Raw genomic sequence first — 576716 nt, forward strand, 5'->3', positions numbered from 1 at the left:
TAAGTTTATAGTAATAACTCATTGAGTTCAATACGACCTTATAAGGGCATTACCACAATTCTCCCCATTTGATGGATGAGGAACTGAGGCACTATGAGAGTAATTGCGAAGAGGCTTGGCCACTTAGTGGGAGGAGGTGTTATTCCAATCCAGGCAATCTGGTTCAAGAATCTGTATTTTTAACCAAAATGCTTTTCCATTTTTCTTTGTATTTGTCCCTTTAAAATGAGGTTAAGCGAAGTAAGATGTAAATTAGCGAGAGGGCTGGGAAGGGTTAAGGCTGAAGCACATCCTGGAGCTGAAAAAACAAAAACCAAACTAGCGAGCGAATGCCTGTTAAAAGCCCCCGTAGGAAATTCAATGGGCCTCCTGTTTCTTTAAACTCTCGCTTTCCCTCCGGCGGACACTTTACAAAGCAGCAGCGGCAGCGGGACCACGCTGTCGCGCGCTACCTTCCTCCTCCGGTCTCGCGGGTCTGGGGTCCGAAGGGGTTTTTCGGGGTCAGTAGCAGAACTCACTCGGGTTTGCTTTCTTCACACCCCAACTGCTACAAACGTCCTCCCGGGAATGGCGAACTGTAATTAACCCTTTAGCGCCCAGGGAGACCCCGCCAGCGTCTGTGTCTGCTGGGTACCGTGCGGGGGGCTAAGACCCTCCGCAGCCCCGCGCGAAGGAGGCCTGGAGGCCAGGTGGGCGAAGGCGCCGCTGGTGTGGCTGCAAAGGGCAAGAGCCGAGTGCAGGATGGCGCCCCGGCGGCGCGGAGGTGCAGCGGGGCGCTGGGCTCCTAGCTCGCTCGCCTTTCTCGCCTTCTCTCCCGACTCTCCGGGCAGTAGGCTGCTGGGGGCGCGCAGGGCTGGAGTTGCCCTCTCACTCCCCCTTGCTTTTCTCCTCCGGCTTAATCTCTCGGCGACTTTACTGCCAGCCCCGAGGAAAGTGCAGCCATTGGACAGGTCGGTGCTAGCTGCTGGTTTCGGGGAGGAAGGTGGGAGAAGCCTGAAGGAGCGGGGGGGAGGGAGGAGGGAGGAGGGTGCAGCGGCAGATCTGGCAAATTGCAAGCTGCCTTCCCTCCCCAAAGTGTGGAGCAGAAGCGCGGGGGAGCTCGGCGGCGGCGGCGGCGCCTCCTCCGCCACCAAACTCCCGGGGCTCAGTGGGGCTTGTGGCCACCTCCTCCTTAGCCAGGAGGAACCCTTTCCCGATAGGTTTTGGCCTGACTCCCCCGCCCCCCATTTCTTTCTTCTTCCTCTTCCTCCCCCTCCTTCTTTTTCTTTTCTTTTTTTTTTTTTTTTTTTTTTCTTCTCTCTCTCTCTCTTTCTCTTTTTTTTTTTTTTTTTTTCCTGGCTTCGGACCTTAGACTGCTGCAGCCTGAGCCTTCACTGGGCTCAGCTCTTTAGAGCTGCCCATCCCTCTGGCTGCGAGAAAGGACGCGCGCCCTGCGTAGGGCGAAGAAAAGAAGAAAAACTTGTCGGAGGGGTTTCGCCAGCCCACATTAACCCCCTTCCCGCAAACCCAAACCTCCCGCCAGGGCCATCCCAACACTGGGGAAAGTTCCTTGTGAGCCGACAGCCCTCTTGGATTTGGAGGAGGCAGCCGCGCTGGCTGTGGAATTAGATCTATTTTGAACCCAGTGGAGCATATCGCGGGGGCTCGGAAGTCACTGTCTGCGGGCACCCGGGTGGCGCTGCCTGTGCGGAACCGAGAGTTTGCGAGCCCCGGCTGCAAGTGGCCTTTCCTCCCCGCCGTTGGTGTCCTGTGTCTGGGGTGAGGGCTGCGAGTGTTGTGGCAAGTTGCGAAGAGAGACCCGGAGGTCCGGAGAGGACTGCACTCCCCCTCGCTCTCCCTTCCTCTTCCCAGCTCCCGAGTGTGAAATCCCATCGAAATTTACAAAGGCCTCCAGGTTCAGCCAGACCGGTCCGCAGCGCTTGGCCCCAGCGTCCCTATCGTCCCGATTCCCACTCGGAGCCTCCAAGCACCCGGCGCCTGGGAAGGACTGGCGGGGAGGGGGAGGGAGGTCTCGGCGGCGGCATGGCGAGGTTCCCGAGGGCAGACCTGGCCGCTGCAGGAGTTGTGTTACTTTGCCACTTTTTAATGGACCGTTTTCAGTTCACTGAAGGGGAGCCTGGAAACCAAATCAATGGTAAGATGCACTTTAGCTTGTTGATTTTTTTGCGCAACTGAAGATTTCGCTGGCACTCCCCCCTCCATTCTTAACCCACCCCACCTCATCTGTCTGCCCTTGGGAAAGTTATTGCAATTGCTTTCGGGTAAACTTGGGCTTTCCGAATGGGGAGGAGGGGGTTGGTTAGAGAAGGGGACTGGAGGTTTTCTTGAGGATTTCGGGCTTCCTTCACCTGAGCGACAGGGGGTGGTACTGTCTCCCCAAGTCGCCCAGAGAGGGCTCTGGTGTGTAAGAGCAAACCTTCTGTAGATACCTTTCCCAGAACTGGCATCTCTGGGAAGTCTCCTCTCTGGCTCCTCCTGCTTCTCTGCTGCCGCGATAAACTAAGCGAGTGCGTGATGGGGGCCGTGGGTGGGGGACGTAGTGGCAGCTGGGGATTGCAGGGTTCCCCCCAGCTGTAGAAAATTTCCTGTGGCCGCACCTTTCTACCCCACGCGATCCCCACCTTAGTTCCCTTTCGCAGTCTGGGGTTGAACGGGCTCTGGAAGCGGGGCGGGGTAGGTGCGGCGCGGCGCCGAGGAGCGGAGGAGGTGGCAGAAATGGGGTGGGCGCGCCTCTGGAGACCAATGCCTGCCCCCATTGTCCTCCACCGGCCGCCTTCGCAGACAGGCCTGAACGCGTCCGGGGTTCGTCCAAGTGCCCTGACATTGCCCCCGCGCGGAGACCCGGCCTTCGCATCTACCCTGTGGTGGCTCCGGGTCGTTGCCAGCCAGGTTCGCGTCCAGCCGGGAGCCGCGCCCCCGGGGCCAGCGCGGAGCCGGCGTAGCAACACCCCGCCCGCGACCCGCTGGCTCTTGCAGGCTGGGAGCTAAGCCGGGGTTTCAGGTGCCTCCCGCGACCCTGCCCTCTGAGAACTGGGTGCCTGCTCACCCTTTCTGCCCCTCAGGAAGAAGGTGAAGAAGCAGGCAGAGAGAACCTTGGCAGAAATTTGTGAACTCAGGTTAGACTTGGGAGAGGAGGTGAAATGAACAAAATACACTTGGAGAAAAAAAGAAAACACAAACTTTCTGATGAGCGTAATCAAGATTTTGTTTTGTTTTAATTCTGAAGTCTGGGGTAGTGGTGGTGGTGGTGGTAAGTGATTCCTCAGAAAGTATACATGTGTCGGCAAATGTCAAGCATGAAAGTCGCAGATGGAAGCTTACCGAGGTCACCTGGGGATTCCAAGTGAGGTGAATCTTGGAGAAAGTCCTTGAATGAAATTCACCAATCTGAGACCTAGAAATCAGCTAAAAACACTGTCTCTGCCCCTGGTGTAAATTCTTATAGAGAATGCACAGATTCTGACTCTGCGCTCCAATTTATGATTGGAAGGGTGTGTGGGATGGGAGGAGGGGGCAACATGATGACAACGCTTTTAAAACTGTGAAACACTTTAAAACCCCAGTTTTCTTGATGTTGATTTGTCTTGGTCACATATAGTTTTGTTCTGCATAGATGGACATAGCTTGTTCTTTACTAGGTATGTCAGTAGATTATCTTGTTTGTCTGATACATTTCATTGGTTGAAAAAAAAAAACACTAAGACTTTTTTACCCTATGATATTGATATGGTATGGCCACATTCATGAAATAAGTAAATGCTTAAAGAAAACAATTCATCCCAAAGGAGGTTAGAGAGACGTGTATGCCAAAATGGATTCCAAAGTTGTTTATTTGAAATTTCTGTAAATAATGCATTTACAGAAGGAAAAAAAAGATCAGCAGATGTTTATTTTTTCCGAACTTCTTTCATTAATGGTATGTTACTGAGAAAAGAATATGTATACATTTCTAAGTTATCAAATTGAGGATGAGTGAACATTCACTCTGCAATTGGCCAGATAATTAAAAGCTGTGGGGATTACAAAATACCTAAATTGCCCAACATAAATGTACAGGTATTATAAACTAATTATAAACTAGTACCTGTGGTGGAAAATTACTCTAGAGACCCATATTTTTATAGGATTGAGTAAAAAATGAATAGTTTTAAATTTCTTGGTAAGTGTTTTGGAGATTTATTGCAAACTGAAGTAGCTTCTTTACTGGATATCAGTCTACATACAGTTTTTGAGTAATCTTGGAGTTAAATGGTTACATTTTCTTTCCTATAAATACAATATAGCAATGAAATAGAAGAAATAATAATTTCCTTTGTAAACATGCTAAAATATCACTATGGGAAAAATTTTAAAGAGCCCAACAGTCTTGAAATTTGCCATGTAGCAATCAGGATTTTTATCACAGACATTTTGACACAGGAGAAAAAAATCTGATTTCATAACAGGGACATTTAATTATGTATTACTTTAGAAAATGCTGCAGTTGATTTTATTGCCACCAGAGGGCAGAGGAACTGCTAATTTCTCCTATTCCCATTCTTTCCCAAATCTCTCAGATTAATGATCTTCAATACTTTGTTTTTCCTATGCTCAGTATGTTTTGGACATTTCAGCTTACCACACGTAAATGAGTGGCAATTTATAATAATTAGTTTTTATTTCCCATGTTCATTGAAATTAACTTTTCATTCAACATTTATATAGCACCTTCTACATGTAAAGATCTGTACTTAAAAAAATTTTTTTTAATGTTTATTTACTTTTGAGAGACAGAGAGAGACAGAGCATGAGTGGGGGAGGGGTAGAGAGAGAGGAAGACACAGAATCTGAAGCAGGCTCCACGCTCTGAGCTGTCAGCACAGAGCCCAATGCTGAGCTCAAACCCACGAATGGCGAGATCATGACCTGAGCCGAGGTCAGACACAACCAACTGAGCCACCCAGGCACCCCATAAAGATCTATACTTTGAATACATTGTTGTGGTGTATTTGTACAGTGGAAAAATTCAAATACCTTCTTTTGTATCAATGCTGGAGGTTTCTAGCAAATTATTGTGGAATTCTCAACAACATAGCTTTCAAATCTCTCTCTTACAGTGAAAAGCTCATTATGTAATGAATTTATCTTTAGGATTGAATGTAATCTACACATAGATGAAAAGTATATGCCATATTAAATAGTTTTTATCAACACCAATATTTAGAGAAAAATAAACTTAGAATAGTTCTAAATTCTAGAAATCGGAAATCTTCTTTGTATTGTTATACATTTGTTCCTATATCCTATAGTGAAAAACAGTTTATTAACTGTGTCAAAGGAGAAAGATGTGTTAATGTCTTGAAGATTTCTAAAATATAAATAGGGAAAAAAGGCCTAAAATTATGGAGTTATTTTGGCCTGGTTATTACTCTTAAATGTGACTTAATGCAACAAGGAAGTTCAATACCACTATATAGAGAGCAAAAATAGTTTAGGACTCCAGGGAACTTTTGCTATTTAAACTTTCTAATATTGCTATGTACTGGAGGGAAATAGTTTATTTTTAGCAGGTCATTTACATTTATTTTAGTTGTTTCTCTAGTGGGATATTTTTCTATTATTTTCTGCTTTCATTGGAGTTAAAAGACTTAGTTTGAAATGTTACTAACTTGTGGAGTTTGGTATGAGAGTATCTCTGTTGAGACATACTGTCATTAGTATAAATTTTCTGTTTGCATATATACTGGAAGAGAAAATTATAACAGAAGGTTAATCAAGTGAATATCCTCTATAAAGTAGACCTGGGTCAGATTAATGAACAAATGGTAGGTTGACTTTTATTTTATTTTATTTTATTTTATTTTATTTTATTTTATTTTATTTTATTTTATTTTGGGACGGGGAGGGGTAGAGAGAATGGGAGAGAGAGAATCCCAAGCAGGCTCCTCACTATTAGGGCAGAGACTGATGCGGGGCTCAAACTCACAAAGTGCAAGATCATGACTTGAGCCAAAATCAAGAGTTGACACTTAACCGACTGAGCCACCCAAGAGCTCTAGGTTGATTTTTATTTTTTTTTTTATTTTTATTTTTTTTAATTTTTTTTAACGTTTTATTTATTTTTGAGACAGAGAGAGACAGAGCATGAATGGGGGAGGGGCAGAGAGAGGGGGAGACACAGAATGGAAGCAGGCTCCAGGCTCTGAGCCATCAGCCCAGAGCCCAACGCGGGGCTCGAACTCACGGACCGCGAGATCATGACCTGAGCTGAAGTCGGACGCTCAACCGACTGAGCCACCCAGGCGCTCCTCTAGGTTGATTTTTAATAAATCAGTGACTTGTGTTTCCATACAAAATTTTTTAAAACACAAAATGTGAGAGTTTTTTTTTTCTTTTAGAGAACAGATACAAATTGAAGCCTAAGGATGAATAAGATTTTTAGTTCATGGATGTCTGCACAGAGATTTGAAGCTATTATAAGTAGGACAGTTTATGCATTTGTTAAGTTTGATCTTCAGAAACAGATTTTTATCAAGTAGAAAGTACTTGAGTAAAACTTAGTAACCGAAGATACTAATTTGCTCCAAACAGGCTTCTTCTCTGCCTGCAGAGAAGTAGACAACGTGGATTCTTTTCAATTAGTTTTGTCCCTGTTTTTTTTGCTTCCTAAAAGATATTTCCTGTTGTAGAAGCGGAATATTTATGAAGATTAGTGAGTTGATCAGCAGCTGTGATCATGAGATCTGAAGTCTTGAGCGGTTTCCTACCACATTAAATACTGTCTCTTCACCATGGCCTCCAAGATCATTATCATGTGGCCTGGACCTACTGTTTCAGCTCTCCCTTCCCACCCCGTTTCTGAACACTCTCACCAGTTGAGGCTCCTTGATCTCCCCTGAGTAGGTGCTGTGTTATTACCTCTTTTCCTTTCCTCCTTCACCTTCTTCCCTCCTGCGTCTCCATTGGTCCATCTGCTTTTTCTTACAGGCTTTTATCTCAAGTGACACAGTTCACAAAAGGATGTGCCATCTCAGAACCCTCGGGAACTTCTGTACCTTTTTAAAGGCACTCGTTTGTTTGAATCTGCTTGATATTGGAAGAGTTGTTTCCCTCCATTCCATTTCTGTATCTCTTTCATATACTTTCTTACACCATAGATCGTGTTCTGTAGGGTCATGGTCCGTTCGCTTCTGGATCCCCCAAGGCATCTCCCACACAGGCATGCAATAAATAGCTGTTGAACTGGCCGGACTGAATGGAATGGTAGTTCAAGCTGGACTGTTGGTTTGAATGTCACCTTGGGAGACTTCTGAAAAGTACTTGTTTTCCCTGTTTATGACTTTTTCCACCAATAAGTTGGAAATGAATATACAGACAGGTTTTGCAGAACTGATTGTTTAAAACAAGAGAGTAGGATCCAGGGGTCTGCTGAACTGTCATAATGCTTGTGGTGGATACTATTTACCTTAAACCTTCTATTAAGGTTTTTACCTCACTAAGGTTTTTTTTACTTTTAAAAAGTTTATTCTGTCACTCAATTATACTTCTGGTTTCTGAATGAATTTTTACTCATGTTCTTAACCTAACACCTTTAAATACAATACGTGCGTTTGTGTATATGTGTGCACATATGTGTGCATATATATATGAAAATGTATATGCCTATATGTACATATAGACATATAATGGTGATGTATTTTTGGCAGAGGTGAACACTATTAAATAATTTAACAGTTTTAGTTCGTTGTGAAATTACTCTTGAATTGTGCTCAGGCCTCATGCCATTAACCTACACTGAAGGAGGCCTTTGAAAAAAACAAAGTAAAAATAAATTAATTAAAAAACTAAAAATAAATAAATAAGAAAATAAATAAATAAAGTGATCTTATAAAACGTGTTATGGTGGTGGTTTTGGTGGTGTTGGTGGCACCATGCAGTGCATTTTGCAGTGTCTGCTCCCCCAGTAGGTGAGGGCAGTGAGAGAGAGAGAGAGAGAGAGGGAGAGAGAAAAGGAGAGAAATCTTGTATCTTAATAACAGATAGAGTTGTTCTTCTGAATCAGGTTGTTTCTATTTTCTGGACATGATGCATAGTGACCAGATGCATTACCTTTTAAAATCTGGTTTCCTGAAAGCTCAGAGCACAATTTGTAGCTTCCCTCCAACAAGTATATATACTTTCTGGACTTCAATTTTTGTGGACTAGTTTACCATCTTGTCTTTCATACTCCTTTTTTAAAAATAATATTTATTTATTTATTTATTTATTTTGAGAGAGGGAAAGAGAGAGAGAGCGTGCGAGCCCATGTGGGGGGGGGCAGAGAGAGGGACAGAGAGAGAGAGAGAGAGAGAGAGAGAGAGAGAGAGAGAGAGGCTCAGCCCTGTCAGCACAGAGCCCAACATGGGGCTCAAACTGTGAGATCATGACCTGAGCCGAAATCAACAGTCAGACGCTTAACTGACTGCGCCACCCAGGCGACCCGTTCTCTTTCCTACCCTTCTTTATTTTTGTCCAACTTTACTCACTTAAAATCTTGTCTTGTCTCTGTTTCAGAGATGGGAAATAAGTAAATAAAAAGTAATCACCGCACTATGTAAAGCTGTATATTACTAAGTTGCTTTTCAGCTTTCTTTTAATCTGACTAATTCCAGGCCTCTGCCTTTATCCCAAGCACATTTTCTCAAAGCTTTAATTATCTCTTTACAGTACTGCGCTCTGAGAAGTCTTTCTTCTTCACTAGGGTTCGCACGGGATGTCTTCCCTCACTATCCTCCAGACAATGATTCTGTTCAACTGAGGAAGTTCCTGAAGAATGACAGACTAAGTAGTGATGCTTTTATTAAGCCAGTTTCTCCCCCTCTTTCTTGTGTCACGTATTGCCTGGTCAAATTAGCACAATAATATCTGAGGAAAGAACAGAATATAAAATATTCTACATTATGTGGTACCCGGACTTTGAACTCATTTTGTATTTGTTCTTTGGCAGGTTCTTATTTGCCCTCGTGAATTAAACAGGTGGTGAGATAGAGCGTGATGGTACAGATTTGGGTATTTAAATAGAATCTGAGCTCTCCTCAGGGACCTGTTTGGAATTAGTATAGCCTGTTAAAGACTGCAGATCTGAATATGCAGTTGGACTGTGTGGCCTTCTTTGAAATCTAGATTTGTAATCCCTTCCTCCGGAGGTCATCCAAACAGATGCGAGCACGGGTAGCTCTCCTCTTCTAAATTAAAATCGGGCGATAGTCACTGCTTCTGCTTCAGATGTTAGAGTAGAGAACGGCCTGTGGCTTTGCTGAGAGGATTGCAGGATGACTTCCGTTTTACTTTTCTGGAGTCTTTTTGCTGAGTTCCTCCCTCTCCTCTCCTATTATTTTTCACTAATTAATTGGAAAATTTTCCTAGAATTCATATTGCTCAAGGTCTCATCCCGTAGGTAAGGTGCTTAGCTCACCAAGGCTTTGAGAATACAGAAAGAATGTCAAGAATTTGCCCTATGGATAAACTGCATAAAAATCAGAATATTTAAAAGTCAATTTTCTACATACTCCCTGGAGTGGTCAGTGATAGGAGAAGTGTAAATAAAGCTGGCATCTTTTCTTTAAGCATGAGGCTTGGTAAGTACATCCTTATTTATTTCCATAAGGATGATGTTTTCTTTGGTCCACTTGGAATCTGGAGTATTCAGCAGGCACTGATGTTTTTTTAGGTAGTAGTTTTTGAGTTAACACAGTTGTTAATTTTGTACATGGATCTGGTGGTAACGTTAGCTCCCGACTTTTTCTCTCTGAAACCATAATCCGAACATGCAATAAAATGATGATTTCCCTAAACCCTAAAAGAGAAGCAAGATAGAGGCAGAACTTGTCACTTTAGAATATGAAATTCACAAATAATCATGATTTTCAAGATGTGAAATGGTCTTCTAGGGTGTATTTCTATTATGCATATTTGCTTAATTCTCTCCCGAAACAGACCATAGCTGGCACTGACACAACAAATCTGATTACTTAACTGGTAAGTTGTTCATTTGTTTGGTCAAAAGAGCCCACTGACCTTACTGCAGGCGCAGGGGGAGCAAGTCCAGTATTGTGCTTGACTTCTTTCGGCTGCACTGTCCCCCTCCTCCTTCTGCTGTCCGTTTCCTTCAGTACATCTCTGAAAGCTGCACTGTGAGATATTCATGGAAAAATGTATGGGAAATGACTTTTGGTATACTGAATCATATTCTTACTGCGTGTGGATTCTTACTCTTTAAAGGAATCCTGTCCTGGGGCGCCTGGGTGGCTCAGTTGGTTGAGCACCGAGTTTGGCTCAGGTCATGATCTCACAGTCCATGAGTTCAAGCCCCATGTCAGGCTCTGTGCTGACAGCTCGGAGCCTGGAGCCTGCTTCAGATCCTGTGTCTCCCTCTCTCTCTGCCTCTCCCCAACTGGTGCTCTGTCTCCCTCTGTCTCAAAAATAAACATTAAAAAATAAAATAAAATAAACATTAAAAAATTAAAAACAAATAAAGGAATCCTGCCCTGAGCTTTTGATTAAAAAGAAAATCAACCTCTTAATTATTTTGCTATTCCATAGTTTTATGTTTAAAATTAAAGTATACTGTATATACGTACTTGAACTATGAAAAACTAAAAAACAAAAACTGAATGATGAAACATAACAGTATGTATTTGCATTTTTGTTCTTTGGTTCTTGTTTGTTAGGAGTGGGACTAGAGAGAGTCATTTGAAGTTATTTGTTCACACAATAAAAGTTTAAAGAGTATTTTAATACCGATTTGAAAACTCTGGATGTCCTGTAAAAATAGAGTTGACTTTTTTGGGGCGCCTGGGTGGCTCAGTCGGTTGTGTCCGGCTTCAGCTCAGGTCATGATCTTGCCCTCCATGAGCTGGAGCCCTGTGCCAGCTCCGTGCTGACAGCTGAGTGCCTAGAGCCTGCTTCGGATTCTGTGTCTCCCTCTCTCTCTGCCCTTCCCCCACTCAATTCTCTTGGTGTCTCTCAAAAATAAATAAATAAATGTTAAAAAAATTAAAAAAAATAAAGTTGACTTTTGTTTTAAAAAATATCATTTCATATTAGTTTGAAAGCATTCTCGCTGTATTTACAAAGATACTGCTTCATGTTTTATTTTCATAGCTTATTGAACATCATAGGATATCATATCTTGGGTGATGTATATTTGTATCTGTTTTGATTTATAACTTGTGTTTTAAAGTTTTACATAGTTTTAAAAATGTCTTTTATTCAGATTAAATTTCTTTAATTCAAATTAAATGAATTTTATGAAAGCATTTCATTTGACATGAAGTCTGTGTTAAAATATTTCCTATATCAGAATATTGTGGTAACATCTGTTAATACTGCAAGACTTGCAAAAATACTGATGAATGTGTTGTAAAAAAATTTTGGTTGAGGCTGAATTGTGTAATAAGTCATCACTTTGATATAATAATAATAATAACATCATCACTTGCTGTTTTGTACACATGCATTTGTGTTGGTCCTGATTTTTCCATAATTGATTTATCCAGTCTTCCAGCTATTTCCCCACCATTGATTTGTCCATCTTCCATCAATCAGTGCAGGCGATCAATCAGAGAAATTTTGAGCAAGCCTGCTACCCATATCCTTACATACATCTGTCTTCATGTTCATATGCAGGGGTTACTCAGCTTATACTTAAAGATATAATTCATGGGTTATTTGGCTTACGTATGTTGTACTATGAAAGATAGTGCCTAGGACAAGCCCTCCTAGACCGTCCAAGATTAAGTACTTCAAAGATGAAGGCTGGGAGGGGGGGACCCCTGATAATTATCTCTGTGTGGATATCGCAGGATGTTAATTACTTTAGCTTTATAATAAGTACATCTGGCTGGGCCAACCTGTCCTTCTTGTTTTTGATCTTCAGAAGTGTCATGGGTATTCTAGAAGACTCTTGGCATTTCCACTATCTATTTGGAATAAACTTTTCAGTTTTCACTAAATCCTCTGTTGGACTTTGTTTGAAATCACATTAAATCTCAGTCATTTAGTAAAGATTTCGATTTCTAAACAACTTGGAGACGATATAATTTCTTTACTACAACACGTAAAAGCCAGAACAAGTACCCTGGAACCTCCTAACGAATTGTTAATAGTGACTATTTGGCAGCGATCTTTTTTAGTTGAAACAATGCCCTTAGATGGAGGGCTAGTGCTGTTTTCCTGATCGCATCATGAAGCTAATGGTACATTCTAATTGTTTCTTAGGAAATCCAGGTAGAAACCATAGGTTAATTGAAATAAAGAGTTCAACTGAGGGAAAGAATATTAATTCCTAACTTCTTGGAAACTACTACAAACGAGGGGCAAGCACTAGGCAAATAACTGTGACATTGTCACAGTGTCCCTTTCAGTAACCCATCTCTAGACCAGCAGAGCAGTTACAGGGAAGACTGTAGGTTTGCTGCTTCCTAAGAAACAGCTCTGATGAGAATGGTAAAAGCCCCTGCATTTAGGGTACTCCTTAATGTTTGCTCTTTAGCTAATTAATATCAATTTCATGGGAGATTTACATCGAAAGAAAGTGCACTTTACAAATTACTACCATTTAAAGATAATAGATTTATGATTTTATTTAGACTACAGGCGTTTATAAATTAAGTGGTTACAATTTGCTGGAGTTGAAAATCCTAACCGCATCTCTACCTCAGCACAGTTTAAAACTGGCTGTTGCTCTGCACTCATGCGTACTGGGGTGGATATTTGTTAATCAGGAGTCAACTGACAAGGCAGGCAGTCTGTTTTATTTCTTTGTTATTTAGCCTTCATTATCTTTTTAACATCTGTTGTTCATTTTAGATATTTTTAAAAACAAGCAATGATTCAAAGTCATCCTGCAGATTATAGTCTCATTGTCTGGACATTGCAAAACAGCTTGATGCAGGAAGTCAGACTTGTGCAATGTCAGTTTTCTCCAACTGTTTTTACGAGAGTGGTTTGTAAACTAGGCACAGCCAATAAGAAGCTAATTTTTCTAAAACTAAGCACTGATGTCTGACTCCAGACTGCCTTTCTCCATTCCCTAGTTCCATTATTCTGGCTCCGGCAGGCCACCATTTTTCCTAGCCTACTTTACTTCAACAGCTTCACTCCTTGCCTCCAAAATTGTCCTGCTGGAATCCATTCTTCATTCCACAGCCTGAAAGCTCTTTCTAAAATGCAAATCTGGCTATGCCACTCCTCTGTTGAAAATGCTTTCCTGCCTTCCTACTGCTTTCACACCAGAGGCAAGGCCTTCGATAATTTTGTCCTGGCTTCCCTCCCTGGGTTCAAATTTATCACTTCCTGCCTCCTGCTCACCAATTTCCCAACACTCTATCCCCTTGGAAAATTGCACATGCCTTTCCTTCTTGGAGCACACTTTCCTCCTCCCCTTGGCTATTTGCCCTGCAGGTCTCGTATTGGATTTGATTTTTGGCACATCGAATAATTTTCTTTTAGTGTTTGTTTGCCAGCTCCTAGTTTGAGACAAATGCCTCACCAAAGTGCACTCTACACGTCCTCGTGATATCACTTATCATCAATAGTGTGGTCCTGTCTGCATTTGACTGTAAGCTGCCCGAGGTGAAAGGCCATATGTGACTGATCACCACCGAATCACTAGCTCCAAGAATAGGAAGTCGTCCTTGAAAATTTGTTCAACAAAAGAATCTTGTTAGTGTTCCACTTATAGGATATACTGTATTTGTTTGGATTTATTACTTGGGCAAAGAATTTTGTTCCTACCTTGTTTCTCCATATTTCTTTGGGAAGAATTTCTAAATCATAATTTAACATGCCTCAGATTTACATATCAATGAGTAAAATATGTACAAGCCAGAGATTGAGTGACTTCAGCATAAAGGAACTTATGCATTTATGAAGAATTGAGAGTTTGTTTACAAATGATAGTGTAGGGATGATCAAGTCATTTATTAAGCTAGGGAGAACAGATACTTTAATGATGATACTTTTAGTTAATTATACTTATTAATTAATACTTTAATTATTTATAAACCAGCAACTTGATTTTTTTTTGAAAAAAATATTAAAACTGGTTCATTTGCCTTTCTGGAGGGAATCCCATACTTTAAAAGAAACATATGGTTAAACAATGAATGAAATCAAAATTAGAGATTGAACCATGAAATTTGCATAAACAGCTTTCCAGCTATCTCAAAGCTGAAGATGCAAAGTAGGAAATACTCTCTAAGATTAGATATTTGAAAGATTTCCAGATACAAATCACTGGGCAGCCTTTTAAATATTTTTTCAACAAAAGGGTCTAAGATATCTCTTAATTCTGGACTCAGTAATGTGAGTTAACTCCTTTCAAGTTTCCAAATGGGATCCACTTGGTGAAGTTTACGTCGGTTTTGGTCAGCATCCTTTGTGTTCTCTACAAGTTATATTTGCTATTCTCCAGGCACATTTTCATTACCTTTGTCTATTTTATTTTTTTTCTAGAAACATGTCCAAAGTTCTTTCTGTATTCCATACTAGTTTTATGGTGTGGACAACCGATATTTTCTGCTCAATGTCTCTTTCCCCGTTCTACTGGAAAGCACCTTACCATCATTTAGGAATGTCCTCTCTGACTCTTCTGGGGTTCTCCTTGGAGCTTCTATCATAGGTGTCTTGCTCCCCCAAGACAGTTCATCACCTGTTCAGGTGAGTACTCGTTGTACCCATGTGTCATGGACATCAAGTCAGTCAACCTTCCCTTTTAGTCAAGGGAAAAAGTCAAGGCCTTCAGTAATCTGGTCCTGGCTTACCTCTCCAGGTTCATGTTGATCACTTCTGTTTTTGTTTCCGTTTTGTTTTTAAACACCCCTGGGGGTTGCTGCATTGGGAAGATAAAAGTCTAAAGCCATGTGTAGGCAGTCTTAGATTTCCCAATAGCATGAACCAGAAAATTCCAGTTTTTGAGTTGAAGTTGGTTACTTGCCCCTGAAAAGTGTTAGTAAATACGTATTTTTAAAAATTATGTTGCTATTTGAATAGTTATTTGATGGGTGACTATTTCTCCCACTAAACTGTAAACTCCGTGAGGGTTGGAACCATGCTTTCCTTTCCTTTTTTTTTCTTGGCAATCTCATATTGCTTGGTGTATCATAGAAAGCACTCAAGACATATGTGTTAAATGAATTTTCAACATAAGCTCATTTGGTGGAGTGCTATCTCGGTAACTATTAAAAATAATTCAAATCTCAGACATCAGGTGGAAGGTTGTGACTGTAATAGCTTCTTCAAGTTGGTTTTCTCAGGTAATATTTTGTTCCTCTCTCATTTTGCACATTAAATTCTCTTACCTGGATCTTATTTTTGTAATCTTTCTGTGTTTTATTTTGTGTCTTTCATTTGCCCTGTACTTATTATTTTATTTTGTTGTGGATGTAGATAAACTTTCCAGGCAATAGAAAAGAGGAAGCCTTAACTCTTTAATGGGTGACACATCATAGCTTTTGTTAGTCCATTAATCTGTACCTAGAATTAAGAGGCAAAAAAAGAAAAACAAAACAAAACAAAACAAAAACGTTAAGTAGGCAATAGCTGATCTACAGCCAATACTTATTTAATTTTTACTTAATACTTTTTTATTGGGATTTTCCAGACCATTAAGAATTTTGAAATATGGGGCGCCCGGGTGGCTCAGTCAGTTCGGCGTCCGACTTTGGCTCAGGTCATGATCTCACGGTCCATGAGTTCAAGCCCTGCATCAGGCTCTGGGCTGACAGCTCAGAGACTGGAGCCTGTTTCGGATTCTGTGTCTCCCTCTCTCTCTGACCCTCCCCTGCTCATGCCCTGCCTCTCTCTGTCTCAAAAATAAATAAATGTTAAAAAAAAAAAATTAAAAAAAAAAAGAATTTTGAAATAAAACAAAAAGAGTAAAACTACATTTCAGACATAGCACTCAGTGCATGGTAGGTTTTCAATTTAAATATTCTTGCCTAACTTATTGAGTAGAGCCCACTAATATCTGCTTTACTTCTAATGAAGGCATTGACTCATTCATCCACTCATTCAGCCAATAAGTAATCAATAATTTTTTTAATGGGTGGGAGGATTATATTGATGCCTCTGGTGAAAGTAAAATAGGCTCTTATATGTTAATTGGAAACCTAGCCCTTCTAAATCATATTCTTTATACCTAAGTTGGGGACCACCATATCCCCACTTAAGTGTGATGTGTGCTTAAAATGTATGACATTTTCATAGGACGATTTGAAATCTCTTTATAAAGTTCATATCACCTAATTTTCAGATTAGTTCAGCTGTTCTTCCAATGGGAAAATTTCAGTTGGAGGATGTTTTTCATTCAATCAATTTAATTTCATAGCTCACTGTTTTAGGTAAAAATAAAACATGGCTTCTATACTTCAGGAAGGTGATCTGCAGGGGAAGACGAGCACACACATAGCATGAGTCTTGTGGGATGACTGTGATAGGCATGAGCGTAACAAGGGGACAAACCAGTGCCTGATCTACACTGGAGCAGCAAAGCCAGAGGAGGGCTTGCAGGATGGAGGTGGGGGACAGGCTCTGGAAAAGACATCATTCCCTTGCCTTTTAGTTCTTAGAGGATGCTTCTGATGCCAGGAAAGCTTTGGTCCAAACCATGGCTTTGCCATTTATCAGTTGGATGACTCTGTACAAGAATATTAACCGTTGAAACCTCCTTTCTTCATTTGTAATAAGGGAATAAAATTAGCCGTCTACTCCAGTCATAATGACTGGTGAAAAATTTCTGTTCTCTAATGGTTTGGTAAGGTTACCATAGAAATATAAAGAAGTATGGAAGCAGTAAATTGAGAGACAAATGTAAACAAGAGTAAAAAAAGGAAGGCAGAGCGAGGCAAGAATTCTCTGCAGCATGGTGAGCAGCCTGAGGAGGCTTTCATTAATAGTTTTAAAATATTAATTATTGGGGTACCCATGTTTCACACTGCCAGAGATAATATCATATCATCTTTGGTTTAGTAACCATCACGGGCATTACTACTGATGCAGGTTTATGAAAAAATACAGCCAGTTAGCATTTTTGACGGCCGTGTGAACATTAAATGGCACACAGGCTGCACCTCCGACAGGCTTCGACTTGCATGACTAGGTTTTGGAATGCAAAGCATTGCTATTTTTCAGAAGCCTCCCCCTCACTCCATGATAGCCTAGGGCACGATTTGGATTTGAAGAACATTATTCCAATAAAACATGCATTAAAAGAACACTCAAAGAATTTATTTTTAACAAACTTATGTTGTGTAAAATGAGACGAAGCTCCCCAAAACAGTTTTCCCTTCTGGGCCTGGCCTGAGGACACAAAACAAAATTCTGCTGTGTCATCTACACCGACACAAGAAAACAATACTTTGACCTCATTCATATACTTGCTTCTAGGAATAAATAAGCTGCTATATGAGATTACACAATTCCCTTGGACGACAAGTTAACTTTTTTGCATGATGACGTTCTGTTTATAGAGAGGCCCCAAATGCTACCTGTGTCTTAGTGAATTTATCTGAAAAAGTAAGCAATAGATGTGTAAGAGCAAGACAGCTACTCTAAGATTTCATCAGTGAATGGGAGATAAGAAATGTCCAAAGAAGAAATGAATGGAAGTCTTTAAAAATCTAGAGTCCTCTGAGTATGTCATACTTAGTATTTTTTTTTCTTGCAGCTATACAGAGGTCAGTGGTGGTTTAGTTGAGGCCAGGCCTGTGTATATGGGCTATAGAGGTGGCTGCACTCATGGTGTTACTGGAGAGCAATGGAACAACTCTTTGTTCATGTACTACGCCTCCTAAGTTGATGTGTTAGTGGTTGTTAGCTTAGAGTCATGTTTTGTGTTTAGATAGTATATCTTGGGAAATGTCAGTATCCAAAGGAAGGACCATGGTCACCCACATCCTTTCTATTTGCAACCTTCTTAGAACGGGTGTAGTAAAGAGATAGTTACAGTGTTCCTGCTCAGATTAGGACAGACATGGTCCCTGGTTAGACCAAGAACAGCAAGAAGTCACTCAGTGTGTGTGTGTGTGTGTGTGTGTGTGTGTGTGTGTGTGTGTGTGTGCAGGTGTGTGTGTGTGCGTGTGAGTGTGAAGGTGTGTGAAGGTATAGGATTTATCGATGCAGAGCAATAGGAATACCAAAGAGGGGCTGGGAGAGAATAAAGAGAAAGGTAAACCGATGTTCATTTTGTCTCCATATGTGTGTAGTGGATAGTGCTTAGAGTACCATTTTAATACTGTTTTGCCCATTTTTTGCTAATGCTATCAGAAATGAATATTATTTTTCAAGATGTCCCCATTATCCAATTGTATTAATTCCTAAACTAGAAGAAACTGACTTACTCTATCGTTGTCTCAAGATGACAGGACTGAATCAAATTAAAATTAATATGCCAGATGTTGGAGTTGATGGTGAAATTTAGTTCTCAGAAGAGTTATTTGTTTGACGAACATTTACTAGATATATTCTATGTGCCAAACATTGTGCTGTAAAGATAAAAAATAAAGACCTTGCCAGGTAGGGGTTACTGTGCAGTATTGAAAATAGGAAATTAACTATTTGCTAAGAGAATGTGTGTGTGTGTGTGTGTGTGTGTGTGTGTGTGTGTGCGTGTGTGCGTGTGCGTGCACACGCATTTAACAGAGAAAGTTGAGACTAGAGGGTCAAGGAAGACTTCCTGGAGAAGTTTGTTTCAGTCTTGCTTTGAAGTATATGTGAGCACTAGGAGGGTGGAGAAGGTGGGTACCCATTCCAAACAGAGAACAACTTGGAAGCAGAAAACCGTGCACTCTTTGGGTAAATGTGGTTGCCTGTGGGGAAAGGATAATAGCAAGACTAAGAAAGGGCTCATCTACCATAGAAAGATGTTGGTCTCAGTCATGAAAGTGTCAGCTGGCCAGTGACAGACTTTTGTCAGCTGAATAACAGACTCAGGTCTTTTAGAAAGGTCTCTATTGTTGGTATGAAAAGTGTGTAGGAAAGGGCAGACCTGGAGACTGCTGGATTTAGAAACTGCTGGATTAATAAAAATGGAAAGTGAGGAAGGCTTCCAATGAGGGGAGAAGTTTTCAGGTGCGTTAGGGAATAGGAAAATGGGTTCAGCTTTAAACATGTTGAGCGTTGAAATGCTTTGGGGCATCACGGTAGAGAGATCAGCTCTACCACGTGTAGGTCTTGGATGAGACTAAGATGTTGAATCATCAGTATATAAGTGGTGGTGGAAGCCAGACAAGAAACATGGAGAAATAGGAGTAGAAGGTGAAGATCACAGTCCTAGAGAGTGGTCTGGGAAGAATAAGTGGAGGAAGGAGCCCAGGGGGGAGAATGAGAAGGGGCAACATGGAGAGGGTGGGGAAGCCAAATCACTGGAATTGGCAAGGAGGGGTCATCTGGGAATTTAGTACGAGTGGTTTGGGTGGGTGAATGGGGGTCAGTTCGTGCCAGATTTCAGTAGGATAAGTGGTAAAGGTGAGTGGAGGAAGTGGGAATACCGACAAAACTAAAATCTTAAAAGAAAACAAAAACAAAAACATGGCTGGGAAAGAAGTGATGGGGAGGAAGTAGCCAGAGGGGAGCACGGGGACAAGGGAGAGTTATTCTAGAGTTGGGGATTTGAGCCTGCCCATAGGTATGAGGGAAGTGGCTGGTAGATAGGCAGGCCGACTGGGAGTAGAAGTGTGCTATAAATATAATATGCTATGTTAGAATTGTTGTCTTTGGTAAGATGATCATAGTTCTTCCAAAATCCAACTTGACTCAAGGACCCCTTTATTATATCACATGTAAGAAGGTTGCTGCTATATCTAATAAAAATTTAATGAAGGCTTAGATGATATCACATCTATGTAACCTCAAGTTGTTAAATCTGTGAAATCTCTCGAATAAGATAAAGACAAAGAGAATTTCGTCTTAAGAAGTAGCAGCAGAAAAAAATGAATGTTTCCTTTATTTTATCAGTTAAGTGTGGGCTGTAAGACAGTTGAAGCAAGATAAATAATAGCTAAATAATAATTTAGCTATTAAATAGCTAAATAATACTATTTAATAATAAATAGTATTATAGAAAAGGGTATTTAAAGCAATTTGTTAAGTTTCAGGCATTTTAAAAATTTTAAGCCAACATCATACCCTGAAGGAAAAGGAGTAATGACTTCATTGTTCTTTTAACAATAGGGAGACCAGGAATCAAATGCATAAGGTGAGGAAAGAGGGATGTTCTTTTTCACTGTAATTAATTTTTGTGGCTGTTTTCAAACATTAATTAATTAATGTTTGTGATTGAAACCGTGCTTGGCATATAGCAGGCACTCAATAAATATTTGTGAGCAAATCTAACAGTTATTTGTGTATAAGAAACCGAGGAAGGAAGGGCCAAAAAAATTTTTTTTCATAAAAACTTTGAGACTCCAGGAGACTGGGTGACTCACTTGGTTGAGCATTGACTCTTGATTTCGGCTCAGGTTATGATCTCACGGTTTGTGAGATCAAGCCCTGCATGGGGCTCTGCGCTGACAGTGTGGAGCCTGCTTGAGATCCTCTCCCTCTCTCCGTCTCTGTCCCTCCCCAGCCTGTGTGCACTCTTTCTCTCTCAAAACAAATAAGTAAACTTAAAAAAAAAAAAAAAAAACTTTGGAACTCTCTTCTCAGTAAGAAATGCCAAACTCTTATAAAAGAGGTATTTATTTTTGTCCATAATTGCCTTCAAGGTGAGTAGGAGTTTTTATCAACAGTTGCTTTATAAAATTGTTAGAAGAGTTTAAAAGGAGTGATTATTATCATCTGTAATATGCTACCCAGCAAGACATTCCTGACCAGTTTGAAGTTAAAAAAAAAAAAAAAATCAGGCTTATGCAAGTTTGAAATTAAAAGAAAGAAATGAGAACAAAAGTTAAAACCAAAAAATCCTTCTTATCTGTAGGCTATCTTTCAGGATAGATTATAAGTTTGTTTTTCTTAGTAATTGGAACATTGTTCCATGTCCTCAGCGTGTGTGTGTGTGTGTGTGTGTGTGTGTTTTTGGAGATGGAGGAAGGGAGATAAGAAATGAATGAATGGGGAAGAAAGTTAAAGATAAAAACGGCACGGTTTAGGTCAAGTTCTGATAATTTAATTATATTTATAGACACACCATAAGGTAGTTAGTTTGTGTTTTCTTAAATTATCTGTCTTTAATTTTGTAATGTATTGCAAAGGCCAAAACAACAAAATGCAGAATTAATGAAAATCGTTTTATAAGACATGCAGAAATGCTAATGTGGAGTATAAATATGCATCCATCTACAGTGATACTTCAGTTTATAACTGAACTTGTTAGGTCATTTATCATTGTTTATCTATGTAAATTGCTTTGTCATATGCTTTCCTATAAATTAGAAACATAGGTCTCTTTGTTTCTGTTTAGTTTATTTCTTGTTCAATTAAGACTCTTAATATTTAAACAGATAAGATATTAGTAAAAATACAACCATCATAAAAACATTCAGTCTTTGTATCACTTGCATTTTGGTGAAAAAGAAGAAAATAATAGTTATAATTCCATGAATTTATGTGACATTTACTTAGTAAAACTTTTAGGCTCTCAATACTCACTTGTTTGTCTACAATAGATTATGTTATGCTTTATTTATGTGGGAAAGAATTAAAATCGCACCAGTTTTGGATATTTTACTTGTTATTTTATAACTTCAACTCTGTAATGTTTTCCAGCATGTAGTAATAAATGCAGTATTTAACCTATGTGATCAAGTGTATTTATGTCCCAATAAAAAAATCAGTTTGTTAGTCTCCTTAACTTAAGGGAAGTCTTGAAACAATTTTGAAAAGTATAAGATAAATTCAAGTCAAATATTTAATCTTATAGGGCAAAGACTGAAATATTGTACTAATATAAAACAACTCATGGTGACTTCCAGCTTGTAGCCTCCATGACTACCAGAAAGTCCTCTGTGAGGTCTTGTCACATTTTTTTGCCTTTTTTTTTAGTTCCTGCATGTATTGTGAGCACCTGTTAATCTGGTAATCACTTGTACATTTCATTTTTTATTTGTCATCTTTGTAAGTCTTGTCTCTCAGGTGACTACGCACCATTTTGAAAGAAGGGACACAGGCATTGGGTCCAATTGACCCAATTGACCTACTTGACCCAATGCAAGTCAATACCTGTGTACTGATTTACATTTTTTTTACCCTGGAAGATAAACATCTCAGTGTTCTTCTGTTTTCAACATTGGCCATTTTGGGGCCAAGAGTTCATTGCGGGCTGGTGGTTTGCCCTTCGCGTTATGCCTGTCGGGTCCCATCCTACCACAGGCTGGTCTGGGTTACAGATGGAAATCACCAGTGGTGATTAGTGGTAGTGGAAACTTGTGAATCTGACAAACGTGGGTCTGAAATCAGCCCCCCCCCCCTTCTTTGGGCTGTCATTTGAGCACCTGCTTCATTGTTCTTAGTTTCTTTAAATGATAACACCAAAGAGTTATTGCAAGATATAAATGTATAGTGTATGCAGACTGCTAACTTTTGATAAAACCCACAACTACAATAACATCAATAATGATCACATCTAACCTCTAATAAGAGAAACCAACTTGGAACTAGCTTAATCAAAGCAAGGAATTGGGGAGAAGCCTCACAGAACCCAAGGAGAACAATATGACCAGGCCACAGGGATAGAGAGTCTCAGAGATTCTCTCCATCTGTCTTTTCTGCACCTGTCTGTGTCTCTCTAGGCAGCCTTACTCGGCTTCGCTGGTCCACATAGCTGGACACACAGTGAATACCCTCTTCAGGCTTCAGCCACTTCAAAATGGGTTGGCCTGATACATTCCTAATCTAGGATTCAAAAGTTCTGGGAAAGGACTGCATTGTACCCCTCAACCATGACACTGTGGCCAGGAGACCAGGTTCCAGGAAACCTTATCTTTGCGTGGTAAAAATTGAATCACGGTGCTCCCTCGCTGAAAGACTCCCAGTGCCTTTCCATTAGTATAAATATAAAATCTCATCTCTTTTCCATGGCTTGTTAGCCCCGTATGTGCAGGCGCCTGCCTACCTCTTTGATCTTATGACAGAAGATGAGTATTTATTGTTTACTTCCTCTCAGCAGAATATGCTCCCCACTCAGGCCCTCCTTCTGTGTCCTTCTTGTTAGTCAGGTTTCTCAGTTCAAAAGTCATCTTTCCCTAATGGCTTTGCTGACTACTCGATAGACAGTAGCCACTTTTTGAAATTACCTACCCGCCCCCCAAAAAAAGACATTTGTTTCTTTATCTTTTCCACATATTATCCCTCCGTTACCACTGCTGGATCCTTTGCTCATGGCTTGGCACACAACAGGTTCTGAACTATTTGTTAGAGGAATGCTCTCTTCTTGCAAACATACAGATGGACATAGGCTGGGATTAGTGGCAGCTCCATTTACAGAAGGAAGAGCAGTGATGAGTAGGCAAAATGAAGGGGTCACTACATGCATGTATGTCTACAAAACATTTCACCATATAATACCTTAATCTCCGTACTGATCCATTGACTTGCCTCCCCCTTTTTATTGTAGTAAACAAACATAACATAAAATTTACCATCTTAATCATTTTTAGGTGAACAGTTCAATAGTATTAAATACATTTGTAATGCACACGCATCACCACCATCCGTCTCTATAACCCTTTTCATCTTTTCCAACTGAAACTCTATACACGTTAAACACTAATTCCCTGTCCCCCTCCTCCCAGCACCCGACAACCACCATTCTACTTTCTGCCTCAATGATTTTGACTAAGAACCCCATGTGGGTGGAATCATACAGTGTTCGTTTTTGTCTTTTTGTAACTGGCTGATTTCACTTATGACGTCCTCAATCCCTTCAGGTTGTAGCACGTGTCAGAATGTCCTTCCTTTTTGTATATATAGTTGACATTTTGCTTTTCATTCATCCATCAATGGACACTTGGGTTGCCTTTCACATTTTACCTGTTGTATATAATGCTGCTATGAACACTTTTATCAATAAGAGAAAAGCAGTTAGGAGATGAAGAGACTTGTCTAAGGTGACACAGATAGTGACAGCAGGGTGTGAACCTGTGATTCCTACTATACCACAGACAATTATGTAGTGAATTTTCTCTCTAACGTTTTCCAATTATTTATATAAGTGTGTATCTTGACTCAAGAATTCTAATTTTCTTGATTTTCTGTACTCTTAGGTAAACTTTCTATAATTATTATACTGTATTAGTGTTGTAAAACCAATAACTTGTACCATTTACTTTAAAATTTTCTATTCAGGAACATGGGGATTTTTTGGTTCCAAAGGAGTCTTCCAATAAAGAGGTTTAGTCATGACACCAATTGAAATTATATTCATTAAGAATACACGTTGTCTTGGGTTAGTATTGAGTAAAATTAATTGGTAAAAAACATTTTTTGCGTACAATTTTTACTTTGTAAATTTAGTAGTTGCAAATTTAGTAGTTGCTTGGCTGACCCTTCACAGCTAGGATGGATAGCAAAAAAAAAAAACAAAAAACAAATGGCTCTAGAACATAAGAAAGTCTTCCATTAGTCTTGGAGGTATTTTAACTATTAACTACATAATTCAGCTTTATGCATGTTGGCATTTAACACTGGTGATGCTTTTGTTTCATCGTTGTTCTGTTTTAGAATTAAAGAGTGTAGGTGCAGCCTGCTCAAAAAGCTCCATTAGAATTATATTTAAAGGTCTGGCTTAGGTTTTCTTCCCAGTCTCATGAATTATTGCTTCTGTGATCTTGCTAATGTAGCTCCACCTGCAATTTCTTGGTTTTCTTCTCTGTAAAATCACAATAATAATGTTCACCAAGTTATTTTGTTACTTGTGAGGGTTAAAATATAAAATATGGAAAATCCTTAGAACTCTGTCTGGTGTATAGAAAGTGTTCATCAATGATAGATTTTACAGAAATTGGATGGATGTTCACGTGTATTATGGTACTCTTCCAAATGTGGACTTTGAACAAACATGCATTTACTTTCCTGTTACACGTTGAATATGCATTAGCATTTGATGATAACAAAAGTTGAACTGGTATTCACCTGGTTTCATTTACTTAAAAATAGCCATTTAGATCTTCAAGAAGTCTAAAATGTCAGAGAGTTTGAGTAGGCTAGGCAGTAGAGGGTTTTTTGTTTGTTTGTTTGATTTCTTTTTTTCAATAATTTTTGATGTAACAAGAATAATTGAAAAAAAAACAGGAAGTTTCTATGACTTTCAGAGGTCAAAACACTGGGTGTAGTGGCAGGATCAGACCTAGAATGCTCTTTCCATTTTATGGTTATTAAGTTAAATTTAGCATATAGCTTAGCAAATTCACAGTTCCAAGACATAGTACCCTGAATAGTTAGCTTTGATAATAAAAATGTAAATAGAAACACGATTTATTAACAAATTGCACTTCATTATGCCTTGAGCAACAATCTATACATTTTATCCCTTGCAGTTTCATAAAGAACCTTCTCATTTATATAGAAACATAAAAAAAATTATTGAAAATAAATTACTATGAGAAGAGGTTAAGAGCTTCTTAAGGTTAAGAAGTGGTATCCACATTACTGTACTATACACACATATAGATGTATATATATAATAAATATAATATTACATGGCTAAAGATAATTTGGTGAGGAGGATATATAAGTATCATATAATTTCATTTTTATTTTGGTGAAGCATCGAACATTACTGATTAGATATATACTATTCATGTCATTGCTATTATCAAAGAACTGATTATGACAGGGAAACAGATGTCAGAAAGCAATTACACTAATAACAACATGATTACTGCTGCCAATTTAATTCTAGAAGCCTGTCTAGCATCCTTATGAAGCAAAGAATAAAATTCTCAGCTATATAGAATAGGCACTGATATGTTTCCCTTACCCATCACAATTTAAAAGAAAATGTGCATTCAGACAGTTTTGATTAGATGTATCACATAACAACATCAGCTTTTGAATCCTTCTCTAAATCTTACCTCTTTTTCAAAGTAATTTAATTACTTTTCAAAGCTTAGCTTCAGAGATGGAGACCTTTTGTAAAAAGATCTGTTCATATTTATTTGACCATGATCATGTTTGGAATGTGTGCATCAAAGTAAAGAATAAGTCCGTGCTCATTCTTTATTATTCAGGTTACATAGTTTCTACCTTATTACTCAGTGTCTCTTTTTGTTTTCTACATTTTCTCACTAAATTACAGTGTGTTAATCTTTTAACATTTTGTGGTTTTCTTTATTTTTTCCAAGTTATAAAGGCAGTTCCTCTTAATTACTAGATATTTTAGAAAATATAAAGCAGTATACAGAAGAACAGTCTTGCCCATCACTCATTGGTCAGAAATAACCATTATTAGAATTTGGTGTGTTTCTTTGTTTTGTTTTTAAAAATCCCTACCTGTTGTCTTTATTGCATCTATTCCGGCTCAACCACTTACTAACTGTAACAAGAAGTTAGACCTCTGTGCCTTCCTTTCCTCATTTATAAAATGAGGATAATAACAACCGCCATCTCATAGAGTGACTTTGAGGAATAAATGAGTCAATTCATGATTAGTGGAATGCTGGGCACATAGGAGCGTCTTAATAAATGCTAACGATTGGTGTTCCATATTGACTATTTATATCTTGTTTGCTTTTACTACTATAGTAGTGTGTACATTATAAAGGAGGAAGAAAATAGAAATGACAAGGAACACAGCACCCCAGCGGATGGTCTGCTCTGCCCCACACTGGAGACCCCTTTAGATAGGAAGTGAAAATGTAGGACAAGGATAAATGGTAATGTTTACAGATATCTTTGACTGTATTTACTTGGAGGTTTCAGATTTGGAGTAGGACTCCAAAGTTATTTGTGAAACTTGGTACTCTCTGAGTACTTTCTATGTTTTTACTGAATGGAGATAAGATTTAAGGATGCCTTAATGTTTAATTTAAAGCCTCTAAAATAATCACTGGTGTATGTATAGTGACAGATTTAAATGCTGGGATTATTTTCTCAGGGTTTAACCAAACGTACCGACTTGCCACTTCCACTTTTTTCTTCATAACAAGTTTCCTGACGACTACAGAACCCAATATCTTGTCCTTGCTTGATTTCTCCGCTACTCTACCTACTTGAACCTTGATCACTCAACCACCTTATTCTTCTACATGTCTACGTCACAGCATATTGAACATCTTTAATAAATAGCACTCATGCTGGCTTTAGCTCAAATGATCTAAACCCCACAGCCTAGAGATGATCAGTGAAATCTAACTTACAAAAAGCTCTTCTCTTCATTAGGCAAAGTGAATTTGAAGGTAGTTAAATATGTTATGAATTTAAAAGAAGGCCATAGGTCCAAACTTGTGGCTAGTTTTTTTTTCCTCATTTATGGGTAAATGAGTGTCTTCCTCATAGTTGTTCATTCTTCATAATGTATACCATAAATGTGCCCTTTCTTTTTCTCTGGATAAGGTCTTTTTGCCATCTGATATCATGTTTATATTGTCTAATGTAATAGAAATAAGCCTGATGGAAGTATTTTTTTTTTTTTTAAGCAGAACAGAACTGAGATGTGTCTATTGATTGTTTGTTAGCGGAGAGAGTTTCTCTAAATACCTTGACTTTAAAAAAAAAGTTTTTATTCTGTATTATACATGCCCCCTTTAAGCAATGCTTTCTACTTATATTACTTTTTTTTCTATAAAACTCACTGAACTTTTAATATCCACACAATGATGTATTACTTTTGCTATAAGGGTATTGATGTGCCACCAATGTTGTTTTAAATCCTATTTAAGCACAATTAACCTATTTATGAATACTGTTTGAAAATAAAATGTTCATGAGGCAAACATGATTTTCTTTGCTGTATTTAAATTTTTGTAATGTTTATTTATTTTTGAGAGAGAGAGAGAGAGAGAGAGAGATGGAGCACAAGCGGGGGAGGGACAGGGAGAGAGGGAGACACAGAGTCTGAAGCCGGCTCCAGACTCTGAGCTGTCAGCACAGAGCCCTTCATGGGGCTCAAAATCACAAACCATGAGATCATGACCTGAGCTGAAATCTGAGGCTTAATCTACTGAGCCACCCAGGCGCCCCGCTTTGCTGTATTTAAAAGGATAACAAATGCTTTTGAATAATTTGTTACATTTTATGTCTGTTTTTGTGCTTCATAACGTAAAGCTAGCATAGTCATTTGATAATTATTCCATACTGTATTTGCACATTCTGTATTTGCAACATTTCTACTGGATTTTCAGAGCGTCAGCCCCTGTTATGTCCAGCAATGTCTCCATAAGAACTCCGTCCGTGGGTATCACTGGGAACTTCTTCCTAAGATATTTTCTAGTGAAGAGATGATCAAGGAGAGAAAGATAAAAATTAGGAAACAAAAGTGGGAAACTGGGGGGAAAAGATAATTGAAGAATGGATAAGGCAAAATGACAGTATATTTCTATGTGTTGAAGACAGTAGTCCCAAAATCAGTTACCTCAGTTTCTCAATTCTGGCGTCATTTATGACATGACTGTGAAGAGTAAAAGCATAATTTATTTAGGAACAAATCTGATTCTTAGTGCTGAGACCGGATTTCACATCATAGCTTATTTCATAAATTTGCTCTTGACCCAATATTTTCTATCCTGTGGATAGAGAAATTCCAGTCCAAATTACTAACAGAAAAAGCCAAATTAACCTGTTTATTTTCATGAGTGCTAGCGGAAGTCTATACATAACTAATAGTAGCTATTGATCCAGCTTTAACTCAAGTGACTAACCACGAAACGACCGACACTCACAAGTAGGGGAGTATCTTGCTTCCCAAAGGCCATAACTAGGTGGGATTTTCTAAAGCTGTTTGGATATCACATTTTATTACATTTTATAGTATCATTTGTTATATCCCAAATTCACAGAGTTCCAGATGGACATCAGAACTAGGCGTATAAGCCCACTTGTTTTCTTTCAGTTTCTAATTGTACCAGAAAGTGTCTTGCTTTGGTTGATTCTGGTTATTCATCTCGTATGTGTGATAGGTACTTGCTGGGACCCAATACAAGTTATTTCTTGGTGAGGTGACCAGTCTTAGATTGGTTTTCGTGCTGAGTCTTACACTCTCAACGTGGGGGGCAAGTCACTTAACTTCTCTGTTCATCACCTCTCCTGGCTGTGTAAGTCCAGTTCTGGATTTCTCACCAGGTGTGCTGTAACACAAAGCTCTCACAGGTGTGCTGACAAATAGGAATAAGAGTGTAGGATTTTTTTTGTTTGCCACACTTTTGGAGAGGCAATTACGGTGACTTTCTGTCAGATGAAATGTTAAACTGAGCTGTGTAGAGTAGCGACAATTTATTGTAAGCAGGAGGTAAAGTGTAATTTTAAGCCCATGCCAAGGGAAGAACAGGTGTTGGCTCCAACCCGTGGGGACTCCATTCCCGCATGCCAGTCACCCAGCAAAACACTGCAGTAAACAATTATCTGCAGTCAGTAGTGCCACATCAAGGTGACCACATCAGTGGCGCTCCATCTATGGAAGCTTTTTATGTAATTCCCTCAAGTCCATTCTCTTCTTTCCAAACTACCCCCCCCCCCCCGACCATGCCAAAAATTTACAAAGCTGCACTAGATTTTATGAGCCAGCCTTCTCACTTCTTGCTTGGTACCTCCAATGTAGTCATGGCAACCACCCTAATGAGTAAATATAAACCTGATGTTTGTGCCAAAGGTGAGTAATTTGGATCTGGGTAGTGGCAGCAAAGCTATTTGGGGGCCAGGGGAGGAGGAGGAGAAAATGAAAGGACAAGAACGTTAATTATCTTTCTAATTTCCTTATGATTTGATATTTTTACCGGAGAAGAAGGTAAGAGAGGAAAGAGGAACAGGGGCTTGATGAAGTTAATGAATCTAGAGAAAAAGCAAGAAGAAAGTTAAGTCTTACTGATGGGTTCTGAATCAGCTTCTCCTGGAGTCTTTCGGCTTTTGAAAGGACGGTGTCAGTGATTCATTCTGTCTCTTCATCTTCTTTTGCACATAAAATAGCTTCTGTCTCTTTATAGGGATAAGCCCCTTCTGTAAACAATATTTTGTCCAGAAATATAACAGAGTTTTTTGGTTGGGTTCATAATAAGCCCTGAATGACAGACTTCCTTTATCTCCCCATACTTTTCTTGGAGGGTTTGAAATCGGTTACCCCTCAGGGAGCCAATGTTGAGATACACAATGTGGGGAAAAGGGAAGTGGTGGGAAAACTCTCCGAGGCCAAGACCTCCAGGCACATAATTGACTCTGCTCAAGTGGCCATTTGAGAAGTGTGACGAGCCTCGCTACAAAAAGAATTTCTTGCTTATTTTGTTGCATTCTGGTTCAAGCCCTTACCGAAAATAATAAAGCGTTTTATAGTGTTTTGCACCAGATATTTGAATGTGCACGCTTTCTGTTCGGCCTGATGGTGGAAAAGTCCAGATTACTTCAAATAGTTTATTTTCATGGGTGGCAGAAACTATTCTGAGTAACTACTATAAATATATAGGCACAAACCCCAGGAATTCAGGAGGACCCATTTGGGTCTTCACGCAGGCCCGTACAACGTATATTGAGAATCACTGATTCAAGTCATTTCCTCTGGTGGAAAGTGCCTACCTGACCTGCAAGTCTTACCTCAGTGGTGCTGAGAGTGAGGGGCAGGAGCATCACCTGAGCACTTATCAGAGGTACAGAGTCTCAGGTCCACCCCAGATCTACTGAGTCACAAACTCTGGGGGTGGCGCCCAGCAGTCTGTGAATGACCCATCCCTCCAGGGGATTTTCATACACACTGAAGTTTGAGAATCACTGCCTAAACTGATTTTTGCCTTTATGACCCCACTCTCATTTTCTAACAGTCCCAAACTCAACTTACTTCAGTGCAACACGAACTGTAGCTAACATCCATTGTGCTCCACATTTATCACAGATTGTGCCAAGCAGTGTTCTTGGAGCAACCCGATAGCCTAGATTCTCTAATTAGCTTCTCTTTAAAGATGGAGGAATGGGTGCTTGCGGGAATGCACTTTCCCAAGGTTACACAGTTAGTAAATAGCAGGGGCTAGCATCCAGACTGCATAAGTCTTAACATCCGTGCACCTAACCACACGGCTATGCCTCTAATATATGTATTGAATACAAGGCAGTTGAATACTTGGGTTAGAATAAAATAGCCCCAGACCCAGTGTTATCCCATTCTATGTTGGAAATTAATCTGTCTTCACTAACTTCCTCTGTGCATGCTGTTTCATCTAGAAGACACTGCTTTCCTTCTCCCTCCATCCAATTCTGTGGCTGCAGGCAAAATCCAACTCAAGACACACTTACTTCTGGAAGCGTTGCCTAATTTTCCTTGAAAAATGGATCATTTCTTCAGGAATTTGCCCTCAGTTCTTGTGGTCATCTTCCGTCGTCCGGCAGAGTGGTGGTTTTGCACTGTTCGCATGCCTCCTACTTGGATTCACCCCAAATAAATTGTACATTTTTCCAAGAGAAGAACTGTATCTTTTACTGGTGACTTTTCTCAGTTTCCCAGCAGGGCTCTGTGCCCAGTAGCCAATCAGCAAGGCTTGCTGAATAACAACGATATTTATAAAATATCTTCATCCTTGACTAAAATTCTCAGGTGGATGGGAGAGGGAGAGAAGCCCACCTGAAACATGCAAGGGAAATGGCTGAAATCGATTAAAAGTACTTAGTAAATGTACCGGAAGTGGGGACCTTTGCTTTTGTTTTTAACTTAAATTTCCAAACATCTTCAGTGCAGATTAAGAGGGATTTCAGATAAGGTGCCCACTAGGATTGCCTCCATCCTTCCTTTCACCGTTGCCCCCGCGGGCTCTTCTTTTTAGCTGCACTTGAATTTACTGAAGTGATTCTGTTTGCCTCCGAGGCTTCTGAATGAGAGGATGGCAGATTTTTTAATGAAATCATTCTTCATCCCATGAAAAGAACCTTTCAGAAAAGACAATTTCATTTCATTGCTGTAATCTTAATCAGTGGTACAAAGGTTTTAGACTTTAAGTGGGAATTAAGATTTTATCATATGAAGAAGGAATCCCTACTAATACCCTATGAAATGCTCTTGGCATTCCATTTGATCCTTCATAGCCATGTATTTATTTAAATAGAGTGATCTGTGGAATTTATAACAAATAGTTTTTCAACCCATGCAAACCTATGTATAGTATGTTAAATGAAAAATGGTGTTTTTATTACAAAAGAACCATGTTTATCATAGATTAAAAAAAACAATGAAATCATCAAAATGCATTTTTCTTTCCCAAGTGGCAAACTTTTCGATATATATTGTAAATTAGCTTACATGTATGCAAGGAAATATCCTCTCCCCCATTTCTCTCTCCTTCTCCCTCTCTCTCTCTCACACACACGGAGTTGTCAAGTTTTTTAATGAAAACCTAGTTCTACAAAATGAAGTCTGATAGGATATGCTACCTGTTTATATGTGTTATCCTATTCCAATAGGCTGGATAGATTCTTGTGAAGTTCAAGATACACAAAATGAAATATGTACTTGCTAGGAGGGGAAAGTACAGGAGAAAATAATAAATATATAGTAACAAGTAGTTAACAAATTCATTAATAAATAGAAATTTTCCAGCTTTCTACCCTAAAAGGAGGTCTGTTTTCACTTGTGGTATGGGCACTGGGTACCACCCAGATGGGGCAGTTTTTGGGGTATCGGGTGTAGTTCTCTAAGTTGCACCCCCTACTCTCTGAATTATTTTAGAGTAATTTGATAGACCTGAGGTCATTGTCAGTAACTGCCACCCTACTTCAGCAGCCTCTAAACAAAGCAAGGGGGAGGAGGATTCTGCTTGGTGCTAACCTCATTGCTCAACTTCACTGACAATAATTGCTTTCCTTGTCAATTTTCTGGCACTGTATAGTTAAATTAGAAGCATCCCTTATCTTACCTAGAAGAAAACTGCACCTGCCTAGCTGACAGATTTTTTTTTAGACACACACATGCTCTTTGAATAAGGAAAAATTGAATATGTATTTTCCCCCACAATAATTTTGACTACATAATACTAATTCTTCCTTTAGTAAGTCTCTACTTTGACATTTCCAGTGAGAAGTCAGCTGAGTTGTTTCTGGGTGCTGTGTCCTAAAATTTTTGAAGCTCTACGCTTTTATGGGTTATTCTAATTAAGGGGCAAAATACAAAGCAAATTTGCTGAAGAGATTAATATCTTATGGATGTTTAATCATGAAAGACCAGTTTAATCAGTTCCTACACTACCACTACTTACACACCCATACTGAGAGATTCTAAAGCAAATAATCTGCATTCGAATTACTATCTGTTAAATTCTCGAGAAGAGCCACCAAAATATGCATTTTAAATAAAACAAACTGTATACTGCACTTTAGGAAAGACATGAATTTTAATGCGTTTTTGAGTAGCTGATAAGCAAGCAAATAATGGCTTACTCAGAATTCTCCAATGGCAAGCAGAGATCCTAGAGGTAAATGAAAAGTGGATTCTGTCCTAAAGCTCACAGTGCTTTACCATTGGATCTAGAGGAGGGTTATCTTGTTCCGGGACAGAATACCCTGCATATCGTTCAACTTGGTTTAACAAACTTTTGGTGAGTGCTTGTAACATACCAAGCATTAAAATATGTAACTCCAAAAGAGTTAAAGAATAGTAAGATCTATTTCTTATTTTTGAAAGTACTTAAAAATAAAGGATTTCACAATAAATGGACAAAGATAGACATATTAACAAGATATTTTAATGACATCAATAAGGATGTTAATGAATAACAGAATTTTCACACTGCTGTATTTTGGGACATCTTGGGGAGCAATTATTCTTGCCAGGAATGGTCATATCCCAAACAAAGGACTGGTTTTCTCTTGCTTCTTTGTCGTCATCCATAAGGGTAATCTAACATCATAGTCTAGAGCCTTTCCTGTAATAATAGCTCCACACATGGTTGCTCCATTGACCTACATTAAAGTGTTGTTAAGTTCTTGGAATTTATAGTTTGTTTGTTTGTTTGTTTGTTTGTTTGTTTGTTTGTTTGTTTTTTTCCAGGAGTGGTCACACTTACAATTGGTACTCATTGACAAAGGTTTTAATTACCATCACCCACCTCTCCTAACCTGTCTTAGCTCCCCAGTTGTCCCTTTTCCTCAGTGACTGCTCGCTTATGACTGAGAAACAGTCTGGCGCATATGACCAAGAGAAAGAGCTAGAATAGCCCATGTTTTCATTCAGCCCTTTTCCTGAAAGTCAAGTTAGTCAGACATGATGGTAGATGATGTTGATAGCAGCAATGCACTGGGGTGATTTCAGTGAAAACATAGCCCAATATTTAAATTTAGGTAAAAGAGGAAGGATTGAATCAGGCTATAAAAAGGAAATCTAGAGCCTTGTTACTCAAAGTGTGGTTCATGAACTAGGAGCATCAGATTCACTTGGAAGCGTTTTAGAAATGTGAAACCTCCCCAGACCTACTGAACCAGAATCTGCCTTGTAAAAAGGTTCTCATGTGTTTGCTCAGCACATTAACCTTTGAGAAGGACTGGTTTAGATACAGTGATAAAGAGGATAAATCATTTGAAAAATGAGAAATATAAATGGATTCTAGAAATGAAAGGGGGTATTTTTGGCTATCATGATACCGTTACATTTCATAGTCCATCTAAAGTTCCTTGATTCTAGAAGATATAATGTGCAAGTGGTGGGTAATCAAGATATCAGAACACACATTCAGTAAAATAGAGAGTATTTGGCCTTTGTACCCTCCAGGTAATGAAACTCTGTGTGTTTTATGGGGAAATTGTTATTTTGTTTAGTCCACAGAATAGTGCATATCACAGGGCCCTTCTAAGGTTGGTAAAAGACTATGAGTCAGTTATTAAGCAAAATAATCTGATTGTTAAAAATACTTTTTTGATCTCTTCACATTGTTGTGATGCTTCTAACTCTTAGGCTGGCACACTGAAATAAGCAGTGTAATCATCACTAGGCTGAGAATGAAAATACTTCTTATTAATTTTGTAGATACAAACTAATCAGAGTAATTAGAATCTTGGACACAATTCAAGAAAGCCATTTATTTAAACTACTCTGTACTGTATTCTTTCAAGTCTTCGATAAAGGCTACAGATACAGTAAATAGAAAAACTAAATAAAGGCTATAGTTTTCAAGGCTAATGGAATGTACAAGATACCCAGTGCAGAAGTATTTGTTATATGAGCCCATAGAATGTAAGGTGGGTAATGCCCTACTTTTGTTCTTGGGTTATGTGTTGTGTTTCACAAGAAGCAATACTGGTTATATCTACATTGTTTAATTAATAAGAACTGCAGAGTATGGACATTGACAGTAATCAGATTTCATCCCTTTGCCCTAAGTTCACCCTCTGTTTCTCCTCCTCCTCCTCCTCCTTCTTCTCTTTTCCCTTTTTCTTTTTAGTTTCTCTCTTAGTTCAGGGTCTGTAGAACATTCAGCTCGAGGTATTTTTTTTTTAATTATTACTTTTTGGGGACGTGAAATCCTTGGAAAGCAAGAGTGAAGGCAAAAGGAAAGTGAGGAATGAGGGCAAGAAGGGCAACAAAAGGTGCTATTGAACTGGCCACAGTTTCACAAGAAAACATAGCTGGATGCTTGGTCCCAGAAGTTGTCTCCCGAGAAGTTGTATGACACTACAACACCTTGAACAGATACTTATCTGAATCAGTTTATGCCCTGGTTTGTCTCATCTTTTGTCTTTCTGTCCTTAAGACTTGCCCCAAAGGGCTTTGACTCCTCTGCACTTGGCCCCTCTGAATGGCCTCTGTAGAAGCCAGCATCTCCTTGGGTCTGGCTGGGTCAGATCTGTGCACTGGAGATGTTGTGACTGTCACCATGGAGGGCTCAGTGGATGGAAGCCTGGCCCTATATCCCTGGGAAGCTGAGTCTCTATCTGTGACCATGAGAGACAAGCCACTGTAGCAAGAGCTGGGTGCTTTACACCATTGGACTGACAGGAATCGCTGGGGACTGCTCTGGCCTGAATCCAGATAAGTGACTGAAGCATGGGAAATCAGTGGACATCATGTAAACTGTGTTCAGCACAGTCTCTACATAATTGACTAAAATGATAGCATCTTGAAAGAAAATACCCATTTGTCTTTCCACAACAATCAAACTAGCCTAAAGAACAGTGGCCAAAAGGCTTAGACATGTGGTTTTTAATATAAATCAATGGCTATCAACCCAGGGCAGTTGTGCCTCCCAGGGGACCTATGGCAATGTCTAGAGACATTTTGAGTTGTCGTAACTTGAGGGACGCTAGTGGCAACTAGTGGGTAGAGGCCAAGGATTCCACTCAACATCCTAGAATATATATAACTTCATATAGCACCACAAAGAATTATCCAGCCCAAAATGTCTTGCTTGAGAAATGCCGATATAGGTGAAGGACCTAGTTCTTTGTGATAGGGTTAATTTAATTTTTTTAAGTAATTGAAGTAAAATTCTCAGTTCCTAGTTCCTCACACACTGGTTGGGAATTCTAGCCTAGTCTGGCCTTCCGAAAGCTCTCGTATCTTTGGGTATAATCTGTACCCAGGGCAAAAGGGGCCCCCAGAAACTCCAGAGAATGCTGCTGGAGAGTGCCAGGGACAAATTTCACCCATTTAGAAACTCAGCCAACTCTTGAGTGGTAAAGTGAGGTTAAACTGTGATCTTTACTTCCTCCTTCTTTGTTGTACATTTTTATGACCACTGTACTCCAGGCCAAGAATTTGGACTGTAATTTTTTTTTTTTTTTTTTTTTTAAATTTTTTTTTTTTCAACGTTTATTTATTTTTGGGACAGAGAGAGACAGAGCATGAACGGGGGAGGGGCAGAGAGAGAGGGAGACACAGAATCGGAAACAGGCTCCAGGCTCCGAGCCATCAGCCCAGAGCCCGACGCGGGGCTCGAACTCCCGGACCGCGAGATCGTGACCTGGCTGAAGTCGGACGCTTAACCGACTGCGCCACCCAGGCGCCCTTGGACTGTAATTTTTAAGTCTCTAGAGTTCTGATAGTTTGTAGTATAAGCATGCATCTGTGAGTCTAAACACCATTTACAACAGTTTTCCATTGGGAAGGAAAGTGTACTATGTTACAAACATATGTACTATTGGAATACTATTCATGATGCATAAATTGAGGCCTTGGGACATTAGTTTAAAATATTAATTTAGCATTCATTTAAAATGGTTTTATCAGTCTAGCGTTCATTTAAATGTTTTTACATATTGCAACTTGAAGAAATCTCTTTAAAAATCACTTGTTATTACTGTGCGTAGATTCAACTATAATGGAGCTAAAATGTAAACTATATAAGGGCAGGGATCTTTGTTTTATTTGTAGATATATACAACAAGCCTAGAATTGTGCCTGGTTCACATAGCAAATATTTGTTGAATATAATTTTCCATCCATGGTAGTAGAAATGACAATATTTAGGAGAGGAATATACAAGTACACAAGTAATTAAAACTCAAATACCATATATTTTCCCCTCTTTGTCTGAGTTAATATAACAGACTCAGGAGGTTCATTAAAGTCTGGTTTCATTTCAAATTATTGTTAACTATTGGCTTTTGAAGTTCAGTTCTCTACTTTTTTCTTCTTAGATATTTATATTTATGGAATCAAGCAGATCTGAATTTGAGTCCTGGTTTTGTGTCTTAAAACTGTGTAACCGTAAGAAGTTCATCTGAATTCTCAAAGACTTAGTTTCCTCTTTTGTAAAACCTACAGTATTAAATGAGATGATATAATGGGCTTCATTTAGTTCCTGTCCTAACCCAAGTACTCAGAATTGTTAGCTGTTATTAATATTGTATGCCATCTAAAAATTGGGTATATCAGATTTTATTATTTGATGATATTTTGTCAATTTACTCTATTTAGCATTAGTAGCACCATCTTTTTTGTGAACTGTTTATTTTTCACAAATGTTTCATGTACTTTTGTGGATTTTTCTTCTTTGGTAGAAATATGCCTTTGACTCTTAAACTAGAGTTTACTTTTGGCTCTTTAGAATGATAATGCTATATACTAAAACATATAATAAAATATACTAATACACTAAAAGATAATAAAGATATTACACACACACACACACACACACACACACACACACACAGTGTGTCCACATCTTACAGTTAAGCAGGGTTTGATAGATACCATTATCTGCCTACTTGATGATCTGTGATGAACTTGCACCAGATTTGGGCGTTGGCAGCTTTGTCCACAAAGTTCACACAGAGTTCGAGAACCATTGGTCAGTCACTGTAGGCTCAGCGAGAACCAGAGCTTTGTGCCAAGATTTCATGCTCATTTCATCTCTTCATATCCTCATGTCTCCTGACTGTCTGACAGCTTAACTTTGGCAGTCACATGCTTTGCCTCCTTTCGTCCTACCAAAAATGAACTGTTTGTAGGCATAAATGAAAAGGAGATATCAAAACATCTTGTATTTGCAATTCTGACAGTTTTTATTTATTTTCCCTTACTTCTTATGTCAGTATTATTCTTAAATACCTTATTTGATGGCATTATGCTGTGGTGATGAGGATAAAGAAAGAACTAATCGCTGAAATCATTTCCTTGTTAACAATCATCAGGAAAGGGAGACCTAGGTGGCTCAGTCAGTTAAGCTTCTGACTTTGGCTCAGGTCATGATCTCATGGTTTGTGACTTCAAGCCCTGCATCAGGTTCTCTGCTGTTGGCACAGAGCCTGCTTGGGATCCTCTGTTCCCTGTCTTTACCCTTCCCCACTGGTCCTCTCTCTCTCTCAATAAACTTTGAAAAAAATCATCAGGAAAAAAAATGTGTGCAAAATAGGACTGAATTTCTACTGTGGCTAACTTTTTTTTTTTTTAAGAGCGAAAATAATAGTTATGGTTTATTAAGTATTTTGGTATATGAGAGACATTAGGGCATGCACTTTACATGGATTATTTCATTAAACTCTCACAACAAGCTGTAAGTACCTAATTTACAATGGAGGGAACTAAAGCATCCAGAAATTAAGTTACTTGCCCAAACTCCTACAACTTGCAAGTTACAGAGCCAGGCAGACCCATACTAGAAATAGAAGTGATTTTGTTATTTCAGTTTTCTGCACTGTAATTGAAATTACACAGTTTTGTATTGCAACAATAGGAGAAAACAAAATTGGCTAAAGTCTCAGTGTGTGTCTTTCACTCAACTTCTCTTCTTCAGACCTATGAACTATCCACTACTTAAAGTCTGCATTAATATTAAAATTGCAAACTGCACACAATTTAATGGATCAGATAATTCATTAATTAGAACTTAATAGGAGTTAATCACTTATGTTTTTGCACTTTACTAAGGATCATTCCTTTACTAAAATATTCTTCTCAACACTTAGGAAGATATCTGGGAACAGTACAGACAGATAAGTCTCCTTTTCTTTAGTAGAAGTAGAGAATTGTCTACTCTAGTGACAATTGTCTGAAGAGTTCATTTTCAGACCGTTATTCTTCCAATCTGGAAAGAGGTTATTCATGGCTAGCGACTTTGAAGAAGCATGTCACATCACGACTCAGACTTCAAACCAACTAAGATATTAGAAATGTTGTACTTTAATTACATGTTTGTTCTCCATTCCTTCAGTGGTCAGGCAGACTTACGTTCTGAAGTATTATTACATAGGCCAAATAATACCCACAGGAATAGAAGTATAGAGGTAGTGTGTACCAGGGCACCTGGGTGACTCAGTCGGTTAAACATCCAACTCTGATTTGGGCTCCGGTCATGATGTCGCGGGTTGTGGGATCAGGCCCCATGTCAGACTCTGTGCTGACATACAGTATGGAGGTGGCTTGGGATTCTCTCCCTTTCCCCGCTCACACACTCTCTCTCAAGGTAACTAAGTAAACATTAAAAACATAGCTTAGGGGTCTCTAGGTGGCTCAGTCTGTTAAACATCCGACTTTTTTTTTTTTTAATTTTTTTTCAACGTTTATTTATTTTTGGGACAGAGAGAGACAGAGCATGAATGGGGGAGGGGCAGAGAGAGAGGGAGACACAGAATCAGAAACAGGCTCCAGGCTCTGAGCCATCAGCCCAGAGCCTGACGCGGGGCTCGAACTCACGGACCGCGAGATCGTGACCTGGCTGAAGTCGGACGCTTAACCGACTGCGCCACCCAGGCGCCCCAACATCCGACTCTTGATTTTAGCTCAGATCATGATCTCATGGTTCAGTTCGTGGGATCGAGCCCCATATTGGGCTCCGTGCTGACAGCACAGAGACTGCTTTGGATTCTCTCTCTCCCTCTCTCTCTGTTCCTCCCCCTCTCTCTGTTCCTCCCCCTGCTCATGCTCTCTCTCTCTCAAAATAAATAAACGTAAATAAATAACCTAAAAAAAGAAGTATCGTTTACTGAATTTTTAATGAATTAATGAATTCATGGCCAATGGATTTATTATTCGAATATTTAAAATCACTTTTTTCCCCCTCTCTCTACAGAATTCAGAATTTGGGTATTTTGAATATATTTGTTGGAGAGGAGTCAGCTAATGGGTACATTTTTTTTTTTTTTAGAATTTTTTTTAACATTTATTTATTTTTGAGACAGAGACAGAGCATGAACAGGGGAGGGTCAGAGAGAGAGGGAGACACAGAATCTGAAACAGGCTCTAGGCTCTGAGCACGCAGCACAGAGCCTGACGCGGGGCTCGAACTCACGGACCACGAGATTGTGACCTGAGCCAAAGTCGGACGCTTAACCAACCGAGCCACCCAGGTGCCCCATTTTTTTTTTTTTTTTAGAATTTTTTTTTTAATGGGTACATTTCTTATTGGGCTTACCTGTTCTTGGACTTTCAACATGATCTTGAAATTGCAAATTATTGTCCCTCCTTCTCTTTGCCTTTATTCCTGTTCCCTTGGAAGCTATACTGAGACAAGTCAGTCCACCAGCCAGCTGGCCCCTTGGAGGAATATATGCCAACGTGGAATGAGAACAGAAAGCATAAGTAGTGGAAAAAGCTTAGAGCTGCTTATTTCTGGGGGAAATTTGTCAAGCAGAAGACTCCCTAGTGGTGGCCCTGGTCCCCAAATCATCTTTCTTTGTCACTCGCTCTTCCCATGCTACTTCATCTGACAGGAACCTGTACCATGTACCTCATCTGCTGTCACCCACTTCACCGTAGGCTCCTGGGATGGGCCACGTATTTTCTCAGGTGACATCTGCAGTGCTTGATGGAGTGTCAAGACAAAATAGATTGTCAATAAATGCTTGTTGAGTAAATGAAGCAATGAGTTCTCAAAAATCACTCATTTTTACTTTAGGATCGCAGTTGCTTACACCAAATTAGACATTTATTTAAATTAGCAGTCATTACCTTATAAAAATATAAATATCTTTGATAAGATCAGGTGCTCTCAGGTGGCAGCTGAGAATTGGGGATGAATTAATTTAGATTTCTCTCTTCTTGAAGTTGAAATTAGATGTGCTGAAGAAATACGAATTTTGATTGAGCATGGAGGTACCAGGGGAGATCTTGGGAAGAAGGAAAGTGAAGAGTTTTGGGGATAGAGTATATTTTGGATTGTAGAGTAGTCCATAGGGGGAGAGGAACCCCTCCCCCCCCAAAAAAAGGCATCACAATGGCAATACAAGCCATTAGGAAGGAAGAGAGAAGGGCAAAGAAAGTTCTGAAGGATACCAAAGAGAAATTGCAAGTGGGCCCAAGAATTAGCATAAAATGATTTTACATCTTTCTCTTCCTTTCATTGCTGACTTTTTTCTTTAAAAATTTTTTTAAATGTTTATTTTTGAGAGACAAAGAGACAGAGCATGAGTGAGGGAGGGGCAGAGAGAGAGGGAGACACAGAATCCGTAGCAGGCTCCAGGCTCTGAGCTGTCAGCACAGAGCCTGGTGTGGGGTTTGAACCCACGAACTGTGAGATCATGACCTGAGCTGAAGCCGGTTGCTTAACCAACTGAGCCACCTAGGTGCCCTGCTAATTTTTTTCTTATTCCTGAGACTTATGTTTTAGGCCGTACCACCATTAGTATTGTATTTCAGACATATTATGGGTCAAACAAGTTGTAATGGGTTGACCTAGGGACCTATTACCATTAAAATCTTTCTATAAGGAAAATGCCAAGGATTTGCCTCAGAATTTAAGGAATCTTAGAAATCTTCCAACTCAATGGATTTTTCACTGAGTTCAGATTCAGAAACTTTCTAAAAAAGGAAATCTTACTCTGAGGTGAAATGAATCACACAGATAAAAGTTGGAGATGATTATGCTACCAGCTCAGCATGTGTCCCTTCTCTCTCTTTTTCCTTCAAGGTGGTCTGGCCTCTACCAAGAGCTTGGGCTTTGCAGTGAATTTGTAGTCATCGATCTAATCACTTACGCTTGTTGACTGCTGAAGGGAATCCAGTGACATTTAGAAAGTTGGCAAAATAAGTTAAGAGCAGACCACATCTAGCCACCCATGCACTGTGCTTGCTATGGCACCAAGATTCTCTAGCAGTCAGAACACCTGGCACAATGTCTAAGACAGTACCTGATGAAGAAAAGACAGTAAATACATGTGGAATGAGTGGGAAAAAGCAAATGAATGAGGGCAGAACTAGAGATTAAAAGGGTATCTAAGTATGTGGTATTCTGGCTTCATATTTTTAAGGTTATTTATTTATTTTGAGAGAGAGAGAGAGAGAGTGGGGGAGCAGCAGCAGCAGAGAGAGAGAGAGAGAGAGAGAGAGAGAGAATTCCAAGCAGGCTCTATGTGGGGTCCTATATGGGGCTTGATCTCATGAACTGGGAGATCATGGCCTGAGTGGAAATCAAGAGTCAGATGCTTAATCTACTGAGCCGCTCAGGCGCCCCCTGGCTTCTTCTGAAAATAGTTTGGGAGTGGCCTGTGCTTGGGAAATAAGCCAATGGAGAACTGCTCAAAAGTGACATTTTATGATTTTCTGAGGACACCTTTCTGTCTAGTCAAGATCTCTCTCTCCATTGGGAGAAACAAATTTCCATAAGGGTAGAGAGCATGCCTGTTTTGTCCACCATTAATAACTACTCTGCCCATGCTTAAGAGCGCGTGGCACAAACCAGATGATCCATCAGTGTTTGTTGAATACACTAGATCGTTCCATCTGTGTGATTTAGTGTGCTTGAAATGAAATGTATTCCCTTCAGTGTTTCTGGTATTGGTTAGAGGCATCAAATGTGTATGCACTCTTCAGTGCCAGAATAAATGAGTCAGTTTAATCGAATCTATTTCACTCCCCTTGTGCAACCACCTGCCTGGCAAAGTCTGATCATTTTACCTTCTTGTTATCTGTTAAATGTGTTCCATTCTTCCTGGCCCCCAAGATGCACCCTAAGTGGAGGACCTTTGAGTGTCTTTTCCGGACTATTTATGTTTCACAATAGCCTCTTCACAGCTCTGCTTCTTTCGGGCAGCATCATCTTGCTCTCTTTCTCTTCTTGCCTGATTGGTCTTTCCAAAAGTGAAATCTGTATTTGCCACTTCCTTGCTTAAATCACTAAGGTCTCCCTGGTTGCTGTGAGATTGTTTGAAGCCTTAATTAAAGCATTCAGGTAGCCTTTTTTAGCCTCATTTCATGCCACACCATTCTCAACTTCCCTTAAATTACCTTGTATTTGCTTAATGCACTATCCTCTCGCATATACATTTCCTGTGTTTTTTTATCTATGGTGCCCTTCTGCCCCTCTTTCCTGCTTTGCAGTTTCTTACTCATCTTTTAAGCCTCAGTCTAAATGTCCTTTTTTTTTTTTTAAACTTTCGTACAACTCCCCTACCCCCCAGTTCCAGCTCAGTTAGAACCGGAGCACATCTTTTATAAGTCTTCTGAATTCTAAGATAAGTTGGCTTCATGCTAACATCTCCATTGGATGATGGACTTAACAGCAGACACTCGTCCTTACCTACCTGGAAGCTACATCAATAGTTCAGTCTTTCACCCTGAGAACATTTTATATGTAGGTTACTCACATTGATTAGTAAGTGGTATTTATTTAAAACTCCTGGAGAAGTGTTAGGGCCATTTTCTTCAACTCTAAATATAGGAGATGATATTAAATGATGATATTTAAAGATACTCAACCCTAAATATGGGAGATGATACTAACGATGTTCCAAATGTGTACCTACCCCTTTATAGAACTTATAGTGGCAAGGTGTTAATAATGACTGTGATAATACAGAACATAGCCTTCCTTAAGGAAATTTAAAGCTCAAGTATTATAATTCAACTAGTTTTAATTAAATGGCTTTAACTATTTGTCTTCTTTACAAAGCTATGGGATTCCTTTTTGACTAGTATTTATGTAGTATTTATTTAGCATTAAATATAATTACATATATAAACATACAGTATATATACTGGACTTAGACTTAGACTTAGAATTTTAGATGGCACTATATTGTGTCAACTCAGACATAGTGCTTTTTGCATAAAATAGGAAATTATATAAGTAGTCTCGCTCAATCCGGAAGCAAAGATTTTATGCAGCTAGTATTTGTTAAGCCATATTATTTATTAAATGTTTACTATTTTCCAGGCACTGGAAATTCTGTAGTTAACTAAAGAGTTACAATAATGATAGCCAAGTGTCACAATAAGGATATCAAAAGATTCCTGGGAAGGAAGAACAAAAGGGTTCTTTTCATTTGTGTCTTCTTCAAGTTGAAGAATTTGAATTGGCTCATTAGTCATGAATGAGAAGGTTTAGTTGCTTTAATGTATTGTTATCAAAGGCACTTATAATACCCACACTATACAACACTTATCCTTTGGTAACCCATTTTTCTTTTCAACACTGAACCTCCCAATTAAGGAAAATGGAAGCCAGTACTGTAGGATCTATTTACATCTTCCCAAGGGCTAGCCCAAGTTTCTTAGACTTACTGTAGGTTTGTATCCGTTTTCTCACTGCCACTAGTCCCTGGGGCCCTGATCTCTTATTCCTTCAGAATCTGAAAGTGAGAGACCTGAGCTGTATGAAGCTCTAACTTTATTTAAATCTGCTTTGAGGAACGGCAGAAGTAGGTTGAAGTAGGTAGTGAAGAGTTTCCTATCATCCACTGAAATGGCGACGGTTTTATAGTAACTCTCTTCTGGTTTTCTTTTTAAGTGACGTGAACAAAGTAACAAATCAGAGCCTTTCTTTTCCACTTCTGGCTTTCGAGAATAAGAAAAGGTGGTTTTGATCTCTGAGATCTAAAAATGAACTCACCTTGCTCACGTTTGAGTCTTCATGTCGTATTTCAATTTTTAATGGCGGCTGAGAAGCTAAAGATGCGAAGAGTTATGCTATTATGTTTCGGACCCTTTTCCCCCAGGTTTTGTTTAGATGAATCTTGGATCTTGGGTAGCTGTTCATATAGAAATTGTATTGACAGAGACGTCCGCACAGACCCTGGTTCAAAACAATATTCAGTGGTGGGAATTGTTCAGAAGCAGCTGCCAGCTGACGTTACATTATAGAAGTTTTTGCAGGGCTGGTACCTGCATGCACACACGTTTTGCATTTGCTGCTTATCAGCTGACAGCGGGGCTGCTTAGAAATTCTATGTAAAGTTATCAGGGCAGCCGTTCCGGGAGGACATCCTCGGAGGCAGATGAGCACCCCTGCCCCACCTGAAATAGCCCTGGAGAAGACAAGTGTATCCTGCAGCAGTTAATTGTTTCTAGGCTGTTTTCTAAGGATTAAGCCAATAATGGCATTTTTGGTTTTGTTTTCTCTTTCAAAGTATAACTGAGTTAATGATTCAGTATCTGAAGGGAACAAGAAATATATCCCGTGGTTTAATTAGGTTTTATATTAAAAATTGATAAGCATTTAAAAAAAATGCGTTCAAGGTGCTAGGCTATATGTTGGATGAGAAAGAAAGGAAAACAACTGATTTTTGTGGAAGATATAGACCAAGCATACTTTCAAAATATGTTTTTGATCTCAGAGGGAAAGAATATCGGGCTTGTTAAATATGTGATTTAGGTGTGATAATTCACGAAACACGTGTTGGATTTCTGACCAATTCAAACTGATTATCCACACGTAATACACATTATATTGTGAAGAGAGGGACCAAAATAAACGAATTGGAACAAAATGCCATTTGTGATGAAACCGGATAGCTCTTTTTTATTTGAATATGAGAAAGAATTGTTTCATCTGATTTATCATGGTTTTTGTTTCTTATGCTAAAACAAGCACCTATCTGGCATGCAGTCTTGGGTGAAATCTAGAAATAGCACTTGCAAAGCCTTCTTGGTATCTTGATTTCGACTTGATTTCGCCTACTGATTTCACCGTATCTTCTTTAAGAACATTTGAAGTAAAAATCACTATATATTTTAGTTGCTAAAATTTATCATAAAGTTTTGTTATTTATGGATATATTATTTATTTGATTGATTTGATATGGTGTTGTTTTTACTTTCATTCATAATTGTAAACTCTGCCATAGGACCATGTGTTTAATGTCACCTTGACTCGTTATGAGGCTGCTGCTCACGATTATGTCTTGTCTTACACTCTAGCAGAAAATTCTATTCCAACTAGAGTCCAACTAATTTCTATTCCAGCCGATGCCAGACCAATAGCATTTTCCCCCAAAGACAAAGTTATATTTTTGCTTTAACATCCTTACAGTGCATGCTAATTGCCATTTTATATTAAGCCTCCTCCCCTTTATAGCAATGTCTACAGCGTAAATAATTTGAAAATCAAAAAAAAGAACAATTTTAAAGAGTACTCTTTATCAAAATAATACTGCCTTTCTGTTAATGCTGAACACTCCAGCAAAAGTGCTAATGAAATGTTGATTTTTAGAAAAGTGGGGAAAGTGAACTCTCCATGAGAATTAACTAATTCACTTAATTATACACACAGCCATCATTCATTGACCAGCTTTAATATGCTTTGTGCTAAGCAGTGGAGATGGGTGGATAAGTAAGATGTAGACACCTTAAAGGGAGCACAGATAAGTGAAATGAGCAAACAAGGCAAGAGGTTTTTTTTGTTTGTTTTCAGGAGACTAGGACAAGAGCTCAGAAAGGAATTCCCATAAGGCTGCCCTCACATATGAGAGACACCTAAAATTTACTTGAAGGGTTAGTCAAGAGGGGCTTCCTGAAGGAGGTGACACTACTCCCAAGTTCCAAAGGTAGATGAAAGTTGGAGAAGCCGGGAGAGGCATTCTTGGCCGCTGAGTTAATAATGCCCAGGGGACACAGAGAGGATGATGGCCTAAGAAAAAGACTATATAGTTCAACACGGCCAGAGGAGATTGTAGAGAAGGAATCTAGGGTTGAGACCAGTTTTTAGATCATTTCTTTGCTGTACTCCCCTTGGACGCAATGAAGATAAAGCAGGGGGCAGGGGAGGAAAGTGGATGTAAATTATTTCAGGGATTCTCTGAAAGCTGGAACATCTCTGGAAATCTCAGAGCTCTTTACCCATGGTCAAAGTTAAACCCACACAACCAAAAGAGTCCTCTCCTGGGTTCTCTTTGCTGCAGGGTGCTTGGTTATATACTTCAGGTTAAGATCTTGTGCTTTCTTTCTGAGCATAAGAATTCAGAAGACTGATGGAAAACCTTACCTCTTTTTTCTTCTTGTAAAATGTATTTTTCTATTTCACACAGGTAGAATTGAGTTGTGCTTTACTTTGCCAATTTAGAGAAAGCTTTTGCGTGTCCAGGAGGTCCTGCCTTCTCATCATTTGGACTGAACAGACCAAAAGTTGTCCTCACTCTGGTTTTGTGTTTTTGAGGCTTTCTTTTATCATTATCATTTATTTTGCTACTTCCTTGCCATTTATCATCCCAAAATACGTAGGGGAGGAAAAACATCTCTAACTTACCTCCAAATACCATAATATTTCTGCGGAAGTGCTAATTGAGGGTTGTTACTTCTGTTTCAGCCTTGGTAATCTCAGGAAGCTCTACAAAGAATTGCATCTTAGAAAAAATGGAATATGTAGAAAGAACAAACCATGATGGCATCGAAGGCATAAATCAGGCTTTCACAGTTGCTTAACACGTTTCTTTTAAGCCTTCTCTCTCACACAGTTTTAACTTACATTTAACAGACACATGATGAACACCTACACGTTGAAACCCTCAAGCCCTCCCTCACTTTCGTAACTGGCATCAGGCATCTATTACCACCCTGCTGGTTATTGTGATTTGAGCCAGAGCAAAGATGCTTTCGCTCCCCTGCCAGCTGCATGCATTCACACCTTTATCCTTGTTTATACCTCATTGGCAGTGAGAAAAGGAATCATTGCAATGAACACATTGTACAAATCATCTTCCTAAGTTTTGTAGTCTTTTGGCTCTTTGGGTGTTTAAAATAAGAGGAAATTAGGTGAAATTTCCTGGATGAAAACTGGGTAGAAAGATAATCATCTATGCAGGCTCAGGTTATTCTGAACTGTGGGAATAATGACCAGGATGAAGATAGGAAAATCCCAGAAAAAAAAAAATACAGTTAGTATCTGTAAATCTATCCCTGAGAAACCAAAATGGGTGGTCATATGCAATTTGGTTGTTGCCAATATTAGTAAATAGAATTCTATTAAAATCTGTAAACATTATCATTAAAAACTAATAGAAGGTCTCAATTAATTTTAAACTTATCGTCTGTAAATGTGCTACATTTAGAAATTAAAACTGGTATTTGGGAACTTGAGAACCTTCTCAAGTATAATTGGTGGTTTTACATGCAGATTTGGAATCTTATTTAAATTATCTCCATGTGCATAAAATCAACAGAGAGGCATGGTACTGAGGATTTCCTCACAACTTTTCACCAACTGTTGACACATTCTCAAAAATAAAAGGCAACATCTTATAGAAACTGTGTTTGTTCTGCATTTAATGTATAGTCTACCTATTTTCTGACTATAACGTTTACTTCAAAAGGAAGTTTCAAATTGCACCATTAAAAGAAAATATACAACCATTATTATTATTTTATTCATATTGAGTTAAGTAATTGCTCAGTGAGTAGGTAAAGTGTACTTACTGCTAATAAAAATTCTGTTGACTTATGCAAAAGTCTCCCTTTTATTTAGTGAAACACCTTCATTATCATTGAAGTAATTTTTCTAGGGTTTTTATTTATCAGCCAACACTTTTTTTTTTTTTACCTGGACACTGTAGTCTTCTTCAAATATTATTTTAAAACATAGCAATTGCGTAGAAACCACCAGGATAAAGCATACTTGTTATTAATTCACAAATTTGAATAAGAACCTCTAAGTCTTTATTAAAACATGTAAGATATTTTTGTTTTTAAAACATTGTTTCTTTTGACATTTGAGTACACTTTTTGATAATTTTAATTAAATATATGCTACCTTCTGCCCTATCATACAGATTATTACAAAAAGATTAGAATAATTTAATATAGGCATTTGCGTCTGAGAACTCAGTGTTCAAAAGTTGGCTGTGCCCCTTTCTACCTTTAGTAGCTATGAACAAGTTAGTTTAATTTCCTTAAACCTACACTCCTCTCATTTGTATAAAACTTAATTATTATATTACAGGATTCTTGACAGGATGAAATGAGAATAAACACAATATGGCTAATTATTATTATATCACTTGTGAGTGTTTAATGTTAAGTTTAAATGCTTAATGTTGCATTGATTTTATATTGACTAGCATTCATTTGTATTTAATTATAATATTTAATTTTTATTTTTTAATGTAATAGCAACATATTATATTTTTTATTATGCTAGAATCATATTTCTATTGTTAGGAAAACAAGTAAAAATATAGTTTAAAATTCATTTTGGGGGAATATGCAATAATGCAACCATCACCAAAATATTTAATAAGCCGTCATGAGCATACCACTTGGTGTTAAGTTTTATAAAAGCATTCTTGGTGATTTTAGTCGTCTCTCAAAAGATGAAGTGATCAAAGGTAAGCGAAATACACATGATTTTTAAGTAAAGGTAATTTCTGCTGAGAGACTGCCATCAGAGGAACAGTGGGAGGAAAGGCTGCAGACTCAGAGATAGAGAGGAAGGATTGCTCAACAAAGTTTTGCACAAATAAGGCAAAGGAAACGAACCCGGGGTCTTGTTTCGAAGGACTATTATAAAATTATTTAAGTTAATGAGATGCTGTGGAATAGGACACAAATTCAGAAAAGATAGATAGGAAGGGATAGAAATACATTTCATAAGGGAAAGGTTGGACTATGAGAGGATGAAAGGAAAAGCATGGCGTCTGTTATTTTATCTCTAAATATGGTTGAAGGTGATAAAATTAACCAAAATGCTGTACATAAACTGCTTAGGACATTTCCTGACACTAGTAAGTACTGAATGAAGATCTGCTACAATCACTACTGCCCTCATTACTGTTATTACCACTACTGCTTCAGCTTCTACTTCTATGATCACTACTAGGATGTTACTCTACCACACTGGTTAGGTGTTAAGGTCAGATGAGGAGGGAAAATCTGTCCCACATCATTTATTTGCTGCTTACCGTGCACCAGATTCTATGTTAAATGCCCTTTATGCATTTCTCATGTCATATTTGCAGCATCCCAGTCGGGCAGGTTCTGTTGTCTCCTTTTGAATTGCCCAAGATGAGAGCTGGGATTTGAACCCAGGCAGCCCGGCTGCCGAGCACCACTAGGAACTGATTTAATGCGTTTTCACAGTGAGGGATTGGAAATAGGATAGAAGGGCAGGTGGAAATCCCCTTGGCAGGTGGAACATGATAGATTTTAATATCCTAAAGAAAGGGAGGACAGCAAGGCAAGGGAGAATGATAGCACCATTTTTTCTTGTTAAAGACCTAGGTCCTGATGCAGAAAATAGCTCACATATGTGGCAAAAAGATTCATGAAGACGTTGCCATGCTTTTAAGTACATTATGTTGGCATGCAGACATATCATACCTTCAAACCCTCCAGCAATCACAGGATAAATAAAGGTACGAGAGTGACAAATTTTATTTATTACAACTTAGTTCTTCTTGGATTCTTTGAACTAAAATTGTCTAACATTCAGATACAATCTTATCAGTGAGGACTGTCTTGCCGTTTCCCATTTAACTGTGTACGCTGCCCTCTCAGTACTCTATTCTTGCTCTGTTTTCCCCTCCCATGACACTTGCCCTCTAGCATACATATAACTGACTTCTGCCATATTAACTGTATGTCACCTTACGCATTGTTAACAATATGTCACCTTCCTTTCATGTAAGTCCTATGAAGGCAGGGATTTCTGCCCGTTTTATTCACTCCTCTATCTGCATGGCCTGGATTCCTGCCTAGTACCTATTAGGACCTATTAATAAATATTTGTTGAGTGAGTAGCAGTCACCTTTTCAGGGGCAGCAAGGCCCAAATGCTCATCTAGAACAATGGGTGACTTATTTCCCTTTAGAAGAAGCTGATGAGTTATTTTTCTTCAGAAAATCCAATTGGCTTGAGAAGGAGTTTCTGGGACCATCAGCCGTAAAATAGCCCCAAAACCGAATGAAGGCATCTGCGAAGGCAGCTCAGATCAGGTGGGGGAAAAAAATCGCAGAATATAGCCAAGGCAACTTCATCCCCAAGGTGAAATTCAATCCCATAATGGTGAGCGCCCAGATGTAAAGACAACGTGAAAAGGAGGTGTGGGAGGCCACAAAGAAGATACCACTAACCCTCAGAATGGTGACAGCCCTGTTAAAGAATGTAATAGGACAGAGGAACACCTAACCCTGGCGGGAACAGGAATCAGGACCAGGAATTTGTGGCCTTATCAAAAGAGTCAGGCCAGTAGAGTGGGTGTCAGTCTTTAGGTCTTTTGTCATAAGAACACCCTGTACTTATTTCTCTGTTTCTTGTGTGTGTTTTTTTCCCTGAAATGGCTAGTAAAACTCCCTGAGAATTTTTGACATTGGTTTAGCTCAACTAATGGAGGAAAGCGTCTCAGCCGCACCTAGACAAATGTGGTTTGGAGTGCTGGAATGCTCCGAAGGGAGGGGGTGGCAGCTGTTGGGCTTTGAGAAACAGGGTGGAGGGAGGGGGAGGGGGTGCTGGGAAGAGAGTTAGGAGTAAGGTGGGGGTAGTTGGGGGTGGGGAAATGTGTGTGATCCCTCAGCATGTTCTCCAGCAATGAGGGTCTGTGGCCACAGGACACAGATTTTCTCTGGGCTAAGTCAACCCAAATGTAAAGAACTTCATTTCGTTGCACCCTGAGAAATGCTTTTCAAGTCTCCCCGGGTCTACGGGAAGGTCACCAGTATTCAGCAAAGAGTCTAGGACTGTTTTGTTAACTCCCTTCTTCCACATGTCTAATCTTTCTGCTGATTCAAATGATTGCACAAACTCCTCACAGAACATTTTGGCTGTTTACATGACACCAAAGAATTGTTTTGACAGAAAACCTCCTCATACAGCAAAAGGGTGGGTACTGGTTCAACACAAGGGTGTTCATGCAGTGTTTTTCTCGTGTGTGCCAGAATGCCTGACAGTTCGGTGCTAATGTTTGTCCATGGAGTTCCCAGAGTTCTTTGCTCTAGTGATTTAAGATGGAGTGAGCCAGGAGAAGTGTCGGGAGCGATAAGGGACAGTTGCCGACTCTGTGCTCATTGCAGGGCACGCCGAGCACAGAGCATATGATTGGGTTTTTTTTGCTTTGTAGAAAACCTTTCTAACTTGGAGGTAATGTGGATCTAATGCTCCTTCCCAGCATTGGAGAATCACTTTTTAATCCAGTGATTTCCAAAGCATGACTAGCAATTAATCGGAATGATTCTGGAATTGACCAAAGACGTTTATTTAAAAAAAGCAACCCTCATAGTATAAACAACATATAATCTCCTCTTTTATTAAACAGTGTAAGAATTCTGTTTCATTTCTTCATTGTCACCAAGTTCTGTTTCTACCGCAAAATGGGATTAAATGGGTTTGTGGGAGCCCAGCAGTGTTCGGTACCGCCTCAAACGGTGTGGCGTCGGGAAAAGTTTGAGAGACAGCAATTGGAACCGATTTTCAGTTCTTATGAGGACACATCGTGAAACACCTATCAGTCCTTTTCTTAATTATGGTACCAGGTTCCCACATTCTTAAACTTTCACACTTGCCTGTGGGTACCCACGGAGAAGGCAGAGAAGAGGGAGCCATGCTAGCAAGCGGTAGGGCGCTCGTATAAAACTTTTCTTGCCTATGATAAGTTTATCCCAGTAAATAGCTGGCCAGCAGGCTTCAACACGTAAACATGAATCAAGTAAACAAATTTCTTTTCAACCATCAAATCTCCTCCTAACTCATTAGTATCGAGGGAGGCAGCTCACTTTTTCAGAAATGTGAGGAGTCTTAACTCTGTTCAACAGGAACACATCAATCACGGTCTCTTTCCTGCTCTCCTTGTCTCCTCAACCTCGGACAGTCATTGACCCTTGAACGTATTCGAAATGAACACTCGGTAACCTGTAGAAACTGCAGAGGTAGACCCCCTGCCCTCAGTGGACTGTACCTCTAGGAGAGGGATAAGTAAAACACATAACATTCAGATCACGAGGTGCCATGTGCTAAGTCCCAGCAGGTGCAGAAAAGGGAGTTTCCTTTCGGGGAGCTGGGGAAACATTAGACAAGGCTCCTTGAAAGAAGTACTGTTTGAATTAGGCCATCACATTGGATGTGATGTTAGCAGGCTGAGATGGAAGCCTGAGGTATTCCAGGTTAAAGGATTACAAGGCTAGAAAAGCAGAGTGCTTGTCAAGGGGAGAGGGGGAAGGCTGGCTCTTCAGTGACTGGAGTTAGGGGATTTGTCAGAGGTGAGGTGGGGAGTGTTCCTTAGAACCTGCTCTTGGAGCCAAGGTACGGAATTTAAATTCTCTATGATCTGGGGAAGCAACTGTCAGAAATGCTGTGGAGGAAATTGCCTCGTGGGGTAGATGATTGGTCTAAATGACCTCTCGGACACCTTCTACCCGTATCTCCCTTTGAGCCAATCCTATTTTTCTAATGAAACTTTTCAGACTGCATGTCCAAAAATTAAATGAGAATGTCGGAGCTCTTTCCAGGTGTTCCATATTATAAGCTCAGCCTTGATGTTCTTTTCTGGGATTCGACATGAAAGGTGGTGCAAAAGGGAGAAAGCGTGTGCCATTTCAGTTCTTCAGTTAAGTTTAGAAAATGTGGCAGTGATAGAGAAAAAAATGTAGGAAAGAAATGCCGAAAGTAGTCAATGGCTCGCTCTTTCTGAGGTTTACTCAGTCATTGTGTCACGAAAAATAAGTTAGTGAAAGTTGCATTTAAACATCATGGAGATAGGAGGATAAAATGTTCTCTTTTTGTTATTATTCAAAAGGAATAACCAGAGAGACTATAAAAAGATGAAAAGGGATAATGTTGGTTTTTAGAAATCTCTTTAAGCAGTAAATTTAAATAACCAAGTTAAGCATAAGCCAGCTAACAACATTGGTAAGTAATAGTCATAGGGAATTTGTCAAGGACATGAAGAATAAGTGCAGTGAAAACAGAGGTGCTGGGGCGCCTGGCTGGCTCAGTCGTTTGAGCATCCGACTTCAGCTCAGGTCATGATCTCATGGTGTGTGAGTTCGAGCCCCGCGTTGGGCTCTGTGCTGACAGCTTAGAGCCTGGAGCCTGCTTCAGTTTCTGTCTGTCTGTCTGTCTCTCTCTCTCTCTCTCTCTCTCTCTGCCCATCCCCCACTTACGCTCTGCTCTCTCAAAATATGAATAAACGTTAAAAAAATTTTTTTTAATCTTCTAAAAAAAAAAAAAACCAGAGGTGCTGTATAGGGGTGTGTGTGAGCGTGTGCACATGCACAGGCACAAACTGATCAATGTTCAGTCTTTTCCCAGAATGCTGAGCTGAGTGCAAATAGGATCTAGAGGTCTTGCTGTGAATGTCTGGTTTACAGGGAAGATGGAAATACAAGTTAATGTAATTAGTTTAACTTTTGTAAGAAATCAACAGCAAAATTTCTGTTGAAATTCAACCTCAACTATGTAGTTTCCTTTCAAGATAAAATGAAATTTGAGTTTGTCTGAGAATCTGAGAGGTGAGAGATTTGTCAGCTCTAATTCAATGTCATATAAAATATGGGACATTTTGATTAGAGAGAAAAGCTCAGCATGTTGATTTTCTTGATATATGTAAAAACACTCAATGCAAATGCACTTCTGAAATTTTTGTAACCTTTTGCCTTAGGGGGAAAAAACCAAACTCGTAGCAGCATTTTCCTGTAGCATTTTCTTCAGACGAACAAAATTAGAAGACAATCAGTGGTAGTGATTATGTGTCCAAACATTGGTCCCTAATTTATCCTTCCCCAGTTTTTATTTCAAGTCTTATTTGCATCACGGTTCTGGGAGAATGGTAAAGGAACCAGAGGGAAAAACATAGGTTAGGAGGGAGAGATTGGGGATTACAGAGTAAAAGTTTTTTTTCCATTTGTGGCCAAATGAGAGTTTTGCTAACTTCGAAAGATTATTTGGAAACCAGTAAGAAAAACGTGTGCATCAAGATTTGAAAATCTCTGTAGAAACTACATATCTTCCCCAGGTTGAATGTGGCAAACTGCATACAAAACTGTGATTTCTGATTTCTTAACCAACATTGTGTGATAGGTGTTATTTCCTCTATAAAAGGAAACAACTTAAAAAGCCAGTTCTTTAATAGGAAACAAAGCATCACTAAATCTGAATAGTTAATGACAGAATCCCTCTTGTTTCTAGTTAGAGGAACAACACATATCAGGGTTGTTTTTGTTTTGTTTTGTTTTGTTTTTCTCGCTTAATTCCATAGTGTTTCTCAGATTCTCGATTATCATACTGTCTAATAGTAGATAGAAACATTTATGCTTCTAACAACTGTTAACCGTTGTCGAGTTAAATATTGTTATCTTTTGTTTAGGTTGAAGTTGTTAAACTCAGATTTTTCATCCGGGATATAACATAGCAGTTACTTAAAAAAAACCTCACACAAAAACACGTCTGGTCTTTTGATAATTTAATTAATATTAACCGTAGATTGCCCAAATTGAAAGAAACCTACACAACAGGTGATCCTATGTAAAATGCAAATTCAGTTGAGGATATGAAGAATACCTCAAAAGTGGAGTCCCACTAAACATAAATTGATAAAATTACATTAGTGATATTCTGATTAAAACTCTTTATTTTATAGATGATTAAAATAAGGAAGAGAGAGAGACAGAGACAGAGAGAGGAAGAAAGGGAGAAAGGTTAAATGACTTCTCCAGTGCCTGCATATAGTCAGTAGCAAACTGAGACTAGACCGAGTTTTCCTGGGTCACCATTATTTTTATTACATTGCACTCAAATCCAACTCTATAGGTTGCCTTTTTGCCTGCAAACCCCATTCGCCATTTCTTCCAGAGTTATACAATTTTTATTTGGGCACACAGCTACCTAGTGAGTGATGAGTTTTTTTCTCACCCACTTACATATCTTGGTGTGGCCATGTGACCAGGTTTTCATCAGTCATTGAGTAGAAACGGTATTTGCAAAACCTGCATCATCACCTAAAAAAACATCGCTTCCCCTCCTTGTGGGTGAAAATGGAGATATGGTAATCAGCTTCAACTACAAATTTAAGGACCCTACCCTAGTGCAGCAATAAAGTGGAAGGTATCTGGTTCACTGGATGACCTCATGGAGCAAAACCACTCACTCATCCTTGACTGCTACCCGGCTCTGGAAACATTTACAAACCCACAACTCCACTAAGTCACCGTACTTTGGCCTTTGTTACAACAATCGTAAAAATTTAGCTTATTCCCTATTACAACATATAGCCTTGATATGTTTTCCTTCCTCTTCCTGGGTCTTCAGCATGAGTTAGCATCAATGGAAGAATGTGTTCTACTTAACATAACGCCAGCAGATACCTTGAGTGGCTGGGGAGTGGACCTAAAGCCACTCTGAGTAGTCCACAGACACCACTGAGATCAACCTCACCTTTTGGGAAGATGCGCTGGAGAATATGGGTGGCGAAGACATTTAGAGTGGGGCAGAGCCAGAGAAAAATTTGTCAAATGGTTGAAATAACTTAGAATTACTGCTTTATAAGTTCTAAATTTTATACTTAAAGAAAGCTTGACTGCAAGAAATGTAAATCTAAATATTTGGAAAATATTATATGAGCATCACATGTACTTTTCACCAGACTCTTGACATTTTATTCTTTCTGGCCATATCTCACATCAGAACGGAAGACTGGAGTTCTACTACTTGCCCACTTTAAAAATGTTTTTGAATTTTTATTTACATCTTAAGTTAAATGGTTTTTAAATTCGCCTAAAATATTTAACTTTATAAATGCTCTTTCCTCCCTGTTACGTTAAAAAAAGTATATTTTCTTCAAAAAGGGTACAAACATTTAAAAAACCTCGAGGATTGCATATTGCATCAATAATTACTGTTGAATCAAGCTTAAGTAGAATAATTTTTCTGAGAATGATAGAATTCCCAAGGAAAATCTTTAGATAACTACAGTGCTCAAGTCTAGGCAAACTCCTTTAACATATAATGTGCTCATTGGCATTTGGATAATTTAATTCATCAGTAGCTATCCTTATGCCCAATACTTAATTGAAACTAAATGGCTTAAGTTCTTTCTGATTTATTAATTGCGCTACATAGTTTCACAGCTCAATGTGTTTTTATTGCCGAAGCAAATTATTTTGTGTCTTTTTTTCTGCTAATATTTCTCGCCTTTAAATTACCCAGTCATCTCCTATATGTTATAGAGCATATGTAACATGAACTCTGGCTTTTTCTGGGCGTATACTCTTATGAAATGGCTCTCATTAGACATTTTGGTTTTCTCTCAGAATTAACAGCAAACTTGAATCATAGCATGGGGAAGCTAGAACAGAGGGTTTCTCTCCCACGAATATAGAGGATATTTCCTTTTTATCTTACTGTCTAATCTTAAACTTTTTAGCTTCCTATGCTACTGCCATAGGTGTGCTGACTGGTCTTTAAAGTGAGTGAGCTATTCTTATCTCTGCCCATAGTATTAGCCAATGCCTCACTGCAGAATCTGTTGATCCAAATTTCTTAGGCACTTGTAATGAAAAAAAAAGTAAGATCCCTTTGTTTAGGGGATTAAAGCTAGGTGAGAACAGCTAATTAGAACTCAGAGAATTACAGCTTTGCAGAATACCAATAAAAATAAAATGCAAAGTAAGCATGATTACACTTGAAATATTTAAAATAGCCTCACATTAGCATTGATGACCCATGAAATACTATGTGGGTATTGTAGCACTGGGCTTCTGGAATGTACTCAGGAAGGAATTGCTGAGTGATTGGCAATTTTTTATTCATCTAGGATATTTAGATGTCCTTCTGTATAAATTCAAGCAATCCATGAGTTTTAAAGTTGAGATATTGTGTATAATATATAGTATATATTGTAAATCATTCTGGTATTTATTTGGTGAATTTTAATTGCCCATAATGTGCTAGACACTTTGCCAGATGCTTACATTGTAACAAATATAGATGTTTAATGATTTATATATGAAACGTGTTACTGTTTGGAACTTTCTTTTTTCATTAAGCTCTTTTAGTATTGTGCAGTGTCTGTTGGTATTCAGAAAGCCACGGCTGCAGTGAAAGTGTTTAGATGCCATGTTATTTATAAACTCTGAAAAACACTCCCTCGGTTGTGAGTAAAGCATGGTCTTTTGCTTGAAAGAGAGTAAAACTAAATTATGCACTTATTGGATGACTTATACCACGTCTGTCTTCCAAAAACTGTTTAGGGACAGAGCAGTCACATTGATCTGGGGATGCAGGTAAAGAGGAGGGTAAAGGGTAGGACAAATAGAATAGAACACAGAGAAGTAAACACTTCAGAAGCTGGAGTGTGTTCTAGGAATGCAGAGGGAGCCCGAGACAGCACTCCTGGTTGGAGAAATTACAGCATCTTCATGGTCGAAATGCCAAGTGAAGGGTCGCCCCGGAAGAGTATCTGTCTCCCAGGAAGAGGTGGCACATGGGATGAGTAGAAGTGGAAAGAAAGTTATAATGCTGTTAAGTACAAGAAGTGCTCAGTGCCCATTTTGAGGGTAGGGAGAGCATTATCAGAAGTATAGTTCTGGGAAATTGTGAGGTGTATTTGATAGATGACAATTAGTTCAGAGTTGCTGGGCTATGGTATAGATACAGGGGAACGAGGGCTTCTGGGAGGATGAGTCACTCCACGGCCATGTTACAGGAGACCTTGCATTTCAATCTGAGGAGGTTATACTTACTTCAGTAGGCAATGGGAATCCATTGAAGGCGTAAGATCAGGACCATGCAGGAAGGATCAATTTAGCTGCCTTTTATAGGAGGCGTTGCGATATGAAGAAAGTAAAGGTGGGACATCGATTTGGAGTTTATTATGGGTAATACAGGTGACAAGTAGATAATGCGAGACCTAGCTCTGATTTTTACTGCCAGTGAATTGACTTAGTAAACGACCATTTTGAATATTTAGAAACCCCTAATCTAGGGTTTTTTTCCTTTCCTTCTGTTGTGCTGTTGAAAAATTAAAAAAAAATCTTCTCATGGGGAGTTTTGAAACAAATTTTAATTGCTTTGATTTACGTGGACTGAAATTATTCTGGAATACTAAAACCATCCTGCATATGACAGCACATTTAACACTTTAGACCATAACGTAAGGTTACGATGTATAGTCATGGGTCAAAACATGCAGAATAGAGTGTGATAATAAGTACTTGAAACTGGGGTGACCACTTTTTGAAGTACATTCATGAATAATTTTTTGGTATTCTGTGGTATCACATGGTCAACTTGAATAGTGACTTTTAAAACATCCTTTTCTACTTAGAGTAAGTGATAAAAGTATTCACTGGTATGTTTATTCTTAAAAACGTGTTACTGATATTTGTAATGTTGTTTACAAGCTGTTAGGCAGAGGAGGGGGTGTTTCGGAATTCTCTTTGAATAAAGCTTCCAGTGCTTTTCATGAATGGTCTTTTTCCAGCCTCTCCGATCTTGACTCAAATTATTCTCTTTTTAGACTTTATGTCCCATCCAATTCATACTAAATTAATACCTTAATGTTTCTGTATTATTACATGCTGTTGTTGTCCCTGGAATGTTGTCTTTTTTTTTTTCTTTCCAATTTCTACTCCTTCAACAACCTTTTAAAATACTATGAAAATCAGGGAAAATGATTTAAAAAAAAATAACCTTACAGGTTTATAGTTTTTTGGAGTGTTCAAAACTTGTTTCTATCAATGATCTGATTTTAATTTGCATAACAGTCTTATGAGATCCAGAACACTTATTAACACAGGAATAATTTAACATGAAGTTGTGCTCAATTGAGCCTTGAACTTGCCTAAGTTTTTGAATGAATTGAGTGTTTTTTCCAGTATCCTAGAAACTCCCGTTTCTTCTGCTTCTGGGCCTGACATAGAAGATGATCATTTATTTTAAGATGTAGTTTTTCATGTTCTCACCCAGGTCTCCTTCACATTGTGAGTTTTTTGTTTTTGTTTTTGTTTTTGTTTTTGTTTTTAACTATTAGGCTGAGGCAAATTACAAAAATAGTTTTACTGAATGAGTAACTGTGAGGCAACTTTACAACTTAGTGAAATACCCACCAGATTTACTGATCAAACATCAACTATGTGATACGAGATAACACACTTTTAATAGAATTTTTCTACTATTTGACAAGTTGTTTTTTACCATCCTGTATATATTTGGGAAGCCTGCTCTGACTTGCTTGAAAAGGCAGATATGACAACAAAAAACTTGACAATCCATTGCATTATTAATACCAAGAAGAGGGTTAAAGAACTTTAGTATTTGATTACTGTGCTAAATAAAATGGTTTATATATTTCTCAATTATTGAAACTGCCAATAAGTTCAGATAAACTTTTCTGGTTTTGTGTTGTGGAAGGCATTGTAATTTATTAGCAATTTTAAATTATTGTGTCATTACCTTTTATATATTTTATATAGCTTATTATTATATAGGTTTAAATATTTACATTTTACAAATTCTCAGTGTTATTCTGACTGGACAGAAAAAAATGCCTAGCTTCACTTAATGTTCAGTTGCTTCTTTATATAATCATCTTATGCTGTTAGACATCTATTTTGACAAGGATTTGAGTGCTGGTTCCAGTTCAAGTTGGTCTGTTAAAATTTTACACGTTTTAATTAAAGTTGATATTGAGTGCCTACTAAGTACATAGTTAAGTGACTAGTGGACTTCTTTCTGATGGCTTCCTAATTATGGAACTCTGGTTCACACTGAAGCAATTTGAATGCTTTATAATAAGGTTTGGGAGGGGCGCCTGGGTGGCTCAGTCGGTTAAGCATCCGACTTCGGCTGAGGTCACGATCTCACGGTTTGTGAGTTCGAGTCTCGCATCGGGCTCTGTGCTGACAGCTCAGAGCCTGGAGCCTGCTTCAGATTCTGTGTCTCCCTCTCTCTCTGCCCCTCTCCTGCTCATGCTCTGTCTGCCTCTGTCTCTCAAAAGTAAATAAAACGGTAAAAAAAAAAAATTATAATAAGGTTTGGGACAACGCAAATTCAGAGTTACTTGCTTTTCCTCACAAGATCTTTTTTTAAAAATTTTTTAAAAGTGTTTTATTTATTTTTGAGAAAGAGGAAGGGAGAGAGAGAGAGAGAGAGTGAGAGAGAGAGGGAATGGGGGAGGGGCAGAAAGGGAGGGAGACACAGAATCCAAGGCAGGTTCCAGGCTCTGAGCTGTCAGCACAGAGCCCGATGTGGGGCTCAAACCCATGGACCATGAGATCATGACCTGAGCCAAAGTCAGACTTAATTGACTGAGCCACCCAGGCGCCCCTCCTCACAAGATCTTAAAATTTTCATTTACATTTATTTCCAGTACAACTTCACACAGTAAACATCAGTTCATTATCCTACAGTAGGGATGTTAACCTGAAAATAGCAATAAAGACTAAGGGATCAGGGAATTTGCATCCTCTAATTAAAGAAAACAAGCCCAGAAGGTCAATATCAGGATTTAAAAAATCCCCATTTAGGCTAATAATGGGAAGATGGAGGAAGAGGTTAGTCAAGTTTTGGAGAAATCAGATGGTCAACTAGAGATCCAGGACCTAAATTTCAACACTGCCGTGTTTTCAGTACTGCTGTCCTGCTTCCATAAATAGATGTCATGATGCAGCGTGGGAGAGCTATCTCAATGAATCAAATCTAAAAGTGTGAAAGGTTTATAAGGACAAGTATGAAATTCTGCATGTGGATTCAAAGAAACAACTGTGAACGAATGGATGAGATGTAGATAAACAGTAGCATGTGTCAAAAAGATTTGTTTAAAGCAACTTCAAATATTAGTCAACACCCTGACAAAACCAGCCAAGATTATGCCTTGACCAGCCGTTAAAAGAAGCACATAATTAAGAACAATAAAGTGAGAGCCCCATTTGGTTGCTTGAGCTCTAGCCCTGATTTCTTTGTTCATCGTATACTTGCAAGGAACTACATTTTATTAAGGAAAAAAAAGCAATAAAAAGTTAAGAATGTAGGGCTTATAGGGAATGATGAGAAAAATGGAGGGTGTTTAGTAGGCTGTGAGAAAGCCTCACTGGGCATGATAGGTGGTGTCAGAACTTGACCTTCTTTTCAATGTATTTAGTCAGACATATTTTGTTTACATTTAAAATCCAAAGCATGAAACTCAAAACTGAAAATTATATATATTTTTCCTATTTTACTTATGTGTAACTTCTTTATGTTCTATATGAGTATGAAATGGTTTCTCTCAAAGGGCTGGTCAGTGTCCATGAAGAGGAAGAAAGGAATGCTTAGAACACATGTCTCCTTTTCTTTTCTTCTGGAATATTGCAGTAGTTTAAACAGTGCCGCCTACCATCAGTATTGTGGCTTCTCTTTTCCTCCAATGCCCTCCCTTTCCCTCCCCTCCCCTCCCTTCCCCTCCCCTCCCCTCCCCCCCTCTTCCCTTCCCTTCCCTCCCCTTCCCTTCCCTTTTCTCCCCTTTTCTCCCCTTCCCTTCCCTTCGCTTCCCTTCCCTTCCCTTCCCTTCCCTTCCCTTCCCTTCCCTTCCCTTCCCTTCCCTTCCCTTCCCTTCCCTTCCCTTCTTCTCTCTCAATCTCTCTCTGTCTCTGTCTCTTGCTTTTAAATTTTAGACTTGAAAACAATCTTAGAGACTAAGAGAGAATAAAGAAAATTAAAAAGCAGTTCAGTCATTTGGCCTCAACGTCTGTGCTTCTCAGTCATCCAGCTTCCCCACCTCAAACACGTTCATGATACAGAAACTCATCTTTAATTTATTTAGACCAGTGATGCTCAAATATTTCTGTCTCAGGATCCTTTGAAGATTTTAAGAGTCATTGAGAACCCTAGTGGTATGTTTATTGTGAGTTATATCTCTTAATATTTACTGTATTAGAAATTAAAAATAAATTAAAAATAATTACATGATACTTGATTCTTAAATAATATATAAACCCACTACATGTTTATATAAGTTGCATTTTTTTCTGAAAAAATAGCATATATCTGATAAAAAAAAACAATGAGAAGAGAAGCAATACGTTTCCCATTTTTGAAAATCTCTTCAGTATTCAGCTTAACAGGAGATGGCCAGATCTGCATATCTGCTTCTGTATTTAGTTTCTTACACTATCACGCACAGTGTATAACCTCTGGAAGATTCTTCTGTGGACTTAGGAGAAAATGAGTGTGAAAAGACAAATAGGGTATCAGTATTATTATAAAATAATTTTAACTTCATGCCCCCCTCCCACCCCACGGAAGGGTCTCAGGAACACCTATAGGTCCCCGGAACACACTACTAGGAAAAACACTACTTTAGATATTAGGCATATATTTTTTAATTTTTAATTTTGTCTCTTCGGTAGTTACAGACAATGTGTTCATTCTAGTCTGGATCATTGGCATTCAGTGAAACTCTTCTCATCAGAGAAGCCAGTGATTGAATCTTGAAAACTAATTATGAGTGAAAGTTTGGCTCAAGAGTGAGGAGGCTACCTAAAAAGTGCGTGTGTGAGTGTATGCGCGTGCACACACGTGCGTGCTCACAGGTGTATGCTGTACGGATGAAATACAAATGCATTTCCTATTCATCAGTAGATAATGAAGTTGTACAGACCACTCAAAAACAGCAATGATACCAAGGACGGTATTAGCCTTTGTCTTGGATGTAAAAGTGTTAAAACTTCTTCAGGTCATTTGACACAAAAGTAAAAATAAAATAGACTATTGCTTGAAATAGGGTAGACAGCTTTTTATAATTACACAGACAACATCAGCAGGATGTAAGTCATTTAAAGATGACATTAGTGCTGCGCCAGCCAAAGAAAGGAAGAAAACAAGGTTTTGAATTACTTCCGCGCATCCCACGTTCTGTCTTGAGAAATTGTTCAGTAGCCCTTGAGGTGCAGTCTGTGGAGGGGCTTACGTATCCCCAGCTTCCGCCCGGGCGAGATTCCTTGGTGTCCCACCTGTGAGAAAGTATTCATGGGCTCGCTATAATCTAAGCATTCACCTTGGAGGACTTTCCTTCTACCTTTATTGTCCTCCACATTTTGTAACAAACTAGCAGACTGAGTAAGCAGCTTTGCCAAGAAAATGATTAAGAGAGGACTGCTTAATAAATATCTGTTGGACTGAATTGACCAAAGGGATATGAATTTCACTCCCTGAGAATCCTGGGAGTATTACAATTATTGGGAAATCATTCCCTTGGATCTAGGATTTGGCATAAATTACAGATTTTATTTTTCAGGCCAAGTCCTTTTTTTTTTTTTTTTCTTTCTGATTATTGATCTCCAGCAAACTATAGGGCAGCCGTCAAAATAATGATTAAAAAAAAAAAAAAAAAGAGGAGTGGATTACCTGTAGCAGAGTGCAAGAATTGGGTTAAGACCTGTTATTATTAGGTTGGTGTCTAGAGGTCCATTGAGAGAGAGTAGCCTGTGGAGATTAGGAGAAGAGCAGGCCGGGTGGCAACCGTGTGAGCAGAGCATGGCAGGGGGGCGCAGACAGTTCCCGTCGGGGAAGTTCAGTCCAGACTGAGGGACACATCCCATCAGGCAGATGGTACAGAGGCGCAGACAGGGTTGGAGCAGACCACACTTGCACGGATCCGGGTGGCCAAGTGACAGGCATCTGAGAAGAAGCGTGTCAGATGACGGAGTTTGCCCTAGGCCTGGCCGTACCGCAGGGAAATGGGGCGGGGGGAGTGAAATCAATGACAAGCTCAATGCCGAAGGTGCCACGAAAGAGGGACACCTGCCGCAAATCGAGCAAGATGCTGTATCACCTGAACAAGGGCCGTGGTTTTGATGGTGCCAGGCAAAGGAATCGCAGACTCCGATGACAGTAATTAAACGCTCTGGAGTAATTTGACATAAATCTTTTTTCTAAGTTTAGCCCATGCTTTGAACTTAACATTCTGCAGACATTGATAGGGGAAAAAAAAAATAACCAGCTAGCTCTGGGAAACATTTTTATGAAAATACCATAGAGCCTGAATTTGGACTCTGCTTTTCTGGAAAGGTGTTTCAGCACTAGCGTTCATCTTTCTCTTACTTCATGACTTTAAAGACATTTATAAGATGCCTAAGATAAGATCCATTTGAAATTTTGTGGGAGTGGTACCTCCCCTGCCTTTTGGGTATATTTAAATTTATATGGTGGCAAACTCTGTTGATTCTTTCCATTGCCAGTTATTTTTATTTCTCTTAATGCCCATAACACTCCTGCCACACATTAACTCATTCAAGCCTCTTGGGCTCCTCCAAATATACCAATGTGCCATTCATTAAATGATTCATTAATTGTTTTCAAACCACTGGGGTCTCATTTAATAACTTGCTGGAACCTGCAATTAAATGGTGTCCCAGTGCCCTCAAAATATCGTTTAATGACTCGTTTAATGACTCGGGCACTCTTGAAAAGGAAGTTTATTAAGTGACCACAACTATGCCAGCCTTCGAAAGTGAACTGAATTGCTTTTCTTAGTTGCTTTCTTTTCCTATATGTCTTGCTAAGGCACCAACTAAAAAGACCTTTTGATTCACTCAAAGCTTGTCATTTTGCAATTTCAAGACCTCATGCATTTCTCAGCCTTAATTTTAGACATCTATGGGCAGGAAGATCATAGACCAAGACAGATCCCATACCTGGTGCTCAGAGATGGGCTCTGTGCCAGTGTCAGCCTGTTGTCAGTCTAATCCAGATTATGTATGTGTGGGCGCTGGTCTAAGCCTAGATCTCTATGTTCTCTCTGCATTCTCACAAAAATACTGTGGTTTGCACATTGTATATTAGCTTGGATTTTATAAATGAAGCAGTCGAGGCTTAGAGTAGTTCCAGGTAGAGTACGTGGTGGGGCTGGCTTCCTAACAGAGTCAGTCACCACTCCTTCTTCACATTTCCAGGACCTGTGTCATTCGTGCAGTCGTCCGGTTCAATCCACTCCTCGTCAAATTTATTAATGCCCACTGTGTGACAAGTGTGAGAGCTTACTGAAAGTGAAGGGCAGGGTGTCTATTATTCCAAACTTGGGGACAAGCACTGGGCTTTCTCTAATTCCTTTAAACTTTATAATCACGATGGAGAGCTGTTTTTTTTTTTTTTAATTTAGGATTGCTAAGTGCCACTTTTTTAAATTCAACTATGTACAAGCATATAACACAGATTTATTTAATAGAGGTCAGTGTCCTCATACAGTTAGATGTAGGTGAAGGTATGTAAAACTATTGTTAAGTATTTCTCTCACTTACTCTGATCATCTCCAACATGTATCTGCCCTGTTAGAGAAATCTAAAATGCAGATAGCCACTTGTCAACGTCCTCCTGCAGGTAACACACGTTTTCCTGCTTTACTCTAGGCTTTCCTCCTTTCTGACTTTCTCACTATTTTTTTTTCATTTTTTGCATCTGTAGGGTCCAACGTCTGTTCTTGTTTCTTTCTCACCATTCTGCCATGCCTTCTTCCAGCTAAAGGGATTTAGAATATAGCACAACCTGCCTTATCCTCCTTTAAGAACAATACTGGGTAGTTAGTATTTCTGTTATCTTTGTGGTAATAAAACTGCAATGTTATGAGAGGTCTGTGTGTCGCCGTGTGCATAAAAGCACACTGTTTCTTAGTTTCCAGTTTTTCTCGTCCTGACTTAACATGTCCTGACTTACCATGACTTAACACCTGGGTTTTCAGTTCCTCCCCTCGCACTTCTCTTTCCTTTTCTCCTTTCTCCTGTGTCTCTTCCACAGACTTCCGTAATTACCATTCACACCTGTTAAATCGCCTTATAGTCTTTTGAATGGTGTAGCCAGAGTCTGACATGGGAAATATTATTTTCTGAACTGTGCTCTCTCCCCAAGTACCTACCTGCAGGCTTTGTAAGATGAACACCACAGGGTCCCGACCTCTGCCTCCTGCTTAAAAGCTCCCTGCATCTTCCCTCCCTAGAAATTAGACCTAATTTTAGACCTGCTGCCTTTGGGAGGTTGGTCACCTCTGGGGTGATTTTAAAGCTAGGCATGATTGAGGAAGCCTTTTTTTTTTCTCTTCTAGATTAATTCCATTTAGTTGTTATAACTTATTTTTGAAGTAAAACTGAAGTCTAATAACACGAAGAATTGGTTTTACCTTCAAGGTCTGAACAAAGTAAACGCCAAATGATATTACATGTGAAATTGCTTCTTTGATTTAAAAAATTGGATTTCCATTTTCACAGAATAAGTGAAGAGATCCTTACTGAAACAAAAAAAGTAGCATGACTTCGTTCTCTTGTTAGATTGTTCTCTCTTAATGAATTTGCTTGTTTAGCGGGGGGCAAAAAGGGACCCCTACAAAGAGACGCTTCCTTTTGTTAAAGAAAAACCCTTCCTTTTGTTACAGTTTGTTAGAACTATAGAATGTTAATTCAGTAGAAAGAAATTTCAGCTCACATTAATATTTACTGTATGAGTTATATGCCCCGGCACATAGTAGGTACTTGATAAGTATTTACTAAATAATAATAATAGCTAATACTTAAATATTTCTTTTACTTTGTTCCAGCCACACTCTAAATTAATCCTCAAAATGACCTGAACAGGTATGTGCTGTTGTTTCAGAGTTACAGATGAGGATGTGGGTATAGTGAGGTTAAGAGACTTGACTTGTCCATAGTCCCTCAGCAGTAAAAAGTTGAGCTGAGATTCAAACCCAGGAAGTCTGGCTCCCAAGTTTTGTTCCTCTTCCCATTATGTACATTGCCATCTCAGGACAGATAAAGGGACTGTTCATGACGTCACATGCCAAGGGTGCTTGTTGAAATAATTCTACTCGTGGAAATTTCAGAGGTAAACTTACAACCACAACTCCAGTCAAAGTTGCTGGGTGCTATGTACATAATTAGTCATTCACAGGATTATTGATTACTATGATTTTGTACTTCAGGCTATTCCTTCCTGGTACTTCATCTTTGGCCATAAAAGCTCAACCCTTTGGTAAGAACTCGATCTAAAGGAAAGATAGCTTCTATAAAAAAAGAGAGACTACTCGTACTTTGAAATTGCTTCCACTGTCTCCCCCAAAACTGCCTCCGCATTTGATGGTCAATTCATGCAGCGTTAAGTTTTGATGTTCTCTGGTATGACTACACAGCGGTGTCTCGATAAGGATTGTTTAATTCCAAATACGACTCCTGGTATAGAGAACAAGCTAAGACCCAACTAAGGCCGACAGCAGGAGGAGACTTTCTTCCTTATCAGTGACGTAGTTGAAATGCCCTTTGCCATTGTAATGATTCAGTATTGTCATCACAAGAAGAAGAGTCATCCAAGGCAGGTCAATTGTATAGATATTTAGAGATCTAGGTTTATTTTATCTTAAATACTCAGGGCTTGGCTCTGACCTTTATCAAGGAAGGGTAATAATCCTATTTCTAGGGGGCTAACCTGCATATTCCTATTTTACTAATCAGTTTATGCAGGCTATCAGGACTCCTAGGTGTGGGGAATTGATTTGATGTAGGACCCACAATGGTTAGTTTTGACAAGTACACACTTTGCTAGGAGTCTGGTGTGCTTGTGATTGAAAACTGCATATGTATCCATAGAAAAGCCTATCGTTGTGCTGAATCTTAAGTCCCACTGAATACGTCCAAGCCTGAATATATATCAGAAATGTCTAATATTCTTGAAGTTTGTTGTAGGAAGCCCTAAATAGCACTGGGGGTGGGGGGGAAAGTACCATATTCTGGTATTTCATCAGTAGAAATAGTTGATGACTTATAATAAAGTGATCTGTGGGCCACTTAATTTTTTATGTAGCAAATGCAAATACCTACATTTTTATAATGTTCATCCTCAAAGTCCTAAATGCTTCTAGAAAACCATCTAATATAAATAAATTGAAGGAAGTGTTCCTTTCTTCAAGAATGGCCATAAACTCCATCTGATAATTCTAAGTCTTGCTTTAAATCAGGTAGACGATCTGAGCAAAATGATCTATGAACCACATAATAATGGCTTCCTTTGAGAAGAAGCAATTCTTCTGATATTAAGAGTAATGCTTTAGAAATGTATAGAGTAAATAGCTGAAAATAATCTTAGAGACAAAACCCCTTCCCAGAAGTGTTTCCTTTCTTGACGCCTCATATGTGAACTGTAAAGAAGAAACTTGAATATTAATGAATAGGATTTAGTAAATGACTTGAATGGTCAAGGGTCAGCCGTGCTAGGAGGTCAACCCCTTTGAATCCACACTAGTGCCCAGGGGTCAGAAGTGGTGGGGTTCCATTCCTTAAAGGGAGACAAGGTCAGAGGAGCACCGACGCCTCCAGATCCCACAGGGAGACAAAGCCCCTTCTGTAGGAGAAACTAGCCCGGGCACAGCACCACAGCCTAGAGCCAGGACTTGAGAAATCTTCTGGGGGGGAGGCAAAAGGTACCTTTTGATGAAAAATGTAATTTCTGAGGTGGCTCTGAAGTGCCCAAGATCTGAGAATCCCTGGGAAACCAAAGGACTGCTACTTTCCATTTTATAGCACAATCCTAAGAAGTTAATTTGCTCCCCAAACCTTTCCATGAGATAATGACAAATTCTCTGATGTGTCATAGTCCCATGAATCAGAGATTTCATTTGAATTAACCAGTTTCCAGTTTCCACAATTCACATGTTCCTTAGAGGGCAAAGTGGGGGGGGATGGTTCAGGGCATTCATTTGTCCATATCTTCTTACAGAGCCTCTTAATTAGATTACTTTTCTTAACAACGAGGGGAAGTCATGAGCCTGGGGAATCATATTGTCTTTAGAAGGACAATGATATTTCTCCTTCTCAATAAGTACAAGACTTGTCTTATTTAGAAATCCTCTGTATCCCAGAATGGCACAGGTCTACTGTTTCTTTTTGTCACATCTCTTTCATGACTCTCTTTTTTAGTATTATCAAGAGAAAATTTGGAAAGTACTTGAGCATAAATATATCCTTCTTACTGTATTAAAAACTTTTTAACCTGTTTATTTTTTTAGAATATTCTATAGTGATTTTTTTAGAAGTCATCTAGCCCATTCCAGTCACTTTCATGGATGAATAAACTGATCCCCTGAAAAATTAAATGATTTGTCTAAGGTTACACAGTTAGTAGCAGAGTTAGGTATAGATGTTGGGTCTTAATTGATGTCCCTAATTTGAATATGTATGGTTATATGTCCCTGATTAGAATATGTGTGTTATATATGATGATTTTCATATGCAGTAATATATATGCAATATAACTCATCATGAAATAATCTGTAATATAATAATATGACATTAAAGTAGGAGGATGAGCTGGGAGCTTTGTTTTTGCAAAATCGAAACTTCTTCTATCATTTACCATGTGTTTCTTTTTCTGTAATCAGTGAAACTGAAGAAATACTTGCCTCTCCATAACATCAAACTCATTAAATAAATGATTTTATCTTGACTACTGCATAGTCTAAAGTTCTATTTATGATTTTTTTCAGAAATAAAAATAAATAACATTATTCCCATATAGACCAGTGCCTTGAAACTTTGCCTGGAGTCATTTACTCAATAAGTACAAAGAACAGGGTAGATAGCTCAAACTGGACATCAAGAAGTTTACATATAAAATAAAAATTATCAACTTTTGTTATGGTTATAGAAACATAACTTCTTTTCTTGCTCACTTAAAAATATTGCTACAATATCATATCTGGAAGTATTAAAATAGGTCTAAAATTACACCTATGTCTTACGAGCTCAACTGGGAGAAAATTAACAGCTACAACAAAATTTAACAGCAACAGGAAAAACAGACTTTAACTTGGGGGTTAGTACTTAGGGCTTGCAAACCGATGTCCCTTTGCCTCTATGTTGCAGACTTGTCTGGGACAGAAAAGGATGAGGAAGTCTCCTTCTCAGGGTAGGCTGAGAGCTATTCCAAGTCAGATCACTGCAGTTACCAAACCTCAGAGTATTTCCTCTTCGCATTTGACCCAGAACAGTTTTTTGCATATAGCAGATGGTCACCAAACTCTTGTAAAATTAAAGGATGAATGATTGAGCTGAACAACTACCTGTGAGGTAAGCACTGTGCTAACTTCTGCATACAAAGTCTTTGCCCTCAGGAATTTTACCCTCCTTTTTTTTTTTTTTTTTTCCACCTTGTCTGTGCTACAAAACAGAAAGAAACAGAAGGAAAACTCAAAAGATGCCCCATTTAACCACATGCAGAATTCACTCAGGCTTCACAAGGAGGAAGCGAACTTGGGTTTTTTCTTTTGTTTTGCTCTCCTTCCTCTACTCCTCTGCTTTTGCTTCTCACTCTGGAGAGCCTCCCCTAGTCTCCGTTGAAACCTCTCAGGCCAGTTGTTTCTCTGAAGTTTGCTCTTAAAGTTATTTCTTATCATTTTTGTGTTACGCTTATGGAAGATTTGCACGCTTCACTGATACATTAAGTACTTCAGGGATAAGAGTAAGTTAGCATAATGTCTAATTTCTTTCCAACCAGATAGTTTATACAGATCAAACAACCTGTTTGTCCTCAGTCTGCTGCTAGAACTGCTGATGTTCTGGTAGTTAAACATCCCGGCCTTTAAAGTATCAACTGCTGCCTAATTAAACCATCATTTCTACAGAATAAATGCAGGATTTTTTGATTGTACATATTACACAGGAATAAATACTCAGGAACCATCCCAAGTAGCCTCAAAAAAGAACATCGTAAGGCCAGGCTACCACAATCAACGTATAGAAAGGAGCAATACTTTGCTAGTAGTTGTAGATAGATAAATATATTTAGTATGAAAGTATCACTGAACTCTTATTATTGGGGAAAAAGTTGCATTTTTTTTTAAATCTGAAAAAAATTAAACTTCACATAGCTGCCAAATAGCAGTAACACTAAAATAGTAGAATACTAAATTCATGCTATGTAAGAACACAGTGTTTATTAGGTGCGTTAGATTTCTTTAAAACCTGCATTCATGATATAGAATATTTTAATAAAATCAATATTTTTATTGTAATCTGTGGCTCACCTATTCTGATTTTGATTTTATATCTTTATATTTATTGAGCCAAGAACTTCTGATTATTTGACCTTTTGTTATATTCTCCTAGATAGTTAGAGCATAATTTTATTCAAAGTCTTTTAGATGCATCTTGATGGGAAAAAAGATACAGATATAAAAATATGAACTATATCACACTTCCTAGGGATTTCAACTTGGCCACAATAAAATTGTTTTTCTATGTCACACTGACCTTGAATGATTGTTTCCAAGGCACATAGCAAATGGGATTTCATTTACTGACTTACTTACTTAAATATCTGTATCGTTTCACAAAGGGCTTGGAAAGTATGCAATTAGATTGGAGTACAAATAGATAAAAATGAGAATTAGAGGAAATATGGAGAACAAAATGACAGATTTTACACTGTACAATCTGTAGGAGGTACAGGGTGCAAAGTGGTACACTGGGATGACAATTTATGAACTACATATTACTTAATCATTTAGTTGAGACTTTGGTTCTGACCTTTCTGATGACTAAAGCAAAAAGGGAAATAAGCAGTTACATGATTCACAATATCCATTAGGAAAATGCAGGGCATTTCTTTAAAAGAAACAAACTCTTCTTAGATAAGTAAGAGGAGAAAAAAAAAAGATGAAATGGTGTGCCATTGTCTTCAGGTAAGGGTGTAGAGGATGAAACTCTCTAAAACATCTGTATAGATTCAGGATTTCTATGGTAGGATCTGTCAATGTAAGCCAAGGATATATGCCATTAGGAAAATATTTTAAAATTTAAGGAAGTAAGAATCCTAGATTTGAGGTAACATCTTTGAAATCTATAGATCAGCTCTCAAATCTCCATTCCAGCTGGTGTCATGTAGAATAGGAATATCCTTCTGTGAGAAATATTAGCCAGTCGGAGCGCCTGGGTCGCTCAGTCATTTAAGGGTTCAACTTGAGCTCAGGTCATGATCTCACAGTTTGTGAGTTTGAGCCCCACGTCAGGCTGTGTGCTGACAGCTCAGAGCCTGGAGCCTGCTTCAGATTCTATGTCTCCCTCTCTCTGTGCCCCGCCCCCACTCACGCTCTGTCTCTCAAAAATAAATAAAAAAAAGTTAAAAAAATTAAAAATAAGGAAATATTAGCCAGTCTATTTTCTCTCCTCTTTAGTTTCATTCAGATATAAATGACATATAACATATCAGTGTTATAGGTGTTGATTTGATACACTTAAATGTTGCAAAACAATTACCACCATAACATTAGCTAACACCTTATCAAATCACATACTTATCATTTTCTCGTGTGTTAAGAACATTTAGGATCTACTCGCTTAGCAACTTTCAAATATGTGACATAGTATTATTAACTACAGCCACCATGCTATACATTAGATCCATAGAACTGAAGTTGATACCCTTTAACCAAAATCTCCCAATTGACCTACCCCTAGCTCCTGGTGACCACCCTTCTACTCTCCATTTTCATGAGTTTGGCTTTTTCAGATTCCACATATAAGTAATATCATGTAATATTTGTCTTTCTCTGTCTGACTTATTTCACTTATTATGTTGCCCTCAAGCGCCATCCATGTTGTTGCATATGGCAGGATGTATACTTTTGTTTTTCTCATGGCTGAATAGTATTCCACTGTGTAGGTATGCACATATATGTCTGTATGTATATAGGAATATACATATCCTAGGATACGTATACATATATAGGAATATACATATCATATCCTTTTTATCTATTCATCTATTGGTGGATATGGATACTTAGGTTGTTTCCATATCCTGACTATCCTGAATAATGATTCAATAAACATGGGAGTGCAGATATAGCATCAAAATTCTGTCTCATTTTCTTTGAATATTCTACCCAGAAGTGGAATTGCTGGATCATACAGTAGTTCCGTTTTTAATTTTTTAAGGAACCTCCATACTGTATTCCATAGTGGCTGTACAAATTTACATCCTCATCAAAAATATGCAGCAGTTCCCTTTTCTCCAGATCCTTTCCAACACTTGTTATCTTTTTGATAATAGCCATTCCAATAGGTACAAAGCAAAGTAAAGCAGAGAAAGATACCAAAGTGTGTGTGTGTGTGCGTGTGTGTGTGTGTGTGTGTGTCTGTGTGCGTTAAAATGTAGGTTTTGTTATTACTCAAGTATAGTGAGGCCAACAGACTTGGAGACAAGTGCCATTAAAAAGACAGTTTGCTGTAGATTCCAAGAGCAGGGGCCATGCCGTGCCACACAAGGCTACGTGGGCAAGCACCAGGTTCAGTTGGGAAGCAGGTGGAGTGAAGGAAAAACATGAGCAAAAACCTTTATTGCAGTTTTCATGAGAAGAGACAGGCAAGGCGGAGCAAATGGGTTTAGGATTGGATAGTTGGAATGATTTCAGAGAGCAATAAGGCATACTCTCCCTTATCATCTGGTATGCGGCACTGGGGGCAATTGAGGCAGGTGTATGGTGTCTCTGAGCATCAGAGCCAGAAAGAGGACATTGTTAGGGGTATGAGCTCTGGATTGGTTGGCTTGCAGATGAAAGGTGTGCTCACAGACCAGTAGCTCACTATCTCTGGGAATGGGCCATCCCTGAGAGGAGCAGTCCCTCCAGTGTCAGCAAATGCCACCTCCAGATGTCAAAGCATCAAAAATATGGAAAATAAAAGACTTACTTAATACAGTGTGTATGTGCATGTTGCTGCTCTTTAAAGTTGGATGGTTAGAGAAGATTTCACACGCAGAGTGACATTTAGGCCAAGGCTCTAAAGAGACTATAGAATGAGCCACATGGATGTCTGGGCTTCAAGCAGATAGAACAATCAATACAAATATCTTGAGCCAGAGGCATGCCTGGTGTTTCCGGGGAACAGTGCAGAGACCTGTGTGACTGGAGCATAATCAGTGAATGGAAAATGTGGACATGAGTTCAGGAATCTAGAGTAAATAGGAGAGATCACACTGGCGTGGTGTCCACTGTAAGGACTTGTGCTCAGGGTGGGATGGGACCATCGGAGTGTTTTGAGCAGAGGGGTAACAGGATCTGGTTCATATTTTAGCATGATCATTCTGGCTGCTGTGGTGAGAACGAACTACAATGGGGGGAAGTTCACAGCGGGGAGCTTAATTAAGAGGTGATTGCAATAATCCTGATGAGTTATGTGGTGACTGGGGCCCAGTAAAGATTGTGAAAGTTGGTCAGGTTCTGGGTCTGTTTCGAAGGTGGAGCCAACACGATCTTCTGAAGATTAGATAAAATGTGAGAAGTCAGAGAACCAGGGTGAAACAGGCCCCTACTAGGCTATGCACACCTTTGTACAAATAAGGAAATAGACCCTCTCATGGACATTACGACCCTGGGTATCATAGTTTGATGGCAGGTACATGCATGAGTTGGATTTCAATCCAAGCTCACTTGATCTTCTTGACAAAGTATATTTGGCAGTGAACAGACTTCACAGTTATATATGGTAGCCTGGCTATCACCTATTAGACAATTCTTATATTTTCTCTTCCCTTCCATTCCCTTCCTTTCCCTTCCTTTCCCTTTCCTTCCTTCTCTTCCCTTCCTTTCCTTTCTCCCTTTCTCTTTCTCTCCTTTCCCGCTTTCTTTTCTTCTCTTTTCTTTTTTCTTCTCTTTTCTTTTTTCTTCTCTTTTCTTTTTTCTTCTCTTTTTTCTTTTTTCTTTTCTTTTCTTTCTTTCTTTTTTTCTTTCCTTCTTTCTTTCTTTCTTTCTTTCTTTCTTTCTTTCTTTCTTTCTTTCTTCTGTCTTCTTTTTCTCAGTAAGGAAGCATTCATCCAACTCAATAATTGAAATTGGTCAATCAAAGAGACGGCAGCATGCCATTTTAGGAAAGGTTTACTGTAGCATGTTCACTTTTTTTGCCCATGGAAATGTGTTTATTAAATTTTCCTTTGATTTTCAAGAACGAGAATTTTATTTTCATGGGAGCTGAAAGATGAAGGTCTCATCTTAAATGGTAGTGATACTCTACACTCTCATTTCCTTTAAGGATATAGCTATTTCTACGTCCAATGAGTACTTTAAAAAATGAAACCTGTATGCATCCGTCTCTTATTTCTAGAAGCCATCATTGACCATTCTATTGTCTTCTCCAAGATATTTCAATCTCTTTATATGACGTCATCACCATCTCCCCATCTTCACAGCACACTGACAATCAACAGGATAACATGGGAACATGGAGAGAGATGGTGTTCTGGCAATAAAATTATGAAAAGGCAATGTGAAAATGGATGAGGTCAGTGATCTGCAAAACAACTACAAAGTAACCTTACCCAGGCAGCAACATATAAATATGATTAGGGAGGTCATGGAATGTTAATGCAACCTCTAGAATATAGATAACACACTTAACTATATTAGCTTTCTGAAAGCTGTGGCTTAGGCAGAGACACTGACATTTTTAATGGCAAATGTTTCAGTAGAAAATGGGTGATCAGTTTACTCCAGTGCTCTTCAAATATTTTTCTTGTATATCCCTCAAAAAGAAAATTGGAAACCTATTTATTTTCTCTCTCATCTTAAAGTTGACATCGAAAACATCTTATCATAAACTTCAATTGCTGCTATTGCAAAAGAAACAATTTCTGGCTATAAAAGTATTACATCACTCTAAAATGAACCCAGTATAAACAAAAATACTATAGCAATCTGTATTTTACCATTATTTATTTAAAAAAAAACACAAGATTTTATAAGTCATATGTTTTACATGGTTCTTTTTACCCTTAAAATCATATTTCCATTATAATTCCCCCCCAAAATTAGCCCAACATAATGTATTTTAAAATCTTTTACTGATCTATTTATCATAAATTTTGCAATAAATATATCTACGTAAATTGAAATAACATTTAAAAAAATTTTCTGGGGGCTCTTGGGTAGCTCAGTCACGTGAGCATCCAACTCTTGATTTCGGCTCAAGTCATGATCCCAGGGTTGTGGGATTGAGTTCCACATTGGGTTCTGTGCTGACCCTACTGCTTTAGATTCTTTCTCTCTCTCCCTCTGCCCCTCCCCTACTCATGCTCTGTCTCTTGTTCTAAAAAAAAAAAATTCTGTGACTATAATTCTCAATATGTTGAATTATTTCTGTCTGGATTGAATTATCACTGCAATAGTTAGGATTACCTAATTGATCAAAATGTCATAAGTACATTCTATATTATGATAAACAATTATTAAACATAAAAGGCAAAATACTTAAAATGCATCACTAAAAGAGGTGTTAGGAGCCGTGACCAAAGAAGCTCTCGGACACAGGGATTTGTAAATGTTCTTTGCTTGGTGCTTATGGGGTTTTACCAGTATAAGAAATGCACCACAGGAAGATTTTGATGACTGAAAGATGTTTTCAAGTAGATCAATTACAAAACATGATAAATATGGAAGTTTAGAATCAAGATGTCAAGCATTTGTGTTCCCTCAAGTGTACATATAACCCAATTTAAAGATACGGATCTAGAGTAACTGCTAATTACCTGGCAATGTGTCTTATACATATTAGTTCATTTCTTCCTCACAGTAGTCATTAAGACTATATCAGATTTTTGACCGTAGGTCTTTCTGCATTTCCAGAGAAGGGGATGTTTTAAAGAGCGAACACTGAAAGTGCTACCTCAACAGTGGGGAAAATAGCTCTGTCTTTCTTTGTTGAATGTTATTATATTAAGAATATGTATTTTGTCTCTCTTGATCACTAAGCAACTTTTCACTTATAATTATGCCAACAAATAAAGTTCCCTTCAAGGAAAGAATCCACCATGACTATTTCCAATAATGCATGTAAGTAAAAACATTGGTATTCTGATTTGTACATCAACCTATCATAAATTTGCATAGTGTAAGTTACTGCTCCGTAACCTAGTTTTTATGGGTAAGAACTGAAGCTCTGAACCTACAAATAAGGTGGCCCAGCCTCATCGAAGCTGAAAACCGCTGAATCAAAACCTCCAGGGTGCTAGTAAGTATTGTATGGCAACATTTTTACATACACACTCTTGTGGATGAAATCATGAAGCTAATTTAATTTCCCCATTTAGATTCATTTTTATCTGGTCCACGCTAGTCTTTCCTTTTGATTCATAGAAAAGCTAGAGTTTATTCCAGATTCCTACCACCTCAGCATTATAGTATCCCCATACACGTTAGCAAGAAGAAAGAGATTAACAAAGCTTGTAGAAGCCAGCATATATTTTTACCAAAATGACAAATCAAACTTGAAAACAGCTTGGTAAGAGATTTACAGGCATGACCAGATGGCCATAACAGAATAGAATAGAATATGACCAACAGATCTATTGGCTCTGATTTACTCGCTCTTAATTACTTGATTTTTCACTCATTCGTTTATTCACACCAGTTATTCATTCATTAATAAACTCTTCTGGGGTCAAGCAATATACAGTATACTAAATTTATCAAGAAGAATTCCTGCTTTGGGAAACTTGCTCTCTGATGGTTAGAGGAATAAATAGCTGTAAGTCATTGCAAAATGGACGGTGATAATGATGACAAAAGATTCACTGTAAGCCAGACACTGTTCATGAGCCTGCAAAGCTGAAATTCTTTAAGTGCTATAAAATGTCTATGTTAAGCATAGCTCTAGAGAACTCAGTAGGAGTTCTCATATTATGCTGTCCTTTTTAGTTAGGATCAGGGAATCCTAATCCCATTCTTTTTAGGAATATTCAGTGAAGAAGGTAAAATAAGTGTGTGTGTTCATGTCAGTCAGCCACACACAAACATTCACAGGGCCTGAGTGGTACAGAGCAACATTACGATCTCTGTAGACCCAGTCGTGGAACAGCAGATCTTTGTAGACCCAATCGTGGAACAGCAGCCATCTTTGACACAAGAAAACCCTAGGGATAAGAGCATGAGTGATTTAGTAAGCTGTCCATTTATGTGTAGAGTTGCCTGCAGGTTTGATGTATTTGTACTTTCAAACTTCTTTCACCTTTGGAAATTAATTATGCATTGTCAAGGATGTGATGATGATGATGATGATGATGATGATAAAAACAATGGCATTTATATGACACATAATATGTGTGCCCTGTATTTACTAAGCCTTTTATTTATTTTTTAATATTTTACTTTCTTTCTCTCTTTTTTTTTATTTGAGAGAGAGAGCGAGCGAGCATATGTGTGTGAGCTGGGGAGAGGGGCAGAAAGAGGGAGAGAGAATCCCAAGTAGGCTTCATGCTTAGCAAGGAACCGACATGCGGCTCAATCTCACGACCTTGGGAATATGATCTGAGCTGTAATCAAGAGTCGGATGCTTAACTGACTGAGCCTTTTAAATGGATTAGCTCGTTTGATCTTCCTAACAATGCAATGAAGTAGATACCATTATTTAATCCACTGTCCAGATAAGGAGAATGAGTCAGAGAATCTGTCTGAGTTTATGGATTAGGATGCCTTCTGCTAAATAATAAAGGACTAGGTCCTCCCAGCAAAGCCCTGACAACCACCTTTCCCCTTTACGTCATCTGAAACTTTGACAGTGATCACTTTACAAGTTGCCGTGGGTTTTTTCTTTGGAGGTAGGGGTGCTGGAGGTGCTTTGGAGGTAGGTGTTGTTGGGTAGGGGTGCAGGAAAGCTGAGGAGCTGCAGCCAAAGGGAGAGGTCAGCACATGCCAGCCTCTGTCCTTACCTGCCATCGTCATCCCAGAACTGCCTGCAACCACCTGCACTCCTTATCATCCCTCAAAACGCTGGCCCTCCCTCCTGTCCAGGAAACAGGCCACAGGGATGGCCCGGCGTTTAATCTTTATCAACCCCCAACCGGGACATTTGAAAATATGTGCAGATTATCTGGGGCGTTTGCTTGAAAATAAAACCAAAGATATGAGAGGAATCACTGAACTTTTAGATCATTTTGACAGAGTAAAAATTAAAATTGTGTCTGTCGAATGGAATAAAGATTGAAAGATTACTCTTCTACATATATTTCACCTATACACGTTTTAACATAGACATTCTCAAATCCATTCTCACTTAACTTTAATACATGATGCCTCCTTTAACTCTATAAACATTTTAACATTTGCTCTGGCATAATTTTAAATAGAACCTTTTTCACTGTGTCATTCAGATTCTCTAAGGTTATTATTTTGCCCTGCAAAATATTTCTTATATCTTACCCTATATTTGAGTCCATTTGTCTGTGACAGTAAAAACTATAATGTCAGCCTCAGTAAAGCCTTTTGTTAAACATCCAAAGCATTGGGAGTTGTTAGATTTATGGATTCACAGACAGTAAGAGCCTGGGGGATCTTTGAGGTCATCTCGTTTCACCTCATAGTTAGAAAATCAGAGATTCAGAGAAGTGAAATAATGTCCCCCCTGAAGTCAGGGCAATTGATGGCTACGTCAGGTAGAACCCATACTTTTGTCTCCACTTGAGCTTTTCCTATCATGCCAAGAAACACATGATCTTCTCTACTTTTAGTTCATTAAGGAAAAAAAGCATTTTATCAATGAGCTATGTTAATATATATTTTGGGTTGCAGATCGGTGTTTTAAATAATTTCATGCAAATATGGTGAATAAACAGATACATAATATTCCAGAATACTATGTTTCATGTATGCAAATTCTGTTTCTCTGGCTTTGAAATTTCTGTCTGCTGCATCTCAAAATATTTCCCTGCAGCTATTTCCTCTTTTTAGTCTCCACTCTATCTAGGTTTATTACTTGTGTCATTTTCCCCCGACTTAAGTTTATTTTTCTCAAACTGATTCCACATGTTACTTTCAATCACAGCATCTCAAGACTTTAGATGAACGGCCCTGAAGCATTTCCCTTGTTTGACATTCTGCAAGAGTTTCAGTCTGAGCGTACAGAGGCAGTAAAGCTGAGATACGAACGCTTTGTCTTAGCTTTGCCTATTTTTTCCATAAACTAACAGAGATTTAAAAATAAGCAAACAAAAACTTGTTTTATTCTTTGTCTGTAACTATAGACTTTTTACAAGCTCATCTTGAAATCAAGTTAATCAAATGGGCAGAAATCAATCTGGGTTCTCCCCCGTTAAACATTCTTGCAAATTGTCTAACCTTATCACAGCTGGAATTTGGCTATAACATGAAAAAAAATGGAACTTTAGGTGTCAATATAAAATTATTTATCAAAAATCTCTGATGCATGTGAGCAAAGAGCTAATTACTGCCTTAGTCACCTTATGATACCTATGGCTTTGATATCATAACATTTTTTCAGAGTCAAATTCAGTGGCTGTGGCCAACAGGAGTAATGATGTTAGTAACATCTGTTGATAACAGGTATTAGTAACCTCTATTTCCTTTGTTCCTTTTAAAGGCCTATGTTCTACTTATTTTTAGAACAATCATATTTAACATCATGATTGATTTTGAAAAATGCCACGAATTGTTTTAGAAGTTAGTGATGTATAAAGTCTTAGAACATAAAAATAGACACACGACAGCCAAGATGAAAAAAAAATAAATTTATGAACTAATTAGCTCTTTCTCAATCTAGACAATGGGTTTTCCTTCTGATAAACATCTTATGCTCTGATTACATTTTAAAAATTGCTAGGTCTTTTAACTATATAGTACAGAAAACCAGGAGCTAGAGCAGTGTTCACATGGAATGCTTCCCTACCACAGCTTAAGTATCTAAAATGTATCTTTAATAACTGTGTTTTCTGAAGCTTTGACCTGAGAGAACTTTGATATCCAACTCTCACAAGTTTTCAGAGTATGTGAATGTTTTTGAATCCAGTGACACATAATGAATTGAATCTCCATGAAAACCATATGAACATCTGTTTTATTCATATTAATACATTTACAACTTCAAACTTCATATTAGGTTGGAATTTTATGTTTTGATTCATTTATCGTCAATTATCATTTAGTAACTCATCTGTTGCTGAGTCATTTCCTAAAATTAAGTTAAAATTTAATTAGTATGAATTTGTAAATTCATTTGCTTCACTCTTTTTTTTGAGAGAGAGAGAGGCATGATCAGGGGAGGGGCAGATGGGGAGAGAGAAAGAGAAAAAAAAAGAGAGAGAGAGAGAGAGAGAGGGAGAGAGAGAGAATCTTAAGCAGGCTCTACATTCAGTCTCATGACTGTGAGATCGTGATCTGAGCTGAAATGAAGAGTCAGTCGCTTAACCAACGGAGCTACACAGGCGCCCCTGCTTTATTCTATTCTTGTGATTGATTATGATGGATAAAAATAATAGTCCTGCTTTTTGGGATGCTGTGAAGTCACCTATCGGTTGCAAGTGGTAGCATACCTTTGGCAGAGTACCTTTTCTTCTTCTTTTTTTTTTTAATCTTTTCTAGTGTCTTTTGGAATGTTAAGTTCTTGCCTAGACCATTCAGTCCGCAAATAGAGAAGTTAATTTCAACTAAAGCTTTTTATTTTAATTCTATCCAAATCACCTGAGTTGGAGGTGAACACACATGCACACACACACACACACACACACACACACACACACAGTGAGGAGCATTATGCTTAAAAGCAAAAGGTAAGATCTTCCATTCTCCACAAAAAAAGGAAGATACAGCATATACATAGAAACTTCAAAGAAAAATAGAAAGAGAGACAGGGAGAGAGAGAGAGAGAGAGACAGAGAGAGAGAGAGAAAATACAACAAATGAGATTACTTGAGTAATCATTTTTTTGTTCTCTTTTTTATAATGTTTCTTATTTTGTATAATATTAAATAATAATTGTATGGTCTAATTTATCTCTCCCATTCCTTATCTTTCTTTCCTATTTTAAGTCTAAGAAGAAAAAGCAGGTGAAAATATATAAGCATCCGGATTCCACTCCATTACTATTCACAATCATTGTATCTTCCAACAGATTTTCCATTAATTCACGAGTCATTACACAATGAGCTCTAAAGTTAACTGGAATCTATTTTTCTAAGATCTTTATTCATTTACCAGGATATTTTTTTCCTTGTAAAGAATCACAGCAAAAGGTCGTGGTCTGCAAATAATAGTAATGACCAATTATGAGGAAAACATAATTATGTAAAGAGTTGAAAAGTCAAGATTACTTTGAGGAGTTCTTGTTTCCATTTTCAGCTTTTAGGCCAAAACATTTATAGTGTAGTGGAGGGAAAAGAGCTTGGTACTTTTATGTAATGACCTTATTTATGTCCTTGAGCAATCCTATGACATAAGCATTATTAGCCCTCTACCTCCTCTTTTTTTTGAGATGGGAACATTGAAGCTTAGAGAAACTTACAGACTAATGATGCCCAAGGTCACCAGTATTAAGTGCTATAGTCAATGTCTGTCACCATATACTTATTACTTAAAACCAGATACTCTTTTATGACTTCTTAAAGTTTTGACACTTTTATTATTATATAATGTTGCTTTCTGTTCCTGGTAATTTTCTTTGGTCTGAAGTCTAATTTATGTGATATTACACCTTTCTTTTGATTGGCGTTTTCATTGTACATCTTTAATTTTGTCCTACCTATATCAGTATAGTAGAAATGAGTTTCTCATAGACATCATATAGTTGAGTCCCTCTGCCAATCCCTGTCCTTTAATTAGCATAATTAGAACACTTACATTTAATGAAATTGTTAATATTCTGTTAGATATTTTTTTTTCTGTCTGGTTTCTTTGATTATTGATTCTTTTCCTGTATTCCTATGGTTTACTTAAACATTTTCTAGTGGTTTTTTTTTGTTTGTTTTATTAGTGTTTTTGAGTCTACCTTTTTGTATTTTTTAGTGGTTATTCTAGTAATTCTGCAACACTTCTGAAATTTATTCACAGTCTAATATCAATATTTTGCCACTTAGAGTGAAATGTAGGATTTCTACCCTCATTTAGCCTCATTTACCCACCCCATTTTATAATTTGGCTTTTTTTACATGTCTTCTTGATGTATCCTGAGAACTACATTAAAAATATTATAATTTTGAGGTACCTGGGTGGATCACTCAGTTAAGTGTTCAACTCTTGATTTCAGTTCAGGTCATGATCTCACAGTTCGTGGTTTCAAGGCCCACATCAGGCTCTGCTCTGACAGCGTGGAGCCTGCTTGGGATTCTCTCTCTCCCTCTTCCTCTGCCCCTCCCCTGCTTGTGCTCTCTCTCTCTCAAAAAAAAAATTAACTTTAAAAACTATTATAATTTTGTTTTCAACCATTTAACATCAGTTTTACAACACAGAATAAGAGTTGTAGTATATCGTATTTACCCATCTATTTACCTAGTTCTATAGTTCTTCCTTTACTCTGATGTTCCAAGTTTCTTTCTGTTGTCATTTCCTCTGTTTTTCGAACTTCTTTCAACAGTTCTTTTAAGTCAGGTCAATGAGTCGTTCTTTGTGTCTCAGGGTCCCCAGAAGGTCTTCCATCTGTTTTCTACCTTTCAGAGTTTTCTGCTGCTCATTTCATTTATTTCATCCCGGGCTTTAGGTGTGATAAGGGGGGAGATGTGCTTCTCCATGTTTCCAGAATGGAACCCCCCGGCCCCCCCTCCCATACTCACTTAAGTACAACTTGGTAAAATCAAAAAACAGCTGCCAGTAGCCTCAACAGCATGCATAGGAATAGAGAGCTCGTTTTCCTCTTTGCTCTCGCTCACAGTCTAGAGTTTAACAGCCAGCTGGTCCTTATGTGTTCACCTCTCACATCCTGAAACACAGTGCATCTGGCTTGCAAATGCTCCGTGGGTGAAAATGTGAGCTGTGTCAAAGCAGATAAAATGTTGAGGGGGAACATAGGTAGAGGAACTTTTTCCTTTGTTTTCTTTTCAAAATATTTATGGATGGATGACAGTTGGAAGTTGGGAAAATACTCCAGGAAATATTGCAGCAGAAGCAATAGCTAACAGTTATTTACAGGCACAAGGCCAAGTTATTTAGTATTTTATTTTTGTTCTTTTTTTTTTTTTTTTTTTTTTTTTTTTTTAATTTTAATGTGTATTTAGTTTTGAGAGAGAAACAGAGACAGAGTGTGAGCTGGGGAGGGGCAGAGAGAGAGAGGGAGAGAGAGGGAGACACAGAATCGGAAGCAGGCTCCAGGCTCTGAGCCATCAGCCCAGAGCCCGACGCGGGGCTCGAACTCACGGACCGCGAGATCGTGACCTGGCTGAAGTCGGACGCTTAACCGACTGCGCCACCCAGGCGCCCCTAGTATTTTAAATTGTATGGTGCTCTATGGACTGACTGCTCTTAGTATCTCCATTTAAGAGACGTGAAAATTGAGGCTCAGAGATGAATCTCACAGAGCTCACACAGCGATACAGCTGCAGTGAATTCAGACTTCCCTTCAAAGAGCAGTGGACTCGAAATAAATCTATGAAGTAGCTGGCATATATTCAGTGCTTAAAAATGAGAATTATAGTCATAATTATTATTTTGCAGTTTACATGATTAGTTGATCTAAGCAGATTCCTGATTTTCTAGCAGTGAAGCTGGAGCACAAAATCCCATGTGTATACAGAACACACGAATATTTTCCAGCAACATCGGTTAAAGATAGCCTTTTGGCCATTCAAAAACAGGGATATTTAGCAATAATAAAAGTACCGCCCAAAGAATCTGAAGACCTTTCTTCTTTATGAAAGGCTCACCGGCAGGAGTGGCTGTTGACTGATTTTCATCACCTAAGTTAGCATCCTGGTACTTAAAATGTGTCAACTCTTCTCAAAAATTGTGCAGTCTGTTCAGACGGGCTTGACTTAATTGGACTCCAGCTTTATATTACAGAGAGTGACACAGGCTTTGGTGTTAGCAGTGCCCGTGGGAAAGAGCACTTGCACAGACTCGGCTGCCCTGAGCATTGCTCTGCCTCTGGCCAGAGAAAGTGCGGAACCGGAATTCACACACTGCTGTGACAAAATTAAAGGATGTTTTATGCTCTTGATGGTCTGCAGTTTGGTCTAAGTTCAGCCAGGCCTTCTTATCAACTTAACCAACTGAAGTGTAGCTACATTATAATGTAGATCCATTCTGAGGTTGATCACCAAAAATATTATAGAAACTTAGATCATGCTTCATACTCATCACATTTTACGAATCTCCTTTGAATTTTGGATAGAAACCTTCTCAAATGGTTTTTCGGTTCTTTAAAATGTCTGGTTCAGTTCAGCTTCAATCTTTTCATTAGTGGAGAAGCAAATGCAGTTTCTAGTTGCTAAATGCACATGTTCAATCTGAATTTCAATAACTGTCCTTTTAAGATCAGGCTGTTTGTGTTTTCTCACATCAATAAGAAAGGGATTCAGACAATTTGGGTCTCTTAGAGACCTTTAATTCTCCCAAGTCCCTGATCTGTGTCAACAGCTGAGTAAACTTTTTTGACGGGTATTTAAAACCTACTCATCTGAATACATGGCAATAAAATAAATTAAATGCCTATATTCAGCTTCCACTTCTTCAGCTTCCCCTGAATAGCTCGTAAACTTGGAGAGCCGGATAACAAAGAAAACACAATCTGGATCAGTTTTCCCTTAGACTAAAGCAGTGAACCTGATTTGCCAAATTCACAGCACATCTCCTCCTGGTGAACCGTGAAAAGTTGGGTATGCCATGTTTCTCTTTGGGCTTAAATGAACTAGTGAGACATTTTCCCCCTTTTGTTTGCAGGTTATCCATTACTAGAATCAGCCCTTTCGGATTTCCATCTATGCTTTTGCACTCCGTGTCAACCATTGGCTAATTTGTGTATGGTAGCTCTGCAGAGGCCATCTTCTTGCCAGAAACGTCAAGGTCAAACCCGGGGTTTAGGTGAACTGCACTAGGCAGTGCCCCTTTCGTGTAGCCCTTCATTTTACCAAAGATGAGAATAGTCTACGAGAGATCAAGACAGCTGCTATGTCTGAAATAAGGCAGAGCCAGGAACTTCTGTCCTGGTTCCAGAATAGAATGTAACTAACCTGGGTCGTGGTGGTCAAAAACAAGCCTTGCAGAGGTGGTGGGTTTTCTGATAAACCTAAGTGGTGAGAAGCACACGCATAGGTAGAGTTCAAGGGCTCCATAGTGTCGTCGTAAGGAAATCTGGGAAATGAAGGTGGCGGAAATTGTGAGAAACCTAGATGGGCCTGGAGGACCACGAGCGTACTGATATTTTCTAATATCACATATATTCCACATAAGTTGTGCAAAGTGATGACATCTTTTAATTAAAGTCAGTTTTGGGCTATTATGTGTTTAAAAACAACAAGACATAGAGGTTTGTCTTGGCCTGAGTAGGGGTTGGGATGGTTGAAAAAAATGTGGGAAAGAGCGTATTAAAGAAAAGTAATACATAAACACAGGCATTGATTTCCCATTCTCCAATATCAACCTTCCTGGAGGATAAGCACCAAATAAATTGGTCATGATAGCTTTTCTTACCTCAGACAACAAATACAGCTTTCTTAAAGGGCATATGTAAGGGTGACTTCCCTTTCAGTGTAACAGTCTGCTAAGCATTTCTAGGTCAATAAGTTATTAGATCGTATATGAGGTGCAAGTCGAGTTGCAGGACATATAAGCATCATTAACTCAAGCGTAAATGTGGATTACTGTATCTGAGGGTCCTTTGAGTATTTCTCACAGGAAACGGTCTCGACGGTTACTGAACACATTTGATGTGTTAATACAGACTATGAAGTGCAATGGGAATCGTGTAAACTTAAAAATAAACTTAGTACATTTGTACATGTAAGGTATTTACTATATGACATTGTGGCTATAAATTATGGAGAAATGTGCAGAGAGGGTCTCGCCCTGTAAATGGCTTCTGATCGTTCCTAATAGTGTGTGGTTTGAAAACAGCTTTCTAGCCAATGCAATATGCAGGATTCTTATCCAAAAAAGTGGAAATAAAAATCTATCTTATAGGCACTTCACTTTTAATTGCTAATGCATTTGCATTTACAGTGTCATGCTCATTTTCATTTGCACAAAAACCTTATTAAAAAAGGACATTATCTTGCATGTAGACGCTTGCTAAAAGGAATGCGGCTTGCTGGCAGAGAATATTCTAAACTGCCAATCTCATTGGGAGCCTGCTGTAAAAACATCTGCAGCTTGGAAGAATTGGAGACTGCTAATAACAGTGACTATAATTAATAGTTAATTGTTTTAAGGAAAGCAATTAACAAATGGAGCTGATACTTAATCTCTCCAATTAAAAACAAGAAGCAAAAAGAATTCAGAAAAAAAGAAGCAATGTATATTGCATCCACTGTTGTTTCTTATGGAGATGGTTGTTCTTTACATTTTCTTTTTGAAATGTACTTGCAGCTGATAGTGGTGATTTGGGCTCGCAAGACCTCGTTTATTTTACCTTTCTCTTCAGCCTTTTATTGCTAAAGCCTGCACTTTGGTTAGTATGTGTTCGAATTCGATCTTGTATTCCACTCTAGACACTACCTTTTAATACTGACATTAGCAAATTGGAGGTAAGCAGCTAGGGTAGTGAGGTCCATGGTGTAGGGGACTGTAAGAAACAGCAGTGTGTGGTCTGCAGAAGAGATTAGGCAAAGACATGCTTACTACTAACTGCCAATACTTGAAAGGCTATATGTTATTTATGTATTTTTTGAAAGACTATTTTTTAAAAGTCAGAGGTGTATTGCATAGTTAGCAAAAGCTAATTTTAGGACCAACAGATTAAAGGGAGAAAATAACTTGCCTTTTTTACCTATCCCCAGACACTTAAATAATTTCATAACAGTAACATCCCCACATAGCAGTAAGTGACGGGAGCTGAAAGTTGCTATCACTTCACCAATTTTACATGTTTTCTTCGTCCGTTCAGACTGCCATAACAGAAATACCGTGAACTCGTGGTTGAAACAGCAAACTCATTTCCTATAGTTCTAGAGGTTGGGAACTCTGAGATCAAGGCACGGGCAAATTCAGTGTCTGATGAAGGCAGCTCCCTGTCATATGGCCATCTTCTTGTCATATCCCCACATGATAGAAACAGAGCTAACTAGCTCTCTGGGCTCTTTTTATAAGGGGACTGATCCCATTCATGAGAGTGCCATTGTCATCATTTAATTACCTCCCCCAAACCTCACTTTCACAAATACCATCGCATTGGGATTAGAATTTCAATATATGAATTTTGGGTAGACAGAAACATTCAGTCCACGACAGACAGGACATGTATCTCTTGTTCTTTCTACTCCTTGCTGGTGCCCATCACTGAGGCACAGTGCCAGTGACTGTTCATCATTGTGCGTGCGTCCTGGTTTCGTTACATGTGCCACACTATACTCTCTAATGGTGCTTGTTAAGTCCCTACAGGCACTCAAGTTTTGTCTTCTGACCTCTGAGGTCTCTTCTAGTACCTGGCATTATGATGCTTAATGCTTCAAAATGACTAGCCATAGTCTATTTATTTGTATTTTGTTTAAGCGAGTATTTTGCTCAATTAACTTATATTTGTATGATTTTTTTTAAAAACAGAACTTTTTGCGTTTAAAGTTTTTTTTTAATTTATTTTGAGAGAGAGAGAGAGAGAGAGAGAGAGAGAGAGAGAGAGAGGCAGGCAAAGGAGCAGAGGGAGAAGGAGAGAGAGAATTCCAAGCAGGCTCTGCACTATCATCGCAGAGCCCAACGTGGGACTCGAGGTCACAAACTGTGAGATCATGACCTGAGCCAAAACTCGAGAATTGAATGCACAGACCTTTTTGGTCTCATAATTTAAAAAGCATGATTTTGGGGCGCCTGTGTAGCTCAGTCGGTTAAGCATCCGACTTCGGCCCAGGTCACGATCTCGCAGTTCGTGGGTTCGAGCCCCAAGTCCGGCTCTGGGCTGACAGCTCAGAGCCTGGAGCCTGTTTCAGATTCTGTGTCTCCCTCTCTCTCTGACCCTCCCCCTTTCATGTTCTGTCTCTCTCTGTCTCAAAAATAAATAATCGTTAAAAAAAATTTTTTAAGCATGATTTGGGATACAGCCTTTTATAAAATCATCTTAATTTTTATGAGCTAGAATGGAGAAGACAGAGCCATACTACATCAGTAAAACAATTAACCGAGTATAGACTATACAACTTTGTAGATGTTTCAGAGGGGTAGTTTCATCTCTGTCGACCGTCCTCCTCATAACTCTGTCATGAGAGCCTCCTCCACAGAAAGCTGTGACACTGACTTGGGGACTTGGAGAGCACTCCAAGAAGACACGATTCTCGCTTTCATAGAGCATATATTCTGAGACAGTCGACTTGAGCCATGCATTATATGTAAGTGGAAAAAACAAAGGTTGATATGTTAATTTTAGCATTCTTTTCCCACTAAGTTCTCCATTATGTATTATTTCCCTCTCTTCTTTAAGCTGTGACTCTAGCTTAATGGGGACGAGGGGCTAGTTGGGTGGTCTGTGCTAGACCCAGAGGCACTAGCCAAGGGAGGCAAGGGACTGAAACCCAGCCTGCATTCTGCATGCCAAGCCCATGCCAAGCCCAATACCCCAGGGCAGCTCGAGAAAACTGACTCTCAGTGCCCCACCCAGAGGACACCTGATTCCTATTTACAGGAAGGTGCTCTCCAGGCTAGTGGAAGCCCTGAAGCTGGATTTGCACCTCTGCCTACTGCAAATTGAGGGACAGTTTGTCAGTGTGGTTTACAGCCCATCCTAATTTATCCTTTTGTTGGGCTGTACCTTGAGGGTTAGGTATGTGTTCTGGAATGGAGAGGAAATTAGACACATATCAGTGGTAACTGTTCACTTGGCATTTTTTGAAGCCCTGGGCCTAGGGATCCAGAGGGAAGAGCTGTTGCTGGCTGTTCCCTCTACTAGTCATTATTCAGGTTGACTTAAGAGTACTCAGTTTGAATGCATCCTGCTGTATCTACTTTATGGCTTAATGGTGTGGGACGGGTCTTAGCGAAGAAGAGGGATGAATGATTGACACGTCAGAGAACACGAACGAGATTAGTTTAGAGATTTGAATGGCAAAATGCAGCTAGTGAGTCTAAAACTAAAACATGTTTTTAAACCTCATAAAGTTAGTCTGAAGTGCCAGAAATTCCCATTTTGGACTGGCTTCAAGGCAACGAAAGCTCAGACACTGACTCATCGAACTATTTCCTTACTAACATACATGGTACCAAACATTTTTGAGAGTTGAAAAAATAACTGAACTGTTGTTCAAATCCTTTGAGCCTCTTAAATACAAAGCTCTCTTAACCTCTTAATTTTGAGACTTTGGGGATGTTGAAGGAAGTCTGATCACTAATACACGTCTTTATTGTTGTTATTTATTTGTAACTCATCCAAATGTTATTTGGCCAAGGGTGCTTATATTTAAAACTCTTTTGAATCATTTTATAAGCTGTTCAGTGCTTTACTTCCTTAGACCAGGAAGTTGCAAATTGCCAGCATTAAACAGAAAGTAATGTTATTGAGTGCTAGCTTTATTTAGAAAGAATAAGCTTTCCTGAATTTTCTAACAGATATATTTCACTGATAATCCACCCCTAAATATCATGTTAACAGTTGAAATTTCTCTTAGGCGTACTGTCAGAAAAGTCTGGCCTAACTAGAACAGTGTCAATTCAAATTACTCTAACAAAATGTGAATACATTATTTTCAACACAATAGAAGAGTTTCTAGAGGAATTCTATAAGAGAAAAAATAATTAAAGATTTTATATAATCTTTTTTAGGTTGATATAATGATACACTGAAGGCTTGGCATCATTGTACATATTTATTAAATGGAACAATTCTCATTTGATAGAGGCGGAAAAAGTGTTTTACCGAAGTGATACACAAAGGCAAGTAAAGATAACTTGTAAAAAATTCATGGCAGTCAATGGAAGATGAGAGGGAAAAAAAGACTGAACAAGCCTTATCTTTGCTGTCCCTTGAAAAAACTGATTTTTTTCCCCTGGCAAAAATTGAAATGTGAATACTGCTCTAGTTTCGTATAAAATAAAGCTGTTAATAGTCAGCTGATCCCGCTAGTTAGTTATCAATACATAATTTATCCATTTCCCTCAAATTTTCTGTACAAGCAGGCAACTATGTTGACATTCCAGATACGTAGAGGCCTCTGATTCCTTCAGAGCGGCGTGTAATATTGGCCAGTAGTGTTCCTCATCTATTGGTAGGAGAAAGCATTGAAACAGTAATGGAGAACGATCTCTCAGAGTAGCAAGGTGATTGGCGTGCTTCTGAATAGAATTTTTTTTTTTTTTTTGAAAAATGGCTTTTAATCACCAGACCTGTTTTTAATCTTCAGGTAGTCTGTGTTATAAATCATTTAGAGGAGACGAAAAGATGACAGAAAACTTGTGCCGGTGTTTCATTTTCTGTATCAAGGAATGGATTTTGGTGAAAAGATTCAACTTCTTAGCGGCTTAATTTCTGCATTTATGGCATAGGCATTGGTGCCCATGAGTGCACTTGAAACACGCGTTAGGAGCTCGCGCTGATAAACGGTACTGCACTTCTGAGGTGGCGGACGTAGTGTCCTAGTGCCCATTTCATTACTCTCTATAGAGATACCATAACAGCTTGTTCCCTATGACAGTGAAGGTGCATTTCTTATCTATTACCTCTCTATGCTTTTTTGGGGAGGTGACAGAAAATGGATTCAAAATCAGGGGCAAGTTAAAGGTCTGCAAACTGCTACTGTATAGAATATAAATTTGTGGACCCGCTCTAGACAGCACAGTTAACTCACTTAACTTCCAGCAGTGACACCAGTGAGCTGTATTTAACATCAGAGCGCCCGAGAAGGTCACCCAGGTCCTGCAGGAAAGTCTGTCAAACTTACTCCAGCTCAGCTGGAACCACAAGGAAGCTGAAGGCATGGAGTACTCAAGTAACCCCTGCCCCCCAGTGAACTTACAACCTGGGGGTACATTGCAGCATTCAAACAATTGGCTTTTGAGTGGGCCTCATGTGGACAGTCTGATAGACATACTAACAGACTTGCAAAATATTAAGGAAGTTGCCGTGAGTGATTTTTCACTTCAATGTATATGATGACAGAAGGGCATGCAGACCTTTGCCTGTTATGTTGTTTGAAATCTAATGGCATCTGCATCAAGCATGTTGGAAAATAAGGACAGTGTCTGAGTGTCTAATCATGGAGTTTTATGCAAAATTATATTTTACTGAGCCAGCCTGCATTTTGCACAACCTGTTCCCCACCTGCCGTGAGAAAATGCAGTGGCACGGGTCGGGGAGGAAGGTACTTGAAGTCACAGACCGATGAGTCAACTTTTCTGTTCAGGATCTGCCCGTTGCAAACCAGGCTTTCATCAGCCTCTGTAGGAAGGTGGTTAGGTGAGGAGTAACACTCACCCAGCTGGGGTTGCCCGCTGTTTTCCACACAGCGCGCGCAGTGAGAAAGCATGCAGCTATGAAGTTTTCCAGTGACTGTCTCGTGCCAGAGTTTGTCACCTAAACAGTACCCTCATTATACCTATTGCTGGAATTTGGGAGGACATTTCATGCATTCACATGAGTGCCCTAAGCAAAACACGTGAGGGAGGTGGAGCTGGTGTTCGCCCTTATTTTTCAAGATCGGATGGATATGAGTAAATATAGAAACTTTAACTTTGGAGGGTAAAAGAGATGACACAGAGCACAGCCCTGCCTGGCAGGTTTATACCAGAAGTGAATTTGGAGAAGCAAAATTGCGGTTACATAACTCTCTCCATAAATTATGAGGCTGTGACTTTATACTAATCCCAAAGTAGCAAATAAAAACAAGAAAAAGAATGACTTTTGACTCCTGCTCAGCCAAGAATCCAGGTGAGGTTATGTCTCCATTTCAAGGGACCAGTGTCCCCACTCCAGCTTAGTCTTATGGGATTTACAGTTCTGCACTGAGACGGTGGCAGCAAATGAGAAAAATAGTTAATGGATACAATTGCCTTGTTAACTGTGTATTTGCTTCAAGAAGAGTAAACAGCCCACATGCAGGCTTCTATCACCTGTCATGTTATAATGTCAGAAAAGCACCCGGAGGATTAGAGGGGAAAGGGTTGTTCACTAGAGAGGCATCTGCAGGCAGAAATCTGCATGACTGCTGCCCTGTGTTCTCGTGGCTGGGAAATAACATAGGCAATGACAGGAAAAGACTGATGGGACCACTTTCTCAGCAATCTATGATGGGGGGAAATGGGCAAAGGCAGAATTTCTTTTCATGTTTTCCCATTGTTGTCATATTGTGGGGGAGAAGGTAATGAGAGTGGGGATCCAAACGTCAGTCTTGCTTCACGTACGTCCTTCCCCATCCCCAACGGTGCCTTTGAGAACTGTGGTCTGTGGAAGGCCTTCACGTGAAACGAGAGAGCGTGTAGTGCGTGGACTTGTTCAGAGTTACTGACATGAGACCTGTTATGTAGCATACCAATGAGACAGGACGATTACTTGAATGCCCATCAACACCAGTGAGAGCCCTTGACATCTTGATCACTGCCTCATTTATTAAGATAGACTTGGGAAGTTTATAGGTAGCTCCTGACCTAAGGAGTCTTCTGCAATTTGGATAATGATTGTTTTCCCGGCTCTTTTCCGTCTCTTTCCTTGTCGCCATCTCTGCCGCGCGAGCCTCGGGCACATCAGCCTTTCCTCTCTGCCCTTCTCCAATTTGCCACGAAGCTGATGTTCCTGACGAAATTCACTGATGTTGATTCATTTATTCAGTGGTTATTCAATTTGTTTTGAGTGCCTACCACATTCCAGGTGCCCTGCTAGAATTCTCAGAATAAAAAGGACTAAAGAAAAGATAAACCTCACCTGGAGAAAGAACACACGAGGCACTAGACCATAGTAAAACAGGATGGGTTATGGACCACGTGCACTTTTACATTAAAGCATTTACAGAAATCGCTTTTTATTTAGCGGACAATCTCTGTATTACAAAATTTAGAAAAACAGGTAAGTAAGCAGAAGAAAATAAAGAGCACTCCCACTCATTAACAGTGTGGGGGGGGGCCCTCAGGAGACCGTCTTAAGATGAAGTGTGTGGTGACCTTGCTGTGGGAGGGAGAGAGGAGAACAGTATGGGGTTTTGCAGGTTTTATTGTATAGACAACTCTGGCCCTACCTTCCATCCTGAAGTGCTTCAGCTTTGGTGGTCAGAAGGGGACCACTCTCTAGACGGTAATAGTTTTCTATAAGAGAACCTGAGGGACCAGAGCCCTGGATTTATACTCAACCCCGATTTCTATCTTGGAGAATTAGCCTACACTTTAAGTGGTTCTAGAAATGCCTTCTGTGCATGGAATAATTAAGTTCTGTTTCAGCAATGTGAAAGATTAAGTAGACTGGCTGAAGAAACCTGTATTTCTTTGTGGACATTTGTTTTCACCTTTTAACAACTGACAATTTTTTTTTTAACAGGAGTCTTTTTAAAAATCATGTTCTAAAGTTCCCCTAAATCTGTGTCTTTCTGATTTTGAAGCTATTTGTACATAAATACAGACTTGTGATCAGCATTCCTTCTCTTGGGCAGAATCGGAGTATAAACAATGGCTAGCGCCTGGTTATGGGTCAGGAAGGATAAAATAAGACAAATCCACTTTTCCATCCAGGCACTCTGAAATACTAATAGCAGAAACTGCCTGTTGGTTAAATGTTCTGGGGAAAAAAAAAAAAAAAAAAAAAAAAGGATAGAACGGCTTTAGCTACTGCTCTTCTGAAATCACTGTGGCCTAAGTTTTTTGGGTAGTTGGTCTGCTTGGAGAATCCAGAAGGAAAATTTCTGCAGTATCCTGGAAGATGTGTTCTTTGGACATTGGTTAGTGCTCATAAAAGAACACATTTTCATTTCTTCCCACCCACCCCTAGGACTTCATTTCCCAACACATTTTTTCCTTGGTGTTTCAGTAAAATTTAAGTTCCCCAAATTCCCTTAATGTATTTACATTTCAGATAGCTTACTCTTTTTAGGTCCAAATTCTGAAATATTATGTGGGAAGACTGTTTCATTAAGAAACTGGCTGAAATCAGTTTTTAAAATGGGGATGATATATCTCAGTTGGAATAGAACTTCAGGAACAAACATCTACTGATTTAGAGAAGGGCAGAACTTTTCTTTAAAAAAAAAAAAGAAAACAAAACAGCTGGGATTTTTTTTTTTTCTGCTTGAGCTCTCTGCAAACCCCTAATAAGGTCTTTAGCTCTGTGATCTTAGCATAATTCATGGTTGTCAAGAGGAATATTTGCCGACTTGGAGGATATGTTGACTCTTATCAATGAAATGCAGTGAAGCTGATAGTTGTACTCAGATTTTTTTTTTTTTTCCCAATTTGGAGCACATTGGACCCGTGCCAAATACATAGTATGCCTGGGGAAAGGAGTGGCTTCCCAATAAGCAGAGATGTATACTGATTTTGTACAACGTGTCAGCTACATTTGGGAAGACTGCTAAACAAGCGAGAACAGACGCGTTGCAGAAAGCAAAAGGAGAGCTGGTCCCTGTGTTTAACTAAAGATGGGATGTGTGGCTGCAAGTGCTGTCTTCCCCAAGTGTCAGAAACCCCTCGGGAAGGAAGCTTGTCTGGTCCTTCCAGATGCCCCTGTTTGTGTCGATGAAGGGCAAAGAAGGAGAAAGGGTCTCAGGGATCCCGTTCCCCTCTTGAGCTCGACCTGGGCCTTCCTTCAGCACCCACCATTGCAAGCTTCCCTTCCAAACTTCTCTCTGAGTGCTGGGAATCGCCCCTGATTTGCCTGAGGCCCGGGCTGTGAGCCAAGGTGGATTTGATGACTGTCCTTAAGCTTCAGCCAAACAGCTGTTTTACAGGTGCACATTGTTCAGCAATTCACAGTTAGTGTATTATTGAAGAGGTGTGAGTAAATCATTTAAAAATATTTTTTAAATGCTCTGGTGGGCCTGCTCATTAAAGGAATCCCACAGCAAATCTTTTTTGAAGGGGGAGGAATCTCTTTATGACGTTGGTAACTATCAGCCCCCCCCCAGGTTTGGCTTTGTAGGATAGATTTACATGGGCTAAGCTACATTTTCAGGCCGTTACCCTCTGCAGAGGTCCAAGTTGAGCTTCACCAGCTTGCTTAGCAATATTGTGCTACCCACCCGTCAGGAGGGTCAGAGGGATTGGCAGGAGGAGAAGGCAGATTGTTGGTCGGACTTCTGACTCTTTTCCTGACGTTCAGGGCCCTTTCAGGCTTTCCTGCATGTTCCCTACTTCTGTGAATGAACCTTGATGAAGTGCCCCCCACACACAAAAGGACTAGGGCTTTGAGGGTGACGAATTCAGGAAATATACTTCATGCATTTAATTCAAATAGGAAATACCTTCTTTAATTTAGGAAGTTTGGGTCCATGAATGTGTATTTAAATTAGATAATGAAATCTAATAAAAAACTAAAAGCAAAAACAAAAACTCCCTGCCTGAAGAACTTCCACAGCTATATGAACAGAGTTTTGATCCTATGTATCACATGCTAGTCACATAACCTGGCGGTCCCGGCGGGTCCCCAGGCACCATCCCTCCCTGCTGCCCTGCATCGTGGCAACATGCTTTTTGCTATTTTTTTCATATTATTTTTTTAATTTTAATTTTAATTTTAATTTTTTTTCTTTTTTTTTCTTTTTTCTTTTTTAAATTTACCTCCAAATTAATTAGCATATAGTGCAACAATGATTTCGGGAGTAGATTCCTTAATTCCCCTTACCCATTTAGCCCACCCCCCCTCCCACAACCCCTCCAGGAACCCTCCATTTGTTCTCCATATTTAAGAGCCTCTTATGTTTTGTCCCCCTCCCAGTTTTTACATTAGTTTTGCTTCCTTTCCCTTGTGTTCATCTGTTCTGTGTCTTAAAGTCCTCCTATGAGTGAAGTCATATGATATTTGTCTTTCTCTGACTGACTAATTTCGCTTATCATAATACCCTCTACTTCCTTGCCATTTGCAACTACGTGGATGGAACTAGACGGTATTATGCTTTTTGCCATTTTAATAAAAATTTTGACAAAGTAATAGACCAGTTCAATTGTTGGTATTATGCTTACTCCTCATGTATTATTTGTTTTCCCCAACGTTTTTACTAAGGGTCTGTTTGTCCCCCTCACTCATTTTTTAATTCTCTTGTCTTCCCACTTGCTTGATTTTTTTTCTCGTGGTACATAGGCATCCTTCCTGATTTTGAACACTTCTTACTTTCTAGTCTTTATTTCCCCCATCCAAGTACGAACCAGGCCCAACCCTGCTTAGCTCCTGAGATCAGTGGAGATCAAGCATGTTCAGGGTAGTAGGGCGCAGGCTTTCTAGCCCTCTTTCCATACCAAGACTGTGTGCAATCAGCCCACTTGAGTTGTTGGAGTGGCTCTTCTGGCAAGGTTCCAAAACCTTGTGACAAATACTAACATAAACATGCACTTTCAAAGACTTGTTTTCAACTCCATTTATTTTTATGTTTGCCTCGCTGTATGGCATTTTATGATTTCCTTTCATTTTTGGTACTCTGCTTTACAATTATGTTTCCTTCTGCACAATGAGACACCAACCACATGTGCTGTCAATTGAAGGAGACCAAAAGCTAGCTTTCCACATGAAATAACTTTTAAGTAAATTGTAATCTTTTGATAGATGACCCCCATATCTCACATTGGAGGTTTTAGTTGCAAAGCTTGAAGTCAGAATGTCATGGAAACAAAAAACACATTCTTTCAGAACATGTTTGAATACCAACCTCTCCAAACCAAATATTCTTTTGAACTCATTGTGCTCTGCTTAGGTAATCCATCACATCTGAGATAGGCAGAATCAAGCCCATGACTCTGGGTCAAGTGGAAAATGATTCGGAGAGGCGCAAGAGGGGTTTTGGCCTATTCATTTCGTTGCCTTTTGCATCTGTCCTTTTATCTCGGACCCCCTTACTGCCACACGTACAACTTCCTTTTGCCAAAGAGGGCCCACGTAATATTTTGACAGATTAAGGAAGAAAATCACTGTAAACCAGACAACAGCCGTAATGAGCATGCACTGTAATTTGCTGGATCTGGGTTGGATGTGGGCTAAGCCACTTGATGTTTGCGAGATCTTAGACAAGTAAGTTGATCCATATCAAATCCAAGTTCTGCAGCAAACGGGACCTGGTACCAGCCGCACGTGTGTGTGCTTATGATCGGTAGCATAGTTTCCGGCCCAAAGTGAGTGCTCACAGTGTCAGCATACCTGTTGTGATAATGGTGTTGGTCACCTTCAGGGAAAGCAAAGATATACCTTAGTCAGAGTCCTGACCTGACTGTGCTTCAGTTCCCCACTCAAATTCAGTTGCAGTTCGCTTGGGTGTTTCGGTGGCAAAAGGATCATCAGCACAACTTCCACTACTCTTTCCATGTTGGGGTACAGTTGGTGCAAAAGAGAGGTACGGTGTGCTGGTTTAACAGTGTTTTCTATCCAAAGCAGTGTATAACTAGTTTGCTTTCTGGACCGTTTCTTTGGGGGGCTCCAAGAGTTTATATAAGAGCTATGATTCAGGTCTTCATCCAGACCTAAAGGGTGCTCTACTCCTTTTGTGATTCAATTACTGAATCGAAGCAGGCCTTCCAGTGGCTTCTTCACTAAAAAACACCCCAGGGAAACACCTCTTATGTATCTGAGGAGACCTGTTGACTGCTGGAGCCAGTGGTATTTCTGATCACTGAGTGTTGACCTCACGAGTGCCCCAGGGCTGGCCCCTTTCCAGAAAAAGGAAATACACTCCCATCGAAGATTTAGTTGAAAAAGAAATCATGATTATACTCGACAAATCATTGACTGTACGCGAGCCTTTTAGCCTTTTCTCATCTTCTGTATGCACTGCATGGTCTGGGCCTGTCTCAGAGTTGGCGGGTGGTAGGTGCTGCCAGTGGGAACCCAATGCCCTTTGACAAGAGTGATGGCCTCCCCACATGCTTTACGAGCATCCCCGTGCTCCTGTGCGTTACCATTAGGAAACAGGCTGGCCAGCTGCTAAAGCCAGAACTGCACACTGTCCTGACAGCTGACAGGTGGTGTGGGCCCGGAGCTTGAAGGAGCATCCTCTCCCATCTGGAAGCTTGCCATGCCGGGACCTGGCACGTGGAAGAGCCCAAGGCGATGTGAGCTCCAGCTCCTCTCGTTTCATCTTAGAGAAAAACAGAGGCTCCTCAGGTTCGGTGATGGCGGCTTCCTCGTTGGCTCCAGTACCCACTTCTGGACTTCGGCCATGGATGGTTAGCAGCAGCCACACATCTCTTAGTCTCAGCCCAGTCACCTCGCAGAATGTTAAAATTGATAGGCTTGGCCTGCCTCCCATTTTTTTTTTTTTTGAGTCCTGTTCATGATAATCACAGAGGTGAAGAGATACCCCCACAAAGATGTGCAGTACACCCATAAACACCCGGAATGTCATAAATGACATTCAAAGGAATTAATATTCTGAAAACACGTTTCAGAACAGTGGAGTTATAACCACGAAAACTATGCCAACACAGCAAAGATGGAGAAAGATTAGTACAAGTCATCAGAAGGAAAGCTTTGGTGAGAACCACACCCAGTAGATAGATCCTGTCACTGCTGTTACTGATCTATATCTATAGAATTCATCAGCACTTGCTGTAAATCAAACAGACAGATATGTCTTAGCGCTAGTCCGATATAAACAAAGAAAAAGTTAAAAATCACTGGTAAACAGAATTTTAATTTTTTTTTTCAACGTTTATTTATTTTTGGGACAGAGAGAGACAGAGCATGAGCGGGGGAGGGGCAGAGAGAGAGGGAGACACAGAATGGGAAACAGGCTCCAGGCTCTGAGCCATCAGCCCAGAGCCTGATGCGGGGCTCGAACTCACGGACCGCGAGATCGTGACCTGGCTGAAGTCGAACGCTTAACCGACTGTGCCACCCAGGCGCCCCTAAACAGAATTTTAAAATTTGCTCTCAGAATATCTTGTTCTTCTTTTGACAAACTTTTTAATGTGTTGATATATAATTGCACATAGAAAAACATGTAAATCCTAATCATAAGCAAGAGATATTTTCGCTGGCTAACCAGCATCCTGATGAAGAAACAGAACATTCCTGGTACCCCAGAACTCTCCTGTCCTCTCTCTGGTCACTTTCCCTCACCTTACCTCTCTCAAGATCTTTGACTTTGACTTCTAATAGCATAGATCAGTTCTGTCTGTTTTACACTTTTTATCAGGGGTTGGGCAAATATTTTCTATAAAGGATCAGATAGTAAATATTTAGGCTTGGGTGGTCAGAGAGTCTCTGTTTCAGCTATTCAGCTCTGCCACAGGAGTGCCGAAGTAGCCATAGACAATACATCAATATACGGACATGGCTGCGTTGCAATAAAGCTTTATTTACAAAAACAGATGCTGGCTAAATTTGGCCCATGGCTGGCTGGATTTGCTGACCTCTGCTTTATATAATGCCTGACATCATGTTTGGGAGATTATCTGGCAGTACACTGGGACAGGCTCACTGGCCCTCATGTGAGGATCAACTGTACACATCTCTTACCAACTCTGCATTCAGGGACTTCTTGTTGGTAGCTTGAAATTGTCCGTGGTGGAGTAGTTGCCCCGTGGAAATTGGCAAATCATGCGCCTCACCCCTACTCCCCAACCCATTTGCCTTGGAATGTGACAGAATTGGGTCCCAGTGGCAACTCACTCAATTCCTAGGCACTGTTTCTTCATCTGTAATGGGGACATTGAAACACCCAGAGATAATGTATATAGCATGTTTAGCATATTTAGCTATATTTACATAGCTATTATGTAAATATTCCATTCCAACACAATGATCATATTCTAGAGTATTCCATGTATTGCCAGATATTGAGAGCTCATCTTAACATTTTTTTTTTACTTTTTAATTTTGGATCTTTGTTATTCTTACTGACTTTGGAAATGTCTCTAGCATTTGCTCCCTGCTGTCCAATTACACTGAGACTTACACCTGATTCTCAATTTTTCATGCCTAGAATTGGTCAATTATCCTCTGGTCCTCCACATCTTTAGTCTATCCTCCCTGTCATCAAGATTATCTTTTCCCAAATGTGACATGTATCTGCTTGTGGGGCAAGTTAATAATCCCCAGCACCCAGAAATCAAGCCTTCGTCCTTGAGCAAGCCATTCATGATCCTGATTCCACATCATTGTGTCTCCAGACCTTCTGCCTGTTCTGCCCTATGCTCGGAATATGCCAAGGCCTCTGGCCGTGCTGATGACCCTGCACAGCTTCTCCCCATGTTGACTGTGCTGAATCCATAAGGGCCAGTGTACGTGACCCCTCCTCACTCTCCATCCTTCCCTAATCCTTGCCTGCAGGCTTACCCACAGTGCAATGAATTATTTCCTCATGTATGCCGCCCATGGTTCTTTGAGCTTAACATTTATTTTAATACATATCACTTTATAATCAGTTGTTTTTATATCCATCTCTCCTATTAAGTTGTAAGTTCCATGAGGATACAGGCTATATTTTTCATCCTACCATAATATATCAGCTAGGATACCAGTAGATTGCTGAAATGTAAGAAAAACAAGGAAACATGAAGAAGTTAATGAGGTGGCTTTACTTCAGAAATTCCATTGGACGATCTCTGGGCAGACGCATGTAAGTAGAATTTCTGTCTGGATGAGGAAGGGCTCCTGGTCAATTTGACATGTAAGAAAGAGGCAATGGCCACTCCTCAGTAATAGTTCCATCTGTAGAACACCTTTGGGAGAGCTTTTATTGTGGCGTGGTTGCGGTTTTGTGGGATGACGGTGATAACTGTGGCTTTAGGCACAGTGTAACCAGTAGCTAACACATTTTCCTTCAGCCTTGGATGCCTTTTACATTTGACTGCTCAGTGGTTAGAAGAACTCAAACTCCCTATAGGCATGGTGGCATGGCTAGCTGTCCTGATTTGCAAATCCCATACCCATACTTACAACACTGCGATACATTATGTATAGCAAATGTTGCTTATCTTATGTTGCCATATGCCAGTAGCACAGTAGGGAAGCTTGAGGCTCAAATTCAGGCAAAGGCATTAAATGGTTCCTAGGGCAGAGACTCTCACAAGCAAGAGTTTCAGTTACCTGGTACTAAAGGAAGATACATTTGGAAAAATAGTGAGACCGAGTTGTGGATGTCCTTGGAATAAAACTTCAGAGATGGGCCTCTTGGGTAGCCATCCAGAAGTAAATGCAAGTTGATTATCAGGGGAGTGTTGTAACTGAGTTGGGTCATGGAAAGATTAAACTGGCAGTTGTATCCATAATAAATTAGAATAGAAAAAAAAACCACACAGAATTCAGACATTCTGTGAGAAGTCCTTTGCAATTGTCCTGATAATAGAAAAGTAATGATGATCCTAAGTGGGGCAGTGGCAGTGAGAACACAAGAGTGTAGTAGGGTTCTCCAGAGAAACAGAGCCAATAAGAAACACACACACACACACACACACACACACACACACACACACACACGGAGGGAGGGAGGGAGAGAGAGAGAGAGCGAGAGAGAGAGATTGAGAGAGAGAGATTCCATGAAGGAAAAGGAATTGGCTTACATGAGTGTGGAGGCCCAAAAGTTCCATAGCCTGCCCTCTGCAACCTGGAGCACAGGACAGCTGGTGATGTAATTCATCCAAGTCTGAAAGCCCTAGATATGTAATCTCTGATAAACCTCCAGCTCAAGAAGAGAGATTAGGAATTTACCTTTCCTTTGCCTTTTTGTTCTGTTTGGACACTCAGTGGATTAAATAATGCCCCACCTAAGTTGGTGAGGACACATCTTCTTGACTCATGCTACTGATTCAAATGCTAATCTCTTCCAGAGGCATACTCACAGAGACACCCAGAAACCATGTTTTACCAGCTGTCTGGGCATCCCTTAGCCCAATCAAGTTGACACATAAAATTAAGCATCACAAGTAGGAAGTGAGGAGAGAATGGATATGAAAAATATAATTGAGATAGACTTTGCTGAATTTCAGAGCCAGTCGAGTATAACTGGCAAAGGAGAAATACTTCAAAGAGCAGAATCAAAAAAGATGTCAAGGTTTCATGCTCTAATGGCTGAGAATGTTCAAATGAACTAAAGATAAAAAGGTGCAAATTTGTTGAATAATACAAATTAACCAATTAGTGCATCTGAGCATCCTGTCTGGGATTATCTGTGTTGGGAACTTTATAAATTAATGAGGTGAAACAGCCATTTTTCAGCTGAGATGGAATAGTGTAAAGCGATATCCCTAACCTGGGATCCAGGTTAGGATTGGGGCAATAGATTGCCCCCCATCCAGAAATGAAGGACCATCTATAGAAGATATTTTAAAATAAGGAATCCCAGAGAGTTAAGGGCAACCCTGAGTCAGAGAATTTTCTCAATGATAGTTAAATTCCATCACATTAACATTTGGGGACATGGTTTTCCCAAGATGAAACATACACATAACTGCAGCTTCAGGACTTACCTAGTGACCCTTTAAAACTCTCATTTCTTGCTTAAATGTGAGATTGCATAACTTGGAAAGCTCACAAAAAAGGTTTAAAGGGGTTAAAGATTTAAATTTTTCTCCTCACCATTATTGTCTTTGTAGAAAATGTCACATGATGATATGTGGGATGTAGAAAGCAATACAGTAGCTGAAAAAGACCCAATATTTATAGGGTTCTACTAGAACATTCTGTTGGGCAAAATGTGACAAATGTGCCACAAATGGCAGAAAATGTGAATGTTTTTCAGCCGTGAAGGAAATTCTGTTTTTCCAACTGTAACTTCTAAAATCTGGAAGATGTTCATTTGGGCTTGGAATGCTAAGATGGGGAGAGAACTGCATTGGTATAGTTGACATTTTATGTAACATGTACACTTCTAGATATCTATTCAAGTTGGTTGCTTTAATAAAATTAAATTTTAATAATTTTCAGTAGTTAGAATTTAGATGATTCAATACAGTCATGTAAAAGATTCTCAGGAGCAGAGGGTTTTATCATTAAACTAATTCCTGTCATGAAAATGGGAGGTTGAAAAATAACGTGGTTTGATATCATACTAATAACTACATTCTGGGCGAATCTACTTCATTTAAGGTGATTTGTGGGGCTCCTGGGTGGCTCAGTCCATTAAGTGTCAGACTTCGGCTCAGGTCACGATCTCACAGCTCGTGGGTTCCAGCCCTGCGTTGGGCTCTGTGCTGACAGCACTGAGCCTGGAGCCTGCTTCAGAATCTGTGTGTGTGTCTCTTTCTCTGCCCCTCTCCCACCCATTCCCACTCGAAAGAAAGAAAGAAAGAAAGAAAGAAAGAAAGAAAGAAAGAGAGAGAGAGAGAAAGAAAGAAAGAAAGAAAGAAAGAAAGAAAGAAAGAAAGAAATATTAAAAATTTATAAGGTTATTTGTACCAAGATGCCTTGACTCTGGAAATACATATTTTAGTAAAATTTTAAGCCATTTACAACTACATGGATGGAACTGGAGGATATTATGCTAAGTGAAATTAGAGAAAGACAAAAGTCATATGATTTCACTCATATGAGGACTTTAAGAGACAACACAGATGAACATAAGGGAAGGGAAATAAAAATAATATAAAAACAGGGATGGGGACAAACAGAGGAGACTCATAAATAAACAAACTGAGGGTTGCTGGAGGGGTTGTGGGAGGGGGACTGGGCTAAATGGGTAAGGGGCATTAAGGAATCTACTCCTGAAATCATTGCTTCACTATATACTAACTAATTTGGATGTAAATTTTAAAAAATGAAAAAATAAAGTTAAATTACAAAAAAATTAAAAAATACAAATGCTTGGAGGTTATGAACTTTAAATGTACATGAATATTCAAAATTACATAGATTTAAAGAAATTATTTGTATGATTTATCCCTCTAAAAAAATGTGAATGTTGGCTTCAATTAATTAAATAGTAATGGAATAAGTATTTTTTTTCTTTTTTTCAAAGTTTATTTATTTTGAGAGAGAGAGACAAAGAGAGAGAGAGAGATAATCCCAGAGCCTGATATTGGGGCTCAAACTGATGAACTGTGAGATCGTGACCCGAGATGAGATCAAGAGTCAGACACTTAACCGACTGAGCCACCCAGGTGTCCCAAGTCCTTTTTTTTTCTTACTTGAGTTTTCTAACACAGTAATTCCCTCATTGTGTACTTTACTTCGGTAGGTACATACATTTCTTTCTTTTGGAAGCTTATTTAATTGTTGGGGAAAAGAGTCTTTTGAATTTTCCACCATTTCTAAAATAGCTTGTTGAAAATAATTGCATTTTCATTGTATAGTTGCCCTTTTTTTTCTTTCTTAGGTCTTACTAGTATTTAAACATGTATGGAAGAAGGAAAGAATACCTCTATTGATTTGGTCTCCTCCTCTAGTCTCTTATTCTCCCTAATAATTGCCGTCTTAAGTTTGAGAAATTATATTGAGCCTCAAACTTACTGGTTTTTTTTTTTTTTGATTCTGTGATTAACTTCACTGCATTTTATCATCTGTAGAGATAGGATAATAATATCTCTGAACAAGATTTATAAACCACAGTTTTGAGTTCTTGGTCTGAAATATGGGAAAGAATCATTTTGCTTCCTTGAATAATAAATAAAAAATATGTCTACTATTCTTAAAATTTTATAAAAGAATTTATAAAAAAATTATAAGAGGACATGTTGGTACTTTTGAAATTTAGCAAGAATTTATGAGACAGAGAGGCATTAGAATTCAATACTTTATAGGAAGCAATTCTGTCAAACAGTAGTTGTTAATACTTCTTTAAATTCTCACACTTGTAAATGTTGACTATTTTTTTAAGTTTTATTTTATTTTGAGAGAGACAGAAACAGTGCAAGTGGAGGAGGGGCAGAGAGAGGGGAAGAGAACAAAAACCCCAAGCAGTCTCCATGCTGTCAGCACAGAGCCTGATGTGTGGCCTGAACCCACAAAGTCGCAAGATCAAGACCTGAGCCAAAACTAAGAGTCTGGTGCTTAACCGACTGAGCTACTAGGCACCCCAATGTTGACTATTTCTAATCTGTGATATATATGGGGTGTTGTGTATACTTAATGCTTACAAAAATTATCATGTTGTGGATTCAGGAGCTGGTTTCACACTATGAAATAGAGTATTAATATAATTTACTTGTAGACCTGAAGAATTTCAGATCAATGACAGTTCAGTTCTCTAATTTTGTATGCAAATAAACTAATAAAAACAAAATCAAATAGGATTTGATCGAATTTACAAAGCTATGCAGTGAGAGAACAGGACTCTTGATCCCTAGTAGGATGTCCTTGCCCTTGCTTTATTTTATTTAAAAAATAAATGCTCTTGGGGCACCTCGGTGGCTCAGTTGGTTAAGTGTCTGACTCTTGGTTTCGGCTCAGGTCATAATCTTGCGGTTTGTGAGTTTGAGCCCTGCATCAAGCTCTGTGCTAACAGCTTGGAGCCTGCTTGGGATTCTTTCTCTCTCCCTCTCTCTCTGCCTCTCTGTCTCTCTGTCTCTCTCTCAAAATAAACAACAACAAAAAAGATTTTAAAAAATAAATGCTCCTGATTCCTAGATATGTGAACTTCCAAAGACGCTTCCCAGAGAATATAAGTTTCAAAGTAACTGGATTTATACAGGCTGTATTGCATGTGTCTGCTATGCTTTCCCTGTGTAGAGATAATGTGTTCTTATCAAGGTGCTACCTCTGTTCTGGGATGGCCCACCAAAGTATCTGACTCTGAACTGTAGCTGTGGGCACCCATCTGATGGTTTGTACAGGGTGGGCCTGCCCTCACTGCTGCATGGACCACAGGTTGGCCCCTGGACAGAGGTGAGCCAATCGGAGCCATTCCCGCTGGAATTGTGAATTGTGACAGACAGTGAATTTCGTATTATTGGACTTTCCCGGTGAATGCATGTGCCATTGGTGGCATTGTGTAATTCTTGGAGCAGAAGCTGCTTGGAGGACAGAAAGGAAATAATGGGCAGAAACTTTCGTCAAAGCCTTACTCGCTTCTCAGTTCTGGGTTCTAGTCATTCCAGAGAACCAGCTGTATTGGATTATGTAACACAGTACTGAATCTTTATAGAAATTCCTTTTTTAAAAATCTTCTCTTAAGCCAGCTCAAATGGGAGTCGTACCTGAAATTAAATGATCCCTAACCCATGTTTATCCTTTTAAACATCTTTACAGAAGAAAGAATGCCTTTCCTGACAATGAAAATTACAGAGCTTTATCTTTCATGAAATTTCATGAAAATACAAATGGCAACTATGGGTTCATTATCTTAGATTCTCTTTTACCTTTCTTTCTCTCCCCCTGCTCTGACTCTTTAACTTCAGATTCCCCTAACATTTATTGCATACTCATTGTGTGCCACGCCCTGTGTTCTACGTAGGTCTTCTTATTCTATCTCAACCAAATATATATACTTTATCTTAAATAAGAAAAGGTACACCTATTCTTTCATCAGGCCTTTTCTGCATTGTGTTTTTTTTTTCCCAGCCTTTGACATTTAGAAAAATAAGAACTTTGGTTTTAGAGTTAGAGTTTTCAAAGTGATTGAAGAGTTGGATACAAAAAAACATAAAGCCCTGGTGTTATTTATCTGGAACCAAGAGGAAGATTTAATAACTATCCACAGTCGCTGTTTTGTAAAGATGGTAGTAATTTTGCAACCATCCTCTATCTTTTCCAAAGGCCAGAGAAAGAATAAATGGGCTCGAACTGAAATATTAGAAGTGCTGTTGAAAAGCAATGCTGTTGAAAAGGAAAGATTGTCCAGATGGTAAAAGCTGTTGAATATCATTTGGTGTACTAAGTGGCATTATACAACACCTTCTGCCCTGCCTTAAAAAAGCAGGATATTCTCTTGTTTGCTATATTGTAGTTGTTTCTCCTAATAATTCTGAGTACTATCTTATGGAGTTTGCATTAAATGATTCTATAAATTTCCCTGGGGCACCTGGGTGGCTCGGTCGGTTAAGTGTCCGACTTCAGCTCAGGTCATGATCTCACGGTCCGTGAGTTCGAGCCCTGCGTCGGGCTCTGTGCTGACAGCTCAGAGCCTGGAGCCCGTTTCAGATTCTGTGTCTCCCTCTCTCTCTGCCCCTCCCCTGTTCATGCTCTGTCTCTCTCTCTCTCAAAAAAAAATAAACTTTTAAAAATATATATATAAATTTCCCTTATGATAGGCAAATTCTGTAGTTTCTGCATACTATTTACATGACTCAAAACATTTTTCATTAACCTAATTGGGTTCTCCAAAATTACTACAAAGAAAAGTCTAATCTATTTTTTTTTCAGATCCAGTTCAATGTATATCATAGAGTTTCATCCTCAGTTAACTAAACATTAATTTAAATATTTATAGGAGAAAAGCCAAGGCAACCAGTGCTTATTTGTAATAACAAGGAGAAGCATATTGTGAATGATTATATCCCCAGTTCATTCAAAATCAGTATTTTACTGATTAATTATAGTCTTTCCACCTTAAAAAGCCTCGTTTTCATACCGTTACCTACAGATACTGTAACAATTTTGAGTTGGCTTCTTTTCCATACTTATGCACTCACTTGAAGTAGAGTTGCTAAAAATCAGGGTATAGCTTGAAAACTTCCAGAAAAAGGAGGAAGCTGCAGCTGACGAATGGAGTCACTCCACAATTACATATTTAACCACTGACTAACACAGAATTAGCCCTGCTTTGCTGCTTGTTTATTTAATAGGGTATTTTTCTTACTTGCAGGTGTTTTGTAATAATAGGATCTTTTTCAATATAAGCATGCGTCTTTACACTAATGGCTGTTGAATTTAAGCATTTCCCTAATGTTCCATACAATCTACTTTACATGTTAGACAAATATTGTAAGCCTCTAATGCTCAGGAATTCTCTGTCTTTGCCACCTTTCTCCCAGAAACAAGACAACAGAGAGCTCACTTCTCCCTTTTGCCAGGGCAATAAATTCTTTAACAGAGCAGCCGTTGCACAAGATCTAGTCCATAGAGTGGTTACTGCATAAGTATTGCCATACGCTGTTGGCATAGCATTAGTTTACTGGTCAGGATCTAGTAAAGCAAAAAAATTTCTATGCTTTCTAGAATATTAGACCCAACAAAGCTCCGGTGTCCCTGGGCTTTCTTCCTAGTCTTTGCTGAATGTTTCCCTCTCTTCCCGGTATAGTACCATGTAAAGTAATTCTTAAAGTAGCACAAGTATTATCTGGTCCTTTTAGAGCTATGAAATCCAATCGGCCCATCCTAAGAAAATGAGTTATTTCAGTGACTTGTTTACTTGAAAGAGCAGGTAGTAATAAAGGTGATTTGTGTTTCTTTCTGGAGGAGATAGACTTTTGCTGTGCTTTGTTCACTGGAACAATCATTTACCATATTTGATAGAATGAAGCCTCTGTACCACTATAATGGCTGGATGTTAACTCTTACAATTTTCCTCTGAAAACTTGTGGGCCCTTTTCAACTTTCTAGTAGCTGTTTTGCAGAAGTCGCTACATAGTAAATATGATAGTGACTTGAAGGATTTCAGGTTATAAGATAAATATTATTCTCATAAACCTGAAATCGGTATGACGTGCTCGCCAGCAAGTGTAGAAAAAAATTTTTTCCAGTTAGAATTTCTTTTGAGGGATTTCCTTGTAAGCTGGTAGTAATAAATATCCTCTAGAGAAATAGAGAAATGATGGTATAATTCCACTGAAAAGCCATCACGTCTTTTTTATGTATTTTAAAGAGATGGAAATAAGGTCTAGATTAAGAATCTGTTTTTCCCCGACTTCTGACATGAAACCTTCAAAATATACATTAATCCACATGAACATGCCTGCTATTATATATTTGAAATATGTATTTTTGGTAACTACTGTGGTTGTCAAATTTTCACTTAAAAAAAGATACTTCTATTTAGATTGTTGTGTGTCGTAGTGAACTTAATATTCATATTACTCATCAGATGCATGAATATATCTGCTCTTGTTTACTCTTTTAGGGCTTCCTCTGCTGACCTACTAACTGTACCATGAGGCTCAGTACTGGGGAGCCTGTGTTTCTGTCAGTGTCCTGTGTGGCTAACAAGGGAATTGGATGCAACTATTTACAAAATCTTGCTGTGCTTGTAACAGATTGAAGTCATGCAGTTGCACTGGTGATTAGGCCTTATCCCCGTTCTGCAAACCTTCAATTTGTTTGGAAGTGGCTGCCATATTGGCAACACTCAGCGACCGTCGGCCTTGCCAAGGCCATGCTGGCCTGGATTCAGTTCCCTTAGCCTTGGTCTTTTCTTCTTTCTTACGTAGCCCTGATGGAACTGGAGGATGGCTTTTGCCTTGCGGTTCTAGTGAAATCCTTGGCTTTGCGCGGTTTGTTTTGCGATCTGTATTGTCTTCAGGTTCGTCTGACTTGCAAAGGACTCCACAGTTTCCCTGTCATGTGCTTCACGAGAACACTCATATGTTTAGAGTCGATTCAGCTGCACATTGATATCGATGAACTAACTGAGTCTTAGGGAGTGAGAAAAGCCTATATCTAACCCCAACAAACCATCTTCAGTCAGAGTGACGAAGCTTCTAATTCATTCCAATCAGATATGAAAGATTTATATTATGCCGTTGAGTTGAAAAAGGTTTCCAGAGGACTGGAAATGTATTTTTACACCAGCTTTCAAACCCTGTGTTATAATTTTGGACAAGACCATGAAAGAGAACAATCATTCAAATTGGACCTAATACTGTCTGGCACTCAAATTCATTCCACCCATTGACGGAGGGTAAGCGTTGGATCGGGCAGAATGCTTTCAATTTTGAAAAGACTGTCAGCATCATCATGAATTGGTTGTGGCGTATTAGGGAATTTTCTCAAGACAGTTCAGCTGAATCTGCTGGTTCCTAACTGAATCCCCTGCTTCCAATCACCCCACTCTTCAATTAATTCTATATATCACTGCCTGAGTGAGTTAACTTCTAAATGTAGTTCTAATAATGTGGGGTTGTGGGGAGGGAGCCTTCTCTTTGCTTACATTTAGAAACTCTAAATTCATTCATATTCAGTGCTTTCTATAACTTTCCTTTCCAGCTTGAGCTTCTACTCTATCCCTTTGCTGTTCTAGACAGATTTAATATCTTGTGTGGGATAAGCAGAATACTCCTCTCCTCCCAGATATCTACACCCTTTTCCCCACAAACTGTGACGACGTTATGTCATGTGGCTAGGGAGAAGTCAGTTTGCAGAAGGAATTAAATATTAAGTTTGCTAATCAGCAGCCTTAAGGTGGGAAGATTATCTGGGATTAGTCCGATGTGCTCAGCGTAATCTGAAGGGTGTTTATAAGTGAAAGAGGGAGGCAGGAGCGCAAGAGTCCAGAGAGATTTGAAGATGCTAGCCAGACTGCTGGCTTTGAAGATGGAGAAGGGTGTCCTGAGCCAAGGAATGCAAGTGACCTCTAGAAGCTGGAAAGGGCAAAGAAAGGAATTATCCCCTAGAGACTCCAGAAGGAATGCAGCCCCGCAGAAACTTCCATCTTAGCCCAGTGACACTCATTTTGAACTTCTGACCTCCAGAACTCTATGATAATAAATTTGTGTTGTTTCAGCCACTATGTTTGTGGCACTCTGTTTCAGCGGCGATGGAAAACGAATACACTGTCATGTAGTGCAGTAGTTAATGAAAGCAGACTCTGAACCCAGATTACAAGGCTCGAATCCTGACCCGGAAACTAGCTCTGTGTCCCTGGGCAAGTTTCTTGAAGTTGTCCATGACTTGGCTCTCTTCCTGTACTCACTGATGCTTCTGAAAACTAGGTATCTGCCTTCTCCAGAAACATCTTGTGCTTCACTGCTACCACGCTTTGCTAATGTTATGTACGTAATTCCTCCAGGAAAATATTCACCTATCCTATTGAATCTCACACTAATGTTGTCTCTTTCCCCCAAACTTTCTGCACTCCCCTCGGGTGATTTGTGTCTCTCCCTCGTATCTGGTGCAACTCTAGTGTTTTGTTTTACATCGAGTTGTAACTTTTGCTGTAGTTAGTTGCATTTACTTTATTATCACCATTAATATTAAAAATTCCTTCAAAGGATGGATGGGATTTACTCATATTTACTCATATATTTGCTCATATTTCTTGGGATCTAGAAAAGCACATTATTTGTCATAGATGTCCCTATATCTTTGTGGAGTCCTTTGAACTTAACTATTGACATGAATCTTATGAAATTAAGAGTCTGGTATGGTATTTTATGTCAGAGGCTATATTACCCATTTTAATAATTAAATGATATCATGTCCTTTGTAGGCACTTAAAAATGCTAAAGGTTGAAGTGGTTAAATAAGCTTATTCAAAACCTTCTTGTGAAATGAATTTTAAGTTCACAACTGATAATTTGTGATACATTTCTTCACCAAATTAGCACCCAAAGGTATCTTTTGCACGTGTTACATAGTGAAGGGTTCAAATATTCAGTATCTTATTTATCAGGGCCTAGAGTGAGGATACATATTAACAGAAATCCCTTCTCTTTCCTATTGTCTAGATGTCCTATGGCATCTGCTGATGCCATTTCTCAAGTTCCAGTGAAGGGAAAATGGGAAACAAAATCAACAAGCGTCTTAAAAGCAAGCAGGTAGAAGATGGAGTGGCAGAATGATTTTCTCTGTGTCAAGAGTAATAGAAAGAATGCAGGGTCCTCAAAGAAGACTGAATTTGATGTCCTGTTCTACTTGAAACTCTGTGACCAACCATTGCTAGGTCCCCTTCCCCATTTATGACCAGTAGTTTTCTCTATGAATTATGCTTGATTGTTTCAATGGAAAACTGTGGTTGGAATCAGAAAAGTCATGTCGTTGTGTGGTAGTTAAACGAATTCCCTGAGCTCTAGAGAAAAACAGACCTGAAAGCGCATTTCAGCTTTGTCAGTGAAGGACTTTCCAAGGCTTTAAGCTTTACTTAACCTCTCCTAACTTCTCTTTTCTTGCCTAAAGATGTTAATTATAAAAGAATTTACTTAAAAAAGTAATAGATATTATTATTTCAGACATTCTGCTGCCTATCTCTTTTGTATTTTTATTTTTTTAATGTTTATTTGTTTATTTTGAGAGACAGAGAGAGCACGCTGAGCAGAAAGGGAGACAGAGGGGGAGGGGCAGAAAGAGGGAGAGAGAGAAAACGCCAAGCAGGTTTCTGCGCTGTCAGTGCAGAGCCTGATGGGGGGCTCAGAGTAATGAACCGTGAGATCATGACCTGAGCCAAAATCAGGAGTGAGATGCTTAACTGACTGAGCCATCCAGGCACCCCTCTTTCGTATTTTTAAAATAATAAAGTGTTGCATTATTATTTAGTAAAGTATAATATGCATGTTATATATCTACCTTATAAAGCTGTTTGTCTTGTATCGAATATACACTACTATATTCATTCTTGAACAGTGTGAATTTGTGCAGGAGCCTTCTGTCAAAATACTAGTTCTTTGGGTGTTTGAAGGATAGCTGAAAATTTGACTTTAATAGTCAAGTGGGCCTATTCTGATATGCAGAAATGAAAGAATTAACAGCTGTTCTGCATGATCATTTTTCCAGTGCTTGTCAGAGCAGAGGTGCCTGAATATCTTCATGAGTGCATGAGGTTAGATGCAGAGGAAAACTAAAACAATTAATAGGAACAGTAGGGGGTAAATCAGAGATGCACCTTTAACCCCAGTTGAAATGTGGTAAATGAGATTAACGTTTCACAGTACTATTTACGAGGATAAAATAACGGGAATGGTACTTATATTAGGATGTGAAAAGAATCTTCATTTCTTAATAGATGCTGATTTACTGTGTGACTAATAGAAAATGACAATTCAATTTGATACTAGAGGTTTTTCTGTAAGTGGGTCTACATACACATTAGACTACTAAATAGAATCTTGGTAAATAGATACATTTCACTTTCTGCAGTTATAGAACACATGAATGGAAGAATGAGTATATATATCAATATACGTGTCCCGTTGGCCATAGCCTAATGATACCATTTAAGGATCATTAACTGAGTCATAGAAGATGTATTGATAATGTTAACCATGTTCAGTAGGCAGAAACATTATTTATAACCCAACTTTTGGGGACCAAAGTGAGAAATTGAAGGAGAAATTCTTTAAAGTGGTATTTCCTTCCTTCCTTCCTTCCCTCCTCCTTCCTTCTTTCTTTCCTAACACGTATCTGTTGAAAGCCTCCTATATGTTAAGTACTGGGGAAATATAGTGATCCAAAGAGGCAAAAAATTTTGCCCTCATGCAGTTTACCTCGTAAGATAATCTATTAGACAAATAAGAGACAGATAAATAAACGAGACAAAAAAGAAAGTAAGTAGTATCTTAAAGAGTAATCTGTCCTATGGGTGAGGCAAAGGACAAGTCAAGTAGGGAAGAGAAATTAAGCACTTGGACAGAGGATGGAAATTTTAGATCAGATGAGCAGCGAAAGTGACTTTGAAAGACCTGAAGAAAGCTCGGGTTATGTGGGGAAGTGCACTTCAGGAAGAGGAAATGGAAAGTACAGAAGCTTGAGGGAACAGAGTGCGTCTAGTCTGTTCAAGAAATGCAAGACGCGGGCGCCTGGGTGGTCCAGTCCTTTGAGAAACCGACTTCGGCTCAGGTCATGATCTCACGGTTTGTGAGTTCCAGCCCCGCGTCGGGCTCTGTGCTGACAGCTCGGAACCTGGAGCCTGCTTCAGATTCTGTGTCTCTCCATCTCTCAGCCCCTCCCCTGCTCATGCTCTGTCTCTCTCTGTCTCAGAAATAAACATTAAAAATTTTTTTTTTTAAATGCCAGATGCTAGTGTGGCTGGGGCAGAGTGAATGAGGGACACAGCAGCAGCCATAACAGCGGGGACACCTGCGTTGCTCTGAAGGGGTCTTCCAGGAGAATTTTGTAATAAGGCATTTTTCTGAGTGAGCCTGGAGCCTCTGGAGGGTTTATAGCAGACGAGAGACATAAATGACTGGAGTTTTGTGTGTTTGTTTCATAGATTATTTTGGTGATGTATTAATAGTAGATTAACGAGAGACAACGTTGAAAAGCAAGGAAACTGGCTAGGAGACTGAGTGCTCTAATTTCAAATATAAGCTTAAAAGTAAAGGGGAAAAAAACCCAAGAGTTGAATTAAAAACTTGTCAGAAGGCAAAAGCCAAATTTCTAAATTTTTTTTGTCTGAATATTAAGAATATCTTGAACTTAACGTCTTCTATATATCCAGATGGTTCTACGATCCTATGCCTCCTTGCAAACAGCCTTGATCTGAATTTGTGGAACGTGCTTTCGTGTATCCAGTCTTCACTTATTCAGATACCCCACAAACAGGGGAAACGGGGGTAGCACCCTTCTAATATTTTCATTGCGAATCTGGAAAAACAAGTGGAGTCTTCCCTGAAGTTAGTAAGTAAATACTTGCAAAAAATCATTGGAAACACTCCTGGGACTGAAGTCTTGTTGCTGTGGCATGTACCTCGTACAGTCTCTATCAGAATCCCACACACCTGCAGTTTTTAAACGATTTTACTATAGACCAGAAAGTGACTGCCTCAAAACTGAATACAGATGAGTGTATGCTAAATATGTACTGCCTATGTAAGAACGGATCTCTCTCATAGACGAACTCAGTAACTCAGATCCAGGTTCGCAATCGCGTGGCTTCATTAAGAATGAAACGTCTCTGTTGGGGCACCTGGGTGGCTCAGTCGGTTAAGCCTCCAACTTCAGCTCAGGTCACGATCTCGCGGTCCGGGAGTTCGAGCCCCGCGTCGGGCTCTGGGCTGGCAGCTCAGAGCCTGGAGCCTGCTTCAGATTCTGTGTCTCCCTCTCTCTCTGCCCCTCCCCTGCTCATGCTCGGTCTCTCTCTGTCTCAAAAATAAATAAATGTTAAAATTAAAAAAAAAAAAAAGAACGAAACGTCTCTGTAACCAGTTCTTTTCAAAAATACCTTTTGAAGGCATAGTATTAGTACTTGGCATATATTAAATGCCCCATAAATTTTTGTTGAATGAGTGACTCTGTAACAAGACCTTCAGCCTTTATAGCAAAGTAAGAATCTTTACCTGTGCATACTGCCCTGTTACAACAAGCCTCATTATGATTTCTCAAAATGTATGCACCGTATAGTGATAACTTTTTTTAGTTAGGCTTTGGGGCATTAGTCTGCTGAATTTGCTGTTGTATGATATTACAAGGGGAGATTTAACTTTACCCTGGACACAAGTGCTTCAGAGGTCACAATCTAATACTTATTGAGTATTTGCTCCAAATTTAGAAATTGCCAGTTTTAGCTAATTGTAGACAGTATGAGAGACAAATGATAATTTATGCTCCTTTTACTCTCTATTATAGTTAAACTGAAATTACACACACACACACACACACACACACACACACACACAGCCAATTTCTTTGTGGTTTATCCAATTCAGAGAACTTGGGAGCCAGTAGTGAAAGCACCCCTAAACTTTTACTGCCTTGAGTTTTGTCTCCACTACAATATCCTTGATGAAGGAGGAGGCTGAACAGATCAATGAGTATAACACAAACTTTGACTAATGAGCTAGAGTTTTTGTTGAGGACTTATATCTTATTTTAAAATACGTGTGATTTTGGGGCCCCTTGTGTGGCTCCGTGGGTTGAGTGTCTGACTTTGGCTCAGGTCATGATCTCATGGCTCATGGTTTCGAGACCCACGTTGGGCTCTGTGCTGATAGCTCAGAGCCTGGAGCCTGCTTCAGATTCTGTGTGTCTCTCTCTGCCCCATCCCGGCTCATGCTCTGTCTCTCTAAAAAATTAATAAAGATTAGAAAGCAAACAAATAAATAAATAAACAAACAAACACATGTGATTTTAAATTCTAGTCAATAATAGATGATATTTTAAAAATCTTGTTTCTCTTCCATCTTTGACAGAAAAAATATATCATACTCTAGGTTTCTCGTGTGGCTTTAAGTAACCTCTGCTGCTAGGGATTGGAGCCTAGTTTGCTTGATATTCTCTTTAGTATCAGATTCTGATTCAAACAGAAGAATTTATGAGTCACAAGTGGACATATCTATAAACTCGAGTGTCCAGCAGATCTCAGCCTGCTTGGGTACTTCACAGCAGCTGTTGTTTGGACCATAAAGTGGGTTATTTATTAAGCCAGCCTTTCCACCAGCTGACTGACTGCTAATTTTCCAGGAAATGACACTGATTTCTTATGACCCTACTATAAGTAATGATAATCAACTACCTAAATTTACTCAACTTTTATTGAATAAATAAAATATGGATTCTCCCACAGGAGCTCAAAACCAAACCAAAAACTGTTCAGCTCAAATTAAACACTCTTTGGCTGTATGAAACTAATGGGAGTTGAAATACAGGAAATTCTATTTAGCAGGCAAAAACCTAGAGGATTCCAGACTGAAAGCATCACCTCCATGTTTGACTCGGAGAACATAGAGGGAAATGTTCACTATATGACTTTCTGTTTCTATTGATGGGGTTGAAAGGACCTGTGTGGGTGTGCACCTATTAGAAAAGCAGCTATCTTGGAAAAATACTGAGTGGTAAGTAAATTCTGTAGAGGAATTGGCTAGTTGTCACTTGCTTCAGATTTTCCAGGAGGGGAACAGGGCTGAGACATAGGGGCAAATTTTAAACAGATTAACCTGTTCTTGTCTGTCCTAATGAGGGTGGGCTAAAGGAAATGCATGATCAATATGAAAATCCAGGTAGAGCCAGATGAGGACCCTTGGTCTGAATCATCTGCATGGGTTTAAGGCAGAAAGATCCTTCTACACCGTGAACAGAAACATCACTGGAACTTACAGAAGGATGAGAGTGGTCTTAGGTCATGCCACAGAGTCAGTGATCAGCTTATTCAAGACCTTGAAGGCCAATGGGAAACCACTGAACAATGTCAAGGGTGAATGGAAGTGACAGAATAACAGGATCAGATTTACATTTTTAACAACTTTTATTTGAGAAAGAGAGCGGCAGAGGGAAAGCAAGAGATAATCTTAAGCAGGCTCCACGCTCAGGGTGGAGTCGGATGCGGGACACAATACCATGACCTGGGATCACGACCTGAGCTGGAAACAAGAGTCAGAAGCTCAATGGACTGAGCCACCCAGGTGCCCCAGATTTACATTTTTAAACATTTAGACTAGTGTGTAGGAAATGAATTTTAGGGAGATAGCTGTGAGAAAAGTGATGGAGATTGTTACGGCAGCTCAGGCCAGGGTGTTGGTGATTTGGGGCTGTGGAATGGAGAGGGAGAGAAGTGAAAGCATTTGAGATCTATATCGGGGGCAGAACTTGCTGCAACACTAAGTGTGTGTGCTTGTGGGTGTGTGAGTGTGAGTGCACATACCCCGGACACTTAGGGGTGAAGGGTGTGCAGCGAAATGGAGGTTGAGGCAGCAGGAGAGATCAAAGATAACTTCTGTTTTTTGATTTGAACAATAAAACAAGGAACAGGTCTGTCAAAAATACCAAGCTTGTTTACAGTTGGACCAAAGTTCAATCGTATAGCAATCTAAAAGTGTTAGCATGAAAATGGATTCCTCTGGATTTGGTTTAAAATGGCAAGATTGGGAGGGGAAAAGGCATTTCAAATTTCAATTTCAGAACTGTCAATCTTGTATCTTTCTTGAACACTAAAGTTATTTTTCTTAAAGGACTTTATAATCATCATGCTCTAAATAATCGCTAAGAGTGACTTAAAATTTTTATTAGAAGTCATCCTTGATATAGAATGAAAAGAAAGCAGCCTATTTTTTTTCTTTTAAATATGAAAGCAAATGCACTTTTGTGTTGTTGATGGAATGATGTTCTTACAAGCCTTGGTGATTGTCTTTTAATTTCAAGGAGTCCAGAAAAGAAAGCTAATAACTTTGAGAAGTGTAGGAGGGGTGATAGAAGCATGCATTTAAATCATATTAAAAGCTTGCTGTGAGTCTTTAGAAGCTTAGTAATTTATAGCAACTGATATAAATCCAGATGACTCCGATGAAAAATGGACAGAATAGGTAGACATTGAAACAGGCAGAGATTATAATAATTTTAAGAAAGCACAATTGATTCAGTTAAGCAAAATATGTGGGTTTATCTTTTAAAGCAATTCTTTGAAGATAGTCAATAAAAAGTATACCAAGCCTTGCATATTGACCAGTTTTCTTCATTAGCCCCTTTACACTACTTCCTGCAGGCAAAACTTGGTCTGTTTTTATCCTTTATTACTCTTACTAACATTTTTCTTTAATGTTTATTTATTTTTGAGAGAGAAAGAGAGAGCACTAGTGGGGGAGGAGCAGAGAGAGAGGGAGACACAGAATCCGAAGCAGGCTCCAGGCTCTGAGCTGTCAGCACAGAGGCCAACGCGGGCCCGAACTCAAAAACTGTGAGATCATGACCTGAGCCAAAGTCGAATGCTTAACCGACTGAGCCACCCAGGTGCCCCCTTGCTAACATTTTGAATGAAATTTTCCTTTAAGCCAATCTTTAACAACAGGCAGCTAAGGTAATTGTAAATGCTATTTGCGGGGAACACCTAGGAGCAAACATGTAGCACACTATATCCATTCAGACGTTTCATGATTTGTATCCTGTAGAATGGAATAATTTATTACTTACACTTGACATCTGATTTCTGATGGTCCATCTGTATTCTGTATTAGCTAGATAGGACTTCGTTAGCAAGAACAAAAACATAATATGAGCTTTAATTCAGTTTTCACAATAAAACCTCATTTACATGGATTTCTTTAAAATTTAACTTAAAGAAATTAGCTTAGAATGACTGAAAAACTGTCCCTTGGGAATTCTGTTTGGGTTATTTATTTCTGTAACTCAAGCATGTTATTCAATACAGATTGCTGTCATAGAGAACATGTAGGCATTATAAAGTTGTTTCAAACTATTTGTATTAAGTTGGATATAAGATTTAAAAACATGTTTCTGTCACAATTTACGCAGTCAGAAAATTCTCAGGTCTGCTTATTTTGGCCTCCTTAAGGGGCAGGTCACTTAAAGGATGCCTTCAATGATTACCCTGTTCTCCTATCCCTTCCTATCCCATAAACTATCCCATTAACTGCCTTCAGGACACTTTTCCTAAAGCAATTGCGTGATTATGTTGTCTCTCAGAAATCTCTTATTCTCCACTGCCAACTTGATCAAGCCCAGATGGGGCTCTAGGTGGGCGTTCTCTGCAGTGATATTCTGTAATTACTTCTCATTCTTCCCTTCCTTGATTTCATAGCAAGCTGAACTACACCCCCCACCAAGTAACGACCCCCAGCCCATCCCCAAGGAATCCATAGATCCTACTCATTTTCTACGATGTGCCTTGCTTCTCCCGCCACCAGGACCCAGGGTTAGGGAGAGAAAACCTAGGATTCCTATCACTCTGACGACTGCCTTCAGGTTGAGTGAAACATTAACTACTTTTTCGCTTTAGTTTTTTCATCTGTAGAAGGTAATACAAATATATGATTATTTGGGGGACTAAATGAAATAAAAATACAAAATGCACAATGCCTGGTATGCAGTGGGTGCTGATTAATAAAAATCATTTCCCCTCCTGTTTTAACTCCCAACCGTTTTCTCTTGTCACACTGGAAGTAATCCCACTTTGTTTGAGCTGCCCTAGTATTTTTTTTTAATTTTTATTATTTTCTATTAGAATAATTATTGAGCATGTCAACTCTATTAGTCTGTAAATTGCTTGAAACTATGAATGCCTTGTTTGTTTTCATCATCTCCACAGCACCAAAAAATAAAATCCTTTTTACATGAAAATAAATATTTATTGACTGGAAGGATAAGTGAATGAATGCTGAGTGATACCCTCAGAGGGGCTCTAAGCACTTGAATATTCTTTTTTTTTTTTTAATGTTTATTTATTTATTTTGAGAGAGAGAAAGCCTGCACAAGCATCAGAGGGGCAGAGAGAGAGAGAGAGGGAGAATCCCAAGCAGGCTCCGCACTGTCAGCACAGAGCCCCCATGTGGGGGTCCATCTTACTAACCGTGAGATCATGACCTGAGCCTAATTCCAGAGTTGGATGCTTAGTCAACTGAGCCACCCAGGTGCCCCTTGAAACAAATATTCTTAAAAGCAAGGCAAAATATCTCAATCATTTTTATACTGACTACATATTAAAATGATAACATTTTGGATATGCTGGATCTAATAAATTATATTATTGAAATTAATTTACCCTGTTTCTTTTTACCTTTAAAGGCACCTTTAAGAAAATTTGCAGTTTCAGGTATAGCTCCCATTTTCTTTCTCTTGTGCAACACTGTCCTTGAATCTCTGTTCACGTTGCTCAGTGAACACGTCAGCTGTGAAACAAGCCCATTGACTTGGGAATTTACCAATTGCTGATTGATAATAGACATTAGCTATTTTATTACCTAGATTAATAGGTAAATGATGAACAGATGTGCAGGCAAAAGGACAAAAAGATGATGTCAGCCTCACACACTTATGTATTCCTCTCATCTAGCACATTCTCTGTCAATTAAGAATTCTTCTGTGCGTGATCTGCATACTAGAATAACCTAGTTAAATTATAGTTTTGATCATAATTTATATATATAATTTATAATTTAATTATAAATAAAAATTTTGATAAGTTTCACCCTAGTATATAGACCTACTTCAACTCTGTAACATCTGTGACTAGAGACATGCCTTACATCCATATCTTGTTTTCATTTTTTTCCCAGTGTAAGAGATTTTTTAAAATAAAGTGACCGCATGAAAGGATATCAGAGATATTCTTTCCATCCCTTTTTGTTGGTACGCACTAAGCATGTGATTGAAAGTTTGCCAGTGGAACATTTATTTATATTTTAAGGTCTCTTTCAAATGGGGTTACCCTCACAGATCTTCAGTTTATTTTTTTATCCTTTCAAAGGTTGTGCTCATAGGAGTTTGCAATACCCACTAGTGGAAAAGCATAGAATAAACTCTTCTTTATTTTTTTGTTTCATTTTCATGAAACATTGTGACTAGAGCTTTCCCTTAGATAACCACACTCCTCCTCATTCTAACATGATAGTCATAGCTGCTGGCATTTCTCTCTAGGCTGAGTTTTTGTTATTCATGTATATGTACAAACTCAGCCTTTTCCTCTTTTTTAGGATACATTTAGAAGGTAAAAAAAAAGGCTACAATTACTTTTCAATTGGAAATGTTTACTTATTACACTATATCATTCACATTTTGAATACCCCTAAATTATTATTTGAACTCCAGAAAGATCCACTTAACTTCTTAACAGAACTTATTCCTCCAAATTGGCAAGGTCTCAAATATGACTATTGAAATTAAAACGGTTTTCCTGGGACTGAATTCTTTTATACCCTTTCCTTTTGTTTTAATTTCTCTTGCTTTTTTTTTAAAATTTTTTTTAACGTTTTATTTATTTTTGAGACAGAGAGACAGAGCATGAACGGGGGAGGGGCAGAGAGAGAGGGAGACACAGAATCGGAAGCAGGCTCCAGGCTCTGAGCCACCAGCCCAGAGCCCGACGCGGGGCTCGAACTCACGGACCGCGAGATCGTGACCTGAGCTGAAGTCGGACGCTTAACTGACTGCGCCACCCAGGCGCCCCAATTTCTCTTGCTTTCTAAGATGAAGTTTACATCATTGATTTCATCTTTTTTTTTTTTTTTAATCAGCATTTAAAGCTATAAATTTCCCTCTGTGTTAACTGCATTTCATAAATTTTGGAATTCTGTTTTCATCACCATACCATTTAAAACATTTCAGATTCCCTTTGAGATTTCTTCTTAGACCCCTGAGATATTTTATTTCTGAATTAATTCAGTTGTGGTCAAAGAATATATACCACATGATTTAATTTCTGAAAATTTTAAGATTTTTTTTATATCCAGCAGATAGTATGTCTTGAATAACCCATGTGTATTTGAAAAGTATATATATTCTGCAGTTGCTAATGTAGGGTTATTTAAATGTCAATTAAATTAAGTTGGCGTAATAAGTTTATTCAAATCTTTCATGATATTGATGTGTGCCTAGTTTTTCTAAACAATATTAAAAGAAGGATACTAAAAGTCTACCTATGATTCTAGATTTTTTTTTTTCTCCCAGTTCTGTCATTTTTTTAACTTCGTATATTTCCAAGCTTGTTTATTTGGGGCATATACATTTAGGATTGTTGTATCTTCTTAATGAATTGGCCATATTATCATTAAGCAGTTGTTTCTACTCACTCCTGATTATACTCCCAAGTCCTGAAATCAGTTTTGTCCGACAGTGAAATAGCTACAACAAATTAGTGTTTGTATAGTGTATCCTTATGAGTCCTTTTACTTTTCAGTCATCTGTGTTTGTATATGTAAAGAGTGTCTCCTGTAGACATCATATCATTGACTCTCGCCTCTTTTACCTAATCTGACAATCTGCCTTTTAATTTTAAGATTTAGTATATTTAAAATTAATGCAGTTATTAATATGGTTGGCTAGAGTCTACCTTCTTGCTAGTTTTCTCTATGTCCCATCTGCTCTATAGTCCCATGAATCTTCTGCCTTCTTTCATATTAAGTATTTAAAAAAAATTTTTTTTCAACGTTTTTATTTATTTTGGGGACAGAGAGAGACAGAGCATGAACGTGGGAGGGGCAGAGAGAGAGGGAGACACAGAATCGGAAACAGGCTCCAGGCTCTGAGCCATCAGCCCAGAGCCTGACGCGGGGCTCGAACTCCCAGACTGCGAGATCGTGACCTGGCTGAAGTCGGACGCTCAACCGACTGCGCCACCCAGGCGCCCCATCATATTAAGTATTTTTTAGCATTCTATTTTGCATGCTGTGGCATGTGGTTTTCTTAGCTATTCCTCTTTGTTTGCTTTTAGCTATTCTTCTTTATTCATTCTTTTATCGGTTCTATGAATTACAATATGCAGTCATAACTTGTCAAAGCCTACGTAGAATTATTTGAATGACTAGTATATTACCTTAGATATAAATACCTTACAATAACATACATTTTATACTTCCCCTTCCCTCTTTGTGCTATTGTTGTCATATATTTTATTTCTTAATGTGTTATAAAACTCGTAATACATTATTATTTCTCTTTAACTGTAAATTGTCTTTTAAAGAAATTAAGCAAGGAGAAAAAATTCTTAGCGTCTCAGGTATTCTTCTTTCTTTCATGTAGATCTGAGTTTCTATGTAGGATCATTTTGTAGCTCTACATATATCCATTTCTCTCAGCTTTCATTTATCTGAAAATGTCTTTATATGACCTAATTTTTGCTTTAGCTATAGTATTCTGATGGAGCATCTTGGCTGGGTTTTCCCCCTTTTCATTGAATATGTTACTGCATTATCTTCTGATTTTCAGTTTGTGATGGTGCCACTCATTCTTACCATTGTCCCCATGTGAGTGATTTGACTTTTGTTTTCTCTTCTCTGTTTTGAAGCTTTTCTTTGTAATATTTGGTATTCAACAATTGGGCTCTCCTGTGTCTGGATGTGATTTCCTTTGGATTTGAGGAAACGCACTGGTACACTTTTCTCACTTTTCCTCTTTGCAGCCTTAGAATGAGTGACTCCAGAAACACATTCAAGACCTAGGAAGAAACTCTGCCACCAACAACATGTACTATTTACGCCTTCATTGATGAATGCAACTAATGCTTATTGAGCACTCACCATCTGCTAGGCCTGTTCTTGCTGCCTGGAATACAACAATGGACACAAAGGGGAAAAATTCCTGCTTTTTTAGAGCTTACATTTCTAGTGTAGAGGCTGGAGGTTTGGGGAGACAGGCAACAAAGAACAAAGGGAACACATGAATGTTTTTATAAATCGCAAATCAATAAGGAAGCATGCACTTAGAAAAACAGGCAAAGGGGGACCCTGGGTGGCTCAGTCAGCTGAGCCTCGGACTTGGGACTTCGGCCCAGGTCAGATCTCACGGTTCATGAGTTCGAGCCCCACGTCGTGCTCTGTGCCGACAGCTCAGAGCCTGAAGACTGTTTCGGATTCCACGTCTTCTTCTCTCTCTGTTCCTCCTCGGCTTGCGTGGGGGAAAAGAAAAGAAAAACAGGCAAGGGAGCACAGGACATGAAGCCTGGGGAGAGCCGCGGCAGGGGTGAAGCCTATTTATGCTATTACATTAATGTGTTCGGGCTTGGCATTGTTTGAAAGGTGAACATTTACGCTTATTCTGAAGGACAATACAAAAGCTTGACCCGTGGCTCTTCAGAGAATGAGCATTCCAGGCAGAGAGAACGTAATTAGTTTTCAAATCTGCAGCATCCACTATGTTTTTGTGATCTGTTTACCATTTCTTATTTTTGTTATTCATTTAAAAAATTTATTAGATTTCTGATGTGAGTCAGTTACTGTGCTAAGTGGCGGGAATCCAAATATGAGTAAGAAAGAGTTCTTGCTTTCAAGTTTATCATGAGTTCAAAGACCTTCAGGTTCCTAAACGGTGGCGGATTGTGTGTGGTGTCCTAGCATAAGACAACGGAGGATGAAAACAAGCGGTGTGTTCCCCACACAAAGGCGTCCCAATTCATCTCATTGAGGCACCGTCCTGGACAAACAAAACGTACCTGTAATTCCGTTGCTTCCAGCTGGCTGCCAGTTTGTGACCTTTCCAGAAATGGGCACGTCAGAAACCTGGAACCATATAACATGAGTGTGTGATAGAGATCTGGGTGCGGTGGGGACACAGCGGATACCGATGAGAGGAACTGGGAAAAGCTTACCGGGGTGCAGTGCCCCAAATGCAGAAAGGCGATTTGTTGGCCATTCCTAACAGGCTCCCCCGCTCCTGTGCATGCTTAAAATTGATAGTCAAACTGTGTTTTCGGGTGATGAAGTTAAATGAGCTAATCAGCAGTTCCTAGGTCCCTATTTCTTAAAGGGCTTGGTATACTTTTTATAAATTCTCAGAAACAGAACATAGCAACACAAAAAGGTATTGTGCATGGGGCGCCTGGGTGGCTCAGTGGGCTAAGCATCTGACACGGCTCAGGTCTTGATCTCATAGTTCGTGGGTTTGAGCCCTGCATTGGGCTCTGAGCTGACAGCTCAGAGCCTGGAGCCTGCTTAGGATTCTGTGTCTTCTGCTCTCTCTGCCCCTTCTCCCGCCCCCCACTCTCTCAAAATTAAATAAAAACATTAAAAAAAATGTATTGTAAACAGCTTCTCCTTGCTCCTTAAGTTATATGCCATTAAGCCTCTCTCATTGAAAATATTCTTTAATTTTAAGTACTTTTCAGCAGTTTTCCTCTTGGCTTTTCTGTCTTCCCTCATAGCAATGGACTTCTTTTCTGCTGTGGAAACATCTCCTCTTTTCTGAGGCCAAGTCCCATTGCTGGAGTGTGTAGCTCTCCTGGGTTGTCTTTCAAACCCCAGAATTTTATTCTGAAAACACTTTAATATTATAACTCAAAGTTAACACTAGGGGAAAGTGTGCATGTGTAAAATGCTCAAAGTCCAAGGACTCTAGAGTCATGAATATGGTAAAAAATTAGAATAGAATACTTAACAGCTCTTAAAGTGTGTATGAGCTGTAAGTGGTGACGCTTCATATAAATTGCAGGATCCTGTCCCTCATGGCGCATTTTGAGGGTATCTAGAGTGACATGATTTCGTTAGTACTCATATTTTTATCATCAGGTGACTCCTATTTTGTAGTGCAGATAGTGAAACCTTACGAAATACTAGTAATTAAGAGGAGCTACTGGGAACAATCCTCTCTAATTAAAGAGCAGTTTTAGATCTCTGTCTACTCTTTGGACACTTGTATTCTTTATAAAATATCAGCATGAATACCTCTTTATCTTATAGGCCAAGTCAATATATGAAATTCAACAATTTGGATATTTTACGAACCATGAAAAAGAGAACTATGCTTCATTTGAAAATCGGAACTTAAGGAACTCACAAGCAAACTCGAACAAATTGAGTTCTATCACTGGTTCTAGTCTTTCAAGTAGGACTATGTGGAAATGGATTTCAGAGCAGATAGGGTCCAGTACTGATACATGTCACTTTTTAAGAGGGATATCGAGCTCCTTATCATTTGTTGTTGACTGTAAACATGGTAAATGCTCATTGTAAGAACACGTAAAATATAGAAAGTATAACACATACAAGTGAAAAGACTTGTGTATTTGTTACTTTGAGGTAGCCATTTTTAATATTTCCATACACAAATATCCAAACAGCTTTTCACATATACATTTAGATTACATTGTATTCCAAAATGTGCATTAATTATGCATGGGTTGTTGTTTTTTTTTTTGGCTCAATACTATGCTGGAAATACCTTGTTTCCATCTCAACACATGAAATTATGAATTTTATGGCAGCATCATATTACATGAAATTCTTGCATATGATATATGTAACCACATCCTTAATAATGGAAATGTACATCATTTCCCAGTTTTTGATACAAATGACATGGTGATAAAGTCACTTGTGCACTCATCTTTGTGCATTGATCTGATTTGCTCTTGAGTAAAAAGTCTACAGATGGCTTTGCTGGATCAGGGGTATGTGTAAATATTCATATATATTACCAAACTGTCTTCAGGAAAGTCATACCAATTTATATTATGTTTATGTTGCCTACCAATATAAGCCTACTTTTTGCTATGAAATGTAGCGGGACAATAAGATTTTTTTTAAGAGGTTGAGTGATATGTAATTTTGGTACTTGTTCTCTGTATATTACGTGGTACCAGAAAGACTAGCAACTATACATACATTTTTCTGATCGTTATCTACTGGAGATAAAATATTTGGACTATTTTTTTTAGTTGTCTTACTTAGACTATAACATTCTTGTTAGCTCAGCTCTTAACTAGAAGTCCAACTTGTTTTTTATTAGACCTAGTATCTTGGATTAACACATATGCTTAAATGAAAATTATTGTTTCTGTGTACATTGCTGGTTTTTCATGTAGAAAAGATCAGACAAGGTTAAGCATCCACTTCTTTATCATCTGAAGGTGTAATCAACCTTGATTTTACAGCAAAAATCTCCTGTTATACAATTCCTGTCTGAGACAGACATGGACGACTAATTTCATGGCATCGTTCACGCTTACCCCATGTTATTCTGGAGAGTGATTGTTGGACTTCTCCTGAACCCAGACAGAGTTCCTGATCATTCCCTATGTGCTTATTTCTATGAGCAATAAAACCTAAAGACTTAAAATAAATCATTACAACCTATGCACTATACTGTCCTTTGACATCTAAACACATAAATCAGAAGACTGACATATCTTCTTTGGCTATTCAGTAAAGTATCTGGTAAAGGCAAGTCTCTCTGTCACCAGACTCGTCTCTTTCTAAATTTAATTGGAATTGTATGTGTAATATTATTGGCCAGGGCATTTAGGATTTAGTACATCTTCTCCAAGGCAGTGATGTAGCCCAGTACTTGAAGTTAGTTCCACAGCTGCCTTTTGTGTTTTGCCCAGAATTTATTCTGGGGAGGGGAGATTTTTTTTGTTTTGTTTTGTTTTCCAATTAGGTAGAGACAATAGATAATCCAAAAAAAAAATTGTGTCTAGACCAGACAAATATCACGTAAAAATTTTGTTGTTGTTGTTTTTCAAGTTAAGCTCCCAAACTGGCCTGTAGACCTTGTACCTTGAAGTATTCCAAGTTGTCAAGGCATATAATCTTGTGGCCAATAGAGGAAATTTTGAATACTCTGCAGCTGCTATGCAGACCATTGAACCACTTCTTGTGGCCTGTTGCAGACAATTTTCTTATGAGAAGTGGAACTAAAAGCAGAGTAGTTGCTTTTCTTTCTGATCCCTGAACAAGGGGAAGAAATTAACCTAAATCTGGACCTTAGCCATCATCCCATTGAACCCTCATTTTATAAATGAAGAAATGGATCCTGAGATGTCAGGCAGTTTACCCAGGATTACCATCCATTCCATAAAAAGCATTCAGCTATCCATCCGATGGGCCCTTTTTTTTCTTACAAAATTATGGAATGATTTTTAAGGCAGGGATAACAAAGATACCTGAAATGATAATCTCGGTGTTTCTGAGAAACACATTTCTAATAAAAAAAAAGAAAATGAAGTCCAAGAACTTGTTATTAGAAATGATTGAATGGAAGTCTTATCTGACTTTGCCTTTTGATAAAAAGCTGTTCAAAACCAATTCATCGATGAAAGGAAAACAACTAGCATTAGAGTGATTTCCTCATAGCTGTGAGTCTATTTGGTTCCTTTGTTAGCGAGGACCTTGTCTAGGCTTTCATTAAATTTATGGTATCCGTGAGTTAGAGTTCATGTCTTAATTTATGAACCTTGAAAAGGCTTGTACCCTTGGTGCTTACTGAAATTAAATTTAGTAATGTTCATATCTGAAACGTACCACAGTGTAGAGTGAATCGCAAAAGTCTTAATTTAGATTAATCATTCTAAACCTAAGCCAGACACAAGCTGGGACCTATATATCTCTCATAAAACTCTCTCCTGAGGGGTACCAGGTTTCTTTAGAATACAAAGCATCCGGTAAACCAAATAGAACCTGATAGACCTGCATATCTGGAAGATTTAGCAAGAGTTTGTTCAATACCTTCACCTCCAATTCTGTGACCTATAGAAATACAGAGCTGTTGCTAGGACTTCTGAAATTTTTTTGTGTCTCTAGCTTTTAGCGTTTGACTTCCTGCATCTTTTCCGTGTACTGTGCTATGTGGTGTAGATAAGAAAATCAACACCATCCTTGGGTCTCCACCGAATACCACTTAAACAAAACATACTGATTTTCCTCCTACTTTTTATAGAAGAGGAGTTCTGGAGACGGGATTTGTACAGCAGCAGCGAAAACTGGCCACTGGAAGAGAGGTTATGTCTGCTGTGTCTTTTGGGCACTCCCAGCTACATAGTGTTTGTAAGGGTGATGATCTGGCTAGCTTCTCTCTCCCTTCCTTCCCTATTCTGTCCACTAGTCTCTTGAATTCTTTTCTCCAAGAAGGTAGAACACTCCTTTCCTAATACTCTAAAGTTGAATGGTATCCAACTCCCAAGAACAGGCGCTCATACCTTTGAACACTTCAGATATTTTTCCAAGCAGACAATTCCCTTCTACTGTTTGACCAAGGAACTGTGATGCCAGAGCACACATTTTCCCCCACCACATTGTAATAAAAAATTTATATTAAACTATGAGAGCTACACAAGGTCTATTTGCATGGGGTATGACCAACTTAGTCCTCCTCATATGCCGTTTTGCATAATCAATTGAAGAACAAATCATCGATGTATGCAGCTCGCTGACCATAAAGACTAAAGAATATAAAATCAACGAAGGCTTGAGTGTGCCAGTTTTTTTTTGTGCCTTAGAAAGCTGAGCAGCGGTAAGCTACTTGCCCTGAGCTGTGATATCTCATCTTAAATTGTACATCTATATTGCTAGGCAGTTCTGGAAGCTGCTGGTTATGACCGTACAGCATGGCATTGTGTTTGAATTCACTTAGCTGTTGTTAGCAGGATGTTCCCTGTTTGTTTTTACAACACGGTTCCGCAGCGTTTGTGGATAGTACTTCTGAATTTTCTTGCACACTGGTGAAGAACCTTAGAGGGAATGATTACTTTTGAGTTTTATGGATTGTTAAAACTCAATAGCAGCAATGTATACCATGTAAGCTCATGATTTTCAAGAACAAAATACAAACCATTCATTCTCACCGAGTGGGTCAACAAGGGCGTTAGCAATCCCACCAAACAGGGTAGTGATACATTGATGTTCAATGCTAGGTCACAACTAGACTGTTACGGAGCTTCAAGCACATTTGAATGTGTGCAACTTGAAAACCCCCTGTTCTTAGCATTCTGTTAAGTTTCCGATGCATGTGCGGTCTTTAAAGAAACCTCAGGAGAGAAGAAATATTAGCAAAATCTCATATATTAAAAGTCAAATGACAGAAATCCTTGTCATCTGACGTGATTAGTTCTGGAATTTGTGAGATAAGTGAGGTTAACTTCCCCCAAGTTATGGAAGAAATCAAAGCCAACTCTGGCAATGTGGGTATTTATCTAAAGGAGTCAAATGGCATTGATGCCCAGGGCCAGCAGTTGATGTTCAGGTGGTACATTAAACACAGAGAGGTCTTGGAGGAATGTTTGCTCTGGGAAGCATCGCGGTGACTTATGAAAGGTGTCCTTTTGATTCCTCGATTTGTGAGTTGAAGCTCGATTGCTTTGCACTGGTGCCGTCTTTACTATGCTAGGAAGCTCTGCGAAAGAATAATATATCGTCCCTTGTATCATGCACTTGCTAAGAGGCAGTTGTCTACAAATTTAAAGGGCCATTTCTATTGTGGCGATCGCTCCACACTGGAACAGAGAACCTGCTCTGATTATCACCTCCGCTACACCTTTTTTCAAAGCAATTGATACTGAACACATTGTGTGAAAATGAGGTGACTTTTGTGTGACTAGTTATTTGTTTGTTTAAATGTAGAAAGAAATAAATTGTTTTTTATTTCCTGCCATAAAGCTGAAAGTCGGTAGACATTTTTGTAGCGGAAATACTTGTTTCTGGAAATAAAGGGATGGACACTGCAAGTGAGATCGTGTTGCATTTAAAGCACTTATGTGTTTTCATGCCCAAACATTTTTCTCTGGAGAGCTTATGGAGAAAAGGAATAGATTCAGGATCATTTGATTGAAACAGGGATTCTATTATCTATAATAGTAATATGATCAAATAGTGGCCAAAATAAATTTGGGGGTAGGGCCCCAAACTGAATTTCATTCAAGGCAACAAAGAGCCTGCAGACTTTTGATGTGCCCAGTTAATGCTGTTTCTTTAACTGATAAGAACAGCAAAGGGAGGCTGGTCATTCAGGGAATGTTTACTGGCCCTGACTATGGGCCAGACACTGTGGCAGCTACTGATGATATAGACCTGACCAAGATAGATGCAATCTGTGCCCTCATGTGTGCTATGTGTCAGTCTGCCTTTGTGTAAATTAGAATTTACCCCAATATATCTTTTATATCTAGGCCAGTGTTTCTCAAACTTTATCAAGATCAGAATGACCTGTAGGGCTTTTTAAGCCACACATTGCTGGGCTCTATACCTAGATTTATTTATTTTTCCAGATTTATTGAGTTATAGTTGACAAGTAAAATTGTAAGATATTTAAAGTATATGACATGATGGTTTGATATACATATTATTGTGAAAGGATCTCTCCCATCAAGTTAATTAACACATCCATCACCTCCCATACTTGCCTTTTTTTGAGAACATATAAATTCTACTTTCTTTGCAAGTTTCAATTATACAATAGTATTATCAACTATAGTTTGATTCAGTGGCTCTAAGGTGAGTCCCAAGAATTTGCATTTCTAACAGGTGCCCAGGTGATGCTGCTGGTCTGGGACCACATTTCAAGAACCACAGCTCTAAATGGTCAAGAGCTGCTTAAATGTGAGTGATGATAGGTGTGAATATTAAATGACAGGTCACATAAGTCACTGAATAAACGCTATCACAAAAGAGTCTCTGTTCCAGTAAACTTCAAAAAGTGTGTTATTTTGTGTGCCCAGCATCACTGTGGCATTAAGGAAAAAACACTGATAAATTTTTAATTTAGCTTTTATGATATACCTTCGCTAAATAATTAACCAAATTTGGCAGTTCTTGATTAGACATTTAAAAATGTTTTTTTGGTGAACAAAAGGAGAGCAAGCTATAGACGAAGAACTGCAGATTTAAATATTGAGAAGTATGGTGTCTAATTTATGCTCGATTGTGATGGACTGTTAATAAGTCATTTGCTTACATGACTTATTCATATTCTAGGGCGTTCATTTTTTACTTTTCTTGTCGTTTTCACTGAAATATCTTCAGCTATCTTTAGTTGTGCATTGTTTTAACATTTTTCTCTCTCATGATTGTATAATAGATGATGGCTCAGAGCCCTCCCCTCCCCTTTCTCTGGGAGACCTCTTTATACCAATTCTTCTGTACTCTGTGTTGGTAACTCACCTCATACAGCAGGTTTGCAATAATACAGAGATAAATATTACAGGGAAGGTATTTTATAGCACATTCTTCTCCGTTGAAATCAGAAGTAACGCACCATCCACCCTATGAGTGTGTGATCACTTTTCATTACTGTTATTTTCATCTGACATTTGATGCACTTGACCCAAGGACACAGGTTTCAAGGGATAATATGAGAAATATCTGAAGAGCCCTTTTGATTGTCACTGATTAGAGCCAAGCTTCTGTTTCTTTCGGTTTTAGGTTGTGTCTGGAGTCAGAAGACCAGTTTAATCTCTGGTTCTTCGGGAAGGTGGTGATAGTTTTTCACTTTCCACAGACAGTGACTCTAAAACTAGGCGTGTGTTACATGCAGAAACGGTATGTTCATTATGGAGACTACGGCAAGTAGCAAATCTTTACTGCCAAAATAATACCAGTTATAAGCAACGGTGTGCCAGTAAATCCTTAACAGCCGACTCTCTGAGGAATGAAAATAGCCCTGATTTCTAGCATTTGCTTTCATCTTTGGTGTAAAGACTCCCACCATGGCCAGTTTTAAGCTACCAACTGGACATCACTGAAGACGGAAGTTGGCAAGAGATGTGTAAGGTTGATTCCGAGGAGCTGGCTTCAGCACATGAGAGGCTTACAGCTTTATTGTTTGTTTTCAGATGAGTGAGCATAGCGATAAGAAGGAAGAGGATCCTCAGGTTTTCTTTTTAATTTTTTTTAGTGTTTATTTTTGAGAGAGACAGAGACAGAATGCGAGTGGGTTAGGGGAAGAGAGAGAGAGGGAGACACAGAATCCAAAGCGGGCTCCAGGCTCTGAGCTGTCAGCACAGAGCCCGACGTGGGGCTCGAACTCGCAGACCGCGAGATCACGACCTGAGCCAGTCGAAGCTCAAGGGACTGAGCCTTCCAGGCGCCCCCTCAGGTTTTCAATATCAGTCCTTTATGTGAGCAAAAAATGTTCCAGTGTGGGAACCATTTCCAAACTACTTAGCTTCTCACTTCCATAGAATATATTAAATGGCTCTCCATCTTTCATCCCCATAGAAATAACTCAGAAAGTCTAAGGGGGCAATACACTAAAAGCAGTTAAAACCCATCACTGAAGGGAAAATAAAGAAACACACAGCATCCTGGTAATGTCTTTGTAACAGAGCCTCTGAGTTGTGGGTTTTGTGCTAGGTGCTTCCCCACCCCCCACTCCCCATCCCCTGCCGACACAGTGCTGCACACCGTGATTGCCATAGTGATCACTCTGCATTGTGCCATCATTTGTTTGCATGTCTTTCTGCCCCACTAGACTTCAGCTTCTTGAGGACAGGCACCACTTCTTTCTCATTATCTCCAAACCTTCGCATAGTGCTTAGTCAACAATGAGCACTTGTAAGTGGGTTCTGTGCCTCCATGGAAGACAGCGCTCAAGGATCCTCCTAGCAAATGAAAGATTTGGGTATTTGGTCACTCTTCTACAATAGTGCGTTTCAGAGCAGCAGTAAATACTTTGCATTTATTCAAAACGGCGTCATTTTGCTTGAGGGTGCTATTAAACTAGATGATCCATTAGATTATTTAACTCCTAAAAATGTCTCTGCCACTCTCCTTAAAACATGACCTGGTTTAGCTGTGATTAGTGCAACAGAGTTTCAAGATAAAGTGCAAACTCTTTTGAAAAGGAATTCTACCACAATCATAAAGTCAATTCTGTAAAATTGGCAGACTGTTGTTCAACTTTTTTTGTGGTATCACTGAAACTGTAGATATGTGTGCCTCTCATGTAGTCAGGCATATTGTACTCACCTTTTTGTCACCGTAATTCTTTAGTACATCGACTGGGATTCCCTCAGTACAAGCAATCCCCACATGTCTTGGGTATCACATGGCCAAGACAACATGACGTCTTCGTCTTGAATAATAAAGTCATGTCTGTAGTACCAGCAAATCCCCTGGCTTAGGTGAAACAGAGGAGCGAGGAAGCCTAACTTTGCATGTTCTTGTACTCCACAGATCCCCAAGAGCACAGTAGATTTCTCTGCAAAATATGTTGTTGCTGTTGCTGTTGTTGTTGTTGTTGTTGTTGTTATTGTCTAACACAATTAAATGAAAGTGTCTAAATGTATGGGTCTCAGAAATCAGGATGATTAACTTCAGATTCTTCAGCATGCCCCAGAACAGCTGTTATTAACCCTGGGTTTGTGTGCCCTAGTTTCGGAATGAAGTTCCTATTTAATTATATCCCAGTAGTCTTCAAATGGATTTGCAATGCCCTTCTTACTAATAAGATTCCATTTTCAATTCTAGAAGATGCTTCTTTTAGGTACCAGTAAAATGAAACAAGTGACCTTCAACAGTTTTCTTGAAGTAAAGAAAACTAGGATGGGCTGTTAGGATCGCATTGGGACCACTGTGATTACAAGTCAGAGAACCATGTAACTGCAAGTACTAAAAAACAGCATAGACATTAAACCAGAACTAAGTAATAGAGCTATCTATCTCTCTCTGTTTGTACATATATTGATAGCTAGGTCTATGTAGGTCTATGATATTGAAGTAAATAAATATTACAATTCGGGTTAAGTGATGCCACTATCAATCAGGAAGTGAAATGTCAGTAATCATTCAGCACGTACTTTTTTTTACCTTTTTGGGTGGAGAGACAGAAGAGAATATCAGACTTCTTCTGTTTTATGTTTACGTATTACATTTACACTCAGGAGAAACATGAGCTTAATTTATGACGTCCTCTTGTCTCGTGAATTTAGCATATAGCTTTGCTCTTACTGGTCAACTTTCCCTTCCTTCCATTTCCCTTCCCTTGGTCTTTTTTGAAATCTGTTGAATGACAAGTAAGACATTAGCACTCAAGTCCGGTCACACTGGGCCTGAAACTTTCCCAACTTGGTGGAGCTGGACTCCCAGAGAAGAGAACAATTGGTATTCACGTTTTTCCCAGCATAGGCTAGCCTGGAATGTGGAGGCAATATGGGGGGAAATGGCTCTGAGGACCGAGCAATGCAATTGTGGCAGCTGGTGCTGGGGTAGCTGTACCCACAGCCACATTCCGGAGCTCTGAATGGCCTGTTCGGACATAAATCCTAGTCTGTCTTCCTCGGTGCTAACAGATGGCAACCTCATGGCAAGACTTATTTTATGGCACAGATTTTATATGCCTTTGGATCAGCCAACCTTGTGTGAAATGTGACTGTCACAACACCATCGCATCCCTTACCTCCAAAAAGCAAACGCTTAAACACACACACACACACACACACACACACAAACTTTAAAAAGAAATAAAAAATAAAAGGCAAAAACCTTTTTTTTACACATATGTTTTCGTATAATGTATATAACATCACTTTTTTCTATTAACTGTTCCATTCTAGATTTTGTTGAGGTAGCAAACTCACAAATGAGCTTGTTGACCAAAAATTAGCAACTTAGGGAACCAATACGTCAAGTCTCCCGTATTTTGAAAAGACATGTCCAGAATCCAGAAGATGAAAAGATGGCAGTAGTATCAGAGATAAGCTAAAAGAAAAGATATTAGTTGAATTATGTCTGGATGTACTCAGAAAAATACGGGAATTTGAAAAGACAAATAAATAAATGAACAAAATATGCTCAGAATACTGTATTTAATTATTTTGGCTTTAACCCATGAAAACCACTTAATTTATTTCGTGCATTCCTTACTGTTAAGAAATTCCATGCTCAAAAGGTAAGAAAAAGCATATTAAGAGAAAATGATAATGGTAATAATAAACATTATTAGAAGAAATAAGATATGTGGAAATATGTGAAAAACGTATTTAACTGCTTAAAATTAATTCAACTCCAGGCACACAAGAGTGACATTTCAGTGCACTGAAAAAAATTGCAGATAACACCGCACTCATGTGTACCTAGAATCTTGACCTAATTTTAGGTAGCTAGGCAGCAAAGCTTTGATAATACAACTTACAGAGAGGGAAGATCTTGCTTTCTCTCTTAAAGAGGGCAGGGAACCCACACGAGTAAAAACATGGAGCAAGATGTATCAAAAGTAAATATACTATTAGGCTATATTGACAGTTTGTTTTTCGGAAAAATCAAAACCGCATCCCAGTTAAAACTGTTATTTGGTATTGTGTTCATTTTCAGAGAAAGATTTTACGCTGGCATTGATAGAACATATTTGATTTTTAACAACTAAAATGACAAGGAAAAGGGAACAAATATCATGTGAATTAGCTAAAGAACTTGGAATATTTAGCCTAGGAAAATTTGATCTTTCTTGATGGCTGTTCCAAACATTTGAAAGACTGTCATAGCTGAAAGTTCAGACTCATCTCTGTCACTCCAGTGGCAGAACAAGCAGCCAGTTGAAGTCACACGTAAACGGGTCTCCGTTCAATGTAAGGAAGGGTTTCATAAGATAGCCAGCTATTTAAAGTAGAAATGGACTGCTTTGCGAGATAGAAGGCGTGTTCAAATGGAAGGCGAAGTCAATCACTTGGATTTATAATGGAAAAAATTGCTGTCTTACATGAGACATTAGGTATGATGACCTCACATCTCCCTTGTTTCTAAAATTCTGTGTTTGGTTTGGAGGAGGCTGTCGCCCAGGCCGTGTTCAGCAGCTATGTAGGGCTGTAATATTTGAACAATCCAGTTGATTTGGGACATATTGTTTTTGTATATTACAGACAATGGCAGAATAAGGGAAAAGCTAAAATAATGCCTTTCAGTAATGTGGATGGTATTCTTTACAAACTATTGATTAAGAACCAGCATCGTTGCAACAGATGGCAGAGCCCAGTGTTAGACCAGTAAGCTTTGTCAGGGTGAGGCTGCCAATCCAAAAATTGGAAACAGGTGGCAAAAGTTCCCTGGGGCACTTGGCATCTGTAAGTAATGAGTTACTGTAAAAGCCCTGGTCAGACACAAATTAGCTTCATTGCTGATGACATTTTTAATAGCCAAAGGACCTCACAGCTTTATTTAATTGGAATTGTAATATACTATATACATATAGCTGATCACCTTTGACAATTGTGTGGCTCTCTTCCACTTTGTTAGCCCTAAGTTACACTATTCCGTACATTTTATTTGGGTACTGCAAAAGGGTCATAAACACATGATGGAGGGCACGATATACTTATTTGTCTACACTGCTTCAGTGTTTCTCTGTTGCATTTTCTCTGGTTCTTCCACTCATCCATAACCAACCCTTAAAGAGAAATCAAATACATCTGTACTTGGTTTCTATTCAGTGGAAATTAAATCCCACAAAAACCAAACCGTGGTTTGAACTGAAAATGCTCATTTCTAAAGTATGTTACTGGCCTTCCTGACATTTTATTCCACTGCCCTCCTGCCCCTTCCCGATGGATTGGAAGTGAGTTAAAATTTATTATTGGCGGAATTGATAGATAAGGGACAGACGAAGACTTAAATTGCTAACACTGTCCAAAATGTGTACTTTCCAAGTCTTGGGTATTATACTTCAAAGCTTCTTTGGAAAATGTGGTGGAGAGTGAGAATTTAGTGAAAAGCCCAGACTGTTCAGTTTGGAGAGAAATGAATAGTTTGGAGTCTGTTAAGCATGTCATGGGAACATTTCTGTAGATTCCTGTAGGTCATTGGCCAGTGTTTCAGTTAATAAGGTGAGATAATTTCTCTTCTGATTATACTGTGGATAATTTGTCAGAAAAGCATTCGCTTTGTTGAAACAGTGAGTTATTATACTATAATAATTGAGGCTGGCCGTAAGACAGGATACAAATAAGTATGAGAAAACAGTAGAATGTTTCAAAACAGCTTGTTTTTGAAAAATAGATGTCTCGAAAAATAGGGACAATGTACTGCCTATGATCCAGCAGTCTATCTACCTGTACTTTTTTGTTTGTTTTTATCCATAGTAATATGGAAAATTCTAAGGCCAAGGACTGCTGTAAAGAGTGATTAATTTTTAATGTCTGAAAATAGGAGATGGAGTTGGTAGAATCCAGATCTTACCCCGATAGTTGAACATTATGCCGCTTCTATCCCCCATTCTCTTCCCACCCCAGAAACAACTGTATCTCCACAGGTTGTATTGTTTCTTCCTAGGCATTGATCTGTTATCCAAAATGAAGAAAACATTTTGCATCGTTGGCTTTGGTCAAGCCCTTAGTTTGCATTTTATTAGTTTATTCAGGTAATGAATGGCTGATTTATTGTTTGGGAACAACTTTCTGCTCATGATGGTATTCATACCTTTTATGCATCAACTATCTACCTAATCAGAAGCCTGGTTCTTGTTAAAATTTAGCAACGGTAAACTGCTTGGCAGATTACAATGGCATTTCCAAGACAGTTCATATGAGGCAAATAGACTCAAGAAATAGTGAATGCCTTTGTGTTGTGTATAACTGTAATGGGAACTTAAGCCTTCTGTTTACAGCGAAAACTCTATTGAATAACCTCATGTAATGCTGTATGTTTCAGAGCGGTTTCTAACTATAAAGCCCGTGTAATAACCTTCTCTATTTCTAGTGAAGACATTACTTGGGCTTATTCTTTTGATTTAGGCGACAGTCATGGCATTCTTCCATTGGTTACATTGCGTAAACATGAAGACATATTTTAGAGTCTCTTGACTAGGAAATTCTTAAATCCTCTGGTATGGCTTTGCAGCCCCCAGGGATACTACCACAGTTCGTGAAGAGATTTCTGGAGAATAACGTACAACCTGCAGGCACCTGCAAGTGAGCAAGCCTAGTATCCCACTGGTGCCCCTGAATAGTCCTGAAGGAGCCCCAAAGAATCTAGACCAGACAAGGTCCTACCATGGGAGTCTCACTCTGAGCTTCATTCCAACATCACAGAAGGATTTGTCAGAAGCTGGCTTGGACTTAAAAAGTATAAAATCCCTTGGATGTGTTGGGATTAAAACAAGAAGCTGTTCCCAGCATCTTGAAGTTATTCACTTCTCCTTTCTTTCTGCCTTATAAGATTTTTAGGTTTACATGATTTTTTTAAAAATATGGTTAATTTATAGTAGAGCTGATTTTTTATTATTTTATAGACTGTAAACTTGTTAAATTATACAGATGAACTGATCCTTTTTGCATTCCGCTGCTTACCTGTTATTTCCCTTTTCAAGTAGTTATTAGAGAATAAGAGGACTGGATAGATAAACCGGTATTTTAAGATGCTGATCATTATGTGATGAATGCATTGTTTTGAGAGGTAAAAGTCACTGGGTAAAGCCACGTTTTATAATTACCTGTATATTTGGGTCCATCAACATTCTCAGTTCCCTGTTATCGTGCGTAAGTGTGAAAGTACCAGAGGCTGCTTAGTGTTTCAACCTGACAATCAGGGCCACTGTGCCCTAAATCAGAGGTAAGGAGTAAATGGGGCTATACTCTTGGACACAAAAAAGGCAAATTGCATAGCCCAGTGAGATGACAGCCTGCCAAGGGGCTGAATGTAAAGGCAGAGGTCGGTGTGCTCAGAATTCTGGAATGAAGGAAAATGAACACACCCTGGGCAGAAGAAATACATCTGGGCTTTTCTACATTCAGTGGCTTATTAGGTAACTGTGTGTTGTCCTAGATGTCTTCTTGACCTGTGTTTTTCTCATGCATTCATCTCTTAGCAAACATTTATTAAACTCCTTTTAGTGCAGGAATGTTTAATGTTTAATGCAGGAATGCTGGGATCATAGGGAGAAAAGATGGCATTAGCTGTGATGTAAGTCAGCATATGTTAGTTGCTGTAACCAAACAGAGAAAGGTCTTGTTGAATGTGAAATCAAGCGAAGCTTCATGAACTAGGGCTTAAAGAATAGTGCAGATATGGGGAGACATTCCAACAGGAGTGAGCGGCATGAGCTAGGCACAGAGGTAGGCAGGTACAAGGATGACAGGGGGTGTGGGGGAGCAGTTCAGAGCTAGCGGAAGTTTTGATCAGGTCCTCTGACTCTGTCATGATCTATCTGGTAAGGCTGCACAAGGGATACTGGATTGAGGAGGAATGGACACAGGGGCACAGTTAAGCTGGTAGGATGCAAAAAAGATACACCAAAAGCTTGAACTGTAGCATGAAAAGTGAAATGAAAACGAGCAGCACTTCATTGATCAGCAGGAGGAAACTGAGCTAATTAATGTTCTCTAGATGCTATTTTTTGCGCTAGTGAAACAAATACATTTAAAATATCTCTACGCTTTATCTACCTGGAATGGATAATCATAATCAAGAAAAAACGTTGGGAATGTTAGAGAAATTAGTATTTTTGCTAAAGGAAAACCCTGTAAGTATGATTTCTTTAACTTTTGTATGATGGGGGCAATGCAGGAACTCTGTCCATTCAAAGGTAAAAAGTTATATTGGGCGCTTGCGTCCTTAATTGTCAATTTTAACTATTTGATTCCTAATAAGCTGTGCCTATGGTTAATTTCTACATTTTTGTGGACATATTGCCATTTGCTATTGATACAGATATTTCAGTTGTCTAAATATACTTCAGGAGTTGAAAATGCTGTAGTATCCCCTTGCCCTTGGTTTCACTTACCATGGTTTCGGTTACCCCCAGTCCACCAGGGTCCAGAAGCAGATGACCCTCCTTCTGACATATTGTCTGAAGGTCAACAATATCCTAATGCTGTGTCACAATGCCTACATCATTCATTCACTTCATTTCATTATGTAGGCATTCTGTCATCTCACACCATCATCCTCAGAAGAGTGAGCAGAGCACAACATGGTATTTTGAGAAAGAGAGAGAAACCACACTCATGTAACTTTTAGTGTAGTATATTGTTACAATTCTATTTTATTATTACTTATTGTTGTTAGTCTTTTACTGTGGCTAATTCATAAATTCAACTGTGTCATAGGTATGTATGCGCAGGAAAAACGTAGTGTATATAGGGTTCAGTACTACCCATGGTTTCAGGTATCCACTGAGGGTCTTGCAACACATTCCCTCCAGGTAAGCGGGACTACTGTGTACACGATCCTTTCTCTTTAGAGGGAGCTCAGCTCGTTATTATTATATTGCCAATGCAGTCGTTACCTCAATGTCCTCATTATTGTAAAGGAACATAGTAGGCACATAAGGATATTGCTCAAAAGACATCGTGCTTCTCAATTTCAAGTGAGAAATTTCTAATTTCTGCTTAGAACCCCAAATCAGTAAGTAGAAATATACAACCAAATTGGTTTCATGGGTCCTATCAAGTCAAAGGGCATCGGCTTCAGATTTACCTTTAGAGAAACACCAGTTTTGCTGGTACAGAATTAAGCTGTAATGGAATTTTCCCTCTGATGATGAATTACCAGTCTGAGAGGAAGTGGTTTGGGAATGGTGGCCCATCAGCCAGAAAGCCCCAAGAACAACCATTAATAAGCACTCTTTGGTTGAATACCTATCATTATGGGGACTGAGCTCCCTGGGAGGGCGCCATTCTGCCTCCATCTGACATGCAGAACAGTCAGTAAGAGAATGAATGAAAATGTATTTAAGAAACTGCCAAAAATGGATTGAGGTAGTCTTCATTTGGAATAAAGAATAAATAACCAAAATTAGAACATTTTGTTTTCTCAAGGGAGTCTTATAGGTTCAACTAAAGAATCATTATAGTTTCTTTGATTAGCTCGTAGAAGGTAAGACCTATGACTTTTATATATAATATTTTAAATATTAAAATATTTCCTATTTTCGTATAATGTCTCATGTATAACATCTTAAAGTATTTTAATTTTTGAGAGTCTAAAAAGGAGGAAAGCAAGATGGATAGAAGGCATCAGTGGGGCAGCAGGAGTTTGGCTTTTGAATTTGTTTTTGGGAAGTCAGAGAATGGTTCAAAATATCTAGATTATGAGACTGTTCCTTTCAGTAGAATTTCTTATGTCACATTTCCGTCAGGAAGTAGGTAAGTGGCCAATTTCTCATGTAGTTCCACAGTTCTCAACAAAATCAACTTACTACTGGATCTTCATTGCACCACGAGATATAAATTGTTAGTTCCCCAACCAGCCAGTGGTTTCTGTGGCTCCGGGAGGGCTGTCAGCCAGTCTATGGGCTGCAAAGTTGGCGACCAAGCAACATTAACATGGAAACCTAATGTGGCTTAAAAGCCATACTTCACATGCTGATGGCAGTTGGACCCCTGACTTGAGAAAGAAAGGAAAAATAGATTTTATTGGCACTTCACTATGTCAGTAAGTGAAGTCAAGAGTCAGACTGTTTGTGGGGAGGAAAACTTCCACAAGGAATGTAGCAAAGAAACAGATGAGCACATGATGAGGGGGACTTCATTTCCAAGTCTTATGGTTTTCTAGTTAGCAATAAATGTCATATTAATGTCTCTTAGCAACTTGTAAACTTCATGAGGACAGGGCCTGGGTCTGGTTTTGCTCATTATTATACCCTGGAGAACCTAGTCGGCCCACAATAGATTTTTGTTAAATGAATGAGTGAACAATTATCTAAACTTTTGTGACGGTTATTGTGTTTAATACATAATTATGCCAGTTTAAATAATGAAACAATGAAATGCTCTAGTCCCGATGCCTAAAGGCAACTTGAGGGACCTGAAAAAAGGTCATAATTCTGAGTCTCTCAGGTTCTTCATGATTAAAATAAGTATGCTAGACTAATTGCTGTTATTCTTTCTATTTTCATAAGAAAAGTAGTGGGGACACACAGTTTAAACAGTTGGAAAACCATCATTTTTTTTTCCACAGCCTGTTATTTCCCACTTTCCAGAGATCAGTTTCACTTCTTTTTAACTGTTTCTCTTGATATTTATCTGCACATCTCTAAGTCATGTGCTGATAGTGCTAGCTCTGGTTTTTCCATCTTAATAATTATCTCTTAAAATACAGTGGATGTGTAAGTGATCTCAGCCCCCATACATCTCATCCCACCAGCTTCCCAATATTAACATTATTAGAACTATGAGAGCACTTTCCAGAGCTGAGATGTGTCATATTGTTAGAATTCCCTTCATCTCTCTTTCGAGTCACATCTTTTGTTTCATGAATTCTTCATCTCACTTTTCCTTGATTTACTGTCTGAGGTTGGCACAGTATATAGGCCAGTAGTTCCTGGAAAAGAATGCTGGGGAGGTGCACCTGGGTGGCTCAACAGGTTAAGTGTCTAACTCTTGATCTCATCTCAGGTCATGGTCTCACGGTTGGTGAGATCGAGCCTTGCGTTGGGCTCTGCGCTGAAAGCATGGAGCTTGCTTGGGATTCTCTCTCTCTCTCTCTCTCTCTCTCTCTCTCTCTCTGTACCCTGCCATGGTTTGTACATGTGCGCTGCCTCCCCCCCCCCCAAATAAATAAATAAACTTTAAAAAAGAATGCTAGGGAGGTAGATTTTTGAATCTTCGCGTAGATTAAGTGTTCTACTGTCATGCAAAATTGACTGCATTTATTCATTTTCCTTCACAATTTTGAAGGTGTTGGTATTTTGTCTTCTAGTTTGTCATAGAATGTTCAAAGATTTCAAGATGATGTGTCCAGATGTAGATATATTCCTTTCCATTGCATTCAATGGGTTCTGTCGATCCGAAAACTCATCAATTCTGGCAAGCTTCCTTAACTGATTAATTTAATATTTCTCTCCTCTCCATTTTACCTGTTCTTCCTTTCTGGAGTTCTTATTGTTGAGATATGGAGTCTTCTAGAATAGTATTGCTTTTCCTTATTTTTCCATTTTTTTTTTTAATTTTGCTCATTGTTTCCCTCAATGTTCTCTTGGAAAGCCTTCTTTTCTTCTTAATATCAAAATTTGCATTTCTCTTGCATTGCATTGAGATCTCTTTCTTTTCTTCTGATTAAAAACAGAAAGAAAGAAAAAAAAACCTATTCTTATTTCATGGGTGAAGGATAGTCTTTGATCTTCTGAGGATATCAATGATAGTGTTCATCTTATTGCTCTCCTTCAAGTTCCCTATCTATTTGGTTTCACTCTTTTATATTAGAGTCATTCCTCAGATATCTCAAAGGCTTTTGCCCATATTATAGAGTAGGTGCTATAAGATTGACATTTACTTTAGGTTGTTCTGGCTAGAAATTTGTTGTCGTTGTTGTTGTTGTTGTTGTTGTTGTTGTTGTTGTTGAAAAATCTCCAGTATAAGTCTCTGTCAGTCTTTTGTGTCGGTCAGATTCTAGAACTTACTACTAAAAGTGTGAGCCATGAACAACAGCATCCACATCACTTGGAAGCTTGTCAGTTTTAGCACCTCTGGCTTCTACCCCAAAGCTGTTGATTAGAATCTAGTGTTTGTCAGGATGCCTCAGAGAATAATCTCCCGTTCATCTACTTTGAGACTCTAACCTGGACATCAGCATTCTAGGAGGCTAGTGGATGATGGGACAGAGGGCAGGTATTACCACATTCAGAATATAACCTTTGAAAATAAATAATCTCTTGATTACAGGGCAGCACCCCTGCCTTCTTCCTTGCCTGATGTCCTACTCAATGTGGGCTGCCATAACAAAATATCATAGACTGAGTGATCTAAACAACAAATGTTTATCAGAGTTCTGGAGGCTGGGAAGTTCAAGTTCAAGGTACTGCCAGATTCAGCATCATCTGTCTTCCTGGTTTTCAGATGGCCATCTTCTTGCCATCATAGAAAGAGAGATCTCCTGCCTCTTTCTCTTTTTATAAAGGCATTAATCCCACTTATAAGGGCATTAACCCCATGTATAAAGGCCTTACCCTCATGACCTAATCTAATCCTAATTACCTACTGAAGGCCCCATCTCCAAATACCATCACATTTGGGATTAAGTCTTCAACATATGAATTTTGTGGGAATGCAAATATCCAGTGTATAGCACCTGGTATCTCCCCTGTTTTACCCTTTCCAGACTGTTAGCCTGTAGCTTTTTGCTAAAGTGAGCAGATCATCTGGCTGTGTAGGTACTTCTTAATCCTCCTCAGTTTTCTCCCCTACCCCTGCTCCTACTTCCTCATGTAGCTGGTAGATCCAATTTCTGAGTAAATCAGCCTCTATTTTTCTGACAGCTGATGTTGTGCTGCTTCCTTTCTCTTCCATTTTGTCTGTCTTATGGGCTTATGATATTAAAATATCCCAACACTTTGATTTTAATGGGTTTTACAGTAAGAGCAGAAGCAGATGGCCAGATGCAACTTACCATCTCTAACCAGAAGTGGATTAATCTTTCAAGTTCTTCTGGCTCTCAAATTTTATGCCTGCATTTCTCTATTATGTTTATACACTAAATACCACTTATTATTTGTTCATTTACTTGCTTCATTATAATTTATCTGGACCCCACTGTTTAAAAAAATCTGAGCTTTTTCACTTACGGTTGCTTCATATGAGCAGCAAAATGTGGGATGTTAGAAAGGATTTATTTGGGTAGAAATCTTTATATATCCTTTTTTTTTGAAAAAAAAAATAAACTTCTGTCTATAGAAAAGCTGTAGTGCTTAAGTTTAACTACAACTTAATTCTGAGTAGTAAAATTAAAAGCACCAGCAGAATTCAATGTTACTTGAGGGTCTTAGAGTTTCAGAAGCAGAGCAACCTCATGTGCAATTTTTTGCTAGTTCCCCCGTCACTAGTTACTTGACATTGGAACAAGATTTTAAATAAAGTGCTATCAATCAATCCAGATTCCAGATAAAGCTTAGCACTTCAAAACTTTTGATTACAGTTGAACCCACTATTTGGTGAATAATAATGTAAATTGGAGGTGTGATAGGCAAGTGAATTATTGCAATGGTGGGTCCGTGACCACTCTGCAAGGTATCAATTACAATAGATAAGTTTTCAAAATTATTGTTTCTTCTATCTATGGAAATGACTGAACAAGATCATAGTAATATTAACGAGCATTACTTTCGAGTTTTTTTTCATATGTGTGTGTGAGTGTGAATGCATGTATGCAGGTGGAACAGGAACAACATGAACTGCTTCTTGGCAGAAGTTCTCCAGGTCGGCAGTCCTCTGGGCTGGAGATTCTTGGTACACTTTAACATAGTAATCAGTGTGAGAGTTAACTTGATTTAACCAAACCTTTCTAAACTTTATAAGCTCTGGGACTTTTTTTTTTTTTTTTTGCCTTCGTTCTCCTCCTTCTCCTTTCTTCTTTCTTCTTTTTCTTCCTCTTTCCTCCCTCCCCCTTACTTCTCCTCCTCCCCCTCTTTCCCCTCCTCTCCTCCTCTGTCCCCTCCTCTCCTCCTCTTCCCCCTCCTCTCCTCCTCCTCCTCCTTCTCCTCCTCTTCCTTCTTCTTCTTCCTCTTCTTCCTCCTTCTGCATAACATTTTAACAAATATCCCCATAGAAGCAAAGAAGGTGGATTGTAAAACTAATTATGTATCTTCTGAGCCTAGTTCAGTATTTGGCACCATACTCAGTAAATAATTTCAGGGGCGCCTGGGTGGTTCAGTCGGTTAGGCGTCCAACTTCGGCTCAGGTCATGATCTCACAGCTCGTGAGTTCGAGCCCCGCGTTGGGCTCTGTACTGACAGCTCAGAGCCTGAAGCCTGCTTCTCATTCTGTGTCTCCCTCTCTCTCTGCCCCTCCCCCGCTTGTGCTCTGTCTCTCTGTGTCTCTCAAAAATGAATAAATGTAAAAAAAAATAAAAAATAAATACTTTCAAAATAATCTGACTCGGATAAATTATGCTTCTTCCTTTTATCAGCACTTTTTAAGCCAAGTCTTCAAATTATTACCTGTGTTGCTAGAGATTTTATTTTCCTCCCTGGTTTAGATTCTGTGAAGGTACCACTTATCCAGGTTGCTTTGCAATTAGGATTAGTTAAGTTCCTAAAGATGTCACAGGGTCAGCTGCTTTTTTCCACCTCCTAAAATAAACTTGCCCCTGGCATATTCACAATGGAGAAATGGCTAAGCCTAGACAATCCAGATTGATCTAGGAGCCTGGCAGTTGATTCAATTTCAAATCAAATCTTTATCACTGAAAATCTCTCTTAAAAAAGGTTTCCTTTTCTTGGTAAATCGTATATGCTGGGTGTATGTGAAGTAATATCAAAGTATAGAAAGTGTTATTCAAATTCTCTTTGATGATTTTTGTAGTGCCTCAGGCTTTTATTTCAATTAGATTTTGCTAAACAGTGGACACACAGCATAGACGAGATGAGACTGAATGTCAATTTGATGGCCTATCTTTGCATTTTTTAATAACAAAATGATTGTGTTTTATTTTATGCTTAAATGAATGGATCTTTGTAGTGGATATATCTAGTTGAAGTTATAGATACTGACATGTTTTAGCAAGTTATGGTTGAGATGAACCTTATATCCTCTGTATCCCTCACAGAAACTAACTACATGCTAAACACAAAAGTACAGGATGAGTGACACTCGTTGATAAGTCTAGTGTCTTAGCCTGCTCAAGCTACTATAACAAAATACCACAGACCGCATGGCTTAAACAACAGAAATTTATTTTCTCACAGTTCTGGAGGCTAGAAGACCATGATCAAATTGCTGGCAAATTCAGATTCTGGTGAGAGCTCTATTCCTGGCTTGTAGACAGCCAACTTCTTACTGTGTCCTCAGATCTCTCTTCTTATAAGGACACTAATCCTATTAAATTGGTCCTTACCTTGATGACCTCATTTAACCTTAATGACTTCCTCAGAGACTCTTTCTCCAAACACGGCCACACCAGAAGTTAGGGCTTCCACATAAGAAATTTGGAGGGACACAAACATTCAGTCCATAACATCTGGTTTTATGAAATTTGTTGTATTTATCATTTTGAGTTGGTCTTGATTCACTTACTAAGCTTAAATTCTAAAGCTTTCGAGGAAAATCATCAGTTTTATTTTGCTGATTTTAATAGGACACCTAAGGATTTTGATGGGAATGAACATTATATGAAGTATAAGAAAGACTACTGTGCCATTTCCTATTCTTAGCTGTTTCTCCTAAAATATAATGTGACTGACCTTCAATCAAAGATCCTCAGCAGTGCTGTATGTTTAGGGGTATGTGTGTGTGTTTGTGAGTGTGTGTGTTTTAAATTGAATTTTAAACTTTTTTTAGTTTATTGAAGAGTACTGTATTTTGAACAATTCAGCGTTTGCCCTTTCCAATCCATATTTCACATTGGAGGTCTTAAAGATGATGTAGTTGGCATAGACATTTACAGATGAAGAAACTGATGGCATGAGAGAAGAGGTGTGAGTCCTGACACATTTGTCTGTGGGACACGCTTTTTCCTTTTGTCAATTTATGTAATTTGAGATGCACTTGAAACTTGAACTTCATTGGGTTGCAGTTAATTTCACAGGTGAAATTATTCTAAGCCTGATGTGTCAGAGACCTCTACTAAGAGAAATCTGGGACTCGTGCTGGCATTAAACCTTTTCTCTCAGTAAATTTACCCAGAATCTGGAAGCACCTTTGCACCACCTAATGCGCTGAGGTGGGGTTTCACAGAATAATGGGTGGGTGACAACTTTATTTCCCCGTGGCGGCTAATTCAGCATGGTTCTTTTTGCAGGTTTGTAGCCAACTCATTGTACACGGTAGCTATCCATGTAAACACAAAGTTTGATATTATGCAACCCATCTAGTAAGGGATTGTTTCAAATTAGCATGACATTGATAGTGAGGACCCACAGCAAAATGAAAGAGCTCAAGGTTGCTCTTAGGACTTTCTGGAGGTGAAACCCTAGCCTTGATTCATTGTAAAGCCCTCCTCTAATAATGAAGCATCCATAAACTCCTGACCCTCCTTCCCTCTGAGCTGGGTCAGTTAGGTGAAAAAAATGCATGTGAAAATACTGCAGCTCTTTGACAAAGAGTGACATAGAAACCTGGAGTGGTGTTATCATCACTCCAAAACACATGGTATTCTCCCCTCCTGACTGTGCAGCGGACACTGCAATTTGACTTTGGTTTATACAACAACGGACTTTTCTCTGCACAGAGTAAATGCATTCATTTTCCTAGAACTAATTTTTGTAAAATCTTCTTAAAAATCAGAGAGTCATCTAAGGTAATACTTCAGAATCTTTTTTGATGAAACAACAACACTTCTCAGGACTAATTTTAATCCTGGAGTCCCTGATTGGTGGTTCGTGGCTGATTTATGATAGACACATTCAGAATCATCCTTCCATTCTATTAGCCGTGTACCGGTGCATGATTGCAGTATGCTGGTTCAGTCATGACCTTCACAATAGCTTTTCTTCATGGATACCAGATTCCTTACCTTAGCTAAAGGATGCACTGCTTTTTGCAACACAATCCAGTAATACAAGCGACAGCAATGCCTGTCTAATTTTATTTTATTTATTTTTTGATCTCGTGTTGTTAGGAGGACAGAATTGATCTGTTTTTATATAGGATTGGGGACTCACTTCTTATATCACTTAGAAATGGAAATCTTGGTCATTAGCTACATTTTTTATGAATAACAGCAAGACTTTTTTTGGAAATAGATATATTTGGGGTCACAGCACAATGGAGCAGAAGGCACAGAGATTTCCTGTATATTCTTGCACCCAAACATGCATACCCTGCCTTACTGTCAACATCCTCCACCAGTGTGATACATTTGTTAAAACTGATTAACCTACATTGATAAATCTTACCACCCAAAGTCCATAGTTTATGTTAAGAGTCATTGTTGATGTTGCATGGCTCTGGACAAATACATAATGGCATGTATCTATCATTATAGTATCAAACAGTAATTGCACTGCCCTAAAAATTCCCTGTGCTCTGCCTATATGTCCCTCCCTATTCTCTAATCCTTGGCAACCTCTGATCCTTTTGCTGTCTCCCTAGTTTTGCCTTTTCAAGAATGCTAAATAGTGGGAATCACAGTATGCAGCCTTTTCAGATCGGCTTCCTTTACTTAGTAATATGCATTTAAGTTTTCTCCATATCTTTTCAGGGCTTGATAACTCATGTTGTTTCAGGGCTGCACAATATTCCATTGTCTGGATATACCACCACTTATCCATTAACCTCCTGAAGGACATCTTGGTTTGTTTTTTTTTAACTTTTATTTATTTATTTTTTTGAGATGCCTCTTTAGCATCTAGTAGCAGGTTTTTACATTTAAAAAAAGCAATAAAAATTAGCTTCTTTATGGGACACCTGAGTGCCTCAGTGGGTTGAGCGTCTGGCTTTGGCTCAGGCCATGATCTCATGGTTCCTGAGTTTGAGCCTCACATCAGGCTTGGTGTTGTCAGCCTGTCAGTGCAGAGCCCGCATTGAGTCTTGTGTCCTCCTCTCTCTGCCCCTCCCCTGCTTGCACTCGCCCAAAATAAATCAGTACTTAAAAAAATTTTATCTTCTTTGTTAATATTGGTAGAAGCAAGACAGAGGATTGTAAGGAAATAAACTAAGTAAACTTCATTCTACATGGACGTCATTTATATTGCAGAGGGGAGATTGAATCATTATACAGTATTCTTAATATCCATGCTATGGAACAAAGAACAGGAGACCTAGAAATCAATTTATCTCTCTGAATAATGAATCTGCTAAAATTTCAGGGTATTATTAGAAAAACTTCCTATCAGAGCAAGCATGCTTTTTATTCCACTTGTATGTGCTTTAGCATATTTTTAAATCTAGAATTATTTATATTACATTTAATGATATAAATTCTCTTCTATGTAACCTATCTCTTCCACTTAATCTCCCACTTGATCAATAATAAGAAAATTTCAAATCTTCACTCTTCACTTAGTAAATCATTTGATATGAGTATCAGTAGTAGATTCTATAGCAATCAGGCCTGCAGTGGGTAATTGCTGAGTTCCATTCCTTTTTCTAAATGAATCTAGCCAAACCAGGAAAGAGGACACACTATTTATCTTGTAAACAACAAAAAGAGAGGGAAGAAGTTTTCTTCAACTGCATAAATATGCAGTTGCACTGGTATGTGTGGCTTTCTAATGTTCTTCATTCTTGTTTGTGTTGTTTTGGAGGACAAACGGCCACTTGACTTTTTTGAAGGTCAAAACTGGGTGGAGGAATTGGCTCCTGGACTAGCACAGTGTACTGAAGGCAGGGCAGACATTAAGCCTTTTTAATGTAAAAGCGACCCTTTTAGGCAATGATTTTAGGCAGTTCTAAGGACAGCTAAAACCCAGTGGATTAAAATATTTATGCAGCTCTGTTTCTTTCTGCCTCCCATTTCTACACGGCTTCTCCTGTGATTCCTATTATTTTCCAGAGTTCAAGGTTTAACCTAGTTCTCCAGAGCCTCGTTGTTCAAAATACGGTCCACAGACCAGCGACAGAATCCCAGGCTCCATCATGGACATAGAATCAGGATCTGCATTTTAACCTCCCCCTGGTGAATTTTGTGCCTGTTTGAGAAGCAGTTATAGATTTTCCTGAGTACCTTGTTTGCCCATCACTCCAATGAGTAATTCCAATATTCAAAATAGAAAAGACAATCATCAATTATAGGGTAAAAAATCAGTACAAGTTTGTCACTGTTGTGTGTGTCCAGCAATTTGCCATAAAACTGTGTCTTCTTGTGGATTGACAAAGCAAGAAAGAGTAGAAGGTACTGCTTTGAGATTTGGGTGAGTATAATTCAAATTCCAAAAATAATTCAGGTTCCCATTATCCCTAATTCCCATTATGTGCCTGTATCTCAAGGCTCACCGTTGCTGGTTGTGAGGCACATGGACACCACAGTGAAAGGTCTGGTATTGAGGTGGGGATACTTATGAAAGGCATGATATTGGCCTGACAGGTACTAGGATAATGACCCTGAATGGTCCAGTTAGCCTTAGTGCGGGAACAGAAAATTAACCTGACCTCTGAAGACCCAGGCCCAGGTGTCAGCCAACTAATGACTGGCAGTAGAATTTTAGACAATGCACTCTGCCCACTTGTGATTGGATTTCTTCACTCATAAAACTGGAGCAGTAATAGTGCGTTCCGTATGTCCAGGGCTATTGTGAAAAATAAAGTAGGTAGTAGAAAGCACTTGTCAAAGTTATGCAGGCAGATAAGGAATTAAAACAAGGTTCCAAATATTTGAACAAATATTTTCCATTTCAGAGTAGAATCAGAACCAATATCCACAGACTACTTTATGTTTTCCTTCATGTTTCACACATAACTTTGGAAGGTGGCCCAAAAGTATGAACATGTGACCTTTCAGTCCAGAGACACAGAAGAAATAGAATTCCACAGGGTTTTACTGACAGCAGTGTTTCTCTGAGTATGGTTCTCTGATCTACCTGCCTCAGAATCCCCCAGGATCTTTGTGAAGGGATGCGATGTGAGGACTCTTCAGGAGCATTCCGTGATTCTGTTGCATTCTGAAGTTTGAGAAGCTAGTCTGAGTGGATGTTTGCTGTTAATGTTAGGAAAAATACAGAAATTTATTAGAGTTCAACTTAAAGCCTTTTGCTTTTACAACAGCTATCTGTAAATGTCTCCCATTCATATTTATTCTTATAAAAAGAAATACATCTGCCTTTTTTTTCTTCTGAGATGGTGTTGTTTATTCATTCATTCCACAAAGATTTGGTGAGCATCTTCTAGAACGGTGAAGATCTATGATCTGTCCAGGAAACTAACTTCATAACTATTTGCATTCCTAGTTATTAGGGCAGTGAATACATTGAAAACAATCTTTGGTTAGACTTGTGGTAGAAATGTAAATTTCCTATGAAGTTTCTGCATATGGACAGTAAGACACTGTAAACTTCTTGTCTTTGATTTTAACTTAACCCAAAACTGTGTTTCTCTCTACCTACTGGAATACTAAACAAAAAGAGTTGAGGGCAGAATAAATCGAGTTAGTTTCTTCTCCTCATGCCACACTTTCACGTATGGAATTTAAGTGTAGAGTCAATCCTTGAACAATGCAGAAGTTAGGGGCATCGACACTGCTTTTATAGCCCCAAATCCCCAAATTGCTTTTTACTCCCCCAAAACTTAACTACCAATATCTTCTTGTTGACCAGAAGCCTTGTTGATAACAAACATTTGATTAACACATATATTGTATGTAATCTGTATTATATACTGTATTCTTACGATAAAGTAAGCATAAAAAGTGAGAATAAAAAGTTAAAATCATAAGGAAAATACATTTATAGCACCATACTGCAAAAAGTCTACATCTAAGTGGACCCATTCGGTTTAAACCCAGTTCAAACTTTTTCTTCAGAAGTCAACTATTCTACTGTAGTGGAGATTATTGAAGTGAATTAGAGTAGAGATTGTTTTCCTATTTTCATGTATATTGATGATGTTACATGTGGAAAATTCACAGTCAGATATTTCATGTGTCTCACTAAATACACGAAATGGGAAATTGATGACTCTGGACATGTAAATTGTTAGTCATCTGTCAGCCTAATTACTAATTTTTTTTTCTCACAGTCCACTCTTTTTGCTAAGAGCTCATAGGAATTGGTCAACCCCTTACTGAATGACCACCATTAGTCTTTCTATATGATAACTGAACATCTTCAGAATAAAAACATCCACTTTTTTTTTACTGTTATCAGTTTAGCCAAAGGGTATGAAAATGTATCTTAGACTCCTAGAAACCATTCTTAAGAGCATAGTGTAGGTGATCTTTTAAAAACATGTGTTAGATCATGCTTTCCCCTGGTTAAACCTTTCCAATGCCTTTCCAACTCTCTCAGACTAAAATCCAACTTCCTTACACTCTGCAACTCTCCTTACCTCAGCCTTCTCTCCGTCTACCCTGCCTAGCTGCCTCTACTCCCGACACACTGGTCCCCCTTCCAATTTTCCAGTAGGGTGCTCATTCTTGCCTGGGCCTTTATTCTGGCTGCTGTTTCTATATACCACTGGAAAACCTTTGGAAAGTTTGAAGCTAGAAGGTCACATGATCTGATTTTGAATAAATGAATGAATAAAAGCCTTTACAATGAATTGAGGAGAAAGCACTTTTATTTTTTCCTCAAACAAGAACCTAGATAGGCATTTTGTAGAATGTTTTGGAATGTTTTAAATGTCTGATACTGGTAAATGTATTGCAGACTGGTCCTAGATCTTTCTAATTGTACCCACAATGAGTTTAAATATGGTAGAGTTAGGATTAGCATTCTCGGTGTGGACCTGAATTTAAGTTTAGAAATAGAAATTTACATATAAATAGAAAATTAAATCAGTTTTCTAAACAGGTATTTTTGAAAATCCAATAACAGGTTAACAAATTTAAGGTTTATACAAACACAGAGAATATTTTTGACTTAATTTTAATTAAGCTTCATGAAGTATTTGATTGATAAGTGAGAAAGGAAGAAAGCATTCTCTCGGCATTCTAAACAGTATGGAAGGATATTGATGGCTTTAAAAAAATAATCCCGGACTGCCTGTTTGTTACCTAGCCAAGTAATTCATAACAAAAGGCAGGTGAAAACACTTCACTCTAGAACAGCATGTCGTGAGATGTGAGACATTATGTAAAGTTAAAACAAGAACAAGCTGATCTGTTTTCTTCTTTTTATTCACATGTCATTCTTTAGAAGTAATAGACTCGAAAGTTCGCCTCAGAGCATTTTGCTCTTCCTCTGGGAAATGTGAAAGAAAATTTTGTGTGTAGAATAAAAACATGTTAATGTGTGTTAATTTATTCTTGTAAACATGCAGGAGTCTTCAGTTTGAGTGGGACTGGAGTTCAAGTCAAATTGTGATTTCTGTATGTAAACGTTAGAAGTGCTCATGGGTAGTTATCACCAATTTTTGAAGTGGGAAGTGGTTGAAGGTGAAAAAAATTATATATTTTATAGCTCATAGATATATAAAATTATATATTTATAACTCTCTCTCTCTATATATATATATACGTGTGTGTATATATATATATATATATATATATATACACATATATATAGTTCATAGATATCTCTCAATTTTCTCTTTTCAAGTACTTCCATTCTTGGGTTTATAGTAATTGAATTATGAAAGGAGTAAAGCCATTATGATGGTTTCAATAATGAGTGGAATGTTAAGACCTTTTTGTCCAGAGAGCATAGAAAATGGTCCTAGATGGAGACATGTGGCAAACCACAGCAGATCACACCTTCACAGAATAAATAACCACGTGTCACTTTATCTCCAAAGGGATTGTCTCCACTTTAACCAACTCCCCAACTAATTTTTATACAACGCTGCGGCCATTCTCCTAAATACCTCCGATTAAGACCTCTTTGCTTTCTTTTTACCTCTGCTAGTTTGTCAGAAGGCTTGTCTGGCTTTTCAGAGTGACGTGTTTGCCAAAACATATTTTTATGCCAACTTCATACCCTTAGTACCATAGTCCCTTCCTTCCTTTTGGTGTCCAGGGTGCCATAAAAACGTTTGGCTTCAATTTGCTTGAAATGTTTAAATATTAAGGTACATGGGCCTCCTTCTTTATTCTATTGTAGGTTGATTCTCTGGGATTTGATGTTATATTATTTTTATTTGTCTTGATTTTTTTGTTAACAGAAAATAGGGGGAAGAGCTAGAATTGTAACTTTCATCTTATATCTTATTCCTTTCCCCCAGCTCTATCTTGTTTAAAATTTAGATTCCCATCATCAAATAATCACACTTTCTCTCCTCATGGCCTTTATTAATGATGAATAAGTTTATTTATTGCTTTTGTTCTTGGTTTGGAAGCTACCCCCCCCCCCCATTTATGGAGTATGTTTCCCAAAGACAAATGCTAAACATAAAGATATAGGAAACCATGTTTGTAGAGTTTTAAACTGTACAAAAGCAACTGAGCAACGTACTGCTCTCATATCTCAGGGAAAGTTGTGTCAATTTCAACAAAGTTGTTTCTGACACATTTATATGATAAATGAGTTCCTGAAAATTGCGTATAGATTTTTTTTCTAAACAATTCTTTAAGTTAAAAAAAGTTCCATATCCCACGGAAAAGATTCGAATAAGATAATCAAGACTAGAAACACAGGAAAGAATATTGACTCATTAGCAATCAAAATTAAAAGGAGATTCCATTTTTTTTTTAATCTACCAAGTAAAAAAAAGAATTGGGGGGTAGGGGAGATATCGTTAAGTTAGTGAGAAAACATGGGATACCTGTCTTCATGTCCTGCTGGTGCGTTTGTAAACTGATAACAATCTGAGTGCCAGGGAGTCCAAATCCCTCTTTCAGAAATTGTTCCTGAGAAAAGAAATGAGGATGATGTAGCCTTTAGTATCAACGTGAAAGTTCAACAATTGAGGATTCATTTATGGTAGGCATTAATTGTTAATTAAATTTAGTATATAGTCAAGAACATGGGAAAATATTTATTCTGTAGTGCTGAAATAAATAAGCTATACACAGGTAGACACACACATACACACACAAACACACTTTCTGGTACAAAGACACAAGGAGACCTGCAGAAAAATATCCAGGAGGGATATTCACTAAGGCGGTAACTCTGCCTGTTGCACCTAGAACAGAATGGTAGATATTTAAATTTTTTTCCTATTTTCTTTTTAATGATTTAAATTTTCATATTAGGTGAAAGGCAATATTTTACTTTAATAATATTTTAAAGTCGTTCAGGTTATTCACTCTTTTTTATGAACAATGATTTTATTGTTATAAAATGGGGGACACTTACTATAAGGAAATTGTATAACTTCTATCCTTTATGGATTACTTTTTCTGAATCAGAACAAGTTTTCATAAATCCATGTTTTCAGACATTGCATATTTGTAAATAAAGGAAAGAATGCTTATCTTAGTATTGTTGTGAGCACTAGTGAATACGCACAACATAATTTTTCACAATACCCCAGTGAGTAGCATTTGCCCAATAGTGGAAGTTTTAGGTTTTTAATTATGTTATGCAATTCAGATTTTTTTCTTGGTTGTGTACTAAAGCCGACACACCCGTAGAAGGGAGGTTTTACATGAATGTATATTACAGTAAGTACTTAAAGCAGAGACTTTTGCAATTTGTCTGTATGGGTAAAAAAATCATTTACTAAAAGATAAATTCAAGGAAACAAGACAATGAACAATTGCATTCTAAAAGTCGCAGTTGCTACCAATTAATCTCTAAGCGACTGAAGGGTTGCTTTGGATTCTGTCTCACTTTGGTAGCTTAAATCCTCAACTGTGGTTTGTATATTTTAGGAATCTATCACAGAAATTTAAATCTAATTTTAGTACAGTTTTCACTGTCTTACTTTTCTTTTTAATGTAATTTTGTTGATTGTGGTTTATTTACAATGTTAGTTAAATTGCGTAATCAGCATAAATATATGCAATCATGCAATTTAATTAGGGAACGTTATTTAGGAAAGTAATGACAAAATTCAGACATTCATAACATTTTGAAATTCTTGAGAACTTTCTTTTAAAATGGTTACTTGAATGAATGGTAGTTTTGACTCAAATTTAGGTATTTCTCTTTTTCAAAACAAGTGAAAAAAAATCTTGTCAAAATCAGTGGAGCAAAATATCATGTTGAAAGTATGATACAGTGTGTGAAAGACCAAAATATCTTAACTAAATTTATACTAATGGTCAAACTTTCAATTTCCCATCATGTTCTCAGCTTTTGATGTAGTTTACCATTTTTGTGACAGAGGGTCTTTGGAATATGATTTTTTTTAAGTAAAAATCATAGGTTTATATAGAGAAATACATTTTTTTCTATCTCAAGATAGTTCACCTCCAATACTAGTTTGAGTTCATCGTAAAGGGGGCCTGGATAAGTGGAAGAATTATGCAAGTCATTGGCTAGTAAATACTCAAAAAGTACTTCATGAAGGATATACATCTTTGTGTATAAAACATTTCATATTTAAGTATAAATAACAGTGTCAGTTTTGTTTAAAGAATTATACACTTTCTGCTGTAACTAATATTTATGAATCCTTGCTTCATAAAGCCTTTGCTATTCAGAAGCATAAATCTTTTTCCTGTGACTTTTTTTGAGAGAACTTTTTTGTAAAGTTGTTTGGAGATTTCAAAGCTAAGTAGTTTTGCCCATTGTTTTATGGCCCTAAGGTAGTATAAAGGTATATTTCATTAAATATATGAATCCAATGTGAGAAACAGAATAATGGGAAGATTCTTTTCTCTTACTGTATTAATCTATCTGAAAATTTTAAAGGATTTTGGCGTTATAGTGTTGTAACACTGATGTTTTATTTGATGAAGTTCATATATAGAAAAAGAGGTTAGGAAAGTATAGGAAATTGCACAGAGTTTGGCAGGGATGCTTTAAGTTTTCTCAAGAATACCCCAACATAGCTAAGTATTCAAGGATGAAAATTTACCCAGAGAAATGAAATTGTCTTAAGCAAGAGCCGCCATGATGGAAAACGCCGGGTCACCACTCCAACTATGCCATGACCCTGGGCCGTTTTAGTGAACACTAACAGAAAGGAACACAAGGATGAAGAAAGGCATGACACCTTTCCTTGACAAGCTCATGGTTGTTTGTAGAGAAATGGCATTTAATCAATAATGACAACGAGAAGAACACGGCAATAGGTTTGGGTAAAGCTCTATGAGAGCACTTTAAAATAACTCTCCCTGGGAAACTTATATATTGGTAGTGATGAAAGACTTCACCAAGTCAGCATATTTGGATTTGACCTTCAGAAAGCAGAGATTTAGGTTTTGTCTCCCTCCCTATAGAAGTAAAAGGACAAATTTTAAAAAACTTGCTGCTTCTGTCCTGTATAGCACAGAAAAAAGTACTGGTAATATTATAATGTATTTCTTTCTCATTTTTTCTTTTTGTGTATTTGTATATATATATATATTTTCTTTTTTTACCTAGTTCAAATCATACTACATATAGTTTTTTATACTTACTCATAAATCCTTTTGTGCATTTCAGAATATTTCCAGAGTATTAAATCCTAGAAAACTTTTGCTACAGATTATAAATTTGCCAATATGAAATTTTGATTAAAATTAGAATCTCCCAATAATAGAGTACAATACTTGCTTCAGAAAAATTCTCTATCGAATACTGACAAGTACAATTTACAATAAATCCTTGTGAATATAGTATATTAAAGAATTGTGTTGAATTTCTCTTTTTATTATTTTTATTATTTATTTTTTCTTATTTATTTCTTTAGAGAGTGAGAGAGAGTGTGAATGAGGGAGAGAGAAGAGAGAGATTCTTAAGCAGGGTCTATGCTTAGCATGGAGCCATACACAGGGCCTAATTCTAGGACACTGGGATCGTGACCTGAGCCAAAATGAAGAGTTAGATGAGCAACCCAGGCGCCCAGAATTTCTGTTTTTATAATGTTAAATACTTGGGCATTTATTAGTGTTTACATTTCCTTTGCTGTGAGTTATCTATTTATGACATTTTTATTTTTTTGAGGACTAATCTTTTAAAAAATTATTAGGTTAGATATATTTGTATATATTCAGATAAACCATACATGATTGCCATTTTATAGATCAGAACATTGAATAGATGTGCACATAGTATTAACCTCGATATGTGCTATTGATGTTTTGTTCTGTTGGCCTTTTAAATTTATATAAAACTGAAATAAGACTTTTCTTTTTCTGTCTGACATTAAGTGGCTGTCTGTCGTGTTTGTGTTTTGTGTAATAACTGAGTCTCAAAGTTGAATATATTAAATCTGTATTTTGTTTACCCCATATTTTCAACCCTCGCACAAAACAGGAAGCCCCAAAATAAAGATTTTGTGGTTGTATGTTTCACTTTTTATATAGGAATGGTATTCAACATTTAACAACTAATATCTGGTTAGTCCTAATGGGAACAAACCACACCTTAGGGCTGAACCCAGATCTGGTGTTTATTCCTTACTTGTTGGATTAAATTGAAAGCATTTCTCATTATTTTGGGGGCAAGTTGTTAGTTTGTCCTGGTTAAACTTTATAATCATTCAAATTTCAGAAAAATACTGCTGGGTTTGAATCTAAGAATATGGAATGTCTTACACTAACTAAAGTCATCTTTTTTTTTTAATTTTTATTTATTTTTGAGTGAGACACACACACACACACATACACACACACACACAGAATGCAAGCGGGGGAGGGGCAGAGAGAGAGGGAGACACAGAATCCGAAGCAGGCTCCAGGCTCTGAGCTGTCAGTACAGAGCCCAACGCGGGCCCGAACTCAAAAACTGTGAGATCATGACCTGAGCCGAAGTCAGACACTTAACCGACTGAGCCACCCACGTGCCCTAAAGTCATCTTTTAATAAAAATGCAGGCCCACAGTAACTTTATATTTATAACCTTTGGGCTACAACTTTAAAAAAAATAAACAATAAAGATAATTTTGTTATCTTTATAACAATTGCATTATTGACCACTTACCCAAGTCCACACAAACCTCTAGAGAGCATTTAACCTATAGAAATTTGGGGCCATGTTGATAATGGTGTGATTTGATATAAATCAGATGAAACTTAAAAGACAGTATGATAGAAATGCATACATTGGCTGTCATCTGTGATCATTGGCTAAGTCAGCCTGTGTTCTGGGCTCAACATTGGGCCATTATGGATTCTGACCCCACAAACTGAATATGGTCGGATGACTGTATGCAGTGAGATTAAGTGTATCAGACATCTGGCAGCCATAATTTAATCGAAGACCCTCAGTGATTTGGGCCCTAGGCATTTGGATGTAATGTTTGACACTGGGCACCATTATCCCAATCGATTCCATCTGGCCTGGTCTGGCTCAAAAGACTCAATTTTTTTTTTTTTTTTTTAAGAGAAGCTATTGGCCATGACTAGTCCTTGTTTACAGAATTTCCCATCTCCCTTGGCTGATAGAGTTACACTTTTCATGCATTGAGGCTTAGCTTTTAGTGCAGAGCCCTGATTTTAAAACCAGCCATTCTGAATATAGGCAGCAAGGGTAGTTTAGGATGGCTGATGATAAATGGAAGTGTTAAGGTATTTTTACCAAATAGTTTTACTTTTTTACTGTGCTATAGAGACTCTAAAGTCTCGTAATACATGAATTTTCACAACTTAAGTAGTAAATTGGAAAACAAATGCAGACTATTTAATATATGATGGCAAATAGACTAAAACATGTTAATAAGCTACTTAACCAGCCAGTAGATGATAGGGTTTTTTTAATTATTATTATTTATTTTATTTTATTAATTTTTTTTTCAGATGACCAGACCTTTATAGCTGGGAAGGACCAGAAAGGTTATAAAACTGCCCCCTTTCATTTCACAGATAGTAGGAGGTCACAGGTCACATACCTAAAATTTCCATGTGGTTTCTGGGTTCATGATGTGTTTTCTACAGAAGATCTCAGGGACTTCATTAAAAGATAGATTCTCAGATTTAATTAAATGTTATTTACTCTGTTTATAGATTATTTATAAATGATTGTGGTTCTTGTGGAAATGAGTTTATTTTCTAAATCTGATAGATTTATCTGAAGCATCAGTGGAAGACCCAAGTTCTTTGATAATCATCTTTTTTATTACAAAACAGGAGGTTAGCAACCCAGTAAAACACGTGTGAAGTCTACTTGAAGGAATTCAGTTTTTCTCTTCAATTTCTCCTAGGCAGTTAATAGAAAATCCTCAAATAACCAAAAAAAAGAAAAACAGCAATGATTCATTTTCAAGTACGTCCCAACCTTTCAAGATGTAATGAAAATATAATTAATATTAGTGTGCTATTACTTTCTGCTCCATTTTTTTTTTTAACATTGGTTCATTTCCTCCCTTTTGCAGTCAAACTGATGGGATACCATATTCCTTTTTTGCTTTCAGGTGCTAAATTTTTTATGGATTTTTGCTTTTTTAAATAGCACATTTTGTCTCATTTATTTTGTTCCCCCTTTTAGATTGTTTCTTTGTGTCATGTCATCAGGGTTCGTGACAGATTGCTAAATTGAGCCCCCAAAAGATTAATCAGGGGCAGATTAGATCATTGTTAAGACCAAGTCTCTGGATTCAGCTCTGTTTACTTTCCTAGTCTATCACTTACCACCTCATATGCGTCAATTTTCTCTTATGTAACACAGTTTACAATAATGGTATGTGCCAAATACATTAATGTATGCAGACGTGTAGAACCGTACATAGTAATCAACTAACCCTAAATGAAAGTTAGTTATTATTATCAATATTACTCCTATTATTATTAATTCATTATTAGAAGCCATGCATAAACACCTCTTTTGTAACTGCTAACAAAGTTTTATTCTTTGTACTTATTTTTAACCCTTTAGTAAATATGTAGCCTTACCTTAAACTTGTCCTAAATATTACTGATGATTGTTCATAAAACTGAGAATGGTTTCCATAGGATACCCTTTTTATGTATAAAATTAAAATTTTTGATTATTTTACTTAATAATAAAATTAGAAAACTATTAATGCCTCAAACTTCTAGAGTCATTCTCAACCTGTTTTCCTCTTTTAACTTAAAATTGTCCTTGTTTCATCTAATTCATAATTTTTCAGTCTCCCTGGGCCATGACTGCATTTTTCAAAGACAGGTGTTGTATTTCTTACTGAGTTCATTAACCCTAAAGAACCAAGATGATAAACTGCAACCATAAGTGTTGCCGAACATCACCTAACTGACCAGTGAGCTATTTCAGAGTCCAACTCATATCACATAAATGAAATTTGTTTGTTTGGATTTGTTTTCCCAGGGTTTTCTCCTTCTTCCACCCTTCGATCTGGCTACTCAGAAATGTGGTTAAAATCTTAAGTTAGCTAAGAGATTACACATAAAATCTTTTAAGTCATTGTCTCAGATGAGCAGCAACTTGGTCAATCCTTCATTTGCTTATTCATTCATTTGTTATTCAGAAGATTTTGGATACTTGATATATGTCAGTGCCAATGCTTATGATGATAGGACAAAAAAATGTAAATAAGATAGAGTCTCTGATCTGAAACATCTCAGTGTTGGGAGTCTCTTAGGCCACCCCAGCTTTGGCCATATGCTAGGAGAACTCGTAAGTCTCAGCATATATTTGTATTTATGGCTGTGATTTATTACAGCAAAAATATACAAACCAAAATCCACAAAGGGAAAAGGCACTCGGGGCAATGTCTGGGGAACCCGGGGCAACTTTCCAAGAGCCCTCCCCAGCAGGAATACATAGGACACAATTAATTTTTCAAGCAACAAGCCGTGATGACACCTGTAAAATATCATCAACCATGAAGTTCATTAGAAACTCAGCGCCCAGTGTTTTTACTGGGAGCTGTTCAAATATCCACCTTCTGTCTAGCATGTACCAAGTTTCCAGACTTCCAGAAGGAAGGCAGGTGTTCACCATAAGCCATATTATTTGCCCAACCAGTTTAGCTATGGTGAGCCACTCTTATCTGTTAGAGAATAGCAGGAACCCTCCCTAAATCTAAGTTTCCGGACACCAGCCAACAGCCAGCCTTGCAAACAGCATTTTCTAAGGATAGCTGTCCCAGGCTTGCTGTGTTAACTCTTTTCTGAACAACTATACAATTATACATTCAAGTGGGATAGGCAAAATTGTGTTTGAAGAGTCAGGTAAAAAGACTCTGCCTGGGGGAGTCAAGGGAAGCTTCATTTTTATCTATCTATCTCTCTCTCTCTCTATCGATCTATTTAGAGTGTGCACATGCACACATAAGCTGGGTAAGGGTAGAGAGAGAGAAGGATAGAGAGAATCCCAAGCAGTCAGCACAGAGCCCGATGTAGGGCTCAGTCTCACAACAGTGAGATCATGATCTGAGCAGAGATCAAGAGTCAGATGCTTAACTAACTGACCCACACAGGTGCCCCAAGGGAAGCTTCATTTAACAAGGAATATTTGAGGTGGATCTTCAAGAAATTGTGAGATTGCCCAAAGTCTGGGATGAAAAGGGGTTTTCCTCCATGCAAAGGTAACTATACTTCTTGCAAGTAAAGAGATTGTTGAAAAATTCTACATGGTCCGAGCCTAAGGCATGATGGGGGCGGAGTGCAAATAGAGGGGAGGGTGATTGGAACAAAAGCATGGAGTGTTTATAGTTTTGTGGGTGGTAATGAGCCATTAGCGGTTTTAAGCCAAAGAGAGAAGTGAGTAACTTTGAAAGGTACCTCTGGTAACAGATAGAGAAGATTGGAGAAGAAAGAGTTTGAAGACAGTAAGACCAGATTGGAAGCAAGAGGTGATGAGTACATACCCTAAGGCATGTATGTTGGGACTAGAGCATGGAGCAGTGGTTCTCATCCAAGGGGGCTCAAATAATCATGTGGGAGGCTTAAAAAGACTCTGATGTCTAGGGGCTACTCAAGTGCTTTAATATCTCTCAACATATCTTGCAACATTGTGAATGCTTTCACTTCTCACTTTCACTTCTGTAGCTGTCTTATTCTGTAACACTGTCAGTCAAAACCTCAAATCCACTATGTTGCGGGTTCATTAGTGGACATAACCATGGATATAACCATTTATATAGAATTTCCTCTTTACTTCCACAATAAATGAGATGCAAAGCCATATAAAGGGGTCTACCTCAGCCAGATAATTTTATCTATTTTCAGATGAATCTAGTCATCAAAACTGTTTGCAGTGAACAGTCTTCATGTTTCTGCAGAGGATTCACAGGGGTTCACTTGTAAAGTGTAGATCAAAATGCTTATCAAAAGGCACAGACAGACCTCAATTACATAAGATGCATGTCAATTTATGTAGTTACTTCTTGGTCATTTGACATGTATTGTGTATATGATCTGTATGCAAGACATACAACATACGGTTAAGGATGTTTTCAAAGTATAACTATTGGCTAAATGTAAGCTATTTTAATAAAATCATTCAGGTGAGACCTAAATATAAACATATCCAGCTCAGCACAGTTTTCTTACCTTTTGTTTTTATTTTATTTTAAATTATTTCACAGTATATGATGGCACAAAAGGGACTTACATGGTTTGCAAAGAATGATAGGAGGATACACATGAGTTTCTTGTTTTTACTCTCAGATTAACTAGACATTATTGGCTTTCATAGTAACGTTAATTTGGAATGTAATGAAGCTGCTTCTTCAATGATAGTTTATCTGCTATTTTAATTGAATAAAATATCTCAAGAATGTGTTGATTAATTTATGTATTGTCTATATATATATACATATATACACACACATACACACACGCAGAAATATGTCTGTAAGCTTTCTCTCATATCCAAAAGAGAGTCTTTAGATATATTTAATATTTCCATGAGCCATGTGATTAACAATTATAGCAAGATATGTTGGAGAAAATTATCTTTGAAAGTTTTCCATCAGTGGCTTAATTAACATACAGTGGGCAGAAAGCAAACAATCTGCTGAGCCAGACTACTCAAAGATCCCTCCTGATGCTTTTGTTTTCACTACAGCTGGGAAGGGGAAAATTATATTACATATATCCCTGTATCTTGCTTCTGAATGATTCATTTTGGTGATGATTTAAAGAATAATTTAAAATATTTTTGTGAGTTTGAAAGCAAATGAAGTGCCCAGGAATAATTTACAATGTAGATGACCATGCTGTGGTTTTGCCAATTTTCCTCGGTCTTTATTTCTATAAAATATTCATTCTTGACTTGTTTTATCTTGTCTAAAAAATAATTCTGAAATGAGATCAAAATCTAAGCCAATTTCATACTCCAGTCTTGATGAACCATGTAGGACTGAATTAGGAGCATATAGGAATGTTTCCTCTTAGTATTCATAACATCACCAGGGAAAAAGAATTAGGTCTAAAATAACAACCAAAAGAAAATTCACAGTAGCCAAGCCCTAAAGCTCACAAGTTTTCTTATTAAAAAAAACCCCTTAGTGCCTTCCTTAGATCCTGTTTAGTCTTTGTAAATACGAGAGCTAGCAAGTAATTGAGTGATAGGTTTGCAAAGTTGAAGGTAGCAAATTCTAGGAGGAGCGAGCATGTCCATAATGGAGGCAAACCACTCCACAGCTGTAATAGCTGTTAACGTGACCATGAAGCAAGAGAATACAAATGATAAAACATCGCTAACAATCGGGGGGGGGGGGGGAACCCCATCACAACCCCACAGCTGTCTAGGGACTTACTTTGTGAGTACTAGAGTCAGCATATATGTTTGTCTTATACAGGAGGCCTCCCTGTCTGTTAAATTTACCTTCCCCAGTAACCCTTCTAAAGCATTACTTATGAAACTATGAAAACACTATGAAAAGAATTTGACATATTAATCAAACATGCCAAACTTCAACTTATGTAGTGTTAAAAGATAAACTGAGGCATATTAAAAATTTCAAGAGTTTACCTGAGCAAAGATCAATTCTAGTCTGGCAGCCCTGAGCCAGAAATGGGAGCACTCTGAGGACAGGAGAGGGGAGAGACTTTTATGGGGAAAAAGGCAGACACAAAGCAAGAAAACTATTTGATTGGCTTAAGCATTTACCTGATTCAGAAAAGCCTAGTTGGCTGTGTGAGACTGGTTGTCCTTAGGTTTCAATTTCTTTTCCTGGAGGCCTTTACAGGCTTAGGTATGGGCTTGCTTAGGAAGGCTGTTAAGTCACAGAGCTAATGATCTTTTTCTTTTAGTCAATTTAACAGTGGGGAATATGGGTTTTATCACCCCTAAGCTTTGAAGTTCCTTTCCATTTGTTCTCTAGGGTAAGAAGGTAGGGAAAAATGGAAGAGGGGCTCAAGGAAGTTGAGAACTAGACTTTCTATGCAGACAGCCCCCCCAGTGTTCGTTATTTTGTCTCTCACTGCCCTGTGCCAGGATCACAGGGGCTAGCGTGATGTTCCTGGCCTCCAGGCATCATGGGAAGTACCATTTTTTGTCTTGTGTTATAAATCTCTGGAAAGGTAGTGATAACATAAATATCAAGCAATTAATATCAAACAGTAGCACCCATTTGAAAGAAACCAAGAGTTGTTTTGAAATTCTGTTTTGAAGATTTTAATGAAGATTAATTCTTTGAAGTTTTAGGTAGACTTCCCGATTTACATTTTAGAGGACAGAAAAACCTCTGCTTGGAGCTCTTCCCTTTGTGTGATTGTTTTAAAAGCCATTTTTATATCCAGGAGCATGTAATCCATTAACTGCATTGTATTTACTACGTTTCTTATCTGGATTGACATTCTAACAAGAATCTTGTATAGATTTTCAGTTGCTCTGATATGATTATTTGTATTCAGATAGCCACCACCTTTAGTGCAAGACAAACACACATCTCTAAAATTAACCTAAGTGTTGGGCCAGCAGGTCTTAGCTGGTTGTTATAAAACTGTATTGCTTAGTTTTGTTGTATGCTGACTCATATATTTTTGGTAATGAGGCAGAATATATAAATAAAGCAAATAAAATTGCTTTATGTAGCTTTGCCTAGAACCATAGGTCTTAGAGCCTGACACATCGTCAGGAAACGCTGTCTGCCTTTGCAGGTAAGGTAGTTTCATTCCCATTTAAAATATAGGGCAACCAAAGCACGGAGTTTTGTAAATTATGCTGGACCCCATATGCAGCAAACCTAACAAAGAATTCCACCCCAGGTCTTTTGAATCCTTGTTCAGTATTTCTTCCATTACTTAATTCTGCCTGGTCCAATCATTTTTGTTCCAAAGAGACTGTTAACAGCTCATTTATCCATCAGTCAGTCAGTCATCAACATTTTTATTGAGCACAGTTCAATGGCCAGTGGGACAACAATGTTAAAAAAGAAACATTTTATATGGTGATGATGACAATACTCACTAGCCATAGTGATTGAACGTTTACTGTGAGTTGGCAGGCAGGGGTGGGGGGGGGGGGACCCATGATCAGACCTTTGTGTACCTGAGATTTTTCAGCCTTACAACAATTCTGTGAATTGTGCATGGTGCTCCATTTTTCTAGCTCTTGGGTTCCTATATGTGGAGCTCTTGGCCACTTCTGTCTTCACCATTCTTTTAAGCTCATATTGCATGGGCCCATGAAAAAGTCTAAATTACCAACACTATGGTGGTATTATGGTGGTATTTCTCTCTGGGCTGTATCTGCCCAAGCATCAAGCAGCGGGAGATCTTTTAAGTTCACGGTGAAACCAAAGAATATCCTTTCTGTCTAGAAGAATTATTAGCACCTTTCTGAGTTGAAAGGGAAATGTGTTAGACCATTTGTGTGTGATCAGCAGTGGTAGCCTTAACTTAGTTATTAGAGTTCTAAGTAGCTGATACAGTAGTGTAATAAGTCACATTAAATACATTTTGGTTTCTTGGAATGTTCTCATATTGAGGGCAACATCACAGCTATAATTAAATCACTGCTCTCTTAGCCCTTTTTGAACCTGTATCCTGCCAGTTATAAAGGCTGTCAATTCATATCTTTGGGTAATAGTTGTGTAGAAGAAGCGTGTTCTTCTTGGTCAGAAACCGAATTTCCCATACTTGCGATATACCTTCCCCTGCTGACCCACTGAAATGAAAGACTAGGAGCAATGATTAAATCTTATTTTCCCTCCTGTAGTAGCAGGATGAGCTGGGTCAGCAAGGCCAGTCCCTGCAGATGGCTTTAAAATACCTTTGTGATTTGGTCTCTTTGCCTTCCCATCCATTTCTCTAAGTGCCTATCACTGTCATCCTTCACCACCCTGACAAGAGTCCAAGGTGAGATCAGCACAAATGAACAAGAGCCTTTGTGATGCCTCCTGTGGGTGTTGCTTATTAAGTGAGGTGGGCAATGAACCAAATCTGACTTGTGAGCAACAAAGCAGGTTAGCACATTTACACAAAGATCATTCCATATATTATTTAACCTATTCAAATACATTGTTGTCTCCTTGCTGCCCAGCAAAACTTGTGTGAAGGGAATATAAACTCACAAGTTAATAACGTCTGATTTTTATTTTCAAGTGTGCTAAGAATCACTAGGTTTCATTCCTTTGTTTGGATTGTAGCTTATTTTCTCAGGACAACTAGAGAATGTTTATGAAGCGTGTGTGTGCAGAGGGTGGGGAGGGAAGGGAATAAAATGCATTGCTTTAGGGCTGCACATCTGTTTTAGGGACTCTGCTGGATCTGCACATTAACCATTGTCATGACTTATGGCGTGTTTTAAAATTGCATTCTACACAGAGATGTTCATACCAACTCAAAATATTACAATTAAACAGATTCCGCTGTTATGAGTTAGTTTCCTATTTTCATGACTAGCAGACTTATTCTTCTGCTCTGTTAGCGAACATGTATATGACTCATAGCAAGTGGCAACTCATCACTGTATTTCTTGTTCAAACAGATTGGCAATATCAAGTTGCTCAGGTCTTCCCACGAACAGAACAGGAAGTCGATGTGGACACGCATGCATTCAGCCACCGGTGGAAAAGGAGCTTGGATTCCCTCAAGGCAGTAGACTCGAACCGAGCAAGCATGGGCCAAGACTCCCCAGAGCCCAGAGGCTTCACAGACCTGCTACTGGATGATGGGCAGGACAACACCACCCAGATTGAGGTAGGTAACCAATCTGGGCAACTGAAATGGATTGATGCATGTATTTCCTGTAAGGCACCCAACTCCCACATATGTATAGACTGGCCCTTCAGCTCAGTCCAGAGCTTCGGGACTTTTTGTAAGGATCAGTTTAACTCATCCATAAATAATTAGTTGATATTTACTAATTCAGTAATAAATAATTGTAACGATATTAAATAAGTAAATACATCGTAGCTAAGCCATTTATGTAGTCACAGATGTATTCATTTACTCTAGAAACAGACAAATATTAGCTTGATGTGGTGATGACCGTGAGGAAACACAAAGGAACACGATACAGCCCCTGCCTGCAAGGAAGTCACTGTGTAACCAAATCATCTCTAGGCTATGTGATACGTACGAGAAAAATACAGGCTATAGCATGGCATGGAGGAGGGAGAGATCACCTGCTTAGGATTGGGGGATGCACCACTGTCAAAGAGGCTTAGCCTGGGAGAGGGCATTTAGGCAGGGGCTTGGCAAGTTGAGAGGAGCTCACCAGGTTGATACCCTGCCTGGAGTAAGAAAGGAGATTCCCGGCAGAGTGAATTGCCTTTTCAATGGCTAAGTCTTAGAACAGTAGGGCATGCTTGAAGAGTCTCATAGAGTGACCAGCTGTCCCATTCTACCCCGGACTAAGGGTTTCCTGGAGCGTAGCACTTTCAGTGCTGAAAACAAGACAGTTCTGGGCGAACTGGAATGGTCGATCACTCAGTGACTGTAAGCAATTCTTTGTTATGGTTGGAGTTATGGAGTGGAATGAGGGTGGTTGGAGTTGGGTTGGATGAGTATGGAAGTTTGCTGAGGGTACATTTTAGGCAGTCTGTAGGGTTGCCCAGAGGCCGCAAGTGTAGTATTACATTGTTTAAGTTTCTATTGTCCTTAGCATTGCAAATCACAAAATAGGCTCCTGTTAGTCCACCAGATCTAACAAAAACAAAGAGGTCAATCTTATGGAAATAAGCAAAAACCACCCAAACAAGAATGGAGGCTATTTATTCAGTCTGCCCTAGCAAGAGTCAGCTTCCATCACTTCCCTTTGGTAGAGACTCAAAAGCAGGCAGGGGAGTGGGAAAGGTTCTCCTTTAAAAAAAAGAGGAGGCTTCAGGTATGCTCTGATTGGAAGTTGTTGGCATGGAGAAGCTGGAGGTGGGTTAATTAGAAGCAGAGCATCTCGGGCGATCGATTTGGGGACCGTTTTTGGGTTTTACTGAGTTAGACCTAGAGACAAAAGATAGGAAAGCTGTCAGTTATTCACCAAGTCCTGACCATTCTGGGCTGAGTGCTGCTGAGGTTGTTTCCCTGGACTGGTTTCTGTAGAGGTTGGGGGTAAGAGTTCTGTTGTCATCCATGGTCTGGCCATCGTCTGTTTGTGTATGCTCTCTCAAACTGTAGTTGTAGTTCTATTTTCTCCTAGGTGACCAGTTCCTACTTTTTAGGAACCAAACAGCATTCATTTTACGGTCCTGAAACACTCATTATTTAGGAAAAGAACTCCACTTCCTGAAACAGACACTACATAGTTCTCTAAATAGTTATCAAGGCATCATTTTGTTCCTGCATAGCGAAAGGAATCTTCAGAAGATCTGAAGCACAGGCCGTTGGGATTCTGTGTATGTGAGAAGGCCAGCAATTTTCAAAACCCCTCTCCATCTCCTTGGCTAGCATGTGACTCTGGTGGTCCCTGACTGCCCCAGCCAGGCCCCTCAATAGGCAACAGAGGATGTGCCAGGAGCAGAAGTCATATAATATCTGTAAGAGGCTATTCTGACTCCTGCAGAGTGCCTGCTATTTTGGCAACAGTGTTGTTATAGCAACTCGCAGAGGGCAACATATTTCTTCCCTGAGCACCCTTTAGCTGGGGTGCGACCTAAAGAAAGGAGAGTTGCTCAGAAGCAGAGGTGTTTACTCTCTGTCCAGAACTGGTAGCCTACTGAGATTCAAAGAGGAGAACACGCATTCCTAGAACTCTGTGATCTCTAGGCAGGATGCTGAATCTTCTTAATCATTTGTAAAAGCGAAAATCCCTTTGCTCAGGGATGTATTAACACTCCTCAGAATATAGTCCCGATTGTTACTATACCCATGATTTTGTTTTCAGCCAGTTTTTCTCTTTTCTGCCTTAACAGGGAGATCACATAATGTCAATGGTTTTGAGTCAGTGAAAAAAAAAAAAAGGAGGCAGGATAGTGCAGGTGCAGAGAGGTATATGCTGGATAATCACTCGGTGCTAAGGTCTGCCAGGCACAAACAGTATGGATATCATCTTGCCTTGTCCTGACATCAGCCTAGTGTGATTTGTGTCTCCAGGTTCACTGGGTAATCTCAGTGACTTTTACATGTGGGCAATTTCAGATTTAGGTTTGGTATTTTTCCTAAGCTCTTCCATTAATGAATAAAGGTATTTAAACCCGGGCCTGCCCAACTCCCCAGATTTATCGTTTCTGCTTGACTTCACTTCCTCTAATACGAGGAAAAGTAAATGGTACTTTGATTATGTCATGATTTTGGACAATGGCAGTACCCGAATATTGATGTGAAAGTAGTTTGGGGGTTTCAGTCTGGCTGGAAGGGGACTTCTCTTGAAGCTAGATTTCATAACAAGATGACCGCTTTTATTTTTTAAGGGTTTATTTATTCTGATGCGGTTCTGGGGATGATGGAGATTATTGGGGACTCAAGTCCCATAAGTCACTCCTTGGCACACTACCTCTAGTTCTGGAAACAAAAGCCTACATCTGAAACTTCTCTGCAAAATTTATTTATTCTGGCCCTTGAAATGGCATTTTTGAACATTGTTGTGTCTCTTTTAGGGAAAATATTTTTGCCTGATTGAGTTAAACAGAAATAAGGAAGAAAGGAACCAAATGGTTGTGGAGTGGCTACTCTGTGCCGGGCATTATGACAAGGTCTTTCTTAGGAATAAACATTTTGATTTATGTCGCTTAATACAAGCAATGAACATGAAAGACTACGTGTGCTTTTCCCTTTAGATGCTTCCAAAGTTGATGTCAAGAATCTGAATGGTTTTGTCCCAGAGCCCTGGCTGTAGCAGTGGCTGTTAAAATGATCTGTATCCCTGTGAGACTTAAACCACCCAGAATGGCATTCGAGCACATGTCCCCCACTTCTGCCGTCGTCTAGACTTGATATCCCACTTTCACCAAAGACAAAAACAAAAGACAATAGCATACTTACTATTCTGGCACAGATTCATTCAGAAATAAACAAAGGCTGTTATTTTTTAAACTTGGTGACAGTATATTTTCTAGCTCTGCACAAGAGCAGATAATAGAGGAACTGTAAAACTTAGTATCTCAATTACAGAATTCTTCCAGTAGAAATTTCTTGTTGTTGTCATCATTTTCTTTCTTTTTTTTTTAATATTCCCCCCATGAAGATATAAAGATGTTTTGAAACCGATTATATTTCCTGATGAGTGAGTAGGAACTCAACAGTTGGCAAATGCCTCTGTTGGTCTGACTGTTGATTTATGAAAGACCCTTCTTCTTGTACTTTCTCTGTTCATGTGGACATATGACCACGTGGCCAGGTAAGAACAATGCCTTCTTACGATTGGTAGGTATTAAAAGCAGTCGCTCGTGTGCTACTTTTTGTAATTACTTTGGGAATATAAGGCTTCCAAGCCTTTCAGGTAAGGTTGAATTCCGTTCATGATTCAACTTTGTTCGAGCAGCATTCAGTGAATCCCATGACCCCAGGGACAGGTGCACGGACAAGCAGCACATAAGTCTTCACCTTGTTGCTGGCTGTTTTTCCTCTTGGCTGGCACAGAGCTCTTGAAGCATCAGTGGCATTATGGAATGGGGAGGCCCTGAGCAGTGAGAATTATTGATCTTCCTGAAGATCAGATTCATCAGCTGACTCCTTGTAATGGTGCTGGTAATCTATAGTTCTTCACCTTTAAAGAAATCCAACACAGATTCTTTTCTAATACCCTAAACCTGAACCGCACATGGAGTTTTTATCACTAATTTACATGCAGTATTTTGAGCTTCATATTCCCTCTCTTGGGACAATGAAAATGTTTCTGGAAAGGGTTGTCAAGTGTGATTTTTTTTTCCTTGCCTTGATTCACAAGCACTGGGATGACTTAAAGAAGGGGATATTTACAAATAGGAATTATGGATCCTATAACTCCACAGTCCAAACCGACTCAGAAATTGTGAGCCAGTCTGCTGCCTCTCGGGTGTTGCGCGTGTGGCTGGACCACAGGCCACCCTTTGAGCTGCAGAGAGTTAGACCACAAAGTGGATTTAGCTGTTAGTTTTGAAGATGTAAATGTTCTGCAAAGCCTTAGATTAAATTGTGCCGCCTACCAGCAGCATGTCTTGTGGATTTCTCCTTTTGGTACCAAGTTCAAAATTGCAGGCATATCCAGCAGTTGTATCATCCCTGTTCACATTAAAGCTCCTCTCTGAGGAAGGTACAGTTGAGAATGGTCAGAAAATATGTGCGATGAATATGGCTAAAACTCAGAGGCCGACTGTTTTTCTCCAAAATGCATATGTGGAAAATCTTTCTGATCTTCATCGATAGCACATGTCAAATTGTGTCTGCACCTTCCGTTTACAGATTTTAGAATGGGTTTCTCTAAAAAGTTAGCAATTGCTAACTGCTGCACACAAGGCTATTATATGTGTTCTAATATTTTATTGCAGTCCATAACTAAGCAATCTACTTGAAAGGAAAGAAGTTGCTGGCAGGTACTTAATCTTGCTTGGGGTTGCTTTGATGATTGTTTTACATAGAAACAGGCAAATTCTGTAATGCCCTATGTGGGCAGAATCTTCCTGGTATCTGTGCAACACAGAGAATACATCAGAATATTCTTGGATAATGAAAATCTTACTGCTTGTGTGTCTCAAGTCTAAGTAAGCTGTCTCCATTTCAGAGGCCTGGCAATCACAATAATGAATATAAATATAGGGTAATAATAAGACACATCATCCCATTTCACAGAAATAGAATAATGAAAATTTGCAGAATACTGCCATGCTCATTCTGTCCTCGGGCCGCTTTCACTCAGTGAACTCAGAGAAGATAATAAATACTTATACATGTGAAGAATGTGATAGTGCAGAATTGTGACATTTTCCAAAAGAAAGAAAAGTGCCACCTGAGATTGAATAGCTATGCTACTATATTTATTATGGATGTGAAAAGCTGTTGTAGATTTTTTTTTTAATGAGGCATTTCCATTTTAGGAGGTCTGAACTTCCAGAGGCTTCAGTATGTGGTTGTAGAATCAGAAAGCTGTGTGAAGGAAATACTAAGATTAATCCTGGAGAAGCACACTTATTTGACTCACGAGTGAATTGAAATTTCCCAAATGCCCTGTCGGTGTCAGATTTGGTTCCTCAGGAAATGAGAAAGAAAGCATTGTGAGGGTGTGTGATTGAAAAGGAGAAGTACTGAATAAGTTAATCAGCACCCAGAGGGAGACCCTTATTCCGTAGAGAGTCGGGATTAATGTAGAGACAAGGTGACATCCGAACCATGTGAGGAAGAGAGAGTTAGACAGTAGCCAAGCATCAAGATATTTCTAGACAGAGTTTTGCATGGATAGGCAGGGGCAAAGATCTAAACTCCCTTTTAGACTGTGTGTCTTAATCTGTGCAGGCCGCTAGAGCAAAACTACCACGGACTGGGCAGCTTAAACAACGAACATTCATTTCTCACAGTTCTGCAGTCTGGAAAGTCCAAAATCAAGTTGCTGGCAGGTCTGATGAGAGCCCACTTCCTTGTTCATAGAGAGCTCTCTTTCTGCACGGTCCTCACATGGCTGATGGGGTTAGAAAGCTGTGTGGGGTCTCTTTTATAAGGGCCCTAATCTCCATTCATGAGAACTCCACCTTAAGGATCTAATCATGCCCCAAAGGCCACCCCTCCTCAAGCCATCACATTGGGGATTGGCTATCAACATATGAATTTGGGGGGCGGGGAGGACACAAATGTTCAGTCCATAACACTATGGCAAGGAACTGCATCCAAAAGCCCAAATCTGAGGGGTGGAAAGATGAATTACATCTAGATGAGAATTGTTGCGAGGTAAGATGAGATAGCCATTAGAGGAGAGTTATGGGTGAAGGTAAGAATTTCAGAAATACTTAGATTTCTAATCATTAACCACTGTGACCAAAGCCTTGCCCCACATTCTGGTACTCCCTTGACTCTGAGAGTCAGTTGTGGATCCCTGTCATTCCCTTCCCTGAGGGTGACCTGTTACACCCTTGCCACCACCCCCCTCCTTTGGGCTGAAATTGGCCTCAGGTCTTCAACTCTGTGTTGCCAAAGGTTGTATGCTAACTGACAACAAAATCTATTTTAATTCCTTCTGTTTTGGTAATAGGTACAAACACCTAGCGGTAAGCTTCTGATTTAATCCCATTCGGTTTCTTCTGGAATATTGACAAGGATTTTTAGTCTTCCAAGAAGAACATGCACTGGAAATAGTAGATCAGGCAGAATTCACCTGCAATTACCGCTCATCCTCTTAAAAGATGATGAGGATTAAAATATAGCATCATAGATCTCGCTCAATTATAGATTATTCTTAGCATGACATGCCAGCTCTTTATCGAAACAAGAATGAAAAAAGAGCCATAGCTGTCCTTCAAAGAGCTCCATAAGGAATAACTGAATTATCTCTATGATGCTTCACTGTTAGCTAATTGAGTTTATTTGCAGTCATGGCATGGAAATAGTCTTTGGAGTGATACACACAGATTATAAAATTATTAAGTGTTGTAGTCGTATAATTTATTTTCAGAACAAGAATTATGTTTTAGAGTGAATAATATTCTTGTGATCTTCATTTACAAAGAACAATACCATACTTACCCTCCCCCCCCCCCGCCAAACCCCCTAGGTTAACTAAAAAAAATATTGCAGTTTTTCCTACCTCATTTTCTATTCATGAGGACCCCACCACATCTTCTGCCTTTCTTTGTATTATCTAGGGCAGTAAGGGGAGACTCCTAATAGAGGGAACACCAGGTAACTGTTTAGCAGTTGAAATTTTATTATATCATCTTGCAATCATATTTTTCCTCTTTATCCAGAAGAACTTCCCATGGGATGTTTAAAATACACTTTTGTGAAAATTATTATTTCAACATCAAAAATCATAGTATTGCTTAATGTCATAGGTCTAGATCTTTATCCAGATTGATTTTTAAAAATCATGCTGAAAAAACAGATGAATTGTTTTGGTAGTCCGGAATGTGTCCAGTCTTTACATGTTGAGCAAAGGGCTCAAGGTGAAGGAGCCAGTGACCACTAAGTATGGGCTGGAAGTCAGGATCAGCAAAGCCAACAGATGCGTGAGTCCCCTGTTCTCTGGGCAGCCCATGGAGAAGTATCCCACTGTGGGACAGTGCTCCAGGCAGGGCTGGGTCCCATTTGCTTTTCCTCTTTATTGGACAAGCATGAGAGGGCATTGCACAGAGGAAATAAATACTCAAAGCTCAAGCACAAGCAGTCCTGGCTTACCTGCCAGCTATTTAGGAAGAGCCAGGACCCAGGCTGGGGTTGCCAGGTGCAGTGGAGGATTGAGTTCAGGTTGAGCCCATCTCCTTGCAGGGCGTATAGCCTATCTCCTCAGCTATGTAGCTTCTGGGCAACAAAGAGACAACTTCTGGGGTCATTCACTGGACAGTCCCATTTTATATTAATGGATTATGTCTTAAGGACTAGTTTTTTTTTCTGTGATTTTTTTTCAGAATCAGAAACAGTAATAAAGTGATTGTATCTCAAAGATTAAATAGGTCCAAGTTGGCACAGGCATGTCAACAACATGATTTTTTATGACTACATCTGGGGAAGTACTGGGGCCACTGCTTCTTCCCAGGAAGACATGTAGCTTAATGAATCTGCCAGCCTCTGTGATGGAAACTTACTTAATTTTTAGAAATACTAATACCAGTTATATACACTAAATCACACCAAGTCTTTGGCATTTATTTTACCTAACAAATTAATATGCACTTTACAATGTAGCACCAATGCATTGGAAAAATAAAGACTGTAGGTCTTGGGTAAACAATGACGTTCTGTAACTTTATGTGATACCCATAAGTTTCGGTGGACCTTTGTCAAAGATATCTCATGGGTCTTTGCCAAATATTGTGACTCAGATGGAAACAGTGTTACGTATAAACATTACATATAATCAATCAACCATTGCAAATATAGGAGACACTGGGGCACCTGGGTGGCTTAGTTGGTTGAGTGTCTGACTCTTGATTTCAGCTCAGGTCGTGATCCCAGAGTGGAATCAAGCCCTGCATCAAGCTGTGCACTGAGCTTGGAGCTTGCTTAAGATTCTCTCTCTCCCTCAGCCCCTCTCCCCTGCTCATACTTTCTTTCTCTAAAATATAAAAAAAGAACAAATATGGGAGACACTTAAAAATTTTCTGACTATTACAACTTAGGGTATGAAAACTTGCATTTTATTTTTTAGCAATAATGTATAATACACTTTGCTAAGTATTCAAGAGACTTTTACTTCACCTTGCATTTCTGAAGTAGTTTTAAGACAGAGAAGGGCCTCTTTTTAACAAAGCATGCCTGTGTATATTCATATTCATTGCTTTTTGCATTTGTCATAAAGAAATTTGCTAATGTGGCACTCTATACTCTATTAAGGAATGCATCAAATATAAGAAGGTCCTTTTAAGAAAGGGTGGTTAGCATTCAGAATGAAAGGAGGCTGCTTTAATTTTCTTTTTGTGTATCCCTGAAAGAAAACCTTTCTGTTCATGCCCCAGCGATGCATAGATGTCTGGATCTGCCTAGAAACAAGAGAGGAAACAAAGCCCTTGGGAACAGTTGGTTTGAGCTATTTTCTATATGGTATTTCAAGCCTGAGCTCTTAAATTGAAATAATAGTTTGGAATCCATGGCACTAAATTGAATGAATGGATTAAACACTGCTGAAATTATTTCTCTTTTAGAAGTAATTTCTAGCTCTTTTGTAAATGTCATGTATTTACCCAATCCCCAGCTAAAAAAGCAAAGCTAGGGGAAACACTAACATTCACCTTTTAGACAATCTATCTATCTATCTATCTATCTATCTCCATTATTTTGGATTCTCAGTACTGATCCCATTTGGGACCAACAGGATTTGAAAGAAAAACTTGCAAAGTAAGATTCTGTATGTTTAAGTTAAAAATTCACTTAGTCACAGCATCTTTCATTAAGGGGGTCTTTTAGGTACTTCCAAAACTAAAAGCATCTCATCTGGTGATGGGATTTTCTGCCTAGAAAATGTAATGCTAGTAACGCTTCCTAAATTTTTAGGGTTTCATGAATTCTAGCCTGGAAAATTTTATAATTTTCAAAGATGAATGCAATGATTTGTGATTATCAGAGTTCTCTTCTCTAATAACATTTTAGTTTCTGATATTCTAGGTTAGACTCTGCACAGTGTTCATATTTGAATGCAAATTTTTATTTGTTCTGTCACTTAAAAATAGCATAGAGTAAAGTATTGTTTAAAATTTCATGTTCTGGGGCCACCTGGCTGGCTCAGTCAGTAGAGCATACAACTCTTGATCTCGGGGTTGTGGGTTTGAGCCCCATGTTAGGGGTAGAGATTACTTAAAAATAAAATATTTTTTTTATAGTTCACATTTTTATTTTTATTTTGTTTTTATTTATTTATTTATTTTTATTTATTTTTTTTCAATATATGAAGTTTATTGTCAAATTGGTTTCCATACAACACTAAAATATTTTTTTTTAATTTCATGTTCTGAAAATTTTTACAAAGAACATTAACAAATCTTCCCAAAGAACTTAAAAAACAGGGGACACCTGGATGGCTCAGTTGGTTGAGCATCCGACTTCGGCTCAGGTCATGATCTCATGGTTTGTGAGTTTGAGTCAGCACAGAGCCTGCTTTGGATCCTCTGTCCCCCTCTCTCTCTACCCATCCCCCACTCTCTCAAAAATGAATAAACACTTAAAAAAAAAAGAACTTAAAAAAACAGTGAATCTGTCCATTATAAAAAGTATTATACAACAATCTCTTATCTTAACAATGAATTAGTAGCAATTATTTTCTCTTTCTTAAATACCAATGGAACAAAGAATGACTTGTGGTCTTTCTCTGTCCATTGAGTAGTAAGATATCTCTTTATTATTTTTACAAGTGAATGGGATTAATCTTTACCAGAATAGAAGAGTGTCCTATTCAAATAGGAAAAATGCAATCCAAAGAATAAGAAAACAACTTTATGAATATGTTTAGAAATGTGCCAGATCAGGGGTGCCTGGGTGGCTCAGTCGGTTAAGCATCCAACTTCGGCTCAGGTCATGATCTTGCAGTTTGTGGGTTCCAGCCCCACATCGGGCTCAATGCTGACAGCTCAGAGCCGGGAGCGTGCTTTGGATTCTGTGCCTCTCTCTCTGTCTCTGCCCCTTCCCAACTCCTGCTCTGTCTCTCTCTGTCTCTCAAAAGTAAATAAAAACATTAAAAAAGTTAAAAGAACTGAACTGAACTGGAAATCAGTATCACTTTTGCCATGATGGTCAAAATGTTATTTTGCCTCATTGAATAGGTTTGCTTGGTCTGAGCAGATGTAGAACGTATTTGACATGCGTTGTTTAAGCATTTTTTTTTGTCGCTGAACAATCATAACTGCCATTTGAAGGATTTTTTTTTAAATTTTGCTTTGTTAAGGTGTATTTCTTTGTTATTAAAAAAAAGAATGTGATATATTCTTCATACAACCAAAGTCATTTCCATAAAAGGACAAAAGAAAAAAAATTCTGCATTTTTATGTTCTTAAGAAAAATGTTTAACCAACTTCAAAGGTAATTATTTTTTTAAGTTAGTGAACACTTGTGAATACAAATTAGAGTACATGGTAAATGACTGTGGGACTGTCCTTCCTGATTTCCTATTGACTTCTTAAATGTTGGTCATAAAGAATCTAGGAAGAGGAAATGATTTCCTGCTTTGAAACAGTCCCTGAAACAAAGCAACGAGTAAGTTGACAGCATGGAAGCAAAATCTGGGACAAACATTAATTTTCTCACTTTGTTCCTTTTTTTTCTAGCAGTGCTTTCTACTTCGTGATCTTCTGTCTGCTCAATAGCCACTACACCAATGTATCATTGTCTTTCTTTGATCTGCAGTTGCGAAATTAAAATTGAAGAATTTGACATCGTAGGTAGTAGTTTTAAAATTCCGTATATGTAGGCAAGGTTGCTATACAGTAGAGATTTTTTAAAAGCTTATAAGTAGACCTTTCGGTAATTTGTAAATGTATGTTATTTGTGGTATCTATGCATGTTTGTGTGTATGTGCATGTAGACATATGTGTATGCACATCATTCCTAATCATGGTAAGTAAAAGTCACCCTCTGTGGGGGAAAATGAAGGGTGGCTTGAATAGCTCCCTTCTACCTTACACTTATATACTTTAATTGTCTTATTTTCCGGAGCAATACAGCTAGCATGTTTTTTCGTGGTCACAATAAAAATTAAACAGCTACCTGGAGGACTGGCCAACATTCCCTTTTGCTTCAGTGAATACTTTAAATATGCTCTTTATTTTTTAAATGTTTGTTTGTTTGTTTGTTTGTTTAGAGAATGAGCTGGGGAGGGGCAGAGAGAGAGGGAGAGAGAATCCCAAGCAGGTTCCATGCTATCAGTGCAGAGCCTGATGAGGGGCTTGAACTCACAAACCATGCGTTCATGACCTGAACCGGATCAAGAGTTGGGTGCTTATCTGACTGAGCCACTCCTGCATCCCTAAAAACACTCTTTAGATTATGCCTTGGAAGATTAGGGGAAACAGTAGAAGAAATCAAAGCATAATGAGTTTTTTCTAAATAATGGGGATCAGAAATTATGAAAAATGGAAAGGAGATATGATGGTAGGCTTAAGATAATGGGGCAGCTCAAATGGGACTCTCCATTTCTTTCCTCATGGACCCCTCTCAGCACATGCATGTAGACTTTATGAGGCTTGTTCCTTGGTTTGTTTCAATCACTGGGTCCCTCTTCTTCCTTAGTGGCAAAGTTGCCATCTCAACCAAGTATTTCTCTTGACTAGAAACTCACATACTGCTAACAGCTTGTGTAGCCTAAATCCATCCTCCCATGTCTCCATTCCTGCAAGGCCGTGGGAGAGGTATAAAGTAAATTTTCTTCTAGAATAAGTGCAAAGGCCTCTCTATTTAAAGCAAGGTTTGGCAAATGGAACTCTGTGGATATTTTTCCAAACCCTAAAGGCATGAAATGACCAGACTATTTCAAAAGACTCAGACTAGAGAAGCCTACCTCAGATGACAACCTCTGTAGCAGATGAGACAATGCTGAATCTTATTCTGATGTTCATAAAGCATTCATTGATCTGAAGCCAATTTTTTTTTGGATGCAGGAAGAGTGGTATTTAAGTGAGGGTTAAACATAAAATCCAGAGAAGATGGAAAGATTGTACTTCCTTTTTGACCCAAGAAAACCAAGACTCACTTGAGGCTTGGACCATAAGCAAGACAGAATGTGACAGGGGCTAGAACTAGATTACCAGCTAGTAGATTACCAGGTATTTGTGTTGGCCATCTGCACAATAAAATGAGTAGTGAAGTGGGGTGTGCAATTATAGTTTGTCCACTGGGATTCTTTGTACAGCAGTAAATTTGTTTTTGCACCGAAATGGTCTGAGTGCCATTTTTCTTCTGCAGAAGAAGAGATGAAGAACAAAGGAAAGAAAGGTGGTTAAAGAGGTGCAGAGAAAGTATATATCCCATGGCCGTGGTGAGGAACCCCTTTTCCCCCAGGCACAGGCATAGGCACAGGGACACATCCTTCGTCACCTATCTGGAAATGGTGCTTGTTTCCACTGGAGTCCCTGATAGAAGCTCATGCTACTACCTATGCAAATGTTCTCCCTCATCCCTGAACCTGTATTTTTGAGGAATTACAGATGTGAGTCTGTCCGCAGACAAAATCATAGTAAGAGACAGCAGTGCTCGTGTTAGCAGTGTCACTCCCTACAGAGTTCTGGAGTGGAGCAAAACGACGCCACAGTGGTTTGCCAAGGCGCAAGGGTTTCCTTGCAGAAAAAGTATCCTCTGGGCTTTAACAAGCCTCTGCAGCTTCTGCTCCTTCTCCAGTCATTTTGCTTCTAATGTGGCTGTTTCTGTCCTTACTGCCTTTCTCTCCACTTCCTCTCTCAGACAACCACAAACTGAAATGCTGCAAAAGCACCCATTCCTGCATACAGAGACAGAGAGACAGAGACAGAGAACAGAAATGCACTTTACTGCTTTGTGTCCAGACCACTGATGATAGAAAACCTGAAGCCATGCTGTGAATCTACCCACCCTGAGTGCAAATAGGACTTTTTCAGTTGACAGCAGGCATCAATAGTGCTTCCAGGTAGGCAGAGGCCATGGGCATCTAAGGAGAAAAAAGGGGGATAAGGTTCATGAAAACACTGGACACTCCCGGGTTGTGTACCCACTTACTCCTTGGTGAATCATCCAGGGCCCCATTTCCCCATAGAGCAATCCATGTCTTAACTTCCTGAAGGGAATCAAGAGAGACAGATTTCCAAGTTCCCCTGTGATGTGATCAATCTGGAATTTCTCTTTCCATTTTCCTGATGGATTATATATCTGCCTACTTCTACCATGAAGTAATCGAATTACGTTGTTAAAAATGGCTGTATAAACCATTTGGTTTTGTTTGATTACTTCCTTTCATTCCCATAGATTTCCTCCAAACAGAATTGCATATAGTAAAGATTTCACTTCCTAATTTATTAGCACACTCCAAGTTTGTTTTCCTGCGATTCTACTAAAATTGCCTTTCTTGGGTTCTGAGTGTTCTGACAATTCAGTCCCATATTTAAAGATAATCATGGGATGTAGATTCAATTGGCAAGTTCTGGTCCTTGGGGTCATGCCAGCAATAGTCCAAGTGTTAAAAAAAAAATCAATGCCACATGTGGCATGATTTATTGCAAGGGAATTTCTTCTTGGATGTAGAAAATGGTGGGACATGGGGACTGTGGCAGACCAGAACGAGAACACCTGGCTGATGAGGTAGCTACTATCCATCAGCAGCCGACTGGGGCCGTGCTGGAACATGGGCACAGGACGGCCGATCTTTTAGTTTCTCAAGACATATCAAAACACTTAAATGTTGGCTATTCTTTAATTTTTTTTTATCTTAATCCTTTGTGGACTAATACAGTGATGACAAAATAAATATGTCTATGGGCCCATCTATCCAATGGACCACCAAATGCTGTTGCTGGCATACCCCAAACAAATGACTAATCATATTCTTAATTGATACAAACTTACCACGTGGTCTCTCAGAAGGCCATTTTATTTCCAAGCCCTGAGAGGCTCCTCCTTGGTCCCTTCATGTGTATCTCATAGGCAGCATACGATATGTTGAGTTGAATTCAGTCAGATGTAATATGATTCTAGGTTATGTATTCCAGATATCTTCTGTCCTCCCTTTCCTCTATACTCACTTTATGTAAATAAGATCCAAGTGGACAACTTCTTCTCGCTTCCATTGGAAACAAGTTCCTGAAAACAATAAGTGGAAGATAGTTTTAGAGGTCTTGCCTCCACTGGCTGTTTTGAAGGAAGTTTCCAAGATTATTTTCTTGTTCCTCAAAAATATTACAGTGTGCAAAATCGCTGTCATGAGAAATCTCTGGCTTATTTGTGATTGATCCAATATTCTATGTTTCAAAAGCATTCGGGCATAATGAGAAAAACTTCTACATATTCTGTTAATTTCATGTAAATAATTGTTTTTTAAACTATCCACATTTCTTCAGATAATTATTTTGTGGTTGTTTCTCTTGGAAGACTGATACATTTTTTTTTTAATTACAATTTTTTTCTTCCAAATTTTTATTTAAATTTTAGTTAGTTAAGGACTGAAACACTTTAGACTTACCGGCAAAAGAAATTTAGAAAATCAAAGTGATTTAAGACACTGGCAAAAGATTCAACTTATAATAAGACAGAAGTGTGGTCTGGTCTGTGTCTAACCAGCTTACTAAAAACAATAAATAACAAATGGGCTAAACTGTGTGATCCTATGATCACCATGTATGCAATAGTAATGAGTATGTGTTTGTGTATGTGTATATTTGTGTATATATATATATATATATATATATATATATATATATATATATGGGTGTGTGTGAAAATCAGGAATGTTTATGGCTACTGGGTGTATATATACATACTGTGTAATGTTTATGGCTACTGTATGTGTATATATATACATATATACATATACATATATATACACATATATATATACATACACAGTAGCCACAAACATTATATATTATATAATAAATAGATATAGATATAATAAATATATAATATATATAATATAATATATACATAATATATATACATACACAGTAGACATAAACATTATATATTATATATTTATTATATATAGTATATATTTATATACATACAGAGTAGCCATAAACATTCCTAATTTTCACATAGATTTGGAAGGAAAAAAAAAAGAATGAAACTCAACCAAATAACTGTTTGAAGAGCAAACTTTTAGTCTGAGAACCTTGTATCTCTTTTTAATTTTATAGCAGTTCCTATATATATATAAACAAAATATTTGCTTCACAGGTATGATGAAGTAACTGGGTGCAGCCTCGATTGTTGGCAGAGTCAGGATAAGGACCCCTCTCTCCCGTTTCTGGCTCCTGAGGCCAGCCAGCCCTTTCCTCTGTACCACCATGCTGCAGCTCGCTCTCTTGATTCCTGATACCTGATACTTAGTGCTGTGGACTGAACTGTGCCTCCCTGTTGAAGCCCTAACTCCCAACGTGACTGTGTTTGGAGATGGGGCCTTGACGGAGATAATTAAGTTTAAATGAGGATGAGGTCTTAATCTTATAGGATTGTCGACCTTATAAGAAAAGAGAGAGAGCGTGCACACTCTTTCTCCTTGTACGCACACCGAGGAAAGGCTATTTGAGGACTCAGTGAGAAGGTGGCTTTTGGCAAACCAGGGAGAGGGTTCTCATCAGAACGTGATTATGCTGGCACCCTGACCTCAGATTTCCAGCCTCTAGAGCTGTGGTTCAAGCCATGCCGTCTATGCTATTTAGTTACGGCAAATGGACAAAGACACCTAGTGCACATAGAGAGGTACCAGATTACATGACACTTTCTGTAAGACCTCCTCATGAAGTTTCCAATATTGAACACCTGACCTTCTGATCTGAACTAGGCTACCCTGTTAAGAAGAATCCTAATCCTCATTCATGTGACTGGCTGCATGGATCCTCATAGCACATCTCATGTCACATCCTCTCTCCACTCGTTTCCTCATAGACACATTTGTCAGTGAATTTGTGATAGTTTCTCTCTTGAAGAAGAGTAGCCATTTCAACTTAGGAAACTAACCTTTGTCTTCTTCATTCATATGGACTCCCTGTTTGTGGCACTTGAGTGATTCCTCAACCACTTTTTTGTATGCGTCTCTCTGCTTATGGTCTATGGTTTCTAAACAGTATTTTCTTAATGACCTGAAAGTTTTGGCTGTAGTATTTCAGAAATGGAATTGTATGGCTAGATTCTTTACCTCTCTCCCACATTTTCCATGCGTGGACAGAACCACTCACAACTGCACACATCCTTCAGTAAACATTAATGCCTGTTAAGAAAATTAAACCTCAGTTAATGATGCTTTTTTTCTTGCACCCCAGATAACCTTAATTAGAATAAGATGTTACATAAGGTAAATAGTGGCCTAAGAATTTTGACCTAAATAAATGAGTACAAGCCAGAGATAGAATGTATACTGGAAAGACGGTGAGTACAAAAGAAGAAAATCCAGAGTTTTTTTTGTAAAGTTCAGATTGATTTCAGGTTATTTCCTATATAAATAGCAAATTGTTTGTTTAGTCACCAGTTACTTCGGAAGTTTTTTTTTTTTTTAATATAGCTAAACTAATCATAGTTTAAATATAGCTAAAGATAATTCAAATAATCTGAGATATTATAAAATGCATTTCTTATCCAAATACATGAATCTTATCTATGGTATTCCTAACAGCCCTTGCTCAAAGTCTTCCAATGGGAATTTGACCCTGTCTTAAGAGAGAAAATTTTATTTTTAACATCTTAATTTCTTATAGTGTTTTTTTTTCATCCTTAGCCAACTGTTTTGTTCCCAGAATATTCATTCATGTATCTTCATTCTGACTTCTGCATGCAGTAAGGCCAGTTTTTTTGTTATCCAGGGTTCTCTTCCCCATTCATTTTTCACGTGACTTGACCTGCAGACCTCAACCATTTAGATCTTTCTACTCTGGCCACATTTTATTTATTTGATGTATTGTTAAAATGCTGAAATCACAATTGTACTCAGTAAAAATTCATCACAGAACTATTGTGTATCGAGTAGTGGACTAGCAAAGATTCCTCAAATTAATATTGAGTAAGCAGTATAAATGTATTTGTACTATATAAATTTATTTATTAATTGATGTTTCAGAATACAAGATAAAAAATAAGGTTCCTAGATTTCATCCATCCATTTTTTTAAATATTTTTTAAAATATTTAATCAGTGATATGATTTTTTTAGTAAATAAAGCAGATATGGACCATGACCTTTTACAGCTTAAAACCTAGTGGGGTAGATAGAAATAAAGTAATCAATAACTCTAGAATCATAAATTTGAAGGAGTAAGTGTATGCAGAGATAAGGGTTATTAGATGGGAGTGAAGGCCTTCTAACATAAGATATTTGGGGAAAACATCTCCAAAGAGGTGAAATTTATGTTGCAACATTAATGGTGGAGCTCGCAGGATGGAACATTCAGGGTAGGAAACACAGTATTTCGAGAAGGCAGCGAACATGGAGAAGGTAGACAGATTCCAGGAACTGAGGAAAGGCCAAGATGCCAAGGTGGGTGGACAGAGAAAGTAGCACAAGAAGAAGGGAGCCTGTGGCTGAAGTCAGAGCCCAGAAGTCTTTAAAAACTATGTGAAATAGCTTGTATTTCTTTGGGGCCTAATGTACTCCTTGGGCATTATTTGTTCTACGGATAGCTTGATCCCCAAGGGACCAAGAAGCTGCTTCTTGGAATAAGGATTAGAAGATCAGAAACATGCAAACAAACATCAACACCCCTGCACCCCTGCTTAGAGTGCTGGCCACAGCTCTCTGTGCCTGCACAATAGCCCGTTAGCACCCATGGGCAGCCATCATGACTTCAGGAGTTCCTCAGAGCCCTGTCCCAAGAAGAAGAAATGGGAAGCACGTGCACATACTCATTTGCTAGGTGTAGTATTACCATTTTCAGGGTTGGGGGAGGGAGAGTTTTGACTTCGAAGATGGAAACCTTGTAACTTCCCTAGAGACCTTGTGAATACAGCATTTTGTCAGAGTATAAGAAATTCTCTAGGCTTTATTTAGCTCAGCAATTTTGCGACCAATACTTTTGATTGCAGATATTCTAATACACCTTAAAAGGGGAAGACTTTAAAAAACACTGTGGCAGTGACCTCTAGAGTTTGGGTATCATCATAAAATCAAAATGGAAAAAAAGGGACACAGTGTTTTCATTTGAAAAGTAATGGCACTTAAAAATCTGTGTTAGGGGCGCCTGGGTGGCGCAGTCGGTTAAGCGTCCGACTTCAGCCAGGTCACGATCTCGCGGTCCGTGAGTTCGAGCCCCGCGTCAGGCTCTGGGCTGATGGCTCAGAGCCTGGAGCCTGTTTCCGATTCTGTGTCTCCCTCTCTCTCGGCCCCTCCCCCGTTCATGCTCTGTCTCTCGCTGTCCCCAAAATAAATAAACGTTGAAAAAAAAAATTAAAAAAAAAAATCTGTGTTATCTAAAATCCCTATCATTTCAGAAAAAGAAATCATTAAAAAGAAATAGAATATGATGTTAGAATACAGGCTAGGTGAATAACTGAATGTATCTTTTAAAGAATTCACCAAGTTAGCCTTATTTTTTTTTCACATGTTACTCTTTGAAAACTACATATTATCAATCCTTTACTATGGATCTACAATATTTTTCTATATTAGAAGTGCCTTGATAATTAGCCAAACAATGTTAATTTTTGGTAGGCACTTTTGTAACTGTATTTAAAAGATCATCCTGCCAGAGACTTCCGGGGAGATGGCAGAATGGGAGGACCCAAGGCTCACCTCTGGATACAACTAGGTAACACTGACATGAGTGTAAATAACCCAGAAAATGACCCAAAGACTGGCAGAATAAACTCCACAACTAAATGCAGGGGAAGAGGCCCCATCAGAGAGGGTATGAAGGGCAGAGTAGCAGTCAGGAATTAAATGGACTCCCAGGACTATCTGAGGGCAGGAAGGACACCATGGCATTAAGAGGGGAGAGAAAAAAAAAAAAAACCATACCAGGGAGCCCTCATGGGGAAGATGAATCCCCATAGCATTTGACTTTGAAAAGCAGAGGGGCTCAATTTTATAATTTCTTACAACAAGCAGGACTTAAAAACCTGGAATTAAAAAAAAAATCAGTAGGGTCAGCTTTGGGGGAGAGCCAGTGAATGGGTGAGAAGAAACTGAGTCCTGGCACTTAAGAAACAGCACAACAAATAGCTCCCCTGAGATACAGCATAGAAACAGCAGTTTGAAAGACACGTGGAGCATATGGGAAGGAGAGTTCTTTACTAATCTCAGAGTGTATCCAGGAGGGACAGAAATCACTGGGGAACTTCTCCAGGAACAAAGGACCTGGCAGGAGCCATATCTCATTCCTGTCCTACCCCCCACCCCCCCCAGTACCCCCACCCCTGCATTAACATAGGGCCACCTGCAGGACTCACTAACTAACTTGGTATTATGGCTACCCCACTCTCCTACACCGCGCTTCTGCCAATCCACCCTTCTGGACAGCCTGCCTCCGTCTGGGCACTGCAGGGACCCTCACACAGAGGAATGGCAGCACTCAAAGGTTGCTAGTGCCTCCACCCTGCCCCACTGCCTGCCTCCCACACTGTGCTTCCGTGGCTCTGCCCTCTCCAGTATGCCAGACCCATACAGGGTAGGGTCACAGGCCTGGCAGTGGGCAGGCAGCCCCTGCCCAGAGTGGCCACTACCGCTCCAAAGTGACTCCTGCCCCAGAGAGAGGGAAATATAAACACACACACCAGTCAGATGGAGGTCCCAGTACTGGGCTAGAAACAGACAGCTGGTCTCACAGCAGGCCCTCCCCACCAATGAAAGCCTCTGAGGGGACAACACAGAGAAAGCAGCCTACACTTCAGTGCTATTGCATCTCAGCAAGTGCCTCAAATGCCTCATCTGGCTCAACTCGAGCCAAGGGCGTCCCCACACTGGCCCACTAACAGCACAGGGAGCAAGCACTGCCCACAACAGGTAAAGAGAGCCACTGTGTGTGACCGGACTGAAGGAAAAAGCAGCTCAGCCGCAACAGCAGGGTGTGAACATCACACAGAGGAGACACCAAGGAAGTGCCAGGATTTGGGGGAACAGGGGACACTGCCCTGCAGGGCACTACAGGGCCTCTTCTTCCTAAGGCCATTACTTTCAAGTGCAAGAGAGGCAGATGACTTTCCTAACACAGAAAAAGACACATAAGGAGACAGAGGAATATGCCTCAAATGAAAGAACAAAACAAAACCACAGCAAGAGACCTAAATGAAACAGAGATAATTGCCTGATAGGGAATTTAAACTAATGGTCCTCAGGTATTCACTGGACTTGAGAAAACAGTGGAGGACCTCAGTGAGACTCCTAATAATGATAGAAAAAAGAACTAATCAGAGATGAAGAACATAATACATGAAACTTAAACTACATGAGATGGAATTGAGAGTACACTGGTTGAATCAGAAGAATCAATCAGTGACCTGGAGGACAGAGTAATGGAAAGTAATTAAGTTGAGCAGGTGAGAGAAAAAAATTATGCAAATGAGAATAGACTTAGGGCCATCAAGGACACCATCAAGCATAATAACATTCACATTAGAGGGATCCCAGAAGGAAAAGAGAAAAAAGGGGGGGGCAGTCAATTTATTCAAAGAAAAAATAGCTGCAAACTTCCCAAATCTGGGGAAGGAAACAGAAATCTAGATCCAGGGGGCACAGAGAGCCCCAAGAAAATCAATCTAGGGAGGTCCACACCAAGACACATAGTAATGAAGATTGCCAAAAAGTAGTGATAAAGAGAAAAATGTTCAAGTGGAAAGAGAAAAGAAAACAATTACGGACAAGGGAAACCCCATAAGGCTATCAGCTTATTTTTTAGCAGAAACTTTGTAGGCCAGCGTGAGTGCCATTATATATTCAAAGTTCTGAAAAGAAAAAGATCTGTACCCGAGAGTACTCTATCCATCAAGGCTACCATTCAGTATAGAAGGAGAGATAAAGAGTTTCCCAGGCAAACTAAAGATAAAGGAAATCATGACCACTAAACCAATCCCTAAATAAGGACTCTTTAAGTGGAAAGGAAAGACCATAAGCAAGAGTAAGAAAAGTAGGAAGTACAAAAACAGGAAAAATAAGCCTGTCTGTAAAAATCAGTCAAGGAACTCACAGAATAAAAGGATGTACACTATGACACTGTATACCTAAAATGTGGGGAGGAGAAAAGAATAGGTCCAAACATAAACAACCATTAACTTAATATAGACTGCTATGTGCAGAAAAAGCCTGAATGGTAACCATAAATCAAAAACCAATTATAGATATGAAAAAAAGAAAGGAATCCCAATATATCACTAAAGTATATCAATTAATCATGAGAGAAGAGAGCAAAAGAAGGAAGAAATGGAGAAAAACTACAAAAACAAGCTTTAAACAAGTAAAAAAATAGCAATAGATGCATACCTATCAATAATTACTTGAACGTAAAGGGACTGAATCCTCCAATCAAAAGACATTGGGGTGATGAAATGGATTTAAAGAAATAGAAAAAAAGCAAGATATTTCTATCTGTTGCCTATAAGAGACTCACGTCAAAACTAAAGACACATGAACATTGAAAGTGAAAGGATGGAGAAATATTTATCATGCAAATGGATGTGAAAAGAAAACCAGGGTAGCAATACTTATATCAGACAGAATAGACTTTAAAATTTTTTTTTCAACGTTTATTTATTTTTGGGACAGAGAGAGACAGAGCATGAACAGGGGAGGGGCAGAGAGAGAGGGAGACACAGAATAGGAAACAGGCTCCAGGCTCTGAGCCATCAGCCCAGAGCCTGACGCGGGGCTCGAACTCACGGACCGCGAGATCGTGACCTGGCTGAAGTCGGACGCTTAACCGACTGCGCCACCCAGGCGCCCCCAGACAGAATAGAGTTTAAAACAAAGACTGAAACAAGACACAAAGGACTCTCTATAATCATTAAGGGAGGGAACAGTCCAACAGACAACATTGCAATTATAAAAATTTATGTGCCCAACATAGGAACACCCAAATACTTAAAGCAGCTAATTACAAATATAAAGGAACTAATCAATAATATTACAATGATAATAGGAGACTTTTGCACTCCACTTACATCAATGGACAGATCATCCAAACAGAAAATCAATAAGGAAACAGTAGCTTTGAATGACACATTGAGCCAGATGAATTTAACAGATGTATTCAGAACATTCCAAACTAAAACGGCAGAATACACATTTTTTTAAGTACACTTGGAACATTCTCCAGAATAGATCCCATATTGGGCCATAAAACAAGCCTCAACAAATTCAAAAGATCAAAGTCATTCTATGCATCTTTTCTGAACACAATGCTATGAAACTACAAATCAACCCCAAGACAAATCTGAAAAGAGCACAAATACATGGGTGTTAAATAACAAGCTACTACAAAATGAGTGGTCAACCAAGAAATCAAAAGGGAAATTTTTAAAAATGCATGGAGGCAGATGAAAATGAAACTGGAATGGTCCAAAATATTTGGGATGCAGCAAAAATGGTTCTAAGAAGGAGGTTTATAGCAAAACAGCCCTACTTCAAAAAGGAAGAAAAATCTCAATTGAACAACTAACCTTACAATCTAACAAACTAACCTTACAACAATCTCAATTAACCTTACACCTAAATGATCTAGAAAAAGAAAAACAAAATCCAAAAGGAATAGAAGGAAGGAACTAATAGACAGGAATAAACAAAACAGAAACTAAACCAAAAACAAAACAAAAACAACAACAACCAAAAAAACTCAAACAACAATAAAATACATTAATGGAACCAAGAGGTGGTTCTTTGGAAAGATCATCAGAATCAATATATCCTTAGCCAGATTAATTTAAAAAAAAGGTGGGGGGACTCAAATAAAATCAGAAATGAAAGAGGAGAGACAACAACTGACACCACAGAAAGACAAAGAGTTATAAGAGAACATCATGAAAAATTACATGCCAAAAAACTGTGCAATGTAGCAGAAATGGATACATTTCTAGAAACATATAACCTCCCAAAATTGAATCAGAAATAAATAGTATATTTAAACAAAATAATTACTAGCAGTGAACTTGAATTAGTAATCAAAAAACTCTCAACAAACGAAAGTCCAAGAACAGACATGTTCACAGATGAATTCTACCAAACATTTAAAGAAAAGTTAATACCAGGGTGCCTGAGTGGCTCAGTTGGTTGAGTGTCCGATTTTTGGTTTTGGCTCAATTCCTGATCCCAGGGTCATAGGATCAAGCCCCACATCATGCACTGTGCTGAGTGTGGAGCCTGCTTAAGATTCTCTCCCTCTCTGCTCACTCTCTCTGTCTCTCTAAAAATTAGAAGAAGAAGAAGAAGAAGAAGAAGAAGAAGAAGAAGAAGAAGGAGGAGAAGTGGTAATACCTATTCTTCTCAAAATATTCCAAAAAAGAAGAGGTAGGAAAACTTCCAAATTCATTCTATGACACTACAAAAAAAAAAAAAAATAGAACTACAACAGATATCTCTGATCAACGTAGATGATAAATCCTCAAAAAATAATAGCAAACCAAATCTAATAATACATTAAAAAAAACATTTACCAAGATGAAGTGGGATTTATTCCCAGAATGTAAGAATGGTTCAATATTTGCAACTCTACCAATGTGATATATCACATCAATAAGAGAAAGGATAAAAACAATATGATCATTTCAGTAAATGTAGAAACAGCATTTGACAAAGTGCAATATCCATTCATGATAAAAGCTCTCAACAAAATAGGTTTAGGGGGAACGTACCTCAACATTATAAAGACCATAATAAAGACCATAATAAAAAACACAGCTAAGGTCATACTCAGTGGTGAAAAATTGACAGCTTTCCCTCTAAGATCAGGAAGAAGACAAGGATATCTATTCTCATCACTTATTCAACATAGTGCTGGAAGTCCTAGCTACAGCAGTCAGACAAGAAAAAGAAATAAAAGGCATCCTGATTGGTAAGGAAGAAGTAAAACATTCACTATTTGCAGATGGTATACTATATGTAGAAAACCCTAAATACTTCATCAAAAAACTGTTAGAACTGATAACTGAATTCAGTAAGGTTGCAGGATATAAAATCATTGTACAGAAATCCATTGCATTTCAATACATTACTGATGACGCACAGAAAGAGAAATTAAGAAAACAATCCCATTTACAAATGCACCAAAAATAATAAAATGCCCAGGAATAATCTTAACCAACAAGGTAAAAGACCTATACTCTAAAACATATAAAATATTGATCAAAGAAATTGAACATGGCACAAACAAATGAAAGACATTCCATGCTCATGGATTGGTAGAACAAATATTGTTTAAAACAACCTATAGATTGCTACATAGCAGTCTACAGGTTTAATGCAATTTCTATGAAAATACCAACAGCATTTTTCACAGAACTAGAACAAATAATCCTAAACTATAGCCAATACAATCTTGACAAAGAAAGACAAAGCTAGAGGTATCACCATTCCAGATTTCAAGCTGTACTATAAACCTGTAGTCATCAAAAAAGTATGGTACTGGCACAAAAATAAACACATAGATCAATAGAACAAGATAGAAAGCCCTAAAACAAAGCCACAGTTATAGCCACCAAAAAGGCAAGAAAGAATATGCAGTAGAAAAAGGCAGTCTCTTCAAATGGTGTTAGAAAAATTGGACAGCAACATGCAAGAAAATGAAACGGGGCTGCTTTCTCACACCATACACAAATACAAACTCGAAATGGATTAAAGACCTAAATGTGATATCTGAAACCATAAAAATCCTAAAAGAGAGCATAGGCAATAATTTCTCTGACATCAGCCATAGCAACATTTTTCTAGGTATGTCTCCTTAGGCAAGGAAAATAAAAGCAAAAATATGCAATTAAAACTACATCAAAATAAAAAGCGCTTGCCCAGTGAAGGAAGCAATCAGCAAAACTGAAAGGCAGCCTAGGGAATTGGGAGAAGATGTTTGCAAGTGGCATATCCAATAAAGAGTTATTATCTAAATTATATAAAGAATTAATACAACTCAACACCCCAAAAACAAATAATCCAATCAAAATGGGCAGAAGACAAGAACAGACATTTCTCCAAGAAGATATACAGATGGCCAAAAGGCACACAAAAAGATGCTCAACATCACTCAGCATCAGGGAAATGCAAATCAAAACTATAATGAGATATCACCTCATACCTATCAGAATGGTTAAAATCACAAACATAAGAAACAACAAATTTTGGCAAAGGTGTGGAGAGAAAGGAACCTTTGTGCACTATTGGTGGAAATGCAAACTGGTGCAGGCACAGTGGGAAATGATATGGAGGTTCCTCAAAAATTAAAAACAGAACACCCTTATAATCCAGTAATTGCACTACTGAGTATTTACCCAAAGAATACAAAAACACTAATTTGAAAGGATATATGCACTGATATGTTTATTGCAGCATTATTCACAACAGCCAAAGTATGAAAACAGCCTACATTTTCATCTGTGAATGGTGTGTGTGAATGTGTGTGTATGAAGGGTGTGTGTGTGTGTGTGTGCATGATAGAATATTATTCAGCCATAAAAAAGAATGAAATCTTGCCATTTTCAATGATGTGGATGGGGCTAGACAGTACTATTCTAAGCGAAATAGGTCAGCCAGAAAAAGACAAATACCAAATGATTTCATTCATATATGGAATTTCAGAAACAAAACAAACGAACAAAGGGAAAAAAGAGACAAACCAAGAAGCAGACTCAACTGTATAGAGAAAAACTATGGAACCCAGAAGGAATGTGGGTGTGGGGGATGGGTGAGGTAGGTGAAGGGGATTAAGGAGCGTACTTATGATGAGCGCTGAGTAATGTATAGAACTGGTCATACACCAGAATCTAATATAACACTGTATGTTTACTGGAATTAAAATAACAAACTTAATAACATTTAAATAAAAATAAAAGATTAGCTTATGAACGATTTAATTGCTTAATAATATATTCTGGTGGAAACGACCACTTTTAGTTTTCAAGGCAATCTGTTTTGCATCCTCGGCTTTAAATTATGCCTCTGATTCCTCTACATGATTTGCAAAACGTTGGCATTGTTTTTGCAGTAACAGTCTCTAGGCCATCGTGACTTCTATAAAATCTATGCCACATCAGGGTACCAAATATATGTTGGATGTGGGAACCTATGTCATACATATTGGACTGATTACCCATAAATCATCAAGTCAGAATAATCTAGTGCAAAGACAGGATGGAAGTTTGAATTTTACATTAAGTGTCACAGAACATTGATGCCTGTTCTCACTTGTCTGATTCTAAGGAATATTTATTATATTCCTTGCTCTCTCAGTGAGCATGCAAAATTTTTTTCTCATCTTTTCCCCCCTTTTCTTCATCTGTAATCTCTGGGATAATAGTGTTTCTTCCAGAGGAAAACCCAAGAATAACTTTGACATACACTATCTTTATTTTTTTACCTAGGTTGATTTTAATGTTTTCACCATTTAGCAGTCCTCTGAATTGTATCCATAAATTAGCTGAATTCATTTTATTAAGTGGTGACTGTTCTAAGCAACTTTTATTTACGTTACAGATCAGTGAAGAGCAGAGGAAATCCATGAGCAAATGGAAATTCTCTGCGTATGCAAGTATTTGAATATATATATATAGAATTATAATGTAAGAACATTCAGTTAAGAGTTGCTGTCCTGGTTTCTTTTGAACTTTTCATTTGAGGTATACAAGTAAGTTAAGGGGCCCCTGGGTATGTTATTAATACAATCACTTAATGCCTATGTCTCCCACTAGACCATCAACTGCATAAATGCAGGAACTGTGTCTTTTTGTTTACTGTGTACTTTTAAAAATGAAGTTCTCCTGAATAAATGTTTTCAGTGTCCTAATATCAAAGGGAAAGATATTTAATCTAAAAAGGCAGCTGGTTGATACTTGAACCGCTAACACCTGGAAACAGAGGAAGGCTTATTCTCTGTAAGTGTCCACCCCAGGCTATCAAAAAACAAGAAAAACAAGAGTGAACTGGTCAAGTCAGTCACATGACTCGTCTTTTGAAAGGAAAGAAAAAAATAAGTGAAATGATATTTCAGGAAAATGGTTCAATTTGTGGTTCTTTGTGGATCAAGCATAATGATTAAAAGTGCACAAAGTTAAACTTCTCAAAGCTAAATCTAACCTCTCTACAGATCACTGTTTATAATTAGTATTGTATTTGAGTATCGTCACCCTCAACTTACAATGCATAATTGTTAAACAATTTGAATGTTTATACAGAGCCTTACAGACTGACTCATGATCTCTACAATTGTGTTGATATTTCAGAAAGATGTAACACATCCCTTGCACTTATTTATTTATTTGTTTGTTTGTTTGTTTGTTTGTTTTTGAGAGAGAGCACAAGCAGGGGATAAGCAGAGAGAGAGGAAGAGAGAGAGAAGCCCAAGCAGGCTCCACACTGTTAGCACAGAGCCGGATGGAGGGCTCAAACTCACAAACCATGAGATCATGACCTGAGCCAAAATCAAGAGTCAGACGCTTAACTGACTGAGCCACCCAGGCACCCCTCCCTTGCACTTTTGATGTTGCTTTATCTTGACATTTGTTTTGAAGCTGGTATGCGTAGTGGGGATAAACATGTAAAATTTTACATCAAATTAATGCAGCAGAAATATGGTGTGAGAATTCAAAATTTATGCTATTTGGGATAATAGGTACAAATACAATCTATGAAACATTCAGAAAACATCAAAGAAATTTTCCAGGCCTGATATCCATTAAGAAAGAGAAATCTGGGGCACCTGGGTGGCTCAGTCGGTTGAGGGTCTGACTTCGGCTCAGGTCATGATCTCACGGTTCATGGGTTCTAGCTCCACATCGGGCTCTGGACAGCTTGGAGCCTGGAGTCTGCTTTGGATTCTGTGTCTCTCTCTCTTCCCTTCCCCTGCTTGTGCTCTCTCTCTCCCTCTCTCTCTCAAAAATAAACACTTAAAAAAAAAAAAAAGAAGAAGAAAAGAAAAAAAAATTAAGAAAGAGAAATCTGGACCCAGCCTTCTTTACTGAGATTGAACTAGAACCGTAAGGGTCACTGTTTCAAAACCAGATGAAGGACTATTTATTATTCCTACAGTTGTCTGGAATATAATAAACCTTGCTGTTTGTGGTTTGGAAACATTTAAAGAAGTGAAATTCTTAAACTTTGATAATCCCTCTAAGGAGATGTGGAAATTTTATGTATTTCTAAGATCTTAGTTTGGGCATGATTGTGTCAATATAGAACGTGTTTAGTTGCAAATTGGAAATTTCCGCTAATGTGGTGATATTTGCTCTTGCTCTGTGATTCGCAAATTTGTCTGCATAATGAGATCCCAATCTGCACCCCAGCCCACATTCTAACTTAATTGGCCTGGAGTATGATCTGAGGAATTTTTAAAAGATGTCTTGGTGATTCTAATGTACAGGCAAGTTTGGGAACCATTGCTGCCGTTTAGAGGCATCAGTTACCTCGTGGCATCATCCTACTCTGAGCATTTATTTAAGTATTCTGTGAGGGAAAGATAGAAACACATGTGTTATTTGAATATTGGAGGCCTTCTCACTCTGGCTGCCCCTAAGGCCTTGTTTCTGTGACCATTGGTATGCACTGTGTGGAAACAAATGATATTTATTTTCTTCTATTTGTTCTTTGCATTTTTTTAAGTTTTAATTTTAATTCCAGTCAGGTAACATACAGTGTTATATTAGTTTCAGCTGTACAATATAGCAATTCAACAATTCCATACATCACCCTGTGTTCATCACAAGTATACTCATTAATCCCCACCACCTATTTAACCCCATCCCCCCTCCATCCCCCACCTCTGGTAACTATCAGTTTGTTCTCTATAATTAAGAGTCTGTTTCTTGATTTGTCTTTCTCACTCCTTTTTCCCCCCTTTGCTTGTTTGTTTTCTTTCTTAAATTCCACATACAAGTAAAACCATATGGTATTTGTCTTTCTCTGACTGCTTTATTTCATTTAGCATTATACTTTCTGGCTCCATCCATGTCATTGCAAAAGGCAAGATTTCATTTTTTATGCCTGAGTAATATTCTACTGTATATGTATACCACCTCTTTATCCATTTGTCTATCGACAGATACTTTGGCTGCTTCCCTAGCTTGGCTATGGTAGATAATGCTACAGTAAACATAGGAGTGGATATATCCTTTCAAATTAGTGTTTTGTATTCTTTGGGTAAATACCCAGTGGTGTGATTGCTGGATCGTAGGCTAGTTCTATTTTTAACTTTTTGGGGAACCTCCATACTGTTTTCCATGGTGGCTGCCCAAGTTTGTATTCCCACCAACAGTGCAAGAGTGTTCCTTTTTCTCCACATTCTCACCAACACTTGGTTCTGTCTTTGTGATTTTAACCATTCTGACAGGTGTGAGATGATATCTCACATGAACATATGTCCATTGGCCATGTGGATGTCTTCTTGGAGAAATGTCTGTTCTTGTCTTCTGCCCATCTTTTAATTGGATTATCTGTTCTTTGGGTGTTGAGTTGTATAAGTTTTTAAATATTTTTTTTTTCAACGTTTATTTATTTTTGGGACAGAGAGAGACAGAGCATGAACGGGGGAGGGGCAGAGAGAGAGGGAGACACAGAATCGGAAACAGGCTCCAGGCTCTGAGCCATCAGCCCAGAGCCTGACGCGGGACTCGAACTCACGGACCGCAAGATGGTGACCTGGCTGAAGTCGGACGCTTAACCGACTGCGCCACCCAGGCGCCCGAGTTGTATAAGTTTTTTATGTATTTTGGATACTAACCCTTTATCAGATATGTCATTCGGAACTATTCTCTCCCATTCCATAGGTTCCCTTTTAGTTTTGTCGATTGTTTCATCCCTGTTATTTTGATGTGGTCTCAATTGTTTATTTTTGCTTTTGTTTCCCTAACCTCAGGAGATATATCTAGAAATAAGTTGCTATGATTGATGTCAAAGAGATTACTGCCCATTTTCTCTTCTATGGTTTCAGGTCTTACATTTAGGTCGTTCATCCATTTTGAATTTATTTTTGTGCATGGTGCAATAAAATGGTCCAGTTTCATTCTTCTGTATGTTGCTGTCCAGTTTTCCCAACACCATTTGTTGAAGAGACTTTTTCCCAGTGGATATTCTTTCCTGTTTGAAGATTAATTGACCGTATAGTTGTGGGTTTATTTCTGGGTTTTCTATTCTGTTCTATTGATTTATATGTCTGTTTTTGTTCGTTTCAGTACCATACCTTTTTGATTACTACAGCTTTTAAAAAAAATTTTTTTTAACACTTATTTATTATTGAGAGACAGAGTGTGAGCAGGGGAGGGGCAGAGAGAGAGGGAGAGACAGAATCCAAAGCAGCTCCAGGCTCCAAGCTGTCAGCACAGAGCCCAACGTGGGGCTCGAACTCACAAACAAACCACTATTATGACCTGAGCCGAAGTTGGATGCTTAACCGACTGAGCCACCCAGGCGCCCCTAATTACTACAGCTTTTTAATATAGCTTAAAATCTGGAACTGTGATGCCTCTAGCTTTGCTTTGCTTTTCCAAGATTGCTTTGGCTATCCAGGATCTTTTGTGGTTCCAAAAAAGAACCATAATTTGTTTGATACAAATCTTAGGATTGTTTGTTCTAGTTCTGTGAAAAATACTGTTGGTGTTTTCATAGAGATTGCATTAAATGTGTAGATTGCTTTAGGTGGTGTATATATTTAAAAATATTTGTTCTTCCAATCTATGAGTCCATGAGCATGAAATGTCTTTCCATTTGTGTCATCTTCAATTTCTCTCATCAGTGTTTTCTGTTTTTCAGAGTATAGGTCTTTCACTTCTTTGGTTAGATTTATTGCTAAGTATCTGTTATTTTTGGTGTAGTTGTAAATGGGATTGTTTTCTTAATTTCTCTTTCTGTTGCTTCATAATTGGTGTATAGATATGCAATGGATTTCTGTTCATTGATTTTGTATCCTGTGACCTTATTCATTTATCAGTTCCAGTAGGTTTTTTGGTGGCATCTTTAGGGTTTTCTACATATAGTATCATGTCATCTGCCAACAGTGAAAGTTTTACTTCTTCTTTACCAATTTGGATGCCTTTTGTTTCTTTCATTGTCTTACTGCTTGTTCTTTACCATCTAAAATGACCTGTAGATATGCCAAGTTCTGCTTTTAAAATGTTAACTGGCAGCCATTACCCTGAATTTACCAGGTGGTCCCAGTCATCCTGACTTCCAATGCTTCCAATGCTTCCAATGCTTCAGTCATGTTTGAGTGTTCTTTTCCTTCCTGAGATCTGGCAGCTTTCCCACAACAGCCTCTTTCACTTTTTTTCTTAGGGCTGTATGCTTTCATTCTTAACTATCACAATTGTTTTTAAACTGATGTCTGATTTTTATCTCTCCCTTCTCCAATCCAGCCTATTTTCTAGATTCTTCCTTTTAACTCCACACTTCATCCATTACTTCCAAGGCTCATTTTGCACAGAATTAAGTTTAGACTTTCAAGGGTTTGTGCCATCTAAGTCCTACATATCTAACTGTACTCACTTCACATTACTCCCCAATATGTGTGTGTTGTTCTAGTTAGTTTCTATAATATCCCATATTTTTTTGTTTTTCTTGCTCATTCCCCTTTGCTTAGACCAGTCCCTCTGACTAAAATCACCCTTCCTAAATTCCAAATTATTTTCCAAGGTCCAGATTAAATACTGTTTGTATGAACACCTCTCTTTTGTTTTAAATTTTTAATGTTTATTTATTTTTGAGACAGGGAGAGAGACAGAGCATGGGGGGTGGGCAGAGAGAGAGGGAGACACAGAATCCAAAGCAGGCTCCAGGCTCTGAGCTGTCAGCATAGAGCCCACCGAGGGGTTTGAACTCACAGACCATGAGATCATGACCTGAGCCGGAGTTGGATGCTTAACCAACTGAGCCACCCAGGCTCCCTGCCCCCACTTTTTATTAATCACTAAAACTAAATGAGATTTTTCTACTTCTTATAAGATTTAAAGGACTAATTTTACCATTAGGACACTAGTCACCTTATACTGATTTGGAATAGAGAAATTTGAGCACCTGCATTATCTCACTCTGTTGCAGGTTTCTGGAGAATGAGGACTATATCATAACCATCTTTTTGCCCTTCACAGCACTTGGCTCAAGGCCTCCTCTATACATAATCAGTATATCATAAATACTTGTTAGCTTGAATGACTGACACCTAAAAGAAATAGTTGTAAATAAATAGGCCATTTTACAGCATCTTCCTACAAATAGACTATATGTTCTCTTGAATATTTGACCTGCATATATTTTTCTTGGTGTCTTACCAGCAAGTTCTCAGGAAAGTGAGAAGCTAACAACACTGATTTCTTGTCCCCTGTGTGATGTTGTACGACAGCAGCAAAAAAAAGGAAAACATGCTGCTCAGTCTGCACTGAAATAAAATCTTTTCTAGCTGTCCTGTAATTTTATTGCAAGATATAAATGCCAGCTTTATAGATCTGAAAGGGAATCTTTCTGCAAAGTCAGCAAAACCAAATTGTGAAAAGATTTGTTTGAATCTAGCGTTGGTAATTTTAAAACAAAGCTATTCAACAGACTGTGCTTTTTCTCTTTTTTGCTTCTTTATTTTTAATGACTCATGAAACTGTGCAGCTTATCTCTCTTTGCTCTGCCCTTGTTTGACCTCTATATCAGCTATGTGGAGTTATGTGAGTTGGCAACAAGATTTTCCTTCTTCTAAGATGTGATCCTGGAGTTTATTATTCTAAATTTTAAATTCTTATTTTGAAACCAGTAGGAAGATTTTCATTGCTGAAAGCACTTCTCTGCCACAATCCCTATCAAAATAACACCAGCATTCTTCACAGAGCTAGAAAAAACAACCCTAAATTTTGTATGGAACCAGAAAAGACCTGAATGGCCAAAACAATCTTGAAAAAGAAAACCGAAGCTGGAGGCATCACACTTCCGGACTTTAAGCTGTGTTACAAAGCTGTAATTATCAAGACAGTATGGTACTGGCACAAAAACAGCCACTCAGATCAATGGGACAGAATAGAGAACCCAGAAGTGGACCACAAACATATGGCCAACTAATTTTTGATAAAGCAGGGAAGAATATCCAATGGAATAAAGACAGTCTTTTAAGGAAATGGTTCTGGGAAAACTGGATGGTGACATGCAAGAAAATGAACCTGGACCACTGTCTTACACCATACACAAAAATAAACGCAAAATGGATGAAAGACCTAAATGTAAAACAGGAAGCCATCAAAATCCTAGGGGAGAAAGCAGGCAAAAACCTTTTTGACCTCGGCCGCAGCAACTTCTTACTTAACACATCTCCAGAGGCAAGGGAAACAAAAGCAAAAATGAACCGTTGGGACCTCATCAAAATTAAAAGATTCTGCACAGCAAATGAAACAATCAGCAAAACTAAAAGGCAACGGACGGAATGGGAGAAGATATTTGCAAATGACCTATCAGATAAAGGGTTAGTATCCAAAATCTATGAAGAACTTATCAAACTCAACACCCAAAAACCAATCCAATGAAGAAATGGGCAAAAGACATGAATAGACACTTCAAAGAAGACATCCAGATGGCGAACAGACACATGAAAAAATGCTCCACAACACTTACCATCAGGGAAATACAAATCAAAACCACAATGAGATATCACCTCATACCTGTCAGAATGGCTAACATTAACAACTCGGGCAACAACAGATGTTGGCGAGGATGCGGAGAAAGAGGATCTCTTTTGCACTGCTGGTGGGAATGCAAACTGGTGCAGCCGCTCTGGAAAACAGTATGGAGGTTCCTCAAAAAATTAAAAATAGAACTACTCTATGACCTAGCAATTGCACTGCTAAATACTTACCCAAGGGATACAGGTGTGCTATTTCAAAGGGGCACATGCACCCCCATGTTTATAGCAGCACTGTCAACAATAGCCCAAGTATGGAAAGAGCCCAAATGTCCATTGGTGAATAAATAGATACAGAAGATGTGGTATATATATTTGTGTGTGTGTGTGTGTGTGTGTGTGTGTGTGTGTATGCAATGGAGTATTACTCAGCAATCGAAAAGAATGAAATCTTGCCATTTGCAACTACATGAATGGAACTGGAGGGTATTATGCTAAGTGAATTAGTCAGGAAAAGACAAATATCTTATGACTTGACTCATATGAGGACTTTAAGAAACAGAACAGATGAACACAAGCGAAGGGAATCAAAAAATATAAAAGCAGGGAGGGAGACAAAACATAAGAGACTCTTAAAAATAGAGAACAATAGAGAAAAATAGAGAACAACTGGAGGGGTTGTGGGAGGGGGGATGGGCTAAATAGGTAAGGGGCATTAAGGAATCTACTCCTGAAATCATTGTTGCACTGTATGCTAACTAACTTGGATGTAAATTAAACAATAAAATTTTTTTTTAAAAAGTACTTCTCTGCCAAATGAAAGCCCTTTTAGATGAATAAAATGGAAGCTACTCAATGTTATTGTCAAAATACACAGTAGATATGGCGCAGTATCTCCTGGGGAGCAGAGTAGAACCATAGTTACACTTAGCCAAACAGCTCAACCATTCAGGAACAGAAAATTGTGATGGCCTAGTGGGTTAAAAAAGGCCAAAAATTCCCACAGTTCCTTCTATAGAAAACGCAGGATCTTTTCACCCCTTGATTGCAGGCAATGCCTTGTGACTTGTTCTGATCAAAAGAACAAGATGGAAGTGATGTTGTTTCACTTTTAAGGAATGTCTCTAGAGGTCTTGCAGCTGCTGCCTTTCCCCTCTTAGATTCTGTTACTTTGAAGAAGCCCAATCTAGGCCCCTTGAGAATGAGTCAGCACATTGGAGATAAAGGCCCTGAACATGTGACCAACAACATCTGGAACCAGCCAGCCCCCAGCCAACATGCCAGTTGGCACAAACCAGCAGTGAACCCAGCTGACACTGTATAGAGCAGAAGCAGTGCCCAGCTGAGCCCAATCTACCTCAACAGACTCCTGAACAAATGGATAGTTGTTTCAACCCATGAAGTTTGGGGTTGTTATCCACCGGTAGACTATCGATAGAAGGGGCTGGGTGTTTTTGTAACAGAGTTAAAAAATTTCAAGAATAGTAAACTAAAAAGTACATAAAATATACTTACGAATAAATTGGATGGGCATGTGTATGATCTGCCACTTTTTTTTTCTGTTAAGGAGGATCTACGACTGTGACATCTTTTCTAGGACTGATAAGGCCAAAGAAACTAGCCTTGCAAAATACAACGAAGCTCTAACACAAATAAACATGTATTGAATGTCTATCATGTACCAGCCAATGCCTAATTCTTAGAATATAGAGATTAACCCCGGAGGGCAGGGGGGGAGGGTTAAAGGGTGGGAGGTATGATAAATAAAAGAAAAAGTCTGATTTAAAAAAAGTGTTATAAAGGAAATTACAACAGACTAAGAAATAAAGTATGACAGAATATGGGAGAACCATTCCAGCTGCATAAAACAGCAGGTGCATAGTATGATTTAGGAGCATATTGGCATATTCATGGGATACCAAGAAAGCCAGTGTGATTGGGGTGGAATGTGATGGGGAAAATGAATTAGAAGAGATGGCTGTGTCAAAAGCAGTGTGTTGGTAAGGACTTTGAATTTTGTTCTGAGTGCAATGAGAAGTCTTAGAGCAGGGAGTGATTTGATCAGATTTCTGCTTATTTAAAAGGATTACTTCAAAAAGGATTGCTCCCAGGGCACTTAGGTGGCTCAGTCAGTTAAGCAAAGCATCAGATTCTTGATTTCAGCTTACATCATGATCTCACAGTTGTGGGATGGAGCCCATATCGATCGGGCTTTGTGCTGAGCACAGAGCCTGCTTGGGATTCTCTCTTTCCCTCTCTCTCTGTTCCTTCCCACTCATGCTCTATCTCTCTCTCTCTCTCTCTCTCAAAAAAAAAAAGTAAATAAAAATAATAAAATAAAAAATAAAAAAGATTACTTCCCGCTGTAGAGAAGAGAAGCTGGGACCAGTGAGAGAGCTGTTACAGAAGACCTGAGAAGGAGCTTCAGGGAAACATTTCAGCCAAATGTAATTTTTTTGAGGTTCTAAAATATTTGATATCTAAATCGTATTGTGGAAGCGGAAAAACATAGAATTTGGAGTCACATACAACTGTTTTTATATCCCTTGGATTTTTGTGATGCCTGGCAGGCAACCTACTTGGTATTTCTGAACTTTAACTTCTTTATAATTCAGGGAGTTGTAAGGATTCAATGTGTATGTAGATTACGTGCCAGTCTGAGAATTTGGAATATCATATGTATTAGCTACACTTATTAACCAGTTATCATAAATATGTGATTAACTATTTGCTTATTTTATTTTTTATTTTTTATTTATTTTGGGGGGGTAATCATCAATGGTTGTCCTGTTTTACATGGGTTCTTGTACATGGCAGTGACCAATCGTTTAATTTGAGATTGAGAATATTTAACAAACTTTGAGGAGTTTTTTTGTGATGAAATTCACATTAACACAGAATCTACCATTAGGATCATTTTGAAGTGTACACTTCTATGACATTGAGTACGTTCACACCCTTGTGCAACCGTCGTCACCATCCACTCCCAGAACTTTTTCTTTTTTTTTCAATATATGAAATTTATTGTCAAATTGGTTTCCATACAACACCCAGTGCTCATCCCAAAAGGTGCCCTCCTCAGTACCCATCACCCACCCTCCCCTCCCTCCCACTCCCCATCTACCCTCAGTTTGTTCTCAGTTTTTAAGAGTCTCTTATGCTTTGGCTCTCTTCCACTCTAACCTCTTTTTTTTCCTTCCCCTCTCCCATGGGTTTCTGTTAAATTTATCAGGATCCACATAAGAGTGAAAATATATGGTATCTGTCTTTCTCTGTATGGCTTATTTCACTTAGTATCACACTCTCCAGTTCCATCCAATGTTGCTACAAAGGGCCATATTTCATTCTTTCTCATTGCCATGTAGTACTCCATTGTGTATATAAACCACAATTTCTTTATCCATTCATCAGTTGATGGACATTTAGGCTCTTTCCATAATTTGGCTATTGTTGAGAGTGCTGCTATAAACATGGGGGTACAAGTGCTCCTATGCATCAGTACTCCTGAATCTCTTGGGTAAATTCCTAGCAGTGCTATTGCTGTGTCATAGGGTAGGTCTATTTTTAATTTTTTGAGGAACCTCCACACTGTTTTCCAGAGTGGATGCACCAGTTTGCATTCCCACCAACAGTGCAAGAGAGTTCCCGTTTCTCCACATCCTCTCCAGCATCTATAGTCTCCTGATTTGTTCATTTTGGCCACTCTGACTGGCATGAAGTGATATCTGAGTGTGGTTTTCATTTGTATTTCCCTGATGAGGAGCGACGTTGAGCATCTTTTCACGTGCCTGTTGGCCATCTGGATGTCTTCTTTAGAGAAGTGTCTATTCATGTTTTCTGCCCATTTCTTCACTGGGTTATTTGTTTTTTGGGTGTGGAGTTTGGTGAGCTCTTTATAGATTTTGGATACTAGCCCTTTGTCCGATATGTCATTTGCAAATATCTTTTCCCATTCTGTTGGTTGCCTTTTAGTTTTGTTGATTGTTTCCTTTGCTGTGCAGAAGCTTTTTATCTTCATGAGGTCCCAGTAGTTCATTTTTGCTTTTAATTCCCTTGCCTTTGGGGATGTGTCATGTAAGAAATTTCTGTGGCTGAGGTCAGAGAGGTCTTTTCCTGCTTTGTCCTCTAGGGTTTTGATGGTTTCCTGTCTCACATTCAGGTTCTTTATCCATTTTGAGTTTATTTTTGTGAATGGTGTGAGAAAGTGGTCTAGTTTCAACCTCCTGCATGTTGCTGTCCAGTTCTCCCAGCACCACTTGTAAAAAAGAGACTGTCTGTTTTCCATTGGATATTCTTTCCTGCTTTGTCAAAGATGAGTTGGCCATATGTTTGTGGGTCTAGTTCTGGGGTTTCTTTTCTATTCCGTTGGTCTATGTGTCTGTTTTTGTGCCAATACCATGCTGTCTTGATGATTACAGCTTTGTAGTAGAGGCTAAAGTCTGGGATTGTGATGCCTCCTGCTTTGGTCTTCTTCTTCAAAATTACTTTGGCTATTCGGGGCCTTTTGTGGTTCCATATGAATTTTAGGATTGCTTGCTCTAGCTTCGAGAAGAAAGCTGGTACAATTTTGATTGCGATTGCATTGAATGTGTAGATAGCTTTGGGTAGTATTGACATTTTGACAATATTTATTCTTCCAATCCATGAGCATGGAAATTTTTTCCATTTCTTTATATATTCTTCAATTTCCTTCATAAGTTTTCTATAGTTTTCAGCATACAGATCTTGTACATCTTTGGTTAGATTTATCCCTAGGTATTTTATGCTTCTTGGTGCAATTGTGAATGGGATCAGTTTCTTTCTTTGTCTTTCTGTTGCTTCATTGTTAGTGTATAAGAATGCGACTGATTTCTGTACATTGATTTTTGTATCCTGCAACTTTGCTAAATTCATGTATCAGTTCTAGCAGACTTCTGGTGGAGTCTATCGGATTTTCCATGTATGATATCATGTCATCTGCAAAAAGTGAAAGCTTGACTTCATCTTTGCCAATTTTGATGCCTTTGATTTCCTTTTGTTGTCTGATTGCTGATGCTAGAACTTCCAACACTATGTTAAACAACAGCAGTGAGAGTGGACATCCCTGTCGTGTTCCTGATCTCAGGGAAAAAGCTCTCAGTTTTTCCCCATTGAGGATGATGTTAGCTGTGGGCTTTTCATAAATGTCTTTTACGATGTGTAAGTATGTTCCTTCTATGCCGACTTTCTCGAGGGTTTTTATTAAGAAAGGATGCTGAATTTTGTCAAATGCTTTTTTCTGCATCGATTGACAGGATCATATGGTTCTTATCTTTTCTTTTATTAATGTGATGCATCACATTGATTGATTTGCGAATGTTGAACCAGCCTTGCATCCCAGGAATGAATCCCACTTGATCATGGTGAATAATTCTTTTTATATGCTGTTGAATTCCATTTGCTAGTATCTTATTGAGAATTTTTGCATCCATATTCATCAGGGATATTGGCCTGTAGTTCTCTTTTTTCACTGGGTCTCTGTCTGGTTTAGGAATCAAAGTAATACTGGCTTCATAGAATGAGTCTGGAAGTTTTCCTTCCCTTTCTATTTCTTGGAATAGCTTGAGAAGGATAGGTATTATCTCTGCTTTAAACGTCTGATAGAACTCCCCTGGGAAGCCATCTGATCCTGGACTCTTATTTGTTGGGAGATTTTTGATAACTGATTCAATTTCTTCGCTGGTTATGGGTCTATTCAAGGTTTCTATTTCCTCCTGATTGAGATTTGGAAGTGTGTGGGTGTTTAGGAATTTGTCCATTTCTTCCAGGTTGTCCAGTTTGTTGGCATATAATTTTTCATAGTAGTCCCTGGTAATTGCTTATATTTCTGCGGGATTGGTTGTAATAATTCCATTTTCATTCATGATTTTATCTATTTGGGTCATCTCCCTTTTCTTTTTGAGAAGCCTGTCTAGAGGTTTGTCAATTTGTTTATTTTTTCAAAAAACCAACTCTTGGTTTCATTGATCTGCTCTACAGTTTTTTTTTGATTCTATATTATTTATTTATGCTCTGATCTTTATTATTTCTCTTCTTCTGCTGGGTTTAGGCTGTCTTTTCTGTTCTGCTTCTACTTCCTTTAGGTGTGCTGTTAAATTTTGTATTTGGGATTTTTCTTGTTTCTTGAGATAGGCCTGGATTGCATTGTATTTTCCTCTCAGGACGGCCTTCGCTGCATCCCAAAGCATCTGGATTGTTGTATTTTCATTTTCGATTGTTTCCATATATTTTTTAATTTCTTTTCTAATAGCCTGGTTGATCCATTCATTCTTTAGTAGGGTGTTCTTTAACTTCCATGCTTTTGGAGGTTTTCCAGACTTTTTCCTGTGGTTGATTTCAAGCTTCATAGCATTGTGGTCCGAAAGTATGCATGGTATGATCTCAATTCTTGTATACTTATGAAGGGCTGTTTTGAGACCCAGTATGTGATCTGTCTTGGAGAATGTTCCATGTGCACTCGAGAAGAAAGTATATTCTGTTGCTTTGGGATGCAGAGTTCTAAATATATCTGTCAAGTCCATCTGATCCAATGTATCATTCAGGGCCCTTGTTTCTTTATTGACCGTGTGTCTAGATGATCTATCCATTTCTGTAAGTGGAGTGTTAAAGTCCCCTGCAATTACCACATTCTTATCAATAAGGTTGCTTATGTTTGTGAGTATTGTTTTATATATTTGGGGGCTTCTTTATTCAGCACATAGACGTTTATAATTGTTAGCTCTTCCTGATGGATAGACCCTGTAATTATTATAAAATGCCCTTCTTCATCTCTTGTTACAGCCTTTAATTTAAAGTTTAGTTGGGGGCACATGGGTGGCTCAGTCAGTTGAGCGGCTGACTTTGGCTCAGGTCATGATCTCGCAGTCCATGATTTCAAGCCCCACATCGGGCTCTGTGCTGACAGCTTAGAGCCTGGAGCCTCTTTCATATTCTGTGTCTCCCTCTCTCTGACCCTCCCCCATTCATGGTCTGTCTCTCTCTGTCTCAAAAATAAATAAACTTTAAAAAAAATTAAAAAAAAATAAAGTCTAGTTGGTCTGATATAAGTATGGCTACTCCAGCTTTCTTTTGACTTCCAGTAGCATGATAAATTGTTCTCCATCCCCTCACTTTCAATCTGAAGGTGTCCTCAGGTCTAAAGTGAGTCTCTTGTTGACAGCAAATAGATGGGTCTTGTTTTTTTATCCATTCTGATAGCCTATGTCTTTTGGTTGGCGCATTTAGTCCATTCATGTTCAGTGTTATTATAGAAAGATATGGGTTTAGAGTCATTGTGATGTCCGTAGGTTTCATGCTTGTAGCGATGTCTCTGGTACTTTGTCTCACAGGATCCCCCTTAGGATCTCTTGTAGGGCTGGATTAGTGGTGACAAATTCCTTCAGTTTTTGTTTGTTTGGGAAGACCTTTATCTCTCCTTGTATTCTAAATGACAGACTTGCTGGATAGAGGATTCTCGGCTGCATATTTTTTTCTGTTCTTCACATTGAAGATTTCCTGCCATTCCTTTCCGCCCTGCCAAGTTTCAGTAGAGAGATCCATCACGAGTCTTATCGGTCTCCCTTTATATGTTAGAGCACGTTTACCCCTAGCTGCTTTCAGAATTTTCTCTTTATCCTTGTATTTTGCCAGTTTCACTATGATATGTCATGCAGAAGATCGATTCAAGTTACGTCTGAAGGGGGTTCTCTGTGCCTCTTGGATTTCAATGCCTTTTTCCTTCCCCAGATCCGGGAAGTTCTCAGCTATTATTTCTTCAAGTACACCTTCAGCACCTTTCCCTCTCTCTTCCTCCTCTGGAATACCAATTATGCATAGATTATTTCTCTTTAGTGCATCACTTAGTTCTCTAATTTTCCCCTCATACTCCTGGATTTTTTTTATCTCTCTTTTTCTCAGCTTCTTCTTTTTCCATAATTTTATCTTCCAGTTCACCTATTCTCTCCTCTGTCTCTTCAATCCGAGCTGTGGTCATCTCCATTTTAGTTTGCAGCTCATTAATAGCATTTTTTAGCTCCTCCTGACTGTTCCTTAGTCCCTTGATCTCTGTAGCAAGAGATTCTCTGCTGTCCTCTATACTGTTTTCAAGCCCAGCGATTAATTTTATGACTATTATTCTAAATTCACTTTCTGTTATATCATTTAAATCCTTTTTGATCTGTTCGTTAGCTGTTGTTATTTCCTGGAGATTGTTTTGAGGGGAATTCTTCCTTTTGGTCATTTTGGATAGTCCCTGGAGTGGTGCGGACCTGCAAGACACTTCCCCTGTGCTGTGGTGTATAACTGGAGTTGGTGGGTGGGGCCGCAGTCAGACCTGATGTCTGCCCCCAGCCCACCGCTGGGGCCACAGTCAGACTGGTGTGTGCCTTCTCTTCCCCTCTCCTAGGGGCGGGATTCACTCTGGGGTGGCGTGACCCGTCTGGGCTACTTGCACACTGCCAGGCTTGTGGTGCTGGGATCTGGCGTATTAGCTGGGGTGGATCGGCAAGGTGCACAGGGGCGGGAGGGGCAGGCTCAACTCGCTTTTCCTTCAGAGATCCGCTTCGGGAGGGGCCCTGCGACACAGGGAGGGGGTCAGACCCGCCAGAGGGATTTATCGCAGAAGCAGAGCGTTGGGTGTTTGCGCAGTGCCAGCAAGTTCCCTGGCAGGAAGTGGTTCCCTTTGGGATTTTGGCTGAGGGATGGGCTAGGGAGATGGTGCTGGTGAGCGCCTTTGTTCCCCGCCAAGCTGAGCTCTGTCGTTCGGGGCTCAACAACTTTCCCTCCCGTTGTCCTCCAGCCCTCCCGTTCTCCGAGCAGAGCTGTTAACTTATAACCTTCCAGATGTTAAGTCCCGCTTCCTGTCTGAACACACTCCGTCCGGCTCCTCTGCTTTTGCAAGCCAGACTCGGGGTCTCTGCTTGGCTGGCAGGCTGCCCCTCCACCCGGGCTCCCTCCCTCTAGTCTGTGTAGTGCGCACCGCCTCTCTGCCCTTCTTATCCTCTTCCGTGGGCCTCTCGTCTGCATTTGGCTCCAGAGAATCTGTTCTGTGAGGCTTCTGGCGATTTTATGGGTTTAGGCAGGTGTGGGTGGAATCTAAGTGACCAGCAGGACGCGCGGTGAGCCCAGCATCCTCCTATGCTGCCATCTTCCTGATATCCTATTTGCTTATTTTAAAGAAAAGGATTAAGGGGCACCTGGGTAACTCAGTTAAGCATCTGTCTCTTGATTTTGGCTTAGGTCACGATCTAATGGTTCATCGGTCAAGCCCCACATCCAGCTTTGCACTGTCGGTATGAGTCTGCCACAAAATAAATCAATACACATTAAAGCAAACAAAAAAAAAAAGACCAACTACAAAAAAAAAAAACCAGTGATACGTGGCAAGGATAGAACAAATGAATTCATGGAAAGAATATGTGGGAATCTAATTCAATATTAGATGTTTGTTGAAGCTTACTGAAAATACCTCTTCATAAGGGCGGCTGAAAGAAAGGGACCTTTTTCTTTCCTTCATTTTAGCACTTCAAGTATATCCATTTATTCATAGTTTACTAAATATCATCGCCTCTTTCCATGCTTTATTGGATTTGTAGAGTATGTTCACCACAGGTCAAACAAGCGTAGATTTGTATTTTTTTTTAAATCAATTTGCTTTAAAGTGATATTTTCTCTTAATTTCCATTCTTTTTTCCACATATTCATTTTCCCCTAAAATGCATACCAGAAACTTCGGACGTGAGAAAAACTAAACTAATATGAACCTTGTTATAAATTATTTAGAGAAAAGATTTTATCGTGGAAGATACAAAAATTATGGTGAGGGTTTTTTTTTTTGAAGCAAATAAATAAGTAGAGACATTGTCACGACTTACCTGTGAATTATTTCACCATTTCTAGGTTTAAAAATCATTGCCAAAAATAATATGTCCTTTTTACCTGTCCTCCCTTAGGTTTTTTATAATGCAATTCCAAAATTCCAATGACATATATATATATATATATATATGAAATTATACATGAAATATATATATAATTATTGTAGTTATATACATAATTTCATTTTAGATGTAGTTACCAATCCCTTTAGTTAGATAATTAATAAAATTGGGTACTAGATTCGCTATTACAAGTAGTAGCATTCTCATAAACTTGGTTAGGTTAAATTCTCAGTGTTTCTCTTTACTAGCATAACATGATATAAGCTATTAATAGTGAAAATTAATTTTCTCAATTGCTGTACTTTCTACGCTCATCCTGTTGGAGACATATTTTGATAATAGCAATGGTATGATTAGAGGCAAGACAGTTCTACAAAATTCTGTTAAAAACAGAGGGCTTTTTTGTTCAGAACATCACTTATTTATGAAAATTGTTCTACAGTATTGGAGGCTACAGAACATTGCCTTCTCTGCTAATTATGGACAAGATGATCTCTGATATTTGAGGAGAATTCATATTTCAATGAATGTTGAAGCATAAAAACACAGAATGTCTAATAATGTTTATTTCATTGTTGTTATCTGGGATATTTATAACAATCAAACAAAAGACATAAGAAGTTAGGGGGGAAAAAGACTGGAGAAAGGTTTCATTCTTTGATATTAAAGTAGTATTAATATGAAAAAAAAACCTGGTTGATTAAAAGTATATTAAAACCTGTCATTTGAAATACCAGACTGCATAGTTTTGGGATAGTAACAGTTACCTTAGAAATGAGAATATTGGTGAACCAGTTACCAGTTGATAGGAAGCAACCATCCAGATTTTCCACAAATGTTGGTATATGAAAATTCTCAACTGAGTTATAATTTTTTAAAGTTGCTCCCGAGTAAATTTTTCTATAATTCTTTTGAAATGATACATAGTCTACTGTTTCTCAGGTTTTTTTCCCCCTAAGAAACAGGCCAAAGCAGAGAACTGTGTGGATTTTCCAAAAGTCCTTCTATATTAGAAAGTTTGAATGGCAATTTTTGATTAGTACTAGAGAATGACATGAATTTTCAAAGGTAATAAATCTAGGGTTGTTTTAGAGATCCAGACTTAATAAAGGAACTACCTGTGTGTGCTATGGACTGAATTGTGTCCTGCTGAAATTCGTATGTTGAAGCCTTAACCCTCATGTGACTGTATTTGGAGACGGAGATAATTAAGATTAATGAGGCCATAAGGGTGGGGCCCTAATCCTTGAGATTATTGTCTTTATAAGAGGAGGTGGAGACACAGGGAAAATTTCTGTCTCTGCCTTGTGAGGACATAGTGAGAAGGTGACTGTGCATAAACCAAGAAGAGAACCCCCACCCAAAACCAAATCAGCCAGAACATTGATTTTGTTCTTCCAGCTGTGAAAAATATTGTTTGTTATGTAAGCCACCAAGTCTATGATATTTTGTTAGAGCAACCTAAGCTGACTAGGATAGTATGTGTATAGTTCCTGAGTTCTGGCCCAGTCACAGATGCTAAATCTAGAAAGGAAATTTTCACCCTTTTAAATTATGGTGGTCTTTTTTGATTATTAGAACGTTTTGAGGCCCTCCACACCATTATTGTTGGTTCTTTCCAGCTGATTAAAAAAATACACCATACCAAGAATTAGAGGGTATTTGGTAACACTGTAAAATGATCACACATTTTTACCCATCACAATCATCTTGTGTATTTGAAAAATATATGTGTGCAAGACCATACATGAAAAAATGTATGCAAGACCTGTGATTTATTCACTTTGCATGGATGACACACACACACAGTGTCCCTAGGGATTCTTACACCACCTGCAATGGGTCTATGAATTTGCCTTCAATCTTAGAGCTAGTTACAACTTTTCAACAAGGATGATTAAGTACCTATTGAAATGCTACCAGTGCTAACTATATAACTAGCTACCTATACTGGCTCTTCAAACTGCATGCTTTTTTTGTGAATATCAAATAAGGCAAAGAGTCTTCTGACCCACACCTAGCGATTGCTTCCTATTTGCCTGTGGCTATAGGATCTCAGAACCTTAGTTGAAAGGCACTTTGAGAGACACCTTGTTTAACTTTCTTTAAAAAGAACTTACTTATTATTTTGGAAGGGGGGGAGGGTAGGGACAAGGGAGAGGGACAGAGAGAGGGAGAGAACCCAGGCAGGCACTGTGCTGTCAGATACCACACGGGGCTCCGTCCCACAAACCACGAGATCATGACCTGAGTCGAAATCAAGAGTCAGGTCCTTAACCTACTGAGCCACCCAGGCATCCCTTGTTTAACTCCTTCTTACACAGAATAAAGCCCGGAACTTAGAGTGGCTATTTAGGGGCAGAAACTGTACTTCAACCCAAATCTCCTTTGGGCTACATTGTTTTAATGCTAATTTGTGCATTTAAATAGACATACATTCATACACATTTTAAATCTTTTTTTTTTTCATTCACACATACTTTGCTAGATTTTCAGAGCCCTTGGTGATGTCTTGTAAGTTGGTGATGCATCTCTTTAGTGGCCACTGTTGGATTGGGGACCACTTGCTTTTATTTATAAAAGATGTTAATAATTCACACAAAACTGCTCCAAGCTCTCTTCTCCTGCCTCTTTGTTCTGACCACACTAAGCCTGGGAATAGTCTCCCAGGATCATTCTTGCAAAGGGTTTAAAATTTTCTATCAGAGGCAGATGAAAGTGTACTATATTCAGGAGGAAAATATGTTCTGCTTCATTTAATAAATACATCCACACGAACACATGCCACCACATCTCAAAACACCTGGAGATCTAGGTAATCGTTTAATTGAATTGTAGACTCCTGATGTTGTTATTATTTTGAAAGATCACAAATAAGGGTGTTGTGTATCCTTGGCTATACAGGTTACCTCTTTCTCCATAGCACGAGAAATGATCTTGTGCGTGTGAGAAATCGTTATTGGGAAAACAGAAACTGTTTAATTACAGACATATTGCCAGAATTCCGTATTATGTGTCTTGCACAATAATCTGACCTCACACTCTACTAAGTAATCTTGCAGTTTTGGGGGTCACTTCACAAAAGTCTTGTGAAGAATTGATAAAATAAACCATGCCTATAAAGAGTCATAGACAAGAGATTGCTTAGGGGGATGGACCACGCTGCAAATAGACCAAGTAGGTAAAAATCCTTGCAGAAATGAAGGTAGGTGCAGAAGATATGCATAATGAGAATCGGGGCAATAATCTGATATAATCAACAGGAGATACAGGAATTGATTTTTGTTCTTCTGACACTATGACAGTAAATTGAATCGTATTCCATGCAATTGTTCTTAGTATCTGAAGAGGGGATTGCTATAGTATTTGCTGCTGTATATTGAAGGGTCTCTGAAGATAGTATGTAATTGTTCCTATCATGCTGAAATGATGTGGGGCTAATTTAATACCCCTTTATAAATTCAGTTCATGGGCTTTTCGATTGTATTTAAATATATTGGTCTGATTCGATTCTTTGGCAACCCAGTGAAAAAAAGTGATATGCCTTGATTTGTTTTTTGTTAAGAGATACTCCTATAACTTAAGTACCTGCCCACACCTCACACCCTGTAGATCACCTTCTAATTAATGTAATTGGGAAAGGTGGGGGTTCAGGTAGGCTTTTCATCTCACATCTCTTTCCATGTGGTCTATTCTATGTGTCATAACATCCTCAACGTTCCAGGGCTAACTGGGAACCCCCTCTCATTTCACTGGATAGCTTCTTCAGGTCCAGAATGCTTGTCCTACTCCCTAATTTTACTTCTGGCAAAAGAGGGCTTGTGTGTGCAGAGAAGTTCACAGTTTCAATCCGCTGTAATGAACAGAACACATGATAGCCTTCACTAAAGTGACAGAACTCACTAGTAACTGAGCTGGTGAGAACCAGATATCAAATCACCTGCCTACAAGTTTAACGTCTTAGACCACACCACTTTTCCCTTTCCCACAGTTCTTCTTTGTCAGAATGTAACTGTGTCTCCAGCCTGCTATGTCTTTCTGATATCCTTGAAAACATGTCCTAGAAATAAGCCCACAGATTACACTAGTATATAGCTAAAAGGAAAACATAAGCAACTCTTTAAATGTCTCTCATAAAATTGTAGACATTATTGGGGTACCTGGGTGGTTCAGTTGGGTAAGTGTCTGACTCTTGGTTTCAGCTCAGGTCGTGATCTCACAGTTCATGAGATCGAGCCCCACATGGAGCTCTGTGCTGACAGCGTGGAGCCTGCTTGGGATTCTATGTCTAGCTCTCTCTGCTCCTCCCCTGCTCGCTCACTCACTCACTCTCTCAAAGTAAATAAATAAACTTTAAAATTTTTTTTAAAGAATTGTAGACATTACCAAGATCTAGCAGTGCTGTTGAATAATTCTTTAGCATTATCTCCCATACATTCTATCACAATGTTTCTCATGACGAATATGTTGTACATTATACATATGAAACAATTGACTTCTGCATAAATGAATGAACAAAGAGAGATGATTTAGCCATGCTTCTATAAAGTGCTTACAACATAAAATCATTTTCTAGATTCAAACTCTAAGTATCTCTCGCTCAAAATTTAGTAGAAATGAATATTTTCGTTTCTTTTAGTGCTAATTTCATTTACAGTAAGTAGAGAAAAAGATTGCACTCTACATCAATTAGGTTACTGGAAGCCAGTATTTTAAAGAAAAGGTTTAATGGAAATTTATATATCAACTATTTCACAAAGCAATTTTAAGTTATTGACCTTGGAGCTCTATGTTGAATGTGGGTGTCTGATTTACAGTACGTTAAAGGAGTCTTCCTTAAGCACTTTTCAGAGCACCTATCATACTAATTCTATACTAATTGTGGTCTTGTGTCTGTTGTATATATATTGGTGATTTAATTCTGGGAATCAATAATTGATACTTTCAAGCATCTTCACATATTTTTTTAGTGCTTTATGTGGAGACAAAGAAAATAAAGTGGTCATATATAATGTTTATCCTAAAAATTTCAAGTAATACAGTTAAGGGAAAAGAAACTTCCCCAAATCTCATCACCTAGAAGTAACCAATTGGTATATGGTAAATATCTTTTATACTTCTGTGTGTGTGTGTGTGTGTGTGTGTGTGTGTGTGTGTGTGTGTAACTAGAGAGGATAGAGAGATAGGAGAGTAGAGGTATACATTTATATTTAGATGGATGCAATTTTGTAAAATTGAGATTGCACTGTATTGTATTTCAGGAAAATAATGAATTTAACTTTGTATCTGCTGTCCTTTGGCGACATGCATGCCATCTGTAGGCCACTAGTTTCAGACTTTTGCATTAAAAGGTTCTCTTAAAATTAAAAATTTGGATAAAAAATTTAAAATTTGGGCTTATTATTTTTAGAACTATATTTCTGTACTCTAGATTTATGTATCTATTACCTGGCATGAAATACGATTATTGACTGTTTTTGTATTTTCATGATTCATATCATCTATATTCTGACTTATAACCATAATAATGAAATTGTCTTATTTCCCTTAATGTAATTTCCGTTGAGTAGGTGCTCACCATCAGTATGTTTACGAGAGCTTCTCCATTCCTGTGACCATGTTTGAGTCACCCCTTGATTGTATAATTAGGTACTACATTTTAAGAAAGTCTCATGTATGGTATTTCCTCTCTGTATTTTTACTTATGAAAAATATGTGGATGTCAGGGTGATCTGGCTGTGACATCTGTCACCTCATTAATTGCCAGGGTTGATTTGGCTCATCTGGCTGGTGAAGCAGGTGTCCCCTTCCTCCCTTAGTGCTCCATGTGAGTCCCTCCTGAAGCTGCATCGTAGGTGGAAGAGGATGACCTTCCCTGATAGATGAGGAATGTATTGCAGTCAAGGGTATACAAGTAGCTGTGTGCTCTGCTAGAACCTTCAAACAAGCCCTCAAGGTCCACTTGTAAGAGAATGTAGAGTAGTCAAGTTTCCAAGATTCCAGACACACCTTTAAAAAAAAGAAAGATAGAAGCAAGAAAACATATGTTTGTTGTCTTTATATTTATATTATAGATTTGTTGGGCAAAAATTTCTTGAGTCGTAACTTTCTTCTACTTGGTGATTGTGTAGACCTTGTTTCCACTGGATCTCATGGAGAAGTATCAGACTATCAAAGTTGTGGGTTTTTTTCCTCCTTATGGAGGAAGAAATCCCTTATGGGATAAGTTGGTTTGTCTTTCTAAATGTCTGTGAGACTTCTGCTTCATTTTTTTAATTTTTTTAAAAAAATGTATTGAGGTATAATTGACATACAATATTATATTAGTGTCAGATGTACAACATAGTGATCCACCATATGTGTATACATTGTGAAGTGATCACCACAATGAGTCTAGTTATCATCTGTTGCCATATAAAGTTAATACAGTGTTATTCATGGGACTGTATCCTAATGATGAACATCACATCACCGTGACTTACTTATTTTATAACTGGAAGTTTATATTTCTGGATTCCCTTCATCCATTTTGCACCTCAACCCTCTGGCAACCACCAATCTGTTCCCTGTATCTATGGCTCTGACTTTTTATTTTGTTTTGTGTTTTTAGATTTCTCTTATAGGTGGACTGCTTGACTTAATTTCACTTTGCATTAGCCCTCAAGATGCACCCATGCTGTCACAAATGGCAAGATTTCATTGTGGGTTGTTGTTGTTTTGTTTTGTTTTGTTTTTACTTTTTACTGCTCTATCTGGGTGAGTTCCATTGCTTCCAGCTTGCTGATCCATCCCTCAACTCGGTCCAGTCTGTTGTTGAACCTCTCCATTTTTCTAGTATATCTTTCAGTTCGCTTATTGTATTCTTCAGCTCTATGCTTTCTGTTTGATACTTTCTTTCATTTTCTGTCTCTTTGTTGAAGTTCTCACTGTGTTCATCCATTCTTCTTTGGAGTTCAGGGAGCATCTTTATGATCATTACTTTGAATTCTTTATCTACCTGGTAAAGAATTCTTTGTATCATTAAGGTCTTTTCCCAAGGGTTTTGCCTTTTTCTTTCATTCACAACATATTTCTCTGCTCCCTCATTTTCCTTGACTCTCTGTGTTTGTTTCTCTGGATTAGAAACAGAAACTTCTAGTTTCTAGTAGTAGTGAAACAGCTACTTCTCTCAGTCTGAAGGAGTGGCCTTGTGTAGATGATGAATCTTCTTGTTCAAACTTGTCCTAGATCTTGGTGGTTTCTTGATTCTTTGTGATGTTCTAACCCCCCTGATATATTCTTGATATGTCCCTGATTTTCAGAGTGTGCCAAGACCCATCAGTATTCCAAGGTGGGGGGGATCTCATTTAGCACTTAGTTTCAGGCTGGAAACAAGAAATCAGACCCTCTGGTAGCAGTTTTTACAGTATAAATACTTATGGTCCTGTGGGGCCATTATCATAACCCCTGCTGGCCTCCAAGCCAGGGGATCTGGAGGTGTCCTCTGGGTGACAGTTGCAAAACTTGGGGCTCCAGATGAGTATTTAAGCTCAGTTCTGTTGAGCTGAGCGGTAGTCAGGCCGGAAGGGGGGTGGGTGTGCAAGTATGGTGGCTCCCTGCTTACATCCTTTGGGGGCACCTCCTCAGCTTCCAAATGTGTGTGAAACCCAAAGCCTATTTCTCAGGCTGAAGCTCTGGACTAAGTTAAATAGGCCTTTTTCACAGGACGACTGGGTTACGGTGGCCTGACAAGAACTCAGGGACTATCCTTCTGATTCTTACCTTCCCTGGGGAGCCAGGCAGTTAAAGGCGGAGGGTTCGGGGCTGGGGGGCGGGGTCCTTGTGTGGATTGCATACACCCACTAGCTTTAGCTAGGCAGCTAGAGGGTGTAGGGTCTTCATAAAGACAGCAGGGAAAATGTCTTGACTGCACACACCTGTGGGCTTGAGGAATGCAACGGGAGAGTTCCCTGTCCGTGTGTGTGCGCGCGCGCGTGTGCGTGTGTGTGTGCGCGCGCACGTCTGCCAGCTTTAGGTCGGAGTGGCAGAATGCCGTGACCACTCAGGCTCACCAACCCTAGCCAGGGAGCGGGGTGGGGGGTAAAGTACTGCAACTGCCCACTCTCTCAGACTTTGGTTAGGGAGCCGGAGAATGCTACGACCACTTGCCCTCCCCTGCCCCGACCGCGGAACAAGGGGGCCCTGCCACCAGCTGCACTCTCCGGCCTCAGCAAGGTAGTACCACCACCACTCACCCCCGCCTGCCTTGGCAAGGGGTCAGGAGGCTGCCAAGTTTGAGCTCACCTACCTGTGCTAGCCGGGTAAGTGGAGATGGCATCCCCCAGTGCCTCCATCTCCAGGGAGAGAGAGTTTCACCTGCCCACCTACTACAGCAGCTGCCTTGGCTTAGTCAGTCATTCCACCTATTACAGCAGGTGTGTGTATGTATGAAGTTATATTTTTGCAGCAGATGCTTTTAGATTAGCAAATGAATTTCACATATAGTCCAGGTGCTTTCCAAATTGCTTTTATTTATTTATTTATTTCCTAGTCAGTCTGGAGGCAAGTGAGACTTAACTCAAACCTTTTAAAAAGGGAATCTCAGTTTCCTATAGCACTTTGGGTCCCTTGGACATCAGCACTCTTGGTTCTCAAGCCAGATATTTTAGGGGCTCATTTCTCTGGTGCCGATCCCAGGGGGGTCTGGGCGCCTAATGTGGGTCACCAACTCCTTGCTCCTCCAGGACAGGCGCCCTGCAGGTGAGACCTTTCCCTATTGTGTGTCCTCACACCCGGGGTGGGATTTTGGTGAGACCACGTCTCTGCTTCTCCAGCCCATCTCAATGTGGTATTTTATCCTTTATTGCAGAAAAGCAGTTCACCTAGTTTGCAGATCTTTTTCGGAGGGAAATGATTCATATGTTGTAGATTGGTGTGTCCCCTAGAGAGGTGAGTAAGGGATCTCCCTACACTGCCATTTGTGCAAGTCCCTGCTGCCCCTCACCAGGAAATTTCTTAATATTCAAAATTCTATTGTATCTTTTCGTGGGACATGATATATAGATTCAAGCCTTCGTTACCTCAGAATAATTGTTCTCCTAATACATAGGAAAAAAAAAAACTTTTCGGGCGCCTGGGTGGCTCAGTCAGTTTAGCGTCCGACTCTGCCTCAGGTCATGATCTCACGGTTGGTGAGTTCAAGCCCTGTGTCAGGCTCTCTGCTGTCAACACAGAGTCCACTTCAGATCCTCTGTACCAAAAATGCATAAACATGAAAGTAAGTAAAATACGTTTCTGTGTCTTTACATGTATGTGTGTGTGTGTGTGTGTATATATATATATATATATATATATATATATATGTAATGTATGTGTGTATCATATATATGATCTTTTTCTATAGTTTATATGATGTATCATAGATATTTATTTTCTTCGTCCTTTCCATCTCATTTGTGTGCACGTCTCAAGACTGTTTTCTATGCCCTAAATGGGAATTTTGTCATGCGTATTCCGTTCTTATTGCAGCTAATAAATTCATCTCCATAATTATTTCCCTGAGTGCTATCAGCTCACTGTTTTTCTTATTTTATTATTGTACCATATTCTTTTAGCTTCTTGTATGAACATTAATTTTTTAGATCCTAGAGAACTGTATTTTAACTCTGGTTTTAAGGAATGTAATACACACAAGTAATATTTTAAAATACTACTTTTAAACCTTTATAAGCATTATGTGGTCCTTGAGAACTCATGTTATGTGACAAGGTAATATATTTGCTATATATTAACACTTGGTAAGAACCATTCAAATTATATTCCTTTATTCATTATGAAACAGTCTTTGGGAGGCAACCAATTGATTTGATGCTAAATACCTAAGAACTTTGATTATATATTTCAAGTGACTAGCACAGTGATGTTCATACAATCTATTCCTTTTTTTTAAGTTCTCAGTGGAATAAATTTAGAATTCAAATGCTGTTACTGCATAAGACAGGGTGAGGCACCCATAAAAATTATCCATCATAAAACCAACGTAACATCAATAATAGAAGAGAAGACAACATTTGGGTTAGAATTGTGTAAGCTGATGGATGCAGAATGGTTAGGTACAGACATGATGATTTTTCCCTCTGTATTTTTCGTGTTTGTCCTTTGTTTACGGCTGCACATTTGCAGGCATATTTGAGAAACATGGATTTATAGGATTTATAGCTACCTACTGTGCCATCCACTTTCAGTAACAGTTGGTTTCCTAAATGAATTGGCAAGTAGGCATATCACAGTAGTGTTTTGTTTTATTTTCTATGGTGTTAGTATAGTTTGCTTTCGAGCAGAAAAGGGAAATCTTTGTGCCTGAAGTGGCTTTTGACAACTCTTTAAGTACCATTATTCCTATAAAGGACAAGATGTGGTTTGAATAATTTAGTAGTGCTAAAATGTCACATTTTTAGAACATCTATTTTATGGCTTTCCTTGAAAAATCGAGCCAAACACCTCTCCCTGGAATTTATAAACTCCTGCCTCTAAATTCCTAGGTAAACCATAAATTGTCTTCCTCTTTGAATGAAAGTTGCCATGACAACTTGGCAAGCATGGGCTATAGAAGTCTAACATCAAACTCTAGTCTTTAGTTTTTCAGTATTTTCAAAGATGTGATATTATCTTGAGAAGCTCTGGTTTAAGTACAAATGAACATTATTTTCAGTTAGACATATCAGTGATTGTAATTAGACAAAAATCATGTATATTTTTGCAGATAATCCATTATTTAAGTATAATGATATCCTTTACCTTATAAGACTATTTCTTGATTAACTATAGAGATTTAGGGGTTAAGGGAAATACCAAAATCATTTTAGATATGTTGATTGCAACAATTATATTGAGCTCAAAACTGAAAGTATGTAATTTTAAAGAGAATATCTATTTGGTATTTATATGGTAATATGGTAATTTGGCTGCATGATAGACTCTGTTACATCATTCGCCTAAAGATCACATCTCTGTGTTGCTAAACTCTTTATAATAATACAAAAAATAGGGAGAAAATTTGAAAGTTTTATTTGAACTTATTGTTTTTTTCAAAACGCCCCTTATATGTGATTCATGGAAAAATTAAATGAATCATTATCATTTGTAGTTCAGACTTGATGATTTCTGGCAGTTTAGGTACAAGTTTCCACTCCTACTTTATAATTAGCTAGAATACCAGAATTGAATACATGTTTGTTATCAAGATCTATAAATCTGTAGATGAGACTGCCTTATTCAATGTTGCGTAAGTCTCTTGAAAGTTACCAAAACATGTTTGTCAGTTAGGATTCTTTTGGTTGACAATAATCCAACTCAAGGTGGGTTTTTTTGATGTTTGTTTATTTAATTGTTTATTTTAAATTCAAGTTAGTTAACATACAGTGTTGTTTTAGCTTCAGTAGAACCCAGTAATTCATCTCTTACATATGACACCCAGTGAGCAATCTAGCATGTGCCCTCCTTAATGCCCTTTACCCATTTAACCCATCCCCCCACCAGCTCTCTTCCAGCAACCCTAAGTTTGTTCTCTGTATTTAAGAGTCTATGGTTTCCCTCCCTCTCTGTTTTTATCTTATTTTTCCTTCCCTTCCCCTATGCTCATCTGTTGTGTTTCTCATATTCCACATATGAGTGAAATCGTATGATACCTGTCTTTCTCTGACTTATTTCACTTAGCATAATACCCTGCAGTTCCATCCATGTTGTTGCAAATGGCAAGATTTCATTCTTTTTCATCACTGAGTGGTATTCCATTATGTATATATACCACATCTTCTTTATCCATTCATCAGTTGATAGACATTTGGGCTCTATCCATAATTTGGCTGTTGTTGATAGCACTGCTATAAACATTGGGGTGCATGTGTCCCTTTGATTCAGCATTTCTGTGTCCCTTGGATAAATTCCTAGTAGTGCAATTGCTGGGTCTTAGGGTGATTTTATTTAATATTTTGAGGAACCTCCATCTTGTTACCCAGAGTGGCTACACCAGTTTGCATTCCCACCAACAGTGCAAAAGGGTTCTCCTTTCTCCACATCCTCGCCAATATCTGTTGTCTCCTGAGTTGTTCTTTTTAGCCATTCTGACAGGTGTAATGTATCTCATCGTGGTTTTGATTTGCATTTCCCTAATGATAAGTGATGTCGAGCATCTTTTCATGTGTCTGTTAGCCATCTGGATGTTAGCCTTAAATAGACACTATTTCTAAAGAAAAAGTGTCTATTTAAAGGGATTTGACAATTAAAAAATTTAATGGTTCAGCTAAGTGTACAAGCCCAGAATGCACTAGATGCACTTGATCTGGCTTCTTTTCTTTCCTTTCCTTCTCTCTTCTCTTCTCATCCTTTCCCTTTTCTTTTCTTTTTTCTCTTTTTTTTTTTATTTTTTTCAGAGATAATGGCTCTGTTTCTATCCATGTTTGCTTTGCCTTCAGGCAGGGTTTCTTCATGGTAGCAAATGGTGGCACAGTAGTCACAGGTCTCATACCTACATATCTCAGCAATCACAATAAGGGCAGTTATCTCCTCTTTACCTAAATTCCTACCTGTCTCATGAATTGGTTCCTTTTAGGTTGTGTGCTTCTGGTGCCCCCCAGCTACTGTGGCCAGTAACAATGACATGGGCAGAATGGCTTGTGCCCAATGTCATGGAGGGTACCCGCCACAAAGCTTCTGGTAGCGAAGCACCAGACAGTAGGAAGGAATTCTACATGTGACGAAGACACAACCAAATGTCGTTACCTCCTAGAACCCAGGCAGTCGGTGTCATAATGTTCTGGAAAGGAGTGCTAGAAAACCACTAGGATATGAAATCTCTCTTGGGCTGCATGAAATCTTATTCATGCTTCTTTCTTTGTGTCTCCTTTTTTTCCTCCTTTCTCTAAAGAACTTTTTTTATCTTTCATCAGGGTTGTACCCATAATGTGTATCTGATACCCAGAGTTCAATTGGAGGTTGGACGTTTACCTAGTACTTTTTCTTTTATCTTACTGTTAACATTTAATCACTGTTATCAAGATTTATATCTAAGGTCATATTTTTTCTTTTGGTCATGGGACAAAATCTATTTAGAATGCTGCATAGAAAATTCCTTTCCTTTATGTAGTCAGTGTTATATATTTCTAGCCTGATGAATTGAAAGGTACATGGAATTGTTTTCACTAGATTTCAAGAATAATCGTATTTTATTCAATTAGCACTTCAGTAACAAATGCATTAGACAAAATTCACATTCTAAACTTTATGATTCAAATCACATACACTGTATTTGGCAAACATTATTCTTACATTCCTACATACATTCTTACAAACGTTATCCTTACATTCGTACAAACATTCATCAGACATGAATGTTTTTAAATTTATTTTACCTAGCAGACTCCTCAAATTGATAAGCATAATTATATTTTATGTTTAGAAAAAATTAACTGCAGCCCAAGTTAGTCGAGAATCATATGATTTTTCTGGGTTTTCCTCAGTAAAATTGCCTTTTAAAACATGTAAATCTCTTCATTCAGTGAGAGCACAAAAATTAAAGGTTTTGTGACAGGCACCATTGTGATAATCAATAGTGAGAATTCAAATAAAAGTAGAATTTAATAACCCAAATTATAGGGGAAAAATGTATTATTTCCATTTCTGGGATCATTAACTGAAAGCAGGTCTTCATATAAAGACCTAGTTTTAAAGAAGAGAAGTTTGGGTTTGTTGTCACTCAATAGTAATTATAGTTCAGGTTTTCAGTAAATAGCTCCAAAAGTGACATGTTGTTTGGGCAGCAATTAGATCCCTAGAATTACTGTGGTAAAAAGACTATTGTAAACAGAGTGTGTATTTTCCTCTGTGTTTTATTTATTTAACAGTTTCCTCTAAAGAGGTTTATTTTATTTATTTTTAAATCTAATTCACTTCCCTTAGAGGTTATTTAACTCCTCTGGCTATTTTGAAGAATAGTAATATTTCTAGTTGCGTAATATCATTTTTGTTTGACTTTTAAAGAATTTTAGGGACAGTATCTCTAGGGTTTTGTGGGTTTTTTCTCCTTGTGAGGGCTTTTTTTTTTCTTTTTAATGGAACTCTGTGTATAACTCTGGCAATTATATACATTGGGTATATAGTGACTTAAATGCTTTTTTTTTCCCAGCCTGATTGAGATAGAATTTATATAGAACATTGTGTATGTTTAAAGTGTACATCCTGTTGATTTGGTGTACTATATACTGCAAAATGATTACACCATAGCATTAGCTAACACCTCCATCACATCACATAATTACCATTTATTTTTCGTGGTGAGAGATCTATTCTCTTAGCTACCTGCAAGTATATAATACAGTATTGTTAACTATAGTCACCATGCCGTGGATTACATCCCCAGAGCGTATTTGTCTTATAACTGGAAATTTGTACTCTTTAGCCAACACCCCCCACCCCACAGCCCCTGGTACCACCATTGTCCTCTGTTTTTCTATGAGTTCAGCTACTGTATTGTATTGTATTGTATTGTATTGTATTGTATTTTTATTTTATATCTGTCTATTTATTTAGAGAGCACAAAAACCTGTGTGAGTCCAGGGGAAGGTTGGTGGGAAGGGCGAGGGGGGCAGAAGAAGAGGGAGGGAGAGAATATTAAGCAGGCCCCATGCCCAGTTTAGAGCCCCATGCAAGTCTGGATCTCACAACTGTGAGATCATGACCTACGCTGAAATCAAGAGTCAGTCACTTAACTGGCTAAGCCACTCAGGCGCCCCGAGTTCACCTCTTTAAGATTCTGCATATATGTGAGAACAGACAGTATTTGTCTTTCTCTGTCTAGTTTCTTTCACTTGGCGTAATGCCTTCAAGTTTCTTCCATGCTATCTCTGTTCTTGATGTGCATTATTCTTTTATTACAGGAGGACACAGATCACAATTACTATATATCTCGGATATATGGTCCCTCCGATTCAGCCAGCCGGAATTTGTGGGTGAACATAGACCAGATGGAAAAAGACAAAGTGAAGATCCATGGAATTTTGTCCAATACTCACCGGCAAGCTGCGGTAAGTGCTTTGACATTTTGAGTTTCCTTTTCTCTGCTATGAAAAAATGTTGGCTTTAATTGGCATATAAATGTTGTTTGTTACGATCACTTATTACTATTTAGTTCTGCAATTGCAATTTAGATTCATAATTGAATATAAGGTATTATAGAAAGTGAAAAAGAATTATTTTGAGAAGCCACTCTCAATTTAACTATTAATTAATTAAATTAACCATTAATTTCTCTAATAAGATAATGAATTGAATATTCAAAGTTGAGATTGCTCTTGGATGATTTTGTTTTCTTTTAATCTATGAATTTAGAGAGCATTTAAAAAATTGTTAATGTTTATTTTTGAGAGTGAGACAGAGACAGAGCATGAGTGTGGGAGGGGTAGAGAAAGAGGGAGACACAGAATCTGGACCAGACTCCAGGCTCCAAGCTGTCAGCACAGAGCCTGACACGGGGCTGGAACCCACGAACCATGAGATTATGACCTGAGCCGAAGTCGGCCGCTAAACCGGCTCAGTCACCCAGGCCTCCCGAGAACATTTTTTAAAAAGTTACATGAATTTGGCATCTGCCATTTTGCATGGGTTTATTACTTTCTTGGTCTGAAAAAGATTTCACCAGAAACATTTCTGATTCAGATAACCAAATTAGGTATCTCAGTGAAAAAGTTTGATATAAAGGGCAAAAAAATTAAATCTGGAAGTCTCCGAACATGTTTCAGCCTGAGTTTATCCTTTACCAGCGTTGGCTCCTTAAACAAGTAATGTAACTTGTAACGAGGTGTAGTTTCTGTATAGTGGGGATGACAGGATATCAATTCAGGCCTCACTTACCTTCCTTGGTCAGTGGTGTCCTATTCTACCTGTCAGGCTGAATGCTTACATGGATTAGCTTTTCAATCTTCATAATAACCCTATGATTTAAATATGATTGCCATCCAGGTATTGTGGATGAGAGAACTGAGTAAGGGAAAAATCAAATAAGCTGCCTAGAGGCCTCCAGCTACCACTAAGTGATGAAACTCAGCTTTTAGCCTAGGCAGCCAAGCCCACACTCACAATGTGTCTGTAAAGTATATCCCACTTGGTTCCAGCAGTTTTTGATAGTCATTTTTCTCATAAATACCTGATTTAACATTTAGTGAAAAGTTACTTAGTTTTGCTATCACAGATAATACCAGTGATCTTATCATCATCATAAGTGAATACATCAGTGAACTCATGTATTTTTCAGTTTGATATGACAAAGGGAAAACACAACTTTAACCTTTCAAATGTTATGACCATTACTGACTTAACGATACAACTAACAGACGGGGCACTTGGGTGGCTCAGTCATTTAAGCGTCCAACTTCAGCTCAGGTCATGATCTCACTGTTCGTGAGTTCGAGCCCCACATCGGGCTCTGTGCTGACAGCTCGGAGTCTGGAGCTTGCCTCAGATTTTGTGTCCCTCTCTCCTTCTGCTCCTCCCCTGCTCGTGCTCTCTCTCTCTCTCTCTCTCTCTCCCCTCTCAAAAATTAATAAACATTAAAGAAGACAATTTCAAAAAGAAAGAGAGAGAACTAATGGAGAATGACTTTAGAGATATAAAGTGGCACTGATTTGATGGTTATATCAAAATTTGGGGCCCAAATCCTTCATTGTATATGTGCAGACTTTCCTATTTTAAGAGAACAACTGCTAACAGCTAAAATGGAATTAATTATAACTCACCATGAGATTATTCACTGAATTGTCAGTGTAGAGCACATGTGGTCTGAGGCTGAGAGGCAAGCAAAGTCCCCATCTCCGCTGATGATGAATTCCATCATCCCTTTTCTTTTCCATATTCAGGCAACCCCAGACAAAATGACAGATTCAGAAATGATTCCCTGTTGGGTTTAGAACAAGATTTTCAAAAAGAAAATGAGAAAGTTTTAGATTAGGACAATGTCTATCAGAAATTTCTTGCATTTGACAATCTGCTCACAATATTGCAGTACCTAATACGCTTTGTAAAAGTTCAAATGTTGGGTGCATCCAATTGAAGTTTCCATAAATTGGCCCAGTTCTGCTGTCAGCCACAACGGATGAAATCTCGAGGCAGACAAAGAAGGTCATCGGTTAAAGTGTTAGCGGAGTTCTGCTTACTCACTTTCCTTTGCTGTGCTCTCCCGAAAGTGCGGCCACTCATGTGTCTTGTCTTGCCTTGAAGAATATTTTTTCTCGTTGGAGTAGGGTTCTCTTGGTTACCGTGTGACCTCAATTCTCTGATTAGTCTCAAGATAAATCATGATGCTGTAATGGTCCATTTTTCTTCCTGTTAGTGTGGGGGTGACACTTCGCTTTTGACACCAAGCACAAAATCGTGAGCTTCAGCTTGGAAACTTATTTGGTATTCCATGCTCAGATTTTTAAATATGTATCACTGGTAGCAACATTTATTATTTCAGCTCTGTCATTGTCACAGTCTGTTTGTTCTGGTTTTTAACAGGAATTTTAGGGGCGCCTGGGTGGCTTCATTGGTTAAGCATCTGACTTCAGCTCAGGTCATGATCTCACGGCTTGTGAGTTCGAGCCCCATGTCAGGCTCTGTGTTGACAGCTCAGAGCCTGGAGCCTACTTCACATTCTGTGCCTCCCTCCCTCTCTCCCTCTCCCTCTCTCTCTAGCAAAAATAAACATTAAAAAATTAAAAAGAAAACAACAAGAATTTTAGCTATCACCGAACATTTCTTAGAGTTAGAAATCGGTCCTGTACCCATTTTCCTGTCATTATCAACAGAACACACACACACACACACACACACACACACACACACACACACACACACCCCTAGGTCCACACTTCCCTTTACAACAATAGAATTGATATTTCTTAGCCTCCTTTTTCTTTCCTGGAAAAATTTGCCATATAGAGTCCTTCATTTAAGTAAGTCTTATGTCTAGGAACTTATAAATTTAGTTAATAGATTCCTTTTAAAAATATTTTTCTAGGGGCGCCTGGGTGGCTCAGTCGGTTAAGCGTCCGACTTCAGCTCAGGTCACGATCTCGCGGTCCGTGAGTTCGAGCCCCGTGTCGGGCTCTGGGCTGATGGCTCAGAGCCTGGAGCCTGCTTCCGATTCTGTGTCTCCCTCTCTCTCTGACCCTCCCCCGTTCATGCTCTGTCTCTCTCTGTCTCAAAAATAAACTTAAGAAAAAAAATTTTTTTTAAAATATTTTTCTACATACGTTCTTGCTTTCTTAAGTGTGATGGTTAAGTATTAGTCTGAGATTTCCAAATTTTAAAGAGTGACTCGTGTTTAAAAATTTCCTCAGTTGGCCTCCCCACCTTTCCAATCTTGCCTGATTTGCTCCATTTCTGTTACGCCTTCCTGGGGGTAGAATCAGGTTTGGGGGGATGATGACAGAATTGTAATGCTAAGGTAGTAGTATCACCAGGGGGCTCAATACTGTCCATAAACATGCTCCCTCCTACCCCCACACCACCCAGGCACCAAAGTACAGCTACTCTCTCCCTTGATGTTACTGAGAGGCTTTAGCAGAAGGGGAAATGGCAAATGGGAAAGAACACATTCACTTTATTAATCAGGCTCGTTGATGTCATAATCTTCATGATCCTTGATGCAAAGCTCTCTGGTAATTTAGTTGGAGACAGGACTTAAATTTAAGCCCTAAGGGAAGAGGGAGATTCTCAAATCTTATCACCAAATAATGTAGTTTCATGCCCAAGAGCATGCATTCTGTCAACAAATCAGACAAAAAAGAGAAAAGATATATGTGGCTAGGGGCATACTAAGGGCGTTTGGCTAACTAACCCAGCTCTAGATAAGCAGGAGTTGAGTGAGAAAGCTAGAAGATTCGGTTTTGCTAAAGATGCACCTTCCCTCCTCCTTCCAGCTGCCTCAGAACTGTGCAGAGAAAGATAAAAAGCAGTGTCTGACTTGGAAGCATGATTTTTTAAAGAAATATTTTCCCTCCACCACCACCATTTATAAATGCAGTCTACACAGCATGTTGGAGTTTTCCATTAATATTCTAGTAAGAGGAAGAGAGTAGAATTGGAGTAGAAGTTTTCCCTTTTCTCCCATCCACAAAAAATATCTTATAATTTCAGGGCAGAGGAAAACTTAGGAAAACTTTCAGGGCAGAGGAAAATCATTTACCTCACATGTCGAAACACACTGATTTCTTTTCCCTTCTCATACATGGGTCATGTGGAAGCCACACACATTAGTATTTATATTATGTATGTATGCTACAATTTGATTATAGTCTCCCCGTTATCCTTTTAGGTTTAAATAACATTTCTTAAATCATTATTGCAAAAAAAGCAGATGTTAAAACCTAGTTTTAACTTTGACAGATTAAAGGAAAGAGCATGTTTTCTTAGACAAAGGAAAGTGAAAAATTTGTATAAGTCCCTACCATATGGCATGCAATGAGCCAGACGCTTTATATTCAAATACTGGTACTTATTTGGATATTTTTGTCCTTTCTTCAAAGTCACACAGTTGTCAGACTGCAGATCTAGAAGCTTCTGACTATAAACCTAGGAACAAGTCTGGATTTATTTCTTCTCCTCTGTGTGGACCTTCAAACTCCACAGTTTTGATATTTTCCTCTATATTTCTATATCCATATTACTTAATATATTGCTTGGGCACAAAGTTGGATTCAATAGCCAGTCAAATTAAAACTATTTTGCTTTCTGAAACCACAGTTTATGAAATTCTGATTCACAGCTTCTAGAGAAGTACCACTGGCCTGGTGGGAGGAATCCAGGGTTAGAAGTCATGAAACCTTGGCTCCAAAACTCATTTTCTTGGTTTCTGGCCTCTCTGTGCCTCAATTCTATAACCTGGAAGAAAGGGGAAAAAAATGCCTGCCTTGACTATCTCTAGTGCTATTTTGAGACTAAAAATGAAATGGATATGAAAGGACACTGAAAATATCAAATAAAAATGAGATTGTAAGGCAGTGCTATTTGAGAGTCTTTATTCTTTATAACAAAAAAATAACCCCCAAATAAGTTAATTCCCAAGTGATCTCTAAGAGTCTCCGATAGACAGATATGTATCTATATATTTATATCTATATTGTAACCCCTCCCCTCTTTTTTTTTTTTTTTTTGGCCAAGAAGACACCAGTGTGCTTTTGGCCAGACATAAACACACTCTTAACTTAAAAAAAAAATATCTATATGTTGGTAGGAAGATTGATACTTTATATAAGAAACCCCAGCAACATGAAATGAAATTCTGTTCCCTCTCTATCATAATGCAGGTAAGGTTTTTTGTGAGATTTGTATGTTTTTTGATGTGGTCTTTTTTTTTTTTTAATTTTAAAAATCGGGCTGTTCTTGGTGGAGATCCTCAGACTATGTGAATATACACAGAAACCTTCATTTAAAAAATTAAGCCTTCTGGGGTTTGTTTGTTTGTTTTTTCCAAGAAAATAACATCATTTCAACTAACACCTCCATAGGTCTCCTGTTGGCATAATGCTGATGTTGACGGGCTAAATGTGAATGTCCATGGTGACAGCTTGGTTTCTGGCTTCTCTGTGCCTCGTTTTCTCATTCTGCACAATTTCTTTTTTTTTCCTGTGCATCAGAAAATCTGTTGATAAGTGCTGATTTTTCTAAATGATTAACTCAAAAGTCTACTTAATTTGCTATCTAGATTAGGCTACTCTCTACACATTTTTGCCTCAGGTCTGTTCACACTAACAGTTAAGTTGTTTTTATTTATTTTCACTTCGGCTGCTTGAATACACTTGCTGCTCTAGTGTTTGAATTGCTCCGTTTCAGCCAAGACATTTACAGTTTATCAACTTGGCCTTATTTGCCTTTGTTCTTAGGATTTTCCTCTAGTTTAATAAAAGACTAGGATGAGTTTTGTCTGCATGAGTCTTTCTAACTAAATTTTTAAGTTTGATTAGTTGATTTTACTATTATTATTATTTACTTAAGTCACTGATCTTTGAGACTAATTCACTCTGTCCTGAAGAAAGTATTATTTGAGGGCCCTTATGGAAAATAAGGGCATGGTGAGGTGCCTGGGTGGCCCAGACAGTTAAGTGTCAGACTCTTGATTTTGGCTCAGGTCATGATCTCATGGTTCATGGGATCGAGCCTGGTGTCTCCCTCTGTCCTGACAGTACAGATCCTGCTTGGGATTCTCTCTCCCCCTCTCTCTCTGCCTTTCCCCTGCTTGTGTGCATGCATGCACGTGCTCTTTCTCTCTCTCTCTCTCAAAATAAACATTTTTTTAAAAACAGAAAATGAAGATATCTCTCTGTTCTATTCCACAAAACTAACATGAGATTAGAGTAAATGAGTTCTGTTCCTCTGTATCCCAGGGAAATGAGCTGGTCCGCCTGCCTTAAAGCTAGTAAATAAATACATGTAAAGATCTATTCCTTCTCCTGCTGATGGTTGTAATGGTACAGATTAAACATTCCTCACCTAATGTGCTGAGTTTAGTAAACTCCTTTTACTTATATCATCATCTAAACAGATGTATAGTAGTGATTATTTAAGATACCCTTGAGACCCTTCCTGAATCTAGGAACCACCTCAGACATAGAAGCGATGTTGGAAAGTTTTAAGATAGTTTTATGAAGCCCACAGTGATCAGTTTTCATGTGTATAACAAGACTTCGTTTTCCAAATCAAGAACATTTTTTTTAATCACACATGATTTTATTCTATTTCAGTTCAATTTCATCTTATTTCTCCATATTGTGTCTTTAGTGGACAGGCACCATTGTTTCTATAAAATTAGAGTCATAGGGGTAACCTTAATTTCATCATCTGTTACCAATGATGGCTGTAAAATATTCTAGATAAAGGAATCTCTGCCCAGTTTTCAGAGTCACAAGTGAGGCAAACACTTGAGGCTTCTGTGAAATCTTAGAAGATTTCATTCACATTAGCCTTTTACAATCATAGAGCTATAAAAATGAGATCGCACAGCCATATCTCAGATGGAATAAATAATTTCGTTTACTCTTGTTTTCTAGATTCTGTTCTCCAACCTATTTTTGATCATCTTTTCTGAGATCGCTCCGTGAGTCCGTGAAGACTTAATAACAGTTAATTTTAGAAAAGTGACCACAAAACATATTCTCACCCTGAAGTTATAAAATGATAAAGCTTTCACATGACTCTTTTGCAGGGAAATATTTTGTAACACTGAAAACTTAGCAAAATGTAAATGGAATGGAATCCTCTTTAAGAGAGAACACAACTAAAAGCAAAGAGACTTAATTCTTGTGAAAAATATTCAAGTACAGAAGATAAAAGATAAAAGACATTTTGGGATTGGGATTGCTTGGACAAGCTAGTATGTTAGTATCTTTTAAAAATGTTGGTTATACCAATTTTTGTTATCTTTCTTTTTGTCTATTTCTTCTTACCAAAATATAGCCTATTGCTTACTAGGGAAAATAGTCAAAATCTCACATGGTTTGTTCATAAATTATTATCCTGTTAGAACTCCTGCTGTGCCTGGGTTTCCAGCCTCAGAAAGCTGGTGTCTCTTTCTTTAGTGGAGGTTGTCTGTTAAAATGCCAGTGGGACTAGAAGTGAACCACCTGTAGCCACTCTCAATTGGTGATGAATCGCCAGGAATTCCTTATTATGAAGCAGCTGCCTGAGAAAAAATGTCAAGTAAGCTTCACTGCTGATAAATGGGGCAAGAGTTAGCCACCGGAATCCTGATACCCTGCAGAGTAGGCTGTAGAGATTGGTAGGTTTTCCTATGGGAGCAGCTCTTAGAAGCTGCTTTGGGAGGGCATACATTTTTACACAGCTTTTGAAAAATCCAGAAGTTGCCAAATGTGACCAATTATTAAAAATTGGTGAGTCTGCATAAACAGTATGGAGGGTTTTTTGCATTATTTTTGTAACCTCAATTTGAAGTTATTTCCAAATAAAAACTTAAAAAAGAGAAATTAACCAAGAAAGATGAAACGTTAAAATTGAACTTGGCCTAAATTTCAATTTCACCCCGTCATCAAGTTTTGAATTAGTTACTCTCCTGATGAACCTGGCCTTCACTGAATTCCAGATCTGAACATATCAGTCAAAAAGCGGCTCGATACTGTGTTTACATATGCAGACTTAGAAACAGGCTACCTGGATTTGAGTCCCCCACCTTTGCGAACTACAACCTGGGTGACTTTGAGTGTGTTATTTGCTCTGCCATCACTTTTCTCATCTGTAAAATGGGAAGGATAATTGTACCTACCTTCTCAGGTTGTCATTAGTATTACACGATTTAACATTTGTGCAATGCTTAACTCCGTGGCGTCCATTCCATTAATATTAACAATCACCATGCAAACATTTAACTTTTTTAGTTATTTTCCACTGACGGGGAAGAAGGGAAGACAGTGTTTTTCCTGCCCTGCCCTGTTGGACAATCACCAGTCAAGGACTTAACAGAAGAGTGTCATTGCCCTCAGGTGTAGTGTGGCCACAAATCATTGCTTGGGTCCTGGCTAGTAGGTACCTCTGGGCTTCAACTCCTGAAATGGAAATTTCCAGGCCATGTAACTGTTACCAGGTGAAGTGAGACCATGTTATCCAGAATGAAGTCTGTATACCCTTTTAACACATTTCACACTTGCCAAACTTTCCTTACAGCAATGGTCTTAGTGTTTCAAAGACCGTGATGTGACATCGAGACTTGCTGTTCAAAGTGGGGTCCCTGGGGCAGTATCAGCAGCCTTGGGAGCTTGTTAGAAATGCAGAATTTCCACCCCTTTACCCCCAGACCTACAGAATCAGAATCTCTATTTTCTTTTTTAATTTGAGAGAGAGAGAGAGAGAGCATGGGAGCGCACACACTTAAAAGCAGAGTGGGACAGGGGCAGGGGGGGGGGGGATCTTGTGCAGAGTCCAAGCTCAGCATGGACACGACATGGGGCTGCATCTCACAACCCTGAGACCATGACCTGAGCGAAAATCAAGAGTTGGACGCTCATCTGACTGAGCCACCCAGGCGCCCCCAGAATCTGTATTTTAATGAGAACCCTCGGTGATTATCATGTACACTTCAGCGTGAGAAGCCTGGCAGAATCCACTGCCTTGCTTGTAGAATAGTGTGAAAAGTCCAGAAGTGGCTTCTGGTTCTCACCCTCCACCCACCTACCCTCCAAAGGCTTCTTTATAAAACCCTGTTATTTTTTTTCTCTGTGCCCTTCAACAGTGTTCCTCCACACCCGGCCGGAATGGTAAATATCCCCACAAACTAATTTGAATAATTCTCAAAATGTGCAAATACAGGCAAGCAACTGTAAGCCACATGTTTGCTGGAAACCATGAAATGTGAGAGGTCAAAAGATATGGTGATAGTTCACTTAACCCCAGTTCATCTGAACGAGTATCAGGTAACTGCACAATGATTGCATTTTGTTTCCTAGCATGTGAACGGTCCCGTGCAGCGCATCATTCAATGTGCAGGGTTAATTTTAAATTCTTGGTTCTGTTACCAAAAAAGTACTGGAGCAGTTAGAATTTCCAACTCAGAAAATCAATTCAATTGATGGGCTTTATTCCTAAAAGGAATAGCCCGGCTCTTGTCCGTATATTTACGTATTGATTAGCCCCTTCTCGTGAACATTGTGATCTTTTAATTAGGCTTCCAGTGTTTTTAGTCACCGGATTAACGACCCATGTCCCATCCACTCCTCCAAGGGTGTGAGACTTGGTTAAAATTCCATTTTTATTAAAAAAAAAAAAATTCTCCGTGGGGGAAAAAAAACATTGTGAGTTATACTGCCCACGGCAGCTACTTTATTTCTGAAATACACTCAGCTCACTTATGGTTTTGAAGCCAGATTTTCCTTTAGGGGATATCAAAGAAGTTTGTGTTGCTGTTGCGTCCATGTATATCCCTCTCCGTTGCCCATTTCTTCCTTTCATGTTTGCTTTTTGTGGAAGCCTGTCCATTCACATGTTTCTGTTTCTATAGCTACATACGTGCATACGTATGGGGTCCTATTTATACCACTCTCCTGTCCTTTAGTTTATATTACTTCTTATATTATTGTGCAAGGAGATCGATTTCAGTTAAATAGGTGAATAAACCAGTTAACAGCCAATTACCATTGAGAACTGTAAAAAAGAAAGCAAAGGTTCTGTAAGTTAGGAAAACTGGCCCCTGGATCCCTCCTTGGAGGGTAAGAAATGGATGCACCTAAACCCCAAATGTGCAAAAAAAAAAACCAAAAACAAAAACAGTGGAGTCCAGGCTGTGCTCATCTGGTGAGAGGGCACCTGCATGGCTCCATCAGGCTTCAGTGGCTTGTGGCTCAGCGTGGCTCTGCCCAGCACTGCTCCGTCGTCCGGGCCCAGCACTTTCATCTGAGAAGACTGTACCTTCTTCAGATTTTCTCTTTTTTTTTTTTTTTATGGCTTTGGCCTCATGCATCTGGGAGCCTTCTGACTATGTCTTATTATGACAACATTTTAAAGGAAATTATTGTCTACTAAGAACAAAAACATGAATGACTGACAGTATTAAGGGTCCCAGAGAGAAAACACAGTTATGGAAAGTCTGATAACAGGTAGGAAAAGAAGCACCTGCTATAAAAGAAGGGAGATAGTATGATATAGTGGTCAAAACTCAAGAGATGTGGGGTCAAACATTTGTGGATTGAAATTCTGGCTCTGTTACTTCTAGTAGTTTCAACTTATTACTTGTTTTTGTTTGTTTTTGTAAAGTTTCTTTTTAATTTCAGGCTTATTTAATGGGGGGGTGCCTGGGTGGCTCAGTCAGTTAAGCTTCTGGCTTCGGCTCAGGTCATGATCTTGCGGTCTATGGGTTTGACCCCCACACTGGGCTCTGTGCTGACAGCTGGAGCTGAGCCAGCTCTGAGCCTGGAACCTGCTTTGGATTCTCTCTCCCTCTCTCTGTCCCTCACCCACTCATGCTCTCTCTCTCTCTCTCTCTCTCTCTCTCTCTCTCTCTCTCAAAAATAAATAAATATAAAAAAAAACTTTCAAGAAATGTTGAAAGAGTTCCCATATAGCTTTCCTCAGTGTGAACACCTTATATGCTTATGGTACAATTGTTGATAACAAGAAGTCAACACGGCTACTGTACTCTTAACCAGTGTAAGGCTTCATTCATATTGGTTAATTGTCCCAAACCATCCATTTTTCTTCTTCAGAATCCAGTCTAGGACCTACATCGCGTGCATTTGTCCAGTCTCCTAGCCTCCTTCAATCTATGACATTTCCTCAGTCTTTGTCATTCATGAACTTGATACTTTTAAAGGGTATTGGATAGTTATTTCATACAGTGTCGCTGATTTGGTGTTTGTCTGCTATTTCTTCCCTGTTTTAACACAGGTCTCTGTTTTCAGACCAAATTACTTTTTGTGACATTACAGAAATGGCATTCTGTCCTTACTTGTGCATCGTATCAGAAGGTACATGATGTCACTATTCCTGGTTCTGGTGATGTTAACTATGATCACCTGCTTCAGGGGATGCCTTCTAGAATTTGCTCCTTCACTATAAAGTTACTGTGTTTCCTTTTATAATTATCAAATATCTTTCTTCAAGATACTTCCTGACTATGCAAGTTTCCTGTTTCTTATCTTACTTTCGCCTTCTAATGTTACCATTCATACTTGCTAAATATAGGCAAAAATACTTAGCATAACGTCTAATATATTAAATGCTAACTGCATTTTCCTACCAACAGTAAATATAGTAGTTATGATTATTTCAATATAACAGAAATGAGGGCATCATAACATTGCTCAGAAACATATTATTGAATTGTGGTATAATTCTATTAGTAAAGCAATTTGCCTTCATTGATGTTAAACACAACACATATTACATCACTTCCAACTATTAGGAATCAAATAAGGAGCTATTTTTCTTTTAGAAAAAATAATTCAGATCTCATTTTTCCAATAATAATGATAATATCCCACTAATTTGAGAGACCCAAGGTAGAAATATGTGCCCCTCAAACATAATATTGTTTAAATGGTTAAAAATAGAATGTTGAGGGGCACCTTGGTGGCTCAGTTGAGTAGGTATCCAACTCTTGATATCAGCTCAGGTCGTGATCTCACAGCCTTGAGATGGAGCCCCACAGTGGGCTCCACTTTAGCATGGAGTCTGCTTGGGATTCACTCTCACTCCCTCTGCCTCTCCCCCACCCACATGCTCGTTTTCTCTCTCTCTCTCTCTCTCTCTCTCTCAAATAAATAAACATTTAAAAAATAGAATGTTGAAATACGTGGATAGAAATTAGTGATCAATTAATGAATTCATTCTTGCATAAATGAATAGTCCCTAAATTCTTTGGACCATTTCCTATCATGAACTCATGAAATTAGCAATTACTTAAAGTTTAGTTACTACTAATTTTCTTGCCACAAGCTTTTCACCAGGATTATGTCTTATACAAATGACATAAAGACTTGGGGGAACCAGAAAAATGTAGCTTTACTACCGTACATAAGAAGCTGTCTTCAAACAAAAAGTTTTTATTAACAACATTTTAAAAAGTAGCTTTTAGAATTATAAGTGTGCCCACTCCATATTCTTAATTTGTATTAGGTTTCTGTCTTCAAGGTCTTACCGGCATTGACAAATTAATTTATCATTGTAATACCACTGAGAAATAGGCAAGCAAGTTAAACTGGAATAGTGTTTACTTAGGATTACAATTCCTCTGTTATTTAAAAAGAGTTAGCAGAGATCACAATAATTAGTCTGAAAACAGATAGCAACAGGCATAAGAACAATATGTAAAAGAGGCAACAAGAAGTGCCTTGGAAATCTGAGAGGATAGCCCTAATGGAGCCTGATGGTCTGTTCCCAAGAGTATTTTCATGGGGCATGTTGCAGGAGGGCATGATGTGGTTTTAAAGGTCACTGTCATACATGGCTGTACCTGCCATAAATCTGCACCCAACTGTCTGGATTCTCTTCATATACTTCTACAGACTCTTCAAAGAATGTTCCGTTAATTTATCCTTCCGCAGATGAAGAAGTCGTATGCCATTTGTCTGTATCGAAATTACCATTTCTCCTTTCAGATAATTCACTCCTTTCCACAGAGTTTAAGAAGGTAGCCAATTCAGTTGATTCTAGGTGTGTTGCCCATGCTCTTGAAATTTTCACTTCTAAGCTTTTATTTTGTATTTTGCCCAGACTGTTAATTTAGTTATGTGACAAGTTTCCCAAACCCTTACCCCTTTTACATGGAATATCTCTTAAGGGTTGAGATCCAAGATAGGATAATGCTCAGGGTCTGGTAACTACACCAGGGTTTCAATATTATGCTTGCTTCTGTTTACAGTGACTTTGTGACAAATCCAGGGTTCTGGTTAGCCTTTCTGGTTGCAGAAGTGTCCCATGTTGCATATTCAACTTGGGGTCATTCTTATTGATTTTTTATTACGTAAAGAATGCTTAAGTCATTAATCTTCTCACACCTAACCAAAATAGCTCTTTATCTCAATTGATGGCACAATAGTCCACTAGTCACCCCGCTACAAACCTGTCCTCTTTCCTAGACTATCCTCCCTCACTCCTGATTTAAATGTCCTTCGAATAATCATAAAGTCCTTTCAGTTTTGCTTTCTTTCTTTTTTTTTAATGTTTATTTTTGAGAGAGACAGAGACAGAGCGTGAGTAGGGGAGGGGCAGAGAGAGAGGGAGACACAAAATCAGAAACAGGCTCCAGGCTCTGAGCTGTGGGCACAGAGCCCCATACGAGGCTCGAACCCAGAAACCACGAGATCATGACCTGAGCCAAAGTCAGACGCCCAACCGACTGAGCCACCCAGGCTTCCAGTTTTACTTTCTACCCCTATTTTGACCTATCGCTTCTGCTTCCATGCCTTAAGGTCTCATCTGGCTAACTTCCGTTTGTCATTTTAAAAGAGTTTCAGTGACATCTCCTCTGGGTTAGGTCGCCTGTCTTGGGCCTTATTCTGCCCCTGCCTAGCCCTATTGTTTATCCTTAGGTGATGTTCTCCTGCACCACTGTGTGAACTCCCCAAAGGAAGGAATGGGTGGGACCTATTGACTGTTGTATCCTCAGCCTCTGATTTAGGGACTGGTATATATAAGGTGCTAAGTAAATGTTGTCAACTGGATGAACGAGTAAATAAGACTTTTCTTCAGTGACCCACATGCCTGTTTTATATACCATACTGAGGAAAAATAATGATCTAATTACCCAGGGGTAATGATATTGAATATATAATCATTTAGTGTCAAGGCACTCCATGAAAACAAACAAACAAACAAACAAACAAATAAACAAAAACCACAAAGCACTCCCTGGGGGAAGAAAAAGCACTCTATAAAATTCCAGAGCTTTTGTTTTTCCTGTTTATGTTTTAATATTTTTCAGTTATGTGTTTTAAGGAGGCATGATAATAATTTTCAAAAACTTGCCTTTATGTATGACTTTTCTCACCGCTTTGTTTTAACATCTCAGTAAGTAAGAGCATTGCCATCACTGTCCACCACATGTGGGTTCAAATTCTAGTTTTCCTCTTAAGCTGTTCTTAACCACTCTGACACTAAGTTAGTTTCACTTTGATGCAGTTATTGTCTGAATCTTATGCAGTTGCTTTATGTGAGTCTGTATATGTAGAGAATGCTAGGTAGGATATCGTAAGAAGGCATACCTTGAGCTAAGAAGTCAAAGTAGGAGTTTCTGCGGATGTGACCTAGCTAGTCCCTGTTGATGCTTTGTCCCTTATCCCTTCTGCCTCCTTGAGTTCACCTGAAACCATGGAGGGCAGTTCTACTATATCAGCAACTTACCAGCTCAAGTGCTGTGTCTCTTCTTTCTGTCTGAAGGCACAAGCACAGGGAGTCTGGGGGAGGAGGGGAATTAACCTCCAGTTGGTAGGAGATGGGAGTTAATGGATAAATGTCCCAGCCTCCTGACATCCAGTGAGAAGATTCTAAGGCATGTTTTCCTTCTTGTTTCTCAGAGGCTCTCCAAGAGGAGAACTAGCTATAACAGTAACATACCTAGTAGTGTATCTACTACTGATTGCTCTTTTCCTTGTCTCGCTTTTCCCACTTTCTGTAGCAAATACTTCCTGATTACTTTCCAAACAAACTATCTGCCCCTAAATCCTTATGTCGGAGTTGGTATTTGGGGTGCCAATCAAACTAAGCCAAGGCTTAAAGAATATGGAAGCCATGGCCAACCAAATTTGAAAGACTATGACAGTCATAAGCGACAGCTTGTAGCAGTACCAGAACCAATGCTTAAAGGTGGCAGGTTCAAGGGAACTAAAAGAAAGCTCTAGAAGACTTGCTGGAGCAGAAAATGTGAAGAGAAAATTGTGAGGTAGCAGGGGCCAGTTAGTGTTGGGCCTTAGAACACATTGTCACCATTTTGACATGATTTCAGAGAGGGTTGGATCTGGATTGAATGATTTCAAGTGGGGGAGTGATGGGCTAGATAATATGGAGAATGACTTCTAGGGGAATTGGAGCCAAGCCTAGGAGGAAGTCATTCGGAACCTACATTTGGAGTGTATTATCCACAGAGAAATGGTGGATTTCACCGTTATTGAGAAGGTGGCATCTTTCTAAATTTGCGTTGCTGTTCCTTCAGTGTCCGTGAGGCGGTCATGGTGGTAACTAGGGTAAACTGGTCCTTTACACAGGGAAGCATTTCAATTATTGATACTGTTCTTCAGAATAATATATTAACAAAATTTCCTTGAGAATGTCTTTATTTCTCAAGAAAAGTCAAACTTACATATGTGTGTGTCTCATTCTTCTTTTAAAAATATTGAAATGTTTGTGGTGGCAGAGACACTAATATCCTATTCCTCTGGTTCATCTTTGGTAGAGTAATTGATAGCATTTGTGAGTAATACATATTTAAACCAAACTCCTACTCTGGAAGTAAGGGTTCCGAAGGGTGATGAATTTTACCAGTTTGCTCATGAGCATGGAAATAAATTACAACGATGAAGAGCAATATACCACAGCAAGCGCCTTTATAAAATTATTTTGGATGTCTTTTATGAGATACCCAATTTTGCCATTGGAAGCTTTTATTTTAGGGTTATTAGTAACCACTCATTTCCGTTAGTGCCGTGAAAATGGGTTTTGTTGTTCCCATCAGTCAGCATAAAATAAAAATGGTGATAAACCCTCTCGGAAGATGCAGCTTTCATTACAAAGGAGGGAATGAAAACCTAATTGAAAGTTACTGTAAATTTTGAATCATTAATTTCATGCCAAATAAGTCATTAGAAATCTCTGATGGATGTAAAAACGCGATCATTTGCAAAATTGGAATGAGCAAAATTCAATCTAGATATACCTATTTTTTTTTAATTTGTATATTGGGAGAGCTGTAATATAGACTGTTGAATTTCAACATGAAAACCTTTTGCTGTAGGTAATTTGTGTGTGCTTTTGGGCTCTAAACCAGGTAATTAATTTCTTTCTGTCTCCTTTTATTTCAGTTGGTCATTTTTGTTATAACTCACTTTTTTCTTGCTTCTTGCCTAATAATAATATATCTGGTTTGTATCACTTCAAACATATGAAAAATCTAAGGTTTTTTGTTTTGCTTTGTTGTGTTTTGTTTTTATTTTACTGTGTATAATATATATATTTATTATATAAATTATATGGGTATTTAATATATAAATATATGATATAAAAATATAAATACATACATATTTTATAAATAATACAATAATAAGTAAAACTACATATATATGTATGTATATATGGTCCCTTTTTTTCGGACAAAGAGGGGTGAAATTTATGAGCTTTCTTCTTAAGTCTCTCCAGTTTTCTTCTAAAGTAGTTAAGTAGGCAAAGTAGTTCTCCAATAAGCAGCATTTTTTTATTCTTTGACTCTGTGCTTTTTAAAGTGGACATAATATACCAAATACAGAGAGTTTATCACACCAAAAATAAAAATATCTGCAGGTCTAGATCAGAGTGCAAGCTATCTTGTTACATGAAACCGCCTTTCATTATGAAATGTACAGAAGACAAATTGAATACATAATTACATAAAATAAATTTTTTGCTGTCTTATTCAGTGAAACTTGATAGATGACATGTTCTACTGTGTTGGAGAAAACTAATAAAACTAAAAATAGAATCCTAAAATAAATTGCTCACCATAATGACTGAACTGATTCTCAGTGGACGACTAAGAGAATTGGAGAGAATAGCTTGAATCAGAGTTGAAAGTTCCAGATTCTTTTTGTAAGCAAAGAACAGACCAATAGACCATCACAGTCAACTTTTTTCTTCTCACATACTTCGAACACTTAATTACCAGAGAAAAGAAATCCTTTATTACCACCAGGGATTCAAGGTCGAACAGTCAACTGCAATAATAGTAGTTCAAAGTAGAAGCATCATTTCTTTTTTAACTGGAAGGCTTTCATTTTACATTTACGATTATGTACATTATTGATTTTCTTTTCTGGTTGTTGTTCCTTGCAGAGAGTGAATCTGTCCTTCGATTTCCCATTTTATGGCCATTTCCTACGTGAAATCACTGTGGCAACTGGGGGTAAGTGTTTTTCTACCCATCCACCCTAAATAATCTACAGTTTCACTATAGTTATTTTTAATTTACTTTACATTTCAAGAGGGACATTTATTGGGAAAACCATTGCCTTCTATCACAAAGTCATGGGTGTAAATCAAATCTAAGAAAGAGTATAGCTATTGGGAAAACTTCAGCAGAAAAAAAAGGTGGAGTTATAATTTTCAGCTTAGATTCATCTGTTTTCTTTCTACTTTTTTTTCCTTCTTTTTCCTTCTATGTTGTAATTCATCTTTGGTAATATGGTAAGACTGCATAAATGGGAATAGACCTAGAAAAGAAAAAGGTGTTTAAGGAACCTGCTGCGGTATTTTTCTTTCTTTTAATGTATGTAATTGATTAATATAAATATGTATACACACATCCTCATTATATTACCTTTAATTATTTGCCCCCCCCCCACTCTTTAATACCACCTATGTTGACTGGCAACTAATTTGAATTTTAAAAGTAAACACTGAGATTCAGTTGGGATTCTTTTAGTTTTATTTTTCTGCACAACCTTTGGAGATTAGTATAGAAATTAGCAATACTCTAGAAAGGCAATTATCGTTTTTTTAGTATATCCCAGAAGTCAGAAAAATTTAATCCTTGAGTGCTACTAGCAGAGATAAGCAAAAGGCCAGAGAATATCCCTGTGTTCTGAGGGAAAAACATAAACATGGAAGCGTAAGTCAAGAAATAAGTTAAAAGAAAACCAGAGGTGGAATGGAGTCTACATACAGAGCACCCATGTCTCATGCACCTTGGACAGGAGTCCCTTCCCTTCACCAGGTTTCATTATTGATCTTCTGAATGGTAAGGAAGTCATGTGGATCACTCGTGCCACATTTTAATGTAAAATTTAGAAGATAACATAGGATTCAGAATAAGACTTATAACCAGAAATATCAACAAACAAACCAAAGTTTTTGAGCACCTACTCTGAACAATGGGAAATAAAGCTATGTCTGCCTTGGGATTATATAGCCTAGGGGACTATTAGAGTGAAGCAGAATGTGGGGGTTCCTTAGAAAATACATAGGATGAAATATGGGTTTCCAGGGATGACAAAGCTGAGCCATCTGTGAAAGTCCAGTAAGACTTTATAGAAAGATTGCTATTTATGATATTTCTTAAATGATGTCTCAGTTTCTGTGGTTATGTAGGGAAGGAAGGGTAGGTCCTACGGAAGAACATCTTGAGTAAATACACAGAAGAAGAAATGGGTAAGGTGTATGTAGGATAGCAAATAATTGAGTTTGAGAGAAGCTGGAAGTAGATTTACAAAAAAAAAATGTGGCATATTAAGAAGAGAAAGGTAGATTGGGACAATTTTATATATTGCCTCAAGAGTCTATGTGAGTCATTAGTCCTTAGTAGTAAGTAATAAGCTTTAAGAAGATGAACCCAGGGGCGCCTGGGTGGCGCAGTCGGTTAAGCGTCCGACTTCGGCCAGGTCACGATCTCACGGTCCGTGAGTTCTAGCCCCGCGTCAGGCTCTGGGCTGATGGCTCGGAGCCTGGAGCCTGTTTCCGATTCTGTGTCTCCCTCTCTCTCTGGCCCTCCCCCGTTCATGCTCTGTCTCTCTCTGTCCCAAAAATAAATAAAAAAAAAAAAAAAAAAAGAAAATGAACCCAGATGTTTGTATAATGCCTTCAAGTGTAAAAAGACTGGGGTTGCTACATAGAATTGGAAGAATATTGCAATAGTTTGTGTGGCACATATTGAGAGCTTTGGCAAGTCTGAGGCTTTTTCAAATCAAGGGAGAGAAATGATGCTGTCAGCAGAAATCACAAACTCAAGCAGAAGAGCTGGTTTTAGGGGAATGCCAATGGCTTCAGTTCTGACACTATTAAATTTTGTGTAAAGAAAGGTCTAAATATAAGCAAAATTCACACAACGACCATGTCTTTTTGAGCTTGCCATGCATTTCTGTGCTAGTATGATGCATGGCACTTAATAGACATTTAATTAATGTGTTGAAGGGTTTAGATAAAAGGGAAAAGGTAAAAATGAAAGATGGCCCCCGACACTATGAATTACATCATGCTTCCTAGCATCTTTGAAGTATGATATGAACATGGCTATTTTATAAGCTGGACATTAAGCACATTTTCTAACATCTGAATTTTAAAAAGTGTTCCACTGAATTTTAAAAAGTGAATTATTAACCACGCTTGTTCAAAATCTGTACACACGGTGGTAAAAATACGGACCCCTTTGATTTTCAGCTTCTCAAATTGTTTTATCTTTAAAAGTCATGTCAGTGATTCAGCCCATATGAACTAAGATTTCCCTTAGCTGAGTTGGTAGGAAAGAAACCCAAACAAATAGCTATATCATGTTTACTGCTTCAAAGTACCAATTTCCTTTGAAAAGATCCTCAAGATAAGTGAAAAATCTTGTATCTTAAATGATGTCCATCTTCTTTGAAGAAAGCACTAATGTAAAGAAACATTTTTTTCTCTCTACTTAAAACATGCTAGCATCGAACTTGGCACATATAAATCTACACCCTGTTTAGAGAGGCATAACTGAGATAATTTAGACACTCACCTGGGTTTCTTCAAAACAAAACAAGAATCTCCTGTAAAAGTTTTTGACTAAATAAAAAGCTTGTTTGTGCATTTATTGTTTATTTATTCAGTCACTATTGATTGAACCCCTACTGTGTGAAAGGCACAGGATGTGATATTTCACTGTATCCAGAGAAGGGTAAAATATGGATCCTGCTCAGGATCTTAGAATCTAAGAAGAGGAAGGAGTGGGGGGGCCTGGGTGGCTCAGTCGGTTGAGCACCGACTTGGCTCAGGTCATGATCTCATAGTTTGTGAGCTCAAGCCCCACATCGGGCTCTGTGCTGACAGCTCAGAGCCTGGAGCCTGTTTCAGATTCTGTGTGTGTGTCTCTCTCTCTGCTCCTCCCCTGCTCGTGCTCTGTCTCTCTGTCTCTCTGTCTCTCTCTCTCAAAAATAAATAAACATTAAAAAAATTTCTTTTAAGAAGAGGAAGGAGTATATAACTAAGCGTCAGAGGACGCTGACTCTAAATACTGGAGGGGCAGAAGGTTGCTCCCAGGCCATTCCCGTTGGGCCAGTCAAGAATGGGTTTGTCACACTGGCCTTGAGGGAAGGTAGAATTTTAGTAGGCAGAGAGGCAGGTTGAAAAAAACATGGGGAGGGAAGGGGCATTCCAGACAAAGGGATGCTGAACTAAGGGACAGTGCTGAACCTGTAGCCAGTATATCTGGAGGACTGTCACGTACATCTGTTTATCCCGATTGGAGGGTTGGAGTTAAAGGCTAGCGAGGGGAGATGAGAAGAGTGATGTGAAATACCTCGAATATTACCGATTTGATGATATCCAGCAGGCATGAGGGTTTTCCGAGTAGAGAACACATCTGGCCTGTGCTGGCCGTGGAGAGCAGGGTAAGGCGAGGGCGGCCAAGGCAAAGAAAGCAATTAGCAGCAGGGCTTTTGGTATTTCTGCATGGATCGTGGCGCCTTAACCAGGGCATGTGCAGTGAAGAAGGAGAGACAGAGTCAGTGCAAGACACATCACTGAGCTCTTTAATCACCGTGGTTGCAAAGGTTTCCAGTCCACAGGATCCATTAGGATGCGGCGAGTAAAGCTAAGAACCTCTTAATGGGGGACTTCTGAACCACAGACTTTTGATGGGTCCCGTCTGTGATTGACTAGGTGTGATAGGCAGGTGGACCCTCCTGACAAATGCTCGTCACATTAGAAATCTTGAAAAGTTATTACCCATGAATGGTTTGTGAGAAAAATTGAAACCACGGGTGAGGTTAAATCCAGTTGACTGCAGACCATTCTAAATAGACCCGGGACTGGGATTTTTTAAAGAGGGACGCATAGGTGTCTGTGAAACAGAAATGAATATTCTATCGACTGTCAGTTCTCCTCAACTGTATCTACAGATGTCTCTTGAACCTGTTTTTACATTGGATTTGGGAAAAAGAAAGTGAAATGTTAAAGTGGATATTTTAAAGTACAATCTCCTTCATTCCTACTACGCTGTTTTCCCGTTTCCCATGCCTCCTTAAAATCCAGCCCCCACCCCTCTTCTCTCTCGCCGTTCACATAGACACAAATTTCTTTACGACCAAAATGAGCTTAAAGATGTCTTGTGTCATTGCTAAGATCAACACCATTTCAAAACAGAAAATGGTTTAACAATACAGACATATATATAATTTATTGTGACCTGTCTTTGTATTTAAATATACATATTTCATTATGAATAAACTTAAGTTTCAAGCAAAAAATGTAAACAAAAACTTAAGCTTTGACCACTCATTTATAAATTATAAAAATGAATCTTTGTTTATTAAGCATTTTAATTTTCAATAGCTTCAGTCATCCATACAAATAACGCACAAAGTGAATTAGAAACACCATCTTATTTTCTGGTTCACTGGTAACAGAATCTGAAAGCATTCATTTATCTTTCTATTTCAAAAATACTTCAGAATATAAATATTTCAGGCATTAAAAAACTAGTGCTCTGTGCATCTCATAAAAATATTTCCATTAATGGCGCCACTAAGCTGTGTTGTTGGCATATCACACTGCCTTCATTTTCTCTCTAATACTCTAATTGGTTATTTTTTATTATTAGGCTGCTAAGGTGATGTTTTAAGTGTTTCAGAAAGCAGATTTAAGTATGGCGATTTGATTTTTAATTCCTGTGACCACCACTTATAATGACATTTTTTTCATGAGCCCATCATGGGAACCCAAAACTATGATGAGAGAAAAGGCAGGGGTGGGTAAGAGGTACTTTAAATAAAAGGAAAGAGAAGGGTTGACAATATCCAGACAATTCGGGCCCCAGAATTTAAGTATGTAGACAGATGCCGGTTCATAATTAAAATTGTGTGTGGAATTGCCGACAGTTGCACATGAGATCAGCAACCAAAGATGATATAAATTTAAAAGATAATGATGAATATGTATTACTTACCTTGATTGAATGAAGGATTTGGCCTCCCTTTCCTTCTACATGAATTTCTAATTGGAGGTTCAATTAAAAAAATGTTTAGAATTTTTTCTCAGGGTACGAAACAGTTGTATTCACACATCTTTCTTTTTCCAGTTTTTTGGATATTAACTGACATGCAGCACTGTTTAAGTGGAAGGTGTTGAATTTTAGATCTATTTTATTTCATTTGCCGTATGGTAACTAATAAGATATAAAATTTTCATTATGTAATCAGTGTTTAATATACGAAAAATCAGTGCATGGCAGTAAAAAAGTCAAAAGGCAAAAGTAAAATATATATCTTCCTTCGTTCCCTGCCTCCTACTCCACCTGTTCCCTTCCCACAAAAAAAAAAATGCTCAAATTTAGACTAATTTCTTAAATTTGGTCTATAATCATTTGGGTGGTTTTTTTTTTCACTTTTAAGTACCCAATAAAAGAGGTTTAGCATGAAAATGTAGTGCAAATTGTTTTGATTAGGTTTTCCGGAAGTATATTAGCAAATCTTCCAGCTTCTTTTTTGTTCTCACTTTCAAATAGTAATATTTTAATTGCAGTCCCAAGTAATATTTCATGCGTTTTAGAGGGACTTGATTAATAACAGTTATAAAAGCTTTTTTAAGACTGGAAGAGAGTTAGTTACTACTCACGATGATCGATTTATAAATACCAACCCCATCGTCTTTAAATATATAACCTCAGAGGACAGAACAGAATGCATCTATTAACTTTCTGAATCTAGCAAAAAAAAGTCAATGTGGAGTTATTTGCCTTTTAGTATTATTATTACTATTGTTATTATTATTAAGAGAAAGCAGAAGTTATGGGTTTCTGGAGATGTGATGCATGGAGGGAAAGTACCGAAAGGATGGATGCTGGACAAAAGTAAATCCATCCCATATGATTCATTAATTTAAAGTAACAAACAAGGGCTCAAGGGATTCTGAACAGAAAGATAAGTTTCGTGATGTCTGCTTTGCTGTATCTAAATGATTTTCTGTGAAATACCTCAGAAAACCTGAGCGAGTTCATCTCAGCAGCCCTCCTAGATGATTGACTCTTCCCCAGACTGTCTAGTGTCCAAACGTAGATTCAGCAGATTCACCAACATTACATTTCTTTTCCCTGTGGCTTGATGAATTGCATGCTCTGAAGCTGTTCTGTTGCTCCTATGCATCAACACGTCACACGTCGTTAGCACTGGCTTCTTGGGACTGAGGGTAAGTGTGGTTGGAGATTAGAGCCTTAGGAGATCTGGAGAGAGACCACCCAGGAGATAGACTTGAGTCAATAGGAATGAGTAAGAGAAATACGAGAGGCAGAAATATGGGTAGAACAAAGGAAGAAAATTATAGAAAAACAAAAAGGAGAGGACCATCGATGCGTGATGCTGAAGTCATGATTGCAGACAGGAATCTGGAAGGTTGATCAGCCAGGATGAAAGTGTGGGTGAAAAGCACATTCTCCAGGTTTAACGCCTTCTTTTGCCATAACAGTCACAGAGGAGTCCACACATCACTAGTGCTTAGACATTCACTTAGGAACATTTGCCTCTGGAAAAAAAGCATCATGTATCCTCTCGGGGATCCAGACTTTATTTGAAATATTGGCAACAAATATTTTGCTTGCATCCTGTCCTAGTCACTGCATCAATAATTCAGAAAAATAACAATATTGCACAGATGCTCAAATATATCACCCAGTTGAAAACAAACGGAGTCTAGGTAACTAATTAATAAAGTCGCAGTATACAGCAGCTGCTCCATTGTCCAATCCTGGTAAGGAAGGGAAAAAAATAATGAGCAATGTGGGACTAACTTTGGACTCCAGCCATTTCAGGAATAAATTCAAAAGAGCTCCCTTAATTCCTCCTGAAGCCAGCAATTTAAATTCAGTTTTTTTGGAGAAACAATCTGGCATCTAGGTTAAGATAAATGTATTTGAACCAGAATGTATAGGTTCATAAGTCAAACTAGTGATAGCTGTTGTGATCTTTAGCAAATTCCTTTTTCTCTCTTGCCTCAGTTTTCCAGTCTGTAAAATAGCATAATAAAAGTACCTAGTTCAGAAATAATTTTGTTCAAGATTAACTAATAATATGTTATCAATACCTATTTCATAGAAAATGCTACAGTAATAGCATGTATCATTATTATTATTATTGTCATTATTATTATTGCTATGTCTTTTTATATGTAACTTTTCTCTTTTATCCTTTACAAAATACCTCCTCTGTAAAGCTGTGCTTGCTTGTTAAAGTAGTTTGTTGTTTTCCTTGATGACATTATCCATAGCTCAGAGGGTGTTCAGGAACCTAACTTGTCATTATCTCTAACAGCTCCTTTTAAAGGTTGGCTCATCCATTCATGAGTGGGAGGTATCATAGGGTCTTGATGACTTGGGATGTACTCTTTATCAGCGTAGGTATATCTGTCGTCTCTAACTGCAGTACAGAATCTCCTCTTAAGACACTCTGTGACTCTGAGTGTCTAAAGTCTCACAAAATGTAGCCATTTTGTAAGGCAAGGTAGAAGAATCTTGAAATGTTCCTCCAATTGTGGTATCATAGGCAGTAATTGGATAACAGGTGTTATTACAATCAGCAGGCCACATGCTTTTTAATCTACCCTTTGTATAACAAGAATGTTAAGGACAGATCATCAAAGCACAAAGTTAGCTATGGGTAACTGATGGTTTTGCTAATTGCTAATATTGCAACTTGAAAATGTATTGAAGACCCACCCACAAATGCAAAATTAAATATTTGTTTAAATTTATGTGTGATGTGTTGCCTTTGAGTTAGGAAACAGATTCCTTTATGTGTGCCTGTTCTTTCAATGCCAATCTTTATTTTTTTAGGATCTTTCCTTATTTTTTAATGCTTTACAGAAAAACAGTAGATATAATGTGAAAACAGCTCAGAACTTTGTTCTCACTTCAACTGATACAGCTGTAAGGCTGAAACATAGTATTAAAAATAATAATTCTAAATGTTTTGTTGGCTATTTCTGATGGGGTTATGGTGAGTTAAGATTACATTGTTGGTCTGACTAGCTGAATAGCTGAAGGGCTACAGAGATATTTTCATTTAATCTGCTTGGATTATTGTTCAAATGAGAGGTTTCTGCTGAAAGCAAAGAAGATTAAAAAAAACACCTTTTAATTGGTTTATTATCAATTTTAACAGCTACTTTAAAAAGCAAGCATCATTTTAGTTAATAACTTGCAGGGAAAAATCCATAGCACTTTTAGATTATTCTAGAAAAAATAGAAAATTAGGAGAAATTGGAACAACTAGATTTTGCAAAAAAAGAAATATTACATAAATGTTAAAGAGTAAAAACCCTTTAATTTTTTTAATTGTGGTAAAATATACATAGCATAAGATTTACCATTTATGGGTTTACTATTTATGAATTTTTGTCAGTGGGCTCAGCTCTGACATTTTGTTTTTCTCCTGGTTCTTTTTTTTTTCTTTGTTTAAAATGGTAATTCTTTAAGTAACTTATCAATTTTCCTCCAAAATGCATTCAAGGGGGCACCTGGGTGGCTTAGTCGGTTAAATGTCCAGATCTTGGTTTCAGCTCAGATCATGATCTCATGGTTTTCTGAGTTCAAGTCCTGTGTCAGGCTCTGTGCTACCAGCCTGCTTGGGATTCTCTGTCTCCCTCTCTATGCCCCGTTCCACTCGTGCTGTCTCTGTTTCTCTCAAAATAAATAAATAAATTTTTAAAAAATGCATTCAAAGCACAGCTACCCCCCAAAACTTTACACCAGTGCACTCTCATACACAGTATTTACTCTTCTCACTTTTGACCTTTCTGGTTCTCAATAATTAGAGATTATCTTGGAGAAGTTTTTAAAGCTATTTCTTTAGCATTAGATAAAATTGAATAAAACCAATTATATAATAAAACTGATTATATAATCCTAACCACTATTCAGTTTAAAAAAATAAGACATTATGTAACTAAAATTTAAAGTGACAGATTGTGTGTTAACATGGAAAGAACACTTAATGGTAATCAAGATATAAAATTTTAATTACATACAATAGTATTTATTTTAAAACACCATGTGAATAAATCAGAAGGGAAAGTAATGCTGGTTATTCTGTAATGGTGGCAGTAAGAGTGCCTATTTTACTGTTTGCTAGTTTCCAAATGTTAGATTGAAAATTAAACTATAAAATTAAATTATTTCAATTCTTATATTTATTTTTGTAAAAAGTGCTTAGGAGGGAGCACCTGGGTGGCTCAGTCGGTTAAGTGGCCGACTCTTGATTTCAGCTCAGTACACGATCTCATGTTCATGAGTTCGAGCCCTGCTCGCAGCCTGGAGCCTGCATGGGATTCTCTCTTTCCCTGTCTCTACCCCTCCCACTCTCTCTCTCTTTCAAAATAACTACATAAACTTTACAAAAAAAGTATGTGGGAGTCTGATTTCTTTTCAATGTAAATGGCTACCAATTTAACACTATTTTTTTTATTTCTCCCACTGATATACAATGCTACTTACACACTAAACTCTATTATTTTCCATAGGATTTGAAATATATTATGCAGATTAAACTGATTTATTCTATCAGAAATATAAAATACACTAGAAGAAAACTGGAAAGAATTACTTTGTAATTCTGAAATTGGGAGAACTTTACTAAGAATAATACAAAACCCAGAAACCATAAAATAAAATAGTAATACAAACTACATATCTTAAAATTTGCATATATTAAAAACTCATGGCATTTAAACATCAACAATTAAGAAAAAGGAAATAACAACCTAGGAAAATATTTGCAACACACCTGACATTCGATGGGTATTTTCCTTAATATATAAAGACGTAGTGTAAGGAAAAGATAAATATGGAAACTAAGCAATGAGCAAGTGACAAAGGCAGTTTATTAAAAAGGAATTATAGGAACTTCTGATTTCAGCTCCCCATTATAAAGATCTTAGAAGTTGTTATTCCTAATCTAACAACAAGAAAAAGCTACACAGGCTGAAAATCAATAACTTTCATTGGACCCATCAGAGAGCTGAGATTACAGGACAAATCACCATCCCCATCGGGAGAGATAAGTGTATCCAGGGATTATAGTGGGTATCTGATTACCTAGAGCAGAAGCCACTGGCACCGCAAATTGGTAATAACACCTAAATGGTAATTTCCAGAGTTGAAGTGTGGATTAGCCTAAGAGTAAGAAATTCTTGGAGTCTGCAGTGTTAGGGGCGCTATTAAGCTTCTATGGGCTTGACCTCTAGGAGCCCTATCTGGTTCTGAGAGTGAAAATCTGAAAAGCGTCCCCTCATGGCCCTTTTGGGAGAGAGGAAGACGAATCATAGTAAAATACATACAGAACTTTCTCCAAAACAAAGGCCTAATCTTCAGGGGAAGATTGTTTTGCTAGGGCCTTAGCCTAGCTAGAGGACACTTATTTTTCCCACTAGGGCTGCCTAGAACCTTCCTGCCTCACATAAGGGAAAATAAAAATACATGGTCAACATGAGTCAGGGTTTCCAGGAAATAGACTGGGAATGCTACAGCCTACAGCAGGAGGCAGGAGAAAATGATTCCACTAGAAACACGCTTTGAAGGTCACAGCCCAAAGACATAGGCCCATTAAAAACTGAGAAACTTCTAAAATGGAAACATGAAGGGGCATCTGGTGGCTCAGTAGGTTAAGCACCCAACTTAGGCTCAGGTCCTGATGTCTCAGTCCATGGGTTTAAACCCCATGTTGGGCTCCGTGCTGACAGCTCAGAGCTATCATCCTCTTTGGATTCTGTGTCTCCCTCTCTCTCTGCTCCACCCCCCCTCCTGTGCTATCTCTCCAAAGTGAATAAACGTTAAAACAATTGTTATTAAAAAAAAACAAAATGGAAATATGAAGAAAAAAAAGAATGGGAAGAAAAATCAAACATCCAAGAACTGTGGGACAATAATAAAAGACGTAACACATACGTCATTGTAATCTCAAAGGAGAAGAAAGAGAACAAAAAAGAAGAAATATTTAAAGTAAAAATGGCGAACAACTTCCCAAAATCAATGACAGTCATCAAACCAGGAACTCTGCAAACACCATCCAGGAAAACAAACAAGTAAAATAACACACCTAGGCATATAATTTTAAACTGAAAAATAAATAAATAAATAAATAAATAAATAAATAAATAAATATAAGTAAGTAAGTAAGTAAGTAAGTAGATAGGAAAATCTTGAAAGAAGCCAGAGAAAAACCACACCCTACTTCAGAATACCCAATCCGTACCCCTCAAAACTGACGTGGTCATCAAGATCAAAGGAAAGTCTGAGAAACTGTCACAGTCAAAGGAGCCTAAGGAGACATGACAACAAAATGTAACATGATGTCCTAGATGGGAATCTGGAACAGAAAAAGGACACGATGTAAACACTAAGTACATCTGAGTATGTTTACTTAATAATTTTGGTGGTTAAGCACATATCATGGTTTCATTGATTTTGGACAAAGATACCATATGAATAGGTGATAATGATATGGGGAATAGGGTGTCCAGTTTATTTATGGACTGTGCATTACCTTTGCAACTTTTCTCTAAATCTACACCTATCTTAAAGTAAAAAGTTTAGGGGCGCCTGGGTGGCTCAGTCGGTCAAGCGTCTGGCTTTTGATTTCAACTCAGGTCAAGATCTCCCAGTCATGGGATTCAGCCCTGTGTCAGGCTCCATGCTGAGCGTGAAGCCTGCTTGGGATTCTTTCTCTCCCTCTGCCCCTCTCCCCTTCTCATGCTCTTTTTCTCTCTCTCTAAAATAAAAAGAAAATAAATTAAGTTAAATTTAATTAAAATTTCATTTTTAAAAAAGGAAATGCACGTGGCTGTTAAACATGGAACAGCATGTAATCTCGCTCCCAATAAGAGAGATGCAAATTAAAACTATGATAATATATTATAATTTCCACTCCTGTGGATTGAAGAGATTTTAAAAGAGCAAGTTAGATAAATCAGAAACACTTTTTAGGGTATGGAGAAAAAGATACCCTCAAGTGTTGCTGGTGTTATTATCTATTAAAATATAAAATGTATACCTGACATTGTCATTTTCTATTTCTAAAAATGTATCCTGTAGGTGCACCCCACATGTGTGAACTAATGTATAAGGATATCTATTGCTAACGATTGGAAACAACCTAAATATCCATCCGTAAAGATGTTCAGGTTAGGGACAGGTAATCTAAATGATTATGTGCCCACAGAATGGAATATCATGGAGTCTTTAAATAGAGTGAGTTATTCTCTGTGCCTTAGTGAAAAAAGCAAGGTGAAGAACAGTGTCACACGATATATGTACGTGTATGCATGCATACATTTACAGGTATGTATTTATGCACACACGAACTACCTCTGAAATGATTTGGAAGAACATATATATGCTTTCAAGTGCGTAGAAAAATCTGGAAGGATATACAAAAAACTGTTAATAGTATTGATTCTTAGAAGAATTGGTGAGGAATGTCTGGGTGGCTGTTGGTTGAGCATCCGACTCTTGATTTCAGCTCAGGTCATGATCCAAGGGTCATGGGATTAAACCCTGTATCAGGTTCGCACTGAGCCTGGAGCCTGCTTGAGATTCATTCTCTCTCTCTCTCTCTCTCTCTCTCTCTCTCTCTCTCTCCCTCCCCCTCTCTCCCCCTCTCTCCCCCCCCCCGCCCCTCTCCCCAGGTGGCACACTCTTTCTCTCTCTCAAAATAAATAAGTAAACTTAAAAAAAGAATATTTGTTTAAATTGTTTGTTGAAGGATTTAGTAATGCCATCCTAAAAACAGAAACCGCAACTCTAGATTAATATCTAAAATTCCTGAGAATAAACCTGAGTTAATATCAAGTTGCTGAATGTGGCAGTGAAAGAGGGGCAGAAAAGGATATTAGTGATTTTTGGTTTAAATGCTACACTAATATTAAGAATAGTAGATATCCCAGTCTAATTAATCAACACATTTTTATGTTATTGGCAGCTATCTAGTTAATAATGTAATAATTAGAAGCTGGAAACAAATTCTTGGGTATTTCCAAGGAGAACTAGGAAAATGTAAGTGGTTTGCACCTGTTGTCATAAGCCTTACAGATTTGGCAGCGAGAAATTCTGGGGTTTTGAGAGCAGACCAGTGAGAGAGGGTAAGTGAATTAGAAATGCGTAAGGCCAGAACCAGTGGCGTTCCTCGCTGTGTGGCCCGGGACACTTTTATATCGGGATGTTCTTATGGACCAAACATCTGTGTCTCCCAAAACTTATATGTTGAAGCTCTAACCCCTAGAGTGGTTATATGTGGAGGTGGGTCTCTAAGGAAGTAATTAAGATTAAATGTGGTCATAAAGGAGGGCCCTGGTCCAATGGGATTAGTGCCCTTATAAGAAAAGGTACCAGAGAGCTCATTTTCTCCCTGGGCACATTCAGAGGAAAGACCATGTGAGGACTTACTGGGAAGGTGGCTGTCTGCAAGCCAGGAAAAAAAGCCCTCAATAGAAACCAAACCCTGCTGGAACCTTGATCTTGGACGTTCCAGCCTCCAGAACTCTGAGAAAATTAATTTCTGTTGTATAAGCCACCCAGTCTATGGTATTTTTTTTATGTCAGCTTGAGCCAACTCATACAGATGTCCAAAGGGCTTAGTGACTTTGGGCTTCAAACTCGGCAGGAGTCAACTCCAGAAATACAAATTTTCTGGAACAATGTGATACTTACGTTCTTGGCAATGTCCTAATTCTGAGTAACCTGTCTGTTAGCCAAACTATAAGAAGCAGGAGCCAGCCTCTGGGAAGCAGAAGCTTGGCTGGGTTACAGGATTGGCTACGTCAGGGTGGTAGAATGAGAAGGGCCAGTAATATGTTCTTGAAGCCAAAGCAGAGAGGCATTCTCATTAACTGAGACATTGTGGAAGGTGGGTAGGTGGCTGCTTCTCAGTGAAGGCATAGTGTCAGGGACTAGTGCAGGCCAGAAGGGATGAATTCCAGACCACAAGATTTCTCAAAAAGGACAGGCATACGTGACAACAGACAGCTGTTGGCTGCCTTCAGCAGATACACTATTGCCGAGAAGGAAGGACCAGCCTCGTGGAACAAATGGCAAATACCTCAATCTAGTATGCGGTCAAGAATGTGTACAAGGAGGGATTTCAAGACCAGCTCTGGAAGGTGCTGAGGAAGGCAGTGGTGCAAGTGAGGAATTACATTAGTTCTGGGTCTGTGAAAGTATCTCTGTTGAGAAATAGGTGACATTTTAAATATTGTCCAAGTGGCTTCCTTATTTCAGGGTATTCCTGGGCCAAGAAAGAGCTTGTCTGTTCTATGTAGACACAGAATATTTAAACGATTTGCCTTTTCTATGCACGTCCAGATGGCACACCTTTCCGGTCAAAGGCAAAAGCGTGCCTTTCTTCTTCCCCAAGAGGTGATGGGCTGTCCGTACAATGGCTGATCCCGCAGCATTTCTCATGCAGTTTGCCACCATGAGTACCAGGCTGTCTCGCTTGTTGGAGGAGGGAGGGAAGCCGTTACTCAATTCTGTTTAAAAAAAAAAAAAGTCTTATTTTCATGAACTAAACTGGAATGGTGTTTTTCAACATTTCATGCCTGGCCGGTGGGTGCCACTAAACTGGTAAAATGTTGGAATAAGTAGCAGACTGCCTCAGAATTACCTGGAGTATTTCTTATACACGTGGATATCTGGTCCCTGTGTCAGACCTGTGTACATGGGCCGATGGAGAATTTCCATGTAGGAGGGGCGAAGTGTCAACCACCTGCTTAGAAGATGAGGGTATGGGAGGGATGAGCCTAGTTAAGGGTCTTTAAGCTGAGATTGCAAGTATGCACACCGTTTTTGCATTTCAATGTTCACACTGCTTCATTCTAATAAATATAGCAGCATTTTCAAACATTTCACATTTCAAAATGCATGTAAGATTTTTATTTTAATTTTTTAAGGTTTATTTATTTTGAGAGACAGTACAGTGGGGGGTCAGAGAGAGAGAGAGAGAGAGAGAGAGAGAGAGAGGAAGAGGGAGAGAATCCCAAGTAGGCTCCCCACTGTCAGCACAGAGCCCAAAGCAGGGCTCAAACCCATGAATTGTGAGATCGTCACCTGGGCTGAAACAGTCAAATGCTTAGCCAATTGAGCCACCCAGGCACCCCTAAGATTTGTATTTTAATTAATTATCATTTTACAGGTTAGACAAGGCAAAGCTGATGTGGATGCTGGGGACTAAAAGCCCCATCCCCAGCCACTGCTAGGCACCCACATTTCCTACTAGATTAGGCTTTGTGTCAGCAGGACCCAGAAATCTGAGTTTCATCAACTCCCAAGTGATTCTCATATTTATTATGCCTGCTAAGGGGACGATACACATTTTAAGAAACACACTGCCTTTATGTAACATCTGGTCTGTGGAGACTCTATAGTAAAAATGAACTTGCAAAGATCTTTCTATTTGCACCATGGAGAAAGCAATTAGAGGTTTTAGGCATAAATTCAACTACAGCTGCCTATAAACCATAAGAGGAAAAAAAAGTCACTACTCATCCCTAGGTAGCGGCTCTAATTATTTTCTTGTAATAGTTTGACAGGTCAAGATTTAGACTACTGAGCACAGTGTTGCCTTTACAAAGCCCAATGTCACCTCTGTTTTGTGTCTGTCTTCTAGAGTTTTTCACTGGGGACATGTACTTTTTCTCCCTTTTCTTGGGGTCTGGCAGTATGTAGAGATAGCGCCTGATGTCTTTCATTAACTTTTCTCCAAATCTGTGCTCTAAACTATAATGTGATTTATCCCCCCTACACATTCTTTTTTTTTTTTTTAATGTTGTTTTCTTTTAGAAAGAAGGGATTTCTGCATAGTCTCATCAGGATTTTCCCAATGCAAAACAAAGCACAGGTTGAGGTCTCCCCTCAGCAGGGTGCAAATGCAAAATTTTGGATAGCCACTTCAAATTAACATTATAGTCAGATGCTATGTGGATTAGATCTCAGAAAGGGCATAGCAGAGAAGACTTTATTTTTTCCCTTTCTCAAGATAGGATTCCATGAGACCCTATCTGTTACCACCACCTCATTCAAATAAGTCATTCTGAAAGTGAACAACATTTGTAGGAGTTCCTTGAAAAAGCGAGCCTACAGCACACCAGAGCTATAGGCAGAGAAGGCGTATAAATGCCAGTCTGAATAACCACTGTGCCACTTTCACTTGGCTTATATTAAAAGCAATGGATTTTCTAAGATTGAAGTGTTCTGTACGAGAGCCTTTTGTATCCTAAATGCAAGGCAAAGGACATATTAAAAAAAAAAACAGTTCTTCTAAATTTTAAAGGACTGGGAATAAATCATAATGAAGAAGGAACTTTGTGAGTCCCAGTGGTGAAAAGGCAGAAATAAGAAAGAAAAGATATCAAAAAATATCATTATCGGGGTCTGGATTTTATGACAAATCGATCTATTTTGGGTTGTTAGTTCATATGTGCATGGCTTATCCTTTCTGATGGGAGTCAAAGCTGCTTCCTTTTGACCCACCCTGTAGGGACCAGCATGGACCCCAGCATTTTATCTGGGAACCACCTATTAGATTTGTAGACCCCACCCTCAAGCCCCATGCTTCGACTTGAGGAAGATGTCTTCCTATGTGCCGCTCGGCTTGAAGATATTGAGAATCTACCTATAACTCACATCGTTTAAGATAATTTATTAACAGTAAACACAACATGAAAATGTTCGGTTTGCTGAATCATTTTTAAAATTTTCGCCAAGGTGTCCATTTCCATGTAGTAAAGTACAATCCGTTATCTTCATTCCATTTGCCTTAGCCAGAGGGTAGCTTCAACCCATAAAAACTGATGTTGTCCAGTGAGATAGTTGTTTGTTGAGCTACACGTGTGAAACCCTGAATGATCATGCAGTCACCGGGACTTTCTAACCTCAAGTGATTTTTCTTCCCCAGTGCATACCGTTTAAGTATCTTGACCTTGATATTTGGCAGTTGGACACCCTATGCCTGATAAAGAGCCACTCAGTAGCAATGAGAAAGTAGTATTTTAACCTAATGAAGTAGATAATTTAAAACTCAGAGAAGTATATTTGCAGTTTGCTTTAAAAAAATAAGTAGTGGACATCTAGAAGCAGCATTTTTGTTATTGGACCATGTGTTTTATTTCATTAATATCCTTTTGTTAATGATTTCTTTACTACCTCTGACATAAGTCTTGGTTATGGCATTTGGTTACACCACCCTTCCTGTGCCTTAACTCGAATGCTAATGAATTGCATTTTAGCCTGTATAAAATGAAAGAAATGGAATATATAAATCCCCATAGTATAGGCTCTGTAAATCATTATTCCTTTTTTTTTTTATTTTCAAAAAATGATCTAAACAGCAATGGGTCAAAGAGTGAAAATTTGAATACTTCATAGCACCAAGGACCTAGGCGGTCTGGAAGTGTTTCAAATCTACTTTAACTCTGTTTCTGACAAGTGGTCCCTAAGTGTAGATTAAAGATTTCTCCTAATGCTGCACTTTCTGAGCCAATGCTTACTTTATATAGCTGCAATGAAGGAGCTAAATGTTTCCAATACGTATTAAATTCATTTTCAGTGAAAAATCCCAAGGCAAATGAGAATTTATAGCCTTGTGTTTAAGAAGAAAGTGAAATTATGAGTGAGGGAGATCTTTTTCTGGGTTGAAAAGAATTATTGAGGTTCAACATTTCAGCGAACCTGTTGTCAGTACTAGCTATTTTTTCTACTTCTCCTGCCCGCAGTTCCCTTCTTATGGCAAGGAACCATGCTGGACGTGATTGGTAAAGCAGACTAAAATGGGTGATCTCTGTCTCCAGGAGAGCTGGAGGTATACAATATACCTGTATAGGAATATTATGGTATGCCTATAGCGGACCATTCATATTTCCCACATGGTAGACGTCAGAATTTGCTCATTAATGGTGCAACGTCTATAGAGTAATATGGCCTCGGTTCCAGTCCTGCCTCGGCAAGGGATTCTCTGTCCCCACTCCTCTGCCTCTCTCTCTCTTTCTTTTTTTCTCTCTCTCTCACAAAAATAAAACATTAAAAAATTTTTTTAAATAGTTTTGTACCTTCCTCTCTTCGTTTTCTTATCTGTAAACTGGCTATTTCAGTAGCACCTACCATACAAATTGTTGTGAGAATTAAATATTGTGATACATATAAAATGCATAGACTAGTCCTTGGCAAATACTAAACACTCGGTAAAGGTTAGCTACTTTTTATAGTTGCTAAGGAATATTCCACAATTCATCTGTTTCCCATAGAGATACAATGAAGGCCCAGGTTTCAAAAACAAACAAACAATTTCTACCAAATGTATTGTGAGTGGATTTGTGGAAGAGGTAGGATTGGATTTGAAGCTTGAAGGGAGAGTAGGATTTGGGTGAGCTGAGAAGCTGGAAAAGTGAATTGCAGGCAGAGGAAGTAGAAAGTCAGGTACCATGTTTGTGACACAGATGGAGGGCGATGAGTGGTCCAGTGACTTGGGCAGAAGACACCTGGAGATAAGATCAAGAAGGTAAGTGAGAAATACTACATGTAAAAGTCTTTGGTGTGAGGAAGGGATGGAGTTTTACTTATTAACCACTAAGGCGGGGTCACTGAAGATTTGGGGGAGGAAATGGTTATGATTATTTCTTTGTTTGCATTGTGAAAGGCAGATAGAAAGCTGTGCCCCGGTCATCATTTCCACTGTCTGGTTAATATACAACGGGAGTTAAATTGAGCCAACACAGAAAACTGGAAATGAGGAGATGGAGTGAGGGGGATAGTGCATTGTCAGAACTATCACACTTAATAGTTAATTAAGAGTGAAGAGAGAGCCCAGGAGAGAATAGCAGTTAACTGGTAGAAGAAAAACAGGATAAATAGCACTCTGATGCATTTTGTGAGTGTCCCACCTTTATTTTCAATGGTCTCCATCTTGACTTGGTAACGATACAAGGGCCCTGTATCCATTGTTTTCTGTTTTGTTTTCTTTTTTTTTCCAAGACCCTTTGCATTTGGGTAAGGAAGAGGGAAGCCTGAAGTTCCTTCGACTTGCACGCCCTGTAAACCATGAGGTTTGTGTAGTAGTGTTGCTTTGGGCACAGCTGAGCCTTAGGGAAGTTGGCTCACCGCAGATGCAGCCAACCCTTCACCACTGGGTAGACCAGCTGACCTAAGTGCTGGGTGCCCGGTGCCCACAGACATAACTGGTGGTTCCGTTCCCATTCTTATATCACTTTTTTGGAATATGGAAAGAGAATTAAATAGCAAACAGGAAAAAAAAAGTCCATATATATTCTGGATATCGGGTTATTGTTTAAAGTTCTGGCATGATTTCTACCAAAATCAAGTCACAAGAGCTATTTAGCACAAGAAATAAAACAAAAGGCAAAACTGACATCATGGTTAGGTTCACCAACAAAATCTGAAATGACAACAGAGGGTTAGAAAGCCAAAATCCAAGCGAGCAGTGGCCCCGGGCAGTCATGAGCAGAATGAGTGTATCAAATGGAAGGGAAAATACAGAGGAAGATGTGTTGTGCAGTTCTCCTGTTTCCATGCTGTAAACACCATCAGGTGTATGCATTTACCCTTGCTTTGCCATCTGGATACATTCTTCTCAATGGCTCACCCTCCCTTGTGCTACATCAATGTGATATTTAAACAATAATTAATGCCTTGATAGAGTTACTCATTAATAAGGTAAACACAAAGTCAGAAAAGGTCCTGAAATTCTGGAGTTGTGGATTTTCTTGAATATAATACCTGTGAACATTCCAGAAACATTATATACATGTTACACGTTGAAAACGGAATGATTTCTATGTAAATTGTCACTACTTAGCTATTTTATTGGAAACCCTAGAAAATAATTCCCTCCAAAACAGATTCTAACAGGTGAAGTTTCACCACATGTTAACATTAGTTGAAAAAGCATACCTTTAAACAATATTGGGAGTATCATGAGTCTGGTATTCCAGTTGTATAGTTTCTTTTTTTTTAATTTTTATTTTTTAACGTTTATTTATATTTGAGGGGGCGGGAGGGGCAGAGAGAGGGGAAGACACAGAACCCAAAGAAGGCTCCAGGCTCTGAGCTGTCAGCACAGAGCCTGATGTGGGGCTTGAACCCACCAACCGTGAGATCATGACCTGAGCTGAAGTCAGTCGCTCAACCGACTGAGCCACCCAGGTGTCCCCAGTTGTACAACTTCTAATATGAGGAATTTTGGGACACCTGGGTGCTCAGTCGATTAAGCTTTTGACTTCGGCTCAGGTCATGATCTCATGGTTTGTGGGTTCGAGCCCCACATCGGGCTCTGTGCTGACAGGTCGGATCCTGGAGCCTGCTTCGGATTCTGTGTCTCCCTCTCTCTCTCTGCTTCTCCCCTGCCCATGCTCTGCCTCTCTCTGTCTCTCCAAAATAAATAAACGTTAAAAAAAATCTAATACAGAAGAATTTTTTCCAAGAATGCTCAATCAAATGTCTAATGAATAAAACTTCAGACATGGTATCCTGGGGCAATAGGTAATAAATCATTCTGCTTCCTGGGATGCAGTCAGGATGAATGTATCCTTGTGAACTTCATCTTTGTCAGTTCCTCTGTGATTTAAAACATCAGTGTACAGATATGTCCAACCCAGAAGCTTCCGGGGCTTCTATGGACACACATATCCATCAGCATTCTGAGCATCTCTGTGTTGAGTCTCCACAGGAACCTTAAGGCAGTGCTGAATTCAACACCCCACAGCCCGTCCTCAACCCCAGAGCACCCCTCCCCCTGTGTTCCCTGCCTCCGGGAACTGAACACCACCTACTACTTTGTCCAGATATGAAATCTTGCTGTCCTTCTTAACTTCTCTCTTCTCACTAACTCTCATCACATCTAATAATTACCAAGTCTTGGACAATTGTACTTTTTAAACTTTCTGTAGTGCAACAACTTTTCCACATATTCTCTGTCTTCACTTCTGCCCTCCCTTCTCACACTGAGGTTTCAGCCATTCTTAAATACTTCTGGGTTCCAATAACCTGGTTCCCTTATCTCAGACCATTAAATGCTTCTCCTTCTCAGGTCCTTTACCTGCCTTATCCCTGCTGGTCTTTCAGGTCTCAGCTTGATGCACTTCTTCACAGAAGCCATCGCTGACCACCAAGACTGAGATCAGTGTTCCTCCACTGGTTCCATACCTGGTCCTTGCCTCATACTATGGAGCATTTATTCCTCAGTCCTGCAATCGCCTGCCTTTCTCCTCCACTCCCCTCCAAGCCCCTGAGGGTATAGCTGCCAGCCCAGCACCTAGGCCAGTAACTGTCATAGTAAAGACCATTAATAAGTATTTGCTGAACAAATGCATGAACTAACGTTATAGCTCCAACCGCAATCTTAGACAAATATTGACCAAGCAAAACTTAACATCTATTATATTCTAGGGAATTTAACACATGGATAATTTAATGAATGCTTTTCTATGAATAGATGTCTGTTCAGATTGTAGTTCTGTAATACATTATGGGATGCAATATATGTGATTGAAGAGCAGTGCTTTTAGCTTTAAAATTAAGCCTCAAATTGATCTTATGATAGAAATCAAAACATGTTTACTTTAAGCTCTATCCAAAAGTCAACTGTTCATAATCGGTAACATCTCAGTTAATGGTTGAATTTTTGTTGACTTTGAAAATAAAGATTCCAATTTACTTAGATAAATATTTTTTATAAAAATTCTATAGTATTAACAGTGCTTGATGCATAGTATAGTAAGTGCTCAATAAATATTGGTTGAATGGCAATGACTAGAAAGGTATTAGAAACTTAGAAAGATGTTTAAAATGCTTATGAGGTACTCAAATTTGGAAATGGGTTTTGTCTACAGTCTCACAGAAGTTGATTGTTGACAAGGAGGTCGGGAAGTGAGTGTCTCAGTTTTTTGTAAAGAAACATTTAATATCTGTGGTAGGATGAATTATGACCACCCAAATATCAGTTTCTAATTACTTAGAACCAGCAAATGTTACCTTATAAGGGAAAAAGATGTCTTTGCAGTTGTGATTAAGTTAAGGTTCTTAATAGGGAAATTATCCTGGATTTATCAGGATGGGCCCTAAATGCATCACAAGTATCTTATAAGAAGAAGGTAGAGGGGGATTTCATAGACAGAAGAAGCTGGCAATATGACTACAGAGGCAGAGGCTAGAGTGATGTGGCCACAAGTCAAGGAGTGTTGGAGCCACCAGGAGCTGGCGGAGGCAAGGAGCAGATTCTCCCCTTGAGCCCCCAGAAGGAGCACAACCCTGCCGGCACCTTCATTTCAGCCCAACAAAATTGATTTAAGAGTTGGGCCCCTGGAGCTGTGTAAGAACAAATTTCTGTTGTTTTTAAGCCATTGAGTTTGTTACAGCAGCTTTAGGAAATTAATACAACGTCCATGTGATCATTTCTTCTTATAATGTATAAACTTGAGATTATAGCTACGTGACTGAAACAAATAAATCTAGGAATAAAATAGATATTTCATTGGGTTAAGCTTCCGTGTATAGAACAACTTAATGCATAAAAAGAAATAATCATATTTATTTTGGTTTCCTCCTCCTTCCTCATTCTTTTTTTTTAAATGTTTATTTATTTATTTGGAGAGAGGAAGAGAGACAGAGAGGAAGAGAGAGAATCCCAAGCAGGCTCTGCACCAACAGTGCAGACGGGCTCAGTCTCATGAACCATGAGATCATGACCTGAGCTGAAATCCAGAGGCGGATGATTAACTGACGGAACCCACCAGGTGCCCCCCTCATTCTTTACATTAGACTATAATTAAGGAGAATGTAAGAGCATATTGGTAGATTATAGGATGTGAATCTAATCTGTTCCTTTGAGTGTATGTCTTGTTTCCAAAGCATTTTTATAGGCAAATTAGATTTTCATAGAGGATTCATCACCCTTGTTAAATGTCGTATGAGCTTTGGTTCCCTCAACACTGTTGCTCATAGGCATGATATTCCTGTTTTATTTATTTATTTTTAAATGTTGTGTTTATTTTTGAGAGTGAGAGAGAGAGAGAGAGAGAGAGAGAGAGAGTGAGAGAATGACCAGGGGAGGGGCAGAGAGAGAGGGGGATAGAATCCGAAGAAAGCTCCAAGCTCTGAGCTGTCAGCACAGAGCTCGACATGGGGCTCAAACTCGTGAACCACGAGATAATGACCTGAGCCAAAGTCAGAAGCTTAACCGACTGAGCCACCCAGGTGCCCCTTAACCTGTTTTATTTTTGGAAAACACACTTATCTCCTAATTATAAAATGAAATCTGTGAAATGCATAAGAGAACATAAACAATAAACTCTGCTTTTAAATTCAAGTGAAGCTATTATGTAAATACTGGCTTATTCTGCTTCCCCCCCCCCCCCCACATTAACTGGAAACAGCAAAAATGGCATGAACAGACATTTATATTCTGTTATACATGGAGAAGACATGTGTATACATGAATATACTTGGAGAAAACCTCAAAACAGTGCAAATAATTTACAGAATATTGATCTATCTATTAAATCTTCTTTAAAGGAAGTCTTCATCTGTTGCTTAATTAACCACTGGATTTTTAACGGAAGGAAAGGAACATAGTATCCTGTGCACTCATGAAAACTATTTTGATATGGTTTAAAAAATTGAGATCATCCTCAGCATTAGTTTGTGCCAATTACTACAGACAGAAGTTTTATGAATTATTTCTTTAATTCTGACATATCCCGAGACACAGATAGTAAGCAGTCTACCCAAGGCTGCACAGAGAGATTTAGCTAAGACTGAAACTCACATGGGTTTAATTTTCTGTCCAGTGTTAGACCAGGATTTCTACTACATTTCTGTCAAGGATTGTGCCTTCAAAGTGATTCAAGAAATCCTATGACTGGAATCCTATGACTGGGCTGCCTTACAACTGAGATTCCTTTTCTGCCCTCATCAAAGTGCAGTAGCATTGTTTCCATAGGAAGTTGCCGAGGCTCTGATGTGGTTTTATGTACATACTATCTTAGAGTGGTAGAGGGTTTATCTGTAAAATCCAGTGAGATCTTGAGCTTTTTTTTCCTTTCGTTTCCATTCCTTTTCTGTCTAAAAGAGGAATGTTATTACCTGTTACCTCAGGATACCATCGCTGAAGGATAGATATTTGATTGAATATTCTAGGAAAAAACCCTTCATATTAGAAAGTGTGCAATTGGGATACCATACTCCTAATACTCTTAATATTGCTTAAAGGTACGCTTTTTCAACTAATTTTGACATGTGGTGAACTTTAATGGTAAGGATATATTTTGTGAGGGAGTTATTTTCCAGGGCTTCCAATAAAATAGCTAAGTACGGAATGATTGCTTAGCTCAAAGCCATATTGTATTTGGCACGTAACATGTGTATAATGCTTATGGAATATTCACATTTACTATCTGTAAGAAAATGTCACGACTTCAGAAGTTCAGGACCTTCTCTAATTTCCTTTTTACCTTGTGAACGAATGCATTTATTCAAGAAACATTTGCTAAGTGACAATTATAAGTAGGGCTAGGAGGTGTGGTAAGACGGGGTGCCAGCCTTGTAGAACAATGCCATCTAATGGAACAATGGCACTCACAAATGTGAGCATATATGTAATTAAAAATGTTCTAGGGGCGCCTGGGTGGCGCAGTCGGTTAAGCGTCCGACTTCAGCCAGGTCACGATCTCGCGGTCCGTGAGTTCGAGCCCCGCGTCGGGCTCTGGGCTGATGGCTCAGAGCCTGGAGCCTGTTTCCGATTCTGTGTCTCCCTCTCTCTCTGCCCCTCCCCCGTTCATGTTCTGTCTCTCTGTCCCAAAAATAAATAAACGTTGAAAAAAACAAAATCTTAAAAAAAAAATCATGCTATATTTGGGCTAGAAGAGTTTACTACAATAACCTCATATTACAGAAAAAGGACTCGTATTTAAAAAAAAAAAAGAAAAAAAATGTTCTAGTGGTTAGTTACATAAAAAGTGAAATAAATAAGCAAAATTAATTTCGCCAAATATATACAATATATTAACATTTCAGTACACAATCAATATTTAAATTATTAATAATTTGTTTCATTTTTTGGTCATCAGTCTTCACAGTCCAGTGTGTATTTTTTGCATATAGCATATCTCAATTCAGACCAGCCACATTTTATATGCTCAGATGTTACATTGTGTGGCTCATCCTACCTTATTGGACAGTGTAGGTATAGAGATTTGCAATTTACTAGATGCAATAGGTTCAGTAGAATTTGTGTATTTCTAGGGATATTTACAAAGTGAGATGGGAACACAAAGTGGGAAACAAGGGATTCACTTGGATAAAGAGGAAAGTGATCAAGCAAGTCTTTTTTAAAGTTGCAGATAGGAGCAATCTAAAAAACAAAAGCAAACCAAAAAAAAGTATGAGAGCTATGAGAGCACACCAGCAATAGAAAGGAGAGAGATCAGGCATAAGTAGGTATCTTCCAGATTTCAAATAATTTGGTGATTAGTAGAGTATTAGGTACACCAGGGGAGGGGAAGGTGAAGAGAAGGCAGTGGAAAAAAGAATGTGTAAAAAGTAGGTTTCAGATGGAATTGTTAAAAATCCCTCTGCGCTCTAACAAGGAGTTATGGACATTGTCACACAATCTAGTGCCCCTGGATTGTTAGGAGTTATGAGATGTTCATTAAGATCAGTTGACTTATAAAAAAGGTTGCGTGGTCAAATAAGTTTGTGTAACATTGGATTAAATACAGATACATTTATTTCCTCTAAGAATTTTCAGTCCTTATGATATTGTTTATTAAAATTCATAATGGAGATATGTAGTTTTTCCCTAATTAATTTGACCATTGAAATCTTTTTTTTTTTCCCAAGGACCGTCTTGCCCAACCAATATTCTCTGGAAAATTTGGCAAATGCTGGTTTAAGTAGAGTCTCAGCTGGGATAAAAGGAGAACACTGTGTGACATTTCAAAAGTCTCTCCACTCACTTTCTTGTCCTAATTAGTATCTGACTTGTGGGTAACCAATCCTTCCATGCACATTTCAGTTTTGATTCAATCATTTTGCATACCCCCCTTTTTTTGATCAGGACTAGAGAAATCAGTTGTGGAATTATTACCTCATATAACAACCTCACCATGGAAGGAAATTATATTATAGGGGGAAATTGGGATGAAAAAGAACCTTCCTCCCGCCCCGCCCCCCCACCCAAAAAAAGGAAAAGAAAGGAAAGGAGAAGAGAGGGAAGGGGAGGGGAAGAGATCCAGGAGAAGGAAGAGAAGGAAGAGCTGGGAAGAAGGAAGGACAGGATGGCAGGAGTGAGGAATGGAGAAGAGGGATAGGAAGGGAGGAGAAGAGATTAGAAGCAAGGAATTTGATTGCAGTTTCTGACAGAAGAGAGCAAATGAAGAAAACAGACTCCGTAGTCAGGGGAAGGAGAAGGAGGCACAGTGCCCAGATTTTAAGGGAGGAGATAGTTTTAAGACAAATGTGGTGCCCAACAGTGCCAGATGTGGTAGAGTCAAGCAGGAGAAATCTTCATGCCATGAGGACTCCAAGCTTACGTTCTGTAAGCATTGATAGTCTCTGAGGCTAAGTAATTATTTTGTATGTTTGATTACAGAGATTTCTTTTGTAATTATAAAACTTGAAAGTTCATGCCAATTTATGGATATATGTGTTGGGGAAAGGGACTCAGGAAAAAAGTGTTAGGTGATGAATATAAAATCATTACAAGCATTGGACGAGCAGTGTGCGCTCTCTAAAGGTAGGGTCTAACTATTTGTTTCATGCATGAAGAAAGAGGCATTTAACTTCCTTCTTAGATTTCTCTGAGCAAGATTTTGAGAAGCGCAGTTCTGCAGGTTTTTCACTTGGCTGTTTTTCCGACCTCCCTAGTCATTTCTATCTGGTAATCTGCGGATTGCCTTCTTGTTGTGCCCTGGGAATAGAGTTCTCATGGGCCCACTGAGAGAGATCAGTGCTCTGAATTGATCCAGGAGCATTTGTCTCCCGTGAATAAGTAATTTAGAGTTGAGAGCATATTTCACACAGCCAAAGGTAAGAGACGTCTTATTTCACCAAGAAATAGGTCATTTGAAGCAGGAGACACAGAGACTGTGCTTAAGGTAATTATGTGGACCAGGTGGTCTTCACAGCTAGGGCTGACTTTGATGAAAGAGAGATCATAGTCTGAAAATAGCCCGTGTCATGTTGAGTTCTGGAGGGAAAAAAGGAAAAATTTAATAACCGGCTTTGAAGTGAATACCAATATTCTGTCATCCCTCACTTATTTTCCATGGCAGATTAAAGATACTATTACTATTTTAACCTTGTTTCTGTAGGAAAATTAAGAGCCCTGCTCTTTTTCCATTTCCTTAATTTATTCCTGAAAAACTTTTCCCAGTTATGCCTTTTGGGTTGAGCATGAATCTATTTGTTTTCACCTACAAATTTCTTTTTCTAAACTTAAGGTTATAGTTGAAAAACATGCTGAATCTAGAGCTAGCAGAGTATCAGTAATTTATCTTGTGTGGCCAGATCCACTTTTGAAAATGCCCAGGCAGTGTCTGCAGAAGTCAGGGGCACTGGGTTATAGATGTATATGGATCCTATAAAGATTTGCTCACATCTGGGGTAGCACCTTGCTGAAAATACATTCTTTCCTTGAAATGGAAATATGGGAAGAGTTCATTCATTGTTTCACAAATTATTTTTTAAATAATGTTCTTCTAAAAGTAGTAAATATATTATTTTTAAAGTGTAATATATTACTTAGTATATATTATACACACACATAGTGATAGTATAGTCAAGGTGGCCTACATAAAACCTCACTTTCCTATCTGTATTAGTTTCCTTTGACTAAGGAAACTAACGGAGCACAAACAGGGTAGCTTAAAACAACAGAGATTTGTTCTCTCAGGGTGCTGTTCTGGAAGTCAGGAGTTGGCGATTAGTATCACTAAGCCCAAAATCAGTGTTGGCAGGGCCTTGCTCCTTAGGTAGGCTCTAAAGGAGAATATGTTCCTCGTATCTTCCTGTCTGAATTGCTTGGCGAGTAAGCACAGCATTCTAATCTTCAAGGCCTATATATTCTAATCTCTCTCTGCTCTATCCTTGTATCATTTTCTCCTATGTATGTATGTGTGTCTAATCTCCTAATCTCCTGGCACTTCCTTGTTTTATGGATTCATGTGATTGCATTTAGGGCCTACCCATACGATGCAGGATAATCTCCCCACCTCAAGATCCTTAACAGCTAAGGATCTGCAGAGACCCCTATGTGCCACATAAGGCGACATTCAAATGTTCCGGAGATTAGAACATGGCTATATTTGGGAGGTGGGGCATTTTTCAGCCTCTGGCACTACTGAATACACATTCCCATTTCCTTCCCCACTAAGTGGTTTTGTTGAAGACATCATTGTTCCCGTAAGATGTAGGCGATGATTTATGATGAATCTAAACCAAGATATGGCGGTCTGTCTCTACATGCTGTGTAGCTCTAGACGGCCCTGGAATCCAGTTCTGGCAAATGAGGTGGAAGGAAAAATCACTTTGGGAGTCAGTTTTCAGAAAGGGGCTTCAGTGAAGACTCAGTGGACGAAACATGACTAAACTATTTCTGGCCAGATTTTCCAACTTGAAATCCCATATGATTCCTTTTTTCTAAGGTAACAGTTTGTGATTGTGAGGCAGAGAGCCAATAAGGAGGGGAAAGAAGCAAATCTAAAGATGGGAAGTTTGAAAGATCATTATTAAGCAGCTGAAACAATGCCAACCACTTCCCATTCCAGTCTTCTTGATGGGTAAAGATGTAGAAATAAATACATAAATAAATAAACCGGTATTTGTTTAAGCCATGAGTAGTCAGATTTTCAGTTATTGCAGCCAAAAGCACCCCTGACTGTTACATTCTGAAATGTTTGGAAAATAATGAGGAGCATGAAAAAGAAAATAAAAGCCACTGTTAATATCCACGCCCAGAAATCATCACTGTTCACATTTTGTAGTATATTCTCCCAGCCATATCAAAGGGATCCGGCAGTGTGTACTGTGTTAGAAATTGCTTTGCGTGATCTAATTATGTGACGACTACTTTGCCACGGCACTAAATGTTAACTCGCAAGACTGGTGGCCCATCATTCTGATAAACTGCAATTAAATAACCTTCACCGAAAATGTATTTAAAAATTAAAAATGGAACATCTAAGTGTTGCATTTCTAGTCTATTTCTCACAGACCCCCAAAAGAGTGTTTCAAGGTTTGTTTTTCATTATTGTTGTTGTTGTTGTTTAGTGTTTCTTTGTTTAGTAATAAAATATAAAACGAGCATGGACAGCAATATAAGAAAAACGGTGCTAAGTAGTTTGAAGAAGGCGTCTGAGCCAGAAGAAAATGTTGCCATTTTCACAGTATTTCACCTCCCACTTGAAGAGATCTGAGGGGAAAGGTCTGGAAAGATGAAATCTAGTTAGATTTGACTGAGAGAGTGACTGTGTTGCTAAGGGCATTCTCTTAATTATGTTTGATAGGAATCTTATCCTTTGTTTTACTATTTTCTTTTAGTTATACATTCTCAAGTGTAGTGTTTCTTTTAACCAAAATAGCTTTTATAGAAAAAGTAACACAGCATAGCTGTGATATTATAAGCCTTGAAATATAAAACCAGTATGTAAGACTGATGCAAAAGAAAAATAAAACACTTCTTACGTTAGCTATTCAAAAAATGAATTAATTGAAAATACGAATCTAACCGCTAATTCTCTGTCACAAAACTTATAGGAGGGATCTGAGCCGGTAGCTTCAAGAAGACAAACAAAAAGCTTATCTCTTTCTCGTCGCTAGGAAGAAGTACACAGTAAGGACACGCTAAGCAAGCGACTCTCATTCTAGCAAAGGCTGACTATCCGTGGAAATATCACCACTTGTGAAGAACCATAAGTAGCGGTGGGAGAAAGTGTTGAAGGATTTCTGGTGAAACCAATGATTCACACAGGAAAAATCTAGTCCTGTTCTTTCTCACTAAACCCTTAGTCTGCAACATAGGAGTTTCTAATGAAGTTTTTATAAATTTGTATTCCCGCTCGTATTTTCCATTTGTAAGATGTATAGAGGGGGAGGTGTGATCGCGAAAGGAAATAGTAGGTTTCCATAGCAACGTAACAGACAATCCATAACATGGAGGTGATGGGATACAAACCTCTTCTTCCTCCAAAGTAAGGGGTGGAAGTAAACATTGTGTAGTTATCAGCCAACTGCAGACATTTTGTGGGACTCTGAAGATACTTAATTTAATTCAGAGCTGCCGCTCAGTTGCTCAGGACATGTCATTCCTGGTACTATTCTCTCCCTCTCCCTAGTGTCACAGTTGATAACCGCTAGCAAACACAGGTGACAGAGAGGAGGGAGTGGGGTCTTTTGGCTGGTGAAATAATTCTGCCAATAATTTGTTGCACTTTAAATTTTGATTTTTGATTCGATCTGTTGGTCTCAAAACTGTTCATCACGAGAACCCAGTTTTTGCTGGGCACTCATCTGTATGGAGATAAGAGTTGCCTGCTATGTATTGGAGCCCAAATGATATCCCCGTGGGCTGGAAGGAAAAAGGACCTAAACAAGATATGAATTGTATTGGCAATTACACGGCAATCACTGTATCATCTTGCATGTTGCCCTCACTTGCTAGCTTAGTAAATTCAATTTGAACTTGTTATCATTAAGGTCTCAAGGCATTGGCCAGCAGCTGCAATCCATCTACTTTAACTTTTTTTTTCTGCAGCGATGGAAATAAGTCACAGGAAAAATGGCGATATCAAGTATTAATGGCATCTAGTGATTTCTAAAAATGGCATGTGGGGATAATATAATATGTTCAACCGTCTATGAGGACAGGGAGCAATATTGTGACTTACAAGAAATGACCAAATATATATTTCTCGTATGTATTTTTGGTCTTCATCCATGATTTCTGGCGCATAGCTCCTAAAACCCTTGGCATTTCCTGCCATAAGGGAGATAAAGAAAGCTTTTGTTGTGTTAATGAGGCAAGTTTCCAAAGCCTTTAGGTAAGAATGGCAGTTGGTTGCCAGGAAGGAGGACAGACCACGTTTTTAGAGGGTTGGCACTTTCAGTCCCAGCCCCAGACCTCCGGGGAAGGGAGAGGGGCTGGAGATTGAATCAGACAATGGCCACCGACTTAGTCAATCATGACTGTGTAATGAAGCCTTTTAAAAAACCCAAAAGGACTGGATTCAGAGAGCTTCTGGGTTAGTGACCAGGTAGAGAAGCGGGGAGAGTGGTGCACCTGGAGAGGACATAGAAGCTCCATGCCCCTTCCTCATTCCTTGCTTTACGCATCTCTTGATCTAAGTGTTGATTCATACCCTTTATCATATCCTTTAACAAACTGGTAAATGTAAGTCACTTTTCCCTAAATCTGTAAGCAACTCTAGCAAATTGATTAAACCTAAGGAGGAGGTTGTTGGAGCCTCAAAACTGTAGCCAGTGGGTCAGAGCGAAGGTAGCAGCCTGGGGATTGCAATCGATCTAGGGGGTGGGGAGGGTCAGCCTTGTGGGACTGAACTCTTATAACCTGTGGAATCTGATGTTATTTCTGGATAGATAGTGTCAGAATTGAGTTGCTTCTTGGACATCCTGCTGGTGTCTAAGAATTGCTTGGTGTTGTGTGGGGGAGGATCCCCCCACATTGGAACTGGGTCTGAGAACCCCTAAAAGATGGGGTAACACTGATCTACTCATACACACTCTTCTAAGGCAAAGTGAAAATGCGTGGCTCGCATTTTGGTTCAGTGAAGGCTGTGTCACAAGTTTTGTGTTACTTCTAAGTCAACAAAGGAAAAATTGAATTATCAGCCAAAAAACAAACTCCTGCCCACCATCAGTCATGTTATTTTTTAGATTTAGACTCCCGAAGAACCTACACTCAGAATCAGTCCTTTCTTGCCTAACCTCCTGAAGTTTCCCACTTACATATATAGAATTATATATACATAGAATTATAAAGAATTATATACAAAGAATATATATAAAGAATTATATATATATATATATATATATATATATATATAATTTTTTTTAAGTTTACTTATTTTGAGAGAAAGAGAGTGCAGAGGAGGAGCAGAGAGAGAGGGGAAGAGAGAATCCCAGGCAGGCTGCACACTGTCAGCACAGATCCCGTGCAGGGCTCAAACTCACAAACCGTGAGATTATGACCTGAGCCAAAACGAAGAGTCAGATGCTTAACCTCCTGAGCCACCCAGACACCCCTCCCACTTTCTTCTCAACCACCATTATCTACTTCATACCTCACAAATTGTGAAAATGTTGGTTTCACTCAGTTTCCTGCCTTAGTCACTATGCTGTTTCCTTTTTTCTTCGCCTAAAAATGTTTTTGATTGATGCCTTATTGAAAAGTCCTTAATGTTCTTACTCTGCTTTCTAGGCTTATCATTACCAAAATGGAAGTGTTCAAGTAGTTGCCAACAGCTTACATAATTATTAACTGACCTTAATTCTCCTGGACCTTTTTGTGGCATAGGGCTCTACTGCTCATCTCCTCCTCATGAAGCATTTTCTTCCCTTGTATTCTAGTAAATAACAATATCTTGATTTGTTACCAGTCTTTTAAGAGATCCTTATCTGTTGCACTTGAGTCACCACTTCTTCTGCCATTCTGTGCACATAAGCATGCCCCACGATGTGACTCTGAACTGCTCATTTTTTATATTTCACAAGTTCTCCATTGGTATCCAGATCTGCATTCTGTGTTCCATATTGTTACTAAGCATCAAACCTAAACCTCATCCTATGTCTATATTTTATTTTTATATGGATAACTCCGTGTTCCCTAAAATGCTATACATTTGGTTTGGGTAATGATCACCACCCCTCTGAGAGTGATTGAATACTCTTCCCCAGCTTTCCTCTTTCTCTGTTGCACAGCCCTTACCTTAAGCTACAATTATTATTTATTTATACTGTCCTTCAAGCTCATAAATCTAATCACTCTTTTATTTATTAAATGAGTTATCCATCTGTCTTACTCTGTTGCCATAATGGAAGGTTTCTGGATATGGTTTGAAGGTATTGCTGATAACATTTCCTGATGAATGGGGTAAAGGATATGAGGAAACGAGAAAAGTCAAAGGTGATTTTTAAGGATTTTGGCTTGAGCAATTGAGTGCATAGTAGTGTTATTTATTGTGCAGTAGAACAGTAGGGAAGAACAAGATTAAGGGGATTCTGTTTTAGTCCAAGTATGTTGGAGATCCCTATGTAACATTCAACTGGAGACGTAATATAAGGAGTTAAGATTTCAGAGTCCAAATTTCAGAGGGAAAATGGGGGTTGGAGATAGAAGTTTAGGAGATTTCACCTTCTAAAGCCACGGGACAGGTTGAGAGGCCCTAGGATTGTTCTCATAGACAGAGAAGGGGTCCCACACTCAGGTGTGGACTATGTCAGTATTGACAAGGCAGGAAGGAGGAGCATGCCTCAGAAGAGGCTGAGGAACAATAACCAGTGAGGTGGTAACAAAATCAACAAGAAGATTATCAACTCCATGGAGTGTTTTCCAGAGTTTGAGCAAGATGAGGGCTAACAAGTTACCCTCAGGGCCATCTTACCCACTGGGGACAGGAGGCACAGTACCTAGGTCCCATGATATCGTAGGGCACATGGAATGTTTTAATTTCATTTTTTTTTCAATTAGAAGAAAAAAATATGAATATAGTAACAATGAATATGTAATACTGAACGTGGGCTAGGTTACGTTGGTTTTTGTAACAACACAGTCATCAAACAATTTTTAATGCTTTAATGAAAAAAGAGGGCCCTGGAAGTTCTTGACGTGGGTCAAGCATTAGCCAGGCAGTGTGGACCTCACTGCTTACACTGATAAGGACAGCTTTGAAGGAGTCCTGGGAACAGACACCTGATTGGTGGTTGGAGTTGGAGAGGAAGGGGAATGTGAAGATGGGAGATGGCATTTTTAACAAACCTTTGAAATAATTTTGTACAAGGGTGCAGAGAAGTAGGATCCCACCTGGAAGAGATGTGGAACCAAAGGAAGAGTGTGTTTTATTTTGTGGATTGTGGAGTCAGAGGAGGCATGTGTCTGCATGTGTGTGTGTGTACACGCATGCATGTGTGTGCATGAAAACTGGGAAGATTGGTCTTAGAATGTCTAACGGAAGGAGCAGAGTCCTTCAGGGCAGAAAGTGCCCAGTTGGAATGGTTGGCCTCTCAGACGGAAGCCAGTTCATCCTGATGGCTTCTGCTCCTTCAGTGAAATAAAAAGTAAAGTCACCAGCTGAGAGTGACAAGTTCCGAGCAGGGGGAGGGCAATTTGAGAAGAGGACAAAATATGCAATAGTCGCTTTTATATTGAGACAATAGATTGTCTAGGGAAATGTAATAGGATTTCTGAGGGAGAAAGAATGGAACAAAGTTGAAAATGTTAACAACAGTAGTTTTCTCAGGGTAGTAGAATCAAATTTGATTTTTATTTACTCTTTTTATAATTTTGTTTTCAAAGTCTTACACTGAAGTGCTTTTGTTGCTTTAAACAGCTATTAAAATACTAATAAAAAATACTCAACAGCCTTCCTATCCCTTATATCTTGCTTTAGTTCCTATTTGCTGTAGGAATTTTTTGGACCAGTTTCCTATAGGAATTTTTCCTGGACCAACTCCAGCTCCTTGCTAAAATTCCCTTAAGAGTTACTCTCCAGTGTATGATGCTGTTCTGTCATGTATATTGTTATATGTCATTTTATCTGCTTTCTGTATGAACATTTAATTTTCCTAATGAAATTATCAACTTCTTACTGCCAGCAACTAGGTCCCATATGAGTATTTCTTAGTTTTAATGAATCAGTTTACACAAATGCCTTACATATGAATCTCTGGGTAGACTCTCCTTCTCTTGTACTGTGGCAAAGCCTGCTTTCTTCTTGTAGGCCACATGATCTCCAACCTGTCCTGAATCAGATGAATTTTTCATTCCCCTTCTTCCAAATGCACTGCAGCTTTTGTTGAGGGCATGAGCTCCATACTTGGAGAGTAAATGAGGAGCAGGTGAGAGAAAACACTTTGCCAGTTCATATGCTCACTCTCCTTCCTCACCTCCACCCCGTGGCACTCCTTCATGTGTTTCAGTGTACGTAGATAAGAGCAAAGACAAGGACCATATTCTTCTGGGCCAAAGTCAACTCTCAGTGTTGAAGACAGTGGGTAATAAGTTGTTTGTTCTACAGTCTAAAGAGACACCAAAGTATGAAGGAGCTTGTATAAGGAAGATTCTGATTCATTAGAGAGAAGGGTCTTCAGAAAACTGAGGAGAGTATAAACCATGTAATGTTCCTCCTTCGCCATGGACTCGAACTGAAGAAGTCTAAAGGGGAGGCTGTAAAGTAGTTTGCAGGGGGAGTGAGGACAAAGGGCAAATGTGATATATGGCAACAGTCACATTGTTCCCATTGTTCAGTAGATGCCAAGAAGGCTAGCCCAGCTCGAGTTACTTATCAACACCCTCCCTGCTGGAACAAGGTGTGTGCAGCACAAAAAGTCTGTGGGCTTACCACTGAGAACCAGACGTGGGGAAGTGGGGAAGTGGCAGGGGAGTGTCGACCCAAGAGTGCTTCCCTCAAGTCAGAATGGCAGTGGGAGAGAGCCCAGGAGGAGGGGGTGGAACTTTCTGAAAAATCTGTAAATTCACCTCATGGATTTTGATACCTGCCATGACATCATGCCTGCCTAATACCCAAGAGAGAGATCCAAGGAAAACTAGCTAATTGTAAAGAAGCCTCAGTTCCTTGTTCTTCCGTGTCTTGCTTCTGTTGACCATAGGAGCCAAGCAGCCAGAGGGGTGGGGGTAAAAGGGCAGACCACCTGCACCCTGGGTCCATGAGCCTCGGGTCCAATCTAAGCTTGGATGGTGAGGGATTACCTTTAAACTGGCTTCAAACCAGATGAGGTAGAGACCTTCGGTTCTTAAGTCTGCACCCTAATACCTAAAAAATGGTGCTACTCATTAATACCTGCAATGATACAGCATGTTCCCAAGATGTCAAGGAAAAAGAGAAGAGATTCAGTAGGGTGAGTTTGAAGGCTGTGGTGGGAAACACATCAAGCTGTATCCTCTAGGGTCAGCCCCTTTAGTTGACCAGCAAGTAGCAAGTAATCGTGGTGGTGAGAGAAACAGTGGTCATCATGGTAGTTGTTGCAGGAGTAACAGTGGTGATAGACTGTTCCCAGAATGCCTGCTAGGCACCAGTCATTATGTTAGGGGCTTTAGGTGTATTATCTCTAATATTTACTACAAACCAGCAGTGTGGCTGTTCTGTTGCCAACAAGCATAGGAGGAAACTGACTCTCATGGAGTGAATAAGTCGGGGTCACACAGGCAGCAATAAAAACATGAAGTTAAAGAAGCATAATTAATCGGGAGGAGAACAGTGTGCATCTTCAGCAATCACTTCTCTTACTTTGTGTACTCCTCCTGCCTTCTCACTGTCCTAAGAGCTTCCAGGTCCTATTGATTCTGGGCTGTGGGTGGTACCAACAGCATTCCCACTACCTGACCTTGGGAATAAGATGATCCTTATGTTCCACTTCAGCCTCCACCAACCTTTTATTGGTATATGGAGAAACGAGCATTCTTTCTGTACTAATGCTACCTCATTCTGTTCTAGAAATGTTGCACACACAACAAATATTTGTGCCACATAAATCGATATCCTATTTTTAGGTTGGCCTGCACACATGAACTACAGTGTTTAATGTCATTTCCAGAGGAAAACGTGTTCTCAGTCTCAGTTGGAATGATTCGCAATTAATCTTAACATTGTTGACTTCAAATGAATATTATGATAAACATGATTATCCACATTGATGACAGGAATCAATGAAATGTGTATTAAAAAAGCAAATATTTGTGGTCATTAGTTTCCAGATGCATTGTGCAGTTCAGTTCATGTGTTCTCCAAGCAATTGGCAGGGATGCCTGAGGGATGCTGAGTGGCAGGGAAAGCCAGGCTGTGAGAATTCACAAGGTGGATCACCATGAGCAAAAGACATGACTGCAGTGTCTTCCACATCCCCCCTTCGACCCCCTACACACATCAACCCGTCTCTTTCTGGCTTTCCTGAGCAAGTCAGGGAAATAGGGAACATAACTGTGTAGGCGCTGATAAAGTCAAACAACCAGATCTCCCAATGCCCCATTCTTTATCTGTCTAGTTAGCTTTGCTATCACCATAGTTGGGCATCGCATTAATCATCATTAAGAACCTTCTGAGAAAGAGCCTGGTGCTCTGTGCAATCATGGCATTCGGAGGCAGATTCAGTTCAGATCCCTGACCTGCTCTTGAGTGATGTGACCTGGGACATCATTTACTTCTTTGCCACAAATTGATTTGCTCATTTCAATTTTAGGATGTTAAATTATACAATAATTGATGAATTAAACCCATGAAAAGTATGGTTATTTAAAATGCATTGTTGGCCTTGAATAGTTGAAAATATTCATTAATTCCACAAACATTTCTTGAGGGCTATTTTGTATCAGACACTATACTAAACATCAGACACAGATAAATAAAGCACAGTTCCTGCCTTTAAGGAATCATAATGTTATATTCAGAAACTGGATGACCAATGGCTTTGTTGACTCAGTTTACTTCTATGGCACCAAGAATTTCCTTCAGTCTTATTTTTTGCAAAACTAATTTGTCAGTTGATGACCTCACATAAGTTTAACATCTGACCATGTTGGTCATATGACTAATAGGTTGAATTAGAAGAAAATAGAATGTCTGAGCGGACAGGGTAATTGCTGCCATGAAGCCTGGTAATTCTCTTCCAATGTAGAGGCAAAAGTCAGAGTGAGACCTTATTAAATGATAATGTGAACAAACTGAGTCAAGAACCAAACCACAGAGTTTGTAATAGTTTGAGAAGAAAGATAAAAGCAGAAATAAGTACCTGAGAGGTGACATCTAAACTTCTGTTTTGGGGTGCCTGGGTGGCTCAGTCGGTTAAGCGTCCGACTTTGGCTCAGGTCATGATCTCGCGGTCTGTGAGTTCGAGCCCCGCGTCGGGCTCTGTGCTGACAGCTCAGAGCCTGGAGCCTGTTTCAGATTCTGTGTCTCCCTCTCTTTCTGACCCTCCCCCATTCATGCTGTCTCTCCCTGTCTCAAAAATAAACGTTAAAAAAAAAAAAAACCTTCTGTTTTGTTTTTCATTTTAATCAGGATAAGATTAAATCTACCTTTGTGAAACACTGACCTAAGAATAGCCATGTGCCATGGTCTTCCTTCACTGTCATAGTTAAGGTCCTGAAACTGCTCTTGGAAGAGTTACTGTGTAAAGGTGACTTTCAAAAGTCTTCCTGATGGACAGAAGCCACTTTGGGAAAGAGGTCATTCTGTGTAGGGTATTTTGAGTGTTAGAGTTTGTTCTGTTTAGAGTGTTTTGGCTGTTGTTGTTTGGATTCCTATCCTCAGAATAGAAATTATTTCAAGATATTTACCTCTTAGGAGTAAGAATGTATATTTCTCAGAAAGAAAACAATTTCACCAGGGAATATGAACAAAAGGAGGAAAATTCAACAAATTAATCTAGGAGATTATTCCTAAAGAAATTATCTTTAGTAATTCTTTTAGATTAATCTTTTTACTAGATTTCATAAATGGTTTTAGGTACAAGTTAATACTTTGCAATTCTCCTTATCAGACTTCTTAGATCCCTATTCTCTATACTTATATATCTTCCTCAGACTTTGAAATGTAGGAAATAAATTTTTGATATTATCTTAGAAATTCACTGAAGTAAACCTTTATCTTATCTGTGTTTCATCTGTTTGCTTAAAGAATTTAATTTGGGGTCTTATTTCATAACCAAGGGGAGGGCATAATTCAGGGTCTAGAAAAATCTCTTTAGGACAAAAGCTGATTGTTACACAAGTTTCTCTGATTGATCTTTCTCAAAATGGACAGATTACTTCTTATTACCAATAACCACTGAATGAAAAATTGGTGAGTATAGCAGGTTAACATCAGCCGTGAGTATTCCTGGATCCTTTGGCCCTGCCCCTTCCCCTGGAATGTGATGTTTCCCACAATGTATTCTGTAGGGCTCAGAGACAGTCAGCAATTTTTTTTAAGTTTATTTATTTTATTTTGAGAGAGAGCGTGGGGGAGAGGCAGACAGAGGGAGGGAGAGAGAGAGAGAGAGAGAGAGAGAGGATCCCAAGCAGGCTCTGCGCTGCCAGCACAGAGCCCGATGCGGGGCTCAATGTCACAAACCACTAGATCATGACCTGAGCCAAAACCAAGAATTGGATGCATAACTGACTGGGCCATTCAGGTACCCTGACACTCAGCAATTTTAAAAAATTGGATCCCTGCTCAAATAAATTTAGGCATTACCATTTACCAAATTTTCCTCTTGGGAATTTACATCAGATTAAAAACTCTAAGGCACCCTGCAGTTTTTAGGAAAAGTTGTTGTAGAATGAATTAATATAGAGCATGGGGGGGGGGGGAATCAAAGCAATGAGGACAGGTATAATAGTCCTATGTTTCTCTCATTCTCTCTTCAGTGTCCCGTGCACTGGACACAGTTCATACATATTATGTGAGGGAAAGAAGGAAGATGTTAGTGGCAATTAAGAAAATCTCTGTATGATAGATCAAACAAAATCATATAATGGTAAGAAAGTATTCATAGCAGTTCATCAGTGTTTGAGAAGTTTGAGTTTAGGCTAGTATCAATATTAAAATTGGAGGAAACCTCATGATCACCTTTTTTTTTTACTACAAGTTATATCATTTGATAGGTTCCCAAATTATCATTCATCCTCAGTCTTCTAATCTTATTTCCTTTAGAGCTTCCCAAGTATGTGACTCATCCTAAAGCAAGCTACAGATATTTAATGAATACAACATGAGGAGTTGGGAGATAAATAGTCACCCATGAAACCGTCAGTGCAATCAAAGCCATAAACATATCCATCACCTAAAGTTTCCTCTCACTCATTCATTCGTTTGTTCATTCTTTGTTTTTTTTTTTTTTTCTTTAATGGCAAGAAGACTGAATGGAAGATCTACCCTATTGGCAAAATTTCAAGTATACAATATGGCATTTTTTACCCCAGTTTTTTTTTAATGTTTATTTTTGAGAGAAAGAGAGAGAGTGAGAGAGAGCAAGCACATAAGCAGGAGAGGGGTAGAGACAGAGGAGGACAGAGGATCTGAAGTGGATTTTATGCTGACAGCAGAGAGCCCAATGCAGGGCTCGAACTCATGAACCATGAGCTCCTGACCTGAGCCAAAGTCAGACACTTAACTGACTGAACCACTCAGGCGCCCCTACCCTGGTTTTGTTGACATATAATTGGCATAAGGCAATTATTGGCATATGGCACCGTGTATGTTTAAGATCTTACCTTACATATATTGTGAAATGATCACCGCAATAAGTTCAGAGATCAAAACAAAACAAAAGATGAAAAGAAAAACAAAAGGTTTTCCTTGTGATGAGAAGTCTTAGGATTTACTCTCTAAACACCTTTCAAATAGACAATAGACAAGCATATAACTACAGTCATATTTTATATTACATCCCTAGTACTTATTTATCTTTTTAAAAATATGTGTTATTGAAGTATAGTTGGCATACGGCATCCCATTTATTTCAGGTGCACAACACAGTGATTCAACAATTCTCTACATTGTTCAGTGCTCACCATGACAAATCTAGTCACCATCTGTCACCATACAACGTTATTACAATATTAATTATATTCCCTGGACCACACTTTTCATCTCTGTGACTTATTTATTTTCTAACTGAAAGTTTGTACCTTTTAATCCCCTTCACCTATTTCTCCCATTCCCCACACCCCCCCTCCCTTCTGGCATCCCCAGTTTTTTCTCTGTAGACAATATAGTATTTTTAACCATAAGCCCTATGTTAAAATAGGCCCTGTGTTAAAATGCAGTAGATCTCCAGAACCTGTTTTGTTTTATTGTTTTGTTTTGTTTTTAGAAAGATTCATTGGTTATCAAGTTTGTGATAGGTGCAAAGTTCAGATCACAGGTGGATAAAAAAAGTACTGAGGGGTAAAAAAAAAAGGCTGAGGGTTTTTAAAGATTTTTGTAATGCAATCATGAGGAAGTTCTATGTATTGAGGATTTCTTGTGTTTGTTTATGTATATACAAAGGAGGAAAAGCTCGATCAGAACTGAGATCAGAAATCATCTTGATCGTTTTCTGGTGGACAAAAAGAAAAATTTGAACTTTTCCTAACCCTGGAACAATAAATTACCTAGTTTTAAAAAAAAAAAAAAAGAGGAATTCCCATCTATGATGACTAACCCCTACCCTCAGGGATGTTACAATATTTACATTTGTTTGTCTTTATGAAATAGAATATCATATTCTCCCAAATTTCTGCTTACACTAGATAATCTTACTATTATAATATGTCTCAGTCTTCTGTTTCCAGGATGTACTTAGCAATAGCTATTGAGTTTTGGGCATTGTGTCAATGACAGTGTGTCATCATTTTTTATAATGCATTATTTTTATAAAGTACAATGTTGCTGCCTTCAGTGTGAGTCACTGTCATGTAGTGGTTTTAAATGTTCCATACAAATTGACAACTTGAGCATATTGGCTATTGTTATTCCTTGAGTGAAGAAGCAGTTTCTTGGGGAGCCTGGATGGCTCTGTCAGTTAAGCGTTCAACTCTTGATTTCGGCACAGGTCATGATTTCAGTTAATGAGGTCGAGCCCCACATCAAGCTCTGTACCGACAGTGTGGACCCTGCTTGGGGTTTCTCTATCTCCCTCATGCTCTAAATCTGTCTCTCAAAATAAATAAACATTAAAAAAAAAGAGTTGGACGCTTAACCAACTGAGCCACCCAGGCACCCCTCAATGGAGAATATTTAAATATATTTTTAAAATACTACTCTAATTAGGAAATGATCCTAGAATAATAAATCTTTAGAACTCAGAAGACCCTTAACTAGTCAATGTAATGCCAATGCATGGAAAGTAAGCTCCCAGAGGGCAGGAGCCTCTCCATCTTTTCATTGCTGTATCTGGTCCCCCAAAACAGCATTTGACCTGAGTCAACCCTCAGATTGCTAAGGGGGGCGGGGTGGGGGATGAACGAACTATGCAAAGCACAGTTTTCTTTTCCAAGCAGTCATAGGGGTGTAGCAAATGCTGAGTCTGAACCTTTCTCTCCTCAAAGGGAAATTCATATGTCTAGGAAAGGAAACAAATATATATATGGTATATATATTTGGTATATATTTTTGGTACTATGTTTGATATATTTATACCAAATGTATACCAATATATATGTAAATATATACCAAAAATATCCTCAGTCTGTGGGAAAATTGAAAACTTACATGAAAGTTCAAAGAAATACGAGACATCTGCCTAGCAGGGATGGAGATTGTTGAGGAAGAAGTGTTTAACATAAAGCTGGAGAACGTGCAGCTCTGACAGGTGTAGTTTATGCAGAAGAAGGGCTCTCCAGGAGGGGGTACAAAGATGAAAGAAACTGAAAAACGATGCAGGGAGACCTGACCTTGCCTACCCTGGAGTGAAAACTGGACGGATAAATTAGCGCTGGGTCAAGGAGGCCAGTAGAATGACAGACCATGCCACTCAGAGGTGTTTTCACCTTGCAGCGTAAATCAGTCCTCTCTCCTGTGATCTTTATCATAAGCAATAAGAGAGAATGGCCTGATCAGAAATATTCATTCTATTCCTTCACCTCAGTGGTGGCATTCATACTGTAAACTCTTCCTCTTTTGAGATCATCACCCCTTTGGATTTCTGCAACAACATCTCACCTGGTGTATTTCCTTCTCTGGCCTCCTGTGCACCTTCCCATGCTGAGGCTTATCCACCCTGAAGGCTGGCTCCAGCATGCCTATCCCTGGCCTTCCTCTGCACACCGCCCACTGGAACACCCAGCCTCTCATCCTGCTTTCCACACTGCTGGCTGCTGGAATTTCCATATTGAGTCCTCGTTGTCTTTCCTCCTAAATCTTCCTCCCATGTTCATCAATCGGTACATGTTTCTTCCAGTTTTGCAGAATCTACGTTTTTTTTAGTTACCTTTGTTTTGTTTTGTTTTTTTCCTGTTCTATCAGCTCTGTTCATTTTTCCCCCCCACAGACTCTGTTTCTTTGCATTCTCACTGCCAACAGTCAGGTTCCATATCGCCTCACACCTGGTTGTTCCTGTCACCTCTGGCTCCTCAATGGGCTCCTTGTATGCTGTCATTCCCTCACCAGGGAGTCTAATTCTACCAGAACTAAAGTAAAATGTACTTTTATTACTCTCCCTTGTTAGAAGGTGGAGGGTCCGTAATGTATCCTCCAGGCTGAGAAGGCACTTCAAGACTGAGAACAGAGCAAGCCATTCCATTTCATTTTCACAGAGTTTTATTCAGGGTAACCTGCTGATAGGGGCATAAGGGGAATCAGGCAGGCAGATGATCCAGGCAGTATGTGGTTATTCTCCAAAGCTATTCTCCACTTCATCTGGACTCCAGTCCCCAGCTTTTGTAAAGCCAGGGGCATGGTGGTGTGGTCACCATCTGCACACCAGAGGGTCTCTACTAGTTATCTAAAGTGGAGTCTTTTGTGCACCACTTTAGGGAAGATCAGAACGAGCCTTCCTGCATTCCGGTCAGGACGTACCTTAACCTCCACAGGGCCTGGAACACGTAGCCCAGGGGGGAAGTCACTGTGTGGGCACGAACGGGGCGGAGGACCAAAGATGGAGTCAATGTTGTTCGCCCTCCTACATCCCTCCTCTTGGTTACACAATAGAAATCAGTGAAAATTTGCAGAGAACCAGTTATGTGCCACACAGAGCAGTAGGCAGAGGAAACAATGATCAATGCATTCCCTGCCGCAGGGGAACATTCAGTTTAGTGTGGGTGATAGACATAAACCTAAGTTACTCACAATGGAACAAGTAATAAACTGCCTTAAAATTCTTTCTGTCACTTTCTGTTACCCTCACATAAGTTTATTCATTTTAGCCTTGATAGTAAATTCTTCATGACATTTTAAAAAGAAATTTATTATCAGATTGCTTTAAAAAATGGAATTAATTCTTTTACTTAAACCAGCAATTGGTATTATGTTGTTTTGTAACTTGAAAGATAAATAAATTTCTTTATTCAGTGTTAATTTTTTTAAAACAATTGCCTTGGGATTCAGAAAAAAAATATATTTCACTTGGACTGTAGATATTCTCCAAATAAACTATACATATTTATAAACTAACATCTGGTTTAGTTTATTTTAAAAGCTAAACCAAAAATGTCAAAGTGAGATGTTTGTTTTGTCAATAAATGTTGTAAAGAATCAGACTGTAGTCATTGTAAGAAGGACATATTTACTTCATTTTTAAAATTTGTTAAGAATGATTTAAACATTAGTGTTATTAGCTTAAAATAGACTATTAAAACTCTCAGACGTTTTATGATAGCCCCATGGTAAGCACAAAAATAAAACATATAGAAAATACACAACAGAAAAAGAGAAAGGAAACAAAATATACCATTACAAAATCAATGAAATACAAAGCAGATAGCAAGACAAGAAAAGATGGACAAAAGAGCTACAGGATAGACTGAAAATAATTAACAAAATAGAAATAGTAAGTCCTTCTGTATCAATAATTACTATAAATGTAAATGGATTAAACTCCCCAATCAGAATGCTTAGAGTGACTGAATGGATTTAAAAAATCCAGCTACCTGCTATCTACAAGAAACTCATTTTAGATTTAAGGATACACATAAAGGGATGGAAAAATATATTCCATATAATTGGTAACCAAAAGAGAACAGGGACAGCTATATTTATATCAGACAAACTACACTATAAGTCAAAACTGTCACAAGACACAAAGGACATTATATCATGATAAAAGAGTCAACACAGTAGGAAGATATAACCAGTATTAAAAAAAAATCTGCACCCAACATCAGAGCTCCTAAATATATAAAACAAACATTGACAAATTTAAGGAGAAATAGACAGCAGTTCAATAATAGTAGAGACTTTAATACTCCACATTCAATAATGGAAGTAGCATCCAGACAGAAAATCAATAAAGAAATAGTACACTTAAATAACACCATACACCAAATGAACCTAACAGACATATACAGAATACCCTACCCAACAGCAGCAGAACACACAGTCTTCTTAAGAAAATTGTACATGAAACATTCTCCAGGATAGATCGTATATTGGGCCACAAAAGAAGTCTTAATGTATTTTAAAAGACTGAACTCATATTGAACATATTTTCCAACCACTGTAGGATGAAACTAGAAATTAATAGTAAGAAGGAAAACTGGAAAATTCAACGATATGTGGACTTTAAAAAGCACACTCTCAGACAACTAATGCGCCAAACAAAAAGATCAAAGGGAAATTGCACAATATCTTGAGGCAAATGAAAACAAAGACACAACATACCAAAACTATTGGATGTACCAAAAGCAATAGTAAGAGGGAAGTTTATAATTCTAAGCACCTACATTAAAAAAGATCTCAAATAAACTAACTTTACATCTCAAGGGACTAGGAAAATCACAAGCTAAACTCAAAGTTATCAGAAGGAAGGGTATAATAAAGATTAGAGCAGAAATAAAATTGAGACCAGAGAAACAATAGAGATATCAACATAGCTAAGAAGTGATTTTTGAAAGAGTAGAAAAAATGACAAACTTTAGACTAACTAGAAAAAATAGAGAAATGATTCAAATAAATAAAATCAGAAATGAAGGAAATATTAAAATTGATGTCACAGAAATAAACAGGATCATAAGAAATTACTGTGAACAGTTATATGCCAAGAAATTGGATAACAGAAGAAATGGATAAATTCGTAGAAACATGAACCCTACCAAGGCTAAATCATGAAGGAATAGAAAATCTGAACATATCTATAATTAGTAAGAAAATTGAATCACTGGGGTGCCTGGGTGGCTCAATCGGTTAAGTGTCCAACTTCGGCTCAGGTCATGATCTCACGGTTCATGAGTTTGAGTCCCGTGTTGGGCTCTGTGCTGACAGCCAGAGCCTGGAGCCTGCTTTGGGTTCTGTGTCTCCCTCTCTCTCTGTCCTTCCCCCACTCACACTGTCTCTCTCTGTCTCTCAAAAAATGAATAAATGTTTAAAACAATTAACAACCACAAAAAAAGAAAATTGATTCAGTAATCAAAAACAAAAACTCACAGCACAGAAAAAGATCATATATCTTCATGGGTGAACGCTACTAAAGATTTTAGAATTAACACTAATCCTTCTCAATCTCTTCCAAAATATGGAAAAAGGAGGGAATACTTCCAAACTTATTCTGTAAGTCCAGCATTACCATGATATCAAAGCCAAAACAAAGACATTACTAGAAAAGAAAAATACAGAAAATTATTCCTGATTAACACAATACTAGCAAACAAACACATGAAAAGAAGCATAAACCATTGCCAAATAGAGTTTATCCCTCAGATGGAAGGATGCTTCAGTATATGAAAATCAGTTAATGTGATTCACCACATTTCCTATCCAGGGCTGTTTGGCAAGAAAAAGTAATAAAAAGCATCCAAATGGGAAAGACAGAAATAAAATTATCTCTGTTTGCAGATGACATAATTTTATATGTTGAAAACCTTAAGGATCACACACACACACACACACACACACACACACACACGTGTTAGAATAAATGAATTGAGTAAAGTTGCAGAATATAAAGTTGACATACACATATAAGTAAAGTTTCTAGACACTAATACCAAATTATCTGAAAAGATTACCAGAGGGAGGAAAACCTCTGCTATTTATATTTATATATTGTTATTATTATTATTTACATATATGTTCATATTTATTTATTTATCTATGTATAATAGCATTGGAAAGAAAAAAATAAGTTTAGCAATCAATTAAGCCGAAGAGATGAAAGACTTGTATACTAAAATCTATAAAACACTGGTGAGAGAAACTGAAGAATACACAAATAAATGGAAAGACACCATGTGTTCATGGATCGGAAGACTTCATGTTTTTTAAATGTCCATACTAGTGGCCCAGGACACTCTGCATTCCGCGTGTATCTCGAGGGCATGTCAGACACCTTCTTCTCCACCCCTTAAGCTCTCTCAGCGTCATTGCCACTGTATTGCCAAGATGTTGCTTTCTACCAGCCTGACTCTGGACAAGCTGGATGTGAAGGGGAAGTAGATAGTCATGAGGGTGGACTTTAATGTCCCTATGAGGAACCAGATAAGAACTAACCAGCGAATCAAGGCTGCCATCCCAAGCATCCAATTCTGCTTGGACAATGGAGCTAAGTCAGTTGTTCTTATGAGCCATCTGGGCTGGCATGATGGTGTCCCCATGCCTGACAAGTACTCTTTGGAGCCAGACGTTACAGGACTCAGATCTCTGCTGGGTAAAGATGTTTTGTTCTTGAGGGACTATGCAGGCCCAGAAGTGGAGGAAGCTTGTGCTGACCCAGCTGCCGGGTCTGTCATCCTGCTGGAGAACCTCCACCTCCATGTGGAGAAAGAAGGGAAGGGAAAAGATGCTTCTGGGAATAAGGTTAAAGCTGAGCCAGCCAAAATAGAAGCCTTCAAAGCTTCACTTTCCAAGCTAGGATGTCTATGTCAACGATGCTTTGGCACGACTCGCTGAGCCCACAGCAATATGGTGGGAGCAACATGCCACAGAAGGCCAGACATTTCTTGAGGAAGAAGGAGCTGAGCCACTTTGCAAGGCCTTGGAGAGCACAGACTGATCCTTCCTGGTCCTCCTGGGAAGAGCTAAAGTCACAGACAGTATCCACATGATCAGCAATATACTGGACAAAGTCAATGAGATGATTATTGGTGGTGGAAGGCTTTTACTTTCCTTAAGGTGCTCAACAACATGGAGATTGGCTCTTCTCTGTTGATGAAGAGGGAGGCAAGATCAGCAAAGTCCTCATCTCTAAAGCTGAGAAGAACAGTGTGAAAATCACCTTGCCTGTTGACTTCGTCACTGCTGAGAAGTTTGATGAGAATGCCAAGACTGGCCCAGCCACTGTAGCCTCTGGCACACCTCCTGGTGGGATGGGCTTGGACCTTGGTCCTGAGAGGAGCAAGAAGTATGCTGAGGCAGTTGTTCAGCCTAAGCAGATTGTGTGGAGTGGACCTGTGGGCATATTTGAATGGGAAGCTTTTGGCCAAGGAACCAAAGCCTTCATAGATGAGGTGGTGAAAGCCACTTCCAGGAGATGCATCACCATCGTAGGAGGTGGAGACACTGCCCCTTACTGGGCCAAATGGAACACAGAGGATAAAGTCAGCCATGTGAGCACTGGGGGTGGTGCCAGTTTAGAGCTCCTGGAAGGCAAAGTCCTTCCTGGGGTGGATGCTCTCAGAAGTGTTTAATACTTTCCTGCCTTTTGGTTCCGTTGCACAGCCCCTAAGTCAACACATCTCTTGTGTAGCACTTGCCACATCTCCACTTGGCATTGACTAAATCTTCCCTTGTGTCAAGATTCAGCTAGTAGCCAAGAGATGCAGTGCCAGGAGCCCTTAAGCAGTTGCACAGCATCTCAGCTCCTCTTTACTGCACCCTGGATTTGCCTACATCCTTCAAGATGCCATTTGAATTCCTTAGTAGCTTATAATCACTTGGTGATTATGCATCCTAGAGGGCATATACTTCTATTTTGCCTTTTAGAAGAAACTGCGCTATGTTAGCTTCTCTTTTTGAAGTAGCTTATTCTGATTAACTTTGTCCTTGTTTTACTACTCATCATGGAAAAAAGATGAAATTTTAATTGTAGAGGGATAGGGAGACAACGTTGGTGATCTGTTAAGTAAATAATAAAAATATCCATTGAAAAATAAATAAAATAAAATGTCCATACTACTAAACCAATCTACAAACTTAATGCCATCTCTACCAATGCTAGAGAAAAATGCCAATTGCACTTTTTTATGATTTTTTTTAATGTTTATTTATTTTTGAGAAAAAGACAGAGCATGAGTGAGGGAGGGGCAGATAGAGAGGGAGACACAGAATCTGAAGCAGGATCCCGCCTCCAAGCTGTCAGCACAGAGCCCAACGCAGGGCTCAAACTCACAGACCATGAGATCCTGACCTGAGCTGAAGTCAGTCACTTCACCAGCTGAGCCACCCAGTCGCCCCAGCCAATTGCATTTTTTACAGAAATAGAAAAAAATGTTAAAATTCATATGAAACTACAAAGGACTCTGAGTAGCCAAACAATCTTGAGAAAGTAAAACCAAAATGAGGGTATCACACTTCCTGGTTTCAAAACATAATACGGGGCACCTGGGTGGCTCAGTCGGCTAAGCGTCCAACTTTGGCTCAGGTCATAATCTCATGGTCTGTCAGTTCAAACCCCGTGTCGGGCTCTGTGCTGACAGCTCAGAGCCTGGAGCCTGCTTCGGATTCTGTGTCTCCCTCTCTCTCTGCCCCTCCCCTGCTCATGCTCTGTCTCTCTCTGTCTCAAAAATAAAAACATTTAAAAAAATTTTAAAAATATATATTACAAAGTAATGGTACTCACATAAAGATAGACTGTAGCCAATGGAACAGAATAGAAAGCCAGAAATAAATGCACATATATACAGTCAATTGATGTTCAACAAGGGTACTGAGAATACACAATGAGGAAAGAATAGTCTTTTCAACAAGCAGCATTGGAAAAAGTGGATATCCACAAGCAAAAAAAATGAAATTGGACCTTTAGCTTACGCCATACACAAAAGTCAGGAGATCAAAGACTTTAACATAAGGTCTGAAACTGTAAAACTCCTAGAAGAAAACATAAGGGAAAAGCTTCATGACATTGGGCTTGATAATGATCTTGCAGATTTGACACCAAAAGCAAAGGCACAGAGCAAAATAAACAATTGGGACTACAGTTGACTCTGAACAACATGAGTTTGAACTTGAACTGTGTGGGGCCGCTTATACACAGATTCTTTACAGTATGGTACTGTAAATGTATTTTATCTTATGATATTATTAACATTTTCTTTTCTCTGGCTAATTTTATTAAAAGAATACAGTATATATACATAACATACAAAATATGTATTAATTCTTTATGTTATTGGTAAGGCTTCTAGTCAACGGTTGCCTATTAGAAGTTAATCTCTTGGGGAGTCAAAATTTATACATGGATTCTCAACTGGACAGGGGTTAGGTGCCCCTCAACCCCCACACTGCTGTTCAAGGGTCAACTGCACATCAGACTAAAAAGCTTCTGTGCAGCAATTGAAACCACCAGTGATATGAAAAGACAACCTACAGAATGGGAGACAATATTTACAACTTCTATACCTGATAAGGGGTTAATATCCAAAATATATAAGGAATTCCCACAACTCAGTAGCAGAGTAATAGCTCAATGTAAAATATGGGTGAAGGTCTTCATTGGCATTTCTTCAAAGAAGACATACAGATGGCCAACAGGTACACAAAAAGATGTTCAACAGCACTAATTATCAGAAAAATACAAACCAAAACCATAAAGACATATCACCTCATACCTGTTAGGATGCCTACTATTAAAGAAAAAGATAACAAGTGTTGGAGAGAATGTAGTAAAATTGGAACCCTTGCATACTGTTGGTGAGAATGTGAAATGGACAGCTGCTATAGAAAACAGTATGGAGTTCCTCAAAAAATTAAAAATAGAAGTACCATATGATCCAACAATCTCACTTCTGAGTATCCAAAAGAAGTGAAATTAGAATCCCAAAGAGGCATTTGCATTCCCATGTTCATTGCAGAATTGTTCACAACAGCCAAGGTGTAGAAACAAATGTTTGTCAACAGATGAGCGGATAAAGAAAAAGTGATCTACACATAGGATGGACTATTAGCCTACAAAAGGAAACCCTGCCATATGCAACAACATTGATGAACCTCGAGGACTTTATGCTAGGTCAAATAAGCTAGTCACAGAAGGACAAATATTGCATGATTCCTCCTATATTAGGTATCCAAAATAGTCAAACTCATGGAGGCAGGAAGTAGAATGGTGGTTGCCAGGAGCTAGATGAGGGGGTTAGAAGTGTCCACTGGTTAGAAAAGTTTCAGTTATGCGAGTTGAATAAGCTCTAGAGATCCACTGCACAATGTTACGCTTCTAGCTAACACTACTGTATTGTGCACTTAAAACTTTAAGAGGGTAGATCTCATGTTAGGCATTCTCACCACATTTTTTTTTTAAAAACGGAATGAACAACCAACTGTCTTTGTAAATTTTCCGTGAGGTCCCAGAGTGCCAATCTCATGCTTACCCTCTCTCACAACAAAGTGAATTTTCCCAGGTGGCAAATAATCTGACAAGAATTTGATATCTAGAAAGTTCACAGATCCTAGCATGCACCTTTACATGTTTTCTAATTCTCTATCACAACCTTCTGATTATCACTAGAATTTTATTTGACGGTCTCCACTGAGTCTTTCAGTTACTGAACAATATGGAGGTATGAACTTAAAAGGTTCACTTATGAAAATAAGGGAAGTTCAGATTCTGTTTTCACTAGTCCCCTATGCTGACTTTGGATTTTGAATAGCTCCGCTGCTCATTGAATAGTCTCTATCACTCTTTTCCTGAAAAAGAAATCTTCCCCTGCGTTTGACTCCATGTTTTTCTCTCCATTACCTCCCAATTCAGTGGGGAGAATCTCCCGTGGGGATCTTTAGTGACCTTTTCAGCTTTTTTGGCTCTGTATTAGGTTGGAAACCCTCAGAACAAGACTTCTGTCAGAGTGTAACATTTATATAGTTCTGTTTCATAGATTTTTAAGTATACAGATTTCATTGCCTTGTATTTATCTAACATTATGTCAATACTTATGCTGCCTTAGATTATTCCAAAGAGAGGTCTGCGTGAAAGTTGGAAAGAAAATCCTTAACATGGAATGTATTTGCTGTGTCTCTTTATATACCACTTGTGAAATACTAATGCCGCGGACAAATACATCGTCAGCAGGAAACTAATGCCTTTGTCATATACACTGGCCTCTACTTAAGGTTTTCTTTAGACCTCAGAAGATGACAAGACAGTGTGGAATAAGTGACCCTGGGCGTGATTTTTCTAGTTCCCTGAAGAGTAGTTGATCTATGTGTGTCTGTGCATCCTCACCTTATCTGGGGCAGAGCTACAAATCCAGTTTCATGGTTAAATTAGCAGGTAATCCCTCCGTTTGCAAGCCTTGAAATGGTGTGTATCCTTCAGAGGAATCTGATTATGGCAGATCCCCAAGGTTCCCGCTTCAGTGCACAAGGGCTTAACTCAGAAACAACGGACTCAACAGGGGAATGAAGTCAGTGACGGGAAACAGCCATGTGATTCTTTTGTTGGGATGCTTCCCGCTGCACTTGAGCAACAGGAATGGGATTGGGTCGCTTGCACACTTGTATTCCAAAACTAGCTGTTAAGCCTGGATTTAGCTTTTCCTCTCCACCATTCTCCCCATCTTAGTAAATGGCACCATCACCTTTCATTTGACTCCCTCCTCAGCACTCTCCTCATGTATCCAATAAAACATCTGCACAGTAACTGACTTCTGAAAAACCTTCGATGTATCTACTTCTGGCCACCTCATTCCTAGTGGACGCCCATTTCATCTTTCCACAAATTATTGAAAGAGGCAGTGAACTCTCACCCTATTTTAAGTATGTCTTCTTTACTCCTTGTCTATACTCTGCCTGAATAAGCTTTACACTTTTTTTAAAATATTGCAGCCGTACCAAAAAAAAAAAAAAGATAATAATATAGAAAACTCTGTGTACCCAATAGCCAGTTTGAAGGGGGGGGGGTGCGTATAAAACAGACACAATTGAATTTTACCTTTCTCCACGTGTTCCCCACTTTTCTTCCCTGGACATAAGCACTCTCCTGAATGTGGTGTTTATCAGAATCTTTCAGTAGAGTAAATCTTGTCATGTTAAGCCTCTGCTTCAGCCCTTCACTGTGCTTCCATTACTTTTAGTCCCCAAACCTATTCCGTGGCTGGCGTGGCCTCCCGTGGGCTGTTGCTGTCCCCTGGCTGCCTCTCTCCAGCCTCCTCACACACCATCCTCTATGAGGTCGGGGGAGGCCCTCTCCCCGCTCTAGCTGCCTGGTGTAATCACTCAAACATACTCAGCGCTCCATAATTGCTAGCAAATTGGATGAATACATGAGTGACCGCCAGACACTGTGTTGAGATACAAATACAAAAAAGCTCTTGCCCCTGTCCTCCAGGGTTTGCAACAGATGATCAGACAGGGGAACAGACCAGAGGGTGGATGTGAAAATCAACAATTGTAAACCAGTGAGGTTGAGACCCATAATAGAAGTTGGGATGTGCGCAGGGATGGAACACCAAAGGGCGTAATCAGATCTTCTGGGGTTGGAGAGGATAAAAGACAGCTTCTCACAAGAGGAGACGTTTAAACTGAAGCTTGAAAAATGAATAGAATTTTTCAGGGCACGGAAGGAGGAGAGCGTATTTCTGGCAGAAGACTGCAGCTTGTGAAAGAAAAGTGGGTATGACGCAGGGCACCCGCGGGGAGCTGGGAGTGGCTGAAGCATTGGGTCCGTGTGGAGAAGAGGAGGAGAACCGGGCAGCGGCCAGACCAGGGAGGGCTCTGTGTACTGAGCTGTGGCATTGGGACCATTGTCATTGTTGAAACCCAGTTTATTACGTCTGCGGCAGATGCTCTGCCCGGCCAAGCTGAACAGCAGATACAAAGATGAATAACTTGACCCACCTGTGCTTAAAAGCCTATCTAATAAGGAGACACAACAAATCCACAATGCAAAAGGTTTTTGCCCCTCTTTTTCCTCCAGTAGAAGTGTCTCTGGAGGGGCTGTATTTAATGAAATTGGGATTTTTTTAGAAGACTTTTTTGGTAAAGTCATCGGACGGGAGCTGAATGGCCACACACCAGAGGGGCCAGTGTCACACTCCAATGCCTGTGACTCACTCTCACAGTGTGACCGCGTTGTAGTAACTAGTCTTTAAAAACCTCCACAGTTGCAGAGCCTACAGAGGATGGTGACAGCCACCTGAGGGGCTGTGGTGACCCATGTTCGCATGATTTTAGCCCCCATCTTTTGCAGGATGGCATGGGGTTGGGGAGGGGCCTGTGCTCACCTTCTATTTAAGGTCAGCCATGAGGGGACACTCGTTCACATAGTTCAGCCCCTGTGGGTGGCAATAGGAGATAACCATTTCTTTAGCTTAAGAACGGCCATCTTTCTTAATAACGTGTAAATACTCCTGAGAGTGGGTAACGTGGTAAAGATTATATCCCATTCTCACTGTAGCACATAGTAACTCATCAGATTTCTCCTGAGTGAAGGTTTAAATATGAGGGAGAGAACTAATTGCCACTGTATAGCTACATCGGGTTTCTGACAGTGGCATTGTATGAAGAAGAAAATGTGGAAGCCTGAACGATGAATGCTCATAAATTTTGTATCTCCCCACGTCTCCTGTATCCCAAATTCGTGCAAAGGTTAAAATATTCTTAATTTTTATTCTAAAAATCTTAGAGAGGCGTTCCGTTAGCACTGGTGTCTGATCGAATACAGGCTTGTCTCGGCTTCATTGAGCTTTGGGCACACGAACGAGATAAGCTTTTATGGCCGGTTATGTCATTGAGGCCAAATGCTACCTGCACCCCCTTCGCTGCTCCATTCACACACTGAACAGGAACTTCAAATGAATGTCCAGGGAAAGAATTCCTCCCAGCACGGTGGACCTTTTGATTCTGTGCCTTAGCACATATAAACTGAAATAAAAAAATAGTTTATCCCTTCAGTTCTAATTAGTCTGAAGCAGTTACATAAAAGTGCATTCGAGATACGCGCTCTTGCTGCTCCAACACAAAGACAAAAATATGAGAAAACCAGGTTATCAATTACAGTAGAGCTTCCATGCTTTCCCACAGTGTCCTTTGAGGAGTGCCTCTTTTCAACCTAGGATATGATAGTTTTGCCCCCCGAGCCTTTTTGTCAGATATAAATACGGTGTTGGGGGGAGCATATCTAAGTATCTCTTTTATTTTCCCTGGAGGCAATAAAATGTTGTACCTGCACTTGGAAGGTCGTTTTTCACTGGTCATACCAGTTAACCTAAGGGTGGGTTTGCATGATTCCTTCCCTTTCTGGGGTTGTCCCAGGACTGTGGTTCTATTTGCCATTTCTGCCTCTTCCCAGTGCATGTTGTTCTGGTCGAAGGCACTGTATTGAGAAGTTAAATGAGGCTCTTTTGTGAATATCTTTTCCTACTGCTTTACTTTGGTTGTATAATCAGATGTTAAGGTTTAGTTGAAGTGAACGTGTTGAGAAAGAAATGGAAAAAAATGGCATCTCTAAATGAGATATCAAGAGAAGTAAGGTGTTCAGGTATCTACAGGTTGATGGCTTGCGAGAAGTTTATCTGTCTGTCTCTAAGGTGGAGAGAATTCTTTAGAAATAAGAAGAAAAAGAAAGGAAAAATAACCAGAATTGTGATTTCACCTAAATGTTTTACAAAATATTTTTTCAGGCTTGTAAAATATCTTTGTGATAGTTGTTTTAGTTAGATCCTGAATTATATTTCTTTCATGTTCTATAGATTTCCACTTACCATTTAGATATCTATTTTCAATAAGCCTAATTGTTTTCTGCATTAAACCAATATACAAAATGTAGCTAGTGAAAAAGAAATAAAAGGCATAATGATTAGAAAGAAAAAATATTCTCATTGTTTTCTAATGAAGTGATCATCAATAAATTAAAGCCCCCCAAAATGTACAGATTATTAGAATTAGTTCTGGAGCTGAGTAAGATTTCTGAATCTAAAATCAATATACAAAGGCAGTTTTCTGAATGCCACCACAAACTGTTAGAAAATATGATTGAAACTAAAGTTTTCAATAATAATAATATCTTCAAAAAAGACTAATAAGTAAATTGGAATACATCTAAAAATGATGTACAAGACATTTTTGAGAAAATTAATTAAAAACAGCTTAAGATATCTAGAATGCTAAATAAATCTATATACTATGTTTATGGGTTGGAAGACCCAAAATCAAAAGGAGTGAATTCCTGCTAAACTTACTTAAAATTTCAGTGCAATTTCAGTCAAAATCCAACACAGTTATTTTATGTGTGTGTGTGTGTGTGTGTGTGTGTGTGTGTGTGTGTATCTTGATAAACTAATTCAGAAGTATGACAGAGTGAAAGACTAAGCATAGTCACACATTCTTTTATTTTTTAATGTTTATTTTTGAGAAAGAGAGAGACAGAGCCCACGTAGAGGAGGAGCAGAGAGAGAAGAGACACAGAATCCAAAGACACAGAATCCGAAGCAGCCTCAAGTTGGGCTCTGTGCTGGGCACGAAACCTGCTTAGGATTCTCTCTCTCCCTCTCCCACTACCCCTCTCCTTCTTCCTCTCTCTCTCTCTCTCTCTCTCTCAAAAAAAATAAATAAATAATTTTTTTAAAGTAAAAAGTGTAAAAACATGAAGGAAATGATAAATTAAAAAATGTATGAAAGTGGTTAGCAGTAAATTTTAAAAGTCATATTTATGTTTTATTCTATATCTTTTAGTCTGGATGGTAGATAAACTGATACATGGGTGTTTATTACTTATTCATATATGCATAAGCATATATTCTCTGCATATGTTATGAATTTTATCATTTAACATTTATTTTTAAAGCCATTAATATACATAGTCATATATATATATATATATATATATATATATATAAAAGCAAGTAGCAATTAGTCAAATGCCACAAAATATCCATATATGAATGTGTATGAATGTTTGAATATGTACTCAGGAATTTTTAAATCTAAATATCGCTTGCAAAGACTCAAGGTCAAGGAAAATGCTTTTTTAATATTTGGTCAAATTTTTTTTCAAATAGGATTATAGGAAGTAGAATGTCCTACATTTGAATTAGGATCTAATTTGTGAGATAAATGGTGGTACTAACCACATCCTACTGTTTTCGGCCTCAGGGAACATATAACGAATGCAACCATATAACGAATTCTGTAAGGTAGCCGTGCTGGAAGAATAGATATTCTTTTTTTATGTTTTTATTTTATATTGGAGAGAGAGATAGAGAGAGAAAGGGAGAGAGACAGACAGAGCACGAGCAGGGGAGGGGCAAAGAGACAGAGACAGAGTCTGAAGCAGGCTCCAGACTCCCTCTGAGCTTTCAGCACAGAGCCCTACGAAGGGCTTGAACTCGCGAGCAGTGAGATCATGACCTGAGCCAAAGTCAGCCACTCAACTGACTGAGCCACCCAGGTGCCCCTGGAAGAATATATATTCTAACAAACTCTTCCCTGAGTCAACACTAGGAGGAGATGACTGAATAAACTTAATTTGTTTGTTTGTTTGTTTGTTTATTCATTTGGTGTGAAGGTAAGAGTTGTGAAAGAAACATAAGGCATGGATGGTAGAAAGTCTTAGGGCTGTTTTTAATCTCTCAGTGCTCTCAGTGACTACAGTCTTTCCTAAATTGGAGCTGATAAATTTCATAGAAGAATACAACCTATTTTTGAAAATAAATGCCTCTTTGAAAAGCTCAATCTAGGTGGTATTAGCCAAGATATTGATGGGTTGGGTGCATCTGGGTCAGATAAACGAGTAAAAATATGTCTAAAATGCTTTCAGAGGAAGCAAACTAACTGGATTGTTAACTGGGAGTAAGGATTTTATGATGCTTCAGATTTAAGATATTCAATATGCATTTTGTATTGATTTACAAATCCATAGACTCTAAGATTTGCTCTTCCTCAAAAGAGAATAATTTAAGAATAACCCAAGGATACAAAAACTCCACTGCTCTACAACATGAGTTTCATTTTTCTAATTCAGACAATACTTGCTTGTTTTCCTTAACCATGTTGAAAGCCACTTCTTATCAATATTTCACATGAGTTCTTAGCAACCAAGAAGTAAAATGCTTAACTGTAGTGATGAGTTCCACTTAGTTCTCATTAACATTATATGTGTAACATGATGTGAATATGTTAACATGTTATTAGCATAATATGAATATATACCATAATTAAATATAAGAAAATATAATATATAATTATAAAATATATAAAAAGTAAATATATAACATGTTTGTGTATGTGTGTATTTGTATACGTGTATATACACACACCATACACACACCTGTATACATTATAAACAAAGCCAAATACATATTTTCCTTTCTTTTCTCAAATACACTGAGTTTTTCTTTTGGCATCTAATGTTTTCAGTGTTCAAATTGTAGGCCATATTGAAACTACCAAGTGCAAATTGTCATATGAATGTACAATTGGGTCAGTGCTCTTTTATTAACAAGCTGTTTTGTCCCTCTCACTGATAAATTCATCTTCTCAAGGGACAAGACTACTAAAACTTCAGAGAAAATGTAGTTGTGGTCACAATTCTGTGACTGTGAAAGGGCTCACGTCTCAAGGAGGTCAGAAGTATCACAGTTGGAATCTGACCATAGGGCTGCAGAGATCAAGAGCGGACAAGGGGAGGAATCAGTGTAGCTGCAGAGCGAGTCTCCCCAGAACCCTGATTGTTAAAGGGTGTCACAGGGCAATACAGATGTTCCAAATGTATGTTGAATGGTAGGACTGCAGCTACATTTCTGTAGCATTTCTTCCTGACCAATGCACACAGCAGTGCTGTTTAGAAGGGGTTAATTTTAACCTAATTTTACAGAGGAAATTGCAACTCAATGAGAGTGAAGACAGGACATCATACCTCTTGTACAAGATGAATTCAAACCTAGGCCTGTGCAGTCCACTTGAACTCTTCATGGTGAGAAATGCACACACACACACACGCACACACACATTGCGTGTGTATTATATATGCATATATATATGTATATACATATGTATATACACACACACATATATGCACACATATACACCCAAACTATTTACATACTGTCTATCTAAACATTGCATATATGACACTATACATATGACATGATCTAGAAGTTAAATGCTAAGGCATTAAAACCAAGACCATCTGAGGCAACAACTGGGATACTTTACTTACACTAGAAAAAAAGGAAAGAGCAAACCCTTGATTTGGAACTAGTTGTGCATGGCAGATGGCGGTTTTTGAGAAAGCAAAGCTTTTCTACTCCCTTTTATAGCTTCTATCTGGTCTAGATGAACGGTATTTCTCTTGCACTAAAAAAGGGAAGGACAATGAAAACATGGTCAGTACATTCAAGACCTTTCATGACCCGACTTGGAAGGATTGTGGTAAAACTTAAGGATGAAATCTCTGTATCTCCTATGAATGTCTAAACAATGAAGGGAAACAAAATCATTTGGGGAAGAATGGATGTGGGAAAGCATAGTTATAACTTCAAAAATGTGGACTAAAATTTGTTTTGTAAACTATAGGCTTGCATAGACCACTATTCAGGGCAAGAATTCAAAGGAGTTATTCTCCTGCTACCTAATATTTTCACTTCAAAGTTACCTGATTTTGAAAGTAAGATATGCAGTACTACAGATTATTCAATAAATACAAGAAGGTCTGATGAGACAGGAAAAAAGTTCCCTATCTGAATATGGCCTCCCTTTACATTTGGCCATCTTGCTTCCAGGGCTCTTTCTGGTCATTTAAAAAATGGATGTTAAGTCCTTTGAAAAGGATGGGATAGTTTTTATTGTTCTTCAGGGTAAGGGGGAACCCTGGGGATAAAATAAAAGCCACAGCAGGGCATGTGCTCCCCTCTCTAGAGCAAGACAGAGCCTGGATGGAAGGCCAGCTGGTAACTTTGAGCTGTCCTAGGTAGTTTCCCAAAGGGGTTACTTAGTCCCAATAAATGGGCAGAAATTCTAGGGGCAACTGATATTCACAGGTCAAAAAGCCAAGTAGTTGTTTTCTAGAAAGACTACCCACAGGGAGCAGGGTCCAAGAGATTAGGTGGGAATCAAGATAGAGGCTTTGCAAACATAGAGCAGCATAACCAACCCCAAATTAAACAGACCTCAGGTACTGGGGTCTAACTCCCAGCTAAAACTCTGCTACATGTGAATCCAGCATTTGACGCAGCATCTCTGAATCCCCAGTCGGGGTAGGGGCAGGGGGAGGCATAAATAATTCAATGCAACCCTCCCATTCCTCCCCATGTAGGAATAAGACTTTGGAAATGTTACCTGGATCAATCTGAATAGAGGAGACGAACTTGTTTCTGAAGCAAACGAGCAATCAGTGCTTCCATGAGAAGCCATGCACCACACAACTCCAGGGGGGTGCCATTCATTATCTGCAGTGTGAATGGACCCATCTCTGCAAATCCTACATCATGAGAAACATTTGGAGCAGAGGGAAGAAGGGTGCTGTTGACAGGGGCCACTGGCAATTAACATGAGTTAAGAATAAGTCACATGGATTTATTTGAGAAACAAGATGGAGAAGGCAAGAACTACAGGCTACAATTTTGTCACCGGTTCAAAATGAAAATGAAAGAGTTACAGACTTCTGTCTCTCTTTCTCTCCACATCTACACAATTCTGGCTCCTGCTCTTTCCTTCTAGAGTTGGAGAGAAGCACTTTATGTAGTCAACTTACATTTTTATATCGGTAATTTCATGAACGTAATTCGTAGCCAATAACCAAGTTGTCACTTGTTGCCTTTTTTCCCCCAAGGAATGGCTTTGCTGTGATTTGTAATCCCCCATGGTGCCTCGGGCCAGTGGAATAAAGGAGTCTAGGAGATGCGATATATTTTAACATATATATTTTTTATTTATAGAAAATGCACTTGATGTATTTTACCTTAACAGCTGGTTGGAAGTGTAAAGGGAAAATATTTGGTGAGTGACAATATTGTAGGTTTCTTCCAAGGAGCCACTAGTTGGCAAGCTCACATGAAACTCAGAAATATTTTTTTTTCTTTTTCTTTTTGCTTAAACATCTAGGTTGCATGTACAAACCAGTATCCTCACAGTGAACTGTGAGGTCTACTCGCAACAATTTTGTCCAGAGGAAGCCCGTTACATGAAACCTATCATTGTACGGTTGCAGCTGGCAGACAGTTCCATTACCAGATAACTTACCACAACTTAATTTTCGAATTAGCAGTTGCTGCCTCATATGGTTTTGTTTAAAAGACTGACTTAACTACAAACAAGTATTTGTCTGAAAGGGGTGTAGTTTACAGCATAGTGAGAATGCATTGTGATTCATCAAATGGCATTTTTGAACAATGTACGTTGAATTATGCCCAGACTTCACTTGTTCCCTTCAAGCAAGCTTGTCGATGACAAATATCGAGTGACTGACAGAACAATTAACCACAAACACTACCCAGTGAAATAACTCAGGCTTTCGTGAATAGAAAGGGACCAGATCACATGTAAAGCTAGTGAGGAGTCCTAATGGGGAATCTGTTCTCTAAATCCTCATGGAACAAAGACCATGAATTTCTGATCTCTTTGATTAGCATGTAGACAAGTTCGTACATCATAAAGGTGACAATAGTGCCTTTGTACTCTAAAGGCAGCATTTAACTATCAGTGCTCAATGCCCTACAGGCACACACATTAGCTCCAACCTTTCCTCTGGGGTCAAAAATACCAACTGAAAGATGATGAAATAAAATACTTTATGTAGACCTTTACACATTAAAGTTTCATAGAATGTTTCACATAGCCTTTATTACTATGACACTTCCAATTAAATGAAATAACCGTTTGCAACCAATAAGATGTTAAGGTTTTTACAAGGTGCTTACTCCATCAGAATGTAAGACAAGATATCTCGAATGTAGAACTTTGGACATTCAGGCTTTTAATTATCTGTGGCCCTGTAGTTAGAGTCCACAGTATACCTTGACCCAAACTAGAAGAGTGCAGAGAAACACATATCATACCATTTGGGTCTGAAGCACATTTTGAAATCATATAAACATCCCAGTGTAAGTCCAATCCACTAGTATATATTAGACACAAAAGACTTCAAGAGGTAAAAATTAGAAGGAATTTAATGGATTGTTTGTTGTCTGCACATTTTTATTTTAAACACTGTGTTTTTTACACATCAACTCATTCAACCACAACAGCCCAATGATTACTCCCCCGTTTAACAGATTAGCGAACTGAGCCACTAAGATGTCAAGTAACAGTCACACCACTAGGATGTAATTTGCATGTACCATTAAGTAAATTCTGTAATCATATCATCCACCTACCGACTTAAGGCTCATTTGGTGGATTGCAATAGAGGAATCCAATGTAAATCTATCCATAAATTTGTCAATTAAAAGAACAGAGGCTGAAACGGATCCGAGGTGACTACAACTGTGCTCCAAAGTATAGGTGTTAGAATTTCCACCAAGAAAACAGGTTGTTTCTCCCTCAAACTCCTTTTAAATAAGAAGCATGTAGTGATCTAAGGAGATATTTTATGATTAGCCCTTCATATGGCTACCAACTGTTTTGAAAGAAATAATACAAATATTTTGCTTAAATTACTCCATAATGTAAACAACAAGAAAAATGAAATACAGTAAAACCTTGGTTTGGGAGCATAATTCATTCCAGAAACGTGCTGGTCATCCCATGCACTTAGTATATCAAAGCGAATTTCCCTATAAGAAATAATGGAAACTCAGGTGATTTGTTCCACAACCCAAAAATATTCATAAAAAATTATTACAATACTGTAATAAATAAAAAATAATAAATAAAATACAAAATATAAAGAAAAATAAGCAAATTGACCTGCGCTTAAAACCTTAATGGCTTGTGTGAGGGACACAAGAGAGAAGACAGTCACTGTAGAGGACGACTTCCACTATCACTCATGGAATCACTGCTATCTATTGGCTCAATGGAATCTTTTTCTTCATGGGGGCCATTATATATGCTCGCACGGATGTTGACTACAGTACAGTATTAATAAACTTGTCATATACTATATTTAATGTAACTGGAAATAAGGCAGCAGAGGAAAGCGTCTATATCTGCAGGCAGCCTGACCTAGAATGAAGCAAAGCATTCCTAAGCTTCGTCTTTTATGAAAAGCAAAGGACTGTCCATAGGAGCTTTGAAGTGACAAAAAAAAAAAAACACACAAGTGCCAGTTTTGGATACCTTCCAACATTCTGAAAAATCACTGATTTCTACCAGACACCGAGACCTGAGACTGAGCATCAGAGCATGGGGGATGATCACCCACAATCCTGCAGAGAGAGAGAGAGAGAGAGAGAGAGAGAGAGAGAGAGAGTAGAATCATTAGCTCAGTTGTGATCATTTGGCATCACGTTTGTGACGTTTGGCATCATGTACCTCGTATTGCAAGACATCACTCGTTTATCAAGTTAAAATGTATTAGAAATGTTTGTTCGTCTTGTGGAACACTCACAGAACAGGTTACTTGCAATCCAAGGTTTTACTGTATATATTTTCTCTACAATAGAGCATGCCTCAGAAAGCTAAATAAAAGAGGTAAATGTTTAAATGGGATGTTGGCAGCTCTAAGTGCCTTTGAAGCTTTGGAGAAGTTTTCTTCCATGAAAGCACTCTCTAATTTGCATAACTGGTTCTCATTCAACACCTAATCCGATTTCCCTACTATCCATAGGCCTGTAAGGTTTTTCCCTCCCTCAGGTACTAGCCACTGCTGAAAGGACATTTTCAAAATTTAGAAATGTATTGAAAAGTCAGTAGAACCCATCACTACAGTTAACCATTTCACTCCATGGTCACCAAGAACTAGGAACCACCTTGCAACATGGTTAAGGGAAACAAGCATGTATTCTCAGAATTCACAAAATGAAACTTACGCTGCGGAGTAAGTGGGGTTTTTTGCACCCTTGACTTCTTTTACACATCACTCTTGGTGGTGGCAGTGGTAATGGTGGAAATAGATTAAGAGCAGTGGTGGATGTGTTCACAGTTACAGTAGCTGTTGCTTGTTAATTGTATTTGCAGCACTGTAATATAGTCAGAGCAAAAATAACTTATATTAATGTTACAGAGATAGAAGAACAAGAATCATAATGATAGTTTTTATACGTTAACAGATTCTTCCATATTTTTACTTATTTCTGTGGGAACAAGATGAGACTTCACCTTTGCAATTTGGGAAATTGTAGTTCTAGAAAACTTTTTCCTGGTGAAGGCAAGGAGCCGTTAAGGATTTGTATGATTTGAAAACTGGGTTATGGAGAATGGAGAATGATTTTTTTTTTTTGCCAAATCTATGTGGAAACATCCAGAGATAAAAATATACATATATGTATCTTTTAAGCATTAACGGTAAGAATTAGGCATCTGAAATCATTTATGGTGCTGCATTTTGCAACTCTGTTTTCCTGGGAACTTGCTGCTACTTTTCTTACACTTGTTTTTGAAAATTAATTTAGTATTGAGTCACAGTTATCATATTGCCTTGATTACTGCCCTCTTTATTCTTTAAATCACGCAAAGTTTCCTCCATTAGCACATGGAGAATGGAGAATAGAGAAATAACTATTCAGAGCCACTGTCCCTTACAGAACATTCTCAGAGTATAATTTAATCCTTTCCTTGAAAGATCATACCTGCAGGGGTGCCTGGTTGGCTCAGTCAGTTAAGCATCCAACTCTTGATTTCAGCTCAGGACATGACCTCATAATCTGACGGTTTGTACAGTTTGTGAGATCAAGCTCTGCGTTGGTCTCTGTGCTGACAGCATGGAGCCTGCTTGGGATTCTCTCTCTCCCTGTCACTCTGCCCCTTCCCAGCTTGTGGTTTGTCTCTTCTCAAAATAAATAAATAAACATTAAAAAAAAAAGAAAGATCATATTCATATAGGATTTTTGTATCTACCTAAATGGTGAAAATATAAACAAATACATCATAGATCCTGAAAAATAGTTACTCTTCATCTTTATAATTTTCATAATGTAATATTCACTTTGAACATTGATGATGACTCAAATTTTACAGGGAAATAAAATTAAAGTGATGACTGTGTCACTGTATCTTAATATCATTTAGTAAACTTGAGATATGTGAAATTGCAATTATACAAAATTCTGCTCAAGACAAATGAAATTTATTTTGAAGCATATTACTTGGCATTTGAAAACAAGAAGTAATCAATGATTAAAATACATGGTAAAGATTTTAATAGTTAGAAATATATTTTTTAAAGTGAATAGCTAAAATTTAATTATGCTCTTAATGAAAAACGAAAAGGAAGTCAAAGGAATAAGACATTGCTAAAAGAAATTAATTTCCAAGTAAATAACTGCAGATTTAAATTTCCAATAACTTATCTAGAAACCATAACTGAGAATTTGAGATAATAATGACCACAATATGCCAATGAAAGCTTTATTTAGACCATGAAGTGAAGTAACAAAACTTTAACACTTTTTTAGAGGTTTAAATCTACACAATTTTGTTTGTTTTTGTAAACTCTTGCTTGTTTTACTTCATTAATTCTTATGAAAATAGAAAATGATCTATAATAGTCTCAGGTATCTAGTTAACTTGTGATCGCCTAAACATTACAATTGCATTATCACAAATAATTTGCTTTGGGTTTTACTGTGTGTGTGTGTGTGTGTGTGTGTGTGTGTGTGTGTGTGTGTGCCTTTTTACATATATGTTCTTAATTGTGCATTTCTTAGCTTAATATTAAAATTAGTTATCATTCACTGAGCTGACCATCCTTTCAGGAAGCAAAAGACCTTGGAGGCAAGAAGCCAGTATTGGATTAACAATTTGTCATGGATAATACACAAAGTAAATAAAGCCAATGTGAATAATTGGAAGTGGGCAGAGTTATAACATAAGAGCTATTGAAAGTTAATTCAATATGAAGTTCTTTGTAGTTAATTCTCTCTCATTATCCAACCACTAGAATAGGCTGCCATTGATAACTTTCTAAAGAGAGTCATTTGTGCATTATCAGTGTTTTACCCTTTTATCTGTAACATATAATGCTTTTCTTCTTGATAGAGTGCTAGTATTATAATAACTGAGCAATGTACAAGTTTTTCTCTGGGTGTTTAACATTCTTTCAATTTTGACAAAAAGGTTTAGAATGTTTTCTGCATTTTAGTGTTGAAGATATCCATGTATGGTTTCTAAAAGGTCCTGAACAGAGATTATAGTTGAAGAAATGCAATTAAACTTTTTGAAAATGCAATTAAACATCATGAAAATGCATTCATTTGTAAAAAGGACTTGCATGTTCAGCTAGTGTTAAAATAACAAGGGATTAATAATGGCAGATTGAATATTTGAATTGCACACCAAACTGTATTACCTTTTTAGCCTGATGATCTCTCCCACAGTCCACACTTTCCCACAATTAAAACTGTACATATTCTAGATTTCTGATTTACCAGCCTGCAAGGTACTACAAAATCATATGAGACTTTGTTCCTTAATCCAGACTGTTGTTTATCAGACGTTAAGACATTCATTATATTCCTTTTTTTAGCTACTTTGATATTTTATTTTCAAAATAAATAACGGAGTATTTATTTTGCAACGGAGTTGGAGGTACTTTAAATATTATATGGGATTTTCCTTAACTTATTTCCTATTTTTTTTTCCAACTACAGGTTTCATATACACTGGAGAAGTCGTACATCGAATGCTAACAGCCACACAGTACATAGCACCTTTAATGGCAAATTTCGATCCCAGTGTATCCAGAAATTCAACAGTCAGATATTTTGATAATGGTATGTACTGGCCAGCCTGTTCTTTACTGAATGTGTATTTTCAGACATCGATCATCAGATTCATATTAATATTTTATGCCCTGGAGTTTTTCTGGTAAGCTGGATTGTAAATCGCTTGATGCAAATGCCTTGAGTCGACAAATATACTGTAACTGTTAATACCTGGATTGAAGTGTGTGGTCACATGTCACTTATTTATTCATTCATTTGTTGGTTCAACAACTCTTTATTAACACCTCTCTTAGGCACTGTAATAAATGAGTTGCTGTCAATGACTTTTTTAATAGAGCAAATAGATTCATTTAATGCTATTTGCAATAAGTCCTTATTGTTGAAAAAACTAAATACGGATAATTTGTTATCTTCAAATAGAGGCAAGTGGGATAATACTTGGATATTAAATTTCCAAAACTTATGAAGGATACGTACCATAAGATGAACACACCTTTTAAAAAATACATAGCGGATAGTTAAAATACACTTACGAAAATCAAGTTCTCCTGACTTTAAAATAGGAAATAGAGCCTGCCAGGGTTTGTCAGGTATACTGACAATCTATCCTTACTATTTATTATTTGGGGACATATAAAATAGCAAAAACCTTGACTATATCACTGAATGCTATTGAAATCTAAGTGAGGAATTTCGAGTTATGAAGACCTTCAGATAAATGGATTTTGTGTCTCTATCTTTTGGAAGGCTACATGACTTTAGTAGAGAAAATACGAAAGGGAAAGTTTGTTTTGAAAAATCGAAGATAGAAATTTCTGTACTGTGTAATACAAAAATAGTATTTATTTGCCCAAATGACTATTTCAAGAAATTTCTGTACTGCCCAAATGACGATTTCATCTTTTAAAATTATGGAACTATTTGGTGTGAACAGTTATTTCTACTCTTAATGACCAAGGAAGAAATTTACTGGTGGGTAGTATAGACTTAATAGTGACAGTAGCGTTGAGGAAATGTGATCATTTTGCTAAAAGCAATCTTCTGACCAGTGCGATGAACCCATTTTACAGATCAAAATAGCAAACAAAGAAGGAAACTAAATGTAGTTACCTATATGCTCTGAGAAACACATTTCAAACAATTTGAGTAGCACAAAGGTATGTTCCAAGATTAGGTAACTCTGAATGTTAGCCATAATAATTACCTCCCCTATTATTTTAAGAGCTATCAAACGCTATCCTACCTTAAAAATATGAGGTGCTAAAGACAAGGGTGTCCAAATAGATTGTAAAGATACTTGGGGTAAAACTATAACCAGACACTTATCTGAAACTTATTCCATGACCTTCCAGCCAGAATCACCTTAGTAAACAGGAAATGATTTGATGAAAGTTGATTATTTTCTAAGCTCTGTCACTTACTAGATGATGTTAGAGACATTTGCTCATGGGGACAGAATTCTGATGACCGGCTTTTCATAATATTAACATCAAAATCATAAAGCATAATGACATAAGTAAGTCTCTCCAATAACCACATAGGACAGTGTAGCAACTCATGTGGTCTGATATATGAACATAAGTAACACCTTCATCTTTAAGCTAAGGAAGAACATCACTAGATCTTGCGCCCATCATGAAAGAAATGGTGTAGGGTTGACAGTCATGGGCTAGGAAATGGACCACGCTAACTCAGCTCCTTAGAAATGTAAATTCCATTCTTCAACCCAAGGTTTTCTTTTGACAGTATATACTTTCACATCATAATTGTCCAAGAAAAGTGCCTCCCTGGTTTACTTACCCAATTGCTCCCTCCAGAACAATAGGTGAGTTGGGGGCTACTTGGAGAAATAGAAGATTTTATCTCCAAAAGCCACTCCCACCATCCTGTAGATCATAAAGTTTTAGATTTCAGTAACTTCTTTAAAAAAATTTTTAAGTTGATTTATTTATTTTGAGAGACAGTGTGAACAGGGGAAGGGCAGAGAGAGAGAAGGACAGAGAGAATCCCAAGCAGGCTCTGCAGTGTCAGCACAGAGTCCGATGTGGGGCTCGTACTCAGGAAACCCTGAGATCATGACCTGAGCTGAAACAGAGAGTCTGACGCTTAACCAACTGAGCCACCCAGGAACCCCTCAGTAACTTTTAATAAAAGAGGAAACTTAAAATATTGGTTATTTGACAAAACAGGATAGAGATAATTTAGCTTTAAATTTAATAACATTTACACTTAAATAATCTTTCAGTTGTGTATGAACCACTCATTATGTACGTAGAACCATTCAAATTAATAAATGTTGGGAGAGCTATAATGGTTCTACTTAAAATAAAAAACTTAATTTAAAATAACTAATTGTTATTTTAAAAAGCCTGCTACTGACAATATATTAAGAATATCTTCGGCGCACCTGGGTTGCTCAGACTGTTAATTGAGCATCTGATCACGTCATGATCTCAGGGTTCGTGGGCTTGAGCCCTACATCGGGCTCACTACTGTCAGCCTATCAGCTCAGAGCCTGCTTTGGATCCTCTGTCCCCCTCTCTCCCAAAAATTCTCTCTCCCAAAAATAAATAAATACTTTTAAAAAAAAGGAAAGAATATCTTGGAGTGCCTGGGTGGCTCAGTTGGTTGAGCGTCCAACTCTTGATTTCAGCCTCAGGTCATGAAACCAGGGTCATGGGATCAAGCTCTGCATCAGGTTCCACATTGAGCATGGAGCCTGCTTGTGATTCTCTCACTCTCCCTGTGCCCCTCCCCAACTCACACACACGCTCAATGAATGAATGAATGAATGAATGAATGAGTGAATAAGTAAATAAATAAGAATATCTTCATCAGAATTTGCATTAAAGACATTTAATTACTCCATTTATATGGATCTTTCTTTGGCACAAAATTTGAGGTAACTGTATTTCCTTGTATTTAATGCAGAAATCCCTAGAAAGCAAGAACTATTCTGCCCTCCCCCACCATGTTGTAGGAGAACAAACAGGTTCACACAGGTGTGACCAAGGCCTTGCAAAAAGTTATAGAGGCAAGACAGAGGATAGGTCTTCTGCCCTCTATTTTGGTGTTTTCTCTGTACCATTTAAGTGCCTAACAGAAATTAATGAATAAAAAGGAGACTAGAGTTTGAGAGTTGCCAACATGCATGAAGGAAAAATGGTACTGTTAGTAGGCATTTCCTGATCAGAAACCCCTTTACTTCTATGCATATGGAAGTTTTCTGCCTATTATTATCCTCATACCTTCTAATATTTAAAAAAGTGTAGTATAGATACATAGATGCCGATAAAAGAAGAGACTTGAGTTTTCACTTGGAACACGGATTCATGGTGGTGTTCCCTATGTTTAAAAGCACCCAGATAAAATCCAAAAGAACTTTTTGGGATTCTAAATGTTTACCTCAAAGAAACAAAATACATTGCTATGTTGAAAGTGTACAAGGTGATGATTTCATATATGTATACATGGCAACAGGAATCCCACTGGGAAGTTAATTAACACATCCATCAACTCACATATTTACCTTTTTTTTTTTTTGGTAAGAACAGTTAAGTTTGACTCTCAGAAAATTTCAGTTATGCAATACAGTATTAGAAACTACAATCACCATGTTATGTATCAGATCCTTAGACCTTATTTGCAGTGTATATGAAAGTTTGTACATTTTTACCAACCTCTTGCTATTTTCTTCATCCCCTAACTCCTAGCAACCAATATTCTAAACCAGTAACAACTGGCAACCAGTATTCTGAAATGTATTTCTGTGAGTTCAACTATGTTTTGTTTTTAAATTCCACATGTAAGTGATACTATGTAGGTTTTCTTTTTCTCTCTTTGGCTTCATTTCACTTAGCATAATGATCCATTTATGTTGTTACAAAGGCACAATTTCACTCCTTTTTTAGGCTGAATAATATTCCTCACTGTGTGTGTGTGCGTGTGTGTGTGTGTTCTTTATCCATTCATCTGTAGATGAACACTTAAGTTGTTTCCTTATTTGGCTATTATGAATAATGCTGCAGTGAAAAAGAGAGTACAGATATCTCTTTGAAAAGGGATTTTGTTTCCTCTGGTATGTACCCCTAAAGTGGGAATACTAGATCATACTACAGTTCTAATTTTAGTTTCTTGAAGAAACTTTATACTGTTTTCCATAGTGGCTGTGCCAGTTTACATTTCAAACAGACTACATGGTTTTCCTGTTCGCCACACCATCTCCAGCATTTGTTATCTCTTGTCTTTTTTATTGCAACAGGTGTGAGGTGATATCTCATTGTGCTTTTGACTAGTATTTCCCTCATGCCTGGGTCAAGCACCCTTTTATATCCTGTTGGACGTTTGTACATCATCTTTAGAAAAATGGCTATTTAGGAGTCTCCTTTGATTCATCTTATTTTGGTTTTGGGTCTTCCTGGATCTGAATGTCTGTTTATTTCTCCAGATTAGAGAGGTTTTCAGCCATTATTTTTTTGAACAAGCTTTCTTTCCCTTTCTTTCTCTCTTGTCCTTCTAGGATTCTTATAATATGAACATGGGTCTGTTTGATTGTGTCCCATACATTTCTTAAGCCATATTTACTCTTTCCTTCTTTTTTCTTCTTGCTTCTCTAACTGGATGATTTCCAATTCCCTGTCTTCGAGTGCATTAATGCTTTCTTCCACTTGACCTACTCTGTTATTGAACCACTCTATTAAAATTTTCATTTTAGTTATTGTATTCTTTATCTCTTTGATTTCTGTTGAGTACTTTTTAATGTTTTCTATATCTTTGTTGAAATTCTCACTTTGTTCATGTATTGCTTATGTAACCTCAGTGAGCATCTTTATGATTGCTACTTTGAATTCATTTGGGTAAATTAACTTACTGCTGTTTCATTAAGATTGGTTTTGGGAAATTTATCTTGCTCTTTTGTTTGGAACATATTTCCCTACTTTTTTTTTCATTTTTCTTGGCCGTGTTAGTTTCTGCACATTAGATAAAATAGCAGACTCCTTGAATCTTGTCAAAGTGGCTTATGCAGGACACAAAGCACATCAGTCAGTCCCGCCCAAGCTCCTGATTATCTCTCAAACCTCTATGATTGTCCCTGATACTGTTTTTGTTCTTGGTGGTTCCCAGTAGTCGAGAATGTGCCAAGAAGCCATCAGTGTTTCAGAGGGCAGGATCACCTACATGCAGTGTTTATCTGTGGCCAGACCCTCAGGCAGGAGCTAAGAACGTATGCAAACTACTTCTGGAGAGAAACTGAGATAGGCATATTTTCCTGGTCTTTTTGCACCAAGCTGGGATATATATAGTCATAAGGGGGTGCTCCTTCACCCATTTAGAAACTGTTTATTTGCCATCATCTTCTAGGTCTTGTAAATATAAGCCTCATTGGCTATCAGAGCAAGGTGATTTGGGTGCCTAAATCCTGGATGACAGCTGTAAAAGTGGGGACACTAGATATATGGACCATTTCTTTCAAGATAGAGACTGGCAACTTTGTTTTATTGTTGGAGTTATCTGGAGGGAGATGGTGGGGAAAGTGCTAATTGGCTCTCTTTGGCCATGGGAGGATAACAGTCAGCACCTAGATGAACTAAGTAGAAGCTGGACAGTCATGCTACAGCTTATAAAGTAGGTAGTCACACCCCTTCCAGGGAAAGACTAGGAGAATGGGCATTTTGCCTGCTCTCTCTGCTAAGCCCTGGGTTAGGTGGGGGAGGGGGAGGATAGCCATGGCAAGTACCCAAGGGCACACCTGTTGCTTCTTTGTTTGCTACCATCCTTGGGACTTGCAGTGCAAATCCAGTTGTCCGTAAGAACTAGGTGGTCTGGGAGCCTGGCTCTCAGGCTGCAGCCACAAAAGCTGGGTGCCTGACATGTGTGCAAGCTCTTTTCCAGAAGGATGTTGGTAACCTGGTTTTGTTGTCAGAGTGAGCAAAAGGGAGAAGGTGGAGAAAGTGCCCACTGGCTCTTTTGGGCTCCGGAGAGGATCACAGAACCCAGATGCATGCAGTTTCAATGTGGGTATTTTCTCAGTTGCCCAAATTATAGCAGTTATTCAGCTTTCGATTTCTCCCACAGGAAACTGTTCTGTGTGTAGCTACACGTTAGGTGTGTTCCAAGGGAGGAGGGAAATTCAGAAGCCTACTATGTCCCCATCATGGTTAAAAGCTTTCAGCAGTAAGTTGAACTCAAAAACACAGTGAAGACAGTGTTCTGTTTTACATCAATCATCAGGTACAGGAATTAACTCACGAGCAGTCAGATGGATGAAGTGCACAGGGCGAGGTATGTGGGAAGAGGTACGGAGCTTTACACACCAGGGCACTCCCGGGCACACCACCCTCCTAGCACTTCTGCATCTTCACTAACCCACAAGCTCTCTGTCGTACGATCTTGGTTTTTCTTTTTTCCTTTTTAATCACATGTTTACTGACCTGGGAGATAAGCTTATCTCTTTTGGTTCTGTGAATTTCATTTTCTGTAAAACATTTTTCATTTCTGTAAAACATTTTTTCACAGAATGTAAACAGGACTATTTTTTAACCAAACAAAAAATCCAATACTTAGAACTAAGCAAAAGCCTTAGCTCCTCATTTGTTTTCTTTTAGAAAAAAAAAAAAGAAAGAAAAGAAAAGACACAATGTCCGTTAAAACAAAACTATGAATTCTCATTGGTGGCTATTAAACTGTTTCAGTTTATATTTCGTGTTAATAGTTTTATGGCAAATACTGGCAGATTGACTCATCAGAATATGATACATACCACTGAAGACTCATTTATCCCAGTGTACTTGAACTTGAAGGGGACTTCAGAAATCTTTGCCTAGGGCCCTTTAAGCTACCTTGCAGCCTCTTTGAAGCAGTACAACAAAGAAAGAAATACAGGCATTGTGAACCAGAGAAGAAAATTCCCATTAGTGTTGGAATTTTTTTCAGCATGGAAGAGTATAATTCTAAGTATGGAAGAGACATTTTCAGGTCTTTTACAAGTGATTCTAGCTTTCCTGAATGTGTTCGGTTTTTTTCCTAGCATTTGTCAAATATATTTGAAGTGCATTCAATCCACTTGGGCTGCATTTTGAAAGTGGCTCATAGAAATTTAAGTAGACAGTACCCATTAACATGAATGGACTTCCTAAGGCAAAATTCCCTCATACTGGGCTCAATATTAACCTCAGTATGAGATTAGATTTTACTAAATATTTAGAGAATACTCAATTGTTTAAAAATAGCTCAAATACAATTTCAATAAAGAATTCCAATTAACTGCATAAAATTCAAGTAGCACAACTACTAGATTTGAAGACTATATGCATGGTTTTGTGAAGTCTCTCACCCGAATTCATTGGTATATTTTTATCAATGTGTTTCTTCTGTTTCGATGGGGTTGATAGGCACAGCACTTGTTGTCCAGTGGGACCACGTACATCTCCAGGATAACTACAACCTGGGAAGCTTCACATTCCAGGCAACCCTCCTCATGGATGGACGCATCATCTTTGGATATAAAGAAGTAAGTAATATATTGATGATTTCCTTTCCCCTTGATCTTGACCTCTATCTTTTTCTCCAAGTGTTAAGAAAGGGACATTTTACAGTCATGAACCTCAAATCATTTTCTCATGTGTTGGTTTGTTTTGCTTCATACAAAAAATTTTTAATATACTAGGTGGCACTGATTGTTAATTCTTTGGGTTTTATTTTATATCCTGACATTATGATCAATGAGTTGCATAAAATTATGAAACAATTATATCCTAGTGGTATTATAATGAAATATCTCTAAGAAAAAAATATTTCCAACTTGGAAGGATTTCTCATCTAAATCTGATTATTTATATTTATTTTTTTGTTTGTTTTTCCTTTGTCTATTTCTGTGACATATTTTGGTTCTAATTCCAAAAGTATTAGTATATACGAAAGCTTGTGTGGCTCAATGCCCCAGGACTGAAAGCAATCAGGACCCATAATTCCTTTGGCCAGTATTTATTTCACCCTGAGAGGAAAAATTAATTAGAGGTCTAAGTGACAGAAAGAATAATGGAACTCAAACTTATGGTTTGCTTCATTTTACCAAATTAACAAAGTAAAGAATGGAAATGTATTAAGTTATAGCCTTAAATTTACACAATGTCTAAATTAGAATTATAGTATGTTAAGTTTAAGAACTCTGTTGACAGTATAATTAAGGACTAATAGACATCCTAAACTTTTAGGGAAGAAAACAAAGAATACAAGAATAAAATTCCAGGAACAGTTGTGCGATATTTTAGGTAGTCACTAGGCGTGAGAGGAATTCTGACAATGTGAATTGATGATGGACAATTATTAGTCCATGGGTTAATGGATATTTATAATAACATAGACTCAGTATCTTATGTGAAGAGTTATTTTTTTCTTGGCAAATGAATCCCTGGCTATTTAAAAATTACTCACTTTGGGGGCGCCTGGGTGGCGCAGTCGGTTAAGCGTCCGACTTCAGCCAGGTCACGATCTCGCGGTCCGTGAGTTCGAGCCCCGCGTCCGGCTCTGGGCTGATGGCTCAGAGCCTGGAGCCTGTTTCTGATTCTGTGTCTCCCTCTCTCTCTGCCCCTCCCCCGTTCATGCTCTGTCTCTCTCTGTCCCAAAAATAAATAAAAAAAAAACGTTGAAAAAAAAAATTACTCACTTTGGTTAAGTCTTCTGAAATGCATCTTTTCTATAAAGTGAGGGACAGTTATATTTTAATGACATAAGTCAACCTTTGAAAATCTTATAATTGTTTTAAATATTTCCACTCCTTTGAAGAATTCTTCCATGTGGGATATAATATAGGATCTGGTCTGCTTGGTGCTTCTTTATCCAGACCTATGTTTTGATATCATAGTCTATCATTCATATATAATATGAATATATATTATATATATATATATATGGTGTATCTATAGTGTAATCTAGTGTAATCCTGGAACTGCATAGTGACATTATGGAATGTTAGTTTTCAACTATTCTAACCAATGGTGGGAAGTTTTCTGGAAAGATGCAGAGTCCGTAAGTCTAGGGTCTTAAATCTCAATAACTGTAGGTATTTTTGAAGCAGAGGTTTGTGTTTGTACTGTGGTCTCTGTCTCTAGTCTTTATTATCAAAATTGTCATCTTTATTTACATTTTCTCCATGGGTGTCTCATCTAGCAGAGTAGCAGTTTATTTTACCTATTCCTTCTTTGTAGGGGGGTTGGTATTTTTAAAATATTTTTTTATTTTCTTTATTTTAACCAAAGAAGAATTTTTCACTATGGTTTTCCTGTTTTGTCATGGGTAACATTATACCAGTAGGCAATTTTAACACTTTCTTTATATTCCCAGACTATTACCCTACTGAACATTAGTCCTTCTGAACTCAGAGTTCTAAAGAAGTCATTACTTTATTATTTGCCTTGCCCTTTCTCTGTCCTGGTTAGAAAGCAGTTTTCTATTTCATATTCTACCTTTTTTTTTTCTGATAATTGCCATGAATTTCATTTTGTTGATGCAAATTTCTATTTGTAAAATTTGCCACACTAAGGGTTCCCTTGCATTTGAGGGAAAGCTAGGTGCTCCTGACACTTCTAGAAAAACATTTACAATCACAATAGCATAAAATAGTTGTTTGCATAATGTATTACCCTTGACAAAATGCTTTCACATATAGTATAGTTTTCAATTCTTCAACAATGTCCTATATTCTCAATATTCATAAGGGCACTGGCACATGAAAGTAATAATAAATGTGTGTGGCTTAATTATGGAATTAGATCATACACAATTATCTTTATTTTATAGCTAAGCAGACTGAGTCGGAAAGGTTAAATGGCATGCTTGTGGGCACAGAACTAGTTAAGGACAAATTCAGGACTAAAGGCCCTAATTTGGTAATCTCAAAATACCTCCACATTTTTTTTCTTTCTCAAGGACATTATGCATAGCAATTCACAAGTCTATTTCTCATTTGTTTTTTAAAAATATTGGTTAATGTTTGGTGTTTAAGGATCTTTTTTTCTGACTCCAACAGATGACACAATCACAGTCTCACAAAGTTAGAAGTATTCTGAGTTAAGGTATAGAGCTAACAAAATCGTAAAGACATAATAAGAGTACAATTTTGTGTTCCTGTCCAGCTTAAACTTGCAGAATCAACATTATAGATAGGGAAGTAAAACACCGTTCTTTCTGTAATAGTTGCTACTAACTGGCTAAGCCAACTTTGTTTTATTTTATTTTATGTTACTCATTTCATTTCATTTTGTGTGAATGAGAAGAAAAAATATGATTTATGCAGAAACTACCAATAGAGGACTTGTTTAAATCGTAGAGTAAAATCAGTAATGCATCAAGTAAACTTACTGACGCAAATTTCATCTTTATTTCCATCAAGTGATTTATGTCAGTAGCTAATGATGTTTCCTGTGTTAATTGTTAATGTATCAACTGCCCATCCTAACCACTCAGATGTCTTTCAACTCTCATGTCCCATGTATGGTCATTTTTCCAACAGCATAATTTTTCATGTGCAAACCAGATCAATAATGGTCAATAAATGAGAACATATATTTGCACTTACACTAATCTTGCTTGTAATATGATTGAGATAGGGAAGTACTACTGATGTTTAAAATAAGAGTGAACACAGATTTGCTTGTGGCATTTGATGGTCCTTCACCACAGTCCCAATGTGCTCTTAGCCATACTAGTGAGAGAAGTCATGGCAGCATGGATTCATTTAAAGAAGTAAGCTATCTCTCCTGATTGTCGCTCTGTATTCTGCAACCAAAGATTTAAAATTCTGTTTTAAGCTATTGTTACGCAGCTGTTTATTGTAGTTAACTTCAAAGAAGTATTTTCCTTAGGATGAAGCCAAATCACAAAAAACATACTGTCTTTTTCTTAATTTCCTGTCAGGTTACCAATTGTTCCCTTTATGAATGCATTTTCCAATTTCACAGTATCCATTTGTTTCTTGTGCATAGATTTAATTACCTGATAAAATTAACCATCTTCTCATCTACTGACTTAATATATTAATAACAGTTCCTTTAAAGTTCATGGCTGATAACTAATATCTAGATTGCCTCTGGGTCTCTTTCTATCAGCTGTATTTTTTTTTTTCTTTTCCTCTAGATTTTCATTCATTGGTCATGGCTTTTTTTGTGTTAATTAATTTATTTATTTTTAATTTACATCCAAGTTAATTAGCATATAGTGCGACCACGATTCCTGCCCCTTACCCATTTAGCCCATCCCCCCTCCCACAATCCCTCCAGCAACCCTTTGTTTGTTCTCTATATTTAAGAGTCTTTTATATTTTGTCCCCCTCCCTGTTTTTATATTATTTTTGTTTCCCTTTCCTTATGTTCATCTGTTTTGTATCTTAAATTCCTCATACACCTGAGTGACGTCATATGATATTTGCCTTTCTCTAATTTCACTTAGCATTTTATACCCTCTAGTTCCATCCACGTAGTTGCAAATAGCAAGATTTCATTCTTTTTGATTGCTGAGCAATACTCCATTGTATGTGTGTACCTTTTCATCTTTATCCATTCATCCTTCAGTGGATATCTGGGCTCTTTCCATACTTTGGCCATTGTCGATAGTGCTGCTATAAACATTGGGGTGCGTGTTCCCCAATGTTTGAAATTGCACACCTGTATCCCTTGGATAAATACCTAGTAGTGCAATTGCTGGGTCATAGGGTAGCTGTATTTTTAACTTTCTGAAGAACCTCCATACTGTTTTCCAGAGTGGCTGCACCAGTTTGCATTCCCACCAGCAGTGCAAAAGAGATCTTCTTTCCCTGTATCCTTGCCAACATCTGTTGTTGCCTGAGTTGTTAATGTTAGCCATTCTGACAGGTGTGAGGTGGTATCTCATTGTGGTTTTGATTTGTAGTTCCATCATGATGAGTGATGTTGAGCATTTTTTCATGTGTCTGTCAGCCATCTGGATGTCTTCTTTTTTGTCTATTCGGCTGTGTCTCCTTTTATGCTAGATAATTTTTGATTGAATGTTGGGCATTGTTTATAAACTACTAAAGGAATAGATGGAGGTTGTGGACGTTGTTTTCTTCCTCCAGAGAGGGTTTACATTTTTTGTTTGACAGGTAGGATGGAACAGATTACTTTTTTTTTAATTGGCAAACATTATTAATTTTTCCAAATTTTTATTTAATTCTAGTTAATTAACATATAATGTAATATTTATTTCAAGAATAGAATTTAGTGATTCATCACATACATATAATATGCAGTGTTCAACATAAGTGCCCTCCTTAATACCAAACAGATTACTTTAATACTGTCAGGGCTAAGCTCTTTCAAAGTTGAGCATTAGTTCTTGTAAAGACTGCTAAATTTTGGGTTAACACTTACTTTTAGAGAGTAGTCCTTCGGGGGCGCCTGGGTGGCTCAGTCAGTTGGGCCTCCGACTTTGGCTCAGGTCATGATCTCACGGTTCGTCTGAAGTTTTGTTCAGTTTCTCAATGTCTGAATCTTGCTTGTAAATTACCAAATGCCTTGACAGGAAAGTGGTATTGCATTCACTTCTGTGATTTCCTCTCTCTGGAATCTTGGCTTTTCAAGTCTTTGCTCTTTGATGGCCACCTGATGCCTTCAACGGGTGCTTTCCATATGTTATTTATCTTTCCTGCTTGATCTCAGTAGGAGAAATGGTCTCTTACCAGTTTGTCTGCCATAACCAGAAATCCCATTCACTTTTAACAACAATCCCCTAATTTGATAAAATCTAACATTTATTGAGCTCTTCATATATGCCAAGCAGAGACCTAAGTGTTTACCATTTATCTCATACAATTCTCACAAAAAGCAAGAGGTAGTTGCTTTTATCATTTATAGAAAGGGAACCTAAAACACCCAGAGACATTCAATAACTGTCCCAAAGTTGTGAAGCAAAGATTTATCCAAAGTCATCTGGATATGACTCCAGAACCTGTATTCCTAATCACTGACCCCTACTGCCTCCCTCCAAACTTCCTTTTCAAGAAATGCCTGAACTGCTTCACTCACTTTGATATTCTCTATGATCTTTCCTGGCTGGTCAGTATTATACTGTAGCTCTGCCCCCTTGGGGGCACAGGTAAGAATGGTTCGCCTTTCCATAGCATTATCCTATTTATTTTGTTAATTTTTTTTTAACGAAAAGAGGTTGTATCTAGGTAAAAAATAATAAAAATAAAACATGCACCCTTTCTTAGACAAATAGAATTTGGAAAATGACATTCCTATTTCCTATTCTGTCAATAACCAGCTGTGACCTAGAACCCATATTCTTTATGTTATTTTTATATTTTTAAATGTTTATTTATTCATAAAATAAACAAGAGACAGAGCGTGTGCACATGAGTGGAGGAGGGGCAGAGAAAGGGAGAGAGAGAATCCCAAGCAGGCTCTGTCATGTCAGCATACAGCCTGACACACAGCTGCATCTCATGAACCATGAGATCACGACCTGAGCCGGAATCTAGAGTCGGACGCTTAACCGACTGAGCCACCCAGGCTCCCCTTTATGTTATTTTAGTTACTATTGAATAGTGATTGTTGTTTGTTTCATTATAGTAGATGTAGACCTAAAATCTGGGATCATGGATAATATACCAAGGAACTTACCTATTTATAAAGAAGATTTCGTTCCAAAAACATTAGGGATTTGAAATCAGATATCTTACAGTCCTGATGCTCTCTTTCCTAGCATATCATCATAATTTAGAAGTTGCATTTCCTTTGACTTGTGTTTCTCTTTTGTATTTTGAATTTATTAGATTATTTCTCCTATTGTATTTTGATTTTGTTGTTATTTTAGATACAGACTAGGGAAGGACATGGTTCTTCCTGTGTCTTTTGCAAATTCAGTTATTTAGCTCATGAGAGGGAGAGGGTAGTCATCAATTTCAGACAACACAATTAAAAAGAAAGTCATATAATCCTTCTATAAGGTGGTGGGGAAATCACAGAGAATGCATACCCTACTTACACATCCACCTATTCAATCCATTTTCTTGGTTCAATACCTTACTATCTCCTCAGCAAATTTTAGAGGAGGTCAGTATAGAAGAACTCTATTGTTTATTAAGTAAAATCACTTTCTAATCTGTTTTGCCATTTAAGTATTTAAACTTAATGTACCTTAGTGTAACATCCACTGTTTCCATGGAAGAAGGCATAGCTAATAAATCAGCATTGCCTATTTGGTATAGATTTAAATGGCACCCTTAATGCATTTTTACAATTTCCTTCAAGACTCTTTCTCTTATTTGAACTGTAATGATTCTTCATTCATGATAATCATCCCGAAAGTATTAAAAGATGAACAATTGCTGAGCTTGTGGAATTTATGGAAAAAAATAATTCAAGAGAGTAAGAGAAAGCCATAAGAACTGAGCAGTGAAACATTTACCTTTGATATGAAGTAATTTGCCTTTATGACTATTGCTCTGTGTGTGAGAATGTTGGACATGTGTTTATATAATATATTGCATCCAAAAAACTTTATAGTTCTCCCTGTAGAAAAATATATACGTGTGTGTATATATATACACATACATATATGTATGACATCTATACATGCACATTATATATTCATATACTTATGTTTTTTATTTAAATAAAATCTATTTAATAAATTTATGATATGAGATTAAGAAAACCCAGGTGACATAAAATGCTGATTATAACTCTCAAGAAATAATACGAAAAAATGGAGACACAGATGATTTTACATTATAGCATTATCCCGTATTTTAAATACATGAAATGTAAAATTGTATCAACATGCCTTTATTTAGGATCTACCTCATTTGCATTTGTGGATGTATTTTATGGTTTAGTTAGTTATATCACACATAAAACCTCCTGATGTTTTAGTTTCTTTTTACTTTTCACAGTGTGAGAAGATGACAGACTGACCCGCCTTCCCTTTATAATGTTTCTATAACAAATGCTGTGGGTAAGAATCAATCAATCAATCAATCAATCAAGTAGCAAGGTAGAAGGATCTATCTAGAGGAAGTAATTTTAGAAACAGAAACTTGTTCTAATGCCGGCCCTGCCCCTAGCTGTTGTATTGTCCTTGGGCAACATATTTGGTCTTTCTGGGTGTGCTTTCTCTTCAAAGTCCTTCTTCCTTTCCACCCCTGAGATGTCACTGAGATGTTGATCTTGCCCATATCAGCCCGACTCCCTGCTCGGTGCTTCAAGACCAAAGAACTCTCTTGTCCCTCCCTGAGGTAAAAGGTCTGTGCAACCTACATGGCTTTCCAAACCCAAGGAGTTTCCCAATCCCCACCCTTTTCCCCTAGTGTTTGATTGCCAGGCCATGTGTGTGCAAGCTCCCTTGTCTAGCTGTAGTCCCAGATAAAGGCCTCACTATAGTCTTATTGTCTTGAGCCCAGTCTCACAGCCTTCTACAGGCAGGCATCTGCCTCATTGTCTTATTTTATAGGAAGCTCCAATTCTACTTGTCAGCTCAGTAAGGGGCAGTCTTTAAATCACAGGTCACAGCGGTGTGTGTGTGTGTGTGTGTGTGTGTGTGTGTGTGTGTGTGTGTAAAATGGATATGTTGTTAACACTTAGATATCAGAGGATTTTAAATAAAAATATAGATTTGTATCACCCGTTGAGAAATTGGAAGCCCTAGCTCATTTGCCCTACATTTCCACACAGCAACAATTGGCTGGGAAATGTACTCAGGGTATGTTCCCTCCAGTTCCCTCTCACAGTAATTTCTTCTTTCTTACCCTAGGCTGGTGTTAGTTTATGTAGAGATTAAGTCTGAAACCCCTATTTTAATATAGGAACTATCTTATGTTGTCTCCTTCCAGATTTTCTATAGGGTGTGATAGTGGAGATGGGGAATGGAGGGATGTTAAGAATGTATCTTTAGCGTATGACTTTCCTTTGTTTTCATGCCATCAACTTCATCTCTCAATACCTGGCATATGGAAAGAGTTCAGTAACTGTAAGCTAAAACAGGATTAAAATAATTGTGCAAAATGCTAACAATATTCAGGAAAGCAAATGGATTTTTATATTGTCAACTTTAATGGAAAGCCTTTCTATTCAAATGCAGTTTTCAGACAACTAAGCACTAAGATCAGGACTTCGTGTTGTTTTGATAGTAATAAAAGAAAGTATGGCTTTTTATAATTGGATACCCTACTGCGAGTAACACAGAAGCCAGATCTGATATTTAAGGATGATGAGGTAGGAAGCTGAAGGTTGAATGCAGGTGAAAACGGGTAAACTAGTAAGCTTTGGATTTTTTTAAATGTATATATATTAAGCTACTAGACACCATGTGGCTGATTAGCAAGTGAACAAAAATGCGTTTAGAGTGATTCTTCTCCAGTGATAGGCATGTGATTCATACTTTGGAACACCACACTTAACAATCAAGCCCTTGCTGAGATGCTATGCTGCCTATTAGATAGATAGCTGGGTCCATAATGGAAACAAATGAATGTTTTGGCAAGGTTTGCAGTGCAGAAGAGAGAGGAAAATAAAGTTCCATTACCTCTGACTCAAACAGCATGCTGTTATCTCCCTAACTGCTTTAGAGGCAGACAGAAAAGCTCACATTGTATGTGTCGCATTTATGCCTCTGTGTCCTGCAGAATGATAGCACAGCATGGAACAGAGCCGCTTTTGCCTCTGAACCTTCCTTGAAGGACCAGGGTGCTCTGCTCTACCTTTACCCGCCCCTGATATTTTTTCCTGCCTTAATTTTGTCTGCCGACTGCAAATCTTTTCTGTGTCTGTACTTCATATTGCTTCACTATTTCACTTGTAGAAAAATTTATACTTACTTAAATAATAAACTCATTGGTGTCCTGTAAAAATGGAACAAAAATCAAAAACCTAAAGAAAAGAATGTAGAAATGCTTGTGTAAGCTGAAATGGAAGCATATTTTAGCTGGTGCTAATGTTCCTTCCCTATAACTATCCTGTGGAATGAATGTAATTGTGAAACTCATTCTCAAAAATTTATGATTCAGTACAAATCATACAGAGGCCAAGTGAAAATTTAGCTTTGCTTCAGTCATAAAAAGGCAACTATTATAGGCACTTGAAAATAATGAAGCTACATTTCTTTTTTTTTTTTTTCTTAAAGCATCTATAGTTTACAATTGGTACTGTTTCAGGATGGCTTCCTGAAAACGCCAGAAACTAACTTTGGAAATATTTTGAGAATGACTATAAATTTGTAGAATGGATTAAAAAAAAAATAGCTTCCCATACAGCAAAGTTTTTAGAGTTCTCATACTTGGACATCCTCATTGGCCATGGCTTCTCTGACTTCATATCCTTGTGCATTAAGAGTCGTCTGTGGAATAGATGATTGTGACAATATGACAGACCCTTTCTTGAACTAATTCTGTGTAATATCAGCTATAATTCTAGATGGTTTATTTATACATAAACACACACATGCCACATACAATTGCTTTGTTGCAAAGTAGTTCCAGTTAAATGTGGCTTTTAACAGTACTCCCGATTCATCTTAATGGTCTCTAATTAAATACTAATATGGAAACCTGCAGACTGGTCTGACTTGCTCACAGAGAGCTGACGCAGCCCAATTCCTTTGGCTGCAGTAAGAGAGAGGATGAACAATCCTTTCAGAGAACAGCCCCATGCCTTTGATGTCTTGAAATAAAAAGATTACAGTCCAAGAAAGTGAGGTAAAAAGGATATGACAATATCAGGTGGAAAGAGCCAGACTGTTTCTGAAAGGAATCTGTGAGAAAGCCTAGAATTGTTCATCTTTTCCTCATTAATCTTTTACACTATTAAGCATTTAATTCAATTGCCAAAAGTAGTTTTTTAAAAACCTGATATGTAATTGTTTCATAAAAGACTTGGGTGCCTTCTAAGAAAATGTAGGGAATTAAAAGCTTCTCGTACATTTTCACTTTAATATTTAATTAGGATAAAAGACCATAGTTTCAGAAAATCTGTGCTTTTATTCATGAACTCCATAAAATTTTAAAGAAAAGCACTTGAGGCCAGTGGAATGGCCATAAAATTGTCCTTTTCCAAACTTTCCTCTTCTCATTTTGTCCATCTAGGGACATTCCAGTACTTTTCTTCAGTGCTGCACAGGCGGCCATCTGCACAGGCAGACAACTCCTTATGGCCTGCGGTGTGGAAAACCTCCCTGCGGGTGGACAAAATGGCGGCCCCAATGAAATACTCAACTCCCTTCTTCCTGCTATTCAGACCAAAGGCCGTGGCGACGTCATTGACTCTCCTATTTCTCCCACTCTCCTCACACCCATGGCGTGTCTTGATGGCAGTGCCTTCACAATTCACCTGGAATCCATCTTTCCATCCCTTCTACCTCCTACACATATCACTCCAGTGTAGTCCATGCCACCCATCTCTTATCCTGACAATCGTGGTACCTTCCTAACTAGTTTTTCTGTCTCCCCTTGCCTCTTGCAGTCTTGACCACACAACAGATCACAGTATGATCTTTTTCAGTTGTAAAAGAACAGCTTTCCTCTGTTCAAAACTCTCTAAACCATCACTGTATAACATGAAATAAAATTCCGAGTCATTGCCATGGCTTGCAGGGAATGGGTGCTCCCTCTGACATGCCCCCACCTCCTCTCATCTCCTTTAACTATCTTATCTACTCCTCATGCTCCAGTGATAACCTTTTAATTCTGAAAGTCACCAAAAACAATTTAGTCAAAGCCTTTGCCTGTACTGGTTCCTGTACTCAGAATTTTCTTCAAATATCCACATGGCAGGCTCATTACTACAGAAAAATCATCTCATCACAGAACCTCTCTGTGACTCCTTCTCCTAAGGAAGCCCCCATGCCCTTCTAGTCTCTTTGCCACACTTTAGTTTCCTCCTTAGCACTCACCACTGCTCAGCATAGTTTAATTCTTACATTCACTTTTTAATATCAGTCCCTGCCCTCTAGAATGTAAGCTCTATGAGAGCAGCATCTTTGTTCTGTTCTTTTCTATGATTCTAGTGCCTACAGTAATACACAGAAGATATTCAATTAATATCTAGTAACTGAGCAAATTTATTCTATCTTAGCAAATAGCATGGAGAGCATATATGCCTTTTGGAGAAAAGACTTTTTATATAGTATGTAATATTCTCAGAAATTTATTTTCTGCTTTATATTTCCACATTATATTAAGACTTATAGTAGAGTTATTTATGGTAATGGTGGTTTGTCTGACCTAGTCCTCAGAAGCCACTGTCCCAGGAATAAGTATAACTAGAAAACCGGCAGCAAGTTAAAATGTTACCCTTAGAAGCAGACAATGATTTCTGCCTACCTCAGTTCTCTTACAAATAGGTACAATTTTTCACCCTTGTTAACAGTTTACTTGTTGAAGCGTGGAAAGGTCAAGATCATTCAATAGAGTGAAACCATTGAATTGAGGTTTGAAAGGGTCTTTACAGGTGATCTACAATTATCTTCCTAAAGGGTTTGGCCAATTTATGATAGGATTGTTTTCAGTGACAGAACACTGTCTACATTGTTAGGTTACCCATTTTAGTTCCAGATGGACTTTCCTTAGGTTAAATGAGTCTGAATCTAGGTAACTTAGACACATTGGTGTTCATTTTTTGGAATCGAGAGGAAAAAGAATAAACTAGGAAATAAAGAAATCTAGAAGAGTGAAAGCAAGATGTAGAAAATGGAACTTTCTACTGGAACATTCCAATCTTTCAAGTTTAATTGTATCTAGAAGTGCAGAGATATTTATCTGATTCCCTGAAATCTAGGAGGAAGAATGCTACTTCATTTTGTGTAGAAACACCAGAGAAGTTTGTATTTGCTATTAGATCTCTAATAGAAAATGTATTGGTTAGTATTGCTGTGTAACAAATCACCCGAAAATGTAGTTACCTAACTCCATATCTTATGTCTCACAAGATACCTATGGATCAGCTTGGCAGTGCTACTGATCTGGTTTGTACTCTCTTGATCTCAACTGGGCTTATTCATGTGTCAGCTGTTAGCTGGTGGATTGGCTAGGAGCTAGCTGGTCAAAGTGGACCTCTGTTGCAAAGGGAACTTCCCTCCATATGCCTCTCATATATTTTCAGCAGAGCAACAGCATACATTCTCATGGCAGTGGCAGGAGGCCAAGAAAGAAGGTGGAAATGTACAAATACATTTTCGATCCTCCCTTTTGCTTCACATTTGCTGTCATCTCCCTTTGTCATATTACTGAGCCAGAGTCCAAGTGGGAAGGGATCAAAAGTGACAAGGCAAAGGGTTTGGAAAGAAGGAGGCCATTGATGTAGGCCTTTAGTACAATCAGTCCACCACAGGTATAAAGCATGGGAGGAGAGGGTTTGACTTAGAGACAAAATATAAAGGAAGGGAGAGAAAGGAAGAGAGGGAGACAATAAAATCAAAATGAAAGATGCCTAGGTGAAGAAGGTGATAAGGAAGAGAGATTGAAGAGGTGGAATAGAAAATCTAAAAAGAAGGGAAAGCTATGATAAGGAGGTCTGCAGAAACAAAACATGTGACCTAAAAAATAAACCTTATATAAAAATACAGTATTCATGGCAATATAATAGGATTTTCCAGTTGAGAGCTTTATGAACTCAAGTTTTGCTTTGAGTATGGGATAAGAGGAATACAATCACTTAAACAGAATTATCTGGTAAAATAGTTCTCACCTTGCAGAGGAAAATTATAGTCAAAGATGTTGGAGAATGAAAGCAAGTGATGAATACAAGTTAGTAAAGTTCTCATACTTAATCCTGATCAGGCATGTACTAATGCTATTTGGCAATTGTGACTTTGTTTTGTTAGGATATACAAAATATATAACTTGAATTGGAAATATTTTGTATGTTGTTACTAATTTTTTGTCTTTTTGTCTTTAATTGTGTCCATCTTAAATATAAATGACACTTATATTAACATTTCTACCTCAACATGGCATATAAAACTGGGTAATAGTATAGAGTCCACTAAAAAAGGAATTACAGGGGTGCCTGGGTGGCTCAGTCGGTTTAGCATCTGACTTCAGCTCATTCCATGAAATCGTGGTTTGTGGGTTTGAGCCCCGTGTTGGACTCTGCACTTACATCTCAGAACCTGGATCCTGCTGTGGATTCTGTGTCTCCCTCTCTCTCTGCCCCTCTCCCACTCTCTCTCTCTGTCTCACTCTCGCTCTCCTCTCTCTCTCTCTCTCTCTCTCTTAAAAATAGGTAAACGTTAAAAAAAATTTTAAAGAAAAGCAATTACATATATGATACTGAGTATGGCTTAGTAATCACTAAATAAAGTATGTCAGAGTTTCATTTAGTGAATAAACCTTTAGGGACAGAAATGTTGGCTTTGCTTTGTTTGTTTCTGTTGGCCAAATATCAGAATACTTCATAAGGCTGGTTAAGAACTGGACATACTGAGATAAAATTGGTAATACCTTAACATTGTTTAAGAAAGGGATGATTAGTACATAAAGAGAAAATGGCATCTTCCATTTACTTGAAATAATTCCATAAATTTCAGATACTTAAAATTTCCTCTTTTAATTGGTTAATTTTGACCAAATAGCCCTTTTACAATTCCCTGATGTCATAGGCAAAAATAAGCAGTACATCCCTTATTGTATCTTCTCTCCAAGTTTTTCTCCTTCCTTCTCATTGCTACTGGTTATTACGGTTTATAAGACAAGGTCAGATCTAATAGGTTCTTGAATGAATTACCTGCAGATGGCCCACAGTCTGCTTATGCCACCTTAAGATTTGTTGGTACATCCATCCTCCCCTTGTTGTTTCTTGTCCCTTTATTTATTGCAGACAGTTTCATGCCCATTTTTATTTCTACAAAACTTGTAATAAACATAGTAATCATCTCTCCAGTGACTGTTTTCTAAATCTAGAAAAATTGGCTCCAAGGATTTGTCTCATTTGTAACTCTTTAATATATTCTCAATGTGTTTTAATTTTTTTAACTGTGAATATTAAAAATGGCTGTCATATTCAGATTTGGGTTCCACTGAGATTTAAATTTAGGAAATGTGACCTTGAGATGACCCATCATAATTCATAAAGTTTTCCATGTAAGTTTCAATCAGAATAGTTCAACATCCATTAACATTTGCCAAGTTTCACCATCTATTAATCAACAGTGATATTGTTAAATATATATTTAGCAGTGCACTTACTTGTCCTTCTCTAGGTTTTAGATCTATAAGGCCACTTGTAAACAAGGATTTTTTTAAAAACCCATGAAAAGTAATATACAGTATTTTAGGAAAACAAATGGTACAGGAAGAGTCTATTCCCGAAATGAAAGCCAGCACTAAATGTGTTTACAGTGTGCCTATACGTGTGATGTTTTCAGCATTCGGCACCAGTTAGATCCTCAGAAAATCTATTTACTTTCATCATCAAGTAGCTGTCTGTTGGACCAGGAGCTCTTTTGTCACGTTAGCCCATCAAAAGCACTAAACAGATGTTATTTTTTGGTATTGTATGTCTTCCTTCTCTAATATTTCCTGCTCACTCTCCCTGGTCCTTCATCTCCAGCACCTGATTTTCTTCAGTAAACAAGATGATCATGCTCCCCACCGCCACTCCGAAATGAAATTCAAATCTAACACGTAGCAATCTGCTTTTTCTTTTCCAGATTCCCGTCTTGGTCACACAGATAAGTTCGACCAATCACCCAGTGAAAGTGGGACTGTCTGATGCATTTGTCGTTGTCCACAGGATCCAACAAATTCCCAGTATGTAGAAGAAGGGTAATCGCAAAGTCTGAGCCTGCTGGGGGGGTAAATTTAAAGGAGATTGAGTTTAGGCAGATGTGACTGTTTGAACAACAGAATCACTTAGCTGATTGCTGCTTGTAGATTATTGTTTGGTTTATAACTCTTATTGGGATTCGCTGTCTCTCTGTTACTCTTCAACTAATAATTTAGGTAAAGTGAAATCAAATAGCTAAGCCAAGAGTGTGTAATTTTGGATTCTTTGGTATAGTTAGCTTGGTTGCACAGATCTATTTTTTTTTTCTAATGTTTATTTATGTTTGAGAGAAAGCACAAGGCAGGGAGGGGCAGAGAGTATCTGACGCGGGCTCCATGCTGGCAGCAGAGAGCCAGATGCGGGGCTCGAACTCAAGAACCTTGAGATCATGACCTGAGCCAAAGATCACGACCTGAGCTTAAGTGACTGAGCCACCCAGGCACCCCATACAGCTCTATTTTTATCATTAATAACAAGAAGATAAAGGAATGATAGATGATTTGACTGATAGGTATATGACTATTATTTATTTGTATAACTTAAATTTACTAACAAAAGAGCAGTTTGTGCCATTTTATGTCTATCATGTTCATACAAAAGTGTTTGATAGTCTAAAAGAAGATGACGGAAAAAAATATAAAGTGAAGTAAATAAAAATTTTTGTGGGACTATACCTACCAGAGAAGAAACATAGTTTCTTTAAATCATTTTTACTTATCTAGTCTAGTTTACATTTGTAGAATAAATACATATATGTTACTTAGTCAGCTGTTCATCATATTAGAAATTCAGAATATTAGAAATTAATCATATTAGAAATTCAGAAAACCACCACTGGTAGTAATTCTGATCATGTATATAGCCATCATTTGTAAGTTTCTGTGTTTTAAACCTTCACTATTCTAGAAGAGTCCTGAGGGATGCTTGGGTGTGTTAGTACTGATGTTTGTTTGTGTCCTAAACATGCATATGTAAAGCAAGGGGTGATCATGAAATACCAAGATTAGATCATTTGTTTCCCTGTTTGGTTCAAAGTCCTTATATTCCACTATAGGGGTAGACTTAATTTATCACATGCGTATGCTATTTGGTCTTCCCTTGAACTAATTCTGTTCAATTATATCATCTCTCAAATACAGAGGAGGTAAATGGAGTGGAAATTATTTAGATTTTTCAGAGCAGCGGATTGGCTGGAAACGTTATAGGGATTATCTTACAACTACAATTTAGAATGACATTCAGATGTGGGAGTTCTGCTTGCTGAAGAACGTTGAGTCTTTCATGGCGGTTTCTCCTTGTTAGTGGAGAATTAGTGGGAAGTAACATTCGAGGGAACTGTTAAATCAAGGCAGATTTTCCAGAAAGGAAAGTGTACAATGAACAAAGCAAGGATATGTTAGCATGTGGAGACACAAAACGACATCCTCTTTAATAAGAGGCCATGTCGTGGGAGAGCCAAAGTTGATTCCCGTTTGAGGAGTGTTTTCACATTCCTTCTTTCAGGGATGTTAAATCAAGCATGACTTGAGCCAATTATTACACAAGGAAGAGAAAACAGCAGTTTTAGTTTATTTGTGGGTTCTTTTCTTCTGAAGAAGGATTTTGTTTGCAGCTTCCTCAGAAGACAGCTTGGTCCATATTGATGTTCTGATATGTTATTGTTTTAACAAAAAGACCCACCCAAGTACAAAAGAAAAAAAGAATCACAAATGTATTTTAATATGCAAGTGTTGTCTCAGAACTGAGGCACGGTAGAATTTGGGGCTCACAAATTACGATTTTGCATCCCTTGCTATAATGTAATAGGGTAACCAGTATGTCTTGAGGAAAAATATTCCTCCCAAATACAAATTTTATTGAATAAATTGGCAAAATTCATATGAATTTTGAGAACAGATTATGTCTAAAGTTGAGACTCAGCATTCATCCGAAACAATTTCACAAGCTTCGAGTTCAGGGAAAAGTGTCTCTCAGGCAAGCTGCATGTTGGACTAACATTCACATTTCCTGTTGACCTCACTGTTCCATCCTGAGAATATTAGCTGAGAAAGAATGGAGGTTCTGAGTTTCTAATCCACTCGTCCCTGCCTGTAGATGGGACCATATTTCAATAAGAAAATTGGAATTGATGTGTTCTATTTAAAAATCTTTTGGGGAAGGGAGCACCTGGGTGGCTCAGTCAGTTAAGCATCTGACCTCGGCTCAGGTTATGATCTCAAGGTTGGTTTCCAGACTAAGAGTCCCGCATTGGGCTGTCTTCTTTCAACACAGAACCTGCTTCAGATCTTCTGTCTACCTCTCTCTCTGTTCCTCCCCAACCCTCTCTCTCTCAAAAATAAAAATAATAATAATAAAAATGAATTTAAAAATCTTTTCAGGAACAGAAAAATGTAAGTCTCCTTAAAAATCTGTTCCCAAATTTATGTGTAATAATGTCTGTTACATGAACTTCTGTATAAAGGGAAAGATATGTTCACATAGCATTCTCAGCCTAAAAGAAAAACAAAAGCACACATATATGCCAGAGATTAGGCTGACCCAAGATTAGCATAATACAAGCTATAAAACGAGTACTTTTTCCTGAGAATTATAAGACGATTCCTAGAGATCTGTATGTTACCTGTTTGTGCAATCAGAATTGAGAAAAACATTTAAATCCATTTCAAAATTCTGCTCTCTTATTTAACAACCCTCACTATTAGGAGTCATCCTCACAGGGAATTTAAATCATTCATCTCTGTTCCCCCTTTTTCTTCTCCTGAGTGAATTTCAGGGAAAAACTGATCATTATCGTAAGTAATGAGTGGTTTCATTTCTTCTCTATTGCAAGGTACGTTATATAGGACCCTGTTCTCATAAGATCAATTTTCTGTTCTTTTAAGCATTTTGGTTACACGGTTTATGTAGCACTTAGATCCTCAGCTTAATCTCATGGCAACATCGGAGTGCAAGCTGTAACCTTGAGAATAATTTTTCCCGGTGGGACCACCATTCTTGGAGGTCGTTACACCATTCTTATCAGTTGGTCAAGTTTTGGTAAAGCATTTGTAAAGCTGTTAGGTAAGTTTAAGTTATTTATCATGAAGATTTCTCCGCACCCTTTCATCGTAATATCAACAACGGAAAACTTGTTTCTCAGTTTTTGAAGGCTTCCAAATAATAAATGATTTCAATGTAACTTTCAAGCATAGTTTATTACCTTAGTCTTTATCTTTCAAAAAGGATCAGGTGATCTGACAGTTGAAAGTAGCAAAGGGAATTCAGGCATTGTTAGGAAATAGTTGTGAGGTTACAAAGGAAATTCCTCTGCTCCTTCCAAAACAAAACAAAACAAAACAAAACAAAAAGTCCATGGTGAAATTAACCCTTATCTCTAAAAAATAGAATAAAAGATAAAATTAGTTAGCAGTCCAGAAAGTATAAAGGTTACCTTAATGGGAATACTAATAATGAGGCCTTGAGCATTTTATTTAATTCCTATAGCCTTACAGACAAAATGGTCACCTTAATACCTAAGGTACAATGAGTATTTTGCATGCAGTATTTGGCACAAGGTAATCAGCACTGTATTTGTACATGTATTTATTGTTTATTCATCATAATCAACATTATCACTTTAAGACACTGATGCTAAGATGTCCACACCCAGAACAATTGCTTGTGAGACTCGGGCCACAGGAGACTCCCATCAGGAAACACCTGACACTCGGAAACTCTTCCTAACTAAGCAGCGTTTGCTTTTTGATGTCTTGCTGTGTCTGTCTGTCTGTGTGTACCTGTGTGTCTGCATCACCTTCTATTTTTCATAAAATATTTTGTAGAATTTTAGAAACAAAAAGAACACAGAGATCAGCTGGCTTCAGTCTCCACAGGTACAGATGTCAAACACAGGTCTGCATACAATGACTTGGATTGTTCATTACAGAAACCCAAATGGAAGAACACACTTGTGATTATAAGCATAGCGCATGTTAATTCAGAGAAATCTATACATTACAGAGAATGCACAGAAAAAACTTTAAATGGTCCATAATTCTACCACAGGGAGATAACAATGTTTCCGCGTGTCTGCATCCAAACTTTTGTTTTTAGTATATACACTCGCAGACACATGCACATTAAGAAAATTGGCATTGTGTTAAAAATATTTTTGTCACCTATTTTTCTCTTAATATATATAACGCATTTTTTTCTGCACTGCTGAATACCTGTCTAAAATGTGGTCATTAATAGCTGCAACAAATTCCTTTATTTCATAATTTATGTAACCTGTCTGAGCACTAGTTTGTCATGTTTGTTGCTTTTCATATTAATTATCAGTAAAACAATGCTGAACATCTTCGTTTTCAAATTTTGACACAACTGATTGTTTATAAGCGAATATGTAGCCATTGACTGTTAATGGGTTTTTATGCACTTTGACAGATTGCTTTCTATAAAGGTTGTAGCAATTTACTCCCCCCGCCCCAGCATTTTATTAGATATCCCATTTCCCCAGATGCTCCCAGACACTGTCTTCATTTTTTAAACTGAAAATTTGATAAGCAGAACGTGATACTTCATTGTTGCTTTAATATTCTGTTGATTACCAGAAGGTTTTCACATTGTCATGTATTCGTAGGTCATGTGTAATTTCCATAATTTCTTGTCAAATAGCTTTATTAAGTAATCCTTTCTCAGCCTCAGCTTATGTGCCTCCAAATCCTTTACACAGTGTGCAAAGGTCTTCCTGGATAAATGTGTAATTCTCACTAGTACCGTTCCTCCTTGTTTGTTTCTCTCTCCTCCAATTTAACACTCTGAATTTCCATCTGAATCTCTAAGGGTGCTGACCTTCTCCCTCACGCCTCACCTTTTCTCCGCCTTCTGAGCTCAAAGAGCATAACATTTCCAGCAAGAAAACCCAGAAAATCCACTCTTGCCTTTGCGGTTCTTTTATTGGGAAACGTAAAGCTATGCCATTTTCGTCATGTGAAAGTTAGTTTTACACACGCGCAGAATTCTTGTCCAAGAAAGCAGCCTGGAAAGCTGCTGACCTTCCTTGAAATGGTTCTTCTACAAGTTATGATAACAGCTATTTCTGAATCCTTCAGAACATACCACTCTGTTCTTCTCACCCACCGGCAGCACATGATCTGCTTCTTTCTTAACATCAATCTGTGTCTCATCCGCATCTGCTGTTTTAAATCTATTAACGTCATTGGTGCTACAATGTGCCCTGGCTTTGTTGATTAATTATTATTCACAGCTCAATAAGAAACATAAGCGTTTTCTTTTTTTTTTTTAATTTTTTTTAACGTTTTATTTATTTTTGAGACAGAGAGAGACAGAGCATGAACGGGGGAGGGTCAGAGAGAGAGGGAGACACAGAATCTGAAACAGGCTCCAGGCTCTGAGCTGTCAGCACAGAGCCCGACGGGGGACTCAAACTCACATACCGCGAGATCATGACCTGAGCTGAAGTCGGACGCTTAACCGACTGAGCCACCCAGGCGCCCCGACATTAGCGTTTTCAAAGATAAAACTCAACTCATTTGGAGAACAAATATATTTTAAAGATACTTAGAGGGTCAAAGAACTCTTTGAGGAGCATTGTATATAGTTCATCATATATGGTCTCTTTATAAGCTTCACAGACCAGGCAGCAATTTTTCAAGAAACTTGACCAAAATTATGTTTACAGACTGAAAAAAAAACAACCCCTAACAAAAAGAGAGATTTTTTTTTACTCTTCAAAATGTCTTAAGCTTTAATTCTCAAAAACATAATACCATAGACCAATACTGTCTAGTAGAACTTTCTACACTGATAAGACATCCTAAATTGGAACTGTTGAGTATTAGTCTCACTAGCTGCATGTGGCTACTAAGCACTTGAAATGTGGCTAGTGACACTGGGGATTTGAATTTTTAATTGATTTCATTAACTAACTCTAAGTTAAAGAGATACATGTGACTAGTGGTTACCATCTTGGACAGAGTAACAATAGATTATAGCATCTATTTGAATGGAATACTAAATTTCAGGTATAATATTTACAGAACATCCTTTTTTTATTTCCTCTTTGCCTTTCAGAAAAGCCTTGGCATTTTAGATATGATTAAATAATACATTTTCAAATATAAGCATTCCATTATAACTGGTTTTCCCTAAATAAAACTATTGGTAATTTTGGTTTGCTTGTAGGACAGCTCCATTATAATTATTAGCAACTCTAATTAAAAAAAAAAACATGTTGATAGACTATTGAGGAAATGAATAATCTTGAAAACACTTAAGATATTTTTCTTACATACTCTATTAAAGCTCTTTTAGAAGAACTGAGCCTCACTTGTTTTTTTGCTTTGTTTTGTTTTGTTTTGTTTTCAGAGAGAGGGCTGCTAGCAGGGAAGAGGGGCAGAGGGAGAGAAAGAGAATCTCAAGCAGTGTCCACACTGATCAGCACAGAGCCTGACACGGGGCTTGATCCCACGTCCCTGGGATCATAACCTGAGCTGAAATCAAGAGTCAGGTGCTCAACCAACTGAGCCACCCAGGGGCCACCAGCCTTACTTGTTATTTTCAAAGTTATCGGGATCTTTTCATTCATTTAAGGACAGATTGATCACAAATCCTTTAGTAAATCCTACCTTCCTTCTTCTCAAAATGGAAAGCCCTTCAAATTATTCATTTTTCAGAAGATAAAAAATTGCTTCTCCTTACAGCATAGCTTCATAAGGTGCTTTGGTTCCCAAGTATGCATTTGCCCACTCATGGCTCAACAAAAGGAAAAAGTAATAGAAATCATGACATTTCCCCATAAATATTCTCTCATAAAATTCTTCCACGATAGAAAGCATTATGCAAAGTGATACTCTGTGCTTTTACATACATTTCAAACACCCCTCGTTTGATTCTAATCCTAGATATTTAAACTCCTAAACTCCTAAATATTTGCTTCTTTTTTAAAAAGATTGATTTTTTAGATTGGATTTTTAAAAAGAAGCAAATATTTAGGAGTTTTCTGGATATTAGAAATCACTGGTTGGTTAATTATAACATTTCAGAGGTATTTGTAGCTAAATTCTTGTTTTTTAGATCTATTCCATCCATTTATTCATTGACTTTTTATCCTGTACCAATATCAGGCAAGGTAAAATTTTACCGTTATAGAGATAGTCTCTCAATTTATTTAATAATTTATTTCTAATATAAAATACTAAAAGTCACAGAAAGGACTTCAATACATTATTAAAAATTCAACATACTTAAAAATTTATTTATTTAATAAATATCTATTGAGTACCTATGAAGCCAGGATTTATTGGTCTAAGGAAGAGAAACCCATCTTAACGTACTTTTATTTATTCAATATAGTGAATCAAAAGCTCATCTTTGCAATGGTCGCCTTACTATGGAAGGCCTAGGAAAGGAGCCAAAATAGTTCTCAAAATAACCTAAATTGAGTTTTTCTATCAAGTTCTGTCTGCCTTATTTATTTTAAATTATGACCTCAGAGATTCAATTTTCCACTTTTCTCTCACGTTTGCCTTCAGATTTAGACTTTGCCTTATTTTTTTATTTTTCCCTATTACTTCATGAATATTTCTATTTTAACCTACACTTCCCTATTACACAGAGAATATTCCTATTTTTAACAAATACTGGTTGGATACCTTTATAAACATGCCCACATGTTAATTTTTCCAGTTGAGTTTTTTTATAGGAAGTTTAGTTTCTTGGAAATGGAGGGGTTTTTCTTCCATAAGTACCAAACATCTGCATAATTTAGCACTAAAAGTTTTTCAAACACTTGATTTTAAAACGTATCTTACTACATTTCACCCAACTTTATTTAATAAAGTGACCATCTTCTTTTCTCTCAGAAAAACAGTAGAGATTTAATGACATTGCCAATGTACATCGCAAAGTCTCCCCTAAGTCTCAGGAATAAAGAAATGTGTTTTCCTGGGAGAAACACCACGTCCAGAAGAACAGTCCTTAGGCCAATGGGAGCCATAGTGTTAGGACTGTTGTCTACATGTCGCACAAGCTCACTAAGATACTCTGCCTTGACCATTTACTGTCCCAGTGCTGGTTCTGGTGCTCTTGTTGGGCAAAGGGATTACTAAAGGAAGTCAGGACATCTTGTTTAAGCCATTAGTAAATATACGTGGAATGAGGAGAAAAGTAAAGTTTGGTTTTAGATGAAGTTTCTGATCTTTTTTATGCATGCTCAGGTAACTTACGAAATCTGACCATGTAGGTTGTAGCAGTGTCCGGAAACTTCACGAACCGCAAGGTGATGATGAGAAGAAAATCTAAGAGGTTTAGATTAGTACTCCGTGATCCTCTAAATTTTATGTTCCCTTATCCAACCTATTACATTATTATTTAATAGAATAGAATTATAGAGGGCATAAAAAATGTTTGAAGCAAAAACATCTTCTCTTTGTAGAAGCTGTATTTAACAACGCCAACCAGCTCCTTCTGTTAGTGAGTTACATATTGTGTGGGAGGCTTATCGCGGCTCTAACGGTGCCCTTTTTTTCTCTAGAGTCTCTTTATTTCCCCCCAAGTCTTCATGCTGAGAATGAACTTGTAGTTGTGCAATACATGCTGTTTACATTAAAGAGTATTCAGTGAATGGTGCTGGGTGGCAGGCTGAACTGGAAGTGGAAAAGAAATAACCATTTGGGACCAGTCATTAGGCATTAGTAATCTGTAAGTAAGGCAATGTTAGCAAATTATTTATTTGACAGTTCAGACAATATTAAGATATTCATATAAATGGAAGAGCCAGCCAATTCACAAAATCACTTATACATTCTCTATGTGAATGTTACCTTTAAAGACAAACTAGATCATGGCTAATCATGCCACAAAGAACTCATTAAACTGTTTTTACTTCAGCCAGAGTGAATATTGATTGGAGAGGATTCCTCGTGTTCCCATATGATCCCTCCTGTTAATTTGCTCAGATTTTCTAAAAAAAAAAAAATGAAATTTACTAGTCACACTTTGAATCATATCACCTCAAGATTTTGGTTACTAAACTTTATCCTCTGTGTGTTAGTCTGCACAGAGATTTAGGTGTTTTGTTTTTGTTTTTGGTTTTAATTTTTAAAAGCCCTTAATGAGTATTCTAGTCAAACTTAGTTTTGTAAAGTGGTAAGAAAACAGCTAAAGCTGTATCAACACTACTAAGACTGAATTTTTGGGACAGCATTATTTTGGCTGACTTTCTAAAGAAGACACATGAGCTAAATACATTTCTGGAATCAAATGAAAGCTTCTAGCATTGGCAGGCGCCACCAGTAAATACATTCCTAATTGCTTGTTTTTGACAGGGGTATCTCTGAAATTCAACAAAAATGACCATTTGGAAGCTGTCATCAAATTGGCAGGTCATCAAACAAAACTCATTCTAATTAATTTCATTTTGTTAAACTCATTTCCTCCCCGTAGTAGGAAGGGTCCGAGTGGGTGATAGAATTAGCAAAGCAAAAAAGGTCACTTTCCCTTAACCCCATATGCGTAATCAATAATTAAGTTCCAGAGGATTCACAGTCATTATGTCAGTAGTTTGAGGTTTTCAAAGTATAATATGAAACAAACAGAAAACTAGTATTTTAATAAGCAGCTACTAATATGATAGATACTGAGTGAACTTTAGTATGAAGGAGACTCTAAAACCCCCAACCAGTAATCTCATGGCAAAGTCATGTTATGTCTTTATTTCCAAGAACTAAATTATTTAGCAAAAAACAAGGGAAACCAGTATATAGGAAGATGTATTATTTAGATAAAGCAGAAGCTGGGGAGTCTTTTTCTGTGCCTTACAACTTAAGAAAAGAGCGCCCTGCCCTTGAGAAACCTTACTAAATACCATTAAATTAGCATTTTTCTCTGATGTTTGATAAAGTTTACACTTTGAAAATCATATATGCATTTTCACTTGTACCAAAAAGAAATTAATTGGATTATGGTTCTTGAGCAGTGTTTTCCAGTCTGATAAACCTGAAGATATATTCAGCAAATGGCTCTAGAACCTCTGTGAGCCCCAAAACATTTCTTTTGGGGCTACCTCCCTTACTCTTCTGGAGTAGTATTTCACGGGGAATAATCAGAAATGAGTGGAAAGACAGGAGTGGATAAAAGTAGAGGCACGTGTAGGTTTTCAGTAGATGTTTGACTTTGTCCCTGGATGTGTAGGTATATCTACAGTTGCTAAACACTTGTACTAAATCTCCCGTACACCATCTTCCTGCTCCGCATCCTGTCGGATCCATTGATGTTAATCAAAATTTAGCTTTCTCTAAGCTAAGGTGGGAGATAAATTCCTAGAAGCCTGATTTCAGAACCTTAGTGTGATTTCAGTGAGTTTAGATCTGTAGAAATAGACCATGATATGCAGCATGTAACCAGTGTGACGCTGATTGCCATATTAAACATTTATTGGGCACTTGTGGTGTGAAAGAGATTGTTCTAACCAATTTTCATTTACTGTCTCATTTGAGTTCTCAAAACAACTCAGTGATCTAGGTACTATTATCTCTATTTTAGAGATGAGGCAACCGAGGCGGGAGAGGCTAACAAAGGAGCCCAGGGTCACACAGATACAAGCAGCAACACTCGGATTTGACCCACGCGAAATTGTTCAAGAGCGTGTTCTATCAACCACTATGACATATGACTTCCCAAGATTAGATACTCTGATATTTTTTAAATAACCTGATAGCTTCCCAAATAATTCCTGATCGATAAGATAGCATTCAGGTAATGTGTTCCTTTCATCACAAGCATTTCAAGAGCTAAATAAAATGCTGATAACATTGCTTCACCCATTACAATTTACCAAACTCAGGCAAGCTCATGAGCGAAAGACTCAGGTCTTTTTTTTAATAGGGGATCTTAAATATATTTCGTCAACAGTCTTAATTGTAATAAAATATGTTTGCCGTATTTATCTGATATTTAATTATTAAAGTTCATGTCAAAGTCTCCCATCTACTACTCCTACTCCTCAGGGAGACTGTTGGATTTGCTGATGAATAATTATAAGTTCCTTCATACAATCTAAGTACCAGTTGTTAACCTTTCTCAGATACAATGCTGTATATTTAATAAATATCAGTACTAATTTTTTTAAAGTGACCTAAGTTCTGTTTTACTTTTATTAAAAGAAACCCATCTAAACCTTTCAAGCAATCAGACTCATATTCTGGCTGTGAATTTTCTTTTTTTTTTTTTAGGCTGTGAAAAAATTGTAATTGTTACCCATTCCTAAAAGACTTATTTTAGCTTGCGTTTTAAAGAAATGGTATCATCTTACCTTCTTTTTTAAATTTTTTTAATTTTTTTAAGTTTTACTTAAATTCCATTTAGTTAATATACAGCAAAATATTAGTTGTGGGTGTATAATATAGTAATTCATTACTTATATACAACATCTGGTGCTCATCACATTGCACTTCTTAATCCCCATCATCGATTTAAACCATCCTCCTGCCCACTTCACTGTGCTAGCCATCAATTTTTTCTCGAATTTAGTTAAGAATCTGTCGCTTTTCCTCTTTTCTCTCCCTTTGATGAGTCATTTGTTTCTTAAATACAACACATGAGTGAAATCATATGGTATTGGACTACCTCTGACTGACTTATTTCACTTAGCATAATAATTTCTTTTTCTTAATGTTTATTTATTTATTATTTTTTTTAAATTAAAAAAAATTTTTTTTTAAATTTACATCCAAGTTAGTCAGCATATAGTGCAGCAATGATTTCAGGAGTAAGATTCCTTAGTGCCCCTTACCCACTTAGCCCCTCCCCCCCCCCGCAACCCCTCCAGCAACCCTTAGTTTGTTCTCCATATTTATGAGTCTCTTCTGTTTTGTCCCCCTCCCTGTTTTTATATTATTTTTGTTTCCCTTCCCTTATGTTCATCTGTTTTGTTTCTTAAAGTCCTCATATGAGTGAAGTCATATGATTTTATGTCAAAGTCTTTCAAAATATATAAAGCCATCAAGAAAACTTCTTCAGTACATTCTGGGTAACAATGGGTTGGAGCCCACTAGCAAAGTGAGATATCTGAGACCATAATCAACATTTCACCTCCACAGGTTAAAAAAAAAGACTTCTGGAGGGCTGAGGGCCACCTGGGTGGCTCAGTTGGTTGAGCATCCAAATCTGATTTCAGTTCAGGTCATGATCCCTGGGTCATGGCATAGAGCCCTGCATCAGTCTCCACCCTGAGCGTGGAGCCTGAGTTAAGATTCTCTCTCTGTCTGGGGCGCCTGGGTGACTCAGTCGGTTGAGACTCTGACTTCACCTCAGGTTGTGATCTCATGGTTTATGGGTTCAAGCCCCACGTTGGGCTCTGTGCTGACAGCTCAGAGCCTGGAGCTGTTTTGGATTCTGCATCTTCCCCTCTCTCTCTCCCCCTCCCCCACTCATCTCTCTTTCTCTCTCTCTCTCTCAAAAATAAATAAAACATTTTAAAAATTTTTTAAAAAGGATTCTCTCTTTCTGTCCCTCTCCCTGCTTACATTCTCTCTCTCTCTCTAAAATAAAATAAAATAAAATAAAATAAAATAAAATTTAATTTAAAAAAAAAGACTTCTGGGTATATCAGCACATGATTTTCAGGTTGTTTTTAATAACCACTCTCTTCACAGGGATTATTTTAAATCTTCATTTTAAAACCACATTGGGTGAAAAGCATATCATTTTATATTCATTATTAAATGTTGCTTTATAGGCAAAGAAATCTTGAAAGGCTTTTTTTTTCTATTTGTGTTTTTACAGATGTCCGGAGAAGAACAATTTATGAATACCACCGAGTAGAGCTACAAATGTCAAAAATTACCAATATTTCAGCTGTGGAGATGACCCCATTACCTAGTAAGTTACCATGTGAACAGAACTAGGTGGAAAGTTTCATGATCTGATCTGTTTATGCATAGGTATCTTGATCCTGTGTGTATATAGGGATGGGTGGGGGATTTTAATTTTGGTTGGGCATTCTTTTTTTTTTTTTTTAAATTTCTCTCCATGCTGCCAATTAGTCTTGATAAACCTATTCTTCCTGTTTCCTAGCATGTCTCCAGTTTAATGGTTGTGGCCCCTGTGTATCCTCTCAGATTGGCTTCAACTGCAGTTGGTGTAGTAAACTTCAAAGGTAAAAAAAGAGTAATACAGAAAATGTAAAAATTTCACAGACTTGTTGCTTCCAACTCTTCCATTGAATTTTAGATGTGTCAGGTATACTGATTAGGTATATACGAACACATGTATACATGTAAAAAAAAATGCAGAAGTGACCAAAATGCAAAAACTGCTCAGAATTTTAGTGAGTTTTAAAATTTTCCTTTGATCACTCAAGATTACCAAGAACCTTTATAGTCAATAAAATAATTACCTGATATATATTTGTAGTTTCTATGGGGTTTAAACTAGAGGGTGATTATGACTGAGGAGTCTATAAATTGATGCCATTGGTCCATATTCTTCAGAAAGCGTGGTATGACATATCATTACTATAACAAGGGAAGTTTATGCATGACCACGTGCACATTCTTAGTAAATTCCAGGAAATATCTCAAAGGTTACTAGCCAAGATTAGAGATGTGGTCTAAAGTTAAGGAATAAAGTGACACTAACTGACCTCCACATGAACAGAATGCGTGGTTTGATTTTCATGAATGGCAGAGGAGTTTTTAGTCCCTCGAGTTTTTCAGAGAATGAATGATCATTTGTTGGAAGTGCAGAGTGAAGACTTTTAAATGTGTTTTGTTATTTACTCCACCATCTTGTGCACCAATTATGTCGCAAGTGCTGGGGAAGCAGCAGCGAATGATACAGGTGTGACCACTGCCCCCTGTGCAGTTTACAGTCTTTTTAGAAGGAAGTTCCCTTCCACCTTCAGAGTCTGTGAAAAGTCTGCTTCTTCCTGCAGGTGAAGAACCGAGTCTTCAAGCTACCCGTCTGTGCTTGTTTGCATCTGAGCTTTCTGTTGTAAAAGCCTCCTATGTCTTATCATCTTCCCGCAGCACTTGCTGCAATGATCACAGCATGTTCAGGAATACTTTAAAAGTTATTGAAGTATAAAGAATAGAATGTCAATTCCCTGATAACAAGCTTTAGGAAACATGTTCAACTTGCTAACTTTGGGGCAACCAGTACAGTATTGTGGATAGAACAATATTATTTATTATAATCGCTGCATTGTTTTCAGCATAGCCTGTTCCAATAATTTCCTTTGTGCAATGAATTTCACATAATGATAAAGCAAGCAGGAGATTACTACTCTTAAAAGTCGATTTTAACTTACCTCTATCTCCATGTTGCGAACAACTGCTTTAAATTTTTTTTTAACATTTATTTATGATTGAGAGACAGAGACAGACAGAGCATGAGCATGGGAGGGGCAGAGAGAGGGGGAGACTCAGAATCCGAAGCAGGCTCCAGGCTCTGAGCCATCAGCACAGAGTCCAACGTGGGACTCGAACTCACAAACCGCAAGATCACGACCTGAGTCGAAGTCAGACGCTTTACTGACTGAGCCACCCAGACACCCCGGGAAGAACTACTTGCAAACTAACAGTTTGTGGTCATTTATATTCCTATATTGTTGACATTTCATAAACATTGCCTGCATATCAGAAGCTATTCAAAATCTGCTTAGATAACAGCCAAAATGAATCTAAGAAGATGGCACTTTAATATGTATAGTTAAGTGATACTGAAAACTCCCACAAGAATTGAGTAGAAGACCCTGGCAGGGTGTGAACCTAATTCAAGTTCCAGTTCAGTGCTCACGTCCTTTGAGAAGTCTTCAGAAACCATGAGTTTGCGTGAGGTGCCCCGCACCTGCGTTTCTCAGACGTCCTGGGCAAACCTCCATCAGCAGCAGCTACCATAGGTCTTACAGACACTTGCTGGTTTGTTTCCTTTTCTAGGCTGTGGCTTTATTAACGCCGATTGGCTTTCGTATCTCCAGAATAAGAATGTACCTTGTACTACAGAAAAACGGATGGATGCATGAATGAATGATTACCTTCCAAACCAAGGATTCGTGACTAGATTTGTCTGAGAAGGAAGGGTTTCTGAGGATGAAGGAATCTGAGTGCTGAAGCCAGGAGAGTCACAGGAAAGCCAGGAGAGTCAGCCGCCCCAGACAGATTCTGAATCGAATTCTCAACTGAAATAATGTACTTGTAAGTGAAGATTTGGGACACTAGCCGAGAAACCTATTTCCCACCAATCATTTCATTATTTTTTAAAAAAACATTTTTGGGGCGCCTGGGTGGTGCAGTCGGTTAAGCGTCCGACTTCAGCCAGGTCACGATCTTGCGGTCCGTGAGTTCGAGCCCCGCGTCAGGCTCTGGGCTGATGGCTCAGAGCCTGGAGCCTGTTTCGGATTCTGTGTCTCCCTCTCTCTCTGCCCCTTCCCCGTTCATGCTCTGTCTCTCTCTGTCCCAAAAATAAATAAACGTGAAAAAAAAAATTTTTTTTTAAACATTTTTGGTAAAAATATACAAATATTTATGTGCATATATTTATATTATAAATTTGTATTTATAGTACATATATAAATACATACATATATATATAAACAAGCAATTTTGGCAATCAAAACACACACAAGTTGCAAATTGCTTTATATTAATACTTCCATTTTATTGAAATATTCCTCTGGCAGACATTGTGCCAAGGAATTAGCAAATGTATTTAGCTCATACTACATTTTTTACAATGGAGGAAACTGAGGCTTACAGGAGCTAGGTTATTTGTACAGGGTCTCATAGCTCTTAAGAGTTATGAGTGAGGTTAATTCATACTTAAGGTTAAGCATGAATTGCCACTAGATCTGTGTGACTCCCAGCCTGCGGTCGTGACACCTCCAAGTTAATCTTCATTGCTTTCTGAAAAGTAGTAGACATACTACCGAAAAGTACATATTTTTATAATTGAGCCTGCAAGAAAATTGCCTGGTTTTGAAATTGGCATAAAAAGAATGCGGAAGAGAATCAAGCAAAAGCAAAAGGCTTTTGTATATTATTGAAAGCATAGGTTTTTTTAAAAGATTAATGGAAAAAGGAAAGGTGGTGATGCATATAAATAAGGAAGGAAGTCCTCAAAGAACACTACTTTAAAAACTACAAGTTTTCTACATGTGACCATTTGGTGTTCTGCTGAATACCAAACACTGGTTTAAAATCTTGGATTTATTTTTTACTTCTTCAGCAACCCACTTATATACATATCAAAACCTGCTTAATTAATTGCTTTACCTATGGCTCATTGCACTTTTGTTCAATTTAATTTCCCCACTGCATTTTATTAATTTCTCCTTAGACCTGTGAGCCTCAAAACTTTGCTTTTGCTGCCCGGAAGTCTTTTCCCCAGACTTTGGAGCTTTTATTAACAAGTTCAATAAAACAAGAGAAGCCTTATCCTAAGCAGCACAAAAAGTGCCTCTCAGATTTTTTTCTTCCATCCTTTTTACTTTCTCATTTGTGCTCATTTACCCCTGAATGATAATCAGTTGGTGGTGATTATTGAACTCTCCAGTTGGGCTTTCTCTAAAAAGATAAGATAATTTTAATTGGTTTGTTTATTTCCTCTAATTCCTATTTTTCAGGAAGCAAAAACTAAGGCAAAATATTTGTAATGGCTTACCCCATGTCTGAAGGAATTTGAGTTATAAGAACATTTAATGAGATCCATAATCGAAACTATTTACACAGAATCGGTGGCCCATTACTTCTAGATAAGAATGCTTTTGTTTCTTCACTGAAAAATTGAGAGGACACGAATCAACCACTTTCAACTAATACCTTTTATTTTCACTCATTCAACAAAAATTTTTGAATGTCTCTTTGTTCAGGTTGCTGTCCTAAATTGTGAATTCAGTGATAAACAAGAGAAAATCACTTTGCTCACGGCGCTTACATTTTTAGTATGATGAGAAAGAATGTAAACAAATGGGTGTGCAGAAAATAGAGTTACTAGTGATGAGTGTTATGGCCAAAGAAATAAAACAGACATTATAAGGGAAAATACAGCAAAACTCTTAATAACAGGAGTTTATTTGTTGGTATCATGCTAAGAAACCTCACCTTTTTGAAGAGACCTTAGTTTCATTAGGCTTCATCATCCAAAAGTCTATTTTTTTAGTTGAAAATATATTTTGGCTCTTAAAATATTCATTCACTCATTCATGCACTTAAAAATTTGGGGCACCTGGGTGGCTCAGTTGGTTGAGCATCTGGCTTCGGCTCAAGTCACGATCTCAGTTCCTGAGTTCGAGCCCCACGTCGGGCTCTGTGCTGACAGCTCAGAGCCTGAAGCCTGCTTCAGATTCTGTGTCTTCCTCTGTCTCTGCTCTTCCCCTGCTCACACTTTGTCTCCCTCTCAAAAATAAATAAACATTAAAATTTTTTTTTAAATTTACTGAATACCTTCTACACTAATCTAAACAACAAGCACTAGTCTAAACACTGAGGTAGTTTGAACAGAAATCATGTATTAAAGCCAAAGCCCTCATAAAGGGTAGAGTTCAGCTTACTACGCGGGAAAACAAACAAATGAATAAGCAAAAAAATCAGTTGATGATGAGTAATCTGTTGAGTTTGAAAAAGCCAGTGGTTGCTGTGGACTGCATGACCAAGAAAGGCTTCTTGGAAGAAGTGACATTTAGATCTGATTGGGACCAACTACATATAGCAAGGTGAAAGCAAAGAGCATTTCAAGGGGACTGGCAAGCACAGTGGCCCTACCATGGGTTCAAGCTTAATCTGGTGAGGAAAGGAAGAAGTGCAGTGAGTTGGGAGCATTGAGAGTTGAGCATGAAGGGAGAATGGGATCAAATGAGGTCAGGCAGGTTGCACAATACCAAGACATGGAAGGCTTTGTAAGCCAGGAAGGGTTTTATTCATTCTCAGGGTGATGGGAAGCCTTTAGATTTTAGAAGAACCTAAGCAGAGGAGTGATGTGGTTTCATTATATGTTAAAAATGAAACTCTGGAGGTTCCTGGCTGGCTCAGTGGGTAGAGCATGCGACTCTTGATCTCAGGGCCATGAGTTTGAGTCCCATGTGTGGCATCCAGTTTACTTTAAAAAATTAAAAATGAAACTCTGGCTGTTCCAAGGAGAATAGTTATTTTTTTAATGTGCTTTTGTGTGTGTGTGTGTGTGTGTGTGTGTGTGTGTGTGTGTGTGTGTGTGTATGTGTGGAGAAAGATTGAAAAGGGAGAGAATAGTAGAGAGTGTGTGCAATAGTCTATAGAAAGGATGACAGCTGCTTAGACAAGGATGATAATTATGGGGATTGGGAGAGATGAATGGATTAGAAGTGAAGGAAGAAGGAACGATAAGAATCAAGGCTGCTTTGTAGACTTTTCTTTGAGTAATTTGGTGGATGCTGACATTCATTTTTTTTTTCCTGAGAGAAGTAAGATGACACAAGAAATAGAGAGGTGGAGAGAAGTAAAGAGCTTATCTGGGGACAAGTTCAATTTGAGTTGTCTGTCGGACTTCAAGTAGAAATGTTGAGTAGATGGGAATATAGAAAACAGAAATTTCAGTAAGAAGTTGTGGCTTGAGGTTCAGATTGGAGAATCTTTATCATAAAGATAGTATTTAAATTCATGGGGCTGAATGAGATCAACTGTGGAGAAAGGGTTTTTAGAAAAAAGAAGAGAGGGGCACCTGGGTGGCTCAGTCGGTTGAGTGTCCGACTTCGGCTCAGGTCATGATCTCGCGGTCCGTGAGGTCGAGCCCCGTGTCGGGCTCTGTGCTGACAGCTCAGAGCCTGGAGCCTGCTTTGGATTCTGTGTCTCCCTCTCTCTCTGACCCCCCCCCCCATTCATGCTCTGTCTCTCTCTGTCTCAAAAATAAATAAATGTTAAAAAAAATTATTTTAAAAAAAAGAAAAAAGAGGAGATTCCAGGAGCTAGCCTCTGGCATAGTGTAATGAGGTCTGAGGTATGAAATATGCTAATTTTATCATGTAAAATTATTTTACATGTTTGTTTGCATAGACAAAGAATACCTTGGAAAAAATACATAAGAGACTGATAATAATATTTGTTTCTAGTGAGCAGACACAGACATGAGAATAAGTATGATTTTTCATTATGTATTCTTGTGCATAATTAGAATTTTTGCCACATGGAGTTGAAGACAAAAAGGAGGAATCAACAGAGGAGAAATAAGAGAACGTAAATTCTTTCAAGGGTAGAAATGTAGTCTTACTCATGTTAATGTCTTCTACAGCACACCATTCCTGGACTAATACAACAATCCAACACATACAGTTGAACTGATCGTGAAGATGATCAAGGCCAGGAATTTCCACTTTCATGAAAATTCTAATTGGTCACTTTGGCTGTTCTCATCCATTGGTTTTTTTCAGTATCAACCAAATGGTTCTAGAAAGAACTAAGCTGATGCCTGGCATTAAGTGTCAACATTTATAATCAAGCATGTTGCATACTGGGGAGTTAGTCTCTTGGTGTCTCACTTTTCCAGAATTTTCCACATTTTATTAGCTCCAATTGAAGTCATAAGGCTACTGGTAAAAATTGGAGAATGAATACTTTCCATGATTCCATCCATCAAAAGAATGAATAGAATAGGTAAATCCCTACTAATGGTAAAGGCATGTGTCCCCTGAATAGTAGTATCACATATTTACTTAAGAAGATGTATAAGATGAGGAAAAATAGTTTTGCATAACTGCTTTATATTTATTTTGACCTGTTATTTCCACTGCATTTCCTTAAACACGATGGCACTGGCTGTTATTTTCTACTGAATGAACTGGATTTCTTTTCAGTAACAAAAAGAGAAGTAGAAAAATGTATCACATGTACTAGGCTTCAAAAATTTTGAAGTGTATCCAGTCAGAAATAGTCACGAATAATTCACTAATGATACAAAATGTATTATCAATCTAAATTAATTAAGGATGAAAAATCCTTTTTACATAGGCACAGATAATTTTTTGAAGGTAGAATGTACTCATTATCATATGTTCATTTAGCTTACAGAAATTAGACTACCTAAGTTTGAGAGGAGAGAGAAATGGAGAGAACAAATTTAAATAATGCAGTCAATCCAAACGGCCACAACCAGTAATCGTATGCTTCTGAATACAAGCACCAAAGGAAACTTGAATATACCTAGCCCCTTCGGTTTCCTTTCTACATCCCCCTAAACCACCATGCACATCTGCAGGATTGAGTGTGACTTTAGGGTTTAAGGAAACAGAGAGTAGTTTTCATACCACATGGTCCTAAAAGGAAGCCAACAGCTTCGTCTAGGGTCAGCCAAAATCCAATAGTCCATACTGACTTTGGAAGAAGTAGTTTTATTAAAGAATGACGGTCTGCTGTGGGCACCTGGGTGGCTCAGTTTGTTAAGCACCTGGCTCTTGATTTCCCCTCAGGCCATGATCTCACAGTTTGTGGGATCAAACCCTGAATCAGGCTCTGCACTGACAGCTCAGAGCCTGCTTCGGATTCTCTCTCCCTCTCTCTCTACCCTTTGCCTGCTCACACACTCTTTTTCTCTCTTTATCAAAATAAATAAATAAACATTTAAGAAAGAAGAAAGGCTTCCGAAAGAACTGTACTAAAGGAATTCCAAACATATTTTGATTCAGTCGGATTTTTACCTACTTTCTCACCTCGATATCCAGCCCTCAAGTAAGGTACAATTCCACTGTAATCCCTAGAGGGCCATATAAAGCATTCTGTTAGTCTAATTTAGTTGTAAGTCTTAATTTAGTCCAAGATGTTAAGATTGAAAAGAGAGGATCGGAAAACGCACAATTGTCAAATGACATATCATGTATTCTTGGAATATGTGACACGCTCTGAAATTTGTAAAATTAAGATTAATCAGTAGAGTATAATTGTGCTTATTTAAATGTACCTTTCATATCCTGGGCAAAACCGTAGCCATAACCCTTCTGACATTATGATCTAAGTTTATATTTGAGGCTACTTATAGACTACACATTTATATGATTCTTTCACATAAGAAAACCCATTGGCTTTGATGATAAGGTGTGAAGTCCAGATCTAATAAATAGAAGCTATTTGGGAAATCCAGCAGCTCTGATTCAAAATTAATTATAATCGTAGGCTTATTTCAGTGGATTGGGCTCAAATAAAGTTCTACTTGGAAATGCACCAATTCTCAGGTGGACATTTAGAATTCACTGAGCTTCGGGGCACCTGGGTGGCTCAGCCGGTTAAGCGTCCCACTTTCTCTTTTGGCTCAGGTCATGATCTCACAGTTTATGAAATCGAGCCCTGTGTCAGGCTCCACGCTGCCAGCAGAAGCCTGTTTGGGATTCTCACTACCTCTTTCTCTTCTTCCCCGACTAGTGCTTTAACTAGATAGATAGATAGTTATGGAGATAGAGACAGAGACAGAGATAGAGATAGAGATAGAGATAGAGATAGAGATAGAGATAGAGATAGAGATAGAGATAGAGATGGAGATATACATACATGAAAAAATTTAGAACTCACCAAGCTTCAAGAATTTTACATAAAGTTTTATTGATCTATGTTTCAATATGCTGACTTTCTTTCAAGTTGCAATCACTTCTGTCTGTTTATCAGAATTACTGATTAGTAATATTTTGATAGCCGAAAATGGTAATAATTTCAATAAACCGAATGTAAGGTTTAAATGCAAAATATGAAGCCGTTTATAACTAACATAATTCTATTTTTGTCTTTGATAGAAGGTTGCATCTTTTATTAAATATCAGATCCAAAAAAATTATTTAATTAAAGAAAAATTCACTGGAATGCTTTCTTGTATGCTGCCTGGTCATGATAGACAGGAAGAAGAGAATGCTGTCATTTCTGACTGAGGGTGTCAGCGAAACATTAAGCTTTAATTATACACTCAGCAGGAATGGATAAATTTCCCATAGGTCTAAAACTGGTGACCACAGTACCCCAAATCTAGACCAAATGAGATTCTCTTTAGTGGGTTCTTGTTAGTACTAGCCAGCTAAGGTTCAGGAGGAGCCCAGAACTGAGGAAGCAATCCTGAGTGATTGAAAAGGAATCACAATTCCCAAAATTCACAGTAGAGAGGCAGTCATGTTTTGTTGTCCTAGATAGATTAGACCAGATTTCTGAATACCTGGTGGTCCAGCCAACAATTAGCTGACTGATCTTGGACAAATCAATAAAGTTCTTTGACCTTGTATCCTGAAATGTGAAATACATATCTCATCTAGGTATATTTGATTCTTATATCCATTAATTCTGAGTGGTCATAGGTTCAGTAGTTCTCAAATATTAATATAGTTAAGAATTGCCACAGGAGCTTGTTAAAATGCAGATTTCCCTGAATCTCACCAAGGGATTCATATTCAATAGGTCCAGAGTGGAGTCAAGGGATTGAACTTTTTAATAAACCTCTTCAGAGGATTCTGTGGTAATCTGAGAGGAGCACAGTGGAAATGCTGATCTTGCACAAATGGGCTGAGAGTCTTGTAAACCTGCAATGGTTATGCCAAAGTTGCATGGAAACACTTATTTTTACTTGGGAATAGACAAATATAGAAAAAGTGTTTTTGAAGATAAAAAATATTCCTTGTTAAAATCTATTCAGGGCATGCCTGGTCATTTGAGCATCTGACTTCAGCTCAGGTCATGATCTCGCAGTCGTGAGTTCGAACCCCACATCAAGCTCTATGCTGACAGCTCAGACCCTGCTTTAGATTTTGTGTCTCCCTCTCTCTCTCTCAAAAATAAATAAACATTATTAAATTTTTTTAAAAATCTATTCCGAGTTAGTGAAAGAGATCTTGATAAAAGAAAAGAAGTTTTTAGAGAAGTACAGAATATAAAATAAATCGGATTTTGGAACATTGTTAGCTTGTTAAAATCATCAGATCATCTTTGCTGAATTTTTTTAAAATTACACTATCAAGGGGCGCCTGGGTGGCGCAGCCGGTTGAGCGTCCGACTTCAGCCAGGTCACGATCTCGCGGTCCGGGAGTTCGAGCCCCGCGTCAGGCTCTGGGCTGATGGCTCGGAGCCTGGAGCCTGTTTCCGATTCTGTGTCTCCCTCTCTCTCTGCCCCTCCCCCGTTCATGCTCTGTCTCTCTCTGTTCCAAAAATAAATAAACGTTGAAAAAAAAAATTAAAAAAAAAATTACACTATCAAAGTAGAGATTCACTGTTCTAAAAGAACTTATGGTGCTTCTAGAAATTCCATACAGCCAAGATAATTGTTTTAGGTGTGCAGTGCTTATAAGAGATTAATTGAATTTTGAATTTATTTTAGTGCAATTTATAATCCTTTCAAATCTAAATAAAGAATCTTAGTGTTTCAATTAATGAGCTTGTTCTGAAATGCGACATAAACAGAGTTGTGTTTTAAGAATACAAGATTAAAGCCTGTTTTTTTCTTTTTGAGCATTCCAAGTCTAGATTTAACAGAAGTGTGCTAATTTTTTGTGTGTGAATTAATTATAACAGTATAACGAGCTATGGTGTTATTTTATCCATTACATGAAAGCAAAAATTCTGATATAGAGAATAATTTTGAAAAAATCCATAAGAAACTAGTTACAGTTGACCTTTGGGGAAACTGCCATAAATTGGAAACTGGTAGAAAGAGAAAATATTGCCATTTCATCATATTTTCTCTTGTAGCATTTGAATTTTTATCACGCGTACAAAGTATCTACACTGAATCAATCAGTAAACAAGCAAATATATATTTTTAAAACAAAGAAAGGAAATGTATATATTAAAGTAGATTAGGAAATTTTGGATACTCTCTCAGAAAACTCTGAAGTTAAAGAACCTTTCACAAGCAGAAAATTAACAATTCTGAATACATAGACTGCATTTCTTTCCTCTGGAGAAATGGTGTTGATTCTTCAGCCTTTTGGATATAAAATGCATGTAATTCTATTTTTTTTTTTTAAATATTGAACTGTAGTTTTATCTATCTTTTCATCTATCTGTCAATCATCTAGTTTGCATTTTGGCCTCTGTCTCCTTTTTGCCACTGGCCATCTGCCAGTCTTTGAAGCTGGTTGTGAATACAGAGTAGGAACCAGCTTTCTTTTTTCCAGACTCGAAAGCAACAGGTGCTGTAGCCAAGTCTCCTGATTCCCAAGTCCCACCTGAAATCTCAAGGCATTCTTTTTAGCTGTCTTTGATTTTCCAGGCAGTGAATGCTGTGTTTGCTTTCCATCTGAGCACCACTTGGCAAGCTAGAAATAAAATCTGTAGAATTATTTAGTATCACATCTGTTTATAGCTGCTTTTTCAAGAGTATCCAAGTGATTTTCAAGTTTTGCTTATGTGCTAACTAACTGTGACAACTGCATTTTATACGGTCATAATTTGGAAAACTATTAACGTCAACACATGCGACCTAAAAACATGTATGGAGTATCCAAAAATGGAGCATTTTAGTGCTAAATTATATATTCCATTCCCTTAGCTTGCTTGCACTAATATAATAACAAGTTCCCCTGGAAATAATTAGAAATTAATTGTCCAAGAATGAGATTGATTTTGTTCAATTTTGTTTTTTAAAAACAGTAGGTGTTGAATTATTATGACAAAAATATGATGCATAAAGGACGAGGAAATAAAAATTTTAAAGCAAAACACAAAGTTCATAGTTAGCTTCTGTTAAAAAAAATTGACATGACTGCTGAGTATCGAGGAGCCTTAGATTAACATTCATGTTTAAAAGACTGATGTGGTAAAAGAGAAAACTTTTAATTAGTAGTTTATGGTTTAATTGTTTTGTTTTGCTGGGAATCTAATGTGAAAATATACAAGGACATTCAAAATACAATGTTCATACTCAAGCTAGCTCTTTAAAAACTTATGTAAGAAAATGATTAAAATGTCATAGCGATAGTTTCTGATTTTTTGCTTTCTGCTAAAATCGAATCCCAAGAAAAGCTGAAATATGACTGTCATATTTCTAGATGCAAGCATACTCCTTTACTTCAGATTTTTATGAAATTGTCTAAATGTTAAAAGAGTTGATTTACTATCAAGTCCTGAGTCAGAGATCCAAGTTTACCCTGCCCAGAGTTTTGAAGGAAATTTTATGATCAGAATGCTATCATTGGTGGAAAAGTGCACGAAATCCAGTAAATCAGTCATGTGTGTAATAATCTTGTTAGTTCTTTAGTTCTAAGAACATCTAGGTAATGCTATTCTAGAGATGTATCTTTTCATATGATTTTAGGGCAGTCTGGGCTGCTATCCATTATTAGGGAAAACAAGAAAGTATTTCAGGATAAAATAAGATTTACTGGTTGAACAAGATTAGCATTCAAAATTTCCTTCTCTGGGATGCCATACAGAGATTTGCCAATCTAGATTAGTGAGACCCATTTTTTTCCTCTTTCCTAGAGTCACTTTCTCTTTCCTCTCAGCTCTAGAATATTTCCTTCAATGACAGTTCATAGTCAAGGGGGAATGATTCTCTCCATGAATCGTGACCTTGGCTGCAGCGATTTCTAATGATAGGTTGTCCTAAAGTACAGATTTTACTTTCCTAAAATAGCGTCTCCGACCACCGGAGAAGACCTCTGTTTTGACCTGTGCCCTGATCATAATTCACCTCTCCGTCCCCTGCACTTCATCATCACATGGGTTTATTTTATCCTTACCCAGATTCGCTGCCGCTGCTGCTGCTGAATCCCATGAGCTTTGAAAGAAAGGACACAGGGTTTGTTTTAAGGGTGAGAATGCCTTACATATGGAGGTGCTTAACGTAATTACGAGAGCTACCTTTTATTTGGTATTTACCCTGTGTCAGGCATCACAGGAAAGCCTTCATTTCCCCTAAAGTCTTTTAATTCTTTTATCTCATCCAGCCCCTGCAATCACATCCGGAGGTAAGTGTTCAGTTCCCTGTTTCATAGATTAAGTAAATGAGAAATTAGGAACATTGAGGAGCCGAGTCAAGGTCACAAAACTAATAACTTGGTGGTCACGAAACTAATAACTTAGTGGAGCCAGGATTTAAAATAAAAAACTTGTGAAGGACGGAAGGTTGTAGGGATGAAGAAAAAATAAATAAATGCTAGGGCTGGAATTTCATCTGTAGGGTTCTATGCCTGGTGTTAGCACATGTAGCTTTGTCAAGTAATCCAAAGCAGATGTCCACCAGGACAGGGGAAGAAGCCCTTCCCTTGCCTACCAAAAGGGTCTTAATAGCTTATTTACACTAAAGCCTTTCAACACTTACTTGAATAGTTTGTTGCAACAGATACATACAGACTTTCCTTTAACAAGTATTGAGGTTAGATTTGCGCAAAGTGCACGAATGACAAGATAAAGTCCTCAGAAAAAATAAGTAAATAAAAACCATGAATCAGGAGAAGGTAATAAAATTAGCACACAGAGTTCCAATGTGGAAAAAAAAAAAAAAAAAAAGATTTGTGAGTAATCCTTTAAAACTGCATACAGCAAAAATGGTGTATAAAGTGTTCATTTCTTATAGGAAAATCGGCCCTGTATCGCTTTTTTTCCGTGTCAAGTTTTATACTCACGTATCAAAGATGGAGTATAAATATAAAGTGTTAATATAAAGGGGTGCGCTCAGACTCACGCACTCAGTCTACGAAAAGAGGCAGTAATCCTCGATGCCATATTTCAAAAGCATGGGCATAAAATATTTCAGAGACTTAAATTTCAGTATACAAGCATAAACTTAGATTGTCTAAAATAACAAAATGAGCAAAGATACCCACACGACAGAGAGAAATTACAAGAAGTCTTGACTGAAAAGGCTGATCTTAGTCGAACACAAAATTTGTAAATAAGAGAGGTCCGTGAAGTGTGACCATCAGGTACATTTCCAAATAACCACATACCCACTTTTCTCAGGACAGACGGGCCTAGGCCTGTTGACCCCATGCATCATTTCTTTCTCCCTCCCTCTCTCAAAAGCGTAGCTGTTGTCCCATACATTGTATGGTCAGCCTACCTAACACCAAGCTCTAGGAGTGCTTGTGGCTGCATTTGTATAATCAGGACATGAGGCAGAGATGGAATTCCTACATTAGTTCAATTATTCTCCATAAATAATTAATTATTCTCCATAAAGGAATTCCTGTGACAGAGACCAAATGGCCTGCAAGCCTGAGGTATTTATTATCTGGCCTTTAACAGGAGAAGTTTGCCAGATAAATGGAGGACATACTACAAATACGTTTAATGAAAAAAAAGTAAAATATGTATTCCTAATACATTGCTTTGGAAGAAAATATTGACTATCTGGTCATATAACTGAAGTAACAGTGACACTGAGATAAATGAGATAATTCTAATGATTATCACCTAAGGAAACACGGGCAGGAAATAAAGGACCAGGTCAAACTAACATCCTAGTATTTTTAAATGAATACTAAAAAAGATTTTTAAGACATTGAATTGGGGCGCCTGGGTGGCTCAGTTGGTTAAGCGTCTGACTTCAGCTCAGGTCATGGTCTCACAGTTCGTGGGTTCGAGCCCCACATCAGGCTCTGTGCTGACAGCTCAGAGCCTGGAGCCTGTTTTGGATTCTGTCTCCCTCTCTCTCTGCCCCTCCCCCACTTGTGCTGTGTCTCCCTCTGTCTCAAAAATAAATAAACAATAAAAAAAAATTTTTTTAAGACATTGAATTGATGGGTCTTGTGATCTGGAAGAAGAAGATGAAGATTCAGGTCTAGATATCCATTCTGTGTATGTTTGTATAGCTTTTGCCATAAATATTTTTTTATCAGGCTTAAAGGGGTGTGCTCTGAAATACTGTCAGTTTCATTAAAAGCAAATCTGAAGGAGAAAAAACTACGTATCCAAGAATATTTCTGTTAACATAAGGTGACACTAACTGTATTTTATGAAGCAGAAAATTGCTTCACACCCAAATTCTTAAAATCCTTCTTTTTTTGCTGCCTTTAATAAGACATAGAACATTTGTACACATGAGCTGCATAAAACTCTAATAGAATTAGCATTTAGTAATTTGATATTTTATATGCCTGGCAAATCTGATGTAGAATAAAGCAAGGAAATAAGGAAGCAGCACACTGTTTTATGACTGGAATCATTCCCTAAAGTGGAATGAATTTACTAATACATTGTTGGTAATCTAGAAGGACCAAGTGCAATCTTAGAAACAGACCTTTCCAGGTGAGCTCACAGATTTATAATGAGGAGAGAATAAAAAATTTTAAAAGAAAACAAAGTTCTATATGCTAAAAGCCTCTGCTTAACATATACATAGTATTTTATATAACATATATATATACATACATCTTTCAAAATTCTCTCACATGTACTTTTTTTCACATGTACTTTTAAAATAATAAGAAAACCCATCTTGTATAATATTGTGGCAAAGCCTAGAAGTATTCAAGTGTTTCCACCAAAATCAATTTACTTTTACTTGGAATAATCACACTTAAGACTTTAGAGGATGATACCGAATTTACCATGAGCTGAATATACGAATGGAGAAATATAATGTTCTTTAACCAAAATAAATAGATGAAATGGAACAATGACACTTTTCAAGGTTGACTGATTAATATAAAGTAATGAATTTGGACCACTACAGGTGCATAAAAGCTATTCTAATTTAGCTCAGATCCTGGAAAAGTTATCTCACAAATATAATGTTTTTTGAAGAGTAAAAGTGCATTATCCAAAAATCATTAAACAAATACCTTTTAAGAAACAGTGTTCTGCTGGTCATTATAAGACTCACTCAGGCACTATCATCTGATATTATGATGCCTTAAATTACATCTTTTAGAGGCATACAGAGAGAAAAAGAAAAAAAATTGCTTCTCTGGAGTTCCTGTCAATGTTATGTTATCATATTTTACATGAGCTCACAGTACTTGTCTGAAAGATTTAATTACATTGTAAAATTCAGTGATAACAAGCCTAGATTAATTAATGGGGTGAGGTATACAAATGATTAAATAAAATTATTTTCAACCTTTTTCTTCTCAAGCAGGAGAAACATTTTTGAAAAATGAAACTCCCAATACAAAACAGATTAAATTATATCTGGTAGGGGTTTCACAGCCGTGCCTTCCCAACTCCTTCTCACCCGTGACATCAGACAGTGCAGCCCTCTGCAACACTGAACCCTGGACTCTGAGCAGAACTTGAAAATCTGTGATTAATGCAGGTTTTCCTACTTAGAAATGCTAACCTTCCTAATGCAACCGTCCTTTCTACAGGTCGTTTGCAAGGACCCAAATCCACTGTGATTAGAAACACTTTATCTCTTATGCAATGAAAGAGAGAGAGAGAATATGAGAGAGAGAAGGGCATGTATTTGGATCAGTTTATTGGTTACTCTTTCTGAAGAAATGGTGACAAACAGAATGGTCTCTTGTATCTGTTATAGTCCTTTCCTAAGTGTTTATGGTTCAGAACGGGGGTAAAGTTCATGCTATGGTTCTGAGAAAGTAGAAATACCACCTTTATCCCACCTCTCTGCAAATTTTAGCATCCTAAGTAAAATTCTGAAGCTATTTATATATCAAAAGTTAAATTAGGATAAAGACCTTTTTTTCTTTCATTCTTTTTTTTTTTAATGAGTCAATTGGCTCATCAATGGGATTTCTAGTTCCTTGCCAGAGTCTAATTTTGCTATCTTGCCAGAACATGGGTGACTTGATTCATGCATCGTTGATGTTCCTAAGGAAGACAGACAACTCTGAAAGACCAGGAGGCCATTAATCTGAGCACCATGGAATAAAAATTTGTTGGCGAAAGGATAGCATTTTACAGAGGCACAGCACGCCTAGGCCCCCAAGACTTTATGTTCCTTTTCCCGAGCCAACAACAAAGTAAAAGTCACTGCTTTCTGTCCACTTTTATGCATGTGAAAGTGCCATTTAAGTATAACATTTGGTATGAAGTCAAGAAGATTTTTAAAAGGGCGTCAAAAATTGGAATCCTTGAAACATCCAGGAGTTTTATTTGTGACTATTGGCTTCAGTGGCTCACAGCCAGGAGGAGCAAGCTTTTTTTCTTTCCCTCAAGATTCAGCTCTCACTTCTGTTGTACCAAGATAGCAAAGTTGAATGTTTGGCAAGGAATTTTAAATTCTGAAAAAATTCATGCATCCTGAAGGGATTTCTCCTCTTTTTTTTTTTAAGAAGCTAAAAAAGAAGTGGCTAAAGAAGCTGGGTCAGGACTTGGAGAATATCCTATAGATTTTCAGTTATATATTAGATTACAGTGTCTTTTTTTCTTTCCCAATAAACACTTTTGACCAGGGCTAGGTTCCATGGAGGGTAAAAAAAGCATAAAATAGCTTACGTTTTTTAGGCACCTGCTATGTCAAACACCAGAAGAGTGCTTCATCCATATTATCCCATTTAATTCTCGCTGAAACACAAGGAAGGTTGATTTTACAGAAACCAAATCTCTGGGAATTACTTGCCATGGCTCACAGTCAAGGTCAGAGTCAAGCCCTGAAGCCAGTTTTGTGTATGCGGTTCTAAAAGTCGTGCTCTTTCCACTAAATAATATAACCATAACTTTTTGCAGTATTCAAATGCAAGTCATTGTGAGGAGTATTGCCAGGTTAGGGTGAGTACCTGACAGTGTGTGAAAACATGTCAACTATTAACTTGCTCCGACACTGTCGGTAACCTCAACTTTCCTCCCCTGTTTTTCCCCATTATAGCCATTTTAAATGAAACAATGTTGCTGGGGTTTCTTTCTGGCAGTGTTTCAGCACGTTGAAAATGATTAATCAAGTTATTAATTATTAATATTCAAGTCGAGAGACTCCATTGCTCTTAGCTCCAGGATTCGGAAAGAGAGTTTAAGTAAGGCAAAGGAAGTTCTCGTTTCTAATGTGATACAATGTGCTGTGCTCCCAGTTTTTTTGGGATGTGCTAGTATGATGTCCAGATACAAGATGCCAAAGTCGCACATTTAGTTGGGTGGAATATACCATTGTTTTTTTAAATGGAATACGTAATTCTAAAAGCTGTAAAATCATTGATTTCACAGTTGGAAATAATTACCAAGAAATACAATCTTTCTTTTCTAAAATAAAAATCACATGACATCTTATTCGTGCATATGTCATTTGAGGAAACAAATTGAAACTATTTGTCTTAATAGCCTTCCTTCAATTACCATTTCTCAGCCTCAGATTATCATTTATCTTCTTTAAAGAGTGATGGTATTTCCAAAGGAGTTGAAAATCTTTCATAAATAAGGAGCCAAACTGTTAAAACGTGTTTTTGGCCAGACTCAGATTAATTGCCAAAGCCGTATTTAAGATCAATCAATGAAGAAATATTGCCTTCATGGTGCTGGGATAACAAGTTTGATCTTAAATGTCAATAACCCCTGGTAAACTGAAGACTTCATCTTTAACTGTGTAACCTTTACTGGATAACAAATGTGTCATCAGGCAAGGTGCTCTAACCTTGATTGCGCTTCGGAAAAGGAACCAGGCACTTCCCTCAGGAGGCAGCATGGGTTAGATCTCATAGAAGGGAAAACACCAAGGAAACCCCACTGGCTACTCTCCTCTTCAAATCCTAGAGGCTTCTGAAACTGACCATGTGGACAGATGCTCTAGGACTATCGATGTCTGCTTTCATTTAGTAATATGTACTAATCCCAGGGTTTTAAAAAGAGGAATACCTCCAGTAGCCTGCAATTTCCACCCCGCTCAGAAAGTTGACCCATTTAACTCTACACATTTAACCCTAAGATACCCTTTGGGTTTTAGCGGATTTTGTCATTCTTCAGTAAAAGCATTACTTTTAAACTTTCCAAAATTATGACGTATATTGCTTTGTATCTCTAATGAGGGTTGTTATGAGTCTCGGCCATTTACTAATTCTTCTGTAATCCGGTGGCTGCCTTTTTTTTTTGCCTCTTAATCAAGCTACAAGTTGACTTCTCATTTTACTTTGCAGTTCTATGGGAAACACACAAAGCAGGAAGCAATTTACGATTTGACAGTCTCCCAAAGCTTCACTTTCTAGCGTACTAACTTCTCCTTGCCTCTTCAACTGCACAGTGCATTGTTGATTAGAAGTGGTGAGAGTAACCATTTTGTATTGTTTCTGATCTTGAGAAGAAAGCATTCAGGCTTTCATCATTATGTGTGATGTTAGCTATAGATTATTCATAGATATGCTGTACTATTTAGGAGTACAGAATTTTAGAACGCAAGAATCAAAACCCACAGAATTAAAATAATGAAAACATAGCCAAATAATAAATTTATTCCATAGTTCAAAGATATATATTAATGCTATTAATAGCGCTAGTAGCAAAAATCATTTGCTCATCTTGGAAAATGATGGGAAAAATATTTGATAAAATCCAACATTTCTTTCCTAAGTAAAAAAACAGACCGACATAGAAGGATGAGTATTAATACAATAATAAATATTATAAAATAGGGAAAATAAATGAATATACTGTTCAAAAATTTAGAAATACATATAGCCAGTAAACATGTTTTAAAAGTTTATCCTCACCTGTAATGGAAGAAATGCTCACTAAAGTAAGATATATCATTTTTAATTTATCAAATTGCAGAAAGGATGATGATGAATATTGTTATAAGGTTTAAAATGACACGGGTATTCTCATATGTAGGTTGAATAAATTTTTCATAAAGCCATATGATGGAGTATATGCTGTCATTAAAAATAAACTCTCAAGGGATATTTACAGACATGGAAAAATGCCCAGACTCTGTTATTACTGTGGAAAAGCAAGCTATCACATGTTATGATTCCAATTTGATTAATACATAGGTGTAAGTAAATATATATTCAATAAAGACTGGGTGGGAAATAAAATTAATGATAATTTAGCATTGGATAACACCTACTCTGCCACATGTATGAAAGACAAAATTATGGATATTAGATATCAGACAGGACTTGAACCCAGTTTTCCATCTGAAACTCCTCTACAAAACAAAATGTCTGCATTTTGCGGATCGCCGTTCTTATTGGCATTGGATTATGGTTCTGAGCTGCCCCTAATATCAAGAGCTTTTATTAAAGGACAACAAACTCCATATCCTTGCATATTAGAATGATGTAAAATTTCATAATTTGCCTTACAATACTGTCTCTGTAATAGATTACTGTGTAGTTAGATTCATCTGTCATTCCCAGAGCTCTATGCAATGAGTGGTTCAGGCATGAGAATTCTGGAAAATTTTAAGATCAGGTTTCTCAGTTTTAGGAGAAGTGGTTTTAGAAGTGAAATCATCCCTCTCATGCTTGAGGCAATTGGGAACGACAAGAATGACCCATATGGGATATAAAATATGTTTTTTTTACTATTTTTTAATTGAGAATAATTATTATGATCAACATTTTCAATTTTATGACCTAGTTTTCCAATTAAAGTTTTTAGTATTTCAAAATAAAATAATTTCCCCATCTCTTACAGCTCCATACTACCTATCACCTATTTTATCTAATGATAAAGTGTCTTATTAGTTATAACCATATAATTATAAACTGAAATTATAAGCTGAAATGTTTCTGCTTTTTTAAAGCAACTTTCCATGTTTTGAGGCTGGAGGATCATTTTTTACACTTTTGAAGACTGTGGCAAGAAAATTTATTAAATGTACAATTGAATTTTCCATTAAGATAGCACACTCTGTTAAATACACATAAAGCTGCAAGGACCCTTTAAATCATGAGACACCTTGATGAGGCATTTGCTCTAGTTTTCAGATCTTTATTTTACAGATCCTTATTCTTATATAATAATCTAGAACAGAGGCCAGCAAACTACAGAGAGTGGGCCAAATTTGACCCACTTCCTGTTTTTATAAATAAAGTTTTATTGGAACACAGCCACACCCATTCTTTAGGAATTTGTGGATGCTTTTGAGCTACAAGGCAGAGGTAAGCTGGTAAAACAGAAACTGTATATAGCCTGCAAAGCCTAACATATTTACTCTCTGGTGCTTTTTCAAGAGAACATTCGCTGACTCCTGATCTAGAAAGTGACTCCTAACCAAGTCTTAAGATTCTGTGAAGTTTCTTTCCTAAATTCTCTTTTGCAGATGTTTCATCTCAGTGGTGAAAAGGCACATGTTTAACTGTGCAGCAAGAGATGCGCTTCATTCTCAGCCTTTCTGTATACATTCTCACACTTACTCTATTTCCTTCGCCTGAATGTATTAGCCTTGCAAAATGAGTCATATTTCTGAAACCCTTTCTATAGAACTGAGATGAATTAAAGATGAGATTTACACTTTAATCTCTTGATTGGTTACCAAGCCAGGAGAGTATTGTGTGTTTTCTAGGCTGCCTTATTTAATGGGGTTCACTTAACACGGTGCCTGGGTCCTTTGATATCAGCACCCCATTGAAACTGTGTGAAGAATAGTACAATCAATTTGAAGTGCAGGTCTCTATCAATTTGTTTTAGAATTAAGTAACGCTGAGAAGAGAGGAATAACTTGAAAATAAAAACATTGGAAACCCATCATAGTTAGGAGCTCTGACTTTATTGAAATCAATTTTTGAGGAATATTTGCAAAACCACGTCATCTCTATTTATAAATATTGGATAAAGATTTGACCCATGTTTGAGAGCAACTTAGATGTTCTCTCATAAGATTCTGTAATACTAATTCCCAAAGGTGATGATGAAGGACTTTAAGTATACAACACATTTCACATTGATGTGGGACACAGAATTAACTCCTAAACATTTTCCAAAATGCTGACTCTAAAATGAGAATCTCACTTATTCATTTTCAACAGTTGTCGACCTTGCTGCATGTTTACTTCAAAAACATATAGGGGGATTAAAAACAGCTGATATTTGCTAAATGTTGACTGTGTACCAAACACTACTTTTAGCCCGTACGTAACCTCCCTTGCCTCATTTTACAGATGAGGAAACAGGCTTAGATAGGAAAAATAACTTGCCTAAGGTCTCATTCCTGTTTTGTGCCCAAGCCACCACTCTAACTCAAGCAGTTTGACTCCAACCCCTCTTTGACCCATGTACCCCTGAAGTCTAAAATAAACAGGGGCGCCTGGGTGGCTCAGTCGGTTAAGCGTCCGACTTCAGCTCAGGTCACGATCTCGCGTTCAGTGAGTTCGAGCCCCGCGTCGGGCTCTGGGCTGATGGCTCAGAGCCTGGAGCCTGTTTCCGATTCTGTGTCTCCCTCTCTCTCTGCCCCTCCCCCGTTCATGCTCTGTCTCTCTCTGTCCCAAAAATAAATAAACGTTGAAAAAAAATTTTTTTAAATAAACTAAAAGCAGCCAACTGGAGTGTAAGAATAGACACTAGCTCTCGATTTTTGGGGAGGGCCCTGAGAAAGCGTTGCTAACTCTTCTGAGTGGGAAAAAAGGAGATGCTTCTTAGAAGAGATAAGCTAAAGTTGAATTGGATTTACTAACTAGAGACAAAGAAGGTATTCCAGACATAAGTAATAACATGTTCAAAGGCAGAGCGATGAAAGAACACAGCACATTCAGGCAGGGGCACCAAGGGGCATGAGAACAAGTTGTAGAGGATGGGCGGGAGGGTATGAAAGGGCCTGCCATATCAACATTTCATACAGGAAGTCCACGGTTGTGAAATTTCAGTGTAGTAAGCATCACCCGGGGTGCTCATTTGCAATGAAAATTGCTGGACCCAAACTGCCAGAGAATCTTATTCTGCTACATTGAGGAATTTGCTTTCAACAGGAATTCCAGGTGATTCCAGGGTAGGAGAGAGCCTCTTTGCGAACACTGTTAAGAATGTCAGGAAATCAATACGCTGGAGCATGATATGGTTAATATCATTGGATTTTAGAAAAAACAACGCAGCGGCTCAGTGGAGAGAGGAAGGTGTTCTTAAAAGGGATATTTAGGTTTTGGGCTTTTTTTTAAGAATTCAAAGATAATGTAAGGGTGGTTTTCTTAGTGATTTGTAACAAACACACACATGCCCACATACACATATAATATACCCTTTTGCTTATATAATTGCTTGTGGATGCAATATAGATTACTATTTTGTAATAGTAATTACTATTTTCTAATAGTAATTACTATTACTTGATTTATTAAATCAAGCAAAATGCAGTGTTCCTGTACTTTTCCTGGGATTAATTTAACAATTTAAAGGACTACTTACTTAAGATGAAATTTCAGTTGACCTGTAACTTAAGATCTGGTAGTGCCTAGTTAATATATAAGGTAAAAGTTATTAATTCCCACTGGCTTTGAATACATCTAGAATAGGTAAGTGAATACATTTTAAAAATTATCTATTCCATTTGCTTACTTATAGCTCTCCAAATGGCTTGTGATCAGGTGACTCCCAAAATATATTTTTTTAGAAAATCAATAATCCCCATTCCAAAAGAGAATGTCAATATGCGTTTCAATATTTAAACAAACGTGAAAGAAAAAAGGAGAAGAAGGACAGTCATCTAATTCGTCTGGAATTAAACAGACTCCAAATGTCAAATCTCTTTGGGTAACCGGAGATGGCCTTGACCAACAAGGGATTCTCAAACTTGGGATGGCAGATCACACACTGATGTTTATTCCACACTTAAGCTTATTCAACACAGATGGTAGGCATAAAATAGCTGAGCTCTAATGGATCGTGTCTGGGCAAAATGATAGATATGGTCTTCTTTGTTGACAGAGATGTTTTCACATTCCACTTGAATTAAATTATGCTCATCCATGCCATGGTACATAATCTCTGGCAAGGATTCTTAGAAAAAGTCATCATGTGAACTCATCGCAAAGCAAGTGAAAAAAAAAGTTGCAGAATAGTACTATAAGAAAATATGACAAAAGTTGAATGCTGTCCATTTATTTTGAAAAATGTATAAGTGTGTATGTTAATATTTACCAATAGGGATTCATATATATTATATATAAATGTATACATAGATACTGAAATTCAGGGGTTATGCAAATCCTTAATTTTAACAGACTAGCAAAAATACTTTGAATTTCTAATATGAAAAGAAATTATGTTTTAGATATACTAGGTATGATTTTATATGATACCAATCCTAGCTTTCAAATGTTCACAATCAAGTTTGGTAAATAATACATAAGCACATGAAATTTTATATAAAGGGGAAAAGTTAAATAATAAAAGTAAAATGTGATCACAGCAATTTTGAAGCTTTATCAGAATGGGCACCAGATAGTAATTTCTGGGTCTTAAAAAAAACAAATGGACAAAGAGTGCAGAAAATCATTCCAGTCGAGGAAGACAGTAGGAGTGAACAAAATCTTATTAACCCAGTGCTTGCTGAAATCGACCTTTTAGAGAAGACCTAATTGGAGTGTTTTTAGGAGTTGCCAAGAACATATTCAGGTCCACTGATTCAATGGAAGGACTCACAAAACTCTGAAGAGCTGTTATATTCAAGGTTCCCATTTGTTATAACAAAAGGATACAGATTAAAATCAATACAGGTGAAAGACACATAGGGTAGAGTCCACAAGAGACCAGGGACAAGCTTCTGGTTGCCTTCTCCCAGTGGAGTTGCACAGAAAGCACTTAATTCCCCCAGCAGCAGTTTGTGAAAACACACACCCAAATGTTGCCAACCAAGAAAGCCTACCCATGCTTTGGTGTCAAGGGTTTTTACAGAGGTTGGTCATGCAGGTATGAATTTCTTTGTGACTCTTCTCATCTCTAGTCTCAAGCCCCTCCACGAGGTCATGTTGATACAGCATGGCCCCAGTCTCCAGGTGAATCAAAACAGACACAAATCATATTGTTAGAATAAATTATCTTGCATAATCCAAGACCCACGATATACAAAGACACTCTTATCAGGTGGGATATTCCAAGGGCTTAGAGGTTTTCTCCCAGGAGCCAGACAAGGGCCAGTTCTTTCTTTGGAATGTGAGGGTTTCAACACCCCAAACCTGCTGAGTTAATCCTTTACTGCACAGTAGAGAGTTTGCATGACTGTGGGTTTTAAATTTAAAAAAAAAATTTTTAGAGAAAACAGATAAAAAGACCTGAAATCCTAAAAAATGATGCCTGCAAAAAACCTGTGTATAACCATTGGTTTTGATGATGAGAAAAAGAAAATATGAGTGAAAAGAAAACTAACCTCATAGAATAGCAATTGGTTTTACCTTTGCTTGGGACCCAGGTGTCCTGCAGAGAGTAGTGGGCGTCAGTGGAGTAATTTGCTGCCATGAGTGATCCTAACTGCACAACTACCTGAGGAACGAGTCCTTACTCACCACCCTGTAAATACCTCACTGCTACTCCAGTTAACAGTTCTATAGAAGAAAGTTCATGTTAATGCTAAACTGAAAATTGGAGAATTAACTAACTTGCCAATCTTTTTCTTTTAATTTCTGCCCTGCACTCCCCACCCCATATTTTCTTTTCTGCGTCCTCTCCAAAGATGTTCCAGTGGATTTGACCGCCATCGGCAGGACTGGGTGGACAGTGGATGCCCTGAAGAGGTACATGTGCTTTATAACCACAGCATTCCTGAGACCAAGCTGTCCTATAGGGTTGCTACATCTTAATGAAAATGGCATCTAATTTAGCAAAGATATCCAGCAATTGTTGGGTCCTTAATATATGCCACACATTGGGCTTATCTCTTTACATGTATTATCTCGATTGATTCTCCTACCCTTCCTGTGACAAGGGAGCTCCCTTCCTGGGAGCTGTTATTGCCCCCATATTACCAAGGGGAGAAGAGGGAGGGGTGAGGGAAGGGGGTGGGGAGGGAAGCCCTGAGGGAACAGAGTTAGGTGTGTGGCTAGGAAATAGAACCAGAATTTGAATCTCACAAGCAAAAGGCAGTTCTCTTAAACACTTGCAGCTTTTCTAAGATCTCGGAAGCCATCGTTCATCTTTTTTGCTCAAATAACAAAACAAAACCGATGGTATGGAGGAAAAGACTGATTGCAGCAAATTGATGTAATGTAAGTTGGAAATGGTATAACATGGAAACAGTAACTCCAAGGCAAGCCTGATAGAGACAGTGATGCAATGAAACGATTCAAGCAAGTGCATGCAATTGCAGAAACAATTTTATCCTGTTCATAATTTTCTAGTGAATTGCATTTACATTGTCATTTCAGGTCCTATAAAGATATCCTATCAGGTTCACAAAGAAAAGTACTTGTTTTTTCTCCCTGTGTTAAGTGTTAGAGTGTGAATTTTGAATGAAGATTATTAGCAATTATACACGTTTTCTCATTCAGGAAAGCAAATCATGTCAAAGTGCTCTCTTTAAACTGTTAGGGGACCAATGGCTACTAAAGCCTTTCTTAAAAATTAAGGTTTTATAATGATGTCTTATAAATATCCCGAAACAAACATCTTTGAGAATATACTTGAATTTTAAGTGCCGTATTGCCAACGCAGCTTTCATCAACTCTTTGACATTCATTTGGGGAATTATAGTGATATACACTAATCTATCTATTTCACTTCACTTATGGAACAACATCATTCAAAATGAAAATAGATTCCTGGAGCCATGGTTGTATTTTCCAATTGATGTTTCTTTCATGTAATCACATTTGCCTCCATGAAAACATGGCAGTTGAATAGCTGTAGTTGTGCAAAGATCAAAAGTGTAATTCAGGCATCTTACTTTACTTGCCCACCATGAACCAAGGAAATAGGAAGAATCCATCTTATTTTAAACACCCCTGAATATATCCTAAGTATGTTTTGTGGAATGTACTGAGCACTGAAATTACAAAAATTTTAAAAATGACCCCCTATTCCCAAGTATCTCAGAGTCAAGTACATTTTTTAATATCCAGTGTTTCCTTTCAATTATGTAATTAAATTGTCATTTACATTACATTAACTACATACATTTAATTATGGTGAGCAATTCTAACCTTCTTTTACAGGTGAGTAAACAAAGCTACCAACTGCAGTCCATCTTCTGTGCCTAAAACTAGAGTTAAATCTTTCTGATCCTATGAGATAAATTTACTCCATAAGTACAAATCCTAATATGAGCACTTACTATGTACTGTTCTAAGCACCAATAATGTAAAAATGGAAGAAGTGTGTCCAACAGGTAGTTAGACCACTGAACCAAGGACTGCTTTTAGAGAATGACCTGGGTAGAGAGTAACTGTAAGGACATGGTCTTGTTAAGTGACATAAGAGAAGGCTTGCTTGAGGAGGAGATATTCAAGATGATGCCTGAAGGTTAATAGAGCTAAGAAGAGGAGTGGTGAGAGATGAGATTGGCGAGGTCAACAGACCCCCAAGTGTGACAAGTTGAAGGAGTTTAGGCTTTATGCTAAAGGCGAGGGAAGTATGGAGGGTCCTCAAAAAATTAAGAATAGAACTACCATGTGATCCAGCAATTTCACTTCTGGGTATTTATCCAAAGAAAACGGAAACACTAACTCAAAAAGATAATAGCACCCCATGCTCATTGCAGCATTATTTACAATAGCCAAGATATGGAAACAACCTAAGTGTCCATCAGTGGATGAATGGATAAAGAAAATGTGGCATATACGTATGAATACACACACACACACACACACACACACACACACACACACACACTGGAATATGATTTAGCCATAAAGAAAGAAGGAAATCTTGCCATCTGTGACAATATGGATGGACCTTGAGGGCATTATGCTAAGTGAAATAAGTCAGAAAAGGCAAATACTGTATGATCTCACTTATATGTGGAATCAAAACAAAACAAAAACCAAAGGAAAAAAAAAACCATCGTGGATAGAAAACAGATTGATGGTTGAGTGGATGAAATTGGAGAAGGGGCCCAAAAGGTACAAACTTCCAGTTATAAAATAAATACACCCTGAGGAAGTCATGTACAGTATGGTGACTTCAGTTAATAATACTCTATTGAGCATTTGAAAATGCCAAGAGAATAAATCTTAAAAATTCTCATCACAACAACAACAAAAGTTTGTAATTATATGTGGCAACAGATGTTAACTAGCCTTATTGTGGTGATCATTTCACAACATATAGAAATATTAAATCATTATGGTCTACACCTGAAACTAATATAATGCTATATGTATATATTATACCTCCATTAAAAAATAATGGCAAGGGAAAGGATTTTAATCAGGCCTTTTTGGAAGAATCACCCTAGCTATGGGGCGAATGATAACTTGAAGCAGGAGGCCGATAAATTGACTGTAGCTATAACCCAGCCAAATATGCTGATGATCTGGCCTAAATCAGTGGGAAGGGTCATGGTGACCACAGCTGGGGTGGTGGAAGGATCCGAAGGTGGTTGGGTGAATGGAAATGAGGACCGTGAACGTGTTTTAAAATTCTTGTTATCCTTTGCTTTTAGAATATCTTTTTAACATTTTATAACATTAATGTACCTTTGAAAAACAGTAAGAAAATGAATACCCAGGATCATGCTACCCAATTTATGAACTAGATTATCCGTGACTAGGAAGCTGGTTGTCTGTTCTGCTCCATTGCATCTGTGCCCTTCCCTATTAAAAATAAATAAAGCTATTTGGAATCTTTAACTTATCACTCAGAATTTTGTTTTATAACACTTATCCCTGCTGGTGCCCATGATGGTGATCTATTCACTTTTATAGCTATATATTCCATGGTATTAATATGTCATTCATCCACTTACCAAATATTTATTGGGTGCCCATGATGTCACGGGCACTTTTTTAGGTACTGGAATGGAATGGTAAGAAAATAGTCTGACAAAACAAAACACCAAATTCTGCCTTCCTGAAGCTTATATTCTCACAATCATGTTTTCTTCACTCAGTCTTATGGACATTTGTTTCAAGATTTTTCCTCTGACAAAAGCGCCTTGTGCGTGTCTCCTAAGTCAAATGTACACAAGTTTCTCTAATATTCCCAAAAGTGGAATCACTGAATGGGAGTCAGACAAATGTTCAAATTTGAAAGATAATGCCAATTTTTTTCCAGTGTGTCCATGTACACGACCAGCACAACGCTGGAACTCTTACAGGTTCCCATTATTTCATGGTCGCTACGATCCTGATTTTGTCGGACTTCTTCATTTTTGCAGATCTACTCGCTATCTAATTTGGTATCTTATTGGGAACTCCATTTGTCTTTCACCAATTATCAGCGAAGTTGAATCTATTTTCATATTCTTTTTGGCTTCTGTGTTTCTTCTTCTGTCTTTCCTCTTCTGTGAAGTTCCTGTTCATGTCTTTTTGTCATTTTTCTATTGAGTAATTATCTTTTTCTTTTTATTCTAGACCATAGGTCTCCATTGATTATATGTAACAGACATAATACATCTGATATATAACCCCCTTATAAAATTATCTTACTAATTTAAAAAATACATATCAAGATTCTTGGTGGCTCTCTACTTAAACAATCTTACCACCTATAAATAAAAGAATTTTGCTTATTACTTTTTATACCTTTTTACTTTATTCCTTTTTTACTTATTCTTTATACCTTTTTACTTATTTCTGCTGTGTTACTGCTCTAGCTAGTATCTCTAGGTATATATATCGTCCCCAGATTTTGGATTCTCTTCATTATTTTATTTAGTTAACATCTATTCTCAATCTAAGGTGTCAAATTAATCAGTCCTTTATTTTATTGTTAGTTTCTGGGTATATGTATCTTGTTTAAAAAGCCCTCTCCTACCAAATTTCATAGTCATTTTTCATGCATTTTTCTCTTAAATATCTTAAAGCTTTATCTTTTTTACATCAAAGTCTTTATTCTATTTGGAATCGGTATCTATGTATGGTATAAAATGGGAATCCAATTTTGTGAGGAGCTTTCCCCTTTATAGATAATTTCAAGCACTGTGTGTTGACTAGTCCTTCCTTTTGGCAATTTCTTGCCAAGCCACCTCTTTCCTAGTTTCTACATAACCAGGGAGTTGGTTTCTGGGCTCTCTTCTTCTAATCCTCAATTTGTCAATACCCTAACTAATGTCACGGTGTATTAATTATCATCATCTTATAGAAATCTTGCTATCTCTAGGACACGTCTTACTATTTCTTCTTCACAAGTATTTTGACTATTAGGGGACTTTTGTTCTTCAAATAAATTTAGACTCAGTATGTCCAGATCTGTAATCAATCAACATGTTAATATGTTGATTGGATTTACATTGAATTATGAATTATAGCACATTTCCAATTTGTGAAAAGTTTTAAAATTTATTTTATTATTGACCTCGAATTATTGATTCAATTATTGTCAGAAAGCATATTCTGTATGATACTGATTCTTTAAAATTGGTTGGAACTTGTTCATGGAATAGTACATGGACAATTTGTACAAATTATCTGCGTGTTCTCTAGAAGAATGTGTGTTTTCTAACCGATCAGGCATCAAGTTTACTAAGTTCTATTCAATCAGACTTTTCTCCATCCTCTTTATTTTTACCTTCTGAACTCTTTGGAGATAGAGTTACCTTCTTATCACTTCCTTACATCTTTTAACCTCTTCTTTTATATCATCTATCTTTTTATTTCTCTGTGTTGCATCCCGGGGAGTTTCTTCAGATCAGTTCGCCAGTTTATTAAATCTGTCTTCATCTTTTTTGATCCACTATTTAACATATCCATTGAAGTAGTTATTGCAAAAAATGTATTTTTCGTTTCTAAAATTTAAATTTTACATTTTATTAAATCTGCCAAGACATTTTTATTGTCTATATTACTAGTTAATTTTTAAACTTTACCTTTCATTCCTTGAAATATTTCATATATGATTTTTTTTTGTCTATCTTCTATTGGATGATCACAATATCTAAAAACTTTCATAGTTTAAATACATTGCTCATTGTTTTTGCTAACTTTGTCAGAGTGTGCTTCTTCTTTTTGTGTTTCTGTTTGTGTCCTTTAGTTAGAATTGCATTTTTATTCGATTTTATTCCATGGGAATCCCTAGGACCTAAATAGATGGTACTTTCTACCAAAGAATGTTTGATGATGAGAACCTGAGAGTTTTAGGGGATATCATATGTCCCTATTTAATATGTGAGGAGAGGTTTAGATTTATCTCCCCCATCTACTGCTGGCACAAGACTTGATCTCCTTGGAGAAATATTTTATTTTTGACATGTTTTGCCCTATAGGCAAATTCTAGTCTTTCACTTTGTCTAATGTATATTACTCCTACTCCATTGCACACAGCTTTTGCTTTATTTTGTTCTGGGGGAGACACAATAGAAAGGTATTCTTGGAGATTTTCTTTGTGTCCTGCAAATCCTAGTAATGCTTTAAAATTCGTACTTTATCCAGAATCTCCTTGTTTTATAGAAGGAAGACCATTTAGAGTCCATAGTCTGCCTTTAGTGGTCTGAGCAAAACAATTCCAGGATGTTACCTTAAATATCAGGGTGTTTACTAATAGTATTCTTTTACAATAGAAACACAGGAGGAGAATAATATGTGGCAAGAAGTCCCATTTCAGTCTTATTGAGTTGGAGATGTCTGTGATATCCACATGCATATGTTAAGTCAATAGATGAATATTTGGGTCAGAAATCCAAGAGAGACATATGTAATGTTGGTATGGATTTATGTAAATTAATATAAAGATGTGAATTGAAATCATGGGTGTGGTGGAAATTGCTAGTGAGAATGCATATAGCAAAGAGATTAGTCAAGAAAGATCCATAAGAACTACCAACACACGACAGGGAGACAGAAGTAAAAGGAAATAAAGGAGTTGTTAGAAACCTATCAGAAGACTGGTGAGGATAAATGTCACAGAACCCTGGGAAGTGGACAGGTGTGCCCCTTGCTATGAGATATCAAGAATATAGACAATTTCATGCATAAGAAGATATTAGGACCACCAGCACGAGAAGTTTCCAGTAAGCTGCATTGAGTAAAAACAAGATTTTTACAAGTGGGGAAAGTGGGAGTCTGCGAAGACCAGGACAGACCAATCTCTCTGGAAAGATGACTGAATGGAAGGGAAAGTGGGGAAATGTCAGGGTGTGTTGTAGAGAAGGAGGACTGAGTTTTTAAAGTAAGATTGGACATGCTTGAGTGTGCTTAAGCTCTAATGGGAACAAGGCAGTGGAAAACTCAAGATTGTAAACATTGAAGAGAAAGGATTGTATTAAATGAGCAAGTTCACAATGCCTGAGAAAAGTGGGCTGAGTTGGGCCACAGTAGAGGTTGAGAGAATAGCTATAAATACTGAGCCTCTTCCATTATAACAGAAAGGAAGAGGGGTAGGTCAGTACAGATTCAAGCAAGAATGCTGATTTGTAAAGAAATGTAGAGAATTCTTGCTTATGATTCCTATCAAAGAAATAAAAGGTGAGCCCATGGAGTAAGATTGGGACTGGCATTATAGTTTTTGGTAGAGTGGAGTGGGTTTGAAATTGATACAGAGGACAATGGGAGAAGAGACCAGCAAAGTAGGACAGAGTTGCCAGGCAGCACGGAAGGCCTACTGAGGTGGTGGGAGGTAAATTTATGGAGCTCGCAGTCAGAGGCTGTGTGATCGTTCTCCAGCTGCTCATGGCTTTGTTGCAGGCAAGGAAAAGGCAGGTTTTTTACTCCATTTAGTATTGGGGTTTTTCTGAAAGGATGCTGTGGGAAAACAGACAAAACGGGGCAAGATAAATGAAGAAATTGAAAAGAGAGGTTGAAGTGATGCAAAAATAGGAGACTGGACTTTGTGCATAGTCAAAGGAGAAGCAGAATCTGAGTGAGCACATACATGGAGAGATTGGAAAGAGGACAACTGGATCTATGATCTCAAAACACAAACATCTCCAACTGCAGATGAGGGCCAGACTGTGGGGGCAAGAACTGATGTGGAGCTAGCAAGGAGATCATTAGGTCACTGGGGCTGAGAAGATGTGGGAACCAACAGTCGAAGATTGAATGACCCCTCGGATATTGGGAATTGCAATGGAGAAGAAATCTGTATCTCACCCTTTGTAAAAGAGGAAGCCATCTCAGGAACTCTTGCTGAACTAGTAATAAGTGCCTTGTATTTCATTAATGACAAGAGAAGTTTAAGAAAGGAATTTATTTAATAATAATTTTCTAAAGTGGGGTGAGTACCACCCATGTGCAGACTGATTATCTTCTACCTGAGACCCTACCAGAGGGATGACGTCCTTTGGAGAACAAAGAGGTTGAGAGAGAAACACCAGATTCTAAACCATAAAAGTTTGGGTGGTGGAAATTGTTGCTGGTGAATGTTATAGGATTTATTTTTGTGGGCTATAAATAAAAATAAAATATATATCTTTTCCTGGTGTCTTCAGTCTAGCTCTGCTAGGGAGAAATAGGCTAAGTGATTACATGAGGGCCATCCAATCTTTTGTTTGGGTGATTTTGAATATTTTGTAATAGAAAACAAAAAAATTAAATACTCATTCAATGTATGGTGGATTATTTTTGAAACAATAAGGGAATATGGAGCACTTTACCAAATTTTTAGAACTTGGCATTATTGGTTTGAAGCGCCTTCTTCACATACCCAAGCATGTTTTAATTCTTATCTGTATGAACATGTTTTTCTTCTTGTATGAACTTCTTCCTCATGACATCATGTCTTTTATATAGAGATTGATGTAAGATTTAGGGCAATATAAATAGTAGTATGAAAGATTAAGAACAGAAGTGATGAAATCCAAATATCTGAAGATGGAAATGCTTTGTTACATCCAATTTTTTCTCATCTTTTATATACTTTGTAAATTATTAAAATCTATAAATATTGTTCTCTATAAAAATAACTTATTCCTCATCTTGATATGAAAGCCCTTAATGCTTCACAGCCCAACTTCTTTGATGTAATTTTCTAAACACATGTGTGATCACTCTTAAATTGTTTTCCTATTTGTTTCTCTTATCAGTCAAAAGAGAAGATGTGTGAGAACACAGAGCCAATGGAAAGTTCTTCTCAAACCACCACAACTATACAAGCAACAACCACAAAATTCAGGGTCTTAACAACCACCAGAAGAGCAGCGACATCCCAGCTGCCCACCAGTCTGCCCACAGAAGGTGCTCTAGATATTTTTGCTTTTTTCTGAAGGAGGGGAAAGTCACTGTATTGACATGTACTGGAGTAGCTCTCTAGAGAGAAAGTTATCTTTTGGCAAACTCAATTTCTAAAGGACTTCTAAAGGGGAAAAGACAAAATTACTACAGAAGAAAAGTATGTGCTGGGATTCTTGTAACGTATGGCTCCTTTTCTTAAGACTTAGATTTCATTAGTGATCTCGGCTACTTGTCCTCAATAGAAAAGAAATACAGACTTCCTTTTATATTGGTAAATTTTGTCGTAACTGAATTCAACATTTCAGTCACAGGAGAGAAAGGCAAAATGCATATAAAATGTCCAGTGATTTCAGATTCTGAAAATAGATAATTCTATTTGTATGCAATTCTAATATTTACCTGAATACAGTCAGTAAAATATGTTGGTCTATAATCTGTAGAGGGACACTGTGTATGTCACAGAAATTGTCTTTGAAAAACATTTCCTCTGTCAGGGAAGACAAAACTACAAGAGAATATTGATGCGTGGGACAACTCATTGAGGGAAGAAGGTATATTAGCCAAAATATAACCACTTACTCTAAATGACGCCACTAGGGAGAAATGTGAGACCAGTTGGCCAAGAGTAGGCTCTGATGGAGAAAAAATAGTCTTACTTATTTATGGTCATAAACCTGGCTTTCGTTTGAATAATAAATTAAACTTGACACTTTTACTTTTAATTGAAATTTAATTGGATATTAAAAGTTAACTAGAGTAAAGTGATAAAATGAGATGAGGAAGCTGCTAAATCATTTTATTGCTTTTGAAACCAGTGCTGCATTTTAATACATATTATTTTGGATTGTTATATAGCCTGTGAAGTATTTTTGAGGTTTGAATCCTCCTCTGAGAAAGCATTAGGAGACAATGACTGATCATCATATTTATGCCCCACTAAAATTTTTTTTGTTACAATAACTTTGAATTTCTCTTCCAGATGATACCAAGATAGCACTACATCTAAAAGATAATGGAGGTAGGAATTGATACTTTTCTTTTATAAATATTTTCAGATGCTAAGTCATTTCATTCATTTATATATGAGAAAGGATTGGTGGGCTTCTAATACACAGTGAGATTATATTTCACTCCCTGTTGGTATTTAACATGGGGAGAATTCAATGGGTGGTTTGAAAATTGAAATGGTTTCAATGGTGAATGCAATTCTAATCCTCATATTTGCCTATAAAACTATAGGATACCAATGACCAATTATAACGTGAAAACTTATCCACACACCTTGCTCTCCTTTTTCGTGTACTGTTCCTTGGTTTAATTGTGTATTGAGTATCTACACAGAGCAGGTATTGGGTTCAAATGTTTTCTTTTTTTTTTTCTCTAAGTTAACTACTCAACATTCTTTAGAAATAAAATTAAGAATTAGACCAATATGGAAATATATTTTATAGGCCCTTTTGTCTCTTATGTCAAGCAGGGGACAAAAATTAAACATGCAAAAAAGAACTTTTAAGTAGTTGCATACTTCAGGTTTTTCTAAGACAATTTTTAGAGAAACCTATATTGATACTTAAAAATTTGAGGAAGAAAAGTTTTACCAAAATAAGATTGTGAAAGATATTGCCTAAAATTTTTAAAAACAGTTCTTTTTCTATTAAACTATATTAGCTCAGATATGCTTCTCTATCATAGTTTGCTGGATCTTGATAAAAGAGATTTTTTTATCAGCAACTGTTTATTCAACTCAGGAAGTGCGGGGGTGGGGGGGGGGAGGGGGGAAGGTGGGGCCTCTTCTTAGCAGCCTCTTTCATGTAAATGTGGCCCTACTGTGACATTGATCTAGACACAGTTTTACTTTTGCAGCCCCAGCTGATTTTGTAAGTCAAAATCCAATGTATACATTCTTAGGGATTTTTTTTAAGTAATTGTAGAGATTAGTTTCTAAATTAGTCCAGGTTAAGTAACAAAAATACATCTATGTTTTCTTAGGTCACTGTATGATAAGATACATACTGTATGCATCTTTAATTTCATATCAATCCATTTGAAAGATAAGCTGCTTAGCCTCTTCATATATATCATTATTACATCAATTCTCCATTGTCTTGTGTCTGTATAATAGTGTTTTATTTCATTCATTTCTTACTTATCATAGTATTAATGCTATAAGTGGATAGCTTTACAGATGACCATTTGCCTGTATATACTTGCTAGAAATAAATTAAAATCTCAGCACTTTAAGGGCCTTTAGCAATCCCCCAGTTGAGAATTACTCAGAACAGGATGCTGTTTAGTTTCATGTGAACATAAGTCCTAAATTTGGTGTTATGTTATTTTGAGGGAGGGAAGTGGGAGATAAATGAGTTGGAGGAGGAGTCGCCAAGAGGCTTCTGTTGTATTTGTTGCATTTAATTATTAATTTGGGTAGTAGTTTCATGTGTGTTTATTATATTATTTCTATGCTGTCTCTTTTCTTTTTAATATTCTAATTATTTAGAATAAATATTCTGTAGTGCTAACAGAAAAAAAAATCCTGTGATCAAATAGGTATGAGATACTCTGGGTGAAAGAAAATGAAAGAGGTTTCTTTGCTAGAGAGCTGTTCAAAGCTTTTAATGTTCATTCATTTATTCATTCATTAATTCCTGCCGGATGCCTGCTAATTGGAGGGCATTGTCACAGGCTTGGATCCATGATAAGTGAATGAGATTTAGCTAAATTCCCTGCTTTCGGGGAGCATGTATTCTAAAGAAATTTCAAGATGGCAATAAAGATTTAGTATCTGGCATTTCTCCATTATTTGGTCATAAAACCTTTTTATAAGTTGCATCTCATGGACTTAATGCTTTGCAAAATACACTTTGGGAAGTAGTTCCCTAGAATCTTACCAATTATCCTAAGGAAAATCTTTAGTTTTGTTGAATGCATCAAGGAATCATAAAACTTTGAAGATTTTCTTAAAGCAGTGCATTAGAATACCTTATAATATTGAGAAACCAAGTGGAGTAAATTCCTGATGTAAATGTAAATTCCTGATGTAAATGTAAATGTAAATGATGTAAATGTAAATGTTTTTTTTTCTTTTCTGTCATACTGGAGAAGTTGACTGATGGATTTTCAGATGATATTTAGATCATTAATATGCAGCCATGAATCCATCAGGACTCCAAAATATCACAATAAGACTTAAACTGTGTCTATATACTGGAATTCTTTCCATGTCTAGGATTGTTTATAGGGCACTTTTTCTTAAAGTACATTTGGAGCAGACCAACCTGGCCAGTATTAAGATAAATGTTCCTTCAAAGCGGTGCTTAAGGGAAATTACACATTACTTTTTATAGCACCTTCATCAAGATAGCATACTTATCATTGTTTTTATCTAACAGAATTTGAAGATGCAGGAAAGATTGCCATTTTAAATCTAACTTGATTAGTTGATTAAACATATTGAGAATAGAATTCAGAATTGTCCAGCCCCTCCACATCCAGGTTAACATTTTTGCAAAATGGAGGTAATAATGAAAAAGGATGCCTAATTTAAGTGTTTCCTCACATTTGTTAATTTTTTTAATGCAAGCTAATAAATTTTTATAAATTGCTATATATTGTTGCAAAGAAATTTAGCTCATTTTATTTCTTGATTTAATTTAATTGGCTGGTTTTAAGAAGCATTTTAATTTAGAGATCTGTAGTTTTTGATGAAAAAGGGTGACATTTTTCAAAATAGTCAATATGTAGCTAGAAGCCAATGATACTGGCTTTAGATATTGGATTACTTTGGCTGAGTCTTTCTGGGACATTTCTGTGGGTTAAAATAGTTGATTTTCTAGTGGAATCCACAGCTGACATGATTATACATTCACTTTCCAGGAGATTTTCCTTCATCTTTGATATGAAAGTATAAAATACTTCTGAGCAGCTGGACACCAAAGGCACACAACAGGGTTTCTCATTCACAGGACCCAAACTGAGTTACAGTCTGCTAAATCACTCTTGATGAATCTTCAATTGTGAATTGAGTTTCCTGCTACATTTAGAGTAAGACTAGGAAGAGCTTCTGGAAGTTTCAAGATAGTTTTGGGTTTAGGAAAGTTTTATTAGCCTTATGGGTTGAGTGGAAATTCTAAGACCTAAGAATAATTTGGAGAAAAGAACGTGTAAACAAACCTAAACTAAGAAAATGGTATCTAATGAGTATAGGCCTCCTTAGTAAGGTGTATAACATTGATTGACCATTGTAAGTGATAGAATACAAAAACTCAGAAGAGCGAGTATAAACATGACCTTTTATCTCCAACTATACAACGATCTCCAAATAGTTGGGAGGAGGAGGAGAAGAAAAAGAAGAGGAAAAAGAAATATTTGTTGAGTGTTTACTATGTTCCTGGCCCCATTCTACATGCTGTCATTTATTACTTCGTATAATTCACACAACACCCCTCTGAGTTGTTCCTATTATTATCTTCATTTTTTAGCTGAGAAAACAAAGGTACAGAAAGGTTATATGGCCAGTACATGGCAGACCTGGGGTATGAGTCTTTTGGGACTTAATACAGCCTCTCAGTATGGCTGTTCTCTTACAGTCAAACTTCGAACAGGAAATGCCACTCTAAAGTATTTCGCTTACTCCTACTGTATTGTTTTCCCTTTTCTCTAACAACTGATGATACTTGTAAGTATTTGGAAATGGAATTTATTTTCTTTTCCCATGTAATTATGCAGTAGTTTCCATCTTATCCTTTCTATGAAAATCACAACACATCAATTTTCCTGTGTCATTGAGGAGTGTCTGAATCACTGGCATGCATTCTCCAAACTACAGGGCTACGCTGTGTTTATGTTCAAAATCTAATTTAAAATCCTTTCAGCCTTCTTGGTTTCTCCAGAAATTCAGGTTTAATTCACCATCAAGGGGTTTCTAGGATGTATTTTTTAAATGTATGTATTTCTGTGGATAGTGGTTATAAGCATTTAAAATCATGTCTTTGGGTTTTCAAATCCTGGCAAAAGCTTATTAGAGGAGTACATTTCAAAGGAATGACCTAGCTATATATTAGAGTAGGTACAACTATTAAATGCCTTCTTTGGCATTTGACTAGGTTGCTTCCAAATGACACTCACCACCTAAATAGAAATGTAAATGTCTTCAAGATGCGAACTGGATAAAATTATATCCAGCGCTGAAAAGAGTTTGCAAGTTGAATCAATGGCAGGGTCTCTTAATTAAGAAGGAAAGCCTTCAACCAGATTCAGCTCAGTTTGGCAGATTGAATCATGCCATTCTGCTACACTGCAGATGTTAAAATTATTGTAAGCTCTAAAATCCTGTGATTTGATTTTATTATTTAAAATGTGCTGACTGAGGGGTGCCTGGGTGACTCAGCCAGTTAAGCATCCCACTCTTGGTTTTGGCTCAGGCCATGATACAGTAGCTTGCTGGGTTTGAGCCCTGCATCAGTCTCTGCACTGGCAAGGTGGAGTCGGTTTGGGATTCTCTCTCTCTCTCTCTCTCTCTCTCTCTCTCTCTCTCTCTCCCTCTCACCCTCTCTCTCTCTGCCCCTCCCCCGCTCTCACTATCTCTTTCGAAATATCCAAATAAACTTTAGACAATAAATAAATAAAAATAAAATTTGTTGACTGAGATTTCTCCAAGTACTAAGACTGCATTTGTCCTTGGCTCCTCTAAATGTTCTTCTTTTTGATAGAGTGTCTTTTTAAAAACATATTTGAATATAAGTGTTTAGCTGCTAATAGCTTTTAAAGTAACAGCACTCCAGAGAGCACTGTTGTGTTACGCAGGTGGTACCATGCTTCTCATTTCTTCTTATTGCCGGGCATTTTACTAAACCTGGATCCTGAAAGGCTGCATCCTTGAGTCAGAAAGGTGGTGTCACCCATCAGAGATGCCGAAATAGCTACATTAAGTGGTTTGCAGAACATGATCAACATGATCAAGTTAATTCTGAGGTACGAATCTGCCAAGTGGTTGATTTCACAAAGCTAGGACAGATACACTTTGAATGAACTACTATGGAATGGCTGGTCTAAATTCTGATTTGGTCGTGTTACTTTCTTATTTCTGAACACACCCCAAGACTTTTCAGCCAAAGATAAAGTGTTACAACATTATTCTGACTTTTCCACTAGAATACTTCTAAGGTTATATTTTTATTACCTAGTCTCTAGTGACAGATCAAGTGTCTAGTGTTTCATTTATCATTCAGTCGAATTGTTTTTTGACTTTAATACATAAATCATCAAAGTAGCATATCTTTCATTTCTCTCCCCTCCTTCCCTTGCTATTTTTTTCACCTACTTCTTTCACATAGATCACAGTCTCATAAGCAAAGGGAAACTTATTTCCTCTTGACGGGCTATTGAATATCTATCACTTTCTGTCTCTACAACTGTAAAGTATCTTGACATTTGGTTTTATCTTTTGCTTCGTTTGGCTACTTTCCATGGTAGCACTAATTCTATTCTAAGTATATGTATGCCATAATAGTGAACATTTCTTATACTTCAGAATGGTATTTTGCATATCCCCTAGAATTAAGAGTTGCTTTCGTAAAATTTTATCCAGAGTAGTGGCTCTCAACTTCTTCTGTACCTTGGAATTATCTGATTATTCTCATCTGATTTTATTATTCCAGCTTATAAAAACCCCAGTGGTCACACTGTTCTTCACACCAATTAAATCTGAACCTCTGGAGCTGATTCAGGCATCAATATTTTTTTAAAGAGACTCTTAAATACTGAGAACAAACTGAGGGTTGATGGGGGGTGGGGGAGAGGGGGAAAGTGGGTGATGGGCATTGAGGAGGGCACTTGTTGGGATGAGCACTGGGTGTTGTATGGAAACCAGTTTGACAGTAAATTATGGGGTTGTGGGGAACAATGGGAAAGGAGTGAACCTGAGGCCAGGAAAACTACTTAGGAGATTGTACTAGTAATCCATAAAAGAAATGCTGAGAAGCCAAAGTAGTGGCTGACGGTAGGAATAAAGAAGAGAAAATGGGCATGAGAAACACTTTGAATGAAGTAAAGCTACATAACTAATACCCGATTGGATGTGTGACTTATGTGATACAAAGTGACTAAGATAGCTCCCAGGACTTGAGCTTAGTTATCTGGGTGGGTGACGGTGCTGTTTAATGGGGGATACCAGAAGAGGACGGGTTGTGGGGGGGCAATGAATTGAATTTGAGCTTATTGATTTTGACATATCTGTGGAACATCCAAATGAAGATATATAATGGGCGTTCCTCTCTGCAAATCTGAAATTCGCTTGAGAAGTACAAGCAAAAGATATAAATTTAGGCATCATCATCATAGAAATGACAGTTGAAGTTATGAGAGTGAATGAGATCACAGAAGGATGCTATAAAAATGAAAAGGGCACAGTACAGAAAGGAGAACACAAGGTTTTGTGAAGAAAACTGCAAAGACAGATAAAGAGATAGCAAGAAAACCAATAGAATTTGCTATCATAAAACCAAAGAGAAGGAAATTTCAAGGAGGAAGTAGTGAATTATGTTGATGCTCTAGACAGGCCAAATTAAAAAAAAGAAGAAGAAGAAGACAAAAAAAGAAAAAGAAAAAAGAACAGAAAAGTGACCATTAGTTTAAGTAATATGTTAACATTGGTTGAGCAGTTCTACAGTCCACAGTTACGCATTCCCCAGATAGATTTTGAGAAGTCTATGAATTAAGAAATTGAAGTCAGCAAGGACAAGCTACTTATCAAGAAGTTTTAATGAAAAAGAAAGTAGAGACTTCTTTTGTTAATTATGTTGTTTTATTTTAGGAGCCTATTTACATGGTATAGGTGTTGAGTAGAAAGAAGACATAAAGAAAGGAATTAAAAGATGGTCGAGAGTATTTGATGTATCCTCAAGTAGGGATGGATCAGTCAGCATGGATGAGAAGAGGCAGAAGTTGTGGGAATTTCATCTGTACTTCCTGCTGTCTCAGTGTAGTAGGAGACAAAGTAACATGGGGAGAGTAAGTGTGAGAGGTCAGAGTATGGTGTCTACGAGTGGAGTGAATCCATAAAACATTCCCAAGGGGGATGGAAAAAAGAGGCCTCCTATTAATGTGTAAAGGTCATGCCAAAGTGTGTTTGGAGCCCACTGACCTTGGTTATCATTCTCAAGGTTTTGTGACTTAAGTACTATTTTTCTTATATTTGTTTCAATTGCCAATGCTTATTTCTCCTATAATATGCTGATCTAGTATGAGAAGCAAGGAAGGTAGGAAGGAGGGAGGGAAGGAAGGAAAGAGGATGGGAGGGAAAGAAAGAAGGAAAGAAGAGGGAAAGAGAAAGGGAGAGAAGGAAAGGAAAGGGAAGGAAGGAAGGAAGGAAGGAAGGAAGGAAGGAAGGAAAAGAAAGAAAGAAAGAAAGAAAGAAAGAAAGAAAGAAAGAGAAAAGATATACTATTTTTAAAAAGACATAATGATTGAGAGCCTCAGGGTGGCTCAGTTGGTTAAGTGTCCAACTCTTGATTTTGGCTCAGGTTATGATCTCAAGGTTCATGTTGGGCTCTGCACTGACTGCACAGAGCCTGCTACGGCTTCTCTTTCTCTCTCTCTCTCTCTCTCTCTCTCTGCCCCTCCCCCACTCGCACCTTGTGTGTGTGTGTGTGTGTGTGTGTGTGTGTGTGTACTCTCTCTCTCCTCAAAATAAATAAACAAACATTAAAATTAATTAATTAATTAAAAAGACATAATGATTAAAGAAAGGAGTTTAATCCATTAGATACTAAATTTAGCTCAGTCTTTTTCAATAGATAGGTTTTCAATGACTTGCTGTTCCATTAAGACTAATTTTCACCTTAGTTTTATACTGCATGCTTGATACGATACAAGATTTTAAATGTATCTTGGGTAGTAAGGATAGGAGTCCTTATTTAACATTGATCCATAACAGTGCAGTAAGTTGCTGTGACCAGATGTTATTATTTCAGTTCCAGTAATGAGTTAACAACTTGTTTGATAAAATTTCAACCCTAAGTGACTTCAGCACCTGTGAACATTATGTTCAACAACCAAAAAAAAAAAAAGTACAAAATATGTAGAACTAAATTTAAATGGAATTCTAAGATATATTCGTTTAGGCTGCAGAAGGCAAGAGAGGAGGAAAAATTGATCACATAATGGATGAACACGAAGAAGAGAAATAGAAAAATGGCAAATCAAATCTAGCCAGACCAATAATTATATTAACTATAAAAAAGAATAAAACTCCATTTGAAAGCACAGATTATCAGGCTGACTTTAAAAAAGCAAGAGCCTCAATGAGATACCATTTCACACCCACGAGAATGTCTAAAACTAAAAAGACAAAACACTAATACTTATGAGGTTATGGTGCATCAGAAGTCTTTTACATTGTTCATCAGACTGTGATATAGTACAATCACTTTGGGAAACTGACCATTTTATTTATTTATTTTAATTGTTTAATGATTATTTATTTTTGAGAGAGAGAGAGAGAGAGAGACTGAGGATGAGTAGGGTAGGGGCAGAGAGAGAGGGAGACACAGAATCCGAAGCAGGCTCCAGGTTCTGAGGCATCAGCACAGAGCCCGACGCAGGGCTCGAACTCATGGACCATGAGATCACGACCTGAACCGAAGTCAGATGCTTAACTGACTGAGCCACCCAAGTGCCCCAAAACTGACAATTTTATAAAATTAAACATATCTTCCTTTTGATCCAGAAATCCACTTCTATGTATCCAAGAGAAAACATACCCACAAAAATATTTACAAGAATATTCATAGCAACTGTATAAGTAATTGCCAATGACTGAAAATAATCCAGATGTTTGGCAATAGAAAAATAAATAAATTGAGTATATTCATACAATGGACTAATATTCAGCAGAAATAAAGAACAAACTAGTGATATATGCAATGACACAGATACATCTTGGAAACATCATGTTAGGCAAAAAGATCCAGGCACTACAGGGTACATATAGTATGATTTGGTTTATATGAAATTTAATACGGGTGAAACTAATCTACAATAATAGAAATCAGCATAGTGGTTGCCTGTCATGGGGTGGGATGGGGTGTGGTCAGAACTGACTGGAAAAGGCAAAAAGAACATTCTGGGAGCATGGAAATTTCTAAAACTTGTTGAATTGTACACTTAAGATCTGTGCATGTCAAGGCCACGAGTTTTACCTCCTTTAAAAGAAAAGAGAAATTTTAATATGCTGCTCATAAACTAGATACGGTTCTCCGAAAATTCTCATGAATAAATTCTTCCCAGCTTCTTGAAACTCTCAACTAAAGAAAGGAAAAAGGCTTGCCCTTAGCAAACCAGCCTCTCTAATTAGTAGACATTAAATTTAACACTTCTGATTATTTGATTCATGTTTTGCTTTAAATTATTCTTAGAAACTTCCCAGGTAGTTGCTAATAAGGGTAAAATTGTCTAGTAATGATTGGGCTGTTTCTGTATACCCAGCACTTTTCTGATGGTTTTGCATATTGTCTCATTTAATCTTTTCCGCACCCAATGAAGAAAGTACTATTGTAATCCCATGTTACTCAGGAAGATTTGGGAGCATAGGGATTTACACAATCTGTTTAAGTCATGCGGTTTGTAAGGAACACAGCTGGGCTTTTACCACCAAGTGATCTGGTGTCAGAGCAGGGGCTGTGCTCCCCAATGCCCCCCTGTCCTGCAGGGAAGAGTGGTCTAAATGTTGTACAGTCAGCTGTGTACCCATTTGTCTGCCATTCTCCCCCTATTAAAGCTACCCAGCATCTCAGCAAACAGAAACAGCACCAACTGCCCCATCACAGTCACAATGAGTGTTATGGCTCCTCTGTCCCCAACATTTTGAGACCAAGGTCCTTGCAACTGTAAAACTCATGGGAGTATCACATACCAATATGGGGAGAGGGGGGCATTTTACAAAGCTGATTTCATGGAAAACGTTAGGATGAGACTAGAGCTCACCTCCCGGACTGACCGTGTTCTACCCCACATTCAGCAGGTGGGACTTTATATTTCAAGAAATTTGATATCCCCGGACCTCAGGGACAGGCATTTATGGTAAACACAATTTCATAGTGTCTTTCTTCCCAAGCAGTCTACCTGATTCGGTCCCTCTTAGGGGCATTATGTGCGCAAAGTTTTGTCCACATGGATGCTAAACACTGCTGCAAAACTGGCTCTCAGAGGTTTTAATTTTTTCTTTCTACCTGATATATGGGCACTGTTTATTAGATCTGCTACCACAAATTAAAATGAAATTCCGGGCTTAACCTAACCTTTTTTCCAGTTTCTGATTCTGGCTCTTTAAGATACATAGCACATACCTGTAGTCCCACCCATTTACCCGCCTGGAGGACTGTATATATCAAACCACCACAAATAACAAAAGGGTTGTATGGTTGTTAAGAACATGAAGGACTAAGGGGTGCCTGGGTGGCTCAGTCGGTTGAGCATCCGGCTTTAGCTCAAGTCATGATCTCCATGAGTTCGAGCCCTGCTTCGGGCTCTGTGCCTACAGCTCAGAGCCTGGAACCTGCTTCAGATTCTGTCTCCTTCTCTCTCTCTGCCCCTCTCCTGCTCATGTTCTGTCTCTCTCTGTCTCAAAAATAAATAAAAACATTTTTAAAAAATTTAAAAAGATAAAAAAGAACATGAAGGACTAAGGTTTTAATTAATTCTGGGGCAGACACACAGGCCAAAATGACATCTTTAGCAACTAAATTAAGACATAGTTTCTTAGGAAACCCAAAGATTTTCATTAATGTTGATCATAAACTCAGATGTCAAAGAACTTGGGATTTATTTAATAATATTGAATTAAAAGTCAGCACTTTTGAAAAGAAGTTGCTTATGGGGCATCTGGTTGGCTCAGTTGGTTGAGCATCCGACTCTCTTTCGGCTGTGGTCATGATCTTGTGGTTCGGGAGTTGCAGGCCTGCGTCAGACTCTGCGTTGACAGTGTGGAGCCTGCTTGGGATTCTCCCTCTCCATCTCTCTCTGCCCTTCCCGTGTGTGCTCTCTCTCTCTCTCTCAAAATAAATAAATAAACGTTTTTTACAAATAGAAGTTGCTTATGACTAATCACTGAAAGGTTGATTTTATTTAGATAGTACGCATTTAGATAGTATACTGTACCTCAGCAGCTGGGCTTTTTGTTTTTCAAATAATGGCTTCAGGTTCTATCTTACATGCCCCATGTACCAGCTACTGCTGTGGTCTGGGGATGGACAGTTAAAGGACCTTGGTGGCCTGTTTTCCTAGTGGTGGGTATACAGTGCAGGTGCATGGGAGGTAGAGCTTGATCTCTCCGCTGGAAAAGCTATTGATGAGATGCCCTTGGATTCATACACTTGAACTTCAGTGGGAGAATGGATCCCATTTCCGTAAATAATTTCAAGAAGGCCTGGCATTGGCCTGCCAGTGCAGCCATGATTAAGAGGAGTGGAGATCCTAGGGTCTATATTAGCTAAGTGGCATATATACACACACTTGTCTTCCCACACTGATAGGAGCCAGGTGAGGAGAGTTTTTCCTCCACGCTGAGAAAATCTGACGGATTCGGTAGGGAAGTAAACATTCATTATGGTACTCCTAGGTTTGTATGTAAATGACCTTTCTTAACATAAGTGACCTCATTCTGGAATGGATGGGGTTAATGGCTTGAGGAGTCACTCTGTTCCGTATTCCCCCCACCCCAATCTTAAAAGTACTTTTGTCAGCCGTATTTTTGGTATTTTGTATTCACTGTGAATACATTCACTAGGAAAACTCTAAATTTTTTTCTGTAATTTAAAACCCTGATTTCTTAACCGTTGCAACGGCTTGGCATGGAATTAAAAGAGAAACTATTTCTGTGAAACTCTTTAGTTTAACATTTGGATGGGCAACTTAGGTGCTAAGATCTCTTTTCTTTGGATTATTTTGTAGAAGTAGAGACACGTTGTATTTTTCAAAAATGATTTTTAAATATAGTTTTAGATGGAGCAGACAACTTTATACAAAGACAGCTTTGTATAGAAAGCTGATGGTAAGAAAAGCTTAAAAGTTAGGTTTTATAAAGATCTCGGTTGCTGAAAGCATTAGATGCATATGCAGACTGTTTTCAAAAAGTAGTGCATACACATAAGAAGTGAAGAGTGATAATGGATCATTCCAGAGACTGACTTTTTGGGTCTTATGGCAATTGTAATCACTATAAATCCCCTCTTTTTAGCTGCTCTCACATATACATACACTAAAGCACCAATCACATAATGAAGCTACAAGCAGACTGGGTGGTGACTGCTGTCCCAAATCCCTCATTTTGATGGAATCAAGCATTTTTTTTTAATATGATTTCACGGGAATCTTATTTAGCTTCCTTTTCCTAAGATAAAAGGTAGCGGATTATTGTTTAAAAAGGATTGTCATCCCTAAGCTCTTTTAGGCCAGAATATTTTATATGTTTGCCTGAATGAAATTTCACAGCTGCCCTGTAGTAGCACAGGCTGCAAAAGAGAAGCCGGGCCAGCTGTCCCTGCCAGATATTGTCCTCACCGTACATAATGCACTTAGCTGTGTTCTGTGCACCCATTTTAATATCTTTTCACAGTTCTTACCCAAATCCTTCCTATGGAGATGTCATAATGTGAATTCTGAATGTATTGTCCCAGAGACACATATTGTGGATGATGTATAATAATTGTATAATAGTTCTGTTGGCTTCTTAATACCTGAATAGTATCGACGGATTCACAAGTGTCAAGAAAATAGTAACACCGGAAGAAACTCTGAATGAAGTCGGGGTCATGATCATGGATGTAGAAATATAAAAGAGTTAAGAGGAAAAATATATGAGCTACAAAATAAGATCAGTTACAAGGGAAATTTCCAAAGGAAAGTCAATTTAGCTAAAAATGTTATCACTTGATTTTCTTCCATTACATGCTTTAGGTTATAAATGGGTTAGACAATATTCCACAGGGAAAATTGTGTGTCTCTGTGTGTGTTTTTAATCCAAAAATGGAACACTAACATTGTAAGCACTCGTAGTTTAACTTTATTACGAAGTTTTAAAAAAGAACATTTTGACTTCACGTGTATAAGATTTATGCATTTTGCACAAACTTGTGCAAGACTTTAACCCATGAGCCTCTTGGTCCCCAAAGGATATTAATACATTGAGGAATTTATGGACTGTAGTGTTTGATTTTAAAGCCAAGAGAATAGTTAGTTCTAAAGTGAATAAAATTTCAGACCAGAAGTATTTCTATTTTAGTTTTACTTTATTCTTGGATTTTAATCACTGGCAAGATTTAATAGTGGGTACAACTCATTTTAGCAATGTATTAATATCTTTTTAACATATTGAAGAATTATACTTCTAAATACCAAATATCAGTGTCACCTGCATGTAAATCCTGAAAAAAAAAATTATCAGTCATAGAACAAGGGAAGGTAGAGGTTTAAAATCTGATGCTACACTTTGAAGAGACAACCTATCCATTTTTTTTTCTTTTTTCCTCTTCTTTCTTCTATCTTCGTCTTTCTTTCATCTTTCCTCTTATTAATAGGTTATAAACTTTTCTTGGAGAGTAGCAAATGAAACACATTTGCATGAGGTCTTGAATATTTTTAGTATGTATTTAACGCTTTTTAAAAATCTGTTGTCTTTGCTGTCGTGGTAGCTAAAACACACCCCAAAATAGCAGATTGCTTAGATAAACTGGACAATTCTCACAGTCTTTTCTGTGTGCCAGTATTGATCTGCATTTTATAAAGTATTAAAAAGCTAGGAGCTCATAGGTCATTCAGTGGATCAGATGAGAGTATATTATCTTTGATACTATTGATTTCTGTGCTTCATTTATGTTTTAAGTTATGTCTTCAGTAGAGTAGCAAAAAGTGGCCTTGATTTGATAGGCTTTTCACATGTATCTATATACTTCCTCTTTTTAGCTCTGAGGCTCCGTTTTATTGTATCTTATTATCCTTTATCATTAATTCGTCTTATTTAAATACACAATTAAAGATAAAAAAGCTAAAGATTCGAATTGTCCTATGTATAATACTGTATGTGTGTGAGGATAATTCTTTGGCTTTTTGTTCACTTTCGGACATGAATAAAAGAGCATAAGATATTCCTAAGAATGGGGACACCTGGGTGGCTCAGTCAGTTAAGCGTCCTACCCTTCTTCATCTGGGCTCAGGTCATGATCTCACAGTCATGAAATGGAGCCACGCATCAGGCTCCATGCCCAGCACGTGTGAGATTCTCTCTCTCTCCCTCTCCCTCTGTCTCCCTCTCTTTCTCTCTCTCTCAAAATAAAGGGGGAGGGGAGGGTAAGATATTTCTAAGAATAGAATAAGAGTTTGAGTCTTCAGACTAGGTTTCTCGTGACCTTTTGGAATATCCCTCCCAACTCCTCATGGGCTCTCATGAGTTTAAGTTTGTACCTGAAATAGATTCAAGGTTTTCTTTGACCCAATTCTATATGCCAGTGTCTAATAACAATCAGTCAAACCACAGGAATGAATGACTATTTCTAAAATTGACATCTTTGCCTATTGTCTCTTCTAAAGGATTGAAATTCATTTCAGCCACCTGCCCTCGACGTGAATGAACTAAATTTCAATTATGGAAGTTGCTAGCACTTGCTTATACTTTGTACATTTCAATTTTGTATTTGAGGTGATCATCATTTTTAACATAAATGATCTCCCGAATCCTGTTTGCAGGTACCCATGAGTGTGCAAACCCAGTGCCATTTAATGGAGCAGTGATATTAAACTGGAAACCAAATAGTGAAAGAATTTAAAATCAAAACACATCAATGGAGTGATCACTTCATCTCCAAATTCAACCTTTTAATATGCCATCATAATACTTGTTAGTAGAGAACGGCAGCTAGAGTAGAGAAGTAGAAAACTTGCTTAAATAATATGAAAATGAGAAAATAGGTTCTCCAGAAATATTTGTGCAATTTTGGCCACTCCATTCAGATGACCACTCTGAAGCATTTGGAAATAGCACTTGCTTGGGACACAAAGATGCCTCTGTAATATTTTGGAATTTAATTTGTTGTATTTCTCCTTAAATGGTTTGCCCTAATTATGCCACAGTGTATAGTCATATGCACAGTCATAGATCCCTAAATATTTACTTTGTCTCTTGGCTAGCAATATTTTGAGAGTCTGTGAAGATGGTTTATTTTGTTGCAATCATCATCCAAAACTGTTCTAAAATATTTATTTGGCTAGTAACAGACTAGACTCTGTACAGATTTCATTAGACATGAAATGGTGTCTTCACATCTATACCAGCACAGCAAAGGAATGTTTTCGAAAGGAGATTCTATAACTAAACCATTATTGAAAATATAAATAAGTAATAAGTGAGAAAGTAAGCATTTATGCCTAAGTAAAGGCAGTGAGAGAGGTTCAAGATATCAACCTGGTTATGATTTTATATTCTAAAGATTGACAATTTATGTCCTACAAGTCAAAGCTAATTTTACTGACCGGAGCTCATACTGAATAAAACATGTTGCTGGCTTTCTTTTTTTCTTCCTGGGAAGGACTGTCTTTTGCCTGCTGCTTCCTCCACAGGTTCTGGTTCACGTGGGAAGTGGCAGCCTGAGGCTAACTCACAAGTGTCTGCTTCTTCCCTTCCCTCTTCTGCACACACACAAAGAAAGTGAGGCTGAATCTTGACATGCTGCTTTTAAAAGACTACTGATATCAGAGAGAGAACCGGATGCTGTCTGGATGGATGGATTTGGGGGTGCAGGGGATGGATAGACGGAGGGAGGGATGAAAGAATAGATGAATGGAGAACAAACTGAGGGTTATGGGAGGGGTTGTGGGAGGGGGGATGGGCTAAATGGGTAAGAGGCACTAAGGAATCTACTCCTGAAATCATTGTTGCACTACATGCTAACTAATTCGGATGTAAATTTTAAAAAAATAAATAAAAAATAAAACAAGTTTTGAAAAAAAAGCCACACACACACACACACACAAAAGAATAGATGGACGGAATTACACATGGGATTGGAAGAAACATTCAAGGCTTCCCTGCTTGACTCAAGTAGATATTTTTTGCCACACTTTCTCCAAAGCAGCATTTTAAATGAATCCTATTTTCCCATGACAGTAATGTATCATACTCTTACAAATAAGAAAAAAGGCCAAGTGCACCAAGTACAACAATACAGTATACTTAAGAATAAAGCCAAACTTGGGGCACCCGGGTGGCTCAGTCGGTTAAGCGTCCAACTTCAGCTCAGGTCATGATCTCACGGTTTGTGGGTTCGAGCCCCACATCAGGCTCTGTGCTAACAGTTCAAAGCCTAGAGCCTGCTTCGGATTCTGTGTCTCCCTCTCCATCTGCCCCTTCCCCACTCACACTCTATTTCTCTCTCTCTCAAAAATAAACAAACATTTAGAAAATAATAGTAATGCCAAACTTTAAAAAGCAACAAATGTTAAGGGCAAACACATAGTTTATATGGTCTAGTGAATCTGACACCATAATTTCCCTCAACCTCCCTCATATTAAAATGAAGAATAATATAATAGCCACATTAATTAAGTGCTTATTATATACCAGGTACTCTCCTAAGTACTTTATATGTTTTAGGTGTTTAATTCTCACAGCACCCCTATGGGGTAGTTACTGTTACTGATTGCGTTGTAGAGATAACTGAAGACCCAGTGAAGTAATTTATTATAACTTCATTTGATTTTTGTTGGAGAAGTGGTCATTCCAATACCTGTAACCCATTTTCAGTAGCCTTTATTTTTCTTTCATTTTTCTTCCTCCTCTCTCCCACCTTCCCTTCCGACAAACATGGATTTTACGTGCATATGATGACAGACACTGACCGAAGCCCTAGTCCCAGAGAAGTGACAAGTCAGACACAGCCCCTGCCTTCTTGAGGGCACAATGTTAATCCTTTCACCATATTGAGGGCTGATTTTTCTTTATTTGAAATTACCAAGGCTACTTAGAATTCTTTGCCAGAATTGATAACATGAAATCAGAAGAAATAGCAGTACCTACAGTCCAGCGTCAGTTGAGGGCTTCGTGATCAGAGGCTTAGGGTGTGGACTCTGGGGACAGACTACTTGTGTGTGAGTCCCCATTCCAGTTTTATTGATCTTTTCGAAGAACCAACTCTCATTAACTTTCTCTATTATTTTTGTATTCTCTATTTTGCTTATCTCTGCTCTTGTCTTGATTATTTTCTTCCTTCTGCTAACTTGGGGTTTAGTTTGTTCTTTTCTTTCCAGTTCCCTAACTTGTAAAGTTAGGTTGTTGATTCAAGATCTTTCTTGTTTTTAATGTAAGCACAAACAGCTGTAAATTCCCTCCTTAGCCCTGCTTTTGCTGCGTCCCCAAAGTTTCGGTATGTTGCAGTTTTGTTTTCATTCATACCTAACTTTCTAATTTCCCTTGTGATTTGATGATGACACATTGATTGTTCAAGGGTATATTGTTTAATTTCTACAGATTTGTGAATTTCCCATCTTACTTCTGTTGCTGATTTCTAACTCCATCCCACTGTGAATAGAGAAGATACTTTGCATGATATCTATTTTTTAAATGTGTTGAGATTTAATGTGTGGCCTAACATATGATCTCTCCTCAAGGGTGTTCCATGTGCCCTTGAGAAGAATGTGCATGTTGTTGTTGGGTAGAGTGTTCTGTAGATGTCTGTTAGATCTAGTTGGTTTATTGTGTTAAGTCTTTTTCTCTACTTACCTCTTGTCTAGTTGTTCTTTCCAAGATTGAAAGTGGAATATTGAAATTTCCAACTATTATTATAGCATTTTCTGTTTCTGCCTTCAGTTCTGTCAGTTTTTGCTTCATATTTTTTGATGGTTTGTCATTAACTGCATACATGTGTATAATTATTATATCTTCTTTCCGTATTGAAACCTTTTATTTATACATGATGTCCTTCTTTGTCTCACAACCTTTTGGATTGAAAGTCTATTGAGTCTGATATTAGTATAGTTACCTCTGCTGTCTTCTAGTTATTATGTGTATGGAATATCTTTTTACATACTTCCACTTTCTATCTATTTGTGTCTTTGGATCTGAGGTTAGTATCTTGTAGACAGCATATAGTTGAATCATGTGTTTTTATTCTTTCTGACAATCTGTGTCCTTTCATTGGAGACTTTAATCCCTTTAAACATAAAACAGTTACTGATAAGGAAGGGCATATTTTCATCATTTTGCTATTTGTTTTCTTTGTGCCTTATAGCTTTTTTTTTTTTTTTTTGCTATTTCCAGCATTACTGTCTTCTTTTGTGTTTGGTTGATTTTTTGTAATGGAATATTTAAACTCTTTGCCTTTTGTTTATAGTATACCTATTTTCTTTGTTGTTATCTTCAGGATTCTCACTTTTTCTTTCAAAGGTTTGATTAGAAAGCATCTCAGTGTGGATCTCTTTGAGTTCATCTTAGTGGAATACCTTGAGCTTCTTGGATGCTTCTATTCATGTCTTTCATCAAATCTAGGATGCTTTCAGCCATTAGTTCTTAAAATATTCTCTCCGCCCCTCTCTCTGTCCCTCTGTCCGGGACATCTGCAATGCTTGATGGCCCCTTGGCTCCTTTTTCTTTCTGTCCCTTGGTCAATGACTTCCATTATCCTGTTTTCCAAGTCTGCTGGTTCTTTCTTCTGCCCGCTCAAATCTGCCTTTGAATCCCTAGTGAACTTTTCATTTCAGTCATTGAATTTTTCGGCTCCAGAATTTTTGTTGTTGTTGTTTTCTTCTTGGGTTTTCTATCTCTGTACTGATATTTCCATTTTATTCACACGTTGTTGTCTTGACATTTCCGCATCTTCTTTTGGTTCTTTGAGCATCTTTAAGACAATTGTTTTAAATTCTTTGTCTATTATACAGCCATCAGATCTTTTTTCAGGGACAGTTTCTGTGATTTTTTTTTCCCTTGAATGAGCCATACTTTCATGTTTCTTTGTATGTTTTGTGAATTTTTATTAAAAACTGGACATTTGAATCTAATAAAGGGGTAACTCTGGAAATCAGATTCTTACCCTCCCTTCCCCAGGGTGTGCTGCTTTTTGATATTATTTTTGTTTATTGTTTTGATTTTGTGTTGCTTCAGACCGTCTATGCTGAGGATCAGCCTGAGGTATAATCTTAATGTCTTTTCAGGTCTTTTCTGAGCTATTCCCTGGGCATGTACACTCACTTTCTGATCTTACCCATACATGCAGTTGTTTCTGAATGTCCTAGTCTTTACTATCTAGCTCCCAAAAATGAAAGAAAAGGGGGAAATGAAGTGGAGGGAGGGCGAAAAGGGCACTGGCTCTTTAAATCCCTTAGAAGTCACTGAAGCCAGAGAGGGGCAGAGGCTTGCAACAACGGAGGAAGAGACAAAGAACCAATGGCTGCGTCTTTGTGCCTCTGTGATGAGAAGCACCAATCAGTGGCCAGTGCACAGATCCCTGTTAACTGGAGGACGGGTACTTTTCACCTGGCCTGGTTCCTGCAGGCTACTTCAGGAACCCATGTACAGCTGCCTGCCACATGACTGAGGGGTGGAGGATGGATAGCCACTACTGGGCTAAGAGCTGAAATTGACTGAAATTCACCACAATTTATAGTCCAAGCCTTTCTCCTGAAAGTTGCAAGCCTTCAGTAGAGTCCAGAGTTCCAAGATAGTTGTCAGACACCTTTCTACCAGTAAAATTGTCGTCTGTGTAGAGAGGTTCTGATACTTCATACTCTTCCATCTTCCCAGAATCCTTTCTGTAAGTGAATTTTCATATAATGAATTACTGTTTATATTGTATATTCTTTCCTTAATGAATGTTAGTTATGTAAGCGAAAGCTGTAGGATTTTGAGCTTTATTAGATTTGGAGAAGAATTACCAAACACCAACTATGGGTCTCAAGCAGAGAATAAACAAACAATGGCAACAAACTATTTATTTGTTTACTTATAGTGTTTTTTTTTAAGTTTATTTGTTTTTGAGAGAGCACAAAAGAGGGAGGGCAGAGAGAGAGAAAGGTAGATACAGAATCTGAGCTGTCAGCACAGAGCCCAACATAGGAATTGAACCCACAAACCTGATCATGACCCGAGCCAAAGTCAGACACTTAATCGACTGAGTGAGCCAGGCTCTCCAGCAACAAACATTTAAGAGATGGGTAGGAAAAACTGGAAGGTCGTGTTTCTTTGGTTTATCTGGAATTCTGTTACTTCGTATTGACCACACATTCTGATAGGCAGTTGTGTTTCCTTTTTATTAACAAAAATCTAAAATAAGAGAGATAAATCAGTGCTTAATAAATGGGATTTAATAGAGAAAAATAATTGTTTAAAACAAAGACACAAATTAGTAATGAAAAGATTAGGAACCACTGCTGTAGAACTTTTATGAATATTAAGTAATTTTCTAATGTTTCAAAATATCAATCATAGTATGCACAAAAAACATAGTTACCTGCTGCACATTATTTAAATACCTGAATAGTCATCAAAGATTGCAGAATTTTAGAAGAGAAGACTTTAGAGATTTGTCTTATTTGCTTGACTGACTTTGGGTTGGATAATTATTACTTTAGAAATTTAATTTTTTTTCCTAATTCTCTGAAGATGGGTATTACAGTGGAAAACATCTTAGTAGAAGTCTGATAAAATGACATTGGTTTGTGGCATAGTGGATGGAATATTTCGATATGCTGTGTGTTCCCTTCAGATGGAGATAAAACTATTTGAGGGTCATTTAGCATCCATCTGTTACACTTTTAAAGAGCATTTCAGTTTAAAACAGATTTTGAAAATTAGCCTTTGAACTCATGTATAGACTTTCTGAAAATGCCTGTCTAGCCCACCAAAAGAAGCGTGATACTCTTCAATTTAAAATTTCCAAAAGAAAATGACAGAGGCTTTCAAAAAGTAATCAGTTTTTCCATGGGTAACAGTGCCAGTGGTTTAATGAGAAAAAGCAAAGTTAAATTTATTATATAGTTAATTAGAGTTTTAGATTTTCCACAGTACTTTCAGAATAAAGGCTATTAATTTTGTTTATTGAACTATAAATTAAAACACAGTTACAAATGTATTTTTAATCATTAATACTACGGCTTTTCATGGCCCCAAATAAAGACCACCAACTTTCTACAATCAGTGTTCTGGAGAGCAAAATTGTACAGAAAGTGAAAGAAAAATTCTAATGGTACTTTATTAAAAATACAAACATCCCCCCCAATGGAAATGCAAACCTATGAGAACACATGAATGTTCTGACAGCTGTGCCGCTCTTTCAGCTTCTACAGATGACAGTGCAGCCGAGAAGAAAGGGGGAACCCTTCATGCTGGCCTCATTGTTGGAATTCTCATCCTGGTCCTCATTATAGTAGCAGCCATTCTTGTGACAGTCTACATGTATCACCATCCAACGTCAGCAGCCAGCATTTTCTTTATTGAGGTAAGTGTCAAGAATAGCACATGAAAACCACGCTGGTTGGTGAACTCTGCATTTGCTCACACCACCTGTATTTCATATTCAGCTCGTGATTTCTGCATCTTGCAGTCGCAAGCTGGCAGATTTCACACATGCATGCCCGCACGCGCACACACACGTATTGATAGATTGCTTTCATATGATAAGTTCACTTACCTCAGGAGCTTTTAAAGAAATAAGCCCTCTTGCTTTTCACAGATCTAAGGAAAAATCGAAGCCATAACTTTTTTGTCCTATAATACCAAGTATGTTAACCAGCTGTTCTCCTGATCCTAGAAGGAAATTCAGCATGTGCTTACTTCGCTTAAATATGTGGATGATTAAATACTAATTGACTATTAGTACTCCATACTAATTGAGTATCCGTACAATACAATAGGGTAGGCCTGCTCTCAAGATGCTCCCAAGCCATTTAGGGAAAATATAGCTTTCACTACGGAAGAACAGTTATAACAATAAGATAATGGTATGTTCCATCACCATTTTGTGTAATGTGTGTATATGGAGATATTTACATATAAATGTGCACGTGCATACACACACGCTCATACAGACACAAAGAGAACACTATGCTGAATTGGTGTTCTGTTTTCATGTACAAAATGTAGATTGAGTTCCGATTCCCAACAACAATCAGGTAGGAGGACCAAGCCAAGCTCTGATGACCAGAAGGCCTGAAATTGGGATGCCAGGAGGCCACTGGGTAAAGTTCATGGCACATTCCGTGCCCCAGACAGTTGGAATTCCTGGGACCCCACATGTGCAGCCTTCATTCCAGCCTCTTAATGGGGCGACTCCTATTCCAACCCCAAATAAATACTAGAGCAATGAAGGAAATATTCCCACTTAGAGTTTCAAACCTATAAATTTGAAATCTTTTCCAATTCATTGGGTGACGTACAAAAAAAGTTGCTTAGAATTTTGTTCACTTGTTGGGTGAGAAATTATAATAAATTTTAAACTAAAGAATTACCTTTGTCCTGTATAATAGGGAGAGATGTGTGCTAATGAATTAAATAATTGCTCAGAAGGCCTACATGATCTTCAGCGTCTGTAGAATAAAGTGCAGTCTCCTGAGGTCAGCCTTCAAGGCCTTGGCAGTCTGTATCTTGTTTACCATTTCGATCTTTATCTCATGGTTCTTCAACCTGGAGGTGACGATACCATCATATTTCATGTTGTGCTCTTCTCCATACACACTTCAAATTTTTAAGGCCGCATAAGCAAGACATTGCTCATTCCGTTTCCTCCACCAACAAAGCCCTCTCCGCCCCAGTTCTTAAATTCAGGATCCAAACAGGCTTCAGTGCCCATAACCATCTCTCTGTCTGGACAGCTGAGCATAATCTCTCGTCCTCCTCTGAAATTCCACCCACAGTAATTCATCCGTGTCTTTCTATAGCATTTAGCTCTCTGTTTCACATTAGAAATAAATACGCGCATGATTTGTTCCCCCCCACAGACTTAGAAGTTCCTTAAGATTTGGATTAAATCACAAAGTTTCTTTCAAATAGGTATTCTATCAATATTTTCTGGAAAAAATATCCTTCGACATCTCGAACTTCCGTTCAAGTTTCACAATTATGAATTCCAGAAATGGTGTCCTCATTTAAAACCAGAATAATTGAGAAACAGCCACATGTTTCATTTCGTTGGAAAGCTGTTTTTAAGTTTTGCCAACATGCTTTTCATGGAAGAAAGCCGAAAACTTTCCCGGGTCATGGATGTATTCCTCAAACCCCTGACATGTGACTCGCTGCCAGCCTTCAGTGACTAATCAGATATCAGGCTGCTGCTATAACCCCTTGTCTGTTTAAGCCTTTTAATGCACTGAGAAGTTTATCTTCTGACATTGTAATAAAGAAGATTCTGTGAAATACCTAATGGTGATGGCATTGGTGGCAAATTGCACAGGGCAGAGGGCCTAGTTCACGTCAGTTCACGGCAATCCCCGTGTGGATGCAAGGTGAGACTGTAGAATAGGGAAAGCATGGTGTTTTGTTTTTTTCATTTGGCATTCATCTTATAGATAATTTAGTTCTATACCCTCATAAACAAAGGAAGAGACTGAAGCTCAGAGTGGGGCAGTGATTTCTCCAAGGTCAAAACGCCACAGTTTTATAAAGAACCCTCTTATCTCTCCACACTCCGATAAGCAGACTCATTCTGCAGGTTCCTCAGTTTTTCTCCCCTCTGCCTGTTTTCTTCCCACTGGGGTCAACGGCCAATTCCTACTCAAATCCCTTCCTCTTCAACACCCCTGCTTGCTGTCCCCGTGTAGCTCACAGTGACTGGTCAGCAGGTGGTTTTTGAAGATGATAATCATAACTTTCCTATTATTAAAACACAAATGTTGACAAACTTAAAACACAGATCCCTGGTGACTGCACAGTTACTGCTATGCCAGATCCAGGAATTTGAAAGTTCTGAATTACTGATTAAATTAGAGGCTTTGGCACGTAAAGAAATTGAGTTTACCAGTATCGTGTAAATTGCTTTTCATCTTCTTCGTTATTCTGCTATCTACTTTTTAAATGAAGTTGATGTACTGTCTCCCATTGTGAAAACAATACTGTTCATTATAGGAAATTTGCAGAAATGGAAAGAAGAAAAAGTAGTATCATTTATAGTCTCAACATGCAGAAATAATCACTATTAATATTTTATTTTCTGCTGAAATTTTTGTATGCATAATTTGATGTTTGCCCACATAGTATAACTGTGATTTCACTGAAGTGCAAACTGGTATTTTTTTCAAATAACACTTTCCTGTTTGTAAGCATCATTGTGATGGCTGTATACTATTCCATTCAACGTTCATTCAGAAGCTTTAGATTGATTTGCCTCTTCTGCTGTAGAGTGGTATTTAGAAAGTACTGAGGGCCTGACATTGCCAAAAGTAAAAAAGAACCTTATTTCACCCAATTTGACTGTATTCGTTTCCTACTGCTGCTGCAACAAATTACCACGAACCTAGTAGCGTAAAAAAAACGCAGGCTTATTATCTTACAAGTTTGGAGGTCAGAAGTCCAGAATTAGTGTCAGGGGGCTAAAGTCAAGGTGTCGGCAAAGCTGGTTCCTTCTAGAGGTTTCAGGGGAAGTCGTTTTAATGCCGTTTTCAGCTACCGGAAGCTGCACGCATTTCTTGACTCCTGGCCCCTTCTAATCATTCCAACCCCTGCTTCTGTCATCACATCTTCTACCAACTCTAAACCCCTTGTCTCCTCCTTGTAAGGCCCCTTGTGATTGCATTGGGCCCAGTTGGATAATCCGGGAAAATCTCCCCATCTTTAACTCCCCAATTTAATCCCATCTACAAAGTTCGTTTTGCCATAGGAGGTGACATTCACAGGCTTTGGCTGTTAGGACGGGGACATCGGAAGGCTATCATTCTACCAACCACAACCTGCATCAAATGTAAGATGCATCACACACTACCCATTAAACTGGTCCTTGACCATAAGACACCTTCCAATTATTGCGAGATGTGATCCAGTGTATTTCTTGGGTGTTTCACGATGAAATCCAGACTGCATACGGCACTTGTAGGAATTAGTTCCTGTGCTAGACATTGTGTGTAGTGTGGTGAAACTTAATGACTTTGCCCTTGAATGGATAGACCAGAGTTCATGCAACCAGTCTCCTATTGTGGAGCATTGGGGCTCTTCCTTTTTCTTTTCTATTATAATTAGCCCCATCATGGCAATAATAATGGTAATAGTGAACATTTATTACATTCACTAGTGGAAGTGATTTATACTTATTGCCTCATTTAATTCTCACCAAGATTGTAGGATGTACTAAGCTTATCTCCATATCATAGCTGAAGAAACTGAGGTACAATATTTAGGTAACTTGCTCAACATCATGGAGTTACTGATGGAGTCAGTTACTGATGGAGTCAGATTGATTTAGTTACTGATAGAGTCAGAATTTGAGCCCTGGTTCTCCAGAGACCATAGCCTTAACCACTGGGCCATGCTACCTCTCTGTATGTAAAGGGGCTTTCTTTATGCAGTGTATGTAAAAATATGGGAGGATATATATCTAAGGATTCTCAAAAGTAGAGTCAATGGAAGGAAATAAACTATTTAATGGCACTTAAATATTGCCAAAATCATTGCCCAAAGTTGTGTACCAATTTATGTAGCTACTGTTGCTATTATCAATTTTTAGTGAAGATAATGACAGTGACTGTTGTCTCTGTGTTTTGTTCTTGCAGAAAATATACACCAGTTACTGTACATTTCATGGATACCAACCCTCTTCCTCATACAAAATATGTAAATGGGCCTTAGATTTTAAATGTAATGTTTGTAGTGAAAAATTGGATAAAATGGGAATTAAAACTCTACAACTACATCCTTATATGAAATGCTAAGTGAATGGGACAAAAGGGAATAAAATGACAAAAATAAAGAGAAATGTAGATAAGAGTCAAGAAACCTTGTGATAAAGCATAGCAGCACCTTATATATTGTGCAATTAAACGACAATTAAATTGCCGGTTCATCCCCTGTGTGTTCATATACAGGATCAAGTACAGATTTTCATTCTCCTAAGACATTCAGTCTTTACTCAGTCTGGCAGAATAGTCTATTTTTCATGAATTTATCTTCTTTACTCCTCTGTCATCCTCTTCAGATTTTATCCTGAGCATTTTCTTTTCTTTGTTTATTTGTTTGTTTGTTTTGGGGGGGGGGCAGAGGGGGAGAGAGAGAGAGAGAGAGAGAGAAAGAGAGAGAGAGAATCCCAAGCAGGCCCTGCACCATCAGCACCGAGCCAAATGTGAGGCTTGAACCCACAAACAATGAGATCGTGACCTGATCCTAAATCAAGAATTGGACACCCAACTGACTGAGCCACCCAGGTGCCCCTTCTTTAACGTTTTACCAGGTGGCTTTAATTTTGTGCTTACCCAACTGACTTTTCTCATGAATTTTCAAAAAGATACCTGATTTTGACCCAAATAATATTATACAAGAATAACTAACATATTTTAAAATCTTTCTAAAAATTAGATTTATTATCTTGAAATAAAATAGCAGGAAACAAATATTCAAATACTCACATGCTCCTTAAAATTTTGATAGATTTTAACAAAACCACTGTCTCTTTGGAATAAGCAATTACACCTTAGGTTCTACATTACATTTAATGTTTGCTGAACATTTCTAGGCATAGATTCTGTGTAAATTTCATTGTTTCATGAATATGGGCTACAGGGATAAATATTTATACTGCTGAATACTATTACATATCATAATTTAAGATTTCTAAATAAAATGCATAAAATATAATCTAATTGAAGGTCAAGAAAATAATATTAGAAAGTGGTAATGAAATGGAAAAGAATTCTTATGAGAGGATTCTTTGTGGACTAGAAACAAAATAATTTAGACTAGCAATCTTAATGAAAGACTTTATTTTTTTTTAATATGAAATTTGTTGTCAAATTGGTTTCCATACCAGTGATTTCCATACCAGTGTTTCCACCCAGTGCTCATCCCAACAGGTGCCCTCCTCAATACCCATCACCCACCCTCCCCTCCCTCCCACCCCCCATCAACCCTCAGATTGTTCTCGATTTTTAAGAGTCTCTTATGGTTTGGCTCCCTCCCTCTCTAACTTTTTTTTTCCTTCCCCTCCCCCATGGTCTTCTGTTAAGTTTCTCAGGATCCCCAAACAAACAAAAACTGAAGGAATTCATCACCACTAAACCAGCCCTACAAGAGATCCTAAAGGGGAATCTGTGAATGAAAGACTTTAAATTGAATAGTGCCCTTGATTTTTCTTAGTATTTAAAAAAAATTTTTTTAACATTTATTTATTTTTGAGACAGAGAGAGACAGAGCATGAACAAGGGAGGGTCAGAGAGAGGGAGACACAGAATCTGAAACAGGCTCCAGGCTCTGAGCTATCAGCACAGAGCCCGACACGGGGCTCGAACTCACAGCCCTCACGGACCGCAAGATCATGACCTGAGCTGAAGTCAGCCACTTAACCAACTGAGCCACCCAAGAGCCCCTTTCTTAGTATTTTAAACAATGGCTGGTAGTTAGACATTTATGTCCAGATTTGATCTATATTAATAAAAATGAAGGTAAATGGCTAAGACCCTAATGATAAAGATGATCAATACCTTGGAAAATAGATTCCATGAGTAAAATAGTAAAAGTTTTTGTAAAGTAACAACTAAGAATACTTCATCATGCCCCTGATGCTGTAAAGTACTACTGACCATATCCTCAGAGTGAAAGAAATCAGTGCAAAAGGCTCATTTAAAGATGATAGAGAAGAAAGCAAAAATTACAGGCACAATGCCACTCATATCTCAGGAGGACACTAAGATAGTGCAGTGACAAGGGAGTGTGCCTTTAAAAAGGATGAAATTCTGGGACACCTGGGTGGCTCAGTTGGTTAAGCATCCAACTCTTTGATTTATTGATTTATTTATTTATTTTAACATTTATTCATTTTTGAGAGAAAGAGTGAGACAGAGCGTGAGCGGGGAAGGGGCAGAGAGAGGCAGACACAGAATCTGAAGCAGGCTCCAGGCTCCAAGCTGTCAGCACAGAGCCCTACACGGGGCTCAAACCCATGAACTGCGAGATCATGACCTGAGCCGGAGTCGGACACTCAACCGACTGAGCCACCCGGGCGCCCCAGCATCCAACTCTTGATCTTACCTCAGGTCTTGATCTCAGGGTCATGAGTTTGAGCCCCATGCTGGGGTCAACACTGGGTATTGAGTCTGCTTAAAAAAAATTTTTTTTTTAAGTTTATTTTTGAGAGAGAGACAGAGCATGAGCAGGGGAGGGGCAGAGAGAGAGGGAGACACAGAATCTGAAGCAGGCTCTAGGCTCTGAGCTGTCAGCACAGAGCACGACATAGGGCTCGAAGTCACGAACTGTGAGATCATGACCTGAGCCGAAGTGTGACACTTAACAGACTGAGCCACCCAGGAGCCCCCTCCCCCCACCCCGCCCAAGAAAAAAAATTTTTTAAAGGATATAATTCTTACCCTAATGATTGGAGAAAAGACTGGATGGAGGGCTGAGCTGTCAGTGTGATAGCCACTAGCCCTATGTGACTGCTGAACACTTGAAATGTGGCTAGTCTAGAATGAGATGCATATAAAATACCCACCAGGTTTTGAAATTTGAGTACATGAAAAGAGCATATACTAGCTCATTAATTATTTCCATATTAATTACATTTTTAACTGAAAATATCTTGGGTATATTGGGTCAAGTAAGATATATTATTAAAATTAATTTGGGGAGCAGTCCGAGATAGCAGCGCACGAAGATCCTTAACTCACCCCCTCCCACGCACACATCAAATCTGCAACTACATACTGAACAATTCCCTATGAAAAAGAGCTGAAAAACAGCGGAACAGCTCCTTCATAACAAATGATTAAAAGGCCACATGGAGACAGGTGGGAGACTGAGACGCAGAGAGGCAGTCTCGCCAAAAGCCCCACCCCCACATGGCAATTCGGAGTCATGAGGATCTCACAAATCCACAAATCCGGAGCTTCTTCCTGAGGAGTGAGGGGTTTCTGCCCCACATCAGCCCCCCACTCCCCAGTTCGTGTGAGCTGCACCACAGAGACCAACTCCCAAAATGTCTATCTTTGAAAAACAATGGGGCTGCCATCCAGGAAACCCAAAAGGTTGTAGGTACTAAGGTACTAATTTTAAAGGGCTCAAGTGCAGAAGCAGCAGTTTGAAAAGCACCTAAACTATATGTGAAGGAGATTCACTTGCTAATCTTATTAATGCATCTGCTGGAGAGGAAGGAGCCTCTGAGACTCTCTCCAGAACTGACAAGCACCATTTTTGCACTCTCCCACTACCTCCTTGGTGCCAGTGGGGGTCCACAATCCCTGCGCTCTCCCACTCCCCTGCAAAAGTGCGCAGGTATGCCTCAGTCCCAGTCCTGTGCTCCACTCCTCCGGGAAGCCAGCAGGCATGCACTTTGCTGCCACCCCACTAAAGCCAATAGGCATGCCCCACCCCTGCACTCTCCGGTGCAGCCTTAACAAAGAACTGGAAAAATCATTCGTGTGTGAAGATTAAACAACATGCTACTCTACAACCAATGGGGGCAATGAAGAAAGCAAAGGAGAAATCAAAAACATACTTTGAGACAAATGAAAATGGAAGTACAACACACCAGAATCTCTGGGCTGCAGCAAAACAGGTATAAGACGGAAATTCTAGGTTCATAGTGAAACAGGCCTAACACAAGACACAAGAAAATGTTCAAATAAACAATCTAATATTACATCTAAAGAAACTAGAAAAAGCAAAAGCAAACAGAGCCTCAAGTTAGGAGGGAGGAAATAACAAAGATCAGAGCACAAATATGAAGGAGAGACTAAAAAGACAGTAGAAAAGATCAATAAGCTCATTCTTTGACAAGATAAATAAAATTGATAAACCTTTATCATTTGAGAAAAAGAGAGAGAGGGCTCAAATAAATCAGAAAGAAAAGAGAATTCACAACTGACACACAGAAATAAAAAGGATCCTAAGATAGTACTGTGAACAATTATACGTGAGCTTAGAGGCATAAATAAATTCCTAGAAACATACAGTCTTCAAAGACTGAATCATGAAGTAATAGAAAATCTGAATAGACCAATTACTAGTAAGGACATTGAATCAGTAATCAAAACTCTCACAACAAACAAAAGTCCAGGATAAGACAACTTCACTGGTGAATTCTACTAAATATTTAAAGAAGATTTAATACCTGTCCTTCTTAAACTCTTCCAAAAAATTGAAGGGGAGGGAATGCTTCCAAACTCATTTACAAGGCCAGCATTACTGTGATACCAAAAGCAAACAAAGACACCACAAGAAAAAAAAAAAAAAGAAAAAAGAAAAGAAAACTGCAGGCCAATACTCCAGTGATCATTGATGCGAAAATCCTCAACAAAATATTAGCAAACCGAATTCAACAATATGTTAAAATAATCGTACACCATGAAGTGGGATTTGTTCCAGAGATATAAGATAGTTCAACATTTGCAAATCAATCAACATTATACACCACATTAACAAAACAAAGGATAAAAATCCTATCATCTCAAGAGATGCAGAAAAAGTATTTGACAAAATTCAACATCTGTTTATGATAAAAACCCTCAAAAAAAGTGGCTATCGAGGGAACATCCTTCAATATAATAAAGGACATATACGACAGGCCCATAACTAACATCATATTCTATGTGAAAAGCCGAAGCTTTACAGCTACAATTAGGAGCAAGAGAAGGATGCCCATTCTTGCCATGTTTATTCAATATAGTAGTGAAAATCCTAGCCAGGTCAATTAGGCAATAAAAAGAAATAAGAGGCATACAGATTGGAAAGGAAGAAGTAAAATGGCCAGTAGTTGTAGACGACATGATCTTATATATAGAAAACCCTAAAGACTCCACCAAAAAAAGTTAGAACTAATAAACAAATTCAGGCAAGTTGCAGGATACAAAATCAATACACAAATATATGTCGTGTTCTTTTATATTAACAACAAACTCTCAAAAAGAGAAATTAAGAAGACAATGACATTTACAATTGCATCAAAAAGAATAAAAGCCCTAAAAATAAATTTAACCAATGAGGTGAAAGACCTATATGCTAATAATTATAAGATATTGATGAATGAATTGAAGAAGCCACAAATAAATGGACAGGTACTCTGTGCTCATGGATTAAGAGAATTAATGCTGTTTAAAAGTCCGTATTACCCAAAACAATCTAGAGATTCAGTGCAATCCCTATATGATGTCAATTTTAAGGCATTTTCCACAGAAATAAAGCAAATTTGTATGGAATTGCAAAAGACCCTGAGTAGCCAAAGCAACTTAAGAAAGAAGAATACAGCTGGAAGCATCACACTCCCTGATTTGAAACTATATAACATAGCTATCATAATCAAACACTGTGTTATTGGCAAAAAAAAAAAAAGAAAAAGAAAAAGAAAAGAAAAAGACAAGGACACAAAGATCAATAGAGCAGACTAGAGAGCCAGAAAAGTTAAACTCATACATATATAGTCCATTTAGAACAACAGAGGCAAGAATATGCAATGGAGAAAGGACAGTCTCTTCAATAAATGATGTTATTGAGGACATCCACATGCAAAAGAATGAAACTAGACTACTATCTTACAATACACCAAAATTAACTCGTTTATCAAAGACTTGAAATGTAAAATCCTGAAACCATAAAACTTCTAGAAGAAAACATAGGTGGTAAGCTCCTTGACATCATTCTTGGTAATGATTTTTTGGATCTGACCCCAAAAGCAAAGGCAACAAAAGCAAACATAGAGAAGTGGTGCTACATCAAACTAAAAAGCTTCTGCACACCAAAGGAAACAGTCAACAAAGTGAAAAGACAACCTATTGTGAATGGGAGGAAAATATTTGCAAATCATGTATCCACTAGAGGGGTAATATCCAAAATAAATAAAGAGAAAAGTCTGATTAATAAATGAGTAGAGGACCTGAATAGACATTTTTCCAAAGAAACCATGCAGAGGGCCAACAGGAAAAGATACTCATCATCACTAATCAGGAAAATGTAAATCAAAACCGCAATGAGATATCCTTTCACACCTGTTAGAATGGCTATTATCAAAAAGACAAGAAATAGAGGTATGTGGGTGGCCCAGTAGGTTAAGCGCATCTGACTGTTGATTTCAGCTCAGGTCATGATCTCACGTCTCGCGAGTTTGAGCCCCCGTCGGGTTCTGCACTGACAACACGAAGCCTGCTTGGGAGTCTCTCTCTCCCTCTCTCTGTCCGTCCCCTGCTCACACGTGTGCACCCTCTCTCTCTCTTTCAAACTGAAAAACTAGACTTAAAAAAAGAGACAAGAAATAACAGACATTGGCCAGGATGTGGAGAAAAGGGAACCCTCACATGCTATTGGTGGGAATAAAAGTTGGTGCAGCCACTATGGAAAACAATGTGGAGGTTCCTCAAAAAATTAAAAATAGAACTACCCTATCCTCCAGCAATTCCACTTCTGTGTATTTATCCAAAGAAAATGAAAATACCCTACATTTATTGCAGCATCATTTCTAATAGCCAAGATATGAAAATAACCTAAGCATCCATTGATGGATGAATGGATAAGGAACAATATTACACACACACACACACACACACACACACACACACACACACGAATACTACTCAGCCCTGAAAAAAAGATGCCATTTGCGATAACATGGATGGGAGGTATTAGGCTAAGTGAAACAGGTCAGACAGAGAAAGACAGATTGCCATATGATTTTACTTATAAGTGGAATTTAAAAAACAAAACAAATGAGCAAACAAAACAAAATTCATATTGAAAACAAAATTCATACAGAAAACAAAAGGTGGTTACCAGGAGGGAGGGAAGTTGAGAGGTGGATGAAATGAGTAAAGGGGGTCAAAAGATATAAACTCTCAGCTATAAAATAAGTCATGGGGATATAGTGTACAGCAAAGTGAGGATAGTCAGTAATATTGTCATGTATATTTGAAAGTTATCAAAAGAGTAAATCTTAAAAGTCCTCATCACAAGAAAAAAAATTTTTTGTAACTTTGTATGGTTTCAAACCATAACTAGACTTACTTGTGGTCATCTAACAATATAGACAAATATCCAACCATTATGTTGTCTGCCTGAAACTAATACGTTATATGTCAATTATACCTCAATAAAAAGTAATTTCACTTATTTTTACTCTTTATGTGGCTACTAGATAGTTCTAACATTATGTATATGACTCACACTGTGTTTCTATTGGACAATGCTGATTTTGGAGGAAATCTTGCAGAGAAGAGGGGATTAGAAAGAAAATCTGAATCTCTCCATATTTTTTTTTTGAACATAAAAAGCCAAGTAATTTTTAACACAGGGGAGAGAAGAAGGTTGGAAACTTGAAGAGGGAGATGGCTGATAAAGCTATCTAATATGTTGTCCACTCACTCATTCATTTAGTCAAATTTGTTGACCTCCTATTAGGTGCCAGGTACTCAAGACACAGAGGTAAGCAAAAAAGACAAGAGAAAATCATTGCCTTTATGAAACTTACATTCTACTGGGTAGAGACAGATAAGCATATTTTAAGCTAGGTGTGGATGTCAAGTTGAATGTTTAGTTTTACAAAAGATGCAACCTTTATGTAATGCTTGAAGAAAACGTTACATTTTTTGAGCAGTAAGATATTTAACCAAATAACCAAGGATATAAGAGTGTGGTGACCTTTATTCCTGAGTTTTCAATTTGCCAATCATTGTCCTCATCGTTTTATCATTTAAGACTTTGTATAGAGTTCTAGATATATATTTGGAAGGAAGGGAGGGAGGGAAGGAGGAAGGAAAGGGCAGGCAGGCATATTGTTCTCTCAAACAGTTAATGTTCCTGAAGGACAAAACATTTTCATCATTCTTAAATGGTGCATACTGACTTGCATTAGAAGTCACATGATAGCTTTCACAATAAAACCAGGACAAAATGTCTAAATACCAGTCATTGTTCACATCATACTTTGAAATTCATATTATTACTAGAGGACCAAAATGTCTGCCTTTAGTGGAAGTACCCAGTATTTTTATTATCAAAATCATAGGATGTGAAAACAAAGACACCTCAGCATGTGTGCAAACCCAGGATTCTATAACTTTTCCTGAATAAAGTGTATGAATTCCCTAAGTATCTACTTCAAATACATTTCCTTGGGGTTTTATGTTTTATCTTAAAAATGTGTATGAATTTTGCATTATCCTCTATAATGTAGACATGTTTGTTTGATATTAAAAAAATGACTTTGCCCAACCTTCAACCAAAGTCAACATCCAAAAGATGATTCTTTTTCCTCTTTAACTTTGTGTGCCCCTGACACCCCAGTTGCATAGCTCTTGATACTATAAAATTCAGATAAATCCGGGGCGCCTGGGTGGCTCTGTCGGTTAAGCATCTGACTTCAGCTCAGGTCATGATCTCACAGTTGATGGGTTCGAACCCCCTGTCGGGTTCTGTTCTGACTGCTTAGAGCCTGGCGCCTGCTTCAGATTCTGTGTCTCCTTCTCTCTGCCCCTCCCCTGCTCCTGCTCTGTCTCTTTCTCTCTCTCTCAAAATAAATAAACATTTAAAAAAAAACCCTCCAGATAAATCCAAACCACTAAAACCCTCTGTCCCTGGAACCTAAGTGGGCAGTGTCCTTTCTACACCTTTATTAGAGTTAGGCCCAATATAGAAATAGAACCCCAAGAGGGGGAAATAATGTGCTGGGGTCACAGAAAGCCTAGTTTCAGAGCTAAGACTGGAACCCAGGATTCCTCCTTCTGGGCTGCAGGCTGTGCTGCCTACAGCAACAAGGTAACAAGTCTCTTAAACAGTTTGCCACTCAAGGGATTCCCCATCCCAACAAATATTTGTGAGTAACAAGGACCAGTGGAGAATATGATTAAAGAAAGACAGGCAGCTGTAGCCCTCAACTTTTCCTGGCAATGGATCGCGCATCCAGGAAAGAAGCCAGAGGACAGGAGCCAGGCAAGGATTCAAAGGCTGCTGCTGGGGAGTGTTTACTGAAAGTTTGGCATCTTGCTTTGCAGCTGCTAGCTGGATAGCACTTGGGGATCAGGAAGACACGATCCCTTGAATAATCTATGTAGTAAAAAGACAAATTCTTTCATAGACCCATGAGTCTTTTTTTTTTTAATCTGGAAGTCACATGTTTTTTAAAACTAAATTTTACCCACAGGTATTCCTTGGTCTTATTTCAGTCTTAAAGAAAACTCAAGGAGAAAAAGAATTCATTGAAACAAACTGCTTCTTATTTTCATTTCGTAAAGGGGGCTGAAAATGGCATTCACTTTTAATGAACTGCTATGAGGAAGGAAAGATTAGGCAAAACTTGAGATGGTTTGACACTCTTGTTGAAAAAGCTGCCTCATTAAATGGCGGCTTTCCAGAAATATAGCAAAATATAGGGGAAAATCAGTGAAATTGGTTTGCTTTTAAAAAATTAGGGCACTGTTAGTATGCCTTTGGTTTTCTTCTCTTACTTTCTGTTCTAAAACGCTGGGATTTTCTTCATGTACATCGCTGAATGTTTCTGAGACATCAGTTCAAGTTCATGGTGATTCCCTTATATATGTAATCACCAAAATATAGATTTTTTTTAAATAAATGTCAATCTTTAATTTACTCTTCTGGGTAACATTTTAATTTAAATTCCTAAAACTAAAATAATGTTTCTAATTTAATGAAATATTTTCTTCCCTTCATTGGGAAGAATTATTAAAAATACTGAATAAAACGTTTTAGACTGCACTGAATTCTCTGTTCAAATTCCTTCTTAATTACCATTCCCTAAGTTATTTTTAATGGTGCAAAAGGCCATGAAATAAATCGTATATATGTGTATGTGTGTGTTTGTTATGTGTGTGTGTGTATATATACATATATATATATATATATATATATATATATATTTACATATAAAATCTCCACAGGGAAGCTCTTAGTGGATGGACATATCCAATGAATAAATAAATAAAAACCTGCAGAGCTATAATTCACACAGGCAGTTGTAAACCTGAATTATGTCATTTTGAGTACAAGATATATGTATTAGGTATTCTAATCCTCTCCTTCTGTTACCACTTTTTTAAATGTTTTTATTTATTTATTTTTGAGAGAGAGCAAGCACAAGTGGGAGAAAGGCAGAGAGAGAGAGAGAGAGAGAGAGAGAGAGAGAGAGAGAGAATCCCAAGCAGGCTCTGCACTGTTAGCACAGGGCCCAATGCTGGGCTCAAACTCACCAGAAATCAAGAGTTAGACACTTAACTGACTGAGCCACCCAGACATGCCTCCCCCCACCTTACCTCTTTAAAAAAAGATTATTCCACTTACAGTGACAACTATTGAGTAATTTCTTCCTTGTGACTTTGGTAACTGTTCTTTGTTAAAAATAAATATTTACGTCTTTTCAATTTCTGGAAGCAGAAAATAGGAACTTTAATTTTAGCTATAATTATTGCTTCACAATAATAATGAATTTATTGTATTATAAGATCTTTCCCACCAATTTCACATAGTATAAATTTTTTTCTGACAAAAATACAAAATTAAGCTACGTAAGTTGATTATTATGACATGCTTTGGTTTGTAAATAATACTAGAATGACTTGCAATTGTAAGAAAATTAAACTCTTTGAATTAGGACATTAAAAATATTCAGAATCTAAGGAATACAAATGTAAAGAAATGTGTTTATTATAAATAATAGACATAATCATGCTCTTTGTTATTCTATTAGAAGTTATTAGCCAGGGGCACCTGCATGGCTCAGTCAGTCGAGCAGCTAACTTCCTTCCACACAGGTCATTGTCTCACTGTTTAGTTCATGAGTTCGAGCCCCGCATCCGGCTCTGTGCTGACAGCTCAGAGCCTGGAGCCACTTTGGATGCTGTGTCTCCCTCTCTCTCTCTCTGCCCCTCCTGGCTCGTGCTCTGCTCTGCCTCTCTCTCTCTCTCTCAAAAATAAATAAAAACATTAAAAAAAATTTTTAAGTAATTAGCCAAAGGTAGTTTTAATTTGCAAATGCGTTAGATTATTTTGCTCTGTTTTCTTGAGGTGGTAAGTCTATAAAAACTTTCTTAATATAAACAAAATAATTTTTAATTCAAAATTAAAACAACTTTTTTAAAAACCACATAATAAGGGAATATAGAGTCAGAATTATTGGTTCTTGTTGTACCTTCTCTACTTTCAGTTAATTACAATATTTATATTTTAATGAAAAAGCCATTCATCTGTTAAAAAAAAACATTTTTTAATGAACCCTGACTCTGTGCCAAGTATCATCCTTGGCACAAACTTTGAAGGAGAAATGATATTTGTTTTATTAAAAGGAGAAAACTTTTTCTTCTCTAAAGAAAATAAATTTGTGATAATTATTCAGATCTCACTGCAATATAAAGTACTAGGGTTTTAATAAGGGCAAATCTCCTAATTGTGTGTCAGATTTTTTGTTTTATGAATTTAAGTCACATCATTTTTTTCTTGTTTTTCAAATTTTCCTTGCTGTTGATCTTGAAATACCTCTGAGTCATTAGCTTGTAATTGGACTTGAATCTTGAGCATGTATAGTTTAATATGGAGAACATTTCATGTAGCATGAGGTTAAGTAAAGAACACTGAATTTTAGTGAAAAGTAATCTCAAAATTTATCATTTATAATATGTAGCTGTCAATTTAAAAAGGTATGTTTCATGAAAAGCAGGATGGCATCTCACCAAATAGGGTAGGCTTCATTCTTCACCTTATACTTGTAGAGGTACACGGTCAACCTAAAATGCGTTCGGAGGAGAGCCCTGAAGAATGTTATGGACTTGAAATTCATGGCGGGAATGGACGAAGGACAGAGAAGTTCTAGCAGAGAAAGTGTAGAAGAAGCATTCTAGCTCCCCACCAATACTAATGGGCTGTCCTGTGAATGACAGATCTGACTTGTTCTAAATGGATCTGAGAGATAGACATGAGGATTGTCAGGGAGAAGCTATGAAGATACAAATACAGCTCAATATAATCACCTTCTGTTAATCACAGGTACTCTGGTACTGAGGTAGTGCTCTTCTAATAATCAGAAAAGGTACTTTTCTCAGAGGCTCCTGAGTGATGAGTTCTTCATCACCACATATATTTAAGCATTCAAGAGGCCCTTTGTTGAAGACTTAGTAGAGGGTATCTAAGCATTATAGAAGTGCTTAAACTAGAATGAATTCAAAGTTAATTCTGTCCCCGTAAGTCTAGGATGTCCTGGCTTCCTCCTGCCCCCAAAGTTGTATACGTTTCAGTACAAAAATAGCAAAGTAAAGTAAAAAGTATGATTGTACATGCTTACAGTTTCTGAAGACATGTTATTTTTTGAGTAACTCAAAGTGAAAAAGTAACATACCCATACAGCAAGGAAGCCTATAGCTCCTCTATTCAGAGAATGTAATTCTTTATGAAGTCATAAGTGCAGGGGGAACTCAACTTGTTGTCTTTTTAGGGACTTCATAGCATTGAGTGATGCCTTAGATTTCATGTTCATGTCACTGCAAGAGGAGCCAGGCATGGGTTTTTTTGATTTAAAAGTCTGCATAAAAACAAAGGAATCTGTCAGAAAAGTATCAACTGATACAAAGTGCCTCAAACAAATCTTTCCCGATAAGGGGTTAACTTGAAACAGAAGAAACTAACAAAGAGCCACAGAAATCCAAAGTGCTATCCTTTGCTTTCTCCGATAGTCCTCTTTGCAAACGCATTTCCTAAATTTTACCAAGAGAAGTTGACAGTTAAATATATATGCATGCTCTCTTTAAATAGATAGGAGAGGCAAAGCATCCTTGACATTCTCCACTTACAAATAAATGCTTTTGTGCTTTTTCTTTCTATCCCCATCTTTTTCTTCTTTTCTCGGAAGACTAAGATTCTTCTGAGAACTTCTGGTGTAACGTGTAAGCCCTGGCCACTCAAGATCACTTCTGCTATTCGTTTCCTTCCCTCTCACATTCTGCCAAGCAGCCTGAGGGAGTTTTTCAGTATTTGCATTAAAGAAAACTTTCTGAAAGTTAACTTGGCATCTTTCCCATTCCTATTTTATTTAAATCTGTGATCATTTTTATCTCTATATTATAATCACTGCTGAAGGGCAAAGTGCTTTTTTTTTTCCCTTCTCACCCATTCTCTTAGCTGTAGCAAACACAGACTTCAAGTTGAAACTCCCATGTTTCCATAAATAATGAAGCTGAGTCACATTCCAGACAGGTGCAAATTTGTTTCCCTGACATAGAACAGAATGTAAATCCATACTCTGGATCAGGAGGAGCCAGGAGGAGACCAGGCAGCTCTTTGGTTAGCTCTCCTCCATGCATCTCCACTTAAGGAAGTATATCATTATCTCTTATTGATCTCCAAGTTATAGAGAGACAGATAAATCTCTGCCTTGCCTTGCTGCCCTTATGGAACTACAGTATTTGTATATTCATTCATCTCAGCACATAGAACAATTGCTTATGTATTTTTTTTCTTTTCTGATGAAAAGTAGACACAGCACTAAATTATTCTCAGTAATATTTTCCTTCAAATCAATATGGTGATAGATGTATAGCAATAAATGATGCAATTTAACAGTAAGTGCAAAAAGAGTCTTTTAGATATCAAAAGATAGTACTAATGGAAGTTTCTAGGAAGTTGTAGTGGTGGTAGCTGTTATGCCCAGAATTCGTGATCCCCAAAGACCGCCAGGGAGCCGAGTCCGATGTAAAAGCAAAAGAGCCTTTATTTGAGCTAGCTCAAGCTCAATCCCCTACCGGCACCGACGCAGCGGTGAGATACCGGGGAGAGAGAGCGAGTTTCAAAAGCACAAAGGTTTTATTGGGGCCTAGGGGCAGTTGGTGAGGTAATGGCTGTGGCCTTAGCTGATTGGCTGGGGAAGGGTCCGAGTCCTGTTAGGCAGGTGAGCGGGAGGTTACTCAAGGGGAGGAGGCGTGGTCAAGGTGAAGGACACAGAACAAGATGGAGTCGGCATAGGCCCGCCCTTTCAGTAGCAGCATAAATTCTTTATCTTTCAGAACATCCAGATACAAACAGGACAAACTGGATGTCAAAACCAAAACCTTACGGACAACACTGACAACAGGACTAGCTGACAGCTTATATCCAAAACATAAATAAGAACCACCCAATACAACCTATAATAACAAACCGTCAATATCCACAGAACTGAATGTTGTCAGTATCTATGTGAGAGGAAGCAAAAGGTGAGAAAAGAAGCTGGCTAGCAGACCTGAAAACAGGAGGCCCACAGTACAGCCAATAGGCATTGACTGGAAAATACAACAGGTTAATGGAAGAACAGTAGCAGAAAATGGGAAGGGCATGGGCCAACTCCAGTTGTGAGTGAGTGCAAGGGACCGGTGTACAAGTTTCTAAAGGGGCTAGAGAGGTCTAGTCTAGGGAACTCTCAAAACTGACTTTCCAGGGGCCATCTTCCACGATAGCACCCACACTAGGAGAAAAGTCTGGGAGTGGAATTGAAATGGACTAGGATAAGGGGGCGCCTGGGTGGCTCAGCCAGTTAAGTGTCTGACTCTTGATTTTGGCTCAGGTCATGATCTCACAGTTTGTAGGTTCAAGCCCCCACATAGGTCTCTGCACTGACAGCTGGGAGCCTGCTTGGGATTCTCTGACTCCCTTGCTGTCTGCCCCTCCCCCACTCACCCTCTATCTCTCTCTCAAAATAAATAAATAAACATTTTAAATTGGAGTAGCAAGTTAGAGAGGGAGGGAGCCAAACCATAAGAGACTCTTAAAAACTGAGAATAAACTGAGGGTTGATGGGGGGTGAGAGGGAGGGAAAAGTGGGTGATGGGCATTGGGGAGGGCACCTGTTGGATGAGCACTGGATGTTGTATGGAAACCAATTTGACAATACATTTCATATTTAAAAAATGGAGTAGGGGTGCCTGGGTGGCTCAGTAGGTTAAGCGTCCAACTTCAGCTCAGGTCATGATCTCATGGTTCGTGGGTTTGAGCCCTGCTATGGGCTCTGTGCTGGCAGCTCAGAGCCTGGAGCCTGCTTCGGATTCTGTGTCTCCCTCTCTCTCTGCCCCTCCCCCATTCACACTCTGTCTCACTCTTTCTCTCAAAAATAAATAAATGTAATTAAAAAAAATTTTTTTAAACAAAAAAATTTGAAAAAATGGAGTAGCATAGGGACAACAGAGATTTCTTAAAAAATCATAAAGTTGGAGAAGGAAAGTTGGAGAAGGAAAGAGAGTCAGGAAATTTCAGAAAGCATATGTTTTTAACACCACTGAAGAGAAACAGAAGAGGGAATTCTGAAGCTGTCAATGTTACTTGAACCAACCCTCTTTCTAAAAGTCTAGAGAAACTAAATTCACATAAAAATGAACAAAAGAAAATTTTGGAGGTGGAAGTCCAATGCAAAGATACTATAATTTAAAGAAAATAAAGGGCAGAATACTATTCCTAAGACAAAGACAGCACATCAGAAAGACATGCTTTAGAAATCTAATAAAAATTCTAAAGTACTATTTCAAAACTAGCTACAAAGCATTAAGAAAATGATGCAAAGCATTAAAGAACAACTCAAATTGGCATTATGTAAACTAAAAATAAAAATCGTGGCAGACATCAAAAAAATCATTTTGGAAATGAGGGGAAAAAAACATGAATAACAAGCAGAGCAAGTAAACATAATTCTTAATTACTTAGCAGAAATAAAGGGTTAAAAGGAAGAAATCTCCTTTAGTTGAAAAGAACAAAAGGAGATAAAAAGAATTTGAGAGAGTCCACAGAGACCAAGAGTCTACAAGACATCAAAAAGAGTTTATTGGGGGTCTTAGGGATTGCAGTCCCGGAGATAGAAATGACCTAAATGAAAAGTGTGCTCTAAATTGAATTGCAGACAGTGCAGGCTTATAAAAGCAAAAACTACAAAGTTACATAACTTGTTTTGAAAGCATTATGATTGGTGCTGGCAGAGTTTAAACTGATTATCTAATACACGATTGGCTATTTAGCTAACAAGTGTTACATTATCTCTGTTTCAGTCCAAAGTAGAAGGATGTGTTCCAGGAGGTGGTCAATTTGCAAATGACGAATGTCAAAAGTTCATGGTGTACCAAGGAGTGAAACAGGAGATGTGCGTAGGCCCTACTTCCTCCATGTCTTTTCAAATCTATGAGCGGCTCTCTTATCAATGCTGACTTCATTTTGAACCTTCTTTCATGATAGATAATGACAAATCTTAAAGATTTGCAAAGAAGATCCAACATGTGGATAATAGGAATCCCTACGGAAGAAAAACCGAAGCAATCAATCAAGCAATACCCCAAACTATGATTTTTTTTTCAAAGTTCTTGAATCTTAAAAACAAATCTAAATGTTGAAAATACTCACTGGGTACCTGAGATTACTGACCCAAAACAACCAATGTTAAGATTTATTCTACTGAATCAGTGAGTGATTTTTCTCCAAAGAAAGAAAATCCTTTGTACCCTCAGACAAAAGGAACACCTGATTTATAAAAGAACATCAATTAGATCATCATCCACATTTTGTGCCAGAGGAAAATGGGATAAAAATATTAAAGGAAAGAATATGTAGACCAAGGCTTTATGTTCAACCAAACCAACCTAGAGTGCCATAAACTATTATCAACATACAAGAATTCTGGTAATATTGTTTTCATGACACCTTCCTGAGAAAATTAGAGAGATTTAGACAAACAAAATGACAACAGAGATATCAACGTTTATTTATTTTTGGGACAGAGAGAGACAGAGCATGAATGGGGGAGGGGCAGAGAGAGAGGGAGACACAGAATCGGAAACAGGCTCCAGGCTCTGAGCCATCAGCCCAGAGCCTGACGCGGGGCTCGAACTTACGGACCGCGAGATCGCGACCTGGCTGAAGTCGGATGCTTAACCGACTGTGCCACCCAGGCGCCCCAACAACAGAGATATCAAACAAGCAGTGGTGAACTCAGTTCAGCCTTCTGGCGCCACTCAGGATACATCTGTATACTTTCCCAATACGACTGCGCTTTGTACATTTGAAGGTGGCCATTGCTGTAACTCACATTTCATGTTTCAGCTGGCTTCACCTGTCAACAAACATTTTGGAAATTTTTAGAAAATGTTTACAATATTTTTCTAGGTTTCTCCATTTATGTATTTTAAGTGCAGTTGCTAGTATACCTCTAAAATAATGTTCTATCAATTATGCCTCAATTAAAAGGCAAATGGAATTGCTAATTTATATATGCTCTTTGTAATTTATATAATTTATATAATACATTCATAATTATTATTATAATTGTTATAATTATAATTTATATAATAGACATATATAATATACATAATTTATATATGGTAGATATCATTTATTTAGTATAGTTTTTGATCTGGCATATACTGCACTAAGTGTCTTCCAATTGTACATCTCTCAGCCTCATATAAATCCTTACAAGGGATGGGTATGTGTGGTGCAGACAGGTAACTAGTTTTTTTTTTATGTACTGGTAATTCATGTTTCCAATTCCATAGTAGATAGTGGTAAATGGTAAGTAATTGCATCATTTAAGATTAAGTTTCCTGTTCTGTCTTGTATCTCAGCATGGCCATGACTACTAATCACCCCCAGGAAATGGTTTGTGCTACTTTTAAGTTAAGGCTTTTAAGAATCGGATGTGCCTTTTACACACTTTTCCTCCTGTTTCACCACTGGATACGTGTGATTCCTAGGGAATGGAGAAGCAAAATGGAAGAAGCCTGATCCATGCATGGAAGGAAGGTGCCTGTCTATAAGAAAAACGGTCTTGTATTATTATGTGAGCAAGAAAGCCACTTCAATTTAGTAAGCCATTGACAAAATTTAAAAAGAAGGGTTATTAATAGAGAAAATGGTTACCATCTAATGCATGTAAAACCATGTAAGAAATTCATTAGAATAATGAAAAATCCAAGAAAATCATTGAGCTGGATGTGTTTTGACAAACAACAAAATTGCATTAGAATGTTGAGGCACCTGGGTGGCTCAGTCGGTTAAGCGGCCGACTTCAGCTCAGGTCACAATCTCGTGGTCCGGTCCGTGAGTTCGAGCCCCACTTCAGGTTCTGGGCTGATGCCTCGGAGCCTGGAGCCTGCTTCCGATTCTGTGTCTCCCTTGCTCTCTGCCCCTTCCCCGTTCATGCTCTGCCTCTCTCTGTCTCAAAAATAAATAAAACGTTAAAAAAAAAAAAGAATTTGTTTAGAAAACATAGGAGCTAGATGGATTAAAAACCATTGAGGATATTGGACAAATCCAAATGCAAAAGAAATGAAATTGTTGGAGAAAAAACTATAATGACAGAAAATTTTATGAGGAAACTATTTATGAAAAATGACAGGAGCACATAGAAGAAAATATATTTTAAAAATCTAAACAATTATCATGTTTTTGGATTTAAATTCTTATTTCCCAACTTTCAAATCTATTTAACAGAATAAATTGGGGTAATTGGAAAATTTACTATAGATCTATTTTTCAAATGAAATGATTTATGTATGGTATTTCAGTGGAACAGATAAGTAACCAGATATTAAGATCTAAAGTTCTTTTCTATTAACTCTGGTTAATAGGTAGAACTGACCGATCAGTTCCTTCAAGGGAACTTTAAAACAAAGTCAGACTTTTCTCATTGTGAGTATTGTTTTATTTTACTTCTTGGTGAACTGTAATAACAATGTGGGAGCTCCAGGGGACAGTGTATCTGTCTTCTTTATTGTTTTTGTCCCCAAGGAGAAGCACAATGCTTAGCAAATACTTGCTGAATAAATAGTCTCATCTAAAATAATCCAAGTGGAACTTCAATAAACACAATCATGAAATGATAGGAAGTTGAAGGTGGCGGGAAATGTAAAGAAAAATCAAATGCACAAAAGTCAAGTTCACAACTTTTTGCCTCATCTATCTCACCTAAAGAAAAATTAAACCCCATTTTCCTGGAAAACACATTTGTATACTTTGAAAATATAAACAGCCCTTTAAATGGCAACTTTGATGTTATAAGATTTGACAAATTCACACATTTTTAATGCAAATCTTTTTGGAATATTTTTGTTGAGTCATTCACAGTGTTTTAAATGCAGAAAATAATGTTGATAAAAAATATTGCCCTTTTTAACAGTTATTGGCCCATAGTTATCAGGTGTTAAAGCAGACTGGAAGTCGTAAGCTCTTACTAAGTAGAGAACCCACGTTCTCATTTTATACACGAGAATGTGGATAACGAGAGACGGGAAGAGACTTGCTTAAAACCTTGGTTTCTTGGTAACGGAACCAGGAACCAACGAAATGAGGTAGAAAGAGTGTAGTTCTAGCTTTTAATTTACTAGCTTTGTGAATTTGGGTCAATTCCTCAACCCCTCTGTGTAACCCAGCCATGAATTGAAACCAAATTTTCTTTCGTCTTCCATCAGCATAGTGTTGTGAGCACTATTTTTTAAAAAATTGTCACTAGTCACTGTACGTTAATTATGCTGGAATTTTTTTTAAAAGAAAAATTTAGGGGTGCCTGGGTGGCGCAGTCGGTTAAGCGTCCGACTTCAGCCAGGTCACGATCTCGCGGTCCGTGAGTTCGAGCCCCGCGTCAGGCTCTGGGCTGATGGCTCGGAGCCTGGAGCCTGTTTCCGATTCTGTGTCTCCCTCTCTCTCTGCCCCTCCCCCGTTCGTGCTCTGTCTCTCTCTGTCCCAGAAATAAATAAAAACGTTGAGAAAAAAAAAAAAATTTTTTAAAGAAAAATTTAATAGTCATTAGTTTCAGCCAAAAGTTGCATAAATGCCATTTATTAACCACCCCTACCTTCTTGGATTTATTAGAAAGGTTCCTTGATTTCCCATACCCGCCCTCTTTTCTTAAGCAAGTGTGGGTGAGTTACCAAATAAGAGGAAGGGGAAAAGAACAAGCGTCATAAACAATTCACAAACCATGTTCTCGACCCCTGGCTATAATATCATCAATTGTGCAATAAAAAGTCATTTCTATAGGTTCTGGTGGGTATATCTCAGACATCTTATTTTGTTTCTCTTTTTCATTTTTAAAATACTGAAAAAAATGGGAGTTACTTCCAGGGCTATAACCTGGCTCACGTAATATCATATGGGTCATCAGTACTTATCACAGTATCAATGTCTTTCTCCCTCAAACCAAGTTGTTGTGGAAATTACTTAAATCTTTGTAAAGGACAGTAGTTTACATTGCTGGAGGCCCTAAATAAAGGATAAAACACTGATATTACTCAGTTATAACACTGTATGTAAATGGCATTATAAATGCATCTGTAACACGTTTATAATTCATCTTCTACAGCACATACTCCTTAGCTTTTATTTTTCTGCCTTGCTAATGCTATAGTGTTCCCCTTCTCAGGATCATAAGTATTTTTAAATTTCAGTTTCTGCATTGGTTTGACAAGAGATCGTATGTATCCAAAATTCCAAGATAAATAGATCAAGCTTCTCAAATTTAAAAGATACCTCATGACGGATATTCGTTTTCAATGTAGTACCTTAAACACGGAAAAGGTATGCTATCTACCTTCCAAATTTTTTCTAAAACTTTTCCTTTCATTTCAACACACACACATTAAGCACATGTCATAAAACGCCAGTCAAATATTATAGTTCTATTTTTGCCCTGGTTTGATGGATAAGCATTACTCTAAATTGTCAAATGAATAGCATCCCCTCTTGGATTTGGCGGTATAAATTCTTCCGCTGGGCTATTTCCTAATCTTGTGATTAAACGTGGATTAAAGCACACAACCCTCTAGGGCAGAAAATAGCTCACTGTTTACCATTCCTAAGGTCACGGTTAATTACAGCTCAATTTGCCACCTTTTCCTTGACCTCCCTCGGAAACCCAGTGATGCTCCCGCTACAAGTAACTTTATGAGAACAGCCTCTTGAGGAACCCAGGCTTATTGTTGTAAACCGCTTTTCTGAGTACATTTGTGACCAGAGCAGCAGCATCTCGCCTTTTAACCAAGTCACTGTGTACCAGTGAACTGGCCTGTTTTCACCCTCACTGCAAATTACCTTCTTCAGGGCGATGTGCCTATCTCATAGCAAATTATTACTCTACTTTAGTAGAAAACAACCGCTTGTAGCAAAAAAAAAAAAAAAAAAAAAAAGATACTGCCAAATGCAGTATCAACACGGTATCATAAATTAAGACTAATGCAAAAGAAGACTGGAATCTTCTCTGCTTGTGTCATGGAAAATGGATCAAAACTAGAGACCCTGTTTGCACAGTGCAATCTGGTAGATGGTATTAATATCACAGAGGGGTTATAACTGGGGTAAACATCCGTCCCAGTCTGCGTGGGACTGCCCCAGTTTATGTCTGTTGTGTGATACAACTGTTAACAGAACTCCCATTCACTGTCAAAAGTGTCCTAATTAGAACAATAAGCCCATCATATGGTCGCCCTATGTATACTCATATTCCCTGCTTGTTATATATGGAGAGATACAGAACATAAAAACTTTAAAGGCCAAATAGCCACATGTGAATTTAATAATAATAAAAGGAACATCAAAGGTATGTTCCATGCTAAATAAAGAACGTAACCAATTACTATAAAATTCGTAGGAAAGAGAGGGAGATTAATCAGGGGCAATTTTATCAAAGAGGTAGAATTTAAGGGGCGTGCTGAAAAAAAAACAAATGTTATGCCGGGCCTAAGCAAAGAGGAAGGGAAGATGGCATTCCACATAGAAAAGATGTACGTGTGGTATGATTTTTTAAAAGCATTAAATCAAGGAAGGGCAAGAAGAAGCAAATTACTCAACTGTACCTTGATATCTATGGATTGGTATGGGGGTGACTTTAATGTAGATGCAGGTTAGATGTGACAAGCTTTAAAGAACTATGTAATCTGGGCGCCTGGGTGGCTCAGTTGGTTGAATGTCTGACTCTTGATTTTTGGCTGAGGTCATGATCCCAGGGTTGTGGGATAGAGCCCCCCGTGTCGGGCTCTTGCTGAACGTGCAATCTGCTTAAAATTCATATTCTCTCAATCTCTCTCTTTCTCCCCCTCCCCGCCCCACTCTCCCCTCCCCTTCCATGTGCTCACTCTAAATAAATAAATAAATAAATAAATAAATAAATAAATAACAAAGAACTATGTAATCCATACTTGATTCTGCAAACAATGCGAATCAATTTTGTAATAAAGAAGTAGTTGAAAATGGTGGTACGGAGGGGACTGGAGAAGAAGCTAGGAGAGTAAAAAAGCCCTTATAGGAGAGTTCAAGGCTGTGTCAGCAGTCCATGTGCAGGTGACAGCTGCAAGTGGAATTAGGGTACTGGTGCAGGAACAGAATGGGGCCAACTCAAGAGCCACATGGAGGAAGAAGATAGGGTTTGGCAATTTTCACCTCCTTTGTGTCAGAAAGTGCTTTCAATCAATGATCTTTGATTCTCCCTACTTCCCGATGAGGTCTGCAAATGTAGGCATTCTTATATACCTATTTTATAGATAAGGTAACGGAGATTCTAAGAAACGAAGCAATTGCCAAAACCCCTATAGCTGAGTAGTGGGAAAGGTGGGGAGGGTATCCTGATTCTTCACACTGAATATATGGGATGAAGAAGAAAGGATTACAGATAACTCCAAAGCTCAAAATCTGAGCAACTGAGAAATTACATTTTTTAGCAACAGATTTAGAAATATCAGAAGATGAAATTAGTTTAGGAAGGAAAATGAGGAGATGAACTTTAAGCATGTTTGTCTTGCGTTGATGGTCCAATCACAGTTGACCCTCTCAGAGAAATCAACTGAAGAGAAAGAATGGATTGACATAAAGCAGTCAGGTGAAAAAGAAAAAATGGAAGTCACAGTAGTAGAAATTGAAACCCAAGAGAATAAAGAAGAATGCTATGGGGAGTAGACAGATTAGAGCGTTTGTGGATAAATGTGTGGATAACACGTGGATAGGGTGCGTTAACAGCTAGTGTTTATAAAGCAGGAAAGGAGGGGTGCCTGGGTAGCTCAGTCAGTTAAGTGTCCGATTTTGGGTCAGGTCATGATCTCTCGGCTCCTGAGTTCGAGCCCTGTGTTGGGCTCTGTGCTGACAGCTCTGAGCCTGGAGCCCATTTGGGACTCTGTGTCTCCCTCTCTCTGCCCTTCCCCTGCTCATGCTCTGTCTTTCTCTCTCTCAAAAATAAATAAACATTAAAAAATATTTTGGGGGGACACCTGGGTGGCTCAGTAGGTTAAACGTCTGACTTCGGCTCAGGTCATGATCTCACGGTTCATGAGTTCAAGCCCCACATCGGGCTCTGGGCTGATAGCTCGGAGCCTGGAGCCTGCTGCGGATTCTGTCTCCCTCCCTCTGCTCCTCCCCTATCCCACCCGCCCAGGCTCTGTCTCTCCCTCCTTCAAAAGTAAATAAACATTAAAAAGATAAATAAAGCAGAAAGTTTAAGAAGGGAAGTAAAATAAACAAGACACAAAAGAATTGTTTAAAGTGCTCTAGAGAAGTCACAGAATGAGGGGGAAAAAAGGTACTAAATTGGCAATGAGATCATTTGTAACAGGAGAGAATGCAGATCCAGGGAAGGGCACAGGCGCCAGACTGAATGAAGCCTGTAAAAAATGGTTTTGAAACGTGAAGGCAGTGGATTCAGTCAGACACTCAAGAGGTATAGTACTGCAGATACAAAGAAACATCAAATACAGGGCTTTTTGATGTGAAGTGTAGGCATGAGGTAAAGAAACAATGAAAGGAGTGTTTCAAGGCGCCAGCAGAGGAGGGAGGGATAAGTAACTTCATAGCACAGACAGCATGGAGTAGGAGAGGCAATTAACTGCAGCAGAGGAAGAACGTCTTTTCATTTCAGATGACGAAGGATGAGTAGATGTAAAGGCATTAATGAAGAGAAAGGGAAAAGGATTAGCGTCTTCCTAAAGGCTTAGTCTTCCCAGGGAAGAAATGGGTGATGATCTACCAGATTCAGAGAGGGCAGCATGGGGTTGGATGGAGTTTGGATGTATCACAAGGATTTAACAAGAGAAAAGTAATCACTGACTTCCCAGTTAACAGCGTGTGATTCTTTGTGGCTGGGTTAATCTGAACATGTGACCTTTTTCTGTAGTAGTTGGGACTGCTTAGGGTCTGGAATGGGAAAACATAGAGGATGAGGATTTATGACTGGGTTTGATTGTCATACCAATGAGGATTGATCGTCAGAGGAGGGAACAGGCAGTAAGGTGACTGGCGGGCCACCATGGAATTCAGGCCGGCAGAAATTGGGTAGAGCCTGGATGAGACCAATGGAAGGCAGTGACCCACAATCTGAAGGATTTAGAGACCAGGCTGTGGAGGGCACTGTTTAGAGATGAGATAGAGAATGAGCAGTAAAGAAGACATAGAAGTGGATATTTTCAAAAGATGGGGACTTTTATTCTGCTCTCTGTCTTTATAGTCAGTCTGCCCACAAGCGTCTACGATGACCCAGATTCAGTTGAAGACCGCTTTCCTCAAAATGCATGGAATTCATTGTCAGATACTTTCAGCAAGCAGATACTTGATTTCAAACCTCTTCTCCGTGCATTTATAGCTTATACTGTTGGTTAGCTCCTATTCAAGCTTTTGTAGGCAAATATCTTATTTTCCTTGAATATGCTATAAATGTCTTGAGTTCAGGGCTGTGTCTTACATATCAGTGCTTGTATAGTAATTTTATTGGCTGACTGAATGCATTTACAGCCACACGCATTAAGTAATAGTCACTCCCGTCATCCTCGCTTGGGGCAACAAGATGGCCAATAATGAGTTGAAGTCAAGAGGAGGAAAGGAAGTCAAGCAGAAAGCTTGTCACTCAAGAATCTGGAAGCTTGTGTCCCTCATGGGGCATAAACTATAGAGCAAGATCTATGCAAGTCAGCACAAACACTTATTTTCAGTCTCCTTGTGCACCGCAAGGTGAACCAAGGGAAGGGCATTGAGACCAGTCTATCCCCGCTGCAGGTAATAGGGGGGTGCATTGTCTATAGAGAATGGAATAATTATAATAAACCCGGCTAAAACCAGGTTAGTGTTTCATCATCACCGTGTGCCTGAAATTCTAAATTGTGTCAAAATCTTTTGCTCATCTCATCGCTAGCAAGTTGATTCAGTTACTGTCGAGTTTTACCAACATAGTTTATATGTAAACTTCCAGCTAGTACAGTTTTATGACATATCCTTTAATAAATATTGTCTTCTATATGGAAGTTAATTCAACGAACTCCGGGTTACACACACCTAACCCCTGATCGCAGACTCAGCCACATGCATTCATTTAGGGAATAAACTCACAAGAATCTGGAGTCTTTTGCGCGTGTTCAGGCTTAGCGGATCTCCAACCCATATAGGGCCACATATGTCTGTGTTAAAACGGTAGATTCTCATTCAAATAAGAACTTGAGAAAAATAAAAGTAAATAAAAATAAATAAATAAATAATACGCAAAAAATAAATAAAACAGCAGATTCTAAGTGAAGCATGATGACACTGTGGTTGAGAAGGTGAAGTAAGGGAACTTTAGTTGCTTCCTTTCTGTTACCACAAAGCACAGATCATTCTCTTGAACATTGCAGAGTTGACTCATTTGGCAGTATTCCTTCGTGTGTCTTTTTTTCAAAAATACATTAAGTCATTTGTGTTTTCTCTTTTTTTATGGTAACATTTATTTCATTTTTCATCTGTAATGTTTGTCACTGGCATGAGTATATCTAAGAAGTTTAAAACAGGAAGATTTTCAACTGTCTGCATTTCCCTTTTGGCCATTATTATTCATTTCATTTTATGGTTATTACCAAAAATAATGTTGTCTTCAAGAGGAGGGAAATGTCACGTAACATTTATTCTAAGAATACTTTAGCTTTAGGGGTGCCTGGGTGGCTCAGTCGGTTAAGCATCCTACTCTTGATCTCAGCTCTGGTCTTGATCTCATACTCAGGAGTTCAAGCCCCATGTTGGGCTCCATGCTGGGCATGACGCCTACTTAAAAAATAAATACTTTAGCTTTGGGAAAATGACATGAGTAATATGATGATTTTGTTAATCCCAGTGGACAGCTGTTCTCTACCTGCATTGAGATAATTTTCATCTTGGACATGTACTATGAGGATGCTAACCAATTTTTCAGGATCATCCATAGGACAGTTCTAGAATGAAGACAACATACCCATGGAAAGTGGTGATTATAGGTTGGAGAAGAGGCAGCTACAGGACAATAAGACAACTTCCATGTGAAGAAAAGCAATGAAAATGAGCTGAAAATATGTAAAAGAACACCCAGGCTCTGCTTCACACAAGAGTTATTGCTTGTAATTCTTGGCCACAGCAGAAGACAGACAAATCAATTTGAGTTACTCTTTTTAAGGAAAAAGTGACTTACAATTCATGGAACAAGGAGGCACAGCCCCTAATAGGAATAGTTTATTTTAATTAGATTACAAGTTTGACTGGCCGGGGCCTGAAGCCATTGTGTTTCCCTATAGATAGGGTTGCCAAATAAAATATAGGACACAGATAAATTTTAATTTCAAATAATAAACGAGTAATTTTTTAGTAGAAGTATGCCTGATGCAGTATAGTTTTGGGAAATTATTCACCATTTATCTGAAATTCAAATTTAACTGGTGTTTTGTAATATTCATTTGCCCAATCTGGCAACCCAGATTTATAACTTAATAGAACTTGTGTTGAAATAACGTTCAACACAAATTAAAGGGCATAGAGAATAATTTGCATTTAGAAGTAATGAAAAAGAAAAAAAAAATTCCCTCCCCTTGGACAGTTCGGTGTTATCACAGCTAAATACGTATGGAGAGGTTGACCCGGATGTGTGCACGCATGTTCAGTTCCCACAGAGGTCCATTGGAGACACACAGGAGATCAAACATCAGTATTTCTTCAACCACCCACTTTTAAAGAATGCTCCTGTTTGAAGAGCCTGTAGACCGTCATCCCAGCTTGCTATTCACTGTGTGTGGTGTGGACCGACAAGCAGTGTCAGCATAGCCTAGGACATTATTGGAAATGCAGGGTCCCAGGGCTCTCCCCAAACCTGAATCCCAATCTGCGCTTTAATGAGATCCCTTGTGATTTGTATGCAGAGCTAAGTTCGAGAAACGTGCATTTAGTTCGATAGTTGCCAGAACATGCCCTGAGATAGTGTGGGATGCAGAGGCTCCCTCGGGACTCAGGGAGGGTCGTGCAAGCAGGGCTCTGTCGTCACAAGGAAGAGAAACCTATTCTCCAGGCTGCTGGTGGGGCTTCCAGGTAACATTTCATGGGAACAAAGGCTCAGTGGCTTAAGGGTTTTTTTCTTTTTAATTAAAAAAGAAAAAAAAAAGTTTGAGAAACAGCAATCTAGTTCATTTTACCTCCCAAGCGGGGAAACCGAGAAGCAGCGAAAACAGACGGCTTTGCCTCAGTGCTGTGCTGGGACGTGCCAGGTCTGTGATGCTGTGCCAGTCTCACCATCCCAGCCTCTGTCCCTTTCCCTGCAGTTCACCGAAGGAAACGGCCCGAAACACTAACAGTTTCGGAACGACTGCTTGTCGAGCGCCATCACACATCACTGGTGTTTTCTATCTGGGCCTCGAATGGCCACGTTTGCCCCTTTCCTTTAACGCTCCCACCTAGTAACCTCCTTGCCAGAGCTCATCTAACCCACGAAACATCTCTCTGCTTTTCGTGCAGTTCTGTACACGCTGCTGACTGAGGGCGCCCTGCAGGTTTGTTTGTGGATATTTCAGCTAATTATCTTGCCACAGACCATTGAGACCGATCTGGATGACGGTTCAATTAATAGTTCTGAGGGAGTAATTAGGGAAAATACCTGTTCTCACAGCCCACGCCAGTGCCGACGTATCTACATGAACATGTACTCCTGAATGTGATTAATCACATAAATAACTCTCAGAAATGGAAGTAGAGATCACCCACGCATTACACCCAGCAATGTTTTAAGGCACGACATCCTGAATCTCTGTAATGAATTAACATTACGGTCTGGTTTGAATTTTTCAATTTTCAGCGTACATCCAGCTCTGTTAGCAAGTGACCCCGTGGCCCCTATCAGTTTCTATAACAATGTGAATTAGCCATTCTAAAAAGAACACAGATTTGGACATATCTAAAGCCTCGAGTAAGAAGTATAAACGCCAGTTTGTGACCCATCATGCTTCATGGCGAAGCCAGACATCATACCCAGGTTTCTAGACTTCTTGTCTTCTGGATAGGTGCCTCATACTATACCAGCAACATTCAAGATTTTTCTATGAGAACTAAGTCATCAGTCATTCCATTACGGTCCTAGAACTACCCTGTTTTTCTCACTCATAAAGAAATCTCTGAACTGCAGATTGACCTAGAAAAGCAGTTTCAGCTAGGACTAATTTGTATAGATTTCCATTAAATCTAGGAATACTGGAAAGTTAGCAGAGGGAGGCACGAGGGAAAACGGTAGAAGAACCATGACACGGAGAAGTTTTTCAAGTCCTTTTTGTCTCCCCAGTGTTAAAGTGAGTTATCTCAGGCAAGTGGGTGTGAGGGTCCTGTGATTTTAAAGATTTTTTTAAATTTTTTTAATGTTTATTTATTTTTGGAGAGAAAGAGAGAAAGCAAGAGAGACAGAGTGTGAGCAGGGGAGGGGCAGAGAGAGAGGGAGACACAGAATCTGAAGCAGGCTCCAGGCTCCGAGATGTCAGCACAGAGCCCGATGCGGGGCTCGTACCCGCGAACCACCAGATCATGACCTGAGCCGAAGTCAGAGGCTTAACCAACTGAGCCACCCAGGTGCCACTGCGCACCTCTTTAAGTCACCTACAGCACAGTGTCTTTATGTGCACTGGGTTGTACATTAGGCCTCGTTCACAGGGCTGTACTTGCCAGCTGGACAGGTAGAGATTAAGGGCAAAGGCATAGTGGTGCTATTGACTAAGAGAAGGACGAGGGCGGCTGTACTCCAGAAGCCCAATTATGAAGTGACTGAAACCAAAGTGGGGGTTCTAACCACTGAGCACAGCAGCAGGTTGACATTTTTCCACATGCCGGAGTGATCAGGAGTTATAGTGTGCATCTCCCTAAAAACGTTCAGTGTTTTTCCACCGATGATGAGTTTTAGCTCCAACAAAGACACCCTCTCTTTGTCTTCACTTCTTTTTCTGGAGAATAAGGATCATTCCGTTTCACTTACACTGTTGGACTTAATCAGCTAACAAATATAAAACATTGTGACCACATAATGTTACATAGGCAGTAAATAATATTAGTAATAGGCGGAATGTAATTGCCTTGATTGGTATTTTTCCAGAGAGTAGAGCTAATACTCATCCCTACCTGATGTGAAAATTCTTCTACACCCATTAATCATTGCCTGTGGAATGGAACTGGCAAATCTAGAAAGCTGCCAAGTGCCAGTATATCGACACTGATATTTAACATTTTTCACATTAAAATTCTTTAGGTAGAAATAAATCGTAGACAGAAATAAACCTCCTTCAGTACTCATCGTCTCATATACTCCAACATGGCAGGCACTCTGATAAATGGAATAATCGTTTCTAGCGTCACTGGGGCCGTGACATGCGTTTTAGTGTCTTTTGCTGCTATAACTTAATAATTCATTTCAGCACTTCTATTTGTAAATCAGAGAAGGTTTGTTTGATGGACAGAGCGCTGGGGAGAAGTGCACTTCCTTTGTCAGAATAAATAAACCGTATTTTAGGATTACTGTCTACCTGTGCAATTATTCAGTTCATAGGCTTGAGATCGTCGACGCCCTCTGATGTTGGATTCTGTTTTCAGGGCACGACATCTGTTCATTTTCAAGCACAAAAAGTCACGTATGGGAAGTCAGCTTTATAAATAATTTCGTAAGGTATCATGTGATTTTCCTTTTAGTTTGTTTACCAGAAAGTCTAGCACCTAAGTTGAAGCCCACTTCTAAGAACGGGGCAGAGCTGTATGGCCTTATGTTTTCGAGCAAATTAATAAATAAAATGAAGTGATTTTTTTTCTAGAGAAGAGGACATGTCAGTGGCTATATATTTCAGATTTGTTTTTTAATACAGTTCAGTGTTTTCTCATTGTACTTAGACACTTATAGAATCTTTTAGACATAAATATGCATGAGGCATAAACTGTGACTTTGAGAAACTGTCATTCCTATGGGGGAGGTGCCAACAGTATCATAATCAAGATGCAAGCATGTGTAATTCCAGCTTTGGTACTAATACGACATAATTCAGTGCAATGCAAAATTTAATTCAGAGGTTCATCTAAAATATTTGGCAACTATTTTTCTTATGCCCATCACCCTGGTATTCATTATTTTTGCATTTTCTGTTTCAGAGACGCCCAAGCAGATGGCCTGCGATGAAGTTTCGAAGAGGTTCTGGTCATCCTGCCTATGCTGAAGTTGAACCAGTTGGAGAGAAAGAAGGTTTCATTGTATCAGAGCAGTGCTAAAATTTCTAGGACAGAACAGCACCAGTGCTGGCTTACAGGTGTTAAGACTAAAAATTTGCCTATACCTTTAAGACACATACAACACACACACACACACACACACACACACACACACACACACACACAGGAGCCCTAAGCTGCTGTAGCCTGAAGGAGAGGAGATTTCTGGACAAGCCCAGCCCAGCCCAGGAAGGGGAAAAAAAAAAAAAAAACCTAAAATTTATGCAAGGTACCACTGACCGCTGAACATAGAATTCCCTAATGGGATGAATCTATAGTTCACTCAGAACATCTCCTGTGGATTTATCAGCAGTATGACAAGATTACAGTGCTATTGGCTTAGGTGCAGGGTTGCAAAGGGATCGAGAAAAACAATAATAATAAAGCTTTAGTTCATGAGGGATCTACACCTTTGCTTCAAATATTCTTCTCTAATGTCTCAAAGATAACGGTGTTCCAAAGCCTGAACCCTTTCTCTCAAAAGAGCAATGATGAATGTTTCAAGATTGCTAAGAAAAATAACTGACTCCTGCAGGAGCAAAAACAAACAACAAACAAACAAACATAAAACGAGAGATTTTCTATCTTTCCGCCAGACATGTGGCAAAAGGATTTTGTTTTTCTGGTCTAGATCCAATGGTCCCAACAAGTTCATTACTTTACAGAATGAATCTTTTATCCGTGCAGGACGTTCACACTATGCCTCCCTCTTCCTCGTTAATGAATGTCCTTTCTATGGGCTGTGACAGAATTGCCAAACTCAGCTAAGGATTAGGAGAGAGGGCGTGGCACGTGAGGTTTTCAGCTCTCCTGCCTCGGAATAAAACACTTCATTATTTTTAAAGAAACGTTGCCTCCATTTTCCCAACTATGAAATCCTATGAAGCCACAGTTGCTCTTGGCTGAAGGAAACAAGAGGAAACAATACAAAGACCTCCTTAATTGTTTTTCAAGCAAAAATGTTAAGGAATTCTAAACATATGGGGGATTTTTGGCTTTTTTTTTTTTCCTTTTTACTCTGTGCCGGTTCAGTACTAAAGGCCCATTTCATTGTCGATTCCTGCCTGAGAAAGCCATTCAAGTCAGCATATCCCTGGCGATAAAAAGAATGAAAGAACCCTGCTGAATCATACAGTAATTTTCTTTAAAGCACATAGTAGTTACATAAATATATATATAAATATATTTTTGTTTATAACTAACACAAGGCAGGCTCTTGTGACTCAGAGTGCATTTTGTCATCAAGACAAACCACATGCAAGGTGCGTTACTGCATACTTCCATAGAGTTGTAAAATAATCCTTAATATTAGAATATTTTTATGTCACTCAGCAAAAGTGGTTGGTTCAATTAGTTGCAGTGCTGATCATTTTCCTGCCTATTTGAGCCACCCTTTCATTCATATCAACCCCTTCCCTCCCTGGTAAATAAAGCAGAGTGCTCCTTAGATGGATCTGTCATCTGCCCCGTCATCACAATCCAGATTTTGAAACTTCTCCATGAATGAGAAACAGTAAGGCATCGCTTGAGGAGGAAAGTGGTTAATATGTATACTGAGCTCCCAAAGTTGAAATTCAGGTACTGTGTGTACAATTTCATCCACATCTCGACCCATGAAGCTGACGTCCTGTGCCAAGAAGTTGCAGGCGCTTATAGGGTCCAGTGTCCCACATTTGCAGATTCAGGTATCCGGAAGCAGAGATGTATTGTAAGTAGCACTTTACTAACGCTTAGCATCTGTACCCAGTGTCTACCTTGAACGACATCAGTCTACTAACAGAGTATCATAGTTTATCTTCACAGCTGTCTGATGTAAACTCGTGCCATCTTCCATCACATATATTTTGCTTTACGTTTTTAAATACTTGATGAGGATGATACTTTTTTCCTAACCTGCTTAGTTAATCATTGAGGAAAAAAAAAAAAACCTAGCAAGCAAGATGATTGAAGGATGTGATGACAATCTCTGCTGTAGCTGCATTCAGTCTCTATGAAATATCCCAACTTATTTCTGTGGAGTAGGTTTGGTCGGCTAGCAATAACCAAATGACATGCCAACGTGACTGGTGCAACTGGTATTCTACAAAGACATAAGGAACAGGTAGACGATTCCTTTTAGGAGAAGATGACGCTTCTTCCAGTAGCTTCTGTGATAGGTGTGGCTTCCAACAGCAGTTGATTGACAGTTCTATAAATCTTGTGTACATATCCAACTCTTTGCACAGTTCTTTGAAGTAGCAGTGTTCTCTTTATTCCCTTCAGAGCTTATCTTCCATTTTCTATTAAAAGAATTGACAATTCTGTAAAACAAACAAACAAACAAACCAAAACCAAAATGAAACAAAAACATAAAACGCTGTATTGTTCAGTGAACTAAAGCACCAAATAACAGGGGAAACTTTGGAAGTGTTGAGAAAACTTCCTACCAAAACTAGAAGTTGAAGGTGGTAAGAAGTTTCTGCTGTATATGAATCTTTTAGTGGTAAAGGCAAAAGGCTTGCTAATCCCTTTTTTTTTTCCTGAAATTTTTATTCTGTTTTGTATTTCTGGTTTGATCCTGGTGCCCATTTACTGCAAAGGAAGAGCAAACGTACATGATGTTTCTGGAAATTCAAAATGGACATTGATGCTTTGGACTTTACATGCATTATGTATTAGAAAGGATGCATCTGTAAATTGCTTAAATACTATGAACATAGCAGTGAGAGAATAACAATTTTAAAAGGTAAGAATAGCAAAAGATACATACAAACTTCTGAAGAAATCAGGTAGATGGTGCTACAGAGGAAATAATATTTGGTGATTAGTTAAAGGTATGAAAAGTCAAGGAAAAATATCTTAAGGCAACCAGATGGCACTGACCACAATGTTGGTTTGTTTGTGAAGCATTTGGACTTTTAAGATATACTAACAAACAGAAAACTAAAGTTCAATGATAAAGTACAGTTTACCCCCAATTATTATTTTAGTTTGAGATACCTAGGGCATTTGCCCCTTCTCACAGGTAGCTTCTAGACTTGTGCTGTCCAGTGTCATCTCCACAAGCAAAATGTGGATACTTAAATTTAATTAACATTAAACTTTTAAAAAGTTCAGTTCTCCAGTCACTAGTCACATTTCAAATGCTCAATAACCGCATGTGGCTTCTTGGCTTCTATATTGGGCAACACATAGCCTTCCCATCGTTACAAAAAAACTCTACCACTCAGTGCTGTAGAGGTCTTTCCTTTTAATTCCCTCTCCTTGAACAAAAAGGAGAAGGAAGAAAAAGAGAGGATTTGGAAGTTCTTGGGGATATCTAAGTGTTTTTGATCTCGGAAAGGCAGCATGGCATGAAGAAAAGAATGCCAGCTGACACAGCTTTGAGTCTCCACTGTGTTATCTTGGGAAAAATCACTTTAACTTCCATGAGGTCTCAATTTACAATTTTGGAAAATAAAAATATTTTTGTTCTGTCTCCCTTGCAAGGTTATTATTATGCAGATTGGCTAAAGGTACAGATGTACAGACTTTTAAGACCTTATGTCAATGTTAACCCACATAAAGCACATCCTTGGTCCAGCATCAGCACAAATTTGCATTCAGAGGAAAACAAGTCCATCAATCCTAAAAGCATTCAAAGACAATCAAATCAATACATGTCTGGAGAAAATGCCAAAGGAGAAATTGCTCAATTTTTTTTCCCATCTTAATACTTTCTCTTCATATTTCCTCTACGTCACGTCTGTCCCAACTTTTACTTCTCTGCCATGACAAAGTCCCTGTGGGTATCCTTCGGCTAGCTCGATTCTTTATTACATAGTCACTTAGTGTCTCTAGTTTCTTGGGATGCCCCAGTTTACTCTTTACAGCAGAGGGAGGCCCAGGAGCCAACCAGTAGGCTTCTCTTTAGAAGGAAATACCTCAAACACGAATATTTATTTTACCCCTGTAACACAAATCTAAAGGGCTGCCACATTAAAATCTAAAAACACATGGGACTTCATCTGAAATGTAAACATTTGCAAAAGTAAAAAAAAAAAAAGGATTACCATTATTTTAAATTCTACTAATCTGCAGATAATATATATTCTGATTAGTATAATGTATTAGCTTCTGGGGCAAAAAATTCTTGTCATTACCTTTCCTTGACAGAGTGTAAGTTGGGCTATGTCTCCTAGTCTAGTGCCCATTTGAGAAAAAGTTTTGCTAGAATCCATGCCTTGATTCAAGACACTGTCATTCCATGACAAGAAATTCATATTTAAATAAGACTCACTGAGAAACAGATCCTATGGGTTAGGGTTTCTTCCTCCTCGAAATGTTATTTTTCTCTATATTTCCTCAGACATTTTTCAGATATTCTATTACAATGAGCTTTACTAATTCCCAAAGATTGCTCTTGCTTGTACTTTCCCATCCCATCCCCTCTTTTGCCATCGGCATCCATATGCCAGAATGATGGCAGCTCAGCTCACCCAAGCTCTTCATCGTATACAGATCAGAAAACTGGTGCCCAGAAAGATAAGGTAATTTTCCCAGTGTCAGAACTGGGTGTTGCACTTAAAACTCCTGACTGGGAATTTATGTTACAATTTTTCTTGCCTACACCTGTACCCCTTTATCAGCAATGAAGGCCGACCAAGCAAGTTAGGAGGACAGTCTGTTTGAAGGCTAACTTTATCTGTGATATTGGAAATCTGCTGTCTTATAACATGGAACATTGGACTGACCTTCCTCTATCATGTTCTTAAGAATAATGCCATCGTTGGGGCTCCTGGGTGGCTCAGTCGGTTAAACATCCAGCTTCAGCCCAGGTCATGATCTCGCCATTCTGAGTTCGAGCCCCACATCAGGCTCTGTGCTGACAGCTCAGAGCCTGGAGCTGCCTTCGGATTCTGTGTCTCCCTCGCTCTCTGCACCTCCCCCACTTGCACTCTGTCTCTCTCGCTCTCTCCCTCTCAAAAAAAAAAAAAACTTGAAAAAAACTTTTTTTAATAAAAAAAAGAATAATGCCATCGTTACAACAACCAGTGATTTCAAGTTCTCACTACTGCAGTGTCTTTATGTAGTTTTGCGTGGCCCTCGCAACCCTACCTGGGGCCATCTGTCAGCAATACTACTTATTTTTTTGTCATTTAAAATTATTCTACCTTTGTTTCATTTCTTCCTAAATGTACCTAAAAACAAAGAATCTTCATAGCATATTTTCTTACAACATATATTATCACAATCTTTATTTGCTTTTTGAAACTATTTGAACATTTTTGTCCTAGGAAGGTTTCCTGAACACATATTATGAGGTCTGTGGCGTTACCTATGACCTACTCATATTACCTTGTGTTTGCAAAGCACTTTACATTTTGTGGAGCACTTTGATGCATCCCTTTATTTGTCCATTCATTCGACCACTCAGTTCACTTAAATATTTATTGAGCACCTACTAGAACCAAGTTCCTATGCTGGATCTTATGATATATAGTGATAAATACAAATAGTGAGAGATTGGGCATGTCAACCGATTACTGCAATACGATGGAATTCTCAAACACAACCTTGCAAGTAGACCAGATCAATATTACTCTGTCCAATTTCCAGTTCCAGTTCTCTCGTATACTTAGATAGGGAACTATCAAGTATTTGCCTGAAGAATGTTTCGGAAATACGATGCATCATTTGCACATCTGTGCTGTTTGCTCTGTGTCAAATGGTGTGTCAGTTTCATTCACGAGATGAAAAGTTACTCATCCACAGTTGTCCCACGCACGCCCAGGAGGACTTGCCAGGTCCCTGCAACTTTTTCCGACTAGATGTAGTGGTTCACTTTCTTGTACCAGTATTCCTGGTGTGGTTTTCTGAATTAACAGCATTTATAGTTGTAAGGTATTCCCGAAGCACCAGTGTATTAAAGAAGCATTTGCACTTTCGTTAGATGTGTGTGGTGTTTAGGTCATTTATTAGACTGTCTCAGGTCTTCTTAACCTCAGCACTGTTGACATTTGGGTCCCATAATTCTTTGTGGGAGGGTGGGGTAGAAACAGTCCCATGCGTTGCAGGGCACATCTGACAGCATGCTGGAAGCTTCTGATGACTTTATGCCAGTAGATCACACACACATACACACACACACACACACACACACAGACTGTGACAACTAAAGATGTCTCCAAACATTGCCAAATGTCCCTAGATTGGGGTCGAGAAAACTACCGGATTACCTAGTGAGCAAAATTCATCAGGAGCAAAAAAGAAATGTTTCTCTTTCTCTTGTCACTTAAACTTTATTATAGATTAGGTGTTTTTTTCTTCCTCTTCTTACAATAAGACTTGCAATCATAAACTCTTAGAATTGGAAGGGACTGTAAAAGTCACCAGTTCTGTTGCAACCCAACATCACCTGTACCTATATCCCCATCTCTCAGTTTTACCAGTTTATTGAAAGAAGATCGGAAGATCGGTTATCTCTGGAAACTTGGAAATTGGCATAATTGGTAATTATGCTTCGCTGCTCTAATAGCTGCCCGCTGCTGAGACTTAAGCTTCGACTTCAGTATCACACTCTACTTTGGTCATTTCACACATCTACAGATCTTGTTCCTTCACCTTCGCCTTTAAACTATGCACAGAAGTTGAAGTTTGGCCCATCTAATTTTAAGTATATCTCGATGAGCTTTCTATTTCTGGTGTTCTGATATTTCTATTTCTATATCTGATTTTTTATTGTGCTTCTGAGAAAAAATTGACTGCCTCAAGTCATTGAAAATTGGAAATTTCAGAGTCGGAATGTTTAAATCTGTCAAGCCAAAGTTCCTACTGATGTGATGTGCCTTACGTCAGTTTTCCTGTAGGGGCAGTGAGTGATTTCCCGTGGGTAACTGCTGATCAAGTCAGTCACACAGGTCTATTGTGCACCAGTTGGAAAACTTGGTGAAGTTGTGCAAAGACAGCCCCTTTAAAGTATTCCTAGAAATCACAACAAGCCCCCAACTGGAATATCAGGCCTCCCTTCATTCCCTTTCTAACAGACCAACCCAGGCTTTGCAAGCATTCATAATTATTTAATACAAGTTGTTACTATGGCAACACAATTGAAAGCCTTGATTACAAAGTCTAAGGCTATAGAATATTGACAAGCACACAGAGAGCAAGCTCTCTTAAGACAATCCTGAAAACCAGAAAGCCTCAACCTAGGAGACCCTCAAGTGCGTCTGTAATTTTCTTCTCTACCACAGCCCTGTCAGGCAGTTTGATGTTACTTAACGTTTTGATTAAGCCGATCTTCTAATTTCAGCTGAAATCAGAGTGCACCTGCCTGATTATTACCTGACATAACTTTTAAGCCATCCACTGACCACCTCTCTCACAGTGATTATTGCAAAGAAGATGGTAATTATTCCAGTAAAATGGGATAATTTCTTGAATCAGTTCTCTAAAACACGTTTAGGAAGTACATCATCATTGACTTCTCAGTAACACACTTAATACAACTGACCAAATTATGTCTAGAGAAATAAATGCTCAAAACTTGGTATTATAAGTGAATTTCCAGATCACTGTGGACACTGAAAGATTCTGTTGCTGTAAATCCAGAATAAAAAGGTTGAGGGGGGGGGGGGGGGGGGAGTAATGTAAGTCATATGCTGGTCCTCATCTTTTTCTGATTTCTAAAATTTACTAACATGTGAGAATTACTTAAAAAAAAATCTCCTAATGGAATAAAGCAAAAAAAATTTCAGTTGGCAGAGAGTGATATATTTATTCGGACTCCAGTTGAAAATCTCAGTGGTTTCTCTCATTCCCACTGGAGTGTTGATTTTTTAAAAGAGTCTCTGTTTTCGCTAGCATTACAAAAACTGTATATTCATGACCCAGATATCACGTGCCGATCATGCAGCTATAAACCTTTGTGCCTATTGAATAGATATATAGCATGAAACTAATTTTAGAAGTTTGCTATGTGGGGAAAAGTATAAATATATGAGTGGGTAGATGGATAGGATTCATGGAAAAGCTAAACATGCTATCAAAGCATATCAAAACATGCTATCAAGCAAAATGCTCACCTTCTTCACAGCAATGTACAAATAAATATTCGATGAAGATCAGCTCGCAATTAGGTCGTTCAGACATTCAGACGCTGGGGCACAGATCCTGCAAGTTACCCTAGGAAACATGTGACACAGAAAGCAGAGGCTGTCCCCAGTTAATGTAAAACTCAACCACCATCCACCTGTGCTTCTGCGCTGGCACAATCATAAAATCACGAAGGCCTCTGCTCTAGGAAACTGGGTTCCTTGCAGTCAAGTAAGGACCAAAAGAGGCTTTTCCATTCCTCACCCCCGCGAGGCATGTTCTTTGGTTCCCTGGTACCAGAGACCGTGAGACAGCCAACCACACACGGGCAATAAAAGTACAATAAAAATAAAAATATGGGGCGCCTGGGTGGCGCAGTCGGTTAAGCGTCCGACTTCAGCCAGGTCACGATCTCGCGGTCGGTGAGCTCGAGCCCCGCGTCGGGCTCTGGGCTGATGGCTCGGAGCCTGGAGCCTGTTTCCGATTCTGTGTCTCCCTCTCTCTCTGCCCCTCCCCCGTTCATGCTCTGTCTCTCTCTGTCCCAAAAATAAATAAACGTTGAAAAAAAAAATTTTTTTTTAAAAATAATTTTCCTTAAGTAAGGGTAAGAAACGGTACTTTCAACTGCAGACGCAGAGCTGCTTCTGTGTGACATCTGACCATCTCGGGACCAGATTCATGTGCTATTATCTAGACATGTGGTCAAGCCTCAGCAACCGTTTGTTTGTAAGGTGGTTTGAACAAAAGCGTGCCCAGACTGTCCAATTTATAGCAGAGAAAGGAAAACCCAAATTAAGTGTCCTCCACCAGGCTCCTCTGAAAATACCATCAAAGTGAAGTCAGTGCTGTCCCGTGGTAAGAACTGTTAAAATCACTTTAGGGAAATGGATTAAGGTTCTTTAGACACAGACATTTTGTGTACATTACAGCGAAATCTCAGAGCCCTAACTGAGCAAGGGAAAGTCTTTTCAGAGATTGGTCAAAACAAACCTCTCATGTGTCTCACTCGAGGCGTTTGGACGGTGCCTGGGAAGTACATTATTTTCAGGGGAAAAAAAGAGACAGCCTTTTTCGCATGCCAGCTGGGATCATGGGAACTTCCAATGCCAGGAATTTACTACTGTTTCTGGTAATTCTGCTCGTAGTCATCTGCAACGCTGAAGTGTGAAAGGAGGAGAAGTTGGGCACCCGGGGGACTGCCTGTGTTTTATGCCAGTTGCACCAGCACACAGAATATCCGTAAACGCATTTCCAAGTGGGTATAATTGTACCCTTTGTCAGAATCGCAAAGCCCACTGTGGTGCTCCTGAAAGAGAACACTGGGAGAAAATCTGACCCCGTAAACCCAGTCCACGCCATACAAAAGGGAAGACTGTGTGAGGGAGCACAGCCCATTGCAAGCCTGTTTCTCACTGTTTTCCAAAGCCCTGTACTCACATCGAGGACGCGTCTTTCAGGTGAAGGTTAATTTTGGAAGAGGTTTTCCAAAACTTCATTTAAGACAGGGTTTGGAAAACTGAGCACTTTAAACTTCCTCTAGCCCTCTGGGCATCATTCCTGTTTCCTGGGCCGGGTCGGGGAGGCATTCCGAGCGAGGCTGCGTTCTTGCATGATAAAATCGCACACGCCTTCTTCATGATGACCTCATGCTTGACGTACCTGAACCTGCAAAGGTAAAAATGATTGTAGATGAATTTGCACTAATGGCGTCTGATGGCAGAAGGGGTGTGACCTTTATAGAAACGTACTGTTTAAATTCAATAATTCAGATGCTCTGTACTTCTGCAAGCTTCTCGATTCTTTTCACCGTAAGATTAATTATCCAAGTTTGAATGTATTTCCGTACAGCCCATCAATTTGCTTTCTCTTTTACCTGGGAATCATTATGATTGCAATAACTCATTAAAGTTTTCCTCACGCGGCTTCTTAAACCCAGTTTTTCTGCCATTCTGCTTCTGCTTACAGTATGTGGGAACCCCCAACTTTCTTTTCCTAGTAATAATTTTGTAAGAAAGCCAGTCTATCGACCGCCATGGTGACACAGCTCATCATCCAAGGTCTGGAAGCTGATGGTGACCAAATGTTACCTGTGTTCTCTCTGTTGATTGCTGTTTTCAGAATTAAATCATGGTTGTTTTTGTTTTTGTTTTTGTTTCACTTACCGTTGGAGTCAACAGATTTGGGATCTTAGAAGGGGGAGAAGGGGACAATTTGTGTAATACTGCTGTCACATTTGACCACATATTAAAAACAATAAATGATCATTTTGTTTTAATTTCTTAAATACTTTTATCCTCGTCTTTCACCATATTTCCGTTTCCTTTCTGCGGCTAGTTTTACCTATTGTGGAGGAAAATCTGTGTGCAGTGTCCTGAGCCACAGGCTAATGACATGATAGAAGATCGTTTTGCTTCTAACCCTGCACTGATACCAACTAGAGTGAGCTGTAGAAAAGGAAGGACCTAGAATAGTCATGGTGTGTGGCTGGGTAGAGGCTTAGTTCCTGCCCCCACCCCTCCACGCGCAGAACCTCTGGTTGAGTTCTAGCTCAGACAGCCGGGATTTAGCTGCCCGTTGAAGTCCTAGGACCAGAGTAAGTCAAGGTGCTTCCATTCACCTTGTGCCTCTGTCACTAGCCTTGGTTTATGAGCTCCAGTGGCTTTTCAAATGAGTTACCGAAGGTTCTCTAGTATTCCACCCGCCTTGTCCCAACCTGGAAGTGATTGTACCCACGGGCTTTGGGATGTGTGCCTCAGCTAACTCGTGCAGAACGTCTGAAGTGGAATGTTTTTGAATCCCAAATATTCTTTTCCTGTTTTCTCATCCACCACCCTTGGACCATCCTATGCCCAGTTCCAGGTATGCAGAGGGCTTGAACCCAGGACCAGGAAGCAAGTGCTGGAAGCTGCGGGGGATTCCGGTCAACGGCATTTCTTCAGCAATTGCTCTGTGCAAATCAACAGTGATTTTTAAAATCTTACCTCCATGTGGATCTTTTGGACTGTATCAGTGAAGCTTTGATAACATGGAGTAAATGCAGAGCTGCAATTTTATTATTTTTTTAAATGCATGTTTTAACTTTTGAGAGAGAGAGAGAGAGAGCGAGCAGGGGAGGGGCAGAGAGAGAAGGAGAGAGAGAATCCCAAGCAGGCTCCACACTAGTGCAGAGCCTGACACGGGGCTCGATCCCATGACCCTGGGATCATGACCCGAGCCAAAATCAAGAGATGAACGCCCAACCAATGAGCCACTCAGGTGCCCCAGAACTGCACTTTTAAATCGTGGGAATTGTCTTTAATGCCAAAAAGCAAAAATTATTCATGCAAATCATGCAACTTTCCCCAAAAACAGAAAAACATTAAAGGCCAGTGTTTATGTGTGCCATTTCTTTTTTTTTTTTTTTATTAAATTTTTTTTTTTTTTTGCAACGTTTATTTATTTTTGGGACAGAGAGAGACAGAGCATGAACGGGGGAGGGGCAGAGAGAGAGGGAGACACAGAATCGGAAATAGGCTCCAGGCTCTGAGCCATCAGCCCAGAGCCTGATGCGGGGCTCGAACTCACAGACCGCGAGATCGTGACCTGGCTGAAGTCGGACGCTTAACCGACTGCGCCACCCAGGCGCCCCAATGTGTGCCATTTCTTTAAATAAAGGGTGAACGTGTCAAAGAAAAAATGCTAATGACAATCATGCGGCTTTTAAATTAGCTGTAGGTAGATCCCTTATAAATTTGGAGACCGGGTGTTCTTTTCACAAGCCCCTATTCCAAACCACTTTTCAGAATCAGAGTTTTCTGACACACACTTGGGAAATGTCCCCCCTCAGTTTATCTTAACAAATATTTGTTAACGGCCAATCTGTGCTATGCAGTGTGCTCGATTCCAGAGCTACCAAAATAAATAAACAAAAAAAGACAAGGTCCCTGCTATTAATTAGCCCACATCATAGTGGGGGAGACATTTAAACAAATATGGCAAGTCAAGTATTATAGTGCCCAGGACAGAAGAAATATTTACATGGTACTGTGAAGTCACAGAGGAAGGAAGAGTTATGTGCATATGAAAGGGGTCAGAGAGCTTTCATAGAGCAAATGATACCTGAACTTGGTCTTGAAAGGGGAGTTGGCCTTCACGAGGGAACAGCACAGGCATATCAGGGGTAGAGTGGCCGGAGCAAACAACAGGCAGGGGCAGAGAGGCTGGCTGGAGAGGAGGCTGAGGCCAGAGAATTAAAGCCCTCGATGACATCCACAGGACGTCACAGTGCGTCTTCAAAGCAGTAGATGCCCTTGAGAGTTTTGAGGCAGAGGGGCCATATAATCTGAACTATTTTAGGAAGATCGCCCAGGAGGTAAAATCATGGCTGAATTGGCAGGGGAGAAAACTGGGAGCCCTTTCTGGAGGCGACCGCTCAAGTCTGGTTACTGTTCCATGACTACTATCCTGCCTTAGTTTTCAGATCTACACTCCGTATAATTGGTCCTCTACTAGTAAAACCCAAGGCCATGAGCAAGTGTGAAATGCTCCCTTCCCCCACAGCCACCCCTTTCAGCCAACTATACATCTCCTTTCTCCCGAAGAAATGGTGCAACACAATGTGACACCCTTTCATGTGAAATCAGCAGGAAATGACCAGGCATTCCCAACTCTTCAGACAAGAACTCCCTTCTGCATCTTGTGTAAATCCCGGGCCTCCCAGACCACCAAGACTGCCTGATGTAGAGGGTAACCTTCCTCTGCGATGAGTATAACACAGGAAAATGATGGATATCATCCATTTCCTTATGGTCAAGATCATTCAAACCTCAATATTTCAAGTATTTGAGGTCTGAATTTAAGGTGCTGTCCCTGAAATAAATGAGCACATGATTTTTTTAAATGTTTATTTTATTTTTGAGAGAGAGAGTGCAAGCAGGGGAGAGGCAGAGAGAGAGAGAGGGACAGAGGATCAGAAGAGGGCTCCGAGCTGACGGCAGAGAGCCCTATGCCCGTGCGGGGCTCAAACTCTAGAACTGCGAGATCACGACCAGAGCTGAAGTCGGATGCTTAACTGACTGAGCCACCCAGGCGCCCCAATGATTTTTTTGTCATGTTATTAGCTGACCCATTGAGTTGTCCTTAGGATTAATGAATTTAGTAAATGCTCAGTCAGGACTATCTATCACTATTACAAAACTCAGCAATCTGAATTACTGAAAGGAAGGGAAAGATCAAATGGTTTCAGATTCCAGTGGGCATCAGAGGCCTGGAGAAGCTTCCACCATGGGTAGAGTCAAAGGTCAGGAAAGGGCAGAACGGGATCTCAGATCCAGGGGGAAGCAATAAAATCAAAATTGGCAGACACCAAAGACAAAGCCTCAGAAATGTGAAGCGGTCCAGCGCGAGAGGACTTCAATGCAGACGGCCTCTGGATAATCTGAGAGCCAATGGAAGCATTTCGGAGCTCTCCGAGGAAGCAGATAAACACCTTATTTAGTCATCAGGGAACCTAGGAAGACGTCCGTCATAAAGGAGGCTCTGCATTGAGAGAGCTTTGCTTTCCAGTTTAAGTGCATTCTTATTATGGGAGAGCGAAGCTGGGGCTTTGGAGAGGTAAGGAGCCGGCAGAACAGAAGCCAACAGTTTGGTTACACTCCCGTACGCCTCCTGTTTATCTGGCATGTAGCCAGATTTCCTACATGCACCCTGCTACCCTAGTGTGAATACAAGGAGGGCAGGTGAGAGTTCAGGTCGGCGAAGAGATAGAATTTCTGACCAGAAACCATGGCCTTGGCTGGTGCTGACTTCCCTGATCCAAGTGGTGGGCATGTTAAGAAATGTCATCTAGGGGCGCCTGGGTGGCTCGGTCGGTTAAGTGTCCGACTTCAGCTCAGATCATGATCTCAAGATTTGTGGGTTCAAGCCCCACATCGGGCTCTGTGCTGACAGCTCAGAGTCTGGAGCCTGCTTTGGATTCTGTCTCCCTCCCTCTTTCTCTCGCTCTCTCTGCCCCTCCCCCGCTCGTGTTCTATCACTCTCCAAAATTAATAAACATTCAAAAAAGAGAGAAGGAAGGAAAGAAATGTCGTCTACAGGGGGCACCTGGGTGGCTGTTGGTTGATCCTCAGACTTCAGCTCAGGTCGTGATCTCACAGTTCCAGAGTCCGAGCTCCCCGCTGTCAGCACAGAGCCAGCTTCAGATCTTCTCCGCAGCAGCCCCCACCCCTCCCCCGCTCACACTCTGTCTCTCAAAAATGAATAAACATTTATTTAAAAAAACGAAAGAAAGAAACGATCTCTACACTTCCGCTTCTTCAAGTCTCCATGACGGGCAATTACAGTTTTTGGAAACTTCAAAAATGTCTCAAGGAGAGAAAACCAGTGGCAATCCCTTAGAGTTTGCAAATCAAGGCCTGGTGGGAACCCCAACCCCCACCTCCTAATGGGCTGATTCTTTTCTGCGAATTGTTACCACTTTAAAGACACAGAAATATGCTTGGCCGCCCAGAGTAAATACACTTCACAAAGGCCAGCATCTCCTGATAAATGTTAATTGACCTCTTTGTAATGCGCATTACTCTTAAGAGCTGCAACAAACTTTACTGACACCCTTTGAACGTCTACCAGATACCGTCCTGACATTTTTCTTGGTGAACTTTACAACCACTTTGGGGTTGCAGAATAACACTGGGCTATTTTCCTCCCCAGATTTCTTTTCACAATTGCAACTTAGATTTCCTTCCAAAAGGATTCAACGCGCCGCGAACCTTGATAGAACGTGAAGCAAATTTCTCCTGCCGCAGTCTGACTGCAAGCCTAGGGGAGGGGGGGGGTGCATACATTATTTTAAATGCCACAGAACTTTGCATCTTATTTCCTTCTCCGATGCTTTAAATCTGCATCAAGATGCCTTGACGTGAGATCCTGAAGAAGCAGGGGCACACTCCCGGCAAAAAAAATGGTGATTTTCAAAAAGTCAAAACATCCCTTTCGTCAAATGGTAGCATCGGGAGTTTAATTAGACGTCATTTTCTTGAGGAAATGTATGTTATTTGAACAGAACCAGATCTCAGCGGGTTAAACAGTAGTAAGGCAAAGAAGAGAGTGAAACAGCTGTTAGAACGGTGGGAAGGAGAGCGTGGCTATCGCAAGAGACTCCCCAGCGGACGATGCACGGTAAACTGGCAGAGAGAGTGTGCTTGCAGAGGGAGGGGAGCCCTGTAGATTTTCTATTGTTTTACTTTATGCCTCGATATGAAGCTTTATTGAGGCGCTGGGGTGGGAATTCACTGACTTCAGACGGATTGCTGCAGTCAGTTTGATTTCCTTGACATAAAACCACGACGGATAACTGACCTGGCAGTCACGGCCCAGAGACATGAAAACATTCAGCCCCTGCTGACATGGGAAGGAAGGTCCAGTGGTGACTGCTTTCTGCCCTTCTGATAAATGTCAAACCAGGATCCACATATCATCGCCGAGGAGCATCGGCTCCCAGGTTTACAGATGTCAGTTTCCTGAGACTGGTCTTCTCTCTGTGCCAATACTAGGAGACAGCAGGCCCGCTGATACCTGCCCATGTAGCATTTAAGGGGACAAGCTCCAGGCGCCTGGGTGGCTCAGTCGGTTGAGCTTCTGACTTCAGCTCAGGTCATGATCTCAGGGTTCATGGGGTCAAGCCCCGCATCGGGCTCTGTGCTGACAGATCAGAGCCTGGAGCCTGCTTCGGATGCTGTGTCTCCCTCTCTCTCCGCCCCTCCCCCACTCATGCTCTGCATCTTTCTGTCTTTCAAAAATAAATAAATGTTAAAAAAAAATTTTTTTTTTAAAGGGAGACAAGCCCTGTGACATCATGTGACTGACCTCTTCGGGCCCGGATTTCTTCATTTCTAAACGGGGAACTAAAATAGTACTGACTTCCTAAAATTATTGTGACAAATAAATGACCTAAAATAGTTTTGCTTTGTGTTCTGCTGTAACCCTCAACAAAACTTAGCTATCATTGTCGCCTGTGAAAGATGCGTTGATTTTGGGTGCCAAAAAAAAATGCTGTCTTAGTCCTTAAGAAGATAAATGTAAGATAAAAAAAAAAAAAGTAGGGAGGAACAATTACCTGGGAAAAGAGGCTGGGAAATAAGCCATTCAAACTAGAAATTGCTTGGGAGGAAAGTTATTTGCCTTCGACTCCTCTTCCTCCTCCGGAATGTCTCTCTTCCCCCACACTGTCCAGAGCAGTCTTGTCTTTCCCCTGTTCCAAGAGACTGATCGGAGTGAAAAGGAAGGAGCTTTCAATCTGAGTGATGAGAAATAAAATATTAAATACCAAAATACAACGATGAGCCTGGTGGGAGAACATCTGGTCATAGAATTTTAAAAGTTACCTGCCTTTTAAAAAACGGATTCATTTGCTTATTTAATGATTGTACAGAAAAAAATCAAGTTAAGACTTCTGAGTGTTGTTCAAAAAACTATTTTTATGTGTCTGTTTCTAATTTCTCTGTTTGCAAAGGGAGGCAAACTCTCCCAACATATCTTAAAATAGTTTTAAATATAATTCATAATTATATTGAAAAATGTCTTAAGCTTGTGCAAACCTGCTTTATGCTGATAGACGAAGTCACAGCTTCCAGCCCCTGAACTGTTTCTATCCACAGAGCACTTCTGACGTCAAATGTGTGGTGTGTTTTTTTTTTTTTTCTTTTAATTCATAATAACCAATTCTCCGACTTTCTGGATACCAACCGGGTGTTCTACAATTCGATCAATCCTGACATTAACTACCCGGAGTTAATGCAGACCCCACGGGTTAAGGGTTCAATCCCAGTTGACTGCTCCCACATCAGACGCCAATAGAAAATCCTGGACCACCCAAACTTCTGACAGACCAACTATAAGTCAGGGGTTCGTAAGACACCCTCCTTGGATTTGACAGTTTGCTAGAGTGGTCACAGAAGTCAGGGAAAACAACACTACTTACTAGTACCAGCTTATCATGAAGGATACATCTCAGGACTAGCCAATAGAAGAGATGCATAGGGGAAGGTCTGGGGGCACAGAGCTTTCACGCCCTCTCTGGGTGTACCACCCTCCCAAGCATTTTGAAGAGTTCACCAACCTGAAACCTCCAGGAGCCCCATTGTTTCGGAGTTTTCATGGCGATTCCATTACAATAGGCGTGATAGATTAAATCATTGGCCATTGGTGATTAACTCAATTTCCAGCCCCTCTTCCCCCCCTGGAGATCTGGGAATGAGGTTGAAAGTTCCAACCCTCTTATCCTGCCTTGGTCTTTCTGGTGACCAGCCCCCATCCTGAAGCTATCAAAGGGCCCACCAAGAGCCTCCTTCTTAGAACAAAAGACACCCCTATCATTCCTATGGCTCAGGAAATTCCAAAGGATTTAGAGGCTCTGTGCCAGGAAACAGGAATGAAGACCAAATATATGTTTCCTGTAGTTCTCCTCAGACCTTGTGAGTCAGAGACCTTTGCCAATCCTCTCTTCCCCCTTCTGGGACACGTGTCTCCTGCCTGGGATAATAAGAATGCCTCCGCACAAAGAGGCCCATTGCTCAGGAAGCAACTCAAAGCAGATGTCTCTTTGTAATGTGACCGTGGGCTCACCTGGGTATACCAAACAAAACACATTCATGAGCAGACCTCTGGTCTGTTGGAACTGGATTTGCATTTGCTGTGTATTTTATTTTGAGGATTTGCTCAATGAGCATTTACTGATGACCTTCCAAGAGCCATGTAATGTTTTGTGGGCTGAAAACGTAGCAATGTATTTGTTTCACAAATACTTACATACAGTTTTTCCTGTGCCAGGCACCCATCTAAGCACCTTACAAATATTAAATTATCGAATTATCTTATTTATCCCTCTTAGGCAGGCGCTCTTACTACCCTCACGTGCTACAGACTCAACGTTTATGTCTCCCCCAAATCAGGCTAGAACCTAAATCCCAAATGTGACGTGAAGGTGGGGGTTTGGGGAGATGAAGCCCTCGTGAATGGGATTAGCGCCCTTATAAAAGAGACCCCAAAGAGGTCACCTTCCACCACGTGAGGACAGAGCCAGAAGACAGTTGTCAACGAACCAGGAAGCAGGTTCTCACCAGACGCCAAATCCGTGAGCCCCTTGATCATGACTTCTCAGCCTCCAGAACTGTGAGAAATAAATGTTTGTTCCTAAGTCACCCATCCCTAGTATTGTGTTATAGCCATTGGAACTACCGTTTGTTATAGCACTGGGAAAGGATTAAGATATCACGTTATAGAAAAGGAAATGGAGGAACTTAGTGGTTGAGCAATTGGTCGACAGGCACCCAGCAAGTGAGAGGCAGAGACGAGACCTGGGGGCTGTGCTCTTGGCCACTACCCTGGGCTGCCTTTCAGATAAAACAGTGAAGAGAATGACAGATATCCCCTGCCCTTATGTATTTATATTCTAGCGGGGCAAGACAGACAATAAAACAATACCTAGATAATACCTAATGTAATGAGTTAGAAAATATAGGCAAGTGGAAAAGTACAACAGGGAGAGGAGATCACGAATGTCAGAGGAGTGGATTTCTCACTCTAAGGGGATAATCCGGGAAGGTAACATCTGAGTCATGACCAGGGAGTATTTCAAAGGGAGCACCAAGTACAAAGGCCACATGGAGGAAACATTTCTGGAACGTTCAAGAAACAGCAAGCATGTCAGTGTGGCTTATGAAGAGTTACATTAGGCAGACAGTCACAGGAAGAGGTCAGAGAGGAAATGAGGCCAGTGTTATCCTGGGGGAGAGGTGAAACCACTGAAACGTACTGAGTGGTTGTGTAACAAGATCTAACCTCCAGCTGATAAAGATTACCTGGCTTCTGGGCGAGACCAGACGAGAGGTGGATGCCGTCATCCAGGGGAGAGGTAACGTGGCTTGGACTGAGATGGAGGTTCTCTATGATTAAAGGTTTGGGGATGGGAGACATAATACCGTGAGGTTATGATAAAGGGCAGAACTCTATCACTCACATCTTCAAAGGGGAGAAGGCTGCAGGCAGGTCACACGGGGGCTGCAACCAGGGACAAGGGAACAGCTAGCTGGAGCTGTACGAAGAAGCTTATATGGGCCACACAGGGTGGGGTCAGCTAGGTGTCCATGGGGGCCTTTGTGGCTTGGCTAGTTTGAATAATTTTTCTGGTTCTGGGGGAGAGGGGCTGTTGCTAGTTGTCGGATACCTGGCCCTGAAACAATTAGGGTCGATGTACAGTGGTCCCCAATGTGAAAGCCTTATAACAGAAGCGGCTGAGTCATGGACTTAATTGACTGAGAAAGGAAATGGACCAGCCTCTAGCTAGGGCCTCAAAAACGGGTCAGGTGCATTAAGAACCGGGTGGGAGGAACAATATTACAGCGAAGCAATGACGATGTGGAAAATTGGCCGGATGGTGGCCACATTTGAAGGGAGAGCCAAGAGGGCCTGCTAATGTGTTAGATATGGGATGTCAGAGAAAGAGTCCCCTACAAGTCCAGGCTCTGAGGCTAAATCTGGAAGAGTGGACTGGCCATTAGCGAAGATGAGCAGGCTGAAAAATGAACAAGTTTGTAAGGGAGCATTAGAAGCGCAGTGTAGAACAGCTTGTGTTTGAAATGTCTTTTTTATTTTTATAACATGTCTAAGTGAAGATGTTGAACAGAAAATGGATTTATGGGTCTGAAGTTCAAAAGAGATGTCTGGAATAGAGACTTAAATTTGGGAGTGTCTGACATAAATATTGTATTTAAGGCCATGGCACCAGTGAGATCATCCAAGAAGTGAATGTAGATAGAGAAAAAAAAATGTGGCTTAATGACTGGCTCATGGGACATTCCAACATGAAGAAGTTCAGGAGCTGAGGAAGAACAAATAATGGACCAAAAGAAAGTGGAGTGGAGTGGAGCGGAGTGTCTCGGAAGGCCAGTGAACAAAGGATTTCAAGGAGATATAAATGTTCAAAATCATTGACCGTCAACTATGCATATCGAAATGACAATCAGATGCTATTTTGACTAGTAGACCAGGAAGAAGTTTAAAAATAGACACATCATGTTGTCAAAAATGCAGTGAAGTGGTTATGACAATTTAGACTATCACTGGGAAAATAACTGGGTCGAACTTCCTGGAAAGCAATGTAACATTACATGAAAGGAATTTCTACACAAAGTCTATATACTTAAATGCATCAATTCTTCTTCTAGGAATGCACCCTAAAGAAAAAAGCAGAAACTTAGGCAAAGTTTTATAGGCACAGATGTTCTCTGCAGGGTTATTTATATTAGCCCAAAAAAAAAAAAAAAAAAAAAAACCAAAACCTGGGGAAATATCACATTTGGGGCAAGGTAAATTATCCAAAAACATCATGAGTCAGTGGACAATAGAGTGGACATTGTGGCCGAGGAAAATGATGATTCAAAAGTATATTTAATGACATATCAAAGTCCTCATGATACTGCATTAATTGAGGAAATAAGATACTGTCCTTTTTTGTATTAATAGTGAACTTGTAGTTATTTATTTGGTACCTACTTTGTGCAGAGCACTGTGCTAATAATTTATAGATATTGCTTCTAATCCAATAAAGTAGACATCATGAGAAAGCAAAGGCTCAAAACGTTAATTTACTTGATGATATTATGTACATGTTCAAATATGCATGTATGCACACACACACCCTCTCACACACATTGACACAAACAAAAGGAAATCTGATGACTTATCTTACAATTTCTTACCCTCATCTAAGAAGCTTCAACTACCTAGTATGGAATATAGTGCAAATTTTTCAGTTATGAGTTCCTCTCACAGGAGGACACTAGGAATGACAACAAAACTTTAAGCACTGGTTTTCTCATTTATATAGAAGAATTTTCTTGTAATTTCATAATTCTATCTACTCATCTATAAAGGGAAGGATGACTTTAGGAACGTCTCATACTTACTCCCTTGGCAGTTAAGTTGATCAATCGTAAACTAAAAGGATGAAGGAGTTAAACATTTTTGGAAAATGTATTTTGATAAAGACCAGGGTTAATCAACTAACACAACCTTCTTTTCCTTCACTCTGTAACTCATATTTTTCAAACAGATTCTTTAGGAGCTTTATTCCTTTACTTATCTCCCCACGTGAAGAAAATTGGTTCATTTACATTCTAATGTCTTCATTAACGTTGTTGATGGTGCATCTTCTATGTGCCAGGACTTACTAGCTCCTGGGATGGTTGGAAAAGACACTTGAGAAGACCAGCTTAAAACCTAAGTCATACCCAGCAATTGCACTACTAGGTATTTATCCAAACGATACAAAAATGCTGATTCACAGGGGTCATGCACCCCAACGTTTACAGCAGCACTATCAACAATAGCCAAATTATGGAAAGAGCCTGAATATTCATCAACTAATGAATGGATAAAGAAGATGTGACACACACACACACACACACACACACACACAGGAATATTACTTGGCAATCAGAAAGAATAAAATCTCGCCATTTGCAACAACATGGATGCAACTAGAGTATATTATGCTAAGAGAAATAAGTCAGAGTAAGATTAATATCATATGATTTCACTCATATTTGGAATTTAAGAAACAAAACAGATGAACATAGAGGAAGGGAAGAAAAAGTAAGCTAAAGAGAGAGAGGGAGGCAGACCTTAAGAGACTCTTAAATCCAGAGAACAAACTGAGGGTTGCTGGAGGAGTGTTGGGTGGGGGCGTAGGCTAAATGGGTGACGGGCATTAAGGAGGGCATTTGTTGGGTGTTATATGTAAGTGATGAATCACTGAATTCTACTTCTGAAAATAAAAAAAAAAGAAAGAAAGAAATCATAAAGCAAAATAAATAAAATAAAATAATAAAATAAAAATGTTTTAAAACAAACAAAAAGGAAACAAACAAACCAACCTAAGTCATAGCCCTAGTTCCAGATAAACTAACTATCCCAGGCAAAAGGCAAACGTACCACGTGTGTATGAAATGCAATTATGACAAGGGCCATAAACAAAGGAGCACGTAACAACAACAATCAGAGCAATGTTTGAAGAGGAGGTAAGGAGGGATAACTTCACTGAGGAGATGGCATTGACTGTGTCCTGATGGTTATCAGCAAAGAACAAGAGAAAGTATTCCAGGCAGAGAACAACAGAATACACAACAAAGCAGAATCATGAAGGCCACAGAGTGGGCAGGACATAGTAAGGAGTTAGTTCAGTGACTTGAAATATAGCCATACAAAACAGAGCTGAAATAACTGGTCGAAGTAAGGTGATTAGCGATGCTAAAAATCATCTGATACCTGACAATCAGGAAATTACTACAAGTTTGACATGGGAAATATCTCCAAGTGCCATCTTACTTGAGTGCCTGTGACCCTAGTATATAGCAGGGAGCATCATATAGCAGTTTACTTAGTTATGTGGTCAGGAGCACGTAATGCTTGGATCTCCCTCTTGCGAGCTCTGTGACTTTGGCCAAGATGCTTAAAATCTTTGTGCCCCAATTTCCTCACTTAGAAAATGAGGGCTAATAACAATAGTACACAATCTTATAATAGTGATGTAAGGATCAGATCTAAAATAGATATAAAGTGCTTAGAACAGTGCACTAAATGTTTGTGCCCTCCCCAAATTCATATGTTGAAATCCTAACTAACCCCTTCACCCCGTGTGATATTATTAGGAGGTGAGGCCCTTGGGACATGGTAGGTCATGAGGGTGGAGTCCTCATGAATGGGATTAGTGCCCTTATGAAAAGGAGCCCAGAGAGTTCCCTCACTCCTTCCATTATGAGAGGTTACCCTTCTGAACCCATCCCCAGGTTGACCTAAATATGGACGTTTTCTAGTCATAAGCTCACAGCACCATTTCATCTCACTTGATAACTCTACTGCTAATTTCTTTAGATTGTTTGACAAGACAAATGCTCTGCCTCATAGTATGGTAATGTGAGAGCCGCTGTGACCGTTCACCTTTTCACCTGTCACCTCCTCCCCATAATACACAAGTACATCCAATCACTAATAACGATCTTGTCACTTTACTGAGGGCATACTACGTGTCTGTTCCTGAGTACACGCTGATCATAAAATGATCCCCAAACAGAACCTTCTCCTGCCCTACTCATGCTTACAGTCTAGAAGCAGGGAGCAGCTCTTAAATTATTAAACAAATTATCTCAGACACAAATATATGAGCAAAACAGTGGTAAGAGCTATGAAGGAAAAGTATAAGGTTCTAACCAGTATTTAGTGGGATTACACCCTAATCTAGAAGTCATGAAGGAAGAGAGCCCCTAATGCTCCAAGAATTCTATCGGTGACTCTCAAACATTAAGCATTAACATACTGATATCACCTTTGCTATATCAGAAATCAATCAGTGCTCAATGACCTTGAAAAAGAATGAGATTATCGATTTCAGTATGCGGTTCAAGCTACAGAGGAAGTCAACAAAGGAAGGAGTAAGTGTGCCTTTAATCTCTTCCACGGGCCTGGAAAATTTGCCATATGGTGAAAAATCAGACTGGGAGTCCTTACTTCCAAATTTGAGGGTCTCCCAATTTAGAGAGTTTTAAGGTATCAGTAGCAGAAAGGTTTTTTGACACATTACCATGTAACCTTCCCAATAATTTGGACCATATAGGTGACCTTTCAAATATCTCAGTTTGAGGGGCGCCTGGGGGCTCAGTCAGTTAAGCGTCTGACTCTTGATTTCGGCTCAGGTCACAATCTCATGGTTCATGGGTTCGAGCCCCACGTCAGACTGTGAGCTGTCAGCTCGGAGCCTAGAGTCTGCTGTGCATTCTGTGTCTCGCCTTCTCTCTGCCCCTCCCCTGCTTATGCTCTGTCTCTCTCTCTGTCTCCAAAAATATTTTTAAAAATTTAAAAAATATATATATTATCTGAAACACACAGGGGGCAGAGTGTACCTTGAGTGCTCCAGTCAGTGTGCCCAGGCCGGCGGCCTCAACCCGTTTTCCTTCACTGAGACTGGAGATCAGTTTTGTGCCTCTTACCTGGTCACTTAAGCACATGGTAAACACTGCCTATGGCACTCCTGTCCTGGGGACTCACAGACCCCTCCGATCGCTGCTCTTCACAATCCAGCCCGTGCCAACCCTCTCCCCACGTGCTGGCCTCCTGATTGCCCCTCCCAGGGGCCCCACGCTCAGCCTCGGGTTCTCTGCGTTGCGCTTGCTCGCCCCTCTGCCTGAGGTTCTTCCTCCTCCTCCAGGCCGCTCTCCAGACCGGCCCTTATTCAGAACCACCTCCCTTCTCTCTCCAATCCCTCAACCTCCATTTTTCTTCATGGCACCTTGCCTTCCCAAAGGAATGGAAGAGCCACAGGGGAGAGACTCATTTTTCTCTCTGCCCGGTGCAGAGTGGGTGTCCAGCAATCGTAGGGGTGTAATAATTGTTTGAGGAAGTAAATGAGGTAGATGAATGAATGAATGAATGAGTGAATGAATGAATGAATACATGAATGAATGAATAGACTGCTTAGTTTGGCTTAGCTTTCACTCAGCAAGCTGTTGTCTGCCATTTAGAAATCAGCACTGGCTCTGATAGAAGGGTATATGGCATGCCCCCTGGTCAGAGGCCCTAAGTAGAGGCTGTTCAAGGGAACGCTAGGGTCAAGGGAGGGACCGTTCTGTGGACCATGACTTCATAGCCCTCAGTGTCCCTCATGATGGTCTTTTCCCTGGCCATGGGTCAAGTGAGACTTGGCCAGGCTGTTAATGGCCCCCGGATGGGTGTACTTGGGGATGGTCAGGTTTTTTTCCTGGACGTAGCATGCAGTCACTTACACTGGACTTCCTGAGTCTAATAAGCTCCAAATGTCCCACTCTCTTACCCGCTTTTCTGGTGAGGGAAATCTCGTTCTAGATTGGTGAAAAGCTTTCCTAATGTTTCTGGCCTAGATTCTTTGGTTATCTACAATCAGGAACTTTGTCGTTTTATATCACTGTGAGAATCATCTAAATGCCCTTGAGCGCTTAGGCTTCTGGAAGACAAAAGTGAAAAGGGAAGTATTTTACTTCTTCATCTGATTTTTCTCCTCTGCCTCATCCATGACGAGAGGCCGTGAATGTAGACCAGCATGCCACTGAGCAGGAAGCAAAGAGTCAGTAGAGCAAGGACAAAAAATAGTAGACAAATTAATAAAAGATACACACAGTCCTAGTTTCATTAGATGATCACCTTTATCCTAATAAGGTATCACCAGAAAGAAATTACTTTGTGCATGGCCCTGAGTTTCCAGAGAAAGGAAGGAATGAACCTCTTTTAACCAAGTAAGTGTGTGAACACTAAGCTTATCACATATCACAGACTTGTGGTTCTGTACAACGAATTTTTTTTTTTCATAATAAAAACATGTTCCTGGAGTTCTACACCTCTGTGGAAAATTTGCCCCGACTCATTCTTGATCTATTAGCTTGGCAAAGTGTTTCTTAAAGGGAAAAATTTTCCAAGAAAGTGAACATCCTAGGACACTTTAGGCTTTCTGGTTTGTTTTTGTTTTTTAAGTCTTCAGGGCTTGCTGTTGCAGGACTATTTGGAGATATATTTACTCGTCATCATTAGCAACCACATTTGAACGAAACACAAGGCGCAAAACACACAGATTAGTTATAAAAATAATTTAGTTGCTGAGAGAAGGATGGCTTTGTAGTCATGTAGGTTCGGAGGAATAACAAAGAGTAGAGGCATGGATCACTTTTCCATTTTCCTGCCTCTGTGTTCAGCCTTGGTTATCTTTCATCAACTGAACACTGTAGTTCAGAGATGCCTTCATATTTTACAGCTTCTAAGGTGACAATGAAAGAACACTTTATTAAATTTAAACAGGATGTGCCTTTTTTTTTTTAACTTTCCAAAGAATGTGGTAACCCCTGTATGTTTATTTCTTTTGACTTCACTCTGTCTTACGCTTTGGATTAAAATTCCCGACTAACAGATAACAAAGTCTGCTTATAAGTTCAGAGATGGCTTCTAGAAGAGTCAGCATCGCTTTTGTGGAGCAGTGGGAGGAGTTTGGGGAGAAAAGGGCCTGAGGTGATTGAGCTGGGCTAGAGCAGGCAGTTGGATGATCTCTGGAGAAGGTGGGAACCCGGGGTGTTTATTGATGCAAACACCTTCAGCTGGGCGGGGGGGGGGGGTGGAGGGGGGGGGCTTGGCTCTTTCGGAAATGATTTGTGATCTCATTTGAGATTGTTGTTTAGAATCCCAACACCTAGTTTATTTCTTTTTGGCTGATAGCATAAGTAGTTGTGCCTAGTAGCCAGGAAAATCCAGTAGCGAGGACAAGCCACATAGCAATAGCCTATCATATGGGCTTCATTATTCAAATCCAAAGACACGTCAGCATTTTCAGGTGAAACCTTTGCCTGGGTACTGACTACCCATCACGGTGGGGAGGAAGACCCCAGCACCATACCTGACATATAGCCGCTGGTCGATAAATGTAAATTTCTTTTTCCTATTGAGGTCAATGAATTCGTGAATTACGGAGAAAACTAGGCACATAGATGTTCCGCAAGAGAGTGGGTTCTGTAGAAATGCATGATTACAGAGTCACAGAGCCAGGCTTCCTCTTGGAGCCTCTAACTGCCCAATAGCGTGTGCAAGGGGTTCAAGGCAGAGGCCAGGGACCAGAATATCAGCTCTCCCTTCCTTAGCTGTGAAACCTCGGGCTGTGTACTCAACCTCTCTGTTTTCTTATTGATAAAATGAGGACCTGCCATCTCCTATCTGCTACCTGACGGGATTAGTATGTTACTGTTTACAACAGTGCCTGGCACTTATTTAGAAGGCTAAATAAGTCTTTATTACATAGCTAAGATCTCTGGAAGATTCTTCAGGAAAAAAAAGTTAATCTAGAGTGTCCGCAAACTTTCTTCGGCCTTGGAAACCCCTTCCCCACCCAACTCCACCCCACTCCTTTCTATGCTCCACAGTAACCTCCACTGAGACAGCTCCGTTTCAAAATGGTCCTGAAAAAGTCTGCCATAGAGAGAAGTTCATTGAATCCACTCTCTTAACAAAGGATTTGAAAAGAAAAGGTTGAAAAGAGGGGTCAGCCGTGGGCATTTCGATTACAATTCTAAAAGCCTCGCAAATCAAAAGAGAAAATTCCAGAACATGCCAAGCAAAAAGTTTTGAGTTAAGGAAGTATGTGTGATGCTGCTGATTTTCATCTTGTGTCTCACTGAGAGGAATCATAATAATAACATTCAGCACGTGCTAAGTGCTAATGTGTAGCGGGTACTCTGCTAGCCTGTTTAGATGCTATTTCTAAATCTTAACAACAATCTTAAGAAGTAAATATGATTCATCGCCATTTTAGAGAGTTTTAGAGAGCATCGGAGTCTAAGTTGCTTGCCTAAGGTCGCACAGCTAGAAGCCACGGAAGCCAAGAACACAAACCCAGGAATTCAGACCCCGAGACCCATCTTTAACACATAAATTATTTCTTCCCTCACTCCACCCCTTCCAGTGGGGGACTCGGGGACCCCTAACCCAAAGTTTTGCGCTAGGATCAGCTGCTTTTGTAAATGGTTCCCCGGGGGGCTGAACTTGTCCCCGTGGGACAATGATATACAAGGGGTGTGGTCATTCTTAATTATGGACAAAATTCGGGGCCATTAGGCAATCGCACAGAATATATAATTTGACTCTTCATCTTTTCCCCTCAAAGATTTGACATTTTCATACACCCAGTGAAGTAAGTGGAGAGAGTCTGGAAACCTTAAGTTTCTCCCTTCCAGTAAAAGGCTTTTTCTGGGGCATCTTCCTGCTGCTTCCAGAACGTTACGAATTTCACTGAAATCTGTCTTTGTTGTTCTTTTCAAATGCTGACATTTAGCAAATACCACTGGTCGGTTTGCTTTATTTTTTCGACTGAGGCAGAAATATGTTGCAGAGTTCTCAAACACTGGCCGTGTGTGCCTGTTTGGTTTCTGTGTGGCCGGCCACGCTGACTGCACATGCATCAGCACGTGGAGAGCTTGAGTGGCACCCAGCTCCAGGGACTGTACATCTTGCTTCCCTTTTGCACCATCTGGGCGCCACAAGAAATATGCCACGCGGGTCTTTTTTAAAGGAACGATGTCGATTTTTGTAGCTGTTATTGTTGAAAACCAATTCGGTACAATGGCTTCAGTGAAATCCAGCCCAACTTGGAAGGTTTTCTTTTGTGCATGGCGAACACAGCAGATGGGTTGATGTTTTTTTTTTTTTTTAAAGCGGGATGTTCTCAGATGCTCAGAGGGGAAAAAAATGTACCCTCTAAAAGAAAATCTATAATGTATATTTACATATTTAAATACACATTCAAGTTTTTTATTTCCAAACTGCTGAGATGAAACCTATCCATGTTGCCCATATTTACCTCAATGGAAACGTCAGTATTGGTGGAGACCAACCAGAGCTGGACATCAGGAAAAGCAGCAAAAACAGGTTTTATCGGGACTGTTGCAATAGCGGAAGAGAGACCTCAGCACAGAACCAGATGTGACTCCGAAAGCAGCAGGGGCAAGTGGGAATTTATAGTCTGGGAGCAGGTGTCCGTCAGGGGAGGGGGCGTTTCTAAAAGGAAACGTGAGGAGTAAGGGGCATTCTGGCTGAACCAGCCTTACGGGGTCTTTGCTGAAGACGGGCCTGGGTGATGGCGGAGAATGACGGACTGTATCATGTGTCAACTGTGATCAATGTGGAGGGTGGAGGAGTGTCACAGAACTGATTCTCATGAACCTTGATTTTATAAAGAATTGCACCAATGAGCCGAGGAGAAGGTTCAGGAGGCTGACTAGAGTTTGGTTTGCATCTTTCCTCTCCCTCAGGTACCTAGATCCTTCCTCACACCTGAAATTCCACCACCACACGTAGCCACTGGAAATGTGCTGTGCACCTGTGCAGACACAAGCTTTTCTCCAAGTGTGTTCTATCGACCACTTGGGCCAGGATCCTGGAGGAAACTTGTGGAAAATGCAGATTCCTGGGTCCCACCTCAGGCCTACTGAACCTCAGCATCTGTGAGTGAGTCCTGGAATCTGAATGTTTAACAGGCCATTTAGAAATGAAAATCACAGAACTGCAAACATCTACAAAAAATATAAAGGGAAAAGGAGATTAAAAATAAAAAACGAACGAGGTTTCTAAAAAAGGTGTCCATGGGGCGCCTGGGTGGCGCAGTCGGTTAAGCGTCCGACTTCGGCCAGGTCACGATCTCGCGGTCCCTGAGTTCGAGCCCCGCGCTGGGCTCTGTGCTGACGGCTCAGAGCCTGGAGCCTGTCTCCGATTCTGTGTCTCCCTCTCTCTGACCCTCCCCCGTTCATGCTCTGTCTCTCTCTGTCCCAAAAATAAATAAACGTTGAAAAAAAAAATTAAAAAAAAATAAAATAAAAAAGGTGTCCGCACAATTCCTACTTTCAAGAGTGAGAGGACTTGTTGTTTCCCACAGGTATTTTGCACCCACCGAACCTATAGTTTTCCCTCATTTTCCTCGGGCTCCCCCAATTGCGGCTGAAACTTTGTATGTGTTGAAGCAAATGGCAGTGTCTACGGCACATTTGGCTGGCAGACCAAGTGGCCATCATGGGGGGCAAGTTGGGGTGCTTCTCCCACAGCCACTGCAGGCTGAGAGTCAGGGGACCCGGGCTTGTCTGAGCGCACAGTTAATGTCAGCAAATCCAACCCACATGCACGTTACCCTCGGAAGAGAGGTAGTAGTTACGGTGGGCCCGGAAGGAGCCAGGAACACGGAGACGGGTCGTCAAGGATTGAGATTTAATCAAATTATCCCAGACAAAGGCTAAACCAGACAGGATGCCAGGTCAGCAGGGGCAGACAGGACTGTCCCAAGCAAACTGGGACATACGGTCACCTTATCTGTACAGCGTCTATCTTACGCAATATTAACCAGATACTCTCCAACTTGATTTGGCTGCCGTAGTCATCTTTTTTGTCTTCGTAGATGACTTATTTTAGTGCTTGAGCAATGCCCCCTTCACCTCTGTTTTAGACCTTTCTTTTCCTAAAGGAGAAACCCAGATAAGGGGTTCATCCATTCGCCTCTTGGTTCATTTATGCAACGGCCTACCACAGCCAAAATCAGCTGGTGACTCAGCAGTTGACGAAACATCACATTTTCCTGCCCTGGTGGAAATGGAGGCGATAAAGGTTAGAGAGACACACACACAGGAAAATAGATATAAGTGAGCGTTGTCATAAGTGCCATGAAGAAGATGGATGTGATACAAAAGGAAAGGGGAGTGTGAACCGGGCTGGCCGTGGTGGGGAGGGAAAAGGGGGGGAGAGGAGGCTGTGATGTGCCCTCGACCCTGGGCGAGGATGTAATTGTTTAGCCATGTACTCCTGTTGAAAGAGGAAATAATGACTTGAAATTCTATGTTTTTCTCCCAAATGCTGGGGAAGAGCCCCAGGAAGACAGAGGTCCTTTCCTACCTACTGACTCCTATGTCACACTGGGCAGAGGTGATCTGCCTGAGTTCGGCCCTGACACGAAGGAAGCCTCATATACAGATTGGTCACAAAGGGAGCCAACAGCCTATGATGTGGTGTGGCCAAGTAAGCCTGGGTCATTATAAAGGAAAAGTTAATGACGCAGGAGTCTAGAGATCGGAATACTGTTCATCTGCTTGCTAGCTCTATAATCTCAGGCAGATCATTTAAATTTTATAGTTTCCTCAACCATAGAATGAAGATAAAAACAGTTCTTCCCTGGTGGGTTTTTATGAGAAAAAAGTACATGAATATGGGGTAATGTGTATAGAAAAATGCCTAGCACATAATAGGTGCACAAGAAATAATTTTAAAAGTATAGAGTCTACTGCTATATTATAATGAGATTATTGAAGGACTTTAGAACATGCTATCCCCCCAAACCTCCACTTTTGTGTGTTGACTGTTTTAAGCGGGAGGAGCTTGAGAAATCGTAGGTGGAAAAAGGGCTCTCTGTCCTCCTTTTTTCTACCTAAAAGCACGTCATGATACTTCCCATGAGAAATGTGCCTTCCCTGCACCCAGAAGAGAACATTCTTATCATCAGAGACTCAGAGTTGACACCAAAACGGATCTGTACAAACCACCTACTAAAACAACTCTTATCTTCCATTGGTTTCCCCATGTATTTCCTAGTCCCCATCCTACAATTTACTGGCCCAGCCCCAGCCTCCTTGTCTTGTCGCATCCACACAATTGGTTGTTCTTTGTTTAAAAAGATATATAAGTTTGGGACCCAATAATTTCCTGGGCTTTTCACTTTCCTTTTGAAGATTCCCACATACATGTAAAAATATTAAATAAAACCTGTGCTTTTCTCCTGCTAATTTGTCTTATGTTAGTTTAATTCTCAAGCCCAGCCACAGAACCTCAGAGGATAGAAGTTTTTCCTCCCCTACAGTGTGTGTGAGTGTGTGTGTGTGTGTGAATAGGAAAGTAGTTTATATTTTTCTAACAGGAACACTCGATACGGGTCAGTGAATAACTAACCCAACTAGACCTTCTTACTTGACTCTGTTGAATAGGAAAAACACACAATAGGAACCCAAGTAATAGAGAACCACAGAAGCCAATATACGTATAAAGAGAAAGTAGTTATTAAAAGCCGTGAGTGAGCAGAAGCCATAAGACATGGAAAAGGGAACAAACTCTCAGAAGGGCAGCAGTAGCAGAGAAAATGAGAAGCCAAGAACCAGACTGTCAGACCTGCGTCAGCACACCAGATTACTACTTTATTCTGAAAATTGTTTCAGTTCCTCATAAGCATGTATTATGCCACTAGAGTCCCATGTGTTGATGCCATGCTCAGTCAGTCACCCCTCATGATGACAAAGTGGCTGCCAACAGCTCTAGGCTTGCATTCCCAGAACTTCAAGGCAAGTAGAAAAAGATAACAGATCTTTCAACAGGCCCTGCAAGTGTCCAAAGATTCCATCACATTGGTTCTGATTGGGACCCTGGCCCATCTCTGAACTTCACTACTCTGGCTGGGAAAATGTAGTCCAATCAGTCAGGCTTGAGTTACATGCACATCTCCGTAGCTCGGGCTGATATCAGTAATTCCACATGGACTGAGATGCATAGTAGGATGGCTCCCCAGAGGAAAATTGGGGGTGGGGGGTAGAAATGGAAACTAGAAACAAAAACAATGATCTCTGCCTCAATCGGTAGATGTCAAGAATACCTGGGCAGAGCTGCTTTTCTTGAAATGGAGGGAAGGGGTGCAACCTTCAGTCCTGGAGGGCACAGGAATAGCTCAGCTCCCTCCTTATAGCCTCTCGGAGACGTGTACTTGAAGGTAGAAGCTGAGCACAGTGAGTCTGCAGGTCGCCCCCTCGCACTCCCCCCACCAACAGCAAATCCACTCTTCATCTAGGATTCTACCTTAGTGTAAGGGTTTGCTTCAGAGGTTTCTGTCAAAGTGCTTGTGGTAAAGGATTATGTGGAAAGAAAAGGACATTACACATCAATGTGTATACTTTACGGCAGACAAATCTGACCGAGTATGAATTTCTATCATTTCTGGGAGTCCTGGTGAATTTATTTAATCAGGGAGCTTTATATCATCATTTGAATTAACCCTCCTTAAACAGTTGTGTTGTAAACTTCCCAGCAGCAAGGAGCATACCTTTTACTGTTTCAGGAGAGACGATGTCTGTGAGTTTCAGGCTCTGAGAAGAAACACAGCATAAGATTCTGCAGAAAGATCTTTCCTGTCAGGTGTTAGGTCTCTTCTCTGTTGAGCAGCGAATGCACACAAAGTTCAAATATTCAGAATCAGAAAATGCAAGTGCATAATGTCAGGTGGAAACGCTTTTGAAAAGTAAAGAAGAAATCACATAAAGGTGCGTTGGAAAATACTTCTTCACAATAGGCCGGTTCATGCTCTGATTCTCTCCCCCACCCCCGCCCCAGCTCCAACCTCGCTAGGGAGCAAGAATCCAGCTTCCTGTTTTGCAAATTCTAAGGAGAACCCACCTCTTCAGGCTTTCCCACCCCTTGTAAGGTTTTGAGAGATAGAAAGTGGCCACAACCACTTACATACCTACACCCAAATATCCAAGTACTATACTTTAAAACTTCTGTCTCGGTGCTCGAAAATGTAATATGATGTCTACTAAGATTTAGGAACCTGCTCTATTCTGTTAACCATACAAGACGTGCCCTTCATTTCGTCTCTATCACTGAATCGGGGACCATGATAATAGAATCTCTGTGGTTTGTGTCCTCCGGATCGCAGAAGCTGAAGCGCAATACAGATCGTTATCTCCACAGCAAGAATACAGATGATTCTGCACTTCTAACTAAGAAGGGAATCTTTAAAGGCAAAGACGAGAAAAGGGGAAAAATCCACGCACCCACCCACACCTCCAGATCTTTTCTTCTTCCGTGTCCTTTCTTTCCACACACATTTGCAAGGTGCCAAGATCTTCCATTTCAGCAGGGATTATTACCTCCCAGCTTCTTCTTCTTTTTTAATTTTAGAAACCCATTTTCTTCCCTTTTCCAAACTAAAATAACACTCACGCCACGTTTTCCGCCTGTGGGGCTGTGTCTGTCACATGCGTCAAGTCACGGAATTTATTGTATCCTGTGTCTCATCAACTTGTTCTTGCCTTTCTGTTTTCTGAGGAAGCACCACATCAGCATCCGTGGCCACCTTTTCTAGCGTTTCCTGCAGGGAATTAAGACACGATTACTGAGTCCCGCAAAGCAACCTCGGGAGCTTTGGACTCCCAAGCTACAATAGCTTATAACTATCCTAATGAAAATCCTGGTGATCTTGACTTGGCAAAAAAGCCTTCTTAGGAAGAAGCCTTCTTGTTTTGCATCAAGGAAATAGGACTGTTTCTCTTCCCGTTAGTAACGCTTCCTTTGGTGGGTATTTTCTAGTTTCAAATAGGAAAACCTAATTCCCAGAGCTGAAACTCGAGTGGACCCTCAAATACCGACTTGCCTTCAGGGGCTTTGCGAAAATCCCCTCCCTGGAAAAGGTGGCCGGAAACTGCCAAGGGGCGTGAGAATTTCTGAACGGAGTAGACAGGTCATTGCACGAAGGAGATCAAAAGACAGAAACCCTGAAGCCTTCTGCCGAATGATGAAGACAACGTAGCGAAGCAAAGTCTAATTACGCAGGGGTGAAGTAGGAAATGAGTGAGATGTCACACAAACATGCGCTCTGGAATGCGTTGCTGCCAATGATCCGCTCGCGACGTGGCCACCAAAGGACAGTGGGGACCAATACGCTAAGACGAATGGCAAATCAAAAAGCACAGAGATTGAAAATGATTCCTCCTGGATGTTCTGCGAAAGAAATTCCAAGAAATCTCCGTGGGCTTTCTGTTTCCTAGCCTTTTTAAAAAGGTACCTCCTGCTCGCATTGCCATCCCCTCAGCCTTCCTAAGTAACCCCTTCCTGCCATTTTACCCCCAATCCTTTCTCGCCCCTGCCCCCCAAGTCTGACTGCTACCTCCAAGACACCCAGTGGGTTCATTGTATTAACCTTGCTGACCTCTTCTTTCCCTCTGCTGGATCCTGATGCTTTCGTCCATGACCTCCTGTTTCTGGGGACTCTCCACCCATTTTTCCGTGGCACTCAGGGATGGTGCCCCCCCCCACTTGCCTCTCTTCCTTTCACTGGTTCTGCTTCGTTGGCTCCTCTCCCGTAGCCCTTGCTCTCACACAGCTCACACGAAGCCACTTCCTTCTGAAATCTCAGCCAGTCTATTGGCTTCAACCCCTAAGAGAAAAAGATGTGCCTATTTGTATCCCAGTTCACTCTCCCCCAGGTTTCTGTTCACCCCTGCACCTTAATTCCTCTTCCTCCTAAGCCATTTTCTCTCCGCACCCCCTAACTTCTTGGCGGTGGGCACCTGAATCCACAACATTATTCAAGTTAGCTACTTACCCTTCTTATCTTCTCCACTGTCTTTATTTTTATTCACTAACACCATTTTCCCCCTATGTTCAGCCTACTGCAATAACCTACCAATTGGCTGTGATGCTTACAGTTCTCTCTCCGTTAACTGATCTGAGCCAACAGACTCTTTTTTAAGTGCCTGTGGGTCAGAGAAGGTCAACACGCGGCATCAGCTTTGAAGATTTCAGTCCAATGCAAGGGTTGGGGGTGGGGAGAGGAGAAAAGTTCATTCAAGGTATTCTGAGCAATTGAAAAAGGTAATAATAGCAAGGCGAAAAAATGCATACGCTCCGGTACATCTAAGCCACATACAGGGTGGCCAGGCAAGGGTCTCCAGGGAAGGTCAAGTTGGAGGGGAGTTTTAAATGACAATTGTAAGACAGATATCAAGATAAATGAGAAGACATGGTTTACTTAAAGCTTAGAGGCTTTGAGGTATCTTTACAAGTGGCTAAAGGGTATGCTCCAGACCTGACTGAGGGGAGGCTAGCAGGTGGGCTATACCAGTGAGGGTGCCAGGAGGAAGAGTTAGCATCCTCAAAAGGCTTTACGCGAATAGAATTTAACAAGAGGCCTTTTGAAGTGTGAATGGAGTGGAGCACCACTGAGGTCTGACAAGGGCAAGAAGCCATTAAGTTTCCCTGTCCGGAGGGAGCAAGAGATAGGAATCCTGTTACTGGAAGCCACGGCGAGTTGCAGCCCTGTGAGAGGAGCCAGGGGCCCCCACTGCAGAGGAATGCCACCACCTTCAGGTGGGGAGTGAGTGACAGTGACACCACCACGGTGTGGGTGAGGAATAGTCAACTCCCCTCTCCCCTTCTGCTGTCTCAACTCCTGCCAGGGCATCTCCTCAGACATAACCAACCAGAACCTGGAGAGCCTGGAAGCCAGAGTCCAAACGGGCCAGTGTTCTTGAACATGCAGTACAGGGTGAGAAGGGAGGAACATGGGCGTGAGGTGTGTGAGGGGGGAGACAAGTGTAGGAACTTCGGGGTATGTGACTCTGTCGTTTGCTTGTTGGGCGTTGTGATTTGTAATTATCTGTGCCTAAAAATGGTTAGCAGATTCATTTCTTCACCTGATGACACCTTTATCCTATTTATAGTTTTAAAAATCTTTAATGCTTATTCATTTTTGAGAGAGAGAGAGTGCAAGCAGGGGAAGGGCATAGAGAGAGAGAGACAGAATCTGAAGCAGGCTCCAGGTTCTGAGCTGTCAGCATAGAGCCCGACGCAGGGCTTGAACCCATAAACCATGAGATCACGACCTCAGCCGAAGTCAGTCGCTTAACCACCTGAGCCACCCAGGTGCCCCATCCTATTTAAAATTAATTTCTAGGGGCACTTGGGTGGCTCAGTCCATTAAGCATCTGACTCTTGGTTTCAGCTCAGGTTATGATCTCACAGTTTGTTCATTCAATCCCTGCTTCAGGCTCTGTGCTAATGGTATGGAGCCTGCTTGGGATTCTGTCTCTCTCTCCCTCTCTCTCAGCCTGTGCCCTCTCTCTCTCTTTCTTCAAATAAATAAACTTAAAAATAAACAAATAGATAAAATTAATTGCTAGAACAAATTATGTACACTAGGATCAATTTCACTTCAACATAATTTTAAATTTTACTTTAAGAACATGTTTGTAATTTACAACTCAAAACTAAAATATACTCTTTTAAGGTCATATCAGTTTTGACTGCAACAGTTTCTAATTTTCCATCTTATTTTTTTGGCTTAAATATAAATTCTCTATTTTAGGAATCTGTGCTGAGCACTTTCTTTTCCTGGCATTCACCCCAAATCATCTACTTTTCTCTAAGGCATGAAGTAAATGAAAGTGGGGAACAAAATCACACCTAAGTGAGAAGAGTTGTCTTATTTGATAAATGGAGTAAATGTGAACAGAATTCAATCTATTTGACAAATGGGTCTAATTTAACGAGTGTCCTATGTCTGGTGGATTTCTCCACTTGGGGAGAACGTTAGTGTTCACAGATTCTCTTGCTTCCACACGTCAAGAAGAATCCAGAAGGCGACTCCTGGCCTTTCAGTGGAAATTTCCCCAGGATTTTGATGAATAATGAGGTATTATGTTATGTATAACAAATTGACAGATACATTAAAATGATCATTGTGACATTTGAGGGATTTGTAGGGATGAGGAGGAGAGAGAGGGTGGGGAGTGGGTCACATTCCAAAGGGACCAGAATGGCATCAAGTTTCTCAACAACTACCCTAGAAGGTAGAAGAGAATGGAAAATTACCTGCAAAATGAATAAGACATGATTTAGAACTCAGAATTCTATTTCCAGTCAAATCATAAATCAAGTGTAAGTATAGATTGGAATATTTCAGACATTCCAGTTCTCAAAACAATGTATTCCCTGTGGATCCTTTGTCAGGTTTTGGAAGGTATGTTCCACCAAAATGAGGAAGAAGGGAGAGAGAGAGTGGGGGGAGAGGGAGAGGGAGAAGGGAAGATTGCTGAGAAAGGGAGAGAGAGACAAAGAAGGAGAGAGAGAGAGAGAGGTATACAGAAAAGAAAAAGGATTCCCATGACAATGTTGAAGAAAAACAGTGCACAAGACTAAGGGCACCTCCAATCCAGATTGGAAAAAGGAATTAGCACTTTTAGAGAGGTATCTTCAGGGCCAAAAAAGTAATAATAATGATAAAAGGAACCGACTTACAACCTGACATATTTGATTATGTGAGAGGTAACTATACAATCCATTTCAGAAAATTAACATGAAGAAGAATCAACCAACTCTTATCACCTGGCTAGAATGGCATTGACACAAAGAATGCACAAGGACATGTGAGAAAATATAATCACAGATTAACATCATCTATAAATACACTTGCTGGGTTCCTGGGTGGTTCAGTCGGTTTGAGCATCCAACTCCAGCTCAGGTCATGATCTCACAGTTCAGGATTTCAAGCCCAGGTCAGGCTCTGTGCTGACAGCTCAGAACCTGGAGCCTGCTTCGGATTCTGTATCTCTCTCTCTGTCTCTGCTCCTCCCCACCCTCTCAAAAATAAATAAACATAAAAAAAAATTTAAAATACACTTGCAAAAACTTGAGAAAACATATTAGTGAATACATTTAACAGAATATTTTAAAAAGTATGACCAATTCATGTCTATCCCGGGATAAATTTATTAAGGATAGTCCAAAAATTTGGAAATTTTTTAGGATAATCAGCCGCAGTAGTAGATTAAAGGAGAAAAACATATGACATAAGAACATCATTTCAAAAAATTAAAGAAAAAACATTTATTAGAATCAGCCTTCATTAATAATTGGAAAAACAGTGAGGTATTTGCAAAACACATTCTTACAGATGACTAGTATCCAGAATATATCGAGGATGCTTTATCATTTAATAAGACAACGCCATGAAAAACTAGACAAATTTGAAAAGACCCTTCAGGAAAAAACATATACAAGTGGAAAATAAATCCATGCAAAGATGCTTAGCACCATCAGTTATTACAGAAATACATATTAAAACCACAGTGATCTATACTTCCGTAACTGCACTTCTTAAGTGGCTAAAACTTAAAAAAAAAAAAGGCGATGATGCCAAGTGTTGACATGATGAAGAACAGATGGTATCCCCATGCCTCGCCGGTGGGAATGCAAAGTGGTACAGCCGCTCTGAAAAGAATTTGACAGCTTCTGATAAGTTAGACATACACTTATCATACAACCCACCTGTTGGATTCCTGGGAATTTACTCAAGAGAAATGAGAACATGCATCCACAAAAGACCAGTGTGCTAATGTTGACAACGGCTTATTTCATGGTGTTTTTTTTTTTGTTTTTTTTTGTTTTTTATTTTTGGGACAGAGAGAGACAGAGCATGAACGGGGGAGGGGCAGAGAGAGAGGGAGACACAGAATCGGAAACAGGCTCCAGGCTCCGAGCCAGCAGCCCAGAGCCCGACGTGGGGCTCGAACTCACGGACCGCGAGATCGTGACCTGGCTGAAGTCGGATGCTTAACCGACTGCGCCACCCAGGCGCCCCTACAACGGCTTATTTCATAATGCCTGTATTAATCATGTTTTCATTTTATTTGAATAAATCAAATTTGCAAATACTGCATAGGTAAATCTACTATATACAAGGTTGGGGGCGGGGAGCAAGTTGCAGAGTAGACACATTTATCAAATGTACATAAAGTTTAAAATGCTAGACCAAAATCCTATACAATGATTAGTATATAAAAATATGCATCATAATTACAAAACTGTGGGTGTGAATGATAAACACAGAATTCCTATTAATGGTTAACTCTGAGGATTCAGGGAAGAACATGGATTTAAAAAGACAATACTGAAGGCCTCAATCGTATTGGTTTTTGCTTTCGTAAGTTTTTTTTAATGTTTATTTATTTTTGAGAGAGAGAGACAGAGTGCAAGCAGGAGAGGGACAGAGAGAGATGGAAACACAGAATCCAAAGCAGGCTCCAGGCTCTGAGCTGCGAGCACAGAGCCTGACCCGGGGCTCGAACCCACGAACCGTGAGATCATGACCTGAGCCGAAGTCAGATGCTCAACCGACTGAGCCACCCAGGTGCACCTTCAATGGTATTTGAAATTTTGTTTTTGTGTTTGGAAAATCGTACAAAAATAGAGCATTACGTTTAGATTTGATCATATTGTTCAATATATTTTATACGTTGTTTTCTATATATTTGATATATTTCAGAATAAAAATTGAGATAATTGTGTTTCTTGCTATTCCATTTAATAACACAAGTTTTTTTTTCCTATAGCACTAAGTAATCTTAACACATCTCAAGTTTTTCTGAGTATTTCAAGGGACTATTAAATCTTTCTTCTATATTTGAACTTTTAAGTCATTTTCAATTTTTCAATATGGTAATTCATACTACAATCAGATCATTTCACAAAAGACATTTCATAGTTTTTTAAAAAGTATTAATGAAGTGGAGTACTGGAAGAGAAAAGACCGCAGTGAAGAGCAGAAATAGAATAGAAAACTGTTCTTAGGTGATTGTTTAAAATGATAATCAACTGTGGCGCCTGGGTGGCTCAGTCAGTTGAGCATTCGACCTCAGCTCACATCATGATCTTGCAGTTGTGAGTTCGAGCCCCACATCAGGTTCTGTGCTGACAGCTCAGAACCTGGAGCCTGCTTCAGATTCTGTGTCTCCCTTTCTCTCTGCCCCTCTTCTGCCCTGCTCTCTCAAAAATGAATAAATGTTAAAAAAAATTAAAAACAAATAAAATCACAATCAATGATTGCAAATAGTTTTATATATTTTTAATCAAACTGTAAACAGGGGTACCTGGGTGGCTTGGTTGGTTGGGCATCTGACTTAGGCTCAGGTCATGATCTCACCCTTTGTGGATTGGAGCCCTGCATCGGGCTCTGTGCTGACAACTCAGAGCCTGGAGCCTGCTTCAGATTCTGTATCTCCGTCTCTCTCTGTCCCTCCCCTGCTCGCACTCTGTCTCTCTCTCAAAGATAAACATTAAAAAATTTTTAATTAAAAAATGTAAACATAATCAAGGAAAAACAAGTAAAAGAAACTCAATTATCCTGCAAGGAAGCTTCCAGTTCTACACAGAAACACTAGAGAAACCACAGTAATATACAAGTCAATCATTCTACAGCCCAAGACTGCGTGTTGTTCACATGCAAAAGCCATTTTTTGTCAATTGTTTACCAACCATAGTATGTAGCTTTTCCATCATAAATGTGCCCACAGTCTCTTCCTAAGTAAAACTGGACACAAGGACCATGTCAGCTCCTCAAATTGGCCCTTTCAGTGACTCAAATACAAAAATAGCCAAAACACTGTGATTAAAATGGAAAAAACACTATTTCTCATTCACGCATTGCTCTCAATAATATTTTCCAGAAAAAAAAATCACCTTTAGGCCGAGAGAAAGCATGAAAAATAACAACCTAAAATCTAAATATTTCTGAAAGTGAAAAGCAAGGAAATGTGGTGAAGGCTGGTGCTTACCCATAATCTCTTCTGTTTATTTCATAGTCCTATTACCTGAAGCATTCTACTGGAAGAACATATGTGCATAAAATATTTTCCCCTAACAAAACTAGTTTCAGTCCTCCATAAAACAGCAGAGGCGTACAGATTATAGAGCCAGACTTTAGCAAGAGTTCAGTTTTTGCCGCTTTATTTGGTATGTACTAAATGCTTCTGGATTTCTTTTTCTCCCATCTTTGCAAGTAGGATATCAGAGAGGATTCACATTTGTCCATTTTATCTATTTTAAATCTGTTCACATTTATCTTGCTGTAAAGATTATTTGAAAGAAAGTGGGGTCTCAAAAATTGAAGAGTAATTGATAATCATTTTACCTCGTTTCTCTAAGGATTCAGGAAGCCATATGAAGGCTATCTAGTCTGTAAAAGGCATCCCCATAACTTTTCCTTTTCATCCTCTTGAAAAACAAAAGACATAAAATTTTGTGTCTACAAAAGTTGTGGAAAGGTGCGTTTCTTAAAATTCATAATATGAAATTTGAAGTTTTTATAGGATTTCACAATATCCAATTCTCCTTTCACATCATCAAGCTTGGAAATAATCGAATTTTTTTTTAATTTTAGAGAGAGACATGGGGCCCGATCCCATAACCCTGGGATCATAACCTGAAACAAATTCAGGAGTCAGATGCTTAACTGACTGAGCCACCCAGGTGCCCCTAATCTAATTCTTTATATTAGAAACACCCAGTAAAGGGCAAAAGCCTATTTATTTATAAACATACCATTGAGGGGTTCCTGGGTGACTGACTCAGTCACTAAGCGTCCAACTCTTGGGTTCAGCTCAGGGCATTTTCTCTCACGGCGGTGAGTTCGAGCCCCTCACTGGGGCTGTGCTGACCACACAGTGTCTGCTTGGGATTCCCTCTCTCCCTCTCTCTCTGCCCCTCCCCTGCTCACTCTCTCTTTCTCAAAATAAATTAATAAACTTAAAAAATTTTTAAAGAAAATACTATTCATTTGTATACTTCTTTATAAGGTGCAGCATATATTCACATGATAATATTACTACCTGATGTTAAAAGGGTCTAGATAAATAGCATTTCTCCTCTTACCACCTGACTTTGCCTTAATTGTGCAGTTATTGTACATTTCATTACTTTATGGAGCAATTGATTATTTTCCTTAAAAAAATGACAATTGATATCACTGCTTCCCATAGCTTTAGAGCTATTTGCTCTAAGAGAAGTCTGAATGCCACCGTGTCCGAACAACCTGGGATATTAATGAATCGGATCCCGCAGGTCAGCAACATTAAGCTGGGAACACAGCCTAGGAGTATGTATTTTAAAACGGCCCCACGGATTATTCTGACAAACACGGATGTTTGCAAAATGCTGCTTTAGTATTTAGATCAATGTGAAAAGCGACGACAGGGTTACCGTAGATGTTTCCCTCTGCTGCTGGTGGGAACATTACTGTTCTTCTACTGTCGACATTGAAGACTGAAGGTTCCTACGGTAATTCTTTGATCAAATATTGCCCGGTATTCTTTGGGGATGAAAAGTGCGTGGAATAGGGGGACACTCAGCCCCTTAAGTAATAAATCACCAAAACATGCAGAGACCTTCCAGCACCAGGCTAACGCCTATGCTTAGAAGGCCTGCACACAGCATGTTTCTTCATGGAGATTCACTGCTAATTACAACTCTTGGGGGTGGGTTCGATTTTTAGAGCCGGGCTGGCATTCCATTTAGAGCATTCCAGTCGAACTGCCAGGCCACATGTCACACCACCGAAGGGAAATACCTTCAGAAAGGTTTGTTCCAACCAGCAGAACTCACACTGTTTGCAGCTAGCTAAACCCTGCTAGACCTCAGCACTTAGGGACAACATTCAGGCTTGGGAACTCTCGACTGAGGATTTGGTGCGCCTTGTATTAAGGCACGACAGCTACTTTAAATGGTAAAGAAAGAAAAGAAACAGAGGCCATTAACAACAGAATTCGGCGGTGTCCACTTGTTTGTTTCAACAGCTGAGCTGGGGCCTGTATGTTTTTCGTGCAGAGTCCCCACCCCACCTGCCCACCCCAGGCCATTTATCTGTTGCCTTTCATTTGTCTGTCTAGGTGCTTCTGTTAAGAACTGGGACACGAAAGGAAAGAGGTGGCGTGAAATGAGAAGGATGTAGTGGCTGTCGTGGTAGAATTTTTGCCCCTTCCAATTCTCTGCACTAGATTTGTGCTTCTGTTTAGAGCAGAGGGACACTGTCAGGAGAAAAAGACACCTGGTCGTAAGAGAAATTCTTCTTTTGCAAGGGAGCAGTATTAAGTTAGGCTGCACTCTAGCCTGGGAGGAATAGCCATCAGCACTGCACAACAGTCTGCACAAACAGCATCAGGATTTCTCTTTATTTTAATGTTTATTTGTGTTTTTGAGAGAGAGAGAGAGAGAGGGAAAGAGAGAGAGAGAGCAAGGGAGAGGCAGAGAGAGAGGGAGACACAGAATCCGAAGCAGGCTCCAGGATCTGAGCTGTCAGCACAGAGCCCGACGCGGGGCTCGAACCCACAAACCGTGAGATCGTGACCTGAGCCGGTCGGAGGTTTAACCAACTGAGCCACTCAGGCGCCCCTCACATCATGATTTCTAATTCAGCTTTCTCAGTACCACAGTCTTGGGAAAGCAATGTCCTTGGATAGCAAATCTATGCATATTTGTTCCTGTAAGGTAGGGGTTGTGCTTTGGCTATCAATAAATTGTCAGTTTAGGGGCACCTGGGTGGTTCTGTTGGTTGAGCATACAACTTTGGCTCAGGTCATGATCTCATGGTTCATGAGTTCGAGCCCTGCATCAGGCCCTGTGCTGACAGCTCAGAGTCTGGAACCTACTTTCGATTCTGTGTCTCCCTCTCTCTCTGCCCCTCCCCTGCTCACATTCTGTCTCTCTCTCAAAAATAAATAAACATCAAAAAAATTAAAAATAAACAAATACATTGTCAGTTTAATTTTTTTTTTTTTTAAGTTCCATGAGGGTTTAGAAGGAGAGGCCTGGGGAAATATTCCCCAGCAAATAAACTATTTGAGGTTCCCCGGAGAGAGGTTACATTTGGACAGGCCGAGATGGAATGACCTTCCAGAAAAGAGGAAGCAATAGAAGAACGTGCACTCAGCAGGACTGGACAGGCGGTCCTTTAAGGAGGAGGCACGGTCTAGTGTGGCTGGAACAGTATGTGCAGATAAAGATGCCCTGGGAAGGATTAGAGGTCGCCATAAACCTGTACAAACTGTTAGGTCGACAATGGAGAGTCACTCGAAGTTTTTTGAGGAGGGAAATTACCTAAGAGTGCAGTGAAAAAGGATCAGTACGGGCTCTTTCAGCAATCCAGGTGAGAGGAGAGATACAGATGAGAACGGTGAACGCGGGAAGAGGGAAGAAAATGGTGACACCATTGTCGTACGTCAGGAGGACACGGTCTGTTTTACAGACACCATGTTGGAGGTTGTGGTGAGTCATACATGGAAATAGGTCTAGCAGACACGTGGGACATAAACCTGGAGGAGACGGGAGGTGAGAAGGGGGTGACATACGAGGCCGAGACACAGGTTCGGGAGTTACTGATCCACATGTGGGATTTCCTTTGGCTCAGAGCCAAGAGCCAGACCAACTCAGTCTTCCTTTCTTCCGTGAGTAATCCCCAGGGACTTGGCCTCTATTCCTCGTGTCCAGCAGAGAACCACCCTTTCTTTCTCACACAGTGTTTTTCCTCCCTCTACCCCCCGCACTGTCTGTCCCCACTCCATAGCCTACTGAATAGTAGAATCCACTTTCCACACATCCTCTCACATCTTCCAGGCTCTGGTTTTAAAGTTTTGCTTTCTAATTTTTTTAAAGTTTGTTTGCTTGTTTATTTATTGAAAGAGAGAGTGCACAAGCAGGGGAGGGGCAGAGAGAGAGAGAGAGAGGGAGAATGGGAATCCCAAGCAGGCTCTCTATCATCAGCATGGAGCCTGATGCGGGACTCAAACTCACAAACTGTGAGATCATGACCTGAGCCAAAATCAAGAGTCAGAGGCAAAACCAACTGAGCCACCCAGGCACCTCTTTCTTTCTAATTTTTTTCATTAAAAAAAAATAAGGTTTATTTTTGAGAGAGAGACACCAGAGCAAGCGGAGGAGGGGCAGAGAGAGAGGGAGACACAGAATCTGAGGGAGGCTCCAGGATCTGAGCTTTTAGCACACAGTCCATTGTGGGGCTGACTCACGCACCTTGAGATCATGACCTAGCCAAAGTTGGACGCTCACCCGACTGAGCCACCCAGGCCCCAAACCCTTTCTTTCTAATATTTAACTGAGGCTCAAAATTTGTCGGTTCTTACAGTGAGGGCTCTTTGTCAATAATTCCTGATGTCCTCAGAAAAGGTCAAGCATCCAGGTCATGGACTGCTTCCATAAGACCTTGCCTCTAGGCCTCTTTCTCCTGACTTTGGCTCACAATATCCTCATCTTTCCAGCCCTACTAAAGCCTGGAAATCCCCTTTCTGGCCTTCAGGTGCATTCAGGACTGCAGATGTTGGCAGCTGGAAACCCGTGTAAGAAACTGTCCTGACCCAGATGGTCCTCTTGTGGCCCTCCTCACAGACTTCTCACCCATCGTGACCTTTCCCATAGAATCACGTGGTCTCTTCCAATATGAATTACATACTTTCTTTCTGAATGCCCCCCAAATCTCCAAAGTGAGGACTTTTCAATGTAGAACATACAACTGCTAGAATCAAACTATCTTTCTTGAATTTTGCCAAGGATAAATATTGCCGCAGAACAGCCATACCCTGTAACCTACCTCGGAAAACAGAGCTATGTCTCAGCATTTCCTCCTAGGAAATTATTACTTGACTAGTGTTCCTGCTACTAAGGTAAAGAAATAGGCTCAATGTTACGAAGAATTCATCTTTCCAGAATGAAGGCCCAAGAGATACTGTGTCTACCTACAAAATACCTTACATATTGGCTTGCTTGTGATTCTCCCAATAACCACCACTTTTTTTTTCTGGAAAGTTCCTAGTGCCAATTCAACGCAGAGTCTTCATATTGTAAGAAAAATGTGCATGGGAAGAAGAAAATAATAACGACCAAAGTTGGGGTGTTTTTCCCTATAGTTTTTCCCCATCGACCCACTGTATTACCTTAAAGTGACCTGTTACACTTTATCTTGAGATACTAAGCATAAAAACTTTCCTCAGACATGTTCATTCATATCTATGACATTTCATCCGTTTTCAGTACAACGTGTGGGTAAGTAAGATATAGTGGTTGTCAACACTAATCGGTTTATTTTGTGCTAAAATGCATAATTTAATAGGCTCCCTTATTAAGGGTGACTTATAAAGCAGACATTTATGCAGTGATGCACAGTTTTGGTGGGTTTTTTTCAACATGTAAAGTCATTGGATGTTCTGGGCTTGTACTTTGTAGGAAAGCTTCAGAGGTTGTCAGAAATTGGAGATGGAGGGAAGTCGAGGTTTATTAGCACCCTGGTATTCTGGACACAAAGCTGGAAAACACCAGGTGACTGGGGCCAAATGAATGGAGAACTGGTTTACGCCAAAAACCTTCTGTGGCTTGGGCACTTATGGTCTTCCGTCTCAGTGTCCTATCCTATGAAACTAGAGTCCCTCAGAGGCTTGTTTTGGGTCTCCAATGAAATAATGGAAATTAGAGAGTCTTTGCAAACTGTGACATACTATGTTAAGGTGGGGTCATTCTGCTAATGGGGTGAGTTCTCATTCCCGTGAATACACAGCAGGAATGGTTCTCGGGGTTCCTCGTGGATGGCAATGCCAAATAGGCAAGTCATGATGCAGGGCTTCGACTATTTTGCAGTTACTCACGGCATTAAAAGAGAAACAGCACGGTGTGGGGTGCCACCTAGATCACGCCTTCAGGATCCAGGCGCTCACATCCCCAGCTGCTGCCTGGGTTGCCTGCTGGCAGCTCCAGCTGGGTCCCTGTCCTGCTCCAGCTGGGTCCCTGTCCCGGAATGGTCCACACCAGCAGGGATGCTTCCCAGGAGCATCCTGCTTCCAAAGATCTGCTGATATAAGAGTACCAAGGCCTGGCCTGTGCCTCCTGTGTCTCCACTGGGGATAATTCTGAAGAGTCTCCCAACCTGAGGATGTCTAGGATCTCTGGGATCGGCAGAGGCCTCTCTCTTGTTCTCCCTGTGTCCAGTCCGGCTTCCCCCGTGTCCCCATGAGGGCTGTTCCAGGTGCCCTGCCTAGAAAATCCTCCCGCTTACAAATCTGCATTTCAGGAATTGGTGTCCTTTAAGAGTGGGGTGGGAGGCAATGTTCTGCTCCATCCAGCCAAGGACCCCTGTCCTGTGCTTTCCATCCTGTGATTCTTTCCTCCTAGAGCTCCCCACCACTCACAGGGAATGCGGAAAGAGAATATAGAGAAGGCAGAGCCACTTCAAAACCATTTCAGCCTTGAAGTTGTTACATATTTCACTTCTCTCTTGCACGGCACCGGCGAAGACGATTTATATGACCCTCTATGCTGCAAGATGGACTAGAAAATGTAGTCCCTGGCAGGGCAATCATGTCCCGGGACCTAGGGAATTGGAACACATTCTGGGGTCATCAGAATGCCACAGTTGGTTATCTTCATTGCAGGTATTATCTCTAATCCTGAAATTTTGTTATGGTGTCGTTTGGTATGTAGAGATTTAAATTTTTATTGCATTAAATTTACCAGCATGTGTGTGTGTACGTGTGGGTTTAGGAATCGCTTCCTACACTGAGGTCATGGCTATATTCCCTATATTGTTTTCTTATTTTTTTTAAAAAAAAAAAGTTTATTTATTTATTTTGAGACAGAGAGAGAGTGCGATTGAGGGTCAGAGACAGAGGGAGAGAGAGAATCCCAAACAGGCTCCACGATCAGCGAGTAGCCTGTTGAAGAGCTCGATCTCATGACTGTGAGATCATGATCTGAGCCAAGATCAAGAGTTGGATGCTTAACCAACTGAGCCACCCAGAAACCTTTCCTATATTGTTTTCTAATATTGCTTTTCCAATTACTTAAACATTTGCTTTCCAAATTTAGGTCTTTTATATACTTGGACTTAATTTTATATATTCCTGGGAGGCATGGATATGTTTATTTTCTTCTAGTAAGGATTACGTCCCAAGTGATTTTATGAATAACCCATTATACTCTTGCTGATTTAAAAAAATTTTTTAATGATTATTTATTTTTGAGAGACAGAGAGAAACAGAGAGAGACAGAGCATGAGCAGGGGTGGGGGAACAGAGAGAAAAAGAGACACAGAATCCAAAGCAGGCTCCAGGCTCTGAGCTGCCAGCACAGAGCCCAATGTGGAGCTTGAACCCATGAACTGTGAGATCATGACCTGAGCCAAAGTTGGACGCTTAACCAACTGAGCCACCCAGGCGCCCCTATTCTTGCTGATTTGTAATACCAACTCTGTCGTATGTTAATTTTCCATATATTAAGGTCTATTTTTCATTCAATTCTTTGTCTTTTGTTTATTGTCAATACCGCTGTCTTTTTAACATTTTGGATTACATTAAACCTTAATTTCCTGTAGAGCAAATCCTCCCATATTCTTCTTCAAAATATCTTGAGTATTCTCCAATTACTTTATTCTTCATATTAATTTACTCTTTTGTATTAATTTTAGAATAAGTTGTTCACATCCCAGAAGGGGAGAGGGGATGGAATTTGGCCATTGATTGAAACGACATCTTTTTGTATTAGAAGCAACAGACACTTATCTAACATTGAATATTTTTATCTATTCACTTATAGTACTTCTTTGTTACATTTATTCCTATGTACTGAAGCATTTTTGTTGCATTTGTGAAGTGATTATTTTATCTATTATATTTTTAGAGGAAAAATGGTACTTTTGATATTTCCATACTGACCTTGTGTTGTGAATTCTATTTTCAGTAAAATAAAATTCATCTCTATGTTCCTCTTTCCTCTCTCTCTCTCTCCCCCTCCCTACTTTTCTTTCTTTTTCTCTCTTTCTTTTTCATACTAGCTAAGACGATGGGGGGAAATGTGAGCCAAAATGTGACAGCATTCTTTTCTCATTCTGGCTTGGCTTTTCTAGGGGTGTCTGGGTGACTCAGTTGGTTGAATGTCTGACTCCTGATTTCGGCTCAGGTCAGGTCATGGGATCGAGCCCCACGTCAGGCTTTGCACTAGGCATGGTGTCTGCTTGGGATTCTCTCTCTCCCTCTGCCCCGTCCATCTCCTGCATGCTCTGTCTCTGTCTAAAATCTAACCAACTAGGGGCGCCTGGGTGGCTCAGTCGGTTAAGTGGCCGACTTCGGCTCAGGTCATGATCTCGTGGCCCGTGAGTTCGAGCCCCGCGTCAGGCTCTGTGCTGACCGCTCAGAGCCTGGAGCCTGTTTCGGATTCTGTGTCTCCCTCTCTCTCTGATCCTCCCCCATTCATGCTCTGTCTCTCTCTGTCTCAAAAATAAATAAACGTTAAAAAAAATTAAAAAAAAAATCTAACCAACTAAATAAATAACTTCTAGTAGTTCACTATTAAATGTGATGTGCACTATAAATTTTTGGTAAATATCCTTTATCAGATGAAGGAAGCTTCCTTTCATTTCTTAGTTGACTAAAAGTTCTTTATTTTCTCTCTTTTATTTCTAATTGTGTATTAGTATTGGGTTTTTCAAGTGCTTTTTTTTGTATAGATAATGACACTAATTTTGCCTTTTAAAGTGTTAATGCAGTTTATTACCTTAATAGATTCTTAGTGAAAAATATTGAGAGGCATAGAGAAATAGAGAACTGCTCAGTCATGTCTTATATAAGGAGGGTCTTTCAAATTACGCATGGAAGAGATACTACTGGGCAAAAGATATAAACACCTACAAAGTTACTCTTCAATGCAAAATTGTTTCAAATCAAACCAACTTTATAGAATGCTAAATAGTTTCCAAATCAGTTATATTAACTTAGACTCTCAGCAGCCATGTATGGGACTTCCATTTTTAAACCTACTGCCGTTAGGTAGTATCATTTGACTTTTACACTTTTTTGGTCAATCTGCTTGCTATATAATGGTGTCTTATTGTCATGTTCCTTTCTATTATCCAGATTATTAATGAAATTGATCATTTTTAGATGTTTCTTGGGGATTTGGGTTTTTTTTTATTTTAAACATTTATTTATGTAATTGCCCACATCTAAAATTGGAATATTTTCCATTATGTATATGTACACATTATGTATATATATACATACACACTACATCTTTTTTATCCATTCATCAGGCAGTAGACACTTGGGCTGGTTCCATAATTTGTCTATTGCAAATAATGCTGGTATAAACACGGGTGCATGTATGTGATGGAATATTACTCAGCGGTGAAAAAGAGTGGAACCTTGCCATTTGCAATGACATGGATGGAGCTAGAGAATATTATGCTAAGTGAAATAACTCAGAGAAAAAAAAATACCAGGTGGGATTTAAGGAACAACAACAATAAAAATGAGGAAAGGGGAAAATAAGAAAGAAAGAAAGAGCGGCAAACTAAGAAATAGAGTCTTAACTATATAGAACGAACTGCTGGTTACCGGAGGGAGGTGACTGTGGGGATGGGTGAAACAGGTGATGGGGATTAAGGAGGGTACTTTTGATGAGCACCAGGTGTTGTGTGGAAGTGTTGAATCACTATATTGTACACCTGAAACAAATATTGCACTGTATAACTGGAATTTTAAAACTTAAAAAAGAAAAAATAAAATTGGATTATTTTCCTTTTTCTTCTTAAGCGTAAGAATTCCTAATGTGTTGGGTACTGATATTTCTACTTGTATGTGTTACAGATGTCTTTTCTAAATACGTGGCTTGTGGTTTTTTGTATCACTCTTTATATTCTCCTTTGAGTAACAAAGTTCTTAATTTTAGTGAAGCCAGGGGTGCCTGGGTGGCTCAGTCAGTCAAGTGTCCGACTTTGGCTCAGGTCACGATCTTATGGTTCGTGAGTTCCAGCCCTGCGTCGGACTCTGTGCTGACAGTTCAGAGCCTGGAGCCTGCTTCAGATTCTGTGTCTCTGTCTCTCTCTGCCCCTCTCCCGCTCACCTCTGTTTCTTTCTCAAAAACAAATAAACATAAAAAAAATTAATAGTCAAAATCTTTAAATAAATAATTAAATATTAATGAAGCCAAATTATCAATCTTATATTGTTTGCTTTAAGGGGTTTATTTTGTCTTAAGAAATTTTCCTCTTCTGGGGCGCCTGGGTGGCTCGGTCGGTTGAACGCCCAACTTCAGCTCAGGTCATGATCTCGCCATTTGTGAGTTCGAGCCCCGTGTCGGGCTCTGTGCTGACAGCTCAGAGCCTGGAGCCTGGTTCAGATTCTGTGTCTCCCTCTCTTTCTGCCCCTCCCCTGCTCACACTCTGTCTCTCAAAAATGAATAAATGTAAAAAAAAAAAAAGAAGAAATCTTCCTCTATCTAGAGGTCATAATATTCTATATACATACATATAAAATAGTTGAGCTAAATGTATTACATTAATGTGAAATATATCGTTACTTGAGTGTTAAAAATATATTGATTTATCTTAACATGTTAAACATAAGAGGAGAAAAATAAATAAGATGGTCTCAAAAATGAAAAAAAAAGGTAAAATTTATCACTCCATACAAAATCTTAAGGCTTACAAAGAATATTGTTAAAAACATACCTGAAACATCATTCTCAATAATGAAATATTTTAAACCATTTCTTTAATAGCAGAAACAAGAACAGTTACATCACCTTTTCTATTCAAAATTGTTCTAGAAAGCCCAGGCACTGATAAAAGGCAAGAGAAATAAATACAGAGTAAGGTCACTGGGAAGGAAGTAACAAATGCTTACCATTTGCTGCCGAAGCAGCTATCATTAATAGAATTTACAAAATGTCAGAAAACTTGCTAATGTTAAGATTAACATACCCAGGCTGATACCCCACCCCAGCCCCACCATTTTATCCCTATAATCACTGAATTTTACCCCGATATCTTCCCCCCCCCCCACTGTCAGCCTACCTCTGTATCAGTTCTAGTTCACAATTCTGCCTCCTAATTCCCTGTTTCTGTCATCTAGAGATTTCTTTATTCAGCTCAGGCTTTAAGTTTTATTGTTATTTATTGTATTTATCTAGCATTCCAATATACTTATTGGAGGTGGTGGTCTGCATTGATTCACTTATTTATTTGTCAGAAACCTCATGGAAATTTTTTTTTTTTGGCCTCTTTAACTCCATAAACACACACACACACACACACACACGTACACATCATTCGTAGGGTGTTGAAATGTTCTCAATCCCGGTGCACATCATACAAACAAATAGGAGCTAAGTCCCCATTCTTTCAGATTCCATCATGAGCTCCACAATTAATGTAAATGGATAAACGGTGTGGACTCCAGGTTTACAAAGACAGGACACACGTCCCAAAGCATGAGTGTGAAAGGTTTCCTCTTCTCACAGACGCGTGGACACAGAAGGCAGGGTCTCCGAGGAAGGAAAACGGAGCCCGCCCCACCTGAGCCAAGTAATGTCTGGGAAATGCTCCAGAATTCCAAAGTCGGTGATGGAAACAGCATTCCAGGGGCATGTGATCTGAAGGAGGGGCTTGGGGCCCCCGCTTTCATCCTGGGACTACTGATGGTTATAGTCTCGGGAGCCTTCCATGAAGACAGGAGCGCTTTATGAGTGACAAGCTGGAAAGCGTCACAGTTACTGTTCATCATCAAAGCGACTTAGGTTCACATTCTGGTCTTTCCACGTGCTTGCTATGTTACCAAAGCCCTTTGAGATTCAGTTACCTAGTGTGTAAAATAATATATTTTCTATTAAGATAATAAAATAATGTTTTATTTTAGTCTGGTAATGGTGCTTACTTCATAGGCTTCTTGAAAAGTTTAAATAAAGTGCTTAAGCCCCCTGGCATAGATTCAAACGTTTCGTAGTCTGTATTATTACCTCTATTTATAATACATTTTATTGTAATTGTTGTTGGCGCATTTCTCTTTACCCACTGCACAGGGAGCTCCTGAGACGCAGAATGTTTGCCTTGGTCCTGTTGTCTCTTTAGTATCAAGTTTAAATACCACACATAACAGGCACTCAGAAATTTTTGCATTAATAACTAAGGTAGTACTTGAGAAATATTAATCTAGTGGCTTCACACATGATAGGTCAGAACGTAGAAAGACTGGAGCCAGGGATATGGGTTAAGAAATCATTGCAATCCGAGGAAATTTGATAGGAACATGGGATTAGAAATGACGGGTGAGGATAAGTAAGGGTCAAAGACTTTTAACCTTGGTCCCTGAGGAAGCCAGTTTCTGTAGATCTTAGGTTTAATTAAGTTTAATTGTTGATATCTTGTTCCCTTTTTAAACGTGCAGCCTTTGGTAAATCCTCATAATCTGAGGAACCTGATGTGTGCCCGACCTTTGAAACCTGAGGGGCCCTGAGTAATACAGGCACGCTAGAGTGTGTGTGTGTGTGCACGTGTGTGTGTGTGTGTGTGTGTGTGTGTGTGTGTCTGTGAGAGAGGGAGAGAGAGCAGGAACCTGAGGCAAGTTGTTAACTTGCGGTTGATTTGTGTAGAAACTACTCAGACACATTTGCTTCTTCTGAAGATAATATATTTTCAAGTGTTTTTCGTTGGGTATATTCACTTCAAGCATACTTAAAATTACTCATTAAGAACTTACTCTGATCTCGCCAACATAGCATGTGGGGAAGAACAATCATCTAATTCATCAACTGAATGGCACTCCTTCCTTTCTTTTCTTTCTTTTTTTTCTTTCTTTCCTTTCTCTTTTTCTCTTTTTCTTTCTTTCTTTCCTTTCTCTTTCTTTCCTTTTTCTTTCCTTTTTCTTTCTTTCCTCTTTCTTTCCTCTTTCTTTCTTTCCTTTCCTTTCTCTTTTTCTCTTTCTCTTTCTTTTTTCCTTTTTCTTTCCTTTTTCTTTCTTCTTTCTTTCTTTCTTTCTTTCTCTCTCTTTCTTCTCTCTCTTTTGCTGGCCATATTTCATTCATTTCCACGACAGTTTAAAAGCTGCAAATTGAATTGATGTCATTCTGGAGTATTTTGTCTTTCCGGGTTGTCTCTTCTAAATCTTTTTTTTTTTTCCAATGACTCAAATCCGTAATAAAACCACAACGACCCCAGAAAGCTCCAGTGAGGATGGCACTGCATTGTGACGTTCACGCTAGACAAGCCACGGGGGAGCCGGGAATTTCAAGGACCCGGGAAGAAATGGGGCCTCACGCACGAATATCACATGGTTGTCACTTACATTGCCTTGGGGTTTTGCTGCCAAATCTCCTCAGGGACGACAGGCTTGTTGTGTGGGGTGCAGTTGGTGGCCCAGGAGAGGCTCCGTGACGCCAGTACCAGGCAAGCTAGGAGGCATGTAAGGCGGCCCGAGCTGTGTGTTCCTGAGAGCTGTGCTGGGCCTCGAGGAAGATAGAGGTTAAATTAACTTTAACTTCTTGTGAAGTGTAGTGATTGCTGCCCAGAGTCTGCCTCACCCCTTATTGCTACCATCAGTCCCACTCTTTATCCTTGAAGATATTTTCCATTGCTACTGCCCACCATTCGAAAGGGAGCACACCTTCCATTTTCCACTCATGTTCACTTCTGGCAGTCAAGTCCTAAGACAGAATTACTAACATTTAAAGGGACTCTCTCAGGGGCGCCTGGGTGGCTCATTCGGTGAAGCGTGACTATGGATTTTTGGCTCGGGTCATGATCTCACGGTTCATGGGTTCGAGCCCCGCACTGGGCTCTGCGCCGACAGCTCGGAGCCTGGAGCCTGCTTGGGATTCTGTGTCTCCCTCCCTCTCTGCCGCTCCCCCACCCGAGTGTTTTCTTTCTCTCCCTCTGTCCCTCAAAAGAAACCTTCTCATTTCCAATGTAATTCCTTCATGTGGCCAGGTATGAAAATGTATACAGCTTGCCACTCTGTTTCTGCCACACTGCATTCAACCAAGTTATTCCGCACGTGATGTGCTCCCTTCTGCCCGGCCCTGTGGATCATAAAAGATGTCATCCTCAAGGACCTTACAGACGTTAACTCCCGTGACACTGAGGACAAGCGAGTGCTAACCGGTTGGAGGTAACTATAAGGTCAAAATGTGCTAGGAGAAGGAAAATTCTGTGTTGACCTGAAGGGGTCTCAGAGGCCCCATCAACAAGCAGCAGCTTAAAGGCCCTCAGCGTGGAGTGGCCTGGGAGAAAAAGGAAGGTCAAAGCATAGAAATGAAAATGAGGATTAACTTATTAATTTGGTTTTAAAGAGTAGTGAAAAAAAAAAAAAGTCTGGCTGTCCTGTTGGCTGAATCTGAGGACACTGAGGAAGGAGGGGGACCTCCTACCATTTCAGGAGACAAGAATTCAATTTTGAAACTGTTAATCTAAGAAAGGCACTGCTAATCCAATTATGAAGCTAGGAACCCTAAAATATCACCCATGGTAATGCCCCTAAAAATAAAAACGGGGCTCAAGGCAGGGATCTCCATTAAAAATTTAAAGCCATCAAAGTAAGCTAACTGCAAGAAACATTGAAAAGCACATCCAGTCTTACTGCAACAGACTTGTTTTGTTTGTTTGTTATTGCCCGGGGGCGACTGGGTACCAAAGCAACAAGAGGAAAAATGGTTCAGTAATGTCTTCAAAACACTGTTATCATCAAGCCATGGTTCTGTCATTAGATTAGCAGTTCCTTAAGATCAGAGGCTATATCTTACAAATATATCCTGGTCAGACACAAAAGGTGGCAAAAAGTGATTTATTGTTGATGATGGCGATTTAGGGTGTAAATGGCAGACGCTGAACCTGCCGTCCCCTCCCTTGCTGTCAGCTATCGTTCCGCTGGCTGTTCACTCCCCACCTACCTTCATTCCCATTTCATATCAGGAGGAGAAAGATGGGTCAATATTATTTGTTTGTTGGTTGGTTGATTTCACGTACAATTTATTATGATGAATTCTGTTTTCTGTCCGATCTCCAAGGATGCTCTCTTAAAACAAGGAAAACTCTCTTCTCTTCCCATCTCAACCATCTCAAAATGGCTCCTGACAGCTCTGGACCAAATGAATTCCCCCCAATGGTCCCTGAGTCTATCTTCATTCATTAATTTCTTCCTTCGTTTCTATATTGAACAACTACCAGAAGCCAGATACTCTTCTTGGAACTGGGGATACAACACCAAATAAAGTCCAAATCCTTACTCTCATGGGGCTTTCATTCTAGACAATAAATAGATGAACAACAATTACACATTATGCCAGGTAACTATTGAGTGAAATAAGACAGGGAAAGGGAGCATGAGAGCTCAGAGTTGGAAGCTAGCTATTTTATCTTGCATAAGGAGTGGAATTTTTATCAATAAGGTGATATTTAAGCAGAAACCTGAATAAACTGAGGGAGGGAGCCATGTTAATAATCTGGAAAAGAAACATTCCAGGAAGACAGAAGAGTAAGTGCAAAGGTCCTGGGGTAGAAATAAGCTCAGCTTGTTTGAGGAACAACAAAGAGGCCAGTGTGATTAGAGTGGTCAGAGTGAACGAGAGAGCAGAATCAAGTGAAACTGGAGAGGAAGCCATGGAAGAATGTTAGACTATGATAAGAAGGACAGGTGTAGACAAACCAGCTGGAAAACTATTGCATTAAACCAGGCAAGAAATGTTGGTGGCTTATAGCATGGTCATAGTACAGGAAGTAAGAAGTGGTGAGATTCCAGATTGATTTTGAAAATAAATCCAATAGAATTAGCTCATAGATTGGAGGTGAGATGAGAGAGGGAAAAAAGGCCATCATGAATTTCTCCAATATTGTTTACCAGAGCAGTTGGAATAGTGAAGTTGTCATTTGCTGAGATGGGAAAGATTACGAAAACCACATTTCAAAGGTGCAGCAGGGAAGTTTCAGGAATTTGATTTTGGACTTGTTAGGTTTTTGATGTCTATTAGACACCCAGGTAGAGGCATCAGGTAAGCAGTGGGATAAATCAGTCTGGAGTTGAGAAAAGAGCTTTGAGCTGGGGATAAAAACTGGGGGAATATCAGCATGGATATCACGTCAAGACATGACACAGGATGAGAACACAGAGAGGGAATACGAACAGAGAAAAAGAAGAGCAGAACGCAGCCTTGGGGAACGCTGATGTTTAAAGGCTGTGGGAAGGATGCGAAACCAGACAAGGAGGCTGACTGCTGGCTCATGGCCCGCGAAGCAGAGGGCAGTCGGGGGAGAATGGCCATGAGGACGCCAAGCGAAACAGGTGTTTTCAAGAGAAGAGGGAGTGAAAGATAAATACGATGAAGACCAGGAACTGGCCTTTGGATCTGGCAACAAGAAGATCCTTAGAGACCTTGACAAGAGCATTTTGGATAAAATTAGGAAATGTGAGCCTGACTAGAGGGGGTTCAGGAGAGGATGAGGAGAGAGACAGTGAACACAGTGTGTATAGATAACTTGGTCCCAGAGTTGGCGGAAAAGGGGAGCAGAGAAATGGAGAGATTGAAAAAGGAGCATGTGGGCTCAGGAAAGGTTGTTTTTATTCCCCCAAAGATGATCTTGATCCATTTATATCTATCAGCATGGTCTATTAATAAGATATCGTACAGATCTCTTTTGATAAGAAGCAATTTCCTTCACTTTATCAAATCCACGGTTGGTCCCCTGGATGCAGCTAGTGTTCAAATCTGTTAGAGGACATGATGATGTTAGGAGACTGTCACTGAGATATCTCAGACTCTAGTGAGCTATTTCAAGTGGCCAAGATACTTACCACAAAGGGACATCTTCCATCATTTTGGAAAATCCACAATATACACCTCCATCATATAACCCTTTAATGGAGTTCCAAAAATCCCCTTAGAGCAATGAATGAGTTTCTACTTTGATCCAACACTAGGCATTTCAGGGTCATGCACAGGAAGTTGGGCAAGCTCTGGAAGGATTGGACTGTAATCATTTAGTCCTCCAGTGGGGTTAGCACAGGAGACAGGCCAAACATCAGATAGTCAGCCAAGCAAAGGAAAGGCAGGAGTACAGAGGCTAATAATGAAGCAGGAAAACCAATAACGTGTTGGAGACAAGAGGGCCACATGAACTGAGCCCAGCATGGGACACGAGAGCACTGGATGCTGGAAGGTGACTTGGGGCTCAGATAAGGGTGAAGTTTGCTGACTGAAAGGGCAACTGGTTTTATGGGCAGATTGGTCTCCTCCTGGGATGGGGCTGGGGTCTTTTTTTCTTTCTTCTTTTTTTTTAAAGTAGGCTTCATGCTCAGCGTGGAGACTAATCTGGACCCCAACGTGAAGCTCACAGCCCTGAGATCAAGACCTGAGCTGAGATCAAGAGTAGGACACTTACCTGCCTGAGCCATCCAGGTGGATTGGGGTCTTTCTGCTTAAGCTCCTGGATATGAGGTTCTTAGTATACTCAAGTCAGTGTTTTAAGCATTCGACGTACATCAAGTCATTTAATGTCTACCACATTTCTGCAAGTTCAATATTGTTTACTCCATTTCATAGGTGAGGAAACTAAAGTTCAGAGCTGTGCCCAATGTTACACATCTGTTACATGGTTGAGTCTGAAATCTATAAAACCCAGCCTTTACATTTTCTGGTTTATTGTCCACAGTTGTGCAGACCAAGAAGGGAGTGCCTGTTAGTGACTCAAAGAAAATAGCCAATGTCTTGAGTAACAGGGTTGGTTGTGGCACCAATTATTGTGATGTTGTTGGTAATCTATTGCTCCATAGCACAACACCCCCACATTTAGTGGCTTAAGACAACAACAGTCACTTATTTTGCTCACAAGTTTTGTGGTTTGAGCTTGAAGGCTCATTTCTTTAAAAAAATTTTTTTTCAACGTTTATTTATTTTTGGGACAGAGAGAGACAGAGCATGAACGGGGGAGGGGCAGAGAGAGAGGGAGACACAGAATCGGAAACAGGCTCCAGGCTCTGAGCCATCAGCCCAGAGCCCGACGCGGGGCTCAAACTCACGGACCGTGAGATCGTGACCTGGCTGAAGTCGGACGCTTAACTGACTGTGCCACCCAGGCGCCCCTTGAAGGCTCATTTCTACCCCCTGTGCAATGGCTGGGTCAGGTAATCTACCTCTAAGATGGCTCCCTTACATGGCTGGCAAGTTGGTTCTGGCAGTTAGCCAAAGCAAGCTAAGTTTTGTTGGTCAAGAACCTCAATCTCGTTACATGTGGGTCTTTTCATGTCACCGGGGAGTCCTTACAAAATGGCAGCGAGGTTGCAAAACTTAGTACTCCAAGGAACAGGAAATGGAAGCTTCAGTCTCCTGAGACCTGGACCTGGAACTTGGCCCAGGATTACTCATGCCATATTCTAATTATCAGGCTAAATCAGATGCAATGGAATGAAAGAATCTGACCATCAGAGTCTATCCCTTGGCTGTAAATGATTTACATTCCTGCCATGTGAAAAAAACACTCATCCCTTTCCAAGGCCCACAGAAATCCAGTGGCTTTATTGCACTACTCAAATTCCAGGATCTCATCATCATCAGTTCAGGTGTAGATGAAGCTAGTTGGGTGGGGTTCTTCTCAGCCTGAAGACCTCTGCCACTCAACAGACCTATACCCAATGGTGGACTAGGCATTGGATAACTGCGGTGGTCCCATTAAAAAGAAGCAGAATGCAGTCCCATAGCAGTAACTGGTACTTTTGACCTTGACAATTAACTCCAGCACACATTGATGATTTCTTGATTAGGGTAACCCCCCCTCCCTGGGAATTCCTTTGCAAAGCGATTGGCTCTGCTCTCTGAGCAATTAGTTTTACCTTCTGGGTCTTCCTTCCTCTTCCTTCCATAAGAAATAACCCATATTGGCGGCTGAGTACTTTCTTAGCCTGCTTCCCTCCTATGAAAGGTTGGGGGTCCAAATACCTCTTTTTATTGTGTACTGTTTGTCCCTTTCAAATGAAATTGATGCAATCTTTTTTTTTTTAATTTTTTTTTCAACGTTTATTTATTTTTGGGACAGAGAGAGACAGAGCATGAATGGGGGAGGGGCAGAGAGAGAGGGAGACACAGAATCGGAAACAGGCTCCAGGCCCTGAGCCATCAGCCCAGAGCCCAACGCGGGACTCGAACTCCCGGACCGCGAGATCGTGACCTGGCTGAAGTCGGACGCTTAACCGACTGCACCACCCAGGCGCCCCGATGCACTCTTTTTAAAAATTGTAGGTTTCTCATTTATCAATTTACGATCAATTCCATTACACCAGTCATACCCACATTTCTTTCCAACACAGACCCTTCAGTGTCTTGGGTAGCTGGTGAGGCAGGTATGGAATTAGTTCCTTTCACACTAAAAGTGTTGATGTCCATAAAGTAAAATATCCATGATTCTAAAGCACAGACCTTTTGATTCTAAGAAGTCCTACTAGACGTATTCTTAAATCTTTCCAAAATCTTAACAAAGGATCTTAAAGACACAATCTTGAGACTTTGCCCTGAGACCGTGTTTTTTGTTTTTTGTTTTTGTTTTTGTTTTTGTTTTTCCTGGTACAGCCTTGGATTTGGTCTTGGCCAAAATCCATTTCTTACCCTGAGAGTTTTTCCCTGGATGAAAATGGAGGTGGGAAATAGTTTCTTTCTGAACCCAGAAATTCCTGGCTATACTCCCACAGTCTCTCTACACTCAGGTTGAAACGTAACAGGATTTGTTTTAAAGCTCATTTCTCTCTTTTCATAGTTTGTCGTATACAGATCAAAGGAATAGTTGACCCTTTTGACATTCTATCTGAAAATCTACCTGAAAATCTCCCTATCCAGATCTGCAAGCCCATGAGATACATTTTCTGTTTTCCACGGAAAACTCTACAGGTGACAGCTTCGCTATATTTTTTATCACTACATAATACAGGTTATCTTATCTCCAGCATTTTTGTCACCATCCTTCACATCCTCACCAATTACCTCACTTCCAGCTTCCACCTGCTACCTGATCCTGAAGCTGATGCTACACGTTTAGCTATCTGGTTACGACAGCCTCAGGCTTCCAGGTAGCAAGTGGTGTTCCAGATACCTTGCAAGAACTCCAAGAGATTGCCCAGGGAGCTGCCAGTCTCTTAAAGGCTGGACCTAGAAACCTCACTGCTCAACCTTCCCCCGATTGAAAGGAAGGGCACGTAGATGCCACTTCTTGATAGAAGTGGTGTCAAATAAATGCGAGGCCTCATTACTCTGCCAGAGATAAGCACGATGGGGGAGCAGGTTTGAAGTTAGAAGTTCATACCAAAATCGAGAGACGCAAGTTTAGTATTTCACATTGGCATTTGGTATGACTCTGGACCCCGAAAGAGAGCTCTGAGCTGGGGAGAAAAAAAATCTAGGAGCCATGAAAATGCATTCTATGATCTGGAAAGAGAGAGTAGAGGAGAAGAAATCTCAACACGAATGCTTGAAAAAGTCCAATTCAGGTAGAACAGCAGACAATGCAGGCAGAGAAAGAGTGTTCGCAAAGACAGGAAGAAAGCCAGCCAGTGTGGTGTTATGAAAGTCAAAGAAGAGAGCAAGTGAGAAAGAGTGGTCAAGTGCCACGAGGGCTCTTCCCCATCAGGCTTCCTGCCAGCCCATCTAGAACAAATAAAAAACAGCATACTTTCCTACTGGGTTAAAATTACCAGCAGGGTTTTGGCCAGGCTGTGAAATTTGTTTTTGTAAAAGAAAGGAAATATTTAAATAATGTGAATCTCTAGAGGAAGAAATTAAAAACGCAATGAACTTGATAGCCGTGACACCCGCAGACCGAGCAGAGCAGATTCCTAACAGGAGCACACGCAAGAAACAGGAAGAAGAGCCGAACACCAACAGCAAACTGACATTTTGCCATTCACCTCCTCGTTTTTAAGGAGAAGGACAATCTTCAGGGAAAATTCATAACCCAGACATAGGATATATTTCCACTAAGCATAAATCAAGTAAGAATGCTGCTGACAAGGAGAAATTTCCTCCTCAAACGATGTTCGCGAAAGTCGGTTTTGTAAATGATGCCACCTGGGTGGTATTCCTGGACAAGTACAAGCTGACTGGCATTTATTGGAAGCGAACACTGCAATTTGGTTAAAATATGCTTCCACACTAGTATGCCTTCTTGGCCCTCAGTCCGGTTCCTGCCCACTCAGGATGTCAGGATTCATTTCACCTTTTTTTCTAGCTTCCCCTCTCTCCTTCAGTGCACAAAAAAGCATTGGATATAAGACAAGAACATCTAGAGTCTGTTTCTTGAGAGGCCCTGGAACCCTCTCTATGGATGATTGCCCTGCCGTGGAAGGAAATTGGAATACATGACATGCACGGCTTTGTCAGCATCCTTGGATGGTGGGTTTCATCTCTTGCTGGGGGGAGAGAACTATAAAACAGCTTTTATACGGGTGTTTTCAAATTCCCAAAGTTCTGGAGGCAAGGCCTCCGAAATCCATCATGTTTAATATGAAAAGCCAGCCCAAAGCTTCCCTGCCATACTTGTCAGGCCGGGTGTCACCTCCGGTAGATTGGTTGTCTCAGAACTATTCCAAGGAGGATCTTGAAGTCCTGCTGGTAATTACGTAGAAAAGTAAGGAGAAACGGGCTAAAAGGCAAATATGCAGCGAGAGATGATATGGAAAAGATTCCAGGAAGGCACTGGGAAACTGTACAAGTTTTTCCAGGGGATTGATCAGAATTTTGGGAAAGACTTCGAACTGCCCAGAGTTTATGCAAAGCCAAGTTCTGAATGTTTTTAAGGTCTGCCCCGTCAATCGTAAGATATAATGGAAAGAACTAATTATCTTAGACCTGTGCAGCTGCATGCAACCTGCAGCTTAAAAGCAGAGATCAAAGAGACAAGCAGATGTGTAAAGGAGAAGCAAGGCCAGATATGTACTTTGGAGCATTAGGAAATACTTGGTTTGATGAAAGAGTCTTATTCAATAATAATTTTCCATCTCTCAACCATGGTGATGGGATTAATATATATTAGTCTGTCCACTAGGTTACTGTTTTTCATTGTATTTGTTATTTTTCCATTTGGGCCTTATTAGACAGGAAATTGCAGCTTTTTCGGGGCTTGTGTAGATTTTGTAAATCCCAAGCGGAAGACTCTCAGAAAAACAAATCCAAACAAGGGGCCTTTGCTATGGTCAATTCCAATTTATTATTCCCCTTTCAGCAGGACCGAGAATAACACTACACAATTCCATGGGCTGAAACCTGTCTGTTGATCTTTTAGCTAAATAGTTGAGGTTTGGACACAAATTTTTAAGACAACAAGTGTTTGTCAGCACCACGTTTAAGCAATCTTTCTCGATGCCTTGGAAGGCCAGCCCAGATATTTTGGGCTTGGAAAAACCCAAAGCAAAAGACGTTAAATACCCAGCATGACTCTGAAAAAGGCGTAGCTTTGTGACATTGGCACAGATCCTCTTTACCGAAATCCAGCCTTCCACAAGAGGAGGATAAAAATGTTCCACCCAGAAAAGATCTAGGTAAAACTGTCCCCCCAAAAGTGATCAGAAGAAAATGCATCAAGATGTAAACAGTTGTCATTTGTAGGTAGAACTATGCGTGACTTTTATTTCTTCTTCAACTTCTCTTTTTTTCCCTAAATTTTCTACAATGGGAATGAAACAAGCGAGTGGCGTTGAATTGAGATAAAACTAAATATTTTTAAAATGTTTAAAATATTTAAAAATATTTAAAATTTAAACATTCTAATTGAATGTTACCTCACATCTAACAAGATGTTGGCTCCTTACTAAAGTGAACACGTTAGCTTAGGAAGTGGCTAAAATTTATAAGTGAATTTCTAAATTCTCTGATCCTCCTTGAAATGTTTATTTATTGATAGAGAACAAGAAAACCTAGCCCCCCCCGATCTCCAATATTGGTGGAGTCTGAGTTTTCTCTGTTTTCATGCTACAATCAATAATATAATTTCTTTTCTTTACCGCACAAGCTGAAAACATGGTCCAGAATTAGTGATTCGTTTTCCTTAATATGAATCAACCGTAGCTATGTTCTGGCACATTCCAGCTGCCACATGTAGAGACACCAAACTGTAGGGTAATGAATTACGGAGGGTAGGATCTGGTACTGTCGTCAGGGGAGAGGCAAGGCCAATCCTCCTAGACTCAGGCTAGCTCAGAGGTTACCATGTAGGTGAGCCATTGGAGATTAGAACTGGTGGAGGAAACATGGCCGAAGGGCAGCTGGTAGAAACTCCAGTCTGGGAAGCAGAGTTCATCACCAATAGCAGACGCCCGGGAAAAGGGGACAAGTCTTCAGCGACACTGCTATGGAAGGCCCAGGACATCAGCAGATTTCTGGCCTTTCTTCCTGGTGCAGAGGATGGTGTGACAGCAGAAATTCAATGCCTGTTCCCACTGCCACTGCATCAACAAGTGTTAAAAAAAACAATGCATGGTAATTAAGCCACCTGCCATACTTTTGAGCCCTTACTCTATGCCAACCCATGTGTTAAACGTCTCACATTCCCTATCTCACTGAGTACTCAGAACTCTAAAATGCTACTACCCAACTTTTTCAGAGGTATCTGCGGCTCCGGGTGGAACAGTCATTTGTTCAAGATCACACATCTAGGAAACGGCAGAGTTGACGTCCGAACCCAGATCTGTGTGATTGCACGGCCAGTGCCTTGCAATGTTGTGATATGTTGCCTCTCAACATCTGTGTCACATAGTAACATAGGTCCGGCTCTTCCCAGCTTCAGAGCATCCTCACCCGGCTTCTCACACCAGCACCATGAGGTAGATGGAGGAGCGAGCACTTCTAGCCCATCCATGAGCAAAGAGAAGGAATGCCATACCCAAGGCCACGGACCTAGAGATGAGGCATGAACCTAGGATTGCTGCCTTTCTTTTCCTCCTTTTGGTCCATCACACGTCTGCAATTTCTTCTTCCGTCAGTGAAATGTCTCTGTGTGGTAGCGAAAGCTAGGTATTTTCTACCAACTGAACGGGAAGAATAATGAGCCATGCGGAATGTAGTCAGGATGTTAATAATCCTGCCAGGACTTGGGATTAACCTGTCCCTCTAAAGGGACAAAATATGCCAACTCAGATCACCATAGAGTTAGACTTGTATCTTAGTCTAAGTGTAGATTCCATTAGTTACTTCATCTATGGATTTTCTGTGGAAATCTTCATCCTGTATGTTATGAGCAACAAAGCCCACATGTTTAGATGCCTGTGATGCATTCCTTTTTAGCTTTAAGTACAGCCATCAGGATGATAGAAGCACTCTTCAATGACGTAGCCACCACCTATTTTTTTCTATATGTTTGAACCCAAGTACTTTTTGATTGAATACTTTCTCCTTCAGACCCTGCTTTAAAGGAAGAAATGGAGTAGGATGGGTTAAAGGTCTATGTCGATCAGCCCCTGCCACAATAAATGCTGGAAACCAGTCACTCCCAAACAAAGCGGCTTAAGGCTACATACTTTTATTCCCCTGCTCATAAGTCTGCAGGTTGGCTGTGGTTCTGTTGATCCAGGGTGAACTCAGCTGAGCAGCTCTGCCTCAAGCTGTGGCTTGGCTAGTCTTGGTACTGGGTCAGTCTTGAAGGGTTAGGTTCAGGTCTACACCATGTAGGTTTACTCTAGAGCCAATCCCCAAGATCAGAAGGCCCTCTAGATAGCAGTCAAGCCATGTTTTCCAGGCTCGGTCCTCAAGGATTCCCCAAAGGCTTGGGTTCCTTCAGCAAGGTTGTGAGGGGTCCTAAACCAATTAAGATAAAATTACCTAACGGTGCCTAAACCACACCAACCTTCTGTTGGGCAGGACTGGGGAACTCGAGGGGGGATGAAACATCCCAGAGCCAGGAGATTCTCTTCTCACCATCCTCAAGCTAAAGCAGACTTTTGGACTATGGAATGGGATTGCTACACAGCACGTGGCTAAATAACACATAGGTTTGGGGGATAAGGCATTACATCTATATCTATATCTATATCTATCTATCTACACAGTTATACCAAACCCGGAGCTGAACTCACACCTATGACAAATACCAAAACAGAGAGCAAAGGACTACCCTCTCCTTTTTTGCCCTAAAATTTTAATTTACATAGAGGAAGTCATGAGCATCTGAGCCACATACAGCAGATAGGAAACTTTAATGAATAAAATATTGTCAACTTGGAACCCTATTTCCAAACTGATTGGAACGACAGAGACAAAAAAATGAATCTTAGGGATTTTGTTCCACACTGAAATGCTCCGCTGTGATTATGTTTTGTTTTGCATAATGAGAGGATAGCAACCACTCTCGTGGACTAAGTTTACATTTGCACGTTTCAAATATCAGCATCCATAATTTATGATCCACTGATTTACAGTACTTCATTTAAGTAGACAGAAAATGCTCTTCATTAAAAATAAATCCCGAACACATGAAAGTTTTATCTTCTCTTCTTCCACATTGAGTTCTTAATAGTCACTGCCTAAATATTGCTGCAATGTCTGATTTTGAATTCTGATACCTTTTAATGTCTTTTTACCAAACTCTAAATACGCACCCTGTGTCTGGGAACATTATGACGCGAACCAAAACCTGAAATACAAAATGAAGATTTTTCGGATGTCTGAAAAGAGAACATGGAAATCCGAATACCCTGATACATCTCAATACATTATAATTCAAGTTGACTCCAGGTTCAAAAACGCTGTTTGCTGGTTTGAGCTGACGTCACACCCAGCTCCACCTGGCACTGTCCCCTGTCAACCAAACTCAGTCTTGTTGTCTGCCTGTTTTGACCCCTTTGGATCCACAGATGTGATCAGGCCACTAGTCCAATTTTGTCCCTCTGAGACAATGTTTCCTTTTGTACTTGCCCAGTTTATCCATCACAGACCATGGATATGTAACTCCAGGCTTTGCAGAAGATAGAGGCAGACCTGAGTTTAGCCGCCCAAGGAAGGCCCATGTTTGCCGAGAGGGAGACTCTAGGAGCAATGACATCATCATGGAGACTGGCCAGGGAGAGAGCCAGTTTTTGCCTTTAATCGCCAGCTTCAATCAGAGCATATTTATTTTTATCTCTGTTTACATGAGAGTTCCATTTACTCTCTCATTTCAAGATGGAGTTCCCCTATTCTTGGATTCCTTTTGAAAAGTGCTGCCTTATAATCAGCTCACAAAACAGGAGGCAATGACAACATTCCCTGATGTGCTTTTCATGGAGTCCTTGGATGGCTCACTTTCTAGATCCATCTGTGGACATTCACCCGCGCTCTTCCATTTTTAACTCTAGCTGTAATCGTCAAAGCAGTTACTGCAATCACTAAGTTTGTGTTTCTCTCGAGTCTAATTAATTAATTGCAGACATTTTGCAGGGGGCAAACTTGTTATTGGGGAGATCACACCATTTCATCTTGCATTAGCATCTGTTAGATACTAGTATCTATAAGACTCTCTCCTTGCTTTCTGTGCCCTTTTGGTAAAGACCAGGAAGGCCACATTACCTCCAAGGGGCCGGGGCGTCTCACATGGCCATAGGGAAAGATTCTGAAGATTTCTTTCCCTTACTAATACCTTCATGAGCCTCCATGCAATTTTAGTAGATATTTATTTGTGCACAATGATGTTATTTGAGGACATGCTTAATCATTACTCTTTAGTATATACTCTGTAAAGAGAAGACTCCCTCTGTGTGGCACACAAAGGAAGATCGTAAGTGAAAGCACCTTTTATCCTTGGAGACAGCAAATTCTCAAAGAGCTTTTGTGTTGGTCAATTCACACAAAATTCACAAACACTTTGGTATGAAAGTAGATGCTACGAAGGAACAGACACGGTTAAACTAAAAAGAATTTGTTTTGAGAGAAGTCAACTCCAAGAAGCATCTGTTCTTTTGACCATCAATTGGTTAGTTATCAGCATTGCAGGCCAGCCTGGTTCCAAGTGCCCTGACTGAGAGCTTGGCCATGGGATTCTTCTGCCATTTGTCTGTTGACTCGGATTTCTCTTCCCCCGGTCTTTGCTTGGCCTTCTCCTTTAACTTCCGCATCCAGTTACCTCAACTTCATTTCTTTGCTTTACTCAGGATTCCTGTCCTGTTTCCAATTCTAGCTTGAATTAAAGTTGTTCATTCAGTGTAGAGAATAATTTATTAAAAAAAAAAATCTAAACCAGGGGTGCCTGGGTGGCTCAGTCAGTTACACGTCTGACTTCAGCTCAGGTCATGATCTCACGGTTCACGAGTTCAAGCCCCACGTCGGGCTCTGTGCTGACAGCTTGGAGCCTGAAGCCTGCTTTGCATTCTGTCTCTCTCTCTCTCTGTCCCTCCCCCACTTGCACTCTGTCTCTCTCTTTCTCTCTCTCTCAAAAAATAAACTTTAAAAAATAAAATAAAATAAAATAAAACAAATCTAGACAAAAAAAACCAATATGAAGTTCTTTGTCTTCTTGAGGAAGATTTTAGAGAAACTAGGAATCAAATAAAATGCCATTTCTTCCCCTAGTTGTCCAGCACCTGTACTGAAGTTGTCATAACAATCGGTTGACTCTCTAAATCCTCCATGACCTCTTGTCTGCTCTTCACAGTAAAGTGGGTTCTGTGATTTCGTTATTAGAGAATTATTATTGGTTGTTAAGCCCTTACTGCTCACCCTTCAGGTCTCAGCTTAAATATCACTTTCCATAAATCTTTCCCGGGCAACGCTGCCCACATTTGGTCACTGGTTAATACACACATACATGGTGCTGTAAACTTTTCATCCACATTCTGCCATTTCAATGACCTATTTCTTTGTTCCTCAAGAAACTATAACCTCTGGAAGGGTAGAGGGTACTTTGGTCACCAGCCCCATCCTCAGGCCCAGCCAATAAGTAGCCAGTGCATCACAGATCCAATAAACATTTTGACAAATGTGAATAAAGGCAGGGCTGTGCACTCGGCACTGAGGACCCCAAGCTCTAGAAGCCATCTGTGGGCTCTCATTGGTTATTGGGGCATGCAGGACAAATAAATATAAGTACAAACAACATTGAAATAAAGAATAACCAAAGGTGCAATACATTTTTAAAATCTGTATTTCCAGTGAAGTCTACAAGGACTTAAGGGAGTGAGGGCTGTGGCTTGGGATGGCCAAGCAAGGTTTAGTAAACAAAGGTGACAATCAGAGAAATGGAGCAACTTAGTCAGCTAAGCGGAGAGGGAGTCCCCTTGGCAGGAGAGATGGTGTGAGCCAAGGCGAAGAGGCTCGTGCATAATTGATTCTGGAAACATGTCCATACATTTTCATTTTATTCTATAGGATACCAGTGGCAATGGGCCATTTTCTCTCTCTGTCTCTGTCTCTGTCTCTGTCTCTCTCTTTTTTTAACCAGATGTAGTAAAAGCAACCTCTGGGAACATTCAACATGACAATATGTAGAAGTAAAAAGTATAAAGGGAAAGGATAAATTTTTGTAGTCATTCACATGACATAATGAGGGTAACACTAATGGCATGAGGGAGGAAGAACTCCCTTTTACTCTCTTAGGTTCTGTGACGGGGCCTGACAATTAAACTGACATAGCATGACAAGAAAAAAGCATGCAGACCATATTTAATGTGTTTATGTGCATGCATGAATCTTCATAAGGAAAATGAAGATCCAGGGGCGCCTGGGTGGCGCAGTCGGTTAAGCGTCCGACTTCAACCAGGTCACGATTTTGCGGTCCGTGAGTTCGAGCCCCGCGTTGGGCTCTGGGCTGACGGCTCAGAGCCTGGAGCCTGTTTCCGATTCTGTGTCTCCCTCTCTCTCTGCCCTTCCCCCGTTCATGCTCTGTCTCTCCCTGTCCCAAAAATAAATAAACGTTGAAAAAAAAATTTAAAAAAAAAAAAAAAAGGAAAATGAAGATCCAAAGAAGCAGGGAAGGCTGAGAACTTATAGACTTGTTAAACAAAGAATGATAAATTGTTGGGTATCTGATAAGACAAAGGGGCTTGGGCTGGGGCAAGTCCTGGTGACTAAGAAATACATGGGGAAACTAATGAAAGTTAAAGGTTGTTTTAGCAGGTTGGTTTGTATATTTCGCGTCAGCTCTGAGTCTCCGGTGATACGAACGTTCTCCTCTTCCTGGTGCAGGGAGGGTACATCTCTCGTGGGAAATCTCTTGACCCACTTTTATGTAGAAAAGAGGAGGACAGAAAGCCCTTCTTGCACTCGTGGTTTCTCAAGTACCTTCTGCTCAAAATAATCAATACGCCAAAGTGGCACCAGTTGGTATGTTCTGAAGGACAGGGGCAAGCCCGATAGAACCTGATGCCTGACTAGACAGAGAAGGTAGAGGACAGGAAAGTGTCTTAGAGGGCTCCCAGATTTTGAAGATATGTGAGGAATAGCAGGAATATGAGAGAGAGAAGTTACAGAAGAGTCTTCAATTGGAGAAGAAAAATATTATAAGGCTTTGCTTATAAGCTTAAAAGACGATAATAAAAAAATATTCCTTTCACTCATGGAGACCCTAAAAATGATACTGATCCTCTTTGTGGCTCAAAATTTGCACACTCCACCAGTGACTTCTAATCATAAAAAATATGAAATACGAATACGGTTTAATATCTTGACTTTATGAATTACCATCGACTTGGGATGTGAAAAGCACAAATTCAATGAATAAACATGATTATTATTTAAGCCAAGCAGATGACCAAGGCCAGTGTAATGATACAATAAATGCACAAGTTTCATATGATCATTTACTATAAAAGAAAGGTCTCTTACAAGACATGAACTTTTGTAGGGTGAACTGCTCTGTATGAACGAAAAGTCAGCTTTGGCATTTAGACCTGAAGATCTAAGCATGCGGAAAGTGGGCCAAACTAGCTGCAAAGGGTCGGCCCTGTAAAAACAGTTCTGCAGCGTTTTCCAACACTGTAGCCTTCGAGTCAATCGGGATGAGCGGCGTTGTGGTTGTCGGGTAGGTTTTTCCTTGGATGTGTTGCAGCTTCTTCAAGAAATTAGCAGATAGTCAGCAACTACTGGGCCAGGTCTTAAAATGCGTCAATTTTTATCGCTGAAATGTTGACCCTTCTGTGCATTGTGCATGTGCCAGAAGCAACGATGAGACTGCAGGTTGAAACCAGTCTGCCAAGTCCCCCCCCCCCCCCCCACCTCATTGAGCTCCCATCTGATTTTCGCATATTGGCCCCAAACGCGGCAGGCCTCCTGCATCCAACACAGGAAGCCCTCCTGACACTTGGCCATGGGTGGTGGGAGCCACGTTGAGAAAGCCGGGAGTCTGACCAGATGGTAGCTCTCTCTTGGAGTTCTTCAGAGATTTATTTTCTCTATGAAGCAGAGGGAATTGGGCAAGTCCGCCAAGCACATGGCTTTTTTTGTACTTTCATTACACAAGGAAGCCCTGGCTACTCTTTTGGCAGCTGAGAATTTGGCAGGCTGGCAATCTTGGCAAAGCCAGGTGGCTCACGGACTCCGGGGCCCTTCAGACTACAGAGCAATTCTCACACTTTGCAAAGTTCCTGCATGGGGGGGTGGGGGTGGGGGTGGCGGGGGAGAAAAGAAAGAAAAAGAAATGATGTATCACAGGCACCTAAAGGCATTTTGGAAATATGACCAATTCTGCCAAGATAGAGAGGGAAACAGAATGCATTTAACAAGCCTTTCCAATGGAAAACTTATTTTGGAAGTTTTAAGATGCATAAATGATGATTGGACATTAACGAATGTCATTCATGTATCGATTCCCACACATTTGTCAGGATCAGCCCAGACTCCGTGCATTTAATAGTGAGGTAGACACTTTTCTTGGCATTTTGTAATCATTATTATGATTACATCCCATCTTCTTTTAAGGAAAATATAACAAGGACACTAAATGCCCCTATGCTTTCACCTATAATCTCTCATTGACTTAAAAAAAAGAGCTTTATTGAGATATAATTCATATGCCATATAATTCACCCATTTAAAGTGTGCAGCCATGGTTTTTATTAAATTATTAATTTCTTTAAGTTGTGGCAAGATACATATAAACATATTTGCCATTGTTACTATTTTAAAATGTGCTATTCAGTGCCATTAATTACATTCCCAACGTTGTGCAAACATCACTGCTATCTATTCACCCCAAACAATTTCATTACCCCTGAATGGAAACTCTGTGGCCATTAAGCAAAACTTGCCCATTCCCTTCTCTCACAAACCCTGGGTAACCTTCCATCCACTTTCTATATTCTATGAACTTGCCTGTTCTAGATAGCTCACGTAACCGGAATCATACAATATTTGCCCTTTTCTGTATGGATGATTTCATTCAGCATAATGTATTTCAGGTTCATCTGTATCGTAGAATCTGTCAGAGCTTCATTCCTCTTATGGCCGAATAACATTCCATTGTATGTGTATATGACATTTGTTTATCCATTAATCCAGTGATAGGCACTTGGGGTCGTTGGACCTTTTGGTTATTGTGTTCGATTGACAAAAGTCAATTGCACGACATTCCAAGGGGGGAGGGAGGTGGAATATGTGGCCAGAGACTCTTTGCAATCAGCAGCACATACAGAATGAGTCCCCTGCAATTGCAAATTCTCTAAAACCAGGCATCCCAGGATGGGCCTCCCAGGGTCCAGCGTCAACGAAGATTGGTTGGAATGAATTGCATATATACAAAATAAGGGCAGAATCACTGAACCCTTTCCCTAACATAATCTATTTGGAAAAAGGTAATGTGGTTCCCCTAAACATAAATCATGCCTGACTAATCCAATAGACTTCTTGAGGTGATACATATTTATGTGGAAAAACAGACACTGCAAATATGACTTGTTTAAACTTTGAAAATGTCTTGGAGCAAGTTTTACACCAAGGCTATTATGTTTTAATTAAATCACCATAGCGCTGGAAATAGGAGCAAACTGTTTTACCGTTATAGAAAATTGACATTTAATTCGATGAATATTTATTACATGCTTAGTTAAGAACTATGGAAAATACAAAGTAAGATATATTCCCCCAAATCCACAACCCAGCGGGAAAAGAAGCACAAAGAATAAAATAAATTGTGTAGGGCATAAAGGGAACACTTTTATAAGGAAAAAAAAAGTGTAAAGAATGGAATTCTTTAGAAAATCAGATCTAAGGTCAGTCCTATTTTAAATATATTTTACATAAAGTGATAGAGAACGTATATGAGGAAATCCCCAAGCTTACATATGCCAATCAATTCTTCCAGGAAGGCATCCACACTTGGAGCCACGCTTTGTGGATGGACAACAACAACAAAAATGACTAATAGATTCCAACCGAGTATTGACAAAGCTAATGAACTAGTAATAAATAAAAATCCATCCTAAAAAAATGGTTTTTAATGTGTCGGTTGTACTTTATCAAATATGACCCAGGATAAGTGACTAAATATGTTTTCCCCACACCTGATTTATTATATTAGACACATAATTTTTTTTAAAAAAAGACAATAGTATAAATAATAATAGGAAGTCTATTTGCGAACATGCCAGAAAATATCTGGTGACCTAACCATAATTTTGGAACAGACATACCTAGTCCTGTAATTAAATGCTTGAAATATGGACCTACGGGATGTACATGATCCTGCCATCTCATAAGGTTCATTTCAGTGGAAAACAACTTTTTGAAAGTAATACAAATCTCACTACTAGAAGCATCATAAGAGGCATCTGAGTGAGTCAGTCAGTTACGCATCCGACTTTTGATTTCAGCTCAGGTCATGATCTCACCATCATGGCATCGAGCGTCACGTCAGTCTCCACAGTGAGTATGGAGCCAATTTGAGATTGTCTCTCTTTCTCTCTCTCTCCCTCTGCCCCTCTCCTGATTGCGCTCTCTCACGATAAATAAATATTTTAAAAAATAACAAAAGCATCAGAAATGGTTTTTTAAAAAGAAAATCCCTTTATTCATATTTTAGGCTAGACATGAACAATACTGTAGTATGAACTCTTAAAACATTTTGGTGAAAATACGCATAAAAATTTTCATGTGAAAAATCAGAAAAACACATCAAAATTAGTAGGAGATCAGAAATAAATGTTTAGCTGTTAGTGAATGTTATGTTCAGTGTTAACAACTTATAACTTATCACCAGGTGAAGTTTAAGATACTTAATTGTAGAAATAGTACTATAAAATAATATAAAAACACTGTTAAACTAAAAGGGAATTTAAAATGTGTCAGAGTTGGGGCGCCTGGGTGGCTCAGTCGGTTGAGCGCCCGGCTTCGGCTCAGGTCATGATCTCACAGTTCGTGGGTTCGAGCCCTGCATCAGGCTCTGTGCTGAATGCTTGCTCAGAGCCTGGAGCCTGCTTCAAATTCTGTGTCTCCTTCTCTCGCTGGCCCTCACCCGCTCACGCGTTGTCTCACTCTGTTTCTCAAAAATAAATAAATGTAAAAAAAAATTTTTTTAATGTGTCAGAATACAAAAAAAAAAAAAGCCTAACATTAAAAGTTTACCAAATGTAATCATCATTGATCTAAATTAACCATGGGACTTATTACATGCCAAGATCTCCCCCTTTTTTTTTCTGCTCACTAACACAAAATTTAATATATCGGTTTGTAATGGGTAAAATAAAATTGACCTGGAAAAAGGTCCAGGGGAGACAAGTAAAATGATCAGAGCTGTCAATGAAGACAAATGAAAAAGTTTAGAACCATACTGGAAAGGTAAAGATTGAGTGAGGCTATTTTTGATGTTAAAAATTGCAAAAAGCGAAGATAGGGGAGAATAACAGCTAGTTCATCATATCCTGGGATATTAAAGCAAAGAGGAAATCTCTTCCATCTTCAGAGAGGAAAGCTTTCGGTTGATATTAGAGATATAACACTTCATAGTGAAAACTCTTCAATGTGAGCTAGCATTATAGAATCTAACCGGAAGAGGAAAATGAAATGATTTAAGTAAACTCAGGAATTAACAAGTTCATCATGTAAGAGGGCAATTAGTCGATCACAGGGTTTTTCTTGCCTTTATAGGGGATGCTCTTGGCGTCAAGAGCATCCATTTTCCAGAAACACGTCTCTTGGGGTCCATATCTTAGAATGCTGGGCTGGAGGTGGACAGTAAGTCCCATCCACTCTTTTCTGATTCCTATGTTCTTACATGCAGGCAAGCTCTTAGAGGGGAGACCTGAGTGCAGTCCCAGAAGAAATTAGGCAGAACGCATATTCTAAAAGGGCACTATTTTCTCTCCAAGAGCCTAGCGCCATGCCTGACAAAGGATTCTGAGTGACTATGCCCAAAGCTGCTGAAGTACATTCTCCTTAATCATTAGCTCACAGAAGACGTGAGAAAATCTGTGCCTTTTAAAGAGACAATGGGGAGAAGTTTCTGAAACCATACAAATTCTGAAAACACACATATGTGACATCATCACACTCTCAAAGTTGTGAGGGAAAAAATATTTCCAAGAGTACTTTTTCTCCTCCAAGAAAATTATTAATGATTCTTAATAATTCGGATTTATTTTGAGAGTATCATTGTTACAATCCCAACATTTATATACTCCTTTAATAACTTTGCTTCCCTGGGAAATGAGATGGACTGTCCCTCTCACCATTTCTAAGTTCTTGGTTCAAAATGGAAGCTAAATCTGAGTCGAAGAAATGTGGTCTCAATGAAAATAGGTTAATTGGTAGTGATCTTTGTCTTTCCCAGAAACAGAGCTCAGTTCATACATAATTTGGATCAGGATTCACCTGGTTTCATGAAAGTTCCAATCACTGTATCTAAAGCAGGGCAAATAAGCCAGGGTTTTATTGGAACAACAAACAAATTAGATCAGTAAAATGAAGATAATTCTTTACTTTATCAGGAAGTCACCTCTAATCCTAAAATGTTCCAGCTGGAGCTAGAAGAATAAACAGATGACTCCAGTAATTTAGTGATAAAATAATGGTTGACTTCATTCGATTCAGAAACTCTTGCTCTTTATCTGCTTCGGAACAGATGCACTAGGTCCTTCCAATTATGTAACCGGGATCAGGACTTATTCTTCCCTCCAGTGCAAAAATTTAAAAGTAAAATCAATGTCTCTCTTCTCGAGGGTGCAACTTTCAACTAGTTCTTCTGGAAATAATGCAACGGTGAAAAATGCAAAATATGCTTCAGTCGAAGTGCTATATCAGAAAGCACCACTGCAACATCCATTATTCAGTAGCTTAACACCTGGATCGCACGGGGACACTCTCTGCTCAGAGGTCAAATGCCAAAGCATCAGGAAATGTACAATGACTCAGGAAAACAGCCCCCCTTTACCCCCACCCCATGCACATGCAGCAGTTGATATGTAAATGTTGCGTCATCTGGAGAATTCTGGAAGGGAGCTATGGACCTAGTTTAGGCTGCATCAATAGGACGTCAAAATTTTTGATGAAAATATATTATTTTAAAATCAAGTCACTAGGATGTCCCTGAAGTAGACCAGATGTCTAGAATTGAGCACATCCTCAGGACTTGTCAGTCTTTCCTTTTTCATCTGCATGTCCTGGCATCAGACAGACCCACGTGGGTCTTAAATTGCCCTCGCTTGGGGAATGTTTCTTAAGTAAGATCAAACTTTCCCATTTTCTCCGACATGTATGTAAACTGGCCTGGTGTCACTAACAAATTTGAGCTTTCGTTAATTTTTTTTTAACTGCCTGTTTCTAACCCTCCGCAAAGTCCATCATTTGATTTGCCTGAATTTTCATGATGAGGCCGGTGCTTCTCAAAATGTAATGTGCATGTAAACAACCTGAGGATGTTGGTACAAAGTAAATTCTGACTCAGTAGCTCTAGCCTTGGCCTTGAGCATCTGCATTTCTGACAAACTCCCAACATAGGCTGATGCTGGTAGTCTGAGGACCACTCTTCCATATGAAGAGTGAAAGTTGTTTTCTACTTTCAGAAACTTCTCATGAAATAGAATGACACTGGCTACACTTTTAAAAGGTCAAGGGATTTTGCCTTGGGTTTCTACAGCTGAAGGGTTTCATCACTTTTTCTGTGGAGTGTTGAGCCGCTCGGACTTTGAAATGAAATATTTACTGTTGCAAAGATTTATCTGAAGCATCGCAGTTATTCACAGGTAAGTTTCTAGTTGGAAAAGTCTGTGAAATGCTGTCTAGCTGGCTAAGGACATTGCCATAGTCCATAAAAGGGTCCAGACAAACCCTTGAGAAGCAAAGATAATGATACAGAACATAATATATAAGAGAATGTAATAACAAAGTAAATTGAAAATATAAATAGTTTAATAAATGAAGCAAGTTGCTACACTAAAGTAAATTACAGCTTTCTCAAGACAAGATACATATTCATTAAATTCCTTTTTAATTTGAGAAAGAAAGAGAGTGCGAGAGGGAAGAGGGGCAGAAGGAGAGAATCTTAAACAGGCTTCACGTTGGGCAAGGAGCCCATGGTATTTCCCAGTTCCACCGTGGGGCTCAGTCCCACAACCTTGAGTTCATGAGCTGAGCCGAAATCAAGACTGGACTCTCAACCGACTGAGCCACCCAAGGGCCCCGTCACTGAAATTCGAATCAAATAAATTTTAAGTAAAATATATACAGGAAATATATAGGAAATAGGTCATTGAGAATTAAAGAAATGTAGGTGAACATCACCAGGCATACGAAGCAAAGATTCAAGTGGATTAAATATTGAAAGAAACCTCCTTTCTCTCATGTTCAAATGAGATAGGGATATGATTCCCAAATTCCACGGATATGATTTTTTATATTAAAATTCCAAAATTCCATACTTCATGAATAGACTACAGAAAGATAGAAATTGATAGACAAAGCTAAAATAGTTGTGTTATATGTGTGACTTATATGTGTGACACATGTAACACAACTAACACAACTATTTTATGTATATATATATATATATATATATATATATATTTATGGTGTTATATGTGTTATACTGGTTTCACAGAATCTATTCAAGGTTGGAAACAAATGTAGTAACTGTAGGTATTAAACTATCTGATTGCACTTAGAATAAAGTGCTTCTATAAGGAGAAAAACATTAATTTGTATAATTTTATGGTACAGTTATTTTAATCTTATTGAGTTGGCGTATTAGTTTGTAAGGCAAATAGCATGATGTTCATGCTCGTGCACATGATGTTCTGTTCATACCAAACAATTTAGGTGAATGAACTTAGTGAGTGATAGTGACAAATAATATTCAGTAGCAGAGAAATTTTGAAATGATGGAAAAATACCCCAACATTCTCTACTTAAAAACTAGTTAAACACTAGATTTTTAAAGTTAAAATAAATGCTTTCTGTGGCTAGAGAAACTGCTCTCTCAACATAATGATACTGCTGAAAGCATAATGGGGAGAGGAATGATAAGAGAAAAATTATAATTTGGGCAATAATCGAAAGGATTAAAGACGGGAATAAGCATGATGAAATTAATCCCAAAGAGATTCTGACCTGGTTATAAATATATACAGCGACTCGTGGCTTACATCTCCCAGGAGAGGCTTACTTCTAATTACACTTGGCAATGATGTACAAAGGAAATAGCCTTAACACAATGACTCTTTAAAAAGGTGTCTCTCGCGGTAAAAATTGAAACGATAGTCCTATTAGATAGCAGGTGATTGGTGATGTTGTGCTCCGTTCTTCAAGATGTATTTCTCCAAATGTTCACAGAGCTTATTTTTGGTTGCTTGGGCCTTGGCTGGTGGTTTAACGCAGGAAAAGATTTCCTTTGTTATGCCAAGGTTCCATTTAGTGAAAATTTAAGATTACTCTCACCGCTATAACTATTGCCAGGGCAAGGATTTATCTAACCAATGATGATCTTACTGAAGTTAAAAAGAGTTTTCAAAGCGCTATAATGAAATTCAACAAACAAAGCACTGAAAGTGTTTGCAGAGGACTCTATTAAATAGTCACCTTGAAAGCACTGTTTTGTCCTTTCAACCAGGTGGCATTATCAGCTGTCACCTTTCTCTTCCTCAGAGCCACTGACCATGGCAAGCAGGCCTAACCTGATTTGGGTGTGTTTAGGTTAACTGGGCAATGATTCCTGACCCCTCTGGGCTTCCGATTCTTTGGCCCTTGTTTAGAATCAGGTCCGTTTTGAAAAGAAAACCCCCTAAAAAGGACTTTACTGAGGTAAGATTTCAATATTCATACCTTAATAAAGGTATCTTCTTGTTGGTTCCATTCTCTTGTCTCACATTGTTTCCTTTCTCCCTCCGTTGGCTTCCTCTTTACCCCAAATATCTCTGCCTCTGCTTCTCTCGCTTCAGTTTCATAAGACGTAAAAAATAAGAGAAGGCTTTCCCAACACTTTATCCACACGGAGGGTGGGTAAAGCAAGATATGTGCGCACACACACACCCACACATTCACACATACACACACAGAGGCATGTGACTCTCTAGAACATTTCTTTATTTCTGTTCTGCTTGAGGCTTTCAATTTTTAGGTGCTAACTAGTTGTAAGTGGTAGGAGATAAATGAATTTCCCTTTGATGCCACCCTTATTTATCAATTTTTAAAAGATTCATTGAGTGCTGTGTTCCAGGCACTGTTCTAGAGACGGTGGCAATACAGGTTGGACTAACACAGTCTTTGCCCTCAAGAGATTCACAGAATAACAAGAGAAAAACCAATATTTTCCCAACAAGACCGTGAGGACTAGCGTTAAAATAGAACAGTGAATAGAACTCATCATTCATGCAGTTGTATCATTCATACATGAGCTGTTCATTCATTCATTCACTCATTCATTCATTCATGTATGCGAACAGGAAATATACATTTTCTGCCCTCGGGAGCTAGATGCTGAGGAAACACTGCTCACATGTGCCTGCATGCCCGTGGGAGTGCATGCGTGCACACACACACACACACACACACACACACATGCACAGAGGTTGTACAGGTACTGACTTAATAAGAGTTTCATTTTTAAAGGACGTATTTGATTTCACCATCACACACAGCTCACAAGGCTTGAGAATGCCGCTTCATGGTATGTTGTGAATGTGCCCCTAACGTCAAGCTCGATATAAGCCTTGTATTTCCAATTTAAAATACTTTCCTGATTACTGTTCTATTTGCACCTGATTATACAGGCAAACAGGATACTCTGGAAAATGTGACCTGTAATTTCAACTATGCCTGGGGGGGTGGGGACTCCAAACCTCTGCCTTTAGTTATGTTTATGGAAGCCTAGGACCATGTTCCATGTGGGGACTTAGGTAATAGGCAAAGAGCTATCTCTGTGTGTGAGAGTTTTCAACAGAAATGGTTTGATGAGATAACATTATAAGGGAAATTTGTCAATATTTTGTCACATTGATAAGCAACGACTTTTGACTCCTGCCAAGTTTACAGATTCCTTAGCTATTTGGAATAAATGAATCATTGATAGAGAGTGAACAGTAAGCCTGAAAAGAGCTCATGGTCTGTTTGAGCAAGGTAAGGGTGGCTTTCAAACTCATTTGTAAAACTCTGAAAAGCTCAAGCCTCTCCCAAATGAACTGTAAATATCTTAGAAAAGGGTAGGTGTGCTAATTTTCTGTTCCAATGGAGTAACAAAAGAGAAAAAAGTTGGGGACTTACTTATCATGACAGGAGTGAATGGAAGAGGAGATTTAAATTACAAGGACTAGAAAATAAAAAGAAACCGAATCAAAATTCTAGCAAGTTATTTTGGGGATGGCAATAAACTGATTCTACAGTTTGTAGAAGGCAACAGATTTAGAGTAGCCAACATGATACTTGAGGAGAACAAAATTATAGGGCTGACACTACCTAATGTCAAGCCTTACTATAAAGCTACAGTAATCAAGACAGCGAGGTATTGACAAAAGAATAGACAAACAGATCAATGGAACAGATAGACTGCCCGGAAATAGAGTCACACAAATATAGTCAACTGTGCTTTGACAAAGGAGCAAAGGCAATTCGATGGAGAAAAAAGATAGTCTCCTCAACAAATGGTGCTGGAACTACTAGAAATCCACAAGCAAAAAGAGTGAATCTTTCAGACTTTATGGGCAGACTTTATACCCTTCATAAAGATTAGCTCAAAATGGACCACAGACATACACATAAAATGCAAAACTATACAAGTCTAAAAAAACACATGAGAAAATCCAGGTGATCTTGGGTTTAGTGATGAGTGTTTAGATATAATACCAAAAGTAAGATCCATAAGAGAAACAACTGATAAGTAGAACTTCATTAGGATTGAACACTCCTGCCTCACGAAAGACACTGTCAAGAGAATGAGAAGACAAGCCACAGACTTGGAGAAAGTATTTGCAAAATTCATATCCAATAAAGGCCTTGTAGCTAAAATATGCAAAGAGCTCCGAGAGTCAACAACAGAAAAACAAAAAACCTAATTTAAAATCAGCTAAAGATCTAAAGAGACAGCTCTACCAAAGAAGACCTACAGTTGGCAAATAAGCATACGAAACGTTGCTCAACATCATGTCATTAGGGATTTGTGAATTAAAGCAACACTGAGATCCCATTAGAATGGTCAAAATTTAAAACACTAACAGAACCAAATATTGGTGAGAACAGGAACTCCCGTTCATTGCTGGAAGGAATGCAAACTGGGATAGCCACTTTGGAAGACAACCTGGCAGGAGGGAGGAGGTATGATGGGAACTCCCAGCAATCTACTCAATTTTTCTGTACACCTAAAACTGAAACATAAAGTGTATTTTTTTTTTCAAAAAAAGAGCGAGAGCAAACCTATTCCTGAAATAAAAATCACATAAACACACACACACACACACACACACACACACACGAAATGAAAAGTAGGAGTGAAAGTCTACCCTTTAAAAGAATAGCAGGGCAAGAAACTAAGCATGAAGTAAAAATTGTCAATAGAACTTAAGTGTCATGGAATACAACTATGATTTTTAAATACAGAAACAGGAACAGTAAACCCGACATAAAAGTTCAGAGGGATTCGATCTCACGTTGCTCTCAGAGCCATCAGGAATTCAAAATTACATGGTTATGCTCTGTATTCCAAAAATTCATTTGTCTATGTTGGCATATGCAGTGTTCATATTCGACTATAGTTGATATTATAGTAATTAGCAATCTAGGAGACGGGCCAATCTAATTTAATTAAAGTTTCTCGGAGGATCATTATCATGAATTAATATTTGATGTGCAGTGTGCTGCAAAAGTGAAACAACAGAATCCCAATTCCAGGTTGTAATGATTCCTAACATCTTCGAGAAATTTGAAGAAATGTTTATTTTTCTGCTACATGGCACACTGGGAAATAAAAAAGGGGAAATGAGGTAGAATTGTGGATAGTGATCTGAAGACTCAATAATAAATAGCTATTTATAGATATTGGCAAGTGGCATAGTATTTAAGCAGTCAAATATGCCCCTTGAGTGAGTACAACACCAAGAGGCAAATTGGGTTGACTCTGAATGCCAAGAAGTGCTGTAGTTACTGTTTTGTTTTTGGAAGCCTTGTTAGGCATTTGTTGTTATGATTTAGGGTAGGATTAGTTTTTGGCAATTAAAGTCTCTTTTATTTCTTTTTAATTTTGTTAAAACATTTTTCTTTATTTTTTGAGAGACAGCACGAGCGAGGAGGGGCAGAGAGAGAGGTAGACACAGTATCTGAAGCAGGCTCCAGGCTCCGAGCTGTCAGCACGGAGCCCAACACGGGGTTTGAACCTACCAACTGTGAGATCATGACCTGAGCTGAAGTCAGACGCTTAACTGACTAAACCACCCAGGCGCCCCTAAAGTGTCTTTTAGAGGCCCGAGTGTTGCTTGATTACTATTTATGACGAAGTCTTTTTTGTGTGTTCAGATGGATTTATTTTTCAAGTGAAACTGTGGATGACACATATCGACTCTCAAGTACAATTGTAGTTTCGAATTTGCCCTCCATCTTTGGAACCAGAAATACTTTGTGTTTCAAAAGGCAGTAGCCACAGCAGCAAACTCCAGGGTACGTGATGGCGGCCATTTTACTTCTAGGATTTCACATACCTGAGGAGCTTTCTTTCTACCATGACAGAGAAAAAATAAAATGGCACCATGTGCTAGCGTCCATAAGACACAGACATTCTGTCATAGTTTCACTAAATAATCAATGCCATTTGGTGTGGACATCTTTATCCGCTCACGGCACGTGACAAGAAGATTGCTAGCTAGCTCTCTAACCTCTTTCATAAGGGCAACAATCTCATCACGAGGGTTCCATCCTCACGTCCTAGTCACCTCCCAAAGGCCCCACCTCAAAATACTATCACAATGGAGATTAGATTTGGACATAAGAATTTCAGGGGGACGCCAACATTCAGTTCTTAATATCATCTTCATCTGCGCTCTTTGTCTTCCAGTATTTGAGGAAAAATATGTTTCTTCCCTGACTCAGTAAAAATCAGTGAAATACCAAGGAAAACACCAATGAGATGCACTGACTTACTATAGAATTGGCAAACATATTTTGCCAATACCCGGTGTTAGTGAGGACGTTGATGGGATTAAGAGTTGGCACAAAACCGTGAGAGATGTGGCTAGCTGTTGACCAAACTCCTTGCTCTCCCCCAGAATACACTGGTTTAGCGAGGAAGTTGTTGGCCAATGAGCCATTGACTGCATTTCCAGCCTTTCTAGCAGCTGAGGGTGGCCCTCAGAACTGTTCTCACAGCTGAAGTCAGAAAGTACTACTTCGAAGACAAAACCTTTCAGAAACAGGTGTGCCTCCTGCACTCTCAGTTCCCATTCCACTAGCTGGAGGCAATGGTAGCAGACCCACAAGTTGTCAAGAGTCGAGATTTCTTTTTTCTTTTGGGGTGGGGGCAGAGAGAATCTTAAGCAGACTTCACGCTCAGCAGCGAGCCCGATGCAGGGCTTGATTCCAGGACCGTGAGATCATGACCTGAACCAAAATTAAGAGTTGGACACTAAGCGGACTGAGCCACCCACATACCCCAAGAATTGAGGTTTCTGATTTACTGCATAAAGAAGAGTGATCCACAGGTCAGAAATAAGAGTGAACCACAGATCAGGAAGGGATGGACTCTTGTCTTTGGATCTAATCAGGTTAGTCTACCAACCTAACAGGTACTGTAGAGAACAATGTGCCCAGATCGAGAAAAACTGAAAGTAGACATATGAGGTCACCCAGTGGTTTCACGTCTGGATGTTTCCTGGGCAACATCAGTGCCACGTGCGAGATCTTGCCCACTGCAGCCTTGTTTGCAGCAGCAAAATATTAGGACCACCTACGTGTTGGTTGTAATGAGGATGAATAAAGAAAACATAACGTTTTCATATGATGGAATAGCAGACAGCAGTTTAAAAGTGGTCAACTGTATATATTGCACTTTGAAATAATTACGCACTATCCTGAATAGAGCACCAAACCTTGAGCTTTTGTGGGAAAAAAATAGCAAGTTGCAAAAAAGGATAGTTAACTACGATACCATTTGTTAAAAACACAAACTTACACAAAAGAAAGTGTTTGTAGTTTACTAAATGTGAATGTAAAAACATGAAAGGTAGGGGCGCCTAGGCGGCTCAGTCGGTTGAGCATCTGACTCAGGTCAGGTCATGATCTCACAGTTTGTGAGTTCCAGCCCCGCATCTGCCTCTGAGCTGACAGCTTGGAGCCTGGAGCCTGCTTTGGATCCTGTGTCTCCCTCTTTCTCTGCCCCTCTCCTACTCATGCTTTGTCTCTCTCTGTCTCTCAAAAAAAAAAAAAAAATTAAAAAACATGAAAGGTATACTTTATATTTACATAAATATATTCATATTATATACAATATATTAATTATTAATCAATTAGTTACGTATAGATTATTTAATACTTAATGAATATATATTTATATTAATGTGTATTTGTATTTTATATAATTTGTATATTTATTATATTTAATATAATAAAATAATATAAATAAATACTCATATATAAATATACTTACATTTATATATAAAGCTTAACACACTAGACTCGTGATTTCAAGGAACAGGAGAAGAAAGCAGGACCAGATTTATAGTCAAGAAGGGCTTTATTTGGCTGTAGTATGTTGTATGTTAAGAAGAATTACATAAGTATATATTATTTGTGTAATGGTTGTGAGTATAAACATAACGATCAAAGACAGGAAGCAAGTAGAACCAAACACTGATAGGATTGAATAGTGGGTGGTAAAATTATGGTCCCACATAGGAGAGCACACATTAGCAATTGCCCTGGGGTGACATATGTATGTGTGCAATCAACTGTCCCAAGACTCAGTCAAGTATCTGTCTTGTTTTATGTTATCCCAGGACCAGGAGCCATGGCTATGAAAGAGAATGGGTACTGGTGTGTTAGCTCACAACCTCTTGTCAGTTTATTTTAACAACTTTATAAGGACAAGTCATAAATTAACCCATTATCGGTAAATAGTTCAATGAGTTTCAGTAAATTTACAAGTGGTGCGACTATGACCACAATCGTTTTGCAACACTTCCATCACCCCAATGAGCACTGTGTGCCATTTGCAGTCATCTCTGCTTTCACCACTAGCCCCAGGAAAACCATGGATATGTTTCTCTCCCTATAGTTTTGGCTTTTCTAGAAATTTCATGTATATGGAACCACATAATATAATGTTTCAAGATTTCATCCATGGCTTTGTGTGTATCCATAGTTCATTCTTTCTTAATGTGAGTTCACTCTATGGATGTATCCCATTGTTTACTTATTCATCTGCAAAGGAACATACAGTAAAACCTTGCTTTGAGGGCATAATTCATTCCAGAAACATGCTTGTAATCCAAAGCACTTGTATATCTAAGTGAATTTCCCCATAAGAAATAATGGAAACTCATGATTCATTCCACAACCCAAAAATATTCATTTAAAAATGATTACAATACTGTGTTATAATACAAAATCATAAATATAAAATATAAATATATACATAACATATAAATAAATATAAATATATATATACACACATATATATATACGTGTGTGTGTGTATATATATATATATATGTGTATGTATATATCGAAACAAATTAACCTGCACCTACCTTTGAAAACCTTCATGGCTGGTGTGAGGGAGACATAGGACAACTTTCACTATCGCTAATGGAATCACAGCTATCTATTGGCTCAATTTTTTTCTTTTTGTGCAACTTTAACAAGGAACCTATCCAATGACCTAGAATCAAGCAAATCATTCCTAAGCTTCCTCTTGTATGGGAAAGCAAAGGACGGTCCATAGGTGTTTGAAGGGACAAAAAACACACTCGTGCCAGTTGTGGGCACCTTCCAATGTTCTGAAAAGTCACTGATTTCTGCCAAACACCACGGCCTGAGACCAAGCATCTTAGCATGGGAGTTGATCACCCACAATCCCGTAGCAAGGGAGAGAGAGAAAAAGCATTTGCTTAGTTGTGATCATGTGATGCTCAACGTCACGTACCACTCATATTCCAAGGCATTGCTTGTTTATCAAGTTAAAATTTATTAGAAATGTTTGCTTCTCTGGGGCACCTGGGTGGTTCAGTCGGTTGAGTGTACGACTTTGGCCCAGGTCATGATCTCGCGGTCTGTGGCTTCGAGCCCTGCGTCAGGCTCTGGGCTGACGGCTCAGAGCCTGGAGCCTGCTTCTGATTCTGTGTCTCCCTCTCTCTCTGCCCCTCCCCTGCTCATGCTCTGTCTCTCTCTCTCTCTCTGTCAAAAATAAATAAATATTAAAAAATTTTTAGAAATGTTTGCTTCTCTTACACTTGCAAAACAAGTTACTTGCAATCCAAGGTTTTACTCCATATGTTTTATCCATTTGGGAATATTATAAATAATGGTGCATATAAATCTTATGGAGATATATGTTTTCATTTCTGTTGTGTAGTATAGTGGGTTGAATGGTAACCGCCCCCCGCAAAAGATATGTCTACTCAGAGCCTGTGAATATGATCTTATTGGGGAAAAGGTCGTTTGCAGATATAATTAACTTAAGGAGCTTGAGGTAAGATCCTCTTGGATTAGCAAGGTAGGCCTTAAGCTGATAGCTCTCCTTCTAAGACAAGGAAGAGAAGACAGACAAGGAGAAGGCCATGCAAAGACAGAGCCAGAGATAGAAGGAGGCATCAGTAGCTGGAAGAAGCAAGGAAGAAACTTTTCCCAGACCCTTTAGTGGGAGCATTCCCCTACCAACACCTAGATTTTGGACTTCTGGATTTCAAAATTGTAAGAGAATAAATTTCTATTATTTTAAGCCACAAAGTTTGTGGTAGTTTGTTACGGCAGCGCTAATAATCTAACACAGGTAGACATTTAAGAATATTGCTAAGTTATATAGTAAGTGGTCATTTAACTTAAAAAATATGGCCAGACTGTTTTCCAAAATGATCGTACCATTTTTACATCCCCCAGCAACTATGTAGGAGAGTCATAATCTTTCCACATCATTGTCAACACTTGATATAGTCAGTAGATTTTATTTTAGCTAAAGTAAGGATGTGGAATGGTATTTCATTTCCCTAAGGACTAGTGATGTTAGAAATCTTTCATGGACTTATTTTTTATCTTTGACTTTCTTATTGGCAAGTGGGTCTTTTTTTTATTGAATGTAAGAATAATTTACACATTTTGAATGTAATTACAAATATTTTTCTTCTGGTCTGTGGGTGCCTATTGAAACAGATTTTTTAAATAAACCTCCATTCCTAGCTACCATTTTTTTTTCTTTGATGTATCATACTTTGGTGTCAGATCTATGAAATTTTTGCCAATTCGAGGTCACAGATATCTTCTGTTACGTTTTCTTCTAGACGTGTAATAGACATCTTTTTCATTGCAATTTATGATCCACTTGGGGTTGTGTGTATGGTCTATATTCCTCTTTTGTTTTTGTTTTTGTTTTTTTAAGTAGCATCCACATCCAGCACGGAGCCCAGTGTGCTGAACTCATGACCCTGAACTCAAGACCCTGAGATCAAGACCTGAGCTGAGATCAAGAGTAAGATGCTTAACTGACTGAGCCACCTAGGCAATTCTAGATTCATCTTTTTACATATGGAAAACTAGTCATGACAGCACCATTTGTTGAAATCACTATCCTTTCATCATTGAATTACTTTGGCATCTTCATTAAAAATCAATTGGCCATACCTGTATAGATTTATTTCTGTACTCTCCAGTTCCATTGATGTGTATTTCTGTCCTTACATCAATATCACACTATCTTGATACGTTAGCTTTATGGTGAGTTTTTAAGCAGGTTGTGAAAGTCCTACACTCTGTTTTTTGTTTTACCAAATTGTGTCAACTAACCTAGGTCCTTGTTTTTTCCCTATAAATTTTAGAATCCCCTTTGATATCACTCTGATCTGTCTGTGTCCCAGTTTGTGGTATCTCATACATCAATACACATCAGTTCATAGGTACCAACCTCTACCAAGATTCCAGAAAATAACTGATACTCAATGACATGTAGTGAAAAAAAAATTTTAATGTTTATTTATTTTTGAGGAGGGGGGAAGAGAGAGAGGAAGACACAGAATCCAAAGTAGGCTTCAGGCTCTGAGTCGTCAGCACAGAGCCTGACATGGGGCTCAAACCCACCAACCCTGAGATCATGACCTGAGCCAAAGCTGGACGCTTAACCGACTGAGCCACCCAGGTGCCCCTGGAGTGAAAATTTTGAGAGAAGTAGGGGCCCTTTGAACAAAATGCATTCTTCACAATCCAAGTACTAAAATCTAGGAATGGCCACAGCTGTCTGCATCTTTTGACATTCTACTTTAAATATAAGAGCACCTTAATGTATCAAATGGTCTCTGATGTATGAAAGATCTGGCTTTACATTTTACTCTTCCAATTTCTATCATAGACAATATTTAATCTCACTGCACTTCAGGTCCATCACCTTTAAAATGGCATGCGTAATAGCTAGTATATAGGGGATCACGGAGAACCTATTTAATTCAGAATTTCTTGGACATAAAAATTATAAGAAATATTTTCTATTTATTCATTTGTGCACCCACCATTCATTTATTTAGTAAGTAAAAGTCAGTTAATAATAAGAGTACTGATAATACAATGTTGTACCTCACAAAGTCTTTGTTCTCATAAGTCTTATGTTTCTATGGAAGGATATGGGCAAAATGAAAGTAAAAAAAAAATATGTTACTATAGGTGGTGTTGTTAGGAAGCAAATCAAACCAGATACGGCTGCAGAAAGTGAATTGGGTATAGGGAGGAGGCTTTGTGACAGGGTTCTTAAGAAAGTCTTCTTTGGGGAGGTGACGATTGGGTGAGACCATCAATGGTAAGAAGGAGCGGGTATAGGAACATGTTAGAAAAAGTCACTTTGAGCAAAATCAACAGTAAATTCATTGATGAATTTATGAACTAATGGATCATAAGTTCTAGGAGTAAAAGGAAGACCCAAGAGGCTGGAGATTAGGACAAATTACTAAAAACACAGAGATAGGGGTGGGGGAGAAAGAGATTGAAACCATTAGAAAGATAATGTGTCAGTTATCTATTACTACATTAAAAAAAATAAGTCTAAACTTACTGGCTTAAAACAGCAGCAATTCATTATTTTTCATGATTCTGTAGGTTGACTGGGTTGTTCTTCTGTAGGTCTTGTCTGGTCTCACTCATGGGGCTGCATTCAGTGGGCAGGACGGCTGGGCCAGGACTCCCCTGGGGTGGGTAGGATGTTGGGACCACTCTGTCCACTCTGTCTTTCACCCTAGGGTTCCCCTTGGCATGGCTCCCTTTGGGCAGTGTCCCCACTGGATTAAGGCAAGAACCTTCAAAATATTGTTGCCATGTCTTTCAGTCATTGTAGCTTGTCCTGTGTTCACAAGTACATTTTTCTAACGTGCAAACTATGCTGTCTCCTTCCAAAGTTTGAATCCATTATAGTATGACTCAGTATCAAAGTTCAGGATTTCATATTTAAATCAGACCCAGAGGTAGAAGAGGCCCCTGGGTACAGATTGGCCAACAAAACTTAACAGGTTTCTGGCACGCCTGAGTAGCTCGGGCAGTTAAGCGTCTGACTCTTGGTTTAGGCTCAGGTCATAAGCTCACAGTTCTGGCGGTTGAGCCCCACATTGGGTTCTGTGCTGATAGTATGAAGTCTGCTTGGGATTCTCTCTCTCTGCCTCTCCCCCTCTCTCAAAATAAATAAACTTAGAAGAAAAAAACTTAACAGGTTTCTCATCATACTCCTCTCTTTCACATTCCTCAATGTTTTCCCATTGCCTTGAAAATAAAATCCAAACTTCTTACGATGTCTCACGCAACCCCAGCTCCCGTCCTGTCTCTTCCTCTCGCTCACTGCTGCAGACACGCTGCTGGAATGTTCCTCACCACACATCCTTCACAATACTTCCTCGGTCTGGAGGGCCCCTCCCCCGTTCTTCCCATGATTTAGCCCCTGTGTCTCAGCTCAGGTGCCAGAGAGGCCAGCCCCCTTCTGCCCGGCTCCAGCCCCTAGTCACACTGTGTTCAACTGTCCTGTTCCCTTTCTCTCACATCATTTAGAACTATCTGAAATTATTATTAGTGTTGACATTATTGTCATCTGTTACTCGTCCTGCTACCATAAGAATGCAAGTTGGGTAAACACATATACCTCCTCTCTCTTATTCACCACTGTCTACCCAAAACTAGAGCAGAGCTGGGTACGTGATAGGAACTCAGCAATGCACGCGGAAGCAATATTGCTATGCTACTAATGGAATACGAGTTTAAGACCAACCTGACCTTTTGCGTAGATAATTACCTGAGGTTTTCTCAACCCCACACTACATGTGTTTTCACTGTACTTAGTTTCTCAACTTTATTGAGAGGCGATTCACATGTCGTACAACTGACGCATTTGAAGGATACAGTTCAGTGTTTGGTAGTATATTTAGAGTTCAACAAACATTGCCACAAATTTAGCACATTTTCATCACCCACAAAAAAACCCCTCTTTATATAGCAGCAGTCACTCCTTGGTCTTCTTCCTCTAGAAAACCACGAATCTGTTTTCTGCCTCTATAGACGTTGTCTATTCTGGACATTTCATACAAATGGATTCATACATGTGTTGTTTTGCAACTGGCTCCTTTCATTTAACATATCTTCAAGGTCCATCCACATCAAAGTATGTATCAATCTTTTATTCCTTTTTTTTTAATGTTTATTTATTTTTGAGACAGAGAAAGAGCATGAACGGGGGAGGGGCAGAGAGAGAGAGGGAGACACAGAATCGGAAGTAGGCTCCAGGCTCTGAGCCATCAGCCCAGAGCCTGACGCGGGGCTCGAACTCACGGACCGCGAGATCGTGACCTGAGCTGAAGTCAGACGGTTAACCGACTGAGCCACCCAGGTGCCCCAATCCTTTATTCCTTTTAACTGCTGAATAATATTCCATAGTATGCATGTACCATATTTTGTTTATCTGTTCATCAGTTGATGGACATTTGGGTTCTTCCCAGTTTGGGTTATTATGAATAATACTGTTACATGTATTTACAGCTTTTTGTGTGGTCGTATGTTTTCATTTCTCTTGGGTATATACCTAAAAGTGGAATTGTTGAGTCACGTGGTAACTCTGTTTGACACTTTGAAGAGCTGCTAAACTCGGTTTCTAAAGATCCTGCACCGTCCTACGTGGCCACCAACAATATCTGAGAGTTTCAATTTCTCCACATTTTTGGCCATACTTGTTATTGTCTATCTGTTTTGCTAGCATATCATGGCTTTGATTTGCATGTTTTAATGACTAATGATGTTGAGTATCTTTCCATGTGTTTATTAGCCATTTTTATATCTTCTGGGAGCAAGGTCTCTTCGGATCCTTTGCCCGTTTTACTTGGGTTATTTGTCTTTTTAATTATTGAGTTTATGACTTTTTATACATTTAAGATATAATTTCCTTATTTGATATATTAATTGCCAATATTTCCTCCCTTTCTGTTGGTTGCCTTTTCACATTCCTAATGGTATAGTTTGCAGCACTGAAGTCCTCAATTTTGATGAAGTCCATACTTTTTCTTTATTGTAAGAATTTGCCTTAAAAAAAAAAAAAGAATTTGTCTTTATCGTTGAGAGAAATGTATAGCATCCCAACAGGCATTGTGCCTGTGCCATCTAATGATCGATAAATTGATGAGTTTACTTAGTGTGACAATTTCGGTTAAAAATGAGAAATATTTCTCAGGATAAATTCACTGTAGAAAAAAATTTTTGGAACAGCTCATATGTAACTATCTGGTATAGTCATTTTTCAGTTACCTTTCTGAGAATTCACTAGAGCAATAAAACTTCTCTGGCCATTCCAACTTCTGAAGCACTAACTGGATTTTTCTAGAGAATTAGCTTTACAAAAGGGAAGTTTCAGGTTGTTTAAAATATCTTTAAAGCAAAATAATTAAATTATTAAACTTAATTATCAAAGATGTCATAGTATTATTGTGTCTGATGGCCCCGTTGCTCATGGTCACATATCCTTGCTCTTTCTAAAAATCTGCAGATAAAAAAGAAAGAAAGCAAAGAATTACAAAGCTTATAATATGTACCAGGTACTTTATGAGGTATTTTATTACATAGCAAAATAATTCATAACGCAGTTGAAGAGAAGTTCAGCAAATTCAAAATATGCCCCCTTTTGTCTTCAAGTCCCTGCAACATGAAAGTGAATAATTCATTCCATTTGCTAAAGAGAATTTTGCTAAATGCCTACTATGTGCCAAGTATTCTGCTCGATATTACAATTACAAATGTGAGGTATTTATCCTCAAGGAGGTTATAGTTTGGGAGGGGTGAGGAGAAAGATGTAAATAAATAAATATAATAGCTGTCTTCCTGGAAAAGAGGTTTTATAGGATCCAGAGGGAGGAACGAAGGAAGGAAAGACATTATTAGTACATGTTTAGGTGATTTACATACATTGTTTCATTTCAGTCTGCACAACAACACTGTAAACCAGGTATTCCTATCTCTACTTCACAAATGAGAAATACAGCACTCAGGAAAGTTCCGGAACTTTATAAAAATGTCAGAAAAGCTAATATGTAACACAATAGAAACCCAAACCAAGATCCCCTCCTGATGGCAAAGCTGTAGTTGCTCTAGTCTGTCGAGTAGCATTCCAGAGACTCGTTCTGCTTTGTTCCTTCGATCAGGGTAATTATACAGAGGTAGAAAAACACAGACCCAGAAGCATCAATCATTTTGTTAGCACTCTCTCTATTGATTATTAATATAGTCTCAATCTCGTTCTTCTGCTTCTTCACATCTAGACTTACCTTTATATGCTGTCAGATGACAATAGTTATTTGGAATATCTACTAACTCCTGATAATCTTTTTTAAACAAGGCATTTTAGAGCCTTTATGTTTTCATATTACAATGATAAGGCTTGTGGTAAATTGAATCATTGTTCACAATTCTTTATTCACCCCCACCTTATCCCTTGATGTCTTATGTATCTACAACCTTTGCCATTTCACTTTTTTTTTTTAACATTTATTTATTTTTGAGAGAGAGAGAGAGAGAGCATGAGCAGGGGGGCGGGGGACAGAGAAAGAAGGAGACCCAGAATCTGAAGCGGGCTCCAGGCTCGGAGCTGTCAGCACAGAGCCTGATGCGGGGCTCGAACTCACCAACTGTGAGATCATGACCTAAGCCTAAGTCAGACACTTAACCACTGAGCCTCCACTTCACTTTTTAATATCAATACTCAAGGGAGCAGAGTTTAGTGCCCAGTTCCACTGCCACTGGATTTGGCCATTGAGTTGCTCGGAATGGCAACTATGTGCCAATTCCACGTGAGGTTAATGAGTCAATGCATGTTTTGACACAAGCGTGTAGTTACTTCGTGAGCATTCGTGATGACTAGACAAAGAGGGTCATCTGTCGTTGCTGTATCTTCAGACTGAAGCTTACAATAAGCACGTGAAATCTACCAGAGCGCAGTCTGCACTGAGAAGCCCAGCCCAGCCCAATTCAGCTGAACCGCAACCGTTTCGCAAATGCAAGGGAAATAAATACGTATGGTTACCTCCAGTGGAGATTTTTATGGTTGTTATTTATACCTCGAGAGCTAATAGAGACAAGCCTCATTCCCTCGCTCACACGGAATCGAGACTATGAGCACTCCGGATTCATTTACCCAATTTATAACTCCACTTGAATGCATTCAACTTACCAGGTCAAAAATCAAACACTTGGTTTTTCCCTTTAACCTATTCTTTCCTTTGTCTCCCCATTACAGTAAGTGGCACCACGATCCGGGGAGAAACCAGGGAAGTCATCCCTGAAAATTCTGTGTGTTGCTCACCACATCTGAATCCATCTGATTCCAAAGATTTTCCTGGAATTCATTCATTTCCCTCCTTGGATCACTACAGTCTCTGTAGCCGCAGTCATCTCTTTTCATCGAAACACACCATAGAAAAGTGAAAGACCAACCACACACACACACACACACACACACGTGTACACACACAGATTTGCTTCCAAAGATTGGTATAATGCCAGAACAGTAGTGTCCAATAGAAATATAATGCAAACCACATATGAAAGTTTAAATTTTCTCAAAGTCACATTCAAGGGGTGCCTGGGTGGTGCAGTCGGTTAAGCCTCCGACTTCAGCCAGGTCACGATCTCGCGGCCCGTGAGTTAGAGCCCCGCGTCGGGCTCTGGGCTGATGGCTCAGAGCCTGGAGCCTGTTTCCGATTCTGTGTCTCCCTCTCTCTCTGCCCCTCCCCCGTTCATGCTCTGTCTCTCTCTGTCCCAAAAATAAATAAATGTTGAAAAAAAAAATTAAAAATAAATAAATAAATAAATAATAAAAGTCACATTCAAAAAGATCAAAAGAAACCCATAAAAATAACAGTAATGATGTATTTCACTTACCTCAATGTAACAAAAATATCATAAGTTCAGTAGGTAATCCATATAAAAATTAGGAATGAAGTAGTCTACATTGTTTTCATACTGTTTTTAAAATTCAGTCTTTATTTTACATTTTAAAAGCATCCCAATTTGGCCGGGCCACATTTCAAGTGCCACTCGACTACTAGAGTGGACAGCACAGATCTAGAATACATGTGTGCTTATATATCAAGAAAAAGAAAAACAGTCCAAAGGAAAAATGGGAAAAGGACATGAACACAAAAGCGAGTTCATTTAGCCTTCTTTTATTCTGTTTGTATTCATGGACATAGTACATTTAAAATGTGAGACATTCGGGGTGGGGGTGGAGTGGGAATTTTCCTTGTCTGCTAAAAGAAATAAAAATAAGGTGGTGGAAAATATAGGCTTTGGAGCCAGGAGATTTAAATTCACAACACAGAGCCAATTTTGCATGTTTGGGGATCTCCAACTGAAGATTTTAGTAAAATCTTAGAACAGATTTTTCTGATTAGAAAAGGGAAAACAGTGAAATAAAAATCTTAATTTTCCAGTCATGATTAAACAGACTGGCCACATTGCCACTGAAGTTTCATGTTGAATTTTATTATATTTTAATGGTTAACGTTTTTCAAAGTCCAATTCCAAGGGGCGCCTGAGTGGCTCGGTCAGTTGAACATCCGACTTCAGCTCAGATCATGATCTCACAGTTCGTGAGTTGGAGTCCCACATTGGGCTCTGTGCTGACAGCTCAGAGCCTGGATCCTGCTTCAGATTCTGTGTCTCCCTCTCTCTCTGCCCCTTCCCCGCTCATGCTCTCTCTCTCTCTCTCTCTCTCTCTCTCTGTCAAAAATAAATAAACATTAAAATTTTTTTTTTTTAATTCCAATTCCAAGGTAATTCTCATTCTGTTAGCCAATTCTTTCCTCTTAGGGAAAACCGTGCTTCTATATGACAGAATCTTCACTATCATCATAATATCAACCCCCAAACTGGTGGACAAAAGACAGAAAAAATCATGGAAATATAAAAATTTATGTATTTTCCTAAAGTCACAAAAAAGAAACTGAGCAACCAAGTTCAACTTCTGGTTCATTGCAGACAGCATTCCCAACAAAGACATTTTCTTATCTCTTAAAAACATTCACTTTGTTAAGTCCATTATTTTATATATACCTGAGAGTTCTGTCCTTTCAAAAGAACAATTATCGTAGCAATTTTACTAGGCTGCTCTTGAGAGTTCTGAAAAGGTTATCCATTTCATAAATGCAACTATTAGACTTCCTGGAGCTCTTTGCTCATAGAGTTCCTGATAAGTCTCTTCAGAAAAATAAGAGAATAAAGGAAATAATTACTGAGCCCCAAGAATAAAATTTTTGTAAGTGGGGGGTGGGAAAATGACTCATTCTGAGGAAAGAGGGAGTTAAATATTTGAGCCTAGATTCTAGGCTGCAGATTCAGCCTTGGCAGGGAAGAAGTGCTTTGAGAGATCATGATGAGCGCCCCCTCCCCACTCAGGTGTCTATGGCCCTCGCCATAATATCTGGCATGGATTCACCTGAAGATATGATAAGGTAATAAAAGCTATAGCAACATTAAAAAAAAAAAAAAGCCTAGTGAGGTAAGGCCGCCATGTTGAGAAATGCACTAAACTATTTGTAACACTGGGCATGGGGCTGAAGTCCATCACTGTGAACAACCAAGGAAGGACAAAGACAACAGGGCCACATAATGGTGACCACACAGCCAGCCTGTGAGGGACGTTAACGTGAGTAGTCACTGATCCGAACCCCCCATAGCCCCAACTGTGAGCATCAGGAGGGATGTCACAATGAAAACCAAGATGGCACCACTTCAGCCTCCCCAGGGCCATGGCAAATGTTGACATCAGAAGTAAGAGAACTTTGGGTGAGCCACCCAGATTCCCCTGCAGCGGTCAGGGAAGTTGTTGAGTGACTTGGGAGTTCAGAGAACTACGTAGGAACAAAGAGAGACAACGGCTACTTTCCTTTCAGCAGAGCCCCCACCTCCGCCCTCTGGGAGCCTGGGGACTGAAGGCTACAAGTCGCTTTCCTCTCCCTTGTTCTGAGCATTGCACAGGTTTTCAAAGTTTCAGAAGCTTCCTTTCCGATCAGCACTTTTTAAAACCTGCTTACCAATTTTATGGAGTACTTTTATCATGTGGTATGTGATTTATAATGTGAAAAATCCCAACCACACTAGTGTATAACTAGGAAGAAGATCCCACTGAGCTTTGGAATTGCTGTGTGCCAACTCTTGGAGCTGTAATGCATAGCTCAGGGATTTCTGGGACCCTGCATCAGAATCCAAAATTTGAGCTGAACGAAGAAACAAGCACATTATTTTTTTTTAATATGATTTGTTGTCAAGTTACTTAACATACAGCGTATACAGTGTGCTCTTGGTTTTGGGGGTAGATTCCCGTGATTCATCACTTACATACGACACCCAATGTTCATCCCAACAGGTGCCCTCCTCAATGCCCATCACCCACTTTCCCCTCTCTCCCGCTCCCCCCCCCACCAACCTTCAGTTTGTTCTCTGTATTTAAGAGCCTTTTATGGGTTTGCCTCCCTCTCTGTTTGAAACGATTTTTTCCCTTTCCCTTCCCCCGTGGTCTTCTGTGAAGTTTCTCAAGTTCCACACAAGCACATTACTTTAAATGGAGGGTTTTAAAACAGTATTCCCCCATTTTCATTTCTCTTTTCTTGATCTTCCTCTAGGCACTTAAAAAGTGAAACACTGCTTCAGAAGATATACATTTAAACTACATTGTAGGGGGCATGTAATTTGAATCTAAAGCATCCTAAATTACCTGTCCATTAGCAAAACTCAGATCTTGCACTCCCAAAACTATTCTGTCTAACTGAAAGTGCTCAAAGAGCAACCCTTTCTAAATATTCAAACCCAGTGATTTGAACTAATATAGCGCTACTTGACTGTTCTGTCAGGGGAAGAAATTGAAAGTAATAAGGCTAATAAGTAGAAGTAATGAACTACCTCCACCTGGATTAATATAGATTAATGGATTAATCCATCTTGATTCAAACAGAAAGGCAATCTTACAAATTTAAGCAAAACAAGCTATTATTTTTTCTTCTTGGTAACAAAGATATTTAACATTAAAAACACATCTTCACCACCCCCCCGCCCCCGCCTGCCAACTTGCTATTTTGAGAAGTTCTCAACCTATAGGAAAGTTGTAAAAAATAAAACAATGAACATCCCTATGTCCCTCACCCAGATTCATCAATTATTAACATTTTGCCACATTGGATTTCCTTCTCTCTCTCTCCTAATTGTCATGCTCTTTTTTTTAAATGTTTATTTTTATTTTTATTTTTATTTTTATTTTTTGAGACAGAAAGAGACAGAGCATGAGTGGGGGAGGGGCAGAGAGAGAGGGAGACACAGAATCCAAAGCAGGCTCCAGGCTCCGAGCTGTCAGCACAGAGCCGGACACGGGGCTGGAACTCACAAACTGTGAGATCATGACCTGAGCCAAAGTCAGATGCTCAGCCTACTGAGCCACCCAGGTGTCTGTGTCATGCCCTTTTTAAGAGTCAGTTGATATCTTGACACTTCCCCTCAAAATACTTCAGCCTTTATCACCTAAGAACAAAGATACTTTCCTACATAACCATAACTCAATTAATCCCATTCAAGAAATTTAACACTGAAACAATTCTACCTCCTGATATTCAGCCATATTCCAATTTCCCAAATTTTCCCAGTTGACGTCCTTTCTAACATTTTTAAATCAAGGTTTTAATAAAGGACCATACATTGAATTTAGTTGTCATCTTCTCATCTACTTTAACCTAAAATGGCTCACCAGTTTTAAATTCCTATTCTTCTTTTCTAAACACTACTCAGAGGAATATGCAGAGATTATGTATATATAAGTGTGTATCTTTAAAGAGTAAAGATGTTCCCTTATGTAACACAGTATGATTTTTACATAATTTTTTTACTGTTATAATATTGCTTCTTTTTATAGAAAATTTAGAAAGCACAGAATAATAGAAGATAGGGAAAAATCATTCCCTTGCTCTAGTGAAAAATAGTGGCTATTTTATTACATACCTTTTTTTAGCCTTTTCTTTATATGTTATTTGCCTATTTGTTCATTTCACATCATTCTATGGGAGGAATATCATAATTAAAAATATTAAATAATAGATTTTAGCCTCCACTTACTACCACCTCTGAAGCCAGAATAACACCAACCCAAACACAGCAGGAGCAAAGGGGTTAAAAGATTCAGGCTAATGATTCCAAAAACTAGTGCCAAGATTCCTGGGACCCCAAAATGCTATGAGAAATTGTGGCAGTAAATTGACACAAAAAAATCTTTCCATTATATTATTATTTAGCGTTTCAAGGCAATTTGTAACCAATAAAATTGCAGCTTCAGCCAAACTAATTTGAATTCTAGAATTTTCCACTCTGACATCTAATTGAAAAAAAATTGAATTAGATGAGAGAGAATATGATGGGCTGAGAGGACAATTCTCTCAATTGTATTATTGCACATTACCCTAATTCCTCTAAGAGCTGCCCACAGGGCATTACCAAGATAAAGTATAGTTTTAAAATGGACTTGAGGGCAATAAAGGGCATCCAAAAAATGATAAAAAATGAGTTGCTACAGTCTTGGAACAGATTCAAAACCCTGAACATTTCACTAGACTTCTTCCCCCTTTCCCGGTGTGAATGCACTTTATATTTCCCAAAGGGAAAGTGTACTCAGAACCATTCAGAACACATTTCAAAGGAAATGGGAATGTAGTGATACGGATGTTGACCTGAAGAGACACCGCCGAGACTGGTGATACCATCTAAAGTGTCTAAGGTTTTTGTTTGTTTGTTTGTTTGTTTGCTTGCTTTTTGGTATTTCTTTCAGCTAAAACTCTGGGGAAAACCAGGCACAGACATTTGAGATTAGACTGCTGATAACGCATAAACATTTATTACTGACTCGTAAGGGTTTTAGATACATGCTTGGTGACAGTCTGACAATTTTGAAATGGCTAGACTGGTCTGAAAGAAAAGAGAAAGAAGGAAAAAATTTAAGAGTCCTTCTGATCCCTTCATGTACCATTCCAAACTCAGGACACTGAGCTATGCTTTGAAATTTTCTGGAATAATTTTACATAATCACTCTTTCCACGCTGTTGAAAGAACAATTCGTTGTTTTATGCGTATATAACAAAAAGGATTAATTATGGCAATAAATTATAAATAAGAGCTGTTTGTTCGACACACCAGTCGTGGTATTGTTTTTCTTCTGTAAACAGATATTATAGCTCGAAACAAAGCTTATATTTTTATGATAGCATTAAACGTAATTGATATTCTTGATTTTTCCTGTTATGTTTTATTTTGTTTCAAAAAAAGAAACTAGCCATTTGTTAATATTAACAAGTTTGGATACTTCTAACAGCTCATATGAAAATTAGATGCGATGTATTTTGTATCATTCTATTCAGAAAAATTCATTTGTAGCACAACAGTTTAATTGGTACATTTTAAAATGCAAATGTAGCTAATATTTGTTACTATAACCTAGCAAAAAGCCTGAGAACATTTCAAGAAGTAAAGTAACTTCAAAACCCTAAGTGTATAAAACCCTTTCATATGAATGTATTAAAATCAGAAATTAAATTTTCACCAAGTAATATATATTACTTACATAGTACAGATTCTGTAAGTCTTATCTGATTGCCAGTGTCAGAAAATAATAAAGAAAGAATTACATTCTTAGCAGGAATTGCTATCTCAACGCACACACACGCACACACACACACACACACACACACACAGAGGTAAGAAATCATCCATCAGTTATGTGCATGAAGACAGAAAATAAATGGGTGTATGCCATCTTTTCTAATAAGACATTTCATTCAGTTTACATAAAGACTTTCTAAGGCTATTTTCAAATTATTTTCAGGAAAAAATTAAAATGTCCACTTAATATGAACCCTCCATTTTTAGTCATGATCTGACAGCTAGATCTTTCAGAATGACACTTACTGGAATTTGCATACTCTAAAAGACAAAGTTCCTAATACAAAAAGAGAATCTACCACAGTTATTACCTCAAGGTGTTAATTGTTAAATTCGCATCGAAGGCATGAACTTTGAAACCCTTATATTCTGAGCTACAAAAGGCAACAGAGAGGTGATAGTAAAGACTTCATACTGTATATACACGGAAGACATGAACGAGTTGAGATCAGGAATGCGGTGGAATGTGCCTTGTGCTTAACCCATAATCATGACTGAAATAACATGTTATGGCAGGTGGTGACGGTGGTGGGACATTAGCCAAGGCGACGCTGTGAACGAAATGCTATGTGAATGAATGAAATGTTGACTCAGGTCAACAACAGAGATCACCATGTGAAGTATAAGTGGGCTTTGGACTCAACCATTTCTCAGCTGACTTAGTTGTCTGATTCTCCCAAGCATCTGCAGAAGTCATAAAAGCTCTGGATTTAGAGCCCCAAGTTGTGGGTTCAGATCCGGAGGATGCTACTTCTCGCTAGCTTGAGGGTCTTCTAGGAAGGTTCATTACTTGAGTGTGTTTTAAATGGTCAGGCACTGAATGCCTTTGGCACATTGCGACTACCAACTCAGGAAGTCACAGAGTCTCTGAATAGAGCAAGGATTCCTTGACAGTTACTTGCTATGGACGGAATGTTTGGGGCCTCCCAGGATTCATAGGTCAAGGTCCTAATTCCCAGCGCAATGGCATTTGGAGGTGGGGGCCTTTAGGAGGTAATTAAGTCATGAAGGCAGAACCCTCATGACTGGGATTAGTGCCTTAATGAGAAGAAACACAGAGAGATGATCTTTTTCTCCCACCATGTGAAGACACAGCAAGACGCCTGCCATCTAAACACCAGGCAGAGTGCCCTCACCAAGAACCCAACCATGCCTATACCCTAATCTTGGACTTCCAGCTTCCAGAACAAAGAAATCAAAGTGAGAAATAAATGTACGTTGTCTAAACCACCATGTTGTCTATGGTATTTTGTTATAGTAGTCTGAACGCATACATTACTCACTTCTCCAATTGTTGTGATTTTGGTGCTAAATTTGATTCTTTAGGGTGACTAAGGTTCTATCTGTATATAATGAAAGGAGAATGATGTATTTGTAAGTACGAATTCAGATTTCCTTAAATCTGACCAAATCTTCATTGTATTGTATAAGCTTCATCGAGGAGAAGTGAAGCCCTGCTATGGAAATTTTTGATATCATTGAATCATTTCCCTTATGTCAGTAAAGGCCAACTCAGGGAGGTAATGCACAGCACGGTGACTATAGTAGATAATATTGTATTCCACATTTTGTAACCTTATATAGTAATGGGGAAACTCGACTTATTGTGTTAATCCTTTCACAGTGTATACGAATACTGAATCATCACGTTGTACATCTGAAACTAATATAATGCTATGCCTTAAAAATAAAAATTAAGATCAATTCAGTTACTCCTTTACAGAATCCTCCCCCCACCGTCCGTTTCTAAATATGCTACAGTGGAACTCCCAATGAAGAATTCATCCAGAGTCCATAAAATATGTGGGATCTCTTCCTTCCCCTACAGTGGGAAAAAAACAAATTGAGCAAAGAAAATGTAATTCAGCCCCAAGTATATTCCATACTCCACCCCATGAGAATACGTTAAGGATGGCCCCACAGTAGAGGGACGTTAAGGGTATCTTGTAGCAAAGCCATGGTATTTCCATGTTGGTTCATGGCTTGCCCTTTTGCTAAGCAAACACATGTTGTTTGCAAGGCAGCAGGACAAGCACTTTTGTATGCGTGATCTCATTTCATAATTGCAATGATTTGATGTGACAAAGATTACTAATTCCATTTTTACAGGTGACTCCACTGAGGTTGACAGTAAAATCATGACATAAAGTTCCAAAGCTCTTAAGTGGCATAACTGGACTGGAAGCCAGGCCAGCTGATTTCTGGTTCAGTCAGCATTCTCCCACCATCTTCCACCCTCTTTATCCATTCATTCCTTCAGATGTCACTATCTGTATGGTGACTCCCTCATGGCAGAGCCATCTTTGTGTCATTCACATAGGAGACACTCGTTAAATGTCTGCTCTATAAAGAACAAATACTGAACTGCAGTGCTAGGCATGGGTCAGGCACTTGACATACAGGAGTGAACGAAGCAAACGCCTAATCTTGTGGACTTTCCATTATAGTGAGTGAAGACAGGAAGCTTCCAAACACATAATTGTGTATTAGAGAGTGAGAAGAACCTGTAAGAAAAATAAAAGTGAGCAACGGGAGAGAGGGATAAAAAACATGCTATTGCAATTAGACAAAACTTGTCCAAAATGGCGGCGTTAAACAGAGGCCCCAGCAAAGTGGAAGAATGAGCCATTCAGATATCTGGGGAAGAGCAGAGGAAGTGAGCAGTACAGAGACCTGGAACAGAGTTCCAGGCAGAAGAAATAGCAAGTGCAAAGGCCCAGAGGCAGGAAGGACCATGCGTAGAGTGTTTGAGGGAAGGCGAGGATACCTGGGTGGTTGTGATCCCAGGAGGGAGCCAAGAGTGATTGGAGGGGATGTCAGAGAGAAGTTTGGTAGGCAGATCAGGAGGCAAGTGGTAGGCAGGATGAGAATTTTGGATTTTATTCTGAGTGAGATGAGAAGCATTTAAAGGGAGGGGCATAATCTCACTTCAAAAGGATGCCTCTGGGTGCCATGGAGAACTACAAAGGGAAGACTGGTGACAGCTGGCATTGGAGTTGGAAGTCTATAGAAAAAGTCCCGATGAGCAGTGACTGACTAGCAGTAGGAGTTTGTGATGGAGGTGGAGAGAAGTGATTGGATATTTTGGACCTGGAGACTGTTTCTATTTGAACCAGTAAGAGGGTTTAATGGGTCGTCTGTTTACTTATTAGACTCAGAAATCAGATTATTCTTTAGGGGATGAGCAAAGGGCTGTTTATTTTCGGGGTGGTCTGTGCACCAAATCAGAGTAAAAGAAGGAATCTCCTGGTACCCCCTGCATCAGGACCACCTGGGTGGGGCTCCATACGAACTAGATTGGGCTTAAGGGGGTTGGCAAGCCAAATTTATTGAAAACCCACATGATCTATTGTGCAATTTAATTAAGAATTTGATCCTTACTTGCAGAAGTCATGACTTTCCCATAATATCCCCTTAGAGGTGGGGGTGTGGACTCATCAAACCCTTTGACTTCTAAATGCCTGAGAAGCTTTATCACTGAGAGAACTCTCAGACTAATAGAAGTAATTTTATTTTTACTACCCAGAATCAGTGCCTAACTTGCCAAGTAACTATCTGAATAGATACAAATGTGCTTTAAGATTGTCTTATTCTCCAGATGCCATTACTGGTGAGTAAGTCTGTTTCTTGCATCCCGAAGCCCAGTGCAATCAGCTTTGAGAGCCGGGACAGTTTTCAGGGAGGTTTCCTTTGAAAAAGAGGAGGAGTTTTCCCTAGGTTTCCATTTCAAGAACATTAAGTTGAATTGAATTTTCAGGTAGCCTTAATTGATGTAACAGAGAACAGAAACCTGATGATTTGAGTCAAGGTCCTCTTTTGAAAGGAAAAGATGTCAAGGGGGAAAAGCCTGCAGGCTTAAAACATCAGCTTTTTTGCTGTTTCAACAGCGATACCTGCAACAACAATAACAACAACAAAACAGAAGAAGAAAGAAAGGAAAGGCAAAGAAAAGAAAACACTATGATTGATCATTTCCCTCAAGACTATACGTTTTAAACTGCTATTTCTAGAGTCCTCGTTTCAAAAGTCCCAGAGATAGCGGATATATAACAAAAGTACATTTAGAAGATAGGAACACTAAATGATCTAGGAAAAACCATTTTGTTTCATTTTTTTTTTGGTCCCAATCTAAATTTTGGTTTATAGTATTTCTAATGATGCACAAAGGCTAACTGGATATTATTAGGCTAACTGGATAAATACAAGACTTTTAAGAAGGGCGTGACCTAATGATGAATTAGGTCAACGGTGAGTTTTTTCCATGTTGAAAAAAATATGGGTGTTGTTAACTTTATTTTGAAAACTGTGCATTAAGATGCACATGTGTATCTGGAATTTCTTGTCTGGAGGCATACTGAACCACTGGCCTGAAAGCCCAAAGGTGGAGAGAAAAGGAAGGATGGTGGGAGGGCTGATCCCTAGGGCATGTGTTCTCAGTGGAGGTAACACTGCCCCCAAGTGGGTGAGAAGTGATTTTGGGGGGAGGACAGGAAAACTTGAGATAACGCAATGTTTTGTGATCTTCTGTGGTTGGCAGAATAGTGTTTCCCCCACCCCGGACACCGTCCCATCAAAGAAGCCCATGCCCTAATCCCTAGAACCTCTGACTGTGTTATGTGACACGGCGAAGGAGAATGAAAGTTGTAGTGGAATTGAGGTGGCTAATTAGCTGACCTCAAAAGGGGGAGATAGATACTCCTGGATTATCTGGGTGAGTCCAATGTAGTCACTAGAGTCCTTCAGAGTGGAAGGGGAAGATGTGGCTATGGAAGAAAATCACAGAGAGATGCCAAATTTGCTTGGAAGGTGGAGGAAGGCAAAGGAATGGGGGTGGCCTCCAAAAGCTAAAACAGATTCTCCCGTAGATTTCCATAGAAGAACAGGGCCCCACCAACCTTGTTATTGTAACAAAGTGAGACCCAAGTCAGACCTCTATTCCTATAGAACTGTATGATAAAACATCTATGTGTTCAATTTGCTAAATCTGTGGTATTTTGTTATAGCAGCAGTACAAAACTAATACACCCTCCCAAGGGCTATGTGTGTAAACAGATGTATGATGTATCTGAAGTATTAAAAGTCATTGGTGGGAAATTAGGAGAAAAGAAAAATCTGAAAAGGTGCCTTACCAGGGCAATAATGAAAAAACAAACAAAGGCGCCTGGGTGGCTCAGTTGGTTAAGTGTCTGACTCTGCATTTCGGCTCAGGTCATGATCTCATGGTTTGTGGGTTTGAGCCCAGCAACAGACTCCGTGCTTACAGTGTGGAGCCTGCTTGGGATTCTCTCTCTCTCTCTCTCTCTCTCTCTCTCTCTCTCCATCCCTCCCTCTCTCTGCTCCTCCCAAATTCACCTCTCTCCCTTTCTCTCTCTCAAAGTAAATAAATAAAAACTTAAAAACAAAAACCAACAAATAAAAAACCAATGAGGAACATTGATCTGACAGGTAGCAAGCAAGCTTTTCTGCCTCATAAATTGGGGGGGGGGGCATAACCAATGTTGGAATAAGTAAATTTTCTTTTTTTTTTTTTTAAATTTTTTTTCAACGTTTTTTATTTATTTTTGGGACAGAGAGAAACAGAGCATGAACGGGGGAGGGGCAGAGAGAGAGGGAGACACAGCATGGGAAACAGGCTCCGAGCCATCAGCCCAGAGCCTGACGCGGGGCTCAAACTCACGGACCGTGAGATCGTGACCTGGCTGAAGTCAGACGCTTAACCGACTGCGCCACCCAGGCGCCCCTGGAATAAGTAAATTTTCTAATCCCAGGATCATTTGCTTCCTCTGGAGAACATCAGAAAGTGAGCACAAATACAGTTATTCCGAAATATGAAGGGCTAAAAAATATTTCATAGGGAAAATATTTAGGGAAACAAATTAGTTTCTATGACCTAGAAAGATTACCAGCACTAATAATGAAATGGAGTCTATATATTTATACGTACACATTTGCATGGAAGAAAAATGTGAGAGTTCATAAGCCAAAATAGTATATTATCTGAGTGGTCATTCTCTTTCTGTTTGGCCATTGTTTATTTGTTATAACTTTGCTGCAAGAATCATACATAGGAGGTTTTTCTTATATAACAATAGTTGGTGTCTGGATGGGAACCAAAATTTCATAACAAATAGTTTTTTAAAAACTCCAGTTTGGGCTGAGTCTTCATCTTAAAAAGTAGGACATAAATTATAAAATTAATTTATTTCATAGATTGTTCTTGCTAAATTTATGCAGCAAATGTAACTACCTTGTTATTATTCTGTTCTTAGGAGATTCTAGAAAATAGAATCTCAGAAAAAATGTGTATGATTACTTGATGAGATCCTTCACTTCGTGTTTGTTTTTTGCGGCATAATTATAGAGAGGGTCATGTTTACAAAAATATTTGAAGGCTCCGTCAGTTTTCCCAGTTTTGCCTAATCCACATATAATCAAATTATTCCCTTTTGAAATAACGATTTTGTAGTCATCTTTGTGTCTTTTTTTTTCTCTTCCTCAATTTAATTGGTGAGTTATGCCAGATTCTTACTTGTCAATGATTCGGCATGTAGTTGAAACAGTTCACCAACCTTCCTTTTCATCAAATTCATAAATCCTGTGGTTTTTAACAGGATTTCCAGTTTGATTTTGCAATCTCTATATGCATTGACTAGTTGGATGCTTAAGTGATAGGTATGGAGGAAATTTTCAGTGGTTTCAATTTTATAATTGTTTCACTCATTAGTTAATAACACTTTGATGACTTTTGTTTTGCTACGTAACTTCAAGTTGGCAAGGACGTGAGGAACACAGATAATAAGACCCACTCTGTATATGAAGAATTTTGTAATATTTTATCTCACACACACAGACACACGTACACCCTCTCATCTATATTCTATATCTTTTATTTTCAAATACATAGGCTTTGAGAAGTCTATTGCCATACCTTTAAGGAAACAACTCAGTGTAGTTTGGCCAGCACAAATCATAGGTTTTAAATGATTTAAAGTCTTCCTATTTAGGGAGATTTAACAGCAACAAAAAAGGGGACAAATGTAGGATGATTTCAGCATATATAGACATCCTGATGGGTAAGAAATGAAGTATACATCAATGGTACCAACAAACGATGCATTTGTCCAATCAGCAGAGACTTTGGCCTGGGTTCTGGGGACACGTGGGTTAATGAAACAGCCCATCTCTGTTTGTGAAATTTTCTCAAGATTCTTGTTAATTGACATTCTTTCCTACAGCCTCAGAAATTGAGCATCAACTCTAAAGAAATGAGGGTCTCGAAAGCCAAGCAGTTCACTTCCCCCACTGAACAGAAGTCCCCACCTCCTTCTAGAGTGTCCCTGGCCACTGACAAGTATCTTGGCCCTGAGTCTCTAGCAGTGAGGCTTCGCTCAATTTTGAGATCCCCAACGGCTACTTTTCCAGCCTCTGTGTGAACTGTGTCAAAGCAAATAATGTTCGAATTGAAACTTACCTGTTGATCAGCAGGCTCAAGTCATCCTCTTACGGATAAGGAAACAAAGTCCCGGTGCATTTCAGAGCTGCTGTCTTTGGCGATAGTTGTGGTACCACCAACAATGCATATTATCAGACATAACTACTCTGACAGAAAACTCCTCAGAGAAAGGACAGTCTGATGTGTGACTGCTCTGAACAGCTCTCAGCCAATACTTGGCAAATTTCCAACCACCCGGGGAACTCACACTGGTCAAAGAGGCAGAGCCCCAGAGGACAAATAGAAAAAGAAAAGCTTCTGGGGTGTCAGAGGACTCCATATCCATCTAAGCCCTTATGTGTAGGCCCTCAAAAATATCCTGAAGTAAGCACCCAGGGAAATAAAATGTTGTTGGAAGGTTGGACACTGCTGACGTAAGCAGGCAGGAATGACCCTCTTGGGCTGAGCTCTTCTAAGAAGAAGGTGACAGTGGCCTCAGCTTTGGTTGGAGCCCAAGTCCCATCAGAACGCGTGCCGTATTAGGTACCTACCTCTGTCCTTGGATATTCGCCCATAGGCCAGGCCTCCCTGATCTGTGGGATCTGTTCTGAATATTACTGCCGTCTCACATCACAACACTTGTCCCCACAACACCTCCCGTGCCCTCCTGCACCGGTGAGCATGGCTCATCCTCTCCAAAACAACGAGTTCTACCCATCCCTCCCCCATTCTCCCTCATATTCCCCTTAGGACACACATTTCAAGAGTCAAATCCTTCCAGAAAATTCTATGACGTATCCCATGATGTTTTCCATTATCACTTTACTCTTTTCTCTCTGATTTTGGGGCAATATTTTTAGAAAGATAGATAGATAGATAGATAGAGAAGGTTTCTTCTTACTCCTTTTATACTCTCTGCCCCCAGTTTGTACACTCTGTTTGAACACACACTTTTTGAACTAGTGTGATCTTCTCTGGCCCTGAGGAAGCCTATGGTGTATTATCAAGCTCCCTTCTTGCTGACAGTGCACTGGGTTTATTACTTAAAGCCCACACCTACCTAGATGCTTGTCTTTTGTAACTCCAAATCTCTGCTTGGGTTCAGGCATCCTTGCTCTTTGTTCTTGGATTTCCTGACATCCTGGTCTTTCCTGGCTGTACATCAGTGCCTGACTATTCAGCCAGAGCTCCCCAGTCCAAGCTGATCGCCATCGGGATGGTGTTTCAGAGTGATGGTCAGAGTGAAATAGAGGGGCTTGTCTAACTCCGCTGGCTGACCCTTACCTGGCCTGAATTTAATTTATGCTCTATTTCCAGAGACTGGAAATTCATGTTTCTTTATCATCTTTAAACCTTGGATATCTGCTACACTTTCCCTCACAGGGGATCAATTCTGGATTTATGTTTTCTGGAACCTGAAAGCTTCTATTCCCTAAAGCAAACTAAAAATTTTTTTTTCTCCATCTGTTCTCAAAGATCACTTTAAAATCTATCTTCTGTCTTTTTATCTGAAATCTGTCATCTACATACACACACTCCACATCTATTTTCACCAACCAAACCACCATTATTGCCAAATAATTCCTAAAACAACGTCTAGAAATCCTTGCCAGTTCCCTTGAGTCACCTAAGTGGCATTGATTTTTGTCCTCTGAACCTGGGGCTCCCCTCCGCAAGAGGCAGGAAGAGAAGAGAGCAGAGAATGGTGAAGTTTTTATTGTGTGTTTCACATGGTCTGGGCCGAGTTCTCTGTACACGTTTTATCTCTTTAGCACACACAGTACTCTGAGTAGGAGGTGTGGTCATGCCTATTTGATAAAGCACAATTCAGAGGCTCCGAGAGCTAGAGTCACTTGCCCAGGTCACATAGACAGTGGGACACACATCCAAGAGTCTAGGGTATCTGAACCCATGGAGCTGAGCGCAGGCTTCCTCCCCAAAAGAGCAAGATCCGTCCTTTGACATGGTAAACTCGGGAACTGACTGAATAACATGCTCACCAATGTAAACACGTGGCGGTCAGTGAGCCGAGCATTCTCACAGAAAAGGCTCACATCACGTTCTTCTCCTCTCCATGGAGAAGCTAAAGAAACTCTTATCTTAATCTCATTGGGTCACTGCCTCCTGGGAAGTTAAGCTGATGGTCGGGAGGCTGAGCACGCTGCCAGTACACCCAGCCATGAGACCAATATAAAGACAGTCGTGCCTTCCAAGAGGATTACAATAAATGCCATGTCTGCCTCTGTCTAGACAGCAAGGCTGGTGTGGAGAACCTTTGCACCCATGAAAGAGACTGAAAGTGGCCCCCCTGGTGCCTGCCCGCAGCTCTGCAGGTTGGCATGAAGCAGAAGGGGGAGGTGCTCTCTGCTGAAGAAATGCTGGATTTACTGTGGAATCTTAATGGTGTATCATGGCCAAAATGGCCTTTGCCCTTGACTGAGTCTTAAGAGCTCTGGGACATTGGGTGGGTAACTTAGTCTGCCAGGATCTACACTCCCTCAGCTCTAACACAGGAAGTCTGGTGCTCACTTCCCTCCCGGGCAAGTGGTTGGCTTACCTAAGAGGGATGAAACATTAATGATGATTTTCTTTTGGTCCTTTCATTTCTGGCCAACAGCAGGGGTATTTATAGATTGGAAAAATGAGTCTGGTACAACATAAAGACACAGAATGCCATCAAATCAACACAAAGTAAGTTTGACAAAGCCCACATTAAAAACACTATGGAGAGACGTGTGCTTCCTGACATAGAAGGGGGGAAAGGATGCTTTGGGGAGGATGATTTGGCATTACGCATTAAAATGAAAAATTCAGGGGGGCGCCTGGGTGGCTCAGTGGGTTGAGCGTCCGACTTCGGCTCTGGTCATGATCTCGCGGTCTGTGAGTTCGAGCCCCACGTCGGGCTCTGTGCTGACAGCTCAGAGCCTGGAGCCTGCTTCGGATTCTGTGTCTCCCTCTCTCTCTGTCCCTCCCTGATTCGTGCTTTCTCTCTCTCTGAAAAATAAATAAACATTAAAAAAATATTTTTAAAGGAAAAATTCAGGGGTGCCTGGGTGTCTCAGTCGGTTGAGTGTCTGACTCTTGATTTTGGCTCAGGTCATGATACTGTGGTTTGTGAGTTCAAACCCCCTGTTGGGCTCTGTACTGACAGCTTGCTTGGGATTCTCTGTCTCCCTCTCTCTCTCTGCCCCTCTTCTGCTCTCTCTCTCTTTCAAAACAAATAAATAAAAACTTTAAAAATAGATAAATAAAATGAAAAACTCATTTACCTTTTGACTCTCCACTTCTGAAATTCTGTCCTGTAAGTATAATGTGTATGTACGTGTGACATATGTTCTAAATGTCCAACAATGGGGGATAATTTTTAACATTCAAATGATGGATAGTATACATCACTTTTTGTTTGTTTTTGATTTTTTGTTTGTTTTTGATTTTTTGTTTTTTATACAGTTATTTTTTAAGTTTGTTCATTTGTTTATTTACGTATGTATTGATTTATTTAGAGAGTGTGAGAGCTGGGGAGGGCAGAAAGAGAGGGAGAAAGAATCGCAAGCAGGCTCTGCCCCGTGAGTTCAGAGCCCGACGTGGGGCTAAAGCTCACCGTGAGATCATGACCTGAGCCAAAATCAAGAGTCAGACACTCAACCGACTGAACCCCCCAGGAGCCCCTATGCAACTATTTTTTAAAAAGATGTTTTGATGTGAAATGTTACTTAAAATAAGTGAAATTGAAAAAGCTAGTTGTTCAGTGTACTGTTTAGTATTGGCTTATTAATTTAATATAGAACACACACATACACACATATACACACATACACATTTTATACACACACACACATTTATGTACAAAAAATGCGAAGGTATACCCAATATATCTATAATCTGCCCTGACCTGCTGCCTTCCAAGTCCCTGTATTTCATATGGATCGGTCTGGTGGAGGCCAACAGCAGTCAAATAATGTAGGGATTCAGGGATCCCCAGTGTGGAAGTCTATAGAACTTCACACAGTTAGAGGTTATGCAATAGTCATATTAGAAAGTCATTGTCCCAATTCCTATAGTCCTAGTTCTTAGAGCCTTCCCCCAGTCCTGGCACCTGGGTCAGCTGATAGCATTCGAGACAGTAGCAGCTGTATGAAGAGTGGGAACCCTCTGGACCCGAGAGAACACAGCATAATTGCTTTCCTCCTTCATTTATCCATTAGGGATAAGCTTTGCCTCTAGAAAGTCAGGACAAAATTTATTCATATTTTCTAGCTTTTTATGTGACTTCTCAATGGGAAAGAAGAAATATGGTACCTAATCCTGGAGTTTATTACGCTGCAATTGTTTATGGCTTTGCTACACCAAATTTCAGCAGTTGAAGTGTATCTCAATATATTTTAAAGACGACTTTACTTAGGTGACAGCTTATATACATTTTACTCCTGATGTGGCCTCCCTGATAGTGGAAAAATACTATTATTTAAATAGATCTCCTTACTTTGATTACAGTTTGATGGACTGGGCTAGTTTATTTGCAAAGAGCTGTGGGGTATATATTTCACTCTTGATTTGAAAAGTGCTTCTGGATTGTTTCGGGGGCATCGTGTATATTCATTCATATATACAAGAATATTTAAAATATGCCAAAGTCATGAATAGGGAGATGCAAATTAAAGTGACAATAAAGCGTCACTTCACACCTACTGGCATAGATATAGCTCAACAGACGAAGACTTACTTGGCCAGGATATGAAGAACTGGAAACTTCATATATGGCGGGTGGGACTGTAAATGGTGCAATCACTTTTGGACTTTTGGAGAACAGTTTGGCAGTTTATTAAAGTGCTAAACATAGATTTTGACCATATGACCCAGCAACTGCTCTCCAAGCTGAACACCCGAGAGAAATGAAAACATATGTCCACACAAAAACTTGTCCATGAATGTTCACAGCAGCATTACTCATAACAGCCAAAAGGGGAAAACAACCTAAACTTTCATCAACTTGTGGATGGATAAATATATTATCGCACGTCCTTACGATAGAGTCAAAAGGAATTAAATACTGATACCTGCTGCAACACGGGGACTATGGAACACTGTGCCAAAGGAGCAAAGCCAGTCACAGAAGACCATATATGGTATGAACACATTTATATGAAATGTCCAGAATAGGAGAATGTTACAGAGGCAGAGAGCAGATTCGTGGTTTCTCCTGGGGAGGGAGGCTGGGGAGAAGGGGGCAAATGGGGAGTGGCTGCTAACGGGTTCATGGTGATGAAAATATTCTAACTTAGATTTTGGTGGTGATTGCATAAGCCTATAAATTGACTAAAAATTACTGAATCATACCTGTGAGATACATGAATGTTATGGTATATAAATAGCACCTCAATAGAACTTTTGAAATATGGTGAGGTTACCAATGTACAAAGGACACCAGCAAGATATCAAGTCCATGATCGTGGTATGGACCAGGTCTGTCACCATAAAATTGTATGGTGTATAAGATTTTGGGTACAAAGTCTTTATTTTCACAAGGTACAAGTATAGAGGAATATGCAATCTTTAGCTTGAAAATATTTATTTCACTCCCTAGTTTTCTTTGAAATAATTTATTGAGGTAAGAGCGATGTCGGAACGCTCACCTTGAAAGCCGACTTCAACTTATTTTTCCTTCAGAATAAGTCAAGTTGCTTCCTTCTTCTTTTTTAAAACAAGCATAAATAAATGGAAATCTTTGACATACTGTACAACACAGTTTTTTTTTTCCCGACACTGCAGGGAATGTTTTAGATTTTATTCCTTGTGGAATTCACAAACAAACAAGAAACATAATCAGAAAAACCTGTTCAGTCCTACCCACTCTTTTAAACTTTTTTCTGGAAAGACTGCTAAGCTATAGCAAATCTGATTTTCTTTTTATCTACCAAAGGCAATGGTCCTCATTATCAGATGTCAATGTAATGAAGCAGAATGGATCACAGCCCTCAACCATTGCCAGCACGGATATTTTTACTAAAAGTTCTGTTAATGAATCATTACAGAATACCAAACTGTGGGTGGACGGGGCAGGGTGGAGCTGAACCTTTGTTTTAATCACTGCAGCGGTGGAAATACTGCCTTGGAAGCCTCTGCATCGAATGAATCATTTCAAATCCAAAATTGCATTAATTATCAATTCAGTTAAATGTGCAAAGAACATTTGCACACATGCAGCACTTGGGCATTGATAACCTTATCATATTTTTTAACGTATTTACTGAGGTACAATTTACGTATTCATTAAGGTTAAGCGTACAATTCAGGGGCACCTGGGTGGCTCACTCGGTTAAGCGTCCAACTTCGGCTCAGGTCATGATCTCACGGTTTGTGGGTTTGAGCCCCGCGTTGGGCTCTGGGCTGACAGCTCGGAGCCTGAAGCCTGCTTCGGATTCTGGGTCTCCCTCTCTCTCTCCCCCTCTCCCACTCATGCTCTGTCTCCGTCTGTCAAAAATAGACATTAAATTTTTTTAAAAGATTAAGTGTACATTTCAAAAAATTTTACTAAGTTTATAGAATTATCTAGTCATCATCACAATCCAATATTCTCTATAGAGATGTTTAGAATCTGAGAAGCTGAATATACTGGGTTCTGGATATACTGAGTTCAAGAACTCTTAAAGAAATTTTTTAAAAGATCTGTTAAAAAATGTTATTCCTTTTAAGTATAGATTCCACACTTCTTATCTTATAATTGAGGGACACGGTTTTTGCTATTTCAGGGATGTTAACAGAAATAATGGTAAGCTAGCTATTTTGGTGCTATACACGTTTGTTTCTGAAAATAAAAATCTTTGATGCATGAATTCTTAAAATACTTAAAAATTTAGGTGTTGGGATTCTGCCTTAAAAATGATTGAGAAAGGCATAACATCTCGAGGAATACTTAGGGATTTGGCTGCTTCTAACAATAATGTCTTCCTTTAAGGAAAATGAAAAACAGACTCAGAGACGTAATCAAGCAAAGTTGTTGGCCAAGATGGTAATTATTTCCATAAAATGATAATATAGGAAACTGTGATAAAGAAAACACAAACAGGTTCTGTTTTTCTCCATCTGTATTGACTGGGTGTGGAATGGAATGCGCATTGCTCCCAAATTCCCTGGTTACCTGCTTCACTAAACCAAGAAACCAATTTTTCCAGTCCCACCCCTAGCTGCCCCACAGAGCGAAAATGCATTCAGCCCAAATACGGCAACAGCAGGTCTAGACAATAAACATCAAAGTGGACCATAAATACAGTGCCTACAACCATAAACTGTGTGTGTAACTGGCAGTGATGCGGGATGGCAAGCTTTGGGGGCCACTGCAGCAACCGTCAAGATCGTTTCATTTCAAGGGTGTCTATGCTGGCCAGGAGAATTACAAAGTTGTGGTAATTTCCCAGGTACTGCCAGCTAATTATTAACGTAGTGAGAGAGAGTAGCTCTAAACTATTCCGTACAGCATCCCACACTGACCAAAGTATCTAGACAATAGCATAGTGTTAAATTGCATATAGTCTCAGCAGATACAGTTTTATTCATGCATTCATTTATTCAGTCGGTCAACTGATTACTAGGTTTTTACATGAGCCAGGAACTTTGCCTCCCAGAATTTGTGTAGAACGGATCTTTGTCTTCGATCCAATACACGAGGACCACGGGAAGAATTTCTTCCAAACAACTTATTCCTATAATAGCATACACTTAATGTTTGTAAATGTACAATTAGCTTCAAGCAGAAAGAATTCACTGAGGTTATGCTACAGCATAGATACAATTAATAGCCAAATAAGTCTACTGATTAATTCAAATCTAACACATTTTCTCCGCTACCATTTTCAACAAAAGACATAGACTTATTTCAGTCTATTTCAAACAGCCTCTAACTTTTGGAATAGTCACACTTTGTTATTTGCAGGTGCTCACAGACACGAGATTTGCTGCAGGAAGTTGGGAAGAAAATACCCTCATTCTCTTTTAACTATTTCTGGACCCACGTAAGGAGGAGCAACTTAAAAGGAGGTGATGAAATGGTCCCAGCACTGTCTCTTGTTCAAGATGTGTACCTTTCCAGAAAAACTACCTTTTTCTTGCTTAAAAAGCACCTGGCCAGTTCCCGATACACACAGTTACTGCTACAAGGTCAAGTGCATATTGCACTTTATGTGCAGTCAGAGAAAGGAAACCAGGTGCATGCAAATACATTACCCGGGGTCCCGGAGTAAGCGAGTGTGTAGGTCAAGTTAATCAACCCTCAGCTTACTATTTAAACTGCTATATTCTACTTTCTGCACAGAAAGCCTCACACTGACTTTCTGGGGAAACATCTTCTTTTCCAGATGGTGCTCTTTGTAGTTCTATAGAGATTTAGAAAGCATGTTACAATATCTTTTATTGGTTTTATGATATTCTTGTACCTCACTCATAGGCCTATATCTGAAAATACTTTGTGGGCTTTGATGTCATTGATGAGAACGTTTATATTCTTAATAATAAACACTAAACTGCATGTTTTATTATACCACTGTTTTGGGTTTTACTGTAACACATGTTGACAAAAGACAATAAACGTATTAAAATTTTTAGAAATCCATTCCTTTTTCAGTTCAAAGGTGCATAGAAAAATAAACAGAACACCGTTCCCAATTGAACATCCCCCACTAATCATTGCAAGGTGCTAAAATTGAAGTCCAATCTTTGCTACTCAAGACCCATCAAACTGCTGAAATTCACTGAAAATCAGAACAGTTGATAAGAAATAAGCCCCTGGTTTGATTCCTAAGCAGCCTGCATTCTTTTGTAAGGCCATATGCTCCACATGGGAAGCATCAGCCCTACCATGGCATTTGGGAATTATCTAGTGAGACGTGTTGCATCTGACTGTTGCTTCCAGGTTGGAAGCAAAAGATTAAGTTGGAAGCATTTCCCCTTTTTCTCTCCCTATATTCCTCTCCCCTATATACTCTCCCATTCTCACCTCTTCATCCCAAACAAAGCCCTCACAACCCGGGGAAAAAAAACCTTTCACAGTAATGCACATTTTTGGAACCCACTCTAATTAGCAGCAATTCTGGATTGAAAATCTCCACATGTGATCTGCTGCCTCCCACCCAGCCCCCAATATACGTGCTCCGAAAATGCCTGCTGTGAAAATTTTAAGACCAAGTATTAGAGGTCACTCAGCCCCATTTGTAACCCACCAATGAGAAGCAAGGCTCCGTGTTTCTCTCTGCATTCCTGTGGATTCACTAAATAATAGAGAAAGAAATCCAGTGCACAAAAGGATCACAATGCCTATGGAAGCTCATTGTCAAGTTACTGTCTGGAGCATTCAAGTTGCCTGTTGCTAAGGTCACAGTAGTGAGACCAAGACTTGCAGGGAAAAGCATTCTAAAAAGAGGATATATCAGGGATATTTTGCTTAAAATGTACTGGCCTCACACAGACACCTTTCTTTCTTTCTTTCTTTCTTTCTTTCTTTCCTTTCTTTCTTTCTGTCTTTCTGTCTTTCTTTCTTTTTTCTGTCTCTTTCTATTATTATTGTCATTGCAAAGATGCTACCACATTTGTTGAGTACAATCAATTGCTCTAAAAGCTTGCTGAATTAAAGTACAATAGTGGAATGCACTAAATATATTCTCTCTGGCCGTGGACTACTGTGCATGTTCAAAATCACTCAAATTTAAACAAGAGCAAGCCAAGACTTAGGGTGAAACTCCCCTGAGTTTCAAAACTCAGAAACAGTAGCAAAGTCGGAAGCAGAAGCTACTTGTTCCTTTAATAGCAGCCACTGTTAATTGTAGCTGGAAAATGTAGGATGAGAAATTTAAAAGACATAGATGCTTATCCAAGACTGATGTGCTTGTGATCATGGTTTACAAATGTTCGCCTCTTCATTTTGTGACTAGCAGCCTATAAAACTTCCCTTTCCCTGGAGAAGAAAATAGAGTTATTTGTCAATGCCAAGGATATGTGATGCTATGATGCTAAGACATTTACATCCTTATTCAATCTCATCCACTTGACTGAGATGCAGTGTCTTCCCAATGGATATAAAGTCATTATGTAAAACTGAGAAGGAATTAAACATTGAGGAATTTCAAAACATAATGCAGATTAGTAAAGGAATGTTCCATAAATTGTGACCAACATTAGGATGCAGTTGCTCATGGCCAATGACCAAACATTAAATATGATTAATTCATAGATTTTGATGACAAGATCTAATAGAGGGGAATTGTTGTTTCACCAATATTTTCCATGTGATGGTTTATTTTAATAATTTGAAATAGAAAAGTCTTACTAGAGTAATGTAGAGAAGTAAGGTCAAAGGGGATAAAGGAATACTTAGGAATTTGGGGAGGTCACGGCCACTGTAGAAGCCTGCTAAAATTTGTTTCATTAATATTCTTCATGTGCCAACACCAAGTGAAAGCAGCATAGACATATAGTGGTACCATTTTGAAAAACCCCAGTTAGGAGTGGGGCTGAGCCTTGTAACTTAACTGTCCAAGTATATTTAGTTACCCTGATACAGCACTACACTATGAATAGAGTAAGAAAAAGTCTTTATAGCTTTGTTTTAAAGAGGGATACAGCGATATAAATTGTTGAAGACTTCTTTCTAGAAATACGACTTAAGCAAGAATCTTGTAAAGTAAATATTAGGTGATTGAGTACATCATTTGTATAACATTTTATTCCAACCCCACCTGAATCCTACATGGGACAATAAAAAAATTAAAGGCAGAATTATTACATTAGCATCACAAACTTCATTCTCATTATTCTTCATGGAACAACACCACAAAGACAGTAGACTAAAGAAAGAAAATGATTATATTTTAAATGTGTTCATTTTCCCACAACTAATCATGGGAAGTTTCAAGAGGATATTTACTAAAATCTTTTCTTATGCGGACAAATACAGTTTTTCAAGTCTTGGAATGTCCTCTAGATCCTGAATGTCTAAGGTTTTCTGTTTGTTTTGTTTTTTGTTTTGTTTTGTTTTACTCTAGGACAATGAATCCTTACTCGCGCCTTACTGTGATTGCATGACCCCTTGAAATTCCTTCTCTCCTGCAGCATCCAAAGCAAAGACTCATCACTGGGATCCTCACAAAGGCCAGCAGGAAAATAGCCCAAAACCAGGCTGTAGAAACTGATGTGAGAAATGTCTCATTCGAATGAGATTTCCCAAATGACATAGCACCAGGAGAATTCCACTGGACTGTCTGAAATAGGAAATGTGTTCTGTGGAATATAACTGTCAAGAGTTCAAACAAGATGTCTCAAGAAAATAACTTAATTCATGTTAGGAGGAAAATAATCCTCTTTGCCTGACTCCATGTGTGGGATATTTCTGAGAGTGATAGAGTTCTAATAGCGAGACTCGTTAACTCAAAATACATCCTGACATCGTTAACTCAAAATACATCCTGACACGTAGAATGTCTTTGCTTTAGAGAAGAAAGAACTCAAAGAAAACCTATGACTTCCTATCTGTTACTTTCTTTTAACTCATGATGTTTCTTCTTGTCTTCTTGTCTCATGCATTTTAACTCTTACTCATAAACTTCCTTATCCTGAGGCTTTTAAGTAATCCATGGTATCACTTTTTGTGAATCTTCTCTTTTTAGTAATGATGGCTTGCTGTATCACTGAACTGGAACATGTTTGCATGGTTCCAAGAAAAGGCAACTAGCTGTTCTATCAGTCTTAAAATCCAACATCCCACAATATAAAAACTTGAAAGCATTAACAGAACACAGAGAGTCAATGATTTGCATAAATTTAAATGGCCCTCCAACCACTCCTTGAGGTGAGGTGACAGTTAGAAACTGAGGTCTCTTTCAGAAGTCACATCTACCCTGGTCTAGTTCTGTGTGACTATGTCTTACGTTTATTTTGTATCATTCACCACACTAGCATCAAGACTCCTAGTCATTTGTTGAATGTTATTTAGTCATTGACTGTATAAATTTCCCAGGTTCCTAACGGGGTAAAAGCATATTTTTAAAGATGGTAGACTTCTCAAATGATACTATTTATAACAGCACCCATAATTTATATAGTAGCTGTTAAGCTAAGTATTTAATTTTCACAGGAATTCTATGAAATAGGTATCATGATAATCATCATTTTACAGAAAAAGATGTTGAAGTTGAGAAATGGTGAAGACGTTGCCCTAGAACAAGTCAGCAAATAACAAAACCAGAATTGGAAATAGATCTACTTAATTTCTTAGCTATTATAAACCCTACCACCACAAGAATATTTTTTTAAATATGAAATTTATTGTCAAATTGGTTTCCAGACAACACCTAGTGCTCATCCCAAAAGATGCCCTCCTCAATACCCATCACCCACGCTCCCCTCCCTCCTACCCCCCATCAACCCTCAGTTTGTTCTCAGTTTTTAGGAGTCTCTTAGGCTTTGGATCTCTCCCTCTCTAACCTCTTTTTTTTTCTTCCCCTCCCCCATGGACTTCTGTTAAGTTTCTCAGGATCCACATAAGAGTGAAACCATATGGTATCTGTCTTTCTCTGTATGACTTATTTCACTTAGCATCACACTCTCCAGTTCCATCCACATTGCTACAAAAGGCCATATTTCATTCTTTCTCATTGCCACATAGTATTCCGTTGTGTGTATAAACCACAATTTCTTTATTCATTTCATCAGTTGATGGACATTTAGGCTCAACGGTGTGTGTGTGTGTGTGTGTGTGTGTGTGTGTGTGTGATTGTATATAATTTAGACTGTATAGAGTTGAACTGTATTGCTACTACCAAAATTATCTATTCAGGGTGTTATTCTGAAAAAAAGAAACACTACAAAAACCATTTGAGCAAGTAATGGCTGAAAATTTTCCAAATTTTATGAAAACTATAAACACGTAGATCTAGGGAGGTCAAGGAACCCTAAGTACAAGAAACATGAAAAAGCAAAAAACTATGCCAAGGTATGTCATAATCAAGTTGCTCAAAATCATCGATGAAGACAGAATCTTAAAGGCAGCCAGAGAAAATGCACATATAACATACAGAGAAACAAAGATAAGGATGATAGGTTTCTTATTGGAAATAAAGCAAGTGAGAACAAACAGAGCAAAGCCTTTAAAGAACTGAAAGATAAAAACTGTCAACTATTCCAAGTGAAATGTCTTTCATAAACAAAAGTGAAATTAAGACTTTATCAGACATATAAGAACTGAAGAAATTCATCATCAGTACTATAAGAGAAGTTAAAGGAAGTCCTATAAGTAAAAGAAAATGATACGAGATGCATATATGGATCTATATATGGAAATAAAAAGCACTAGAAATGTTAGCTACATAGGTAAAAATACGATATGTTTATAATGTTCAAGTTTTTTAAATACAATAGACTAAAGCAAATCATAATAGTTTATTTATTAAATGTGGGTGTTTACATATGAAGTAAAATATATGTCAACAATAGCACAAAGACTTAAAAGGTTGAAATAAAAGTTGGAGAATTAAGCTACTTGACTGCAAGACTTATTATAAAGCTATAATAATCAAAACTGCAGTATTAATGTCAAGGTAAACAAATAGACCAATGGGAAAAAATAGGGAATCCAGAAATAGGTCCACACACATAGACAACTGACTTTTTTTACAGATTTGCAAATAAAACGTCACTTTAAAAAATGGTGGTAGAAAAAATTGGATATTCAAATACCAAATAATGAACTTCAATCTATATCTCAAGCCATATACAAAAATTAGCTTAAATAGATCATAGACTAAACATAAAATCTGAAACTATACAGCTTCTGAAGAAAACAGGAGAAAATTTTTGTGACCATGAGTTAGATAAAAATCACCTGGATACAAGACCCAAAAGATGATTCATTAAAGAAAACAAAAAATTGGATGTCATCTGAATTTAAAACTTCTACTCTTTAAAAGACTCTGAAAATGACCATCAAAGAGAATAAAAAGACACGGAGCGCCTGGGTGGCTCAGTTGCTTAAGCGACCGACTTCGGCTCAGGTCATGATCTCGTAGTTTGTGAGTTCGAGCCCCGCGTCAGGCTCTGTGCTAACAGCTCAGAGCCTGGAGTCTGCTTCAGATTCTATTTCTCCCCCCCTCTCTGCCCCTCCCCTGCTCACGCTCTGTGTCTCTCTGTCTCTCAATAATAAATAAACATTAAAAAAAAAAAGAATAAAAAGACAAACCACAGATTTGGGGAAAATATCCTCAAATCGCTTAGCAGATAAAAGAATTCTTTCCAGAATATGTAGACAACGCTCAAAACTCAACAGTATGAAATCAACTTCATAAAATATAAGCAAAATATTTGAACAGACACTGCCTCGGAAAAGATATGGATAACAAATAAGCACATGTAAAGATGCTCAACATCACTACCCATCAGAGAAAAGTAAATAAAACCACAATAAGGTACCACTACATATGTATTAGAAAAGCTAAAATTAAGAAACCTGACCATATCAAATGTTGGTGAGGGAAGAGAGAAATTGGAATTTTCAGACACTGCTTGGCAGGGGAAGTGAGGGGAAGAGGGATATAACAGGAGTTAACTACTTTGGAAAACAGTCTGGCAATTCCTTAAAAAGTTATATATACACCAACCTGCCCAATGATCCAGAGATTCCATTTTCAGGTATTTGCTTAAGGGAAATGAAAGCATATGTCCAGACGAAGATGACACACAAATCACTACAGCGTCTGTGTGTCGAAAATATGTCAAAAACTATCTGAATAGTCAAAAACTGTCCGAAGCCCACATGTCCATCACCAGACGAGTGGAGAAGCAAACAGTAGTATATTCAAACGATGGAATACAATCCAGCAATAGAAAACAAAAAGCAGAATCAGGTCTATAAATACAGACAAGAGACTGGTGGTTGCCAGAGGAGGAGGTGGCCGGGCGATGGGCAAGATGGGGGAAGCGGGGGTGGGAGATACAAGTTTCTAGTTATGTAATGAATAAGTCAGGGGGGTGAAAGGCCCAGAATAGGGAGTATTGTCAATGGTATTGCAATAGTGCTGTAGGGGACAGACGTAGCTACATGTGTGGTGTATCATGTAGAAACTTGTCGAATCATTCCATTGCACACCTAAAACTAATGTAACGTCATGTGCCAACTATACTGAAATAAAAATTTTTCTCAATAAATCAAATTCTGGGGAATCTAGTGACAGAAAACAGGTGAGTGCAGTGGAACGCATAGAAGAGAAAGACTCAAGTCTGGCAAGAACATATACCCTTTTGGGGGGTATGTATTCGCTATCTTGTTACGGTGATGGTTTATACATATGCAAAACTTATCCAAATATGAACTCCAAATATGCACAGTTTCTTTTATGTTGATTATGCCTCATGAAGGCTTGACTAGAATCTGGGATCTTGGAGATCACCTCCAGTGGCCATGACGTGCTCGGTTCTGCGGTGGCAATATGGTAAAGTGTTCAAGAGAACTGGCGTAGATTGTGGATCTACTATGTCTAGTTGTGCAAGCTTGAGTTCATGACTTGGTCACTCTGTGCCGCAAAGGCCTCATTTATAACATTCAGATAATAATAGCACCCATCCCATAAGGCTGTGGCAAGGATTGAATTAATACATGTATATGTCTTCAAACAGTCCCTGTCATCAGTGCCCAAAAATGATCGGTAACTTTGGTGCTGGTGATGATGACAATGCTTTCTTCACTAGTTTAACTTTACATGGCTCTTCAATTATCGTGTCAACTTAGGGTTCTTTGTCTGAACCATAAGAAAGAATAAAATAGAATGATGAATTGCCAAATTTATTAACAAGCATTAAAGTCTATGCACGGATGCTGGGCTTTGACACTCATAATTGCTAATGAATTATGCCAGAGGTCTTGCAATCTTCTCTGCTGCACTGAAATCCAGTGATTTGCTAAAGTGATTAATCCTCATGGCCTGCCTAGTGAGAAAATACTGAGGAAATTCTGACACTCTCCATTTTTGTAGAAATGAGAACAGTGCCAATAGTCTATCACCTCCACTAGAAGAAATCATCTTGGAGAGGACATGCCAATAGACAAGTGCAATAAATAGAATGAACGATCGGACATGTCTGTTCTCTCCTATATGGTCGTGCTTAAGATCCGCCCTGTGCGTTTTTGTGTGACGACTCCCTGCAGTAGACCTTGAGGACGTCCAGAAGTTATTCTTTCACATAGGGACAGAAGCTCTGATTTTGGCTGCGGTAGAAAGACAGTAGTACTGTTTCACCGAGAAATGAAACATAGTGTGGCAGAGCAGAAAGGAAGAGCAGAAAACCCCTCTCTCTCAGTTCTTTCCAGAATAAGGCAGGGCATAACTAAACAGCAAAATTATCTGCCGCGGAATGCCAGGATGCATTGTGGGGATGCTCTTGTTTCTCGCTGTGATTTCTTTTTCCCTTTGAATTTCCTCTTGGATTTTCACATGGGTATCCTAGAAAGAATAGGAGTGTGATTTGTTATATAGTTCTGAGATGAAAGATGGTTCTGACACATCCATCACACATTCAATTTATGGACGATTGCATGGTCCTTTGGTAGATAAATTTGACCTAAATTTCATAAGACAGCCCAGAAGTCATTTCACAGAAACAATAAAACACTTGAGAATCCAATCCAACCTGGGTTGTAAACATTCCTGTGAAGAAAACACCAGAGGGGCAACATGAAGAGGTAAAAGCTGTCCCAGCTTTGAGCCTTCACCACCGCCAAAGGAGGGATCCTGGTGATACCGAGACAACCTGGCAACTCCATAGGCTTTTGCCACTGAAAGTACTATTTTCAATATATTCTTTCAAAGGAAGGAAGCCTGTTGTGTATTGCAGGGTCCCTTTGCTTTCGGTTTTACTTTGGGCTTTTAAAATGCCTATACTGTTTAGTACGCAAAGTAAGAGGTGGGGAGTTAGGTGTGTGTCAGGTGTAATGAAACTCTGTGTCACCACTGCCTTACTTGCCCCCACTTCCTGACATTACAAACACTGTGGAGACCAGCAGAGTCCCAGCATTACTGTCATGAGCGGCAATAAAGCTAAGAGAGCACATCGTGATTGCTAACAAACAAAGGTGAGCCCACCCTTTGTTCATTAAATAAGGAACTATTTTTTAAATGAGGTAGAACCAATGCAATCATTTTGGCTTTTATGGCTTTTATGCCATTATGGCATTTTGGCTTTTATGCCATTCGTCCAGCCACATGGAGACTGAATCTTTCATGGATTTCAACCCCTATGACCTTCCTTCACTGTCAGCATGCTCACCCAGGACCAGCAGACCCCACCCGGCTGGACGTTGCAACACCTCATTTTACACTCTGAAGTCCCCGGAAGGGTTTTGTGAGCCTGACGCATGTCAGTGGTGTTGCTTGCGTCGTGCTTAAAGCAGCTTCTCCGGGATTTTTATCCAACCAGTATTCACCATACGACCAACTCATCTCAACAGAGTGGCTTTATTACAAGGCAGTGTGGAGTGATCACTAGGTAACAAATATGAACATCTGAGCATTCGTCATTGATTATCCGCATAATGACACGGGCATAGAAACTTCAAAGATGCACACACCCTCTCTCTTGGGTTCTCCTCATCGCTTAAAAATTCATCATATATGTAAGCTCCTGCAACCTGAGGTCTACAAGTCTGATTTCTAAATGAAACACTTTCTGACACTCTGGTGCCATTCAAAGCCTTGAACTTTTTTACCCTGAGGAATTTTATCTTGGAAGAAATGAGGCAGTGGAATATTGATGAGGCATAAAAAGGTACCTTCGCAGAAATGAGCTTCCTTCTGAGATATTCCAGAGGCACATCAAAAGGCAAGTCCAGGCACCTGTCATCGACATGGTCAACTTTGAACCATGGCTCTTTCAGAGTGGCTGATACCAGATATTAACTGAACTGTTAGAGAAACAAAGTTTTCATTCATTCAGTTTAGGATTTTATATTATCAAAATAGAAGTGGCCACTGAGAAAAAATTTTCTTTTGCTTTTGCTTGAACGAAAAGTCATCTGTGATACTTTTTCAAAAAGTAACTTTTAGAAATACAGGAAAATAGAAGAAATAGAAAAACAATTGCCCATAATTTTATTAGCCAAAGAAAATCACGGGTGACATTTAAGTATATTTTTTCTAGTCTTTCTCCTATGAATTTTTAAAAGGTTAAGATCATACAGCATACACAATTTTGTATCATGCTTTCTTGCATATAACATTATATCATGTGTTTTCCAATATCGTTTAAAAAAATCCTTCAAAAAGACTCCATGTTATCCCATAAATGGATGCAACACAATTCATTAATTACATTCTTACTGTTGGACATTTAGATTACTTATAATTTTGGGGCGCCTGGGTGGCGCAGTCGGTTAAGCCTCCGACTTCAGCCAGGTCACGATCTCGCGGTCCGTGAGTTCGAGCCCCGCGTCGGGCTCTGGGCTGATGGCTCAGAGCCTGGAGCCTGTTTGTGATTCTGTGTCTCCCTCTCTCTCTGCCCCTCCCCCGTTCATGCTCTGTCTCTCTCTGTCCCAAAAATAAATAAACGTTGAGACATAAGACATCCATGAAAAATTATGCTTTGTTTTATGTAGTGATTGTTATTAATATATTTCACTTTTTCATGATGTAGAAGTTTGTTTTAGTGGTTTTAGTGCACGCCCTAAAAAAGTAGATCTAGATAGTTAACTAATTGCCCAGGTATTATTTGTTTTACAATCCCTTCCTTTCTCACCGATATCTAGTATCTATATTATATAATGTTAAATCTTATCTTTTGTTTTTATGTTAGTATCACATGAATTTACTCTTTTTTTTTTTTTTTTTAGCTCTGCATTAACTAGTTGAAGGTGGGTTCTTTTGACAATATTGTCAGGAGAACTTCTTATACCTCTTATATCATTTTTATATGTATGAAGTATAATTTTAATTTTTGTGGCTACCTCATTTTTCTAAGCATTGTTTCCAAACCCCACCAAGTAGAAGTTCCAGAAGTCATCTACCTGGTCATGTAATTATGAAACTGACTTCAATCCACATTATTCATTCACTTAAAAGCAAACCTGAGTCAGACCTATTATAAAAGGCAATTGTCAAATATATGTGTGACAAGTACAGTCCGGACATTTTCTCCAAAAAGCTTTCTTACTATTTTGCACAAAAAAATGAAAAAGTTACAGGGGCGCCTGGGTGGCTCAGTCGGTTAAGCATCCAACTTTGGCTCAGGTCATGATCTCACGGTCTGTGTGTTTGAGCCCCGCGTCAGGCTCTGGGCTGACAGCTCAGAGCCTGGAGCCTGTTTCAGATTCTGTGTCTCCCTCTTTCTCCGACCCTCCCCCGTTCATACTCTCTCTCTGTCTCAAAAATAAATAAATGTTAAAAAAAAAAAAAAAAGAAAAAGTTACATGATTGCTAGATGCTCTTTGTAAGATTTAAAATCATAACAAAAGTCCCATATCATGAATATATAAAACCTTTAATACATGGTGTTCTCTTGGAGCTATGTTCCCTAATAGACCCAAACAGTCTGTTATTTCCTTTTCAGCAATATATTAGACAGAACAACGACAGTGTACCTAAAATAAATACGCTTGGATGTGCTACTTTCTTAGACATTTATCACAAGGTACAGTTTACAGTCTGAAGACTTTCAAGAAGTTTTTTGAGATAAATGAGAACAAACATAAAAATTGCTATGCTGTAAAATCCATATAGCTGAGATTAAAAAAAAAAAAAAAGGCAATACATAGATCAGCCAAAAATCTTTGGATGGTCTGATTAACCAGCCAACATGCCTGGGAAACATAAAGAAGCAGAGTTAGTCTGGCTCAGCTGAGGGAGATGAGTGTGATCGGAGAAAAATGTTCAAAAGCATTAACCCAGAGCAGTCAACCTAGCTCAGTGCGTTCTATTTTCCCCCTGTTTTTATTAGGTGTGGGTACATCTTGCCTCTGGGAAATGTCATAATCCATTATAAGCTCCCAAATAAAGTAAGCGCCTAAAAAATGTCACTTACCTGGACTTACTGCAAAATGTCTCCCTGTTACAGGGGACTCAAAATGTAATCATGGCATGTTTTCATAATAGAGCACTGGAGTCAAAGTGAGGAAATCTGTTGTATGGCTCAGCCTCTGTCTCTAAATCCCTGGGCTACTTTTAGCCAAGTTATATAACTTCTTTGACTTCATTATCCTCACGCTTAAAATCAAGGGGCTAGACTGGCTACCATCCACCTTCCAGGGTTGTTTAACACGTGAAGTATTCAGAATGTTAGGTCCTTAAAGAAAACATTGGGTATTGCTACTTCCACCCCTGAAATGTAGGAGTCTACTGTTCAGAGCACCGTCAGCCTCGTAAGCCTCCTTCAGCAATTCAATTTGCCCCAGTAGAACCATCCATCATCTTAAGTCCTTTGTGAGCTTTGTCAACCCTTGGAAATCAGGGTGGCTTTGGAACTCCTCAATATGCACATGACGCACAATACAACTTGCCTGCCCACGCCACACCTTGAGGTAACATTCTAGAGCTTGGTGAGGAAAACCGGGCGTCTTCTCAGGGGGACCCTAACATCTCTGAGATCCGTTAGTATCTTCAGTAGGTTTCTAGGAAAATCCTACCCATAATACCTCACTGTACCTTTCATCCATATTAGCCCACGTTCTGGGATTAAAACCGGGCAGTTCAAAATCTTAGAAAGCGCCTCCATTTCCATGAATGAGTTGTTTTCAGTCTGTGTGTTAAATTACTTCACAACAGGTATTTTATTGGGTAAGAAAATGCAGATTGTTAGAGAAGCCTGATAGAAATTAACATAAGCTAAAAGGAAGTCGGCCAGTAAAACTTCCCCCTAATCGTTATCAAATCTGGGGCTCCTTTTTCCATAAAATCAGTAGAAGGAGATGCTATGTTCCTTAGTCTGGGAGAAATAGGGACCTATATGTGAGAGGAGAGTAGAAGGGCCTCAGGTGAGCAGTCAATATCAATCAGGGTTTTTATCTCTCTCTCTTTTTTTTTTTTTAATTTTTAAATGTTTATTTCTTTTTTTTTTTTATTTTTTTTCAACGTTTTTTTATTTATTTTTGGGACAGAGAGAGACAGAGCATGAACGGGGGAGGGGCAGAGAGAGAGGGAGACACAGAATCGGAAACAGGCTCCAGGCTCCGAGCCATCAGCCCAGAGCCCGACGCGGGGCTCGAACTCATGGACCGCGAGATCGTGACCTGAGCTGAAAGTCGGACGCTTAACCGACTGCGCCACCCAGGCGCCCCAATGTTTATCTATTTCTGAGAGAGAGACAGAGCACGAGTGGGGGAGGGGCAGAGGGAGAGGGAAACACAGGATCCACTGAAGCAGGCTCTAGGTTCTGAGCTGTTGGCACAGAACTCACGAACCGCAAAATCATGACCTGAGCTGAAGTCAGATGCTCAACTGATGGAGCCACCCAGGTGGCCCACTTTTCCATTTTTCTATCTCTTTTCTTTAAATTTTTCAATCAGGATTTTTAAAATCCAAGTTTGTTTGGGTACCTTTATTATTCCTGGGGTCTGGCAATTTTGACAACCTGATGAAATATGTCAACTACCAGTTGACCAAGACCAAGTTTCAGATTTATAACTAGAAAATAATGGGACAGTGAGGGCAGAGGACATTTCCTGGAAGAATAAAACAACAGAAGTGGAACTCTAGACTTATTCCCGATGAGGGCATTTTAGACTACAGGTGTAAACAGATGAATTCTCCCCCAAATTCTCCATTGCCTCAACCATTAATTAAAATATTCCATTAACTAATCTCAGGACTCAGAAGCAAAGGGGGGTGGGGCGGGGAACCTAGAGAAAGCTGTGGAAATAAATGCTTCCTCAAGCACTGGGGCTTTGTAAATGCTAAAGAAACACTGAAGGGGTGTGTGTCTGCTGGCTTAGTCGGTTAAGCAGCGGACTCATTCCTGACTTCAGCTCAGGTCATGATCAAACTGTTCTGAGTTAAAAACCTTCATTGGGCTCTGAGCTCACAGCACAGAACCTGCTTTGGATCCTCTGTCTCCTTCCCTCTGTTCCTCTCTCATTCACTCTCTCTCTCAAAAATAAATAAATGTTAGGAAAAAAATGGTTTTTAAGAAGCACTTAAAACTCCAGGGTCTAGAAGTGAATAAAACCCCGGGAGCCTCTTCTTAATGCTTTTGCCTGGGGTGCTCTTTTGCTAAGAGCAAAAAGGAGGTTTCCTTGCCAGGGATCAGGTGGAAGGTCTAAACTGACTGCATCCTGCTAACCCTGTTCCGCACTGGGCAAAATGACCGCTGAAATTAGAAGCACTTGAGAATTTCAACAATAAAGGAAATGCTATGGAAGGGATTAGAGGTGTGTTTTTCTCAGACTTGGAGCACCACGGCACTCCTGACCCTTTTATAAAATAAAATTGCCGGGGCGCCTGGGTGGCTCAGTCGGTTAAGCGTCCGACTTCAGCTCAGGTCACGATCTCGCGGTCCTTGAGTTCGAGCCCCGGGTGGGGCTCTGGCCTGATGGCTCAGAGCCTGGAGCCTGCTTCCGGTTCTGTGTCTCCCTCCCTCTCTGCCCCTCCCCCATTCATGCTCTGTCTCTCTCTGTCTCAAAAATAAATAAAAAACGTTAAAAAAATAAATAAAATAAAATTGCTATTAGTCGAGTTTGAACTCAAGGAGGCTCACCAGATTTTTAAATATGTGGAATATTGAAAATACACAACTTCTTGTGCTTAATAATATTTATTTATTTTTTGTTTTTCTTCCCCTTATAAAACAATATAGGTCCTTTGCAAAAGTTTGGGGAAATGCAACTATGGAGAAAGAATGGAATAAAATGATCTAGAACCTCAAGACACAGTGAAAAACTCAGTTAATGCAGTATGCATGGTCTCAATGGGAAATATGTAAGCTTTCCAATAAGAGTATGTCTAAATAAATGGGTGGCTTTTTAGCAATACAGATGTTTTCTAGTGCTGGAGAAAAGGGCCAGAATTTATTATTTCAATTAAAAAAATGGACATTTTTATTAAAATAAAGTTCTCTTACCATTTGTGGGAAAAATTTATATTTATAAGTATTCATACATATAAATATTTGACTAAAAATATACCTTTGATACCAGAGAAAGAGTTGCTTTCTTAGTTGGCTGTTTGCACAATGTTCTGTGAGATTTTTTTTTTTCACCTACTTTAGTTTCTGTGGTGCTTGGTGAATGTAATCTGTTACTAGGATACAAGATTTATTCCAATTTCCTTACTCCTCCCACCACCACGAAAATTACACAATGCCATCTGTTAGCAGAACTACCACAGTGATTATTTAACCTGACCGGTGTGGATAATGACTGAAAGATTAGAGACCTATCACTCTTAAGCCTTTGGATAAAATATCAACTTTTTTAATGAAAAACACAATCCCAGCTAGTAATCAAGCAAGGAAGTGCATCAAAATGGGTTTTAACTGGTTGAGTCGTCTTCATTCTTTCTTCTTGCACTGAACAGAAGCAAGTAGGGAAAAAAAAACTTTTTATTATATTCTAGAAATAATCGCAAATTTTCACCGGGACATCTCCTTAGACTTACTGAGGAGAGAGAAGGCGGGCAGGACAGAAAGAGAGGGACAAAAGGAAAAGAGAGAGTAGTCATGTCTGAGAGGTCAGTATTGAACCAGTAACATCTTGGTAAGCTTGTCAGTTTTGTCGGGTAAGCTGAAAATGGAGGCACAGGTCTGTGTGGTCACATGGCCCTCACACGTGGGTTAGCTCAGACCCCGGCTGCAATTCTACCACTATGATCTGTTTCCATCCTCAGAAACAGATACCTCTGACACCAAACGTGTGGGTTTTTCCACACCGACAATCGATTCTCCAGCTCTCCAGGCACCATGTGGGTATTCCACCATTCAATTCAATTCTGGCCTTAACTACCCCCTGTGTTAGCATCAGATCCCTCAGGTGAAAGGGCCCTCTCCCATAGGGCTGCCCCTCCAGTTTCCCAAGTCTGGGTCTCCTGTACTGCTGACTGACTGGTTGTAAGGTCAGGGATTTCCATGACCCACTCTTCAGGTTTGAGAATTTGCTGGAATGCTCACAGAACTCAGGAAAAGTTTGCTTACTATTACTGGTTTATTATAAAGAACACAACTCAAGAACAATCAAATAGAAGAGATGCATAGAGCAAAGTATGGGGGAGGGGCATGGACTTTCCTGCTCTCTCTGGGTGCACCACCTTTCCAGCACCTAGATATGCTCACCAATCTGGAAGCTCCCTGAACCCCATCATTTATGAGGTTCCATTATGTAAGCGTTATTGATGAAATCATTGGCATTGATGACTTACTCAATCTCCAAATCCTCTCTCCTCCCTGCAAGTCAAAGGTTGGGCTGAAAGTTCCAACTTTCTAATTATATTTTGATCTTTCTGGTAACCAGCCCCCCATCCAGAAGCTACCCAGAGACCCATCACAACTCATTTCATTAGCATAAATTCAGGTATGGTTGAAAGGAGCTTATAATCAATAACAAAAGACATTCTTCTTACCCCTATGGCTCAGAAATTCCAAGGGTTTTAGGGGCACCTGGGTGGTTCAGTGGGTGAAGCGTCCACTCTTGATTTTGACTCAGGTTATGATCTCAAGGTTCTTGAGGGTGGGCTCTACACTGACAGGGAGAGGAGGCTGCTTGGGATTCTCTCTCTCTTTCAAAATAAATACATAAACATTAAAAAAAAGAAAAGAAAAGAAATTCCAAGCGTTTTAGAAACTCTATGCCAGAAACCCAGGACAAAGACCAAATATATATATTTCTTATTATATCATAAGATGGCAGATTCTGTCAGAAAAAGTACAAGGCACGAGCCATGAGCTGGGGAGGGAGCCTAGCAGCTTGGATCTGGGCACAAAGGAAGCTAGAGTGGCCCATACTCATTGGAAGGTACAACCATCACAGTGACTGTTTGGGGTGACCTAAACAAGACTAGGCTTCAGGGGGGCCTCGTTGGAGTCTCAGGATTTTGGGGGTGGGCGTGGTCACAGGGTTGGGGAGGCAGGTGGCAACACTAGCTCCCTGAATGCCAGCCTAGGTCAACGTATACTGTGGTTCTTTCTCAGAACGTATGCTGGAAGGTAAACTTCACAGGGATAGAGACCTGCCTATTTTTCACTGAAGTATTCCAAGGCACAGGACGCATTCAATGTTTGATGAGTGAATGACTGTCCTCAGTTCAACTCAAACACCAACTGCAGACACCAAAATTCTGATGTTAAAAATTACTAATGTCGGGGCTCCTGGGTGGCTCAGTTGGTTAAGCATCTGACTCTTGATTTCGACTCAGGTCATGATCTCATGGTTCGTGAGTTCGAGCCCCGCATAGGGCCCCATGCTGACAGCTCCATGCTTGGGATTCTCT

General features: G+C 38.8%; 1 protein-coding gene and 1 pseudogene across 2 annotated transcripts; both read left to right on the plus strand.

The window, feature by feature from the left end:
- The first annotated feature begins 845 nt into the window (after nt 1-845).
- Nucleotides 846-446535, plus strand: PLXDC2 (plexin domain containing 2). 2 transcript variants are annotated; one of them, XM_047865279.1, is made up of 15 exons: nt 846-950; nt 1352-2134; nt 171847-172058; nt 231125-231271; nt 248742-248811; nt 315605-315727; nt 323071-323189; nt 338336-338435; nt 351238-351333; nt 351529-351610; nt 376876-376936; nt 385315-385465; nt 386442-386480; nt 407774-407934; nt 442962-446535. In XM_047865279.1, exons 2-15 carry the CDS (start codon nt 2023-2025, stop codon nt 443076-443078), a joined length of 1590 nt encoding a protein of 529 aa, XP_047721235.1. In that variant the 5' UTR covers nt 846-950; nt 1352-2022; the 3' UTR covers nt 443079-446535. The 2 variants fall into 2 exon arrangements, with proteins under 2 accessions (XP_047721235.1, XP_047721234.1); XM_047865278.1 differs by lacking the exon at nt 846-950 and having other exon boundaries at nt 1188-2134.
- On the plus strand, nt 296154-297425 carry LOC125169678 (phosphoglycerate kinase 1-like; annotated as a pseudogene).
- Nucleotides 446536-576716: the final 130181 nt, after the last annotated feature.

This window comes from Prionailurus viverrinus, chromosome B4 (assembly GCF_022837055.1).
Source record: "Prionailurus viverrinus isolate Anna chromosome B4, UM_Priviv_1.0, whole genome shotgun sequence".
In the NCBI taxonomy this organism is placed as follows: Eukaryota; Metazoa; Chordata; class Mammalia; order Carnivora; family Felidae; genus Prionailurus; species Prionailurus viverrinus.

Bases quoted from the DNA above. Each gene is read 5' to 3' on its own strand.
- PLXDC2 (XM_047865279.1), top strand. From the start codon at position 2,023: ATGGCGAGGTTCCCGAGGGCAGACCTGGCCGCTGCAGGAGTTGTGTTA. The intron at 2,135-171,846 runs GTAAGATGCACT...TTGTTCAAACAG, and splicing joins GCCTGGAAACCAAATCAATG to ATTGGCAATATCAAGTTGCT. The intron at 351,334-351,528 runs GTAAGTTACCAT...CCTGTTTCCTAG, and splicing joins GGAGATGACCCCATTACCTA to CATGTCTCCAGTTTAATGGT.